Below are 567,919 nucleotides of genomic sequence, written 5' to 3'. Positions count from 1 at the left end.
TTTTCTTTGGCTAAGCCAAGAAAGGAGAGGGATAAGGACAGGGAGAAGCAGCCCACAGAAACCACACACGCTTACGAAAGTGCGGAATACAAACCAAATACGAGTACAAGGACAACCACATAATGACTTTGATGTAGAGTTTCTCGGACAAAGTTTTACCAAAGAAAATATGGAAAATTAACTTGTTAGCCAGCCCATCAACCGCACACTCTCGCATACACTCGGAAAATACATGTGGGTGTATGCAATAGAGTATAAGAGTGTGTGTGTTGTCGGACATGCTCGTAAGCAAACATTTGACTATACGCATTGTGGCATATTCTCTTTTGGGACAAAGGCCACAAAAAGGTGGGCAAGTCAATTTGACAAAGCAGATGACATGACAGAATATAAAGTGAAAGAGGCAAAACCAGGAGATAACAATGGAAAAGTGAAATGAAACTGGCAAAACATTTGCGAACAGTTTTAATTAAATCTGCGACGAGTTCTTAAAGTGACGAGTCACATGCAAAATTGCGCTCAATTATTACCTATGTTTCTTTGGATTTCCCCTCAATTCAACAAACAGCAAACACACAACAAATACCAAACACCTTTTCGAGCGAAGCAGCTGGAAAAGGTGAAAGAGTTGTGATTCGATATCGAGTGTGGCTTTTGTGACTCAATTACAATAAGTCTATTAAACTTATGTCTGCGGTTTGTCTAGACCAGAGACGGGAGAAGGCAGCCCGGTTGCCGATCAGTCACAATGTCTAGGTCCGGGCACTGGGGTTGAACAGAAGAGTCGACGAGCAGAAGTGCAGACGAGCAGACGAGCGCGTGCCCCTTTTGACTTTCGACTGGTTCTTTGTGCCACCATCTAACAACAGAGCCTGCCACAGCCAAAGGATCAAGAAGATGATGATGATGATTTGATGATGATAATGGTGCGAAGGTGTTCCAGCTGCCGGTATGGACTCTGTCTCGATTTCACTTTCGCTACGCCGTTGCCACATACTATACATATTTCAAATGAAAACGTGGTCCTTGATCGTTGCTCTTTTCCTTTCTCCCGTTTACCTCGCTCTGTCCTTCTCCCCTCATCATTATTTTTTTTGTGGCATCATCGGCTGCGGTTTTGATTACGTATTTATGGAGTGCACAATGGACGGCAGGACGCCTGCAAAAGGAGTAAACATTTTGAAGTAGCGCCGTTTCGAAAATGCTTTATAGGTTTGTCAGCGATCGAAATATATAAATGTTCGACTGTCCGTCTATCTCTCCACCTCTTTTATGCGTTTTGTCAACATATCATATTACGCCCCCGTCCCAGGATTACGATGAGACTATGCCCATAATCGCTAATGACAATACAAATTGAGAGTGGAGAGCGAAGAGCTCTCTGCAGCGGCTTTGTTGGTTTTTCTGGGAAGCCTCAGACAGGCACTGACAGCCGGCGCATCGTGCTTAAAAATTTGTAAACAATATATGTATTTGTTTAGCATTTAAGTGAATTTTGAACGCCTGGAACGAGTTTCACAATCGTCTGTTTTTTTCGGGGGGTTGTTCGAGCTTGCCACCTTGAATCCATCGATTAATATTCGTGGAAATGCAAAACAACGAAAAGACTGTGGCATTGTATGATATTAAGCGGTAATTAAAGACAGCCTTGCATTTTGTGTAAACTCGAAAACGTCAAGTTGATCAACAAAGATCATAAAAAAATTGCAGGGGCTCGAGATTCCAAATTTGCGTGCGAGACTTTTTTTTTGTAATTCTACTTCTCTTGTCAAATCATTCAGTCATATCTTATTTTTTAAAATTTTTCTGAGAATAAACAGTTGTAATCAAAATTTTTAATGTATTTTTATAAGTTTTCTAAATAATTAATTACGTGAAACGGCGCCTACACCTCGACAGAATAAAACGAGGAATGACAGTTGAGTCAGAACTCCTAATTTAATTTGTATACATAAGAACATATAAATTAAAATTGCCGTGATTAATGATGATTGTCCTGAGAGGGAGGGGTGCACTTGTATCAGCTTCCAGGCTCACACAAATCCCAAATTAAACAAGACAACAGATAGCAACAACAAGGAAGATCAAACGTAATTTACAAAACAGGCAAAAGGACACTCGACTGTTTTCTCCCTTGCCGCTTTCTGATTTCGAATTTCAGCTTTCTTCCATTTCCCGATGCCTTTGGGTCGTGGTGAAAGTGTTCACATCAAACGGCTCTCAAATTAATTGTTTTGCCTTTTTTTCAGTTCTTAGTTGGGCCCGATAAACAATTTGATTATTCGATAAACAAATACAAAGTGTAGAGCACAACTACATGCATACATGTTCACATATGAGTGTGAGTGCTAGTGTTGTTGTGTATCGCACACTCTCTGACCTGCCCCCAAAAAACTCGCTCCCTGCCACTCGCCATTGTCTCGCTGTCTGTCACAGGCGGCATCGTTGGCTACTCCATGACATATGAGGCTGTGTGTGTGTCGATTGTGTGTGGTCGCCGTTTGAGTGTCTTTTGTTGTACGCTCATTCTGATATCGTCGCTTTTGTTTGAAGCCCAGCGACAGACAACAACAACAACGAACAACGTACAACAGCGACAGCGACAAGAACAACAGCAACAACATGAACGACAACTTGATTGTGATTTTGGGGAACCTGAGACCCAATCATAATTATGCATGTTGTTGCTTGTTTGTTTGTTGTTGGTTGGCCCCTTGTTAATAATGGCGTTAATGTTTATGCTGATGAGAATAAGATGGACCACCCTCACTTTATGGTTACACTTTTTGTCTGCCTTATATCAGAGCTCCTATTTTTGAAAGCCGGTTGAGAAATCGGGCTTACTTACTTTCCGAACAGGTAAGTCATAAATAACGAAAGGACTTCTAAAGATTAATTTTAGAAGTCCACTTCTTATAAGTACAATAATCATAATATAATAATAATATTCCATATAATTCCTAAGAAAGCCGAAGGGTAGTCGAAATCAGCTGAGTTCTTGGAAATATGTATATACTACCTAGAAATGTAGACAAATTATAATTTTAATAAACTTTTGGAAAGTTTTAAATTTAAGTTCAGTTGCGTTCGTTTGACAAATTATGAAAGAAATAAAAAAACTTTGATAAAAAAAAAATAGTGCGGTATAAATTTTAAAGTATACCAAATTAATATACTAAAAAAATTAAAATATACCAAAGGTTTGTTTTAGGTATATTGATACAGTATTATATTCAAAATATCCCATAGAGTGCCAAATATACAAGATTGACAGTCAAAACAACTATGTCCCATAGAAAGAAGGCTTTTTTGCTCATAATAATAACTTTAATAACTACTACAATTTTTATTTGTTAATTTTATTTGATAATCAGGAATTCTAAATATAGTTAATATTGTGTGTACTACAAACCGCGACGCTAGTTTGAAAATTACGCTTGTTATTCGATTTTTATCGATTCGCGGGGGAGAAAGTGAGCGTGGAAAACATTTTTAAACAAACTTGATCTGATAACAAGTGCTGTCAATTTCTTTATTTTGTCTATTTTTTTTTTTAAATATATATACCCATAAAAGAAGTACAAAACATGGACTTATTAAAACCAGAAAAAGAAAAAAATTCCTTTTATAATGAACTAATCATTATGCTCTCGATGGTGTAAACACTTACAACTAAATGGACATTTCAAGATAGCTTAAGCAATCAAATACCACAGACAGAGTCAATCAAGTGCAACGCCCACACATCAATGTTGTTTAGTAGATAATCTCGGAGAACCAATTGAAAACCCATAAAAAGCACAATCATCATAGACGACGACAACACCCAGAAAACTCATTCGGAATGGGCCAATAATTACAGGCGTGTTAAGTGTTGCCTGCCCAAACAGACTAACAAAAGCAGAACCAATATTTGTTTGCAGTTTTTCAAGAGCAACTTCTGTCAATGTTCATGTTGTTGCTATTGCAGTTGTTGTCAAATGTGATTATTAATGGTAACAACAACACAACAACAACAATAAGAGCAATATGAGCACCCCACAGTGAGCACCCTCAACCAGGCCGTGTCCTCTCGTCTTATAGAGAGAAATCTGTGCGCCCTTCCATAACGTATGCTAGTTGTCAGAGAGAGGGTGTGACAATCCGGAGAACCCAACTAATGAGTGTAAACAACGCACGGGAAATCTAAAAAAGTGGAAGAGGAAGACGCGGAGGAAAAACTGCCACAAACTGTTTGATTTGTCGCTTAGGACTAATGAAACCAAACATTAGAGCGAGCACCCTCAATATGTTTCTGGTTCTGGTTCTGGTTCCGTTCCGTTCCGGGGGTTGTAATACTCTTCAAATTGTTGCAATTTATTCCCCCTCTCTCTCGTGGCTCTTTGCCACGCTGCCTACAGATAGGACACAAAGGGATGTTTACTATTTCGGACAGGCAGACAGACAGGGAAACGGAGAGTCTGACTGGTAGAGAGACCAAGCTGATGTGTTGTAAGTTGATTACGTGGTTGACGTTGTTGCTGCCGTTGTCGCTGAGTTGCAACATGAGGGCGCACGTTGCTGCCGTGGAATCGGCAGCTGTCTTCACGTGAACTGCAGCCGCGATACTCGTGCTTACAATTCCAACTCCAATTTCGACTGCCAACAGGCAACTCTTTATAGATTTTCACCTTGTTTTCATTTTTTTTTTTTTTTTTGGATTTTGTACATTTCCCGAGCTACGTGCTTGAACTGGCTAATATGCTTTTGAACAGCCACCTGAGTTCATTGTTAACTCCAAAATGAGCGCCATTGCGGCTTTCGCTAATGTAGGCGCCAGGTCGGGTCAGATCCGGGGGTTCCGGGGTATAGGGTATAGGGTACAAAGTCTCTGGGCCTGGCCCTTGGTCAACATGACGAGCTGCTGCTTCTGCTTTCGTGGGAAACTCTCCATAATAGCATGCGGGTGTGGTTTTCCTTCCATTTGTTGCTTTTTGTGTGTTTTGCTACAAATTAATGAAATTGTATTTGCTGTGCTACAATTTATGATTAATAGTCACTGGAGTCGCTGTACCTGCTGCCTGAGAAGTGCTTTGGGGCAGCAGTTTAAGCAGCAGCAACAGCAACAGCAATAGCAACATCTGTTGGTGCATGCCACGCAAGCTCAACGCGCTGCACTTGTTCTGATGAGACGACCACAGACTGAGTCAGAGCTATGTGTTCTTTATTGAGCAATTAGTTAAACGGCCCCAAAACTGTTGACAGTTAACCTTATATCAATTTAGTTTCTGTTGCCAACATCAATCAAACCATGGACTGCAACTTTCACATGGAAGAATAATTTGTCAGCGATCGACATGATCACGAGCTCATCCTGAAGACAGACTCTACCAGTAGAATCTTGAATCTTTGACATGCTCGTTACCTATATATATGTTACTCTGCCACTTCTCCATCTATCAAAACTAAAACAAATAACTCGCGGGCTCAGGAATGCAAGGGCTAACCGGGGAATACTGTGTGCTAGATACCTTAAAAGGGGTATCTGACATTGCTTTTTACAAATAATCAGTAAATACGAGTATAGCTTCTACTTTGGGTATAGCTTCTACTTTGGTAATACGCTATCGAACTGTATTGAGTCAGAAGCAATGCTGTGAAACCGCAAATTAAAGCGTAATTGAAATGTGCTGTTATCAACTCAATTGATTTAACAATTCAAGGCCTTTGATTTAAATTTAGAACGAAATTACTTAAATTGATGTGCATGTGAACAATGTGGCGATAATGTATAAAGTATATTATATAAAGATTAAGTATTAAATCGACTGAAGCTGAAACCAATATTTACTTATTATGTAATAATTAATTAATTAATAAACTTAAGAAATTAAAAAATAAAAAGTTAATATATAAATAACACAACAAAATCGGAAATAGATATGTAAAAATCGTTAATTCCGATCTTGTTAACTTCAGATTTAATGTTTAATACAAAATGGCATTTAAAGTAAAGAGTAAAATATATTATCTTTTCATTTCAGTGAATATGCGATTTATGCCGTTTATTATTATTATTATTTAATTAGCATTAATTGCAACTAAATACACTTAACCACAGATCACGTGAAGAATGAATTCGCGTCAACTCAACTAACTGAGCTGTGAGCAATTACACTGATCTCTAGATTTCAATTATAAAAGATTAATTCGAGAATCTAGAATTTATGTTAGCTTTATTATTCATTTATTAGTTATTTAACAATTTTCTACTTATTTATTAATAATTGTTTTCGTGTAGTAGCTATTGTATTTATCTTATTTTCTTTAGATGCTAAAAGGCATCACTATGTATTAAGGAACAACACCGATAAACTGTCCAGCAGTATAGCAAGTATTAAGCAACCCTCTGGGTGCAGTGAGGGGCGCCACCCTCTGTCAGTTAGTCAATAAGCGACGTCGTGCAACACGATCCATCATCAACATTCAAGTTGAAAGCTGTACATAAATAACCAGTGAAGAGCTACTACTATTGGTGAAATACGATGCCTCGATGACAACAGAAAGTAGACGTCACACATCATTGCTCCCTCCAAAGGTGAACAGATAGACAGAAGGAAGACTCATCACAGAGATTCCTCGAACGAACGAAAGAGAGACAATATGGGATGCGACTTCACTATATTATTGTTTTAGGTTGGATCAGGGGACTACAGGAGGTATCATTCTGTTGCCAGATGACTGACAGATCAACGTCACAGAGCAGCCCACAGCATGAGATGAGTTTTTAGCGCAGCTTGCGATCGGCACGCGACATTGGAAAAGCTGCCTCATGGCAGCAGGAAATACTTTCAACATATTTCAATATGCAACGCCACGGGATCAGGTCAAATTATTAAAACTGATGATGAGGCTGCTGCAAATGGTTTTCTCGCGAGCTTATCAATGTGTTTTCATTAGGATATCAACCCCAAATGGACGCCTCATTCCACTTTAATTTCGCCTCTGCTTCAGAACAGCTATAGCATTTCAAATTCCCTACTCACCTCTCTTTCCATAAATTTTGATAATATAAAACTCGAACCATATTTGTACGATAAGAAAATACATTCTTTAACTGTATAATAAGTAGCTCATAATTTAACATGTGGGTGACGGCCTCTTGGGCAGATTTGGAATTCACGCGACTAAGCTGACTAACTAGACCTATTTCGCAAGTTGTGGGTAGCCCGGATTTAAATGTCAAATATTAAGAAGATATATTTGTAGTTATTTTTATAAAAAGCTGCTAAAATTGTTGGAAAAATGTAAATCGAGAATGTTTGACTACAATATGTTACATGCATTTTTTCTTAAATTATTACCACGTTGCTTTCTTGTATAAGGTGGCAACTGAAACCTTAGACACAAAATATATTTATGACAATACGTTTAAGAAAATTTAAATCGAGCTTTATTAAAAATAGGATCAGCATGAATAAGTGCTGAAACTATTTGAGCTAAGGAAATGGTTTCAGAATTTTGTTACTTTTAAGCATTTCGACAGTATGAAATCTTTAGTACAACATTTACATAGTTGGGAATATTATCATAAAACATATAATTTTGTAATTTATTACTCACAAGTAATTGTTAATAATTGTAATGCATTGAAATGTTCATATAACATACATTACTCAACTAATCAAATGATTGGTTAATGATTGGTTAAGAAGTGCTGTGTGCTCAGAGTAGTCGCTAGTAGAACGAATTGCTGTGACATCCTTGACTTGCGCCTAGGATTAGGTTTCTTGACAAGCTGAGATCTTGTGAGCCTTTGTATAGCTTTACGTCGTGAGTCGGAAGAAGCAGTTAAAATCGTATCCATATATAGTTGAATTTTTCCGAATCTTTCTCGGGACGAATTGGGGGTAAGGATTTTCACTTGATCATTAGCCGCTTATTAGGTCAATATTTGACATATTGACAGACATGGCGAAATTTTCAATATATTACACGAAAGCATTTACCATGATAAGAATATGATATATCATAAATATATTAATAAATTAAATATTGAAAATTTCTATAAATTTAATTTTCTTTATTCTAGTATGTATGTTACTTCTGGAAAGAATTTCAAAAGAAATTTTAGAAATATTTTGTTGTGAGCTTTCTCTATATACTTTTTTTTCTAGTAACTAACATTAATTTGAAATAATTTCTGATTTTCTTTGCAAGTTTATTAATTTAATTTAATTAATTTAATTTTTACTTTTTAATAAAGTTATAACTTATAAAGAGTTTTACAACGGAAGACATAATTTTTTAAATTTTTTTAAAATCATGTATAAAACATAAGTACCTATGTAGCAATTCTTCATAGTATATGTTTTTATTTTCTATTTTTGAATTACAAAAATTCATCAAAGATATCAAATTTTAGGATTAACCCACTTAAGTACATTCATTAATAAATTTTTCTCACTCCTACACGAACTGGAAATACATATGCCAATGATCATCTACCTCTGACTGAGCTTAACCCAATAAATACCTGGCATAGTTGCAACAACTAAGACAAAGTTCAACATCTAGACGTTGCAACTTGCCCGAGTGAGTCATAAATTGTGAATTGCAATGCACATTATCGTCAGTGGTCAGATACGAAAAAACTCACAAAAGAATCGAGAACTGCGACTGGGACCGAAGACTGGTCTAAGACAACGAACTGACTGTTTGCTCTGTTGGCCAGACCCAGACAACCTGGTGGACACTTTCTGCCATACAGTTGGCACCTAGATTGTTACTGTTGCCATTGCTGTGGCTGTTTGCTGCTGTTGTTATTTATGAGTTTTGTGATGTTTCTGCAAATTTTTCTATGTAAGTCTGAAGCCTAGAAAGAGAGAGAGAAAGAGAGAGAGAGAGAGAGATTGCTTTGCTTTTGGTTTGCGCGCGCTTGCTGAACTTGTGCCTCGACTGCGCCTGAGCTTATCGCGTGTCAATTGCGCAGACAACTTCATTGTAAGCCCGAGATTCTTGCGCATTGATGTTGACAGCAGGAGTTCCAGCTAGAGATGGACGAGTCGCGTACTCACCAACGTAGTTCGAGTTGGCCATTGAAGATATACGAATACCAAATACCTCTTATTGCATTTTCACTTAGTAGCCTACCTTTGTTTACTCGAGCTAACATTCCGTTTTTATTTCTATTATATTAATTATAGTATTCGTGCATTTATAAGAAATTTTGATGATGCATTCTATTTTGCTTTGATACTTTGTATTTTGTTAGGTCATTCTCATCTCTAGTGCGAAACACGTGTCGTCTAGGAAACCACAAAAGGAAGTTGTTGCAAAGCTGCTTGTGGTCGAAGTCGACTAGGAGAAGTCTTTGGTTTGACTGCGACAAACGCAGACTTTCTGGAGCCTGGCAGAGAATCTAATTACATTTTGTGGCCAAGGAGTTTTCAATAGAGCTTTGTTTTGAGCGATTTCCATCAGTCAATAAAGAGTGTAGTCAGACAGTCTCGGAATCGTGTGGATGCGTTCTTTTCGTACGTTCTGCAGTCACAGCGGGAATGGAAATGGGAATGGGAAAGGCCAGCTCCATCTGATAGTGGGGCAGAGGTGGGAGAAGTAAGTAGGAAAGCGACTTGTGGTGAAGGCTGCGACTGAGAGGAAACTCACAACTTTATTTGCGCTGCAATTTCGTGGAAATCGAAATCTTCATAGTTTCACTATACGAAATATTTCCATGGAAATTGGAATACCTTTCCTAACAAATTATTTAAACGTGCGGCTGCTGTACAGTTAGAAAAATGGTCAGTAGATGGGCAGACATGTGGCATATGCCGTGATGACAAGCCAAACAATTAAAACTAAAGTGGAAACGATCAAAATGTGCAACCCTGCAACATTGCGACACTGCAACACTACAACACTGATCTATTGCTGCAGATAGGCACAAGCCAAACCGCACTATCAGGCAATTTGCATAAATTAATATATTACGAATATGTTGCACTCACTCAGAGAGTCCAACTGGGTCGTCCCTGGATACACCCTCGCAGGAAGCATGCGATGTGATGATGCTATGGCGTGACTCATTGCCCTGTCGGAATTCAAAACTCTTCCCAATTGGCATTGTCTCTCCCTATTTCGCTGACTCTCAACATGCTTGGCGGCGTCATGTGTTGGACTATGCTAATGAGTCGACTTTGTCTGTGCAGGATACAAACAGTCCAATTCGACGTTGCTGTTGATGAGGATGGTAATGGTGATGAGGCGGTCGGCTTTTGACATTGTCATGCTGTCAAGCGTAACCAAACTCCGATAAGAGCAATAAAAATGAAAATAGGTTGCGAGTGCCGAAAACAAATGCAACAATGGGTAACTTTTTGGTAGAGCAACATCTGTGTGCCGTGTCGACTAAGCACGTGTGTGTGGCATTGAACGTACACCGAAAAAAAAGTAATGACGTCTTTGATATATGATTTTGCGAATTCAATATGAGAATTCTCCAGGGAGAAATAGTGATTGCTAAATACTTAGTTGCATTAACAAAACAGCTATAAAATATATTAATTGCTTTCAGAGTAACAATAATAATCATCCTAATGATACTCTTTTCTTATAATATTCGGTTTTGTCGATCAAAAAATTAATCGGAACAAATTAAGGCAGGCAGCAAGACCATAAAAAGATCGTTGACCTGATCGAAACGTATATTTATTTTTATGTTTTCCTTGTTATGCGATTAACACAATTGGGAATAAAATTACAGAGTCAAAAGTAAGTAATATATTCATATTTCTTCAGTGATTTAATGTTGTAAATAAATATATAGACTTTATGTAAAAACATAGCATTGTCGATTCTGTAGAATGTTTAAAATCGGTTGTTTCTTTTTATGCAACTCCCTCCTAATTTCTCTCTCTGCATTGAATGGCACGCGATCTCCACGCGGACTCGTACCAATGCTATCGACATCGAGCGCAGAGTGCCGAGCGCCCTAATAGATATAATATATGCACCCACACTGTGATGACACGCATAGCTACCGAAAGCCGAGAAACAAAACATAAACAACTTATGGAGAGACATCAAATTGGAATTGGAACTGAAAATTATGCCAATTGGTTTATCGCCTGGCAATTGAAGCAGCAGTCAAAGAGGGAAATAATTGTTAAGCAAAACTCAAACTTAAAATGTAAATTGTGAAATTGCTTTAATTTAAATGCAATGCGAAGTACAGTAGGGTACACAAGCTATGTAAACCCTCATCTCAGATGAATCACTGATCCTTAGACTGTCGTCGCCAATTGAGAGGAAACAAACGCTTCCAAAGCTCATAGCGTTCAGAGTTGAGACCCTCGTGCAGAACGATCTCATTGCCAATATCCAAATAGTAGCGCTTCTTGAAGCTGAATGGTCTCCAGCGAATCTCACGTAGTTGCAGATCAGTTGGTTTATTAGGGTCACCCTTGTAGACGAAGGCCGAGAACATGCGTGTCATGATATTCACCATTCGAAACTCGGCATCGTCTTCAGTGAACATGCGACTGATTGAAGGCTCCACAAATAGATACATGAGATCATCGTGGTGCACCACGCCATACGGCGCATCTTCCGGATAATGGATGTGACTGCGAGTACCTTGATAGGAGAAGCGGTAGTAGTACACCTTGGTGGTCCTGGCTGCCAGGTGAACAAATCGATGCACGCTGAATCCCGTTAAGGCATCCGAGAAAAGCGAAGCAAGCGACGTCAGCGAACTGTTGGCACTGATGAGCTCCTGGCCAAAGTATTGCTGCCTCAGCTCGTGACTGATGTTCTGCGCTCGAGGATTGCTAGCATTGTACAGGAAGCAGATGGGAGCTAGGCTGTCGAACTTCTCATTGAAGGCAGTCAGCAGGGACGGACTTTGCAGGATGGCTGACAAAAAAAGAGTTTGAATGAAATCATGGTCTCATGGTCAAGGAATTACATGCTCACAAATGGCTGGACCCACGAACTCATCCTTCGTCATGCCCGTTATAATGGGAATCTTCATGTGATCGCCGTTCTGATAGCTTCGCACGGGATCCTCGATGAGGAAGCGTTCCTGCCCAAAGTCCGGTTCTATGACGGGTTTCCACAATATCAAGGGATTATTGCGTGCAAAGTCAAACATGTGAGGCAGCGTGTTCGCATATTCCAGATAATGTTTCTGCAAATGAACAACTGCAGATAATCAGAATGTGAGAACTGGGACTTACTTAAAAATTTACCCCACGAAGACAGTTGAGCATTTCATTGATGTTCTCTGTTGTGCATTGGAGCAACGCCGCTTGCTTCTTTGCCACATCCATTTGGTGCTCTGGTGGCGACCATTGACCAGTTGCGGCGCCACTCATCAGAATGGCTCGATGAAAGAGACCCCGCGACATGGGTGATACCATGTGCAGGGTGACGGCCATAGCACCAGCTCCATAGCCTAGTAGTGTGATCTCATTGGGATTGCCGCCAAATCGCGAGATGTGCAGTTTCAGCCAGCGCAACAGCTGCACTTGGTCCTTAAGACCCATGTTGCCTGTCGCCTGTTCAGTTCCTGTGGCAAGAAATCCAAGTGTGCCCAGGCGATAGTTGAATGTGACTAGCACCAGGTTGCGGTCCATAAAGTATTGCGGACCTGCAAAGTTTTTGCTCTGACCCGAAAGCGAATAGAAGCCACCAGGATGTATGAACACCAGGACGGGCCTCTTTGGATTCGGATCTGATTCGCTGGGTAATTCGCGCGAGTAGATGTTCAGCTTGAGGCAATCCTCGCTCACATCCTCGCTAAAAAGTCCTGGTTGCGGGCACTTGGGTCCATCAAAGGTGGCATCGAATATATCAAACCACTGCTCAATCGGCTCAGGCGCTTTGAAACGCAGATTCTCCACGGGCGCCTTGGCATAGGGTATGCCTCGAAAAGCGTAGAAGTTGTGTCCAGCCTGTGAAGGCAATATGGTACCTCGAATCTTGCCCAAAGCTGTGGTGATCACTAAATCCGAAAGCTCCTTCTCGCTGCCAATGGGAGTATTGTCATCGTCATTGTCGTCCCAATTCTTGCCCAACGGCGGTTCACTGCTGTTCTGTGCCAACGAAATGGGACTCCAGTTAAGCAGCATCAGCAGTCCCAAAGGATACCACATCTTCAGAGCTTAGTGTAAGTAAGACTGTGGAGTCTGCGATGGCAGCTACTCGCTTTTATAGTCCCCCAATTGGAGCCATTTCCCATAAAATCTGCGAATTGATGATCTTCTCGATGCAGTTGGACGTGGGCGTTGCTTTGCATGCTTCCTTGTTCTGCTAGCTCTTCCCATATCCAATTGCTAGCCATATGTGTGTAAACCATAAATAACCCACAGGCTGCTTTCGAGTTTTGCGATCTCTTCCCACACACACCTTTTTGAATCCCTGGCTTTTGGTCTTTGGTGTCTGGTCTGCTGTTTGCTATCTAGTGTCTGGCATGTTGCCTCCTTGCCACCTACCGAATCAACCCACGTTTAGTTGTCTATTAATTTGTTATTGCTCCAATTTTCCCATGTGAACTTGTTTGCGTGTTTGCGGCTTATTAGATTAAACACCCGAGGGACGTCTCTGACCTACCCAAAAAACCGAAAGAGAGCAGGAAAACGATCCTTAAGTGTCCGTTAATAGCGTTTAATGGTTGAGCATAAAAGGTGAGCGCAAGTCATAAAGTTTTCCAACACCACAATGCGACACACCCCTCATGTCCTTTATGCCTCTGTCTCTCTTAGTTTCTTGCTTATTCGTATCTGTTTGTCCAAGGGAATGCGTTAAACTGTTTCCTTTGTGTGCTGCTTCTTCCGTTTGCTCTTTCTTTTCTTTCCCTCACGGAGCATTAATTGCATGTCATGATCGTCTCAAACAAAAGCGTGTTAATTGGATTAATATTAGGTCATTATAAAGGCATCTCCGCGCCAGCTACTGCAATTCTCACCACATTGTGTGAAAAGGTTTCTGCGACTGCTCTTTCTAAAAGAGGTCACCAAATAGTTTGACCAGGAATGTAGTTGGCACTTAACCAAAATATGTGCTAAGAAGCGATTTAATTGGAACATAATATTAATAACATAATATTGAATAAAACAAAATTAAAATACGACACTCACCAACTCCAGAATTAAATGAAACGCCCATACCACAATTTCCAGAGCATAGAGTCCATATAGATATGTATTCTACAGAGAACGTATTACTATTAACGGCAATAGACAAGTTTTCAAAATTCCTCAAGGGCAAGTTATTAAGTCAAAAGCAATTCAAGTCGAAAAAACCCTCTATGTACATATTTTATTCTATTTTGGAGTACCAAATAATAGACAACAATAAATCGCTAAATTTAAATTTATTAATGTTTGGATATAAATTTAATATATAAAGTTACACCATAACATATAATGGGCAAATTGAGAGAGAAGAACTACTGAACAGAGCAATTTACGAATGCAATTTTTCAATACACTCGCAACAAAAAAATATTACTAGAAGTAAACTTTTTAGCAGAAAGATAACAATGAACCCAGAATTTTACGACAAATCCAGACAGGAGAATATTGACCAAATAAAGTACCGCAAACTGTATTTCTCCCAGGAAACTCAATGATCTATTGGAAACTACTTATGACTTCTATCATCTTTAAAAATCGTAGAACGGCAATTCTCGTCCCTACATACGAACATATCAAATACACAAGTGTAAAGTTGCAGGAGATATCCAAGCTCATTGGATCCGTTCAATGTGTGGAGGAGAACTTAACAAAGATCGCGATCTGCCACAACAATTGATTGCAACAGAGTTCCAGATCGCGACGGCTCAGTGTACATAATTGATGATATTATGCCTCATCCATGAGCTGCTAGCTCACGCCCAGAGATGCTTTGGTCATAAAAAACAACATGGCAAGCTGTGCCGTTGTTAGACATTCTGTGGTCGTCACCGTCGTCATCATATTACCAGGTAATTGTAGCATCAGCTATAGCAATGGACTAGTGCTCGGGCTAAGGCACGAGCTCGGCAGGTGACAGAAATGCGGACGCCTCCGGTGTAGAGGCCAGACACTAATGACCAGACAGATGAGAGACGACAACCGAGAGTACGACGACGACGAGGTCGTACCAAGCGCCACAGGATGTGTCTGCAGTGTTGTAGTGAGGTGTGAATAGTGTGCGGAGTATTTGGTGTAAGTGTGTGATGTTATAACTCCTGCCGCGCCTCAAGACGCCTGTCCAGTGTCTCCTCTGTAGCGTTGTTCAGACTGTCAAGACTGTGCTGCCTGTGGTGATTTTGTGGGTTTTTTTCCTATTAAAAAAGTAGAAGTGTCTTCGGTTTTAAACTCTCAATTTGGATTTAATTAGTTGGCAAATATTGGCGTGTTGTCACTCAGGTTGTCTGCCGTGTGTGGTCCAGAGATCTTAGATTTTTCGCTGGAATCTGATACCGATTGATATCTATTTATATATCTCGCCTGCAATCTACCTATCCATACATTAGATAAAAATCATTGGTACTTCTCCCGCCCCGCTCTATGTTTGAGTGCCAAATATATAATTTATTGAGCATAATCATTAGATAGCGATGCGTTTGCCTGCTCAAAATTAGCATCCCATTCTATTTGCAATTTTGTTTTGAACCCTTAGCTAGTAGTCAGGGGACACAGCTTCTAATCAACCCTCCCCAGAACGGGAACAGAGAGTCAACCTTAAATGTGCATTGACTAATGAAATGTGTATGGTTTGGATTCGCATACACATTCGATGTCGAGTATTTATTTTCTAAGGTCGTTCTGGGCCAAATGATTTTAGTCATTTATGCGGCTTTTGTTGTGCGTTTTTGGCAACATAAATGTGAATTTCAATTTTTGATTCGACCACTCTCGGTTTGTTGTATGTTTTCCATTTGTTTTTCCTCTGTTTTATGCCAATTTGCATTTGATAATACGCCCGCGATTGTTGGCTAATTAACGGGATTTGTTTGCACATTTTCATGGCCTTTTTGAAGCGCCATCCAGTCACGCGTGTGCCCATCAAGCGGAGCCAGCTGAGCACGCGACAAAAGGTGTTTCGCAATGTACTATACTATAGTTGTAAATCGGTTTATAAAAATGGGCGGGCGTGGTAAAATTTGATTACATCTATACCATATGAGGGTATTCTTGTGATATGAACTTTTTATGACCTATGTTACTAGTAAAAGAAGCGTTGGTATTCTCCTCTTCAGAGAGTAATTTCTTTGTGACACTTATAAGGATTACGAGTCAATACAATTTAACAATGTTGACATCTACAGCTGCTGCAAATAGTTTTTCCCCAGCCAACATTTTGAGGAGTATCAATCAAATGAACATATGCAAAAATACGTTTGCTATAGTCAACGAATTGATGAACCTCTCTTGGGAGCGACATAAACAGCAATTGGCAAATGGTAAAAGGTTATTGTTATTGTCTTTTGTGCGAGCGACAGACAGATAGACAGATGATTGATCATGTGATTGAGGCCTTTTTGCATTTGCAGTTATTCTAAAGAGAAGACAAGGGGCTGCATCAATTTCGAGTGCCTTTCCAAATGAACGTGGGAGTTTCTGGATTTCCGAGTTTGCACCTTGACTAGGTGAGAGCCATTGCACGCAGTCATCTTGGCTCTTGGATGCAAAGCACGTGCCACAAGAGCCAGCGCGCCTAGCATGTAAATCTGTTTCAGTTTCAGTTTCTGTATGTGTGCCACTTGCAGCAGCCACCAGCATATACATATGCTGGAAGCGCAGCTGTTGAACTGGCTGCTTGGCTGCATGCCACAGTCTTTGCCACTTCCTTTTCGTGGTCTGTTTGAGAAATGAGAATTGAACCCGTGCCATCGACTTGCCTGAATGACTTCGAAGTTGGCCTGCAACGATCGTCATAACTTCTAGAACTAAATTAATTGTTTCGCAAGACGCTGCTTCGCTAGCACCTGTTGTCGGCCAAGGTCTGTGGACATTAATTGAATATTAATAAATCGACAGATCCTTTGATTTTCGCCTGCACTTTTCATTTCAATTCGTATAATCGCCTCACACAACTTGCCTTCGTCATAATCGTAATCGTAATCATAATCGTAATTAAGTTAAACGTCTACATGAACCGTTCATTTTCATGGCGTCTGCCACACAGTTGGCTCAGAGAGACAGACGACGTCTGGTCTTGGTTTTGTTCCTCTTCCCATTCCCCTCTTCACACAGCCCACATCGACTTCATCATTGTCGTAGGTCATGCGTGCGGTTGGTCAAATGGATTCTGGATTGTGAATTGCTGTTTGAATGAACTGACGCTACGCTACTTCTGGTCACTTGATTAAGTCAATGCTCATGCGGGATGCCAGTCGATTGGCACGAATCAAGGCATCAATCTATCAATATCAATATCTATATCTATATCTATGTCTATATCTATATCTATATCTATATCTATATCTATATCTATATCTATCTATATCTATATCTATATCTATATCTATATCTATATCTATATCTATATCTATATCTATATCTATATCTATATCTATATCTATATCTATATCTATATCTATATCTATATCTATATCTATATCTATATCTATATCTATATCTATATCTATATCTATATCTATATCTATATCTATATCTATATCTATATCTATATCTATATCTATATCTATATCTATATCTATATCTATATCTATATCTATATCTATATCTATATCTATATCTATATCTATATCTATATCTATATCTATATCTATATCTATATCTATATCTATATCTATATCTATATCTATATCTATATCTATATCTATATCTATATCTATATCTATATCTATATCTATATCTATATCTATATCTATATTTATATCTATCTAAATGATGAAAAAAGGGTATTAATATAAAGCTGAAGCAGCCAAAGTTTCAACGCCACCCAGTAGTCAAACCGCTTTACTTATCTTATCATAGTATCTCTGCTGGTTTAAGCACGTAAGCATGGTAAATTCATTAATGGAGTTAAGATAAGACGTAATGGGCAGGAGACACAAAGAAGTGAAGAAACAGTAAGGTCATGGATCTTTAAAAATATAGTTGTCAATACCATTGCATAAAAATCAAAATAAACAAGTAAGAAAGCTACAATCGAGTGTGCTCGACTGTGAGATAACCACTACCTATTTTTATTAAAAGCAAATTATTGCGGTATTATTTATAAATTATAGAAAATTAATATACCTCAAAAATACTAAAAATATACGAAATGAAATATTAGGGATATTGATACAGTCATACATTCAAAAAAATACCACAGAGTACAAAAAATACCGGATTATTAGTCAAAGCAACTAAGACTAAGTAAGCGTTTTTGCTCATACAAAAAATTTCTTTTATAGCGACATTTTTATTTGATTAAAAACAAGTAAGAAAGCTATAGTCGAGTGTACTCGACTACCCATTTTGAATAAAAGAAATATATTTTGCCGTATTTTTCTCAAAATATACCAAATATACTACAAAAATACTAAAAAAAATATACCAAATGGTATATTTGGTATATCGATATAGTACCGCGTTCATAATATACCATAGACGGCACAATATACAAGATTGTCAGCCAAAGCAACTAAGACCCCCAGTAAGTAGGCGTTTTTGCCTTTACAAAACTATTTCTTTAATAACATCCACAATTTTTATCTGATCGCAACCAAATTTTCAGGAATCATAACTACTATAGTTATTATTATATATATATTCACAACTCTAGCTTTAAAATTACACTTGTTATTCGAATTTTTTGATTTGCTGAAATGCTGTCGAAAAAAAATTATAGCTCTATCTCTTATAGTCTCTGAGATCCAGTGTTTCATACGGACAGACGGACACACACACAGACACACAGACGGACAGACGGACATGGCTATATCGTCTCGGCTGTTGACGCTGATCAAGAATAAATATACTTTATAGGGTCGGAGATGCCTCCTTCTACCTGTTACATACATTTCCTGCCGGCACAAAGTTATAATACCCTTCTACCCTATGGGTAGCGGGTATAAAAATAAATAATAAATAAATAAATAATAAAATAAAATTCGCTACTCTAGTTTCAAAATTACACTTATTTGATTTTTCGGAGGCGGAATTGGGTGTGGCTAAAATTTGAAACAAACTTCATCTGCCTGCATACATAACAAGTGTTATCAAAAAAAAAATTTATCTCTGACGTCTAGGTGTTCATACGCACAGACGGACATGGCTATATAAGTTATAATGTTTTTCTAGCGGGTATAAAAACGGAAAAGCGTTTGAATGGAGTATGATGTCAATGCTTCTGAAGCGTCTAACTGCATTTTGGGAAATGAAAAGAATGCCAGGATGATGATCGTACCCGTTGATTCTGCAATAAAGCCTGTGGTTAGAGCTTCAGTTCCTTGACATGCCATCGAAATGTGAGATAATCAAATGTTGTGGCCCAAAACACATTAGTGTCAAATGGATTTTGCCTCCGGTCGCGTCTTTTGTGCGTGCTTATTGTTTAAACAAGCGATACAACGCGTGGCCAGTGGACAGTATTGATGGTATCGAGGTGCTGAGTATCGTCGACGCAAGAACCTTCATTAAAATCATTATATTGCAAATGTGGCAAATTTTCAACAGTTCATTTAACTGATTAAAGTGTATGGTACTTGATTTTGTACCAATTTTCTTGATGAAGAAATGGCCAAAACCTGCGGCTCTACAGCTCTTTAAGCTTGAGTGCCCAAATTACGCTTGCAGAGCTATATAATTTTGGCACCTTCTGCCTTTTTTGTCATGTGTGAGTCGAGTGAGCCAAAGAAGTCATAAAATTAAATTTATGAGTCGTAATTTTTATAATCAAAAAACCTTTTGTTTTACTCATAAAGCGTAAGTTGAGGCTCATTTTGTATGTAATGCTAGTACAACTCATCATTATAATTGGGTTCTAATCGCGCTCATTGACTCCCAAACAAGCTCTTCTCTCCCCAACAGTGTATCTAATATTGATTTCGGATTCATATTGAGCATCGTCTTCAACTTTGACTCGACAAAAAGCCATTACCCTTCGTCTTTCAAAGACATTTGTCAAATTGTCTATCCAAATCGTTGTGGTGGGTGATGTGTGTGAGAGAGTGTGTACGTGTGTGTTAAATATTAATCAGTCAATAAGCAAAATGTTAATCCGCTTTTAAAATACCTAGGCTCTTCCTATAACTGTTGTGGTTGTTGTTATTTCCCTTAATCTATTAGTAGACCACCCAGAGTGTCGACCAATTAATTGCGTAAATGGAAAAATTGCCTTTGGTCTTTGTCTTTGTTGGGCTGCCACAAGTCACACTTTGCTTATTTTTTCGGAGCTTGTCTTCGAAAGTCCCTATGAGTTATGAGTTACAGTGTAAAAAATCACCTCGCAAATAAAAAGTGTATTGTTCTGCACTTTATTTATTTATTTTTTAAAATTGTATATTTTTTTTAATTTAATATTTATTTGAGAACTTTATTCAGATTCGTCGCGTAATTAAATATGTTCATAAATCTGACATGGAAATCTCTCAGTGCATGAACAGCTACATATATAACACAACTAATTAATTAATAAGATTTCTGCTCGAAGGTGCTAGAAATCCATTTCAAACTATTCCATATTTATTTTAACAGAAAAATGATTAATTTGCTGTGGCAAAAATAGAAATAACTACAAATTACAATGATCGAACTTTAAATACACTAATGAATGGTGCCATAAAAATAAAATATTTTTCTTATGAAATGGAATTTTAGATAAGACTATTATTTCCTTATATCTTACTAGTACACGGAAATGAAAAAAAAAATGTTGAAATCTGTTCAGATTAATAAAATCATTTTATCTAGTAAGGTATATAAATAAGTACTATTGTTATTTTCTTATGGTTTCTGTCTGCAATGACAGGCCCTTTTGGAACAGCTTGAGCTTTTTTTTTGTTTTTTTGAGCCGGAGCTCGGGATGGAGCTGAAACTGGAGAGCACGCGCTCATTAGAGCACAACCAGGCTGCGCTGCTGGAGTTGTAAGTGATGTTGAAGTTGAATATAGAGTTAGAGTTGGAACCGGTGGAGGGGACCACACCGAGTGTATCTACATTAAACAAGCCATGATTACAATAATGTTGAGCAATTAATTGCGAAAAGCCAAAAAGATGTGAGCGCAGCTGCAACAAACTAACCATTTACGAGTTATAAAATAATGTGTGTGTGTGTACGAATATCTACCATTTTTGTTGCGTTGAAATATGTTTTTGTCACCCGTATAATTTGCTGGCTGCAGCGTTAAAGCGACAACAACGATGGCAACAGGCCAAGAAGAGTCAACATTCAAGAGTTGAAATGTGTAGTAAAGGTAAGAGAGCCACTTGGTGGCTGGCAGCCATTTGTGCTTATTGGTAGTACACATCTTGAGGCCCAATCCCGTATAATCAGCCCAGTTGACTGCGTACTGCCCTTTTAATTATGGGTCACAGTCAATGAGCAGCAAACAGCAGTCGTCGTTGTAGTCTCCGCATTTCTTTGGCATTTCCTGTCAACGGAATTTCAATTTTCACCTTAACGCCTATTTGCCGCGGCAAGTGCTTTTCAGCATTTAATTTCCCCCATTCCACTTTCCCTGCATCGGCCAATGGCAATGTCTAAGGCGAACGTTTTACTTTAACTGCTTGCTGGTTAATTGTTAGTCAACTTGGCCTGGCTACCAACAACTGGACTCATCACACATTCATTTGTTTTATTTCATTTGTAACTTTGCCCCAAATACTGATGCGGGCTGATCAGGTGAAAACACAATGAGATAGAATAAGACTGCGACGATGCGTCAGCTCTCCCTCTATAACCAATTGCTGTTCTCAGTCATTTCTGGCCATGTCATTATTTTCATTTGTTTATGCTTTTTTTCCTAAAATTACTCTGCTTGTTCTTCACTTGCTTTTACTCCTAATGGGAACTTGCTCCAAATTGTAGGGCTATGAACGTGTAGTACACATGTGGCGCTTTTAAAATCGATTTTCAGAAAACGCTTAAGGATATTTCCATTCATGATGCAAGTTTTGCAGACATTCAGGAGCAACAACCATGGCATTTGCAATAATTACTAAATCTTTGTCTTTGACATATCAAATCAAAAGAACGTGACGATACTTTGAAAATAAAATGAATCTCTTTAATTCAAAATTCTTGAATTTTGTAATTTTTTTTTATTTAAATTAAACATATTTGTCAATTGTATATAATACTTGCAAATTTAAATTTATATATACATATATACTTTATAATTATAGAATCATACAAATGAAATATTTTTAAACGGTTTTATATTATATGTAAACTGTTGCTAATGGGTCATTTAAATATAATAAAAATTGTAATGTATTTTTAGTAAAAATTACTTCACTAAAAAAATGTTGAGGACAAATGTTGAGTCATAATATTAATAATTATTTGATGGTTTTAATACGTAAATTAACATTTAAAAAAATTGATATTATATTATTATTAAAAACTAGCCATAGATAAAGAATAAAATAAAGAAAAGGTATATTTCATTATTTTAAGTTAGAGAGAATTAGTTTAATTTAAGTGTAGTTTTTACATTTTGAAAAGACTAAAAAAACTAATGAAAATCCATTCAATATCGATTATCAGGCAATCCATGGAAAGAGTCTCTCACTCTTTGTGATGCAAAAAAACGAAACACAAAGTGGATGATAAGCGTACATACATAATAGTAAATAAGTAATTAAATTTCCAGTGATAATGCAATACGCACATATAGTACTGCAGATACAATAGAATTCACTGCCACAATATGCCTGAAGACTCTCACACTCGCAGAGCAAGAGCGAGAGAAACACAAAAGGGAGAGAGATAATGAGCAATGACGGCTGCACACGCTTGCCACACTCCAGAGAGTTCGAGCCGAGTGTGCCTGCGTGTGTGAGAATGTACACATTTATTATCCGACCAATCAACGTAGACTGGAATGTGTGTTGGAAGTGCGCACACATACACAATGAGATCGAGTATATCTGACGGATACGTTTGCAACAGCAACAGCAACGGCAACAGCAGCTGTAGCTGTAGCTGTAGCTTCAACTGTGGCTGTGGCTGTGTCTGCAGCTCCCTATTGCGCATTGCTCTTGGAGTTGGCTGGCTGCTTGATTATGCGCCGACGTCGTAGCCGCCGACGCGTCGTTTGTGGAGTTTTTTTTTGCCAAATTTATGCGGGTGGCGATATACTCTTCATCTGCCCCTTGGTCCCATCCATATCCATGATATCCATTTGCCTCTTTGTGCGTCTCTCAGCAGCGCTTGTTGTTGGTTTTTGTAGGTGGAGCCAGGCACAATGCTATCATTGTCATTGTTGACAAAACTTTGCCAGCGTCGTTTTTGTCTTCGATGCCGAAGTTGCTCTGTTGATGTGCTGCTGTACGCGTTTTTGTTTTTGTCTTTTGTATCTGGCAGATACGTAAATTTCGCCCTGCTGCAAGCACACAGCATAGCGCGCACAGGTTGCCACAGTGAAAGGTCGTCTACGTCGGTTGTCGCTTCGTTATCGTTTCGTTATCGTTGTCTTGGAGTGTTAAAGCCGACGGTTACTGTTGTTTGGTATCTATTGGATTGAGATACAATTGTGCTAATGTCATAACGATGCCTTTACGACGGCATACAATGTGTTTTTTGCAATGGCCAAATGAGCAGTGAGCATTGAGCAGTGAATTGTTAATTGCAAACCGTGAAGTGCACAACTATTGGATACAAAACATAACGTCGAGACAAACTAGAACAGCAACAGCAAAACCAACAACTCGCAATACCCAACACTTCAAAACTCTGGATAAGCACATTTATTTGGAATATGGTTGTTTTGTAAGTGATCGAATGCAGACTCTCAGCGTTTGCGCGCTCAACGCAAGTCCCTTGACACCAGAAAAGAAATGAGAGAAAAAAGCAAAAACGAAATAAATGCCGATAAACAGCTGCAATTGAAATACGTAATAACGAAATACTTATACCCAGGCTACTATAAATAATTGACAAACACGAACAGATCGACTGTGATTATACCCCTTTCGAAAGTCCTTATAGTCGTATAGTTCGTACGTCTTATTAAGAAACCCAGCCAGTAAATAATTTTGTATAGAAAATGAATATTTTTTATTTTCAATACCCAATTTACACGCTAATATACTTTTTATCAAATGCGTGAAGGGTATTCCTCGAGCAAGATTTATAAAAAGAAAACAGTGTTTCTACGAATCGGATAACCCTCTCGCTCAATCATCAGGTCTGTGTTTCAGTCACAAAATATGAATATAATATACAATTGTCGATTAAATTGTCAAAACATTTTAGAAATTGTTAAGACACAAGAAAACAAAAATACAATGTAAATAGGAACAGACATTTATTTTATAAAATAAACAATGTACAAAAAAAAAAACAGTTTTTTAATATACAAATATTTTAAAAATATCCCGATAGCAATGCTGTAATACTGTAATTTGAAATTACTTCTGTTAAATTTCGCGAAAACGAAACCAAATTAAAATATTTTATGGGTAGGATTATATTATTGCAATGATTTCTTCTATAGTACTTGTATGTAAATATTTAATAAAAATTAAAATACAATCACAGCGTATTTTAATGTGAATTTTAATTTTAGATGTTTGCATTTGGTTGTGGTTAGGAAAATATAGAGTGCCTGTATAAATAACGCACGAGCAAGTGCACTCAAGATAACACAGTAAATTACAAAAAAAAGAAAAACAATAACGAATTCATATATAATTTTATATTTCCAATAATATTAACACTAATGTTTCAGTTAAATATTTTATTTTACTACCGCAAATATAATCATATTGAGTTTATGGCATCGAATTATAAAAACAAAACATCTTAGGCACAATCTCATTATTGCAATCAAAAGCAATAATGTGCCAATTGAACATTTATTGCTTTTCAAATTAGCCTTAAAATTATTTTAAAGGAAAGAAATAAAATTGCGATGTGTGATTTATAGAAATGGTCATTAGGGATCGATTTACTTTTAATAAACTGTACAATCCTTTCAAATATATTATTTTAACTTTCATTTAATGTACATTATTTATGTTTCGATCTTCAAAACAAACAGCAACACCAATTGCCTGGTATAATAATTTAAACTTGCTTGTTACGTCAAAAGAATATTGAAAAATGTAACACCTGGTTACAGTCCTAGAAGTATTACTACTTCCGAATTGCTCAATTGTAGCTTTACGCAGTTCATAAATCAACGCAAAAAACCGAAGAGATATTTTAGATGACAATAACAACATTAAGAAACAATAAAAACGAAATGCTCACAAAAATATTTAAATTATTTCAAGCGCTTTATTATCATGCTGAGCGGGGCCTAGCCCTAGAGCAAGAGCGAATAACAGAGCATCTTAATGCCACTCGAAAGAACCAACGGGGGGGACAGACCACACGCAAAGGGCCAAACACGCGGGGGCTGATTGGGCCAAGTGAAAGGGTCAAACGAGTGTGGATATACTGCGAGTATAAAGACATATTTTGTAGGTGACAAAGTTATTATAAACAGCGGACTCGTCTCGAATCGACTTGAGTCGTTTCGAATCCAATCGAGTCAAATCGAAACAACGAAGTGACACTATCAAGATCAGATAAGACCTACGAAGTGTCAAGCAGTCGATTTACGAACCCAAAACAAAGCGGCAAGAAGCGAGAAATGTGCGTGGAACAGGTTCATTCTGTGGGGACCACCAAGCGGCGCTCAGGTATCAACTTGTTAGATGACCACAAGAGTCCAAGACAGACTGAGACCTGAACTGGGACTGGGACCAAGCAGCCTGCTGACTTCTCAGTACACATAAAAAAACAATAGAAATCTTCTAGGCCGTAGGGCGCCCGCGCCTTAATGAGAAGCTGGGACAAATTTATTGCTAATTGTAGAGCGAGGCCCACTAAACGTTTGACGCATAAATCTAAACGTGAGGCTCCCACACAGCGGTTGACTGTGAATCTGATCACTGACTCCAAGATCACCAAGACTTCTCCTCCAATGGAGTCCGAATCGCAGTGACTCAGAGCGCTGGCGCTTTAAGTGTCAATAAGATTGTCGCATTTAACTGACACTCGAATTACAGGGGACATCAGCTTGGATTATTTGTGGGTTAACTAGGCTAAAACTAACGGAACCTGTTGTCTTACCAGACACTTTCGTGTCATCAATATCCGACGCCCGAAAGAGTTACGCGTGTCATGACCAAGCATTTCATTTGACGATGCCCCCCTTTACCCACGCAAAAGCCGATTGATTTCATTGGAATCGTTTAGAGGCGTAATTAAGATCGTAGTGTTACCATTTGTGTGTCTGATAAAAAGCAGTCTGAAAAGATATCAGCACTCTGATGAGTTGATTTTCAAGTGCATTCATGCACATACAGTTTCTTAAAGAATGCCTAAATAGTTGAGTATCCGTTTGAAGAGCTTTTCTAGAGACTATGAACCCGCATAAGCATGAGTACATTTGTTACGTTCGATATTTGGCTCAATTTGAAAATTAATGATTAGTTGCAAATCGTGTATGTCATGCCCAGCAAACTAAAAAGAGAACAAAATATCAACATATAATATATTTCAAGAATATATAGTTAATTTTTTTAAATTTATATTTTAACTGAAGATACACTTTTTAAGCTTTGTAACTAAAAGACCATGAAGATTTGGACTTTTCCCCAATTGAAATAGGTATCTTTGGTCATCCACAAGTTTACTGATTGTCTATGAACAATGTGATTAATTTCAATTGCTGTTATTTCTAATTTCTCTTTAACTAATCTTTTTACATAAATATGAAAATAAAGTAATAAACGGAAACTATTTTGTTTTAGTTGTGAATGGTTATTTAGATATTGTTTTCTATATTCGATAAATACAGAATTGATACAGTAGTTGTGAACAGAATAATTCATTGAGGACCTGACGTTTCACTACGGATTTAAGTTTAATGAATATGCTCAAAAAATGTTCTTGCATTGAATAAATATATATGTTTTCCTAAGCTTTGCTGCTAACAATTAAAATTATATTTCTAAGAAAAGTTGGGGTAATAATTTATCAAAATGAGAAAGTAATTGAGTACATTTACATTAACATTTTTATTACAGAAATGGCTACACTTTCAAGGCACACTACCAACAACTCTCACACTCCGAGCAACATCCTCAGCATCACAGTCATCATCAGCAGCCACAGCAACAACAGCAGCATCAGCCTCAGCAGCAGGAACAGCAGAGTCAAACATCCCATTTACCCGCCACATCCACCTCGACTGCGATGACGACGCAAAAGTCGAAACGAGACTGGGATATAAATGATGCAATCGTGCCGCAAGTAGCCGACATCGAATTCGACGAGTTCAGCGAATGGAGCGATGGGCATATGCGTCTAGTCTACTCGGTGCACAACGAGGAGGCAAAGAAGCACATCTCTGGTTGGGCGATGCGCAACACCAATAACCACAATGTGAACATCCTGAAAAAGAGCTGTCTGGGCGTGCTGGTCTGCTCACAGCACTGCACTCTGCCCAATGGTTCCAAGATCAATCTGAGACCCGCCATCTGCGATAAGGCGCGCCGCAAGCAGGAGGGCAAGACTTGCCCCAACAAGAGCTGTCGCGGCGGACGTCTGGAGATTAAGCCCTGTCGCGGGCATTGTGGTTACCCAGTAACACATTTCTGGCGGCATTCAGGAAATGCCATCTTCTTCCAAGCCAAGGGAGTGCATGATCATCTGCGACCTGATCCCAAGAATTCGAGCGTGTCCAAGCGAGCCTTTGGACGAGTCGCCTTGACGACCGGTAAAGCAGCATCGATGGGCTCCTCGAGGTCGGCAAGTGTAGCTGCGTCCAAGAAGTCGGTTATTTCGGGATTGGTTAAACAGGTCAAGGTGAGTTTCCCAAACAAGGTATTCAGTAAACTTCTTAATCTCCTTCTCTGCTTTTGCAGCAACAACAGAATCTCATGGACAAGGTGCTGAAGCGAACGACGTCAAGCAATCCACTGACTCACTCTGCCCTGGAGATATATCAGTTTAATGGTAAGAGCAGCCGGAAATTAATGTCAATATGATCTAATCTATATCTCTGTGCAGCATGCGGCAAGTGTACAACTTACAGCCATTGCACATGCGGCTATTTGGAAGACACAACACGTGCCCATCAGCTTAGCCAATCCTCGAACTATATGAACAGCTCTTGGCCCATGGCAACTGCCGAGTCAGCCCCGTGCGAGCCATCGGCAAATGTCTTTACGGTGAACCATCAGCACATTACCTACAACTATCCCATTTACCATGCCACACCGACTGCAGCAACAGCGGCGCCGAGCAAGTCACCTGGTTTGCCCTATACTTGCATATCTGAGTTGTCCGCATATCAGCCGGGCCTCAACACTCAGTCCAATCTCTCTGGCTACAGCAATGCTAATTGCCAACTAGCTTACGAGACCGGCTCGCAGTTAGCCACACCGGAGCCAGAGTTCATCAACTATTCACAGATCAAGCATTTGGGCAGCGGTACAGAACTTGGTTGCAAAGGGGAAACAACGCCGACGATCAAGTATAATGCCACAGTCGAGGCTCAGCCGGTGGCAGGATACGCTGACGACAATTTTGACTACTACTACAATCGTGAGTCGAAGTCAGACTACGAGTTGCAGCAACAGTTCGCCGTCACCCACGGCCACAGTCATGGACATGGACATGGACATTATTATGAGAGCGCCAATAGTTACAATGGCGTCAGCTACTTTGACACGGGTACAACTGCGCCAAGCAATGGCAGCGGTAGTGGCGGCAGCGTTAACAGTAGTGGCCTGAACATCACCAGCGGTAGCGGAAGCGGCAATAGCAGCAACTCGAACCTAAATCATGGCAGCTACAGCAGCTATTACGATCAATATTCAAACTATGAGCAACAGATGGCGGTAGCGGGTGGTTTCGTTGCAGCCGCTGGTGGCGTTGGCGTCGCGTCTGTGGCTAATGTGGCTAACACTGTGGCTCCACCAACACCGACGCTTACATATCATCACCATCATCATCATCATTTGCATCACGCACAGGCACAATCAGCACACACAGCCCATTGATAGTACTTAACGATTACATTACTCATAGTTCATAAGATCACATAGTTTATACATACATACATAGCTCTTAGCCTAGCCTTCATTTAGTTTTGAAATCTTAATTTCAATGTGTAGTATTTTTATTATTGTTTTTCTGTCGCATAAATAAATTATGAAAATGTTGGTTTGTAATCGTGTTGAATTTAAAACAAAAGCATCATTCGAGGTGTCATTTTCTATTTTAGAAAACATAATGAGAATTACTAATATCAATAACGTGTTCCCCATTCATTAAGAATGCAATTTATTAATTATTAAATTAGTCAGATTTCGAATTTAATTCAGAAAGACCTGCAAACCGACTGAACGTCAATTTTCTTAATATTTGCTGGCGCCATCTATCGGAAATAAAGAGAACCATGCCATCAGCTGTTGCTCATTGACACAGTGTTGCATTACAGGCAGCAGTGTAATGCGTCCAACTGCTGTACAAAAAAAAACAAAAAATAGTATATTATGAATGAAATACTATAAATAAATTCAATAAAAGGAATTACGAAACGTGCCGTCTGCTAAGTTCACACTATATCGAAAGCGACTGCCTTGCCAGATAGTCAAACAGTTGTCACCATTCGTACTCACCACATTCGCTGCTGGTGCTCTCTTTGTCGTGGTGAGATTGCTAGCGTGTAGAGACATCGAACAGTTAGAGTTCTTGTTGGACATTGGCATTCATTACGCTAAAATCCCACGAGTCGACTGCGTGTGCTGTGAAGCAGTGTGATAATTAAGCAAAATTAATAAGTTTTACCGGTTGTATTTCATATATCCCTGAAAAAACAATCAGCAAAATGGTGCACATTGTGAAGGACGAAGTAAGTAATAAACTATCAGCTAAGGTGAAATATCTATGGCATTCCTGTGAGTTATTTGTGTCATCGCGTTAAGTAAGAGCGTAACATGAATTGACCCCACCACCAGCAGACCTCTTTCCCTCCACTTTTGCCGTACACATCCCATTACAATAACATTGCCATACGCTGTCGCATATAAAAATACAGTCTGCTGCGCTGGCGATACAAATGCTTAATAGAGAAAACTCGGCATATGACAATGATATCATCTCTTGTGGGCAATCGAAAGCCATCTCGTCGCCATAGAAAGTGTAAGGTTTGACTCATTTCAAATACTCTCTGTAAGATATACATATTATCAAGTCAATCGTACACATATATATGTATACTATATAGAGCAATCTGAATAGGTAGGCAAGTGTTTTTTGTTAGACAAGCCCAGTTCCATTTTCAATGTAATGACTATGCAATTTCACTAGCAGCAAAGATTTGTTGGCGTGGGTTTATTAGTTAGCCACAGGGTGTTACTCGAAGCATACACAATCAAAGGTACATTCACATATGTATTTATCTGTATATATATACATTTTATAATGTACATATCTATGTATATGAAAGTGAGAGATTACACATCGTTTTGGCAGGCAACTCATAAGTAAACCGGTTTAAAACTTGCGACATAGTCGCCTCTATTCAACTTATAATTCTTAGATGTTGCGTCAGTTGCGTTGTGTAGTATTCATATTCAAAATTAAAATAATTCACGACATCAAATACTTGGAAATTTATTTCGTGCATGGTGATGTCATAGAAACACTTTAAAAAAACATAATATCATTGATTTCTAGCATGCATATACATATGCTATATAAATAACACTAAAGCAGAATTCAGAATTACCAATAAGATCCATAAATTAATTAAAATTTTGAAACATTTAAAGTAGCAATTAGCCGACATTTGATGAACTAGAGATCGCAATAAATTATGATTTCATAATACTTTCTAGAAACGTTTTGTTTTCAAATGCCAGCTACGACTTTATCTAAATACATTCTGAAGCATTTCAGCAGAAAACCACATCCGGTTTTGCTAAAAAAGATAGACACTTTTTTGGTTTCATTCTCAAAGCTTTAAAATGATAATTTGTTCTAATCAAACTTGCTTTTAAAACAATTTTAATTAGGCAACCGAATTTTCGAGAAATACAACAAACAGTGGAACAGTAGATGTATAAGAAAGTGTTTGATATTTATTATTCTGTTTTGGATTTCAGAAGTGTATCTTATGATACTATATCTTAAGATATAAAAGACTCTTTATAAAATAAATTGAATTTCGTTAAAATTTTTTAAAGTTCGGGTTTTGATGCAAGACTGGTAAACATTTACTCATAAGATGAAATCGTTTAATATTGTTGCTCATATGACAAATTAATTCAATTTTAAAAATGTTTGTTTTGAATGTATGCATATTTATTGCGTCAACTGTCGATACTTACTTACGAGTTTTCCTCCTCTCTGTATTTAATTTCATTATAATGAATCATTGTTGTTTACCTTTGCTGTACGAATACAACCCGTGTACATGGCCATCACAATGTCGTGCTGGAAATGTCTACAATTAATTAAAGGTCAGCTAGAGAAACGTGACAAGAGTTCTTTCCCCAGTTACAACAACAACAAAATCCGGTTAAAATAGTTGTTGAAGTGAAAGTACAATGATTTTGGATACGCCCACGTACATGACCATCGGTTCGTTCGTTCAGAAAATTGAGTTTTTGAGCTTGACGTCAAAACACATTTTTCTATGCATTGTGGAATAAGTATTATACATGTTTAATTTGAAATTTAATATGGAATTAAGAATGAAATAAAATTAAACAATTTTCTTGAAAATTTGCACAAAAACTATTTCACAATATATTCATTTTAATAAATTATTGCACTCATACGACGTATAGTATGGATGTCCCTAGTTGTGACTCTAGCTGTTATCTAGGTCTAATCCATATTAGGGTAAAGTAATTAAGAAAATGGCTTAATACCCATTGGGCCACGTGGTCGGGTGGGCAGCTCTCTCTCTCTCTCTATTGGTGTTGGTTTTGGTAAATAAATAGTCCAAATACAAATATTAAATTGCAAAAAAATATAGTAAGTGAGGCTGCAGATGTAGCTTGTTTGTGTACCGTAGGGTTATCGTCGTTGTATATTGTGTGAATGACTGGCTGATTGACACACATTTCTGTTGGAAAACTCACATAAATATGCATGGTAATATTAAAACATTGTTACTAATGCTATACAGTTGTTGTTGTGCTTATCACACATGTTGCTAGACCCTGATAACGGCAAACGTGTTACAGTAGCTGCTAAAAGCAAATCGATAGATTGAACGCGACCGCTTATGCAATGAGGCGAGTCATGAACTCAAGCACCTTCTTTTTTTTAGAAGTGATTGTTTAGATTATACCTAAAAATATCAATAAATGAATACAAATCATTTTTGATTTGCAGAATGATTTCAAGACTCAGCTGACGAATGCAGGCGACAAGCTGGTCGTTGTTGATTTCTTTGCCACCTGGTGTGGACCCTGCAAGATGATTGCTCCTAAGCTGGAAGAACTCGCCCAACAATATACTGGCAAGATTGTTGTACTCAAGGTATGTTTACTTTTTGTGCAAAAAACAAAAAAAGAGCACAATGACTAAAGCTAAAATAAATTATTTTGTAGGTTGATGTTGATGACTGTGAAGCTATTGCCATGGAATACGAAGTGTCCAGCATGCCCACGTTCCTGTTCTTGAAGAACTCTAAGAAGATTGAACAGTTTGCCGGAGCTAATGCCACCAGACTGGCCGAAACTATTGCGCAGCACCTTTAAGCAACGCCTGAAATGCCTGTTAATGGATTGTCTGCAACAAATACACAAACAATAAGTTCAGGAATAACACTAAAAGACAATTCACTTAACGTATTCTAAACTTTTCTTTACGAAAATGTAGCTAATTATTATGTATTCCATAAGTGCAACGTTTGCCAGTGACGTGTCCAGCACATGCATGCCTCAATCATTGAAAATCTAATTGAATCCCTTTTGCACCATGGTTTCCACCCACCCAAGATTTAGAGCATTATTTGGAAGAAGTACATTAAATTGTTTATTGTGTTCAACACTGTAGCGCAGGAGGTGGCTTTTAATGTAATTGCAATTAACGTAAAGTTCGCTTTATTAATTAAAAAATATTTAATAATTTAATACCTTTTGTAACGCGAAACACATTGTAAAGAACAACAACATTGTCAACACAAACAGCAAACCGAAGCAAATTAAATAAATAAATGTGAAAAACATGCGCTTTGTTAAACTATTGATTTTAACTAGCTCGTCCTCTCTTATGTATTGTCAACCAAACCAGTTTGTTCTTAGCGGTTCGATTAGATATAAAATGCTCGAAAATATTGAGAAGAGTACAAGCAAAAACTAATATATTCTAGAAATTAAGTAGTATTTCATAAAACAGGTATAGGTTTAATGATAATGAATATAACGCACTCTTAACGCTGACAACAATTAGTAAGAAAACTGGTTTCGAAGTAATTTAAAAGAAAAAGAAGGGTATTATCACTTTGTGCCTCCAGCAAATGTTATTAAAAACGTTTTGCGGGCATCACATTATTATTTCGGTAATATTCTCAAAATTTATCAAATCAAAATATTTATTTATTTATTTATTTACATGTTAATTAGTATACAAAATAATGTAATAACTAAAAGAAAGGGAGTGCTAGCAACTAAGGCCATCGACTCGAAAGTTAATTTATATGTAATTTGTTGATGTCTAGGATTTCAATTAGTAGTTTAACATTATTGTGAGTAGGTAAGGTAAGAAGAGAGGTGGGTTGCATTTGGCCAAATAGACGGATCCTTGTGTTAATAAGTTGCGGGCAGGTATCTAAGATGTGTTGCACTGATGATTCTCCCCCACATTTGGGGCATCTGGGCTTAGATTTTCCTTTTAGTAGGTGCTCGTGGGTTAAGGCAGGTGACCAATTCTGAGCCGGGTGATAACATTGCACTGACTTCTGTGCCACGATGGTGGATAACGAACGGGTTCCATGTCGGACACCAGGGTGCATTACAATTATTAACAATTACTTGTGAGTATAAAATTACAAAATTATATGTTTTACGATAATATTCCCAACTATGTAAATGATTTCATATTGTCGAAATGCTTAAAAGTAACCAAATTCTGAAACCATTTTCTCTGCTCAAATATTTTCAGCACTTAATCACGTTGATACTATTTTTAAATAAAGCTAAATTTTAATTTTCTTAAAAGTATTGTCATAAATAATTTTGTGTCTAAGAATTCAGTTTCCACCTTATACAAGAAAGCAACTTGGTAATAATTTAAGAACTAATGCATGTAACATTTTGTAGTCAAACATACTCGATTTACATTTTTCCAATAATTTTAGCAGCTTTGTATAACGCGGAACTGATAGTCTACAAGACTCGTCAAGTATCAAGTCAGCCAAAGGGAAATTTAAATTTCCCTCGGCTGCGATGGGGGAATTTGTACTTGACTTGTCTACCAGACAGTCTGGTGTCCAGGTCATGTACAAAATACTGTGTTTAGATTCTAGTGCGTAGTTCGGAATATGCAAAATAAATACGCTCAAAAATATATGCAGTAAATAAAATGTTTATTGTAATTCTAATTAAATTGATTAAAATAAATACAATGGGTACTTAAATTTATAGTATTAACAACTTACCTCTGATTGTTTTATAAAAGACGCGCAGTGACGTTTCTAAAACCATTAACTCTACTAGCTTCGCAGTCGTGAGCCAATCTGGAACCGTTGCAACGGTTGTTGCATCAGGATTGCTTCCGGCTTACTTTTCAGTTTTCTCCGCCGAAGCTGTAGCTGTCCTAAAAGCAATCTAACATGCTCTGGAGCTTAAGGGAAAATTCATAATTTGCAGCGATAGTCTTTCTACTCTTAATGCCGTTAAAAACACGTATAACCATAACAGCCTGATATGCCAAATCCGACATCTTTGCATTAAACACGCTTCAAAAATAAAACTTTTTTGGGCCCCAAATCAAAATATAAATCGCATAAATATATAAATCGCATTCAAAAAAAAAAGAAACAAAATATGTATGTATTCCCGACCGGGACTCCAACCCGCAGACCACAACATGTTGGGCTTGCACACTACCAGCAGAGCCATCTCAATCTTTATGCAGCCGCTCAGTCTTATGCAACCAATATAGGCGATCATTTAGATACATAGATGCATGCATACAAACGAAAGCATAGCAGACATTTTTGCCCATACAAAAGAATTTCTTTAATAACTTCGACAATTTTTATCTGATCGCAACCGAGATCGGAGATACTTCCTTCTACCTGTTACATACATTTCCTGCCGGCACAAAGTTATATATAGGGTAGAACTATGGATAGCGGGTATAAAAATACTTAACTATACCGAAGGTTGTATTGGGTACATCGATATTCCAGATATATACGTAATATATACCAGATTGTCAACCAAAGCCACTAAAATCCGACATTAGCAACCGGTTTTGAAATGTGAAATTATTTATTAAATAACTTCCACAATTTTTATCAGATCGTAACCAAAACTTCAGGAATAATGACTTACAATATCTTCATTTTGATTTTTTGGATTTTAGGGGTGGGCGAAGTGGCAAAAATTTAAAACAAATTTGATCTATTGTAACAAATGGTTCGGAATAAAATTTATTGCTCCATCTTCAGGCATGGCTGTATATATACAAACATATACATATGTCAGTATACATATGTATACTTTATGTGAGCGGAGATGCTTCCTTTCATACGTATTCTACCGCCACAAAATTATAGTACCCCTCTTTCCTATGAGAAGCTACAGGTAGTTCTAAAAGAATACTATGATTGAGCTACACTGGAATTTATAAAACTATTATTATAACTAATACGACGTATTCTTGTTACTTTTCATAGTTTTGAATTTCTAAAATAAGGAATAAGGAAATGTATAAACCAGATTAAACGTCGTAAAAAGTTTTCGACAAGAGGAATATCCCAATAATAGGTTTTTTCTCGAAATATCCATATCTTAAATGATTATCTCTTATTTATTTTATATATCATACATAGGTATAATTTGCGGTGACGTCACAACATTACAACACTGACGTAATACAACGATATTTAAAAATATTCGAAAAGTTATATTATTGTATAAACAGAAGTTGTTTTATAATAGATTATGTATTTCCACTGCCACTCAGTTCTTTTACGTTCGTCCTAAGTCCCTGAAGACCTGATTGAAGATAGGCAATTTGTAAGTAGAATTGCTGGCGGCTATGTAATATTTACATAAACACATACATAACATATGTATACTTTTTACTCCTCACATATTAATATGTATATGGTGTGAGTTTTTTGCGCAGATCTCAATGTCGTACAATTTTCCATCCATAACTAAAACAACATTTCTTCGTGAATGCTACTCACCGAAATTGATGGAGATTTGTTCTGAAAAGCAATATAAATTTTTTTATTTCTGTTTTCGAAGTTGGCGCCCTTAATTGCCAGCTGTTTGTTAAGTGGTGAGCTCTTTTTCGTTGTCACATCGATAAGATATCGCGTGATTACCCAAAAAATATCTTCGATATTTCTACGTAGCTCGCGAACGAAGAAAAACCAACTTTTTTTCAAGGTGCGAACGTAACATTCGATCTGAACGGAAAAGAACCAAAAAACCCGAGATTTTTGGTGGAAATAGGCTATAAACGTTTTTTAATTTTACAAAAGCGAACTGAACAGAGCGCTTATCGATAGATAATACAACAAATCGCAGGTAACGAAGACAACAACCAAATGATGCAGCCCTGTGCCAGCTGTGGTGGTGACTGACAGAAAATTAAACAACAGACAAAAACTGGGAGTGTAGTAGAGAGAGCGTATGGAAGAGAAAAAAGAGAGCGCAAACCGTCTGGTAAGTACTCTCTCACTTGAAGCACTGCTGGGCTGCGTTCAGTGGCGCTGTCAAACTCATCGAGGCAACAACAAAAGCAAGTGGGAATAGCCGAAATAAATAATATAAGCGTATATAAAAAGCAACATTTTTCAGTTCCGATTTTTTGCTGAACGAGTAGGCAAAAAACAAACACACAAAAAACAAAATATAGATAAATACAACGTATACGTAATTTATAAAAGTGTAAAGACGGGTGTGTGAATGGGTGAGCTAGCTTTTATGTTATTTTTATAGACTTTTGTGTGTCAAATTTGGCGACAGCGAGCAAAGTGCATAGTGTGCATATATGTTATATGTATAATAAAGCAAAAACATTGTAAGAAAGCGCGACCAAGCAGTGCAAAGTGGACAGATCATTGTGTAATTCACGCCGAACATATTCAGATTTGAGAAGAGAAACCGCTATACAAATACGGCGTTAAGAAGCAGCCAAAAACATAACCACAAGTCGGAGCAAATGGCAAGCACAGTCCGGCATTGTCGCCATACGAGTCTCTGCCGTTGTTTGCGTCACAACAATCATCAGCTGCCGCAGTTGCAGTTGCCTCCGTTGCTGTTGCAGTTGCAATTGATATGCCATAGCAGCTGCCACTAGGGCTGCAGCACAATGCCAAGTGCCCACTACTTTCCACTAGAGCTACACGCATCCGACGACGACCAAGATTGTGAAGAGCAGGAGCAGCTGGTAGACACTGATCACAGATCATCTATGCTCAGCAACCAGTACAACCTACACTATCATCCGCAACTCGCTGACTACGATAACGACAATAGGACTCCAGAACTAGGCATGGGCATGGGCATGGCACCTCGCCTAAGTCGCCCTGGGTCGAGTAGACGTCGCTACTGGCTGCCGATGTTGATTATTACGTCTTTCTGTGTGATCTTCTACTTAATGTTCAGCTCGCAGGCACTGGGACTGGGCGGAAGCTTTAATGATGGGGACGATGACTTCGAGCCGCACAGTGGTCAAGGTAAGCGGTGGGTGCCTTTTCCATATCAAGTCTCTGAACTCAAGTTCCTTACGAATGAGCACAAGATTGAGAATCAAAGTAAGCCTTATCTCTTTATCTCTCCATTGACCTCACACCCAATCTGACAACCTCTTATCTTACTCTCTTTCTCACACTCGCGCATTCTTTCCGAACAAAGAGAGCTGTTCGCAGTGCATTGAACATTGCAACTTCGTTGCGGGTTGAAAATGAATCCACACTGCGACTTTCACTTTCCCGCAGTTTTAAGTAAGCGGTTCAATCGCTTTAATTCATTCTTTATTTTATGTCGATTTAAAAAAAAAAAAATGATAAGTTTACTACTTATCAGTGTATGAGCATTTCTGTGGTGTCGGCAAAAAATGAAGACGTCTCTTGACAACGAAGTCTTCAAACACTGATTTTTAGCCGAGGAGAAAATTGCAACCTTTAAACTTTAAAATGTTTAGATATTTATATGTATCATTTTAATGTATTTTATTCGACTCCAAAATATTAGGAATACCACTTTTCAAATTGTAATATTTGTATCAAATGAGAAATTAAAAATAAATACCGAAATAATACTAAAATATATTAAAGTTTATTTTTGGTATATATATATATACTATTACACACCAAAGCAACTAAGGTCCGACTACTGCAACCGTGCTTAATAATTTCCATTGAATTAAATGTATGTTTATATACATAAATATGCATATGTGTCTATGTAAAATATATATTCTTAATTAGCATTGACTGGGCACTTAAAAGATATCACTTATTAAAAATTCTATATTGGGGTTCACTTTTGCGGAAAATATAAATACGTTAATTTAAATAAATTACTTTAAAATTAATATTTTCCTTTTCTAGATAATAAGGCAGTTTAAAAATAATATAAAAATCGTTACATGAAGAGTCTTCAAGTGGGTTAGTGCAGTCCAATGTACAAGTGGCTTGCTTAACAATAACAAAACAAGTCACCTAACCGACTGACTAACGAGCAAACACTCGACACCCGAACATCTCACACACACTACGCGTTGGTCCTCTTTCCTTGTCTCTCCTAAACAGTTTGCACTTTCGCCTTGGCCTTCTTTGGCAGTCACTGTCAGTTCTACACGAATTCGCATTACTCTACCCTGTAACAACCACCCGTCTGTTCAGTCCGTTCAGTAGCTACCCGTTGCTTTGAGCCTCAAAGAATTGCGGTAATCATTGCATGCACATAAGTGGTCGGTCTGACGTTGGGGTTTCAGTTAGTTAGATGACTGTTCTAGCTTGTTAACTGTTTTTTTTTTGTAGCTGTTGCTTCGCGCGGCATTTCACTATTTATTATTTAACTGTAATTGGCTTAATTTGCTCGGCACTGTCTTTTTCTGTTGAATATTTTATCGATAGACTGCTACGCTATTTTATAGCCGTTGCTGCTCTGCATGTCAAGGCCACATTTTCCGGTTCTCTGCTTTTAATTTCTTATACGTAATTTATCGCTAATTCCATGTTTTTTCTATTCCACCAACATTTGCCACCATTTGTTGCGGTTGCGGCTGATTGGGTGCATATCGATCGACTTCCTTTCCAGACCCATCGCTTTGTTGGTTCGGAATGCTTTTATTCGTCGATTTTTGCTTTTAATTTTAAATGATTTATTTAATCACTAACGCTTCCTTATGTTATCCAACGAACAGTACTTACACCCTTTCAATTTCTTTTAAGGTTTTTGTATAGCCTAATTGTCAGTTTAATCATGATTCCGGTGTAAATTTGTATAATCATTTATTTAATGTAAAGCAAGAAAATAAATTACATAGAGCTTTTTATTAAAATGTTGTTATCTTAAGATAGAGATTCATACCTCATTCTAAATGTTGATCGACTCCAGTCTGAATACTATCTGCTATTAACTGATACTTGATAAGATAAGCTGATTAGTTTGAGTAATTATTATGTAAAAAGCTTTACAATTTCTTCATGGAGGTTTCCTTATCACGAAACTTGAAACATCATCGACATTCATCTCTTTTAATGTGTTCATTTAAAAGCTAACCCATACAGAGGTCGCAAACTTTTAAATTGTTTATTTATCATTTTGTTATATAAAAATGTTTAATTGTTATCTGTGCAATCAGTTAATAAAGTCTACAGTCAAGCCGTCAGTTCACACAGTTCTCGAAGCGTCAGTCACAATGTTAAATGACTTAATTAGAGTCTTTTCCTACACTCAATGCTATCTATATATCATATGTGATTTTCGAGCTGAGTTAATTGGTTTCTTCCCCTTTAAGAGCTGTAGAGCAAAACATTTAATTGAAATCATTTGAATATGTATAATTTTTGGTATTGCATTTTTAAAATTGCTCGACATAGTTCAGTTAGAAATTTAATTTAGGTGTTGGGAAATGACAGATTCAATTCGGATTGAAATTTACGATAATTTGCCTTTAGTTGACTTTTGTTAATGCTCTTTTGACACGCCACGGCCATGTTTCTGTTGTCTATAAGATTAATATTTGTGATTTGCAATTGCACATACAAATGTAGCAGTATATTTATTTAGCAATTTTTCGAATTGCGCATTCTTGCATTCACACTTTAAATGGCTTTGTAGTGAAATCGCACCAGATTATTAAAATTCTAATGCAGAATGTGTAAAAATTAGATTTTTAATAGTTGTGATTTCCTGAAAACATGAATATTTACGGCAATTTATGGGAAAAGAATATAAATTGGATTATTCAATTCCTCATGATGAATGTTTAGATTAAAAGTCGAGCAGAAAAGTTAAGTGATTTATAGATGTTGGATATAAGCAACAATTATGTTTGCGTTTTATACGTGACTCGTAATTTTTGGGAATAAACATAAGAAGTATTTATTACATTTTTTTATTTAATCAATATTTTATGACAACTGAGATGTTATATAAAACCTATTGATAACAATATTATGAATCATTGTTGGTTCAAGTAGCAATAGTTCGAATCATTGCCAGTGGTTATTTTAGTCATTAACTGAACACGTTATATTATGGCTCACTTCGAATACTCTATACCTTAATAAAGCTAAGCCAACCTATTCCAAAATTTTATACAATATACAGATAATAAATTCCTCGTAACAGATTATTTTATTTAGCTTGTAATCATTATTATCGTAAGTACACTAAAATTCATCGTCCATCACTTATTGCTAGAGCGACTGGTCAAGAATAATCATTAACATTAGTCGCGTATGCTTTGTTTTTACACTAATTTTCGCTACACAGGGTATAACCAGACAATGAGTGATAAGAAAAAGAAACCCAAATTGAAAACCATTTGGGAAATAACTCCCATAATAGCAATCAAGAGATACGTGAGCATTCAATTAATCATAGAAATGGTATTTTATGTATAGTATCTAAATATTTCTGATGTTGTATGAAGATAGGAGAATGAGTTTTTTTTACTATACTGAAATCAGTTTATATTGCAGCGTTAGCGAGAGAGCTTATCAGTCATTTGTAGGTGGCGGCATTTATGAATGGCAAAGCAGAACAAAAAAGCTAGAGAATTGAGGTCGCGTGTTCAGAGAGACTACGCTAAAATTAAAGCATTACACTTTAGCTATTTGCTCATAGGCCACACTCGAGTATGGGTAAACACTTACGAACAATCTTATACTTTATGCATGACAGGCAACGATTTTCTCCTCACACTGTGTCATATGCGATGTTGAGACGAGTCATTCTCGCTTGGGTCAATACTTAATTAGTTATTAAAAAAAGAGCTCTGTCTGATACCCGTTGTAATTAATGTGTAAGATTTTTGATAGATGGCCACACAAAACAACTGCAATTATGTCTTTTAACGTTAATGTACACGTGAAACTTATCATCAGCGCCATATCTCTTTTGGGTGGTTCTAATGGTCTATATTCTAGCGTACGTGTGTTTTCGACTTTATAGATTTATCAGGGGATGTTTTTAATAGTCTTTTGGGGCAGATTATAACCCACATTAACGCTAATTTGTCTGCACTATGTGTATTGCAGGTAAACTTATATGAATAATATTCCCTAACGAATACACCATTAGTTAATTGAATTTGGTATTTTGATCAATTATCTTATCGGTGAATGTGTGCATAAATACTCTACATTAGTTGTACTAACCATTTTCCCTAATAATTCTAAATTATACTACTAAAATAAAACGAAAATAATTAAAACTGATATTTGTAATATATTTAATGACAAACGGTCCTTCAATATAAGACTGTAAAATGACTATTCTTAGCTTTTAATCTTTTTTTTGTGTTATCAGCATCTGTAAGACCCTAATTAACACATATAGGAATAATATTAATAGTTGTTTTCAAAGCATTTATCGCTGTCATCGATCGAATTACATCATATTGTATTTAGGTATTGCAAGTTTATGCAAATAACTTATATAAACACAGATGTATTACTCCTATTCTCTACATTAGCATTACATAATTTAGCAAATTGTATGGAGTTCTTATTAGCACATGAATGATTCTAATCATTTCTCAGATTAGCGTGTATGTACAGTGTTTGTGGAAATATACTATTATTGTAAATATAAATTAGAATTGAAATTTCAACTCGATGCTTATCCCTGATGTTTTTCCTATCCGTGAATACTAACATCTCTTTTATATTGTGCATGTTTCGTGCATATTGTACACAATGTTTCACTGTGAGTCTATATACGTTTTATAGAGTATTTAATTTCTTATTCAGAGCCATTAGTCAGATTTAGCCATTTACGCCTTTTTCAGAAGTTCAATGGACTATTAAGACAACTACGATATTAGTAGTGCAGCTTTACTTGTAGTGTTCCGTATGCAAACGTGCTGTTGTGAAGTGTCGACGTGCGAAATATTTAGTGTAAAATATTATAACTTTTGAACCTTATTAAATATTAAAATATAGAGGATAAGATATTTTGAATGATTTAGATGGCATATGGCAAATAATCGATCAAGCCAAGAAATGCCATGCCTTCAAAATTTGTTGCTCAATATCAAAGTTGAAATTTGTAAAAAAAAAAAACATTTTGTATTAACTAACAATATAAAATGTTGTATGCCCTCTTTTTATGATTTGATTTAATTTAATTTTATAAAAATAACAGGGTAATATAAAACTAAAATAAGTAAATAGAATAAATGGGCGAGTTATTAAATTAGTACTACTTGTATAACACTGGTTAAATTCCCCATTGTGCATTAGAACTTAGCTAATTTGAAAACTAAATATATATTAAGCAACGGACGTTTATAAATAAAAATAAATTTGCCATAATTGTTATAATACAAGAATATTGCATTACTTATAAATAAATTACAGCTCAATATAATGGAATTATCCGCCATTAAAGTGAATATTAATGTTCTAAGTTGAGCAGTCTAAGTCAATCGCAAACATCTGTAGAAATTAAAGAATGAGTTAATTTGAATCTTAATACAAATTTAAAAATACATGGCATATTTTTGGGCGAAATCATTAAATTGAATCATATTCTGTATTTTTTGTTGTTGTTACAGATAGTTCAAGTTCACACGCGTTAAATGAGTCGCTGCACATCTGCAGTGAAAGCCATGAAGATCGCCGTTTGTACATGCAAGATAAGCCCCACAGTGCCTACGCTCAGCTGCCTGTGATCTATTTCGTAACCCCTACATATCCAAGACGGGAGCAAATACCAGAGCTTACGCGGCTGGCGCACACGCTCCTCCATGTGCCTCGGATTCACTGGCTGGTCGCCAATGATTATGAGCGATGTGATACATATATGGATATGTTGCTTAATCGTTTTGGTATGTGTGTAAAATGAATGAGTTGTTCAGAATATTAAACACTTTCTTTCTAATTATTTAGGCATACCGTTTACGCATTTATCCAGTCCCATGCCCCATAAGTTTCGGAGTACTAAGCCAGCGCCTAGGGGAGTTGCAAATCGCCGTGCGGCACTGCAATGGATACGACAGCACAATCTCACGAATGGTGTGCTTTATTTTGGAGACGATGACAATACATACGATCTGAGACTCTTCTCGGAAATCCGGCAGACACAGCGTGTCTCCATGTTTCCTGTTGGACTGATAGCGGACTACGCGGTCAGTGGACCGGTAGTACGTGATGTAAGTACAACCACATCTACCATGATATTTTTGAGCTGTCCATTAACTGTTTAACAACTCTCCTATAGGGTAAAGTTGTGGCCTTTTTGGACTCTTGGGTAGCTGGTCGTCGATGGCCCGTTGATATGGCTGGTTTTGCTGTTAACCTGGCTTATATGTCATTATATCCCAATGTAAATATGCCCTACAAGCCAGGCTACGAGGAGGATTTGTTCCTGCGCAGCATTGGACTGCACATTGATCAGATTGAGCCAAGAGGAATGAATTGCACCGAGGTACTTGTCTGGCATACTCAGACCAAAAGCAAAAAGGCGCCAATAGTTCGCCTGGAGAAAAAATTCCTGGATGGACGATCCAATTTAGGTGCACTCTTTCGGTCGCTTAAGGAGATGGGCGTGGCCAGCGTCTCAGATACTGAGGGTACGGAAAGTTGAACTGATTTCTATTTGATCTCTCTATATCCTCTAATACTTATATTCTTTGCTTAATAGGTCCTCTTGCAACTATCAGCAAAAATGGAAAGGGGAAAGCACATTCATATTTCCTAAGCTGAGTTATAATCTTTTAACTGAAAGTCTAAGAATACTCATTGACATGGATAACATTTATTTTTGTCCAATGTAAGATTGTTAGCAAATTAACCTTATATCCCAAGTTTTAAAGACAAAGTTTGCTTTCGTTTAACTTTATTATAAAATTATTTGTAGTTCAAACCTGCCTACATCTACTTCAGGTTCTCATATTTTATATTCAAGCAGATAAACAAAATTTAGCAATATTGTTAATTAGTTTTAGTTAAATGTTCAAATGTTTGTAATGTGATAAGCACGCATAATTTCTATCAATAAATTACCTAAAGACTACAAAATAATATATCATACTTAAACATTGAAAAGACAAACCACAATATAGTTAGACATTTTATATATACGTGTAGGTTGTAAAATGTAGCTTTAAAAGCTTCAATGCGAATTTTATTTGCCAAGCAACAAACATGCAAAAAATCATTTAAAATTCTTATTCAATGAAGCCAATCTTAAGGCTAATATTATATATACTCTGTGTAATCTGCGCCTCAGTTTATTTTCATATCAGAACTATACACTATTATTGAGCGTATAGTTATAATTAATTAGCTGCTCATTATTGAAAACTTGTTGATGAAGGCGGCTGTCATATGATTAATAGGATATAATCAACATTTATTGAATATGAATAATGCGTTTACAACGAATATTAGTTTAAGCAATAATGAATGTATTTAGTGAATTTCGCAAAACTTAGAATTGCATATAGAGAGAAATGTTTGGAATAGTGTAAAAAGAATCTTAAGAAAACTATGTTCGATATTAAGAAAAAAATTAAAGCTTTATTTTTAATAAACAATAATTGTCATGGAAACATTAAACTATAACAAATGTGGAAAAGGCACAATGATGTTGGACTAAATCAGGGAACATAGTAAACGAGTTTCAGTAATGAGCAAAGCAATTGCAAAGTAGTATGATCACGTTAAAAAATATATAACATACATATGTATGCAATATGCTTATATATTTTGGGGTTTATTAACACCCTTCCATTGATAAAAAAATTCTACTAATATTGGGAATAGCTTTTAAATAAATACAAATAAAGTGCTAATTTTATAAAAAAAATATATGCCTATAAATATGATATTTGGAATACAAAGGAAATAGTAAGTACTAACAAACAAGCGTCATTTTGTATTGATACATATAATTTTTACAAATACAAAATGATCAATCTATTAAATATAAATTTAACTACTAAATCTCTTATTTACTACACAATGAATGTAAGATAATAAAATATAAAAGAATGTGAGAACCTATATATATGTACTAAATCCATGACATGACGTTTATATCACTAGAAAACAACACATTATCATTAATAGCGAATAACTTTGAACCCATGAACTGCTTTAGCAATTACTGCTGCTAAGGCGGTAAAACCATTCTCTCAATCCAATTAATTTAAGTTAAAAAATGCCTTGTAACTTTCTACTCTTGCAGAATGTTTCGAAATATATATTTAAAAATACAAAAAAAAACAAGTAAGAAAGCTACAGTCGAGTGTACTCGACTGTGAGATACCCGCTACCCATTTTGAATAAAAGCAATATATTTTGCGATATTATTCTCAAAATATACCAAATATACTGCAAAAATACTAAAAATTTACCAAATGGTATATGTGGTATATCAATATAGTACCGCATTCAAAATATACCATAGACGGCACAATATACCAGATTGTCAGCCAAAGCAACTAAGACTAGGGGTCAAAATATACCAAATATACTGCAAAAATACTAAAAATGTACCAAATGGTATATGTGGTATATCGATATAGTACCGCATTCAAAATATACCATAGACGGCACAATATACCAGATTGTCAGCCAAAGCAACTAAGACTAGGGGTCGCTATCAAATTTTCAGAAACCATAAATACTATGTATAGTTATTATTGTATACACCAAAATTCGTAACTCTAGCTTTAAAATTACACTTGTTTTTAGATTTTTTTGATTGGCGGGGGCGGAAGGGGGCGTGGAAAAAAAATTGAAATAAACTTTATCTGCGTGCAAACATAAAAAATGCTGTCGAAATATAGCTTTATCTCTTATAGTCTCTGAGATCTAGGTGTTCATACGGACAGACGGACAAACACACAGACGGACAGACGGACATGGCTAGATCGTCTCGGCTGTTGACGTTGATCAAGAATATATATACTTTATAGGGTCGGAGATGCCTCCTTCTACCTGTTACATACATTTCCTGTCGGCACAAAGTTATAATACCCTTTTACCCTATGGGTAACGGGTATAAAAAATGTGAGACGTGTTTCGGGCGAAAAAAAAACTAAATCGGTATATCAAGAGAATGTTGTAGGGATTTTTTAAAATATTGATTTATGCCATTTTGATAAACAAACAACAAGTCAAAATTGTCAAAAACAATTAAGCTACAGTCAAGTGTGCTCGACTGTGAGATACCCGCAACCCAATTTGATTTAAAGCAAAATATTGCGGTCTTAAATTTTAAATAGACATACCAAATTAATATACCGCAAAAATAATAAAAATATACCATATGTGGTTTTAGGTATATATTATATGTAGATACAGTACCACATTCAAAATATACCATACAGTACAAAATATACCAGATTATCGGCCAAAACATTCAAGATCCCATTGCAGTATGGGCAAAAAGTCCCCGGCATTTTTACCATTTTTGATGATAGAAACATAACACTTTGTACATATACCTAAAAAATAAAGAATTTCGGATTTTTTCTTAAATTCATTTTAAAATATATTAATGTAATATATTTAATAAATGTGCACTAAATGTATTTAATTAATATATTTTTAGCAATTTTATAAGTTGATTTGGATCACTGAAAAATTAAATTAAAGTTTTGTGACTCCATACTTTGATGCCCAGTTAATAATTTATTCTTCCCAAGGCTTTTCCTGCAACTCCAAAAAATCCAGCCTGAGAATTTCGAATTCATTATGTCCACCTTCTTCAACCTGATTATCATTATTGTCTACACATGCCCCTGTTGTTACAAGCTCAAAATCAAGAGATTCTAAAAGAGCTATAACATCTCTTGGTAGCTTTTTTTTATATAATTTAATCCTTGGCGTTCATTTAGATTTATGGTTGAAAGCAGTCGGTCAGAGGAATCCAATGCTCTATTGAACACATCTGCTATAGTATTTAGGCGGCTCTTTTTCCTTGCATGAGAACACATATCACGTTTGTAAAATTTTTTCAAATGGTAATTTTGACTTCAACCTTGGTCCTGCCTCACTATACGTCAAGCGTTTAAGACCAGGCTTTTCGCTTGGAACATCATCTTAAGAAACTCAATTTTGAACGAGGATGCAAGCCATTGGGCATGCTTTTCTGTTGCATTTTGGCGAATTAGTGTTAATCAATCCGAAAAACTGCTTAAGCTTATTTTTTATTAAGATTTTCTGAACATCACTTTATAAATTTTCATCGATATTTTGCAAAACAAACTGCTTCATACCATATTTTTGGCGGGTGTTGTTGCCCCCAAAATCATTCAACGTTGAATGACAACACGTAAGTACAACTGCAACATTGAGTATTGCCGTAAATCGGGCAAAAATGTTAACCACTATTTAATTGTTAACAGTTTAGTTAATAACATTCAGCTTTAAAATTACCTCGACTATCCTAGACTCACAAGTTACACTCCACAGAAGCACAAATACATTTGTTAGCACGGACCTAAAAACATACCAACAACACATTGTACGATTGGACAATATATCACATGTACTAAACATTTGATTGCAACCAAACTTTCAGAAATCATAAAGACTATAGATATTATTGAATGTAAAAATTATTATATATTATATATAGAAAGTAAGTTCTAGATTGTGTACATATGTACAAATTTTCGTGTACACAGAGAAGATATATATATATTGGAGGGTAGTGCAACATTGAATGGCACGAACGTGTTGCTTATGCATCTTCTTCAATGTTAAGTTATGAGGCAAAGTTTCTTTAGCAAACCAATTGCTGTAAGGTGGGGTCTCACATCTCTTATGTGTGAATGAATAACCACGTGCGCGTAGGTGTTTTTAGAGGGGCTTAACTGTCCACAGCGATACTCAACCATTCCATTTCACATTGCAATTTCGTTTCTTTCTTTTAATGTCTTTAATTTCATTAGGATTTAACAGAAAATACTTTTAAGGATATATTACTCGATTATTTTCCCGGTGTAACCAAAATATTAAACATAAATGTATTTGAGAGAAAATGTATTCGATATAATAAACAATCTTAGCTCAGAATAGAGCTTTAATTCAGAGCTATAAGAATAATCATTATATATTTATATAATGGTTTCAGTTTTTTAATCACTGTAAATAGTGTCGCAAGCGATATTTTTGTACAGTGCACTGCAGTGAAAAAATTGAAAATTGTTTCAGTTTATGTTATTTTGAATGTAAAGAGTCTCGCACGGGACAAATTCCGCCATGGAATTACCCATATATTAATTCTTAATTTAATTATGCGTTAACAGTTTAGCAGCAGTTTTATCATGAAAATATTCGTATTCCAAACAAAACAAGTAAGAAAGCTACAGTCGAGTGTGCTCGACTGTGAGATACCCGTTACCCATTTTGAGAAAAATCAAATATTGCCTGAATATTCTCAAAATTTACTAAAACAATATATCACAAAATATTAAAAAATAGTAAAAACATGTCAAATTGTATATTTGGTATATTGAGGTGGTACTACATTAAAAAATACTATATAGCGCAAAATATACTAGATTGTCAGCCAAAGCATATAAGACCCCTAGTAAGTGCCCATATTATTATTGCCCATACAAAATAGTATTTCTTTAAAACCTTCGACAATTTTTATCTGATCGCACTCAAATTTTCAGGAATCATAATTACTATAGATATTGTAATTCGCGAGTATAGCTTATTTATTCGATTTTTATTGATTTTCGGGGGCGGGAGTAGGCGTTGCAAAAATTTGAAGCAAACTTGATTTAAGTGCAAACATAACAAATGCTGTCGAAAAAAAATTATAGCTCTATCTCTTATAGTCTTTGTCACTTCTAGTGACACTTCGAAACCTCAATGACCTTGTTGTAATATGGAAATGATCACTGAAAATAATTTTGATTAACCATTTGAGCTTTAAAACAAGTAAGAAAGCTACAGTCGAGTGTACTCGACTGTGAGATACCCGCTACCCATTTTAAATAAAAGCAATATATTTTGCGGTATTATTCTCAAGATATACCAAATATACTAAAAATACCAACTGGTATATGTGGTATATCGGAGTAGTACCGCATTCAAAATATACCATAGACGGCGCAATATACCAGATTGTCATCCAAAGCAACTAAGACCCATACAAAAGTATTTCTTTAATAACTTCCAAAATTTTTCTCTGATCGCAACCAAATTTTCAGAAATCATAACTACTACAGTTATTGTTGTATATACCAAAATTCGAAACTCTAGTTTAAAAATTACGCTTGTTATTCGATTTTTTTGATTTGCGGGGGCGGAAGTGGGCGTGGCAAAAATAATAAATGCTGTCGAATAAAAATTATAGCTCTATCTCTTATAGTCTCTGAGATCTAGGTGTTCATACGGACAGACGGACAGACACACAGACACACAGACGGATATGGCTAGATCGTCTCGGCTGTTGACGCTGATCAAGAATATATATACTTTATAGGGTCGGAGATGCCTCGTTCTACCTGTTACATACATTTCCTGCCGGCACAAAGTTATAATACCCTTCTACCCTATGGGTAGCGGATATAATGAGCAAATTTCGATTAGAAGTATAAACGAAGTATTTAATTAAGAAATGTCTTAAACTTTTTTTTATAAACTTTGTAGCTTTTTAACATGTTGCGCAAAACTAATAAGATATTTAAGAACATTATATTCTCTTTAACCTTACGATTGGCATATGTATCTACAAAAGCCAATAGCTTTCACCACAGACACATTTTTGGATTGTACGTCTCAATGATTCCAATCTGGTTAACAGATCCTTGCAAAGTGGTCCCTGTGAGGGGCATCCATAGCATGGTTTTCCGCCAGGTCCACAAGGTTTCGTTGGAGGACATGTTGGTTTTGTTGGTGCACAAGTTGGTTTTGTCGGTGGACGTGTGGGTTTCGTTGGAAGACGTGTGGGTTTCGTTGGTGGACGTGTGGGTTTTGTTGGTGGACAAGTTGGTTTAGTAGGAGGACGTGTTGGTTTCGTTGGTGGACATGTGGGTTTAGTAGGAGGACATGTGGGTCTTGTTGGTGGACAAGTTGGTTTAGTTGGCGGACATGTGGGCTTTGTTGGTGGACATGTCGGTTTTGTTGGTGGACAAGTTGGTTTCGTTGGTGGACAAGTTGGTTTAGTAGGAGGACATGTTGGTTTCGTTGGTGGACATGTGGGTTTAGTAGGAGGACATGTGGGTCTTGTTGGTGGACAAGTTGGTTTAGTTGGCGGACATGTGGGCTTTGTTGGTGACATGTCGGTTTTGTTGGTGGACAAGTTGGTTTAGGGACATGTTGGTTTCGTTGGTGGACATGTGGGTTTAGTAGGAGGACATGTGGGTCTTGTTGGTGGACAAGTTGGTTTAGTTGGCGGACATGTGGGCTTTGTTGGTGGACATGTCGGTTTTGTTGGTGGACAAGTTGGTTTAGTAGGAGGACATGTTGGTTTCGTTGGTGGACATGTGGGTCTTGTTGGTGGACAAGTTGGTTTAGTTGGCGGACATGTGGGCTTTGTTGGTGGACATGTCGGTTTTGTTGGTGGACAAGTTGGTTTCGTTGGTGGACAAGTTGGTTTAGTAGGAGGACATGTTGGTTTCGTTGGTGGACATGTGGGTTTAGTAGGAGGACATGTGGGTCTTGGTTGGCGGACATGTGGGCTTTGTTGGTTGGTGGACAAGTTGGTTTAGTTGGCGGACATGTGGGCTTTGTTGGTGGACATGTCGGTTTTGTTGGTGGACAAGTTGGTTTCGTTGGTGGACAAGTTGGTTTAGTAGGAGGACATGTTGGTTTTGTTGGTGGGCAAGTTGGTTTCGTTGGTGGACATGTCGGTTTTGTTGGTGGACAAGTTGGTTTAGTTGGCGGACATGTGGGCTTTGTTGGTGGACAAGTTGGTTTAGTTGGTGGACAAGTTGGTTTCGTTGGTGGACATGTGGGCTTTGTTGGTGGACAAGTTGGTTTAGTTGGTGGACAAGTTGGTTTCGTTGGTGGACATGTGGGCTTTGTTGGTGGACATGTCGGTTTTGTTGGTGGACAAGTTGTTGTTGTTTGGTTTCGTTGGTGGACATGTCGGTTTTGTTGGTGGACAAGTTGGTTTAGTTGGCGGACATGTGGGCTTTGTTGGTGGACAAGTTGGTTTAGTTGGTGGACAAGTTGGTTTCGTTGGTGGGCAAGTTGGTTTCGTTGGTGGACATGTGGGCTTTGGGTGGACAAGTTGGTTTAGTTGGTGGACAAGTTGGTTTCGTTGGTGGACAAGTTGGTTTCGTTGGTGGACATGTGGGCTTTGTTGGTGGACAAGTTGGTTTAGTTGGTGGACAAGTTGGTTTCGTTGGTGGACATGTGGGCTTTGTTGGTGGACAAGTTGGTTTAGTTGGTGGACAAGTTGGTTTAGTTGGTGGACAAGTTGGTTTCGTTGGTGGGCAAGTTGGTTTCGTTGGTTGACATGTGGGCTTTGTTGGTGGACAAGTTGGTTTAGTTGGTGGACAAGTTGGTTTAGTTGGTGGACAAGTTGGTTTCGTTGGTGGACATGTGGGCTTTGTTGGTGGACAAGTTGGTTTAGTTGGTGGACAAGTTGGTTTCGTTGGTGGACATGTGGGCTTTGTTGGTGGACATGTCGGTTTTGTTGGTGGACAAGTTGGTTTCGTTGGTGGGCAAGTTGGTTTCGTTGGTGGACATGTCGGTTTTGTTGGTGGACAAGTTGGTTTAGTTGGCGGACATGTGGGCTTTGTTGGTGGACAAGTTGGTTTAGTTGGTGGACAAGTTGGTTTCGTTGGTGGACATGTGGGCTTTGTTGGTGGACAAGTTGGTTTAGTTGGTGGACAAGTTGGTTTCGTTGGTGGACATGTGGGCTTTGTTGGTGGACATGTCGGTTTTGTTGGTGGACAAGTTGGTTTCGTTGGTGGGCAAGTTGGTTTCGTTGGTGGACATGTCGGTTTTGTTGGTGGACAAGTTGGTTTAGTTGGCGGACATGTGGGCTTTGTTGGTGGACAAGTTGGTTTAGTTGGTGGACAAGTTGGTTTCGTTGGTGGGCAAGTTGGTTTCGTTGGTTGACATGTGGGCTTTGTTGGTGGACAAGTTGGTTTAGTTGGTGGACAAGTTGGTTTCGTTGGTGGGCAAGTTGGTTTCGTCGGTGGACATGTGGGCTTTGTTGGTGGACAAGTTGGTTTCGTTGGTGGGCAAGTTGGTTTCGTCGGTGGACATGTCGGTTTTGTTGGTGGACAAGTTGGTTTAGTTGGCGGACATGTGGGCTTTGTTGGTGGACATGTCGGTTTTGTTGGTGGACAAGTTGGTTTCGTTGGTGGGCAAGTTGGTTTCGTTGGTGGACATGTGGGCTTTGTTGGTGGACAAGTTGGTTTAGTTGGTGGACAAGTTGGTTTCGTTGGTGGACAAGTTGGTTTCGTCGGTGGACATGTGGGCTTTGTTGGTGGACAAGTTGGTTTCGTTGGTGGGCAAGTTGGTTTCGTTGGTGGACATGTGGGCTTTGTTGGTGGACAAGTTGGTTTAGTTGGTGGACAAGTTGGTTTTGTTGGTGGGCAAGTTGGTTTCGTTGGTGGACATGTGGGCTTTGTTGGTGGACAAGTTGGTTTAGTTGGTGGACAAGTTGGTTTCGTTGGTGGGCAAGTTGGTTTCGTCGGTGGACATGTGGGCTTTGTTGGTGGACAAGTTGGTTTCGTTGGTGGGCAAGTTGGTTTCGTCGGTGGACATGTGGGCTTTGTTGGTGGACAAGTTGGTTTCGTTGGTGGACGTGTGGGCTTTGTTGGACGACATGTGGGCTTTGTTGGAGGACATGTAGGTTTAGTTGGACGATGTGTCGGTTTTGTTGGTGGACATGTTGGTTTCGTTGGTGGACGTGTGGGTTTCGTTGGACGACATGTGGGCTTTGTTGGTGGACATGTTGATTTCGTTGGAGGACACGGAGGTTTAGTTGGACGACATGTGGGCTTTGTTGGTGGACGTGTGGGTTTCGTTGGACGACATGTGGGCTTTGTCGGTGGACATGTTGCTTTCGTTGGAGGACACGGAGGTTTGGTTGGACGACATGTCGGCTTTGTTGGTGGACGAGTTGGACAAGTCGGTTTTTTTGGTGGTTTGGTACATTGTGGTTTAGTGGGTGAGCAAGTGCATGGAGGTCGGGTTGGCTGCGTCGGTTGGCACGGTTGGATAGGTTGCGTGCTCGGTGGTCTAGGAGGCCATGATCCCCACCCTATTGAGCCGCGATGTTTTGGAGCGCCTTGACATAAATTGGCAGAGCATAAAAGGAAATAGCTCCCTAAAAGTGGAACAGAACAATAGTTTTACGAGACGATTCTATAAAATTAAAATCTTTTAATAGTACCAATAAGGAAGACGGTCGCCAATTTCATCCCAACAATTCACTTATCCCTTGACAGCCAGAGGAGTTAACTGAAACTGAGTTCTCTGTTGTGAGGTTTTAGAGTCTTATATATGATTTTACATGCCGCAATTGAACAAATAAGTTTTAAAAATAAATGTAAATATAAACATTATTTAAAGCAAACATTTGCTATGTGCACGCGTTTACAATAATACGTAAATATTATTCGGTATGAATGCCGACTTGCATGCTTAGCATACGTTCCACCTGGCATCTGGAGGAATAACTATGGCGATACTGGGAGTAACATGTACATGACCAGGACAAAAAGGTGCTTGGCCTAGTGATCTACCCAATTTTAGTATGGGTCAGTGGCTTTTTGAAATGTTTAATTAAATTCGATGATAGTAGTTTGTTGTCAGTTTTAAAATAGAATGGATATTTTTTAGATCGAAAGAGAAATGTACATATGTCTAAACTGTTAAGTAAGTGAAGTCATTGTTTTCTGCTTAAAGCTACGCTGACTGAAGAGTTAAGTGGGCCAACTTCTATCTCCGGCCAGCTGGAATTGCCTGCATTAAGCCATTAAAGCTAATTAAACTCAACCGTTGGCATTTACGACGACGCCTCCTGTACCCAGGCATCAACCAACATCCGGCGGCTTGTATACGGTTTATTAAGCCCGCACAAACACTCACACTCCAACTACCTTCAACGTAATGGGGACAGCGCATTGCAACAAATACTGACAACAGGAAGGGGTTGCGATTGATGTTGCAAATGGAGTCCTTCTCAGCAGCATCGCCGATGCAGCTGCAGCAGCTGTCATTGCGCAATGTTTGTAGAAGCACTGATTTTGCGCCACTTAAACTTTAAATGCAAACCACATGTCTACCATACTCAGCGGGTAGAAATGCCCAGAGATAGCATGCCACTTAGCGTCTTCTCCTGAAAAGTGCGGGCCATGGCAACCGTGCGCTTCAATGATAGACTCCATTCAAAGGAGGCTAAATAAAAAAGGAAGTTCAACAGCCATGCGAAATGAAAAACTGACAAAGCTGATAGATAAGAGATGAGAAACGAAGAGTACCGAGTACAAAGTGCAGAGTCCAGAATGCAAAGGGTAGATTTCAGTTTAAGCGAGTGGTCAATGAGTCAGTAAAAGACAGGTCCATTCCATGGCTTAATTTCCAAACACATTACATATGGTAGATACGGCGAGTTATATATTATATAAACACTTTGATTATTTAATTTTTTAAGATTCTCTTATTAACATTTCTACCTATCTCAGTTTGATTTTCCAAACAATGTATAATCATCTCTAAAATAAAATATGTCGCTCGATCTTAAGACTTTGTGTTCGTACCCTTTGACATTCCCTAATTAAGGGTAATATGGCGCTGCAATTTAGCATGTATACCTAATGGACTATAAAGCATTATACTAGTAGTTGTTTGTGATAGAATCACATTCTGACGGGCAACATTTCCATATTTCAATTCTATAACGTCTCGGCTGATCAAAGAATATATATACTGATGCCTCCTTCTGACTGTTAAATACATTTCCTGCCGTCACAAAGTTATAAGTGAAGCCTTGATATTCCGTAGCACTGTTTACATACTTCTATTGAATTGATAATCATTAAAACAATGATATAGCACTATTTTCGGATTCTCGTAATCAAGTAAGCCAGCCATCTGTCAAGCCAGACTGCCAATAGAATGGGAGGGCTAAGCGACGAATATCACATGTTAATTTCACAAAATTTGTGGTCCAAGAGCGACGAACAAACAAATTGTGCGGCATTTCGTTCAGACATTGATGGTGCAACGCTGATGACATCAAATAGAGCAACAAATCAATTGTTAGGATAGCTGTGTGAGAGAGGATGTACGCGAAGGGTCCTGTATATGCAACCGCCAATCAGGCGTAGACGACTTTACCAACAGAAACAGAAACCAAATTGAAAATTGATTATTAATTACCAGCCACAGTAACAATGAAAACATCTGAAGATGCTTCACGGCTAATGGCTAATGATTATTATTATTATTATTATTATTATTATTATTATATTAATATGACGCAAACTTTGTATTAAAAAGAGTAAACTATACTTTTTAATGAATAAGTAAAATTTATTAGTTAATTAACCCTAAAGGAATACAATAACATGGAATAATTCGAACACTGTTTTTCTGCCTTAATCTTAGTTTTATTGTTGTTGCATAAAACTTAATATTTTTGTATTATATACTCACATATATTCACAAACAAGTATACAGGAAAATGTAGTATTTTGACGTAATGCCATACACAAAAACTAATTACATGCAACAATGATTACATGTTTGATGTTTGGACTTGATTTGCGGTAACAATAATATAATACGTGCTCGACTAGACTAACTAAATTGTGACTACATCGAATTAAAACAAGTAAAAATGAAATATCCGCTAGCCATATTTAATAAAATCAGGTTCTATAAAAATACAAAAAAATACACACAATATATTAATATAGTTCTACACACAAAATATATAATAGAGGTCAAAATATACCTCATTGTCAGCCAAACAACTAAGACCAAACTGGCATGCAAAAGTATTTTTTATACAAATTCTACAATTGTTATCTGAAAATGTTCAGAAATCTTAAATACAATTACTAGTATTATTGTATGTATGATTTTTGTCGATATCTGTGGTGAAGATGAACGTGAAAAAACATAGCAAATAATATAACAAATACTGTCAAAAAAATTATAGCTTTATCTCTTATAGTCTCTGAGATTCAGTTTTTTTTTACGGACAGACAGACGGACATGGCTAGACCGTCTCGGCTGTTGACCCTGAACAAGAATATATATACTTCATAAGGATGGAGATGCTTCCTTCTGCCTGTTACATACATTTTAAATTACTTATAATTAAATAATTTACATGCAACTTAAAAAATTAAGTCATCTTTTAAAACGAGCAAGACATAATAGGCACAAACCTTACTTTAAATAAGCATTTGATGTCCGCATAGCCCTACACTCAAAATATTTATAGCAACGGAGAGATAATTTGCCAGAAGCGCATGGGACTTTAATTACACGTTTAAATTTTATGATAAAAAAAATATGTTTGTACGTGATCGTTCTCTTACTTTGGTGTCAATTAACATAAGAGAAGGTTACGCACCTTATGGTTTATATTTTAATTAGCGCACTGACTGCACAACTGAGCAAACACAGACATACATAAGTTTAATTCTTACACTGATATGTCATAACAACAACTTTGTCCGAACTACAAACTGGTGTTGTATCTAGTTGATTTTTCTTACATTATTCTTACAAGTAAATCAAAGGAGTTATTTGATTCCAGAACACATTCCTATATACGTATATGTTTTTATGTAAATAAAATGAGAATAGTGTCTCCTTAAATTGTTAACTTGTACAGTTTACTTTCTTTCTTGTTACGAGTATTAATTGAAACGAGCGAGTCTTTGTCCTTGTTTTTTTTTTAAGCTTTTCCAGTACTTTGTGTCCGTTGTCCTTTTTCCTTTTATTAAAATTGAAAGGAGGTCTAAAGAGCGTGACAATGGCGCTTTAGAGTAATGTGCAAAATTTTTATTTGAAAAATTAAAATAAAATTGTTGAACAGCAATTACAGCCAGGCACTGGTCTCTCGACAACAGTTCGCTTGGCGTCGAATGCATTTGCATTGGTAATGTTAGCATCGATGCCAGTTTCATTTCTGGCATCGATTGGGCAAAACTGTGTGAAACGAGGTGAAGCGGCGATGGATGGATGCTATGCTATTGAAATATGGCAAAGACAAATTATTGGTTTTTCTTTGAGTGGAGTGTGCTTAAAATGAGGCAAACAGTTTAATTAAAATGAAATGGCGCAATGCGTGTGAATGGCAATTCAAATTGCGGTGACCCCGAGAAATTGATGAATGCTTTTGTGTGGACGATGATATAGGACCCATTAAATGAGTCGTTAAATTGCCAAAGAGTGCATATCGAGCACTGAACTCATTTTACTATCGACTCAATGAAAAACAGGTAAGAAAGCTTCAGTTAATTTTGCTCATCTGTGTGATACCCGCTACCCATTTTTAATAGAAGTAAAACACAACAGAAATATTCTTAAAGTATACTGAAAAATATATAAATATATTGAACGTTATATTTATGGTAATATATCGATATACTATTACATTCCAAACATTCCAGTTTAAAAAATAATAATCCAGCTTTTCAACTACGCGTGCTATCCTTTTTATACCCGCTACCCATAGGGTAGAAGGGTATTATAACTTTGTGCCGGCAGGAAATGTATGTAACAGGTAGAAGGAGGCATATCCGACCCTATAAAGTATATATATTCTTGATCAGCGTCAACAGCCGAGACGATCTAGCCTTGTCCGTCTGTCCGTCTGTGTGACTGTCCGTCTGTCCGTCCGTCCGTATGAACACCTAGATCTCAGAGACTATAAGAGATAGAGCTATAATTTTTTTTCGACAGCATTTGTTATGTTTGCACGCAGATCAAGTTTGTTTCAAATTTTTGCCACGCCCACTTCCGCCCCCGTAAATCAAAAAAATTGAATAACAAGCGTAAATTTAAAGCTAGCTGCGAATTTTGGTATATACTATAATTACTATAGTAGTTATGATTCCTGAAAATTTGGTTGCGATCAGATAAAAATTGTGGAAGTTATTAAAGAAATACCTTTGTATGGGCAAAAACGCCTACTTACTAGGGTTTTTAGTTGCTTTGGCCGACAATCTGGTACATTGTGCCGTCTATGGTATATTTTGAATGGTGTGCTGTATCGATATACCAAACATACCATTTGGTATATTTTTAGTATTTTTTTAGTATTTTCGGTATATTTTGAAAATAATACCGCAATATTTTACCCTTATTAAAAATGGGTAGCGGGTATCTCACAGTCGAGCACACTCGACTTTAACTTTCTTACTTGTTTTATTTTCGGGGCGGAAGTGGGAGTTGTAAACTTGATCTGCGTAATTAAAATAACTCTAAACAAAAATTATAGCAATGTTTTATACATAGTTTCTGAGATCTAGGTGTTCATGTTGACGTATATACATATGTATATTACCCTACGGTTATAGGGTATACAAAATTTCAATGCAATCTTCAATATAAAAAATAAAAAAACCCAGCAATTACATACAATTAAAAACAAAAGTACCACAAATATTAAAATGAATTCTAAAATATAGATCGGTTATCTTATTTTCTAAATTCTGATTTAATTTAAACCCAAATGTCAACATTATTTCACAGCGGAAACCACTAATCAATCAGTTTGCTCTTACTAGAGCTCACCACTCAGTTAATTCATATTAAATAGCTTCCATTCCCTTTTTGAAGTGCGTTTATTATGCAAATTTATCACGTTACATAAACAATGTAAGCATTACTTGCATTAACACGCATTATAATACAGTCTATTATGCATTAATGAGAAGCCGCAAATTATTCAATTCGCCCCAATTTGCAATTCGTTTACTGCATGTATTCACGTACAATGATAACTCATACTAGTATCCAATCGAACAGTTATAATTTCCATTTCAATTGCTGAACATATATTGAAAATATCAATTTCAAAAATCGAACAGGAAATTGAAAGCCGCATGGTACAAAGAGAATTATTTCCAGATGAGTGCATTTGTAAAATACAATTGGAAGCTGATACCTTTGCCAAATGACGTGGCCAAATTTAGTACAGCTTGTAGTTTTAATTATTACCTAATTGTATTTACTTGTACAAAACTAAACGCGAAAAGATACACGCTGCCCATTGTAAATAAAAGTGAAACAGTATGCTATTCATTTTAAAATATACCGAATTAATATACCGCAAACATACTACAAATATACCAAAGGCTATATTTGCAATATTAATATTCTTTTATAGTGTCAGCCAAAGCAACTAAGACCCGTAGTAAGTAGGCGTTTTTGCTCATGCAAAAGTAGTATTTAAAGTGGGCGTGGAAAGAATTTCAAACAAACTTGATCTGCATGGAAACATAGCAAGTGCTGTCGAAAAAATTATATCTCTCTAGCTTAAAGTCTTTGAAATGTATGTGTTCATACCAAAAGACGGACATTGCTTTATCGTCTCGGCTATTGACGCTGATCAAAAATATATATCCTTTATAGGATTGGAGTTGACTCCTTCCTGGAGGTACAAAGTTAAAATACACTTCTACCCTATGGGTAGAGGGAATAAAAATATTTTAAAATTAAATAAATAGTGACTACTATACCTTGAATTATTGCCAAAAAGTTTATTGCAAAAAGTGTATACAAATTCGCAGAGCCAAAAGCTTTATTTGCATATAACTTTCATTTAGTTTGGCCGATTTTAATCAAAAATGCACAAAAGCAACACTTGCTTCCATTTTTATTTTCTAATTCTTTGTCGTATGAGCAAAACGTAACACCAGTATGGAAATACTCATACTTGTCAAGTACAATATGCAAAATATATTAATACAAAATGAATAAAGAATAATGAAATCCAGTTGCCACTTTATATAATTATCAGATTATCAGACTATTCATTTTAGTAATTATTTTCAGGAATCATTAAGACTCCAGACATTGCTGTCGGCCATTGTTACCAATATTCTAGTTTTCTATTTCCAACATATAGTAACAATATAGTATTGCAAGTCTGGTGGTTTATTTTAGTTAGGCAATGGCAGCGAAAAAAAAACAAATGTCTTTAAGCTTCCGATAGCCCACAACTTTGGATTTTCATAGTTTTAGTGCAAATTTCAAGCTCCTTCTACTATTTAATTATTGCCTTCATTTTAAAACTGGTGGTGTTCAGATATTTATGACGCCATAGCTCGGAGCTAATATGAAAATATGAAACGAGTGTTTTTCAGCCGAGCATACACTACTTTTATTTTTCTTATGACTATTTTTTATTAACAATGCCAGTGTTTGCCTGGCAACTAGTGTTGCATGCTGGTTTAATGCGAAGCAGACATACATAGTACTATACATACATACATACTAAGATACGTAATATGCAAGCACATATCCTTGTCTGTAGGACGTTCGGTAACTAGCAGTGGGCATTAGTGTCGGAGACAACAAATTGTTGAGCACTTGTTTATATATGTATATAAACTGTGGCCTGGTCAAATTTAACTGTTATTTTGAAGCAATTAATAAAAAGGAAAATATTCAAGCATAGTATGTGAGTATTTGTGTGCATGGGGCCAACACTGTTTCTATTTTATTTTCGTAAGAGATGTGGTGGTCTGTGGTGTTTGCGATAACATTGCGAATAATGTATGTACGATGAAAGTAAGTACATACCCTATATAGCATCACACATATCGTACTTGAACATTTTTTGGTCAGTTGTGTGCGTGAGTTTTTGATGTTACCACAGGGAGCTTACATTAATTAGTCGAGGGTTGTGTGCACAAACCGCTAGTAAGTTGGGCAAATTGAAAACGGCTTCACTGGGGGAGAAATTTCACGTAAATATAAAATCATAATTGGGACTCGCATTTATTTATAAATTATGTTTCGCATAGATTTAAGATTTTGATTGAGTATGTAGTAATTTCACTATCGTTAACCATTTTAATTAAAACATATTCAAAAATATCGCGAAGGTCAACTCAATGTCAGACATTCTCACCACAAGAATCTAATTCAACACTTTTTTCTTTAATACATACCCATCCATGCGTAGGTACTCATTTCCTTGGGTCGACAAGACTCTCAGTCAGCTGTCGTTGCCATAAGTGACCAATAACTAATGCTGTGGACAGGGGTCTCCCACATGACTCAGAGCAATTGACAGAAGCGACTTGAATGCCTTTGCAGGGATACACTCTGTATATGAAGTAATGTAATATTGTCACAGCTACCGAGATAGTTTTTATTTATGGATCACGTCTGGTTAAGTGCTTGTCAGGTCAACTGTTCCCAGTTGTTGCGTTTCACAATTGTTTCTGATTTAACGCAGGATGCTAATAACAATTTTCCCGCCTGGGAAATTGTGCCGGCGGGTGAGCTTAAAAACTCATTGAACGGGATACGTATGTACGTTGATTTTTTCCATTTTCTTTCCCTTTTCGCATTTGGCAGTCATTTGCTACTTAAGCACTTTGCACCAGACTGCGCCAAGTTTTCACACAACCTCGATTGGCTGCTCACAAATGTTACCTCCGGTTCATGCCACGAGTCGTACATTTGTAGTTTTGGGCAACGTTTCCTCAATAATTTTAAGCGGCGCTGTTTTAAGAACTTTACCGGCGCCATCGACTGTATCTCTGACCCCGCCGACGAGTTCACTCCTTGTTCCTTTTGCAGTCTTAACAGACTGCAAACATGCAAACAGACTGTAGATGCGAATTCAGGCAGACGCAACCTCTATTTTATTATATTTCCGCCGTTTTGAAAATTGTATAAATCAATGTTTAAAGTTGTGGCTATATTTTCGATATAGGAAATGAATCTGTCAGTTTAACTTTTGTGATTTGTGTATCAGACCGTGCAGCCATATAATATTGGTAAGTTTGTCTAACCTGAGAACTTCGCTATGTTTTATACTTACTCGACTCATGATTAGGCTTCTAAAATCATACCATGTATCTTAAAATAATAAAAACAAAATTAAAAGTTTTTAGTGTTCAAATTATAAATCTTATTGCCAAATTGGGGAAAATTTAACATTTTGTACAAGTTTCCAATATACAACTTAAATATGACGAACAAATTAAATTTTATTTTAACATATCTATTTATCTGATTCATCAACCCACAGCTCATAACTAGCAAGCTGAATCTTTAACTGGGCTGGGTTTTCAAGATATTAATTAGTAACAAACATTTAACTTTAATAATTTTTTAATTATAAGACACCTATTTACTTTCGTCGAGTCTAGTGGATTTATATAACATAAATATATATTAATTATAAAACGTTGTGACTATAACGATTGGAATAACTCAAGTGATTTTACTCATTTGCCAATAAAACAACAAGTAAGAAAGCTACAGTAGAGTGTACTCGACTGTGAGATACCCTCTACCCATTTTGAATAAAAGCAATATATTTTGCGGTATTATTCTCAAAATATACCAAATATACTGCAAAAATACTATAAATATACCAAATGGTATATGTGGTATATCGATATAGTACCGTATTCAAAATATACCATAGACGGCACAATGTACCAGATTGTCGGCCAAAGCAACTCAGACCCCTAGTAAGTAGGCGTTTTTGCCCATACAAAAGAATTTCTTTAATAACTTCCACAATTTTTATCTGATCGCAACCAAATTTTCAGGAATCATAACTACTACAGTAATTATTGTAATTATTATATATATATATATATATATATATATATATATATATATATATATAAAATTCGTAACTCTAGCTTTAAAATTACGCTTGTTATTCGATTTTTTTGATTTGCGGGAGCGGAAGTGGGCGTGGCAAAAATTTGAAACAAACTTGATCTGCGTGCAAACATAACAAATGCTGTCGAGAAAAAATGATAGCTCTATCTCTTATAGTCTCTGAGATCCAGTGTTTCATACGGACGGACGGACAGACGGACAGACACACAGACGGACAGACGGACATGGCTATATCGTCTCCGCTGTTGACGCTGATCAAGAATATATATACTTTATAGGGTCGGAGATGCCTCCTTCTAACTGTTACATACATTTCCTGTCGGCACAAAGTTATAATACCCTTCTACCCTATGGGTAGCGGGTATAAAAATGACAATTTCAATTCAAAATATACCAAATTGCCAAACAAAAAAACTATGACTCCACTCCTACAGCCCTTGCTTGCATTTAAAATTATTTCTAACTTTTTAAATTTGTATCTGATGGCAACCATGTTATCAGGAATTCACTTACTAGTTATTATTTTATGTACCAAAAATCGTCAAAACTACGCTTGCTATTCAATTCTTTTCGATTTTCGGGGCGTTAAATACAAACTTAATCTGCGTGCAAAAATAACAAGTGCTACTGCTATTAGAAATTTTATTTCTATTTCTTATCTCGAATCGAGATGTTCCTGTGGGATAGACGATAGAACGGATAGACATACAGACAAATTTGTTTATATCGTCTCGACTGTTGGCGCCAATTAAGAATAGGGGTCGGAGTTGCCTCCTTCTGTGTGATACAAAAATTGTAGGAACAAGGTTATAATACCCTTCTACTCCTATGGGTATCGGGTATACAATTTTTGTTTCTCACTGGGCTCGAAGATAGATCCATCTGCCTGTTACTTTTAGGTTATGATAAATTAATTGACGTTTTTATTTGTTCATACTTACAAAGGTCTACAAATAAATATTCTCCACAGTGTACGCCTTCTTTCGCACATTCATTAAAAAAGTTTTTGTCCAAAAGCAACACGTACCAAGGCAAAACTTTTCAATTGTCAAAAACTGCACCAAGGATCTCAACCGCAACATCTAAAAAGGAGAAAATGTAACAAAAAAGATTTCCAAGCTGAAAGTTTTGCGAGTCAAATGCTCGGAAGCTGAAGCTGCACATTCGTAATAAAAAGAAACAGAAACAGGCTTTAAACCCTCAAAAACCTAGATACTCCTGAAAGTTTGACATTTGATACCAGAAAAGAGCAGACGAAGTGAATTTTCACAAATTAAAACAATGTCAGCGACTTTGATGCAACAATTTGTTGCGTTGGCGTTGATTAGAGTTTCTCTCGATATACCCGAAAATAAGTTGGCAGCACGCCTAAGCGGCAGCCATATTAATTTTTCATATCCTCCTCGGTCTATCCTTGACTATTCCCTGTTCATTTACAATTTTTATACCCGATACCAACAGTTTATAAAGGTACTATAGTTTTGTACCATCAGGAAATGTATTTCTATGGGTATGTCAGCATTATCTACGAAATATATATCAGAATCAACTAGATATTATTATTTATATTTAGGTATATTTATCGGGCTAATTCGTTTTTTCCTGTTAGTATGTTTCGTTTTCATGCAAAATGGGTATTGTTGGAGAGTAATACAATGAATATGTCAGACTATCAACTATTTTCATTATATTTAATTATTTTTATTCATTTGTAAGTTGCAGAGTATTTCGAAGTCATGCAGTCACAAGCTTAGAATTGCATTTTGTATTTTGCTCTTATTGGAGAAGCTTTCGTAAATCTTTCATCAGTTGCCTCTGATCCGGCGTTTGTTCCTTTCATCGCTGCCCTCCTCGCGCTGCCGAAAAGCTGTCACAGCTGTTGCAGTAATTTGTCCTCGTCCTTTCATTTTGTTGGTCGTTCTCTCCTTTCATTTCGTTTTCTTCTTCAGCTTGTCACACTATTTATGAGTTTATTATTTTTTCGCTGCTCTATTATTCGGCTGGCACCCAGCTCTCAGCTCACAGTGCCGAGCTTAAAACTTCTTTCATTACAAGTGCTGCGATTTTTCATAACTATATTTTCTGCTCTTCTCGATTTTTTCTTCATTTTTTGTATGTTTTGAAGCGGTTAACATTTTTTACCCTTCGCGTTTATTTTTCAGTTATTTATTTAGTGGCATCTTTTTTTATATAGTTTTTCTGTAGTTGCTTAAATTGTTTGCAATTTTTGTCGGTGGCGGTTTCTGCTGCGTGTTTTATTATGACAGCACATGGCGACTGCAACAGCAACTGCGACGACGACGTTGGCTAGATAAATAGTTGTTCTCTTTTCGGAGTATTTGTTGTTGCTGTTGTGGTTGGTGTTGCTGTGTTTTAATTATTGCCATGTTGGTTTACTCTCTCCTCTCCTACTGATGTCGCTTGTCCTACCACAAATGAGAAAATTCTGCAAAAATATTATGAGCAGTTGGCAATTTGCTGCAGCCAATTTTCTACTTGGGTAACTTGCTGTTTGGTAAGAAGAGCTCCATTTTAATAGACATGCTCAAAGTCGTTGAAAGCCAGCGATAAACCAATAATGTTAATTTACTAAATATATTATTAAATATTACTAAATATATTGTATACATTGCTATCAAGATAATATGTGTTGTTTTCATTCTTTTAAAAATATTAGCTTTTATTATTTCATTAAAAGTACATAATATAACATTCTCATTTATTAATTTATTGAATATTTTACATTAGATTATTGCTACTGATTTGTATTCTACAAAGCACGTTATAGTTACATTTGCAGTAATTTTGCAAAGCACCATTTGTTGATCTGTATTATAAGCTTTGAAAGTCTATTCTAAAGTTTACAATCACTTGAGGCAAATGTCGCTACCCGCAACTGAACTCATCACACTCGAGTTAAACTTTCTCCCCGAAAATCAAGCCAAGCGATATATTTTACAACTTTACAAGATGCCCTGGGTGTATGAGGTTAAAGTAAGGCAAAAGATTTCTTTCCAACTTTCTGCCATTTATACTTACATATATGTACATACATACATATATGCTTGAAATATGCAACAGACAACATAGCGGCAAATGGTTAAGCATTTATGTTATTGACTTAAGTGCAACAAAACAGTTGCCCAGAATCAGACATCAGACAGTTACTTCTCACTCGTTAGTCGACAGCCAACATTCAAGAGTGAAGACAGAGGACTCTGTTCCACCTGACCCAAGAAATCCATTTTAAATTTGTGGAACTTTTTCCACAGCTTATTTACATATCAAATAAAAAATAAATAAATAAAATAAACTGAAGATAGATCTAAGGCCAAAATTCTATGAGTCATTGAGTCACATTTTGTTATAATCAATAATCTGGTTGGTTTTGTGCAAGGACAAGAGTTTTTATTTAAATAGATACCCTACGAGAACTACATTTTAAAAGGTGAATCATTTACATAAATTGAGTTAAAATAATTAAATTTTTTTTCTAACGGTTCTCGAACTCCAAAAAACATTTCATTTCACATTATAATAATCATTTTGGTAGAGTATATTTTTTTATTCGTTATACATCTAATTTATGCGTGTTTTTATTGAATACTGAAATAATGTAAGTTGTTTTTAAAGCAGTCAGAATCAATGAAACAAAGCAAAAACAAAAGGTTACGACAGCCGTTACAAGGGATATCATCAACAACAAGAGGAACAACCTGGTGACGTTTCCTCTCTCCTCCTAGTAACAGCTGTTCATGTTGTCCTTATTCAGATCTAATATTCGTTTTATATTTTTGGTACGTTTTTCTATTCATGTCAACAGAAAGTCGGGTTGCCACTCTTTGTTTTTGTTTTAGAACTAAATGTAACTCTATATTCGATACGAATAGTTTTTATTTATGGTCGCCAGCACCACAAAAAACGTCGTGTCACTATTATAAATAAGCAATTTGTGCTGATTGCGTTATTTTGTTAGGCTGCGAGGAAAGTGAGGTTTATCAATAGTCTGACTGAAAATCAATCTGCTGTTATAGTCAAAAAGTATTATATAAAAATAATAGGCCAACGAACAAATTACAATATAAATTTAAACCAACATATATTCATTCAAAGATTTTAAAGCAATACATTTGTAAATCACCCAAAAATCCCTTTTTTAAACTGACTACCAACTGAATAATTTTCAATTTTAATATGGACACAATTCATAAGGACTATATAATATTTTAAAAATAATCAAATTGCTAACTTCTTAATTTGTATTTAAAAGATATCTTTAAAATCATTAAGTTATTAAGTTAATTTTTTGAATGTAATGGCTTATCTCCTCTTTAGCATTAGTCTGAAAGTGTTAGGAAAATATTAATTTCCAAACTGATTTACTCTGACAAAATTAGTTTCCGCCATAGTTTATTAGCCTCATATGCGAATATAACTCTATCATTGTTGATGTGCCAGTACTGCCTGGCTTTAATATGTGGCTGACTGAGTGAATGATTGTTGATTTTACTACAAAATAAATACGCGCACAGCATGGAGGGATAGAGACTAGACTGAGCAAATCAAATAGCATAAAGTCCAAAACTGATAAGCAAAAACGGACGTCAGTTGACGCACGACAAAAACAAGGCGAAACCGAAACCGAACGAAATCAAATCAAATCAAAATATAGAAGCCGCGCAGCAGCCTCAACAGATACTGCTACTGCTGCTTGTGGCACTCTTTGATATATGGACAGCTGCTGGGTATGGCCAGAGAGATATATGTAGATATGGGAAAAGTCAGTGATAATACGAACTGACAGCCATTAGAATGGCACATGGCATGCATTTGATATACGCACGGCCATTTTCATTCATACTCACACAAGAGGCTGCAGCTCTTCACTTCAGTTTTGTTCATTCACGACGAGGCGCCATGTAAACTAAACTGAAACTGAAACCGAGGCCCAGTACGAAAATGAAAGCCGAAACCAAAAAGATGCTCGAGCATGGACATCGACTGTCAAGAGTTGAGAACTGTTATCTCTACTACTATATATGCCGACCATGAGCTTGGAGCTCGCCTCAGCTCGGCTCAGCTCGGCTCGGCTCGGCACAAATCGACATCGACACGGCTACGGACGATGTTCAGTGACAGCATCCGCTATCGCTGAGGAAAACCAGAGTCTCATTCGTGTTTACCGCTTCGTACCGAGCGGTTGTAGTTCAGATTTTATAAAAGAGTTGAAAATTCAACAAGGGGCTTGCGTCGCGTTAACCGGAAGTAAGGATAATTTTGCAATTGCGTTCTAGTATTTCATCCTGTTGCGCCGTCGCATTGTTCGCAACAACCAGCGACGAGTGCCAACAGTTCACGTTTAACCGTTAACCATTACCTGGCATCCATTCAAAATGGCACCAGATCCATAACAATCACAATCGTGTGTCCAACGCAGCGGAAGTGCTTTCAATCCCCATTAGAGCATTTTGCCTTTTTGCATCTCTTACAAAATGCATTCGAATGTGAAATAATTGGCGAACCCTGCTTAAGAGTGTTGTGCTCTAAAATTGTGTGAATTGAAGTTACTCAAATGAATAACAACAAAATACCTAAGAATGTATAACAAAATTGAGGATACTTCTAGAAAATAGTGGAAATTAACCTCAAATATTGAGAAAAAAACGTGCCACTTGTGAAAATAAAATTCATTTTTTAAAAAGATTCAACGTGTACGTGTTGGAAAAAATCTAAAGCTGCTGATAAGAGAGTTCATAAGTTCAACAAGTTTTATAAAAATAAAATTATCAATCTCAGTTTAGTCGTTATGCGTCTTCTCAGTGTGTGATAAGAAATTGTCTGTGTATGTAAAACAACGAGTGAGAGTGAGACACAGACAGGAATATGATTAAATATTATATTCAATTATCTCCTGCAACAATTTAACATTTTTTTTATAATCATGTGCAAAAAGAGAATATTTCATTCAAATTTGATTGTGAATTGTCTTTTATCTGCACTGTCAACTGAAACGCGAGTAAACTGGGAAACGTGCTAATGCTTTAAGTGATAATGAATCTGTCTTGTATATACACAAAATCAGCTAAGTGAAATAAATACAATAATAATGCTGAGCTATTAAACTTTTTAATGCGAATACTGATATTATTGCTATTCAAAAATATTGAATTATACTCGGATTATATTCATTGATTTCTAGAAACTTTTTGCAAATAAAACATTTAATTTAATTGTATAATCCTTATTATATAAATATATAGAATCTCTTCTGTGAAAAGTTTACTGCACAACATTTGCTAATAATATACAATTATTGTACAATATAAAAAATGATTTATTTTTTTCTATTGTTTACTTAGATTATTTTCGTATAGTTTGTATTATTTACATTTGTTCGAGAAATTAGGTTTTATATGCCAGCTTTCTATTGTTTACTTAGATTATTTTCGTATATTATATTTTTTGCATATGTTCGAGAAATTAGATTTTTTATGCCAGCTAACCAAAGGGTACCTCAAAAAATGTACGTATGTATGTAACAGGCATCTTCGACCCTATAAAGTCTATATTCTTGATCATCGTCCGTCCCCCGCAAATCGATAAAAATCAAATAGCAAGCGATGTAATTTTTGGTTGCGATAAAAATTGTAGAATTGTTTTAGAAGTATACGTTCGGGCTAAAACGAATATATTTTAAATGTAGTACTATATCGATATACCAAATATATTCGTTGGTATAATATTTAGTATTTTTGCGGTAAATGAATTTTGTATATTTGAAAAATAATAACTTGCTGTTTCACTTTTATTGACAATGGTTATGCGGGTATCTCACAGTCAAGTGGGTTCGACTTTTTCTTAGCTTTCTTACTTGTTTCATTTTGTTGTTTGAATTTTAAAATAAATTTTTCTCGATTTTAAATTGTCACGTGTATTTAGACAAACAAAGTACATAAATTATTTCCTGAGATATGTTCTTCATGATACTGACTCTTTTAAAAGGATACATTTTTAAGGATAAATGGAGCTGCGTTAACTTGCTGCTAATAAATTTGTCGAAATGCTTTATATAATATGATTTCTCCAACTGAACTTCAACAGTTTTCAAAATTACACGTGCCACCCATAAGTTATGATAGCAGCTTGCGAGGAAGATAGTTTCTGCCAAAATACTTTGCACCCTTTTAAGCTCCTGTCAACTGCAGTCGACATACATACATTTATCAGCAAAGTATATGTATTTGAGAAGCTCGTTCACTTTATGTAAGTTTGAAGAAAAAAATTTGCGCGCAAATGGAGACAAAACAACAGAACCTCCAGAACTTCTGTCTTACCATCAATTTTCTCACGTTTCTCCCTCTACGCTGCATATGATTGTTAAACTTACAATTGCATTGCAAACTAGGTTCTTCGTTTTCTTATTTCAAACGATTACTCTGACTCCCAAGTGAGTGTTTTTAGTACGCTTGCTTTGTGAGAAATGCAAAATGTTAGCCAAAGAAACAAAAACTAGCACCCCAAGAAACAGAAATGTGCAACATTCCTTACTTTCGTGTGTTTAAGCTATTTAATATCATGAGCAACAGAGCAAATTGTTGATCAGTTACTTTCCATTTTACCCAAAAGTCATCCCATTTACTGTAATTTTTTTCACACTTTTTTCGTCGACCTCTGACATAATTTGCGGTTGTCGCACCTCGACAATGTTGTCAGCTCTAAGCACATCAATCTTCGCTAAGCAGACTGAGAGTAAGGGAGAGTGAGCTAGTTGGATATTGGCAACACTTCTGTGGCATATAAAAATATGCTTAGGGAACACAGAATGATGGACTTAACTGTGAATTTACTAAAAGGACGAGAGATAGAGATGTGGAGCAGGAATCTGAGCTCTAACCAGCTGAGTTGCGGATTTATTGCAAAGCGATTATTGTCACGTTTGATTTGAGTCGCATGCCCGAAACTAAAGCGACTCTTAAAGACACAATGCATGAGTCTCAAGGATAATGATATAAGCGCCTTAAAAAGAGTCAAAAAACAAGGAAACTTTTGAATCTTTAACTTAATAATATAAATTTATATTATGGATTAAACTAAAAATAAATTTATACCAAAAAAACGACACGGTTTTTATGACCTCGCTCGACAAATTTCTATGAATGTTTACAATTCTGAATTTGTCGTTTATCTATATTTCGGTTTCCTTATTTTATATTCCTATTACAAACCACACAATTATTTGTTAGCTATGTAAAATATTCAAGTACATGTGCAACATAATTACATATGGAGACACAGCCATAAAGGAGTTATGTAAAAAGCTTTAACAAATGAAATGTCTGGTTCAAATAACCTATTAAATCCTTTAAATTTTGCAAATTTGCACAGTCATTAACTCAATTTCATATGCTTGCTAAACACTTGACTGAAAATGAGCTTAAGGCTGATACCAGTTACTATAATAAGTCTCAACATATGATTAAACTAAGCTGAACCTACTATGAGACTGAGAAAGATATACACTCTGGAGTGTAATTAGCTAACAAGGCATTGGCTTAGTTGTGCATAGTTCATTGCGGCAAGGGAGTTCTTTTCAACACTTACCACATACGCATTGTTGTTAAACGCATACACAAAGGAAGTACAATCATAGCAAGTCAACATTTGCATAATTTTGCAATGCACACTTAGATTTCGATGCCAAGTTTCCTTCACACATTTGCAGCGATCAGCAACCACACGAAGAAATCGAGAAAAAGGCAATAAAGCTGGTATGTAAATTTATTTGAGAACTAAAAAGTTCTCTTCTGACATTGCTTCCCATTTGGGACATGCAGTTGGCCAGAAGAACTCTTGCTCTTGCCTCTTTGCGCCAGGGCCAAGGTGTTCCCAAACATTTAGTGTGCACTTTTTACGCCACTTTGGCTAACTTCTGCTTCCTCTCGACTTTACTCGCACTCCCGCCTTGTTGCTCCTTTTCTCAAACTCTCTTTCTTTTTTTCCTTGGGGTCTAGCAGTTTGTCTGGCTCGGTGCTGGCTTTTATTTGGCTTAAATCGTCCCAAACTACCTGCCTTTTCACCATGTTGCGCTCTTGTTGTCGTTCGTCTACTTACTTTTTTAGATATTTAAAACATTTTTGCTCCTTTAGTTTCATGTGGTTTGTGTTTGTTTCTCAGTCCTTGCCGCACGTTTGGTTTGGTCGTTTAATTCTCATTGCTATTGTAATTAACAAAACTATAAGCCCAAATTCCAGTTGCTCCATTTATATTTAACTTTCTCAAATGTTCCGCATCCTAATTGAAACAATGCAAGTTCAGACTTAAAGAAAATGAAATTAGAAATTTCCTTAGTTAAAGCAAAAAAAAGCAACTTAAGCAACAATAAAATGAAATACATTTTTGAAATATTATAAAATTATGATATGGGAATATTTTACAGTGATATCTCAAAGCTGTTAAAGATTAATTTCCATCTTAAGTCTGTTATTATTGGCAGTATCACCTTCCCACTTTGCTAAAACTGCTTCCCATAATGCACTTTCAATTGTATTGAAACTCGAGCCCATTTAGATAATTGGATTATAACAAAAGAATCTGTTAGAAACCAACTCGCTGCAGACGTCTACTGTAAGTATAGTACTAAAGTGTCTGCCGTAATGTCAGTTTCTTAACTGTAATTGGACACCGATGCCAATGCGAAATGCGTTGCACTATGCTTCGTAACTCAGAAGCATTTCTTTCACTCTCTTGGCAATTTCGCATTGGATGCATTCGTATTCGCTTGCAAGCTGAAACAGCAGCTGAAAATCACGCTGCTGGCAATTTTAATCTCGTTTATTAGCCATTTTTCAAGTGATACACATAATTTTCAATTTTGCAATTTCTCGCCTGGGTAGCGAGAATGCGATGCCATACGCTCTGCCGCTCCTGCAACGTTCATTGTTCTTATTCACACACACATACATCGACACACACATATGCACCTAAAATTACGCCCTGGAGCCTTTTGTCTTTATCGAACATGAAAAAATGCATTGCATACATGCAGGCGCTGTTAAGGTAAAACTGGTGAAAGAGAAAGGGGGTTAGAGCTGGGAAAGTAAGCGGAGGCAATGACCAAACATGGCGCCCATTTGGAAGCCATTAGGGCCAACCAGCCAGTCAGCCAGCCAGCCAGCCAGCCATTCAGCCAGTCATCTGTAGTGGAGACCCAACGAAAACAAACATGTAGCGCCAACAATAACAACGCACACCATCGAAGGGGGAAACAGGCTGCTACCAATAACAGAATATTCTGAAAAAGTAATAGAAGCCGCTCCAGACGCACATCGCTAGCCTATTTTTCACCATTTTTTATAGTGTTGTTACTGCGCCTTCAACAGTGCAAAAGAAATAAGCTGGAGAATGGAGGTTCAGTGTTGCACCAACAACTTCGCAACTGTATGCAATAAAATGCGTGTTGGCATTGCTTTTGTTGCTACTGTTGCTGTAGCACTTTAATTTTCAATAGGCGTTAACACAGAGATAAAGCTAGAAAGATCTAATGCAGCAATGCTTGCTCAACTTCTTGGAGCTTCACAACTACAATTTGATTGGAAACCGATGCTGATGTTGTTTGCATACGTCAATATGTGTAACTCTATTCGCATACCTTGTTATTAGATTTGAGTGCCGTCACTAAGGTCACGACATCTGGAAGCTACACGAGTATGTGACTCTCTTGTTCCCCAAGAAAAATCTTTAATGGTTCGCCATTGTGGTAAACTCCCCATATTGCATTTCCCCTCTCACCACATTGCAAGTTCCTGCAGCAAACGTAATTGCATTTAGTTCAGAATTTATGTTACTATAAAAATTTTTACATTTTCATACTCTTTCGATGTCGGATGTTGACCAAAAGGCATCATGATTCGACACAAACTCAACTCTAACAAGACACCAAGAAAATATTTTAATCTTTAAATGTACGTTCTTAATATATAGTACAGAACGCAACAGTTTTTTACGTTGCCTTTGAAATATAGTATGTATACGATAAGTAAGAATACAATTTATAGTGCACTTACAGATTTTATTGCAGCGTATTTCGAGAGCGGTGTCTGTGCATCTTGCACTTATTCTTCTTGTTTTTAGAATCGCTAACAATCTGGTAAAGTTCTTACCTGTGTGAACTTTAGAGTTGGCCCCATCCTTCGAGTGCCTTCGTTACCTTCCTTCCCCGAAGCAAGCAAACAATTCGCAGTTTGCAGCTCAACATCAACTTCACGTTCACTTGAAAATTGCATTTTATACAAAGATGTGTGTGCCTGGTCGGAAAAATGTTTGAATGTGTGAAAGTATGGAACCGAGAAATATGAAAACAAATGCCGGTTGGGCTTTTGACTTGGCCCAAAGGCAAACTTATATATTTGAGTTTCATTAAAAGCGACCAGGTTCAATCGGAGCTGAGTACGTTATGATTTTTGTTTAAGTCTTGTTCTTATTGAATACTTTTAGTAAGACCGACTTAACCATAAATCATTGAGAACGGCACTTAAGCCGATGCTAATCCCATACTAAATATCAGAAGAACAACAAATCAAAGAGATTTTTTGGGTTAGGCCGAGTGCTTGGCATGCAAGTAACAAGTAATCGTCAAAACAAGACGTGCGAAAGAAAGAACTCTTATCGTCATCGATAAATAAAATATCGAAGAGAATAATAGACTACATACTCAAAGCACGCCGCCATGATAATTGCATGAAGAGTATATTAAACCCTCAGTAAATTTGAAATTGGTGGTGACCGTCGGCACTGTGCTCAAATCACATACACACACACATACAATACTATGGCTGAATGCACGCGCGTTGGTTAAGCTGCTTATCGGCTTTGTACTATGAGGGGAGCGGCAGGTGGAAGGCGTAACCTGTATTGGGGTCCCTGACAGCAGGCAGATAATGCAATAGACAATAGCAACAATAGCGTCTTAGTAATATTGTTTTCATATTACTATTTTCTGTAGTGCAATAAAAAAAGGCACTTCACTATTGCACACACATTTAATTAATAGTTTGTTCTACAACAAAATGCCGCGGGCATCCTTTTATTTACACTTAAGTTGCTATTTGTTGATAGTTGTTTATTTCATTTCTAACATTAAACACATTTGTAATTACACATTTTCAAGAAATAAAAGTCGTCATAATAAGCAGGTCAAACTAATATCCTTTTACAACACTGTCTGCAAGTGAGGCAAGCTCATCACTTCAATGGACAATTCGCAGCACTTAAAAACTCTTTTGATTAGCATACCGAATAGAGGTGGGCACGGGCCGGGCTTTTTTTCGTGGCCCGCGGGCTTACACAGGCCCGGAGCGGGTTCGGGCGGGCCCGGGCCTTATAATTAAGATTCGTACGGGCTTCGTGCGGGCCCGGGCCTTAGAAAAAAGGCCCGGCCCGTAAAAACCCGAAATAGGCCCGTAAAAGCCCGAAGTAGGCCTGAAACAATTTTGATTTGATCGAATTAGAACCGCCATTTATCGCATTTTAATTGCTTATCGATGCTACTATTGATTTGGTTATACAATATTTTACTTGTTTGCACACCACTAATTAAAAATTGGCGGCCTATTGTGAAATTATCAAATCTGTGGGCCATGGTTTAAATGAAAAACGCACTAGGCTAAAAGCAAAAATGTAGAAAATTTTTATTTTTTAAATAAAAATATGAATTAATTTGTTTTTCATTAAATACATAACAATATTCAATATAAATACCTTAATAAATATATATATGTATATATAAATTACATGTCTTTTGAATTTCCTTATATGTGTAAATAAGTTTCGTGCCGGGCCGGGCCGGGCCGGGCCGGGCCTTAGTGAAAAAGTTTCGTGTTCGGCCGGGCCGGGCCTCTCAAAAAAGAGTTTGTTTTCGTGCGGGCCCGGGCCTTAAAATACAGGCCCGCGCCCACCTCTAATACCGAATATATGTAAGTGTTTGCAAATGAGTTAGTTATCGCACTGAACTTAAGGTTTTGCATAGCTTTTTGGAGAATTTGATCATGTTTGTGATAACTAGTCTACTCATTCAGTTCACATTGAAATCAGTATTGTACATTTCGCGCACTTCACTTTACATGTACCGTAATTTAAAATATACGAAAAAACTTCGAATTTAATTGACGCATTAAAAATAGATTAATTTGGTTTGCTATTGGTACAGCTGTTAAGATCTGAAACAACGTGAAGAATTCAAGGAAGGTAAAATTTATTTGACTCACTCTTGTTCCTTTAAATTTGATGCAATCAATGTGTAAATACTTCTTAAATTGATTGTATTCAATCTGTGTACAGAGTTTTAAGTAGCATTACAACAACGAAGTTTTTCATCCTTTTCTTAAGTCACATATCGAGTCTCTTGATTATACGCACAATCTATTCTTACACCTATAAAATCAAAAGGCAAGCGACTAGCTCACCTAATAAAACTTTCTTGAACTCTACGACAAGCTATCATTATCATTCTAACCATAAAACAAACACGGAAAAGCAATTTGGCGTCAAACGCGTCACCAGCATGATTTGCAATCATTATTTACCCCTCGGAATGAGAGCGAACCAAATGCAATTCAATTTGTGACAGCCAAACAAAGCATTTTGACAGGATTCCCTGACCCGCTCCAAGCAAGAAACAATTGATATGTGTTATAAACAGGCACTAGCACTCACACTTGCACACCCAAACGTGTAAATGTCGCATATACATACATACATACATATGTATTTGTATCTGTGTTTCTTGTGTATTTGCACCCCGAGCGCGCAAAAAAGTGTTAAGTGCTTTTGCTGCTCCTTGCAGCGCCGGCAATCATTGTCAGCAAATACCCAGAAGCAAGCAGTAACCGGAACCAGATTCAGCACCGTATCCAGAGCCAGAGTCAGGCTCAGACCCAACCACAACTGCAGCAGCGATTTATATGCAATGCAAAGTGCAGAGAACAAAACAAAAGCAATGAAAGAACGAGAGAGAAGCGAAAAAAGCGTTAACAATTTTTTCCTGTTCTAAAATCAAATGCAAATGCAAACAACAGTTGGCATCAATCGTAATGCTACGACCCACCTCGCACTTCCCCGCCATTTCCCTTCAGTCAACCATGCCGATCTGTTTCCACTTTATTGCTGGAATTAATGATGGGAGCACTGCTCGCTGCTCGTTGTATGGGTTTCGGTTTTGGTTTGGATTTTACTTGTTTGTTTCAGGGATTTCTTAGTTTTTTTTTCCTTTTGCTTTCTTCTGTGTGTGTATTTTATGTTGAATCAAGTGGAAATTCAATTGATTTGCTGTGGCTTTACTGTGGCAAAAAGGGAAATACGCAAAAGGCGTTACAATAATGGGCGAATGCTGTCCCCTCTTGCCTTTCGCTCGCTTGGAAAACTCCCACTGTCACTCCCTTTCCCGCATGCATATGTTAAGCTTCAAAGAAGCCATCGACATTGCAACTTGGCCAAGCCACAGCCAAGTCCAACAAGTGTAAAACTTATTTGAGCGCAAAATCATTTTGCAAATATTACAAAAAGAGCAAGGATTTTAATATATTCCACACTGCTAAATTTGTGACTAGAATTCCAAATCTCTGGCTTTGTCAGCAAAGTCAGTAGTGGCTTTTGTTTAATTTGGTTACCGCATAGCTTTGTCGAATCAATTGCACAATTTTAAGTAATTAGAGCGAATCCATAAAATTAACTCTTTAGCAACGACATTTGCAATTTATACCGTAATTTTATAACTCATTAATGCAATTTAATTACGAAACAGATTCTATGCAATCTATGCAGAATTTTTTAATTAATTGTTAACTTTTTTAATATTTATAGTTCGAGCTATGCTTGGCTTTTTTCCTATATCATCGAAGTCTTGACTATACTGATCAGCCAAGACCAGCATGAGAAACATGAACCCAGTTTTATCAGCTCTGTGGCTGCTCCTTGTACTGATCATACCACAAAATGAGGCGGCACGGGAAAGTAAGTTAAAGTAATATATAGTTATGATTCTGTCTAATTTCACGAATATGTTTTACACACAGATCCACTAAAAGATCCACGAGTCTGCGGTCGCCCACAATGCGATACGTCATCCACGAAATTCGATTATGGTTCTAAATTATATAAATATGATTATGAGGTGTCGTTGCGCACAGAATTCGCAGGCTCTGGAGATAATACCTCTGATCTATTCTTAAAAGCCGATGTGGAGATATTCTTTCCCAAGGACTGTGAAGGCTATCTGCGTATTAATGGTGTTAAACTTTACGACACGATTCAAGAATCTAACGAATCCGGCAGCGAGAGCCAAACAAAAGATGAATATGATTACTATGACAATTTGCCCAGTAGTTCGAGTGAAGTTTCAGATTTTGAGAATTTGCATCCAAAGTCAAACGAAATGTCAGCTGACTTGACAAAGAACCTTCTGCGCTTTGCCTTTCACGATGGACTGATAGGCGAGGTGTGTCCCACCGAGCAGGAAACGTCTTGGGTTCTTAATTTCAAGAAGGGCATATTGTCAAGCTTCCAAAATACAATGTTGCGTTTCGATGTAGACTTCAACACCACTGAAACGGATGTATCCGGCGAATGTCGTGTACAGTATGAGTTGGAGAACACGGACAGCGTCTATGTAACGATAAGAAAGACCAAGGACATTGCCACTTGCCGACGTCGTTATTCCACACAGTCTGTGCTGCAGACAACGCCGTACACCTTCCGCGATGACAAGACCATTTTGCCAATTTTGAATTCGCAGAGTTACTGCAATGTAAGTTAGTTTATCTCTTATTTCTACAACAGTCTGAGCTGATTTCTCGATTGCAGCTGACTATCGACAAGAGTGTGTACCACAAGATCAGCTGCCTTGAGACGCATTTACTTGTCCCCTTCTCAAACGGTAGCTCCGGCGCCTTGACCACCTCGAAAAGCACCTTGCTACTCACAGGCAGCAACGACTATAGCATTAGCGAGTTTCTTGAGCAGAGTAAGTATTGGGATTTAGTTGACTTTCTTCCTTGATGACAATTTATGATTATTTTCTGTAGATGTCGAGATGGTCGAACGTCGTTCACCACTCATCTTTGACCATACACCACTTGTGAAGCCTACTCATGATCAGATAACGGCTGCCCATGAACTGTTAAAGAATATGTGTGCTCTTGGGTTACCCAATATAAAGCGCGAGTTCATCGATGCGTTCACGAACTTTCTGCAGGCCACAAAGAGCCTGGACTACAAGACACTGACGGTGCTACTGCAGCGTTCAGCTGGTATTTGCACTCAGGGGAAGTAAGTAGTGCAATGAACTTATTAAAGGTCATCCAATAAGCTTCTTCACCTCTGCTTATCTATTGCAGAAACCACGTGCTTGAATCGCTGCCCTACATTGGAAGCACTGCCTCGTATCAAGTAATGCGCGATCAAATCGTGAATGAAAAACTCTCAAAACAAATGGCGCACAACTGGATGACATCGCTGTCCTTCATTACACGTCCCGATGAGCAGACGCTGGAGACTTTTTACACTATTCTTGACTATGCGCGAAACAAACTAGATCCTGAGTACACTTTGGGATCCACGGCTGTGGTACACAGCTATTGCAGGCATCACGAGAATTGCGAGGAGAATCTCAGGATCGCAAAGATCATAAATCTGCTGGAAACTGAATTTCTCAGCCAGTTCAAAAGGTATCGCGGCGACCGGAAACAACATGAACGCTTGACAGTACTGCTCAAAGGATTGGGAAACATTGGCATAATGACCAATGACTTCGCCATACAGCTCCAGTCGATCATCAACGATAATACGGTACCAATAAACATTCGATTGCAGAGCATATTCTCCTTTAGACGGGTCAATTGCCAAAGACATCGCAAGTTCTTCTTGGATTACTATGGAGACTACACTCGCAACTCGGAGTTGCGCATTTTCAGTTATCTGCAGACGATGCGTTGTCCTGACTACATATCTGTAGCTCAAATTAAATCCATACTCGAGAACGAGGAAATCAATCAGGTTGGTTCCTTTGTTTGGTCGCATCTTACAAATTTGGCGAAGTCCAATTCGCCAGTGCGGATTGAGGCTCAAGGTCTGCTGCTAAACGATGAATTATCGGAAAAGTTCAAGATGGACATACGCAAGTTCTCCCGCAATTATGAACACAGCTTGTTCTTTGACGAATATAATTTTGGTATGTAATCTTGCTTTAGTTTTCGTATTTCACTGCATTAATAATATTATAATTATATTTTTCGTTATGTTTTTTTATTCTTAGGAACCACAACTGATGCTAATCTGATATTCGGCACCGATTCGTATCTGCCACGCCATGTGAGCCTTAATTTCACCGCCGATCTATTCGGCCAATCTGTCAACTTTTTTGAATTCAATGCGCGAGCCGAAGGTTTTGAGGAATTGGTCGGCAGTGTCTTCGGTCCCAAGGGTCCGTTGAATAGTGATTTACTACAAAAGAAGTTATCGTTCCTTAATCGTTGGTTGGGTAATGAAAGCGCGGAGAAAGATGACACCTTGGAGAATCTGCTCAGTCTTGACAATCTGCGGCTGAAGCGTAAAGTTGTGGACACCACTCAAGATGGGGAAGATACAGAATATGTATTCGAAGAGGACGAATCCGAAGGCGAGCGATCCCAGCGTTCTAAGCGCAATGCTGAAACAACAGCAAAAACAAGGAAACAAACAATCGATCGCAACGTTGACCAATTGGGTTATAAGCTGAACTATGACTACAACAATCCCCGGGCCCAGTTTGGAATGCGGATCTTTGGCAACGATTTGCGATATTATAATGTGGAGTCCATGGCCGAGGTGGCACTGCTGGCCACACAGTTGAGTCCCCTCCAGCAGGCAAAGAAGCTGCTATCCGGTAAGCCATTCAGTTACAGCAAGTCGAGCCTGTTTCTCGATGCATCTTACAGTGTACCCCTGGCGGTGGGTATGCCGTTGGCTATACATGCTTTCGGTGCCTCATCCGTTGACCTAAGCATTGCTGGCAATCTGGACAAACTCGATGCCGACTGGCATTTTGATGTGCAGGGGCGGTTCAAGCCCTCGGTGTCGGTGGACGTCATAACAACTATGCAGACGGATATGTTTTGGGGCCAGTCGGGTATCAAAGTCAAGAGTAATTTGTATTCTAACTCGGAGGTGGAAGCCAACCTAAAGATGCGCGGTCGCAATCTTATTTCATTCTCCTTCAACCTGCCGCAGGACAAGAACGAAATCTTTAGCGCACGCTCCGAGTTAATCGTGGTCAAACGAGATACAGAGTTGCCCCAGGCAGGCATTGAGAAACGCAGTGCTAATTCTACCTGTACTTGGGAAGTGCTGGACCAGGCAATTGGACTGCAGATGTGCTCGCACTATAGTGTGCCCGATTTGAGCAATGCTACAGAGGCTTATCCCAGTTTATTGTTGACTGGCCCACTTAATCTGAGTCTGATACTCAAAAAATCCGATCTGTCAGCCAAGAGGTTTGTGTTCGAGTACAATTGGGATCAGGAGGAGCCGGACAATAACAATTTTACTATGATATTCAACACACCAGGCTCAAAAGTGCCTCGACTCCTGGTTGCCAACATGACCAGCGTTCCCGGTGCTTTCAACGCGTCGGTAGCATTTGAACGTGGTGAAAGCCGTACCTCCGCAGGGCTTAGCTATGATGGCAATCCTGACTATAGACGCCTCGATGTCTATCTCGACAATAATCGCAATCGATCACTTGACTTGGCATTGGAGCTACGACGCTTCCAGGATAATACAGCCGTGTTATTTAGGCCACGCATGCTTCTGTCAGTTAATGGAGTTAACATTACTGGCTTGATTGGTATGATCAAAATCAATGAGAAGAATGGCGTGAAGCAGCACGACGTAGATCTCTCTTTTGAGACGAAGAAGCTGCAAGCTCTGATCAAGGGCAACATTATACAGACAGAAGTGACGACCTCAACTAATATGACAATCAATTACATGGTATGTGAACGACAACTTATATGCAGTTGATTCAAATTTACTTATTACCCATTTTGCTTAGTTTGAGGCGAACAAACCCGAGACAATCAACTTTGCCGGACGTTTGATGAATCATGGTGTCAACTCGAAAACCGAGTACCGAGGCAACATGAAACTGAGGACAACAGCGTATCCAAAACTGAACTTTGCCTCGAATGTCACATGGCTCAGCTTGCAGGGTCATACTGAAGGAGCTATCACGTATAATAATGCACCGGATTATAGTAACCCCAATTACACAAGCCTGGCCAGAGTAGTCTTTGCACGCTCCCACTCCGATGACTTCACTTTAGGAGAAACGCAGACACGTGCTAGCCTTGAGCTAAAGTTGCCCAGATCGAAGATTGACTATCGCATTATGGTCAAGTAAGTATCTAAATAATCGATGCTGTAACTTCAAAATTTATTCTTTCGTTTGGCTTTCACAGCCATGACGAACGCAATAAAAATGGACCTGAACAGACTTTCATTGTGGGACTCAAGTATGCGCCCGATAAGGAGATAACGGGTTTGTTCTCAGTACATCTGCCCCATAGAAATCTCTTTGCTGTCGACGCCTATATGAATGTATCCGTACCGGACTTTAATTCATGTACTGTCAGTTTAAGAGTCAACGAAAAGGCCACTAAGGATTATATGGTTAATTTACCTCCATAATTAGTAAACTCTACCCTATGCCTTTAATGACACTCTTCTCTTCTCAGATATATGTCAATGGCTCTTGGTTCACGGGTCATTCAATAGCAATCAAGGGTAACTACAAGGATCGTAGCACTCAACTTCAAGCTTTGCATCACCTTAAACTGATCGTGGAGAGTCCATCATTTGACGCGACCCAACTTAATATCGTATATAGACGAAATCAATTGGTGATCTTCTACGATGTTCAGGCCAAGTACGGCAAGGATCCGTATGGCTTGACTATACAATACCAATCCAACGAGCAAAATCGCAACTCCAATGCTGAAGTGCGCTTAAAAATCAAGGAGAAGGACTATTGGATCACTTCCAAACTGCTTTCTGAGCAACCCAAGCTATTGCAGCTCGAGATGCACATTGACAAGTAAGTACAGTCGAGTTGATATTAATATTCTGAAATTTCAATAAGCTAAACTGCATTTCCTCTGAACTTCTGTTTAGAATTCGTGACATTCACATTCAATTGGGACTACTGAACATTAACAGGCGCAAGGAACTGTCGCTGGAGCTGAAATGGGATGCTAACCGTGATCCCAGCCAACGCTTGGGTCTATTACTCGAGTACAATAGTCCGAGCAATAAGCACTATGATGGCAACCTCATGGTAACCTACCCGGAACGCACAATTAACTGTGGCTTCAGCGCATTTACCGGTGGTCCTAAATATTATGGCAAGGGGCACGTCTCCTGGAGCATCACAGAAGTTATTGAGCTCAGCTATGACGCGGGCATTATGCCCGGTAAGACGCTCCACAATTGGGTGCACGCTGAGCTAAATACTCCCTTTAATGGCTGGCGTTCCAACAGTTTGCGCGCAGGAGTCTACAATTTGAATAATTTGATTCTGATCAACTCTACGCTTTCCTGGGCTGACGATCAGTTGCTGGAGCTGGGATTTAAAAGTGATCACGACATACGAGACCAGCTAATTAGCTTCGATGTGCGGCTTGGCATCAACAGCACCATTAAGGATATTCCCACAATTAACATAAAGGTGCAGCATTCGCAGGATGTCAAGAAATACGACACCGATTTATATTTGCGATACAAGCAGAACGAAACCTTCAACACGTATAGCATCAAGTCCAACTGGGATGTAGTACGCACACAGGGCTATCACAATGTCTCCGGCACAATGTCTCTCGTTAGTCCTTTCGAAGGCTATCGCAAGGGAGGTCTCGTGGCCATGTTCATGCTAAATGACAAGCGAGAGGTGCAGGGAGCTGCTTCCCTTGCGTTCGACATACGTGAGTTTACCTTGACCATGGATGGCTATGTGAGGAAAGTAACGGACAATATGCTGACCATCAACATAACAACACCTCTGGAGAAATTCCAAACTATTCACGGTCGCTTCGGCCTCAATGAGAAGAAGCGTCATGCTGTCGCAGAGGTGCGAGCGCCGACAGTCGCATTGGGAGTAGAAGCTCTGGCTGATATTAAGAATTTGCTGGACTTTGATGTCAAGCTAAGCATTGCCACGCCCATTGAGACTTTCCAGCAAGCAGCCGTCCTGGCCAAGTTCCACACAGATCGAGTTGACATGCGTGGCATCTGGAACAATTCCACACTGGGCTTCACAGGAGTCTGGTACATGAATAATTTGACCGACTTTCAATATTCGTATCTGGTGTTCACACCTCTGGCTGGCTTCGAAGAGAATGGCTTCATATTGCAGATTTTGTATAGGGAGTCCTTGATTGTACAGATGCATGGAAAGCTATCGAACTACAAGCTCGGAATTAAGCTCAATAAGCAGCCCAAGTTGAAGCTGGTCAATCAGCTGAGCAGCCAGAAGATGCAGCTTGACATGCACTTCGATGATGACTTCCAGCCACCTAGAATTGAGGAAGAAGACGATGAAGAGTACCTGTCCTCCTTGACTACTTTCGAATTGGACTCTTTGGTATGGCCAACTATTGTGGGAAAGGTTGACGTACAGGAGAATCTTGATATGTATTTCATTGTGGGCAATGTGGATCTGCCTCAGGGCAGAGTTGAGTTCAGGGATCGCTTGTACTATCCAGACTATATCAATATTTTAAATGTGCTCACAGTGACCTCTCCCTTTGCCATCGCCAAGGACTTAAAGTGCATTGTTGAGTACCACGTCGATTTGTACTTTAATTTCTTTTATAACCGCATAGAGTTTATGGTCCGCAATAAATTAGCGGTAACTACTGAATTGGGAGTTGAGCTCAACTATACTAAAGTCGTAGATAATGTTAGGCCACAGGCTCATAACGTGGAACTGACGCTCATCACGCCCTATGCACAGTTACCTGAGATCCAACTTCGAGCTCACATCGAGATGGATGACAAGAACACGTATAAGGGAAACATCAGCTCAACAACAGCTCATACTCATTTATCGATAGCTGCATCAGTAGAGGTTTGTAAAATGATTGCTGTACTGATCAAAATTTTATTTTAAAAGTGAAATCATATTTTTTTGTCATGCAGAATGAGGACAACTTCCTGGAAACCTCTGTGGGCATCTTGCTGGATACACACGTCGTACCTCATTATGCCTGCAATTTGTACTTTAAGAAGGACTATTCGGCCGTAGATAACGTCGTCGACATTAGATTTGAAGTCGACGACAATGGAAATCTCAATCACGTAAGATTTATATTTTCATTTATATTTTTATAATAATAATAGAAATTCTTTCAAAATTTGAAAAAAATTTAAGTTTTTATACCCGCTACCCATTTATATTTTTATAATAATAATAGAAATTCTTTCAAAATTTGAAAAAAATTTAAGTTTTTATACCCGCTACCCATAGGGTAGAAGGGTATTATAACTTTGTGCCGGCAGGAAATGTATGTAACAGGTAGAAGGAGGCATCTCCGACCCTATAAAGTATATATATTCTTGATCAGCGTCAACAGCCGAGACGATATAGCCATGTCCGTCTGTCCGTCCGTCCGTCCGTCCGTCCGTCCGTCCGTCCGTATGAACACCTACATAGATCTCAGAGACTATAAGAGATACAGCTATAATTTTTTTTCGACAGCATTTTTTATGTTTGCACGCAGATCAAGTTTGTTTCAAATTTTTGCCACGCCCACTTCCGCCCCCGCAAATCAAAAAAATTGAATAACAAGTGTAATTTTAAAACTAGAGCTACGAATTTTGGTATATACAATAGTTACTGTAAATTTGGTTGCGATCAGATAAAAATTGTGGAAGTTATTAAAGAAATACTTTTGTATGGGCAAAAACGCCTACTTACTATGGGTCTGAGTTGCTTTGGCCGACAATCTGGTACATTGTGCCGTTTATGGTATATTTTGAATGGTGTACTATATCGATATACCAAACATACCATTTGGTTTTTTTTTAGTATTTTTGTAGTATTTTTGGTATATTTTGAAAATGATACCGCAATATTTTGCCTTTATTAAAAATGGGTAGCGGGTATCTCACAGTCGAGCACACTCGACTGTAACTTTCTTACTTGTTTTTTTATAATAAATACTATTTTTATTTTTTTGTTATCTTAATAGCTGCACATTGAAACGGACTGGCACACAGATCCGGAGAATTATTTCAACATTAATGGCAAAGTATTAACTACTATGTTACCATTGAAACTTGCATCCACTTCGGCGTTGGCAACAAAAGGAGCAAATCCCCAGCTAAATTTTGATCTTACTTTCTTGAATCAGGAAGGCGAGACCATCGCCTACGGTACACGAGCCAACAAGAGAAATGATGTGTTCAACATTGAAGTCTGGACGCCCTTGCAGAACTACAGAAATATCTCGATGCACGGCACAGTTGTACGCAACGGAAGAGATCCAAGGCGATATGATGTATCTGGCAACTTGTACCGCAACATGGCCACCTATGGCATCTCGGGTGCCATACTGATGACCGATGGCATACCGATGCAAACGAAGTTGCGTGTTGAGCCCAAAGCCGGAGGAGCGGATGGAGTCATTGAGTTGAATATACAGGAGGCGGATGCTAAGAAGCTGCGCTTCTCCTTCGATGCCATTGAAAACGGTAAACGGTGTCAGATTTCTGGTGGATACAGCATAGGCAGCAACAATGCCATGGACTTCTCTGTCCTCGTGGAGAGCTCCGTGCCTGAAATTTCTCATATAAATTTCTATGGCAATCTTAAACCTATGGACCAGGGACGTCTGGTGGGCGATGTGAATTTGGTGACTCCGTGGAGGAAGCTGGGCATTGACTCAGTTCATCTGCATTCTGAGCTAGGTCTGCGTGCTGACGGATCCAAGGTCAGTGGATCATACCGATTTGGCAATCACACTGGTCGTAGCATCTTTAGCTGGTCCCCGCTTTTGGCAGAGACCTGGCAGATGGAGCTGGACAGCTACATGGAGCGACCTGGCGCTCAGCCACGCACTCTGCTGGCCAGTGCCAAGTACCTGAATCCTGGCAAAAACTTCCTTCAACTGCAATCAGCTGGGCATGTGAGTGTCGACTCCAAATGGACATTTGATTTTAATAGCAGCCTCCATAAAAAATCTTCGGATGACATGGAGTTTGCTTTGGTCACTCAGTTGCCGCTACCAGTGGGCGATAGGCATGAACTGAATTGTAATTATCGTGGCAACCTTGTAAGCAAACAGCTCCAAACACCCAACTTCTTCATTGAGATCGGCTACGAGACTCTGGAGACCGAGAACAAGCTGTTATCGCGTCTGTCTTACCGAAATGTCACCAACAATCTGAATGCTTTGGGCCATCTCGAATGGGGAAAAAAACAGAATCTTTCTGTTATCGAAGGAGACTTTGTAATGGAAAACAAACAAGGAGGACGCAGGGAGTTCCTGGCCAAGCTGAAAACGCCTCAGTTCAAAGAGGAGCACACACTGAAGCTAAGAGGAAACTTCGACAAGCCCAACTCTGACTTCTACAATCTGGTGTGTGTTCTCGATTATCCGGAGAGGCGCCGCATCGCCGATTTGGATGTTTCTTTTAACTCCCACACCAATATGCATGGTGCTGTCAATACAAGCACACCTTTCCTGAACCTGACCTGGTTCAAAACAGACTTTGATTTCTCCACCAAAAAGTACGTCTTACCTACAAATTTTACAATAACTAAACAGTGGATGGAGGAGTTCCTTTTCTGTCCACAAAATATATTGAATATGTGATCATTGTCATCTTCATCAAAATTGATATTTTCGCTTATTCCATTGTCTATTTACAATGTCATACATATGTACGTCCTTTAATGTGGCTCATTTCAAACCACGAACTCATCATATTTTATTTTATATTTCGATATACATGGACATTGAAATTAAATTGAACAAAAAATTGCAACATTTTTGGTTTACACAATAACAACCCACAATTTGGTTGCGATCAGATACATATTTAAAAACCTGGTATATTTTGATTTCTACGGTATATTTTGAATGCAACAGTATAACATTAAATCACATATACTTTTTGGTATGTTTGAGTATTTATCCGACTATAATGCCGCATTCGCACTGTTTTGCTTTTATTAAAAATGAGTGTGGAAGACTCACTCGCCACACTTGTCTACAGATTTATTGTTTTTCGACTTTACAAGTAAGGTGAATTCCATACATTTATTTTTGTGACATTAAATAGGTTTCTAATATCGTATATCTTGGTAATAATTCCATCATAGTCGAGCACGTCGGACTGTAGTTTTAATACTTGTGCATACTGCGTCCCAATTTTATTTTAGACTTATCCTTATTTCTTTGCTGACTCTTTCTAATACAGTGGTCGCAGCTATCGGTTTATAAACTGCAATTGGCCGAAGGACAGTGCCTTTTTCAAGCTGGACAGCAACTACAATAGCGACGATACCAAACACAATCTGAATGGAATAATCGAAATTGAAGTTCCATTGACATCTCGTCATCGCGCTGATGTTTCCTATGGACTGCAGAAGCGTCCCAATTTGGATTCCGGTAACTTGAAGGTTATGTACAATAAGCTGCAGGTTCTCGACGGCAAGTACAAACGTGTGGAGCAAAAGAAGCATCCCTTTAACAAGGAGACCACGGACATTACACTGGAGAACGATATGAAGCCACTTGGAATTCATTATGTGAACACTCAGGATATGCGTAATCCGCTTGGAGTACGAGACATTAAACACATCGAAGTCTTTGAGTTGCGCAATACGAAAAATTTCAATCTGACCGGGGAGCTGCATGCTCTGAGCACTCGAACGGCCCAGGAGCTGAAGATGGTGGTTATTCATCCTAATCGCGCTGTTGTCTTTACTACGAAGTTCGAAGATGTCAGTCCAAGGGTTGTTCGTCAGCACGCCAAGATCGAGTTATCCGAAACAGCATGGATAGGCTATAACCTAGAACTGGGCAACTTCAGTACGGTAAGTACTTTTCTTTCTTTTTTCTGATTATCTGCTAAGGTTCTAAACTAATTCTATAACCTCAGCATGCCAATGAGTCGCAGCGCTTTGCCCTAGAACTCTTCTATCCAAATCGCAATCTGACCACCTCTGGCTGGTACTACCTCACGGACAATAACTTTAATGCTGATTTGGCATTTAAATGGGCTGGCACAAACTCCAAAGATGGGTCCAGAAATATTGCAAGTAACTTCCGATGGGCATTAGAGCCATTGCAAGCAGGAGATCGCGATCATCAAACATTTGGCCTAAGAGTGACACATCCATATCTAGAGAAAGATATAAATTGCAAAGCTGTCTATTATCGCGGCACAAAGGAATTGCTTAGAACTCATCTAACCATCGACTACTCAGACAGTCCCGAGCAACTGATTACGCTAGGTACCCAGCTAAAGGATTTATACTCTGAACTGGGTCATACGAATTATACGTTTAAGTTCTATGGATATCATCCAGCCTCGGAACTGGATATTGAATTAAATGGCACCTTGGCCGCGCGTCCCTCGTATTACAAAACTGAATCAACGGCACATTATAAACGCGATTATTCACCCCGATATGGTAAGTTCCTTGCCCTGCTGGATCTCAACAAACGGGAGCTGGAGTACGAGCGCCAATCGCCATATCACACATCGCGTCTCTGGCTGCTACCTACCACGAAATATCCCATTTATGGTCTTAATGCCACAATTTGGGATACGCCCGATACGAATCACACGGGCTACATCTACGTGGACATCGCCAGGCGTCTTGCTCGTATGGACTTCAATCTCACCGAGGATGCCAGTCAGAATTTGCAAATGGTCGGCTATATACCCGACACGCGTAGTGGTTACCTGGATATCTGGCGGAACTATGAAGAGATACGCATCATTGATGTCAGCTCATATTTGAAAATGAATCACTCACGCCTAATTACGGGTCGTTTCCACTGGCGTCCCGAAATCAAAAATGATATCCGCACAAAGATCAATGGCTTCGGTAACGCGATTTATGGCTCCTTCTCCGACGGAATTGATTTCTGGATCAAATCTGTTTACACCGAGTCTACGGAATCGATAGGCGTCATTTGGAGAACGGCGAAGGAATATAATAGTAGATTTATTGACGATATCAGCGAATTAAGCGTATTGGAAGATGATCTGAACGACCTGCGTCTTTTTGTCAATCAGTCGTACGAGGCCAATGATTTCTATATCAAAAATGTAGTAAACTTTACATTGACCATATTAGATGAACTAGCGATCAGGGATCACATTGAGTCTTTGCCCAAAATCTTTTCTGAGCTATGGCAGGCCATGGGCGACTCTGGAAAAGCGCTACGCGAAAGCATTGTCTGGCTAATAGATACCATTAAAAAGACGTACAACAATGTTCTCGATGCGATCAGTCGCTTTTTCCATGGCGAAAGCTTAACTTACATTTCATCGTTAATGGAGAAGGGCATAGAGAAGTATGACAAGTTTGTCAAGGATCTGCACATCAAGTTTATCAAATACATTGAGAACTTGTGGCACAAGTCCTGGCATCTGGCTGAAACCTACTGGAAGAATGTCCTTAAACGCTTCGAGCCGCATTTGTTCAAGATCATAAGTTTTATGGAGACCACCGCATGGGATTTAAGCAAGGAGGTCTTTGATTTCATTTACAAACGCACAAACGAATTGGCCGAGTCTCCTTACTTCAATAAGGTCTCTAGCTTTACAGCAGATGCCGAGAGATTGTATAGAGATTTCCAAGCTAACGATGCCATAACTAATATCAAGAAATACTCTACGTTGGCATGGAACTTCATCAAGGAGAAATATTTTAAGCTGGTGCCGTTTGGTGCTGAACTTAACGAAGTGCTCACCGAAATTTGGAACGAGATCAAGCAACTAGAAAAGATCGAGAATGTGCAAATTGTTCTTCAGAAATACAACGAAATTGTAGCGCGTTTGGAATGGATAGCCGATGAACTGCAACTTGAATATCGCATCCATCAACTCTACGGATTATTGCGCAATAAACTCCGCAACTATGCGCTGAATGCGTTAGAAACTGCGGATATGTACAGAGAAGCAAAGACCAAATTTATTTTTGATCCAGAGGTTGGTATTATTGATTTGGAGCAAAAGCTGCCTATGTCCTGGCATGCATTCAATGAGACGCCCAAATTCGAGGAGATTCCCGAATATAAAATGCTCTCAAAGATCCAAAGCTTCCTAAGCGAAACCAATTCTACAATTATCATGAAGTTGTACAACATGCGAGCTCACTTGGATCCCAAGACCTGGTTGCCGCCTTATTACTGTAAGTATTTATAGCTCCGAGAAATCTCGGCCTCACACATACGCACAGTTATTTGCCTAGATGAGTTACTAGCGTCTTAAAAATGCAGAATATATTCTTATAAGTATTATAAATATATTAAAATAGAAATTATGCATAGATGACTACTAAAAAAACGGAAAATTTACGTTTCTCGTTGTTAGCTACTTTTCATCCCTACAATAAAATAAAATAGATATAACAATACTTTAACCATCTCATCAAGCAGTCGATTGATTGTAACAGTAAGGTTGAAAAGCCATCTCGAACATGAAACACATTTCAAATTGTGATCTCATGCGTGTGAGAATAGATAGACCAATCAACGATATCATCATAGATTATTATTTTGTTGAGTCTAATTCTACACACCTATTTTGCAGCTCGAGCTCTGCTCATTGATTCCAGGCATTATATGACCTTTGATCAGCGATTTGTAGGACTTAATCTGAATATGGATCAACTATCTCAAGCGCAATGTAGTTATTTGTTGGCCCACGACTTTTTCAAGCGCAACTTCACGCTGCTTCTGGAGCCTGCGGTAAGTACATTTTTGTTAGCTGGACCCTATGAGCATTCTTTAAATTAAATGCACACCCATTTATGCTTAGACACAATCCAAGTCAAGCCGAGACACTGGTCTTCTTCCCGCACGTAAGCTGACCTTCATTGTCAATAGACAACTTATTGAAATCGATCTGGCTACCGATGTAAGTAGACCTCCCTCGATATACTTATGCATTATTCAAACAATTAATAATTTATTTGATTCACAGAACATCAGTGTTAATGGCAATCCACAGCCCATTTTGCCACTGAAACTAGACGCGGTTACCATCTACCGAGACCTGGATATACTATCGATTGTCTCAGATACACAGTTCAGTCTGCACTGTAACGTTCAGTTCGATCTCTGCTGGTTCGAAGTCAGTGGTTGGTATTTTGCCAGGACGGCTGGTCTGCTAGGCACGCTCAACAACGAGCCCTATGATGAGTACACTATGTCGAACCGGCTCATTACGAATCAGACGCAAGAGTTCACAGACTCTTGGAGTCTGCAACACTGCAAACCCAAGCAGTTGCCTCCAATTCAAAAGATTACCTCAGATGTGACCTCAACGTGCAACAACTTCTTCCGAACGAGAATTTTGTCCGCTTGCAGTGCTGTTGTAGATCCAACACCATTTTACGAGATGTGTCTTGACCTGGGTAGCAAGTCGCAGAGCATTCGGCCTGGTCATCCAGCTGTGAAAGGTGCATGCTCAGCTGCATTGGCCTATATCGAGGCTTGCACAGCGCTTAAGGTGCCAATGCGAGTTCCGGATCAGTGTGTGTTGTAAGTAAATAATTAATCGATTTTTCTATGCCAGACAATTCAAATTATAATATTGATTGCGTTTTTAGCTGCCAACTGAGCAATGGATCCTACGTACCAGAGGGTCAGTTCATTAATCTAAATGGCTCAGATATTCCGAACAGTAGCGACGTCGTCTTCATTGTGGAAGCCAAGCCTTGTAATGCCAATCTCAAGGTGTCCAAGAGCATAATGAGTGTTGTTTCCAGCATTGAGGAACAATTGCAGGCAGCCAAGCTAACTAATAATCGGTAGGTATAAATGTGAAAATTTAAGTGCTAGACTCTTCTAATCCTAATCGTATTTTAGCTATGCTGTGATGGCTTTTGGTGGCGTTGAGCCTTTCGACAAACCCCGCAGTATATTCTTTGAACGGAATGTGTTCACATCGAAGCCCGATCAGTTGGCCAGTTACTTCGATCACATCAATACAGGAAATGGCAGCAGCAATGATATTCTTACTGCCATATCAAAGGCATCACGCTTGAATTTCCGTCCAGGCGTGTCGAAGACCTTCATTCTGCTTTCATGCAGCAATTGTGCAGCAAAGGACACGCGTTTCGACTACAATTCCATTCTGCAATTCATGAAGGAGGAAGGCGTCAATCTGCACATTCTGGCTGACACCGAATTCGATTTTGAGCGCGAAAAGAAACTGCGTCACTTCTTTGGCATGGATAAGCATGTCGTCTACTCCAAGCGCTTCCCCGAGGGCAATGCCGAGGCACGAACGCAAGCGCACATGTCTAGGAGCAATTTGGGACGCTGCACGCCTCTGGCCTTGGAAACAAATGGATCTGTGTTCAGTGCCCGCAAATTGTCGCCAGAGCGCAAGTATCCTATTCTGCGTTTTGCCACCATCTTTGCCAAGCGTGTGGCCCAAAGTGCCACGCCGATAAGCGCGCAGACCTGTGAGTGTTCTGGCCACAACTCAGGCGTGTCTTACTTGGTGTGCTCCCCTCCAGATGTACCCGAAGAGAGGGGCAGCCAGGACGAATATGTAAGTGAAGAATTATACAGCTTATTAAAGTACATATGAGATTTATATGATGTTCATTTGCAGGATGATTTCGACAACTGGGAAGGAGATGATGAACTCGACAAGGAAGTCTAAGCATATTGCATGAGTTTAGTTTAGATGCGATTAGTTAGTTAGTTAGTCATCTCCAACGAAATGTAAAGTCTTTTCTAAATAATTTGAATCACATTTTGTATAAATAAATATTAATCGAAAGCCATAAGCGGAGATGAAAAAGCTATTATCATTAAAGCGGAAATTGCACTTCATAACTAATTCTATGTTCGGTATTCCGGCAATTTTAGTCTCTTGAGCACAGTGTGACAGGGCAGAGCTAACCTGTTTTTGATTGTTTGTTGTGCCTACGACCCAGCCCATGGCTTGGATACGAGTACCACCCATATCTTAGGCATGTCTTAAGCTCGTTTGCGCAAATCTCGACGAACAATAAAAGTGGTCCGACTGGCTGCAGTGGAGCTGGAGCGTTACCGACTATCACTTTTTTCGCCTGCGCGGGCTACGGTTGACGGAAGCGATAGCAGAACTCAAGTACGTGTTACAACCTTAACCCCAAAGCTAGGCCAGGCCCATTCACTTTGCCTGCAATGGGCAGACAGCAGTCAACAGTCAACAGTCGGCAAACAGCAGGTTGCGGATTGCAGACTGCAGACAGCAAACAGCGGGCTACACTTGATATCCCACTTGAGCCCGATTTGTTGTTATAACATTTGCTTGGAAAAGCACAATGGAAATTATGCGATTCCATTGGTAATGCAATACTTTCTATTTCAATGTTATGGTTACATCAACTGACCAATTGCAATTGCGAAATCTTTCACTTTTGGCCAAACTGTAGGTGACTATAAAAGCTAGCTGACAGATTGCAACCACTTGCATTGCTCAACGGAAACTCATTGCGAGAGGAGCTAGATATTAATGAATCATAAATTATCATCAACTAAAATGCTGTTACTTGTAAGTGCAATTGAATCTATCTTCTGATTAGCATGAGAGACTCTTAAATTTGCGATTCATATGTCTAGATGTTGATCTGCAGCTTGACCCTGAGCTACGCTTCAGAGCACTCCGGTGAAGGCCACTACGAAGGTGGAGGTGCAGGAGATTATCATCAGCAACACCACGAAACACCTACCACATACTCAGAAATATCGAAGCATGTGCCGGTCCATGTGATTGAAAAAGTGCCACTTCCAATTCCTCATCCAGTGGCAGTTCAGGTAATGTCAATTAATTCGGTTGTCGTCACGTGACATCCAAATATAAGATTTCTATTCCAACTTAACGTTAAGGTACCCAATGTGATAAAACTCACAATCCCCGAACCCTATGCGGTGCATGTGCCTGTCCAGCAGGAAATACAAGTTCCCGTCTACAAAATAGTACCCGAAATAACGGAGCGCAAAATACCATACACCGTTGAAAAGCCATACCCCGTGGAAATTGAGAAACCTTATCCAGTCGAAGTTATTAAGCACATTAAGATACCAGTGCCAAAACCTTATCCCGTGCCCTTTACTATTTACAAGCATGTCCTACACAAGCAACATGGCTGGTAAATTTTCAAATTGGTGAGCAAGAGCATAAAGATTTATATATAATTAGTTACGTTTAACAAGTATTAAATTCGTTGTATTGTTAAAGCAAATTGTTCACTTGTTTTTATGGGATTTTTGAAAAATTCTTGCTTACAGAAGTTGCTGAACCTAACATTTATTCTAGGTTAATAATAACACTAGTTAAACTGAGAAATGATTTTACCTATATTTTGCAACTTTTCAACTGCATTAAACTTTCTCACATCGAGCTCTTTAATGTCCACATATTGTACGCGTGCATGCACATGTATTTCCATACCCAACTTGACTACACCATCAAAAAAAATATTCCCTCATAGCAAAGTCAATACACAAACCAATAGCAGCAACCCAAACTTAACGAAAAAGCTTTGCAGTGTGCTTTTAAGCTTTAATAGCCATGGAATATCGGATAAAAAAAACTTGTGAGGGGATATTTTCAATGAAGGCATTACCACAAGACAGTGGCAAGCAACCGTGCGCTAAGGTGCTTACACTCTCCAAAACTCACCCTCACAGATACGAGTACACTCGCATACATAGGCGTGTACTGGCAGGTTCGTTAAACTTTGTTAAATCCTGGCAGATTGACGTTCTGACTGTTTCACTGTCCAACTGCCTACCTCATCCATGGCTACAGCTATGTTTTCCTTTAACCGATGACGTGCTTGAAATGTGCGCACACTCAACCGAGCCCCCGAGATTCCCCACACTTCTCTCTACCTTAACTTGTGCAGCTATGTTAAATATCCCTTATGTCCTTGATGATGACTGCGAATCGTTTATTGTTTTCAATCTAAGGAATTGCGCGATGTTTTCATCTCCGTAAAATGGGAGCCATGCTCCATAGGTATATGTATAATCTTGTAAATTCAGTGTTCATAATGCTTAACGCAATCTATGGAATCAATAAACATTTTGCAACGTTCAATACTTAAGCTATATTCTGTATCCGCCATATTTGTCTACGTGCTTTAAAATTTAATTTTTAAGTAATTCACCTGAAGAAACAAAAAAAAGTCAAAAACATTAAGTAACAAATATATTCATGAAGTTTTAGCCATATAGCATATTTTGGTTGCACTCGAGTTTATTTATAATTCAGTATAAAAGTTGGCACAATTTTGAATTTTATTTTATTTTAAAATATAAGTAAAAATATATATTAATACAAAGCCACTAAGCAATAACAGCTTTTTCTTTGATGATATGGCATTGTTCAAATATTTTTGTTACTCCTTACGAAACATACATATCTGCAAAATCAACAAATCCATTAAATTTGGATTTCATTTCGACCTAAATGTAAATTAATGCATGTTCGTTTAGAAATCCGAAATTTTTTAATTAATTTGTTATTATTCGATTCAATACAATTTTAGGACTTCTTCATTTCATCAAAAAAAATTGAGGTGAATCACGAGGCTTAAATTTAAGGCCCCAATTTATGGTCGGTAACTGTAACTGCCAAACAGTGTGGCAATCAGCCGTTTTTCTAAAAGTGACACATAGTGCTCTTATGCCAGAACATTTCGCCTATATCGCTTATATCTCAAATAGCGCTATTGTGATATTGAAAAAATGAAATTATCCTTATTTGTCAGTTTAATAAGACTTAAGGGCTATTGGAAATCGAGCAATATAGCAATATTATGTAAACGTCACATTTGCCTAAAAGCTCTAAAATTTAATTTGTATTCATACACCTGCAAAAGATTAAGAGAAACACCTGCGAACGAAGCAATGTCACAAAGTACCCACATAAACTAATAAAATATTCGCCATATATGTATCATATATGGGATGCATTGGAGTATATTTATAACTAATAACAAGAATTTGCTGTTCTGAAATTTAATAGCATTTTAGTTCAAGATTTTACATATAGATTTTAACATGATATTAGAAATCAAAAGGTTTTATCGATTTAAAAATAATTAGTGGTAGCAGATTTCTTAAAGTGAAACTCTCAAATTATGTATTGTTTTGTTAATGTAAGTTAATGTAACAACCAATATTTTTTTTGTATTTCATAAGAATATATAAATTGAATATATTTTTATTTATTTATATGTTCAATTCAATTCAAAAATAATAATTAGAAATAAGAAAAAATGATTATCGGTACTCTTCAAAAAATTTCAAAAAATTTCTCCTGTTAAAGATCGTTTTATGTAAATCATAGCATAATTCAATTTAAATCAATGCAATTCGAATTATTTTATATATGTATATAATATTTTAATCTGAATACCCATAATCGATTTAGTTGCTCTCACATATTTGAAGCTACTGATTTAGTTGTTATCCAAGCATTAAATAAACCCTAAACCAGCTGGGTCAGGCTGTGATTTTGAGGTGGGATTGAGGTGTACGTAAAGTACAAATTAAATTGTCAGTCCATTTTGTATTACAGGACTCGCAAAAGCTCTCAGCCAATGAGCTTATGCCTCAGTGGCAAGTCTAGCAAACAGATTTACAATACTAAGCTCTTAGGGGATGGGAGAAAAATTACGAATCACAGGAAAAAACACAGAAAGCGATATGAGATGAGAAATTTGTGGCACATGTTTATTTGGGCAAAACTTTTTACAACGCAAATAATTCGTGGAATTAATTTAAGTTAATTGATTTTGTGCCAGAAGCTTTGCACGCGCCACTCCAGGGAAATTTATGACGGTTGTGGAACTTTTCCAGCAGGAAACTGCGAGTCTGATAGATAAGAACAGCAAAGTGAAACGGAAGCTTGCCAGTCAAATAGTCAAACGTATCGACAGCAAGTGGCAGCTAGGAAGACAAACGGAGGGGCAGGCAAACAGACAGCAGAACATGATTGCGTTGTGTGCTGAACTGTAATGAAGTAAATTTCTTTCTCCAGCTATTCATGTATACACTCACTTACACAAACACACGTACGTACATGCATTTGTATAGTGTGGGTATGCCATATGTGTCAACTGCCTGCCAGGTAGATACAGGCTCTCCTTAAGTTGAGACTGTGCTTGACTTTGATGAACTTCCTTGAAGGAGATGACACAAGACGAATATGGGTGTCGTTGCTGTTGCTAGTGATGTTGTCATTGTTGTTGTTCCTGCTATTGATAAAAATAGCAATATACTGTGCATGGTAATGTATTCTACCTAAACCAGTCGCCTTCCACGTTGCTAGCTGGCAGCAATATCGCTAAATATTATTAACGCTAAATTAATTAATTGCTCATTGAGTTAAGCGTATTAATTATTATGTTTCACTTTTTTCCCTAGAAATCTTTCGCTCAACAATATTCCTTTTTCATACCTACATATTTTTCCAATACTATTTTTAAACATGTCAAAGCGACATCATCTCACACAAAGACACACGACACCTCCCTCGCTCTCCCATCCTTCCGCTTCCTACCTTGTCGACCAACTCACAGATACTCATTCGCCTAGATTTAAGATACAGTTCGTACGCGTCGGCTGCCTAATGAACTGTAAAGTGGTGTGAATGCAAAAAGTCCTTTGATGGGCAGCGATTGCTCTTTCTACTTCCACCATCCTCTTCACATTCACCGACTTGAAGTTGTTCTCTTATGGCATTTCAAATTATTGATTCCCTTTACTTCCATAATTGTGCACTTTTTTCTCTACTCAACATTCAATATTCGTATGAAAACCTAATTTTATAATCTTGTCGTACACTAAAAATGTATTTTGAAAGCCTGGAATTCTTTCCTTAACTTTGCCTGAATTATTGGCGAATAAATACATAAGGTGTTGTGCACAAATATTTGTAGTAACTAGAAAACTGATAGGGGAGATTAACTATCATATTTAAGAATAATTCCAGAATGTTTCAGAAATTTACACGAATTATTTCGGAAAATATCATTTTTTTTTTATTGCGAAACCTGTCAGATCAATCGAGGTAATATTATATAACAAATTATCCCATAATTCCAATAAACCAAAATTAAAATCATTGTACAAATTGAACAAAATTGTATTGAAAACCTGATCGTAGAGTAATTTAAAATGTTTGGTTGACTAATAAGAAGATATGCGAAGGAGGAAAACAAGACGAAGATTAGAAACCCTTAACTGAAGCTATAAAATATATATGTATATATGAGAATATATGAAGTTATTACTAACAAAGGAGGCAGTACTCATTAAAGAAATTATTTTATTTCCAAAAAATTAACATCAACTAAAAATTAAAATTAGAAATAAAATCTTTTTTATAAAAACTTAAAATGCCTAAAGTTATCTATTCTAGTGACCACGAAAAATTCACCTTATTTTGAGTGGCTTTTAGAAAAGCTTTTCTAAATTTTTATAATTATTTGAATATTATATTTAACGTATAAAGTAAATAACAATAGTTTTTGCATATCGATTTCTTTTCAATCATCATTAAAATAATAAATATTAATTTATGACCATTAATGTATATATCTGTATGACATATCAATATAATTCATTCAAAAAATAAATACATATATTTTGTAAACAATGTCAATATTAATTTGCTAATCAAGAGAAATAAAATTCCGCAGAAGGTATTTAATTATTTTTTTTTTATCATCGGTCACAATCATTAGCTCTTGTTTAAAAGTATCTCTTATGAATTGTTTGAGCTTGAGTTGTGTTTAGCGAGATAACATTTCGTAAAATATTTTGCGAAATTTCCTATTTATTTCTCTTTAGACTTTTCATACAAACTTAAGATCGTGTGTGTTAGATTGGTAAGCCATGGGTTGGGTTGTCAGTTCGTTATGATAAACAACTTTCTATGTATACCTTATGGATTTCAGTAATTTACATTTTATTTATTGATTTTTATTTTATTATATAAATATATATCTAAGGAATTTGATTCAGAGAGAGCTAATCAGGATTATACGGTTAATGTTAATTCATGTTAATTGTAATTTAAATTATACAGTTATTTCATTGCATTTTCGTGTGAGTAATCCTTTTTTACGTATTTGATAATGTTTTTTTTTTAAGTCAATCTTTACATTACCTCGGGAGCCAGACTTTTTTTTTTGATAAGCCATACTTTTGTTGATCAAACCATAGAGCTATCACTTCTTATTATGCTAAAGAATATTCTTTGCGCCACTAAAAAAAGTTGAAGCCATTTCCTTATGTTGTCATAAAAAGCTAACTATAAATAGCCACGATGTTGCAGCTTAAAACACATCAAGAAGCACCATAAAAATGTGCAAAAATCAATGCGGTGGTTCGAAGGGAGTCGGACAAGTTACCAGATCCTAAGCACGAAGCAGCGACAGGCCCCAAGAATGAGGAAGAGTAAGAATAACAACAATAATACCTAATGACAAATCCCCAGGCGACAGTCAACAGGCGAAGGGAGCCTTCAAGTATGAAAGATGCCAAAAGTGGTAGGCCATTAAAGTCATAAAAGTCGCGTGGACTAAATTAGAAATAATTTTTTTTTTGGAGGTGGACTTTCTGGCGGGGCAGAAGCTCTAGCTTTTTCTTCCTGCTTTCACTTGATGTACATAATTTTAAATGACTTTCAGAAGGCGACCTTAAACGGCGTTTGGGTATACACATTGAGAGACAAACAGTAGGCAGCTGGAACCCAGTGTAACAGATAAGATTAGACGTCGAAGCCCAGTGACAACAGGCAGCATTCGTCAAGATGGCGCTCCCACGCCCACATTGAGTGTGCGCGCTCGTGTATGCCGTAAGCGAGTCAAGGTTAAGACCCAAAATTGCTCAACAGCCGTTGAAGCCGCCCAAAGCTCGACTCGACTCGACTCGAATCGGCTCGATTCCCAGCACACAATGCCTCACAGTCAACGCCAAACGTCTAACGCCTAACGCCCAACACGCCATCTAAAGGGAAGAAAAAAGAAAAACACCAAACAGAGCAAAAGATAAAAATTTTCGGGCTTGGCGCGTGGCATGGCAAACAGCTGGCTGGCTCGTAATCATTACGAGAGTTTTTCGATAAAAAGAAAAATAACAGCAACAAAGACAGCAACGAAGGTGCAGTCGCAGAACAAAGGCAAAGGCTCTTGAGCCCTTGGATAAACAAAATATATATCTGTGTATATGTGTCTACGCCCCAACGCCCATTTCCCATTTGACACTTTATCATTGGCACATCGTTGGAAAAGTTGGACAGTATTTATTGAAATTATGCCAAGCGAAAACAACTGCAAAGCATAGCCCACCATAAAGGTTAGAATTAAGCAATGCTTTTTTTAATGCGATTCGAAATGGTTTCCTTTCCGTATACTTATTACAATAAATACGTCATAAACTGAAATGGATAAAGCCACTAGAAGCGGCGGATAAAATGTTTGAGTGGCGTTTCTGCATATGAAATACATATCTTATGCGTATAATACAATATATAGCGCAATATATATGTAGATAGTATGAGCAGATAAATGATTGTATGCAATGAACCACTTCTTTATCATTTATAAGCCAACATGATTTTAATAAGCATGGCTCCAATAGGGTAGAAGGGTATTAAAACTTTGTGCCTCCAGGAAAAGTATGTTTATATATGCAGCAGAAAGTATATATATATTCCTGATCAGTGTCAACAGTCAATGTCCGTTTTATCAACTCAAACATCTTAGAAACTGTAAGACATAGATATATTATTATTTTTCCACAGCATTTGTTATGTTTGCACGCAAATCAAATGTTTGCCACGCCCACTGGGCAATGGGCAAAAACGCCTAATTACCACGTGTTTTAGTTGCTTTGGCTGACAATCTGGTATATTTTGAATGAAGTACTATATAAATATTCCAAATATAGACTTCCAAATCTAGACTATACTGGTATATTTGAATATTTTTGTGGTATTGTATATCATTTTGGTATAGTGTAAAATCAATACCGTATTGTTTTGCTTTTATTGACAACGGGTAGCGGGTATCTCACAGTCAAGCACAGTCGACGGTAACTTGTTATAAAACAATTGGACAGTTACACCGATTTATAGAACAATATTATGGATTTCCAAAAGTTTGTAGAGACTAGAACTCACATGTTATGTGTAGTGTCTGTGTTACGCATCTATAAATTATTATCTTTTGGGACATTTACCAAACTTGTTTTTCGCTCGAAGTTTTTGTCAAAAGCCCACTCAGTTCCTTGTTGAAAATCTGGCGCCACGTTACTGTTGTCTGTTGTCAAAATGACTCTACTTTCATTTCCATTTCTGATTCTTTTCTTTTTCGGTTTCTGTTTCTGTTTCGCATTTTATCATTATTATTTGTCCTTTGCATGTATTTGCTTAATACGTTAGGGTTTGGCAAGCTACGTGTTTGCCATATTTAAATATGCTGTTAAATGAAGGGTACATAAGACCTTCATATCCCATTTCAACCACATCAAGGGCCTCCAATATGAAGTGCGGTATTATCATTTAGATATTTGCATATGAAGTATATGTATTCTGCGTCTGCATGTGCGTGTGAGCCAAATTAGATGTGCGTATGCTTGTTGCCATGGTGCGATGGAATTAAAATGCAACCTTGAAAATGCCAGACACGTATTCGTATCTTCGTATCTTCGTTTATTCGGCACAAGATAAATGTGAGCCATAATGACACGCAGCCCTTGCATGCGGTTTAAATATAGATGTTAAAGGCAAAACCGAGTCTTGCGGTTTTTTTCGGGGTTAAAACTTTCCAGTCACTAGTAAATACTTGCGTCCGGAATGGCGTTCAATTTAACGTCTAACCAACTTTCACTACGCCTATCTTTAGGTTGTCCAAAGGCAATGAACTCAAACTCGAATAACCTGTATTTGCTTTTCACTCTCACAAAAGATTTATTCTGAAGAAATATTGTATTGTAAAAAATTAATTATATATTATTAAGTCAATTTATTGATTGTGAGCTACCCGATACCAATTTTTATTAAGAGCAAGAAGTTGCGGTATTATTCCTAAAATATATCACTAAAATATAAAGCAAAAATATCATAGAATGCAAAATATACCTAATTGTCAGCCAAAGAAACTAAGACCCTTTGTAATTAGGCGTTTTTGACCATACAAAAGTATTTCTTAAATAACTTATGCAAACTCTATCTAATTGCATCCAAATTTATAGGAATCATAAATACCGTAGTATTTTATTGTCGCAACTCTTACTTTAAAATTACGCTTGTTATACATTCTTTCTCGATTTGATTGACACAAGTGAGTGTGCAAAAATGTTAAACAACCTTTATCCACGTGCAACCATAACAAGTGCTGGCGAAAAAAAAATAAAGCCTACCTTTTATAGTCAGGCACAAAGGTATAATACCCTTCAATTCTATGGGTAGTGGGTTATACCCATTAGTAAAAATGTTAGAGGACTTCATTTGTTTGAATTGCATCGTCTAAATGTGAAAAATATACCACGTTGCTTTCAGATTCAGAGTGAATTAAAATGCTTTCCAAAATATTTTAAATTGTAGTTTATTTTTTATCCAAGAGCATCTCGTCTTTAACTTGTATTGTGTTGTTACTAGTCTTGAGACTGAGATAATTTCTTGAAAGAACTAAAAAAATAATAAGAAATTGTTAGAGAGGGGCTCGGTCATATTCATTACCGATATTTTGGTTTTATGCTCTCAGCTTTTGATGACAACAAAAATAATACAAAATGCTGAACTTATTTTTATGCGCTTCCTTTTGTGTCGTGCCAAGCTGAACTGTGTCCACCTCCTCCTCTCCCTTGGGCCTTCGCCAGTGCGTAACTAATCAATGCTTAAGATTTTGCCTTCTATAAATGAGAAGAAGGCAACGAAGCAGTAAAAATAAACCACAAGAGCCAACGTTTTGGCTCTTTAAAATGTTCTCGGCTGTCGTTTTTGTGACCTTCAGCAGGGGTTCTGTTTGGCTGTGGGGTGCTGCGGCAGTTTACCTTCATCAGCAGCCTCCAGTGAGCCAGTCAGGCGTTTCAACTATCAGCGATGAGTGAAAATCGCTGATGCAAGGAGCAAAAAAGCCAGCGAGTAAGAGAAATATATTTTTCCACTGCTGCTGCTGCTGCTGTTTCTGTTGCCGTTGCTGTTGCTGGTGATTTTGCTGCAGTCACAGCTATCAAAAGGTTGTGTTCGTGACCTTTGCCAGTCGCCTTTCGTAGCTGTTGCCGCGTTTTGTGCTTGGCATTTCTTTGCTTTGCTGTTGATTTGGCAGCTCCCATACTCACGCTTGCACTCCCACTTACCATTCACCCATACAGACACACATCCACATATACAAGCACTCATACAAATCACACATCATACACTCGCCTGCTAGTTACACGCTCGTTTTAGTACGTGCCATAGCTGAGCTACTTGCTGGCACGCACATTTACTTCACGCGTCCGTGTGTGTGTGTATTTGTGTGTGTATATTTCAAATACTTTTGCAAGCGTGTACGAACAAATTTATATACACACACGAATGTTATATATATTTATATTCATACACATAGTATGTTTATGTACACAGTGTAGCTGGTACTTGAACAACTGCCAGTGTCAGTGTCATAAATTGCACGCTGCGTATACGCAACGCTGCCACCCGCTTAAAAGTATGCTAAGTTTTGCTTATTTTTCTTTTTTTTTTGCTTCTAGACGCTTCGCAGCTTTGTGGCTTTAAAATAAGCAACATTCACATCATTGGCATTGGCATTCAACCAAAAGAATCCAACTAAAATAGTTACACTCAAGGAACTTATTGGCATTTGCGTCTTTTGAAGGCTATCCAAATAAACTGCAGCTTTCTCCCTTGATTCGGTTTATTTCTGATACAATTTATAATGCTTAAGTCTAGTATCACCAGCAAATTCAATACAAATTATAAAACCCAAAGATGCATATGGTTAGAATATTGAAATAAATCTTTTAGCACTCGCATAAAGATTTGCTCATTTATCTATCAATAATTAAACTTAAGTACACTTAAATCAACAAGTTAATAGTAAATATCAAAGGTAAAGCGATTTCCTTTTAGCATATTGTTTATGCACATACATACATATGTCAAAGAGTCGGACTTACCCACACAACATGTGGTTTTCACTTAAATAATGTATAAGAACGAGAGCCTGTTCAACCTCACACTCTGTACAGTTTTGACTTTGTGCGTTTAGTTTTTTATCTATATAAACCTTGGTATACATACATTTGTACTATGTGGCTTTTGTATATGCTTTAATCAGTCCTGTTAACCTTTGCAAATAAGTTTAACATTCATAAATTATAGCCTTTTAATACCCTTGGTTTACCACAAATATATTTTGCGCATAGCCATAAATGTCCTTCTATGAAAGTCACACAGAATGAGAGAGCGAGAGAGAGAGAGACGAAAAAATAACGGAAACACTGCAGAGAGACCTTCTAAAATATTTAATTAATTTTTGCAATTGTTTTTGTTGCAAAAAGTTTTGGTAATTTGTTTGTATTGAAAGGGTTTCAATGTCCTTCGCAACGGCAAGTTGCTCGCCATATTCCCCTTCTGTTTCAATAAATTGCAATCGGAATTTAAATAAAATATTTCAATGATGATTCTAAATCAAGTGAGTTCAAAATCTCAATTTTCCCTTTGTCTATCCAGCCGACAAATATAAATTCTATAGCCTGTGCACATGGTAAGTTGACCTACCTAGCACAAGCACCTTGAATGTTGTTACTGGGATCTAATTGTGAACTGACTGCGCTGACACAAGAAAACCACAAAATTGATTTCCTAATTGATGTTGAACGTTGTTTTTGACCTTACATGTTGCTTGAATCGGAAGGGATTCAAATAGCGCACACAATCGATGATTGATTTGAGTTCAAATTGATTGCTAAATTGATTTTGCATACGCGCAATTGAATCAGAATTGTAGAAAGATGTCTGTCCTCGGCCAAAGAGCTGCTCTTGCTGCCTATTATGCTTTTAGCCCAAACAACAATTCTATTGTTTTATTTTCGACAACTCATACTGCACACACCAAGCTATTGCATCACCATTTAGAGAACAGAGAAGAAAAAATGAGATAAACTAAAAGCATTCGGCCTGCTACTCTTTTATGGTTCTCCAGCCTCGGTGGACTTCACGCGGCAGGATTCTGCTCTTGGTAATTGATATTGGGACAAAACGAGCGCAATGGGAGACTAACACAGCAACACAGCAATAATATACATATTTATTTACTTTCTCCATTCTAAGCTTGAGGATTTTATTTTTGGCAAACTTTTTCGTCTGACTGTGCAAATTTCTAATAATAATTTTTTATGAGCTTTGGCGCCATGAAAACTAATACAAACGCAAGGACAAACAGATCTGTCAACAGCGTTAAGTTATCAACAGAAAATATTATTAGCTGCTCTGAGGGATTCTATTTTTATATACTGTATGTTGATGGGGTAATAATGGCGGCAAGTAGTTAAACAAAATAAAATAAACCAGAATATGAAAAAACACGTAAGAAAGTTACAGTCGAGTGTGTTCGACTGTGAGATACCCGCTACTCATTTTGAATAAGAGCAAAAATATTCGGTATTAATATAACGCAAAAATAATCAAATTTACAGAAGGTTATATTTAGTATATTTGTATGTAGAACTTTAAAACAAGTAATAAAGCTACAGAAAGCCATTTTAAATAAATGTAGAATAGTGCAGTATAATTCTTAAAATATACCAAATAATATGTCACAAAAATTCTAAAAATATTCCGAATGATATATTTGGTATACTTATGTAGTACTACATTCAAAATATACTAGATTGTCAGCCAAAGCAACTAAGATTCATATAGGGTCGGACATAACTCTTTCTGCCTCTTACAACATTCTCTGCAGGCACCAAGTTATAATACACTTTTACCTAAGGGGTAATGGGTATAAAAGCAAACCAGAATATGAAAGAAACTAGAACGACGACTAAGAGATACCATAACAGAGGCTACTTAATAATACTTACTATAATAGTTGAAGTCATTGCCACAATTAACTTTACCATATACAAAAACAAGTTCATAGTAATATAAAGAGTGTGATCACTATAAGCTAAGCTTAACTAAAAACATTTTAAATTCCCTTGGCTGTCGCTGTGAGGGGCAAAGGATCGTTTCTATTAGAACCCAACAAAACAAACACTAACGAATTTACAATCAATCAGCTACTTCAGCCATTGCTGACCAATATTCCTCTATCCCCGGTTTTATTTGGTTGTTTTTATTTTTGTTTTTGGCCAAACGCCAGCGAGACAACAACGCATTTGTCTTGCGATTGTTGTGCGAATGAAAACCAATAACAACAACACTAACAAAAACAATAGCAAATGCAGTAGCTATGCAAAACCCATCGAAAAAGTAGAATGACGACTGACGCCGACTCTGTTGCTGATGCTGACAACAATGGACTGGACCAGGGCCAGCAAAAGGACGAGGTCCAGGATGAGGATCAGGAGCCACAGAACCAGGGGCAAGGCAGAGTGCCAATGTTTTGTGTTCGCTGAGATGTGAGAGGCAGGGCACACGCATGTCCTTGGCACGCTTCGATGGCTCCATTCGACTGGCAACTGGTTCGCTGAGTTAAGCCTCAAAAGCATTTTGCAAGCGTTGATGTTGGCCCAAACCCAGGCAGGGACTCGCACCCAAACCAAACTCAGCGAAGCTGCCAACTCAGGCAACTCAACTGAGTTGCCCCACCTCCTCCAGCCTTGTGCCTTTTGGTCACCTGAGCCCATGTTGCAGTACATTGCCACAGGTTAACTCTAATGACGTCAATGGTGGCGTTTGTCAAGCGCATTGCAGCCTGCCCCTTCTGGGCGAACGGATTGACGCCGACAACGACAACGCCAACGACAACGACAACGATGATGATGATGGAGTAGGTGACGAAGTATGGTGGGTGGGTCTCTTAGTTTACTTTGCTGCTGACACGTTGCAACATAACATGCAACAGGCCGCGCAGCTGAACAAGGGAAGCTCCACAAGTTCATCCAAGCTGAAACATTTTGTTGACGTTGCTTGCTCAAAGCCAATACAACAACAATAACAACAACAAAAACTTTCCCCAATCGTCAATACGCTTCTTTCTCTTTATCCTCCCTTAATACTACGCAGTATAATTCTCCAATTCTGCAGAAGCTGATGCACATTTAAGCACATTTAAGAAAGTCTATGTTTTCCACACATTCATCGTAGAATATATTTAGAAAATATGTGTTCATTATTATTACATATCAATTCTCAATATATGTTTTTCGATTACCCGCTACCAATTTTGAATATGAGCAAAACAATGGGATATTTTTCTTAAAATATACGAAATTAATATACCGCAACAATATTTAATTTATATATGTACTTTATGGGTTCTGAGATGCCTCCTTCTCCCTGTTACATACATTTCCTGGAGGCGCAAAGTAATAATACCCTTCTACCCTATGGGAAGCAGGTATACAAATATAATTTTAATTAATTTCTTTCAATTTACTTTTAAAAGGTTGCCCAAGTTTTGTCATATGCATTTTTGGTACGTGTTAAGTTCAGTTCCTTGGTAAACCATGTGATTTGCTTTCCGAAACCGAACTCCAAATATTCATTAGACTGCGAAGCTGTTGAAAGAAGAGAAAATGCGAAAACAAGAAAAAAAACTCTAGTCTTGTTCGCTACAAGGTGAAATTATAGTCCGTATGTCATCTGTCAAGAGATTAGTGCGTAGAAAATAGAATGATAAATTCATGAAAAAAACTTGAATTATGATTATATGGCAATTTATTGAATTTAGGAATGGAAAAATGGAAAAATTTAACCCAAAAGTTGAACAATTAAATTAAATTTATTTGTTAACAATAAATATTTACTTACTTACACTCTTTAACATTATATATGTATTCATATTTTAAGTTTAACTTAGGTTTTATTATTTTGGACGAACTTCATGTTATTATTGTTGGACTGACCATCAAAATTCACAGCGACGCGTTGTTGACTATACTTTCTGTTGTATATGTATTTCATTGTATATTATAAAAGACCATTTTTACTTTTGAAATAGAAATCCCAAAGAATGGGAATGTGAAGTCGCGTCGCACAGCTGTTAAGGCTTTTGTTGACGTTGGTTCTGTTCGTCCAAATCCTCCAGTCTTCTCCTTCCTTCACCCTGACCGCAATTTTGGGACTTCCTATTGAGTGCGCAATTAAATGCGCATTTGCGCAGCAGATTTCTTCCTTTTTAACCTAGATGCATTTCCGCGGCAAACGATGTTACTTGTTTTTGCCACTTGCTAAAGGTGGATGAAATCGTGTCGTGTTTCTTGGATCCAAATCTGCCTGCCTCATTTGACGCAGCTGCTTTTCTGCTCCTAAGGGGCAGGGAAAAGAGAAATAAAGGAAGGACAGCGTCTGCTTCTGAAGTGCTTCATAAAATGTTGCGTCGTTGATTTCGATGTTATTTTTAGGGTTTTCTGCGTTCTCGTCCGCAGTAGCAAATTAACGTAAACTTTTGTTGCCTACTTTCAGGCTGCGACGTAATACATAAAAAAAAGTGCCCAACAAGCAATATATGAAAATAACATAAAACAAAATGAAAGCACTTCGTTCATTAACGATTGTAATTGTCCTTGAACTTCATAGACAAAGCATGCTGCAAATAGCCATCTGGGTAAATGGCAAATCCCTCCAAACTTACACACACTTGCAGGCATTTTGCCTTGAAATGTGCAGCAAACATATTGAAAAGCCATAAAGGCCAAAATATAGCCTGCCATCCAGCTGCCCCAACCGGAGGCCAAAAATGGGGCAAGGGAGAAGTGAAATGAGTCAGTAGACAGCTTGGCTTGGCTTGGCTATGCGCCTGCTCTGCAAATGATATGGCAAATTGATTTGAGCTGGCGGGAGTCGAAAGGCATCAAGAGTGCCGAAGAGGAGGCTAAGCGAATATTGGATTAAGTTACCTTCGTTGAGCGAACTGACAAAGTGTGAAATTTACAATTGCACAATTGCCTCAAAAGCTGAAAGCGATACTAGCCTTACAAATATTATTTGAGCTTATGCGCATATATTTCCACTTCTTTAAAGATTCAATTTAAATGTTTAAAATTCCGTAAACACTTTGTATTCCTGGACTGCCAATGCCAACTTGTTCTTTAAGCATCTGCCAGACTGGTGTGAAGTAACTATTTTAGCATTTCACTTCCTTTCGTGCTGCTGTCAAAATATTAAATGAAAATATCATTTTGCGGTCAAGATATTGCGTGAGAAATATGGCAGGTATCATTTATATTTCAGTTGAGTTGCGTGCTGCATGTACAGCGTTGTTTAAAGCCATTGCAATCATTTCCCAAATAGGACAGATAATAGTGACTCTCCCTTTAAAGTTTTAATTAACAATTTCCTAACACATTAAATTTATTTTAATTTTTTATATTACTGATAAGTTCGGAATTGAAGTTATAACCCGCTCTTTTGATTGTTTGAGTCCTCAAACCAGCGGTTGACCTTTTTTCCAAATTGAAAATGGAAATTCAACTGTTTCTCTTTGCTTTTACTTTATTTCTTATTCGTGCCAATTTGTTACCATTTTTTCCATTCCTTTTTGATTGGCTTATTTCTATTTTTTGCCACAAATTGCGCATAATTTATTGCTCACCAGGCGTATATAAAATATTTGGCCATGTCCAGGGCTCCAATCCAATCACAACCCTTTCAAGCTTTTCTTTATGTCTATATCAGTCTCAGTGCTGACGTTTTTTTTTTAACTATCCACCGCTTTAACATTGATTGTAAAGAAATATATAAATGCACGTTCTAAGAAAATTATAAACACAAATTTTCTTATATTTAATTATAACGAGCAATGCAATGTAGTATCAGATAAGAGATTTATTTATAGGTCATTTTGATTTCTGACATGATTACCAAATTATGCTGTTGTCTACGACGAGGTATTTTGACGTCGACTCTTATGACTTCTAAGATATTTATAACATTTCCATAACTTGGAAGGTTCAACCATTTCTCCAACTTGGAGCATCGTTTGTTTATCTGAATCTTGTTGTTTGGTCAGCACGTGCCGTAGATTAGTCGAGCCTGCGGCGACAGTGTGCTGCCTGTGTCTCTGTGTATTTGCTCTGGTTTAACACAGTTTTGCAAACTTTAAAGCATTCACAGCAAAGCAAAATAAATGAACTTAACTACAGGACTAAGGAAGGACTTCTTTTCGTCCGCAATCGCATATGGAGCAACTGATGACTGAGTCGAATTTCACTGGTCTGAATGAACAATCCGATTTCTGCTGAGCAGCTTTCGAGCTGAGCTATTGTCCTGGTTGTGTTGTCCTTGCAGCCTCTTTAGACTGCTTTGCAACGTCAGTTGGCTTTAACCTTTTCGTTGTTTGGCTTACCTTGGTCTCCGCCAGCTGTGGTTGCAGTTTCCAGCTTACTCATGGCCTCTTGCCACAGTTTGATTGCCTGAGAGTTTTTTTTTTTAAGTACGTATTTTTACAATTTGCTATTTTCATTTTTTGGCAAGTGATTTGAGTTCTTTTTGTATCCTTACGATTTCTCGTTCGCTCTTCTGAGAATGCGATTTACTGACCTCAAAATTATATTCTAACCCCATTCTCCTCATCGACAATATGTTTGGCTTCGCAAATTGTAAAATATGACGGTCAAATTTCGTTTTAGAAATAAAACTTATCAAAATCATTAAGGGTGGAATGCTTATTTAGAAGTCTGCAAAATACGAATATAAAGGAGTCCGATTATTTCGTAACTGATGTTTTACACAAGTTGCACACATATCTACGCTACAATGTTATGGAAAGGAAAAAATTAATAAATTCATAAAACATATGCTACATTTTGTATCACTGTTATTTTAATATTTATTTAAGATATCCCTCATGGAATGGAAGTAGGCCCGATTTAATAACTATTGACCAAAAGGAATTTCTTCGCATTATAAAAGTCAACTTAATTAATCTTGAGATAAATATTTAATTACGTTTATTTTTAGATCTTAGATGGCGCAACTCCATCTACAAATTGAAATTTAAGCAAGTAAGAAACCTAAATACAAAATAAAAAGTGGAAAGGTGGTATTATTATTATTAAAATATAACAACTTATTATACCAAATAAATACTAAAATATTCCAAAAGATATATATTGAACAAAAGATATCAGATTATCAGCCAAAGCAGGTAAACCCAATAGTCGAAACAGAGACTATAACAGAAAAAGATATAATTTTTTTCCACAACACTTGTTAGTTTGGCATGCATATCAAGTTTATTTTTAGAATTCTTGTTAACAATACTATATTAGTATAAATATTTAGGATTTGGCTGCAATCAGATAAAATGTAAGTTATTTAAGAATTAATTTCATATACCTAAAATACATTGATTGTGCCTGGTTGATTGCTTTGATTGACACTCTGACATATTTTTACTCTACGTCCTTTTTTAATGTAATAGTATGCCGATATACCAAATATAATATATCCTTCGATATACATTTTTAACTTTGTGGTATATTAATTTGGTATATTTTAAGAATAATATTACATTGATTTTCATTTATATGTGGGAAGCGGGCATCTTAAGTTAACGCACATTCGACTTTTACTTTCTTACTTGTTTTAAATTCTTGTGAGTCGCATTGGGCGTGCCAAAAATCTAAAATGAACCTGATCTGCATACTACAATCAAGTGTTGTCAAACTAATGTAGCGTGGGCAAAACAATTTACTCAATATCATAATAATTATTAATTAAAGTTTACTATAGCTTAACTTAATTATTAGCACAATACCATTTAATTAAATATAGGTATTAAGGATATTTCCTTCTGTTTTATGGCATGACAGGCTGCTCCTACATCCTGAGCATGTTCTTTTATCAGTGGATGCCGCATCGGTTGCTTGTGACGACTGATATCTATATTATGTGCTATGTAGTTTGACTTGAAGCATGGTCAATGTCCTTGACGTGTAATTACTATCGATTGTTGGCTATGACTTGGGAAAATTACAAGAGCTTTCACATTCACATGGTTGCTTACATGCTCTCGTATGTTTGTATTTTACGCTTATCGTGCGTAATTGTGTTTTTATTATAGATAGAGAGGGCGAGGGAGAGAAAGTCACTGCATTGAGTTATGTCATTGGTAACAAAGACAGCTGCCCACACACTGCTTTAATATAAGATAAATATATATAGTAAATACTATGTTAAGAGATACAAACTTACCTGTGCCTGCTGCTGCCGTTTGCAATTGCCTCTTAATAGACAAATTAGGCACTGTCGAGTGAAATGTGTGTAAAGGGGAAATGTAATTCTCCACTGACCGCTGGCGAGGCCGAAACAGAGGCTGAGGCAGAGGCCTAGGCCACATCACGTCATCGAAAAACGTTTTGCATCATGGTCAGTGTGCACTTAGTTTGGCCCGAAACGACGTATTCGACCACACGAATTAATTTGACCGAAAAGTCTGAGACACAGTCGGGCAGACGCATAGACTGATAGAGTGACAACGGGACAGACGACAGAGAAGTCATTTGCGTCAGTCATCCATCCTGGCAGCTGACAGCAAATTCAATTTGTAAATTTTTGCTGTTGTTATTGTGTTGCCACAGAAAGAGGAATGATGAGGGAAGGCTGGCAACCAAATGGCTGCAGCTGTTGGCAACATCACAGCATCACAGCATCGAATCATCCAAGAGTCAAGAACTCGAGCTACATTTTGTTAGCAGGTTAAATTAATTTGAATGAAATAAAATGGAAAATACCTAGATAATTTGAAAATGCAAAACTGATACAATGTTGACAATATTAAAATATTATTATATTATTTTTAAATACATACAAGTATATTATATTTGAACTCTTCCCACTCATGTGTCCATAAAATTATACAAATCATACCACATTTTATTCAGTTTTTTTCGCACTTTTACAATCAGAAAAATTGACCTTGTAACAAATATGTACAAATTGCTAACGTCGATAGCAGCAGCACCAACAACAACAACAACAACAAATAACAACTACAAAAATTGCTCGACAACATTGTGTCTATGTATCTGTATCTATGGGTATCTACAGTCGTTGCTTTTGCGAGAGGCGCTAGTTTTAATGCTTACATAAAGTAGCGTGTCGAAAAGCAAAGTAGAATAAAAATATAAATCAAAGGCAAACGTCGAAATAGAAAAACCTGCGAATCTTGGATACTCTTAGCATTCTGGGAATATATAATTATTTTATAATACACTTTATTAATTATAAGTAATATTTTACCACGTATTTTTACATAACAATATAATATTTTTCAATAAAATATATTGAAGTGCTAAACAACATAAAATAACTAAACAAAAAAAAAACTCTCTTTTTAGCTTATTCAAACTTTGTGTTTTAATATTGTTCCGTCATTGAGCCTAAAGTAAAAAGATCGTAGTGCCAAATCAATATTTATTGCTTCTTCCCGAGTATATTTATATATTTTTGCATGTCAGAATGGCATGAGTTAAGTTGAATGGAAATCTATGACAGTTTTAGAACTGACTTAACTTTCATTACGTGTGAGTTGTATAGAAATTTTAGCAAGTAATGTGGCTCAATGCGCATTTGATTGATAGAGTCGAGCAGTTATTACAGTTTGATGCATTAGCCTAAAGGTGCAAATATATTACAATCCTGGAAAATATTTATTTAAATGGAAGTATCGAATTTTATTTTAGGAAATACATATATGTTCAAAAGAGAGAACAATGCTACCACTGAAATTCGCAAAATGTTCATGCTGAAGCAATAGTTTCGTGATTAGCTAAAGTTATGGGTTAAATACAAGTGCAATAACAATTTGAATGAAATGTAATAAAGCTATATGCTACCTGAACGCCAACTTAACGTCAGCTTCATTTATCTTAAATCTAATTAAGTCAAATGTCAATTGCCAGTCATCTACTGTTGTTGCTCTTGGCTTGGCATCAGCACACTCAACGTATGAGTAACATCAATTAATAAAGTATACGCACTCGCATGTACGAGCCATTAAACGAAGAGTTCGGTATATTCTCATCGAAAATGCACTTGACTATAACAATGGAAACAATAAGCAAACTAAACGGGTAATAAACCAAACGATTTTTGCATTTGCTGCATAAAACCACAAGGCTGAAGTATGGCAAAGTATCTCTTCATTAAGTAAGATTCTCTTACAAAATATAGCAAAACTCAACTGCAATAGTTACAGTCGTTCAACTTTGAGTTCTGAAGCAGACTCAACATGATGCCACAGCAGGTTGTGTATTCGTAAAGTGCAGTTTTGGGAAGTCGCATTGGGAAGACTTTTTGATATGTAAGTAAGTATGTATATGTATATGTATGTATACCACACATATTTGTAGTGTAATTTGTTATTTAGTAGCAGGCACTTGAGTGCCAAAACGGGTCGAAGTGAGTTATGAGTGTACCCAAACTACTAAACCGCTCACTAAGTTAGCAGTGTGCACGATGTCAAGTGAAGCGATTGATAAATTAATGAATATAAATAGCATTCTTTATACTCGTTCTACTTGTATTCGAACGCCTCTTGCTTCGCTGCAGTTAATCAATAAGCATTTGATTAGCCTTATCATTAAGTGTGTGAAGATTTAACCATATGGGTTGAGGTCAATAGCAGTTAGCTTGATGAATTGACTGTGTACATAGGAGTAAACTGCTTACGATAATAGCAAACCAAATTAATCTTATCAGCGTCTAGAAAATTAGATACAACATTCTTCTAGGTTTATAATCATCTTCCACAACCAAATTGAGAGAACAGAACAATGATTGTCAATTTAAAATACTATTTTATTTAATTAGTAAAGCCATGTTGGATCTGCCTAACACCAAGGTGGAGACATTCGATGAGTAAAATATTTCTGAAAAAGCATAACGTTTTACAACTTATTTGTGCCATAATTAACACTCAATAGCTAATAAAACATATCATAAATAGCCTATGAGAGAGTTCGTCCAAAAATCATAAGAAAAAAATTAGAAAAAAATAAATTAATAGATCATCGATCTTAGTCATTAGGAAATTAAAAATAATTATATTACAAAATAATATTATACTATGCAAAGAATATTTTATTTTGTCATTCATTATTTATCTCGCAGTAAGGTTATTTAAAGAATGTTCAACATTTGGTAAAAATTTATATTTTACGCTTATTAAGCGTTGTGAGCACGTGCGCCCATTCAAAAATGATTTTCTATTTTAATTTTGATTCTACAACTCAAAGTCCCAAAAAACAAGAACAACAAATTTATTTATGGAGAGACATTTATAGAATACTATACGCATTATTTATATATTTTATGAGCTCAAATTGAACCCGCTGCCATAATTACATGTACTTTGTATTCACTCTCGATCTGAGCCACAATGAAATTTGTTCACATGTTCAGTGAACACACAGACATAGCTGAATTGTGAAGCCTACGGTATGATGATAATAATTTAAAATGGGCAAAATGCTTGCAATATTGTTTGACCCTATAAAGTCCACAGTACAAAACTTTTTCGCAAAATTATCCTAGGAATAATTACAAATGAGACTCTTCTGTATCTGACTGTTCTAAAGTAAGTAAAGTAAGAAAATAGGTATATAAATTTAATGGCAATATTGTTTGATCCTATAAAGTCCACAGTACAAAACTTTTTCGCAAAATTATCCTAGGAATAATTACAAGTTAGACTCTTCTGTATCTGACTGTTCTAAAGTAAGTAAAGTAAGAAAATAGGTATATAAATTTAATAGCAATAGTCTTGTAATTTCGTGTTGATAAAAGTTCTTAAAAAATGCCAAAATCAACAAAATCTTAAAAAGCGTAAACAAAAATATAGTTTTTCATGTATAACAAGTAAGAAAGCTACAGTCGAGTGTACTCGACTGTGAGATACCCGCTACCCATTTTGAATAAAAGAAACATATTTTGCGGTATTTTCTCAAAATATACCAAATATACTGCAAAATACTAAAAAAAATACCAAATGGTATATTTGGTTTATCGACATAGTACCGCATTCAAAATATACCATAGACGGCACAATATACCAGATTGTCAGCCAAAGCAACTAAGACCCCTAGTAAGTAGGCGTTTTTGCCCATACAAAAGTATTTTTTAATAACTTCGACAATTTTTATCTGATCGCAACCAAATTTTCAGGAATCATAACTACTATAGTAAATATTGTATATACCAAAATCCAACTCTAGCTTTAAAATTACGCTTATTATTCGATTTTTTTGATTTGCGGGGGCGGAAGTGGGCGTGGCAAAAATTTGAAACAAACTTGATCTGCGTGCAAACATAACAAATGCTGTCAAAAAAAAATTATAGCTCTACCTCTTATAGTCTCTGAGATCCAGTGTTTCATACGGACGGACGGACAGACGGACAGACGGACAGACACACAGACGGACAGACTGACAGACGGACAGACGGACAGACGGACATGGCTATATCGTCTCGGCTGTTAACGCTGATCAAGAATATATATACTTTATAGGGTCGGAGATGCCTCCTTCTACCTGTTACATACATTTCCTGCCGGCACAAAGTTATAATACCCTTCTACCCTATGGGTAGCGGGTATAAAAACTATTTTAAAATTATGCTGACAGTGCAAACTAAAAAACTCAGAGTGCAATCATTTTCGATTACAAACAAACACCAAAATTTGCCCACTGTGCGTGACAAAGATACAACAACAGCAATTTATACAATAAAATTTTTGCGCGACATTTCTTATATACAAACGTATTTCTCAACTCAACGTGAGCGTCATGTTAAAGAGAGCAGCAACATCAAGAATCGGCCGAGCTTGGGGTCTCAGTGCAAAAAGTGTAATGCCAGTCAGCCAGTCAAGCAGCAAGTTCAGCCAGTCTTGGCTTTATAATAAATTCATATGCGAACAAACACAACAAATGTAGCTAAGAGTACGTATGCGAGAGTATGTGTATGTATCGAAGTATGTATGTGTGAGCAGGCGTGCGTAGGCTGGGGGAGTAGAGGTGGGTGCTTGGGATAAGTCATATTGGTCAAGCGGAGCTCACTTAACGTTTCTTGCCATTTTTGGCCAATGCAAGTTACGCACTCACATTGAGTAAACATTTCAATACGACTGTATTTTGTGTGTCGCAGCCCACGGAAAAGGCATAAAGGGGAAAATTTGAAATGTTTCTACAAAAAAAACCAGACTACATATTTGCCAAACATTGGAGGCGTGCATTTGACATGTTTCTATTTTTTTTTTTTTTTTTTTTGTTTTTTTTTGCATATATTGAAAATTATTTCAAATCAGTGTTGCAAATTAATCCTGCCACGCCCTCCAACATTGTCTTTAACATTGACAGTTTGATCACGACCACTCTATCGACATTTCGCAAAATTGATTGATATGATTTGATTTTTATACCATAAGTTATAAAAACTTTGAGTCTGAAGGAAATGTATATAACCGGCAGAAGAAGGCGTATCTGAAACTCTAAAGTTTACATATTCTTGATCGGCGTCAATAGCTAAGACGATGAGCTATGTTCATCTGGTCACCTGCATATCCGTCCATCGGTTCGTATGAACCTAGATCTCAGAGACTATACGATATAGAGCTATAATTATACCCGCTACCCATAGGGTAGAAAGTATATATATTCTTGATCAGCGTCAACAGCCGAGACGATATAGCCATGTCCGTCTGTCCGTCTGTGTGTCTGTCCGTCTGTCCGTATGAAACACTGGATCTCAGAGACTATAAGAGATAGAGCTATAATTTTTTTTGACAGCATTTGTTATGTTTGCACGCAGATCAAGTTTGTTTCAAATTTTTGCCACGCCCTCTTCCGCCCCCGCAAATCAAAAAAATCGAATAACAAGCGTAATTTTAAAGCTAGAGTTACGAATTTTGGTATATACAATAAATACTATAGTAGTTATGATTTGGTTACGATCAGACAAAAATTGTGGAAGTTATCAAAGAAATACTTTTGTATGGGCAAAAGCGCCTACTTACAAGGGGTCTTAGTTACTTTGGCTGACAATCTGGTATATTGTGCCGTCTATGGTATATTTTGAATGCTGTACTATATCGATATGCCAAGTATACCATTTGGTATACTTTTAGTATTTTTGCAGTATATTTGGTATATTTTGAAAATGATACTGCAATATTTTGCCTTTATTAAAAATGGGTAGCGGGTATCTCACAGTCGAGAACACTCGACTGTAGCTTTCTTACTTGTTTTTGTTGTACTTTTGTACTCTATTGTGAAGATAGTATCGATATCGATATACCAAATATGGCTTACGGTATATTTTAGTATTTTTGATGTATATTTTGAAATATGGTTTTATAGAAAATGGGAAGTGTGTATCTCACAGTCGAGCACACTTACTTATCTATTTAACAAATATAATATATTTGCGCCTACCCATAAATATGCTTAGCGTATACTCACGATCAGAGAGTAGGTCAATTGTTTGGGATTTAGTAAGTCAACACAAAATAAGTAAGAAAGCTACAGTCGAGTGTGCTCGACTGTGATATACCAGCTGATATGGTTAGCTACCCATTTTGAATAAAATTCAAAACTTATCAAAAATACTAAAAAAAAATGCCATCGTATATTGGTATAGCACCACATTTTTTTTGCCAATACAAATTTCTTTTTTTCAAAAACTTCGACAATTTTTATCTGATAGCAACTAAATTTTCAGGAATCTTATTGTGTGTACCAAAAATTCCGTTCCAGCTTCAATATTACGCATGTTATTTGATTTTTATACCCGCTACCTATAGGGTAGAAGGGTATTATAACTTTGTGCCGGTAGGAAATGTATGTAACAGGTAGAAGGAGGCATCTCCGACCCTATAAAGTATATATATTCTTGATCAGCGTCAACAGCCGAGACGATATAGCCATGTCCGTCTGTCCGTCTGTGTGTCTGTCCGTCTGTCCGTATGAAACACTGGATCTCAGAGACTATAAGAGATAGAGCTATAATTTTTTTTGACAGCATTTGTTATGTTTGCACGCAGATCAAGTTTGTTTCAAATTTTTGCCACGCCCTCTTCCGCCCCCGCAAATCAAAAAAATCGAATAACAAGCGTAATTTTAAAGCTAGAGTTACGAATTTTGGTATATACAATAAATACTATAGTAGTTATGATTTGGTTACGATCAGATAAAAATTGTCGAAGTTATTAAAGAAATACTTTTGTATGGGCAAAAACGCCTACTTACAAGGGGTCTTAGTTACTTTGGCTGACAATCTGGTACATTGTGCCGTCTATGTGTGCTGTATCGATATACCAAACATACCCTTTGGTATATTTTTAGCATTTTTTAGTATTTTCGGTATATTTTGAAAATAATACCGCAATATTTTGCCCTTATTAAAAGTGGGTAGCGGGTATCTCACAGTCGAGCACACTCGACTGTAACTTTCTTACTTGTTATCAATTTATGGGGGCTGAAGTGGGTGTGGTAAAAATTTAAAATACACTTGATCTGTCAACAAACACAGCAAGTGCTGTCGAAAATTATATCTCTTATAGTCTTTGAGATCTAGGTGTTCATACGGACAGACGGACATGGCTATATCGTCTCGGTTGTTGACCCTAATCAAGAATATATATACTATAGTTCGGAGATGCCTCCTTCTACCTTTTACATACATTACTTCTACCCTTTTATTATCAGGTATAAAAAATTCACCCTTTTCTAGGCATGTTGGGTATAAAAAAGAAATTCAGAACTATTTTCGTTTAAGTTTTATTGTTCGGTGTTTTAGTTTTAGTTGAGGCCGCTAAATTTAATCTTATCTTAGGCATAGACATACACAAATGCACACATTCACACACATCAAAGATATATTCGTGTATGTGTATGTGTATAGATAGCTTAGCTCAGATATGATTGCCTTTTTGTTGCTATTGTGGGCGCTTAAGTGGCGCCGCGTGTAGTTTTTATTTTATTATTAATTTTTTTCAATTTTGTTAGCCATGTTTGTACGTGTTGAAAGAGTTAAAAGTTTACAGCTGATGTGAGTGATTGGTTTTTAATTGAACACAATTATGGACTGCCTTAACTGATAAGCAGCTGATTTTAATGTTGCTGTTGCTTCTTATGTAGTTAAACTATAAACCCCTAATTTTGGATCTGAGTGGTCTGAATCGATATGCAAACGGGTCTAAATATTGTATTAAATGGGTCGTCATCAACAAACACATATTCAGAATCGAACTATAAATTCGTGTCAATATGTGCCGTGAGCTCGAGTATATAATCTAGTATAGAAAATCGACCCTGAACTGTGCGAGCTTTACCAGCAAGTAGAAATAGTTGCAGCCAAAACTCACTGTCTCTCTCTCTCTCTCTGTCTCCCTCTCTCTCCCTCTCTTTCTGTGTCTCTTTCTCTCTTTAAGTCTCTCTGTCGCTCTCTGTCTCACACACACACATCATTTAACCACATTTCAATTTCCGTTTTGTTTTACGCCTGAAAGCATCAATTTTCATTTTATTGATTTCGATTTTTATTGTCCACAAAGCCAACAACAAACAAAAGCAAAGAGAACGACAATAGCAGCGTTCGAAGCGAATTCAAAACAGCAAACACTAAAATGTAAATGACAGTTAAATTACAGTAATAACAAAAACACCAGCCACCTTTATATTATAGTATATAATAACACCAAACATTTTTCACAACCAGCTAAAATTGTCAAATAAATCGAATGAATGACCAGCTTTATTGTTAACTAAGGATGTCAAATCCAATCTGTGATATTACCACTAGAGTAACATTCAGTTATAATGAAATTTCAATCGATTTTGTTAAGTCATCCCCCACAGCAAAGTAAACTATGATTTTATAATGAAAATGCTGCATTCGACTAAAATTCGCACTTATTGATTTTGCTACTTACTGCTCAGCCTCAGGCTAGTTCTTAATATAGACAGATCTCTGGCGGTATCTGCCTTCAGAGAATGACTTTTGCATTTTATCTTTTCTTTTCTTTTTGCTGCTAAAACCTTAAACATTCTCTTTTGGCGTTTTCAGCTATGCAATTGTTAAAAAACGAATCTATATTGACTAGGGTTCATGCTAAGTGCTAAGATGTAAAACTTATAATCTATTTAAAAATTCCCACTACACAGTTCTAAGTTTGCATACCTTTTGAAATGAGGAAGCTTACTACTATAATTACAATTAAACTATTATAAAGCCGAAGTAGCTTGCATTTTTTAATACACATATAGTAATTATTTTATATTGCAACTAACAATAATAATATAATACACTTCTAGAATCAAACAGTTTAGAAAAAAGTATAGTAAGCACATACGAGCACTTAAAAAACTCATTAAAAAAAACACAATAAATCTGTTAAAGAATTTTAAAATCCAAAAAATGTCCAATAGTAGCATTTTATATGTACATATGTATATGGGTAATTCTCTAGTAAATGTCGCGTGCGAACAGCTTTACAGTGACAAAAAAAACATAAACTAAAACAATTTTAAAAATAAGTGAAGGTTATTCTTAAAGCTTTGGATTAGCACTATTTTTAGAGCTAAGATTGATTTTAGGAACTTGTTCTGTTACGATAAAATATATAAATTCGTTCATTTTTTGGTTTTGCGTACGAATTTGTTAATTTTTGCAATTATCAGAACAGAAAACAAAACAAAACCAAAACCATTTTTTGCTCTAATTAAAGTACTAATCTAGAGCTATAAAAAAACCCATGTCTTATTTTTAAAATTGTTTCAGAATATGTTTTTTATTGTCACTGTAAAGCTGGTCGCACGCGACATCCCTCAGAGAATTACCCATATGTGTACTCAACAAAGTATGACCAAAATATGTACCTCATTTCTGTTGGCAAAAAAAAATTAGAATAAATATTTTCAATATTTCTTACTAAAAAGTAAGAAAAATACAGCAAAGTGTGCTGGAATGTTATATGTACGCTACATATTTTCAATAAAACCATATTCTAAAAATAAACCAATTTAATATACCAAAAAATACTATAACCTATCACGCTTGCTTACTGATTTTTTTTTATTTGCGGAGCCAATGGGGAGATAACTTCCATGTCAGTGATATTCTAAAAATACAACATAAAGTTATGCTCGATCTGCATTGAATGAATATAAATTAAATATAAAGAATTGTTGTTTAGTTGTTAACGATATTCTCATTAACGTTAGTAGTTGTGATGAAATCAAATGTCAAAACCTTTATACGATGCACAACTACTTATTCGTGCTGAAAGCTCTGCGGATGATAAAAATAGCTGTCAAGTGGCCACTTCGTTATATTTATGGGTCATTTGAGGGCTTTTATGACTACAGAATACTTTGAACATTTTGCGCGCCCTTTTTTGTATTTCCATATAATCGCTGCTAATCAAACGCATTACTCATACGCCCAGTAAGCGCTCCTCTCCATAAAAACATTATCGAAAATAAATATAAAATCGAATAATGAATAAGGAATTATGGCTAAAATATTTGCTTATCAAACATTCATGGAGCATACAGTCAACTCAGTTAGCCACCCAGAGAAGGAAGAAGAAGACAGGACAAGGCGATATTGAACGTCCACTTAACGCTAATGTATTTGGTTTCAAGGATACATAAAAGGATAACGGGCGGTGAATGTGAGAGCGAGCAAACAGGGCAAACGGAGCAGCCCAACCTTTTTGGTCAAGGATTTTGAGGTGTGTTTGCTCGACCACCAGTTCGCTCACAATTGTTGACATTACACATACGCCGCGTGTGACAACGACGAACACGACGCATATTGATTCATTGAAGTTGCGACGTTTAACATTTTATAGCACAACCGCATCAAAATAATTGACTTAATTAAGTATTCAAATGTTCAATATGTGGGCTGCCAATGGCATAACCACACCATCGTGAATGGTGCTGCCCTCCGTTTCCCCCGCTCATTGATTTATTATCGGTCGATTCACCTGACGCTGCCGTTGCCGTTGCCACTGCCGATTGCCATTTTTCATCCTGACGCCCATGCTAGCTGGCAGTAGGCAACAGCCTGTGCACCTGTGTATAAATCAAATAAAACTGCTGGCGTCCAAAAGTTTAACTTTTGCTTCATTTGTTAGGCGAAAAGCGAATTTCTAGCAGAAGCTGGGCGGGAGGTTGTGCTCCAAGGCCACCATTAGCTCTGCCACTCGGGTTGCCTTATCCATTTCAGACTCGGTTAGCGCAAATGGCATTACTCGCATATAGCTGGACTTGCCTCTCGCTGTAATTGCTTAGCCAATGCGTCTCAAAGTGCCATTGAAAGGATTGCATTTTGGGCGAGTATTGAGCTTCTGAATTCTTCTCTCCCTCAATCCTTGACTTTCAGGGGTCCATGAGATTTTGAAGAGTGTGTGTAAAAATGCTAGAAGTTCCCATTCGCTTGATTCTCTCAGCCACTTTAAAAGGTTTCTCTTGTAACTGCAACCAGGCAAGTTTTGCCTTCGAGTAATTAGTAAAGTTTTCGTTTTCCAAGTACACCACTTAAGGCACTTCCAGAACCTAAGCTTTAATTACACATTACAAAGTTTAATTTTAATTTTCAGCAATACGATGCAGTTCACTTGTTGCTCATCACTTTGGGATAAGTATAACCGTCTATTCAACTCATCAACAGAATGAGCTCCCTTTGATTAATTGATTGATTATTGATTGTTTTTCGTACTTTACTTTGAAATGACTCTTAAATTCTTTTGCATTATTAATTCGTTTTGTATTCGTTCGTGCTCCATGCATTATTTCATTTGAGAAAATCGAAATCAAAGATTAGTTGCTTGAATATAATCTATACTCTTCAGGGGCACCAACAATTTGCACTGGCAGATGGCTCATCTGTGTGTGCTATTTAAACACTGCTCATTATCACGATTTCTATTTTTTCCTCGTATTTATAGCCTGAATTAGCTTAGTACGCATATTTTGACACTATTGACGCTTGTAGACTGTTGTTAATTGTTGTTATATTTTTAATGTTTTTGCGGTTGTTATTGATGTCGTTGCTGTAGCCATCGCTTATGATGTTGACGTTGTCAGTTTTAGTAGCTTTATGCGGTTCAATGAGTTTTATTGGAGTGACGCTAATAAATGCATTGTAACTAGGGATGGCACGATTAATCTATGATATACAGCAATCGATTATTTTGTTTTTCTTTTCAATTTAATTGTATTGAAAAATGAGTTTCGATTAATGGAATCAATATCCTCATTATTGATTGTCATAAGAAAAGTGATTATACATCACAAATTTTAGACGAGCTCAGCTTTCTTCTTAAATGCTCCATCTTTAGAGCTAAGCTACCCTTTATTCTTGGCATGAGATGGAAAAATTGAAATTATTATTTTGTATAGTCACTTGACGTGAATCCCAACTTGTAATTATTAATTTACTTTTGAAAAATAAATTGTATAGTATTCCTATTAAAAAATAATCGAAAAATTCTATCCAAAAATTATTTGATTATTGTAATATTTCTTCGATTCAATGCGATTAGTAATCGAGAAAATTAATATCACTATATCATCACTAATTGTGAATTGTAAATACCAATAATCCAAACACAAAATATATGTAAATATGTGGGATATGCGTAATTCATGAGAGAATGTTAAAGCTAGTTTAATTATCATGATTTATTCAACTTAGAGAAACCATTTCTAGAAGTAAAAGGGCTGATAATTCATCATTTATTCGCGCAATTATATTGTAATTGTATGGTATTAATAATTATACTTGTAATACTTGACCTCAAAAGGGCATTGATTTAGTCTTTACACAATGCAGAGAAGTGAATCAGGCAAAAATACTACAAATATAAAATATACTATATATATAAAAGTGAAATTATATATATAAAATGTTTATATTTTAAAAATAAATCAATAAATTATTTGTTTCAAGTTTGTGTGATCTTGAGTCACAAAATAAAAACCAATCAAGAGAAAATAATGTAGAGCCACACGTATTTAGGAAATCTTGAACATCCTGAAGACCAGAGATGGCTAATTAATGTGGACATTTTCGAATAAATATATTTTTAACAATTTAACAATGAGCTCATCCAGACACGACTGACACAACACAACACAACGCAAGCAAAAGCAACAGCAATGACAAAAACAAAAACAACAACAAGCAAATCCAAGCCCCAATTAAGACGGCAAACGCGTCGCTCAGTACAGCAAATCAAATTAGGGGCAAAACACGTTTACCGTTTTAAGCATTCGCTTGAGTACGAGAATGCGAGAGATCTACTCGAGGCAATTACGGCGACAGCGTCGAGTCTCTTAGCGTCTCGATGGAATGATTTCGCAAACGGAGCGGGGGCAACGCTGCGTATGAGTGTTATATGTGCCGTTGACGTTGCCGTTGTTGCTGTTGCGTTTATCTCCATTTGCGAAAGATACTCATACACTTTTGAGTAACGCTAAATGAGACATGTGTAGGCCAGCAAATACGCGCTGCTTGCATGTGTACACAATATGATATCTGAGATAGTCACGTGTTAACATCATTTCTAATTATGAACAACAACTGAGAGTTGTACGATAAATCGGTGAGTCTAAAAGACAAATTTACCGATGTGAATTTAAAACTTTGACCAAGCCGTAATACGCATCACTAATGAGTTTATTCAACTGCCTATCTTAATGTAAATATTTACAAATAATAAAATGTGGTCTTGCCTTCGCATTTGCCTTCTGATTTTCAGATTGTATTGAAACTGGCAATTCAATGTTTTCATTGCAGAAGAAAGTCGTTTTCATTGCTATTTGGCACATCATGCCTCACATGCTCTTTTTTCAACAGGGTATAAAAAATACGCGCAATGCTCAGTTTTTATACCCGATACCCAAAGGGTAGAAGGTATTATAACTTTGTGCCTGCAGCAAATGTAGCTAATAGGCAGAAAAAGGCATCTCCGACCCTATAAAGTATATATGTATAGTATATTCTTGATCAGCACAACAGACAAGACGAGTCCGTATGAACACATAGATCTCAGGTACTATAAGTTTGTTTAAACTTTTTGCCACGCCCCGTTACGCCCCCAAAAATTGAAAAAATTTAATACCAAGCGTAATTTTTAAGCTAGATTCACGATTTTTAGTTTATACAATAATAACAAGAGTATTTATGATTTCTCAAAATTATAAAAATTCTTTATGAAAAAAAAAACATCTACTGCTGTAGATGCTTTGGTTAATATGTAGTAAATAAAGCGTTTTCTTAATTTGGTATATTTTTGGATGGTTTTATTGAAAATGGGTAGCGGATATCTCACAGTCGAGCTCATTCGAATGTAGCATTCATACTTGTTTAAATCTTGACCGCACGAAAGTCATTAGGCTAATGACTTTTCGTTATTGTATTTCTTTGAGAAGTTTATTTACTTAGTGCATTCTTACCCTATCACTGTGGAGTGTATTAATGCCCACCCACAGGTAAATTTCATCGCATATTTTATTGCTACTCGATTCTCCCCTCTTTGACTTTGTCCTTTATCTTAATTGCATTTTGGTTTAGCGTTCTGTTTGATTTTGCTAAATAATCACAAATTAATTGAATAGCCCGCTTCGTTTTGGTCCAAAACAAAACCAGACACAGAACTCCATCCAAGGTATAACTTCTGAATTCGCCTCTGGCTCTGTCTCCCTCATTCTCCTTGTGTCCTGGCGTGCCAAAGTGCAAACAATTGTAATTTGCCATTGCCATTACATTTATCTGCTTTCTTATTTTTTTGCGATGCTTGTTATTTTTAGCATTTTGTTACTTTTGGCCACGTGCCCTAATTAGTTGCCTACCTGACACTTTCCCGGCCAAGCCCTGCTGGACCAGGCCCATTCTGTGCCTTGCACAACTTTGAGCAACGACGCATATTATTTTGATTAGGTCCCATTGACATGATTCAGCGCTTTTTTGTTCTGTCTGCGTCGAATGATTAAAAGCTTTAATGTCACATTTCATATAATGAAATGAAATTGAATAAAATGTTTAACCACTCAAAGAAATATGAAAAGTATGGAAATTTAAGAGTTGATTTGAACTATATAATACCAAATTATACGCTATACAATCATCTTTAGTTTGCTCGTTTAATTAGCTACAATATAAATTGGAAAACAAAAAACATGCATATTAAATCGCATAAAATTTTGGCATCGCGAAGCAACCGCAAAATGAATTGTCTTATAATTTAATGACACTCAAGAAAATTGAAAAATGTTCAAATGTTTTGTGCGTGTGTGTGCCAACAAAAATGTCGAGAAACCAATGCCACGAATGCCATAACACTTTATATTATGTATTGCATTGATATATTGTGCGATGTATGTATGTATATTTTCATATATGCGAGTCTTTATGTATAAACATGCATGTGTGTGTGTGTGTGGATATCGCTTATTTCTAGAGCCAACAGACGTAGCCGCCTCCACAACGAGCAGCCGCAAAATAAACACACGTGTGAACATGAATTGAATGGCTGACCAAAAGATGCGCTGCAGATACAATCTCACGCATACAACGCTATCGAATACACACACACTTACACACTGGCACATGAATGCATGTAAATACTGAAGAAAATCAGCGCCAAATTGACGTAATTGTCACAATTTTTGTCGGCGACAATCGTCGATTTGTGTGGGCTAACAACAACTGTCGTGTGCGTCTCTCTGTCTGTCTGTCGGTGTGTCTGTCAGTCTCCACGATATGTTGTGTGTATGTTTTTGGGACCTCTGTGAGGCTCCACATATGAAATAATCATAAGTATAGTTGAGAACTGTTTTAACAAACTGTCAAAGAAACAGAAATGCCATTAATCATCAAGTGACAGTAGCTCAATTCAATCTCGAATAGCATTAGCTGTAAGTAGCACTGAGTTTATTCAAAATATACATATAACTGATAAAACTCAGACATCTTCTCTTTCGCTTCTCCTCACTTTAGTTTTCACTAAGACGAATTTCATTCCATTCAAGTCACTTTAGCAGAGCCCCACTGTATGATGAAGAATCACTTTTGTGAGAGTGTATATGGCTTTGGATATAGCGCAGGCGCAATTGCAAACATTTTGTGATGTGACTAAATGACTGACTGACGACGACTGGCAACAAGTTTTTGCTGTTGTCTTCTATATAAAAGTATCTGTAGCCGTGCTGCAGTGACTTGTGTCAGCTTGTCCTCCCCATCAATTAACACCACTTTGCTACACACACAAATGAACTAAGCAAATAGAGAAATTCAAACCGATAGGCAGGCCAGACAAAAAGTCGGATTTTATTGTATATACTATATACTACATAGTAGTATGTATTCAGTGATCAACGGGTTCAGCCGTGATGCGAATTGTCAGCAACACCCACTCCACACGATTTGCCAGCCAACAAATATTATAAACAAATTAGCTATACGACAATAAATTTACAATTGTATTTACATATGCACAAACATTCAATTACGAATCCTCTGTTAAAATGTTATCAATTAAGATCTGTTAATTACGTTTTAATGTTATTGAATCAACCGAAATTCAAGTAAATTAACATTAATGATAATGAATCTGTTTCAAATATTATTATTAATTGCAATGTGATGACTATTTTTAAGAATTATGCTATGAAATAAAAAGTTATATTAAGCTGTAGAAATATTATTTTAAATTTTAAATTTAAATTATTTGCCAAAACTTTATTGAATAATAACGATATATAAATAGATGGTTTTTGCAAATCACTTATGTGAGCCTCTAAGACTATCCAATAATATATTTCTTGAAACCACATTTATAAAACGATAATTTAATACATTCTATACGTAATCGTCATCACAGCACAAGCATGAGTCAAGAATTTTCCAAGTTTTCATAGGCATAAATTGTCTGAATATTTGTTTATTTGTTTCAAAGATTTTCAATAGTCTGTCTTTGTTTAGCTATTCGCTTGGGTCAATAAAATTTCGCTTTATTGCAATGACTGAAACATATTGTTTTTTCTCTTTGAAAAATTGCATGAAAATACACAAATTTAATAAGGTGGCAAGTGTGTAAAATGTTATTATCACAGAGTCGTTTCATCTGATATTTTAAACATTTTGTATTTTTTAAATTTATTTATTTGTCCTCAGCTGAATATTTTTATATACTACGTCTATGCGACCAGAAATAAACATAAATACAAGTCCATGTTCTATTTTCATAACATTTTGTGAGAAATAAGCACGCAAATATACATATGAACATATTTATATACATAGGTATTTTTATTTTATAATTTTACGCTTTATACCATATTATTCGAATTTAGCAAGCATCGTACTTTGAGTACGTGCAAAATTAATAAGTAAAAAGGAAAGTTTTTCACTATGAAGAACTCAAATAAATTTATAAATAAATGAAAAATCCATTCTTATAGTCGATGCTGGCTTTAAAACAAATGTAATGCAAAAATAATATTGTTTTTATGACACATTACATTGCCAGAATAAAACAAGTAAGAAAGCTACAGTCGAGCACACTCCCTGTCCATTTAGAATAAAACCAAAACAGTACAGTATTGTTAATAAAATATACCAAATTAATACACCACAAAAATACTAAAATATTCTTCAGGTTATGTTTGGAATATTGATGCAGTACTAAGCTCGTAATATACCGTATACCAATATACCATATATAAAAGTACGAACAACGAGATTTCCAAGAATCATTAATACTATAATTATTATTGTATGTTCCAAAAATCAACTCCAGCTTCGCTTACACTTGTTATTTGATTTGTTTCGATATATGGCGGCGGAAATGGCAAAAATTTCAAACAAACTTGGTCTGTATGCAAACAAGTGCTGTCAAACAAAAATTATATCTCTGTCTCTTATAGTCTTTGAGATCTAGGTGTTCATAAGGACAGACGGACATGGCTATGCATATCGTCTCGGCCGTTGACGCTGATCAATAATATATACTTTATGGAGTCGGACATGCCTCCTTTTGTCGGTTACATATGTTTCCTGCAGACCTTAAGTTTCTACCCTTTGGGTAGCGGGTAAATAATATTGTTCTTATGATATATAAGAATATATTTTTAGAATACTTTAAAGTCTATCTAAGTATTATAAGTACATTTCGAGTTTTAGGATTTGAATTCATTAAATTGAACCAATATATAATTTAGTGCTATTTTTGTAAGAAAATGTTACGCATGTTACACATGGTATTTAGGATACTAAGTAGAATAGTCGAAGACATAGGGAATGTCATCGCATTCACTTAATTGTTTAATCAATGCTTCTGGTTCGATTTTCGCTAATGATTGCGAACATTCATTTGTTTTCAGTCAGGTTGTACCTACGTGCTACCTTAGCTTTATTTACTCTCCGATCGGCTGGCTTTATCTAATTAACAACAGGTTGTCGCATATTATTTCCAGCTGCCAAAAGTCGAAAAAAGTAATTGCACAAATTAAAATGCACAATGCACATGTGAAGTGGAGAACCCGTGAAAACAGGTCGCATAAAATTTTTAAAAATACAGTTTGTTTTTTATTTTTATTGCGACAGAGTAACTGAACGTCAGATGCAGCTGACTCTGGGCTGTGGTAGTCACCCAATGCACTGCCATTTCGTGTGTGCAACCATTTGGAAAATGAAATCAGAAATCACTTTAACAATCAGCCAACCGGCCAGTCCCAGTACCAAAGTCTGGCTGACTCAGCCCAACTCAACACAATTCGATGCGGGCCATACACTTCTCTCTTTGCCCCATTCACATAAAAGTAAAAAGGGAATTGGGAGTTTTTCGTTATCATCTCTTCAACTGAGTGCCACATGTGATACACACCACCCAATTAAATGATACAGAACAGAGAGAAGTAGTTAAATCTGCGTGCTGATAATTAAAAGGTAAACTCAATCCATCGTTTGTGTAAATGTCAATTCGCTTTTCTTTATAAAAATGAAAGACATCTAATTGAGACGAAACATTGATATACTGCATCTTCCTATATAATAATTATAATAATATTCGTGGAAAAAAGGGTATCCTAGTCGCCTACTATACAAATTGGTACTTTTACATATCATATTATATAGTTGCATAATGTAGTATAACAAAGCTGAGCGTTATCAACTAAGATGTAATTGACAGTGCAAATTGTCTAATAATTGTTTGTTTAATTTATGGCATATGTCAGATATAAATACGTTCCTACATGATTGCATAATGTATTGTATAAGGGCTCTTTGAAATATATATATCTATAATGTTTGTTTTTTATACTATAACTTTACACTGATAGTATAAAGTGTTATTAAAAGATGATTATGAGAATTTTGAAATAAACAGAAAACGCTTTAATGTTAATGTTAAATTAAACATCGACCTCAGAGATCGAGCCTTAAAGTCTGCAGCTTGCTGCGTTAAAATGGCATCTTCAATATTTGCACAGTTGGTTATACATTACAAAAATAGACAATTTCAATATTCAAAAATAACTAGAACCAATGTGTTTTTATTTTTCTTATCTCATTTTGTTTCCATATAATTAAAATACCGTACAATGAGGCCTAAAACAAAAATACTGAATACTGAAAATTATCATAGAAATTACTTAGTATATTTTTATGCTCCAAAATATGTAACAGGCATAACTCCTCTATATATAGTTCTCAGATAGGAGAGATAGGACAACACTTGTTTTTTTGCACACAGATTAATTAAATAACTACCGTAATTTTGAAGCTAGAATCACGATTTTTGGTACATTGAATCCTAACTAGTCCTTACGATTATTTGGTTACGATCTGCTTCAGCATTAGTGGCTTTGATTGTCAATCTGACACATTTTATACTCTGCGGTATATTATAATACGGCCTTCGGTATATTTTAGTATATTTTCTGTATATTAATACGGTATATTTTAAAAATAACACCGCATTGTTAAGTGTTGTTTTGCTGGTCGATTATTATATACCAAACTTCGCCTAAGCATAATTAGTATTATGGATACTTCATTTTTTGTTTCCTTGTCGATAGAATACTATGTCTTGAATGATACAGTTTGCTGGTTTTTATGGCCGCCTTTAGTTTTTTTTTAGTTTCTATGTATATGTATACACTAGTTTCTCTCTTCGACTGACAAACTATTTGACCACTAGACCATCTGCTGTGGAATTTTATGAATATTTATATATTTGTTTGTAGACTATATAACAATAAATAAAACTTATGCTTTTGGTCAGCTTATGCTAATAATAGCCACAAGACATTCGAATTATTAAACAATACTTGCAGAATTGAAAATATTCTTTCATTCAGCAAAAATTAAAAGTGATATATTGTACAATATATATTGTAGAAGGAAAATAATTTTAAATAATGAACTAATAAGAATTTGTTGCAAAGTTCGATTTCGTAAAGCACTCGTATAAAAATGTCTGATGAATTACGAGTAATATTGCCACTCGTAGTTCTTTTCTAGTTTTTCCAGTCTGACACAAAGAAGGAAGTTCAAAAGAAGCAAGCACATAAGTTTCCAGAATGGGAATGGGATAATTTAGGCCTGGGTCTGGATAACTTATTGACAATAGATGGCGACACATACCACAAATTGCTGTTCCTTTCTGTTGAAGCATTTTTGCAAGCCAAGGCAAAAATCCAAGCAACTACAAAAGGCACAGAGCCATCAACTACTTAGGGTCCGGCTTTAGTCCTAAAAAAGAAGGCCGCAATTTTTTCACTTGTCCAATAAGAAGACGGCACACTTTTCAATTGTGTGTGCATCAGAGAATGTACTTAATATAAGTATATATGTATGTATGTGAAATTTCCAATTTCGGAATGAGTGTCCAGTATGCACATTCCTGTACAAAGTGTTACCAATAGCAGAATCATGCCATAGTCAGACTATGTTGTTGCGGGGAAGGTAAATCAAAAAGCCGCTTAGCTGTTGTCCTGTCATGCATGTCCTGGCCAAGTTGGCAGCAAAATGGCAAAATGGCAGCCAAACAAACGAGGCAAAGTAATATTAATACGCTCATGCTTACATATGTATATACGTATGTATGTTTAATGTATATATGTAGTATGCATGTTTATGTATATGCCCGAAAAAACCGTGTGCTGCTATAAATAACCTTACGACATGCTCTGAGTACTTGGAAAAGGACCCACAGGCCTCGCCCTAACCTCGCATACCACATAAGTATGTATGCGTGCACAGCCGTGTGTGTGTGTGTGCTTAGTTTGTGCATGTGTCGTGTATACACGCAAACTTTTGTAACTTTTTTGTCTGTAAGTAAAATCAAGGAAACAAAGTAAAAACTGCTTTCCGTTTTTCTCTCTCTTTCTCGATGTAAAAAGTAAAACGAACCCAACGGCAACTGTGTCAAAGCTACATTTGTCAGTGTGTGTGTGTGTGTGTGTGTGAGTATAGAAAATAAAAGACACAAAAAATTATGCAAAAGTTTGGCAGCCTCGACTTGTAGTGTATGTTAAATCGTTGTGAGTTCTGTTCTTGTGGTTTGTCCGATTTTGTAAGTTTGTAAGTTTCGTTATTGGGGTAGCTCTGCACATTATTTTAAGTTGCTTGAAAACTTAACTTAATTAAAGTTATTTATTTAAATACGTTTATATGTTAGAGATGTAAAAAACGTGATTTAAATTTTAGTGTTTTGAAATACCTTAAAACTAAAATAGACGCATTTGTAGTAGACTACATTTTGTATATCTTATGAAACCATTACCCACAATACTTTGTTTAACATAATATGATACTGAGTGCGACATACTATACAATGAGCGAGTATACAAATCATGTAATCAGAGATTATTTATTACTCAGACGTCTGAGAATGCTGTGGGATTTCAATAAAAAAAAAGTCTTCGAAATCATATTGTGTGTATGTGTGTGTATGTGAGTATTCTACACACAGAGAGAAAAAAATCTATATTGAAAATTAGATTGTCAATCATGATTGAGAAAGTTTTCAATCTTAAAAAAGTTTTTGAAATAAGATGTTTAGGTTGCAAAAATCTTATTTTAAGATTAAACAAGTAAGAAAGTTACAGTCGAGTGTGCTCGACTGTGAGATACCCGCTACCCATTTTTAATAAGGGCAAAATATTGCGGTATTATTTTCAAAATATACCGAAAATACTAAAAATACTAAAAATATACCAAATGGTATGTTTGGTATATCGATACATTTCATTCACCATTGAAAATATACCATAGACGGCACAATGTACCAGATTGTCGGCCAAAGCAACTAAGAGCCCTAGTAAGTAGGCGTTTTTGCCCATTCAAAAGTATTTCTTTAATAACTTCCACAATTTTTATCCGATCGCAACCAAATTGTCAGGAATTATAACTACTATAGTAGTTATAGTATATACCAAAATTCACAGCTCTAGCTTCTAGCCCCACTTGCGGGGGCGGAAGTGGGCGTGGCAAAAATTTGAAACAAACTTGATCTGCGTGCAAACATAACAAATGCTGTCGAAAAAAAATTATAGCTCTATCTCTTATAGTCTCTGAGATCTAGGTGTTCATACGGACAGACGGACAGACACACAGACGGACAGACGGACATGGCTATATCGTCTTGGCTGTTGACGCTGATCAAGAATATATATACTTTATAGGGTCGGAGATGCCTCCTTCTACCTGTTACATACATTTCTTGCCGGCACAAAGTTATAATACCCTTCTACCCTATGGGTAGCGGGTATAAAAATCTTATTTGCTTCATGAATTCGTTGTTGTTCTTGTTTGTAGATCGAAAAAAACTTAAATTTAAGAATTTTTTTTTGATTCTTAAAACAAGTATCATAAATATTTTGAAAGTGAGAATGTTGTAAATCTCTTCCTCCAAAATTAGAACCAAGTTTCTAGGGCAGTAAGTAGAGACGCCGCAAATCATTCTACCGTGTGATTATCGGTCCTGGTCCTAAATAGGTATGTGTGTTCTAATCTTGAAAAATACAAAAATCTTGAATTTCAAAATTGAGCAATCTAAAGTTTTAATAGAATTTTGAATTTATTTAAGAGTAAACCTTCTTGGTTTTTATTTTTTATTGATTAAAAGCATCAATCACGTTTTTTCTGTCAGTGCACATACAAATTTATAAGTCCGTACTCATACTCGTGCACGTTTGCATAAGCAGCATTGACAGCAGGTGTTTCTAGTTGCCACTTTTGGCAGAACACATTTGTGTGCGCCTACGCCATGAACAAACATATTTGCAGCAGCTCCTTTGTGTGTAGTTTGCATATGTATGCGGCTTTATTGTTATTTTGAGCGTGTGTGCGGAATACTTACTACCCTGACAACACCTTCGAGTCGTTACGAAAGTCTGAAATGAAGTTAGCGCATTCAGCAGAACTAAGTAATTAAATTATACTGGATGGCACAACATGGGATAGATACAAAGACTCAAAGTCAGACGGTTGCCCTTCAGGAAAGCTTCAGAAAGTTCGACTATAATAATGAGTGACAAAAGTTTTCGCATTGGGAATATGTTGTTAGCACGCAACAACAATTGCTGAATTATAATATGCTTATAAGTTTGTTCCCCTGAAGATATCGAACTCAGGGAATCCATTGCATCCCATTCAATAATAACACATATTCATCATTCTCATATATATTTTTTAAGGATTTCAAATTCATTTTATTGGTTTTTTTCTTGTTTGTTTTGCTTTTGCTTATCTTTTCCTTTGTGTTTGTTTCTTCCTCTCATTTCTTGTTCATCATTATAATTGGTTTACTTGCTCGCATATTTTTTCTTTTTCATTATTATTGTATGCATGGATTTTTTAAGACGTTTCATCTTTGTTGTTGTTTTTTTTTTTTTTTTTTTTATTTTTTTTTGTTTTTGAAATATATTTATATATACGCACTTGCTATATAAACTTAAATATATAAACTAAATTAAATAATTTGAATTTTCTCTTTTTGTTTTGTATTCTTGTTTTTGTCTGTTTTTTCTTTCTTTCATATTTTTAATATATATATATTTATTTTTATAAATATATGTACTTTGAATTTAACGCACGCACGCACATGACACAACAACAAAAGGTTATTCCATTTCGAATATTTGACAAAAAATATTTGTTTTCTTGCCGAATTACAAACTATATATAATTATATAGATTTGCAATTTGCATATTATTTAGCAGATTTTAGTTAGCTTAAAACAATTCTTTCTCTTGGAAGTTATACAAAATGATACACATACATATACATATTCATATACATATCCATATCCATATCCATATATAATTTTATAGTGTATATTCTTCTCTTTATACATGTACATACGTAAAGCAAGTATTAAAGCTCAGTTATATGATTTGTAGAGCATTGCTAAATAAATTACATTTAAAGTTAACTAATAAAAATTAAAATTGCACAGAAACTTTACAAAATATGTGAAATGAAATGTGAATTCAAGTTCGTATTTTTGTATTTTTTTTTTATTTTTGATGTTTTCACTGAAATAAGTTATTATACATCATATACAGTAAGTATGTATATATGCATACGTAATATATTTTTATTATATTTATTAATATTGTTGTTGTTGCTTTTTTTTCTTTTATTAAATTATTTGCTCAGACTACTATAGACTATGAATTTATATGTATGCATGTATGTATAGATCTTCCAATTTTTTATTAATGCGCCTATTTGTTTTGTCGTTGGTGTATGCCTGTTTTGTGTGTGTGTGTGTGTGTGTGTAAGTGTATGGGTGTTATTTTTTTTTGTTGAGAAAATAATGAAAATGTCCTTCAAACAATGTGATGTGTGCTTTCTTTTCAAAACTTGTTTTTATTAATTTGTTAATTATTTTTTAATATTTATGACTTTTTGACGCAACAACTGAGTAAAGTTAATTTATTACAAAACATACATTGTATATTTTTGATAAAAATAAATGTATTTCTTTTTAACAACAGAATTTGAAAGGCTTGGCGTCTAAAAATAAATTAACAAAGAGTACAGGAATTAAAATAATAATTTAAATGATTGTTTTTCTTTTAGCCTATTATTTAACAGAAGGCTTCGCTGCTCCACATAGTAGACCCTTAAGATCTTTTAAACTTTTAGAGAAATTTGTTTGTTAACGAAATGATAAACAATAAATATATATAAATTGATCTTTACTCAAATATATATGTATATAACGTTTTTGTTTTTTGATTTTTTTTTGTTGCTTTGTTTTTTTTTTAAATTATTAAACTTAATTGGCGCTTATTTTTCCGTTCTCTCTTTTTCTTTCTCCTTTTTGCACATTTTCTTGGTATCTTTTTGTTTGTGTTTTATATAAGTGTATAATATTAAATATTTTTTGTTGTTCAATTAATGCTACGATTTTACGCTTTTTTACACACAAATTTCATTTTGTTTTTGTTTTTGTTTTTACTTGCGACTTAAATGTAAACATTTAGATTTTTTTGTTGCTGCATTTTTGCTGTTGTTTTTTTTTATAATATATATTTATACCATATATATTATGTTTTATATGTTTTGTATGCTTTGTATGTTCTCCATGTTAATATTTATTATTTATTTTAGAATTTGAGTAGTTCATGTGGTTCTTTCTGGCGCATTTTTGCACTAGATCCTGCGAGCGATACGTGGATTTGCCACGTATAACTTTCTAATATGTATGTTGTAAATATGTGTGTTTGTATGTATGTATATGTATGTTCGGTGAGTGCGCTTACTTTTAGGTGCCACTGTTGATGAGCATGTGTGTGTATGTGTGTCTATTGGATGTTGATTAACTTTCGGCTGTTTTCTCTTTATCTTTATCTTTACCTTTCATTCTTTTTGTGTGTGCTCTTCTTTTGTATTGTAGATGTTATTTGTATTTTTGTTTTTGTTTTTGTTTTTATTGTTGCACGTCGTCGCTGATTGTACAACATTTATAGTACATATGTATCCGTATGTCTAGAACGCCTACAACATCGAGAGCTAAATGTAAGCTCAGTAAGTAGCAGAGGGGCGGGAGGGGCAGGAGGCATCGGCCAGAGGGCACATAAGAATTTCAGCGATTGTTTTTTTTTCGTATTTGTTTTGTTTTGTATACTTTGGAGCGCCTTATGCAACACTAATTTGTAGTTATTATAATGCATTCCCATCAGTAAACTCGGTTTAACTAACGCACGAATCTTAACTCTTGGTTGACTTGTTTACGATATCTTCACGATGTTACGAGTACGAGACTTTGTGAAAACTTCGCCGAGAGAGAACTTTCATCATTCTCGTTTTTTTACGTTCTTTTAAACAACTTAATTTCTCTTTTTGCTTTTTTTTCTTGTTTGTTTGTTTTGTTTTGTTTTTTATTACCACACTAAGTGCGCCATCATTTTATTTGTATTTAATTTATAAATTAATAAAGCGTTTCATACTTTCACAAATATTCTTGTTCTATATCTGGTTGTTGTTGTTATTGTGTGTGATTGTTAAGGGGGTGTTTCTTGTGGTTGACTTAAAAACACTTTCATCTTGTTTCGCCATTTTACCGAAGTTCTCTTTTAGCCTTTGCATTGTTTTCTTTTGCGTTCTCCTCTGTTATTTTCTCTTTTCAGTTAAACTAAACTATGTACTTTACAACTAAATATCTGTAGTCTCGTGGTTATACTATACGCTATATGTTATGAATGATTATTTATGTGTTTTACCATAAACTGTTTTTACTTATTATTTGTTTGTTTGTTATTTTAACTGCTGATGTTTGCCATGTAGTTGGAAATTCCTCTTCTCTGTCATTCTCTCGCTCGCTGCTCACTTTGCTCCTTTATTACAAATCCCATTTTTTGATCGAAAATGCGTTCATCAGTATTGTGAGGGGAGCGTTCAAGTTCCACTACTCTGCAAAAGAGACAATTAAAAATAATCTAATTAGTTACCTGCGTAAAAAACAACAACAAATATACACGTATATTTATCTCAAAATATGCAAATATCATGGGCTAGTATATAAAACCGCTTTATATGCTTTTGATGTTTTCATTAGCTCTTAGCCTTGACTGAGAGGCCAAGTTTGTGCTCGGGCATTTCCTATTTGAGTTTTTTAACCTCAGTCTCAAGTTTTTGAGTTGCTCAAACTCAAACGAGCTCTTCACTGACCATTAAACTTGCTAGCAAACTGATACCAACTAATTTGGTGATGTGTTTGATATTGGTTTTGGCATCGAAATTAACAGAACCAGCAAACCGTTGTCATTGTTTTCCCACTCGCAATGCTTATTATTGAGCTAGGTCAAGGTCATTTGACTATTTTGGGCGATTTGATTTATCGAAAATAATTTATAAAGAACATATAGTACACAAGTAATTATATTTCATGTTTTATGGCAACTATTTGCTTTCAAAAATGATCTTTTCACATGATTCTTTTGAAGTATCAAAAGTACCTAACACATTTTATTTAAAACTTTCGTGGAAGCAGTTTTGTACTTGATATATTTCTCAAACATAAAAAAGGTATTTAAAGCGCATGATGAACCCGCATGATTCAACTAAATCAGATATTTAACGGTGAATACATGTACTATATCATAGTTGTGTGTATAAATAAACTCGTTATATTTTTTGTTCTCATTTCCCGGTGCTCAACTGGCATGTAAAAACTTTTATAGATTTTGTGCCTTATCAGTCTCGCGCACACACAAACACACACACACAAATCGAAACTTAACGCCAAGCACACCAAACAGTCTGCCAGGCAGCGCTGTCAACGTCGACGTCGACGCCGACGTCAATGGCAATGTTGATGTCGATGGCAGCGCTGCCGGTGGGCGCTTATGACGTAAGCAATGGCAGCGACAGCGACAGCGGCGGGTTATATTAAATCTTTTTTCACAAAATCATATAACAACAAAGAGGAGAGGAAAAAAACAACAGCAAGAAGATACGTTAAAAACTAAAATGACGGCAAGTTTTGTTTTTGTATTTTCAGGCGGCATTTTATGGCTGGAAACCAAAGTCGTGAGTGAACGAGCCGACTACGTAGCTGCACCCACACCAAGGCAGCAATAACAATACAATACATACATTATATGTACATATTCATATATGCATAACTATACGAAACCGAAGAAGATACATTTAACCGGGTATATTTGCAAGTGCAGCATGTTGAGCTAGCTGCTAACTCTTCGCTTCTCTTTTCTTCTCATACGAATCGGATTACATAAGATCAATTTGAACAAATGTTCGAAGCATTACCAGCTATTGTACAACTACAGATTTGAAAACAAAGCTTTCACTTGCCAAATGCTTTAACTGGCCTTGAAATGACCAAAATGCCAAAAATAAAAAGCGAAACATAAGTAATAGCATCGGAATGTGCAACAAATGAAAGGTACTTCAGATAGTAGTTTACCATAAGCTAAACAAATGGAAGGAAAGGAAATGTTTTTTTTTTAGTTTAATGATATAAACTCAGTCGTGGTCGTAGAAAGTGGAACTGAATAATATAATCATATGTTATATTTATGTGCGCACTATAAAAATCTAACAAATTGTACCTGACTAATATATAAACCTTGTGTAATGTGAGTATGCATAATCTTTACTTCATTATAGAAAGATAAATAACTTTTTACGCAATCCTAACAACCTGACAAGTAATAAGTTATCGGCTAAATTTAAATTTAAATCAATTCAAAATGATTATATAAATATGAGGTACATTATTGTATTGCTGCACGATTTTGAGAACCCACAGTTAAAGTCGATTTTAAACAAGTAAGAAAGTTACAGTCGAGTGTACTCTCGACGACGATGCTTGCTTAAATAAATATGAGTTCGAAGTGCTTTTTGACCTACAAAGAGTACTTTCCCTCTATATAATAGTATAGCTTTCTTTATCTTAACTCAAATTAGATACAGCGCCAACACATTTTAATGACACACATTGCAAAGGCCTTATCAAAAATGCCCGTAAGTAATAACTAAACAAGCAAGCTCAACTAAAACTTATACTTAAATAACTTAAGTTTCTGAGTTGCCAACAAGGTCTAAGGAGCCAAAAGCCATTCACCAAAGGTTTGTATTCTCTTTACTTAGTCCAATTTTAATGTTTCTGTATTCTTTTTTGTTAGCATAGTTCTTTATCATTTGTGCATTTTCAAAAAGGGCTCTTTACGCTCGGTCCCCCAGCTTGACCCAGCATTTCTGCATATTTCATGAGGTAGACAGAGACGGAGCCAGATAGAGAGAAAGAGAGAGAGACACATACAAATAAACTGCATTCAAAAAATGTGAAATTACCACCTGGGGAAAATCAACTCTGCTGAAGTCAGTTTAACAATTGTGTTGAAACACATTCCTTATGCACGTACTATAGATATGTTATATACATACATATATGCAAAGTCACACACTTTAAATCATATGAACACTAAGATAATGTAAATGCTTGGATTTACTAAATTTGTCGATCATACATATCAGCTGTTATGCTATAAACAATTGTTAATTGTCAGTCCTGATTACAACAAAAGTATTCTCATTGTGAAATTAAACAAGTAGGAAAGCTACAATTGAGTGTGCTCGACTGTGAGATACCCGCTACCCATTTTGAAAAAAAAAAGACAAAACCATTGTGAATTATTCCTAAAATATACCAAATAAATATACAAACATACTAAAATATACCAAAAGTTGTTTTAGGTATGTGGGTATACTATCACATTCAAACTATGCCAAAAGTTTTATTTGATATATTGATATACTATTGCTTTCAAAATATACTATAGAATACAGAATATACCAAATTGCCAATCAAAGCATCTGGCCTTAACTAACTAACAAACTTTAATTTTTTGCAATATAAAACTATTTCTTTAATAACTTCAACAAATTTCAGGAATGAATACTTTTTGAGGTCGGATATGGTTGCTTCTGCCTGTTATTAACATTTTCTGTAGGGACATAGTTATGCAGAGACTAAAATTAAAAATCATATGTGTACAGAATAATGACTCATATGACAAAAACAAAGATTTGCTTTGAGCTTAGAAAATGAATTGTATTTACTTGAGAACATAAAGCACAAAGAGTAAATATAAATATGATGTTATATGATGGTACGATGTTGCTCGTGTAATTTAATCTCAGTGATAGATGAGTACTCAACAGCGCAATGACTTCTGATCTACGATCTGGTTAAATGTGAGATTCTAATTAAAAGCATTTAGCTGCAGAGCTTGTTAACACACATACATATGTATAAGCACACTTGAGAAATGGCCAATGTTGTTTTGTTATTGTTTACGGTTATTTTATCGAAGTACAAACAGAAATGAGTTGGGCTGCGCCTAGAGCACAGACGCTGGGCAGACCAAACACTCAAAGATATGTCACAGACAGACAATCTGACAGAGAGACCGACGGACAAACGGACTGAACTACAAATAGAGAAAGAAAGAAATATTTATCGAATACTCGTCGTATACACAACACGCTGGTGTATTGAAAATAGTTTGCGAATTGCCAACAACAACTGGTCGCCTGGTTGCCTGGTCGTCATCAAATTTGTTCATTTCATTTTCATAATATTTGCGTCTGTATCTTGGGTAAATATGTATCTAGAATGTTTTCTGGCTTCTAGTGGAAGCTTGTCCACTTGCCCAGACTGTTGATTTATTAAAATGTTTTTGATTGCGTGATGCGTGCTGCGAGGGGGGGAGGCGGGGAGGAACGGAGATTGCATTCGCTTTTATAAAATTCTAGTAAATTTGTGTGCACAATTCTTGTGGTTGGCTTTGGCTAGGCAGCAACATTGCTTATATAATTTAATTTATATTCATATGATGGGCGAATATACATACTATATTAGATATATTTCAGTATCTTCTTTTTAATATTCCCGTTCAGATATTCTCTTCGAGGCGTATACGAAAAATGTTATTTATTAAATGGGCAACATGTTTGTCATTGTCTGTAGGTCAAATATGTTGCAGAGCAGTGAGAATACACGTATGAAATTTTTTCATTTACAAAATCTTGACTAAAAATTGTATGTTCTGAAGCATGTGCTCAGTAAGTGTCAGCTTATCATGTTTCCAAGATGCTAGATAAGAGACAGAATCCAAGGTTATTTCATTAGGATGCAATAAAATGAGACTGGCAAGCGGAACAGGCAAATTACCAGTTCAAGTCAAGCTATCGACGGCTGAGGTAAACCTTGATTAATTCAACAAGTAAGAAAGCTGCATTCAAGTGTGGTCGCTATTCACTTTGAATAAAAGCAAAGCAGTGCGTTATTATTCATAAAATAAACCTCAATAATACTAAAATAATCAAATGGTCTATTTGGTATATTAATGTACATCAAAATATACCAGAGAGTACAAAAACGCATAGTGAGGCGTTTTTTTTTTTTTTCATAAACACGAATTTCTTAAATTTCTACAATTTGTATCTGATCGCAACCAAGGAATACATTTCCTTTTACCTTATGGGTAGCTGGTATAATTAATTAAAAAAGCCCATGTTGAAAAATCATTCTCTAACAATGAGATTAAGCAAACAATTTAACATGTTCTAGTTTCATCAATTTTCGTTCAATTCAAAGTCTTTCGATTGTTCGCCCAATTATCGTTTATGAAAATTTGCATTCACCGAAGTGCTGATGAACGCACTTTGGCACTCTCATCTGCTCTGGCTCATTGGCTCATTGGCTGTCAAGGAGGGTGAGCTTATTGGGGCATTTAAGAGTTCAACACAGTCTTTTAATAAATGGCATCAGTGTCGGGAGTTTTGAGTTCAACAAACACCCAAAAATCTGCAATTTATTATTCACTTTTGACTTCTTTTGTTGTTCCAATCCATCTGCGTCTCTGTTGATTCTCACACTCATCGTGCATGTTAGACTCTGCTCTGCTCAGTTTGAACTCTCAACTTTTTTTTAATAAGAGAAGAAATGCGAACTGCGAACTGCGAATTTCTGGGCGTGGCGCATGACAGTATGACAATGATGACAATTATATCAAGGCGTCCAATATCGACGATTCACAGAGTGGAATACTTTCAAAGCAAAGCAAAGCAGAGTGGAAAAAAAAGTGCGACGGTGCGGCCTTCGTATCTGATGTCAATAAACTCATTCGCTTTGAAATCCAAATCAATTTTCGGACTAAGCAAAACTAGATAACATGGCAGAGAGAGAGAGAAGCAAAAGCGTAAAGAATAAGCAACAAATTGGGAGAAACAAAGCAAAAAATCGATTGTATAGCAACGTATCAATTAAAATCTGGGTGTATTTTTTTGATATTAAAATTTTCCATGACACTCAAAGACAAATGCAAATAGATAAGAATAGAAGAAGAAAGTGGCAATCGGGAAATTAACGGGAAGCGAGGACTGAATCTGAGCAAGTCCAAAGGAACCGAATAGAAAGCCTGAGAGAGACTTGTCCCCAAGTGAGAAGCGTGAATTAAAAGCAAGTTTCAATTTTTGCAACGGCATTGAAAGTTGAATTTGTTGTCGCAGTTGCTGTTGTTGTCGCTTTTGTTGTAACAAAATTAACTACGAAAGTAATTAAAGACCAAGGGCAGGTCGGGGCAAGGCAGGACAACTTGAGCCCGCAGGCTCTCTCGTCCCATTCCCCTCCCTTCCCTTCCCTGACCTGCCCTCTTCCTCACCCTCTCTGCAGCATGTAAAGGAAGTGTGGCCAGTGAGCTCGCAATATAAACTTGCGCGCGCACGGAGGCAATTAACGCTACACACACAGGCGAGGGTTGATCGAAACAATGTTATTGTGGGAACTACAGTAATCTCTATAACGTAATTTGTTTCAGTAAATCTATTTCTCAGCTTAAAACATTACTATTAGAATATCTATCTAGTATTTATTAGTTAATTTTAATTTAATTTATCAAATCAAGTATATCAAATATATTTCTATTTTCTATTCTATTTGTATAATCTCAAAAGTACGAAGACTCATCTGCTGTGCAATATGTGGATAAGATTCATTCTAATTTCATGTCCTGTTAGGTCGCGTACTATTTGAACTGCCCTCGCTAAGGCAGAGGCTGAAGCTTACACGCAACAACGCCGCTGGCGCACAATTTGTGCGCTGCAATAAAATAAAATTAAAATTTGAAACAACAGCGACAGCAACAACAACTGACAGGCAAAAGGAAGCTGTTGCTTTCCTTCTCTCCCGTCTCTCACCCACACACTATATTCTTTCTCTCTCTCTCTCTGTTACATTCACTCACAGGGTGCACTTGTGTGTGGGCAACACAGCTGAACTCATTCGCAAGCATCGTCATTCATCGCCAGCATTTCACTCTGTCTGTCCGTCCTTCGCCTGCTCGCTTTTTTTCTCACGTTGTACTCCAGTTTTCTATGTTGTTTTTTGTTCTCAATTCGCTGGTAATTATGATAAGACAGTAATTACATTTATCTGTTGCTGGCAGAGCTGGCAGTAAAAACTCAACAATGCTCAAGAGCGCGTGGGACGCGCATAACGCTGCGTATGCGTAATATACGTAAATGCAGTATTATTACGTATACGGCAAGTGTGCAAGGTAAACTCACTGAATTCTGCTAAAAACACACGCAAATGACCTTCCCCTACACTTCAGAGCTCTCTACACACACACACACACACACATAGAGAATATATATTCTCTATAGTTGCGACAATTCCACTATAGAGAAGCTTATCTTTCTATCTTCAGTGCTTACACAATCTGAGTGAGTGCGTAGTTTGATATTTATTGCAAAAAAAGATCATTTACAACAATCAATCATATGTTAGCCAGCGCTTCATTCTAACAACTCAATACGTAATAGGCAAATGTAATTAAACGGGCCAACAACAACTAACGACAACAGCAACCAAGTAAAAAAGATGAATAGAACCTAGGGAAAATAATAGCTTATGAATTACACTGTAGAACATGACTAGAAATAACACGACTTGATAATTGTAAAAAGCATTTCAAACCAATTTAGTTAAATATATTTAAATTATTCTATTTTTTAATTATTATTAACTAGCTTACGCTCTATGTAGACTTATCGACATTTCACTATGTTGCCTAGTGTAAAACACAAAAAAATAGCAGCGAACACACAAATAATTAATCAATAATTACGTCTTGCGTGTATCATTTGACTATGGCAGATGAACTGTGCGGGGGTAGAGCCCGAACAAATGACAAAAAAAAGGGGCGGGAAGGGGGCAAAATGTTCAATTAATTTGCTGGCAAGCACCTGCTTTGGCAATTCGTTGCATGCAGACACAGGCCACATGCCACTCGCCCCTCCCCACTTGGGCTACCCGTTGACTAATGTCAACGCAACAACAAATTATTATTGATTACATGTCATTTGTATTGAATCGTTTTGGAGAGTGGGGCGAGAGAGTGAAGCGGAGCTTCTGACAAATTCAATTAAGCTCACGACTCGCTGCGAACTACTAAATATAACTATAATTGTGTGTTAGCCATTACAGCTGAAGAGAGTAAGAGCGAAAGAGAAGGCAATACATCAATTCAGTTCGTTCTAACTGTCTCTGTCTCTATTTTGCGTGACGTCTCTGTTAGCAGGCCGAAATTGAATGCATTATGTAATGCACGAATGAAATAAGAATACTAAGCAAATAACAAGTCCAAGACCAGAAGGTTTTCGAGTGGGGTGCATGCTCTTAACCCATTTCACAGACACAACAAATTAAAAACATGCCAACAACCAGAATGAGCAAACAGCAAAGGAATCCAAAGAATTCGAGTAGGAATGGGAATAGGAATAATAGCCATGGTGATGACGACGACGACGACGACCAGCATTGTTTGCTAGGCTGCATAAATGAATGCAATAAATGTCTTTGTTTGTTGCCACTTCTTATCACAAGTCGCACAATTATTGCCGTTTAGCTCTATTTTGTTGATAAGCTAAAGAGGCAGCACTCGCTAACCACCATTTAACTGGCGTTCAATATAATTCAGATTACGACAACAACTTTATTTGCCATATTTGTTATTAACGCTTTTCATTCGCAAAGTTGCACAACGGCCCGAAACAGCTGATCTGCCAAAAAAAGAGTGCAGAAAGAGAAGAAAGTGACAGCAAAATGTATAATAAAAATATGCAATTTAATCGCAGTGTGTTCTTCGGGATTGCCAGAGCTTGCAATTAGGTTACATAGCAAACAGCTTTACACATGTTACAACCACGCACACATACAACGACACCTGCCCATCGAAAGCGCACATAACAAGTGCAAGAAGAAAAAAGAAAAAGGAATAAAAAAGAACTAAAGCAAATTTTCAATTTTCATTGTGTTCGCCTTTTCCATGTTCAATTCTATTTCATTTGCTCATAAATTCTGAATGAAAATTGCACGGCACTGAAAAATGTATAAAGCCAAAGTGAGAGACTACCACAGGCAGTGGGAGAGGGACAGAGACACAGCAGGCGAGCAACCAGGGCTGTGCCAGTGGTTAAGCAAGCAAGCGAGAGAGCGAGAGAGCACACGAGCAAGAGACAAATCGAGTGCGGGAGAGGCGAATGAGCAATGCAAAACGGGCAAAAAGTACGCGTTTTATCTCTTGGATACACACACATATACACACATATAGCACACACACACACTCGCATACGCACGAAACAGCGGCTACAATTTGAAAGCAAAAACGACGAAAAATACCAACAACAAAAATAATTGCAAAAACGAACAGCAAAAAAAAAATTAAAACGGGCGCAACATGGCGACGACGACGTGTGCGTTATTTAAATGATGATTTCGCTGCTGCTGTTTTTGCTACGTATTGTTGTTGTTGTTGTTGTTTATTTTCGATGTTGTTGTCTCAATTTAAACGCTTTTTTATAGCCTGCATTCACGGGGGATCCTAACAAAACTCGTTTTCATACCCAGCAAAGCTCACAGATCTTTGGCAAAATACAAAATACAATTCAAACGCAAAAATCAGCAAACAAATATCAAACCTCACGTAATTACCTATGCACATAATAAAAACATACATATGTACATACACACACACAATATATGTATGTGTGTATGCTATGCATGTGTAAAATCATTTCAATTATTCTCGCTGCGTATGGAAACGAAGCGAAAATAATCGCAAGTAACCAGCATTTGCTCAGCTTTTCATTCAGTGCATTGCTCATACGTCACGTTTCCACAGCGCGTTAAGAATTAATTATGAATGCGAATACCCTTGACAGCAAAACAAAAAAAAAAACAACAAAAAAGACAAAAATAAAAACACTGCAACTAAAACAAAAAGAATTAAATGAATATCAAGTAGAAAAAACAACAATACATACATTTAAGTGTGTCATCTACGAAGCTTTAGCGAAGCCTCTTATTAGCCGTAGACATCAGATGGAAGCGATTCATAATAAATTACAGCTAGCTAGCTAAGTAGCTGGAGCAGGTGAAATGTGCATAGCAAATTCTCAGAGAAATAGCTGTGTTTTATTTTACCACATTTCTAATTAATACACAGAAATGTGTGAATAATTAAAGATGCAACACTCATTAACCATATTCAGTTGCTGTAAACAAAGAAAATCCATCAGATATTCTTCAGCAAAAGAATAAGAATAAAGATGAATTTCTGGTACGAAATATTGAAAAGATCTTAGAGTATCAAAACGTCGTTGTTTCGATTAGCATACGTCTGCATTTGTTGCTAATAATTGTGCGCATTATTTTTGCTGTTACTGTCATTATTTTAGCTGTAGTTGATGTGAGTGTTGCTGCAGCGCGTGCGTGTTTGTCGATTTGAGGGCACTGTTACAAGGCTGCCCGGCCAACACAGTCTCAAGTCTGTCCGTCTGTCCGTCTGTCTGTCCACCATCTATCTGACTGTCTAGTTGTTTGCTTGTCTGTCTGTCTGTCCGTCCGTCTGTCTGTCTACCAGATAGCAAAGTCGCGGCGTCTCAGCGTGTTGGCAGTTGCATATCTGCTTTAGATATGTTTGGAGCACGTTGCTGCTGCTTGCATCTAAACTTGGTCTAGGTGTTTATTGGAGCGTCACAAAAGTGAGCAACGAATTTCGTACGGGTTCTAAACACGTTTCTGACTGCATTAGTATTGGTGTTGTTGACTGCCATCCAGCAGCGATGTGAACTTTAGGCAGCTCGCTCAGCTCAAGGCGCAGCCAACAACAACAACAGCAAACAACTGTGTGCAGAGTGACGACCCAATTTCCTCACCAAACTAATCAGACAATTTCGCCCACTTTAGCAACGTCGTACAAATTTAGTTTAGATAATTGAAATATATATATATTATTTTAATGATCTGTTTCCACAGCAGCAAAAAATCAGTTTTTATCAGTTTTTTTCAATATATTTGAAATGTTGTATTTGTCTCCTGTAAAAACTCAAAAGAAAAAGACTCGATTTTTTCACATTCGTGAGATATGTGAAAATATCGGACACAAACGTAAAAATGTTGGACCAATTTTCTGTAAATGTTTTCAGTGATATCGATATTCTATCGAGGTAAAATCAAAACGGAGTTTATCATAGCGCAAATGGGTAATAAAAATTGCACTACTGATTTTTAAAATCCATTCAATTTGCATCAATTAATTAATCCGTTAAACTTTGGTTACATCCTGAGCAGCTATTTTGCATCAGAGCGTCCACACTAAAAATTTACCGTTGCCCATTTTAAAATTTTGAAATGACGTTGTCCTTGGAAATGGCAAAACGGTAATCGATGAAATGTGAAAAAACTGAGTGGCTGTGGAAACAGGGCATAAGACTTCTTTTGACGCTTGCGACTCACAGAAATGCCTTCAATATCGAGTTAAGAACCTAAAGCCATAACTTAGTCATATCGCTGACAAAACCATCGAGCTTTGTAAATAATAAAGTAACTGTTGCCAGTATTAGGAACTAGTACCCATGACTATCATTATAATTGAAGAAGTCTCAAAAACAAATGATTGATGGCTTCGTTTCTGTTTACATTCTATTTCTTTCTATTCTTTTTTCGATCCATTTGTCGAGCCAAATTGAAGCCAAGCATTAATTAGTGCCAATAAAAAAGAACTGTGCAAGAAAAGTGTCACAAGACACACAAAACAATTTGACAGTCACAAAAAAATGCTTGGGCTGAAAGGTCAGTCAAGGTCATGGCCGGGGATTAGGAGGAATGCAACAAATTTATGAAAACAATATTTTCTCTCTTTTTGGAAGGTCAGCATAGAAGCTTAGTTCGTGTAGTCTTGTGCCTAAGAACAACCCACGCCTCAATTTGTAAATTTATATAATTAAAAAATGTTTACGATTTTTTCTTTCGCTTCTACATATTTTTTTGTAGGCTTTATGCGGCTGTTACACGCAGCGAACGTTTATAATTTATTAGAATATTTATTGTGAACGTCTTGGTTTTGATGAAAATAATAAAAACTATGCACAAAGAACAATGCTTTCGCTAATGTCGCAAGAACACGCAAAGTTGACTGAAACAAATGAGAATGCATTAACCGACTCGACTAGAAGATACCCTGTATAGTTAAAACATTAATTATACAATTATTTTTTTATTTTTTTATTTATTTTTCTTTTTTTTTTGTTCTACAATGAGGATATAATTTCTTTATTCTTCAGTGCGCTTCACTTTTTAGATTACAGGGTATCACATATTTTACACCAACACAGCACACGCATAAAATAATTTATTTATATTTGTTTACGTTTTTTATTTGGTTTGCTGGGCTTGACATTATTTATGCCTCGAAGAGCCCCTAAATATATATATTTAAAGTATATAGAAATAAACACAGACACATTTCCAAGGTAACCAAATGGGTCAAGTGTAAATATATACATATATCTTCCATTCGAGACTATCGACAGCAAAGTGGATTTGGTTAAACGCAAAGTTCAATGCGAAACGAAAAATGTGGGCGTGTTTTATATTGAAACTTCGATTGAGGAATAGCATTTGAATCTGCTAAGGAAATTCCAGGCACGCAATTCGCAAAAGTTGTAAAAAAGAAAAACAAGAAGGAAAGCAAATATACTTTCTACTTAGAATAAAACGGAAATGTTTTATCCATGATAAGATGTTCAAATATAACCGAATAAATTCAGCTTTATTCGACATGTTTAAATCCAAAACTACTCTTATATTGTATTATAAGCTCGTTTCTATTTAACTTCATTCGATGCTTTTGCTTTACTTAACTTTATCATTAGACAATGTGAACTAAATTGATTTCAAGAGTAGATAACGTTGTTTCCTGTCCAGAATTTATGTTTTATCTATCACGTTTCGTTCGTGTTCTTCACTGTCCATTCCCAGACTATTTTTTTCTCTGTGATTTGTGACACATCTTTCTTTTTTTTTGGTTGTATTGAAGTTAAATCCAACTCTGACAACCTTCAGTGGTCTTTCCCCGGTAACTATGAGTATTCAGTTCATTTGGATTTCAAGTTAGACCATTGTAAGAATGCTTACTATGAATTATTTGAATAAAAAACAAACATATGCTGAGCATGTGAGGCCAAGAAGCAGGCTGGCACAATGTTTCGAAACGTTCGTTCGCTTAGAGAATGGCCAGAAAATACCGAGAAATTCAAGTCATTCGTTAACAGCTGCAACGAGTCAAACTAATTAAAAGAATGACTGAACGGCACGCGTCAGTCGCGGGTAGAAGGAAGAGGAGGACGAGGAGAGACAGAGTGCTGATGAAAGGGGAATGAGAGGGGATGAACAAACAAACTGTTTCACTTGATGAACTGACTGGGGCTGCTTTGTTTAATCAACTCCAATGCTTTATCTAAATAAACAATAATCAATCTTCCAACTGCTGATCAAGCAGAATGAAAGCAAAGCAAAGCAAAGCAAAAATAATAATAATAACTGGCATTACTTTCGTTATGCTTTTGCCTTATCAACTAAACATAATTCAACACTTATTATGACTGCGTTAAGTTACTCCATGTAATGAAAACTGCTTTTACAATTACTACCAAAAGCATCGCCTACTCTTTTAAAGATGTTTTAAAATTCGATAAAACGTTTATCGAGAATGCATTAGTTATCAAAATACTTACAGTTGTGCTATTTGTTATTTGTCGGGTATGAGAAATCCCAATTTGGTATCAGATGATGACAAGTTTGTATGGTAAGTATTTGCCCAACTAGACGCAAGTAGATGTAATAGTTTCAGTTATAGTTGTAGTTGTAGCTGTAGTTTTAGTTGCAGTTGTAGTTGCATTTGCAGTTGCAGTTGCATTTGCATTTGCAGCAGTTGTAGTACTAATAGTATATAGTAGTAGACATATAGACGAGACGACAACAACGACGATGGTAACGAAGGTGACGAGAATGCGACCAATATGTGCATCTTCTAGAATTCAGCAAACTCCTTGGCGCACTTTTCGGTGCTGGAAATTCGCAGGGCCTCCTCCTCGTAATCATCGAAATTGCTTGTGTCGCCGGGACCTTTACACCGCGGTATGAACGGCGCTTCGATTTTCTTTTGGAAGATCGCAATCCAGTCCGTGGAGGCGAACCATTTCTGGTTCTTAATATCATTGACGCCCGCTTTCAGATTGCCATAGCGTTTGGTCAGATCCACTTGCAACAGATTGCGCAACAGATCCTTTAGATCGGACCCAAAGTGCGATGGGAAGCGCACCTTACCGGAAACGATTTTCTCATAGATCTGTATCGGTTGATCCGCAAAGAATGGCGGATATCCGGCTGCCATTTCATAGACCAAAACACCCAACGCCCACCAGTCGACTGCCTTGTTATAGCCCTTGGACAGGATGATCTCGGGTGCCAAGTATTCGGGGGTGCCGCATAGCGTCCAGGTGCGACCCTTGACACGTTTGGCAAAGCCAAAATCGGTGACCTTCAGATAGCCCTGCGAGTCAATCAACAGATTCTCCGGCTTCAGATCGCGATAGATGAGGTCCAGATAATGCAGATACTCAAAGGCCAGCACAATTTGTGCCGCATAGAAGCGGGAATGGGGCTCCGAGAAGCGTCCGACTTTGCGCAGATGCGAGAACATCTCGCCGCCCGGAACATACTCGAGCACCATGTAGAGATTGGAGTTGTCCTTGAAGTGGTAACGCAACGAGACGAGAAATGGAAACTGTATGGCCTGCAGGATGCGTTTCTCATTAAGCGTATGCTCGACCTGCTTCAGCTTGACCACCTTCTGCTTGTCCAGTATCTTCATGGCATAATAGTCTTTTGTTGGCTTGTGTTGCACGATCATCACACGGCCAAAGGAGCCGGTGCCCAGCGTCTTGATCCTCTCAAAGTCATCGAGAGCAGCGGTATTGGTTGGATTGCGACGCCACTTGTCCTCGAACTCCTCCTTGGCCTGTTCGAGGAACTCCTTGACCGTTTCGGCGGCATCCACCTTCTTGTTGGATGTGGTCGCGTTGTTGCCCATTTTCGAGATGGTGCCCGTCAACGACGACAAACGAAACGTGGCGCTGGCTGAGACTTGAGCTTGGGGCGAGCTGCTGTTGCTGCTGTTTCCTGCCTGCTCCTGCTCAGAATCCTTTTTGCTGGTTGCCTCGCCGGCTGCGGAACTCGCTCCAGCGGATGCTCCTGCTGCTGTTGATGAGGATGTGGATGAGGATGCTACTCCAGTTGCTGATGCTGCTGTTGCAGTTGATGCTGCAGTTGCTGTCGTATTGGTCGGCGGTGTTATTTTGTGGCTAGCGGCGGCTGCTTCCTGCTGTCCTCCCCCTGCACCACCGCCTTCCTCCTCGTTGCTGTGCTGCTGCTGTAGCTTGCCCTCTGATCCACTGCCGCTGCCGCTTCCCGTTCCTGAACTATGATGGGATTTTTTCTTTTTTAGAAATTGTAAAATGGATTTAGCTATTTTGCCGAGTTTATGGACAACGATGTAAAGAAAATTGTAGCAATTGCTTTTGCAGCAAAGCGCAACTATTCACTTCTTCTGCTTCCTGTGTTTGTTTCTTGGTTTTGTTTTTGCTTTTGTAAGCTTGAATTTTAGCTGGCGTTTTTTTGCGTTTGCTTTAGCTTTTGCTGTAGCTTGTTGGATTAGTGGAAGCTGCTTTGGCTTTTGCTTTGTTGTTGCAGTTTTATATTTTTAATTTTTTTTGTATTTCTTTTTCAACACTTTGCGGCTTAAACTAGTTTTTTTTTACACTTTAAGCTTAAACTATCATTTGGTTTAACACTTTAATTATTTTGTATTTATTATTCGCTTTTTGTTGTTATTTTCATTTGTTTTTTTTTTGCTGCAAAGACAAAAGGTGTAGGGGAAAGAAGAGAGAAAATAACAAAAATTAGCATGACATTTTTGACATTTCTATTTTATTATTAATATTAGCACAAGATTTAAATAATTCGCATAGCGTTGCCATACAGTTTTCATTTTATTTCGTTGCAAATTCAATTTGCCGTTTTGCTTTTATGTCTTTTTGTTTTTTTATTTTAATTGCTTTTTGTCTTTGCTATGTGCTGGCACTTTTCTATTTATTTTTGCTTTCAAGAATTTTGTCTTTGCATCGATTAAATCCAAACTATGCATGATAATAATTAAACGCAATAAATAAAGCAATTTACATTAATTAACACGACGTAAAATCAAAAGCAAAACGCGTTTAGGAAAAAAAAAAAAAAAAAAAACAAAACAAAAAAATATCAACTAAAAAAACAAAAAATACAAAACGGGCGATGATCGTGTCAAGTGTCAAAACAGCTGATGGCTGTCGTAGCATAGTGCGTTCTCGCTCCCACTCGCTGATAGTTGCTTCAGCTGCCAGCAGCTAGCTTGTTGAGAACTTTTTTCTGCCCTAAACTCGAGCGCTGCTAAAGCGTTAAATTAATTATTAAATTTTTCGTGCGTTTGCGTTTTACTTTTGTGTACACATTCACTGCGTTTTGCTTTTGTCTTATTTGCTTTTGCACTTGTGTTTTTTTCGCAATTGCTTTGCACCCATTTACTTTACTTATATACGCACGTATACATATAAGAGCAGTTGCTGTGGGAGTGTGTGCGTGTGTATGTGTACATGTGCCTGTGTGTATCTGTGGCTGTGTGTGTGCGTTTCTGGTTGAACTTTTTTTACTCTCTGCTTTTGGTATACACTTCTCTATACATTTTGCTGTCTGCTTTGCTTTGTCATTTGTGTTTTCAGCTGCTCTCAATGCATTATTTTCGATTTGTGTTAATTTCAATTAAGTTAATTGTAATTTTACTCGCAGCATTTTCCGCAAATTTTTTTATGCCTAGCATTTACATTTACACATGTACATATGTATTAAAAAAGTTAAAGCACTTGACACACGCATACATACACGCACACACACAGATTGAATAATCGATTTTACTGCCACCACACACTCAAAATTGCTTTGAATTATTGGTAAAATTTACCTTTTTCATCTAATTCTATGTTTCTAGTAATTGTAAACACATCTAGAAATTTTTTTTATTTTTTGCATAAATTTTTTCAGATTTTTTGCACTTTATATTTGTTGCTTAATTTTAAAATACCCGCATTAACCGCCGAAAAACCGACCACACGCGTCAACAGCAAGATATACAATAACAGTTTTGAGTAACAGCTGTTAATTTCAACAAACGCTGTTAACAAGTGCTGTTCTCAACAGTTGCAAGGAAAGCAATCAAAAATGAGAGTGTGACAGAGTGAGAGCAATGTATGGTATAGGTACATGTTGCGCTGTTAAACTGTTGTCTTTGTGTATTCGATATTATTGATAACATATTTATCGAGTGTGCAAATTATAAAAATCCTTATGATTTATAATTTTTTCCTTAATTTGAGGTGCATATTTATAAGATATTTATTTATTTATTTATTTCATTATTACATTTAATTTTAAATTCAATGTTTTACAGAGGTCCAATTTGTAATCATTCAAATGTGAGTTAAATTAATTGTGATTACATTTGTCTTGAAGCACTAAAAGTAATTTAATTAAAAATAGTTTATTTATAATTTGATTGTGTTTTGTGTGTACACTCTTTAAGAATATTTAATTTTTATCGAACATTTCAATTATTACTACACAGTGTGTCAGATTTCTACAGTTCAGTATTTTATAACTATTAATATTCTGGATTTTGCCGCAAATTGCAAAGAGCTCACAAATTCAATACAAATTTTGTACAAGAAAAATGCAAAAAAGCTTTATTTTAACTTTTAAATAACTTACTAACATGGAAAATGTTTGTCGCGTCTGCAGTAGCAGAGCAGTCACACTTGTCGACATCTACGCACAACAGGAGCAGGCTAACGAACAACTTTGCCTAGCGGAAATCCTAATCGAATGCATCAACAGCGAAGTGCGGCCCGACGATGCGTTACCCACCCAAACAAATCTGTTAGTCCTGTGTTCTGGATGCCTAAAATTCATTGCAATTCAAACGCGGTGTGAGCAGAGTCATCAGCACTTCTGTGAGATGCTGCGAAGCGATAGCTGGTTATGCAAACTAGAAGTCAATGATACTGAGGATGTCTTAAAAGTCGAAGAATTTGTTGTGGAAGAGTTGACAGCAAGCAATCAAGTGAATTCCAGAGAAAACAATTTAAAATTAACAATTTAAAATGCGAGATCTGCAATGAAGCATTTTCCAATAGAACCAATCTCATGGTGCATGCTCTTGTCCACAGCAATGAAAATCCCGACAAGTGTCCACACTGTGGCAAGGTATTCACCTCTCGTGGCAGCCTCACGCGGCACATTCAGGTTCATTCCGGCGAGAGTCCTTACAAATGCATTTTTTGTGCAAAGAGATTTACCCAGAGCTGCAATCTCGACAAGCAAGTGCGCATTCATTCTGGCGAGCGATCCTACAAGTGCAGCACTTGTGAGAAGGCTTTTACCCAGAGTAGTCATCTAGTTAGCCATATGCGCATTCATTCAAAAACCTTTGGTGATATATCTCTTCTGGAGCAGCATCTTTCGACTCATTGCTGCAATTGCTCACAGTGCGAAAGGCCAGTTCTAGCCAAAAGAAACTGGATAGGCGTAATGCCAATGGTCATTCTCTTAAAAGTCCCTTCAACTATGACCTTTGTCCAAGGAGTTTTCCAAACTGACCAGATCTCATGCATAAACACGTCCGTTCGAGAGACAACTTTTCAAATTATTTACTGCCAGAAGTCCGTCATCCAGAGTAGCAATTTAGCGAATCCTTCGGACCCATTCGGGAAAACGGCTCTTTTTATGTTTTCACTGGCGAAAGATCTCCATGTACTCACGTAGGATAACTAAAAAAACCAAATTTCTTGAAAATATTTCTTTTGTATATATTGCATCTATTTATTACCTCTTTATTGATAAAATTACATGGCGGCGAGTCTAAAATAAATAATTATACTTGTAAAAATATTTCAATATATTTGTAAATATTTCAAAAGATAAACAATCGATACAAAAAAAATATCGATTAGGATACATTTTAACAGACTATGTACAATGTTAAAAGATATACCAATCAAATGATTTAAAAAACATTGTTTTAATTTCGAAGATCTTTTTTGGTTACATTAGATTTCAGTTTCAGTAAATTACAAATTTAAACTACAACAAAAACGAACAATGGTGGAGAATTTAAGCAAGCGGTGTTTTTAGCATTTCAACAAACTCTTATGAAAGTCAACGGCATAAAATACTGTATGCTTTAAGCCGATGAGACCAATCTTAGTTCATGTTAAATATTTTTGGATTTAGCATCTTTTATTATTAAATATATACAGATTTGACGTTTTGCAGGTGGAAGACTCTGGCATTGTGTTACAAATTTTTAATAATTACGGATTACAAAAATTGTTTAAAATAACGCGCCCAAAATACGCCAAAATGTTAAAGCAAGGGATTTCTGTATTTAGTATATTTGTCGTCGTAATAAAGTATATTATAGGAATTTTATTTGCTTTCACACCCTGACAAACAAAACAAAAAGTAAGGAAGTGAGAGAAAGAACATTTTTGGACGAAAAGAATACAGTAAAAGTGAAAATTGCGAACTATATTAATAAATATAGAACGAATTAAGTTTACCAAAATAAAATGCGAATATTACAGCCATACCAAAAAACGTTGCAAAGAATTTAACAAGATCCTAAATACAGAAATCTAAGTACAATAAAAATTGTAACGCTGGTACTATAGTGTTGTGTGTGCGTGGTTGTATATGAACGTGTTCCCGTGTGTGTGTGTGTGGGTGCACTGTGTTTCTTCCTGAAGAACGAAATTGTCAAGTATTTTGTTTGGGAAATATTGTCAGGTGAGTTAATTATTCTTGTAAAACTGTTTATCAATCAGATATTCGCTGGCCTCGTAAAGTGACGCGTGCCCCTGTGCTATGACTCAAGCCCTAACTGCCGTGGGGTATTCTTTTCTACCTGGCGTCAGCATTACACGTATAAACATGCATACGGTAATATTCATGTGTATATGTGTACATACACATGTTTATTCAATAGGCATTTGGGGCTTTTAAGTTTTCTGCAATATTTGCACTCAGCTGGAAGGCGCCGTTTAGGTGCAGCTGCACTCAAAATGTACTCGGAGCTGTACACTCATACTATTTAACCTGTTGGTGCAGTTACAATATTTGCGAAAGTCGACCATATCGAAATAGAGAAGTTTATCCATTCCGATGACAAAAGTCGTGAAAAGTCACAAATATTAAATAAGGTCAAAGGGTTGCACATTCATCAACTAATTTTTGGATAAATGCTCAACCAAGGGTTAAGTACTTCAGTTTTTGCATATACGCTGTTATGATTTATTAGTGTTAGTGTATGTCTGTGTGCGTTCATTCGCATCCAAATTAGCTTTTTTGCGCTGCAAAGCTTTTATTGTGGTTGTCATTCAGTGAGCCTATCAAATAAATTACTAATAACAGCTCTTGCTCTTTCTATCTCTTTTGTTCCAGCTGCGCAACTCTGTCTTCTACTCTGTCGTTTGTCGTGCTTTGTTTTTACCTATTTACTTGCACCTAGAATTGTTTATTTCAGGTGCGTGTGAACTCAACAAAACGTTTATGACAAAAAATATATCCAGCAACAAAATTATAAATACCTTAGCACAGTTGTTGCACTAATTGCATGTACTAAAATTTGGAGTGTCAAAAACCTTTAAGATACGAAATATGCAAATTTGTTATTTATGGCAATATATTTCTTAGACAATTCTACGATTACAAAATTAAATATTAAATATATATTTCTATAAGTACTTTAAGGCTTACTATTTGCTTATATTTATATAGAACTTTTCTGTAGAATCTTGGCAGCTAGTTGTCGCTTTGCTTTGGCAGCAGTTCAACATCCATTTTCACTTTCCAATTGCTCGTCGCACGCAACGTATTTCGCCAGGCATTTCACTTTAAAGTGATTGAATCAGTTTAATTGAGTGCACTCACATGTGTGAATGTGTACTATATTTATATGCTTTTTACACAATTCTGTTGTTTACGCTTATGATTTAATGCAACGCTCGCAATTTTCAATTTGAGGGCAGGTCAGTGCAGTTCATCGTTTGCTCATCATCGCTTACTCAGCTCGCAATTTGGCTATAAATGATGCCAACTATTCATTTGCATTTCCATAACACGGAATCGATTCGCTCTTTTTCCGATCGTCTTTCACATATTATTGGACGCAGCGTGGCACGCGCTTCCAATAAATTTATTCGCAGTTTTCTTGTTCCGCTGAAATGTAAATGTAACTTTCATTTACATATGTGTCTCCCTTCTGAATTGTATAAAATTACCATGCTACCTTTGAGGCGCCTCCCAAATTGAAGATACTTCTTATGGGAAAAAAAGGTCTAACTGATTTCTAAAGCTTACTAAAATTAGTGAAATTACAATTACATATTATTGGAATCATACGAACTCTTACAGACAGACAGACAGACATAAGTGAGATTGGTATTAATTAATTCATACTACTAAATTTCCGTTCTGAACGTTTCCGGGTTTATATACATATCTCAATATGTTTTATTCACTGTTAGACTTACGCATATGGAAATTCTTATTGAAAAAACAGCAATACAATAAGTTCAAATGCTATTGTTCATGTGCCTTTTTATGTATATTTATTTTTATGTAGATGAATAACAATTACAATTCAACAAATAAAGGCAATACGGGAATATATTTTGTTAGATTGCTTGTTATTTAAAAGACTGAAACTTTAATTGCGGTTATGCGATATGGGAAATTCCAGCAAAAAGTCCTCAGAGACCAACTAAATAAATTAAATTTTTTAACATCTCTGTATGTTATGTACATATGTATGTATGTATTTGTGCACATACATCTGAATGTATATGAGGAAGAATTACCATCATTAAAGATGTTTTAAATAGTGGAGGTTAATGATATATGTAATTAATAAAAAAAAAGTATTTCAATGATATAAAAGTATATCATTAGAAAAGATGGGAAAAAATCGATTACAGAATGAATAAATGTCGTTATGCGATATGAAAATTCCAGTATCATAAAAAAATAATAAAATCAATAAGAAAGCTGCAGTCGAGTGTGCTCGACTCTAAGATACCTGCCACCCATTTTCAATAAAAGAAAACATTGTGGTGTTATTCTTAAAATTTACCAAATTAATACTAAAATATGACTTTGGTGCATTATATCGCTATATTATTACGTTTATACCAAATTGTATAAAATATTTCAGATTGTGAACCAAAGCAACTAATACAATTATTTCTTAATTTCTACTATTATCTATTACCTATAAATAAAAATACGTCAGTTAGTTTTTGCAGACTTAAACCGAATTACAACTGATATATGGGCATTTCCCAAAGTCGCGAACGTACGTTCGTACGAGATAAATTAAAAAAATAAAATCGAAAACAAACGTTTCCTGAAACTTTTTTTTTACTCTTCGATAGCATTTGTTTAGCTCTTTGGTTAGTGTAAATTATGGGGCTTATCGATTTTTAATTTTCATAATATTGTTAAAAAACATGCGGTCGCGAACGTACGCAAAATGGAAGTCGACTTTGGCTTAATACAGTAAAATGCAAAACTCTGCGAATTGAGACGGAATATTTTAAAGAAATAACTTTACTTTTAAAGTAGAATCATGTAGCTTTCTATTAAGTCTACTCCCAAGAAAAAATCTCCATTTAATTATATTTAATTTAATTAAGTTCCGGTCGCGAACGTACGGTCGCGAACGTACGATTTTTCCATGTTGTTTTATTTATTAAAATTTTATTTTTACCACAACTTTTTTTTATTAATAACTTCATATTTCATAAAAACAAACGGATTTATCTCAATTTAATGTGTCTAATAACATTTAAAAGCAAAAAAAATAAATTTTTATTAAATATGAAAAATGTACTGAAATTTATTAATAGCAAGAAAAATATGTAATAAATAATAAGTAATAACTAACAAGTAATAAGTAACTGCAAACGACATAGTTTTCAAAAACAAAAACAAAAAAAAATATTTTTTTTTTTAATTCCATGCGACGCTAGTAAAAATCGACATATGCTTATAGGTAAGGTCGCGAACGTACTCTACTTTGACAATCAATAAAAAAAGATTGGTTTGAGTAACCTCAACGATTTTTTATATTTAAAATATATATACTAAAATAACTTAACACGCGAAGTTTCATTCACCTGCTTGCACTTAATGCGAAGCAATTACAATAAAATGATGTTTTCGGTCGCGAACGTACGATTTGAACATAAACAAGAAGCAAAATAAAAATTAACAGTTAATTGAACATTTGTTCGCTCTCTTTGCATTTTTCTCTTCTTATTGGATTGCAATAAAGAGATTTGGTAGAAAAAGAGCAAACATATCATATGTTTTCTTTGTGAAATAATAAAACATAAAAATGCATACAAAAGGAGCTAAAAGTGAAAAAATTACATTTTTTCAGTTTGCAGGCAAATTTTTTTTATAAAAACAACGGAGATATGCTACGGATCCATTGTATTATGAAAATTTGGATATTTCTTTATGACATTATACAAAAAAATACGATGAATGTGAAGATTTTTTTTTCGGTCGTGGTTTACCATTTTTTGGGAATTGCCCATATGTAAATACTTTTATATCGACTAAATAAATAAATGCGTAGTTTTGATATTAAAAAATTATCATGCAAAAACTGTGAGCACTTACAGATTATAATGAAAACTCTCATGGCCGATCGTTGAAAATAAAATGCATACGAAATGCGATTGGAATCGGGTTATTTTACTACATTTTCTATTAATGAAAACTCTTTATTTGTATTATTTTTATTCACCCACGAGAGTATATATATAAATAAATTTTGTGTTTTAATAATGTCGCTAATTTTGATGCGTACTGTTGAAGGGTATTATAACTTTTTATATAGACATAAAGAGGCATCGCCGACCCTATAAAGTATATATTCTTGATCAGCGGCAACAGGAGAGACGATCTAGCCATGTCTATATGAAAACCAAGATCTCAGAGACTATAAGAAACAGAGCTATAATTTGTTTTGTTTGCAGGCAGATAAAGTTTGCTTCAAATTTTTGCACGCCCACTTCCGCCCCGCAAATCGAGAAAAACTGAATAACAAACGTTATTTTAAATCTAGAGCGATTTTTGGTACATACAATAATAAGTATAGTATTTATGATTCCCAAAAACTGTGTTGTGGAAGTTATTAAAGAAATACTTTTGTATGGGCAAAAACGCCTACTTACTAGGGCTCTTAGTTGCTTTGGCCGACAATCTGGTCCATTGTGCCGTCTATGGTATATTTTGAATGGTGTACTATATCGGTATACCAAAAATACCATTTGGTGCATTTTTAGATTTTTTCGGTATATTTTGAAAATAATACCGCAATATTTTGCCTTTATTAAAAATGGGTAGCAGGTATCTCATAGTCGAGCACACTCGACTGTAACTTTCTTATTTATTTTTTTATTGTTTGATGATACTGCAATTTCTTATATCGCATAACCACATTTATTCATTCTGTAATCCAACAAGTAAGATTTTTTTAGTATTGTGCGGTATATTAATTGGGTATATTTTAAAATTTTTGTTTTTGTTTTGATTTTATTCAGCCATTGGTTCCAATTTAAATGTACAAAAGTATAGCTAATGTAATTCTTTTACAGCTTTCTCTCAGATAACTTTGTCACTCAGAAATATTCATAGTTGCATTAAGTCCCCGCGTCTCGTCCTTTTCGCAATGAGTATCGTCGCTGTCAACGAACACAAACGTACACCCAATCAATGTAATGTGAGTATATATGGTATATATTTAGTATTATTAAATCTCGCATGAGTATATTTACTATAGTTTGTTCATTGCATGTGTCGAATTGTATGTGGAACAAAACATGCGATGATTAAAGCTTTCTCATATCGCACTGCGCAATCAGTAGCAACTAAATCGTATGTTTGTATAGTTAGTATCTATGATTGTACATAAAATCGTACTTGCGTAATTTCAGGTTATTCACAACGAGGTTATTGACAAAAAAATTATATTTATATTGATTAAAGAGGTCAACCAGAAAAGCAATACTCAATTTATAAATATGGTTTGTGATCGTGAGTTTTTCTCGGAGCACACAAATATCTTTTATTCCTAAAGGTTTTTTTCTTTATGAAGGCTGTACAAAGTCATCCAATTAATAGAAATCACAGACTTTTATTTTTCTTGTTTTGTTACGTAGTATTTGAATGCTAAAAGCACATTATTATTTACAGTCATTGCAATAGTAATAATTTGTTATCTTTCGTCACGCATGAGTCACAATTGATATACTATAAGCCCTATTACGAGTGTTATTAGAAAGTTCGGAACAGAGTTGATAATATAATATATTTGCCATTTATATATTTTCATTCACACGACTTACGGTTTAACTATCATATTCATTTGCCATTACATCGATGGCTAATTATCCTTAGTATATTCACTGCTAAAATATCAACTGAAATTTAGTATAATTTTTACCCTGTGAAACGTGCGACATGTGATAATAGCATAAATTAGCAGTCAGTGAATTTTCGCCTGTTTCCCATCTGTCTTCAGAATTTACGAGTTTCGTGTGTTGCGTCAGGTAAACACCTTTCAGTTTGCACCTGAATTATTCTTTTAATGAACGCTAATAGCAGCTAAACATCAATTAATTGACTCGTCGTGTGTGCATATTTGCATACAATATATCGCAATTACTTTTGTTTTTGTTTTTGGGAACTCAATAATTTTTAATCGTCTTAGTATAATATTGTGTTGAGGTATTTATTATGACGCGTTGAAAGCGAAGCACATTTTGTTTTAAAATATTCTATTATTATTTTAAATTCGTTTTTAGTGTAAGTAAAGCTAACATTGAGTGAGCATTAAATGAATTTATTAAAAGCAGTTTATCCGGTTCTTTAGTAATTATTCTTACTCAACTTTCCTTCCGTGTCTTTAATATCATTGATTACCCAAGAACAATTTGAATACTTACACAATAAGCTTAACCACAGTTCCGCCTCCTTAAATGTCACTTGTCACATTTAAGTGGGCGTTAACTTGAGCTTGGAAAGTTGCGTGCGGCTGCTTCAAAGTTTAAAACACTTAAATAATTTATAATTGTTTTGTTCGTTTGTTTATGATAGTCGTGAAGTATAATTTTATAGAGCAGTGTTAATCTCAATAACACGTATTTGTAATGTCAATAGCAGAAAAGAAAAGGCTTTGAGCAAAAAAAAACCTAGGACTTTTTGGTAACAATATCCATATTTAGGTTTACATTATTGATCGTTGTCACTAAGTGTGTTTGCTGAAAAGCTCTCTCCGTTCATTCAACCACAGACCCTGAACGTCAGAAAATCCTCTCAATCTCTGTTTGTCTCTCATTCTCGCGATGACTGAAACTCACGATTTACTCACATAGACTAAAAACCAGTCTATTGTAACTCAGCTTCAGGCGCCACAAACTTGTTTTGCTTTGTTTCAATGTTGTTTGTTTTCATCGTCTTCTTTTTAATGCTTGACCATTATTGAAATGAAAGAGAAGTGTTTATAGAGTCTTTGATATATTTAAAACCACAGCTTACTATTACTATAGATGCATGCAATGTTAAAATTTGTATGAACAGAGAGAGCATTTAAACATATTGTAATACTGTATCTCAATATCGATTTGTCTCGTTTCTCCTCTCGTTTTTCAAACACTCTTGGCAAAATTTATTTTTCTGATGGCAAGTGAAAAGTATTTTTATTTGACCAAAAGCGAATCATGCGATTATTATAAGGCCCCAACGAAAAACATGCCATAATTATTTGTATGTACAAGGTGCACATATCCAAGTCTTGAAGCTCTAGCCCGTAGAGTAACTTTATTTTTCATCAATTTCTTTTAGCATACAAATGCCTTTTGTTTACACACACACACGCCCTGAATTATATTAGTGTGTGTGTATCGTTAATTAAATGTGCTTAAATTGGTGTGGATGAACTGTTGCTTATATACAATGCTTGCTTTTAGGCCTCTGCATGTTATGACGTATACGTAATAGTGCTCTCCTAGGCACTGAACTGCTTGCTAACCAAACTTAACGCGATCGCTGTTACACTTCCAGCCGTTAACAGAGAGAGAGAGAGAGAGAGAGAGAGTAATAGAGAAACAAATTGTTAAATGTTACTTGCCTGTTTGTCTGTTAATAGTGTGTCACTTACAAATGTTAAATCCACCCCCATACAACAAACTGGCCGCAGTTAGTGGCAAAGTTAACAGAATGCCTGTCTTCCTCACGCATTGCTAGTGTTAACATAACAGCCTGGATCGCAACCGCAACAGGTCTCGCTCTCTCTCTCTTGTTTAGTAACAATCAGTATAAGCAGAGTCGGCATCGCGTTATGATCGCTCGATTGCGTTGCGCCACGCGTAAACGAAACTAGTGCGACTCTTTGTGCAGTGTTTGTGCTTGTATGTGTGTGCAGGCAAACAAGCAGCTCATAAATGCCCCATTCAGGGTATCTATAATACATATGCGCTTGTATACATAGATATTACACACACTCTCGTGCTATTGTGATAGTGTTTGTGTTTGTGACTGCGCTATTTATTTTTGTTTTTACTTTTTGTTTCGGGGTTCTTGTAATGTGACAAAAGTGGCTTTAATAATCGCAAGAGACTGTTGAAAAATGTCAGGGACGCTGCAGGCGTCTTCCATCGAGTATTAAAATAAAATAATTATTGTGATCTAAGCAACCGTTGACAACAAGCACTAATTGCAAAATGGTGGGTATAAGTATTTATTTACTCACTCTCTCGTTCTCTCTCTCTCTCTCTCTTTGTGTTCCTCTATTTCACTCTCACTTTTAAATTATTACGAACTTTTGCACTTGGTTTCACACCATTTTCGCCCTTACATTGCGTCGCCTTCATTAGTTCCGGTCTAAAAACCGTGATGTTCGTCTGCCCTTTGTTATTACACCGAACATGAGAAGGAGAGTAGATCCAAAAACCTCTAGCAAGTGGAATATATTGTTGTGCTTTGTCTTTGACTCTTGGTTGTCGGTGTCGTTGGCAAGTCTTTATCTTATCGCGGTAGTCAGCTGCCAAAGTTCTTCTTGAAAGCAAAATCACATAGACGCGAAATAATAAACATCAAATACTCGCTCATGGATTCACATTCACACTCACATTATGTGATTGCATTAACATTTTATTTATGGCTTAATTCCGTTTGTTGTTGCCAAATTTCGTGCATAAAAAAACTATCAAAAGGTGTGTGAAACATTGTTCGTTTTTGGCCAGCAATTTTTATTATTCATTTTCGACAAAATCGTTTAGTAGAAATGTATATATATTATATTAAAAAAAAAAAGATTAGTTAATGTAGGCGATTAGAATAAACAAATACATATATTAATTTCTGCCGTTCAAGATGTTTGTAATTATTACGCCTGAAAAAATCATCATTAGAGATCAGCACGACATCTTTCTCGGTTGGAAAATGGTTTATATAATTATTTTTGTTTACCAAAACAGTATCTAATAAAAGTCGCATTAAAGATTCTTATATCTTCGTCGCAATATAAATAAGTTGCGAAATCTCTGAATATTTATTTCTCTAATTTGTTGAATCACCTCAAATCTAAAAGCTTTTGAATTTTAGTCGCTAAGGCTCATTGTAAATATTTCTTAAAACATAGAACTTAAAATGCAGTCTAAATGAATTCTTCCGTAAAACCCTTATCTTAGAATACAACCTAAAGTAAAACGCAAGGGAAATGAGCGTTCAGTCAAATTGCAAATCAGTAAAAAGTAATAGAAATAAATATAATTATTCCAAATAATATTAAGGCTAATAAATGAAATTGCATTACTAAAAAGAGGCATGTGACAGAGCTAACAATATGCGCATACACATGTTGTACTTTGTCTCTCGCTCAGAAATATATTTTTATATATAACCAAATACAAACAAATATATATAACCAATAACAAATATATATGTACGTAAGTCGAACTATATGGCCTTAGACATATTTCCGAGCTTATATTCAGGCACACGTCCCATGCATTTCAATTGGCTACTCAATCGGCTTGTCCACTAGATTGTTTGACCAGTCGTCTCGTTGTCAGCTCAGTTTCAGTTCCATCATTTAATTGTCGGAGTGTCGAGGTGCCAACAGGCCTTTTCAATAGCCGTGCTCTCTTTCCGTCTATCCCCAGCTCTCTGCCCCTTTCGTTCGGGAACTATTAGTGACTTTGTTTGAACATATTTTGATTGATGGCTTAGAAATCGTTGCCGGCATTATAATGTTAACACAGAAGCGACATTTTTCCATTTTGCAGCCCTTTTCATGTTGTCGTTGTATCTTATGTTGTTAATACTGAGCCTCAATTTCCTGCTTTGAATTTCGACCATATGGATACTCACTGAATAAGTTCAGTTTTTAAATTGACTGCTTTATATAAAAAACTTAATCTGATAATACTTAAGAAGTTCTAGAAGAGATAGATTTTATAAAATAATTTATCTATTTAAACCCGTTACACATTGGGTAGCCTTTGAGCTGGCAGGAAATATATGTAACAGGCAGAAGGAGGCATCTCCGTTCCCATAAAGTATATCAACAGCCAAAACGATATAGACATGTCCGTCTGTTCGAGAGAGAGAGAGAGAGCTTTCATTTTTTTTCGACAGCATTCAAACTTTTGCTATGATTACTGAAAATTTGGTTCAGATACAAATTTTAGAAGTTGTTTAAGAAATACTTTGGCTGACAATCTGGTATACTCTGTGATATATTTTGAATGAGCAGTAGTTAAATTTTTGCATTTTTTTTGGTATATTTGTAGAATCTGGTTTTATTGAAAAAGAGTTGCGGGTAGTTTTCTTACTTTATTTAATTGAATAATTTGTCTATTTTAAATAGTATTAGGCATTCACAGAGTTGTAATGTTAATCGCATCCCAAGCATGTGGAATGCATAATTCATTAGTGAATTCCTTTTAATTTTGCATGCGATGCTCGTTGGTCAAATGTCAAGTGTCACAAAGAATTGCAGTTTCTCTAGTGAATACCCCCAAGATGCCCCTTTGTTAGCATTGTTGCTTCGGCAGAGGCACACACAGAGTCACAAAAATACGCTATGCTATATGCTATACACACTATATACATATATACCTATACCTATAGCGTATTTGCATTTGTTTTTAGCGACCCCAGTCGACCCAAATGTTTATTCAAATGACAAAAGGGTGTTTGCCGTCTCGTTGTCATCGCTGCCATTGTTGGATTGTTGGCTGTTGTGTTTTCATTTATTGTCTGTTATTGTTACTTTTGCTGAAGCGGACCAAGTTATTGGATTATCGATTCGCAACCTTGATATTTAATTAATTAAACTGTCATGCCACAACTAAATAAATAAATGTGTCTGATTGAATTTTGCAGCTAATTTAATATAGAATGCTACCCAGTTTTCGCACCTTAATGCGTTGCTCGAAGCGAGTTCTGCAGTCGCCGTTGGACGCGGTCAAGATGCGCAGCTCTGGACACAGCAAGGCGCCTAGCGGCGGCGTTTATGGACCCTTTACGCCCGACAGTGATATCAGCTGCTCCGGTCGCGGGGACTGCGTCAACAACACTTGCGTCTGTGACATTCGATATTCGGGCGATGAGTGCGACTTCGTCAATTTACCCTACTATGCTGGCATCTCGACCGTATTCTATGTCGTGGCTCTTGTCTCGGTCATCCAGCTGCTCATCTGCATTGTGGCCGAGTACCAACGGCTCAAGCAGCCATCGATCCTTCGCGCCTGCCGCATCACTACACAGAAGCTGCTCTACTTCATGGTATTTGTAGCGGCCTCGTTGCGAGGCGCCTACTTCACCACTCCGGTAAGAATTGATCAAAATTATAAAAAGTATTTCTCCATTTCTATATCATTTCTTCTTGATTTCAATAGTTGGACTTACAGCCCCAATGGGCCGTCACTCTGATGTCCGCCTACTATCCGCTGCTCATGACCTGCGCCTCTCTCATCGTCTGCATGTGGGCCGAGGTGAGTTAACTTTGCAGATGATGCAATCTATTTCATCAAAAGTTTTATATTACATCCCATTGACAATTAGTTCATCGAACTGCTCCACATTAGCAATGACAATATTGTTTGATTTTGAGATGCGGTTTAGTTGTCGTCTGTCTGTCTGTAATTGATAATGATCAATGCTTTCCGTTTTCATTTCGTCAGAAGCGTCCATTTTATTAAAATGCAAGTTATTTATAATAGTGAACGTTTCTCTCTTATGTCGCACATGATTCAGATGCCGGGGTAGAAATATAGATTTGAGTTGTCATATCTTAAAAATAAAAGACCTTGTATAGGGAATTACCCAAATCTAAAAGTCAATACACACTCGAGATCTCAACAACGTTAGAGATAAAAATAAAAGTGTTTTTTCTGTTTTAATAGGCTAAAGAGAGAAAATAAATATTTGTCATTGCTCACGACTTTAATCAAATCTAATCTCAAGGAATAAAAGCAACTAACTAAGAGTCACGAGAAGAGCGAGTTGCTTTAATTAAGTTGTGAGGTATGCCAAATGTTATCTTATCAACAATTAGAAGAGTGCGAGAATAAACAGTATTTAATACTTAAATTAAGCTTTTGCATGTGCAGTTGATTCTCAAATAATAAGAGAATTATTCGATCATTTCTCAAGTGTGACAACTGTTCAGTTGGGTGCAGCTGTACTCACTCTTTCAATTACAATTGTTTTTCTTCGACGCGTTTCCCATATCGCATTGGGGCCTTTGATAGGCGACCGCAATTTATCGCACCCATTAATTAAGTTCTGTGAGAACGTTTGAAAGTCGCGGACGTGCGCACTTGACTTCACTATACTAAGTATATACATATACTACTATGCCGAGCGACGGTTTACGTATACGTGATATTCAATTTCATTACGGCAATTGTTTCAGATCTTTCACCTGCGCGACATACGTTGGGAGAAATCGCAGTTCCTTTCGAAGAGCTTCCTAGGCTTTGTGGCATTCAACTTTTTCCTCTACAGTCTGTTTGGCATCGAGGTATTTAGTTCGCTTATTAACTCAGAGCGCCGCGACTATGCACACATCTTCAACGGCTGCTATGCTGTCTTGCTGCTCATTGTCGTCATCTTCTTTCTGATCTATGGCGTGGAGGTGTTCTTCAAGCTTCGCGGCGGATTCGTATACGATCAGACGGGCAAAATCCTGGGACCCAGTGAGGCAATCGTGAATGCCTCGCAGCTGCATCAGTCGCGCTTTGGTCTTCTCAGCCAGGCCATTATGCTCATTGTGATTGTTGGTTTCCTGACATCAGAGACGCTGGGTGACTTCTGGAAGGCCAAGTAAGCAACCACAACGTTACGAAAGCAGCTTTTATTAACAAGTGATGTTTTTGCAGAGTTCCCGTCAATTCACGAAACTGGCACGATATCATTTTCCGGATTGCAGAAATAGGCGTTGCCCTCTGGTTTCCCTGCTGCCTGTGGAATTGCATGGCGCCGGAACAACTTTGGATACTGAATCCACGAAAACTGCTTTCGCGTCAAATCGATCCAACAATACCCACCCTCGATGCCGACAGCAACAAATTGTCACCCGAAGAGGGGCAGACATTCTTGACCAAAAAGGATTGCTGGATATGCTATGACAGCGATAAACCCGAGCCGCTCATACAGCCATGTCGCTGCACTGGCGATGTCAGTTCAGTGCATCACGAGTGCCTTAAACGCTGGCTGGTTGAGAGCTGCGGCAGTAACAACGACGCCCAGCTCTCCTGCAAGGTCTGTGCACATCCCTACGAAATTGAAAAATCCAAAAAGTAAGTGAACCTCACTATTTGCTTTCACATTCATCATGTTATTAAATTTCCAATCGCATCTGCAGGCTCGAGTGGGATAAAGGATTCACCATTCAGCACTGGATGAAGACGGTCATACTGATAACGTTAATCTGCGTAACAGGCGCTACAGCCTGGGCAATCATTCAAATGTATGTGGATCCTTGGTGCGCGTTCTCACCGTTGGCGTTGCCGTGCTCATCGGTTACGTATGCTGCAAGTGTCTCGGCGAGAATACCGTGTTGGCCTATCAGCGAGCTAAGGTCAGCTCGATTAACATTGTAACCAGTTCGGAGATGGAAAAACTTCACACCATTTGCGAGGATGTCAGTGCCAGCACCTCTGCGGCAGCAGCAGCACGTGCAGCATCCTAAACCACAATGAAACGACACCATAAAGCGACTCACGTCTATGCCATAAGGATGCATCACATTTACACTTACACAGGCTACACACATCTACATATACATCTACAGACGTACGATATAGTTTAGAGCGCGTTTTATACACACTATTGCTCAATGCCACCCCCCCAAAAAAAATCTTCCCTGCAAACTGTGTACATAGATTTTAAGTAATTTAGAAAGGAAAACAAATATGAAAACGGTTCGATAAACGAGTCAATTTTGTCTCTCATACTTTTATTCCGAGCGCGGCATGTATTACAAAAAAAGATGAAAAATAACAAATTAAACAAAGCCAAATATTATATAATCTTAGATAATAAATAAGACAGTATCAATTAATATTAAATATACCCACATATATTAATTATTAAAAAGAAAACGACACAAATGTTTGAGAAAGTCTTGAGATTATGATTACGAGATCGAGTTGCCAATGAGTAGGAGCTGGAAAATGTATTTTCTAATTGAAAACAAAAAAAATAAGCAAACAATTAATTACAAACTAATTATGGTTAGTTAGTTAGCAATGGCACCACCCAGTCAATGTCAGTCTAGCTGAGCATGTTCGTAGTTCTTAGTTTACACAATAAGTTGTTGTTCAACAATACAATACAAAATCGAGAGCGTTTCTTTCGTTTTCACGCAGCACAGCTAAGTTTATTTGGCGAATATTAATTTAAGACCACTCACAATCACACACATATACATTTACATATATAAAAGATATTGTATTTTCATTATAAATTCAATTAAATTGATGATTTCATCAAGTGAACGCTGATTGTATTACACCTTAAGCATAAATACTTAACAAATAATTTATGAACATTTTCAACATTTATTTATATGAATACATCGCGCCCACACTTTAATTGTGTTATTTAAATCGACTTTGTAGCTAATGCGAATTGTCAACCACAAATACACACATCACAACATACATATTTACACTTTAAGCTAAAATACATTTTTGTGATAAACCAGTTAAATAAACATAACTAGCTGACGTAGCCCACTGAGTTTTCCTGTTACTTTGTCCTTATAATTCTGAATTTTTTAGCATATCGATATTATTCAATGGACTGGTCGCAAGCCACTATACATAGACATTTCCAGAGAAATGTATACCGAGGACACTAAAAATTATACATTATAATATGTGAAGAGTAAAATCTGCATTTACTTTTGGTAAACCCATATGATACGTGAAAAAAGATATGAGAATATAATTAAATATTAATAATAAAGCTAATTAACCATTACGAATACCAACATTATCACCAAGATTTAAGAATTAATAAGTTAATTTAACGTTTTCCTATTGTATTTTAATTGTCTCTGCAAGGGTAAGAGGTGAGAAACTCAAAATCTAAAATAAATATCTAGTTATTTTCTGATTTAGTGTCCTATAATCATCTATGAAATCTAGGTACTAGTTAGGATAGTTGTGCATGCCGAGTCATCGAGTTAAATACAAAGTTTAAAATAACAAATTTCATACATGGTAAATCAATAACAAAATAAACAAATGTGATGAGGAAAATAATATTGTTGCCTGTAGATCAACTTTATTTTAGAATATTGCCACGTCCACTTCAGTCCACGCAAATAAAAAAACAAACGAATATCAAAAATATATTTAAGCCTATCGATGATTGGTACCTTGATTCCTGAAAATTTGGCTGTGGTTAGATAAAAATCTTAAAAGTTCTTCAAGAAATAATTTTTAATGTTTTAAAAATGGGCAGCGGATATCTTACAGTCGAGCACATTTAGCATTATTTGATTTAATAGTAGTCTAAATATTTATCAAATATATATATATATTTAATAACTCAGATGTGTTTCGGCATATTTTCATTAACGTCCAATTTAAGGCAATTCGTAAATATATTGCAGCTATCTTCGAGGCAGTCAACTATTCGTTAGGCAAATTATCTGGCAATGCGTCAAGAATATAGTCAAACACCTCTTCCCATAAAGAATATATTTCCCAAAAAGAAAACACAATTTTCATTTTAGTTGTTCTTTAGGTCTACAGTTATACATTTATTTTACACGATTATCTACCAAATATATATGTATAAGTATATATTACGCTTACATAATAGGCATAAAAAAGCCAAGTCAATCGGCATCGTTGATCATGACTTTCAAATACAGAAAAATTGCTATTTTATTTGTATAATGTATATATTTTTTATATATCTTTGAACAACAACGTAAAATGACCTTAAATGTAAATAAAATAAACTAAATTCCACACAGTCGTTTATCTGGCACTTTTTTATGCCAAAGGGAAAATTCAATTTGCAGATCACATTACTATCTAATAAGTTCTGTGCTATGAGCTAATCGACTAAACGCTAACAAGCTAATGAATTTTCATATATATTTTTTTGTAGTTGCTATTAAAAGCTATTTCAAATTTAGTCACGAAATGAAATTTTTACCGAAAGTGCCTTAATTGTACAACTATTTGCAGCTTTTGGTATTCTATATAGGCCAAGTAATGATCTAAAGTGGAACAATTCAACTAAGTGGGGAGTTTTGCAACGTTGACCTTCTTCTTTCCATTTGATCCTGCTTATGTAAAAACAGCTGATCGCTTATCACGGTTCTTCCCACGCGTAATAGAGCGTGCCTTAAAGGCTGCTGCATTCACCAAATGCTGCAAATACACATAAATACATAAACGTTAATAAATTATTTATAGTCTTAATTTAATCTATGTACTTACCCGCTCCAATTTTGACTGCTTGGTCTTAGCGTTTCCATTGATGCCAGTGTTGGTTGGACGCGGACCCAACTGGAAAATGTCGCGAATGAATTCATTTTCCTGCAGTTGGGAGGTCATTCCAGGACCCATGACAGTGCACAAAGCCGAATATTGATGATGTATGGACCAGGCGTCCAGGGTAAGAGAATCATTTCCAAAACGTATATTGATCTCCGGTGAAATGTCCTCCTTTAAGGCAAAAGACAATTAATTTAGTAAGCGTTGAAAGCAAAACAATCGTATGAAGTACTAAACAAACAACCCTTTTTTTGTTAATCAAATAATTTTAAATCCAATTTTTACTTCTTCTCAGCACAGACAAAATTTTATGTAGAATTTATATTAACTTAAAAAAATCTTTCAAAAAAAAAAAAGAAAAAAAATAAATTCTAGTAATAAATTGTTCTGACCCGTATCCAAAAATGATGCTCTCCACGTACATGCACGATTATGTTCCGCCAAACGCGAAGAGATACGAGTTTATGACGCACCTTAAGGGTCAGGATGGCTTCGGTGGTGCTAAACTAATCGAGTGTCAATGCGTTGAAGAGGACATTATAAAACCCCCGAAAGACGCTGTCAACAGCTGTGCTGGCGTTGAATGGACAGGCATTGCACCGATGGGTCGCTTGGTGGATCCGCGTCTTATACCGACAGAACTAGCACAGGATCAAGTGGACAAAATGGCACTTGCTCCCGAATCGGATTGCTTCAAGATGCAGCCTAATCGCTTCCTCAAAATCTTGCGTAACGTTTACCCCGATCTGTACGAGCGCCTGAAATTGATGCCAAAGGAGGAGCTCGGTCGTCGATTGGAAACGAATCGCATGTTTACCACCTATCAGATCGATTACTGCGATGTCAACGAGTATCCCGAAGGTATTTACGAAAGCATGCAGCCAACTGACAAGGCATCCAAAATGAAATCGGACAAGCTATTGACGAATGCAGCTCCCTGCTCTGAGTTCCGTTCAGATGTGATGCGACAAATGGAACGCGAGAATACCACAGGCTACGAGCAGCAAGCGGATGAGTGTGAACAAGCCTATAAGCCGTTCAAGACTTCGTTCTCGGATTCGTCGCAATTCGTAAACTCGGGCAACAACTCGCACTGGAAGGCAGCATCAAGCACGTTCCGCAAAGTTCCCAACTTCACCGAGTACATGGACTCGATCAGTCGCAATGGCTGCATCATTATGCGCAATAAACTTCACGATCATTCTAAGTGTCTGGCGAATCACTGTCGTCATGAGGTTCGATTCAACTGCACTGACATGAAGCCTTGAAGAGATTTCTTTGACTTGCAAATCTATCTCAAGCCTGACTCCAAAATAGGTTTTTTGATGTATCGTTTAAAAACTTGTCTCGATGTAAACTCGTAGGTTTTTTTTAGTTGAATTCAAATTACGTAATAATAACCATTCAATTATCTATATATACAGTATGTCGTATTCATGGGCTTACCTCCAAATAGCGCAGAACATCACGGAACGTGGCACGCTGAGTTTTGCGATCACGTTTGGCACGATATTTAGCCGAATCGGTGGCCAACTGCTTAACGGCATCGCAAAGCTCACTGATGTCCTCCTCCAGGAAGTTCTCATCATGTGCACGGCCCGATTCCAAAATTAGAGCAATTGTTTCTCCGGCTGCCATGCGTACATCCAAGTGTGGCGACTCCAACAGTCCCAAGAAGCGTTTGATAGATCTGCAAGCAATAAGCTTGTTGGTCACAATTTCAAATTCAACAGTAATTGCTTGGATTACTTACGGAAACTTGTGTTGGCCAGTGGTCATCAGGGACACAAAGTCCCCAGAGGGAATGAGGGTCAAAAGCAATCCCCAGGAGGACAACGCCTCGGCATGCAGAGTACCAGCCTCGGCAGTAACTGAGATGGGTGTCTTGTCATCTCCACGCAAATAGCTGCCAGCAAAGATGGTCTCGAAGAATTGCATCAACTGCACCAGTTCACCAACATCCTCGCAGTCCAGAAAATTCAGCAATCCCAATGCGGTGCAGCACTTGGCGCGTGCATCGAAACTTACAGATTTGTCTTGCACAGTGTTCAATAGGAAGCTGTTCATGGCTTTTGACATGCCCTCTTCGCCGCCTAGTTGCAACACCAGCAACGGGGCCAGACGTGCGCCCCACACTTGCTCCTGTCCTTTACCACGACGCACACTCTTCTCCACAAAGTCCATCAGCGTCATTTTACGGTCCTCAACAAAGTCGGGCATATAGCGATGCATCAGCAATTCGCAAATCGACTGCAGTGCCTGGACGCGAGTTTGGGCCGACTTCTCGGTTGCCTGTTCTAAGGCCTTTTCGAATTTCTCCTCAAAGCGTTCGTTGGCCAGCTCCTCGGCTGCCTCCGAAGAGGCTGCCTCCGAGACATGCGAATAAACGCTAACATTATCAAAGGACTCGTCCTCAGAGTTCGAGTCGTTGGTGCGACCTGCAATAGTTTAAGAAAATGGGAAGACCTTAAAATAAATCTCAAACTGTAAAATGTACAATGGTACTAAAACTGTACATTGCTTTGCAAACAAAAATCCAATCAAACTGTGAACAAAATGCTGCAGAAATTCAATAGCAGTGCCACTAAAACAGTGACAATGCTCCCAAAACTGTCGAGTGAGTTCATAACCTGTCATGCACAGAGTTTTCGAAACCTCAAATCCAAAGATTTATAAAATGACTCAGCGGCGAGAGAATGAATGCAATGAAGAGCGAGAGAGCGAAAAGTGAAAATAAATAGATATATGTATATACTAAGGAAACTAATCATATGGTATTTTTCCGCTTTGCAGCGGTTTGCTTTGCACGCTATAAATACACATTCATTCTGTACATTTTCATACTGAGAGATTAAAAAAAGGAAGTCGCATTTTCGGGGCGAATAAGCGACCTTCAAATTATGTTGTGCAACAAGTTTTCTCAATTCTAATTTGTTGCCAAGGCAAAACATTCGCAACTTTCTATAGACAACAAATGCGTTTTTCACATAGCATCTGAGACTGGTTTTGAATAAGGTAATTTCTGACATTGCATTTTCTTCACATTGTATTGTTGTTTATTTCGTAATAACTAACAGCTGTTTATGAAGTGATGGAGTGAGATTCGAAAAAATTGTATGTTTTGAAAGTAGTTTGGTCAGTTTGCAGTACATTTATTTGAGAGTTGTTAATTCATGTTTTAAAAGAAGCACGCCAGAGTTTCACAATCATTACGAAAAGCTTTTTTCGGTATTAACAGAAGCAAATAGAAATACTTTTTAAAATTTGTAATTCACAGGCATTTGCTGGTTTTGCTTTTCGTTGTTTGATAAGTTGACATTGAATGCCCACAACACGCAACGCAACTGATTGCATATAGCAATACCCTAAATGTAAATACGAAGAGAGTACTTGAGACTTGTCATCGAAGTAGAGTCTCCCCACTAAAAACACTTATAGGGTGGCTCAGTGGTCTATTCTACTGAGCAAACATACTTTTCTGTATGTATTTGTTTTTTGTTTCTTTGTTGCTCGTTCGTTCGCCTGTTTCACCAGCTGAGCGCGTGCAAAGCTTTTTAATATGCCAGCAAAGCAACAAAAAATAATTATACTACTTATTTTCGATGATTGCCAAACAGGTTGGAAGCAAAAGCTTTTTTTCGAAGCCATCGAAATGTATTTCGTGCTATTTATTAAAAGTTTACATACATACAGATTTACAGATGACTAATGATGAATGCCAGAGCATTGTGCACAAAGGTCAAATCATAAAAATATTGAATTGCACAACAAACACCCACACAACCGACGCACTTTTGCTATTAACATGAGAAAAGAAATGATTTTGTGACTCACCTTTGCCTGGTGTTTTCTTATTACGACGCGGCATATTGTTGTTTTTGCTCCTGCTGTTATTGCGTTGTTCACAAAAACCTCGAATTTTTGTGCTGTTTTTGCTTTGACTGCTTCTGATCTTGATGGCGATCGTCGATGTACACACACAACACACGCAAGCCTTGTAGGGCAGTGTCCTTTTTGCACAAAGAGAGGCGGAGAGAGTCTCCACGAAAAAGTCTACACACGCGTTTGGCGGCAACACAACTATTGGCGGCACTCAAATACACGTGTTTTTCTTCGGGTTTTTATTGATTTTATGCGTTCAGAAATTTAGGTTAGATATTTTCGAGTGTTCTTTTAATTTTTTGGTTTGTTTTAGGTGCGTTGATTAAATACAAACAGTGTTAATCAAGATGCAGCTATGCAATAGCTTTTATGTTTCCAATATTGTCTTTGTTTTTGCGACTGTTGCTGCTGCCTTTTGTTGCACAACACACGTTTGCAATTGTTGATAACTGACACTTTACTGAACGTTGTCGATTCGCACGCGCCTTTTTTATTTATTAGCTTCTGCTGCTGCTGTTGCTGCTGCTGATTGTAAAAATGCTGCTCGATTCTTTGTGTTGCCCCAAATTTCATGTTTAATTGCAATTGAAAATTTCTTTGTGACTTCCTTGGCCTTGAGACAACTTTGCTTTACTGCTTTGCTGTGTCTGGCGTCTGTCGACAGCACAACTCGCAAGTTGCGAAATTAGTTGATTTTGGGTTTAGGTCGCTTGTGACTTCAATATTAGTTAGTGCAACTTGAGTTGTTGCAGCTTTTGCGAAAGCTCGACGCTGCCTCTTCTGGTGAAAATAATGCAAATTAATTAATTAAAGCACCCCCGTATTACTGAATTTGACGAAATTAAATGACACATTGCCAGCGTGACCGTACATTAAATTTGAACTAATCATATTTAAATAGTAGTAAATATAGTAGCTCAGACGTTGGCTGGTAACACTTTATATGGTATATTGTTATTTTCATAATAACGTATTAAAACCAGAAAGTTATTGAAGTGATATTTTGTTTTAATACCAGAAAATATAGAATATGTTCTTTACCTTTTTCCACTGCACCAAAAAACCGTTTTTTCGATTTTTTTTTTCGATTAGGTCGAATGTTTCGTTCGCCTCATGTAAAAATCCATATGAAAAAAAGTCGTTTCGAAACGTAAAAAACTGAGGGGCAGTGGAAATAGGCTATATAGGCAATTTGGTAACACTATTTTAGTGATGGAATAATTGCCAGGAAAATGTAGCGAACATATTGAATTTACTGTATTTTGTTAACCTAATAATAAATGTAAATCAAGAAACAAATAGTTGACAATAGCGTAACTTGGATAAATTTACAGCTTAACTTACTGTATATGTCGACAACTTAACAATATATATCAATATTAAAAAATGCTCGCTTGTAATTATCGATAAATTGACTTCAGAACCAGTTCGCAAACACATGAAACTGAACTTATTGAGAACTGGAATACACAACTCATGAACCGACACCTGCCCTGAGTCTCGCCGTGAAAAATTACGAAAGAATTCGGTTTGTTCATCGCCTCTTCACAAGACCAACAAATTTTTGCAAAACGAACAATGGCTTCTATGTGTGGACGCATGGCACTGCGTGCTGCTGCTCGCCAAAATGTGACATACCACTCCGTGCGCACTTGCAAAAGTAAGTAACAAATCAACCCGCCAACCACCCACAAAGAACGATTCCAACTCCATCGTTCGTCGTCACGTCCGCCTTGCCTGCATCCATGTGTCACCTGGCTTCAACGATCCAAAATTACATAATGCATGAGATAAACTATACAGAAAGCAAACTGCAATGGCAGCAGCCATGGTGCAACGCTAACTGTGGCAGCTCAACGCCGTGCAAATGTGGAGGGAGGTTATGTAATAGTGGCTAATGTGTCTAAATGTATCTTGTGGACAAACTGTAGCTACAAAGTTGCACTATTCACAGTATGTGGTTCAAACTGCAGGAGACATATACAGAATCGATATTACACACGGAGTTGCAATTTACGTTTGCCTTTATGTAACCAGCGAACACAGCTGATTCAATGCATGACGCAGGGGAAAGGGTGGGGAAAATAGGGGGTTTGATTATCAGCTTATCAACTAATTGTTTCTTTTTGCAGTGATGAACGATCCCTTGGAGCATGCTACAGGTATCGAGAAGCGTGAATTGCTGCTCAAGGCCGCCGGCAATGATAATCCCTTCGACATGAAGGTGTTCAAGCGCGGTGCTGGCACCAAGGAGAACCCCAACTTGATTCCATCGGCCTTCGATGCCCGCATTGTGGGTTGCATCTGTAAGTGCTTGTGCAAATTTACTTATTATTTGTGTTTGTCAACTAAAAAACTTCTTATGCAGGCGAGGAGGATCAGACCTACGTGCAATGGATGTGGTTGCAAAAGGGCAACCAGAAACGTTGCGAGTGCGGACACTGGTTCAAACTGGTCGAGAAGGCAGCTGTTTAAATGAGTTATTATTAAATAATTAAATAAACCAATTAATAATACACAAAAACGAACACAACTATTAAGCTTAAAGTCAACTAATAGCTGTCCAATAAACAAACATCAACCCAACCCAAAAAATTGGACGTACATCCATCAACCGGGCAACATTTATAGTTTTGATTTGGTTCAAGATCTAACGGCTAACGATTAAATAAAGAATAGCTTTCGATTATCACATAAGTTAACGATGGAAATACGAAAAAGAAGATGAAAATAAAGGCAGAACGATGCCAAGGTACTTAATAAAGAACCGTAAGGAAACAATCAATGTTGCAGATTAAGAAATATTTACAAACCTCAGACACATTTTTATTAGTTTAAAATGATGCTTAGTAGGCGATAGACTATTATTTATCAACATCCTTAAAATATAGCACTAATTCCATAATTTCTTTGCGAAGAGAAAGAACACAAAACTAAAAGAATATTGAATTTAAAAATTCAAAAGTTAGTCAATTAATATACTGCTATATTATTTAAAAACAGACGATAGATATGTCGTCGTTTATTTCTCGTCTGCTGAAGTCCTCGCTGCCTACGAAACGTCTTGTTTCGCAGTTGACTCAGCGTGGAGAGCATAAACTCGGTGGCTTGATGCGACAACTTGGGCTGCAGAAGCTGCTTGGAGCATTTGGGGCCAAAGCTGTTGTGGCTCAACGCGGCATAGGCACAACCCCGGTGGCAAAGAAACGTAAGTGGGGGATGCTGGTCAACAATTTGCTTGGGTTTAACTTTATCACTGCTCCCAGAGTTGACGGATGACATGGAGCTGGCCACTGGGATATTCAAGCGAGAGCTGCAGTTGCGTCAAGCGGGCTGCAATGATCCTTGGGCCATGGCTAAGCCAATGAAGCGCGGCGCAGGCAGAGAGAATGACCCGACAGTGGTTCCATCGGTTTTCGATGGTCGCATGGTTGGTTGTCTGTGCCATGATGATCGTGCGCCCAAATGGATGTGGCTGGAGAAGGGCGCACCCAAGCGTTGCGAGTGCGGCCACTACTACGTGCTCAAGAAAGCCGAACCTATTTGAATGCCATACACTGCAAATGGAGCGCTGTTTCACACACACATACAACACACATCATAGAAAATGTTGCATGATATTATCAAAAATTCGATTTATTAAATGGATGTGGACTGCATTCATCGAATGATATACTCTCTACGTAGTGTATAAAACACAATCGGTGTCAATTATTAGCTCAGAGTGTAGCCAGTCAAGAGATAGCCGCTGTTGCCACTCATGTTGACTTCGGGATGCGTGCGATTTGGAAGTATTTGATAGGTTCGCAGCCAATTTGAAGTCACATGCAAATTTGTCACCTTTCCAGACGCCTTTAGTTCCATATATGTCTCCTGCAGCAGTTCCTTGCAAGTGCTAAATATGACAATGGGTCGTGATGGTTTTACAAGAGGCAACAATGCTTCAACAATATTTGTTGGGTGCTCCTTGGCAGCCATGACGAGGTTATCGAATTTCTCGTGCATTAGCGCAGAGGCACGTTTGTTCTCCACTTGCCAACGAAGTGGTCCTGATCTGTTGTTTACTGAAATGAAGCAGGTTTAATTATTGATCACAACATGCTAAACACTTATTTAACTGCTTACAGTTGGGCGATTCATCCAATTTGGGCTTCTTCGTCGTGGGCTCAACTGCGTCAGTCTGTTCCTCAGATGTTGTTGCACTGTTCTCGTCTGTTTGCGTGGCATCTGCTGCCTCAGTAGCAATTGAGACGTCTAGCTTTCTATCACCCTGGTAGAATTCTCGCAGTACAGAATACAAATTAACGGAGATGCAGCGTTGCTGTTGCTCCAGGGGAAGTTTTAATGCCAGCAATGCTTGCTTTTGTGGCACATTTCCCGGATGCATGTGCACCAATGTGGCATCTGTAGCCGCGCCTATGGAGTTCAGCATGGCGGCAGGCAGCAAGCCATTAGTACCGCTCTCGTATAGTAGATAACTGCCAAAGCCACATACGCCGGAATACGAGATGATTTGGGAGAGCGTGTCCACTCGGATGCCCATAATCTTTTCGGCATCCTGTCTGTGGAATATATCGGCCATTAGCCGTATGCTTGGCTGGCGGATTTGCACAAACTCAAAATATTTCTTCTCCTTTTTCAAGAGATATTTGTCCTGCGAGTATTCGGTGCGCGTGTGAAATGTTTTTGAGTTCTCCACCAGCTTCTCAATGATCTTGCTGGACTCACTGCACTCTTCACGCAGTTGCTCGATATCCTGCAAAATCAATTAATAGACACATTGCTCTTTAATCCTCGAATCAATTATCTACCTCGGATTTTAGTGCTTGGGCTTCTCCATTGTCGCTAATGTCGCGATTATCAGCCCCGCTGCTGGAAATATTTAGCACATCGCGAATGCTCCGTAGCTCATTCTCGCTAACCAGTTCCAGGGTATGCTGTCGCTGTGCCCCCCGTTTGCCCGCCTTCGACTCCTTAACACACATCTTAAATGTGGAGCCATATGGTTGATCGAGCAGCGACTTCAGCTCCAGGTGCTCCTTGCCCAAGGTGGCCGTCGCATCCAGACTGCCAAATTTCTGCAGTTTTGTGTACTTTTGGCGTTGTATGACAATATAATCGCCCAATTGTATACTCGGTATGTTGGGTTTGCTGGGCATTGTGCTAAAAAATCACATAAATATCTTAACAGCAACAAGTAATCACGTTGTTTATAACGAAAGGCACCACAAACGCGCGATTGCCGCAATAATCGGAATATAATCGATTTAAATTATTACACTGCTGACGCGATGTTACCGATGATCGATGTTTTTCAAGAAAATGGCAACGCTAATAGCTGATAAAAAAACACCGAGTAAACCACGCGCTTGTCAGTTCCATTCAACGAGTTAACCTTTAGAAAAGAACTCTTGCTACCCGAGGGCTCTCTCTAACTTTGTTTTTGTTAACATAAAAGTGCCTTTTCTTGCCTAACGAGCCGGTAAAGAGTTCATTGCGGCTACTGACAGCCCATTGTTGTTATTAGGAAGACCAGGTTCCAGCTCCAGCTACAAACTAGTGTGGAACTGGTGGAACCTGTTGCCAACCAACTGCTAATTAACAGTTAATTAAAGTCGCGCCCATATCTAGTATAAACAACTTTGCCGTTGTCTTTCAAATTAGCAGATCTATAGTTGAGCAGCGAGAAGATGGGCGATAGAAAAGGAGAAGAGTCGCCATTTATATCATCAAAAAAGCCAGTGACATTAAATCCATCATGGGAGTCACAAATGCAACCCGATCCTAATATCAATGGCAAAGGCTCCGTTTCAATGATGTCGAAAATAGGCGCCTCGCTGCAGCAGCCGCCACTTGATAAATATAAAATTGTATTTTTAATATTTATGCTGCATGGACTGGGAACCTTGATGCCATGGAACATGTTTATTACCGCCAAATCGTACTTTGAGGACTTCAAACTGAATAATACAATAAAAACGGAAACCAAATATAGTGAAAACTTTATGCAGAACATGGGATTCGCTGCACAAATCCCCAACGTTCTCTTTAATTGGATCAATATCTTCATCAATTTAGGTGGCGATTTGACCAGTCGCATTGTTTACACCATATTGTTGGAGATAGTTATTCTGATTGTTACTGTAGTGCTCGCTATGCTGGATTCCTATGAGGTGGGTACCATCTTATCACTAAGAATAACATTTGCTCGGTCAATAAACAATGTCTTTCATTTCATAACAGTGGCCTGGCATATTCTTTTGGACTACCATGTGCACAGTAGTTATAATAAACATGGTAAGATTTACAATTCACGATTACTTTATCTCGATTTTAATGATTATCAATTATTATTATTATTATTTATTGATACAGTGCAATGGCATCTATCAAAGCACAATCTACGGGCTCGTTGCGTCGCTACCTCCCAAATATACTGGTGCTGTGGTTTTGGGCTCGAATATTAGTGGATGCTTTTGTACCATCATGTCAATCTTGTGCAGCGAATTCTTTGAGTCGCCGCGCACTTCGGCTATCTACTATTTTGTGACTGCAATTCTGGTTTTACTATTGTGCTTCGACACATACTTCGCTTTGCCATTGAACAAGTTCTTTAGACACTACGAGATGTTGAGCAAACAGAACGATAAGAATTCATCGGCATCGAAAACACCACTAAAAGTGCCTTATTGGCAGATCTTTAAGAAGGCTTCACCTCAGCTTTTCAATATATTCTTTACATTCTTTGTCACACTTGCCGTATTCCCCGCTGTCCATTCGGATATCAAGCGCTCGGACGATTTCATTCTTGGAGAAAAGTATTTTACCCTCGTCACGTGCTTCTTGACATTTAATGTCTTCGCGATGCTGGGCAGTTTGGTCACATCGTGGATACAGTGGCCAAAACCTAAATTCCTGGTTGTACCCGTAGTTTTACGCGTTGCATTTATACCTTTAATGATCTTGTGCAACTATAATCCGAACGGGCTTAAAAGAACTCTGCCTGTGCTCATTTCGAACGAGTGGGTGTATTGGATCATTGCCATTATAATGTCATTCAGCTCTGGCTATTTAAGTTCCTTGGGGATGATGTACGCCCCGCAGACTGTTAATACTAAATATCAGATAACCGCCGGAATGTTTGCTGCCGCCTTCCTAGTTAGTGGTATTTTTGCAGGGGTATTGTTCTCATATTTGTGCCCCCTCTTTTTGACTTTATGAGCAATCATTTTTTGATTTGATCTTTTTTACCATTCATTTCATTCATTATATTATGTATTACTTTTAATTATTGGCACAATGAAAATGTTCGTTTTTGTTTTCGGCATTACGTAAATAACAAACAAGACAAATTTTAAGTCTAATGAATTTATTTCTTTTGATCTTTTGGCATGTTGCCTGACAAATTTAGTTGTATAAACCTACACATTAATTGTAATCCTGTTTAAATAAAGTTTTTAACTGATTTGTAAAAAAAGAAATAAATATTTACAAAAAAATCAACGAATACACTAGAGACCTACAATTACGGATTTGTTGTTTCTAACCACAACTGGAAGTTACGCGACTAGACTAAGACCTGAACAAAAAAGTGGGGAAAGGGCATTCAATAATAATGTTTAATGGGGCATTCCCTTCGAGTAAGGCTTAACATTCAACGATAAAGTATATTCCCAATGACTTTAAATAGAAAGTTAATAGACTATACTCAGGTCTGGTGGATGGAGGAATACCTTTCGGAAAGAGAGTTTACTTTAAAAGATGCCATGTCATAAACTTGAATGGTTTTAATAGTGAAAATTAGACAATTTTTGGTTAAGTAGGATTTTCTTTGGGATAGAGTTAAGTGGGACAATTCTTTTTGAAAGCGGCTTACATGATAATTCCAACATCAATGATTTTGCATGGAAAGTTGGAAAACTAGACTCAATGGGAATTTCCTTTGTAAGGAACCTTTACATTTAAAAAGTAATGTCACGCGTACTTCTTTAAATGGTGCGAAAGAGCTTATTTACACTTGTAGATAATCTTTAGTACTTCACAGAATTTTGGCGCCTCTCGGGGACTGCGTGTTTCCAAGCCAGTTATCTGCTCTAGAGCAACTTCAACGTCGACGACATTGCACATTATCAGTTGCAGCCGCTTCGGAAACTTCGTATCTGATAACGATGCTAGTTGTCGTGTCTTTTCCAGCATATCAGTCAGCACTTGCGCTTCCATATCGTGATAGCTCACCACCAATTCCCTTAGTTCGGGCAGCACCTCCGCCACGCTGAAGCCACAGTTCTGAGCATCCGAAATGCCTAAGCGTTGTAGACGGGCCAGACCCGAGGCTGGCGCCTGTAGGATTGTCTCCTCCACTTGGTTTTTGTTCGAGGTTAGATCCAGAGTGGTGAGCTGCAGTTGGGCCAGTAGTTCCTCGAGGTGTGTGGCTTCAATGGAGCACTCGCGGGCCACAAGTGTTTTTAGTTTGTGCAGTCCAACCATAAACTTTCCTGTAATGTAGGCGCTGGATACGCTCAAGCTCCGCAAATTGGGACAACTCTTAGTGATAGTCTGTACCATGCTGTTGTTCATATTGTCATCAGTGATGCACAGTTCCAGCAGATTGCTCATATCCAGGCGCAGATAGAAGGCAAGCTCGGGTCGCATGAGATGTCTCCCCAGATACGAATCGAAGGCCTTCTCGTGCACATTCCATATGTATAGCTTCTCCATCTGCGAACTCATCAGTTCAAAGAAGTACATGTAATCATCCTTGCTAAGCGGCGCGAACATTGTGTATGATACAGAAATTTCCCGAAATCGGGGCTTTCGCCATACAATTTGACACAGAAGCTCCTCGTAGCGCAGCGAGCAGCGTGCCATTGCTATTTGGTCCACCAGAGATAGGTATTCCATTATTATGCACACGCAGTCATCATTGAGGTTGTCCATGTCCATTTTCATTGATAAGACATAAATACAGAGAAACACCTGAGCTGCAGCAAGAACAACAACAATTGAACAGCTGTTTGCAGTTAATATTATTCTGATGAAATTATGGCCAGTGTGACCAGATTCTTTTCTCATTAAAAATCGATATATCGATATTTTTGCGTACATTGAAAAGGCGGGAAGAAAACAGCTGATTCGAATTTCGAATATCAAATGTCTGACTACTTCGAATAACAACGATATAGGAAGTATAAAACAGTACATTGACGATATGAAATTAATGAAATTAATATTTATTAAATTACTCTCATTCATTCATTATCTAATTTTTGTACTCAAGTCAGATCGTGTGGGATTGGCTTGCCACGTAAAAACATGTTTGAACTATTAAATATTATCACATTTCTAAATGAAAGAAAATGCTACCTGCTACCTCGGTGGATAATAACAACAGTTATCGCTGGGTCATATCGTTACAATACTCATACCGTATCTCCACAAACCCTAAAAAAAAGATAAGCCCTGCTTCAGTAAACATTCGAGATGCGTTGAACATTGTTGTCTAATCGATTCCCATTTTGCTAAGTTGTGAAATTGGATACAAATAAATTAATCTTTTGATTTACGTGTTTCAGTCGTGACATCTTCACGGTTTATTATTTCCGTATCGCTCGTAGATCATGAATTAAATGACTGTTCAAAAGAAGCTATAGTCAATAAAACTGTAAGAGAATTTCAAAGTCATTGCCATCATTTTCAAAGCGAACGCCTGGAAAACCAGTAAAACTTTTGTTATCCCGTCCCATTTGATCCCTGCCATTCGTATACTCTTGGCTTGCATATCAATTAACGTTTTGAGTGTGTTTCCATGTTAAACTGTCACTTTTATACGCATCATGCAGCTCCAGCTCCAGCTCCAGCCCCAAATCAGCCCCAAGATCCCAACTCAATTCTCGCAGAGCCATGAACCATTCTCAGTCATGGACATGATGGAGGTTGTAGGTGGCAATCGGAGGGATGTGGGCAGAGTCCGCTTTGTCAGTTTGTCTGTGGCTGCCTCACATGATTTGTGCGTGACCATGCGAAATGTAAATTATTTATATGCGAGTATGTACACATAGCATCTGCATCCCCAACCAAGATTGAAGTTGGCCACGGTCTGGCAGCTGTCCAAAGCGGGCGACTCCCTCTGACAATAGGGCAAAAAATTGCCAACTGTTAACAGTTGGTGAGGCTACAATACAAGGGACACTGCGCAGAATTGATTGGCATTAGGCCAGCGCCAAAAATAACAATATACTTAATGAGCGTCCAAAAATATTATTAATGCAAAAATGGCGATTCATAAATGACAGAAATAAAGATTCTTTCGGTTTTTATTTAGTATTGTACAGTGCACTATGTGGGGTAAATTCCCTTACTTAAGTAATTTCCAAATTTAGACATCAAACAAGAAAATAAAAATCTTTCAATAAAACTGAAATGAGTTGCAAACCCATAATTTTGCTTAAAAATATGAGCCTTAATTTATTATTGTCTTTAAAATATAAATAGAAATTAAATGGATAGGTTAATTTATTAACAATATTAATCGATAAAGAACTTGAATGTTTTTTTTAATACTTTAATAAAATTAAATTGCAGTTTTATTTACATATTAATTATTTATATAATATATTTCGCGTTAACGAGATTATTAAATAAAATATTTATACGATTGTTACTAATTTTACAAAAAATAAGAATAATGAACTTGAAATTAGTATAAAGTTAAAATGTGTGCCGTTAATCATCACATTCACATTTTGTTTTAAATTGGGATTAAATTTAAGGTGTCGCCAATGCACATCCTATTGTAATATATGAATTGTATTAAGGTTTAAACTGCATTAAATTCAGTAAAAATAAAATAAAAAAAAATAATTTAAGATTTTAAAATCAACTTGAATTGCCAGAATACTCACTGAAATTAGATATAATTTAGTTTGATAAACACTCAACACAATTCTCAAGGTTGATTGTCCCTTTGAAACCGCTCAAGTTACCTTTTAAGTGGCCCGTAATTTGTGGTCATTGTGTGGCGGTAATTGCCGACTCTGATGTTGCACTTGACAATGTTCTAACGCCCTGAAAAGTATGCTTCATTTAGTTGCCAATTAGAAAGAGAACCGCCTTCGAAATAAACCGTAACCTGGTGAAATAATGACTTTTCGAATGTGCCGTCTTTATGACTTCGCATCGCGAGGTTTCGGTGCCATGAAATATGCAACACATTTTTTCGTGATCATCGCCTTGGCAAACAATTGGCCAATTAAGTGAAAAGTTTGCCAACGTCTCAGTTGCCTCACCTATTTGGCTATTGCATGCCAGTCGAACATTTCGTGGCCATTTGCGTGCCGCTTTGTTGACCTGTCTGAAAACCGCAAATGCTTCGAATGTTTGCGCCATGCAAAGCGGTAGCAGTTGGGGCCAGTTACCAGTTGGTGTGGTCATCTTTTGCCCGTCGTTCGTTAAATGTTTTATGCAGATTTTGCAGTCGTTTATTCCCTCTTTACATTTTCGATTTTTTACTAACGCCACGCCACGCCGTATTGTAAATTGAATAGCACACTTTGCGGCCAACTCTGGTTGCACTATTTCATTTTTAATTTGGCACATAGTGGTGAGGATTTGATTTATCGACATAGAACTTTGAATTTATCCCCCGATTTAAAATACACTTTAATCAGGTCACATTTTCATGTTTGTTTTTTGGCTCTCATGCTTTGGTTTATTGTATGTATATAAGTATATATATATATATTTTTATGGTTTTTGCTAAATGCCTTGCGAAATTATTTAACATCTCAGCTAATTAAGTCAATGTTTAAATTCAATTATCATTTAATTACTCTTTTGTTTTGTTTTTTTTTTTATAATTTTCTTTTTTTTTTGGTTTTTGGTTGCTTATGGAAGAGAAGAAATTGTTGGATCACATAGGATTGGTTTTTAGTCAAACGTCCTGCTAAGTTAATAATAACAAAACAAATAATCGAAGAAAGTAACGATTTAAAGCTTATTTACATTAAAAATTAGCTAACAAGTGCATAGGTTTAATTTGCATGCACATTTTGAGACACTTCTTAATAATTCTACTGACATTTTAGTATGAATTCATTTCATTTGGTTTCCCTTTCGATTTCGATTTTGTTTTTGTTTGTTAAGGCTGAAGACAGAGTATTAAAATTTTCATCATTAAAGAGTAAAAGTTGTTTATAAAATATATGTATATGTATGTATGTATTTATGTATGTATCATATATCAAAGTATAGTCATGTATTTATAGTTATAGGGCGCATATATTACAGATTTACTTTAGTTCATATTTTTTACAGATCGCCAGTCTCGCCAAGGAGTCCGCTTTCATTGAGCTAACAATCTAATTAACAGTACACAGTTTTGAAGTTCGATTAATCTCTATATTCATTACGCTTTAATTGGTTTTGTTTTTGGTTTTGGTTGAAATTTAACTCGAATAATGCCAACGCTTGATCCACTAAAGAAACTAAACTACAATACTTCATAATTTATGTATATACATATTTTATGTATGTATGTATGTATGTGTTAATAAATGTAAGTATATGTATACGCCTTGCTTTGTATAATTACTAAATTGCATTTTATATAAGTCAATATTCAGTAACTACTATATGTATATGTGTATATTGAAGTACTTGCTAAGGTAATAATATATATGTATGTATTGCAAATTAGGGAATTAATGAATCAATTATTCGTTTCACTACGCTTTGCTATATATTTTCATAATTATATTTTAAGAGTTTTTGTTTTGGTAATTGGTCCTTAGTACACTACATGGAAAGCGCTTAAAATTGTAGAGCAATTTAATTTTCAATTTATATAGCATACTTTTAGGCATACATATAAATTCCACAGCCGCCCCGCAGCCCTGATTAGCCCAGGCAACAGATCAACTCGCTCACTCTCGCTCTCTCTGCATTTTTGTCTCTGAATGTGTGAGTGCGCCTTTCAGCTGACCAGCTGCCTCTGCTCTGCCCCAATGTCTGTTCTCTGTCATCCACTTTAAGCAAACACCTTTTTGTGTCAACAAAACACACACACACACACACACACACACGCACACATACGTACGCACACATACGTACGCACACAGCAGCTGCCCTTTTTATGCCGCCCACAGCTGTGGCGACCTTTTAGTCTAAAAATGAAATGCCTTGGCCCATTCACAGGGGCGTGACTGTTCATGTGTATGTGTGTGTGTGTGTGTGTGTGTGCACGCCAAACTCTCACATGTTAATTGTGACAAGCGAGGCGACCAAATTTAGGTGCGTTTTGCAGACGCGTCACAAGGAATCGTAAAATTTTCAAAAATCCGCCTAAGCATGAGTATTCATACACACATGCACACAACCCCCAGGAACACGTATAGTACATACATACATAGTATGTACATATGACAAGAGAGTGAATGAGTTGGCTGCTTCTGTAGCATATTTTTGGCGCCCGTTTCATTCTGCGAATTAGTTAAAGCAAACGCGAAATTTCCTGCAGATTGACTACTAAATTATTTATTAAGCTCTATAACTTGACAAAATATAACGATATGTCACTTAAGACGAAATTCTACTAATTAGAGTTCATATTGAAGAGCCTGCATATTTCCAAACTAACTCGACCAAAAAGTGAGTAACTGTTCTCTAAAGCTATTATAAACTATACTAACTAAGGAATTTCTGAATTTCGTATACAGCTACAGCGTATGTCGAGCATTATAATTAAGAACCGCAATTGCCAGAAGGCTGCTAATTAACTGGTATATTCTGCGCCACTGAAAAAACCTAATTAAAGCTAATCCTTTTGCACATACATACATATGTGTGTATGTGTTAGTGTACGAAGCTGTTTACTTGCTTCCTTTTTATGGGGCAGGCTGCAGGACACGGATGCGGGTCTGTGATGCGGTGTCATTTATTTTGTTGTCCTTTGTCAACTTTCTGACAGTCGCAATTTGCATTTGAATTTTTTATGTGTATCGCAGCTATTTTTGACCTTTTCGTTTCTCATTTTTACTTGTATTTAATGTATGTTTAGTTTGATTTTTCACTTAATTATCTAGACAATTTTAGGGGACTCGCTTTATTTGTATTTTTCTTTTACTATGCTCATTTAGAAATGTACTTTTTGGTTTGCCCTTCATTGCGAAGTTGTTGCAATTAACACGAACTGAATTCAAATAACTATTTAAATATTCAATATATTAATTATTATTGCGCTACTTACATGCATAACGTACTTTTTCTTTGTGATTTTTTCACTTATTTGCAAATCAAATTATAATTCTCTTTGGCCATCTCTCTCTCTCTCTCTGTCTATTTAATAAGTTTGTGCATATTTTACTGTATTTACTATTGCTTTCAATTATTTTGCATTTTGTCGCATTGTTTTCAAATTTTTTGATTTCATAGAAATTTTCAAAGATTCACAATTTGCAGTCATCTTAAGTAAATCTCGATTGGTGTTCACAGAAATGTAAAGGAAATTACATATATTTTTTAAATATATAAGATATTTCTACATAATCGTATGAGCAATTCTTTGTTCATTTTGAGCAAAAACACAACAGACTTTTCAACTATTATTATTAGCTTACCTAATTGAATTTATTTGAATTTATTATTATTGTGCAATATAAATTTACAAAAGAAAGCCATAAATAATAAAGGTAGATCATCTATTTAAGTTATCTGCATTTAAAATGCATTTTAGTCGCATTGCCAACAGAAAATGGCATTTAAATTGCTTTTCAAATGTTTGTAAATTGATTTATGATAGTGATTTCCTCTACAACTCAAATGAGACTCTCTGTACACACTTTTGGCAATCCCACGATAACCGCAAAGCCACCTCCGACCTCCGACCTGCGACCTGTTCATGGTTTGGTCGCTGGTTCACCTGTCGACCTTTGCACTTCAATATTTCGTAATTTCATTTTTTCTCTTTGTAGAACGCATTGGAAATTTATGCAACAAATGCATAAAATATGAAATACAAAAAATATGCGACACTTAGACATTGTTGTTGTTGATTATGGGGCTGTTGCCACATCCACAGCGCCCACTTCCGTTTATGGTTATATGCGACCAAGTATTTTTCTCACTTTTCATTTCGACCAGTTTGCTCTGGTAGTTGTGTGTGCGTGTGCGTGTACGTGTTAGTGTGTGTGCGTGTGCGTGTGTGTGAGTTATGTTATTCACAACCATGTTGATTTTTCGTTTTGTTTGCATTTATTTTTGCTGGTTATTAATTTTATACAAAATGCCATTTACGTTTTGTTGTTGCCATTTTGGCTCTATTTATGTGACAATCACTGTTGGCTGTGCGTCTCTTTTCTCTTTCTTTTTATGCTCGTGTTTTTGTGTGAGTTTGTGTGTGTATGTGTGTTTGTTTATGATAAATTACATTTAATGTAATTTACGTAAACGTTCTTCTCGCACGTTTGGTTCTCGTTGAGTGCTTTCCGCTGCTGTTATCAGAAAAATGTTTATGGTCATATTTTTATGTTATTGTTGCTGCTGCTGTTACTGCTGTTGTTGTTGTTGTTCTTGTTGTTGTTCCTGTTTTTATTGCTGCTGCATATCGCCGCCGCTGCCCAGGCCAGCCTTAGACTCCGGTGGCACCTGTTGTACATATGCAGGAAGCAAATTTTTACGAGTTAGTTTCACATTGAATCTGACATTATCTGATACGGCCAGAGACATTATGTTAAGTAAAGTAAGTGAAAAACAAAACACAATCAAAGCATAAGCAACATTCAGGTAAAGTAGCAAGTGTGTGTTTGTGTCTATAGGTGTTTGAGTGTGTGTGTATATGTAAGTGTGCTTGTGTGTTTACACCCACAAAAAGAAAACACATTGAATTATTGTGCCCAACAAACAACATCAACAACAAGCCCCAAAAACTTACACACACTCACAAGTTCACACATACATACGCACGCATACACACGCGTTCAAAACGGCCAACAATTGGTTTGTGGCATCAAATTGAAGAAAACAAAAAGAGAAAGATGAAGAAGAAGAAGAAGTAGACAAAGGCGAAGAAGTTGAACAACGAAAATGAACAACAAAAAACCAAATACAACAAATGGATGTAGAGAAAACTTGAAGAAGAACTTGCATATGAAAAGGAAAATGACAAGAAATAGCCATCGTACGAAGAAGGAGACAAACAGCAACAACAACTTAGAAAGAACGAAGAACAAAACTTTTGCAAAGAAATAAAAAAAAAACGTAAGCAATATGTTTAATTTTGTGTCATCTGCAATTTGATATATGTATGTATACGCAAAAAGTAAGTTGCAAAATAAGAATTTGATAAATTCCTTTCATCTCTGTCGCAATAAACAAACATGATTAAGCAAACTTTCGAAAATATTGGAATATTTCTTTAATCAATCTATTAAAGCGCAACGCATCATTTTGGGATGCACACTAAAAGTAAAATCGGCATGTTAACATATGTATGTATGTATAAATTTTAGTGTTAACAAAACCAGTTATTATAATTATTATTTGAAATTTAAGATAATTAGTTCATCAGCCATCTAATATCAGAATTTTATTAAAACATTTAATGGCTGATGAGCTAATTATCTGAAATAAAAAAATCTTATAAAATTCTAATTATTGAAATGTTGATTTGAGAACATACGTAGCTATCACACATATAGCTACCTAACTAATGCTGAAAAGATCATTCGATTTTACTAAATTTTGAATTTTTCTTTATTTCAAAAGGAAAACTCTAGGTGATGTCATTTTAGAGATTGACCTGTTATTATTAAATACTGTTCTCAACATCTTGAAATTAAATTCGAATTAAATGTAATTGAACTTACTTTTCTTTGTATAAATACATATTTTATTATAGCGTATCGAATGCAAGTTTTAAAATTAATGTCAGACATTACAATTAAAATTAAAAACATCAGATCTCAAATAGTCTTATTGGAAACATAACTAGCAAAAAGTCATGCTATTAAAAGATTTTTCATAGAAATCAATCAAGTATTGTGTATTGTGTATACAAAATCAGAGCTATATGTGATAACTGAATTAAAAAGCAACTAAGAAAAATGATTACAAATTCGAGTTCCCCAAGAAGGCATTGAAAACAGCGAAAAATATAGAGGTCTACAAAGGACAACAAATAACAACGACGACGATTTATAACAACGGCGACTGTACCTAGTACTTGTCATTGAGGGGGAAATATTGATTCAAAATTTAACCGCCATAGAAACTATGAAAATCCAGGAAATCCATGGAATCTGTTTGATTTTGCTGTTGTTGATCGAGCTACGCGAGAGATCATGACAATGTTGATTTATATGCACATGGTATATATGGCAAATGAGTACGAAATGAAATGAATGTTGGTTGTTGTTATTGTCGTATTGGTTGGTGGTTTTTGGTGGTTGAGAACAGGAGAAATAGAGAGATATGGTAGGAGAGTTGGTAGAATAGTATATATACAAAATAGTGTTATATGGGTTCAAACCCTTTAGAGCAAGCACTTACCAGTTTCTTGAAGCAATCCTCAAAAAACGCGGTCATCGAGCGATACAGATGCCTCTTCACACCCGATAAGCTGTGTCCCTCATCTGGGTATATCTGCTGTTTGTAGAGCACTCCCTTGCTGGTCAAAGCTCGAGCCAGAACCATGGATTGCTGGACGTGAACATTGTCATCAGCAGTGCCATGAACCAGCAGGAACTGTCGATCTCGCAGATTGTCCACGTACTTGGAGAGATCACTTTCCTCGTAGCCCTTGTAGTTGTCGGTTACGTTGGGGAAACTCAAAAACCGTTCTGCATAGGTGGAATCTGGAAGTGAATAGAATTCCCAATTGGTTTGCTGGCCATTTTCGAGAAGAGAGAGAGACTTAGCGAGATGGCAAACGTACCGTATAACTTCCAATTGGTCACCGGCGAGACACTAATGCCACACTGAAAGATCGATTGTTGTCCAGCCAGAGCCAGGGCAGCTGTGTATCCGCCATAGCTCCAGCCCCAGACGCCCATGCGACGCGCATCAATAAAGTGTAAGTTGTCTCGCAAGTATTCGCTGACCTCCAGCTGATCGGAGACCTCAACGCTGCCCAGACGCTTGTATACCTCGTGAAGCAGCTGGTACCCCTGGCCTGAGGAGCCACGACCATCGATTTCAATCACGATGAAATCCTTGTTGCCGGCCAAATATGTGTTCCAGTCCACGTGCCAGCGATCTGTAACCAGTTGAGTGCCCGGCCCTGAGTAAACATGCAGTATGGTGGGATAGCGTGTGATCTCGTCTTCGCGTAGCACGGGCGGCAAATAGAGGCGCACTTGGGCGTGGTAGCCGCCGGAGATCATCACCGGAAAGGTTTTCACCTGCGGCAGCGCAACTTTAGCCATTTTCTCCTTGAGTCGCGTATTATTCTGCACCGTGAAAAGCAGCTCCATAAACTGGGACTTGGGCTCAATAAGTTCATCGGGCGCTTCGGTTTCCGTTTCCGTTTCTAATTGTTCCTGGGGATCACTCTGCCGCTTAGCCTTCGGTGCGTCCGCATTCTTTAGTCCGTAGATGGTGGTGCTGGGCACCACCGGGCCCAGACACTCGATAAGCACATAGCGCGCTCGCAAGGACAAAGGAAACTGTGCCTCATGGTACAGGCAATCGCTCGGTGGTGGTGGTGGTGCAGTGCCATGCCCGTGACCCGGCCGCTGCTGTTCCACGGGTAAGGCTGGCGAAGGTGGCAGCGCCTCCGATTCCTCAGAGTCCTCCCAATCATCGTCCCATGCGGTGACCAGCTTTGGCGGTGACTTAGTGTGACCCTCGTCATAGCCATCGTTGCGCTGCATCAATGCCGGGCACGTCAGGCAGTCGGGCGTCTGCAGCGCCTGTCCCTGGCGAGCGGGCAGCGCGGAGACGCGGTACAAGTGCTGCTGGGAGGGTAGACGCTCTGGTGTGCCCAGAAAGTAGCTGCGGGGAGAAATGCAGGGGAAAGAATTGAACGAAATTTATTGATTCGCATGTAATGCAAAAGCTTATAGCCTCTTCCCAACGTTGCTTCTGATAAAAGTTATGGATTACAATGCACACTGCTTGATTTCGATTAGAAATCTAGTTAATGAATTTAATTATATAATATGTGCATATCTATCTCTTCTATCATATACAATAATATTTATTATTACTAAAAATTAAATATGAAATATAAATTATTTGCAAATGTTAATTCTTGAGCTTGATTTTTGGTTATGGTGTTCGATTTACTTGTGCCACACATGTTTCACTTTTGCTTGCTGCCCTACGATTATTACTACTAAAATTCATTGAACATGAAAATTCAATTTTTGTTGTTGTTATTTTTCTTTCTTATATAACTAAGAAAATAACAAAATATAATAGATTCTAAGTAAAATAGATTTAACATGATAGTAAGTCTGTCGCTAGATGTAGGTCATCAATACCCTAACACTGTTCAGCTCAGAGTTCAGTTGATGTCTCTTTCGTCTATTTTTGACTTTTCGGAAATAAATCTATCTTTATTGAGTGTTTGAGTGAAATTGTTAGTTCGCGCTTTCAAATATTTAGGATTCTCGTTTTATACTCAGATTGACGAATTGTTACTTCCGATGGTTACTTACATCCAATTATCCAACTGATCCCAGTGCAGCAATCTATTCACTTCGTAGGGTCCGTGCGTGAGGGGCAGCACTCGATTATTGTCAATGTCCACGTGTACGATGTGCCGGAAATAGCCTGTTGTGGGCGTGTGTGTGTGAGAGAGAATCGTTGTGTATTCAAGTCGAAACAAAGGCCAAATTGACATATGGCTCACTTACCAAATGAGCCGTCTCTTAGTGGGGATATGGCCACATAAAGACTGGCATTGGCCGCAAACAATGGCACTGAGACGGTGTCCACCCAACCACGTCCATCTCCGCTCACTCGATGGGTCTGGATATGGATACATATACGGATACAGATACAGACACAGATGCAGACACAGCTACAGGATATGGAGAGCGACACGCTTAATTAGGCCATTGCGACTTACCTCAATGCAGGCGAACGAAGGACTCCGGCAAACGCTGACCACGGAAATATTTTGCGGTCGATTTAACCAAACCACTGCGATCTCTGTTGCACTCACCCAACTGGCACTGCTAAAGTAATGATCTCTGTTGGGGAACCAAAGAACACAATCGATTAGCATCTTTAACCTAGTCTAGTCAATGGGGATTACGCACTCGTTTTGAATAATTTTCGGCGGTTTCAGGTCCGTTATGTGTATCTTTTGTGGATCCGTTAAATCGGCCACCCGCAATGTAACTGCTGGATTCTGTGTGCCTGGCTTTGGATACCTATTTTGAAAAGAGATAACACTTAAATTGCGGTTTGCGGTACATTTTTGTGGCATCGGGTCTGGCAATGGCAAGCGTGGGTCTTATTGGTTATTAAGGAGAGGCAAAAGAACACTGTGAAGATGATTAGAAGAAGCAAGACGACTGAATTTCAGTTATTATTAACAACCACATATTAAACTAAACTGTAACGGGATATTCTATTATACGCGTGATGAATCTAATCGAATATTCAAATCAACGTAGAGAACATCTCTAATATTAGTTATTAGTTAAATTTATATGTGGCGGGATAGTTTTTAATAGTTTACTTTCATTATTAATGGCATTTGAGTGAATCCTATTAATTCTATGTTATATCAAATGAAGTGAACAATGTTTAATTTCACTGAGAAACTTTTTGCATGCACTTCCCGCAATTTTAAATCTAATATGAAAGGGTCTTAGTTGATTCCGAATAGTTCAATCTAAAAGGGATTTGCATAATTGTCTTCGAAGTCACACATTGTGCTGTCATAATGTTTAATTATATTTTTAGATTATTCAATTACAACTGGATGCCATTCACATACTCATGCATACATACATATATATGTGTGTAAGTGAAGGCCTACACACGTGGCTATTTGCATAACTAAACCTTAAATGATGACATTACACTTAACACAACAGGTTAGGCGGCAGTTATGTCAGCTCAGTAATCCTTTCGAGTTCAACAGCTTTGGGGCAGAAGTTGTGCAAACGCAAAAGCAAACGGAAACGCAAAACCTTTTGTGCATTTGGCAATTTATCAAATCGAAAGAGACAGCAGCTTAACTGGTGCTTCAAACTGCTCTACTCACTTTCCTCAAACTAATTTTAATTCCTTAAATGTCACCTCACGCACACTTGACACCTGCCAAAACAAAGGCTGTTCGGTACGATGAGCGTTGTGTGCTCTGTTCATCGGGACAAGGGCCTCAAAAACTATGCACAGTCGCTTCATGAATTTTAAGCATTACCGAGGTTACCGAGCACTATTAGGGCTAATGATAGTCACGAGCACATCATTAACACTTAATCGAAATGTAATATAGCCCACGACAGGACACAGCACACAGAACACAGGTCACAGGACACAGTAGAGGTACACAACTTACCGTAAGGATCTAATTTCCGGGTACAAGTTGGCATGCGGATTAGCACCACCAGCAGTGTTGCCTGAGTCACCTCCTCCGCCAGTGCCCGTGCCACCGCCACCGCCACCGCCACTGCTAGAGCCTGAGCCGCCTGTTCCTGAGCCACCTGCGGGGCCAGCTGAGGTGGTGCCATACCAGGCAAAGTGCTGCTCCAGCACGTTTGTATCGTTGAAGCTGCCGAAGAGCAGCAGTTGCCCGTTATCCGAAACCCAGACGGCATTATTTGCATGCAGGATTTCCTCTAGAAAGGGCGGCATGGATGCAAAATGAATAACAATGAGAAAGCTTTTTCACATTTCAGTTTTTGAATTCTAGAAATTCACAACAGTCGATTGTTGAGGTTAGGAAATGAATAATCTAAATTCATAACAAAAATTAACTAACTTATTTAGTTTACCTGTTTTTCTCTTATTAATTTAAAAATAACTAATACATTTAAAATAAACCAATGCACATATGTCATGCTCTATTTGTGAAAATCACAGGTGAAACTGTTGAAATTTTCATATAAAACTTAAATGCTGTAAATTTTGATTTCTCGTATGTTTTTAAAAATAGTTCTTTTAATTCATATATTTGAAATATTAAAAAACAAAATTCCATATAACTAAAAAAGAAAGAATATAATATGCAATGTAATTATAAGAATTATTCAATGTGTGTCTGTAAAATATGGAAAAATCAAGGGCAGATGAACTGATAAAAGTTAGGAAGTTAGAAAAAAGTCCTCTTACTAGTCTTTAGTTGTTTCGCCAAGCATAATTTGCAGCTTGTGACTCACCTTCGTATAGCCAATCGGGTATTCCGTTGTAAACGACACCCGGCACAGCATCGTGGGTAATGCGATAGATGTGTGTTGCTCGCACCTCCTGCCGATAGTAGATATCATAGTTGAACACCCAGATGAGAGCATTGCCGGCACCTGTAAAGCGTGCATAATGCATATAGGGCCACTCGTCCTGCAACTGATTGTTCCGCAACTTTACGGTCTCACTACGAGGAAAACAGACGTGGAGTCATTTGAGCCGCATGGACATGCTGGGTTTCACTAGCTTACCTCGTGTGAATGTCATAGAGTGTGTACTGAGCCAGATACGAATGTCTAAACAGCTTGGCAACATTCTGAGCAAGTAGCAGGTAACGTTTATCCGGTGATAAGCTGAATGAGAACGGCGCCAGAGTCTTCTGAACGAATGAAACATAAAAGTGTGCGAAATATTATGGGAGATTCAGTGGAATGTTAGCCATTAAAATGTGTCTGATCTTAATTCCAAATAAATGTTGCAAATGGTGAATAAGGTTTGTGGTTCTTGCTGAGCAGCTGCTGGAACAATGGCAAACGTTGTGTATGGATGATTTTAATTAAAATTTTAATTGCTTTGCATGCGCGCGTGCTGTGCCAATGGATACATATTGGAATGGTAATTTCTTATTGTAAATGACGGTCTTTCCGCCAAAATTATTTTCACAAGCACTGTCAGATAGCTAATAATGGCCTTAAATGGCATTTCTGAAGGTCGTCGTAGCAATAAAATGATGAAATACGAAAAGATGCAAACACATTAGGAAAAGTTTTATTCCATTTGAATCGATTTAAAAAATATGTTGCCTACTCATAAATTCGGATATTCTATATATTCCCAGTAAATAATTCAAACTTAATTGATACTGTCATTTGTAAGTGTTTCCATATTGTCAATCAACAATACTTTTAATATAATATTAACATGACTTCTCCTCAACGAGGTTTTGCTTCTTACCCAAGCTTAAACTTATTCTCTGTAAGCTAATATTTGTGTTTCTCAAAATATCAGATTCTCAGAGCTAATGCTCACACTCGACTGGCGTGTTCCATTATCCTTGTGACTGCTCATTTGGTGGAAATTCTGAGCGTGTGGGGCACATTAATTATTTGCCAAGTAGCAACTGTTGACACAAGTGATTGCTTTGCATGTTGCAGTTGGTAGCTGCCAGTTTGGCGGCATGTGGCACTTGTTGATGCACTTGGCCCAAAGGCATCCCCAGTGCTCGCAACTTGGCAGCCCTTACAGAGTTGCTTGAATGACACAAGAAGCACAGACGGGGGCTAGAGAGATGGAGGAGAGTGTATCCATAAACATTTGGGATTCTTTATTTGTTTGTTTTTCAATTTGAAAACGCGCATTATTCATTAGTCAAAGCTTAAGCCGGAAATTCTATCACCCACTGGCTACAGAGTAAGAAATCTTGGTGAGAGTGCTCACCATCACCATCATCGCCACCGTCATCGTCATCGACTTCGACATCGAGGTTGCTCTATGTTTACCCAAGCATGGGTATAAAAATCGCTTGGCTTTTATCGTTATGGGGTAGCGATAACTTGGCCCATTTGTTTTGCCTACTTTTGTGCGTTATGTGTATCAGTTAACAGTGCCTGCCAACTGTTTGGCTGCCAAGTCAAGTGTGTACACTTGAGATAGCATTCATGTTGAATGCCACGCCCACAGCTCCCCCTCCTAGTCGTAAATAACATGCTGCAAATATTTATTCTGCTTAGAGATAAGCAATAAGCACACACACAAACATATTCAATGCTAACTGTTCAGCGTGTGCGTCGAATGAGAGGGAAAAGGGGAGAGAGAGAGAGAGAGAGAGTTAAAGTGCTTGAAATGTACTTACAAATGTCATATTGGACATAAGGACACGTTCCGTGCGATTGGCTGCATTCAGCAGACAGATGCGACCCAAATGGTCCTGGTACAAAAACTCCTCGGCTGCATCATCAGAATCAGCATCACATGGAAGCGGAAATTAAAATGGACTTAGGCTGCCAATAAGAGAAAGGAGATTGAGCTCACCATCGATCCAACTGCCATTGGCGCGCTGTGGTATATAGAGGCCGTCGACAATGTCCTGCAGCTTGATGCGTTGCCCCTTGACGCGTGGTCCCTCATCGGGGGGCGTGAGCAGCACCTTTTTTGATAAATGCAGAAATTTTATATGCTGTCTTCTACACGCAGAACACAATTGTGACAACACATTGTAACGCATAACAACAACAAGAACAACAACATCAACATCAACACAAAAATGTATAAATGGTGAAAGCAAATCGAAGAGGGTTGAGGGGGCAAGGAAACATACATATCACGCAGCCAGGCATCAAAAAAAGTGAACAAAGACAAAAGACAAAAATGAGCGCAACGTATTTACACGAATAACATTTGAGTTTTTAGTGTGAATATTCATTTATACAATGTGTCTGGAGATGTCAGTGTGTGTGTGTGAATTTGCTCTTTATAAGCGCAAATCAAAATAGAATTGCAATACATTATTGTGAATATTGTGTATCGAAATTCATAATTCAGTTTCTCTGAATCAAAATTGGTATTTGTACAACTGTGTTTGTTTTGGCAGCGCCTTATGTGATTTGTGATTGGTTTATTTTTGGCAAATGGTTCAGGTCAAATGAGTCGTAAGTGAAACTGGTGATTATGTCTCATGTCAATGAGCTTTTGTCACATATCAAAAAGAGCCCTAACAAATTGTTTTCCTATGATTTAAACTCTTTTTTTGAGCTATTTACATCAACAGTACAATGAACTTAAGTATGGTGACTTGGTAATTATAATTATGTTGTCCTCGAAAACAGATCTCTTTGATTTTTTAAACCATTTGCCAATAGAACTAGTTGCTATTCAAGTAATTCGTAATTCTTAGATTATTCACTTACCACTGAGGTAACAATCAGGGCTAGAACAATGATGATGACCAATAGGGCAATAAGAATGCCGCGCCAGTTGCGTTGATTTGGATTGCTGGAAACCAACTGAAAGAGGGAGAGAATGAATGAATGAATGTCGAAGTGTAAGAGAAAGGGAAAGGGGAAGCATTAAGAAAATTCGTTTTTAATCAGCAATGTCAATGTGAGGAATACCGTAATAAAAGCCACGTGCGACTCATTAGACCCTCAAAATAATCGGATCCGACCAAATAAGAACAACCTGATATAATTGACTCAACATTACGTTCTCTACTTTCTCCCTTCGTTTTTATGCCGAAAAAGGATGCAATTTGGACGGCAATCAGCAATCGGCATTGCTGATTCGGCAATCTATGTTCGGTAGGTAACCTTAAGAATCTGAGGGTAAACCTGCGTCTGGTAGATGAACTGATGAACCTGCGTACAAAACAACTAGTTGACTAATTTATGTGGCGAACTCACAGACACCATTACGTATTCATATACAACACACTCACGCATTTAGAGGTCGATTGTATTCATACAAATTAAGAGCCAGCCAATTGTATTGAAATCCTCGCTTAATGCATATTTAATGTAGTCAACAAGAACAAATGTGAGCACAAGCTTCAAGTTTACCAAGGAAAGCAACAAATGTGGCAACTTCAACAACTTTGGCAAATTGTGGCAAATGTGGCAACTGTGGCACGCAACTCGTACGCGCTGACACCGATTTTCCTTATTTTTTTTATTGGTTAGCATAATCAGAGCTCGGTTTTGTTATTCAGTCGGTGAGTCAATCAAGCCAAAGCTCGTATGCTCCTATGTCATTTCAGTCTAATTAATTAGAAACACAACGCTGAACGAGTGCTTATGTTAATAATATTATGAAGAGTTACGTGAGTATAAAACTCATAAATCAAAAGATGATGGTAATATGATGTTCAAATTAAACACAAATGTTTTCTATTTTCATGTTTTGTATTCACCTAAAGATATTGACTAATCCACGTTTTTATACCTGTTACCCATGGGGTAAGTCAAGTTTGTTTAAAAATTTTGCCATGCCCACTTCCACCCCCGAAAATCAACAAATATCGAATAACAAGCGTAATTTTAGAGTTATATCTACGAATTACATTAATTTACGGTATATACAATAACAACTATAGTAATTGTGATTCCTGAAAATTTGTTTGCGATCAGACAAAAATTGTCCAAGTTATTAATGAAATAGGCAAAAAACGCCTACTTTCTAGGGTCTTTTATGCTTTGGCTGACAATCTGGTATATTTTGCAATATATGATATACTATAGTTGAATGTAGTTCCATATCAAATATACCAATTTTACCATTTGACACATTGTATAGAATTATATATTATATTATTCTGGTATATTTAGGGAATATTACCGCAATATTTTCCTTTTACTCAAAATGGGTAGCCGGTATCTCACAGTCGAGCATACTCGACTGTAGTTTTCTTACTTGTTTATTTTATTTAGGTTATCCCATTTGAGTTCTAATTTTTATAAGCTGCACTAATGTGGCCATTGCATTTATGATCAGATTTGCAGATTTATTGATACATTTGCCGTTCAAACCATAAAAATAACAACGCAATTATAAACAATAATTTTTCGCTTGCACACTATGCAATTAGTACAGTCGGATGCATTTTGCCCGCAGCCTTAATTAATAACTTATATTGGATACAGGTATAGAGCTCCCTGCACACATGAAACCCAACACATTCATGCAATACACATCCATACATCACGTTCATGACATACAATATATTATTGGCCTCGAGACAGAAAATCGAACCGAAAAGCAAACTAAAAACTGAAAAACATCATAAACCAAATTAAATGCGTATTAAATAACAATGCTTCACTGACTCGGTTGTTTTTACACTCGAAAATAATGCTGCTAAGGCAATAAATTTTATTCACACTAAAGTGTTGAAACAAATATTCGACAAATTTATGTTGAAGTGTTAAAGAGCATCTCTTCGTCGATCATTCCGTGCTGTTATTGTCTCAAAACTTTTATCGTGAATTATAACAATAACTTAGGCAGCATATACTTCGCCTAATTGAATTGAATTTATGATGTTTTCCATGAGAAACACAGGGGTCAGTCTCAACCTCAAAGAATTCATTTGAAGTAGATGAGCGGTATGAGAGTACTTGGGAAAAGAATAAGAAAAAACACTCAAGTTGATTGCAGTGAAAACCTTCAAGCATGTAAATATGCAAATATTGTGAGCATAAATTAAATTTAAAAACCCAGCTTGATGCGTTGCCGTTAATGCCAAAAGAATTAAAAGTAATTTCCGTCATCAATTTGGCCCGCATCTTTGCCGCTCCATTCACAAAATGATGTATACATACATATATATTTGCCTGAAGTGAGCGCAGCAGCGCCCACAGGGCGTATGCGTGCTATTTATATCAATAAATTTTTAATGGTTTGCAATTAGGCAATAGCTGAAGGTCGTCGAGCAGCAGTTGGGTGGCTTAATTCACGTTGCGAAAACTAAAATTAAGTCAATATTTGAGCTATTAAATTAACCCCTCAAAGTGAGCGCAGCTGAGGCATTAATTTAACCAAAAACAAAAAAAGAACACGAAAAACTTTCACTTTGTAAATATTTCGTTGGTTTTGCAAAATTCTTCGAATTTGTTTATTAAAGAAATCCCCAAAAAAAAGTAGATCAAGTTCTGTTAAGATGTTTGTCGCAATGACTTAAAGAAAATTCTGAGAACTTATAGAAAAATCCAAGTTGACTCTTTGATGATTTCGCAACTCAAAACAATCTGAGGATAATTTTAAAATAGCGACAATCAATAAAAAATAAATTAAAAAATATAGAAAGTTGAAAGAATTTTTCGCATCATTTAAATTATTGGTTGAATGTTCTGCCTTAATGTCTTAATCTCACAAAAATATCAGTACCATAACTAGAATATTTAATTTTGTCGTCATTGAAAAGAAGTATTAATTTTACATATATTGCAAAAATGAAAGTAGATGTTGAATATTTAACTAAGTCTGTGTTAGCAAAGAAATTCATTTTCAGAACTTATCACAAATCATCTATATTAGCTAAATTAATATTTTTTCTTCGTTAATTTTACATAATAAATGTAATAGTCGCTAAGTTTAATGGAACTGTATTTATACATATTATATAATCAAAGGTTATCTGTATAAACAACATAACATAAATATGCAATAACTGCTTAAAAAAGCATTTTTGGCATAATGACTACGCAAATGCAACTATGATTATTATAATAATCATAAAATCTGCTGTATAAACGGAGTATTTTTTAATTGTTATGCTCGGTATTCGACACTTCCGATAGGATAAATGAAATCCAAATTGAATTGTGAAACAAAAATTTGCTTAAAGCCTATCCACCTCAAAATGATCTCAAAGCGAGTGCCCAATAGCTAATGGCATCTCTCTTTAAAGGAGTCGCCAGTGGCACGATGTGAAGAGCAGCATAGAGAGACGTGCTTGTAGCGTCAGCAACTAACTAACTAAGCCCAGCCGTCAGCACATCCTTGCTTCGAACTCGCCTCAGCTAAGAGCATTAGCTGCTTTTGCGGTTGAAAAGTTTTCCTTTTTTTCAGTTGTTGCTGCTTTTACTTTTGCTTTTGCTGCCGTGGCTGAGTGTAAAAGTTCAAAGTTGCGAGAGTGCCGCCAGTTATTTGCATAAGTTGCCATAGTTATTAAACTATGAAAGAACAGAAATAAAAAATGACGCTGCATACTTTTGAGCGCATTAAAAATAGATACCAAATGTGCGCTCACAAAGTTAGAGGGAAAAGAGATTAGAAAATGCTAAACGAAAATGCCCCAGAGTTCAAAGTGGAATTTACTCAGGTGTTAATCGCATTTAATAGTCGATGGAGGAGACTTTCAGCGAACTATCTGTTGCGCTTGAAATATGAAATCCTTTAATACATTATGCAAAATATTTGGTTGAATATTTGCTTTAATAACAGTAAAATCAATTCTGTTATCGATTGTATGAAGGACAAGACATCAATTGGATTCGGCCATATTCTTTGCTCTGCAAATGCTCTGAGCTACTGTCAATAAAATTGCATTTTGTGCAACGGGGCGACATTACAAACCAATCTTTATGGCTTGCTGCCTTCCTGCCGAATGTGAAATCCATAAACAGCACCTCTGGGCATGATTGCAAAGGATACGCAGCCACTCACTCCCACCACTCTTACTTGCATGCCACATATTGCCAATGCTGCTACTCTACGCTCAGAGGTGCATAGGGGCGCGTTAGGTAACTCTGCTTTTCTGCTGTTCTGATGTTGTCGCCATCATTGACGTCGACGTTGTCGTTGTCGTTGTCGTACTCGTTGTCATTGTCGTCAGTGTCTGGCTTTCCGGAACCATAGCACCATTGTCAGTGGCACTTCTCTGATCTGTGCCCCTCCCCCCGGAGACACCACCCTCACAAACCCTACGTGAGCCATTGTCAACAACAGTTTAGCTCAAGGCCATAACGGCATAGCATTCGCTATAACTGTCACGCTCATCTTTATGTTGCTATATACATATGTACGTATGTGTGTCAATGTGTGTTCTCAGAGGTGTAACTATGTGCATCTCTCTCTTTCCCTCTTTATATCTCACTTCTTGTGTGTGTCTAGCTTTGTGTGTATTTGCGTCTATGTCAAAACATACTTGAGCTTCCATAACACGACCATGATTACATTTTTTTCCTTCTGCATGTGTCGCGACTGCCAAAGGTCGTTAAGTTGTATGAATTTGTCAAAAAATGTAATATAGCAACACTGATATTTAAATGAAATGTGTCGCCACACGGAATGGTTAAGTAATTCCGAGGTAATTTTTATGTAAAAGCTTAAAATCCTACAGCGATTACTCTGTTGTAGTGATGTGTAAACGTCGTTCAGTACTGAAAAAATTCCTTCCTAGGATCACAGTTCATAATCTTTTTTCGATCATATTTCGTCTTAGGGCCTTCTTGTTTTTTAACTATTATTTTTTCCAAAAATATTGTGTTGTTTGGCTTTATAAATATGTTTGTATATTTACATAAATTTTAAAAGCGCCAAAGAAGATGGAAAACACATAAGTAAGAGTTTAAATAGTCTGGCAATTGTGAAAGAGAACAGACTGCAGAAGAACCACTAATCAAAAATGGAATATGTGAACAAAAAATGAACAACGAACAAATGATGATAACGTGTTAAATGAGCAAGTCAGTTTCTTACATCAGCTTACTTACTTACTTTATATGTAATACATATTTTTTGCATATTTTGTATGTCATTATAATTTGGTCGTTCCTAACCGACAAAACACAACTGTATCAGTTGCTTCATTAAAAAATAATTAAAAATCTCGTCGGCTTTGCTTGATCATTTATAATAATTATAGAACAGTTGACTTCCCATTTAATTTGCTCATTATTTGCTTGAGAGTTCATTTCTGACGACTGTCAGTGGTCATTAGGTTGCAATAATTAATTATCACAATCGATTACGGCCACACTGTTCGAATTAAATATGGCGCCTGAGGGTATGCAACACTTTTTGATGTCGGGGCCATCGGGACAATGCGAGTGAGTGCCATAGCTAATTGATTTCCACATGAATGCCTAATTGCCATTTCAAGTGGCTCTTTATCGTGCCGTATGCTCGACACTCAACATTAAAATTGCGTGGGACGCAATCTCGACCGTCTTGCCATCGTGCCCCCTCCTATTGGTTTCGACAGCGTGAGCTAATTCTTCACACTTTGTATTTGTATGCAAATCGCACACGCAACGCTTTGATAATTCAATTTTGCAATTGTTGTCAGTGCTGTCAGCGCTTTGCATTTGAATTACATGCGGAATTTATTTCAATTATCAACGCTGACGGCAACCTGCTCACTGCTTGCTGCATTGGCATTCATCAGTGCGCAGCTGAGGTCCGGCCAAGTGCCGCTGCCCAGCTACAGCGAGTGCCACTAAGTGTGCAACGAAGCGTGAGAGTGGCAGCTGAAGTTGACCAACCATCAACGTGGAGGATGGCAATGGAAATGGGCATGATACTGATGAGAACTTGGCTTGATTTTCCTGCGAGTTGTTGACAGAAATTTTCAACAATGTGCTCGGAAATCAGCATGTTCAAGTGCTGGGAAGAGCACTTTCAGAAGGGAGTTACTGTAATATTCAGGTTGAGTTTATTTAGTCATACACTCGTATCGATAACTTATAATTGCTGAGTTTAAACAATTTCATTAAAATCAGAAAAATTCATACAACCAACTTTTAAATCATCTAAGTACAAAATTTCCGAACTTGTTTCTTTTAATCATGTTTATCCTTAAGCTTAAGAGACTTCAGAATGGGTATTAATCATAGGCCGCTCATTTTAAATGGATTAAGAGTTGAGCTGAACTCGTAAAGTTTATCAGAGGAATTATATTAAAATCATTTTCTCCTCTTTTTGTTTTTGGTTCTGACTGAATAATTTTAATTTCCTTCTTCGCTTTATATCTTCTTAGCATAATTTGCCGAGCTTAAGTAAACAGAAAAATGGGGAAACACCTTTGTTTTCGAGGCAAAACACACACATCGTCATACATTTCGGTTGTAGCATTCTCTGACTGAAAGTCCTTTTATGCATATTAAATGAAAGAGTAAACAGTTTTCCAGCGAAAAATACTGTCAGGCCCAGAGATTCGGTGTGCACACGTGTTTAAATATTTGTTCGAAAATTAATTAATATTCACGACTAATGATATTTATGAATACATATAGTGTAAATCTTTGCATTAAAGGGTTTTTTGCTTGCAACATTATGTGGTAAGCACGGCTATAGCAACAATGAAAATTACCTCATCATCGTAATTATCCTGCTCAGGCATGTTTCGGCGTTTGACGTTGGCTTAAAGCGGCTAATACGACTGACTCAGGATGTAAATTTTCTTTAACTTCTCCTCATGCACACACGCACACACATATATGTATGCACAAGCACAACGACAACGACAACGGGAGCAACACTTTGCTGTAGGCGTGTTCTGTGCCCCGTCTGTCGTTCAAACTTTCTAGATTGCTAATCGAATATATCAATTTCCCGGCAACAATTTGCGAGTGCTCTTAATTTGTGTCCTCTCCTCTTTCGTTCAATATCTGTTACTCCCTCTCTCTTTCTCTGTTTCTGCTCTTGTCCTTTGTCTGCGGTAGTTCTTCTTGGTGTTCTTTGGGGTTTCTGGAACGCATCAGCTCGCTGGCGATGCTGGCATCCTGCAAAGCTCTGCGTAGCACAAGTTACTTCTGTTGGCAGTCAGCGCTAGGTTCATGCTTTTAAATTTACTGGAGGACACTTTTTGTGCCCTTGACTTTTGCGTTGCTCTGCCTCTTCAATTCCTTGCCGCTGCTGTTGTTCTTGTTGGTAATTATGAATGTTTTGCTGTTGTTGTTGTTGTTGTTCGGTTGTTGTATTTGACATAGGAACTTGTCGTTTGGCCCTCGTAATGCGCTTTTGCTGTTATCCTAATGAGCATGCAGTCGACTTTCCAGGCGCTTCTCAACGTCAACGCCAAAGCTTGACACTAATGATGCAGCATACTTTTAGGTCGAGAGCTAAATTGAAAGAGAATGGAAAACACATTTTAAAACACTGTATCAAAGCCAACTAGTTGTTGTAGTTTTGCTTGTTGCTGTTATTGTTGTTGTTGTTGTTGTACTTGTTTCATTTGCTTAGCCAGCGTGTTGTTAGTGCCAATTTTAATATGTTGTGTTGTTTTGTTTCGGCGCATTACGAGTTCTTTGGATGTATGTGTGTGTACATATAAATATGTATGAGCATTCCAAAACTATGTGAGTATTTGTGTTAAACATTTGTTGTTGTAGATTTAGAGGTAGTTGTTGTTGTTGTTATTATTGTTCTCGTGCATTTAGTAAGTCTTATATAACATGCTATTCCATGTGCGTATACATAGATAGCTATGTTTGCCTATGTGTGTGTGTGTGCTTCCATGTGTGTGGGGGGTGGGGTGTATATAGGTTAAGTAGGCTAATGTCTAATATTTGCATAAACAAGGGACAGCGCCAAAAACGTAGCCAAGGCTCAATTCTAATTACAAGCTGTGTTCACTGCTCGTTGTTGTTCTCTTTTCTTTTGTATGTTCTTTTCTTGTCTCGTTTTGCCATCGCTTCTGTGGCCAGAGTGCTGTTAACCTTAAAAACTAAACTATTTGGTATGCAAAGTACTTATACTGCATGCAATTCAGTGTACAAAGAGAAAAGGGAGTAGGGGAAACTTTTATTATATGCAAACTACTATTCCGCAGTGTGTGTGTGTGAGAGTATGTAAGAAGAATGTTCTATATGTAGTGTTAATAGCGTTACGTTTTCAATTTGAGTTGTGGCGTCTAAATAGCATACAATTATGCAAAATAAATGTGTACTGAATGCAGCTAATGCAAGAAAACTGAGGGAGGAATGAAGGGAAATATGACACCTGCAAGAGTGCAATTGTAATTTGAGGACAAACAAGAAGAATTATACGTTATTGTGATGATAATAAACAAAAGACAACGTAAATTAAATGCCTATATATTTGTTGTATTGAGCGTTACGTGTTTAGTTAATGTAGTGGAGAAAGATAGGCAAAGAGAGTGAGAATAGAAAAGGAGGGTCAGTAATATTAAGTTAAATGTCAACTTTATTGAAAAACGCTGTCAATATCAGAAGGAAGCTCATATCACTAGCACTGATAATATAAATTATAGAATTGGCATTCTATTACTAAGTTGCATACGATTATAAGTGTTTACAGGGTCTGAAACTTAAGGTAGACATATAGAATTATCTGCATTATCTTTTAAATATTTCTATTTTTGCAACTCTTACAAGGAAGAAGTGGTAATGTAAAAAATCTTTTATTAGGAGAAATTCTTTCTAGGGTGTCAGTAAACAAGAGAGGAATATGAACATAATTAATTATGCCAAATTGCTTAGTTAGCTTAGCGCATAAAAAGTATGTTAAGAAGTAACAATATTTTCTAAAATATACATTTTTGCGAATAATAATAATCATAGCTAACTTTCTTTTAAAGACCAAAACTAATTTCTACAAATTTATTTTGGGAACCTAAACACATTTATGAACTGCAATCAATATAAATTATTCCCTCATTGTAGTTGATAAATAGATAAAGAAAACAATCACTTTCTCTGAATTTATTTAACCTAGGTGACAAAAGAAGGCAACCATTCAATGTGAATAAGTCGACTAACATTATTGATGACTTCGCAAGCAACTTTTAATGGTCGACCTAAATAGTTCCAGCAACTACATACATAGTCTACGGGCCAAGCGGTGACAGTCATAATCCACACAAGGATCACGTATATTTTGTGCAATTTTGGAAGTCATTCGTTTGTCTTAACACAAAGCTTTTGGGTTTGCTGTTATTGTTGCTGTTGCTCTAGTCATTTTAGGCTGTATTCACTGTGCGCACGATATGACAATGCAGAACTTTTGCCTTTCAGTTTGTTATGTAGCATACACTTTCTGACTGTCACTGCCACATTTTGGGAAACTCCTGAGAAGCATAAAGCTCCACGCATAGCTATAAATTAAAAAAACACAATAAAAGGAATAAAAATTGCGAGCTTTTTCTTCCAGGATACGCTGCAAAAACAATGGAAATGTTTACCCACAACAACTGCAACAAAAGTTACAACAAACAATGGCCACATTAATTTTTGCGTAACCAAATTGCTGGCAGAAGTTTTCGCCTGGTCAGCCAAGCGATGCTATTATTGTTTTAAAAAAAAAAAAAAGAAAAACAATGATTTTAATTTTTTAAAGTAATTTTGTTTTAATAAAAACCATTTTACGATACAAAAAAAAAGAAAAAGTTACAGCAGGACAACAAATTGAATGTAATGAATAAAATGTTGCATTGTTGACGCAAGGACTCGCTAACTAACTGAATGCTGACCATGGAAAACAACAAAAAGCAGGCAGCCAAAGTAACAACAGTCCCTATCCAACCACACTAACTCACACTCACACTCACACTCAACCTCCTCGCCTCCCTCAACACATGCTGCTTGAAATGCTAACATGTAACAAACGTGAATACAAACTCGGCAACATTTTTTGCGTGCATCACAAAAACACGTTAGGATGTCCTTAATAATAATAAAAGCGTTAGCAAAAATACTATACAAGTTTTTGTGCAATTTATGAAATAGTTTTTACATTGTTTTCTAAGACTACACAAAAATATTTCACATTTTGAACGTTGCTTCTTGAAATATAATTCGATACATTTTTATTCTCAAGCATTCTCAAAGCTGAATAAGCTATGGAAGAGTATTCAAACAGCGACTCTCGATAACCGCATTGCGAATACGTTATGCTAGACAAAACATTTTGTGCAAAGTGTGCGCTTGAATATTGTTATCAACATGTTGACATTCGTTCGAGTGCCACCCCTTTTTGCCCCCCTCCATTCTCTCTACTATATATGTATGTTATATGAATATCTCTCTGGGTCTCTTTCGGTATTGTGGCTGACTTCCGGGCGTAATGCAACCGTGCGTAAGCGGCTTCCGCTTGGGAGACGAAGGCTCTCGAGCTCTACGCATATATCATTGTCAAATGCTTTCATATCGTTTCATGGCATTTTTCAGAAATTTAAATTTATTGCTTCAATGAAGCGGCAAAACATATGAATTGTGTATTGTTTAAAACTAACGCTCGATCTCTAAAAAAAAAAGAGTTCGTAGTATGTGAGTGCCGCTTAAACTGTGAATGCAAATGTCTGGTCAGAGCAGGACACATGACGCAGGATACATACATACATATGTCAAGTGCAAAAATCAATTGCAGTCACTACCCACAAAACGTGTTGCAGCCAGCAATTTGCCAGGACACTTTTGTGGCCGCTGAAGTTGGCATTGCCCTCGTCAGTGGCACTGCGAATGCCACTGCCACAGTTGGTACGCCGTGGTACGTGCCACTTATGTTGCCGTAGACTTTAGTGGCAGCCAGTCCATGGAGCACGTAAGCCGTAAACGTTTTTAGTGGATTTGTGCGGCGTGGCTGGGTTACGACAACCCATAATGTTTCATTACTGGCTGTTGGTTCGCTGCTTCTTGTCAGCGTCTGGCGTCTGAAGTCGCCCCCGAAGCTGCGTGTGTGCTTTAGGTTTCAAGTCAGTCCCTCATCCTTACACCATTGATTGCCATGTTGTTGTCCGAGTACAAAGTGTGGCCAGTCGATGCTCCTACGAGCATAACCAGCCAAGCAGTCCAAATGAATCAATCGATAGCCTGGGTATTGCATTTGTACTAATTCAATAGAAATTGAGTTCGCTTGAGCAATCAGTCTCTTAAGGATCGAGTAGGTAATCAAGTTTGAAAACGGTAATGGAACGCACCATTGCAATGCATATTTATTTTCTTTAAGAAAAGGCAGCTAAGCAACTTTACAATTAAGCAAGTAACAATGCTCAAATAAGAATGTGAGATTCATTAGTGGAAACACAATGTAGTTTATTTACTAGAAAAATTGGTCAAAATATTAATATGTGTACATATGTACAAGTAAAATGTTTTTATGTGGAGTACACACCGTGAAGTGAATCATCGATGTAAGCGAAAAAAACATCGATGTATCGATCTATTTTCAAAACATCAATAACTTGGATTATGCTATAGATGTTCTATCAGCTCTAGTGCTTGAATTTCCAACGGACGGACATAGCTTCAACAAGAACATCTTTAATGTGTACAAATATCAAACAATTTAGCTGAACCTAGCTGGGTCAGGAAGATATTTATTGCTCGTCTATGAATATAGCAGAATGTACATCATGTGTACTTCACACATAGATATGTCTGTATGTCTATGTATGTCGTTAAATGACCTTTAAATACTCTGCGGCATTTACGTTAATTTTGCCGACACATTTTAAGATAGAAATCTAGATATATGTATGTATGTATGCATATAAATATGAATTGTTTCATCATAGGCTCGTCGCAATAAAACGCAAATGTTGTTGTCGTTGCGCCTGGTCAGAGGTCGAAACAGAGAAAATATGTGTATACTATATATGTTATGTATATATGAGTATATTGTGTGGCATAAAATTAGGCGGAGGTCATTAACAGAGAGCAGAGTCCTTGTCCCAATGCGACAGCATGGATCTTCATTGTAGTCGTAGTCGTGTAGTCATAGTCGTTCATAGGACGGGCGGATGGTGAGGATTGCAAGGATTGCACATTAGTTTTAATGCATGTTTCATGCGCCATTAGGCTTAATTAGTGGCGTTCTCATTGCTGCTGCCCGGCTCAACTTAAATGAGTTTCAATGTTGCGAACAGTAACCGCTAGGCATAGGGGAACCGAATATGTCACGGAAGCAGTGGAAGCAGTGAGCAATGTGAGGTGGTCTGGGTGGCTCATGGTTTTTAAAAACCTGTCGTTTGGCATGCATTTTTATTATTGCATTTCGTTGCATCCTGTGGTTGCCATTGCACTTTGTATAAATCGTTGGCTTAACACAACCCGCTCTTCCTCTCCCCTGCTGCCTTCCGGTGGGCATGTTCATGTGAAGAGGTATTGAAGTGGCTATAGATAGCGAGAGGAAAGGCAAAAAAGCCTGATCGGCAGCAATAACAACAAAATAAATGAAGATTCAATTAAAGAAAATCTTAAATGCCTTCCTCGCAACGGACAGCTTAAAGCGATTGCCAACAACGAACCAACATTCAACTGCTGTCTGAGAACGACAACACGAACATAAATTGTAGCTGTTATATGGAAGTGTTCATTTTGGGTTCTTCAGTAACCAGCCAACTTCCTAACTGAGCATCTGAGGTTTCCATTTACATTGCTATGCCTGTGCCTCTGCTTCTGCCTCAGTTTCTGCCTTAGGCTCTGTTTCTACTTCTGTCGTAAGTTAGCCAGCAAAAACCAAATTTAACTGTTCATTGCTACCGGCATTCCATTTGACAACCCACTCCGGTCCGTTCTCGCCAGAATAGCGCCCACGCCAACGGCAAGTGCTGACAAATCTAGCTTTAATCTTGCTAGAATTCCATTGATTCATTCAGAGTATAATTGTTTTGTTTTGAAAAGGATTGTTTAGTAAAATCTAAACAAAATATCTGTTTGGTTTTTAATTTAATTTATATTCTAACTATAATTATATTTAAAAATGTTTGCTGAAAATATATTTTATTTAATGAATGAATATATTTTATCGACTGAAATTGTGCAATAGTGTTTAGTGTTTCTCATTTAATTTTCAATTTAAAAAATTTTGTTTGGCTATTATTATCTGCTGTTTTCTATTAATGGAAATTATTGGTTTCGTTCTGTTTACAAATAAACCATTTTTTGCCCAATCAATTTATATGGAAATGGAAATTATTATTGAAAACACATTTGCTTAGTGCATAAACAAATACAAATAGTATTACTTAGTGCTTATGTGTTTACTAATTCATAATTCTCTATAAAAATAGATTCCTCTTTAAATTTGTTAGGTATATTTGAGTTTTAAGTGGTATTTGGCTTGGCATCCCTAACGTACTTTGGTTGTGCGGTGATTGCTGGCAATGTTCTACCCCATCGACTGGCTCATTCCTGACGCCGTTTTTATGGCCCAAGACTTGGAGTACTGTAGTCGTCGTTCTTTGAGCCATAAACAGCGAAGCCCAACGCCATTGAAGCAAACAAAATGCTTGACATGTTTGCCCAGACGACGTGGCAGTCGCAGTCAAAAGTGGGTCTATTTTTGGGCCCCAACTTTAGCTTAGTTAACTGGAGCATGTTTTGCTATTGAAAAGCAGCACATAAAACGCCAAATTATTCTCAAAGTTTCGTAGTCACACTCTCTGTCTCGGCTAGCCAGAGTTAAAGCAAATGAACCAATAAAGACGCTCGAAGGGAGTTGATAGCAAGTTGATGTCAGTTTGTCGCCGGCTTTTTATGCTGAATATGAATCGAGTTGCAAGTTGATTGCAAAGTCAAATTTATTACCCACACAATTTCGACGAAAACATTATTCACCTTGTAAAAGTCAAGTTCGAAAAAGCTGAACCAAAATTGCAGGCAAATGAAAATAAACAAATTCCGTCGCTGAGTAATGTAAAAATCTACAAATATTTTACAACAATAAACAGGCTCTGTTTAAATAACAGAATCGAAGAAGAAAAAAGCTCGATAAATATCAATAAACAAACGTGCACCCATTCAATCTCCCCCGCTTCCCTTACAACAAAGATCCCAACCACAACGCTGCGGCTACTCAACATTCGGCAGAGTAAGAAAATCAATTCAAAAGACAATGCTGAGTTGCTTTGTATATGAATCTTTTCTGCGCTGATAATTACAGGGTGCTATGCCTAGTATGAGGATGTACTTGAACATTACGGTAATATTACAATAATTTTTTCATATACATATATAAAATACCTATTTAAATATTATTATTAATATTAATATTAGAAACGGAAGAAGAAACACAGTCAGAATTTTCTCATTTTTTTAAACGACATAAGAAAATTCGAACAGCCTCTATCGCCAATATCGTCAATTGTCAGTCGTAAGACAATTATTATTAGGCAAAAGTCTATATTCAGCGTAAAGATGTCCTCGAAAATTCGAATAGCTATGACAAAGTTTTTATTGATTCCAGCAAGACAACTCATAAATATGAATCGAAATACATTGTAAAAACTGTGGAATAATTGCAAATTTAATGCGATTTCATATATTTGTGACAAACTAAGCAGTTGACTATGTTCATAATTAATCACAGCCAAAGACATCTATTGCGAAATGTAGACAGACTATTTACAAATTTATTGTATGCTTGTCTATTTATCATAAATGTAGTCAATTGCCTGCCTTGTTGTCAGGCTATGGTAAGCATGGCATGACAAGCAAACGGGCAAAAAGCCTAATAAAACAACAATTCATGCGCACATACTCTTCAAGAGAGCGAATAAGGCACAAACAACTATGAACATAAACATATAAACAAATTTCTGCTAGCTGGCAAAAAGCTTTTAATGTAGAACGCGGCGTATGCGCAATATTTTACATTAAGCCAACAAACAAAATGAGACAAATGAGGTCTGTACGCGATGGCTTCTGTTCTTTCTCTTTCCTCATCCCCTTGCGTATATTTGTCTTGCTTTAAGATGCAAGTTGCCTCCGGCTAGGTAAAATTATTATTGAAATAATTTTAATGTTTTTGCCATTCCATTTACAGTCGTATTTGATGTTCGACCCAACTGATTGGCAGCCGCTGATTTAGGTAGAAAATTGCAAATTGGGGTCAGGGCCGTTTACTTTCATATCCGGGTTTCACTTAAATGCACATCAATTGTGAAAATGCGAAACGTAAGCAATGTGCTTTAAAATAATTGGAATTAAAATTCATTATTTATTTAGTCATCGCAGCGGGCAGCTCATTAATTAAAATATAAGTAAACATTATTTATAGCATAATGGAAAAGTGCCTCAAAAATGGTCAGAATAAATTTAAATGAAACTAAACAAAATTCAATTAAGCAGAATAACTCTATATAAATACATATTTTTGTATACCGCTTGAATAATTTTTAGAGGTAAATGTGTTAATTAAAGCTATCGACCTTTGGAAATTAATAATTAACGAAGCACTTCCACACTTTTCATGTATATATATATCCAGTAATTATTCTTTCGAAAGTTCAATATATTTTCGTTTTCGAAAATAAAAATAATAAATTCAGTGAGGTGCGAGTTGGTTTTGCTGACTATCGTAAATAGCAATAAATACTTGCATGAGTACACACTTTTCCATTGTATTTTTAAAATAACAAGAATATTAAAGTGCTTCGCGTGTATATTGATAAACACACTCCTCTAGTGAACGATTCAATTAGCATGTACATAAATATTTCGACATGAGTATTAATGTTAATTCATTAACTATATAAATACCCATATAACATATCTATGATAGATTTACGATTTATTCATATGTATAATATACAATATCTCTAATCCTAATATGAAGTTATAAGTTAATTTAAATCAAGCGTATTTTTGAAGCTAGAGCGATATATATATATATATATAATAACTAAAGTTTGGTTGCGATCAGATAAAAATTCTAGACGATATTTTAGAAATTCTTTTGTATGAGAAAAAACACATACCTACTACGGATCTTAGTTGCTTTGTCTGACAATCTGACATATTCTTTAGTCTATGGTATATTTCGAATGAAAGTACTCGATACTTTTAAGAATTTTAATATAATATATTATAGGAATAATTCCGCAATGTTTTGCTTTTATTCAAAATGGATAGCAGGTATCTCACAGACGAGAGCACTCGATTGTAGAATTTTTTACTTATTTAATATAATCGAATTTTCGAAAATTCGTCCGGAAAACTCACTTAATCCAAAATTATAAGATATTGTGGACTATCTGATACTCTAAAAAATTTCCATTAATGCTCGGAGTTATTAATTTGAATAATCTCCAATAAATCATTAGAAAATTTGCATGCATTGTTAGATATCTTCTGAGAATCTAAGCTAGCGAATAAACTGGAAATGCAGAGTAGCATGCGACTATTTGAGATGAAAGTCATCTGTTTTTAATATTCCATTCACATGCAATGCATTGGAATGCCGATGGCGTTCATCTATAGTATGTCTATGGGATTACGTATACGTGTAGTACGTTCATAAGCGGGTGGCTCAATGCGAAACCGCACGAACCAAAACTGCTGCAGATATCATAATTTGGCCATCAATCGAGCGGTTTTCAATTGCAATGTATTGATGTATTGATCAATTGCAGGCAGTGCAAAATTACGAACTATTGAATAATGCATCAACGTTCAAATTGCAATTGCAATTGCATTCCATTTGCAGAGACAGCAAAATTGCCATGAAATTGCATTGTGCTTTATAATTCGAAGGGGAAACATGTTGCCAAGCCGTGTGGCATATGATTTTTAATCGCTTCACACCCCTTACTACCGACTACCGCCTTCAAAAGGTCAGACTACATACTCGGTGACCATGGCCGGGCCATGTCCATGCCAATCGTGTTGCCAACAGCAACAAGAACAGAAGCAGCAACAAAGGCTGCAACAGCAACTAGTTGGACAGCTGCAAAGCAAATAGCAACAACAATGCCAACAAGAAAGTGTCACGAAAACTGTTAAAAAGCGCTTCAGCAACTTTTACAATCAACAAACATGACAAAAACTAGACGCCCGAAACAAAAGCAAGTGTCAAATACACGAGATGTAAAATGGCAAAACACAAAAAATGGTCCAACAACAACAACAAATGCTGCATAACTTTGGGCACTGAGCTGAGCCACTGACTCATGGGGATCGTGTGGGGTTTTAGCCTGGTTGAAACCCTCACTTAGGCAGCACAAAATGCTTCAGGGGCCCAACAGCATAAAACAATAAAAACAGAAGCAACAACAACAAAGGCAATGTCCAGTGGCATCTACCAATTTGTTGTGAGGAATGCCAAGGCTCCGAGAAGTCCTGCATGCTTAACAAATTTATTTGGAATCCAGAAGCTATTCATGCATTGATAACTTGTAAATCTAAAATGATTATTTTATTGTTAACTGAAAGAACATGTTTTATTGTGACACAAAAATCTTTCACAAGTGAACGAACGAAAGCTATTCAGAAAAGTGAACGAACTTAAAAACTTCTTTTTTGCTCAGCTGCTTTCTGGTCGCTAGTTCGTTCAGGTTCATTTGTTCATTGTTGATCATCTTTTGTTCTTGTTCACATATACCATTTTTTATTAGTCATTCTTTTGCGTTTCGTTTTCTTTCACTATTGCCAGATATTTATTTTGTTTCCTCAACATTAAAATTTGTTAACAATGTATCTTAAATTAGAAACTTAATAGTATAATATAACAAATATTCAAACGAAGAACCACATATGTATACTTAACTGTGATTCAAATCAAAGGATGAACACAAATCGAACGACCTACTTCACTGATCAATAATAATTTAAACGAAGTTTATGATTACGATACGCCCTCTGACATTGAAAATATAATCGATTTATTTTTAAAAATATATCTGCTTTGCATTATTTCAACTTCTAAAGCTTGTTTTATGTTTTTCCGCACACATCTGCAAAAAACGTAATTGTATACGAGTGTGTAAAGGCTCTCTGATCTCGAATGTCAGTTGCTTTTTGAGGATGACTAGAGCCGGATGAGAGGGAGAGAAAGAGGGAAGAGAAAAGAGGAAAGAGGAGGACGAGATGTTGTTACTGCAGCTGTCAGCTGAATGACAATGCCATTATGCCCTAGGCAAAGAGTATAACAAGTTGAAATTGCTGGTGAAATGGAATTTTTAGTGCATGGACATGAGTCAGCGACAAAATGCATAGCATACGCTTACTATGACAATGAAAAGTGCTCCTTTGTGTGTATGAGTGTGTGTGTGTGTGTGTGTGTGGGCGTCTCTCTCACTTTGCCACTATGCGTGCATATGTGTAAATCGGTGTCTCTGTGTGTGTGTGTGCGTGTGTGTGTGTGCGAGTGGAGATGTAATGTGAGACGAGCGCTAAGCGCAAATAATGAAAGTGGAACGATGTGCGTGCTTCTGTTAAGATGGATGCAGCGAGTCGAGAAGAGAACGGAGAACGGAGAACTGAGAACAGAGAACTGAGAACGGAGCGTTGTTGCAGTCAACAAGCGAGCGCCAAATGAAAGTGCAAAGTGCACTCTAACAGAGAAGTGTGCGCATGTGTTAGTAAACCCGCTGGCAGTGAAGTACTTATACTGCATACTTTGAGGCGCTAGCGCGCTTAAGATAAATAGCTGCGAGCTCCAAACAAATCCCTGCCACGTCGCACCACGAGATGCTCACTTTCTCTCAAAAGTCGCTGGCATCCGCCTCATGATGCATAGCCAAATTTGCGCTTTCGTTTTCTCCCCTCGAAGTGCTTAACTCGCTCGGAAAGTTTGCAAGCAGGCCAGAAAACTTTGCATTCCAAAAGGCACAAACATGGGAAGAGGAATACGCTTTGAAATACCCTGTAAAGTTGTTAAATATTCCAAACAGAAATCAAGTGATGAAATATTTTATTCAATCTACATTTACACAAATAAGGTATCTGTTGAGCTGTTACTGAGAAAGCAGCCAATTTGTTTACTTCTACCTCTGGTCATAATTATGTTAATTAAGCCAAAAGTTCTCGGCTGGCCTCCGCCACATAGACCCACACACACACACACACACACATGCAGAGACATAAATACACAGCATATGGCATATGGTGTGCGATTTACGGCGCTTAAATGAAGCAAGCAATTTAAATTTGAATTTAAGAAGACTCAATTCCATGCACAGTATGCGAGTATGCGGGTATGATCAAGTTTCTCACGTACTTTCAGGGGCAGCCACGTTTTTATTTGCATATCATTTAGCGTCGTCCCTAACGGCTGAAGAATGTGCTCAAAAAGGGCCTTAGACAAACTACCTTTCCTTGCGCCACACACACACACACATGCATACGCACACACCAAAACCCACACACATGGAATGTAAAGAGTCGGTAATTTGCTTTAATATTAAATGTGTAACGAACTGTAAGAAATATGAACGTGTTGTATAGTGTTTGATGTGAACGCATTTCGGTAAAAAAAGCGAATGAGAAAACCAAAGAGTGTGGGCGTAGCAAGTGGGTATGTGCTCGCTTCATGGACATGAGCTTGTAGGATGACATTGAGCACAGCATAGCTATGGGTAGATTCAGAAGAATGTGAATGAGAATGAAATTTTAGATCATTTCAAGAGTTACAAATATGCAATTATAAATTAAAAAGTCGGATAAATTATGTTCTTTTTCAGTAAATTCTTTATTCTATTTTTTGAATAGTTACTTCCTTAAAATTAAAGTTAAGAACAACTTTTTATTTTGTTGAATAAAGTGGAACACACATACTATATATAGTATATGTAATATTGGTTATATAGAATAACTTTTGATTTTTTAATATAACATTATGAAGATATGATAACATGTGTAAAATAGTACTGCTTCCTGCTGACGAATACTAGAGCTACTGATCTGCTTTGACGACTAATGATCTACTTCGCACAACTGCTGATTAACTTGTTAAAACTGCTGATTTACTAGTGACCACTGACGATACAGATAGCTTCTTGCCTATGGACTTGCTAATGCCAATCGATACCGTTAGGTATATAGACTAGCCTCCACCTATGTTACATATATACATATATGATGTACATATGCAAAATTTTGAGATATATTTTAATTTACTTTCAATTGTTTTTAAATAAACAATTTATTATTTATTTTGTTTTTATATTATTTATTAAGTCTACAGAATAGTTTTTTTTTGCTGCAGATTAGATTTTTTATGTATATTAAATGTCGAGAACTGAATTAGAAAAGATTCGTTGAGCTACCCATGCTGCTGACTAACTAACATTCTTATACGAATGTAGGTGTGAACTGCTCTCTCTGTCTCTCCCACTGCTTGTCTCTCGCTCCATCCCTCTTCTACAACGTTGGCTGCTCTCTGTGTGTGCCGACAGCGACATTCAAATTTAAATACAAATGTTGCACGTGCCCCATAGGTAATTCTACAGAGATGTGCGCTGAGTGTATGTGTCTGTGTGTATGCGACATACGTGTATATATGTGTGTGTGTGTGTATGTGTTTGTATAAGTGTGCTCATTTACGCGATTGCGTCTGCTATGGTTTAATAAAGCAGCTTCAAGAATTTTGGCGATACTGACGAAAAAATGAGGGAAACTTTTCAAAGACAGCCATTTGAAAGATGTTAACTTAGAGATGAGGTACCGATTTAACGGAGGGGTGGGCAGGGAAAATGTGGAAATGGGGAGGGCAAATAATAAAGCAACTTGGTGGCGTAATTGGCAGAGCCGTAAAGCCAGAAAACTGTAGAATAAGCAAAAGGCGCACACAATTTAAAATAAAATTAAATAGAATGAAAGCAAATGGTCACGAATTTTAAAATACTATAGTAAAATATAACATGGCAGGCGAGAATGTCATTTTCTCTGCTGTGGCTCTGTGGCTGCCTTCATGTGTGGGTGGAGGTCGTGGAGTAGTTCCGTGTTTGTTTAGCTTAATTAAAATACCCAGTGTAAATATGAGACGTGATGTTAGCACCAAAAGTTATACTCGCTCTTTCACTATGTCCTTACAATGAGTCTGCGAATATTGGCCATGAATATGTAATGCAATAATATAATTGTACTTAACACTCGTATCAATTATTTGCACTTCTAAGTTGGCAATTAAGGTTATACTTTCAGTTGCGCAAAGAATAAGTTTAGTTAGTGTATATTCATTTCGGCCAGCTAACTAACAATTTCACCATTTTAATGTTGTTTTCGAGCTGCCTTTGCAGAGTCGCTGTTGTTCACCTGCTGCTAACCACGGGTCTGTTTTATAGTCAGCAAAAAAGCAATTTGGCCTGATAGTCAGCGACCATCATCGTCCCCCGCACGCCTCCTCGAACCCTGCTGTCTCCTTTACTATTCTCTGCTCTTTGACAGCCTTTTTGTTGTTGTCTTTTGCTCGACACAAACTCAAACAAGGCGTTCCGTGTTTTTGCTCTGCGGCGTTGATATCCCGCTGGCTTTGGCACTTCAATTTTATAACGAAAGCAGCAACAAGGACAGCAACACCAAGAACAAAGAGAGCAACAGCCACCAGTTCCACAACAGTGGCAACAACATTGACCGCGAATACTTGGCACCTGTCTAATGGTCTGTGGCTGTGCCACGGACTCAACATTGACTATTAGCCATTGACTGTCCTGCATTAAAGTGTACTTTAAAGCTGGGTATTCTTTCAGTTCTGATGCCATTAGAAAAATGAAACATTTTATAGAATAATCTCTGCCATTAAATTCGTTTGGATGATGGAGCGTATAGTTGATGACCCAAGATTACGCTAAGAGACATTGCATCGCAAGCTGAAAAGTTTATTATTATAGTTTAAAATAGAGATTATATGCAACCAGCAAAACATTAACCAAGTTAAATCCTGTGTTAAGCTAAGTTATAAGTTAGTTCAGTTATTTACTATAATATCATATATTATATTTAACAGATTAATTCCAGTTTCCTACATATTTCCTAATAATTCCTATTCCTCCTATTAACTTACACTTAGTACATACATATGTATGTAAAGAAAAGTTATTGTTAAAAACAAGTAAGAAAGCTACAATCGAGTGTGTTCGACTGTGCGGCATTATACATATTTTAAATACACCAAAGAATATACCGCAAAATACTAAAAAGGGCTATATTTGGTATATGGATATAATTTTAAATTCGAACTGTGCCATATAAGTGAATTTGATGGTGATTGCCAGCCAAATCAATTAAATAGCAGCAAGCGTAAATTGCCATACAGAAGTATTTCTTAACTTACTTCTACAATTTTTATCTGATCGCAATCAAATTCTCAGGTATTATAAATACTATCGTTATTATTGTCTATACCAAAAGTCGTATTATATCTTTATCTCTAATTGTCTCTGAGATCAGGGTATTCATAACATACAGACAGACGGACAGATGAACATGGCTATATAGTCTCAGCTATTGACGCTGATCCACAATGTATATATACTTTGTGAGGTAGGTACATATGTATGAGGTATTTTACCCTATGGGTAGCGAGTGTAATGACAGCCTTCTAGCGTTTATCTACTTGACAGTTCAGGAATTCAGAAATTCCGCACAACAGTCAGATAGGACAAGGATTTGGGAACTAGAAATTTCTCTGAGAAAGTAAATAAATAAATCGAATTCAACATTTAAGTCTGACTCTGACACAATCCTAAAGACAACTTAAGTTATATTTCCGTTGCATGTCATTTATCAACGCATGTCTTCAAGCAACCGCAAACGTTTCATAATTTCGCAAATAACCCAAAAGAACTTTTGCTAATGATGGCATGTCTTGGCCATAGTTTAATCCGAACAATAATCAAGGAAAATCTCCAAAGGCAACTAAGATAGATGGAGAAAGAAATAGCGTGAGAGCTTCACACTCTTCATATATAGAACTTTTCCGTTTCCTTTTCCCTCAAGGCGCTGCCATCGCAGAGAACGCTAACCACAACAGCTCAAAAAGCGCACTGATTAAGCTTGCCACAACTTGATGAACAGAACAGTGTGGCACGCCCATACGCCCACTGGCACTTTAATTAAAGGCGAACAAACTGAAAGACCGTCCCACTTGCGGCAAAAAAATGTCAAGCTTATGCCATCAATCAAAATGCTTAAATAAAATGTTTGTTTTAGTTGTTTGCCAGAACGAAAGCAGGCAAAAAAACATGCTGGGCTTGGAGGGGGATCGCGTTGATGAGGCGAACGGGGGGCGTATACTTAACAATGTTCATTATGTATTTCCATGCCAATTGAGCGTGCATTGTCAATGGGCCTCGAAGTATGTAGATGCCGCAACACTTTTCCCACGGCCAAAAATGGAAAACGACCATAAAAATGTTGTGTTCTCCGTTGAGCAGCGACATGCGAATGAAATTTATTGCTTTGTTGTGATAAACGTGACGCGTCTGTAACAAGGACAGCACTCTTTCTCCACTCAAACGATGAGTAGAGGGAGAGCAGGAGAGCATTTCGAGTGGCTGCTACACATTTGATTTGTGCGAGTATGTGTAAGAGTCTAAGTGCCACGACTCCTAGTTATAGGCCAACAGGTTAATGTGCCCCCAGGGCGTATGAGTAATGCGACGAACCATTAGAACTACAGCAACAAATTCAGTAAGGACAAAAGCAAAAGCCACAATTCCAATAATTAATGATCTTCTCAATTTTGGCACCCTTTTTTCCTCTTTAATTTGTTGCTGAAATCTGTGTTATAATAAATTTCACACTAAATTGTTCCAGACAAATTTAAATATTTATTATTAAACAATTATGTTTTGATTCAGCTAATAAGTGTTTATCCTTCAACCTTAAGAAGAGAACTGTCTTCTTTTAATAAAATTTTGAATTACTTCCATAGTTCTGATTTTTTTCATTTCTCACAAGATTGCCCATAATAATTGATGTCATCTATACTAAACTTTTTATAAATACATTAATTTGTAACACAAAGAAGGTGCTTTCTATATATATTATTGATTAAAGATATAGACACAACGGTTTGGTCTTTTATCGTCAATCTAATAGAAATAGAGTTACATTTAATATTTCACAAATTTTATTGTATTATTATTAGATAAAAAAACTTGGAAGTTATTCAAGAAGTAATTGTACATATATGGCAAAACATGTAGCAACTTTCGATTCTTAATAGATTTTGTTTACAATTTGCTATATTTTCTACTCTATAGTATATTTTTAGTATAGATAGATATATAGATAGCTTTTGGCATATTTTATTATTTTTAGGAATTGTGCTTTGGTATATTTTAACGAAATTAACTGCTTCGCACTATTTTTTTTTTTTTTTCATTCTCTATTCGAACCACAATTACATCTCAGTCGTAGCTGACTAGCCGCCATAAACCCGAACTATTCGCTTGTGGGAAAGCTGATGGACGAAACTCTTAAAAAGGCATTTGCATTTTGTGTTTGCAAGTCACTTTATGCTCAATAACCAAATGGTTGGTCAGTTTCAAGACTTAGATAAAGACTTTTTGAAAGTATATATGATTTCTTGCTGTCTTTTCTTCAGCCCGAATGAAAAAATAGCAAAAAGCCAAACTCGTTGTTACTGGAATAAGCTGGCTTTATCTTTACGTTTGCCCGGACTTCATCAAACTGGCAATTCAGCTGATGGAAGGCTCGGAATTTCGGAAAGGCATAAATATGCGCACAATGAATTTATCTGTAAGAATTGTCTCTCCCTTTCTCGGACTCGATGTGTGTTTAAATTAAACCTCAGTCATTTGTATCAAACATTGCCACACTTGACGTTTACGTTATGAACGAAATCGTTATTTGCACAAAATCGTAAAACGAAATCAAAACTTTGCTCAGTACTTATTATTATTTATTATTAGTATTTATTATTGTACTTAATACATTTCTCAAATATGTTCGAATAATTTACAATTTAGTTAAACAAATTAAACATTAGACACCAGGTCGCCCCTTATAGGTCAGTGACGAATAAGGATATTTCAAAGCGTGCAATGACCACAAAAATGTTCAAAGAGTAGAAATTCAGTGGAAAATAAAATAAATATGAAATTAGCATTAAAATTACCAAAATCAAAATAAAAAAACAACGCCTGAGTGGGGTTAACATGCAAACGCTTTGTAATGTGAAATTCAGTTCGGGGTAATCGTGGGGAGAGAAAAGTTGGAGCAGGTGGAGAGGTATGCTAAATATTTTGTGAAATATTCATAGTACGTGCAAGTTTATAGGTCGTAGCTGCTACAGGGTTAAGTACTTATATATTTGCAGTGTGTATAAGGAAAATATATAAAATGTTGTGTATCCTTCTGTATGCTTTAAGGGCTGAAAAGCTGCTTAGGCCGCTTTAAGCGTAGACTCGATTAGCTTACCACAATACGCCGGACACGTGTCATTTTACGGTATTCGCCCAGCTTGAAGCCGCACCTGAGAATCCAGTTAGATGGTCTTCCTGCTACCTTGGGCCACAATTAGCGTCGGCAATTTTGATGCACTGATTTAACTTGCAGTCTTAAGTTTAGATATTATTTCAGGGGTAATAAACAAAAAAATGTACACTTCGCCTTTGTGCGGAAAAACAGTTGCAGTTACAAAACATTCACTTAGTTTAAGTATTTTATTTGGCTTTTATTTTTATCCACAGTCACAGTCAGACCCCAGACACGCGTTTCACGCTAGTTTTGCTGACGGGTAGCTTGGCTCTTAATTTCTGAATTCTTATCGACCGCTGCGCCAAACGTCTCAGATGAAACTAAATGTTGCCCGAGATTGGCATACAGATGAAATACCAAATACCCCCTGGAAAATGTGGCCAGGCAAAATGGTTACAAAAAAAAAATGCGGCAAAGAGCGCAACTCCTGACTACAAGCACTCTCGCTCTCACTCACACACACTCGCTCTGCCTTTTGTTCTCTGCTCACGCTGCAGATATGGCATTGGCATTGCCAACAGACAGTGGTTACACTATTCGCAAAAATTTTCAATTGAAATACGTAATTTATTGCAAATACTATGATAGACAAATTAGAATAAATTTAATAATAATGATGTAAAATAACTTAACTAACTACTAAGCTCTTACATACATAATATTTCAAAAAAATACCGCCCAGTGTGGAAGCGCAGCTGATACTGTTAGATTGCCGTAGGTTTTTGGAACAGTGTATGCGTCACACAGAGAGAGAGAGAGCGACAATGCGCGAGCATAAGAGAGCACAAGCAGCTGAGAGCAAGCATCTAGTGAGTTGAGTTGCCCTTACCGTGTTCGCTGCCTTTGGCTTTGCATTGTTTTTGCTCTTGCCTAATAAAACTTTTATTTTGCCAAACACAAAAAGCACGCGGACCGCCGCCTGACACAGAGAAATGGCGAAGAGCGCCAACGAAGAGGAATGAGATGAATGGGAGATGAATTCGGAAGCGCGCTAAGTGGGTGCGCGTTGGTGTCTATGTATGCGTGATGCGTATATGAATGTGTATGTGTGTTCCAGTATTGACTTCCATGCATGCATTTGTATACTATATACATATATAAATATATATATATACATATATATGTGTGTATGTGTTTGTTTATTTGTTTTTGTTACATTATTTGGAGAGGGAACAACGTTAAACACGTACAAATACGAGGCAGCAGCAACAGTAAAAGCGACGAGTAAGAGCAAGAAGAAAGTCGAGAAATTCAAAAATCAGAAGCTGCAAACTTGTTGAAGAAATATTTGTGCAGGCCCGTGTATGTGTGAGTGGAGTGTAAATGTGAATGTGGATGGGTTTGAGTCACTCTCAGTTGCGCTTGAAACCGACGGTAGAGGTCTCAACTAGCTAATGGGGGAAAAATGAAGACATGGAATGGAGTGAGGGATAAGTAGATAGCTTCTGCATTCACAAACACACATACATACATACATATAGTATTTGAGCACTCGCGGACACACTCACACTTAAGTGTACCTTTATACGAACAGCGCAACATGTTGATTTTACACGTGTTCCTGTGCCACGTGTGTGCTCTAATGCGAGTTAAAATGTAATTAATTAACTGTGTGCTAATTGCAATTTGATTGCACGTAGCAGTTCGAGATAAAAGAAGTAACAAAATACCAAGATAATTAAAAGCCGTTTCTGAATTGAAAATATAGGAAACCTCAAATATGTATGCAAGATTATTGACTAAATCTCCATCCGCTTTTAATTGTGTAATTCTGTTCCGTGATCTGTTAAGTTTTATAAACATTTTGATATTAGGAATCCAATTATTTTCGCTCTTATCAGCTTGAGCAAGTGCCCAAAAGTATGCTATACATATAATATGTGTGGAGATTCGTAAGGATTGCGCTTTGCCGCCATTTTGAGTTGTCTTTGGCCGGCATCATTTCCGCTAAGACCGCCATTGCGTGCCCAAGTGGCCTCCAAACCAGATTTGTGTAGCATGCCACGTGTAATCCCTCGCTATAGGCAGATACATACATATATACTACGTCGCAGCACACACAACGTAATGCGCCTTTCTTTTCTCGACTCATACAATACTTTTGCACCTATTTCGCCTTAACTGTATTTTTAGTTTTGCATTGTGTTTTCGTTTCCTCTTTTCCCGGCACCTGATTTTCTTTTGTTTTTTTCTTTGTCGAGCCTTTGGGCTTCAGGGCTTTTGGGGTTTTTGTTTTGTTGGCTTTGATTGCTTTAAGTTTTGCTCTCGGATGATTGCCAACCATGGCACAGTCAGATTTAGCATTGATAGCTCTTTGAACTAAATGATAGCCTTATGGATTTCAGAGACTGGGCTGGGTGGGTTTTATGCTTTTAGGATGGAATTAAGTTGATTTAATTTACCTCACATGTGTCTACATTACGTTTGGAATATATACAAATAAATACATAAGTCTATATAGCCTATGCACCTTCATATATGATGAAGTGGGTTGTATAATTTCATTAAAGTTTATATTTTTACGATCCGTTTCAGAATTGACTCACAAATTATTTATATTATTACATTATTATATCAAATATATATATTCTATATTCTATTTGGCTGATAGACAAACAGAAGGCCATGGCTATATCTTCTGCTGACGCTGCTCAAGAATATATATACTTTATGGGGTCGGAGATGAGTCCTTCTGCCTGTTACATACATTTGCTATAGGCACAAAGTTATAATAACCTGGGTGGCGGGTTCAAAAATGGTTTTCAAATGTCAAATGTTGTATTGAATTTGAATTTTTTTCAGTTAGTATTGTCAGCATACAATAACTAAACTCAATACTATACAAAGCATATTATGGTCAGCCATAAGCTTTCAGTTTACTTGCTATTTTTATGGTCAATTGCAGTGCTGTTTGCGGACAATTAACTATTTACTGCAATTTTATGACACTTTCTAAACTGTCAACTGTCCCATTGGAGTGTTCAACATATCCCATATGTAGAGGAGTACTCCTGTATACACATACATATAGCATATAGTTGAAGAATATGAGCGCATGTGCACTACCAAATAGTCACAATTTTTCATAGCTAAACAATTTGAGATAATAATAAGAGTCGGGTCAATTAGCTGGACAACAAAATTGGGCACTCTCAATTTATGCGCATACAATCAGCAGCGACTGTGGGTTGCTTAGCCGTTTTTATGACCCCACTTCGAATTTATGCAGCGCATTTAAAGTACATTCTAACTGATGTTGCTTTTAATTACCACAAGTTGACAGAACAAGAACTGAAGCATGTGCCTCCAAATATGTAGTATTAGCAAGAGGCAAGTGGTAAGTATAGGGTTTGCTTACCATTTGGTATGATGTTGCCACATTTCCATTTTGTAACTTGACTTGCCGATTTCAATTGCAAATTAACTTTCAATGCCAAGAGACTTTCTGCTTTCTGCTTTCCGCATTCTGTTAATTGTTTTCTAATCTTCTTGTCTCAGCAAGCTTCTATGTTCATATGCTTGTGTGAATAGCGAGCGTACATGTGTGTGTGTGTGTGTGTGAGTGTGTGTGTTAACGCAATGCAAACCAACACACTGAGGGACTGTTACACACACATACACTTGTATACACATGTATACCACCACTTGGCTGCCACAAAAATAAACCAAACTGCAGTTGCCGAGTGGCAAATGGTAAGCTTCTTCCCTTACTCCTTCCCTCCCCTCCCCCATGACCAACATCCTATTTCTAATTAAAGCGTAATTGTGTTACATTGCATGGTGCCTCCTGTTTACAGCACTGTTCATTCGGTTAGGTCGTAACTATTTGTATCGTATAATTTACACTATGAATCCATAAGAATTAAGAATAAGAATATATCAGATTAACTTATTAAATTAAAGTACGTAAGACAGGTCGAATCAAAACTAATAGCTCCAAAAGTTGACGCATATTCAAAATTGATGCTAATATTATTGTAAAGCACAGTAAATGGCAAAGCATGTGTATAAATGTTTGCGTCGGTGTTCTTCTTTATATGAATGTATGTATATCGTTTGTCAAGCACACTGCGCACTATGGTGCTAAAACTTGTTTTTCTAAAAGACTACAACATTTGCTATTGAGCGTTATAATTACTTATTATGATTAAAAAAAATATAAGGATTCGTATTCGCAAATAACATAAATTTTGTTTACTTTCTACTACATATAACTCTCTCACTCTCTACTAAAACTATTTTACACTTAAAGACTAATTTCTAAAATCAAGAACATTTGTCTTTAAAAATTGTGTTCTTGAAATAAGACCACTTCTTAAAACTAAGAACATTAGTCTGTAAAATAGAAAAATGGTCTGTAAAATTAAAAAAAAAAAAATAGGTTACATAATTATGTAATCCATTCAAAACTCCTATATAATTTAAAATTACATTATTTAATATCGTGGAGTCCCAATATTATATATAAGATATAAAATCAAAAACATATTGCAACCAAATTGCAATAATATGTGATTAAGATATTGTCGCCATATATAGTAAATATAGAATGAACGGGATTTCATCTGTTTTTTTTTTAATAAGTGCAATGATTTTAAGGGCAAATGTTTGAGTGGTGTGACAATAAATTTTTATTTTTTACCATTTCTGTGCCAAATTCCAAAATAATAAATATATATTATCATAAAAGCCGCCGAAACGGTCACTCTAAAGTTTGGGGAACTTTCGTTCGTTGCTCATCTAGGAACAGCGCTTAAGACCAAAATCTTTTAGAACTTTGTTTTTTTTTCAGTGTACTTGATACTAAAAATTCATTAATTTCATTAGTTTAAGATATATTTAATTCTCAAATGCACTCAACTTACCCCACTGTGCAGGTTGCTTGACAAACACACTCTCTGGTGGCTAGTATTAGTGGAGTTGCCACAGCTGGCAGCAGCCTAGCTGCAACAGAGGACAAACAAGCTAGAGACCGAACACAAAAAGCCATGCAGAAGACTTCAAAAAGCCAACACACGGGCTCGAGTCACGTTTATTGACCACAAACGGTTTCAAATTGATGCAATCTATTAAAGTGAATTTAAACACTACATATAAATATTGAATATTTATATATCCAAATTATGAGTAGATGTTTTATGCCGTTATAACTATAGTAGGATGGAAAATGTCAACTGCATCATATATGTATGTACTATGTACATTTGGATAATTCTTTTCCAACATAAACTATTTAGTACGCCCCGTTGCGCAGAATTCAAATGAGTTAAATTAAAGTTCACTCAATCGCCATTCATCAACTAGTCAGTTAAGCAAATAAATACGTTTGTGTATTAGCGAACATCATTATGGTCAAGCACGAAAATATTATTATTATATCGGACCGGACACATTTCTAGCATATGAACAGTAGTGCGATGTGTAACTACTAATCCACCAATCAGAAAGTGAAATATGTTATTTTTTCAGTCGTGTTCAATCAGTCCCATTGGACTACAGTCACTTTGCAAGTCATTTGCAATTAAATCTGAGCCAACTTTGAACTTTGCCCTTTATCTCAGATCGAGCAAATGCATTGAGACATACAGTTGCCTCAATGACAACCCCGTTTACAGTCTGCGGTTGCAGCTACTTTTCGGATTCTGTCATGACTGTGTGGCCAAAAAAGTTCTAACGAATTTTATTTTTGGTATCGCTTTTGCCCAATTCTTTTCTCTTTTTTCAAGCAGTGGGGATTCCGAGGCGTCGCCTGTCAGTTGCCGACATGGGAAATTTTTGTGATTTATATCACAATTTACTGGTATTTGTTACTCGCATTCCTCTCATCGGTTACTCAGTGCTCATGTTATTGAATTAGATTGTGATATTGGTGCACCTTTCCTCCAAGCATGAATCATAGCTCGCCTGTCGATGATAAATCAACGTGCTAACAATTTCTGTAGACTGCCTTTGCCTTTGGCTTTGGTTTTGCTTTCATTTCTCGAGTTTGTGCAATGCGAACACAACAAGAAAGCTACAACAATGGGAACAGGAGCAGATCACGTGTCGTGTGTTTTGGTTAACAAAACTTTAAGCCTTTTGTTTTGTTTTGGGCAGGGTTCGCCGTTTTTTGCGAGATCCATTTAGTTTCATAAATTGCCGGCGCTTTTGTTTTCAAGCATTTCGCTTGAGTTATTTTTAATTTCATGGGTGCAATTTCTCAGTGTCAGTTGTTTGAGCATGCCTGTCACTGCCAGAAAGAGAGAGAGAGAGAGCTAAAGGCATGAAGAAGCAAAAACAGAATGCCGAATGCCAAATGACGAGTGGGAGTGAGAGGACATGGGAGAGCCAAGAATATGGGACTCATTAGCTGGCCATTTTCTTTTGTTTTGTATATAAATATTTCATTATTAAGCCCCTCAAGCTATGCTTCAGAAATCGTACCAAATGTTTGCTTCTTGTGTGAAATTAAATTAGAGCCGCCTCAGTAAATAAGTCGGTCTTTCACATACCCTTTCTGGGGATATTAATTTCAATGTTGCATGCTTCGTTAAAAACAGAAAAGAAAACGACTTAAAATTATTGCCTAATGTGCACTCACATTCATCTCCAATAAGTTTTTTCGCCAGCATCAGCTTGACAATGAATGATGAGCAGACTCAATTAGTACAAATTATTTATTCCACATCTGCCTTAAAAAAATGGCGAATATGTATTTTAGAGTAATCTGTATTAAGCTATCCGTTAGAAGCGACTATAACCGACCAGCACCTACTTAATTACACTTTAAAGCTAAAAGCACATCAATCATGGCAAAAGAGAAAAAATACAAATTTATGTTCCTCTGGCCACTCGAACTGAAATAGATACAGACATTTGCAAACATTTTCAAGAGTGGCCGGAAACTCACAACTTTTGGGCTCTCGACTTGACGCAAGATTTATGGCCGGGGACACATGTGAAAGCTGCAATTTGTGGCAAAAGACAACAAAGAAAAACCATCAAAATCCTCCTACGAGACCAAAATATATACATATCGACTCGTTTCCAGATCTCACTTTAAACTTTATTGATTTAATAGTTGTGCAATTTGAAAGCTTAGTCTTGCACACACATACAGACACACACTTTCTCTTCTTCAATCACTTTGCAATAATAGATTAGATCAAGAGTTCAACTGAAATCCACATTTGACTTTGTTAAGTATTCTTTAATAGTACGGAAAGTTATCCAAAACATTGACTGGATTACGATACAAAATCGATGGGGTTAAGAATTTTGGTAGAAATTAGTATATGAAAGTATAGCTCAGCTGGTTCAAATGAATTAGTGCCAGGTAAACCAGCAGTGCACTATAAGTAAGTATATTGAAGCTACGACTACCGTTAGCACCATAACGGGGAACCCAATAATAAAAAAGTGTTTAAAATCAATGTTGTGGCCGTATTGAGTGGCGATGCCTGCAGAAACTACGTTAGCCGAGGCGCCAATCAGAGTTCCATTGCCACCGAAGCAGGCACCAAAGGCGATTGCCCATACCAAGGGCTGCAGGGGAAGTTTAAGTTTCTCGTTGCTCGCCAGATTAATGATCAGCTTAAGCATCATGGTCGTTATGGGAATGTTGCCGACAAAGGAGGCGCCAATAGCACTGATCCACAGAACCAATAGAATGCTCACAAGCAATTGCGATTCCTCGTTCACACTCTTTATAACGTCAATGGTCATGTTGCTCACCCGTTCAATCAAACCTAATTCGACAAGGGACTCGGTGAAAACGAATAGTCCGGCGAAGAAGATTAAAGTAGACCACTCCACACGCTCCAGCACTTTGTCCACGTCTGGTCGGTCAGCCAAAATGAGTAGCAGTAATGCGGCCAAGACGGCGGCCCAGGCCAAACTGATGCCGTGCAGGGAGGGCACTGCATGCAACAGAAACATCGAGACGGCAAATACGAAGGCAACGACACATTTTAGCAGCAGTACTTTATCCTTGATTTTGTACTTCCTCTTCATGTCATTCAAATTGGAGTCAAAGTCCATGTTAGCCGTCGTTGTATTAGCCTCATGGCCCTTCAAACGCTCCTTTAGTTCAGAGATCCTCCTCAATGCATCCTCTCTTTCCTTATCTTTCATGTTTCGCGCCACACGCTCAAGAGCGTCTATGGATTGTCGCAGCTGACTAGCTCGACCAGTATAGATGATATTACGAGTAGTAAAGTACATAATCAAGAAAATAATCAGCATACTCAGGATTACGCCGGGAAACATATGCAACGTAAAGTTTCCAAACTCGACACCAGCGTTGATAACATCTTTATTGGTTGCGATAATCATGTTTGGGGGATCGCCCACTGGCGTTAGAGTTCCTCCAACATTCGAGAAAATCACAATATTGATGACAACCAAGATGGTGTGCAGTCCCACAGCCTCGCAGAGCCGAATTGTCACTGGGACTATCATCAGCACCATAGTCACATTGTCCAGGAGGGCCGAGAGAAGTCCAGTGAACATGTACAAGTAAAATAGAAGAAACCAAATCTTGCCTTGCGACAGGCGATATGCGAACAAGGAAAGATAATCGAACAGACCTGTATCCGAGAGGATAGCTACCATGACCATCATGCCAAAGAGTAGCATTAGTGTGTCAATATCGATCCACGAGAGAATTGTTTGAAATGTTGGTCGCAAGTCCATCATGCAGAGAATACCTATAGCCGTTGCAGAGACAAGGATTGCGGCGAATGCACGATCTGTGATCTCAAATGCGATCAAGACATATAACAGTAAAAGAAGAAATGCTCCAATCCAAGTCCCAGTCTGAGGATCAATGGGATTGGGGACGAGTGTCAAGGAGACACCTGTCGAGTCCTTATGCAGATTCAAGAGGCTTACTTGCATTCGAATGTCCGCATCACTCCAGTCCCGTCGACTTCTTTCAATCGATTTTTTATTCCAATCAGTGACTTCGAACATGGTTTTCACAGTGCCCGTAGTAGATGGATTGTCCGTGACTAGGTAAACACTCCATAGGTTCGATTGCCACAATGTTTCATTGGTATCGGTATTCATCGATTGCAAGGTAACAGCGATGAATGGATCCGTTGACGATGCCTGCGAAGGGTTCATCGTTTTCAACGCATCGATGTTGCCCTTCAGGTCAATCCTAACAAATTTACCCGTCGGTTCCTCATCCAAAACAACATTGTGTGACTCATTGGGCCGCAGTGCTATAAGCTTTTCGTTGAGTTCTTTCGGCGGTGTTAGAATAAAAAACAATGTCAAAAATGACCACACTATTAAAAAGACTGTTATTTTTATAATCGTATAAATCCTTCGCAATATCCCTCGTCGACGAAGCTCCTCATTAGAGTATTCTTCATTGCCCAAAAAAATGGTACGACCTAAAGCGGCAGCCATGGAGTTTCACTATAACTTTAAATCGTTTTCGAAACATAAAAATAAATTAGGATGAAAAACAATTCTTTTTGTATTTTTGATGCTTGCCTACATAAAAATTTGAGTTGTGTGCTAACGGTATAGTGACTAAAAAAAAGACGATAAAATCAATATCCACAAACGATATTCTTGTGATCTTGTATTTATATTCTTTTAATTATATACAAAGCATTTTTCTATTTATAATTTACTTCTGATTTATTTACCTACTTTAAGTATTCTTAGTTTGTCTTTTATTTACTTAGTGGTTGCAATTTATTTTTCTGTTGTATTACCATAGTGCCGGTCTCTCAAACAATCAAGGGCGTTAATTTTCAGCTGAATGTGACACAAATATTTCCGACTGGACTGATAAGTTTGAGACATAGGATTGACATGCTGAACTGATGCATCCTTCACTTTATGAGCAGTTGTTGCCAAGGAGCTCTGGGAACAAAGACACGAATTTTAATTATGCTACTTGGGCGTATTGGGCAGCAGGATACCTGTTAGGTAATGAACTCAAATTAATCATTATGGACAAGTGGGCATGTTTAACACTTTTAACGCATTGCTATTGCATTAATAAAGATCCAATTATCTATTATTGCAATTATCAGCCTTATTCCATTAGCATTTTTGGGAAGTTCCGTTACGGCCTCCGCTCCGTTACAATTTTTGTCCTCTTGTGCTTGCCATTTCTTTTCAAATTCCCTTGATTACCACATTCTGTGGGCGTGCGATTTCGATTTGATTTTGTCATTAAAAAGTTTTCAGCGAAATAATAAAGTTTATCAGGAGGAGCCTTGCTCCTTGAGGCGCGCAAAAGTTTCGTCGGCCAGCTGACAGCAGATGCAAAATGAGGAAATTCGCCTGTCAGAGCAGCTCAACTGGCAGCTGGTCGCAGAGCACACAAGGCACAGAAGGCACACAGAACACAAAGTCCACTCGGGTTGAATGACCGTTTTCTCATCGAGCATTTAATGCCAAGTGAACAAACCATGGGCTATCAGCAGATAGATGGTAGCAACGACATCGCTGAGCAGCATCACTGGAAAACCATATATAAAGAACTCCATGAACGTGATTTTATATCCATGTTGATTGGCAATACCAGCTGCTACCACATTGGACGAGGCGGCAATCAGAGTTCCATTGCCACCGAAGCACACGCCCATTGAAATGGCCCAAATCAGTGGCATTAGTGGCAGATTTAGTTCATCATTGGTACTCAGCTTGATGGCCAACTTGAGCATCATTGTCACAATGGGGATGTTGTCGACAAAGGCTGAGAACACTGCGCTGATCCACAACACCAACATGATTGCTGTAACCACACGATGCTCATTGCCCACACTTTGGATCATCGAGATGGTCTTGTCACCCACCCAATCGATGAGACCCAGCTCGGAAACGACTTCCACAAGAACAAAAAGGCCGGCAAAGAAGAGCAACGTGGACCATTCCACATGATCAAGCACTGCATCCATGTCTGGCTTGTTGGCCAAAATTAAGAGTAGCATCGCAGCCAGCATCGCAGCCCAGGCCAGAGTCACACCACGCATAAAGGGCAACGAATGCATTAAAAAGAGGATCACGGCAAATACCAAGGCAATGCAACATTTGATTAACAATGGCTTGTTTCTAATTTTGTACCTGGCTTCCATTTCTGCGAGCGTTTCGATAAAATTCGAGGCGGGCTGCAGACCGAATGTTTTCGCAACCTCCTTGCGACGATACTGCTCCTTGAGCTCTTCGATCCGCTGCAAAATGTCGCGACGCATCTTCTCTTCACTGGGCCTGGGTTCATTAAACTTGGCAGCCGTCTTCGTTAGATTCTTGATGGACTCCCGCATCTGCTCGTCGCTGCCTACAAAGAGTCGATGTCTCAGCACCACGAATATGAAGATCCAAGCGACAACAATGCTGAAGAATACTCCGGGAAACATGTGCGCCACGAAGGTGATGAAATCGACACCCTCGGCAACGACATATTGATTCGTCGCTATAATCACATTGGGTGGATCGCCGACGGGTGTCAGAGCTCCTCCGATATTCGAGAAGAGGGCAACAGTTATGAGGACCGTCGTGGTGCGCAGACCCATGCACTCGGTGAGGCGAATGATGACGGGCACCATCAGCATGATGATAGTGACATTATCGAGAAAAGCGGACAGCATTACAGTGAGCATGCAGAGTAGAAAGATGAGCACCCACGGCTGTCCCTTGGACAGGTGATAGGCGAACACGGACATATAATCAAACACGCCAGTCTCGGCGAGCACGGCCACCATGATCATCATTCCAAAGAGCAACATAAGAGTGTCCATGTCGATCCATGAAATAATTTGCTCGAGTGAAGGTCGCTCACCAAGCATGCAGAGGATCCCGATGCCAGTTGTCGCCGCGAGCAGAGCGGCAAATGTCCGATCCGCAATATCGAAAATGATTAGCACGTACAGGAAGCACAGTAGCAGCATTGCGTACATTACACCCAGGCTCACGTCCAAAGGATTGGGATTTGCAGTCACTGAGAGTGCCGTTGGTTTGTCGTCCGTATTGAGAAGGGACACCTTTAGTGGACTATCCGATCCGCCACTTGCCCGCATAACTCTTTCTTCGGCTCCCTCTTCGAATTCATCATGGTGCGTATCCATCGCCCGCAAGGACTTTGAGTCGAAGCCCTCAATTTTAAAACTATTTTTCACCGTAGCGACCTTATACTTTTCCGAGTCATCGAGGTAAACCTTCCAGTCTTTGGCTGACCATAAGGTCCTGTTTGTGCCACTATCAAAGGTGGCAGCACTGACAATCACATACGATTGGTTCTTCCCAGCTCTATTCGACCGATATGTGGCATCCTCATCGATTTTACCCTTGAGCTTGACGTAAATATATTTTCCCGTTGGTTTCTCGGCCAAATCGACGGATCGCAACTCATTTGGATCAAGTGACACAACAATCTCGTGTGGCTCATAGGGTGGGGTTATTATCATAAATATTGAAAAGAATATCCATATCAAGACAAATATTGTGATCTTTATGATCACTAATACGCGATGGAGCCGCGCCCGTCGAGTGCGTTGCTCATCGGTGAGATTGTCATCCTCGTCGTGAGTGTAGAATGATCGGCGTGCCTGGGAAGCATGGGGTGCATGTGAGGCCATATGAAGTAAATCCTGCGGAAAGATGCAGCAGTAACATTATGATCAGTATATAATATGTTATAGTTTCACCTACCAATCAGGCCATAGATCGAGATCTCCGATTCACTTCTTATAATGTGTTTGTCCTTCGACTGTTTACGACTCCAATAATTTGTTTTATAAGAAAATAATAATAACAATAATTTAAAATCACGCTAAACAAAAAACATATACATATGTCAACATTTTTTTACTTTAACCTAGTTGGCGTTGTTGATGTGTTATAGTTTCACCTACCAATCAGGCCATAGATCGAGATCTCCGATTCACTTCTTATAATGTGTTTGTCCTTCGACTGTTTACGACTCCAATAATTTGTTTTATAAGAAAATAATAATAACAATAATTTAAAATCACGCTAAACAAAAAACATATACATATGTCAACATTTTTTTACTTTAACCTAGTTGGCGTTGTTGATTCCATTATGTTGCTGCTTATAGATATTAAGCTGAATAAAATATAGGAGCTGTCCATATAACATACATTATGGGGAAGGGGTCGACGAGTTGATTATAATTGATTTTTAGGAGGGGATTATAATAAAGTAGTGGTTTTATAAGAATTTATTTGCATTGCAAGTATTTTTTCAATCATTTCGCACCAATTACTTCTCGGAAAAATGGAACGGCAAATAAAACTTAGCGAATGGGAAAAAGCCAGCTCAGAGAAGTTGGGTCCAGTGAATTGAGATAATCAAAAAAAAATTGGTGCCCATTTCTTTAAATCGTTTGCCCATGTTTGCCCGGTAACATTTTTTTTGTCCACCCTTAGCTTCGAAATTATGAAAAATTTGTTATACCCATAGGGCAACATTTTGAAATTCTAAAGGGTGGGCAAACGAAAATAGCGAATAGGCAGTCTGAAAAAGTAAAAAAAATTTGAAAAATTTTGAAATTTGGCAAATTTTGAGACTTTGAAACTTGGGCAAACGATAAATTTGTATGGACAATCCAAAAAGTGGAAAACCTTCATATTTTTCAAAACTTTGAAATTCTGAGACATGAGCAGAGTTGAGAAAACTTGAGGCTACCGTTGTAGAGTTTTAGTTTTCATAATTTGTGTGGTGTGGGCGATCGATTTTGAGTCATTCATGCCGAAAAAATGTCAAAATTTTTCAAAATTCAAAATTTTGAAAACCAAAAATTTTTTTGAAAATCTAAAAGATGGGCAAACATGGGCAAACGATTTTAAAGCGATTTCCGTAAAAAAAAATTTGAAAAAAAATTTTTCATAAGTTTGAAACTAAGGGTGGGCAAAAAAAAAATTTTACCTGAGAAAAAATGAGCAAACGATTCAAAGCAATGGGCACCAATTTTTTTTTTTGATTATCTCAATTCACTGGACCCAGCTTCTCTGAGCTCTTAAAATTCTCGTTTGGGACGAATTCCTTAGCAAAAATCAATTATTATTGTCATATGTTCACCAAATATGTATGTTAAAATTATATATTTTAAAATTTTTAGAATTATTAAATTTAAATTTATTATTAAAATTTCATTTTAGATTGAGATAAATTCAATCTCTCGATTAAATAAAAAAGTCATAGTTTAGCAATGACAAAAAAAGTGTGCACGGAAAAAATGCATTAATGAATAATATAATCAAAGTTAAACTAAATACATTTCTAGAGAAATTACCAATATTGTCATAACCAAAAGTATCCACACCGAATTGATTATAGGATGTATGACAGTCGATCAATGCCGATTCAAATTCGAGATGCCTTCATCTGTCTCTCATAAGTTAATTATATGCAAGTCGGCCTGGCTTATAATTGAATCAGCATGCGATAAGGACGCGAGTGCAGAGCAGCAGAGCTCTCATGCAACATGACTTATACATGTGGCACCGCCAGGCACGTAATTCATCATCATTTGCTTTGGCCCGAGCACACATCGCACGAGTGCCAACTGCCAACTGCCACTGCCGTTGTTGCTGCTGCTCCGTTATGAATTACATTTCAATATGCTTCAACGTGTTCATCATTTATTAAAGCGATTCGCTGCAATTCCGGGGAATGGGGAATGGGGAACGCCAATAAAGTGAACAACATTCGGCCAAGTCCTTGGTGAATTCCTTGACTGTCGCACGAGCTGCTCCCATTGCTGTTGCTCCTGCACAGGATGTTGAAATGCTTGTTGAGAGCGCAGCAGAATGCCGATTGCAATTTCCGTTTGTCACATTTGTCTAAATGGAAATTTATGCAGCTGCCTCGCTTTGGATTCCCTGCGAAACCTCTACAATGTCTGTCTCTGTTTCTGCCTCTGTCACTGTCTTTTTTCTTCCTATTCACCTGACTTTCCCTTTCCCAGCCAAACCGACCTACTGAATAGCTGAATGTCTGGCATTTAATGCTTTATTCACGCTTGGTTGCCTGATGAAAGAGTCATTACACTCATTCATTCGCTTGTTCGTTGATTCATTCATGAGTACAAACGCGTGTCTTTCGTTTTTTTTTTTTTTGCCGTTGCGCTTACTTAATTAATTGATTTTCATTGAGGCCAACGTGAGCCTCGGACGCATTAATCATACGCCCGGTTAGCCCAACACCATACGTAATGCGTATTGCACAATGGACATTTAAACCTTATTCCCCTTACCAACCTTCATACAAATCAAATAAAAAGTAACAATTTTCGAAAAGTTTCCGTAAAAGCTTTTGGCAAATTTGACCGAGTTTTTGTTTTTCTGTGTATTAACGCTTTAGTTTGCAGATAAGAAAATAAAGTCCTAGCTGGAATATTCATCCAAACAATTTTTGTAAACAAGTAAGTATTATTCATATGCCATTATTGGGGAAAAAGTTAAAAAAAAAAAACCAAAACAAGGACTTGCAATTCTGTTACTTTCAAACAAATGGAACTTTTAAATGTTAAGAGTATTCATAGCGGTTATTATTCTTGGCAACAAATATTCTTTTTATGCAGTTTCTTGCGCCACCGAAAACTTTTCTAATTAATGGTGCAGCACAAAGTGACTTAAATCAATATCTTAACTTTAGATAATGGTAATTTAATTGGATTTCTTACAGACAGATATGATTGTATTTCTTGCTGCAGGTTGAAACGTTGTATTCTAAATAGCAAACGTGTGATTTAAGGTGTAACATAGAACTGATTATGGTGTGTGTGTATGATTGTGTGGGTGTGTGCTCTTTAAATAGATTATTTAATGGCTGGGCGAAACAACTTATTGACCATTCTGATTGCAATGTTGGGGCGGCTGCCAACTGAGATTAGTATGAATCAATTAAGGCAGCTTTTTGCCAAGGCTTTGGGTTTTGGACTTTTGGCTTTGGCTCTGACATTTTCAGCTTAGTGGTTTACCATTACTGGCTAAAAACGCCAGCTAGTGACATTTTGGACAGTTTTATTGTTGTCCATTTATCGCCACTTATTGTTCTCCAGCACTTCGAACGTTTGCGTGTTTTTTCGCAGATAATATTCAATATTAATGAAATAAGTGAATAATATGTTAGTAGCAGCTTCAACAGTAAAGCCATTAAATTAATGAAACCAATGGTAAATTGCTAATGTGTATTATTTTGTTTTCGAACATTAGTTCGAATTAACTGAATATAATTAAATAATGTGCAAAATCTATATTCGATAAAATTATTGTATATAGATTTGTATTTCAATAACTGACTAATATAATTAAGTCTTATGCTGTAAAATTGTATGTGTGCAAAAGCAAGATAATAATGATCTGGGTTTTGTATATAAAAGAAAACCTAAACCTAAACTAACGAACAAATTAAAACGTCTGATTTTACGCAATTTTGTTCTACATTTTAAGCTAGAATTTTATTCTTTATATAATCCAAAATGAAATATACTCGTAATGAATTGATGCTACAGATATATAAATAATGGTAAGGTACACAAAATATTAAATGCATGGTTCGTTCACATCAATTGTAAATGCAAAAAGGCCATCCCATAAAGAGAGAGTGTAGTGCGTGTAGGTCGTGGGGTCTATTGAACCACAGCTCGACCGGCGTAACCTGTGTTGAACCCAGAACTGAACTGAAGTGATCTCATTTTTTTATCGGCTTGAACACGATAAGCTAGAATACAGCTCTATAAGAAGAAAGAAAGAGAGAGAAGAGGATGATCAAGATATGTAAGACGATGTAATCACACTTGCTTTGCACTTACCATTGTGAAGCAAAACGTGATCAGAAATATAAAAAACGAGCTAATGAGGAGGGCGCCACGGCAATGTTGCGTCAAATCGATTAAGAGTCCCACCTTTTTATCGACCTGTCCCGGCATTATAACGGTGTATTCGATGTTCTCTTTGAATCGCTTGAATTCTGATGTGTTGTTGTTGTTGTTCATACTGATGTAACGTTGTTGTATCGGAGTTGTGGATTCTACTTGTCGTCGCCGTCGACGTCCATGGCCAGAGGGTTCATATAGATCGACACAGAAATCAGGTGTACAATCGGCCATGTCAAGGCAGGCTTTGATCTGCGAGTGTATCCAAAGAGTCGCTTTCTCTTTCATCGAGCTCAAGAGAAATGCCTCGAAGTCGAGGAACACTTCGTTAGGTCTGTCCCGATACTTGGCCGGCTGGTGTGGTATAATGGTAGCTAATTCTCGATTGCGGCATCCATGATGCACCAACGAAACTGCACCATGAGCATGTGGATTCTCTACATAAGCGATTCGAGAATTATGTCAAGATATTTTTAAGATTGAAGTTATCATGTTGTACCTGGATCTGGCGACACCGTCACCTCCATTAACTTTACATACTTCCACACAGATTGACTAATGCGAGCTCGCAGCTGCAGCTTAGTGCCCAATGGCACCGCTTGGTCCACGGTCTGCTCACTGGACACCGATAAGGGCGGATCGTTTGATGAGCTAACGGGATTATTGGTACCGCTGACGCGTGCTATTGGTGGTGCCTCCTTATATAACGCCACCTCGTATTCCAATCTATTTGGCATCTCTTCGACTACACCAGATACTCTGGCTCCATGGGGACTACAAAGAGAATATTTCTTGTAAGACTTTACATTAATATTGCATAGGTCTACTAAATGACGATACTGACAATGATCCAGCGAATCCTGCAGCTTTATTTTCAATTATTGTTGACTCTGGTGGTTTACACATAATGATAAGCTCCTGATCCGATTGCATTACAACGCCAGGGAATTGTGGAAACCATATACGCACATGAACAAACCCCTGATTTAATCACACCATCGTATTCAGATTAAATATAATTAACATTTATAGTTTACATACATTCCTCTTCAGTACTCCGCAACGTGTAAAATCGTTAATCCTCAGACTATAAGTCCGTTCATCCACATCGCTGGTATCCCTGGATATAATGCAATGGGGACTCGAGTCCCTTACACCGTTCCGATCGTCAGCAAACATGGGAACACCCTTAAACCCAACTGGCCTTTTCAGTGTTGCTGTTATAAGATCTTGAATATCAGACCCAACAGAAGAGAAGGTACACTGCACATCAGCGACTAATAAAGGGATAGACCATATTTAAACGATTTCTTATTATGATTCCTTTACAATTACCTTCATAGTCTTGGCCAAAGCAAAGTATAGGGCAAATCTATTAAAAAAAAAAACAAAAAAACACTTAAGAGTACTGTAGAGTAATTTAACAACTTAAACTAATTACACAACTTGTTTATATTTAAATCAAGGCACTTACGAACAATATGTAAAATTCGTAGATTTTCATATTGCAAGACCGTTATTTTCATAAATTAGAATAACGTTTTCGTTTATTGGATATATTAAGCTGCAAGTTGAATAAAAGCGGAACACTCTTTAATATTTAAATCACGCTCAATATCACATCCAAACGGCTTGAAAGAAAATTGCAGAATGAAACTAGAGTGGAGTTGGGACGATGCAATTACCTTGATCTTGGCTGCGTGAATTCTAGTGCAATAGACGTACTAAATATTCGCACGCATACCTACATAGCATATACATGCATACATATCCATACATACATTTGTGTAACAACGATTCATATTGACCGAATCGTTCTTATTAGTAGCAGCAATAAGTGTAATACATACAAACATAATAGCAATCAGCCGGCTTACAGTGGTGGCCAAAACAATTGGAAGATACAAAAGTTTACAATCTAATGGTAGAAAATATATTAATATTTAATACAAATAAAATGTACATATAATATAAGTGGTCCAAATATGTGATAAATGTATACATTTCCTATAACATCTGCTTTATAAAAAACAATATATTTATTTTTGTTCGACAGCTATCCCACCACTCTACATTATCTACATTTATCTTCTTTATCTTTTTAAATTTATTAATAGCTTAAAAATTTACAATTAATTACCCAACGATTGTTTAAATTTAAAGCAGCTTAAATTGAGCAGCGCGCACATTCAAAATTTTCCCTTTTTTATTATTATTATTATTATGATTTTTTTTGTAAAAAACCAGATAAAAAAATATTAAAGATATAAGGTAATTCAAATAACATTATCTGAGCAGAGGCCAATAGCCAGTGACTATGCAATAAAATACTTATTTTTTGTCATATTCGCGTGACAATCAAATGAATTGCACACATCGATAAATCTATATTCGATTACACAACGATAGTAGTGAAAACAATTGTTATTTTGCTTGGTCGCATACGTATGTATTATTTTGTTATGAAATAATTTAAGTTAAGCAAGCAAGTAGTATTTGGAAAAAAATTATTTAGGTGAAGCTATGATTTTTAGTGCCTAGGGAACAAATACATCTCGTCCTCACAGAACAGCTGTTTTGCGTAAAATTGCGGTTCAGTTCAACAACAATAAACACACTGGGTATCACAATCATGCTGAAGAACGCCGGCAGCTTACTATTCCGAAACTTATCCGTAAGTGATAACAAATTAAACGTTGAAATTGTTAATAATTGGTTATTGAATGTATTAGGCAAAATGCGGTTCACATACCCCATCAGTGAGGGGAATCAATTTGATACCCATGGTTGTCGAACAAACGGGACGAGGAGAGCGCGCTTACGACATATTCTCACGTCTTCTCAAAGAGCGAATCATCTGCCTGATGGGCAACATTACTGATGACATCAGTTCAACGGTGGTTGCCCAGCTGCTATTCTTGCAGTCGGAGAACGTGAACAAACCCATCCATTTGTACATCAACTCTCCTGGTGGCGTGGTGACCGCAGGCTTGGCCATCTATGATACGATGCAGTATGTAAAGCCGCCTATTGCGACATGGTGTGTGGGTCAAGCATGTTCCATGGGATCGCTCTTGCTGGCAGCTGGCGCACCTGGAATGCGTTACTCTTTGCCAAATGCGCGCATCATGATACATCAGCCGTCAGGAGGTGCTCAAGTATGATTGTTTTGCTATTGTGTAAGTTAAAGCACTTATCTATGACCTGCATTTATTTTACAGGGTCAAGCAACTGACATACTTATTCATGCGGAGGAAATCATCAAAATAAAACGCCAACTTACAACCATATATGTGAAACACGCAAAGAACTCATATGATGAGATGTGCTCTCGTATGGAACGAGACCACTTTATGACCCCAGAAGAGGCAAAGACCCTAGGCATAATTGATCATGTGCTTGAGCACCCCCCAGAGACAGTTTCGGACAGCGGTCCAACCTCCGATGGCAATCTGCCAACAGGCAAATTGGTCAAGTCTGACGATGAGGCCGAAAAGGAAAAGCGCAGATCAAAACAGTCGAGTTAGGCTCGCAGCAGCATTTTATATAACAGATTCTTGGATTTCAAATTGTAAAACGTAATTAATAGGAAAAATAAATTCAGATAATCGAAATTTACAACGTTCCGTTTTCATGAAAAACTTTATTTAAATGCTATTCATTTCATACTACGCAATACGATCAAAATCAATAAAACGTCTTTAAATGTACACGCATGCATACCTTCAAAACGATATCGAAGTATGGTATATATGCTCAAATGCCTTAAGACGATGTCAATTTTACAATTTCAATGTATTTTTCCGCGTGTAGATATCCATTAGCTGAAATGCTTGTGCTTATGATAAGCGAAGTAATAAAACTGATTTTATTGCTTCGTTTACAACTAATGGCTGTATCAGAAGAAGATACATTTTTCTTTTTTTTTTTTGTGTTCACAAATTCTTATTACTTTATATCAATAAAATTAGTATTTAAAGATCAGCGCTCGTTCAATACACATTTAAGTTTGGTCCATGGCAATAATGTCTGAATTGCCGGTAATGGAATCCTTTTGCACATATTCATAAATTTTACACAGTTCTGGAGTTTCTTTTATCGACTTTAAGAAGTCTAATAACTGCTGATTTTTATCTATAAGGAAAACATTAAATTATTTCTGTTTAGTATCGTACATTATTATTTATTAATTCGGATTACTTACTTGCTTTGGGTATTTGCGAGAGGGCAGACACCGCTCGTAGAGCGGAACGCTTCAGTTCATCTTGCTTCTCATACTCCTGCTTAACCGAATTGGCCTTTACCTTGTGTGTGCAAGTATCGCGCAATTGCTGAACAAACTGATCCAATCCTATATAGAAACAAATCCAATGTGTTAGCATTTTAATGTTCAGATAAATGAGCTAGATTTTTACATACTTAGCAAAACTTTATCGGGACATAGTACAGCAAGTCGCGCTGTCATTAGGTACGTCAGCATTTTGATGTCATAATGATCACAGAGGCCAGCCTGAACATGATCCATGAATTGCATTACGTCCACCCTTTCCAGACCCTGTTCAAGTAGCGTATACATGCATTCGAATGCAGCTTTTCGTATATCAAGACCATCGTCAACAGTATGCTTAAATGGTCCCATTTCCACTTCGCGTATGAGTTCACTTTTAACTTTTGTCTCTGAATATAGCCATGGTAAAAGCGTTGGTAATAGATCGCGCACCAAACTCGGTTTGTTGTGTACTGCCGAATTGAATGCAACTAGAGCTACGCGACGCACTTGTGGTTCTGGATCGCGTAAAGCGAATAAAAACTCGCCAATGCTTTGCTTGAGTAGCAAATCAATTGGTTGCGGCTGATCAGATATTGTGAATTTGACCGAAGACACAACCACAGTGCGCATGGTAGCGCTCTCCGATCGCAAAGCTTGTTGCAATTGCGGTAGTAATTCTTCCGGATTCACGAGCACAAGTTTGCCTAGGCATTCGGCAACAACGTTACGTGATCCTTCCTCTGAACATTCACAATGCTTAAAGAGTTGTGTCCAAATCGAAGGCACCGATGGCAACAATTGAGACAGGCCATTAGGTGTAACCGACAGAGATGATATGACCTCTTTCAATGAGTGCAGCAGAAGATACTGCCGCTTGGGCTGTGCCTCAATCTCCTTTAAGATAAGCGGCAAATATGTTTGCAAACTGCCCACAGATACGGCCCCAAGAGCATGCGAAGCAGCTGCTTTAACATCCTCAGAGGTGGCACCAAAGCATTCAATGATTGTTTGCGGCAGCACTTGGATACTGCTTAAATCAAAGTGTCTGCCGATTTCGCCAATTGTAAGCAAACAGAAGATTATTTGTGTATCCTTGTTATCGCGTTTCTGCAACTCAGCCATCAGTTGAGTGGCCAATGGAGTTGCGACCTGCGGGCATTGCTGAGTTAAGGCCGCAATACACTTTGCCGATGAATGATATGCCTGCTTGTGCAGCTGTAACTGCTCGCTGGGATTCTTGCCCGCTGGATCACTACCAGTTAAAACGGGTTCCATTAGCTTTGACACCAGTGAGTGATAATCCAATCCAGATAATTGGGCCTGAACCAAAGCTTGGAACAGCTCCAAAGTGCATTGCAAAGCGCTTCCCTATAATATCACATATAAAATTTAAGTTTATATAGCTAGATATTTAATATATGCATATAATATATATTAGCTTACCTGCAACAATGGCGAGCGAACCAATAATAATACAGATGGCAAAAATTTCTCGTGTATTCCAACTAATGCCTGCGGCTGGCGACGTGCTGTTGTACTTAATAAAGTTAATGAGTATTGAGCAACGTGTAAATCGGAGTCCGAAATTAGTCCAGGAATTTCCACAATAGCAGTCTGAAGCACATTGGGTTCAAAATTAGAGGAGTAGTTGATCACAATCTTGTTGATGAGGTCCAGCGAGTGTAGTTTTAATGCGCGATGATTCTTTCGCAGAAAAGTGCCCAAAGTGGGCAACACTTCGTGGAGAATGGGTGACAAGTCAATACGCAATGGCGATGCGGCAATCATGGTGAGAGCCTTAACACTGCTAAGGCGCGTCACTTCGTTTTTCAAACGCTCCATAAAGATGGGCAGGCAGACTGCCAACTCGCTTTTGAGTAAATCACCCATATTGGCAATAATTTGACCCATGCACGCAATGGCACGCTCCTTAACCTCTTGATCAACATCGGTTACTTTTAGTTTCTGCAAGGTACACGAATACACCTGAGTGACGAATGGGGTCACATCAAAGTCCGATTTAATAGCATTAGTTCCCAATGGACGTACAACTTTCACAAGTTGTTGCAGCACCAACAGCGCCTCAGTAGCAATCTTATAGAAGGGATCAAAGACCGATGTAACCACCAGTGGCACAAGCAGTGAGATATGTGGATGGAATACTTGTGGTTGATGACCCTGAAGCAATGAGCAGAGGAAGCCCAGCGACTCGATTTTCATATTGCTTGTGGAACTCTTGTCGTTTAACGAATAGCTTATGCCAGGCACAATGCTCTCCAGATGCGGCCCAAGGGCACCGGGTAGAGAGTTCAAGAGCTCACGAAGCAATAAGAAACAGTCCTGACGCGTTTTCATTGATTTCTCACGCATCAATGGTTGAATTGATTTGATAATTTGAGGTAACTGCTCTATTAGCAATAAAGTAGGACCCGAAATTTGATCCATGGAGTCGGGATCATGAGCCATATCATCAGCAGGACGTGTGTTTCTTAACAATGCAACATATGCATGAAATATGTCCGATTTGACATTCTCCTCACGCTCCTTGAATCGAGCAATTAGAGCTGGACTCAACGTACGATAGAATTCTTCAATTAACTCCTGACGAGTTGCAATCAAAACTTCCAAACATTTAGCAGCAGCACGTCGAACTTTCCAACTCATATCATCATCATCGCTATATTCCTCGCTGTCGACGTATTCATCCTCTTCAGTATCCATAGCAACCCCTGTATCACCGTCGTCGGCCTCATAGTTGTAGTTGGGATCGTATGTTACATACTTAAGGCATAGTTCAAGGATCTAGATAAAAAAAATTATGAGAGTAACAGGAATTATATCGAATCTTAAGATTATTATACGTAATAAGTTGCGACTCACTGATCGATTCTATTATATCACGATTAATTAGAAATATTCCAATAAATTAACTAAAACCATATTTAATGTAAATTCTTTACCATAGGAATGTGTGGATTTATAGCATCCGGACAACGCAGCACAAACGCTTCACAGGCCTGCAAGCAGAATTCTCGGAGCTCATCATCATCACGCTGGCTATATTGCTTGAGTAGCAGCATCGAGCGATCGATATGGTTACAGAGACGATGTCCAGCTTGACGGCTGAATGAGAACAAACCATTATTTGGATACCAGATATAACGAAACAGTAACATACCAAATTGAAGCCAAACATTGAATATAGGTTCGAATGGCTCCAGGATTTTGAGGATTTTCGAGTCCTTCCAGCAAGTGATCGACCACACCATTATAGGCATTACTATTTGCCTGAATTAGCAGCACTGAGAGCGCAACAATAGTTCGTTTGCGTACAGCCTGGCGAGGTGAAGCCAATTGAGGCATTAGAGCCTTCAATATTGTGTTGTGAAATGGAACCAAAAACTCGCCAAAGCGCGACAGCAAATCGGACAATATGTCCAGGGACTCTAACTTGACCGAAACGTCTTCCTACAAGAATGCAAGGAAGAGGGTTGTGTTGATTCATTCATAAGCAGCAATTCAAGTAAGGTTAAGACGCACCTTCTCAATGGCAATGCTCAATTTGCCAGTTATACGCTGACAGACATTAGGCGCAAGGGAATTCGATGACTGCGGCAACTCGGCAATGACGGTCTTGAGGCCAATGCTTGAGATGTCGCGCAGTTGTTCCACATTCGACATCATGTTGCCGCAGAGCGAGTCCACAATTGTCTCCACTTGATTTTCTTTTACTTTGTTGACCAACGGCCCCAAACACTTCACTGCCAAATTCTGCACTTCACCGTTTTTGTCTTCGAGCAATTTGAGAACCATGCGCACCACTTTTTTCTCCGACTCGTCATCCAGTATTATACTGTCTTTTTGCAACTCAGTCATTAAATCGTTTGTGGCCATGAATCGAAAATCTTTGTCCGTGGACGTCATCTACAAAACCCAAATAGTATTAATAAACTCTCATTTTAATCGAACTTCACATTTAAGATGAGTTCTCATCTATACATACTTTTTCCAGCAAATTTGCAATTTGGTGATATTGATGCGACGCCATGATCTATGGTTCTTGTGGTGTAAGCAGTATGTGGTTAATTATCTGAAATTTTGTACACAGTTGCCGATTTAATGATTTTGTGAGCGACTTACAAATTCTTTATGTCTTAGACAATGAAAACTCTATTTAATTTTTTTTCCGGCACAAAATTTTGCGTGTTGAAACTGGAACTGGAAAATGCACAAGTAAAATGATATCGATATATATATACGATAATGTATTCGACAGCAATTGTGAAGCTCTATCGATAGCTCTTGCAAAATGGTCATACTTTTACATTAACAGACTTCTGTTAAATAACATCTTATTAGAGATGGCTGCAAGATTCAATGGTTTTAGAAAATAATTAAAATTTAAATAGGGCAATCATAATAGATTCAACTATCAACTTTTAATCATACAATGTAAATCACAGAGGTTTATTTTGAATTTCAAGTTGTGACACTGAAATGAATATCAAAAATTACATATTTACATATGAAACATTTCATAATATTTCCCAGCTTAAAAGCCTTTACGAAATAATAATCATAAGTTGAATATTCATTTCAGTATGTTAAAACTCTTTTTCAAAGTGTAACCTCAATGCACTTGACATCTTCAGACAATATCGCAGTCGATTTATCCGCATTTTGAAGTTCGCCTATTTGAAATGCCTTTTGTGATCCATTTGTAATTATATCAAACTCTTTGCAAAATTCTTCAGCTGCATCCGGTCGCAGACAAATGAGAAGTCCGCCAGAAGTCTCAACTGCCTTTCCAGCGATTAATTTGGAACTTTGTCCAACCAGCTGACTAATTCTCAGTATATTCTTAATAATGGGTAATGTATGAATTTTAAACAAGAGCGGTGACCTCTGGAATTGAGCAAGGTTCTTGGCGTGACCCAAAAGACCAAATCCGGTCACATCCGTTGCAGCGTGTGCTTCATATTTATGCATCAACAGAGCAGCTAAAAGATACATATTACGTAGGTAAATATTAAGTTACTTATGTACATACATGCCGTCAAAACTCTCACCATTTCGGTTTAAATACTTCATTGATGAAATTGCTATTTGAAAAGAGTCGTTTATATCGCCGTCAGTTAACGCTGATAAAATCTTTTCATATTTATCATTTTTCTCATTTTGCCAAATCAACGCGCTCGTTGCTAATTGCGTTCCAAGGGGTTTTGTTAAAACCAAAACATCGCCAGCTTGCCCATTGGATGGTCTTCATATGTAAATTAAATTAAGATCATACATGTAGTGAGTTTAAGTTATAAGTTAAATCACACATTCTTACAAAATAATGTCTTGCTTATGGCAAACTGAAGTGGCGATTCCTCCTACAATGCACCAAGGATTAACAACGATATTCTTGACTATAATATTTCCATAGCAACCGCTGTTTTCTGAAGCTCTTTGGAATCCTTTCATAATTAAAGGCACCACAATGTCACGCTGCTTTTCACTTAGATTGGAGGGCGCACTTATAAGCATTTCCAATTTATCAATGTCAGTAACTCCCACAGCATATATGTCACTTAAAACATTGGCCACAGCAATTTGCCCCATTATTATAGGATCGTCAACAAGCGGATAAAAGAAATCTACAGTTTGAACTAAAGATAGTTCCTTGTGCCGTGAAAGAGGAATAACCGCGCAATCCATTCCAGATCCTACAAATTTCAAAATAATATATTATAGCAACGAAGTAAAATATTTAAAATGCAAAAAAAAAAAATAAAATAAATATATTTCTATAACTCACCAATAAAGTCGTCATTGTTTGTGCCTGTATTAGTAGATACTATTTCTGTTCCCCTGAGATATTCCAAAAGCTTCTCTTCGGGGATTTTACAACCTCACCCTCGTAGTGTGGAAAACGTCGTAAGTCTAAAGTCGACATCTAGACCATAATCCTCGGGTTGAAACATTTCAAAGTATATTTTAACAAATAAATAGTGATCTTCAATCAATCTCTATTTTACGATAAGATGTAGAGAGAAAACAGGGTGTGTCGACAATCAAAAATATATCTTTACACGCCAATTTGATATACCAAAATAAAGAAATCCCGAAACTTGCCACCTGGTTACACTTCCACAGAGACCCAACAAATTTCCAATGGTATATGTATATAGTAGCGCGTTTATTAAGTAACAGTTTAATACCAGCGATCGATATTTTATATTAATCGATGTTTAATTGAATAAAAAAAAAAAAACAATTCTTTTCATAGGCGATAAAGCTATTGTTCAATTTTCCACCACATTTACATGAAAAAACATTGATGTATGTAATTCGTATATCGGTATGTTGTTACTCAATTTGCGATATCGTTTCTTAACAAAAAATTAAATTTGCTAAAATATGAACTCTGGAAAAAAGCATAACAAAATTGATGATACAATGATGAAAATTGAAATTGAAATGAAAATTGCAAGAGTTAAATTAATATTTTTAAAATTGAGCATTGTTTTGATTAGGAATAACTTTTGTTTTTATAGTTTAATTGCACATGTAATATTAACTCTAATTAAAAAGAAAATTGTATTCAATAACTTGTTAACTTACAAAAGTGATTTAAAAAAATTGGTAATCACTTAAAAAATTATAAATCCGATATTAAACAGTTTATGAAATTTGTCCATATTTTGCGCTTTTATTGTGTTTGTTGTCTCCAACCAATACAAAAAAAAATCACCCTTAACACCCTTAACGGGAAAAAGCGAAGGACGATAAAGGACACTGACATTGTCGGCAAACAAATTTTATAAATCATTAGAAACTAGCTATTTATGGTATAAAATCTCCAAAACAATGAAATGAAGACTACTCACATATTAATATAATATAATAAGGAAATCCAATTTTGATCGCCCAGAGCTTTTTATGACGTTTTTGCAAAAGTCGATAATATTGGAGCAACAATAAAATGTTCAAAAGCAAAAACGAATGTAATGTTGTGTATAAGTGCACTGTTCGACTACTTGACGATTCAGACGTTTTAGAATGTGAATTCCAGGTGTGTAAGCTGTGTAGCTATAGTAAATTTAATTTTAATTTTTCTTTAAATAATTTTAAGTACCAATAATACATTAATGTAGATGAACTTACAGAATAAGCATGTACAATGTTAAAGAGTTTTTAAGAATATTTGCATGCCCTATGGTATATTAAACTTACAGTGCATTATTAAATAATTTATGACTTTTTGTTAACATTGCATTAAAATATACCATTGACAATTTTTCTTGCTGTAGCCATTCCATAAAGGCATTTATCTGGTCGACCATATATGTAGGCAATTAGATATTAAAGAAAAGGACTATTTCGGTTTACGTTACGTTGATACAGGAAAACAACGGGTGAGTATTGTAGCAAGGAGAGAATTCCTTTCAATTGTCAGTCCTTAATCGTTCCTGTCATTTTCGATCTTTATAGCACTGGCTCGACTTGGCCAAATCCATCTTAAAACAATGTAAAGGTAAACATCGTTATCGATGTGTTATTATGTATTGCAGATTAGTTAAATACAACTCCTTTCAGACATAGACCCAGTGCTTTTTTCCCTACGAGTTAAATTCTATCCTGCGGATCCATTTCGTCTCACTGGTAATGGCCGAATCATGCTCTTCCAGCAGTTGAAACGGGACCTACGTCATGGTCGATTATACTGTTCGTTGGGTGAGGCTGCCGCATTGGGAGCATTAATCGTTCAGGGTAAAAATGGCTGTTCCACATTTTATTATAATTTGCCTGCAAAGTATTATATATCTAATGAGCTTACATGTTTGCAGAGGAACTTGGGGATTATGATGAGGTTATTCACATAGGCGAGTATGTGTCATCCCTTGACTTGGCCTTGCGTCAAACTGAGAATCTCGAAAAGAAAATCATTGAGCTGCACAAAAAACGTAAGCCTGGCCAAGATCCCTCAGTTGCTATGGATGAGTTTATGGGTATAGCACGGGGTCTTGAGACTTATGGCATTGATCCACATCCCGTCAAGGATCATCGTGGCTCGTTGCTATACGTAGGTATTAATCATGCCGGCATCAGCACTTATGTCGCAGGTAAACGCTCTCAGCATTTTCGTTGGAACGAAGTGCATAAAATTAACTTTGAGGGCAAAATGTTTATTGCACATTTGAGTTTTACGGATTCAAGTCGGGAACCGGTGAGTAATTTCGGATTCGATGTAAATATTTTTGTATAACATATAATAATAAATATCATAATAATCTATTAATATAGAAAAAACATACTATTGGATTTAAGTGCCCTTCAGGACCTGCATGTCGTTATCTTTGGCGATGCGCCATCGAACAAATGCTTTTTTTCACGTAAGCTTAACTTTAATGGATGGATTGCAAGATGTTTTGATGGATTTGTATTGTCAACAGATTGCCGAATAGCCAACATGCTGCAGTTGTTTCTGGCGGCGGTTTCTTTTCCTGGGGCACCAAGTTCCGTTATACTGGCAGAACTGAACGCGAGATATTGACTGAGAGCATCAATGCTTTACGTGAACAAAAGATGACGAATTCAAGTTCCAGTAAGCGGAAGGCAAGCAGTGTGCCAGCAACTCCTTCCAGTCCACAGGGTGACTTGGCGCAAATCCGTAAACTATCTCAGTCATAAAAGATAAATATGCATTATCAAGCACTTTTCATTTTATAGGTTATAGTAGCTTGCCACGGTCTACGATGTCCGAGCCCTTGGGTTGCTCCATGGCTCCCAGCATTCTCATCTACGGAGGTCATGGGCAGGACGTAGGTGTCAATGGGAGTTTGCAAGTGCCAAGCTTGGAGCCAGTTTGCGAAGAGGCTCGTCTACGTTCCTCGAATATCGATCGACTAAATCACATGGGAACAGATTTGCCTGGCTATGCATTCAGAGACTCCATTGAGCATTCTTCGACTGAGAGTGGACTTACAGCTAGTGGCTATGATGTTGCTGGCAAGCCGCGTGGCAATCATACTGATTCTAAGCAGCACCTTTACTATTCGTCTAAGCAGTACTATGCACTGCCCAATCCCGCCTTAAATTCGAGCTCTTCCGTCGGTATTTCCAGTGGGAAACATATAGGACCATTTTCACGCACTCACTCCAACTCCAACAGTGGCAAAAGCTTAAGAAAATTCCATTTATTACATGCCTTTATACCATCTGTTATTTTTGTAATAATCGCGATGACCGGCACTGCAATCCTTATAATGGAATCCGAGTTGGAAATATTTGAGCGTGTTCGAAACTCTCCCGAAATGCTTAGTTTGCGGTATCAGTATTATCAACCATTAAAAGATTTTGTATTGGAAAAATTCGGTCGGAAAGCTTAATACCAATAATTCTGAAATAATTTAATTTAATTGTGACGACATTTTTTTATTTAAATCCCCTTTTGGTAATATTATAAATCTTCTTACTTAATTTTATATTAATTACTACCATTTCTACCAATCCGCATTCCAGATATTTCAATAATTCCTTATAACATTTTCTTAAGCAACACAAATTTTACAATTCATTTTCGCCAATTGATTTTCCACAAATCGCCAATTGTGTAATTGGTGTTATTTGCACATTTCGAAACATATCATATAGCTGCTATACTATACTACAGAAGTTTGGCTTATTTTCTAGAAAAATAGCATCTAATATCAATAAATAAAAGAAACTTACAATTAGGTTTTTTAACTGTGCAATTCTTAAGTACAAAAAAATCGTATAATAGGAGCCACATTTATTTCATAATCTCATCTTTTATTATTTATTATATAATTTTGATGTATATATCATCAATAAGTAAGTGTAATAAACTGTTCTAATAGCAGCTATATGATTACGGATTATTGTACGATTTCGATCACTATATTGAAAATAAATATTTTGAGCCAAATACAAAATATTTTCATTATGTTAAAGTTTATTTAGAGATATAATATTCATGCTTATATTGAAATGAATAACTTGGGCTTTTTAACATTTCAAATGCGCGCCTTTTGATTCGTTACGGTAGGACAACTGTAACAACCAATCTTAGCGGGGACATATGTATTTCTGTTCCTTACCCAATACTAGTGATAGATGGGAAGATATTTCGATAAGGACGTTTTGTTGTTTTTATTGCAAACATCGATTTTTTTTTCTTTTTTTAATAATTATAAAATGTTATTTATAATACAACACAATATATACTTTTTGGTACAAAAATACTGAAAATGAAGAGGCTTTTAGGATATATTGTGATCGTCCACCTTTTTTACTTATCGAAGCCTGCCATCAATTTCGATGATTTAAAAAATTGTAAAAACATCGATGCATCGATATTTTTCCACATCTAATACGATCGCGTACTGAAAAATTGCGAGTCGATTTAATTAATCAGTGCGCATGCGTGGATTCGGCAATGAAAATTACAGGTTTGTTTGTTTTATTGTCTCATAAAGAAATGTTCGACTACTAAGTCTACGTATGAATGCATATCTGCATGTCAGACTTAAATCTACTTTCAGTGGGTGAGTTGACGTATGCGTTGTGTGTATATATTATTATACGCCATTTTATTAGTCTTCGATTGAAATAAAATTTTTAAACGCGACAATTCGACAGATCTATTTATAAACAATACGTAAGTATAGAGTTAGCAGTGGCCAGATATGTATGGAATATTACAAGAGCAAATAAAACACAGTGCAAAGTTTCGCTACCTCACAAAATTACAAGTTTTGACAAACATATGCGTGCATTGCATTAGTATACATATGTGTGCAGACATTTAACGGCTTCCATATGCACGTAGCTGCAGCTATATGTACATGCATACGTGCATACATAGATACTTATGCATTTATATTAATTATGGGTTTCAAGTGTGTATACTTCTTGTACTACTTGTAAAATATGATCGTACATACATATGCATGTATGTATGTATGTACATATTTGTGACTTATATGCGCATGTGTGTATTTACATATGTGTGTTGTGTTGGTATGTGTGAACAGTATATTGAAAGTGCATGAAACAGATGACTTAAGAAGCAAACTGGAAATAAGAGTAATAAAATATAATATTCCGAATTTTATATTTTATTTACGAGCGATAAAGTATTTGTCTTTGTGTTCATGTATTGATATTATATTTCAAATTATATATTTGGTAATCAGTTTTCTTTCATTCATTTTCAGAATTAGTTTTGCCTATATCCAAATGTGCATTTAATTTGTGATGATTTAAACTGAAAATCAATATAGATACTATTAACTCGATCATTCGATTTCGGTCCCTATACAATAGTCGAAGAGTGGCAACCGTATAATGGTTTATCCCGAAGAACCTTTTTGGGCATTGCCAATGGTATCCGGATTATATGAAGATAGAGATTACAGGGGTAACTGGTGTGCAATTGTATAAGCAAATCAATAAACAATAAACTATTTAAATTTTCTAGTTAATGTCGTCGAAGCATTACAGGAGTTTTGGCAAATGAAACAGACGCGAGGCGTTGAGCTTAAGAATGGAGCGCTTGTAATTTACGAATCGATTCCATCCAATAGCCAGCCTTATGTATGCTTTGTAACATTACCTGGTGGCAGCTGTTTTGGAAGTTTTCAAGTAATCATTAACACAAATATAATTTGCATCGCAATTTAATTATTTAGAAAATACTAATTGTGATTTCAGAATTGTCCAACTAAGGCAGAAGCAAGACGAAGTTCAGCGAAAATTGCACTGATGAACTCGGTATTTAATGAACATCCATCTCGCCGAATTAGCGATGAGTTTATTGAAAAGGCAGTGCAAGATGCACGTGCATCATTCAAAGGAACTCCCCAAAACAATGAATTACCCGAATCCGGAATTGGCGCTTTCAGGTAAAATATTTGTGCCTGCAAAGAGAACATATTTTAAAATTTAATATTATTTTGTGATAGGTTCATGCTTGAAGCAAACAAGGGTCGAACAATGTTGGAATTCCAAGAACTGATGACCGTCTTCCAGCTGCTACATTGGAATGGATCATTGAAAGCTATGCGAGAACGGCAGTGCTCAAGGCAGGAGGTTGTAGCTCATTACTCTAACCGTAGTCTTGATGACGAGATGCGTGCCCAAATGGCCTTAGACTGGATAGCTCGCGAGCAAGAAAATCCTGGGGTTCTTAGAAGAGAGCTGGTCCTCGCCGAGCGCGAGCTGGAAACGGCACGAATGGCTGGGCGGGAATTGCGTTTTCCCAAGGAGAAAAAGGATATATTAATGATAGCTCATAATCAATTGGGAGGAAGCAACTTGGGTGCCACATCCATTGAGAACTAAACCGCAGACTGTTTATTACAATTTGGTTATTTAAACAGTATACATTCCATCCTTAGTCTTAACATCATTAACAAAGTAATCATCAGCAAGTAATCGACGACATTAAGCTTTCAGATATAACCCGTATTCAACAAAATCGTACAGATTATTTTATTGGCATACCATATGATCTCGAGTTCTGTTAAATCCGTTAAAGCTCATTTAAAGAAAAATCAGGAAAACATCACTAACGTTGTGTCAAAGAAAGATTAATTAACAGTTGCTGGCAGTCCCGAAGAAGTGAACACTATGCAAAAGATTAATAACTGGAAATTGAAAACTGGTAACTAAAAGAAATTCGTTTTAACACTGATAAGTGCAAAATACTTTCGGAATGAAAATTGTGATTTTAAATACTGCATTACGGAATTGTTTTTGAGACTAAACCTAAATAGCATAGTTAAATTTTTATACTCTTAACTCAAATATCTGCGTATCGAAAATGTATATGCATGTGTATTTATATCAATCATTGTCTCAGCGCCAAGCGCACCTCATCGGAGATCAATGCGATTTAGATAAATTTTTTGTAATATCTTCATCAACCTTAATAAAGTGGACTTTTTGGCAAAGCAATTATTTATTAGTCGGTGTTAGTCCACTGTGGAAAAACTATTTATTCAAATTTAGATGCCTATTATTGCTAATCTCATTAAAACAACGTTTGTGGAATTGATCATTTCTATTAAAATAATACACATTAATTTAATAAATGAACATTTATGAGTTGAAATATTCCATTGCCGAATTTTAAGGCTCTTAAAAAAAAGTGTATTGACAGGTCAATTGCAACACATGCGATCGCGATTAAAGGTTTATTTATTTGTCAATCCTGCATTGGTACGAAATGATATTTTGCTGTATGGATACATAGATCAATGTTTTTCGACTTTATTGCAAGCTTTATAACATTTTGAATAGGTTTTCGGTTGTCTTGCTTGCGATTAAAATCATTTTTTAATATGACAGCACAAGAGACGCATATGTTCCTGCCTGCGTAGGTGTACTTTGAGTACCCGCAATTGCATTCGTCATATTACATCATCACTTTGGAGCAGGCTACATAACCTCCGTGTCCTTTGGCGTATAATTCAATTAAAGTAATTGACTTCTTACCACAAACACGGCACTTCTTATGACTATCGGACTTGACAGATGTTACATTGATTCTGATTTGTGTGCTGCATAAGGTGAACACGAAGACGAAGATAAGCAAGAAGAAGACATTTGCGGCCAAAGCTGTTCAGACTAGAGGTGGGCACGGGCCGGGCTTTTTTTTGTGACCCGCGGGCTTACACAGGCCCGGAGCGGGTTCGGGCGGGCCCGGGCCTTATAATTAAGATTCGTACGGGCTTCGTGCGGGCCCGGGCCTTAGAAAAAAGGCCCGGCCCGTAAAAACCCGAAATAGGCCCGAAAAAAATTTTGATTTGATCGAATTAGAACCGCCATTTGTCGCATTTTAATTGCTTATCGATGCTACTATTAATTTGCTTATACAATATTTTATTTGTTTGCACTCCACTAATTAAAAATTGGCGGCTTATTGTGAAAGTAGCAAATCTGTGAAAAATAAAAATGTCGCGACAAACAATTCAGGACGCTGTAAATAAAAAAAAGTGAATGTGTAAAATTTATACAAAATGAAAAGGGCAGGAGTGAAGTGTGGAAGCTTTTCGATTGCGTTAATTATAATGGCAATAATGTTTTCTTATATGTGTAAATAAGTTTCGTGCCGGGCCGGGCCTTGATGAAAATGTTTCGTGTTCGGCCGGGCCGGGCCTCTCAAAAAAGAGTTTGTTTTCGTGCGTGCCCGGGCCTCAAAATACAGGCCCGCGCCCACCTCTAGTTCAGACAGTTCGAAAATCAGCATTCATTGAGTTGAGTTTCCTCCATTCACACGTAATCATTTGTCGATGCCCAAACCTCATCCAAAGTCAGTTCCTCCATTTCTACCGTTCTGATCAGATCACCCAGCTGCTCTCCTTCTTCAGTTTTTTATTTTCCAATAATATTCTCTGAGTTAGCTTTCTTCTTATCTACTTCAATATTATCGGTCACGTTAATGTCTACTCGAAATTGCTCAAAACATCTGTGGTTGCTAAGTCGTTAAATTGAAAATGTATGTTTTGAATTGCTTTTTTTATTTTTGGTTTTTCCGTAACTGCTTTGGAATTATTTGAGCTTGCTTTAACCGCATTTGTGTATTGAAAAACGAAAAAAGGTAATTAAATCAGAAATATATTTTATATAATATATTATTATTGCGTATGAGGCGACATCTTAATTAATTTTTTTTTCAATTCCTTTTTTAAATACTTTTTATCATGAAAATCATGAAATAATTTTGGGATTTTAAATGATTAGATAATCGTGTCTTCCTTCATTCATTCCTTACAACAAACATGGTACAAAAAAGATAATATTTTATAACTTTCTCCATTTGAACCACAGAATCTCGACTCCCAACGCTAATAAAGCTAGTAAAATGCCACCTTAAAATAAAAAGATTTTGAAAAAAGTAACTACGATTACAATCTCGTATTTTAACTTAGCAGTGTGAAAAATGCCGAGGTAACTCCCGATATAGATACTGGGTAGACGGTATAGAGAGACTGACAGGTTGGCTTCTTCATTTGACGTTGTCGAAGGATCCTCTCAATTAATCCAGCTTCCCGAGCATTGCACATACTTAATAGCAAATCAAATATTTATCGATTCGTGGTGATCTTTCGACGACTTACGCTGTTCTAAACAATTCGGTATATTGACTGTTCTTATGCACAATCCAATTCATAATCTCCACTTCCATTAGGCCTGATACTTCACGCAGGTCGCAAATTTCATTGGCATCAAATAATTCGGCGATAATCGGATAAGCATCAACAACTTCGCAGTGAAATGCGAATCCACCGCTTTTAAGATAGGGAATTGCGTCTTCTATGTGACCGTAAACGCCCATCTCACTTGGTCCTCTGGATGAAGATAGTTTTCGTTTTATAAGACGTGTCACAACGGGACTGCTACTTTCCTAGCAAATCAAAGATCAGTAAATAAATGTACTATTTGTTTGTTGCTGTCTCTAACAAATAATAATATGCTTATATCTTTTAGTTGTTCTACACCATCGCTCTATGAGCTTTTAATCAACTTACTCTAAATAAGACTTTATAGTATCCAATATCTTCAAAAGAGATTTTCAGTGGACTAGATATAATTTGGTCGACAGTAGCAGGTCCTTGATCTGAAGAACTTAGAAGCCCTCCAACAACAGATGAGGTGTAATAATTGTACATTACTACTGAGAATAAAAATATAGTTACAACAACAGAACGGGAGGGCACATCTGATGGAATTGGCTCCATTCCCTGCTGACAGACTGCTCCAAAAGTATGCAGTGAACGTTCCGTCCAACTACTTCGGCATAAGCTAGGCTTCCTACGTCCACCTTGCCATCTTTTATTGATGTACTCAAGAAGAAACCAGATTATGTTAATTACCAGCAATGTGGCCAAGGTGAAGAACCACACTTGCCCACTGAAAGGTGCTAGAAAATTTCCACTTTTACCATGAGTATCCAAGTCAGGCGTAAATCGAAAAAGAAAAGCTGTTTCGAATTTCCAACTCTGATGAATAGTATCAAACTCTGCAAATCGATTGATCCGATTGAATGCCCCTGATGCTGCAATGTCTGCTTCATTTCTCATAATGATTCCAAGTAACCCCAATCGAAAGGTCGTGTTGCCCAATCTGCCAGCCCAACCTCTTGAGTTTCGAAAATTTACAGTAAAGTTAAAACGATCCCTGAGCAGACTTAACAATTCGTAGTGATACTTTATAAAAGCTGCAACACCGGCATCTTTTGTGTGCCGTGATAGTATAGCTTCAATTTGTTCATTCGTCACGATGTCCTCCTGATCAATCTGCGAATGTATTTGATATTAACTTAGAGATCGTTAAGCTATTGTTCTACACTTACAACACTAGCTCCTCTTAAAACCAGGCCATTAAATTGACTACGGTACTTGATGCTTTGCAGCTCGAAAATATTTTGAAATGTAAGCAGTTTGTTTTGGTTGTTTCCAAGCATAGCGATTAAATGCACCTCCAAAGATGATTTCAATTGTCGGCCCTTGGAGTGAATGTCCCAAAGACAGTAGCCATCGACAGTTCTATTGACGTAAGTCAGTTGAGCATTTGGACCCACATAATCTAGCTCGAGGGGTAACAAATCATCAATATTTTGCCCTATGCCCCAAAGCAGCCACTGATAAGTCTTGTTGAAGTATCTACCCACAGAAGCTTCTCGAAGGAGTCTAGAGGAACCTTCGCATTCGGTATTCACAATCACAGCAGCTCGTGCATAATTCTCCCTTGTTAATACAGACATCAATGAGTACGAGCTGTTTATATGAATCGGATTTACAAACTGGTTGTGCTTCATCAAATTGAGGGAATTGAACACTAGATCTGTTAGCCCGAAAAAATAAAACAATTAATACGAGAATGGATAGATTGTATTGTCAATATAAAATACCTTCCTTTGAGCAAGCAAATACAACTGTTTCTTTTGTTTGAACCAAGTCCACTATAAATTGTGTTACGATTAATGGTTCCATTGTATAACCTGCTACTTCGAGCGCCCCAATTGAAACTAATAGAGTTACTGCCGCGAAGTTGTACATTTTTTTGAATCACGTATGTGCTAAGAAACGTGAATGCAGCTACTTTTATAGGTAGTCGCTATTCTTTGATTGACAGTTTCAATAGCAACAGCCACTTGAAAATTAAAATTATAGTCATAATACGCCACCTAAGGCAACAAATTGTATTTAATTTTAATTATATTTAACTGCGATCTAATTGAATTAAATTAGTCAACAGAAGGGTGAACTTAGCGGCATTATTGCTTTTATAAATGAAATGTATTGGCATAAATATATTTTTATTTCTCGCTTAAATATACAACACATTTATACGATTTTACAGGCATCAATAAAAAAACAATGTATTACAAATTGATTGGGAAAAATAAAATCTAAACCACCTGTAATTGCACTTGTTTCTGCATTGAAGAATCAAATGGAGTCTCATAACGAATTAACTTGTTAAGCAAGAATGTACCATCTTGATGGTAATCGGCGTCTACCACAAATACTTCAACAACTTTGTTTATTATATACTGCTCATTCTTAAGAGTATCGACTATTAATAAAGGTGAGACCTTTATGAGACCCAATTTAGAAGGGCAAATCGAAAGCGGAAACTCAGCAATTGCACCTGGCTGTAAAACATCCAAGACAAAATTCGAAGAACCAGTATAAGGACAATCGGGAAACACTTTAGTATCAAGCGTAATATACAGCTTCATCGCATGCTCAGCAGTATTCGTAACTCTGCATTGGAAAGTAAATATTGTACCGATCTTCACAATATTTTCAGCATCGACGACCTCCAAACGAATGTCCTTATATTCAAACGGCTAAAAATAATTAAGAACAGTGTAAATCATTATTAGATTGAGTGCTTTATATAATATTTTTTATATTTACCAATCGCTGCAATTGACTTGTTTGCAGTCTGCCCTTTTCGCCGAAATTCGACCTCCAGACAATGTCTAACTTGCCAACATTATTTGCTTCACGAAGAATTTTTATGTCCTTGGCGATTTCAGGCTTAGGCTATAATTATAAAAATATTTTATTTGCAAACAAAGTTGTCATACATTAAAACCAACCTTTATGCAGTAAAGAAATTGACAACTGTTGTTCGGCTGTAACATATTCTTCGAGTTAAAAACCGATTCTCCGTTGGGAAGAGTGTTTAACGATGTAACTGTGTATTGCTCCGAGCTGTCCAATTCAACTTTTTCCAGACAAAATGGGCCAGTGGTCACATTTTGGATTTGCGCCTCTAAATATATTTCATCCATTTCTGCATTATAAAATTTGGTTTTAACGTCAAGTGGCTTGAGAACTTGAAACTTGAAGAACTTTCTTAAAGATTGTGCAAATCCAGCTGGACTCGTGTAATTAACTTCACAAACAAGACTAAAATATAATTAATAAAGTACTAGATGGAAGATTGCAATAGATATATTGTATGAGTTAATACGAACATATGGGTGCCAATCTCCTTAACTTCATATCGAATAACATCATCGAGAGTTTCGTCTGCTGTTAACACCACAGACGACTTTTTGTTTTCGTGCATCAGTAAGTTTATACGCGACGTGTTCGACTGCAGATCCACTTTGACCGTAACGCCCTCAACGGGATGCATCGTACAATTGTGTACGCATATGTAGCTTGAAAATGTTTCGCCCAAATAGATGTTACCAAACGATTGAGGTAAAAGCATAGTTTGACCAGCTCCCAATGCTTCAGCACAAGTCCTAGCAATGCCATCATTCTCTACCATTCGACTAAAACTTTGGGGCAAATCCTTTGGTTCACAAGTCACAATGGGCCCAACACCCACTAATGTAGGACGGGTTAATCTCATAACTGAAATTACGCAGATGTAGTTTTGAGCAACACTCATTACAAAATGGGAATACCTTTTAAAGCTAATAAATGAGAGTCCGCTTCGCCAGAGTTCATTTTTTCTGAAAATTAAGATTTAAGGTAACACACAGAAAAATGTAAACAACAGCGTGACAGCAAGTTGATTGTTAAAATATACCAAAAAGCCGTAACTGGTGTTTTCAGTATTTTTATACCCAAAAATTAACTGTAATAACGATACGCGACAAATCGATTAATATTGCAATCAGCACAATTTGTTTTTTAATCACTTTTTCTTTTAACAATAATAATACCTTTTACAAACTCAATTTTCTTTATCCAATTTTCTTATTTAATATATGTATATTGGTTATAGAATTATATTTGGGTGAAAAACTTTAAAAACTTCCAATCGATCCTGCAATTAATTTTTATAAAGTAACTAAATGAACGTGACGAAAAATTCGAAAATTAACATGTCATTATTTGTTAAATAGCAGGTCTCTAACATAAATAGTTATATCAAAATTTTTATTGTATTTAGCAATATCTTGTATTTACTGACTGATGGTTCATAAATACCATAATGATATCTTAGCAGCTAACTAACATCTATCCCAGAATATCGTGAACTTAGCTCTCCAACGAAACCATATCGCGACTAATAAAAAAAGCAGCAACCAACGCTGCAGTTTGAGCTACTTCAGAGCAGCCCTTGGACAATCGCTCCTCAACTTTTGCCAGTTTTATAATCAACTTGTTCATCACAGACATGGGCAACTCAACTAATGAAAAAACAAACATTAATACAATAAAAATATTTCAGTAGGCATAACTTACGTCTCATAATAAACAAGTGCAGTTCTGTGACGATATCTTCCAATGCGAGGCCACGTTTACTCTTTGTTTCTTCAATAGCTAAGTGCAAGAAAACAGAAATATAAAAATACTAAACTCTTAATGATTAATGAATCTCTCACTGTCAAATGCCGAGTCAAATGTAGCTGCAGAGAGCAATGTCTGAAGCATATGCTCAATCTCGCTTCTTAGAGGATAGCCAACACACATATACACGTTATCCTCGTTGACTTCATCAAAGGCCATTGAAGTGCTCTGCAAAACATTGAGAACCTTTCGCATGTCTCCCTTGGATAGAGCGACTAGTGCATTCTTGCCGTCATCCGTTACACGAACCCTGTAAAATAGTCGGTTAATAAGTTACCCTGCTTAAGCACCGCTAAATACTTACTGCTCCTCCTGTATAATCTTATCAAGACGCGGGAGCATCTGCTCTGGTGACAAAGGTGCGAATCGAAATCGTGTGCATCGAGATTGAAGTGCTGGAATAATTTTGCTGAGATAGTTGCAAATGATACAGAATCGCACATTTTCTGTGTATTTTTCAATGATGCGACGTAGCGCATTCTGCGCATCATTGGTCATGGCATCCGCCTCGTCCAGAATAATCAGTTTAAAGGTGCCACAGAATATTGTACGAGTTGATGCAAAGTTGAGGATCTGACCCCGAACAATGCCAATGCCACGATCATCAGAAGCGTTTAGCTCCAAGACCATTGACTTGAAATGGGATGACGAGTAGAGTTGGCGTGCACAGGCAAGAATGGTGCTCGTTTTGCCCGTGCCTGGTGGTCCATAAAAAAGCAGATGCGGCAGTTGTTTCTGATTGATGAAACGGTTGACTGCAAAATATAATGCTGTATTACTTTTGCCCAGTTTCATGTGTTGCAGCGTGAACTTACTGGTAGAAATAATTTCCTCATGGGATATCAAATCATCTAAGCAGCTGGGGCGGTATTTCTCGACCCACGGCATACGAGCAACGGTTCCGTTGTTTTCGGACATAATTAAACACACTTCCAAATATTATTGCAGTCTGCAAAAAAAGTTTACGCGTTCGCGCCGTTTTCTAAGCGAAAACACACTATCGATAAACAAATATCGATGTGACAATTTATCGCACTAGTGTTTGTGTTTGCGATGTATTATTATTCTCAAAACTATTTATAATACTGAATGACAATTTGCTTGTAAATAAATGAATTAGTTGAATTCTGAAAATACATTTTATAAAGACATCAGAATTATTTAATAAACACATGTCATATTTTTTTTTATATCTTTTTATATTTTACTGCCTCCAACAGCTATACAATTACAATATACAATGTATTCTTGTTGTTGTTATATTAAATACTTGTAACAACAATGGCTTAATAATCTAATGACCATTCATTCTCAGCAATAAAAGAATCGACAACTTCCTTCATTGAGAAATTTGGTATCAACTGATCTTGGGTGAGTTTAACTCGAGTTACAGGATCAAAGTGGCCAACGCGCTGCAAATGTTCTTCAATATCCTTGCGCTCATATGTGATTCCCGATGGTGTAATAACGGGATCAGTTAATATTTCAAAACTTATTTTTCCACAAAGAAAATCGGGCACATCGCGTTTCTGTTTGAAATACATTATTATTTTTTAAAAAATTACTAAAAAAAAAGTTTGCACTTTACCCTTCGTCGTTCGTCTACTTTAGCGAATACATTGTTAAGCTCTTTAATATGATCATCCTGCAACAAAAAATATATAATTATACAATGCTATATTCGCATCTAAGCTTTCATTAAGTGTAAAATTTATACCCTAGGTCTACTCTAATAGATATACTTATCTTGTAGAATTAAACTTACGCTTTCTTGTTCAATTTCCTGTTGTTTATCTTTTAAATGTTCTTCGTTTAAATTCTCATTTAACTTCAAACTGGCAAGACGATTTTCCATGTCGTCTTTTATTAAACTGAAAATAAATTGCAATATTAATAGTCGAATTATTTACAAAGTACATGAACATGCTGGAGCTGATTTATACCGATTCAAATAGCTTTGTAGTTCAATTTCCTGATGTATTCTCTTCTCCTCCATGACATTCCAACGTTTTTTGCGTGCCAATCGGAGCTGCAATGTAATATCATCTCCAAAGTTCTGCTTTTGCTCCTTCGACAAATCATAAGCTTAAAACATAAAGCATAAAAGAATCAGCATAGTTTTTGTATCTTGAAAGAATTATAATAAATCTTATGAGTTTTACCGCGCTGTAAATGTTTTATAGCTTCATCATAATTGTCGATTTCCATTAGACCTTGTCCCAAGAAAAAATGACCCTTCAGTAGGTTGCCATCAATATCCAAAGCTCGACGACAATCCTGACAGCAAAGCTCCCATCGCTTCAGTTTAAGATTGCAAAGTGCTCGATTTGTGAAGTATGTTGCATTTGTTGGATTCTTAATCTGCACAATTTAAAGTTATGCATATTTCGTTATTTGTATACATAATATAATGTAGTATTAGTCTTACTATGGCCTTCGAATAGCAAATAATAGCATCGTCATACTTGCGGGCAGCAAATAAAATATTGCCCTGCTCTTTCAATTGCAGGTCAGATAAATTTGTGGTGGAATAAATATGTTTGCTCGTCATTCTGTGAAAACTTTTGCTTTCTTAATCGTATAATCTGCTTAATACGATTGTTTAATGCTAGCGTAGGAATTATCAAAAACAGCTGATACGTTTATTCGGAGTTGTAAAAGCAAAATACACTTTCCGTATCATTTAAACCGAATTCCGATACACCAAAAAAATAAAAACAGCTTATTGTTTTTCCTACAACATACAATACATGTATGTATATATATAAATTGCAATTCTGAAAATCTGTTCAACACTGCTTGATATCGATAATATCGAAAACGAGTTAAATATCGATACGTACCTTAAAAACTAAATTATTATTTGATATATTATTAATATTATTTGCAACACAAAATATGAAACAGATTTCGTTGATGTAATAATTGTCACAAATCTGGAAGTGCTAACCAAGTAGATTCTGATAAAAACATCTAGTTAAGCTTAAATGCTAAAAAGTGGAAACACTTTACTCGTGATATATTATCGAAACAATCTATAGTTGTTTTTCAGTTCATCCCTAGACATCATATTTCACTTGAGCTTGTAATTCTGATATAGTTCGTAAAAAACATCAAAATAAGAGTTAACGTAAAACAATAAATAAGTACTAAATGGCTTCGACATCAAGGTAAATATGTTAAGAGACTCCCATCGCATTCTATTAAATGAAATGACATCTCTCTTGAAAGACTTGAGAACAACAAGGTGTGCTGCTATGCACATCCCGAGTCTCCATTAATTGAAGATTATCGGGCTGGTGACATGATATGCTCCGAGTGTGGCTTGGTTGTGGGAGATCGCGTAATTGACGTTGGGTCCGAGTGGCGTACGTTTAGCAACGAAAAGAGTGGCGTTGATCCTAGTCGTGTTGGTGGACCAGAGAATCCCCTGCTCAGTGGCGGTGACCTATCGACAATAATTGGTCCTGGTACAGGCTCTGCATCCTTTGATTCATTCGGCGCTCCAAAATATCAAAACAGACGCACTATGAGCAGCTCTGATAGATCCTTAATATCCGCATTCAAAGAAATTTCATCAATGGCTGATCGGATTAATTTGCCAAAAACTATCGTTGATCGTGCGAACAATTTATTCAAACAGGTAAAGAGAATTAACTATTGCTTGTATGTATATGCACTTCGATGTATTCTTTCGTGGCTTTTAGGTACATGATGGAAAGAATCTTAAAGGTCGTTCAAATGATGCCAAGGCATCGGCTTGTCTATATATTGCCTGTCGTCAGGAAGGCGTTCCACGCACATTCAAGGAAATCTGTGCCGTGAGTAAAATTAGCAAGAAAGAGATTGGCAGATGCTTCAAACTTACACTTAAAGCGCTTGAGACAAGTGTGGATTTGATTACAACAGCTGACTTTATGTGTCGCTTCTGTGCCAATTTGGGTAAGAGACTTATTGTGTACTTATTTCAATCCATATTAATATTATATTCACCAGATCTGCCAAACATGGTGCAACGAGCTGCTACGCACATTGCGAAAAAAGCAGTGGAAATGGACATTGTACCTGGTCGTTCGCCGATTTCTGTAGCCGCAGCAGCAATCTACATGGCATCTCAAGCGTCCGAACATAAGCGCAGTCAAAAAGAAATTGGTGATATTGCGGGAGTGGCCGATGTAACAATTCGGCAGTCTTACAAATTAATGTATCCGCATGCAGCGAAGCTCTTCCCGGAAGATTTCAAGTTTACTACTCCTATTGATCAGCTACCACAAATGTGAACAATTCCACAACAAAAATATCGATGCTCAATTACGAAAACATAGATTGCAGAAAAAACAATAATGAAAATAGGAAGATTATACCGTTGTAGGGCAAGTCTAGTTTACAACATAAATTACTATACTTTATTCACAAGAGAAATACGATTTTATTCATATTAAAATGCATAAATGCTTCTAACGTCGGGATTATTTAAGCAGTAAATTGAATTCTAACGATAAGCTTATGAAGTGGCTCTTACTCGATGATTAACATTTCTACATAATTAATGTTTTGTCTTTAAGAAAGTAATCGTTTATTTAGGCATAGGCATATTGTAGTATGTTTGTAGGTATGTATGTATATTTAAAAGCACTCGATCAAAAGCATTTATCAATCGCCATTAACACATAATTGCAATAGTATATTATATATGTATATATATATAGGTATGTATGCACTATATAAGATTAACTTGAAGCCACATAAATTAATCAATACGCAAGGAGCACTTCTCGTTATCTGTGTGACCGACGCACTCAAGTGCAGGTCGATGCTCAGAGTCCCACATGCCAGGTCCACATCGTTTACATAAGCCGCTTAATGTGCATGGAATCTTTGGGAGCTGTCGATACTGATACAGCAATCCTCGAGCCTTACGCAAAATCAATTGGCCATCCATATACATAGCTAACGAGCTAAAATGCAACAGCATCTCGTCGGCACGTAAATTCTGAGCAATGACATCATCGGCATACACAGCGATGATGGCCAGGCATAGGAACAAATGAAAGTAGTCTGTGAGATAGTTTGACCAGCAAGCCTCCCACATTCGTATGACCACGGCCTCGGTGAATTCCCGCTTAAAGCATAACAATAGCCATCGATGGCAAAACAGCAGCTCCATTGCCTCGTTGTGTCGTTGCAAATGTTCGTAGAAACGCGGCAGCATTAGTCTTATCAATTCGCGAAGGTAGCTGAGATTATGGTCGACATCGTTATCCGTTGGAGTACAAACAAAGAATGCTCGTTGCATTAGACCCACAAAGCACCAGAATGTTTCCGATTCGTTTTGCACCTCGCACAACACGGGTGCCAAGAGGTCACTCATGCCCTGCAAATGGTTACAAAATATGGCATTACAATGTTAGACTGGGATCGAAAGACACATTGTCGAGTCACCTGTGAGTAGGAGATACTCGGGTTGTAGATAGCAAAGTTGAGCAGAATGTTTTTCATCATTTCGGTATTGGGATTGTCGTCGCCACAGAAAAAAGGATTTGTACGATCGGTGCGGACCACGTCCTTTTCGACAACACACTGAACGGTTCGCCAAAATTGTGCCTGCTGCTCCGGTGACATGGAATACAGACGCTTGCGTGTGATTTCATCGTATTCCTGCCGTTTAATGTCCATGAGCACGGCTCGGTCTTCAAAGGTCGATGAGAATGAGTAGCACTTCAAAATGAAGGGCCAAACAGTTTTCCGCAAACTCTTCTCCAGGCCGCCAAAGAAGACACACTTCCGCAGTAACAAGTCATCATCGATTTGACCCTTTTCGTTTAACAACGTGCCGTAAAAAAAATTGGTGGTAATTCTCTTCACATTGCCCTCATCGGGATGCATTTCCGATTGTTTGACTTCAGGGCGACAAACCATAAAGTGGCGATACGGTAAATTCATCTTCTCTTGACCCGGCGAGAGAGTGATATTGTGTAGGAAACAATGCCACTGGTGCAATACCTGTGCCAAGTGATCCAAGCCACCATAATGGAAATGAAGAATCTTGTATTGTGATTCCCTCGACGCAATCACCAGTTGTCCCGATGTGCACTTATCATCGTTAAAGAATAGGCGCAACGAGCGCATCTGACTAAGGTCAACGGAGAAACGACGTCCCCGAATTAAGGCTCTGCGGCGCACTGTTGGCGTTGCGTTGGCGCTCTCGGGGAAAACCAGATTGTGTTTAAAGGCCAACAGTTCCGGCGTCATCCAGTTAGGGTTGTTGTCATCGGAAACCGAGCCATCTGAGTTAAGTTGATGCGGCGTATGATCAGCGCGACCATCTGCAACAACATTGTTCACATCGGTGATTTCGTCAGGCGAGGAAATGATGCAATTGTATGACTGCGAGATGTTGCTGTTCTCAATCTGTGGATTCGATATAGTTATATTCACCGACGTAATCGGATGCTTCTTAAGCAGCGCCGTCAGGTCACCAATCGATGCCGTCTGTCCGCCCAGCAAGGGCTGCAGTTCGTTCTTTAACTCTTGCATCTCGGCAGCGTTTTCCTCTTCCACTCGCGTGCCTAACTCTTGCTCCGCATCCGTATCCGTTATTTTGGGCACTGACACCGCTACCTGCGATATACTCGGTGTAAAGTGTCCATTCGAAGGCATTATCTCGTGGTTACGATAGCCAATCGTATGCTCGCCATTCTCGCTGCCCGTCGAATTGCATTTGCAGAGCGAGGAGTTCGGAATCCAAGTTAAAAGGAGCGTTGGTCTCTTGGCGCTGTTGTACTGATCTATGAAAGTTTTCGTGGTACAGGTCAAGTAGCCTGGATAGTGCAGAATATCCGATTCCTGACGCGCCACAGTTGGCGGATGAATGCACACATTGTTCTTGCAAAAAAGAATTTCATTGTCTTCGTAAGCGATATCGATTTTTTCATCTGACCTCTCTTCACCCAGAATAAAGTTTGATGCCTTCTTGATAATGTTTCCAATAGGCATTTTCGTTTGATTAATGCTTCTTATCTAGTTATACCTTCTGTCTGGAATGTGTACTTTTGATTTAAAATTTATTTATTCCGATACGTGCAGAAATGTGGGCAGGGTATTTAACTGGGTAGATTTTGCGTCTTGGAAATTTTATTTTTATTCTTTTTGACGGACAAACATTCTCACATAAGATAGTACCTGTGAGTGAACTACCAAAATAAGGTTCATTAGAAGCGCAATGAGTAGTTTTGCTTTTTATAAATATTAGTTATTTATACCGTTAGATGCAAAGTTAAAGAAGGACCACGATACCAACTGCGTGACCGCCAGAGCTGATATCGATTCGATTATAAATCTGTGCTGCATTTATCGACCGTTAAGAACTTACTAAAAATATAAAATATAAAAAAAAATCAATTGCATTAATGTATACATTAATTTAAAAACTTTCATTAAATTTAAATTAGAAGTTTTGATTCTTTTATATATATCAAGCATATATTATATGGTTGACAAGGGAATCAATAAAATGCTTATTTTTCCAGTACCTCACCAATTCCCTCCGTTCACACATTTTCGTCTGTGTGTTAAACCTTATCGATATATTTTTGTGTATATATATAATAATTATACTTACACAAGCGCATACACAAACATCACTATTGCCTCGCGATGGACGAATTAATTTCCTTAATTACCAAAAGCATCGTGAGATTGTTCTTGATTTTGTGCATCTCAAGCGTATCGATGTCATTCTTGATTTTGCATGCAGAGATCAACACTAATTGTTCCGTCCGTCTCAAATTTTTGTCTCACAAAAATGTTAAGATCCTTTGAGATACTCTTACATTTCCGTTAAAAACAAATAATGAATACCCTATGGGTGTCACGAATTACAAATTAAATATAGACTAATAATATAGTATAGTATAGTTTAGTCTTAATATATTAGTTTTCTTTGTAAGATCGCTCAAGTAATCCATGCAGCGAATCAGTCATGAGAGTTTCAACTTTTCGAACGCCTACTGCTATTGAATTCTTAATTTCTTCACTAACAGACATTATTACAAGTATAAAATTAAAAAAACCTGTCCTTGTTTTATGTATGTATATGTAATTTGTATTATATTTTCAACTTGCTTTGTATTTAAATAAAAGGCTCGATAGAAAAAATTGAATGAAATCAACAACTATATCTAGCTTCTGCAGAAATATACTTTTCGAAAACATACAATTTAAAATGTTACAGTTAAGTTTTTTTCTAGTGAGTAATAATAATTATATAAATACGATTATTTCGGTTTTTAACCCGATTAGCGATAACACTACGGTACGGTATTGGGAATCTACTAATATCGTAAGTCACTGTTAATAAACAATCGAGTGCCCGCATCGATACTCAGCTCTCATTAGGAAAGTGTGACCCAATTTTTTTGTTTTGAAATTTACAAGTGATTTAGCAGTTTTATCTGTAGGGTTACACTGGTCATAATTTTTGATGTATTAAGTTTAATTTTGTGATTCATTCATTCATTTAAACAATTGAAAATAAGCAGAGTACCGCAACGCAAGCAGGCGTTTATCTGCGTTTTTTTATATATATATTCATCGAAATACTGGAAGATAACGTTGCAATAAGTCTCACATATATACACATACATAAGTTTAACTCTCTCTTAGTGAAAGAATTGAAAGAATGGCAGCCGAGATAAAACCAGCACAACGCAGCAACAATGACCGCTTTTTATCGACAAAAAAGCCGGAATTGCTCAGTAAATTGGAGGGCAGCGGTGACGATGTAAATGCAGCAATCTTAATACCTGGTGAAAATGGAGTTATCAGCGTTTCAGATGATAAGCAAGTGTTTACCTAAGCAAAGCAGCAGCATCAAATGCAAACAATATATACTTATTAATTTAATTTACTTATAGAACGGTGCGTGTTTGGCTTAAACGGGATTCCGGACAGTATTGGCCCAGTATTTGTCAATACATGCCCTCTGGCTGCACTGCCATTGAATACGTTCAGGAGCTACGTCAGTTGTACGTTGGCCAAGACAACGGAACCGTAACGCAATATACGCTCTCTGAGGACTGCAATCGTTTGTCGTTTATCCGCGATTATCTGTCGCATCAGGGTCGAGTGGTGGCCGTTGTTTTTTCGAAAACTCACAACTGGATTCTCTCTGCTGGCAAAGATAAACAGTTTGCGTACCATTGCACGGAATCGGCAACTCGAGTGGGCGGATACAACTTTGAGACGCCGTGCACTGCACTGCAGTAAGTACAAATGACCAGGGATGCCACATTCGGTAAATTTATTTGAAAAATTGTTAGATTTGGTACATTGCGTTTACGAAATAGTTTTTTTTTTTTTTTTTTTTTAAATTTACGCTCGGGTGATAAATTTCATTTCTCAAAAAAAAATTAAAACATCGTTAACGCCCTGAAATTATTCAGTTTTATTCTTCGCAACCTGATTACTGATTATCAATTGTTTTGCTTTCATCACAGGTTCGATGCTCTAGCGAAATACGCTTTTATTGGAGATCAGGCAGGCCAAATAACGATGCTACGCTGTGATGTGTCCGGTGTGCAGTTAATCACCACATTTAAAGGCCATACTGGTAAACTACAATCAAATCAGTCAATAATACATTACAGGTAAATCATAACTTGTGCTTCAGCTGGTATTAGGTGCTTGAGATGGGTGGAAGGACCCCAGTTATTGTTCAGTGGTGCATGCGATCAATCCGTGATTGTCTGGGATGTAGGCGGAAAGCGAGGCACTATTTACGAATTGCAAGGACATAAGTATGTATATTGAAGATATTGATAGGTGGACATAACTCATGTGCTTGTCTATATTTAGTAACAAAGTATCTGCTCTGGCGTATGCAAATCACACACAGCAATTGATTACTTGTGGTGAAGACTCCGTAGTTGTTTTTTGGGAAATGAATGCTATGCGAAAAGAGGTACCTGGATGGGTGGAGTCTAATAATTGCCAACTGTGCTCTAGACCATTTTTCTGGAACTTTCGCTCGATGATGGACCAAAAACAATTGGGTAAGTAAAAACAGTGCAATTCTTTGATAGTTATTAATTAAATTTCAAAACAGGTATTCGACAACATCATTGTCGTCACTGCGGGAAAGCTGTTTGCGACAATTGTTCGACCAATCGCATTAATATACCAATAATGGGATTCGAGTACGATGTCCGCTGCTGCGATCCATGCTACAAACAATTGCAGACAGTGGAGCGTCCGTCTTTGGCATCGTTCCATGATGCCAAACATTGCATTGTTCACATGGATTTGGATGAGGAACGAAAACGCCTTTTGACTGTTGGACAGGATAGACTAATCAAAGTTTGGGATCTATCCACTATTTGGGTATAATATTTAAATGGCCATGTTCACGTTGCATGATTGGCGTTTCAACTAAAATATTAACTTGTATGAAACGAAATATGAATACCAAATACTTAACTAAGTATTGATTGATTGATAAATAGCAACGGCATGACAACGCCGAGTTAATGCACTTTTACAATATAAGCAATGTTTAACGTATATGTTACTATTAAATATATACATTACTTCATACATAAAAATATACAAATAAGTTACATTTTCATCAGAATGAAATTGATGTAAAACTAGAATCCATGGATATCAATAAAATAAAATCAATGTCTCTGTATTCGGAATGTTTCTCACTAGTGTGCAAATCACAATCAATTGTAAATTCATAGCTCTTTAATAAATTTGATCTTTAGATATCAATCAATCTGAAAGAAATATGCAAATCAGAACAAAAGTTAGTTTCTGAAATTATTTATTTACTAAAAGATAAACGCAGCAAGGTGAATCAATAACCACCACGGCCTGGTGGAGGAGCTCCTCGCATCATTGGTGGAGGTCCACGCATTGGAGGAGGAGCACCTCGTCCTAAGCCACCTGGCATCGATGGAATGCCGCCGGGAATGAGGCCAGGTGGAGGAGCGCCCATCATTGGAGCTCTAGGCACGCCGCGTCCCATTGGCGCCATGTGCTGCTGGGCGGGACCGCCCACACCTCGCACTGGACCTTGTAAACCAGCGGGCACTGACGATATATTCATTGGCACACCACGGCCAGCCACACGACCCATTCCGGGTCCTGGAGCGGCCCCTGGGATGGGGACGCGTGGAAGACCTTCCTCGGGTGGTGGCGGTCCCTCGACGGTTAAGGAAACAATGTTCTCGCCGCGCAAGAGCACAAAGCCCAGAACGCGTTTCTCTTCTCGCTCTGGTACCTTGGAGTTTTTGGATCGAATTTTACGGAATTCCTCACAGTCGCCTAATATGAGGTTCATGTGCTTGTCAAACGCCTTGAAAGTTCCAATGAAAGTGCGCGAGTCTTGGAGAACTATTCGAACTCTGTAGTTCAGGTGCTGAATCATTTTATTATTTTTGCCAATCGTCTATAAAATGAAAGAAAACATAATAAATATAAACATTGCAGACATCCAAGCGTGGCCGGCAACTTTTGTATGTATAATTGTAAATTCACTTGCGACGCATGATAAATTTACAAACATTGTGTATAAAAGCTACTTAAAGTTTTAGTAGCTTAAACTTACCATTTTGATACAGATTTTTGTTTAAGTAAATAGCAAAAATAATTATTAAGCGGCTAAAAACGTTTGCCGTATGTGAAAATAAAATGGCCAATCAAACAATGCGTCCCTGGTAGAGCGTTTTCAATCGTTCACAAGAAGTTCATGGAAATAAGATACTGAATAATTTCCTCATTGTTCATTTGGTTCATTTCTCAACTGATTTTCCGGTATGTGAAGAATGTTTGTAATTTTAACTTTTGATAACTTTAAATCTATTTCAAGTAAAAAAGAAGTAAAATAAATCTTATTATTTAAATAAAGCCAAGAATAAGAGATAACATTATGTATATAAAAAAATTTATATTTAATTTTTTATATTGTTTAATATAAATTCTTATATATAAAAATAAAAAGAAATATTTCATTGGAACTGTCTTTGAATACAGTAATTAATTGATGCAGCCCTGGCTGTTTTTGATAATACATTTTGAGGTAAGGAAACAACGATGTCATGGACATCGATACTTTTGATATTCTCAATAGCAAACATCGATATTGAAAATAATAAGTTTTAAATAAGCTACAAGCATACGTTGCGTATATACAACTTTTGTTAAAGAAGAAAGTGTTAAATAAAGCAGCGTCTTATTAAAGATAAAAGTCTGAATTTATCTGTAAGTAAAGCGTTTTCAATTATTAGTTTATTAATATCGATATTGAAAATACCGCAATCGATATTTCTTTCAAGTCAGACGCTCGCTCATATATGTATGTGGCCACGTCACTTTGGCTCTCTTTGTTTCTCTCTTTTGTGCCGACATTCTACGTACATATTATAGGCGGCACAACACCAAAAATTTTTAGCTCGTTGGCAAAACAAGTGAAAATTAAACAAATACCGTTGACTGGTATAGTACGGTATTTAATTAGTTAAAACACGTAGCTATGTGGCAACATAATAACAAATTTGTTTTACGTTTCGTCCTATTCAAGGTGCCAACAATATAATCAAGCAACAAGAACAAGAACGAATACGCTACAAGAAAAACTCTGACGAATCACATTCAAAATGAATATTTTTCGGTTCGCTGGAGATTTATCGCATGTATTTGCTATTATAATACTATTACTTAAAATATGGAAGACAAGATCATGCGCTGGCATATCTGGAAAATCGCAGATCTTATTTGCTATCGTTTATTTGACACGCTATCTCGACCTCTTCACCACATATGTCAGCCTCTACAACTCGGTGATGAAAGTTCTCTTTCTGGCTACATCGGGCGCCACTGTTTATTTGATGTATGTGAAGTTCAAAGCGACTTACGATCACAATCACGATTCGTTCCGCATTGAGTTTTTGCTGGTTCCTTGCGCTCTGCTCTCATTGGTGATCAATCACGAGTTCACCGTGATGGAAGTGCTCTGGACATTCTCGATCTATTTGGAATCAGTTGCCATTCTGCCTCAGCTGTTCTTGGTGAGCAAGACGGGAGAGGCTGAGTCGATTACAAGCCATTATCTATTTGCGCTCGGATCGTATCGCGGTCTGTATCTGTTGAACTGGGTGTATCGTTACATGGTGGAGTCGCATTACGACCTGATTGCGATTTTTGCTGGAATCGTTCAGACAATCTTGTATTGCGATTTCTTCTATCTCTATATTACCAAAGTGCTCAAAGGCAAAAAGCTACAGCTGCCAGCATAAATTGCACAGGCAACCAGCAATTAATTCCATACGATCGATTTGTGTGTGCGTGTGTGGTGCCGTCGCTTCAGATGCTGAGGATGGAGGCAGAAGACAGCGGAGTATGGAGAAGATAGCAGCAATAATGCAAGATGCGGACCGCTTGTCTAAGCGTTATAATTAGTTCATAATCAGATAAAAAAGAAAAATATCACAAAAAAAAAATACATTTAAAATATGATATTGTATATCGAAAGGGAATATTTTTGTGTTGCATTAGTTGAAACTTTAAAGAAAATAAGAAATTTGAATGTGGCACCATCTAATATGCAAAAAAACGAACTCATGCAAATTATTAAAGTATAACAAATAATGTACAAATTCTATTTATTCATTATGATTTTGTCTTGTCCTTATGCTACCAACTACAATATTTTTTCTTAATGTCTGAAATCGACGCGTCGTATACATATTACATTTATGTAGTATGTGTGTGTATTAATGTGGTAATATGTTTCTTATCTAATGTACTTCGTTTACCTAAATCAAAATGTGCAGTAATTATAATTTACTTTAAAACAGAATCAACCAAGCAATTATATTATTTTTTCTGGTCCAACATAAATAATAATGTGCTGAAATTGTTTATAGCCTTTTAGATGTAGATTATACATGAGTATTTTTGGATGTATTGACCTTATCAGCATAGTAACATTCATTTACACTCACTTATATAGCAATAAACATGATTTTGGCTTGTCTCGCCTTGTTTGCTAATATCCATAAAACTAACTACCGATGTTAAGTGTTTAGATCTGACAAGCAGTATTACACTTTTATTTATTTGGATTATTGTATTAAATGAAATAATGATCCAATGTTTCTGGACTACATTTTTCTTTTTTTTTTTACAAACGAAATATTTAACAATTTAAAATGTCTTAGACTTGTCTTTGTTTTGACTAATAAACTATATTAAACAGATATATTTTTAAATACATGTATAATATTTTGTAATTTGTATACATTTTTAGATAAACCACGTTTGATCTATGATCTATAAAAAAAAAAAACAAAATGATTTAGCTTGTTCTCAAAAAATAATAAATTTTAAACTTTTAAATTTTGGTACAATTATTATTATATAAACATTTATTCAATGTAAATTTCCCGCTAGTACTTACTCTTAACTATCGCGTACACAAAAAAATGCGATGATTTTGGTTCTTTTAACTCCAATGCATATTAACGTCTCCAAAATGAACTAGTTGAATTGTAAAGATAATCATTAAAAAAGAAAACAAACAAATTGCAAATAAAAAATGTCTTCGAACTTTCGATATCACATCTTAAAAAGCGTCAAACCGTATACTATTTATATTCCACAACTAACGAAATCAGCACTCCGTGTGTTAATACAAGTATCTGTGCATTATATAGAGACGAAGAAGTCATCTCCCGACGTCTTAGCATTGGCAATCAACAAATTGAAAAATGCAGGCCACGAAGTACCCAAGAATTTTTGTGAGTTGTTTACAATGATCTTGTTAATAATGCAAATATATTTGCGATATCCCAAAGGAGTTGTCAAAGACCATGAGCTTCGTCAATGCCTAATTGATGATTTGGGGTAAATACTAAAGTCGAAATAATCGATTTATGAATTCTGACATGTGTATGTATTATAAACCACAATTTTTGTTTAGTCTGCCAGATGCATCTGCGGAGGATTTGGGAAAAGTTCTATTAAATCATCGAACAACTCTAAGTAAGAATTTCGCTGATACAAAAATGGAAAGAGCGAAAATGCTGGATATGCAATGGCGAATTAATATATCCTTAACATCCACGTGAGATTAAATATAAGATGTATGTACTGTTTAAGACAATATTTATGATTTCTTCTACTTCTAGGATGTCTCAACTCGATAAACCTACCATAGTTTTGCACTTTAAATTAATCAATGGTGAATATAGAACCTTGGAATTGCCGTTATCCATGTTTCAACGTTTACGTTTCAATGTTGCGATGTTACTAAGCGAATTGCAGTCCCTACAGAATCGACCTGTTTTGAAACAATTTTAATACGGCAATTAATGAAAATTGCAATAGTATTATTATTTATACTAAGTACAAATATATGTATGTATATATTCGTTGATAATTGTGTGCGCATATTTTCAAATATCTGTTATGCCTGAAAATCCTTTATTAAAATGAAAAACCATTCTTTTTTATTGAAATTATAATTTGAAATGTTTATACAGTCCATAGCTAGCATTTTGTTGATGCGCGTCACAAAATGCGGCCAGTGAGAACATTTCAAACGTAATCTCTAAAATGAACTGGATCACAGAGAACTAGTACATGAATAGCAAATGAAAACAATAGGCTTGTTGTTTTGTTAAGGTGTTTAAGAAAAAGTAAATAAAAAGAAATTGCTCCATATTTAATTATGGCGTCGAAAAGAAAGCAAAATTTTTCGCACGAAAATAGCGATATGTTTAAAAAGAAACACACATTGGACTCTGATGAGGAGGACTCCGATGACTATGAACGGTGAGCTAAAAAATGAGCGTTTGAAGTGTGCTCAGCATTTTAGATGCGGAGCATTCAAGTGCTTTACTTTGCAATGGAATCGATTGCTTGGCTTTTTTAGTTTGTTTGAAATAAGTGCTACTATAATCTATTTTAGCGAAAACCTGAATGATAGTGACATTGAAGGCGGTGAGGAGGGTGTTGGAAAAGTAGTGGACGATGTAAAAATAACGCCATTCAATATGCGCGAGGAACTCGAAGAGGGCCACTTCGATAAGGATGGTCACTATCATTGGAATAAGGACACGGAAATAAAGGATAACTGGCTTGATAATATTGACTGGGTTAAGGTACATAAGCTACGAAATGGCTATTTTTTTTTTTATTAATTTGCTTATCTATTAGGTAGAGAATGACAAGAACTATTTTGATCCCAACAATGAGGAACTGAACGTTGCAGGAGATGGTGTACCTTCATTTAATCTTGCGGCATCGCTTAGAAAAATGATCGAGTTTATGAAGGCGGGCGAAAGTGTTCAAATGGCTTTACAAAGATTGGGCCGCAAGCGTCCTAAATTATCAACGCTTGAAAAGCTTAAGCAAAAAAAAGCGGGAATAGAGAGCATTGAAACGCAGCAAATAGCGAAGCTAACTGAGGTGGCGAATGAAATACTTTCAAACACGGGAAACATGGACATTTATCAAGAAACATATGAGAAGATCATGCAGAAACTAGAAAACTTGCCGGGCCCAAGCAAGCCAGTTACAGAGTCCTTTGATATGTATGCAGATGATTTTGAAGAAAAGGAGTCCAAACGCTTAAAGACAACTCAAAAGAAGGAGGAGGAGGACGAACCGAAAACTAATGAAATCAAATGGGAATTCAAATGGAAACAAGGTGATGAAAACATTCAAGGTCCATATAGTACAGAAACGATGTTAAACTGGTCAACGGGCGATTATTTCAAAGATGGTGTCTACGTAAGAAAAGTTGGAGAAAACTCGAGTTTTTATTCGAGTAATAGAATAGATTTCGACTTGTATTTGTAATGTACTTAAATTTCGTAAATTCTGCTTTTTAAGCAAAAAATAATAAATCTTTTCGTATACATTTTAGGTTAGATTTGATGTTAATAAATGAGATCGTTTATAATTTTTGCTCATTTTGTAATATACTGATACAATATGTAAATAACAATTAAATACATTAGTCGTTGAAACCGGGTACGTTGTGAGGAATATTGCCTCCAAAGTAAAAAAAATGTTCATTGTAGCAACAGTATTTTTCAGCTTGTTCAGCATTTGGAACTGTAATCTAACGGTCAAATTTATGTAATTTAATTTATAGTTTAAATGTTTCTATATGTGCGTATTTCTGTGTATTCTTTTCTAAACAATTTGAAGATGTCAAAGACTTTATGTTCTTTTTTATACTAAATAGGGTGTCCCGCTCTCGTTTTATTTTAAACGCTAACTTTGCTGATGTTATTTCAAATGTAATATTAAAATGATTGTTTTGTACTCTATATGGATAAATTATATAAAACTGTCTCATCACTAGAAAAAGTGTGGCCAATTTGTAGTCGGGCAAGATGCATTTTTATTAGTATATTTTTCCTATAGTGTCTTTTGCAGCTTAAATTGCGGTCACGCTATTGCTCTTAGCAACACATTGTTGTTTACAAATTTATTGACTAAATAAAATTAGTATACTTTTGTACATTGTGTTCGTAACTTTTACAAATTCCGGCTGCGAAAAATTGAACGGCCAGCGAAAACTGGCCAAATAAGAAATTGGTCAAGCTAGAAATTACGCTGTCGGCATAGTCAACAAAATTGCGCGAAATGTTTAAAAACACGTTTCAATCCGGCTTCTTGTCCATACTCTACAGCATTGGTTCGAAGCCATTGCAACTTTGGGACAAGAAGGTGCGAAATGGACACATCAAGCGCATAACTGACAATGACATCCAAAGTCTGGTTCTTGAAATTGTGGGAACCAATGTGAGTACAACATTCATAACATGTCCGGCAGATCCGAAGAAAACATTGGGCATTAAGCTACCCTTTCTGGTAATGATAATTAAGAACATGAAGAAATACTTTACCTTCGAAGTGCAGGTAAGTACTATACGCTCCTATTTCATTGGGCATCCAGAATAAACTGACATATATTGTATTTGACAGGTTCTCGACGATAAGAATGTGAGACGCCGGTTCCGTGCGAGCAATTATCAATCTACCACTCGGGTGAAGCCGTTTATTTGTACAATGCCAATGCGCTTAGATGAGGGTTGGAATCAGATTCAATTCAATCTATCTGACTTCACTCGACGAGCCTACGGCACCAACTATGTTGAAACTTTGCGGGTGCAGATTCATGCAAACTGTCGAATTCGACGAGTTTATTTCTCTGATCGGCTCTATTCGGAGGACGAGCTGCCGCCAGAGTTCAAGCTCTTCCTGCCGATACAGAAGCCCGTGCAAAAGTCAAATGCTATATGCAGCTAACTATGTTAAGCACGGATATTACTCCAATTTCAACTGGCAATTTCACAAACACAAACATCCGCATCAGCAAATTATTTCACGTGGAAAAAAAAAATTGAATGCAAGCCGGCATAAGTATTTATTCACAATTATATGTTCATTTGCTTCGTTCAACTCTCTGCAATAAAATTGAACATTTGTGTATGTCTCTAACAATTTATGTAACAATATGTATTTCTAGTCTGCACTTGTAAGTATATCGACACCATTTTCTGTTATTAAAATAGTGTGCTCAAATTGGGCACTGCGAGAATCGTCCAAGCTAACTGCCGTCCAACCGTCTTCTAAAAGTCCTATTTCTCCACGGCCCAAAGACAGGATGGGTTCGATTGTAAATGTCATGCCTGATTGCATTTCTCCAGGAACATCATTAGCTACAGTAGCATAAAAGCGATTTGGATTGCACAATTTCAATTCAAATTCAATTTCAAAAAGATCTGCTTACCATAATGGTAGATCTCGGGCGGGCCATGAAAATAGTTGCCAATGCCATGGCCAATAAATGCTGCAACTGATTCCAGCTTATGCTCACTGCAAAATAGGTCGATGCATTTACCAATCTCATTAAAGGCCACTCCGGGTCCACAGAGTGCAATGCACTTCATTAGGCATTCTCGTGTGGCACTCACAAGTAATCTACCTCGTTCATCAACGTCTCCCACAAGAAACGTTTCTGAGCAATCGCCATGGCAGCCATTCAGATAAACTGTTACATCAATGTTGATAATATCGCCATCGACCAACTGTCGATCATCTGGAATACCATGACATGCTACATTATTTATAGATGTACACACTGACTTAGGAAATCCTGCATATCGCAACGGAGATGGATACGCATTATGGGCAAGAATGCGCTTGTGGGCAAACTCGTCTATCTCATCGGTAGTTGTTCCAATTGTGGCCATTCTACCGCATTCCCTAAGAATTTGGGCTGCTAGTTTGCCACTCGAGCGCATTTGCTTGATTTGCTCCGCATTTTTTATTTCTGGTGTTCCTAATGTGTTGCCGGCTTCCATATGTTTGAAGTAGTATGGAGGTTTTTCAATATGCTCAGGTATGCTCCGTTCAACAGAAACTTTTCCAGTATCGTTAATTAAATCCCATTTGCCCTTATCACTGAAATACATCAAGATGATAAATAGTTTAATTTAAAACGAATTTTTAGTTGGCAAAACGGTTAACATCGAATGAATATTTTTATGAAAACTATCGGCTACACCTCATTATTTTTATATTTAATACATATACCGTTTGGTAATTTGGAAAAAATTCCGATGTAAGTAATATGCACAGTTGTTAACATTTTTTAATAAATTTTGCACTGATCTAAACTGCATCTTGCTTTCAATAAACCATAACAATAAACAGCTGACAATATCGATTAAATAATAAATAAAACGCATTTAAATATCGATTGCATGTATGTTTTGGATGCAGTTTCGATAGTTAGCTACTGCTCAAATGTAAACAATTATATTTGTAAACAACGTTTTTGCCTACACTATTAATATTAAAAAATGAGTTGCAATTATGCAGAAGGCCTGTCTGAATATGAGAATAAAGGAATACTTGGCATTGCAGAAGTGTGTTAATAATTTTACTTACGATACTTTAATAAATATTTACCCACATTTTTATTCATATTGTCTAGAATTTTGACACCGAAGAAGTTGTTCACCAAAAGTGTAAGGAGTTGGCCAATTTAATTAAAGAGTCGAAGCATGTTGTAATACACACAGGCGCAGGTTTAAGCACATCCGCCGGTATTCCTGATTTTCGGTAAGCTCACATTAAACAAATTTCCATTTTCTATTTTTGACACAATTTCAGAGGACCAAATGGCGTCTGGACACTCGAGAAAAAAGGTGAAAAACCGACATTTAACACATCATTTGACGATGCGAAGCCCACCAAGTCTCACATGGCTCTGCGGTCGTTAGTTGAGCATGGTTATATTCAATATATAATTTCACAAAACATTGATGGTCTGCATCTAAAATCTGGACTAGATAGAAAACACTTGGCTGAGTTGCATGGCAATATGTTCATCGACCAGTGTCAAAAGTGTCGTCGACAGTTCGTTCGATCGACGGCTGTGGAGACGGTAGGTCAAAAGCCATCGGGAATTCCCTGCAAATCGAATAGTTTTGGTAATAGCCGCAGTTGTCGCGGAGGCGTTTTGCACGATACTGTTTTAGATTGGGAAGACGACCTGCCCGAGCGTGATTTAGATATGGCCTTCATGCATTCCACGTAAGAAATATGTATATAATATCCTAAAATTGTTGCATATTTTATCTTTTCATCTTTGAAAAATTAGTTTGTCGGACTTAAACATTACCCTGGGAACTACTCTTCAAATTGTGCCAAGTGGTAATTTACCTCTTAAAAATCTCAAGCAAGGCGGAAAGCTGGTTATTTGCAACCTTCAACCAACGAAACATGTAAAGTCAATAACGAATAATTGCGTTTAATTACAGAACTGATGCTATACTCATTACAGGACAAGAAAGCAACTCTTGTTATTTCGAGTTACATTGACGAGATATTGACTAAAGTTTGCAAACGTCTAGGTATTGAAATTCCAGAATACTCCGTAGAAGTAGATCCCACGAAAAAATCAAATATTTCGGAATGGACTCTTCCCCAAAAAAATGTTAAAGAATTGGATAAGCAATTCAAGCAGTATCAAAAAATGACAGCAAAAAAACAAAAAGGTTTCACGAAGTTTTTAACAGATGATAAAAATATAAAAAAACCAAAAAGAAGCGAATAAAGAAATGTAATAATTTATTAACAAAATTCGAAATCATTTAAATTGTGGTTAATACATAATACATTCGATATTATCGAAAAAGTATAGTTGCGATGAATTATCGATATTTCACAATCTAATATCCCAGCCGTAGCCTCTCATCCCTAGTGAATGTTTCTTGCATGTTTCAATAATAACATAAAAGAAATATAATGGTAAGTCAATTATAAATTATATTGAATATAAACAATTATAAAGCTTTCCTTTTGCAGTTGCCTTTATCTCTTTTAAAAACAGCGCAGAGTCACCCAATGGTAAGTTTTCATGCGTTGAAACAGTATCGAGCAACGTGAGCATATTAAATTTGTTTTGTATTTTATTCGGCTCTGTCCCATAGCTGGTGGAGTTAAAGAACGGAGAAACTTACAATGGTCATTTAGTCAGTTGTGACTCCTGGATGAATATAAATTTGCGAGATGTAATTTGCACTTCAAAGGTTAGTTTAATCTCGCAAAGTAGAACTGGAGTAACATCTTGTATGATTTCAGGACGGCGATCGGTTTTGGAGGATGCCAGAATGCTACATACGGGGCAGCACAATAAAGTATTTGCGTATACCTGATGAAGTAATCGACATGGTGAAAGAAGATGCTCAAGCAAAATCGCGAAATCGCGCAGAACTTAATAAGAATCGCGGCGGCAATTCGTCCCAGAATCAAAATCAACGAGGTGCCCGGAGTGGGAACCGCAATAACTTTAGTATTCGAAGTGGACCGAATGGTGGCGGATTGGGAAACGGTGGAATGCGTGCGGGAAATTCGGGTCAAGGAAATCGGCCGGCACAGGGAAATAAACTTAGGAAGTAATGTAAACTATTCTATGTAACCATGTACTATTAATGTAAAATTTCGACCTCATCCTTTAAAATAAATGATTCAAGAAAACATGTGTACATTCAAAGATTCAATTGGGTAGATTTTCATTTCGATACTTCAGAAATTAATGTTTTAAATGTTCAATTCATCGATTGCTTTCGCAATTCGATTGACATATCGATAAGATTGCGCTATTTCAACAGCATTCGACATTGACGCTTTAAAATTTTACATTCGCAAATATAATATTAAATATTAAAAAAAGATGGATACAATTCAATCGGATAGCAATACTGATGAGAACGAGCGCATTATAGAACTGCAGGAATTAATTGATCAAAATATTCAGATAGGTAAGTGGTGACACTCTTGCAAACCTCAAAGCCCGTCTAATGGCGTTTAATTTTAAAAGAGAATCAGATCGAGACCTGCACATTTGGCGAATCAATAACTGCGCTTCATGATATTATGAGTAAAGCAAACGATATAGTCCAAGGATACGAGGAACGCAGAACCAATTCTAGGGAACTAGTGCTCGATACTGAGCTACTCAGGCGCAATCATGAAGTTGTCGGCAAGGCCATTCAATATAATACGAATTTTACGGACCGAATGTTTTGTACTGCAGTTGTGAGTAAAAATTTTGGGTTATGGATACTAAAAGAATAATTGAGTCTAACACCTAATGAAGAATAATCTCGTTTTCAAAGACAACGTAGAAAATTGGGATGCACTGTGCACCCTCGCTTGCCAATTTGGAAGACCGCTCTTTACAAGCGCATCAATGCTGTCCTTTATTGATGCTAAGCCCAAGGAAGCTGTTCCCAAGCAACGAGTCGCACGCAAAAGCACGAAAAATGTATATATCCAGCACATTTGTTAGTTGTTTTTTCCAAATCAAATAATTATGCATCTTATAGATTGAAGAAAAACGTCCTGATGAAAGCGATAAACTTGAACGAAAGTCCAAAGGCGAAGGCTCAGCGGCTGTGAGACGAGTTATGAAACAAGTTAAGCACATCTACAGTAGTGGAAACAACGAACCAATACCATATTTTAAGCTCATTTGTAATCCGCACAATTTTATGGATACCGTGCAGAATTCTCTAATCATTTCGATTCTGGTGAAAGAAAATATGATTTCAATTGAGAATGGCAATGATGGATTGCCTTACGTGACAGTCAATTCGATGCCAAAAGAGAGCTCAACTCAGGATTCAAGTCAAGCCATTTGTGGCCTAAATGATGTGCTTTGCAAGGTATGAGTTACTTGTTAATATTAAATATATTTAACTAATTTCAGTATCACATTACAGAAGTACGTCAAGCATTATAATATTAAGGAGCCAATGCTGAATCGCGGAAAACTAGATGAACACTAATAAAACTGTAAAATAAAGATAACTATATAATTAAAATTAGTATTTGTTGAATAACATATGAAAAACGTTGAAATGTCTTATTGCTTATTGAAAACAATCTGGCTTCACCCAGAATACAGCATTACTCATTTCCGCCTCTCGAGATGAAATGTTTATTCTATCATTTCCATTGGGCGTTTATATTTATGTTTTTTTGATTGGATTAGTTGCGTTTCGTCTTTTTCAATGGCATAAGCGGGCAGCGCACCACGGCAGCAGTACTAAATATCAATAATTTTGTAAAATCGAAAACAGAATGCAGTTGATAAGGTCAGTGAGCAAACCTTTAAAGGCAATATATTTAATTGTATGAACTGATAATCGAAAAATTTAAATTATTACATATTGAACGCATGGTCATTAGATTAAATCATTCTGTTAAACGTGTATTTTTAGCATATTAAAAGCGACAACACGTACATATTTAGTAATCTATAATTCGGGCAAACAGCTTTTGTCACAGTATCTACATATATCAATTTCATGAATAAACAGATATAGTATGTATTTTAAATTATGTTCAATCATTTAAAAGTATAACAATAGTGTACAGAAGCTACCCTGTTGTTAATTATTTCCTCACTAATTTCAATTAGTTTGGTTCATATCAGATCAGTGGAATATTGAATTTTTTTTTCTGTTTTAGAATTATTTTGTGCGTGTCAGTTATACAAACATGTAGTTCCACGGAAACGGCTTCATCGAACAACGGCAACACCACAAACATATTGGTTAAGACTGATGCTGGGGAGGACAGTGACGATGATTATGTCGACTATGCGGATGAAACTGAAGTTAGCAAGCAAAAAGGTCAGCGCAATCAGAATACATTTGATAGAGTCGGCACTTATTACTCTTGGGACCGCTGGGAGAAGTGGAGCAAATGCTCTACAACTTGTGTTCAAATCAAAAAGCGGAAGTGCTTGGAGCGGTACGAATTCGTCCAATAAACAAGTCAATGTTTTTTCCAAATTGGTTAACTTTCATTTATTAGCAGCTCCAAGAATTCAACTCAAGAGGAAACTGTGGAAAGGCGATTTTATCCAGGCAATGGCACATTGGGCTGCTCTGGCGTGCTCAAACGGTATCGACAATGTAAGGAAGAGCGCTGTAAGATTGGAAAACAACGACTGCGTGACGAGCAATGCGAACGATTTAACTCTGTGCCATATCGTGAAGCGTTCTACAATTGGGTTGGGTACGAGAAAGAGCATGATGAATGTATGCTGTTCTGCCGTCAGGTCAGTTCTGATTTATTCATTAGTATGAACCAATCTGTCACCGATGGAACACCGTGTAATCGACCTGCTGTCTACTACACACAGTTCTACAGGCGCCAGGCAGTTTGTGTTGAGGGAATTTGTCGGGTAAGTGAGATGATAATAAAGTTCTATTCCACTTTTCGAAATGCTTCTCAATTGCGCATCGATAATTATCTTTTAATTAAAGTTTTGCGAATTAATCAACTGGTGCAGAGCAGTATTGTCTATTGATTTGTATTGGGTCTTCTACGTAGGCTGAAGTATTTTAGCACCATGTGTCAGTATTAAAAGCGTTGCGCATTCTTAGACGTTTTAAGGATATTAATTTCGTTATTTCGATGAAGGTATAAAGGTATCAGGATGGCTGGCATTGTACGAGCTATCCTTCAATCCAACCTTAAATGCATATCGATGGATCAAGCCTTGTTATTATGAAGCTGTAATTCATAACCAAAAATGTCCACATTTGCATTAGAGGAGTAATAAAGGCTTTCGCCAAGGGCATCAGAAATAATAACGGCAACGGCAACAGAAATTCAATGCACAATGCTCAATGCTGATGGCCGTCTTTGCTTTCTGTTTATGGCCAAGTTAAATTGGCCAAAACCAATTTTCACCATGGCATGCAAATTGTCCAAGTACTTGGCACACGTTTTTATATTCCTATTCGCATTCGTATTCGTTGTCACACTGGCATTTGTACCTCAAACCTCAAATCGTTGTCGTCTCTGTCTTGTGCCTTTAATATTGGCGGTGTGTAATGCTTTGGAGGATCGGGTTGGTTGGTTGGTGGGTTGGCGGAAGTGGACCACACACATGCAACTGCTATTTCTTGGAATGCTGCCAAAATGTAATAAATCTTAATTAATATCATTTGCCAATGATTTCCATATTCATTTGGCTTTCAGGCCTCTCCAATTTATAATTTAATTACTTTTCGTATGCGACGGCCAGTGAAAAGCTTCCACCACACAGTAGCGGGCTGGGGAGGTATGTGCGGCAAGTAAAAGAAAGAGTATAGATAATGGGAGTACGTTGCATGGGCTGGCTTTCTGTTGACATGACCCCATTATCGCTTGATAATTACAAATACTTGCATACATATGTAATTAGCCCAGATACAAAGCCTTTGCATTGTTTTTATGTCTTATGCTCTCATTAAACTCTCAAATACACAAAAACTATGTCAAGCTTCAAGAAGCACTTAGGTGAAGCAGATTATTAGTTGTGAAATATTCGGTACAAGTTGTGAAATATTGGGTACAAGAAAATCAGATCAGAAAAGAGATTTGGTTATTATTTGACTTTTCTTTATTTTAGGCTGTCCATAGTAGTGGCTTGATTCGTCCTACGACAACACGAGATAGTCAACTTAAATGTGGCTCCGTATTGTGCACACGCATATCTCAGATATTTAAACAACGTAATCTAAAGAAAAATTATAATCATATCGTCACCATACCAATTGGGGCAATGAATTTATCAATTAGAGAAGAGAAAAAGCAAAGCAACAATTCTTTGGGTGAGCTGAATCGATAATATACAATATAATATAATATCGCAATCAATTTAAGCGTCACGTTTACGTTTTCAGCTTTAAGGAGTCCTGATGAAGTCATTTTATTAAATGCGGATCAATCCAAGATGTCTGATGGTGGATTGTTTACTCTCAATAATGAAACGTATCAGTTTGATCGACAAAATGGTCTGATCACTTCAAAGGGACCTCTTGCGAAGGCTGTCATCCTAATGGTAATTTAGGCTTCACTATTCTGCAAAGTATATTTTAAAACAATAAAAAATCTCGATTTGTCAAGTACTTTGTTGCAGACACAACGACTTCTGTAAATGATGTGCAATATAATTATACGCTGCCGATATCGTCTGCACCCGTAATCGAGGAAGAGGAATTCCAAGCGATCTGGGATGAATGGGGAAAGCCCATCAACGATTCGGACGCTGGTTATGGGCAACGCGTTAGGGAGCGCAAGCGCAAACGATTTAACTGGAAATTGTTGGGATTCGGTGAATGTAATCGATCCTGTGGCCCTGGCACCCAGACGCCCATTTTTCGTTGCATTAATGCGCGTGAATCCTCATCGCGATATTATTCGCCAAGTCGTTGTGCCGTCATCGAAAAACCCACGTTCAGTAACGACATCTACAACTGCAACCGTGGTCTCTGTCCTGCATTTTGGCGGCCAAGCAACTTCAGTGACTGTCAATGTCCCAACGGTGTCTCAATTGGCCGACGCACTCGTCACTTTGAATGCATGCAGGAGCAGATAAAGGGCAATGTCATACTCGTGCCCGATAAACTTTGCCCTGCCCGGGATGATTTATCTGAACCCTGTCGCTGTCCAATTATTCTTTCTAAGACGTTAAGCCTCGGCACTAAAGTATAGTGATCATGTGTGACATTGTAGTGGTAATATCTTCGGTTTGATTCAATCCTTGATGTAATAAACTTGAAGCACATCTTCGGCTTCCGAATATTTCTTGGGTGAATGAATTGACTTTAATATATTACACTGATGTCAGGAAAAGGGTCAATAAAGACGATTATCCATTTAAAATCTATGACTTCGTTCCGCAATTAATGACCCACTATCCACAAACCAATCCAAGAAAAGTTGTGCGTCTATGGTATGTATGTATGTGTGGTTCTTTTAATTTTCAATTGTCCGCAATAAAGAATATCAAATCAATTAAAGAACACTTTTAATTAATGATGAAATCAAATGAAAATATTCAATTTATGTCTCTCGCTCTTTCCTCTAGAATTCGGTTAAACTATCAAGTTACGATCCAATTTTTTTATTGCTTTTCTAAAACTTTTTCTTATTAGCTTATGTGGGTTGATTTGCCGTACTCTGCAAATTGCTTAATTATTTTAAATACACAGCGTGTGATCATCTCATAATATATGTACATCTGTGGTTATAATAAAAAGATAACATAGAAATGAAAATATTACCTATGCGAATAGATAATTGTTGAAGGGGTTGTATTTATTACGTCAATTTAATTTAATCGATTTCCAGTATTCGCATTGACAGAAACGTTTTTTAGGAGTGCTCGAGTTTTAGCATTTGAATGTTGGCAAAATGGAAATGATTAAATTGTTTTATTTTCCGGTTGAGACGATTTTGCGGAATTTGTTCACTTGACATTAAGATTGTCGAATTTAGAAACCATTAAATTGTCAAATAAAATAAACTATTTTTTATGATTGACATTCTTTCATATTTGTTGAGCAAAATTATGCCATCTGTTGATGGCAACTTCTAATACTCTAGCTATTGCAGTGAGTCATACCAAATTGTGTGCTCTCTAACCCTAAAATGAATTTGCGAATAAAAAGATGAGTTACTATGAATATGCCAGTGGTTTACAATAATTTGTATTCCAAATATAAATATAACCTAATATCTTCGTATCTTTCGGGTTATACTCTTGTAAACACAAAATGTTGCTATAATATTTAGTTTTAAGGTATCACAAAACCTATTTTTCTAAACAATTATTTATATTAGTATATTGTGGAGTGTTGTTAATCGCTCTAAATAAAAATTAATTACACTAATATCTAGATTAAAGAGCTGCGATAAAAAGATTAAAGAGCTTTAAATAATTTGCAAAGTAATTATTCAAATATTATATTAATATACATTAGTAGAAGTTTTAGTATAATTTGCAATGGAATTTCAGCTTTTTCTTGCTCTTCTTTTAGAGATTTGCTTTTTTTTTGATGCTGTAGTTGACATTACCGTTGTGACAGAACCTCGAGCGATTAGCATAACAAATATTTAATGTGACTACCAAAGAAATTCAAAGTGCGTGTAATTCTATAGTAAACTTTGTGAATGTATTCACTTCGTATGTGTGTATGTAAATGTGAGTGCACCTGTTTGTGACTCTGTTGCGCACAATAGTGTTTAGCCAACATTTCCGCTTGTGATAAACCAATGTGTATATTTGATTTACATACGAGTAGTAAGCATATGTAGGATTACGAATATATATATTTATATACATATATATATGTATATATTTGAGCTGTGTGTGGTTGTGATTTTGTTAGTGCGTAACAACAACCGTTTCGTTGTACTATTTGATTCCTTCTCTGCTCTAGCACTCACACTAATACGCGCACTCGCAACTCACACACATGCACACACTCTCGCCCTCACACTTCCATGAATGTTGTGCGTTCGCAATGTAAGCACGCATCATCCAAACTTTTTGGGCGCGCGCCGTCGCCAGCCTAGCTACTACTGCGAAGCCATCGTCACCGAGACCGACATGGACGCAGCCACCGCCCACCTCCCCCGCTTTTACAGTTCTGTGTCGCCAGGCAGTAGCTGCCCAATGCTGGCGTCTGCGTCGGCGGCGACTGCGCAGTCACTGTGCCTGTGGCAGAGGCAGCAACTGAGGCTGTCTTCATCGCGCTTCAATTCCCAAAACGATTTCCCAGCGATTTTAGTTTGGATTTGCGTACCACGCGATGATGACGACGGCTTTAATTGAAACGAAAATATAACGGGAACAAAGTCGTATTTAACACTTTTTTTGGAGGCGGTTTAAAACAAAAATATTAGTCTAAGCGCTATCTCGTCCTCCCCTATATCTCCCGGCACCATCGATTTCTTCTAGCGAACTAATCATTTCATTTTTGATATGATTAATTATTGTGTGATTGTTTTCAGTTGATTACATTAAGTCTACATATTGGTTGTATGAATTATGAGATTCATCAACGTAGCTAGGCACAACGACATTGATGTTTAACTATGTTTTAGTGAATATTTAGTGAGAAATTTGATCAATTAAAAAGCAAATTGTTCATCGCTATTTGTGGGTAAGCATCATTATAGCTTATGCTTCCGTTCGAAAAAAAAAACAAAAATATAAAATCGAGTTATAAGATTTATTTTGTTCAAAAATAATTATTTACATTCTAAGATACATTTTTGTTATGATCCAAATGAAAAATTATGTTAACAACTTAAAAACAAGTCAAGAATTATGCAAATACATTTGCGGGTAATTGTTAAATTATTTGAAATATGCTTTGTGAAATTGTAATAAAAAATTTATATTTTGAATTAATAGATTCTATAATTACTAAAATACTCTGCTTGTGTAGGTTATGTGAAATTAAAAAGTTATACCATTTAGAGTAGTGATGAACTGAATCACAAAACTTGGATATATTCAAAAGGTAAAAGCACCCAAATTAAGAAGCTTACAATCGGAATTACAACAATAAATCCATAATGAAAGTGAATTTAAAGTAAACCCCTTTTGCATACAATCGAAGTGTGCCTCTGCAACTTTTCGTGTTCGTATTTGTGGCAGGGGCAAGTATAATGAATTGAAAGTGCAACAGTGCTAAGCTGCATCATAAGAAATATGAGAAAAAAAAAAAAACAGAGAAAAAGATTGAAATATATTGAATTTGATAGCTGTAAGCATTTCATCGCAACGTCACAATTACAAAATGCACTTATGGCCCAATGACATTACTGCCTCTGCCTCTGCCTCGGCCTCCTGCCATAATTTTCAAGTGCATCAATCAATCTTACAAGTTTATTGTCTTCGCGAAGACAATGGCACCCAGATCATTGTGGATGGCTTCGAATGAAGACATTAAGTTTTGTAGGTAGCATTCGACCATACCCATTAATCTGACGTCGAGGGGCATGATGTCACAAAATGTTATTACTGGTATAGTTTATAGTAATGTGATTAAACTTAAAGATTAGAAATGGTTTAAGTTTGTGCTGTATTCTTGTAGAATATTTTCCTGTTAGATGATTTTCTCTAAGCGCTTTTACTGTTGGCGATTTTACATTCATATTTGACTTTCTCAAACTTGAATGAATTCACAATTAAAACGAAAATCGATTTCAATGCAGCGAATCTGGTTCATATGCTTCCGTTATTCGATTCATTACAGTATTTACAACAATAAATTATAATGTTTCGAAATGATATGCGGAATGTTGAGGAACGATAGCCGGCTGTTTTGCATTTTATTTGTTTGTTTATTGTTAATTTAAATGTTTGCCGGAGATCGATTAAAAAGCAATGTTTTATATTTGGGTCATTCACAAATTATTCGCAGAGTTGAGCGGGAACTCATACGAGCTGGGCGCACATGCTTAAAGAGATACAAATATAACCATAAATAATCGTAGGATACATATGTATGTATGCAACATATATGGAAGAGACTTAAGAACTTCAAATGCAGTACGAATGCGAGAATGCGGCATTTGTTCTTTTCATGCGAATTATATTCAAGTGTCTCGATTTCCGTATGGATTCACTTTAAGTATATCCGATCTATTCATTTGTCGCTTTCATTGAAGTATTTACAAATGTATGTTTACACATACACGCTTGCGTATACGTATGTGTCTAGTTAAGTTGGCACTTCTCACAGTATTTAAATTTGTAAGAGACTGTTCACAACTTCAAGTGCCACTGTACTCGTATGTTTGTAAACATTAAAATATGAATTTCAAATACATATGTGTGTATTTGTGCGTTTTTCTCTCTGTCTGTTCCTCCGTCAGTGTGTCCGTCGCGCATTGAGTCTATTGACAAATGAATGGAATTGAAATGGGAATGGGCCGATTGACACATATTTGAGAAGTGCGCGGGTTCATTAATGTTACTTAACGCTGATGCACTCTCTGCATCTCATTAAGCATCCGAGCAACATACGAGTAAACACACACACACACACCAGTAAACTAAGATGCATACACATTTGCGCATTCATACAGCTGTCAATGTTTTGAGTAACTTTCTTGGCAAATACAAATCAATTAATATGTATGCATGCATATCTATCAAATTAAGTTGCTCTTAACTGCGACTGAGTTTAAAAATGCGGATACTTTGATTATAAGCAACATTTCATAGAAGTTATTGGAGCTTTGTTGCAACTGATTGCATTACAAATGTCCACTTAACTCGTCATCCTAATCATTGTTTCTGTGCCAGGGTGTCAAAAAGGTGGCATCCAATATGACAAAGCCAAATTGGGTGATCTTCGACTAGTGTGCGAGACCACAAAGGTTATTTGTTCTGCTCTATATAGCAAAACACGCAAGATGGTTCTAGTTGATCGGTGGCTGTTCAATTTCCACGTTTCCAACCTTAACCCACCTAAAAAGATTCTCATGTAACAATACGAATATGCGAAGAATTCCTATTATGGACAAACTGGGGTATAAGTAGCAAATGCCAAATTTTGAAACATTCACTTTGGGAATTAGTCACCATGAAGGTCAATAGTACTATGACTATAGCATTTCAGACGAATCTATTTAGCCAGTATATGAGTATATCAGAACTGGGTGAAGTTCTCTGTGAACACACCCTTCTCATGTGAACTACACACCATACACATGCACACAAACACGATTACTCAAAAATGTCCAAATTATTTAACGATACCAACAAATGCTTGTGCTGTCGATTTCGCTATCGCGTTTGTTTCAATTTTTTGTAGCATGGTCACGGGCGATTTGCTGAAACTACAATATGTATTTTATATGTGCAGTATATGTACATTCATACATACATATGTACAACAACTGGTCATTTTCCATATTTACTTCGAATATCAATTCGAATTAACGAAAGGATGCATGATAATAAATTTCAGATAGAAGGATATATTGCGTTCTTTTTATTTTGAATCACAAAATAATAAACCTAATAAATATGTTGAGATTAATATACAGTGAAATCTCTTTAGGGCGGAAAAGTACGGTCTCACCGACAGGAGTGGCCTCCCCAATTGAGTTCAATATGCAATAATAAAAAAGTGAGTGTAACAGAATAAGAGTACACTTGACTGGGGTGTCCGCATAATAGAGGTGTTCGCTATGGGAAGTTTCACTGTATTCGGATATATAGAGGTATGTGTGTTGTTTGTGTTGAAACATAGGCCCCAGTCTATTCGTTCTAACGACTTCCGATGAGCATGCGATAATATTCTCTTTTCATCCCGAAAATTTCAGATGCTATCACAAAAAGTCAATCTACGCAGTTAATTCGGTCGCACCCGACTGTTCAAATCGTTGGCAGACCGTTGGGAACACAGCACATAGTAGACAATGTGCCAATGTAAATGTTTCGTAAAGTTTCGTATCGGTTCGTTCGTCTGAGCCGAACTGAAATTAACTGAACTGCGCTGAGTTGAGCTAAACTGAGTCGAGCTGAGCTCATTATAGATGAGGGATGGGCGTGTCAAACTCTGTCGCAGTCAACGCAAATTACGAGCAGATTAATGATCACATGTTTCAATGCGGTCTTTCTCATTATTATTTTGCTCTTTTCCATTTTTATTTTTTGCTAGGCTCAGCTATGCGTAAAAGCATCCGTAAAATAAACTATACACTCGAAATATGTCGTTAAAAAGAAGAATGCACATGTACGAATAATCTTTTAGAGATATCGCAGTTTAATTTAGAATTTTAGCGTCTACAAATGATTAATAATTTATTGCACTTTTCAAATAATACTAGGGTATAGTTTGTGAAGCTCTAAAAAGTCGATGATACTTGAATGCATTTTGATATATTATTTTAATTGCATTTTAACGGAAAATCCATCTACTGTGAATTACTAATTAATAGCCTAAATAATTCCCATAGCTACCGTTTAGATTACACACAAATTGCCAATCATTACAATATCGAACGAAGTGAAAGCTCTCAGTTATGAGGGGAGGAAACTCTTAATATTCATGCTTATCTTCATGATAGATTGGGTTAATAAACTCATAAAGCCCGGTCACTGCTTCTGCTGTATCTAAAGATTTAGGTGTGAAAACCAATTTCTATATTTTAGTGCTAATTGAGATGTTTTTGGTTTTTTATTTTTTCTTTCAGATTTCAAACAATTTACATATGTAGTTCACGCTCGATGAATGCAATACAATGGCAAATTTTGTTTATATATTTACGTAAGTTTCAGCTAAAAAAATTAAAAATGTGTAAAGAAAACTTCTTCCAATAATGGTTGTTAAAATTTCTCGAAGTATTCTATCCTAATTGCATATTTTCATATAAGCTATATAAAATTTATATTTCGCAGCACTTGCCTAATTGTTGCAGCCTTAGCCCAATTAATAGTAGCGGATTCATCAACTCTAGAACGCATAAAGGTATAAATACTTATTCTATATGAATATTTTGTGCTGAGGAATAAATTGGGCTCTTTATTTTGCACATTATAGAAACATCAAGAATGGCTAAACACACATAATAAACATAAGTCGGATCGGAAAAAATTCACAAAGTGGAAATCATCTATAGAGCCAGCAAATTTATGGCGCATAAATAAACAACCATTAGGAAAACAAAATTCCAGTATAAATGAGGTATATGTGGAGAACGAAACCACCTCGATGAAAGCCAACGATGGATTGGAGCCAACGGTACCATCGCATACGATTCTACTTCGTAACCTGAGCAATGCGCGTCAGGAACACGTCAGTAACACTATGTCATCTAATCCAACAGACATCTCGACAACGTCGGCAACCACAACTACAACGACAACGACTTCGACTTCGATACCAACATTAGCTACACCTCAGGCAACTGAGCCGATACCGACTCCATCTGGGAGTCCATCCATGACTAGCACTAGTGCAACAACAACAACATCCACAACCAAGAAGTCAAAGCCCAAGATGCGGCCTTATCCAAGATGGGCAAGTTGGAGTCCATGGAGCGAGTGTTCGCGGAGTTGTGGAGGCGGTGTGATGCACCAAATACGAAAATGTATTGACCGGTATGTACATTCATGAATATTCAATAAACATATTATATTTCTATTTAGGGTGGTAAAGTACACTGCTTTAATTTTTTGTGATTATCTTGAAAATCGAACAATTATCCAAAATGAGCCATGGTATCATTGTAGTCAAGAGCAATATATTTAAACTTTAGTTAAAACAAAAACTTATAAGAATGCTACAATCGAGTGTGCTCGACTGTGAGATTTCCGCTATCTTTTTTCAATAAAACCATTTTCCATATTTTTCAATATAACAATATTCATATTCTATATACCGACGACTATATTTGGTATATTGATATAGTACTACATTCAAAATATACCATAGAGCACTATACATACCATATTGTCAAGCAAAGCAGCTGAGACCCCATTAGTTGCAGTAAGCGTTTTCTATCATATAGAGTATTTCTCAAATTTAATCAGATCGCAACCAGGAATCATATTGTAGTTTTTATTATAAGTGCTATCGCGTTTCTATCTTCAAAATTACGCTTGCTATTTGATTTTTGTCGACATAAACTTGATCTGCGTAGACAAGTGCTGTCGAAAATTATAGGTCTATCTCCTATATCCCTTATAGAGATCCAGTGTTTCATAGGAACAGACAGATAGACATGTCTATATCGTTTCGTCTGTTGACGCTCATCAAGCTTTATGGGGTCAGAGATGACTTCTTCTGGCTGTTACATACATTCTATACTATATGTGTTTTTTTCACTTTAAATGTGTGCGAATGTCGTATTCGACGTCACAGAAATGCTCATTTCGTTTATGATATATGTATATGCATATGAACAGAAGCAGTACCAGGCTTGTGTAACCTTCGGATCGGTGATACCAACTCATTTGTTCTTTTTCACTATTCAATTAGCAATTCTAATTTAACGACGTCATTATTAATGCTTATAAGCAAACTGACCTCTACTAAGTATAACATCACATATAGTATTGTAAATCGACTACTCAAAAACAATTTAAGAGCCAGATCACGCTGACTACGACTGTGTTATCATGATCTGCGTGACATTGTGAACGTAAAATATCCATTAAATCCCCCACAACAATAATAAAATTGCCTCTTGTAAGGAAAATTTTCATATAAGAACATGTTTTGTAAACAAGTGATTTATTATTCTGTAAGTACTTTTATTGATAAACTTTTTTGTTAAGCTTACATTTAGTAGAGGGATTATATGATCTGAAACTCTATTGATGTTTTCATTCTTTTTGGGATACACTATAATCTTGTTGTATATGTATATGCATATAGATATATGTGTATATTGTATCATGGGTAGAGTCTGCAACTGTTGATTTTTAGTCATCACTGCAAACTGGTTTTTGCCTTGAGCTTGGGTTTTTCTTGTACACTTTGCAATAATTAGGGAATTCAAATGTTGTCACGAAGTTTTTATTTTTGTTCCCATTATATATGGCCATATATTCGTGATCTGTATTCTCTATGGGTTTCAAAAGCCTAGTTTTTTTTCTCAATATCCATAATCCATCCATATGTCTGGGAGTATTACACTTATAGAATCATAATTGATAATTGAACTGATATACTTATTTAAAAGCGTATTAAATAGTCGGTATTCTTCAACATAGTTGTTCGTTTTACGATCTCTTCGTTAAACGGCTAGTGTACTTTTTACCTGAAGAGTAAATCATGCTAATTATTTTGTCAACATTTCGAATATATTTACGACAGAGTCTTGAAAACTGCGACATACTCTCATAGTTGACATATTACTCAATTCTTTAAACAATATGTATGAAATTTCTCCAGACCCACATATTTTTAATCTGCCTGAAACTGTGTTGTCTGTGATTATTTAAAATACAAATATTCTAATCACAGGCACTTTTTCTCGAGTTGTTGTCTTCTACAGGGTATTTGATTATCTTGCTGACTGATCATCTGCATGTAGATTGTTTGTATTTTTCCGTCAAATGTACATAAAAAATCAATTTGGCGTTTTTTTTTATCATAGTCTGAAATAGATAATTATTGATTTAACTAATCTACTATGTTTGCGAACGTTAGTTCGTCTGTATTGGCTTATAAAATAGATAGAAATATCATGGCACAGAAACCAGTATCATATGTAGTAAAAGAAATTGTATATTTTTGCCGTTAGAAGAAATTAAGTCCCAGACGGACGGTTCTCGTTTCGCAACATCACCCTTAATGAAGGAATAACTGAATAATTCAACAAAACCCAAATACATATTGTTGATTATGATTTTTCATATTGAACACCGGGTATTCTGCACAGGTAAACAATCTATTTTTATATATGAATGCAAAGAGTCTTCCATAACGCCTTCTATTTCATTTAGATTTATAATTAATGTATATCTTTTTAATACTGTATTAAATCCGATACTGCATCCGAATAGTTGAATCGATTATTATTATTGAATTCAATATCTCTGCGAAGGGAGAATAGGGTATTTCATAGTCAAGCTATATCGATTTTATGAGTCTTACTTGTCATACTTGTCTCACACTACTTTTTGGACTTGTTTTGAGTTAAAGAGAAATCTCAACAAGGCGAATCTGAACAATGCCAGACTTTGTACGCTTGTGTTGATGATCGACCACAACAACCAAAAACCCCCAACGCTGAGAACAGATTTTGCTATAAATACGAGACCTGAGTTTTAAAATACTGTGAGTTTCCGGCGATCAACGCGTTCGGGTTGTTGTGCATTCAAGTTTTATTCCACAATGTCAAAATTGTTTCAAATTTGCCTTCTATCGCTGGCACTTGTTGTGCAGGTAGGTCGACTACTAGATGACCATTAATTCTACGAACAGAATCTCAATTTAGGATTACTTCTTTTAAAGTGTGTACTTTCCGAGGAACCAGTGGAAGGACTAAATAACCATATTCGCGACCAGCTACAAAAGTATGAGAAATTCGTTGCCGCTGACGATGGTTCCCATAAGGAAGATCTTCAGAAACTGATCGGAATCTATGAATCTGCCTTGAAGACCGAGAACTTCGATGAAAAACAAAAGCTGATTCAGGAAGTTCCCCAGCAATTCTCTCCTGAGTTTGGCACCTTTGTTCAATCCAAATTGCAGAATGCTCAACTCACTGATGATATTAACGCTGCCATTAGCTTTTACAAGAACCTGAAGGGCGATGAGCACAAGGCTGATGCTGACAAGGCCGTTGCTGAACTGGAGGGTTTCCTTCAACTGACCGATTTCGAGGCTAAGAAAAATGGTTTCCTGAACATCGAAAAGACTTTCAGTCCCGAATTTGTCAGCTTCCTGAAAAAGGACTCTCTACCAAAGATTAACCACGATCTGAAGAGTGCTGTTGAGTTCTTCACCAAGGTCCTTGCCGATCCTGAGGCTCAGTTCGGTAGCGAAATCAAGGCTCTGAAGGCCCAAGCCGAAGCCGCCATTCCCGATGAAGTGTCCATTGAAGATAAGCAGAAGGCTCTCTATGAGATCACAAATCCCGGAAATCCTCCATTGACTGAATTCTTGCAAAAGAAATTTACTGAAACTAATTAAATCTCTCTTTTTTCGTATCATAATCAACATCAACGATTATTCGCTTCAATAATTGTAATAAACAAAAACATTTTAAACACAAAAAGAACTGAAGTTTATGAGAAACTGATTTATTTCGGGGGGTTTTTCATTATTAGTTAGCAGAGATTCGCAAACAAGATCAGAGATACGAAACTTGTTTATTTAGAATTTGTGTTAAATTTGTCGAACAAATCGAGCCAGACAAGATGTTGGTCTATTAAAAATGTAAATTATCAATAATGATTTAATATGTTTTTAATTATTGCAAAGTGGAAAATTTATTATTCCATATTATTATATTCTTTAAAACAGTTTTGTATTCAATGCTTTGTGATTATTTTTTTTACAGAAACTCTGCAACTAGCAAAACATATCCGAGTGACAGCTGTGTTGGACTATCGAAGCGCTATCAGTTGTGCAATGATGTGCCATGCCCACTCGAATCGGATGATATACGTGCATATCAGTGTGCTGCTTACGATAAAGTTGATTTCCAGGGTCAACAATACAGCTGGGAGCCGTATATAAAAGGTAGAATATGTTCTCTTAATACAAGACTTACTATTTATGTTTTGATATTGTAATCGTATACGATATAAGATTTAACGATATTATTTGTGATTTGTTTCCATAATTTCTCTTGATCAGATGATGCCGAGTGTGAACTGAACTGCAAGCCGTTAGGCATGAAATACTTTGCCACTCTCAACGATACCGTTATTGATGGAACACCTTGTCAACGTCCGGCGGAGTATTATCGATCCAAGTCCACTTACGCGAGCCGTGCTATGTGTGTCGACGGCATTTGCAAGGTGAATGTTAATAAAATAAAACGAACAATTACGAGAACCCCTGCTACTTCTATTATCTGAAGATATATAGTAGTAACTAACTGGCAGTCAATGTGAACCGCACAAGTATTGTGCTACGAATAGGTCCATTAATTAACAAGTAGACCCAATTGTATACTCGTTCCATTAGTATTCAGCATTTTTATTATTTTTCGCATAGCATGTAAATGCAAATGAATACAAGATAGTCATTAGTTATTCGTAGTGTCTCAGTCGCAGAAATCAAAAAGCAATCTCAATTACAGAATATATCTATGTGTCTTCAATAGTGCTGTTCTTCATTAAGCCTTTTACACCCTGTACCGTGAGTGCAAATGGGTATATCTGATTGATTACTGAATAACTAATACATACAGTAGTATGCAGATGAGAAATGTCTCAGGGTATTTCCGAGTCAATCACATTGTGTGCATCGACCTTTTTGGCTAGTCAACGCCATTTTCAGTGCAAAGACAAAAACAAAATTGAAGAGCTGCGGTGTAGGTATGTACATATGTGTGCAGAAGTGTGATTGTATGTGTGTCACCTAATACACACTGACTGAGTCGAATACTCGATACTAAACTGTCCATACTCTTCTAGGCATCGGGCACAACAAGAGTGCCGATTGTGTACGCACACACACTCGCACAGTCAAACACCCGCACACACGCACTCTGAGTTATGAAAACTCTTTAGAAATAAATGGATCGCTTTGCCGAATATTTAGTAAGCAACGCGAATCGAAGCACGCAACACACGCCTATCTCTATCACTTGATAGAATCGCATACGTCGTCGCACACCAATCGAAGATCAAACTAGTTCAAATATTTTGAATGGATCGAGATGGGTTTGGAATAAATTGTGTTCGATCGCTACATGCTACATGAGTAGTAGCTCTTTTCAACTGTTATTGTTCTTCTAAATGGTGTAATCGTGTTTGTTTAATTGTTGATTTGATAAATATAATATAGTATTGCAAAGTGTGTGAACGTGAATGGCGGTCTAATATTCCAAAAACGACATAAATCAAGTTCTAAGGGATAACTAATGTGAAAACTATACTTATAAATGTCAAAGACTGTTCTAATTTCAAATATTCATTCGAGATTTTCTTCATTTTTTTTTGCCTTTGAATTTGCAACTTTGTAGGCATTGTGAAACACTTGAGAATTTCACTTGAGCCTACAAAATCATAATACATTAGGCCTAATTTTAATTATTATATATGTATGTATACAAAGATCTTGGAATGTCTTTAATTAAATCCATTTGCGACATTCAGAGCGTAATGTAGGAATTTTTTTTATTTTTTTTTTTTTTTTACTTATTGGTATGAAGAGCTACGTCATTCTCTGAATCTGTATTCTATTATTCTCTGCATAAGAAAGCTGCATCATGTCGCAATACCAAATATAAAATATTATATGTAAACAGATGGACTCGTATAGTTAGTCATTGTAATGCCATGTTCTTAATCTCCCGATTATTTTTATAATATAAGCTTTTAGTTTTATGGCTATTTTAATGAAACTGCTCCACTTGTGTGTCAATGTCTTTAGCCCCAGTTTATGCCATCTAACACTGCGAATATTTTTAAGTAGTCCAAACATAAATTTTTTTCAATATCTATAGTGCTGATAAAAGAAATAGGTTTGGGTTTATAATCTTAAATGTATAAGAAGCTTATCAGCATTTAATTTATGACTCAATTTCTGCCAGTGTTAAATAGCCTATTAACACATTAATCTGTCACTTAAATAAACTCGAATTTATGAGAGGTTTTGTAATGTGTTTGCCACATAATTAAGTGATTCACTCGTAATCGGAAAATCTCTTCCTCGTCAAAAGCTAGTTAGGATCAGATTACTACTTCAACGTTTTGCTGCTCGTTCTAAAGACAATCAAAACTAATTTTGCGAGCATACTTTATGCTAATCTTAATAGAATATTTCATCATGGTCCCTTATAAATGTGCATTCAAGGTGGATCACCTTGATCACTGACAGGACTATCTAGGCCAATACAAATATAATTTCAAGTTCGTTAAAAGGAATACAATATGTACGTTGACTAAAATCTTACGAGTATGTGTGCGACTTTTGGATGCTCTTTCGAAATTTTATTCAGCTAGCTGTAAAGTATGCAACGAAAAAAACAATTTTAAATGGTTCTAAAGTGTATTGATCATAAAATTTCAATAGTAGAAAATAAATATACCCCTTGTGTTTACCATAGAGGGTATGGTAAAGCACTTTAATCTTGCGCTGGTCACGTCGTAAACAACCAACAACGAAAGAGCAACAACCAAGTGAAATGTAGCCATCGTAAATATGCAAAAGTGCGTCAAATGCTGCCGTTGCCTCAATGCCATTAAATGAGAATTATCTCTCCATTCGTAATGGTGTTGTATAGACCGATGATAGTCGCGCAGCACTCAGCGATCGGCTATTTATGAGTTTAACGTTTCACTATAAGACTTCGCTGGCATATTGGCAATTTGCACTTATCCCGGAAGCATCTGACACTTAGAGTCGAGTATAATTCAAGTTCAAATGGAACATTATCAAAGCTTGTTTCTCGTACTTAATATTTAGAAATTTACTCGGGTGTGATTTAGAGTTTAATTTTTGGATTGCGATAGCATCTGCTCTTTGTTTACATATACATATGTGTATATTTTCAGTACGATAATATCTTAATAAAACATTAAGGTAGAGCAAGCAATAAACAAAAAAGATTTGTTAGATCAAACGGTTTAAGTATTACAAATCATCCCGAATACGTCTGAAGAATCTATTCGATATGCCTTGCTCTTGGTTCTGGCACCTGGCGTTGACGTGTGTGGTGAGTTTATGTTGTTATTATCGTTGGAGATGGTTGCGATTTACAATCATATCGTATAAGAATTCTTTGCAATTTGTCATCACTTATGCATAATAGTACAATTACCAAAGGTTTATCAACTTGCATGCAATAAAATTGTGTACCACCTGAAATAAATTATGTACCAGCCAATTAAAATGTTCCATTTTTGGTTGAAATGTACCGAATATGGCAACCGTGCACGCTGAGAGCCCATTATCTAAATCATAGAGTGTAGTTTTTTAATACCCGCTACCCATAGCATAGAAGGGTATTATAACTTTTCCTACCGGCAATGGATGTAACACGCACAAGGAGGCATCGCCGACCCTACAAAGTATATATATTCTTGATCAGGGTCAACAGCCAAAACGATATAGTCATGACCGTTTGTCCGTCTGAACACCTAGATCTCAGAGACTATAAGAGATAGAGATATAATTTGTTCTATCTATAGTCTTTACTATTCCTGTAGGCTGCGATTAGAAAAAAATGTCGAAGATATTAAAAAACAACTTTTGAATGGAGAAAACGCCTACAATGGGTTCTTAGATTCTTTGACTGACAATTTGGTATATTTTGCACTCTATGGTATATTTTGAATGTAGCACTGTATCAATATACCTAAAATAAACTTTGACATATTTTTAGCATTTTTGTGGTATATTAATTCGGTATATTTTAAAATTAATACAGCAATATATTTATTTTATTAAAAAAGGGTAGCGGGTATCTTACAGTTGAGCACACTCGTCATTGCTATAATGACGGATCTGGAATGTGCGTCAGTCCGACTTTTAAATTTATTGTTGATTTTAGAGTCGTTATGACCTAGTTACACGACACAATGACAGTTTTATGAAAACCACCTAGTGCAACAAATATTTAAATATTACTATTAAAATTAAATTGGCTCAATATAATAGATTGTCAGCCAAAGTAACTAAGACCCTTATAAGTAGGCGTTTTTGCCCATACAAAAGTATTTCTTTTATAACTTCGACAATTTTTATCTGATCGCAACCAAATTTTCAGGAATCATAACTACTATAGTTATTATTATATATACCAAAATTTGCAACTCTAGCTTTAAAATTACGCTTGTTATTCGATTTTTTTGATTTGCGGGGGCGGAAGTGGGCGTGGCAAAAATTTGAAACAAACTTGATCTGCGTGCAAACATAACAAATGCTGTCGAAAAAAAATTATAGCTCTATCTCTCGTAGTCTCTGAGATCTAGGTGTTCATACGGACAGACGGACGGACACACAGACACACAGACACACAGACGGACAGACGGACATGGCTAGATCGTCTCGGCTGTTGACGCTGATCATGAATATATATACTTTATAGGGTCGGAGATGCCTCCTTTTACCTGTTACATACATTTCCTGTCGGCACAAAGTTATAATACCCTTCTACCCTATGGGTAGCGGGTATAAAAACTTATAATTCCATTGTGTTGAGATTTTCAAGAAACACTCACGTAAAAAAATGAAATATTTTGGTTCGGTTAATTCGTCACTTTATTCGGATTTTATAAAACGATTCCTTTTTTGAATTACTTATTCGTTTAACTTTGATCGCAACCAAATATGTAGAATATATATAAACTATAGAATTTATTGCTTGTACCAAAATCGATTCACTAATTTTAAAGTTTTGCTTGCTATCGGTTTTATTTATTTTCTTGGGGGAAGATGGGAGTGAAACAAGTAAGAAAGCTACAGTCGAGTGTACCCGCTACCTATTTTAAATAAAAGTAATATATTTTGCGGTATTATTCTCAAAATATACCGAATATACGACAAAAATACTAAAAATATACCAAATGGTATATGTGGTATATCGGTGTAGTACCGCATTCAAAATATACCTTAGACGGCACAATATACCAGATTGTCAGCCAAAGCAACTAAGACCCCTAGTAAGTAGGCGTTTTTGTCCATACAAAAGTATTTCTTTAATAACTTCGACAATATTTATCTGATCGCAACCAAATTCTCTGGGTATAAAAACATGAAAAATAGGATGAAAATATTATAAAAGAATAGAAAAAGGTTGTTGCCTGCAGAATCCTTTTTGGATTTCAAAATACGATCTACCGAAAATGCGTCCATTTTTATACCCGCTACCCATAGGGTAGAAGGGTATTATAACTTTGTGCCGACAGGAAATGTATGTAACAGGTAGAAGGAGGCATCTCCGACTCTATAAGGTATATATATTCTTGATCAGCGTCAACAGCCGAGACGATCTAGCCATGTCCGTCTGTCCGTCTGTGTGTCTGTCCGTCTGTCCGTATGAACACCTAGATCTCAGAGACTATAAGAGATAGAGCTATAATTTTTTTTCGACAGCAGTTGTTATGTTTGCACGCAGATCAAGTTTGTTTCAAATTTTTGCCAATAAAAAATGTAATTTTAAAGCTAGAGTTGCTAATTTGGTATATACAATAATAACTATAGTAGTTATGACTGCTGTAAATTTGGCTGCGATCAGATAAAAATTGTGGAAGTTATTAAAGTTAGTTGCTTTGGCTGACAATCTGGTATATTGTGCCGTCTATGGTATATTTTCAATGCTGGACTATATCGATATACCAAATATATAACTTGGTATATTTTTTTAATATTTTTGTAGTATTTTTGGTATATTATGAGAATAATACTGCAAAATATATTGCTTTTATTCAAAATAGGTAGCGGGTATCTCACAGTCGATCACACTCGACTGTAGCTTTCTTACTTGTTTTAATGCGGGATAATTGTCCGGAAATCTGAAATACATCCAAACATTTTTTGTAGTTCAAAACTAAAATTTATATCAAGTAACATATTTACCTCTGCTTTAATTTATTGATCAATTTAGTCACAAAATCTGTACAGGTTCGGCGAATTATTACCTCTGTTGCATCATCAATTTTCCCTTTTTAATTTCACAAATTGGATTCAAATATCCCAAATACAAATCTCTTTTTATATGTTATTCAAATTGGTTATGCTTATATCGCTAGACTCATTAATTAACAGACTGAACTTTTCGTTGCCCAGGTCAAGACGCAGATCTTCATTAAAGTGCACAGACACTACATTTTTAATAAGGTTAGTGCACTTGGTTCTGTGCAATTTAACCTTCTTGGGGTCAAAATGTGTTTTTACCAATTCTCTTAGGTGGCCAACCGGCTCAATAGCACAATGCTGGGCTATAAACATATCATAGCTATTGCAGCTTCTTGGCCAGCAATCCCGAAACTTTAGCTTATACTTTTCTTTTGGCATTTTTAATTTAATATTTAAAATTTTGATAAAATTAAATTGGAGCGCGAAAGCAACTATTTTAGAAAAAAAAAGAATTTATATTAGATTTAAAAAAGGACAGATTTCCGGATGGAAAATCAAGGATGATTTTCAATTTTTTCCGGATGAAGCGTTAAAAACAGGATAGATCTGTCCGGTAAAAGGACAAATTGGTATCACTGTTGTCGATATCGACGCAGGCGTTGACGCCGATCAACAATAAATATATGTATGTATATACTTCATGGGGTCGGACATGCTTCCTTTTGTCTGTTATAAACGTTTCCTCTTGGCACAAAGTTTTAATATTCTTCTACTTACATATATACACATTTCATTTACTTAATTGCGAATTGGCTTTTTGCAAACATTCGGTTCTCCTTGCGCCATAGCTGTTTATCTCAACGAATTGACTAATCTAAACGATGTTCTTTTCAGGCCGTACTGGCAAATGGCTCCATAAAAGGCTTGTATGCGAATAGTGGTTCAGTTAGCTGCGGTGGCTTGCTTTGCCGACCCGTAACTGGGATATTTACACGTGATCCACTGCCGGAGGACGCCTATGTGCATGTGTCCACAATTCCTGCTGGAGCCTCAAATATTTCGATTACTGAACTTAAAAATAGTGCAAATTTACTTGGTAAGTCTTGGGGCTTAACATATCTGGAAACTAATCTTGATCTTACAATATTTCTATAGTCTTGCGCACAAGCGAACAGAAGAGCATATTCAATGGAGAGAATGAAGTATCTGAGAGCGGCTCCTATGAGGCTGTTGGCGCTACATTCGACTATCACCGTATCGATGGCGTTCAAAATGGAGAGGGTGTAACAGAATGGATCACTTGCACGGGACCTATCAAAGACGCTATAGAACTTTTGGTAAGAAACTCATTTTTATTTTTCAGTATATAGTCGTATATGTTATATTGAAACTGGAGAACAAACTCTTCTAGTATGTAAATAAAAAACAATTTCAATTCACTTACATTTGCCAATGTTCTACACAGGTATATAGTAATTTAATGAATCCGGGCATTAAGTATGAGTACTTGCTCCCAATTGTATCAGACTCTGAGGAGAACGAAATGTCACTGGAAAGCAGCGATGGCTTCTTGAAATCAGGTGGTGGAAATGAGGACGGCAGCTCGTCAAGTAGCCAACGACGCAAGCGAAAATTCAACTGGAAAGTGGTTGGCTTTAGTTCATGCACGAAATCCTGTGGCGGCGGTACCCAAACCCCAATTGTGCGTTGTGTCCGCGAGAATCCTGTGCGTTATTGGTCGCAGCGTCGTTGCAGCCACTCAGAAAAACCTGTCCTCAATGAGAATCTGCTGCACTGCAACACTCAGCCATGTCCCGCCTATTGGCGTATGGATGACTGGGGCGAGTGCCGTTGCCAGCACGGCGAGGCAGTGCGCCGTCGTGATTTGAATTGTGTTCAAGAGCTGGCATCTGGCATCGTGATTCATGTGGACAAAGCAGCTTGCATGGAGGAACAGCCGCCCAGTGAGAAGCAGTGCGAGTGCCCTAAAGGTCGACGTCGCAATTCCGGTCGATATCGCATGCATTCTCATTCCGATTCCATAAATGGTACACATGTCGCTCGAAGCAGGACTCAAAAGAAATTGGGTGATGCAGTTTGGTTAATGTCCGAGTGGAATCAGTATTGTTCTACTTCGTGTGGACCTGGTATACAGTATCGCACCATTTTCTGTGACCGACCCAAAACTAAGGCCGAGCGTTGCGATCCCCGAGACATACCGGAGAATAGGCGACCCTGTACTCAAACTGCATGTGATGTAGGAGACTGGTTCATGGGCCCGTGGTCACCATGTAGCGGAGATTGCTTCAACCTAACCCGTAGTCGGCCGGTGCTTTGTATTAAGAATCAACTTATCACCGATGATGAGGAATGTAAGGCAGATTTAAAGCCCCAAGTAATGGAGAAGTGCTCACATGACGAAGTTGCCTATTGTGCGCCTCGTTGGCATTATTCGGAGTGGTCAGAGGTAAGTCATACTGTAAGTTCATTGAACTATTGGAATTCATTGTGAAATTATTTATGTTTCGTAGTGCACCAGATCCTGTGACGGAGGCACTCAACGGCGAAGTGTCAAGTGTCTTGAGTACGACGAGAAGCTGAATGCTCTGCGAGAATCTACTAAGTGCAGATATGCGCTAAGGGAACACATCTATCGTAATTGTAATACGCAGAAGTGCGAAGGTAATAAATAAAACATTTGTTTTTACACTCAAATATATTTAAGTAAACAAAACCTTGATTTAATAAACTGATAGGAGTCAGGAGTTTTCCCAATGCTGACTTGCAACAGTTGATTAAAAGTTGCCGTTTAATGCATCATTTTCGTTGTAATTGAACTACGAACATATTCATTTGCAAAAACAATAGTTTGCAAAAAGTTTCAATATACTTATAACTTTGAAAATACCTATATTTTTTTAAGTGTTCATTCTTAAGTTCGCCTATTAATAAGAGCAACTATTTAAAACAAGAATTCGATAAAAAAATTATTATTTAAAGTGCATTAGTGCATTATTTATCTGCATACAACTTCATCTAATTATGACATTTTTTTCGCAGATCTAACTAACGAACTAATCCAAAACGATGAAGCCACGGAATGCTCGGATCATTTTCCTAACTGTAAATGGGCTGTACAGGCGAAGTTATGCAGCTATGATTATTATCGCGAGAATTGCTGTATTTCCTGCACAAAACTCCATTAAATCGTATTCGATTATAGAGCTCTGTTTAACAAAGTGTAGCTTTATTTCACGCACACAAAAATGAAACGAAAGTGATCTTGAAGCAAAATCTTACATTTATCCCTAAAGGTTCATAACTACTCGTAAATACATTCATATGTATATCCATATATTAAGTATCAATTTTTACCTAGCTGCAAATTCTCAGTGTGGATTCCAATTTAACATACGAACGCATTTACATATTAATTATATTATTTAAGTACGGTAAAACATACGTAAAACAAGAAAACTTAATATAAAAAATAAAAACAAATGTACTAAAAATATCTCACATATGATAAATGTTGAACCTGATGTTGTTTGAAGTGCCACAATTAAAGATATACAATTTTCGCATAACTTTATAATAAATATTTAACTACTGACTTATTTTTAAAATAGAATGACGAGTATGGGATTTAAGTTAAGTCTCTATTTCAGATACTTTCATGTCAAGGTATTGCAGTAACTTTAAATAAATAAAATACATATTCCCATCAAATGGTTCATTGAGGTAAAAAAGTATAAAGATTTTGGTTGACTATTCAACTGACTGAATATGCAACATTTGTGCAACTACAATCCTAAGAGTAAGCGGTGCACCATATGGTTTAATAAAGTTTGCACACAATGTAGGGAACAGTTTCCAAAAAGTAGCATTAAACAGCACTCAAAAAAAGCACTCAGATCTTGGGGAGAGAAGCTTATCACACCGGAAGAATGCTACGCATCTATTAAAGGTTTTGAATCGGAGGCGGTCAATAATTTCGTTCATGATGATATCTGGTGGAAACTTCCGATGGTTTTACTGATTTGTGGTTGCATTCTTGTAATATTGATGACATTTTGTTTCCTTTGTCAACGGTGTGTAGAGAAAATACATCAACACGTTCCACCAAGTGTTGACATAGATATTTGTGAAAGAGAGCGAACTTTTTCTGGCCGACGCAAACAGTCGTGTGGCTGCGAAGCCACCGATCGAAGAAGTACTTCCACAAATCGAACAAGTTATTTTCAAAGAGAGTCCAATTATTAAATGATATCGTGATATTAAGCAATGTAATATTTGTCCTGCGGTTTATTTAATATACATAAATAAACTAGCAATTGTATGAACGATGTACTTTGAGTATTGGGAGCACACGACGCCATATTCACAGACCGAGTGACAACGACCGAGAGTAGAGAGTAGAGAGCATGTAACGTTTTAATGAAGATTCACTCGTTACACAAAACAAACAGCAGTCAATGACGCACTTTAATTTCCATCGTACTACTTAAATTTGTAATTAAGGAAAAAACCCATAATTAGTACTTTTTACTGTGAAATTCTGTAAGAATTGTTGTAGTATTATTGAAATGTTTACATTTACTTTCACTTACATATGTATATGCGTTTTTAAAGTAGTGACGTCATTGCCAACTCTCTGCTTTGTGGATATATAAATTGTGAGCAACCTGCGCATGGCGTTGAATATTTCACTCAATTGCACGCTCAGCGCTATTGCGCTTAAGCCCTCATCTCAACAATAAGAGTACGGTCAGAGTTGTTCACGCGTCCGGTTGTTGCCGGCTGCGCTGATAATCATACACTTAAGAAGGCACTTCAGCTAAGCTAATTGTTTTCTCTTATCGTAATCCAAGTACATAGTACACACAAATTGAACTTAACTGCCTATAAAAGCAAGAACTGCGACTTGAACGCACTTAGTTTAGCGCCATCAACAGCATACGTTTGCAATGTCAAAAACAATTGGAATTTGTTTAACATTACTTTATGTACTCAGCTTCACGCATAATGTTGAGCTCAGACATATTAAGGGTGCACCTAAATCCGATCCAGAACCACAATGTGGATATAAGGTACGTGTCACAATTAAAAAATAAAAGCCAGAAAATCAATCTTTTACCCCCATTACATGCAATTGTGCCGGCCAACCGAGCCCTCTCTTATCGCAACTGCGTATGTATATACATATACATATACATACATCCATAGTATAAATTAATGCACATATACTAATACTTTCCCTGTGTGCTTGTTGTTGACGAGTACTTTTATTGGTGTCAGCTAGTATTCTCTTTTGCTAATATCTCCTTATCAGCGGTATTCACAACAAGAGAGAGAGAGAGAAAGAGAGAGAGAGAGCAGAGCCGTGATTGTTTTCGGAAATCAAATTTCATGCGATTTTTAGCGACTTATAATTGTTTCAAGATTCAAGTTATCTGGCATCTTATTTGTTTTGACTAATGCAATTCAATAAATATTTAATGTTTACTTTAGAGCTGCCATCCAACAAAACCAAATATGCTGAATGTACATCTTATTGCTCATACCCATGACGATGTGGGTTGGCTTAAGACTGTCGATCAATATTATTATGGAAGTGAGACCCAAATTCAGAAGGCTGGGGTGCAATACATTATTGATTCGGTGGTGGAATCCTTATTAAGAGATCCCGAAAAACGATTCATTTATGTTGAGTCCGCATTTTTCTTCAAATGGTGGAAGGAACAGACGGAGGAACTGCAGGACAAGGTGAAAATGCTGGTAAACGAGGGACGCTTGGAATTCATAGGTGGAGCCTGGAGTATGAATGATGAGGCAACCACGCATTATCAAAGCGTAATAGATCAATTTGCATGGGGTTTAAGGTAAATTTAAATTTAACCTTCCAAAACATTAATGAATATGAATTGTAAATTGCAGGTTATTGAATGATACCTTTGGAGAATGCGGCAGACCCAAGATTGGCTGGCAAATCGATCCGTTTGGACATTCACGAGAGATGGCATCCATGTTTGCACAAATGGGATTTGATGGTATGTTTTTCGGACGGTTGGATTACCAGGATAAGGACGAACGTTTGATGACACAAAACGCCGAAATGATATGGCATGGTTCCGAAAATTTGGGTAACATTGTGAAAGAATTTAATATAAAAGAAATTTTACAGTTAGTGTTCGATTCTAGGGGAGAAAGCTGATTTATTCTCTGGGGCACTATATAACAATTATCAAGCACCGGACGGATTCTGCTTTGATATTCTGTGCTCCGATCAACCTATTATCGATGGTAAACATAGTCCAGACAATAATGTCAAGGAGAAGGTAAGAGTTAATTGTCGATTGAATTGCTTCGGTTCAGGTTAATGTTACCTTTTCCATTGTCTACCGTCTTACCCCAATTCCATTTCTGAAACTTCATCAGGTTGATGAGTTTTTGGAATACGCTAAAACTCAAAGCACCTATTATCGTACCAACAATATCATCATTACCATGGGTGGCGATTTCACTTATCAAGCTGCTCAAGTTTATTACAAGAATCTCGACAAATTGATACGGTAAATGTTCCTATATGTATATGCGTATGTGTATGTTTGATTATTATCGCTTTGTCCAATTGTTAGCGAAAGCCTCTCCTACTCATTTGGTTCAGTCCATCAATCCAGCTAACCTAATCCTAAGATTCTAAATAATAAGGTCAACTACTTTTTGTGTATAGATCGATGCATTCTTTGAGTTTGTTACAAAGATGGCGGAAGGTTATAGAACTAATAATGTTCTTATTACCATGGGTGAGGATTTCCATTACCAGAATGCTGATATGTGGTATAAGAATCTGGATAAACTGATCAAGTGAGTAGCAGGGGCTTTCCTTCACTTCAAGGTAGCTTGTAAGAGAAAGTAAGCACGCTCCAATATGCTTCTATGTACCATCCCTCTTAAGGTATGCCAATGAACGCCAGGCCAATGGCTCGAAAATAAACCTGTTGTATTCAACGCCATCGTGTTACTTGAAATCCCTGCATGATGCTGGCATTTCGTGGCCTACAAAGAGCGACGACTTCTTCCCATACGCATCCGATCCACATGCTTACTGGACCGGTTACTTCACCTCGCGACCAACTCTGAAGCGCTTCGAGAGAGACGGCAATCATTTCCTACAGGTCTGCAAGCAGCTTAGTGCTCTTGCCCCACAGCAATCGGCAGAGTTTGATCCACATTTGAATTTTATGCGTGAAACGATGGGAATAATGCAGCACCACGATGCGGTTACTGGAACGGAGAAGGAAAAGGTTGCTCTAGATTATGCAAAACGATTAAGTGTTGCCTTCCGTGCTTGTTCCACCAATATCAGATCTGTTTTAAATCAACTGTCAAAGGGATCCAGTCAGGAGACATCAACAAATTATCCATTGGAACTAAAAACTTGCTCGCTTCTGAATATAACTAGTTGTAGCACATCCGAGTCCAGCTCCCGATTTGCTTTAACACTCTATAATCCTTTGGCTCATCGTACCAATGAATACGTGAGAATACCTGTGCTCGATTACAATTACGTCGTAACAGATTCCTCTGGTAAGGATTTATAATACATTGCGTATTATGAAATATAATGAACAACTCGTATCGGTCCACATCTAGGTAAAAGTTTGCCAACCCAAGTGGTCCCAATACCTGCACCTGTGCTGTCAATCAAGCAAAGAAATTCTAGTGCCATTTATGAGCTTGTGTTCTTGGCCTCAAATTTACCAGCCGTTGGATTTAAGACATATTTTATTGAGAAATCTGATGACACAGCTCATAAGAAACCCAAATCTTTACCAAAGAAATCAACGAGTTACACCGTGATTGGAGACAAGGTAATGAACAATATCCAATGTGTATTTCTCAACTAATCGTAATAATCAAATGCCCAATTTCATTATAGAACTTCAATTTAACTTTTGATACGAACGGTTTTCTTTCACAAGCGTCGGCCGATGGCATGACAAGAATGATTTCCCAGGAATTTCTGTACTATGAAGGGGAAATTGGAAACAATAAGGAGTTTCTAAATCGTTCATCTGGCGCTTACATCTTCCGCCCCAAGGAGGGCAAATTACATTTCGCCACAGATCACGTTTCTATTGATGCGTATAAGGGCTCCTTGGTACACGAGGTGCATCAGAAATTCAATGATTGGATTAGTCAAGTGGTACGCATCTATAACGGAAGAAACTATGCCGAGTTCGAGTGGTTGGTGGGCCCAATTCCCATTGAAGATGGTAACGGAAAGGAGATTATTACTCGTTTCAATTCGGATATTAAATCAGAAGGCATTTTCTATACCGATTCCAATGGTAAGCCAATAATTTTGGAAACTGTACTTAAATTCGATAAATAATGTATCCCTTAGGCCGAGAAATGATAAAACGCCAACGAGATCATCGTGATACTTGGAATCTAAAGCTTCATGAAAGCGTCTCGGGTAACTATTATCCAGTGACAACAAAAATCGCTCTAGAGGACTCAACGGCACGTATGGCGATCCTAACCGACAGGGCACAAGGAGGTAGCTCCATGCAAGACGGTGCCTTGGAGTTAATGGTTCACCGTCGTCTGTTGCACGACGATGCATTTGGTGTTGGCGAAGCCCTCAACGAAACTGAATACGGCATCGGACTGATTGCCAGGGGCAAGAACCATTTGTTTATTGGTGCATCTTTGATGCGCGAGGATATATCCCTTAAAGCAATGGAGCGTTTAGTGCAGTTGGAGACCTTGTTGCCATCATGGAAATTTTTCAGCAATATGAAGGAATACACCCAACAACAGTGGCTCAGTGAGTTTACCAACTCGGTAAGTATCGTTGAGTTTACGAATAACAGAAAGCAGTATATTGCATCTATAATTTTTTCTACAGTATACTGGAATTTCATCAACCCTCCCAAAATCAGCGCATCTGCTAACCTTGGAGCCATGGCACGATAACGAACTACTTGTTCGATTTGAGCATATTCTTGAAAAAGATGAGGATTCTAACTACTCCAAGTATGTGCAGTTCAATGTCAAGGATGTACTGGGTGGTTTCAACATTGTTGATATGAGGGAAACAACATTAGATGGAAATGCGTGGCTAGACGAGCACCGACGCTTCGAGTTTGTACCTGATCCAGAAGATGAGAGCTATAACGCATATGGCGTATTCAAGAAGCAATCGAATAGGGTTCACCTACTGGATGCAGCTAAACCTCTACTGGGCGTCAAATATTCAAATGAAGCCTTGGAAACCGGAGAATTGGGAGCCGAAAGCAATCGCATTAGACGCAGTGCTAACAATAGACATTTTACTATGCACAGAGAACGCACTACCCAAGACGAAAGGAAGAGCGCTAATAAAGCATATGTACCAGCAAATGACCGCGCCAAATATTTGATCGAGTTAAGTCCCATGGAAATTCGTACTTTTGTCATATATCTAGAATAATACCCGCTATAAAATATTCTATAAATAAATAGATCTTCAAAGCATTTTGTTGGTTTTAAAATTGACAAAAATACATTTAAAAATGCTGTCAAATAAGATAATGTTGTCATATTGTCGGGTCACATTATATGATCTTTATATTTTACATTTCATATTTGTAATCCTTTCTCATATTTCAGGATCAACCAGGCGTTTGCTTATTACAAATATAATATAATATTATATATATATATATATATATATATATATATATATATATATATATATATATATATATATATATATATATATATATATGTCTATGTGCATTTAGCAATTTTTGTTCCTCAAGTTCAATAGCAAATTATTTTCGTCCATGGTAGCCCAGCTCGGAAGTTCTGTGGTATACTCCCAGCCAATACCCTATGAAATAAAGAAAATATGAGCTTGATTCTCCAAGTATAAATAACAACTAACTTTGTATTTCCATGCATGCAAATACATCACTAGATCCGATGTATTTGGATCTCTATAGTTCATCTTGCATTCCAAACAATGGGGATCTGTTGTTACTTTGGCAGCGTCAAAAGTACAATCAGGTGCCTCATAGCCAGTTTGAGCAGATACAGTAACCTGGGAAAATGAACAACATAAAAACAAATTAATATTAATTGAAATCTATGTACAATATTTTACCTTTGACTGGTGAATTACATTGTCCTCAGTTGGCAATGCACCAACACTAATATTTGCTGAAACTGTGTCATCCACCTTTTTAAGTGGAGTAGTTGGAGCATCATCTGTGCCCAACCAATTTTCAGCGTTGTGTATAGTAATTAAATCGTTTATTAATTGATCTGCAGTTTTTCCACCAATATCACCTCCACGTCCCTTCAAGGGACCGAACACCTCATGGTTGTATAACGGATCGTTCACAATTGGGTAGCCTGAAAGACAAAATAAGCAGCTAGTTGGTCATAATAATGAATAGTTAAAATAGAGGCGTTACCTAGATATTGTAAGTGAACTCTGATTTGATGCATTCGTCCAGTTAAAGGTTTGCATTGAACAATGCTATAATCACCGATTTGAGATATCTTTTGAAAGGTTGTTTTACAATCTTTACCCTTCGGGGACACCTTGCACACTCCAATTTTATAACTTACGACTTCAATTGGTTCACTGCACTCAATAATTCCACTAGAACAATATCAATCAGCTAATAATTATACTTGGTGAAGCCTTCATGAACAACTCGTACTTACTCAGGAAAATGACCCTCAACACAACAAACATATTCTTTTTGAACTTGTCTGTTCCGAATCTGTTGCTCCATTTGCCTTGCTTTCTCTGAAGTCCGGCCGAAAAGCAAGAGCCCAGACGTCAAGCGATCTAATCGGTGTATCGTCCGCAAATTCTTTAGATTGAACTCTTTGGCAAGTATAAAAATCATCGTATTGTGTCTATAGCGACCACATGGATGAACCTATGGATAAATTATGGTTCGATAAAAATGAATCACATTACAGGTGATAATTAAAATTACCGGAATTGAGGCTGGTTTGTTGACAACCAAAATGTCCTCGTCCATGTACACAATCTGAATCTGCTGTGAGGTAACAGGAACTTCGTGTCTGTAGTACAAAAAATAATCAATTATTCATGTTTAATTACTATTAGGGATATTTTACCTGTGAACCGTATTGGCGAGAAGATCGTTGTGCTTTAGCTTGTAGTCTATGGGTACCTTTTCGTTGTTCACTTGTAATGTTCCAGCCTCAATGCTCCTTTGATATTCCTCGGGAGGATGCGCTCGGAATTCCCGAGAAAAGACATCCAAAATTTTCTCGCCAATCCAGCGACCCTTTGTAAATGTTGTGAATGTGAAAAAATAAGGGTAAACCTTTCGCAAACCTTTAGTTGCGTTTGGCTATGTTGATCTAGAGAAAATACAATTCATTCTTACCATTTTCTATATAATATGAAGTCTCCTCATATCTTTCTTCACTGAAACCTGGCCTTGTTAGTTTAAGATCTTTTGTTTCCAATTTCGGTTTCTTCGCTTCAAGAGGTATGTCTTCTTCGGGAGCCTTTCGCTTTTCTGCCAATTGCTCGGAAGATTGTTCAGCAACCGTTGTTGACTAAAACGAAAATTAACATCTTCAAGTTCGTATCACAATATGGGTTCAAGGAACTTGTGGCGCCCACTGAGAACTAACAGGTTCTAACAAATAAAACGACAAATAACAAAAAAAAAAGAGAGAATTGAAAGGGAAGTCGTATACTGCAGGAAAAGTAATAGACGGCTGTAACAAACTCAAATTGTCATCATAAAACAGTGGTCCGCATTCGTATCTTAAAAGAAGGCGGACACAATCAAGTTTGCACACCATAGTCCTAGTCACAACCAGAGTCAGAGTGAGAGTATTCAGTACCCAAAGGAATACCGTGGGCATACCGGCCATATCAAGAGTGTAAAGAGAGGAACTGCATTCAAAACAAAGAAGCTTGAATAATAAAACTGTGCTGGCGAAAAACACCAATACATTCGCAGATTTGACATCCTCTATTTTAATGTCGAGACTTATTCCTTACTTCAATAGCCCTACAACTACCACAACGAGTCACACTGCACTTAGACTTGTCGAGGAGAGATATCTCCAACACTACTCATACATAGAAACACACAAATTCCTACTACGTACGTACACTTATTGTGGTAACTTTAAATGCAAGTGACACAATAGGCGCATAATGGAAGACAAAAAACATTTGGAGCAATTTACTTTTAAGCAGCAGTGCGATACCTGCTTAAAACAGGAGCCACTGTTGCCACCACTGATAATTGCGGAAGCGCCAGGTTGCGCCAACTTGACAAGGAGCAGCTCGTCAGCAAACAAGACGGAACGACGAACGACAAAAACATAGCAGCAAGCTTCAGACCCGAGATACTGACGACGACTCGAATAACATATACCCTGCCTGTCATAAAACTAGAGAGAATCGATTCATCTAGAGGTACACCCGCTTGTATTCGTTTTTCTTATGCAGGATACAACAAGAAGCGACAAAAGCACACTTCAAATGTGCAGAAAGGAAAAGCAAAATGAGAAATAATTATGCCAAATCCGCGGTTAAAATATGAAGGTAAACGAGACGGCCAGCTGGAAGTCATTAGCTTTCTCTCCCTCTTTCTCCTCTCTCTTCTCTATTCAGTGCGCAGCTAAACAAAGGTTACTTATACTAAACTCTTGCTTTGCCGTGGTAGACAAATGAGTATGAGTTTATTTAGTAGCGGTCCACATAAGCTACGTGCTTACTTAGCCCCCAAAAGAATATAGATATTCTGGTTGCGTTACAAACATGAAAAACAACACAGCCTGACCGCGCAAACAGTCATAATCCCCAGCTTTAAAAATCCTCATCTTAAATTCCATATCATTCTATTTTCTGATATATAGTGATACTACATTCGTGTCCAATACTTCAACTAAGTATTTCCCGTATTAGTCAGACGCGGAAAAAAATCATAACCAATTCATAGCACATTGATTTCATTTTGCTGATAAAAAATACAAAAGGAAAAAGAATTTCAAAACAAATCTAAAATGTAAAGCTCTTGCCACATACTTTATACAAAGAAAAAGTTTGATTGTGTCACGCCGAAGAAAAAATATCCTTGCGGAATTTTTTGAAATGATCTCATAATAAATAGCAATTTGAAAATAATTTGAGTAATAGTAGATAAAATTTGATTAAGAGTTCAATGCTAATTAATGATTATCTTACAAATTTTGTAAATAAAACTATAGGATACCCCTAATAAGACTTCAATAATTTTAAAAGTTGAAAAGATACTCTTCACACAGATCTTATGTGATAGGAAGTTTAACATATTTCTATTTATTAAAAAACGTGAATAATAGAAATTGTAATTAGTTTTACCTTTTCATACTTTAACAATAGCATTCAGTGCAATTCATGTCAGGGGAATAGAACAATAATTATGATTAACGTCATTTATGGCACACGTATCGAGCAGGATAACTAATACTGTAATGGAATTCAGTTCAATGCTATCTACGTTTTAAAAAGAATAACATGTGCAAAGAGAATATGAATATTTATTATGAATGGTAGAAGAATTAATTATTTGTATATAAAATATTTTTATATTTAATCTTTTAAAAAAATGAAGTTCAAAATCTATGTAAATATGCATATATTATATTTTGAAAACTGGAGAATTCCCAACACTTGCATGAACTTACTTCACTGGCGGATTCTTCATTCACTCCATAAGTCCACACGGACTGCGATTCTTCAATTTTGTCCTTAGCATTCGCATTAGCAGCAACACTCGGAGCCTCAGTTGAGACACCGACGCCGTCGGCAATTGAAGCGGCGGCATTTATGTTGTTGATGTCCGACCGGAATAGAAAAATGTTTTGTACATCCACCGTGTCGTCACCGTGCTGAGTTTGCACGTGGCGCAACCCTTTAGGCAATGTCATACTTGGCCAACACAGAATGGATTCACCAGCAACAGCCCTTACAGCTTTAATATGCACGTTTGGCAATCGTTTTCTAATGAAACAGTGATACCACTGCAAACAAAAACAAAAATTATCAACACGTGTGTGCCAGCAAGTAATGTATTTCAAATAATTAGTTCAATTATAAAATAAAATGTTTAAGTTTGCACTTGCTAGGCGTAACGAATTCGCAGTAAGCCATAAGCTCTTCATTTAGAAACTTAATATTTAATAATATTTTATATTTCTTTTTATTTAGTGCACTTCACGCGAGTTTGAGTAAATTAGTTCGATAACTCTTATACAAGCGCATGGCTATCGAACAAATCGAGCTATAATAATCGGTTCACTTATTCCAACAGTTCCAATTGAATGGCATGTAAACAAATTTGGTGGTTGGGTATATTCGTTCACATTTTAAACGTAATTTGATTTTAAACTTGGTACTAACCAAAGTGTCAATTTTACTTTATTATATAAAATTTGTTTAAATGAAATTAAATTAGTTGAGTACTATTACAATAATAATTAAACGAAAAAGAGTGAGAGGTACGAAAGTCGGTCAACGTCATTATAAAAACCAATTAGATGACTTCTAGATTAGAAAATAAAAAAGTTCAAAAATGTAAATAGATTTAAGGCAAAATGTTTGAGCTTTAAGCAAAACGATGCGGTCGTTTTAAGATAGTTCAAACGAAAGCTTTGATATTTTCCGCTTGATTTTTCGCCTCGTCATGTGTAAGCAAATTTATGTAAGTTCAAAGCATGCAATGAAAACAAATGCACATGCAATAGATTTTTGAAAAAGATAACAAAACGCAACCAAAGAATTTGACCGGCAGATTGTACATATGAATTATGTATGTACATATGGATGTATTTCTATTTGAACTTAATTATTCAATCAATTGCAATCGTTTGTTTGTATTTAATGCTTACTGTTAGAGACTTAAAACTTTTCCGCATATCATATTTACTTATATATATACATATATATACACACATATTGTTTATATATACAACATTTAAGTACATTACAGTACATACTAAATCGAATTCTCTAGATTACAATTTCATTATATACAAAACACACCTTTTAAATTCATGTCCAATTAATTTCATTATTATATACATACATACTTACATACAAACTTTATATTCCCATACATATTTATATATACATAGATACATATGTATTGTGGTTTTTGGTATATAGGATCCCGCACACAATATTGTTTGTAAACACGCAGTTGTAGCTGGGTAGGTTTTACAGTTTGTATAATTTTTGATGAGAAATCGTGATGTCGTCATTTCTGACTTTTTGTCCAGGCGAAAAGTCAATTTACAACTACCAACGCACACACACACTCTCATGTAGTCACACGCACACAAGCTAAGAATGTTAGAAAAAAATAAAAAATAATGTAATCGGTGAGTGCGCACACCTACAAAATATCGTGCTGATTTAATCACTTTCTTCGTCGGTTGGCACCAGCAGCAAATGCCAACTTTTACTCTCATATACACGCACACGCCCACACACCCAGACTTCTGGTTAGACCAAGACCAAGAGCCTTATGGCCAGTGGCCATTAAATGTTGCCCTAAATAAGGGGCAAGCCTTTTTTGGTCGCCTTAACTTGAGTTGTGGGCTTACAGAAGGATGTTGTAGTTTCGTGACCGAGTGCTTTTCAAGGAGAACGTCCTTTCAACCGAATAACATACTATAGTAGTCGCTGTCCCGGGAAGTGAAGAGAGTAGTCAGAGTAGTAGAGTAGTAGAGTTAGCGATAAGAGAGAGCGAGAGCGAAAAGCAAAAGAGAGAGAGCGAGAGAGAGAACAGGTGTGCTAAACTAGTCACGCAGTTGGGCATGCAATGGTCGCGCTCGCTGTTGGCTTTTTTACTCCGTGGTATACACGATATTGTCGGCTTGATTCCAGGAGATATATTTTCTGTGCCCCCAACATGGATTGCGTCAGAGCATTACGAAAATTAATATTCGTAAGCTATGAAGTAACCCAAATGGAAACTTCACTATTTAACTGGAATCGCGCAAAGACGCACTACAAAATAAGCCTTCATGATGATTTCGTTCGAGAGTCGATTCGAAACTGGTAATATGATTTAATGCAGAACTTTAACCTCGTTAATCGAAGGGATTTCAATGTCAACCTTAACGAAGGTCAACATGTCCACACAGTCAGCCATCAGCCGTCAGCGCAGTGACCTAAACGTTGCGAAGCTACAACTAAAATAATTGCAATATAATTACTCAGGCGAATGTAGGTCAACATAAACCAACTCGGACTCGCATTTGGTGTGACGCTACTCATACATATGTACATATGTACTACATAAATTATACGTTTACTAACATGCATACGAACTTGTGTTTGGCTGAACATGTTCATATGTATGTACACAGGTTCATATATGTATATGTATGTGTTTATGAATGTAATTGGTTCGCATGGGTTTAAATATAAAATTGAGAAACAAGCTTAAGTATACATATCATACTCTCATTGTTAGTAACATATTATTATGCAATGCTCAACAATTCCTGGAATGTATTGATCGTATTATCCTGTAAATGTACACATGTATATTTGCATGTAGTAGTATGTTTGTACGCTACAATGATATTTAATAAGCGTAGAGACAAAAATTTATTTTATAAATATTTATATACATACATATTTGCATGTGCATGTGTTTATGTAGTAAGAATATCTAAACATCGTGCAGATCCCGCACAAAGAGAGATGTTTTCTTTCGCCCTGTTCAACTAAATCACGAGGAATTTAATTTTTGTTGGGCCTACGCCAAGAATATTCTTTTGTTTAACGTAACAATATGAAACTTTCATCAAAATCAAGCATTAATATGTACTATATGCTTGGACATACATGCATATGTATGTACATATATCAATACATAATTATGTCCGCTTCTATCTATGCTTAAGTATAATACAACCACATTTACGAAATGGCACGTGTACTTATGTATGTATTATATGTGCGTATCATGAAAAGACCTTATTTATGGGATTAGACTGGGAATTTACGATAGTACATAATTTTTATGCTTTGTCACTGAACACCAAACAAATAAAAAGTTTTGATATTAATTTTTTAAAATTCAAATCCTATGCTCTCGTTTATTATTTAGATTACGCATGTTTAGGAATTTGTTAAATATATATATATATATATATATATATATATATATATATATATATATATATTTATATATATATATATATATATATATATATATATATATATATATATATATATATATATATATATATATATATATATATATATATACTTTGTCTTACATATCTATAGGACATATTATTTACCTTGAAATACCATCATATTGTATCTTGCTAGATTTGCTCGTATGCGAAATATTAAAAATTTCTTATTAAGATTTTATATAATATCATTTTTTATCTGCTCATATGCAAAGAAATTAAACATTTCTTATAAAGAACATAAACAGTCAATTGATGTTTATGTTTATATCAATTGTAAATATTTATTTTAAATTGAAATGAAGCACTTAATAGAATTTAAAAATAAGCCCCTTTAGTGTGAATGAAAAAACCAAATTGTGGATATTAATATCAAAAAATATCAAATATAGAGTAATAAGTTATATTATTAGCAAATTTCTTGCGTCGATCATAGCAAAACTCTAGCGAATCCATGCAACCGACATTAGATATTCGATTTAAAATATGTTGTCAACAATAAGTAAATTAAACAAACAAACTGACTCGCTGCAAGTTCGAAGAGAAAAATATCAGAGTTTAAACTTAACAGCAAGCATTGCTCTTTGCTGTTAGACTATTGCGTATACGCAACCCAACCGATAACATTCTGCCCTGTTGTAGTTGTAGCAGTAGTCGTCGAAGTAGCAGAGCGCGCGTAATTCAAAATGTCGGCCCACAGTCAGAGTGGCGCAGTTGGGGCAGCTTCAATCAGTCGGCCGCTTGCTTTCAGCCGGAGAGGTTGTCGCGCGCTTGTTATTGCGGAAGAGTTGTGTCAACGTGAGCGACGCACGATTTAAAAACGCCGACGCTCGTATGTACGCCTCAAACACAACAACATTGATGGCTTACAATCTAGGTAGCTCATAAACGAGGATGTGAGTGTGCGGGCGTGTCGCGCAGGTTAAATATAAAACCCGTTCCATTCGTGTGTTGTTTTTGCGTGGTAATAACTACTAGCATTCCGGCAATATAGTAAGATTGATTTGTTATCAAATCAATCAAAATATGTAACACAAACCGATGAATGAAGTGAAGTGATTTTTAGAACGGACTTCCAGCAATCAAAAAGCCTTTTATGTGTGCTATCAAATGGATCTTCATTGTTTACGTGATGTCATGTCATTCATATGCACTTAAGGCATAACATTCGAAGATTATTTATTAATATGAGATGAGAACATAAAACTGACCTATCTATAACTAAGCGTGTTTCACCACACTCGTAGAATTTTGAATTTCAGCGAATGTTTTAACTGTCATTTTAGGAATTTCTAAGAATGCCTTAAAAACCCCAGTAATTGATGAGTTACCTTAAGTTCTCGCCATCCGTTGTGAACATATCAGACTACAATCCAATTTGATTAGACTGCATAAATGTCATTATAATTATAATCGGTCTTTTTAGACATTTGACAAGAAAACTAAATATTAGGAGTGTGCACGATGAGTATAGCTATTTGAGGACAACGTTTTTAGAATATTTTCCTTAGCTTGTCTATATGCATGTGTGCTTGTGTGTGTATGTGTGCCCGTGCATGGCTCTGTACCAAAAATATGCGCCATTGCCGTAGTCTAACATCGTCCATTTTTACGTACGCAAATAGTTTTTGTTCTGAAAAATTGTTTATTTTTCTATACGAAAATATTTGTTGGCAAGACTTAGTTAGAGGTGACGTTTTCAAATATATCAAGTAATTTCAGTAGCCCTACGCACAAAATGGCCTTTAATAATCTTCACCAACGTCAACGTCAAACGTCAAGATCCGCTGTGCCACATGCCATTACCTAATATTCTTCTTTCGTTTTCCCCCAGAGCGGTTTCTTGTTCAGGACCCGAATACTTAAAGTAAATATTTTCGTTTGTCAATGATAAATGAAATGCTCTTCCAAGTCAAATACTTGATAGATAAATAAATGAGTTTCGCTTTCAATGGAAGACTAAATTGTGTCATTGGTTTGGATTTTATTTTGCATTAAGTATTGTTTATACGATCTTTAGACATTTTTATTGAGAAATCCTTTTGGCACTTTCCCTATATATGTATGCACAAGTGTACACATATCTTTTTTTGTGTATGGTTTATATAATATAAGAGATTAGTCTATAAAAAATTCTCGTAAAACAGACATCATCTTGTCATTGTATGATCAAACAAAAAGAAAACAGCAAAAAGATCACAACATTAGCATACATATCATTGAGCAGACATATATATATGAATATATATATATATGTATATACATACTTAGAGACAATACTTGTATATAGTACATAATGCAGAACCGAAATGAAAATTAGAAAAAATTTGTAGCTATTTCTTTGTGTGTGCGAGCAAACCTAGTAATACATCAGACTTATTTTAGCACAAAGCCCCGAAAAAAATAAATACATAAGTAAATAAATTCATAGCCTCACTCACCAAAAAAGATAGCAGCAGCTGCTCGAGTAACACGGGGAGGGGGCCGCGTAGTGGGGGTGCTGACTTTCGAAGGAGAAGGAGTGTGTATGAGTGTGTGTATGTGTGTGTGTGCGTGCTAAGGAGGGGAGCTCTCTGTATTAACTTTGCCGTTAGACGATCACCACTGCCTGGGGAGACGGCGGACGGTTGGAGAGAATGAGACCCACACTTTATGTGCCATGAACGATATAATTCTAATTGCGAATGGGGTTTTAAATGTATCAAATAAAAATAACACAACAAAAATTAATAACCACATTCTTAGAGGCGATATCAGAATGCTGCCGAAGCTCAAATACACTTACCTCTAAAGTTAACTCAAGTAATGCACGTATTTGAAAAATTATCTATTATAATTTTTCTATTTATATTCGATCTGGTTAAACATCGTTACAAAGAGAGAGCTAAGATATCTGACCATGATGATTTTCAGATCTCTTGGCGACCCATTCTACATACATAAGTTCCTACAGAACCCATTACAAAGGTATTAATAGGAAAAATGATTATGTATCCGCCTTGTTGGCCACGCTTTTCTGTATTCTAAATTTGTTTCAGCTTTCTTAGTTTCAGTCGATTTACACTATAGTATCAATTCCTTCGGCGTGTGACGAGTACATTAGTGGCCCAGTTCCTTTGATATTGGTATCTTCATAATATCCAAAGAGCGAGTCGCTTGCTCTATAATACTATATACTCCTATGCGATGTGTATGTAGCTATCCGCACTCATTTAGTTGGGCGGTCGAACACAAGCATACTATTCTATTTACACTGCTGGCAGTCCATCAGCCAAAAACCATCAGCTATCAACCAGCCGTCAGATGTCGAATGTGCATTTAAAATCCATTACGCTATATTTAGTGGCATTTCTTGCCATTGTTCCATTCCATTTTCATTTATTAGACGATAAACAAGTGCACCATGTTTCCCCCCTTTCAAGACAGGTAGTTTCTATAGTAGAGTCCCCGACACCGGCACCGACCCATGCCCATGCCCATATTCTTGGTTTGTGGTTCTCACTTTGTGTCTGTGTCAGTCTATCTGTCGATGTATGTTTGTCTGTGTGCGCGATTGTTGGATTTTGACAGTGCGTCGCTAAAAGCAACAACAAATTTACAAAATGAACACAAGACTACTGATTCTAGTTGGGATGCTAAGATGTTCTCGGTGTACACCATGAAATAATATCACAAAGTTTCACACAAAACTTTGCAAGCGCATTTCTTACAGTAAATCCTTTCGGAACATTTGCATTTTTCCACATTTATATACATTTATTTACATTCATATGTATCTGCAAAGCTATCAGCATTTTTCAAGTTGAATTTTTTAGATGTACAACGGAATTGGAGCCCATAAGGCACATTTGATTTGCTTTCCCCATTTTGTTAACGTCCCACTGTTAATGTCTCATTAACAAGCAGATGTTAAATTATACATAAGCATTTAATGAAATCAACAAAGTACTTTTGCAAACCTTGACATCATGAAATCTTCGCAAATCTATATTTGCTCTAAAATTTAAATACTTCTGCCTTACGTAAAACTAGCTTTTTCTCACAAATATCGCTGTTTATTATAAAGTTTTCTACAAACTAAATGGGGAAATTAAGTAATTTGATAACTGGAAAAGAAATAGCAACAATTAAGGATTAATTGCGAACTTGAAACAATTTATTGTAAAACGCATGCAATAAAATTTCCATTAAATTTCCTTTAGTATTTATTTGACTGAAATCGAAATTGGTGGTAATATGTATATTTATTAATGCCGAAATACCCGAAATGTTGGCCAGCATTTTGTGTTTTAACCCATTGTACAAGGCGTAAAATCACAACGATTTGTTAATAGATAAACAAAACAAAAGCAACCAAAGTAAAATCAAATTCCGAATTTCAAATAAACGCGTCGAAAGTGGCAGACAGCACTGAACTAATCTACCTATCGTGTACTCGTAGTCTACAGATACATATATGGAACCATATATATATATGTATATATAAATTTATGACAAATTCGTTATGTATGGTTCGCATAAACGTAAACGTAAACGTAAACAATGAAGATGTAGTTTGAAAATAAATGGCATTCGTCTGGTAAAACAGAACAAAAGCCAAGCAAAACTGAATGATTACTATAAAATTTGTAATTTAAAATTGTATAACCTAATTAAGATATTAAAGCGCTGATTGTGAGTGAAATATATGCATATATGTATGTGTGTGCGCATCAATTGACGTAAAAATAAGTAACACACAAAAAAGAATCGAAAGAAACTAGAGACTCAACATGCAGAATTCAGCGTCTTCTTGTGCCTGGTACTTGCCCTGGTCGTTGGCTGCCCAGCAGCACCAACATAAGCTCTTGGCAATGCAATCGCCGTTTGCTGACAAAGTGGCCACCGTTACGCCACCGGGCGCCATATACGCGCCACCACATCAATTGCAACAGCAACAGCAGCAGCAGCAGCATCAACAGCATCACCTGCAGCAACAACAGCATCAGCAGCACCAGCATCATCAACAGCATCAGCATCAGCAGCAGCAGCAACAACATCAACAGCCGCAGCAACACTCACCGAATACGGCGGCAGCACCGCCCACAAATTATCAACAGCCCACACTGCATCCCAGTGCTGGAACCCATTTCCCCCCCATGGCAGCCGCTTTCAATTTCACTCAGTCGCTGCTGAACGCCGCCCAGACGCCCAGCTATCCAGGACAGTTGACACAAGGCACGCAGCACAGTCACTCTCAGACTCAACAGCTGCTGCAGTCGACGATGTTCTCGCCGCTTTCACTGGGCGCCTATTACAATCCCATGGCTGCAGCAGCGGCAGCCGGAGCTGCAGGCGCGAATCATGCTGCGTATGGCGGCGTATCCTTGTCCGCGGCACAGCAGCAAGCGCTCTTGGCGGCTGCTTCGGTGGCAGCCACAACGCCAGCAGCCCTCATGCCACAGACAACACATGCCCAGATGCCGGTCCCAGTTCCAGTGCAGGTGCCTGTTCCAGTGCCGCGTCCAGCTCCGCCAGCTGCTGCATGTGCCCTTGTACAGCCGATGAGCTGCATGCCGCAGGATCTGCAGCATCTCTCTTCCATTAATCTCAATCTGGGTGGCGTGATGGCGCTAAGGAACCACACATCTGCCTCAGGCCTTACAACCATCAAATCGCTACCAAATGGCGCCGCCCCTTTGACGATTAACCGAAAGGTATGTGATTAACCAGGATAACTTACTATATTGTAAGATATACACAGAATACTGTCAGTTCTTTATATTATTATTAAATTTCTCATGAACTATACTCGGTTATATGAATATAAATCTTTTTTATTCGAATCTTATAAACTACATATGAAAGAAGAAATGATGTCACTAGGTTGATCAGACCGTCTGTCTATCTGCTTGTTATTTTTGCACGCAGATCAAGTTTGTTTTAAATTGTTACCCCTTCCGAACTCGAAATTCATAAAAAAAACAATAGGAATCATTTTAAAGCTAGTATTTTTGTACATACACTAATAACTACAATATTTATGATTTCTGAAAAAATTGATGCAATTAGATAAAAATTGAGGAAGTTATTTAGGAAACAGTTTTGTATGCCAAAAAACGCCTACTGCAATACCAAACATTACATTCGGTATATTTTAGTATTTTTGTGATATATGAATTTTGTAAACTTGGAGAATGTGGTTCTATTTAAAATGGGTATTTCACCCGATTGTAGCTATCTCAACCCTTTTTAAATAAGTAATATTGCGTCGTATGTCGTTGTCATAAACGGTCGACACTTTCTTACTTATTTTCATTCCCACTGTCTATGAAGTTATAACATATTCACACTAAAAGCACTTTCAGTGCACTTTTCCATTCAAATGAAGTCTACATCCAGCAATTGGAAAACTTTAACTTGACGACATTTAATCAAACGAAAGCCGTGTAAGCGGTATGTCATGATTTCTGATTTCTGTCCAACGCGACAGACTTTGCCTCAGCACCAGCCTCAGCCTCAGCCACAGCGACAGCGACAGCATCAACCTGAGCATCGGCTACAGCATGAGCCACCTGCAATCAAGCACTTGGGCGAAGGTCATCGAGACACAATTGATGTCAGTGGCTGTGAGAGGCAGCTGCTGTTTACGTTGAAATGAGCCGTGCTCTTGAACCATAAGTAAACTACATACACGTATGTACATACATATGTACAGAGATATACAGAGACAATCGGACAGATAGACAGACTAACCGACGGGTCGAACGGGTATAAATATGTAAAATCACGGGTGCTCATCATTGCCCCCGGATAATGATTTATCGTTAGTTGTGAGCCGTCGTGTTCAAGTTGAATTGTTCAATAGATGTTTACATAAAATACCTAATGTATGTACATTTGCACGAGGGTCTTACAGCCATCCGGCTTTTATTTTATAAAACTATTCAAACAATGCGCTGCCTCTACAAAACACTTCGAGTTGAAGTTTGTTTGCAAGGTGTTGTACTAGGTGCAGCAATAATAATTAAAAGCTGGAAGCTGTTGTCTCTCCAAAGAAATCAAATCTCAAATATGTGTATACATTTGTATATGCATGCTGATGTAATTGATCATTTCTATAACTTGGCTGAACCGGTTTGAAGAAGCGGATTCTATAAAAATAGCCGAGCTTAAGCGAACCAACTTACTCAACAATTATCTAAAGCTTGAGTTGTACAAAAAATACAGTCAATTTTCACATCGAAAATGTAATTCTATTTAGGATGACAACGAGAATAATAACAATGCATCGACGAATTTGAGATTTTTTTTTTTTTCGTTTAATTGATGTTTGATTCTAAGAAAATATAAAATTTTTGTACAGTACATATAAAAGTAGTTGTAGTTAATACACATTTAAACAATGAATCATTTGCGTGCCAAATCAGCATCCATTTCATTTAATATTATAGTACGAAAGTGTATATTTTCATCGAACAAATTAGAAACTAAATGTATTGTGATTCAATTTATAATTAGACGAACGTTTCAACAGAGAAATCGTTAGTTGAAAAACAAAGTGGAATTTTAGCGGATGTATAAACTAAACAGACTAAAGAGTCGAATTTAAACATTAAGACATGACGATACACTTACGATAACATAAGTAGCAATGTTTTGTAAATTTCGTGGATATGTGTGTTGTATTGTATTGTATAGTATTGTAGATAGCTCAAGTGGGTCCAAATTGAAGTGGATATGGATGTGGATGTGGAGAGGCATTATGTCAAAACTGCATCATGAAAACCCGACTATGACTATGCGTAATCCAACTGTGGAGTTGTAACGCTTTGGACATTCACTTTAATAGACTTTAAACCAAGTAATTTACAAGATTGTAATCAGAAATTGCTTATTACGATTTCCATTGTACTATTTGTTTGAATGTGAATGTGAGTGTGAGTATGAATGTGTTGAGGTGTTTTCTATAATTGCCAAATACATCGAGTTTGATACAATACTCGTGCACAATACATAATAATATCGCTTAACTGCCAGCTAATGGCAGCAGGAGTATGAAGTAAGATGATATCATATAAAAACAAAAACAAAAACAAAAAAGCAACAAATGTAATTACGCTTTGATGTTTAATAAATAAATACAAGTACTAATGCCATTTATAAGCCAAACAAGCTAACCTGCAATCTCCCTGTGCCTTGGCTTGCTTCTTACAAAGACCTTTCAGATTTTCCGCATCGCTACGCATTTTGTTGGTCGTTATTTCTGCAGTCATTTCAGAGTCTTTTGAAATGCAATGATTTCACGAGACGTGTGCTGCGGCAGTGCGGTGCGGTGCTATGCGGTGCGGTGCGATGCGGTGCTGTGAGCGGTAAACGTGGACTGAGTTGGTCAAGGTTTCCCACATAGCCCCATAAAGTAGCCACAACTGTGTGAGTTAGAGCCAAGCGCTATTTTGCCTTTTCTTTGTTGTTTACAAAAATTCATAATACGCATGTTAAATGTGGACACCCCAAACCCCTCTCTCACCACCTACTCCCCTACTCTCTATTCTCGGCCGTCTTAAAGTAGTAATATTCATACAACTAACACATGAGATATATTTACTAAAGAGTAGTGGCCCTTGAAAACGAGTTGAGGCAGTCGCTGCAACTACCGTCAAGTTATTAAGATACGACTAAAGACTCAAGATATTCTCTATTGTATACAAAATAGAATAAAACAAGTAAGAAAGCTACAGTCGAGTGTACTCGACTGTGAGATACCCGCTACCCATTTTGAATAAAAGAAATATATTTACCGCAGTATTTTCTCAAAATATACCAAATATACTGTAAAATAATAAAATATACCGAATGGTATATTTGGTATATCACATAGTACCGTATTCAAATATACCATAGACGGCAAAAGTCAGCCAAAGCAACTCCATGTCCACGTGTAACATAAATGCTTCTCTATTGTATACAAAATAGAATAAAAATATATGCAATGAGGAAATAGTGATATAATATTACAAACGAAAATGATTTGCTTTAAGTGTAAATATATAGTGCAAATCTGTCTTTTCTTTGGTAGATACAGTACATACATATATATGTACATATATATACTAATGTGAACCGCGGTAATAATGTTTGCGTCTCTTCTTGTCTTTGTTAATGTTTCAAATATATCATTATTCTTGCATTTTGACACATATCTGAACAATTGCTAGAATATATTATAACTAGCCAGAAATCAACAGTCGAATCTGCCCGACTGTGAGATACCCACTACCCATTTTCAATTATACCCTTTTCTACAAATATACCAAATTTATATATCACAAAAATTCTATACTATACCAAAAATTATATTATATCGATTGCAGTAGGCATTTTTTGTTACACAAAAGAATTTTTAAAATAACTTCGACAATTTTTATTCGATCGCAAACACGATCAGGAATCGGTAGTTCTTATTGGGTGAACCAAAAATTACAACTCTAGCTTCGAAATAACGTTTGTTTTTCTGAGATCTAGGTGCTCATACAGACGGACAGACAGACATGGCTATATCGTCTTGGCTGTTGATGCTGATATATGTACTTTATAGGGTCGGAGATGCAATGTTCTACCTTATGGATAACGGGTATAAAAACTATAAAGAGAAATAGTAATTTTCAAAACTACAAAATTCAGAACATAAAATTTGGTTATTTGTAATACGATATTCCACACGCAAACAAGTTTTAATTTGACAATGCCGAAGAAATAAGAAGGCTCTACGTGTCTACGTTTTCATGTACTCGTCTATAAATTTGGTAGCACGAGTTTATATACATCTGTAATATACACAATTTGAATAAAATGGTTTTGATACAGGCTATCTAAACATAATGTTTTGTAAACAATTTAGCTTGCGTAAAAAGACTTTTCGGAAATTTATTTTGCTGCAGGCTAAAAAAATAAATATCGAAATGGTATGAGTTCAAGTATAGGAAAGGTGGAAAAGGAAGGGAACTGATAATTATCTCTCGATTTTGGCAGTCGCCGGATCTTGAGCAAGCCAAGTAGTAAATTGTATATGATATACAAAGAAACCAAATAAACGCGGTTAATGCTGCAAGCCTAAACAGTATTTTCGTAATAGAAATAAGTTGACTTGCAACTACTTTCCTTTCATGGCAGAATTGCAGAACTAGAATTTACAGTAATGGCGATTCAAACGCTATATCAACTGTTGCATGTCCATCAGATATGGGCACTCAGACTGAAGACAGAGCATACTTTGTGCAATGAAAAATCTTTATGTCTCTGGACAAAGCTGTGCGGGACATAATCTGTGATCTAATTACCAACAGGATTCCTCATAAGCAGGTTTTATTTGCTGATGGCCAAAGACAAGTTTTTAGTGAGAAATGAAAAAGAAATATAAATGAAATCCCAGAAGAAGGAACACATTAGGTTTGGTTTGGCGCGCAAACAATCTATTTCGAGTGTTAGCTGTTCTTGAAAATATTTTCAAAATTTGCTAATTAACCGAATCGTGATCACGTGCTGCAGTCAGTCGCCTTCCAGATGCCGAGCACGCATTTGCCACACTCGCCGCACGCCCCCGCAGAATACATATATGTAGATGTGTATGTAGCACCTAATGGAACTGAGTGAAGAAAGATTCTGTCGCATCTGCTCCTACACACGCGTCTTGCGTGTACCTTGCCCCCGTTGAGCTGGCGTCGCCCCTCTGCTCCGATCTGATACGATACCCGATGTGGGTGTAGGCGAAACACACATAAATATTAGCTGAGACTTGGCCACCGACAGACAGACTGATGGAACGCCTCGTCCACTATGCTTTTCGCTTTGGAACAATATGAAAATTGCCGGCTAAACTTAGGATCATTCAATGCACATTCATGTATACATATATGATAATATGTACATACATATATAATACGTAGCTACGAGTATGTGAATGGTCGTTTGCCAAGATCGCTGGCAACAGGTCTCTGCCGTTGAATGATTCAATTAATTTCTCAAGTCTCTTTATATGAACATCATCTCATGGATGAGTGGAGCAAACATACAGAGAATCATACTTATCAGCGCGTGTGTGGTTGTGTGTATGTGGGCAGAGTTCAAACAATTTTCATTCATTTAATTTTTCTGTTCTTTTTATCTTTTTTGTTTATTTGCATTCAATATGAATAAACCTAAATGATTATTGATTATTATGATCTTGTTGTATTAATTAGAAATCATCTAAATTGCATTGTGTAAATTGTAAATACGAGTATTTCAGGCGTAGAACGTGTTAGTAGTATAATTGGGTAATATACTATACTCGTATATGTACTATGTAGTCTACATAATGATATCAGAGCTAAATATAAAACCAAATTTGAGAATCCGAGACTTGTGTCGACTGTGTCTTTTGTGTCTACCATGCTCAGGGCTTGTGGGATCTTGGCGCATTATTATTCTTCTTCTTTTTTTTTTTTGGTTTTGAATGTGTGCACATGTGAGACGAAGATGCTATGTAACTGTAACGAGACGAAAAAATGCATTCTTCCGCCCATCGAAGATCTAATACTCTACAGCAATATCGCAGTTCATAGTAGCAGAGAAGACAGAACAAGCTATGAGAATATATATCAATACTGCATAAATCGTTCTTTACGGAATATTGCACAACAACAAGGTGCATCGCAAGGGTATTTACTGCTGCTCAAACCAAACTGCCAAACAAGCTAGCTCAACTCGCTACCGCCGACCGCCGACCACCGACCGTTGAACGTCGACCGACGACAGCCGACCATCATGTCGCGGTCGAAGTGGTCGCGGCGAGTCTCCTGTGTTCCGTTGCCCTCCCGCGCAGCTTTTTCGGGCTTGCCGCATGTTTCCATCATTTGTTGGGCGCACTGCCAATGAAAGCAAAGACAAAAGTCAGCCAGCCAACATTCACTCAACGGAGTCCACGAAAGAGACAACTAACTGAAATGCAAGTATCTATTCCAAAGTATCTACAGACACACGTCTTCTATGCATCTGTGTCTACACATACGTTTATATATACATCTAAATCAGCAACAGCAGCAGCAGCAGCAGCAGCAACAGTTTGCATATGTATGTGACTGCATTTGTCTATAAATTACATTATACAATGTACATTGTACAACGCACAAACACCGTTACCATATTTGAGTACAAATGCTATATGTATACCAATATGTACATAAGGTGTAGAGTGCACGATGGACCACTTGAGAGCATTTGAATGTAGCCAGGAATACGGTGATCAAATTATGAAAAGATAAAAATGCCAGACGCCAAAAAGTATAAATATTGTTGATGGTTTCCGAAACTTGAGTTGCTGACTTGCAATACCTACGTCAGACCACTCGATTTGTCTTCTTGAGTGCCTGAAAACACATATTTCGAAAACAAACCACAAAATCTTTTATACGGATCTGGAACAACGGAATTGTCATGCATTTTCGATTTCAATAAATTAAATACGTAATCTTTGCATTTAACTCCAACAAATCTTTACGACATAATCCTTGAAAAAATGTGGTAGGCTTAAAAATAAGTATGGGTGCATTAATAGATATTCATTTGTGTTACATTTTGTTTTTCATTACTTTTTAACATATTCTCGATCTATGTATTTATCGGACTATGCGCCTCGTTGCACAAATCCACATTCATTTATGTCCTTGTTTTTCAACTTTCAGCTGAATGCAGTAAGCGAATCAGAGAAACAGAAACTTAAAATTCCGGAGAAAAGGAAAACTGAAGACACTGAGCAAATCAAAGATTTAAAAAAGGTACAACGAACACATTTACACATTTATAATGTTTTGACTTTTGAGACATTTGATTACGCCATCATTTTCATTCACAATTCAGGCAAAACTCGAGACAAAGGCATTGAAAGCGAAAAGACCTGGATTTACGGATGAAAGATATCAGGAAACATCTTATTATACTGAAAATGGTGAGCAAATATTTTTAATTTTTTTCCTATATTTGTTCACGTTAAGAATTCAATTTTACACATATAGGTCTTAGAAAAGTTTATCCCTATTATTTCACCTTCACGACCTTCACTAAGGGACGTTGGGTGGGCGAAAAGATTCTTGATATATTCTCAAAGGAGTTTCGAGCTCATCCAGCTGAGGAATATGAACGCTGTATTCAAACAGGCACATTAACCGTCAATTTCGAGAAGGTGCCCATCGATTATCGGCTCAAACATAATGATTTGTTAGCCAATATTGTGCACAGGTAAATGGCATTTGAATAAAAATTTATCTTAGTCAATACAATTTTTTAGAAATTTGTGAACGTGTTTCATTGTCATAAATTGAATTAAGTTTTCTCATTTACTTTTTATGAGTGTATTTAATTAATATAATAAAATAAAAGTACTTGACCTGCTTCTGTATTCAACAACAAACATTCGCGGTTGTTCTCTGTTAACGCCAACATTTAAAGGCGTCATTTATAGTATATTAAAACCGGTCAAAACAGTAACTCAATGACGGGAACTCTAACTTTGTTAACTTCTTTGTAACATACATATTATAATACAACACGTACATATACCAAAAAGAGGTAAAGTAAATGAACTGAGCTGTGAATTTTCTCTACAAGAAGAAAGCATAATGTTTGTCTAAGAACCATACACATTGCCATAAGAGTCCGATATGACATGGATATCTACATACTATATATACTATATAACATCTATCTATTTGTTTTTCTGGAAGCGCCAAATGTTACAAACATCTAACTAAATATGCGCACTCATGAATACTCGTATCTTTGCAGACACGAAGTGCCCGTCACTTGCCAACCAATCACAATTGTGCATATGGATGAGGACATTGTGGTTGTTAATAAACCGGCCTCTATACCCGTAAGTGGCTTTAACGACCGCCATATTACGTAAATTACAAGCTATAGAATTAAAAACTTTAAGCGATAAAATACGCCTATTAACAGTCCGAGTCTAGATAAAACATGTTCTATTCACTTATCGAATACTTTGACCTTGCCTTAACCTCTATATAATTCTTGCACAATTCCTTTATAATCCGCCTACGTTTATATGCTTAGGTTCATCCGTGTGGCCGCTACAGACACAATACGGTCGTCTTTATACTTGCCAAGGAGTTCAATCTAAAGAATCTTCGCACTATTCATCGTCTTGATCGGTTGACTTCTGGTCTATTACTATTTGGTCGTAGTCCAAAAAAGGCGCGCCAAATGGAACAGCAGATCCGGAACAGGCAGGTGGAGAAGGAGTATATCTGTCGAGTAGAAGGCATCTTTCCAGAGTACGTGTACATATGTGTATTAACTAAAAAGAACATTTGCAAATATGTGTTTTCGATTTATAGTGGCGTTGTAGAATGCAAGGAACCAATTGAGGTGGTCAGCTATAAGATTGGCGTCTGCAAGGTATCGCAAAAGGGCAAGGATTGCACCACAACCTTTCAAAAGCTATCCCAAAACGGAACCACAAGCGTAGTTCTCTGTAAACCACTCACAGGGCGCATGCATCAGATACGAGTGCACTTGCAATATTTGGGTAAGATTCTATCGAGTATTGTATTACAAACTTTATTTATTGATTACTTTTGGCTTCATTATTTTTAGGCTACCCAATACTTAACGATCCGTTGTACAATCATGAAGTATTTGGACCGCTAAAAGGTCGCTCTGGAGATATTGGTGGCAAAAGTGACGATGAACTAATAAGAGATCTCATTAACATACACAATGCTGAAAACTGGTTAGGAATAGATTGTGACTCTGACATATCATTGTTCAAAAATTCGAAAGATGAAACTGATCTGGAAAGCTTAAGCAGTGATCAAACTTTTGGTAAGTCTACCTCTCCAGGCAATGTTGACGGTGTTCTTCCTTCATGACATCATGAAGTACATATAATTCTCTTTTGTCCTTACAGCCGTGCATAACAGCGATGACGATGTTGGCATTAATTCACGCGAAACCACACCACCCATTGCGGAAAATCAACAAAATGTAGAGCCAGTTAAGCTGCAATCACAACAACCATGTACAAATAGCAATCAAGGATTCGTAGGCAAAGCTGATGAGCAGTCCACCCCAGTTGCAGTACAACAGAAGACAGATGGTCCACAAGCCAGCGCTGGAGATGCACTCGAAGTCCCGTTGGGGTCAGACAAAGTTGTTATCGATAAGCATTGCTACGAATGCAAAGTGCACTATCGCGACCCTAAACCCAAGGATCTCGTCATGTACTTGCATGCATGGAAATACAAGGTGATATTAACCGAACATAACACCATGAAGTAGACATATGAGGCTAACACAGAATTTGGTTCTTTTTCAGGGACCTGGTTGGGAGTATGAAACCGAACTGCCATCCTGGGCACTTGAGGAATGGAACGAATGCGACTTAACCTCAGATAAAGTTGTGAATTAATTATCTGCAATAGATTCTATAATCAATAAGTGGCTTCTCAGATACATACATACTGATGCTTAAGCTTCTAGCATCAAAAGTCCTCTCGAAACGCTTCACTCCATACAATGATGAACCAAACAGAAGAACAAAATAGTGCAATTAATATCGACCAAGCTATTCATTTATATGTACTATAGTGTATACATTTAAATATGTACTTATATACTATATATGATGAAGACAAACTGACCAAAAATATGTTTAATTGTAATCTGTCAACAGAAATTCTAAATAACATATATATGAAAAATGTGCCTTTTAAATTGGTATAAACATAAGATTAAATGCACATTTGTAGACACATGCCTACATATGTATGATAACTAGTGTAGGTACGCATATCAAAATAATCAAATTGTTGCTTTACTTAGATGTTTTCATATAGTGAATTTTATTGGTACTCCCTTTTAGGCGATTAAATGTACATCACAAAAAAAAAATTATAATGATATTTCAAAAGTCAAATCAAAACTCTACAAACCATTCAATCAAATAAAATAATAAATTTAAGAGAACAAATGAAAAGACATGCAATATAATTTCAAGTTTTCTTTACACAAGTAGATCTACACATTAACTGTATAGTATGCAGTTTTATATATACAAATATGCGTAAATCTGTCGAACCATTGAAAATCTTATCGGAATTGAAAATAAGTAGAATCATAATCGAAAGGTTCCAATCAGCTTATAAGCTTATTATATCCCTTAAAAATAAGAGATCGAGCAATAATTCGTGCCCTTCATAAATTACGTATTAAAAATGATAATGGAAAGAAAGAATAATAGATAATTTTATATAAACTACATTAGACGAATAAGTGCAATACATTATATATAAATATACATATGCTATATTAATGATTATCAATAAATTTTACAAATGTTTCATAGAAACATGTTTTATTCTCAAGTCTTTTAACGTATGGTATTGAAAGGGTCCATGGGAATATTAGCAATTTTTCAATTTGAGGCTGTTCATGGGTTCTGGAGCAGAAATATTCAAATCGTTATTTCATCAAATAAAAAAATTGTTGTAGATACAAGGAACGAAAGTAAATGCAGCTTATGTCTTTTGGTCTGGGCGTAAAACTCTGTATAAGTCCACCAAATCGCCTTAAACGGCCAAGGAATATCATCTGTTTAGGATAAATTCAGTTAACATATATTTTCAGCATCAAAATTTAATTAAATGCAAACAAGTGAAATATTTAGTGTTGAACTTTTTTCATAACATGAAAAACTCATTTGAGAACTCACCAAACTCTATAGCGAATACTTGCATAGCCGAAAATAACTGTATTTATGTATGTATATATGTACATATATGTATATATGTACATTCCCTTATTTAGTGTGGAACAGGACTTGGGGTCCCTCTTAGGCGTCCACTGCGCAAGCAGCGAAAAGTTTTTTTAAGGCCCTTACAAGAGGTTGTGGATGCTGCAGAGAAAATTAAATTTAATTAACGTAGCAGCAAAATTAAAAATGCATGTTACAAAATAAAATGCAATAAATTGGAAATTCAACTGGTCTGTTAGAAAACTCCACTACTACGGAAATCGTTAACATGACCCTACATTTAGTAAAAACAAGTGAGAGGATAATGCACTTACGGACCACTCAACTTACTGAATTATTGAGCAAAGTGTAATTAAAATGAAAATAACACCGCAACTACGTCGGAATTGTTCAAAATTAAATAAGTTTTCTAATGCAGCTCACTGGCACTCCGGCCGAATATAAAAAACTACTGGAATTGCTTGCTTTTATACCAACTACCAATGGGGTGGAAGGAGATTCTAACTTTGTGGAAACAGAATATATATCCATCACTCATAAACAGGTAAAAAATACATACATATGTATGTATGTATATATTCTTGATCAGATACAATTTATGCTAAAACTTGACCACGTTCTCTTTAGCTTACCGACATACAGTTATTTTTATCTTTATATTTTACAATTGGAAACACTTTAGTGGATATTTTTCGACTACGAGATAGCATATGCCTATATATGTACTTATATCTATATTTCCGAATATTGTTTTTACAAATTATAGCATTGATCAATCCAAGCACATTTCATAGCCCAGTTTCGTATAATGTAATTAAGATAATAATATTGGGATCCGGTAACGAACGGTCTAAAGAAATTGATTTTTTTTTTTCAATTATATTTTATTTTTTATGTGCATGCCACTTAAGTGAATGAATTTGTAGTCAATGTATTCAAAAGTTTAAAGTTAAAGATACAAAAAATGCATGTATGAGATTATGATATGAAAATAGATAAATATGTGTTTATTGCATACACTATTTTGAAGTACATACACGAATCTGTTTACTAAAGCTAAAGCATAGTTTTACAATGTCAGCAGTTTAGCCACCAGCCAACTCGCATAAAGGAAGCATTAAACAGCATTTGAGAGACGTTTGTGTTGGTCCTCTGCAGAGATTCAGGCACATGTTGCCAGCAAAGGTGTAAAATGAAAAACCATAAACCAGTATACTCGTACATGTATGTTACATACTTGTTAACATTTTTGGCCACCTTATCGAGTCATGGTCGACACACAAGCATTATTTATTGCGACTTTGTCTAGGGTGCACATTTTCAGCACTGTCGCACCAAAAGACAATAACATTTGACAGCTTTGAAAACCAAAAGGATAATTTATATTCTTATGAATCGATTTGTATGTTGTTTATACTTACTTTGAGAAAATTCTCTTCAAGACCCCGAAATGAACAAAAAAACAATAAACATTCATTATGCATCGTATTGGGTAGACCCATGGGATGAATGAGTGTAAATATGATTGCATATATTCTCATGGAAATATTATTTAACACTAAATATTAATCAGCAAATTAAAGTAATTATATTTATAATAAATTAAATACATTCATTTTCGAAACTGTTTATCGTTTATCCAGTTCCATTCAGTCGAATAACTAACGAAATTCAATATGAATCCTTAACTTAGTTTTCTTAGTTTAATTATTAATATTAACCGATTTGGCATTGGTTTGCAAATAATATTGCGAATGCTCTCGAACAATTTTACAACATATTCAACATATTTGGATGATCGATGATCCCCACACATGCAAACCAAAACATCTTCTGATGTGATACGAATTTTTTATATTTTTACATATATGTATGTAGTATGATCAAATGCTTTTGCTTGTGTCAACTATTTTAGGCGAGACAGTATTATTGGGTCAAACGGTGCTCCTGTTTAAGGTGAATCTCAAAATAGCGTACTGGTTCCAAAGTGTTTTCAAATTAAAATGCTAAAAGCTACACCAGAGCTTTCGAGATACAAATGTGTGACTCATCTGCATTTAACCCTTTCGGGACTACTGGGACAATACGTCCCAAAATTTTTCATTGCATCGTATTTTCTATAATTTTAATGCTAGAGCACTTGTGAAATATCCCAAACACAGTTTTAAGTGTCTATTTCATAATGTAAACAAAAAAGTAACGGTGAATATCTTCGTGTGCGCACAAGTCGCTGAAGAATTTCACAACATCGGTCAAATTTCGTCAGTTCGATGAAAACATTTGCACAGTATATACGTAAAATCTAGTAAGTGGTCACGTTTAGTGCATAATCGAGGAAAAGAATATTTGTTCTAACCAATTAATAACATTAGAGGTGGTTATCACTTTTATAATGTAAGTTATACATGAATTTATAAAAGTGGGACATAGCATCCCAATCTATGTTTTGGTTGGGACATATAGTCCCGCTGTGAATAATCTTCTCAGCATCGCCGTTAGATTCTGAAGCCGAATCTGTTTCATCCGAACTGTCACAGACAAAGTCGCTTTCAGAATTTTCAAAGTCGTCGTCCGATTCCTCAAGCATAATACGTTGTATAGCATTGTGATCTAGTTTCCTTTTCCGTTCCATCTAAAATGTTGATCGGGATTATATAACCCACTCAAATTATGTATTGGGATTATATATCCCGCTCAAATTATGTATTGGGATTCTAAATCCCACCCAAAAAACGGATTGGGATTATATGTCCCAGGATAAAAGGACGAATTCAGGATTTCCAAGTATGCAGTACATAATTATTTTTAGTCATCTTTCAGAATCTGAAAAAGGATTTTCTCTAACTATCTTGGTTTCCGAAATAAAACCCCGTCCCGAAAGGGTTAAAACACAAATAAGTATATATATGTTAAGTTTATTGAATCAATTGTTTTCACCAACTACTGGCTTGTGCCGTCATATATGGGTTGGGCTGGGGCCCCAATCGACGTCGAAATAATTAATTTCCAAAATCATTTACATATTTTAACTGCAAATTAAAATCTATTTTTAGATTTCACATATTTAGATTGGGATTATTAAATTTAAGGTTCGTCTAGTTTTTGATAAGATTCAAATCCAATAATTGGTTTGTTGCCTAATATTAACTAATTCTATTATCTATGTATATGAATAAAATGATTATTTTACCTCAATAACATACAAATAGTCAAACGCCAAGAAGGCATTTTGTTATTTTCAGAATTTCAATGGAATAAAAAAATGGAAGACTTTATCTTAATTTGTGTTACATTTATTTGTGATATTGTTTCGCACCGAACATAATATTGATCTCAAGGCGCGCACTTTTGTATCCAGCTACAGTTTGTAGGAAAGTTAGACACACATAATCTGGTGGACCTGGCCGATTAAATGAGTTCATTTTTATAACTCATTCCAAATGATTGGTAACAAATTGTAATAACAAGAGCTGTAAACGTTTTTAAATGAATTCAAGAGTCCATTTAATTGGACAATCAAATACAGATCAAATCTTTTTCTAATTTAGTTAAAAATAAAAAATCATCATACACAGGAAATCACCTCTATTAAATTACTAAATTTTGGAAACTTATCACTGATGAAACTGATTATTCAAATATATGAATCAGTATTGGAGCGATAATTCAGTTCCGCTCAATCGGATAACTAATTAAATACAATGTGAACATATTTGCAAATATCATTATTGGATTTGTTACAACTTAGACGTCACTGACTTCACTGCAAATTAAATTACATAAATAGTTTTAAAAATAATTCAATCCAACATAGTGAGACTTTAAGCAACGTAAAAATACCTAGAGTGATAGACCGTTTAAACATAGCGCCTTTCTATACGAAACTGGAAAATATTCCAAAATATCATTAGAACACTTTGAATTCTCTAGCCATAAAACGTACATATTGGAAACTTAGCTTGATATCTAAAAGTTTTTTAACTATATTCTAAAAATAATTAACATTAAAAAATATATAATTCATAACGAAAATAAAATAAAAAAAAACAATCGTCACATAAAATCGATTTTGCGAAAGTCTAAAACATCGATATGTTGATAGTGCCATAAATGTATCGCCACCTCTAGATGGTTGCGAGTTTGCGGGCATTTTCTTTATTATTTATTAAAAAACAAAGTTCATTCTTTTCTTGGCTAATCTTAAAACTAATGAAATGTTACATGACGTTATTGTGTCCTGTTTAAGCCTAAGTGGCAAAGGAATTAGCTTTAAAAAATTTCTTGTGAGTGTTAATGCAAAATAAGCACACATGTGAACTATTACCATCATAATTTCAGTGAATTTATATTTAGGTCTCAAATGTAGTGGACGAATTTGTACATCCCTGTGAGCGTTCAATTTTTGACGACATAATTGGTACATTAAATTACCTCAATGAAATTGTGCGGTTTGCTAAATACTTTGGAGACAACAATCCACATGATTTATCCGACTTTAAGGAAGCTGAAGGTGCGTGCAACTTAACTCAATGACTTGATGTATAAATGATGCTATAAGTTATCATCAATAGTCGAGTCGAGCTTTATCCCTCTGTATAACCCTATATCATAGTTATTAAAAGAAAAAATCGATGAACTTATTGCATTTATTTGTTTATATACTTACAAAGTTCGCAGCACTAGAATTTTTTACCTTTCCCAATTCTGTATTAATTACAATTTCTCAAAGCCCATTTGGAAATAATAAATTGAGAAAAATATCAAGGATTGAAAGGCAATATAAAATTACGAAATCAAGCGAGATCACGGCAACTACATATGTATGTACATATGCATGTATGTACATATGCATGTATGTACATATGCATGTATGTACATATGCATGTATGTACATATGCATGTATGTACATATGCATGTATGTACATATGCATGTATGTACATATGCATGTATGTACATATGCATGTATGTACATATGTATACCTAAAATTATCATCGCTTCTACGATCGAGAAAGATTTACAAATAATCAGTCAGACTGTGGTAGGCTTGCATTTTTTCTTCAAAATTCCGTTTATTTCCAATAATTGTTAACCTTTACATTCATAAAAGTCTTTCAGGTAATGAAATAAAAGTTTGTTTATCAAAAAACACGTTACGATAATTGAAGGCAGATCAATGAAAAGTGAACAATTAATCTGTGTTTATCCTTAACAGTAGTTATTTTACATATTTAATCTATTTATTAATAGTAGCAATTTGGTTTTTTTTTTTGTTCGCAGAATATTCAAATGGTTCTTATTTGAAGAATTTTGCAAAAGGTATTGAAATTGCTCTCGAAGAATATTACAGCGAAATAGCACGACTTGAATCTTATTACCAAAAGAATTCAACAAACTCTCTTTTGTATATTCATAACGCCTTGGAAACGCAAAAACCTGTTATCCTTATTTTGCGCAAACTTATTATTGATGCTAGAACCCAAGTAAGATCTCTGTAATTGATATTTGAAAAAACCGCTTGTAAATTGTATTAATCTTATAGAAACTTCATGGCTGTGGACTATTGCAGAATCTGCGAAACCAACAACATGACCAAGTTGATGTACGGATGAATCACATATTTTCCAAGTACGTCACGAATTTATTGAATAATTTCTGGAATTAATTTTGTATAATTTGTAGAATTACAAAACCAATTAAATTGGTTTTCTACTCACACTTGGCTCACTGGCTGCTGTTGGGGATGATCGATGATCCCCACAATGAATTTTTTATTAGCTATAAGCATTCAAATGAAAATGCAACCAAAACATCTTCTGAAAAATCGATGACAAGCAGAACTTACTTGGTATAATTCTAATGCTTCAAGTTACAAATTTCCATATTAAGTACGGAATTTTTGATATCTTTACAGTCTTCGGTGTCAGAAGAAGATATATGGCAATATGAAATTAATATGGCTCAATTGCCATTGTTTGTGTCAACTATTTTAGCCGAGAAAGTGTTATTTGTCGGTCAAACGGTGCTCCTGTTTAAGGTAGATCGCAGAAGACATAGATCTGAATCATGGACAGCTAAAACGCATGGATCATATTGTGATGATGTCAGTGAACTTTGGGATGGCAAAGAAAGCGTTTTCTCCAAAATGATTGAGGATCTGAATGACGAGAATAGAATCGATGTGATACGCTTCGAAAGCGTCATCAACGATATCAAGAAATTCGTTAGTCAACGTCTATCCGATATAGCGGTTATTGAAGATAATTTGGTGCATCAAATGTGTTTGATAAAACACTTTTATCTGTTGGGACGCGGTGAATTTTATTTGGAATTTCTGCGTCAGATGCGTATTGGTGCCAAAGGGTTTTCCAACAAAAATGCTAAGAGCTACACCAGAGCTTTTGAGGTACGAATGTATTACTTATGATTTTTTTTTCAAATCTTTTATGTCAGATTTAAAATGAATTTTTGCAGATTGCAGCCAATGAAATGGGAATTGTCGATGAATTGGAGAACTTTACTTTAAGTGTTCAAAAACATTCCAATGATTTTGAAGACAGCTGCGAATTTGGTATATGGCAAAATCTCCATCTGAAATACAATTATAAATGGCCATTGAATCTATTGTTTTCACCAACTACGATGGAGCGATATAACAATGTGTTTCGTCATCTGTTAATTATTCGCAAGCTTCAATATGATCTTCAGCTCGTTTTGGGCTCGTCACAAATGGTTTGCCAAGACGGGAGCCCGAGTCGACGTCAAAATAATGAATTTCCGAAATCATTTAACATTCTTTTTGGATAACCTACAGTATTATATACAAGTAGATGTTCTTGAAAGTAAGTCAACCGATGTTATATATTTATTTATAATTTATAATTTTTTATCACATTTTAGGTCAATTCAGTATACTCATTAACGTAATTAAAAATAAAGCAGATTTCGAAGAGATTCAACGAGCGCACTCAATATTTTTGGCTAATGTTCTCTCACAATGCTTTTTACTGAATGATTTAATCGACAAAAAGAAAAATAATCAAACAACGATGCAATCTCAAAACCCTGTATACGGAACAATTCTTGAAATATTTAGTATATGCGAAAAATTTAGTCTTTTAGATTCAATAGAGGAGGATACATTAAAACAAGTTATTACACTTGAAGAAAAGTAAGTAATAAATAAATATCAGCTATACATATTTTCACTGTCATTTAAAATATATTTTTAGATTTCACGTATCAATATTGGGATTAATAAATTTATTGGCCAGTATTAAAAGTGCATCAAGTTTTGGCCCGTTATCGCAGTTTTTATTAAGATTGGATTACAAACATTGGTTTAGTGCTGATAAAACTATTAAATCCGCAGCATAATTTTACTCAAAGCTGCAAGCGTTTTATGTCCTCCATACGGAAATCACTTCTGGAATTGCAGATTAGTAACTAAGTACTCTTAAATCCAAATGAATAAAATGATCACTTTACCTTAATACCAGAATTGTTCGCACTTCGTTAGGAGTCAATCGCCAAGAAGGCATTTCGTTATTTTCAGGATTCCAATACTCGGACAGTTCAGAGACTTTATCTAAATTTAAGAGCGTGGCTATTTGTGAAAGGCGTGTCATCTTGTCACGCACCGACCATGATGTTGCTCCAGTTAAATACGCGCCCAAAGCGCGCACTTCTTGGTCCAGGACAAGACCACCAAGCTGCAGTTTAAAAGAAAATTAGACACTACATTGCACTCACAATTAGTGATCAACTCACCCGATTAAATGAGCTCTTTTTTATAGCTCGTTCTAAACGATTGGTAACTTCTGTAGCCAATATGCTTACAAGTGCATCATAATTACGAGAACTGAGAGCGTTTTTTAAATGAATTCAAGAGTCCATCCAATTGGACAATAAAATACTGAACAAATGTTTCTCCAGCTTCGTATGTGGCTAGCTCCTCCTAAATACATTAATAATACATATAAAAAATGTCTAAAACAATAATAATAAAAAATCAACAACTCAAGGAATTTACCTCTGTTAAATGATGGCTGTAGTTCAAAAACTCGTCGACCCAAGGATTTAGGCGTGGCCGAATTGCACTCGATCTTAATTGCTGTATGCCAAAGTCAACAGTAGCCTTCAATGCATCGCGAACATTTTTAAGCTCTGTCAAACAGCTTTCTAAAAGTTGACGCTCGACAGCACTAATACCTGGGAATGTACCTGATATTTCTTGTTCCATGGTCTGCCAGAGGGTCTCGATGTATTCAGTGGACATATCAGCGTTATTCAACTGCACAATAAAGTTTGTACGATTGCGATCTGCATCACTTGAGTGTAGTTTTCCCTGCTGTAAGCTGGTCTGTATAGCATTATAGGCTTGAGCTAAATCAATGTATCCCGACGGATATCCGCTTTTTAATGGTGCCTTCAGTGCACTCACAAAATCTCCATCCAAGCATGAGGCCACATTATTAATGACAGCACAAATTCCATTAATTGATTGCGTTGTTAGAGAACGTCGAATTGATTTACGTAATATAAAGAAAACATCATCAACTATAGACGAACACTGTTGTCCCGCTTCATAGGTATCAAGACCAATGGCTTTTAAAACACTTTCCTCCATAAAATATCTAACAATCAAAATACAATTAGAAACATTATAAACATCGAAAAACCACTATTAATTACCTCTCAAAAAGTAAATACGTGCCTAAAATTTCTTGCATTTGTCGACTTAAATCGCAATCCTTTACAACTTGCTCATATTTATCTAAGATACTTTTTTGGAGTTCCTTGTCCTGGAAACATGCCTCAGCATTCGTCTGCATTTCAATTAGAAAGTTCATCTTTATTACGTCGGATATGTTGAATATATTGGCTTACCTGCAATCGACGTCGCATAAATCGAAAAAATAATTCTATTCTCGAATGCATGACTGTAATTTCGGCAATGATAGAGTCTATATCCTTGGGATTCAGCTTATCTATAGATCCTCCAGATGGTTTTCGATAGTGGCCCAACGAGGGTATACTATTCCCGGCAGAAGTTGCGCTGTTCTGTCTAAGTGCACTTTCATTCACTTGTCTAATACGATACTGAATCTGTCGATTCTTATTAAATTCCAGCAGTAGGTTTTTTACTTCAATATCACATTCTTTTTGCAATATTGTTATCATATTTAGCAAGGACGTAGAGCTACAATTGATATTTAAAGATACTCGGGGCCGTTTTTCATAAATCAAACAATTACTTACTTTTGTCCATAAAATGCTTCAATTATAGGCTGATTAACTTCGATAACTCGTGCGAAATTCTCTAGAATTGCAGTTAAACGATCAGCATATGCCAAATGAAGACGGCGTTTCTGCCTTAGCAATGTCCTGTGTGTTGCGCAACTCTTTTTGTGCCTTTGCCGATAACTTTTGCGAAATATAGCCGCAGAACTTTTCAATGCCAGTGCGATGACAGCCAACTAAGGGAAATATTTTAAAAAATCTCTCGACAGAAGCTAAATCATCATTTTGCACTGCCTCATCAAATCTTTTGGCAATCAATTCTCTCATCTTATCCCTGGCTTCCTCCAGAGTGTGTACTGCATCGCTCACCGACGTAATCGATCCTTGAACATCGTCTGCAGTGCGCTGCAGTAGCTGTTGATCCATTGCTAGGAAACGTGCAATGTGTCCTGCACCTTTCTCATACTCCTGCTCATTGATTGCCTTTACCACGCCTTGGCTGCATAGCTGTAGATCGATTAAATCGTGCACTCGCTGCTGACATTCAGAAGCGCGACATCGTGCCATATCCAACCGACGCACTTTTGCACTAACTGATTCTGCCAGGTTGGCGGTGTTACGATTTGCCTGTTCAATTTATTGGAATCATTCTCAACCGTAGATAGGGCAGTCATCGCTCTGCCAATTCCGCTTAATTTTTGCTTCAATCTGGCATTGCTTGGCTAACAGGGCACCAAGCTTGGCATTCGCTTCTTCCTAAATTTATAATCAGAAATTAATTTCCTCATTACCGAGCATGTTTAGAAAAAATGTACATACTTCTTTTTCAGCAATGCGCAGAAGACTCTCATTCACATTTTCGGTGGTGCTAATATCCCAATTGATTATCATATTTATGAGGTTTATGTCATTCATGTCGCAATGCATTAATTGAACAGAAAAACATGAAGCTTTGTTTATTATTATGAAATTTACGTGGCCGACAACCCAATGTTACCGCAGTTACTTTTAAAAAATGTACTACTTTTCTAACAATAAAAAAAAATGATTTGCTTCACATAAACCCTTTTTAAATTAAAAAAAAAAAATAAATAAAATAAACTGCAATTAAAATGACTAAATTAATTATTTCCGAAGCTGCTTTAAAACACAAACATGAAAGTACACATTTCCATAAAAATACTGTCTGCGATTTGGAAGTAAATTGTTTATATCAAAACATCTGTAATTTAACATTCCGGTAGACTTGCTATGTTAGGGAGCCGCTTCTCATTTCTGTTAAAAAGCATTTCTGTTGTTATTCCGCTTAACCTAAAATACGAATTGTGATTTTTACGGCTTGTTAATAATTTAAATAACTATTACTTTCAGTAATGTTGAGTAACTATTTTACAGAGTATGAGAACTTGGAGGTAACTGTGGCTCCGCTTGATATAAAATTTATTTAATTAGTCTTGTAATTCATCTTCAAATTTCGCACAGATCCACGAGCTCATGCTTAAGGATCGACCCCGACAAGAGGCGTATTACAATGCTATTGTAAAAAATAAGGAATTGTTTAAGGACAAAGTTGTACTCGATGTCGGCGCTGGAACGGGAATTCTCTCCGCATTTTGTGCACAAGCCGGCGCTCGTTTAGTCTATGCCGTGGAGGCGTCCAATTTGGCCACCAGAGTAGCTCTGGATTTGATTGAAGAGAACGGTCTCACTGAAACAGTCAAGGTAATCCACTCGCAAATTGAGGAATTCGTTCTGCCGGCAACAGCTGAGAAAGTCGACATTATAGTGTCTGAGTGGATGGGATTCTATTTACTGCATGAGGGTATGTTGGACTCGGTTCTTTATGCTCGCGATCATTTCCTCAAGCCGGATGGACAATTGTTTCCCAGTGAGTGCACAATTTTTGTAGCTCCTTGCGCGGTGCCATCGCTTTTTGATTATTGGCAAAACGTTGACGGCGTAAAAATGGAGCAATTTGCAAAAAAGCTGCGATTACAGAAATCAACGCGTCCCGAAATTATCCATTTGAAACCAAACGATTTGCTCCACGAGGGCATTGTCTTCCACTGGATGAACCTACTTGATGTGGATTCGAAAGATTTGGATGAGATACGTTTCAAGGAAGTGGTCTCGACGCAATTTGCCGGTAAACACCAAGGCTTTTGCATATGGTTTGACGTTCGCTTTCCTGGCGAAGAAGCTATTACTCTCAGCACATCTCCACTTGCGCCAGAATCCCATTGGAAACAGTGTGTTGTTGTACTTCCCGAAGAGAATTGCGAACATTTGGAAGAGAATTCTCCCGTTGCCCTTTACCATCCTAATGAAACGTAATCCAAATGACGCTCGAAAGTATAATTTGGAAGTGGAATTGCTTGATCCCAATGTAGAGGAACATCCGGTGCCTTGCTCATGTCACATGACCAAATGTATACTGACCGAAGCTCACCTTAAAATGATGGACACTTCATAGTCATAGTCGTAGTCATAAGAAATGAATTAAACAACACATACAATTTATTTACCTCAGTCAAAAATTAACATATATTCCATTACGCTTATCTAAACGTGTATAATTTCAAAACTATAACTCCAAAAGAGGCATTAACCTAATAGCCGTTGCAAACGGCACTGAAGCTCCTTGAGTGAGTGCTGCAGGCGATTCGTGTCCGGCTTCTGATAGCAAATATTCAAACACGCAGCAACGATGTCTTGTGCCTTGCCCAGTATGCGTCGTCTAATTAAAAGAAGTTTTTGTATTATTATTAATTGTAGTATTAGATCAGTAAGCGCTTACTTGGAACGGTACCAGATGGCCTGAGCATTGTCAGCCAGAAGAGTAACCACTCGGATTGCCGACTGTATCAAATGCCATTCATTGCCTTCGTTTGCCCAGATGCGTTCATTCATAGAAATCATTCTAATGAAATAATGTGGATTTAACAGTTATTCTTTTTTATCAATATAAGAGTAGTCAAATTAACCTTGAATAGTATTTCCAGCAGCAGCTCAATATCTAATTTCATTGCAAACAGTTTCTCAGGCACTGTTTCCTTCGGGCAAGTGCATTTGAACATGCTTTTATTTCCAACTCTCTGATGAGGAATGCAAATGGAAAGCAAGGACCCGACTCTCCAAACTCTCGAACTAAAACTTCAATTTTGGTAAAGAGTCTCGTGCTACGGTCTTGTGTCGAGCCTGCTGTATCCACGGCACTATTAATGATGTTACCCCAGACCGATTCAATTAACAATGGATCGTTGTGATTGGAGCAATTCAGTATCGACAGTTGGCATTCCCAGAGATCAAATCGCTCTGCGAAATTCTGGTACAGTTGTGTAATATCATAGAGCGCACAATTTAATTCATTGATAGCTTGTCGAGCCTCATGATTAGTGTTTGCCACCGGATTCATGGCGACAAGTACGGATTTCTGTACTCGTGCAATCTCCAACTACATAAGAAAGAAAACATTTAGAACAATAATACTACATTTTAACAATTTACACTTGTGTACCTTATCCTCCAACTCTTTCAAAAAGATGCCATTAGTTATGGAAAGAGCCAACTGTCTCATTTGCGCATGCACATAACCGCACGAACTAAATAGTCAATGCGTACATCAAGAGTTATGTTCTCAGTTCGAGTCATCGCCAGGTTATCAAGAATCTGGGCGGCCTGTGAGTGATGACCGTTCTTCTCGTAGTACTTCCACAATAAATCAATTAATTTCACATTCTCTGGATTTCGGCTGACGCTACGGCGTAGAAATTCGCCCAACGAAGGCTGCACCAGTTCCAATAATTCACTGTTCATATCATGTGATAGCAGCCATTCGTAGATCGTTACATGTACTAATGGATCCTTTATTCTGAGGACCTGATGTGTTATCTTTTTAATGGTCTGCTTCGACCTGTTTTCCATATCATGATGTTCGTGAGTTGTGTCACTATTTTGAAAGAAGTTTCTACTCTGATCCTGATCAGGTCTCCTGCTGACAACCGAATGATAAATATGGTCTAGCATGAGCTGCACCTCTTTGTAATAGTTCATGCTAAGAAAATAAATTATATTTAGTAATATGTAAATTTCTTTTTAAATGTAAAAATTACCGAGTTATGAAGCATGTGTAACCTTCGCGATCCTCTGGTGGCTCATTGTTGTTGTAATAATGAATACCGATCTCTTCTGGATCGATTTTCGAGGCACAGGTCGCGGATAATTCCACAACACCTTCATAAAAATCTACTGAAATAAACTGTTGACAAATACTGTGTAGGGGCAGAGTTGGAGCAGCATCTAGGCACATTTGCAATGTTGTGCAGAGCTTTTGTTCCTTCTCTGCTGCTGATTTGGAATTCTTTGCACTCATTAGTATTTCGGTTGCCTTATAAGTGACTTCGTCCTCATGTCTATATAGATTTGGACACAATTCTCGCAAGTTATCCGAGACATCGGTCACATCTGCTTTATCTTTGAGGTATAAATTGATCAGTGCAATAATGAGAAAAGCACACACTTCGGAACGTGTTACTAGCAAATCTCGAAACGTGCAACATCTGAGCATTTTTCTGATGCTCGGGAGTCAATTGCTGACAAAGCAACTGGAACTGGTGATCGTTAAGGATGCCCCACAATGACATTACCTCACATGCATGCTCTGCAACAAAAATGTTTAATTTACTATTAACTTGCACCAATGGAAAAACTTACTAATAAATTGATTCAGTGCAGACAGCGAGCGCTTCTCTTCGATCTGTGCCTGCTCGGTTAGGTTGCGATGTTCATTTATTGGCAACTGGGTGTGGCTCATCCTCACTGTATTCGATCTATTTAAATGACTATCATAAGGCATTCGTCTGCTGGCTATAAGTATAAAAAAAATGATATGAATACTTGCAAGATCTGAAATGGGATAAGAGGCTATTCCATACCAGATGAAAGATCATGTACTGAGTGCTTATCCAAGAAATTTCTTAACGAACGCAGTTCAATCAAGAGAATTGAACAATCTGTAGTTGTTAGCCTCGAGCATAAATTTTCATCAACGCAATGCAGTTTCCAAATGGGTCGCAGCATGCGCGACACAAACATATACAGTCCATCGTGTTTTGCTGAAAATTTTAACATTGAGTTATCATTGCCCGGCACAGCAGAGAGCTGTTGGTGCTGCGGAGGCTGTGAAACTGAAATTTCAATACATTAACAAAAAAAAAAAAACAGCATTGCATAATTACTTACTTGGACTAATTGGCTGAATGTATTGTGTTGCTCCACTATTTGCTGAATTTTGCATAGGAGTCGACATGAACATCGGCGGCACTCGATCCCTTCCTTGTGGCACTATAGTATTGTTAGGCATATTTCGATTGCTAGGATTCATATAATGCTGATATGAAGGTTCCCCACCGTACAGCATAAACGCTTGCGTTGCCCATAGTGCAATATCGCTGCCACGAAACTGTTCCGATGTGGCCAACAACAAGGCGGTAACACAGGCTTCTTGTTCGTTCTGGGTTTGAAAGAACATCTTCACCGATTCATGATGCGGTCCCTTACACGATACTAACAACTGCTGTAGCATATGAGCTGCTTTCAATAACTCCACAATATGCGTTCCTTGGTTCGTTAGCATGACCACTCGTCGGGGCGTACGTAAGTTGTGCAATATCGATGTTATGTTGGACACTATTGAATCCTTTAATTCGGCCAGACTCCATACAATGCCATCAATGCCTTCTAAAGTCGTCGATTCAACCAAGTAGGTAAAGTTGGTGAAAGGTGCCGAGCTCACCGACCACAGCAAATTATGGTCTTGTTGCCTCGTAATCATCAACATTGTTCCCTCACTATAGTGCGCCGCATGCAACTGTTTTGGTTTATTTGTGGTGGCGTTTGGCGTATAGCCAGGCGGCAGTCTAACATGCATTAGAAAAATCCCCTTGGAGTTTTCAGAGTCCATTTGCAGCGATGGAAGTGGTTGATTGCCAAAGTTATCCGAAATACTGTTTAACTGTTGCTGCTGGAGTTTAATCTCGAGGTAGAGAAATAAAGCCGCACACCGCACGTTGTTACAGCGACCAGGTGAATAAAACTCGAATCATTTGTGCTGAGTGGACAAATGGCTTTGACACCCTTAAAAATGGCTGGATCAACAGTTCTGAATTTAACGAACAAAATGATATTAGATTACTTTATGTAAAGAGGATTGACAATAAACTTACTTAATTAGACTGATTGCTTGACTCGCTATATCATTTTGTGTTATCCTTCCAAGCCGCCGTACAGTGGTACAGCTTTCACCAATGTGCCATGCTTCTACAGATCCCTTTTCGGTAAGTATATAAAGCAATTTACGGGTGTTGTCAATCACAATTTTCTCGATGGGATCCACCTCCTGCAAAAAAATAGGTTATAGTTAAGATGTTTGCTAAAACTTGGAGATACAACGCAATTACTTACCGAAAATACTTTAAGAAAACTTGGAACTATATAGGATACCAGCCCTTGCGAATGATTTATCTTCTTACACCGTTTGCCGAACCAACTGGACTCGGAATGATAGTCAATTTCATATAAACAACCATCCCGTCCACCTAAGAAAATTCGTCCATCGTCACTGCCCTGAATGACATTAATGGAACATTTTCTGTGCCAAGCACAAATAGTGGCTTATTCATAAGTTGCATTCCATTAGCACCAGTGGTTGTATCTGTATAATCGTGTTCGTCATCGAAAGTTATACCCAAAACGATCACTTCAATGGGAGTCGTTAGCAACAGAAGATACTTGACATCCTTAATAAGCACTCCTGCTTTTGGCTTGACCAGTCCAACGCTCACAATTAAATGACTTAATCCATCGTAGTAGGCAACGTCTCTGGCTTGCTCATATGTCCAAATATACAAATCTGAATCAATTGTTAGCCATGCTCGTCCAATCTCAGGCAATAGCCCATTAAGCAGTGGCATTTCATATCTGTGTGGATGAGCAATGTAATTTACTTTATTAATAGGTTCTTAATTAATAGGTTCAACTATTTACGCTTAAAATGTTCCAAGACTTCATTTGGTATTCCGGATTTTGTGAGCGTCCGCAGTTGTTGTAGGTTATGTGAATCGCTGGAAGTCAGTTGGGCTAGTGATTGATAGTCAAAGTCGTTGAGGCCGCTCATCGTTGCTCTGCCATGTTGGCTGACGCCTGTCAACTATTAAAATACATTCGATTTCTTAAAGTTTGCATTCTATGAATCGATCATGTTAATCTCGAAATTACCTCCAAAAGTTCTGGCTTGTGTCTGTCCCCGAAAGTCGTGACATTCCAGCATGTTCCCCGCCGTTTGAAGGACGTCTGGTGGCAAAGGTGTGGTATTCATTTTACTCAGCTTAGCTTTTTTTCTAAAACAATACGATAATTCAATATTTTGTCCACTAACGTTATCATCAAGAGCCAGCACTGAATTCGCAATTATTGCCGGTTTTGGAGGGAGCGCGACCCACGCCATGGACAGTGTGACCGTAAGTATTATTTCGAATTGAGAGCGGAAAATATACCGAAAATATCTTATTTGTATTGGTGCAATATTCAAATAATCTGGTAGAGGTACATTTTCGCAAATAGAGACCACATACAAATGTAAAATGAAAAGGCAGTACTTCGAATCTTTCTATTTGAGTACAATTCCCGGCAATAACGAAAAAAGTTGTATCAATACAGCGATATATGTATACTAATAGCCTATTTCCACTGCCACTCAGTTTTTATACGTTTCAAACCGACTTTTTTTCTTATATGTTTTTATAGCCTATTTCCACTGCACCCAAAACCTCGGTTTTTTCGGTTTTCTTCCGTTCAGGTCGAATGTTACGTTCGTCCAATGTGAAAACCCATAAGAAAAAAAAGTCAGTTCGAAACGTGAAAAAATGAGTGCAGTGGAAAAAGGCTATTACATGGGGCTAACGTAACATTCGATCTAAATGGAAAAAAACGAAAAAAAATCCGAGGTTTTTTGGAGCAGCAAGAATTTGTTTTGCTTTTTAGAACTAATCCACAAGGGTGCCAAACTCCTCCCATAACTCCTCCCCGCCAGCAAATCTACTTATGTACATAGCCCCAAACTGATGGCGATTTCTTTACTATTGGCAATGGCCTATACTCTACACTCCGTTAATTTTCCCTCCACTTCATCAAAATCCTCATAAAAATCCTGCAATTTTAGAAAATTTTCCATTTTAAAATCCACGTACTCTTTTTTGAATTGTTCGCCAACTCGTGTTTACATTTGAACAGCTGACATTTCAGAGCGGCCATATTGAAAAATTTATCGTTGCCCATATTTTTCGGTTCGTGCCAATGGAAACCCCGAAACGGGACTTTAAAAAACGTAAAATAAACCGAGTGAGGTGGAAATAGGCTATAAATATGCCTTGTGTAATTGCCGCAAATTAATAAACGTAGTAATAACACAATTTTGGGTTTTAAAGTGCAAATATTAAATTTCGATAAGAAAAATATTCGAACAAGTTGGCAGTCCCAAAAAAATTACCCAAATATGTCGTACATATTTTACCTGTGTGGCAACCCCCCAATAAACGTCAAATATTTCCTTTCTTTTTTCAGCCTCTTTCCGGTCGGTCTGCAGTGTGTAAGTTTCTAAACATTTTGTGCACAAAATGAATTTTTAAACATCAACTCAATGAACAGTTTTTACGGACTCTTAAGTGCGGTATTTGCGTGCCATAATATTGATTTATTTATGCATGTATTTATTTTGCAACATTTTTGTTTGTGTATGATAAATACACATATTTGAAGGAACCTTAAATTGAGTTTGTTTACATTTATGAAAATTTTGAGTGCAAATTGTATGAAATTCTCAATTGATGCAACAATCGTCTGCATGCATTTTTTTCATAAATTCCTGATGTTTTTGTGAATACGTTGTTTACTGACATAAACGATTTGTTATTTGCAGTGTCGTCAAAATGCGAACGATCAACTCGAATCAGTGTGTCAAGATCCCCAAGGATATTAAAGCCTCAGTGAAGGCCCGTGTTGTTACAATCACCGGCACCAGAGGTACGCTGAAGCGCAGCTTCAAGCACCTTGCTCTGGACATGTACATGTCCGACAAGCGTACTCTGAAAGTTGAGAAATGGTTTGGCACCAAGAAGGAACTCGCTGCTGTGCGCACAGTGTGCAGTCACATTGAGAACATGATCAAGGGTAAGTATATTTTGGGAGTCTCACGTAATTCATTAAATTAATTACACTTCTTGTAGGTGTGACATTTGGCTTCCAGTACAAAATGCGTGCTGTGTACGCTCATTTCCCCATCAACTGCGTGACATCCGAGCAAAACACAGTCATCGAGATCCGTAACTTCTTGGGCGAGAAGTACATTCGACGCGTTGAGATGGCTCCCGGTGTGACAGTTGTCAACTCGACGGCCCAAAGGATGAGCTTATCGTTGAGGGCAACGACATCGAGGCTGTGTCTGGCTCAGCAGCTCTTATCCAGCAGTCGACCACCGTAAAAAACAAGGATATCCGAAAATTCTTGGATGGTCTGTACGTGTCGGAAAAGACGACCGTCGTGAAAACTGAAGCTTAGTGTTGGGATACATTTTGCTTCATATGAAAGTTTTAATAATAAATGAAATTGCTGGTAACAACTTTAAAACAACAATCAGTCGTGTATTTTGTATTCAATTAAATTTCCGCTGTAAACCAGAATTCATTTTAACTGAATCTAGTAAAAAACAAAAACCTCCAATGTAGGGCAATATTCAAATACTGACACATGATAACAGCTTTTAAAATTAGTGGTAGCTGCAACTACTTCTACCTTGATTATTTAAAAATTGTCTAAATATCTGACGGCAAGCAGACACGCATAAATAATTATTTTTATTGCGGGAGGCTGCAATTTTCACAGAAAAATAAACATAACTTGTAATGAAATTGTTTCAAGTTGTTAAAAAAAAATAAGAAAGATACAATTGGGTGTGTTCGACTGTGAAATACCCGCAAATCAAATTAATATACCACAAAAATACTTAAACTTAAGTATAGTATATTAATACAGCACTACAATTAAAATATACCTGATTGTCAGCCAAAGTAACTCCTAGGCTGTAGGCATTTTCCCCATCCAAAAGTTTTTCTTTAATATCTTCCAAATTTTTTATCTGATCGCAAAGAGACTTTCAGGAATCATAAAGCCTATACATATATGGACAGACGGGCATGACATCAATAATATATATACTTTATAGGGTTGGAGATGCCTCCTCCTTCTGTTACATACATTTCCTGTCGTCAGAAAGTTATAATGCAGGTATAATAACAAACTGCAAATAAGCTAGTTACAAACCAATATTTATTTTCGAAATCAGTTGAATGATTCCATTTAATTGAATGATCAATCAGCTGTCACTGAAAAAAACTACAATGCAATGCAAATAAGCGGCAATAAAAATATCAAATATCATATTAATCTTTATTATACATGTTAAGTATTCAGTATGTACGATAAGATTTAAATATTAAAACATTTATGATAGTCAAGTTTTACAAGAAAAACAGTTGGTTTTCTAAGCCCGAAGACGGTGCACGGTGAATACTCTCAGCTATCAAAAATGCTAGCTTATGAGCATATTGACAAACTGCAGGGACTCGGCAAGTTCCAGACCAATTGTAGTACATATGTGTCATTTTGTACGTGAGTATTTGTATCTTATCAGCATTCAGACCCATGCTGTCGTGCAAAACATTGTAGTTCGTTGGAGAAACGGTACCTTGTTTTATGGCCTGCGAAACCAAATAGAAATCAAACGCTCGGGCAAAGTGATAACATCATCGACTATTGTTCCAGGTTCGGGATTGCGCTTATTCACAAAGTAACGTGTGTTAATTCTTTTTGTTACAACAATAAATGCCAAATTGCAACCTTTCTCTCTTCCGCCGATTTATAGATCTCGTCCAGTCGAGTTTTGAGGAATTTCACCTCAATATTGAATACTTGATTTAGCTGACCATCACCTACACCGTCGCGGAAAAAGAGAATGCGGTCGGGCAAACTCCCATGATGCTCACGATATGCCTTTAGTGCACATGTCATATTCATTAATATTTGATTAGACAGTTCCTGACCCTTCATATGTTCAGTAACTGAAGAGAAATAACGTGTGGAGGACTTCATATCCATAGTAGCTACAAAAGCGCCATATGACTTGTTTTTGTTTTTGGACGAGTGGCATACATCAAATCCAACGGTCATCAATCCATTTATAGGAAGCTCTATCATCCATGGAGCACCCATTAGTTTGGCATTCATTTGTATTACAACTTTGGTTGCAATCGACATTAGACCGCTTGATCTATCCGGGCGCGGTGCAATTGTTTTAAGTGTTACTACTTGAGAAGGTACTGGACGATCAACACACGTTCGTTTCTTAATGCAACTATATCTGCGAACACAAAATACCACGGTAATTTAAATGTATTAGTAATTCGTGAACAATTATTCAAACTTACTTCTCTTCGTTAGGAGACTTTATGACAATCATTACAATTTGTGGATCTTTAGCGGCAGCACTATCGATCGCTTGCGAATAAGTCCCATTGCGATCATCCGAAATTTCTTCACTGTAAGAGTAAAAATGATACAATATAAGGATAAATACGCGAGTAACAAATTAGAACATACAATCTGGGTTCGCTCATACGAAGTTTCATGCCTCCAGATGCCTGCATACACAGCTTCACAAACTGTTGTACTTCATGCTTTGACCGACTTGGTGTTATGACATACCAACGTTTTATGTCTACGTTTGTAAACATAGCGTCTTTACGACATTCGTATGTCCAATCAGCGCGGGCATCGCATAAAAAAGCGCCTTTGACCTCCAAATACAATCTTCTGTGGCGGCAGAACTCGGGCACGTATCTCAACAAGAGCAGAATCCAGTTCAACATTCCACGACTTCAACATATTAACACTACTTTCCGATTTCTGCAGACGCTGATTAAATGCACGCAACCTATCAATTCGACGATCGGGAGCAATTCTAGTATGCTCGCCCATTGCCTTCATTAGTTGGAAGTCAGATCGCATACCGTCAGTTAAACCAGTAGCTCGAGCCAATTCAGGAATTAACATTATCAATTGATCAGCACCTCCACGAATATTTTTCTCACTTGGACGGACACTACGAGTGGTTGCTTATGGTCTCGAATGATTATGTTGTAGCGCTTTGTAATTATAGAATCAAAAAGTTTTAAATTCTTACACTCTTATATTTGTAATCTTTCAAACTTACTTTCTTATAATATTCAACATACGATATTTCTCCATCCTTGGTACTGAATGTAGACATCGGGGATGACTCAAAAGCGACATCATCTACTCTATATGTTTTATTGTTGTAGTCCGTCAAAACAATCATGCCTATAAATGAAATAATTTTAGTTTAGCGTGATATTTTTGATTACAAATAATAACATCTTACCTATAATTTCACGTTTAAAGGCACCCTGAAAATCATCATTTTCTCGAATGTTTTTCGACAAAATTTGATACAAAGTATCCGTTCTCATGACTTTGTGAGCGATTTCAGTGCATAAGAGAAAATCAGATTCATGTTGACGAATTGAAGTTATATACCCCGGCCATAATTCCATTCGATGCTTACTATCCAATACAATCTACAAAATTTTATAACATATGTATTTAAAAAATATATCAAAAAATTACACATTTTTATTGCTTACCTTGGCTTGCGGGTCAAAATAATTGCGAGACACTATTTGAAGTTGCAGGCCTTCCATAGCACGACGCAAAATCAAGTTAAGAACTTGTAACTGCTGAGGATCCATTGCCTCAACAATACCCACACTCCTTATTTTAATGCTTATATTCTCTCCTGAACGACTCTTTGTCAAGAGATCCAAAGCATATGGACTATTAGGTGTGTCCTTGAACTTGGTGGTGCAGAACAACACTGATCCATCAAAAATATAGCCGCCTAATATATTACTGTGCTCTCTCAATAAGCCCTGACGTAGAAATGTATTATCAACATCGGGCGAGAAATCAACACGGTACTGATAAAGCGACCAATTGGGACGCTTAAGAAATTTGAAGTAATTTGTTTGAACAGTGATTGGTTTGCCTGTAGTACCCATTTTAGTAAGCAGACCACTGGGACGAGATCGCACAATTTCGGTAATTAATCGTCGTCCACGAACCGATCCACGAGTGTCACCTACTTATTGAAAATATTGATTATTAATTCCTTGGATTACAATTTTATATTTCATGTATTTATATATTAATTTACCCTCAGCAGCCCCAGTAACGCCTTGAGTAGCTGGGTTACTCATGGGCCGCCTAGCCTCAGCTTGCTCCGGTACTGGTGCATGACCCTGAAAAAAAATAATTTAGATGATAGTAGTCAGTTTTACATGTATTTATGTATTATTCTTTGAAAATTATAAGTATGCATGATAATCTAATAGTTTATAGTCATATTTAGTGAAAATTATTCCTCCGTTGAACAGACCGAGTCGCATGATTGTCCACTCAACGGCGTGCGTATTCTTAAGAATGCATTTTGTAATCTCATGAGTTTTTTGTAATTTCATAAAAATTAAGTAACTTATTCTATTGCACTACAGATATACAGTGACATACTAAAGTATTAGAACACTAAATTTAAACTGTTACTCCGCAGTACTTATGCAGTAATCGCGAAAGTTCCTTTTAAAATTTTTTTTTTTTTTTTTAATTTATTTTATTATTTTAGTTGGTGAAATAAATACAGTAAAAACTAATAATTGTAGCATCCAGCAATAGCATACAAACTAAATATTACAAAAATTATTCATCTAATATTTGGATTTGAATTACACGATCAGCACAAAAATTGAGCACATCTAGCATCACACAAAAATTTGTAAGGCTGAGCACAATTTCTCAAATACAGTCACATATCGTCCCACACTCACAATGGATGCACCGAAACATATATGTATGTGTGTATAACAGAAGTCTCATATTTAAGACTAATTATAAAACAGCTTCTTTAGACAATTTTCAACAACAACAAACAACTTCTTCAATAAACTTACTAAAAGCGTAAAATACTTTTTTTAATGTTTTTCAATTTTAATAATTATGTACTATATAAACAGAACTAATTAAAAATGTTAAGTTTTACTTGTATGCTCATTCTTATTTGAACTTTACATTAAATTGCGATTAGTTTTTGAATACACTGCACGAAGTAAACGGTTTCTGGTGTAAATTTAAACATGCACATAAATACGTATGCATATACATATACTACATATTAAAGAATTCCGTAGGTTTGCGGATAATTCATATTTAACTGCGTCCAAGCTCATATACGCATGAAACCATTTCAATTTATTTTGTTTTGCACTAGCACCGTAATTCGCCGTTACTTTTCGTTTTTATCTCTCAACTATACATTCATAAATGCAAAAGTATACATGTATGTATAAATGCAAAAGTATACATGTATGTATGTACATGCTTTGTACTTTTGGATTCATCATTCTATTTTCTTCACCTTAGTACAATTAAAAAAAATGCTGTAGCGTTACAATTCGCCATTATTTTTCGTTGTTCATCTCTCCACTACACATTAATAAATTGTCCCATTTTCTTCATCTTCGTATCGAAGGAATAACAAACAAAACTCTGTATTTTAGTGTGTGTGTGTAGGGACTAGCATGAGTTCGTTCAATTATTTCAGCACAAGTCAATTTAAATTTAATGACATTAAAATGTGCATTCAAAGTAAGTTATTTGAATAAATTAAATAAAAATAAAATGTACTGTATATTTACCAGTTGAGGAACCAGGCCCCTTGACAATTCCTCGTTAGGTTTTTTTCCCCGTCCTCGACCACGTGAATGTCCTGAATTAGCTGGTAAATTATTCATATTTGTTTTTTCAAAAATCACAAAACTTCTTTACACCTCGAAAGATTACAATTGAATGGCTCCAATTACTCGTTACTTACGAATGACACAAGTTTGTATCGATAACATAGTGATGACATATTTTTCAAAGATAATTATGCCTACAGAGCTTCCAAAAAAATATTCATTTTGGGAGTAGGGCTGCTGGAAAATATGTTACAATAGATTTTATCGACTGTAATCATTTTTATGGGTAAATGGTCGTTTCCATACATTCCGTACATGCGAACCAAGCAAAAGTAGTTTTCATGACAAAGCATCTAAACACAGAGATTCCCAAAATATTATTTTAATCCAAAAAAATTTCCACTTTTATAGAATTTTTTTTATCTATTTTGTACAAAAGTTTATAGAAGATGATGCAGGGGAATATATCTCCTAACAAAAGATTTCGTACAAAAGTTTAAGGAAGGCGATATAGAGGAATATATCCCCTAAGAAAAGGTTTCGCTTTGTCTAACACGCTTTCTTTGAAATTCGAATATCTAAGTGTTGAATTTCAATGCTTATAAGTAAAACGATGCATGCAATATTTCAAATTTTTGTGACTTCATTTCAAAGCAGAAACTTTCGTTTCTACGCGAATCTTTTTTCGAACAAAGTACTTTTTTTTATTGCCATCTTATCATTTAAAAAATTAAAATTGTTGGCGAGGTCTTAAATGAATGAAAATGAGCTGCAGAATTAATATGGGAATCTGCCCGAAACTCAATAAATTTTAACTTTAAAACTATTCCAAATTAAAACTTCTGCATCTTTGAAAGGAAGCAAAAAATAAATCGAATTGGAAAGACATAAGGAAATGCTCATTGCTTCCAGTGCAGGATTATTTTTTTTACTGTTAATTTTCGCTGGTTTATTTTCGTTTTTTCGACGATATTTTTCCAGTTTATTTGTTTATTCGCGCATTAACATCTGTTGGTGAAATGCGACTTTAATATAATATCATAGAACCGCACCATTCTAGCAGATACGCTTGGTGTAAACTACTAAGAATCACAAAAACTTGTGCAATTAAAATGCAGTAAACCTTTATAAGGATGATGTCAAGCAAAGCGAGAAGATGTCAGAGTGACAGCTTTGCGAGAAGCGAGCTATATTGCTCTGTTCGTTCTGAGCGAGTTGAAACGAGAAAGTGGGTTGCGAACAGTATATGTGTGTATATGAGCAATGTAATATTATTATTTTTTATTCCCCCTACTCATAGGGTATTACTTTGAACCTGCAGGAAATGTAATGCGCCATGGGCGCCTGTTCGTCCGTATGAGTCCCTAGATCTCAGAGACCATTTGAGTCAGATATTTTTTTTCGACAGCAGTTGTTATTTTTGCACGCAGATCAAGTTTATTTCAAATTTTTGCCACACCCACTTCCGCCCTCTCAAATCGAAAAATACGATTCGAGGAAGCGTCATATTAAAGTTAATTACGATTTACATACGAATGTATGTAACTATGGTTTTTATGGCTACTAATTTGGTTGCGATCAGATTAAAATTGTAAAAGTTATTTGGGAAATAATTGTATACGGCAGGAAGCTTGCCATGGTTAAGAATCTGGTATATTTTGCCATGGTTAAGAATCTTGTATATTTTTACTTTTTTATATTTTTAATTTACTAGGATATTTAGACACTAAAATATTATTTTGGTATGAACATTAGGTATTTTTATACCCGCTACCCATACGATAGAGGGGTATTATAACTTTGTGGGAGAGACGATCTAGTCATGTCCGCCTGTCTGTCTGTCCGTATGAACACCTGGATCTCAGAGACTATAAGAGATAGAGCTATAGTTTTCGACAGCATTTGTTATGTTTGCACGCAGATTAAGTTTGTTTTCAAATTTTTGCCATTCATGATTTCTGAAAATTTGGTTGCGATCAGATAAAAAACTGTCGAAGTTATTAAAGAAATACTCTTGTATTCGTAAAAAAATGCCTACTTACTAAGGGTCGGAGTTGCTTTGGCTGACAATCTGGTATGTTTTGCAGTCTATAGCATAAAGCAGCATAGCTCAGTGTAGTACCATATCAATATACCCAAATATACATACATTTTTGTATAGCGGGTATCTCACAGTCGATCACACTCGACTGTGGCTTTCTTACTTAATTAATAATACTAATTTGATTTTATTAAAATTGATAGCGGGTATCGAACACACTCTTCTTCTTGTTGTATTATTAAAATTTAAATAAATAATACAAAAATGGGCACAAGACTTGCTTCTATATTTTTGCAGTTTTCTTTAAGGCATTATTCAATGTTTTTTTTTTTTTTTAAAAAAAAGGTTTCATATTAACTTTACAATGTAAATTTTGCATTATCAAAATAATATAGTTTGATCTGTACTATCTCTTTCCGTTTAGATTTTCCACACAACCTTACAATATTGATTTACCATTAAATGGGATTTGAAGCCAGAATTTTATTATTTATTAAATTTCAGCATCTTTGTTCTTTCCGTTTGGGCTGTGCATTTATAAATATAGTAATATCGGATGACCCAAGCCTAGTATGTTAAAATTGCAAATTTTATGAAATTCTCAATTGATGCAACAATCGGCTGCATGCAATTTTTTCATAAATTGCTTTGTTTGTTATTTGCAGTGTCGTCAAAATGCCAACGATCAACTCTATCTAGTCTGTCAAGATCCCCAAGGATATCAAAGCCTCAGTGAATCAATCAATCACAATCACCGGCTTCAGCGCATCTTCAAACACCTTGCTCTAAACATGTCCATGTCCGACAAGCGTACTCTGAAAGTTGAGAAATGGTTTGGCACCAAGAAGGAACTCGCTGTGCGCACAGTGTGCAGTCACATTGAGAACATGAAAAAGAGTAAGTATATTTTGGGAGTCTCACGTAATTCATGGCTTCCGGTGTGACGATTGTCAACTCGACAGCCCAAAAGGATGAGCTTATCGTTGAGGGCAACGACATCGAGGCTATGTCTGGGTCAGCAGCTCCTGTCCAGCAGTCGACCACCGTGAAAAACAAGGATATACATAAATTCTTGGATGGTCTGTACGACCGTTGTGAAGACAGAAGTTTAGTGTTGTGATACATTTAGCTTCATATGAAAGTTTTAATAATAAATGAAATTGCTGGTAACAACTTTAAAACATCAATCAATCGGCGAGGGTGAAAATATCTTTACATATTGACATTAATTTTCTTCGGCATTTCAATTGTATTGCTAACACAAGAACCAATTTTCCTCTACTTGTAATGTTATGCCGGTGTACGAAAATGGTATTTTATTGTTGAATGTTCCTTTTCTTATGATAGTATTAAACATACGTAAACCAGAATTAATTTTAACTGAATCTAGTCATATTTGGACCTTGACGTATTAACGGCAGTACCATCAAGTGGCCCAGCGATACCAAGCACGGGCTTGCTGACGCGCGGACAAAACAAAATAAATTTGTGAACAGCATGCATTAATCGAAAACCGTGAATAAATATTAAAATACGCTGAACAGCAAATTAAATACACTAGTAATACTATATTAATAGGGAAGCAAAATATGTTAGGAATATGTAAAGGAAGATAAAAACAATTAAATACTTGATAAATCTGCTAATACTATAATAAGGTTTTAAGCAGAGGAATAGATTTACTGAAGCAAACTACGTTATTGAGATTATTATAATTCACACTCAGAATACGGAGGGGATTATGGCAAGCAATGTTAGTAGTTCTACGTGAAATAAGAAGAGGAAGAAAATTCCTAGTGACCCTGACCGGAATCGTAAAACTAATTTGACTTAACAGCTCCAAAAAGTCTATTTCACTATTAATTAGTCTCTGAATGAAAATAGCACCTTGCATAGTTCTACGGTCGGAAAAAGTAGGAAGGTTTACTAATAAAAGTCTCTAACGATAAGGTGGTAATCTAATATTACTATATATTAGGGTTGCAATTTAAACTACGAAGAGAAAATATTAAAAATTGTTTCTGCACCAACTCAATCCTATCTTGGTAAACCCTATACTAGGGATTCCAGACAAGAGATCCGCACTCAAGGATAGGACGAACCAGTGAGACGAACAAAGTTTAAGTAATGTAGGGATCGTTGAATTCTTTCGACCAGCGTTTTATAAATCCGAGATTTACAACAGACAGAATATGTTTACCAAATTTAAGTTTTGCATCAAGCAGAACACCTAAGTCATTCACAGACTCAATTCGCTCTAGAGGAGTATCATATAAAACATAGTTATTTACCTGGGAAGAACCCCTACAGATGATCATAAGCTTACATTTATTGCAATTGATATGTAATATATTTACTCTGCACCAAGATTCTAGACGATTAAGGTCACATTGCCAACAGTGAGCTGGCATGACTATCATTAAATGTCAGGCAAAGCTTAACGTCATCAGCGTACATAAGTACACGGGAATGCTTTATAACAGAAGGAAGATCATTTATAAACAAAGTGGACAATAGAGAATCCAAATGACTACCCTGGGGCACCCCAGAAGAAAATTGGACACATTTATATACAAAGCCATTAATAATAATCACTCAATAATGTTATGAGGAAACCCTAAGAGATTAAGTCTATACAGTAAGAGGTGAAGATTTACTGAGTCAAAAGCCTTACTAAAATCGGTGTAAATGATATCTCATCCTTTAATTACAATAGAGGAGAACTCCAATAAGTTAGTAGATGTGGACCTAGATTTCATAAACCCATGTTGGTAAGATGAAATTATAAATTTACACAAATGTTGCAGTTGAGAAGTTATGGTTTTTTTTTAATGCTTTCGGAATCGCAGACATTTTAGATATACCGCGATAATTTTTAAACTTTAGATTTGTTCCCTTTTTTTTAGGATATGTTATTTTTCACAGATTTTTGCAAAAGTGCATGAGTTAACTGATAATTCAAACAATTTAAGAATCGGTTTACAGATACTACCAGCACAATACTTTAGCACACAACTAGGCACTCCATCCGGGCCTGCCGAAAAAACAGATTTTTTAGCCAATAGTCCCGTTAAAATAGAGCTTTCAGATATTCAAGGACCAAAAATACAAATAGATGAATTTACCTGAGAAGGATATGAGAAGGAATTATGAAAACTTTGAACAGAATATGACGTTTAGAAAAAGTCAGTAAATAAATCGGCAATACCAAGACCATTATTTAGGGAAAACATTAATTTAATACCATTTCCGGAAAACAATTAAATCGGCAATACCATACAACTGATACTCCGAAAAGACTATCAAAGACTAAATAAAACATGGCGAAATGCCATGAAATAGCAGCAATATTGAAATCGCCAAGGGCTATAAAGTAATCTCGATCAGAAAGCATGTTAGAAATGTTATTAATTATAGCATAATAAGCTATATACAGAGCATCATCTGAAGCAGGGGAATATACGAACAAAAAATAACAATGTTAAAACTAACTCAATATCAGAAGTGTGATCTATCAAATGTGATGTACTGCAGTTAAACCCCACCACCACGACGTAGCTTGCGATCACGTCTGTATAAGGAAAATCTACTAAATCAAGAATGTCATTCCTTAACCATGTTTCAGTAAAGGCAATGAAATTGAAAGGGAAATATATATATATAAATATAAGTTTACTGAAAATGCCTTTTACATTCCGATAGCCAAGAAGTAAAGAGGATGTTAGTTTTTTGAACTGACAAACATAGATGAAGGCTTCGAATTATTAGAATTAGAATTATTGCTACTATTAGGAAAAGAAACCGGAGGATCGATTTTTCTTTTTAGCAACAAATTCTTTGACTAATAGGTCTTCCGGCCAAAATTCTTTACTGCACATCATGCTAAGTTGTTCAGCAGGACAACTTATTTAACTTATTTTAAAAGATGAAATTTGTCCACCTTAACACTGAATTGAGACATGGACATGGTTTTTTTTTACTTGATACTACCGTTTAAACAGATTTTTGTCGCAAGGCTTGCCCCTGATACGACATCTGATGATGTTCGGGCTTATATAAGCCTTGAGACAAAAATCTGTTTAAGCGGTGGTATCGAGTAAAAAACAATAACACGCATAATTATTTTTATTGCGGAGGCTGCAATTTTCACAGAAAAATAAACATAACTTGTAATGTAATTGTTTCAAGTTGTTAAAAAATACAAGAAAGCTACAATTGAGTGTGAAATACCCGCAACCCATTTTGAATAAAAGCATATTATTGTGGTTTTAATTTTAAAATATATATCAAATTAATATACCACAAAAATACTTAAAATTAGGTATATTAATACAGTACTACATTCAAAATATACCTTAAAGTGAAAATATACCAGTTTTGTCAGCCAAAGTAACTCCTAGGATGTAGGCATTTACCCCAAACAAAAGTTTTTCTTTAATATCTTCCAAATTTTTTATCTGATCGCAAACAAACTTTCAGGAATCATAGACTAATGATATTATTGTGTACACCAAAATTCTCTAGCTATAAAATTACACTTATTACTCGATTTTTGTCGATTTGCGGCCTGTAAACATAACGGCTGCTATCGAAAAACAATTATATCTCCATCTCTTATAGTCTCTTAGATCTAGGTCTTCATACAGAAGGTCGGACAGACGGGCATATCGTCTTAGCTGCTGAAACTGATCAATAATATATATACTTTATAGGGTTGGAGATGCCTCCTTCTGTTACATACATTTCCTGCCGGCAGAAAGTTATAATGCAGGTATAATAACAAACTGCAAATAAGCTAGTTACAAACCAATATTTATTTTCGATCAGTTGAATGATTCCATTTAATTGAAAGATCAATCAGCTGTCACTGAAAAAAACTACAATGCAATGCAAATAAGCGGCAATAAAAATATCAAATATCATATTAATCTTTATTATACATTTTAAGTATTCAGTATGTACGATAAGATTTAAATATTAAAACATTTATGATAGTCAAGTTTTACAAGAAAAACAGTTGGTTTTCTAAGCCCGAAGACGGTGCACGGTGAATACTCTCAGCTATCAAAAATGCTAGCTTATGAGCATATTGACAAACTGCAGGGACTCGGCAAGTTCCAGACCAATTGTAGTACATATGTGTCATTTTGTACGTGAGTATTTGTATCTTATCAGCATTCAGACCCATGCTGTCGTGCAAAACATTGTAGTTCGTTGGAGAAACGGTACCTTGTTTTATGGCCTGCGAAACCAAATAAAAATCATAACGCTCGGCAAAGTGATAACATCATCGACTATTGTTCCAGGTTCGGGATTGCGCTTATTCACAAAGTAACGTGTGTTAATTCTTTTTGTTACAACAATAAATGCCAAATTGCAACCTTTCTCTCTTCCCGCCCGATTTATAGATCTCGTCCAGTCGAGTTTTGAGGAATTTCACCTCAATATTGAATACTTGATTTAGCTGACCATCACCTACACCGTCGCGGAAAAAGAGAATGCGGTCGGGCAAACTCCCATGATGCTCACGATATGCCTTTAGTGCACATGTCATATTCATTAATATTTGATTAGACAGTTCCTGACCCTTCATATGTTCAGTAACTGAAGAGAAATAACGTGTGGAGGACTTCATATCCATAGTAGCTACAAAAGCGCCATATGACTTGTTTTTGTTTTTGGACGAGTGGCATACATCAAATCCAACGGTCATCAATCCATTTATAGGAAGCTCTATCATCCATGGAGCACCCATTAGTTTGGCATTCATTTGTATTACAACTTTGGTTGCAATCGACATTAGACCGCTTGATCTATCCGGGCGCGGTGCAATTGTTTTAAGTGTTACTACTTGAGAGGGTACTGGACGATCAACACACGTTCGTTTCTTAATGCAACTATATCTGCGAACACAAAATACCACGGTAATTTAAATGTATTAGTAATTCGTGAACAATTATTCAAACTTACTTCTCTTCGTTAGGAGACTTTATGACAATCATTACAATTTGTGGATCTTTAGCGGCAGCACTATCGATCGCTTGCGAATAAGTCCCATTGCGATCATCCGAAATTTCTTCACTGTAAGAGTAAAAATAATACAATATAAGGATAAATACGCGAGTAACAAATTAGAACATACTATCTGGGTTCGCTCATACGAAGTTTCATGCCTCCAGATGCCTGCATACACAGCTTCACAAACTGTTGTACTTCATGCTTTGACCGACTTGGTGTTATGACATACCAACGTTTTATGTCTACGTTTGTAAACATAGCGTCTTTACGACATTCGTATGTCCAATCAGCGCGGGCATCGCATAAAAAGCGCCTTTGACCTCCAAATACAATCTTCTGTGGCGGCAGAACTCGGGCACGTATCTCAACAAGAGCAGAATCCAATTCAACATTCCACGACTTCAACATATTAACACTACTTTCCGATTTCTGCAGACGCTGATTAAATGCACGCAACCTATCAATTCGACGATCGGGAGCAATTCTAGTATGCTCGCCCATTGCCTTCATTAGTTGGAAGTCAGATCGCATGCCGTCAGTTTAAACCAGTAGCTCGAGCCAATTCAGGAATTAACATTATCAATTGATCAGCACCTCCACGAATATTTTTCTCACTTGGACGGGACACTACGAGTGGTTGCTTATGGTCTCGAATGATTATGTTGTAGCGCTTTGTAATTATAGAATCAAAAAGTTTTAAATTCTTACACTCTTATATTTGTAATCTTTCAACTTACTTTCTTATAATATTCAACATACGATATTTCTCCATCCTCCTTGGTACTGAATGTAGACATCGGGGATGACTCAAAAGCGACATCATCTACTCTATATGTTTTATTGTTGTAGTCCGTCAATACTATCATGCCTATAAATGAAATAATTTTAGTTTAGCGTGATATTATTGATTACAAATAATAACATCTTACCTATAATTTCACGTTTAAAGGCACCCTGATAATCATCATTTTCTCGAATGTTTTTCGACAAAATTTGATACAAAGTATCCGTTCTCATGACTTTGTGAGCGATTTCAGTGCATAAGAGAAAATCAGATTCATGTTGACGAATTGAAGTTATATACCCCGGCCATAATTCCATTCGATGCTTACTATCCAATACAATCTACAAAATTTTATAACATATGTATTTAAAATATATATCCAAAAATTACACATTTTTATTGCTTACCTTGGCTTGCGGGTCAAAATAATTGCGAGACACTATTTGAAGTTGCAGGCCTTCCATAGCACGACGCAAAATCAAGTTAAGAACTTGTAACTGCTGAGGATCCATTGCCTCAACAATACCCACACTCCTTATTTTAATGCTTATATTCTCTCCTGAACGACTCTTTGTCAAGAGATCCAAAACATATGGACATATTAGGTGTGTCCTTGAACTTGGTGGTGCAGAACAACACTGATCCATCAAAAATATAGCCGCCTAATATATTACTGTGCTCTCTCAATAAGCCCTGACGTAGAAATGTATTATCAACATCGGGCGAGAAATCAACACGGTACTGATAAAGCGACCAATTGGGACGCTTAAGAAATTTGAAGTAATTTGTTTGAACAGTGATTGGTTTGCCTGTAGTACCCATTTTAGTAAGCAGACCACTGGGACGAGATCGCACAATTTCGGTAATTAATCGTCGTCCACGCACCGATCCACGAGTGTCACCTACTTATTGAAAATATTGATTATTAATTCCTTGGATTACAATTTTTATATTTCATGTATTTATATATTAATTTACCCTCAGCAGCCCAGTAACGCCTTGAGTAGCTGGGTTACTCATGGGCCGCCTAGCCTCAGCTTGCTGCGGTACTGGTGCATGACCCTGAAAAAAAAATAATTTAGATAATAGTCAGTTTTACATGTATTTATGTATTATTCTTTTAAAATTATAAGTATGCATGATAATCTAATAGTTTAAGTCATATTTAGTGAAAATTATTCCTCCGTTGAACAGTCGAGGACCGAGTCGCATGATTGTCCACTCAACGGCGTGCGTATTCTTAAGAATGCATTTTGTAATCTCATGAGTTTTTTGTAATTTCATAAAAATTAAGTAAGTAACTTATTCTATTGCACTACAGATATACAGTGACATACTAAAGTATTAGAACACTAAATTTAAACTGTTACTCCGCAGTACTTATGCAGTAATCGCGAAAGTTCCTTTTAAATTTTTTGTTTTTTTTTTTTTTTTTAAATTTATTTTATTATTTTAGTCGGTGAAATAAATATAGTAGAAACTAATAATTGTAGCATCCAGCAATAGCATACAAACTAAATATAACAAAAATTATTCATCTAATATTTGGATTTGAATTACACGATCAGCACAAAAATTGAGCACATCTAGCATCATCACACAAAAATTTGTAAGGCTGAGCACAATTTCTCAAATACAGTCACATATCGTCCCACACTCACAATGGATGCACAGAAACATATATGTATGTGTGTATAACAGAAGTCTCATATTTAAGACTAATTATAAAACAGCTTCTTTAGACAATTTTCAACAACAACAAACAACTTCTTCAATAAACTTACTAAAAGCGTAAAATACTTTTTTTAATGTTTTTCAATTTTAATAATTATGTACTATATAAACAGAACTAATTAAAAATGTTAAGTTTTACTTTTATGCTCATTCTTATTTGAACTTTACATTAAATTGCGATTAGTTTTTGAATACACTGCACGAAGTAAACGGTTTCTGGTGTAAATTTAAACATGCACATAAATACGTATGCATATATGTACATATACTACATATTAAAGAATTCCGTAGGTTTGCGGATAATTCATATTTAACTACGTCCAAGCTCATATACGCATGAAACCATTTCAATTTATTTTGTTTTGCACTAGCACCGTAATTCGCCGTTATTTTTCGTTTTTATCTCTCAACTATACATTCATAAATGCAAAAGTATACATATATGTATAAATGCAAAAGTATACATGCTTTGTACTTTTGGATTCATCATTCTATTTTCTTCACCTTAGTACAATTAAAAAAAATGCTGTAGCGTTACAATTCGCCATTATTTTTCGTTGTTCATCTCTCCACTACACATTAATAAATTGTCCCATTTTCTTCATCTTCGTATCGAAGGAATAACAAACAAAACTCTGTATTTTAGTGTGTGTGTGCATTCAAAGTAAATTATTTGAATAAATTAAATAAAAATAAAAAAATGTACTGTATATTTACCAGTTGAGGAACCAGGCCCCTTGACAATTCTTCGTTAGGTTTTTTTTCCCCGTCCTCGACCACGTGAATGTCCTGAATTAGCTGGTAAATTATTCATATTTATTTTTTCAAAAATCACAAAACTTCTTTACACCTCGAAAGATTACAATTGAATGGCTCCAATTATTCGTTACTTACGAATGACACAACTTTGTATCGATAACATAGTGATGACATATTTTTCAAAGATAATTATGCCTACAGAGCTTCCAAAAAAATATTCATTTTGGTAGTAAGGCTGCTGGAAAATATGTTACAATAGATTTTATCGACTGTAATCATTTTTATGGGTAAATGGTCGTTTCCAAGATAATAACAAAAATCGAAATTATTTATGTGCATGCGAACCAAGCAAAAGTAGTTTTCATGACAAAGCATCTAAACGCAGAGAAACCCAAAATATTATTCTAATCCGAAAAAATTTCTACTTTTATAGAATTTTTTTTTTTTTTGATCTTTTTTTGTACAAAAGTTTATAGAAGATGATCCAGGGGAATATATCTCCTAACAAAAGATTTCGTACAAAAGTTTAAGGAAGGCGATATAGGGGAATATATCGCCTAAGAAAAGGTTTCGCTTTGTCTAACACGCTTTCTTTGAAATTCGCATATCTAAGTGTTGAATTTCAATGCTTATAAGTAAAACGATGCATGCAATATTTCAAATTTTTGTGACTTCATTTCAAAGCAGAAACTTCCGTTTTTATGCGAGCGAATCTTTTTTCGAACAAAGTGCTTTTTTTATTGCCATCTTATCATTTAAAATATTAAAGTTGTTGGCGAGGTCTTAAATAAATGAAAATGAGCTGCAGAATTAATATGGCAAATTTCCCGAAACTCAATAAATTTTAGCTTTAAAACTATTCCAAATTAAAACTTCTGAATTGCAATACTTTGAAAGGAAGCAAAAAATAAATTGAATTGGATAGACATAAGGAAATGCTTATTGCTTCCAGTGTAGGATTATTTTGTATACTGCTAATTTTCGCTAATTTATTTTGGCGACGATATTTTTCCATGTGCTTGAGTTTATTTGTTTATTCGCGCATTAACATCTGTTGGTAAAACGCGACTTTAATATAATATCATAGAACTGCACCATTCTAGCAGATACGCTTGGTGTAAACTACTAAGAATCACAAAAACTTGTGGAATTAAAATGCAGTAAACCTTTATAAGGATGATGTCAAGCAAAGCGAGAAGATGTCAGAGTGACAGCTTTGCGAGAAGCGAGCTATATTGCTCTGTTCGTTCTGAGCGAGTTGAAACGAGAAAGTGGGTTGCGAACAGTATATGTGTGTATATGAGCAATGTAATATTATTATTTTTTATTCCCCCTACTCATAGGGTATTACTTTGAACCTGCAGGAAATGTAATGCGCCATGGGCGCCTGTTCGTCCGTATGAGTCCCTAGATCTCAGAGACCATTTGAGTCAGATAGTTTTTTCGACAGCAATTGTTATTTTTGCACGCAGATCAAGTTTATTTCAAATTTTTGCCACACCCACTTCCGCCCTCTCAAATCGAAAAATACGATTCTAGGAAGCGTCATATTAAAGTTAATTACGATTTACATACGAATGTATGTAACTATGGTTTTTATGGCTACTAATTTGGTTGCGATCAGATTAAAATTGTAAAAGTTATTTGGGAAATAATTGTATACGGCAGGAAGCTTGCCATGGTTAAGAATCTGGTATATTTTGCCATGGTTAAGAATCTTGTATATTTTTACTGTTTAATATTTTTAATTTACTAGGATATTTAGACACCAAATATTATTTTGGTATGTACATTAGGTATTTTTATACCCGCTACCCATACGATAGAAGGGTATTATAACTTTGTGGGAGAGACGATCTAGCCATGTCCGCCTGTCTGTCTGTCCGTATGAACACCTGGATCTCAGAGACTATAAGAGATAGAGCTATAATTTTCGACAGCATTTGTTATGTTTGCACGCAGATTAAGTTTGTTTCAAATGTTCGCCATTCATGATTTCTGAAAATTTGGTTGCGATCAGATAAAAATTGTCGAAGTTATTAAAGAAATACTTTTGTATTCGCAAAAATGCCTACTTACTAAGGGTCGGAGTTGCTTTGGCTGACAATCTGGTATGTTTTGCAGTCTATAGCATAAAGCATACATAGCTCAGTGTAGTACCATATCAATATACCAAATATACATACATTTTTGTATAGCGGGTATCTCACAGTCGATCACACTCGACTGTGGCTTTCTTACTTAATTAATAATACTAATTTGATTTTATTAAAATTGATAGCGGGTATCGAACACACTCGATTGTAGCTTTCTTGTTGTATTATTAAAATTTAAATAAATAATACAAAAATGGGCACAAGACTTGCTTCTATATTTTTGCTGTTTTCTTTAAGGTATTATTCAATGATTTTTTTTTTTAAAAAAAGGTTTCATATTAACTTTACAATGTAAATTTTGCATGATCAAAATTGATATAGTTTGATCTGTACTATCTCTTTCCGTTTAGATTTTCCACACAACCTTACAATATTGATTTACCATTAAATGGGATTTGAAGCCAGAATTTTATTATTTATTAAATTTCAGCATCTTTGTTCTTTCCGTTTGGGCTGTGCATTTATAAATATATAGTAATATCGGATGACCCAAGCCTAGTATGTTAAAATTGCAAATTTTATGAAATTCTCAATTGATGCAACAATCGGCTGCATGCAATTTTTTCATAAATTGCTTTGTTTGTTATTTGCAGTGTCGTCAAAATGCCAACGATCAACTCTATCCAGTCTGTCAAGATCCCCAAGGATATCAAAGCCTCAGTGAATCAATCAATCACAATCACCGGCTCCAGCGCATCTTCAAACACCTTGCTCTGGTCATGTCCATGTCCGACAAGCGTACTCTGAAAGTTGAGAAATGGATTGGCACCAAGAAGGAACTCGCTGTGCGCACAGTGTGCAGTCACATTGAGAACATGATAAAGGGTAAGTATATTTTGGGAGTCTCACGTAATTCATTAGATGGCTTCCGGTGTGACGATTGCCAACAGGATGAGCTTATCGTTGAGGGCAACGACATCGAGGCTGTGTCTGGCTCAGCAGCTCCTGTCCAGCAGTCGACCACCGTGAAAAACAAGAATATCCGTAAATTCTTGGATGGTCTGTACGTGTCGGAAAAAAACGACCGTTGTGAAGACAGAAGTTTAGTGTTGTGATACATTTAGCTTCATATGAAAGTTTTAATAATAAATGAAATTGTTGGTAACAACTTTAAAACATCAATCAATCGTGTATTTTATATTCCATTAAATTTCCGCTTAATAATAATATTGACATTAATATTATTCGGTATTTCAATTGTATTGCTAACATAAGAACCAATTTTCCTCTACTTGTAATGTTATGTCGGTGTACGTAAATGGTATTTTATTGTTGAATGTTCCTTTTCTTATGATAGTATTAAACATACGTAAACCAGAATTAATTTTAACTGAATCTATATTTGTTATATTTGGACGTTGACGTAGTAACGGCAGTACCATGAAGTGTCCCAGCGATACCAAGCACGGGCTTGCTGACGCGCGGACAAAACAAAATAAATTTGTGAACAGCATGCATTAATCGAAAACCGTGAATAAATATTAAAATACGCTGAACAGCAAATTAAATACACTAGTAATACTATATTAATAGGGAAGCAAAATATGTTAGGAATATGTAAAGGAAGATAAAAACAATTAAATACTTGATAAATCTGCTAATACTATAATAAGGTTTTAAGCAGAGGAATAGATTTACTGAAGCAAACTACGTTATTGAGATTATTATAATTCACACTCAGAATACGGAGGGGATTATGGCAAGCAATGTTAGTAGTTCTACGTGAAATAAGAAGAGGAAGAAAATTCCTAGTGACCCTGACCGGAATCGTAAAACTAATTTGACTTAACAGCTCCAAAAAGTCTATTTCACTATTAATTAGTCTCTGAATGAAAATAGCACCTTGCATAGTTCTACGGTCGGAAAAAGTAGGAAGGTTTACTAATAAAAGTCTCTAACGATAAGGTGGTAATCTAATATTACTATATATTAGGGTTGCAATTTAAACTACGAAGAGAAAATATTAAAAATTGTTTCTGCACCAACTCAATCCTATCTTGGTAAACCCTATACTAGGGATTCCAGACAAGAGATCCGCACTCAAGGATAGGACGAACCAGTGAGACGAACAAAGTTTATGTAATGTAGGGATCGTTGAATTCTTTCGACCAGCGTTTTATAAATCCGAGATTTACAACAGACAGAATATGTTTACCAAATTTAAGTTTTGCATCAAGCAGAACACCTAAGTCATTCACAGACTCAATTCGCTCTAGAGGAGTACCACATAAAATATAGTTATTTACCTGGGAAGAACCCCTACAGATGGTCATAAGCTTACATTTATTGCAATTGATATGTAATATATTTACTCTGCACCAAGATTCTAGACGATTAAGGTCACATTGCAACAGTGAGCTGGCATGACTATCATTAAATGTCAGGCAAAGCTTAACGTCATCAGCGTACATAAGTACACGGGAATGCTTTATAACAGAAGGAAGATCATTTATAAACAAAGTGGACAATAGAGAATCCAAATGACTACCCTGGGGCACCCCAGAAGAAAATTGGACACATTTATATACAAAGCCATTATAATAGTAATCCACTCAATAATGTTATGAGGAAACCCTAAGAGATTAAGTCTATACAGTAAGAGGTGAAGATTTACTGAGTCAAAAGCCTTACTAAAATCGGTGTAAATGATATCTCATCCTTTAATTACAATAGAGGAGAACTCCAATAAGTTAGTAGATGTGGACCTAGATTTCATAAACCCATGTTGGTAAGATGAAATTATAAATTTACACAAATGTTGCAGTTGAGAAGTTATGGTTTTTTTTAATGCTTTCGGAATCGCAGACATTTTAGATATACCGCGATAATTTTGAACTTTAGATTTGTTCCTTTTTTTAGGATATGTTATTTTTCACAGATTTTTGCAAAAGTGCATGAGTTAACTGATAATTCAAACAATTTAAGAATCGGTTTACAGATACTACCAGCGCAATACTTTAGCACACAACTAGGCACTCCATCCGGGCCTGCCGAAAAAAACAGATTTTTTAGCCAATAGTTCCGTTAAAATAGAGCTTTCAGATATTCAAGGACCAAAAATACAAATAGATGAATTTACCTGAGAAGGATATGAGAAGGAATTATGAAAACTTTGAACAGAATATGACGTTTAGAAAAAGTCAGCAAATAAATCGGCAATACCAAGACCACTAGGGACCTATTTAAACCATTTGGAAAACAATTAATTTAATACAATGATACTCCGAAAAGACTATCAATAAAAACATGGCGAAATGCCATGAAATAGCAGCAATATTGAAATCGCCAAGGGCTATAAAGTAATCTCGATCAGAAAGCATGTTAGAAATGTTATTAATTATAGCATAATAAGCTATATACAGAGCATCATCTGAAGCAGGGGAATATACGAACAAGAAATAAAAATGTTAAAACGAAACTCAATATCAGAAGTGTGAATCTATCAAATGTGATCTACTGCAGTTAAACCCCACCACCACGACGTAGCTTGCGATCACGTCTGTATAAGGAAAATCTACTAGGAATCATCAGAATATCATTCCTTAACCATGTTTCAGTAAAGGCAATGAAATTGAAAGGGAAATATATATATATAAATATAAGTTTACTGAAAATGCCTTTTACATTCCGATAGCCAAGAAGTAAAGAGGATGTTAGTTTTTTGAACTGACAAACATAGATGAAGGCTTCGAATTATTAGAATTAGAATTATTGCTACTATTAGGAAAAGAAACCGGAGGATCGATTTTTCTTTTTAGCAACAAATTCTTTGACTAATAGGTCTTCCGGCCAAAATTCTTTACTGCACATCATGCTAAGTTGTTCAGCAGGACAACTTATTTAACTTATTTTAAAAGATGAAATTTGTCCACCTTAACACTGAATTGAGACATGGACATGGTTTTTTTTTTACTTGATACTACCGTTTAAACAGATTTTTGTCGCAAGGCTTGCCCCTGATACGACATCTGATGATGTTCGGGCTTATATAAGCCTTGAGACAAAAATCTGTTTAAGCGGTGGTATCGAGTAAAAAACAATAACACGCATAATTATTTTTATTGCGGAGGCTGCAATTTTCACAGAAAAATAAACATAACTTGTAATGTAATTGTTTCAAGTTGTTAAAAAATACAAGAAAGCTACAATTGAGTGTGAAATACCCGCAACCCATTTTGAATAAAAGCATATTATTGTGGTTTTAATTTTAAAATATATATCAAATTAATATACCACAAAAATACTTAAAATTAGGTATATTAATACAGTACTACATTCAAAATATACCTTAAAGTGAAAATATACCAGTTTGTCAGCCAAAGTAACTCCTAGGATGTAGGCATTTACCCCAAACAAAAGTTTTTCTTTAATATCTTCCAAATTTTTTATCTGATCGCAAACAAACTTTCAGGAATCATAGACTAATGATATTATTGTGTACACCAAAATTCTCTAGCTATAAAATTACACTTATTACTCGATTTTTGTCGATTTGCGGCCTGTAAACATAACAGCTGCTATCGAAAAACAATTATATCTCCATCTCTTATAGTCTCTTAGATCTAGGTCTTCATACAGAAGGACGGACAGACGGGCATATCGTCTTAGCTGCTGAAACTGATCAATAATATATATACTTTATAGGGTTGGAGATGCCTCCTTCTGTTACATACATTTCCTGCCGGCAGAAAGTTATAATGCAGGTATAATAACAAACTGCAAATAAGCTAGTTACAAACCAATATTTATTTTCGAAATCAGTTGAATGATTCCATTTAATTTGAAAGATCAATCAGCTGTCACTGAAAAAAAAACTACAATGCAATGCAAATAAGCGGCAATAAAAATATCAAATATCATATTAATCTTTATTATACATTTTAAGTATTCAGTATGTACGATAAGATTTAAATATTAAAACATTTATATGATAGTCAAGTTTTACAAGAAAAACAGTTGGTTTTCTAAGCCCGAAGACGGTGCACGGTGAATACTCTCAGCTATCAAAAATGCTAGCTTATGAGCATATTGACAAACTGCAGGGACTCGGCAAGTTCCAGACCAATTGTAGTACATATGTGTCATTTTGTACGTGAGTATTTGTATCTTATCAGCATTCAGACCCATGCTGTCGTGCAAAAACATTGTAGTTCGTTGGAGAAACGGTACCTTGTTTTATGGCCTGCGAAACCAAATAAAAATCATAACGCTCGGGCAAAGTGATAACATCATCGACTATTGTTCCAGGTTCGGGATTGCGCTTATTCACAAAGTAACGTGTGTTAATTCTTTTTGTTACAACAATAAATGCCAAATTGCAACCTTTCTCTCTTCCCGCCGATTTATAGATCTCGTCCAGTCGAGTTTTGAGGAATTTCACCTCAATATTGAATACTTGATTTAGCTGACCATCACCTACACCGTCGCGGAAAAAGAGAATGCGGTCGGGCAAACTCCCATGATGCTCACGATATGCCTTTAGTGCACATGTCATATTCATTAATATTTGATTAGACAGTTCCTGACCCTTCATATGTTCAGTAACTGAAGAGAAATAACGTGTGGAGGACTTCATATCCATAGTAGCTACAAAAGCGCCATATGACTTGTTTTTGTTTTTGGACGAGTGGCATACATCAAATCCAACGGTCATCAATCCATCTATAGGAAGCTCTATCATCCATGGAGCACCCATTAGTTTGGCATTCATTTGTATTACAACTTTGGTTGCAATCGACATTAGACCGCTTGATCTATCCGGGCGCGGTGCAATTGTTTTAAGTGTTACTACTTGAGAGGGTACTGGACGATCAACACACGTTCGTTTCTTAATGCAACTATATCTGCGAACACAAAATACCACGGTAATTTAAATGTATTAGTAATTCGTGAACAATTATTCAAACTTACTTCTCTTCGTTAGGAGACTTTATGACAATCATTACAATTTGTGGATCTTTAGCGGCAGCACTATCGATCGCTTGCGAATAAGTCCCATTGCGATCATCCGAAATTTCTTCACTGTAAGAGTAAAAATAATACAATATAAGGATAAATACGCGAGTAACAAATTAGAACATACTATCTGGGTTCGCTCATACGAAGTTTCATGCCTCCAGATGCCTGCATACACAGCTTCACAAACTGTTGTACTTCATGCTTTGACCGACTTGGTGTTATGACATACCAACGTTTTATGTCAACGTTTGTAAACATAGCGTCTTTACGACATTCGTATGTCCAATCAGCGCGGGCATCGCATAAAAAGCGCCTTTGACCTCCAAATACAATCTTCTGTGGCGGCAGAACTCGGGCACGTATCTCAACAAGAGCAGAATCCAATTCAACATTCCACGACTTCAACATATTAACACTACTTTCCGATTTCTGCAGACGCTGATTAAATGCACGCAACCTATCAATTCGACGATCGGGAGCAATTCTAGTATGCTCGCCCATTGCCTTCATTAGTTGGAAGTCAGATCGCATGCCGTCAGTTAAACCAGTAGCTCGAGCCAATTCAGGAATTAACATTATCAATTGATCAGCACCTCCACGAATATTTTTCTCACTTGGACGGGACACTACGAGTGGTTGCTTATGGTCTCGAATGATTATGTTGTAGCGCTTTGTAATTATAGAATCAAAAAGTTTTAAATTCTTACACTCTTATATTTGTAATCTTTCAACTTACTTTCTTATAATATTCAACATACGATATTTCTCCATCCTTGGTACTGAATGTAGACATCGGGGATGACTCAAAAGCGACATCATCTACTCTATATGTTTTATTGTTGTAGTCCGTCAATACTATCATGCCTATAAATGAAATAATTTTAGTTTAGCGTGATATTATTGATTACAAATAATAACATCTTACCTATAATTTCACGTTTAAAGGCACCCTGATAATCATCATTTTCTCGAATGTTTTTCGACAAAATTTGATACAAAGTATCCGTTCTCATGACTTTGTGAGCGATTTCAGTGCATAAGAGAAAATCAGATTCATGTTGACGAATTGAAGTTATATACCCCGGCCATAATTCCATTCGATGCTTACTATCCAATACAATCTACAAAATTTTATAACATATGTATTTAAAAATATATCAAAAAATTACACATTTTTATTGCTTACCTTGGCTTGCGGGTCAAAATAATTGCGAGACACTATTTGAAGTTGCAGGCCTTCCATAGCACGACGCAAAATCAAGTTAAGAACTTGTAACTGCTGAGGATCCATTGCCTCAACAATACCCACACTCCTTATTTTAATGCTTATATTCTCTCCTGAACGACTCTTTGTCAAGAGATCCAAAACATATGGACTATTAGGTGTGTCCTTGAACTTGGTGGTGCAGAACAACACTGATCCATCAAAAATATAGCCGCCTAATATATTACTGTGCTCTCTCAATAAGCCCTGACGTAGAAATGTATTATCAACATCGGGCGAGAAATCAACACGGTACTGATAAAGCGACCAATTGGGACGCTTAAGAAATTTGAAGTAATTTGTTTGAACAGTGATTGGTTTGCCTGTAGTACCCATTTTAGTAAGCAGACCACTGGGACGAGATCGCACAATTTCGGTAATTAATCGTCGTCCACGCACCGATCCACGAGTGTCACCTACTTATTGAAAATATTGATTATTAATTCCTTGGATTACAATTTTTATATTTCATGTATTTATATATTAATTTACCCTCAGCAGCCCCAGTAACGCCTTGAGTAGCTGGGTTACTCATGGGCCGCCTAGCCTCAGCTTGCTGCGGTACTGGTGCATGACCCTGAAAAAAAAATAATTTAGATGATAGTAGTCAGTTTTACATGTATTTATGTATTATTCTTTGAAAATTATAAGTATGCATGATAATCTAATAGTTTATAGTCATATTTAGTGAAAATTATTCCTCCGTTGAAGTCGACCGAGTCGCTTGATTGTCCACTCAACGGCGTGCTTATTCTTAAGAATGCATTTTGTAATCTCATGAGTTTTTTGTAATTTCATAAAAATTAAGTAAGTAACTTATTCTATTGCACTACAGATATACAGTGACATACTAAAGTATTAGAACACTAAATTTAAACTGTTACTCCGCAGTACTTATGCAGTAATCGCGAAAGTTCCTTTTAAATTTTTTTGTTTTTTTTTTTTTTAAATTTATTTTATTATTTTAGTCGGTGAAATAAATATAGTAGAAACTAATAATTGTAGCATCCAGCAATAGCATACAAACTAAATATTACAAAAATTTCATCTAATATTTTTGATTTGAATTACACGATCAGCACAAAAATTGAGCACATCTAGCATCATCACACAAAAATTTGTAAGGCTGAGCACAATTTCTCAAATACAGTCACATATCGTCCCACACTCACAATGGATGCACAGAAACATATATGTATGTGTGTATAACAGAAGTCTCATATTTTAAGACTAATTATAAAACAGCTTCTTTAGACAATTTTCTCGGCACAAGCCGCTTTGTGAATACTATGTAAATCTATTTACATATTTATTTAAACAACTTCTTCAATAAAACTTACTAAAAGCGTAAAATACTTTTTTTAATGTTTTTCAATTTTAATAATTTATGTACTATATAAACAGAACTAATTAAAAATGTTAAGTTTTACTTTTATGCTCATTCTTATTTGATTAGTTTTTGAATACACTGCACGAAGTAAACGGTTTCTGGTATCTATCGTATTCAGTTCTTTCGTTGGTATGTAAATTTAAACATGCACATAAATACGTATGCATATACATACATATACTACATATTAAAGAATTCCGTAGGTTTGTGGATAATTCATATTTAATTACGTCCAAGCTCATATACATACGCATGAAACCATTTCAATTTATTTTGTTTTGCACTAGCACCGTAATTCGCCGTTATTTTTCGTTTTTATCTCTTAACTATACATTCATAAATGCAAAAGTATACATGTATGTAAATATACTGCTGTACTTTTGGATTCATTATTCTATTTTCTTCACCTTAGTACAATTAAAAAATAATGCTGTAGCGTTACAATTCGCCATTATTTTTCGTTGTTCATCTCTCCACTACACATTAATAAATTGTCCCATTTTCTTCATCTTCGTATCGAAGGAATAACAAACAAAACTCTGTATTTTAGTGTGTGTGTAGGGACTGCATGAGTTCGTTCAATTATATCAGCACAAGTCAATTTAAATTTAATGATATTAAAATGTACATTCAAAGTAAGTTATTTGAATAAATTAAATAAAAATAAAATGTTCTGTATATATTTACCAGTTGAGGAACCAGACCCCTTGACAATTCTTCGTTAGGTTTTTTTTCCCCGTCCTCGACCACGTGAATGTCCTGAATTAGCTGGTAAATTATTCATATTTGTTTTTTTCAAAAATCACAAAACTTCTTTACACCTCGAAAGATTACAATTGAATGGCTCCAATTACTCGTTACTTACGAATGACACAACTTTGTATCGATAAAGTAGTGATGACATATTTTTCAAAGATAATTATGCCTACAGAGCTTCCAAAAAAAATATTCATTTTGGTAGTAGGGCTGCTGGAAAATATGTTACAATAGATTTTATCGACTGTAATCATTTTTTATGGGTAAATGGTCGTTTCCAAGATAATAACAAAAATCGAAATTATTTATGTACATGCGAAACAAGCAAAAGTAGTTTTCATGACAAAGCATCTAAACGCAGAGAAACCCAAAATATTTATCCGAAGTCTTTTTTGTACAAAAGTTTATAGAAGATGATCAGGCAATATATCTCCTAACAAATTTTTGTACAAAAGTCATATAGGGGAATATATCGCCTAAGAAAAGCTAACACGCTTTCTTTTGAAATTCGCGCTTCCGTGTTGAATTTCATTATAAGTAAAACGATGCATGCAATATTTCAAATTTTTGTGACTTCATTTCAAAGCAGAAACTTCCGTTTTTATGCGAGCGAATCTTTTTTTCGAACAAAGTACTTTTTTTTATTGCCATCTTATCATTTAATAAATTAAAATTGTTGGCGAGGTCTTAAATGAATGAAAATGAGCTGCAGAATTAATATGGGATCTGCCCGAAACTCAATAAATTTTAGCTTTAAAACTATTCCAAATTAAAACTTCTGCATTGCAATACTTTGAAAGGAAGCAAAAAATAAATCGAATTGGAAAGACATAAGGAAATGCTCATTGCTTCCAGTGCAGGATTATTTTTTATACTGATAATTTTCGCTGGTTTATTTTCGTTTTTCGACGATATTTTTCCATGTGCTTGAGTTTATTTGTTTATTCGCGCATTAACATCTGTTGGTGAAATGCGACTTTTAATATAATATCATAGAACCGCACCATTCTAGCAGATACGCTTGGTGTAAACTACTAAGAATCACAAAAAACTTGTGCAATTAAAATGCAGTAAACCTTTATAAGGATGATGTCAAGCAAAGCGAGAAGATGTCAGAGTGACAGCTTTGCGAGAAGCGAGCTATATTGCTCTGTTCGTTCTGAGCGAGTTGAAACGAGAAAGTGGGTTGCGAACAGTATATGTGTGTATATGAGCAATGTAATATTATTATTTTTTATTCCCCCTACTCATAGGGTATTACTTTGAACCTGCAGGAAATGTAATGCGCCATGGGCGCCTGTTCGTCCGTATGAGTCCCTAGATCTCAGAGACCATTTGAGTCAGATATTTTTTTCGACAGCAGTTGTTATTTTTGCACGCAGATCAAGTTTATTTCAAATTTTTGCCACACCCACTTCCGCCCTCTCAAATCGAAAAATACGATTCGAGGAAGCGTCATATTAAAGTTAATTACGATTTACATACGAATGTATGTAACTATGGTTTTTATGGCTACTAATTTGGTTGCGATCAGATTAAAATTGTAAAAGTTATTTGGGAAATAATTGTATACGGCAGGAAGCTTGCCATGGTTAAGAATCTGGTATATTTTGCCATGGCTAAGAATCTTGTATATTTTTACTTGTTTATATTTTTAATTTACTAGGATATTTAGACACTAAAATATTATTTTGGTATGAACATTAGGTATTTTTATACCCGCTACCCATACGATAGAGGGGTATTATAACTTTGTGGGAGAGACGATCTAGTCATGTCCGCCTGTCTGTCTGTCCGTATGAACACCTGGATCTCAGAGACTATAAGAGATAGAGCTATAGTTTTCGACAGCATTTGTTATGTTTGCACGCAGATTAAGTTTGTTTCAAATTTTTGCCATTCATGATTTCTGAAAATTTGGTTGCGATCAGATAAAAACTGTCGAAGTTATTAAAGAAATACTCTTGTATTCGTAAAAATGCCTACTTACTAAGGGTCGGAGTTGCTTTGGCTGACAATCTGGTATGTTTTGCAGTCTATAGCATAAAGCATAGCTCAGTGTAGTACCATATCAATATACCAAATATACATACATTTTTGTATAGCGGGTATCTCACAGTCGATCACACTCGACTGTGGCTTTCTTACTTAATTAATAATACTAATTTGATTTTATTAAAATTGATAGCGGGTATCGAACACACTCTTCTTCTTGTTGTATTATTAAAATTTAAATAAATAATACAAAAATGGGCACAAGACTTGCTTCTATATTTTTGCAGTTTTCTTTAAGGCATTATTCAATGTTTTTTTTTTTTTTTAAAAAAAAAAAGGTTTCATATTAACTTTACAATGTAAATTTTGCATGATCAAAATTGATATAGTTTGATCTGTACTATCTCTTTCCGTTTAGATTTTCCACACAACCTTACAATATTGATTTACCATTAAATGGGATTTGAAGCCAGAATTTTTATTATTTATTAAATTTCAGCATCTTTGTTCTTTGCGTTTGGGCTGTGCATTTATAAAAATATAGTAATATCGGATGACCCAAGCCTAGTATGTTAAAATTGCAAATTTTATGAAATTCTCAATTGATGCAACAATCGGCTGCATGCAATTTTTTCATAAATTGCTTTGTTTGTTATTTGCAGTGTCGTCAAAATGCCAACGATCAACTCTATCTAGTCTGTCAAGATCCCCAAGGATATCAAAGCCTCAGTGAATCAATCAATCACAATCACCGGCTTCAGCGCATCTTCAAACACCTTGCTCTGGACATGTCCATGTCCGACAAGCGTACTCTGAAAGTTGAGAAATGGTTTGGCACCAAGAAGGAACTCGCTGTGCGCACAGTGTGCAGTCACATTGAGAACATGAAAAAAGAGTAAGTATATTTTGGGAGTCTCACGTAATTCATGGCTTCCGGTGTGACGATTGTCAACTCGACAGCCCAAAAGGATGAGCTTATCGTTGAGGGCAACGACATCGAGGCTATGTCTGGGTCAGCAGCTCCTGTCCAGCAGTCGACCACCGTGAAAAACAAGGATATACATAAATTCTTGGATGGTCTGTACGTGAAGACAGAAGTTTAGTGTTGTGATACATTTAGCTTCATATGAAAGTTTTAATAATAAATGAAATTGCTGGTAACAACTTTAAAACATCAATCAATCGGCGAGGGTGAAAATATCTTTACATATTGACATTAATTTTCTTCGGCATTTCAATTGTATTGCTAACACAAGAACCAATTTTCCTCTACTTGTAATGTTATGCCGGTGTACGAAAATGGTATTTTATTGTTGAATGTTCCTTTTCTTATGATAGTATTAAACATACGTAAACCAGAATTAATTTTAACTGAATCTAGTCATATTTGGACCTTGACGTATTAACGGCAGTACCATCAAGTGGCCAGCGATACCAAGCACGGGCTTGCTGACGCGTGGACAAAACAAAATAAATTTGTGAACAGCATGCATTAATCGAAAACCGTGAATAAATATTAAAATACGCTGAACAGCAAATTAAATACACTAGTAATACTATATTAATAGGGAAGCAAAATATGTTAGGAATATGTAAAGGAAGATAAAAACAATTAAATACTTGATAAATCTGCTAATACTATAATAAGGTTTTAAGCAGAGGAATAGATTTACTGAAGCAAACTACGTTATTGAGATATTTATAATTCACACTCAGAATACGGAGGGGATTATGGCAAGCAATGTTAGTATTCTACGTGAAATAAGAAGAGGAAGAAAATTCCTAGTGACCTGACCGAATCGTAAAATCTAATTTGACTTAACAGCTCCAAAAAGTCTATTTCACTATTAATTAGTCTCTGAATGAAAATAGCACCTTGCATAGTTCTACGGTCGGAAAAAGTAGGAAGGTTTACTAATAAAAGTCTCTAACGATAAGGTGGTAATCTAATATTACTATATATTAGGGTTGCAATTTAAACTACGAAGAGAAAATATTAAAAATTGTTTCTGCACCAACTCAATCCTATCTTGGTAAACCCTATACTAGGGATTCCAGACAAGAGATCAAGGATAGGACGAACCAGTGAGACGAACAAAGTTTATGTAATGTAGGGATCGTTGAATTCTTTCGACCAGCGTTTTATAAATCCGAGATTTACAACAGACAGAATATGTTTACCAAATTTAAGTTTTGCATCAAGCAGAACACCTAAGTCATTCACAGACTCAATTCGCTCTAGAGGAGTATCATATAAAACATAGTTATTTACCTGGGAAGAACCCCTACAGATGATCATAAGCTTACATTTATTGCAATTGATATGTAATATATTTACTCTGCACCAAGATTCTAGACGATTAAGGTCACATTGCAACAGTGAGCTGGCATGACTATCATTAAATGTCAGGCAAAGCTTAACGTCATCAGCGTACATAAGTACACGGGAATGCTTTATAACAGAAGGAAGATCATTTATAAACAAAGTGGACAATAGAGAATCCAAATGACTACCCTGGGGCACCCCAGAAGAAAATTGGACACATTTATATACAAAGCCATTATAATAATAATCTCAATAATGTTATGAGGAAACCCTAAGAAATTAAGTCTATACAGTAAGAGGTGAAGATTTACTGAGTCAAAAGCCTTACTAAAATCTGTGTAAATGATATCTCATCCTTTAATTACAATAGAGGAGAACTCCAATAAGTTAGTAGATGTGGACCTAGATTTCATAAACCCATGTTGGTAAGATGAAATTATAAATTTACACAAATGTTGCAGTTGAGAAGTTATGATTTTTTTTAATGCTTTCGGAATCGCAGACATTTTAGATATACCGCGATAATTTTGAACTTTAGATTTGTTCCTTTTTTTTTAGGATATGTTATTTTTCACAGATTTTTGCAAAAGTGAATGAGTTAACTGATAATTCAAACAATTTAAGAATCGGTTTACAGATACTACCAGCGCAATACTTTAGCACACAACTAGGCACTCCATCCGGGCCTGCCGAAAAAACAGATTTTTTAGCCAATAGTTCCGTTAAAATAGAGCTTTCAGATATTCAAGGACCAAAAATACAAATAGATGAATTTACCTGAGAAGGATATGAGAAGGAATTATGAAAACTTTGAACAGAATATGACGTTTAGAAAAAGTCAGTAAATAAATCGGCAATACCAAGACCATTAGGGACCTATTTAAACCATTTGGAAAACAATTAATTTAATACAATGATACTCCGAAAAGACTATCAACAAAAACATGGCGAAAAACATGAAATAGCAGCAATATTGAAATCGCCAATGTCATTCCTTAACCATGTTTCAGTAAAGGCAATGAAATTTGAAAGGGAAATATATATATATAAATATAAGTTTACTGAAAATGCCTTTTACATTCCGATAGCCAAGAAGTAAAGAGGATGTTAGTTTTTTGAACTGACAAACATAGATGAAGGCTTCGAATTAGAATTATTGCTACTATTAGGAAAAGAAACCGGAGGATCGATTTTTCTTTTTAGCAACAAATTCTTTGACTAATAGGTGCTAAGTTGTTCAGCAGGACAACTTATTTAACTTATTTTAAAAGATGAAATTTGTCCACCTTAACACTGAATTGAGACATGGACATGGTTTTTTTTTTACTTGATACTACCGTTTAAAACAGATTTTTGTCGCAAGGCTTGCCCCTGATACGACATCTGATGATGTTCGGGCTTATATAAGCCTTGAGACAAAAATCTGTTTAAGCGGTGGTATCGAGTAAAAAACAAAAACACGCATAATTATTTTTATTGCGGAGGCTGCAATTTTCACAGAAAAATAAACATAACTTGTAATGTAATTGTTTCAAGTTGTTAAAAAATACAAGAAAGCTACAATTGAGTGTGAAATACCCGCAACCCATTTTGAATAAAAGCATATTATTGTGGTTTTAATTTTAAAAATATATCAAATTAATATACCACAAAAATACTTAAAATTAGGTATATTAATACAGTACTACATTCAAAATATACCTTAAAGTGAAAATATACCAGTTTGTCAGCCAAAGTAACTCCTAGGATGTAGGCATTTACCCCAAACAAAAGTTTTTCTTTAATATCTTCCAAATTTTTTATCTGATCGCAAACAAACTTTCAGGAATCATAGACTAATGATATTATTGTGTACACCAAAATTCTCTAGCTATAAAATTACACTTATTACTCGATTTTTGTCGATTTGCGGCCTGTAAACATAACAGCTGCTATCGAAAAACAATTATATCTCCATCTCTTATAGTCTCTTAGATCTAGGTTTTCATACAGAAGGTCGGACAGACGGGCATATCGTCTTGGCTGCTGAAGCTGATCAATAATATATATACTTTATAGGGTTGGAGATGCCTCCTTCTGTTACATACATTTCCTGCCGGCAGAAAGTTATAATGCAGGTATAATAACAAACTGCAAATAAGCTAGTTACAAACCAATATTTATTTTCGAAATCAGTTGAATGATTCCATTTAATTGAAAGATCAATCAGCTGTCACTGAAAAAAACTACAATGCAATGCAAATAAGCGGCAATAAAAATATCAAATATCATATTAATCTTTATTATACATTTTAAGTATTCAGTATGTACGATAAGATTTAAATATTAAAACATTTATGATAGTCAAGTTTTACAAGAAAAACAGTTGGTTTTCTAAGCCGAAGACGGTGCACGGTGAATACTCTCAGCTATCAAAAATGCTAGCTTATGAGCATATTGACAAACTGCAGGGACTCGGCAAGTTCCAGACCAATTGTAGTACATATGTGTCATTTTGTACGTGAGTATTTGTATCTTATCAGCATTCAGACCCATGCTGTCGTGCAAAACATTGTAGTTCGTTGGAGAAACGGTACCTTGTTTTATGGCCTGCGAAACCAAATAAAAATCATAACGCTCGGGCAAAGTGATAACATCATCGACTATTGTTCCAGGTTCGGGATTGCGCTTATTCACAAAGTAACGTGTGTTAATTCTTTTTGTTACAACAATAAATGCCAAATTGCAACCTTTCTCTCTTCCCGCCGATTTATAGATCTCGTCCAGTCGAGTTTTGAGGAATTTCACCTCAATATTGAATACTTGATTTAGCTGACCATCACCTACACCGTCGCGGAAAAAGAGAATGCGGTCGGGCAAACTCCCATGATGCTCACGATATGCCTTTAGTGCACATGTCATATTCATTAATATTTGATTAGACAGTTCCTGACCCTTCATATGTTCAGTAACTGAAGAGAAATAACGTGTGGAGGACTTCATATCCATAGTAGCTACAAAAGCGCCATATGACTTGTTTTTGTTTTTGGACGAGTGGCATACATCAAATCCAACGGTCATCAATCCATTTATAGGAAGCTCTATCATCCATGGAGCACCCATTAGTTTGGCATTCATTTGTATTACAACTTTGGTTGCAATCGACATTAGACCGCTTGATCTATCCGGGCGCGGTGCAATTGTTTTAAGTGTTACTACTTGAGAGGGTACTGGACGATCAACACACGTTCGTTTCTTAATGCAACTATATCTGCGAACACAAAAATACCACGGTAATTTAAATGTATTAGTAATTCGTGAACAATTATTCAAACTTACTTCTCTTCGTTAGGAGACTTTATGACAATCATTACAATTTGTGGATCTTTAGCGGCAGCACTATCGATCGCTTGCGAATAAGTCCCATTGCGATCATCCGAAATTTCTTCACTGTAAGAGTAAAGATAATACAATATAAGGATAAATACGCGAGTAACAAATTAGAACATACTATCTGGGTTCGCTCATACGAAGTTTCATGCCTCCAGATGCCTGCATACACAGCTTCACAAACTGTTGTACTTCATGCTTTGACCGACTTGGTGTTATGACATACCAACGTTTTATGTCTACGTTTGTAAACATAGCGTCTTTACGACATTCGTATGTCCAATCAGCGCGGGCATCGCATAAAAAGCGCCTTTGACCTCCAAATACAATCTTCTGTGGCGGCAGAACTCGGGCACGTATCTCAACAAGAGCAGAATCCAGTTCAACATTCCACGACTTCAACATATTAACACTACTTTCCGATTTCTGCAGACGCTGATTAAATGCACGCAACCTATCAATTCGACGATCGGGAGCAATTCTAGTATGCTCGCCCATTGCCTTCATTAGTTTGGAAGTCAGATCGCATACCGTCAGTTAAACCAGTAGCTCGAGCCAATTCAGGAATTAACATTATCAATTGATCAGCACCTCCACGAATATTTTTCTCACTTGGACGGGACACTACGAGTGGTTGCTTATGGTCTCGAATGATTATGTTGTAGCGCTTTGTAATTATAGAATCAAAAAGTTTTAAATTCTTACACTCTTATATTTGTAATCTTTCAACTTACTTTCTTATAATATTCAACATACGATATTTCTCCATCCTTGGTACTGAATGTAGACATCGGGGATGACTCAAAAGCGACATCATCTACTCTATATGTTTTATTGTTGTAGTCCGTCAAAACAATCATGCCTATAAATGAAATAATTTTAGTTTAGCGTGATATTTTTGATTACAAATAATAACATCTTACCTATAATTTCACGTTTAAAGGCACCCTGAAAATCATCATTTTCTCGAATGTTTTTCGACAAAATTTGATACAAAGTATCCGTTCTCATGACTTTGTGAGCGATTTCAGTGCATAAGAGAAAATCAGATTCATGTTGACGAATTGAAGTTATATACCCCGGCCATAATTCCATTCGATGCTTACTATCCAATACAATCTACAAAATTTTATAACATATGTATTTAAAAATATATCAAAAAATTACACATTTTTATTGCTTACCTTGGCTTGCGGGTCAAAATAATTGCGAGACACTATTTGAAGTTGCAGGCCTTCCATAGCACGACGCAAAATCAAGTTAAGAACTTGTAACTGCTGAGGATCCATTGCCTCAACAATACCCACACTCCTTATTTTAATGCTTATATTCTCTCCTGAACGACTCTTTGTCAAGAGATCCAAAACATATGGACTATTAGGTGTGTCCTTGAACTTGGTGGTGCAGAACAACACTGATCCATCAAAAATATAGCCGCCTAATATATTACTGTGCTCTCTCAATAAGCCCTGACGTAGAAATGTATTATCAACATCGGGCGAGAAATCAACACGGTACTGATAAAGCGACCAATTGGGACGCTTAAGAAAATTTGAAGTAATTTGTTTGAACAGTGATTGGTTTGCCTGTAGTACCCTTTTTAGTAAGCAGACCACTGGGACGAGATCGCACAATTTCGGTAATTAATCGTCGTCCACGCACCGATCCACGAGTGTCACCTACTTATTGAAAATATTGATTATTAATTCCTTGGATTACAATTTTTATATTTCATGTATTTATATATTAATTTACCCTCAGCAGCCCCAGTAACGCCTTGAGTAGCTGGGTTACTCATGGGCCGCCTAGCCTCAGCTTGCTCCGGTACTGGTGCATGACCCTGAAAAAAAATAATTTAGATGATAGTAGTCAGTTTTACATGTATTTATGTATTATTCTTTGAAAATTATAAGTATGCATGATAATCTAATAGTTTATAGTCATATTTAGTGAAAATTATTCCTCCGTTGAACCGAGTCGCTTGATTGTCCACTCAACGGCGTGCTTATTCTTAAGAATGCATTTTGTAATCTCATGAACTTTTTGTAATTTCATAAAAATTAAGTAAGTAACTTATTCTATTGCACTACAGATATACAGTGACATACTAAAGTATTAGAACACTAAATTAAAAACTGTTACTCCGCAGTACTTATGCAGTAATCGCGAAAGTTCCTTTTAAATTTTTTTTTTTTTTTTTTTTTTAAATTTATTTTATTATATTAGTCGGTGAAATGAATATAGTAGAAACTAATAATTGTAGCATCCAGCAATAGCATACAAACTAAATATTACAAAAATTATCCATCTAATATTATTTGGATTTGAATTACACGATCAGCACAAAAATTGAGCACATCTAGCATCATCACACAAAAATTTGTAAGGCTGAGCACAATTTCTCAAATACAGTCACATATCGTCCCACACTCACAATGGATGCACAGAAACATATATGTATGTGTGTATAACAGAAGTCTCATTTTTAAGACTAATTATAAAACAGCTTCTTTAGACAATTTTCTCGGCACAAGCCGCTTTGTGAATACTATGTAAATCTATTTACATATTTATTTAAACAACTTCTTCAATAAACTTACTAAAAGCGTAAAATACTTTTTTTAATGTTTTTCAATTTTAATAATTATGTACTATATAAACAGAACTAATTAAAAATGTTAAGTTTTACTTTTATGCTCATTCTTATTTGATTAGTTTTTGAATACACTGCACGAAGTAAACGGTTTCTGGTATCTATCGTATTCAGTTCTTTCGTTGGTATGTAAATTTAAACATGCACATAAATACATATGCATATACATACATATACTACATATTAAAGAATTCCGTAGGTTTGTGGATAATTCATATTTAATTACGTCCAAGCTCATATACATACGCATGAAACCATTTCAATTTATTTTGTTTTGCACTAGCACCGTAATTCGCCGTTATTTTTCGTTTTTATCTCTTAACTATACATTCATAAATGCAAAAGTATACATGTATGTAAATGCTTTGTACTTTTGGATTCATTATTCTATTTTCTTCACCTTAGTACAATTAAAAAAAATGCTGTAGCGTTACAATTCGCCATTATTTTTCGTTGTTCATCTCTCCACTACACATTAATAAATTGTCCCATTTTCTTCATCTTCGTATCGAAGGAATAACAAACAAAACTCTGTATTTTAGTGTGTGTGTAGGGACTAGCATGAGTTCGTTCAATTATATCAGCACAAGTCAATTTAAATTTAATGATATTAAAATGTACATTCAAAGTTATTTGAATAAATTAAATAAAAATAAAATGTTCTGTATATATTTACCAGTTGAGGAACCAGACCCCTTGACAATTCTTCGTTAGGTTTTTTTCCCCGTCCTCGACCACGTGAATGTCCTGAATTAGCTGGTAAATTATTCATATTTGTTTTTTCAAAAATCACAAAACTTCTTTACACCTCGAAAGATTACAATTGAATGGCTCCAATTACTCGTTACTTACGAATGACACAACTTTGTATCGATAAAGTAGTGATGACATATTTTTCAAAGATAATTATGCCTACAGAGCTTCCAAAAAAAATATTCATTTTGGTAGTAGGGCTGCTGGAAAATATGTTACAATAGATTTTATCGACTGTAATCATTTTTATGGGTAAATGGTCGTTTCCAAGATAATAACAAAAATCGAAATTATTTATGTACATGCGAACCAAGCAAAAGTAGTTTTCATGACAAAGCATCTAAACACAGAGATTCCCAAAATATTATTTTAATCCAAAAAAATTTCCACTTTTATAGAATTTTTTTTTTTTTTTATCTATTTTGTACAAAAGTTTATAGAAGATGATGCAGGGGAATATATCTCCTAACAAAAGATTTCGTACAAAAGTTTAAGGAAGGCGATATAGAGGAATATATCCCCTAAGAAAAGGTTTCGCTTTGTCTAACACGCTTTCTTTGAAATTCGCATATCTAAGTGTTGAATTTCAATGCTTATAAGTAAAACGATGCATGCAATATTTCAAATTTTTGTGACTTCATTTCAAAGCAGAAACTTCCGTTTTTATGCGAGCGAATCTTTTTTCGAACAAAGTACTTTTTTTTATTGCCATCTTATCATTTAATAAATTAAAATTGTTGGCGAGGTCTTAAATGAATGAAAATGAGCTGCAGAATTAATATGGGAATCTGCCCGAAACTCAATAAATTTTAGCTTTAAAACTATTCCAAATTAAAACTTCTGCATTGCAATACTTTGAAAGGAAGCAAAAAATAAATCGAATTGGAAAGACATAAGGAAATGCTCATTGCTTCCAGTGCAGGATTATTTTTTATACTGATAATTTTCGCTGGTTTATTTTCGTTTTTCGACGATATTTTTCCATGTGCTTGAGTTTATTTGTTTATTCGCGCATTAACATCTGTTGGTGAAATGCGACTTTAATATAATATCATAGAACCGCACCATTCTAGCAGATACGCTTGGTGTAAACTACTAAGAATCACAAAAACTTGTGCAATTAAAATGCAGTAAACCTTTATAAGGATGATGTCAAGCAAAGCGAGAAGATGTCAGAGTGACAGCTTTGCGAGAAGCGAGCTATATTGCTCTGTTCGTTCTGAGCGAGTTGAAACGAGAAAGTGGGTTGCGAACAGTATATGTGTGTGTATATGAGCAATGTAATATTATTATTTTTTATTCCCCCTACTCATAGGGTATTACTTTGAACCTGCAGGAAATGTAATGCGCCATGGGCGCCTGTTCGTCCGTATGAGTCCCTAGTAGTGCTGCAAAAACATCGAGGTTTGGCACCATCGAGGTTTCCGATGTTTTAAAAAAAAAACATCGATAGTATCGATGTTTAGAACAATTTTTTTGTAATTATTTGATATACAAGTTTAAAATCTTAAATAAAAGCGAGTTTTTTTTCTAAACCAAAACAAATAATAAATTTAATTCAATGAATAGTAAGCAAATCAAAAATAACAAATCAACAAAATAATAATAACAGCCTTCAAGGCCAAAAGGTCTGCTTTGAGATCTGTTGAGATCGTTGGACTTATAATAAATGTTAATAGTAATAATAATTATTCGTTTATCCATTGATTTTTGCTAAGAAACACTATTTTATCCACATTTGAGGGCTTAAGGGATGCCCTTTTATTTGAAATTATAATTCCAGCTTTGCTGAAAATCCTCTCGCTCTCAATTGACGTTGGTGGAACACACAAAATTCTCTTGGCATACAATTGGAGAGCTGTGTCGTTGATGGCTCGCTGCATGAGATAAAATTACAATTAAATAATGCATTAACTATTAAATAATTTTTACCCTACTTTCCAATACTTCAACGGATCTCGATTTTCGTCAATGTTGGCACTTTGGTGGTACTGTCGCAGGGTTATAATAGAATCAGTTCGACAATTTTTTATCATTTGCGCGATGTTTCTTTTTAAAAATTTAAGCAGTGGTTGGCTTGATTCTATTGGTGTTGGCGGTTCTGAAGTTTCCTGCGTTATATCCAGACTCCTGTTTATATTAGATATTTCATTCTCTAATAATTTTGTGGCTTCTTGAACATTCAAAGGCGATAAAAATGCTTCCTTTTTGGAACGAGGATCGAGCAGAGTTCCAATCCTAGTTGGTGTGCGTTTTTCGTATTCTAAAAGTCTTTTTTTTATATTTGCCACGAGAAGCTCACGCATTTTAAAGCCTTCATCCGTTCGAAGAGTTGTTTTGATATCCTCCATATTTTCTAATAGTCCGCAGACAAATGGTATGATTAGAGAAATCGTCACAGTTGCTCCAGCCGATATTTTTTGGGTAGCGTCATTAAACGGTGCGAGCAGCTTTACAATGTCCATTATTACATTTACTTCTTCCGCAGTTAGAGGTGGCGGTGACTTGGGAGTGGTCAGCAGAACTTGTCCAAGTGCTTCTCTGGTCGCAAGTATTCTCTCTAACATGGCATAGGCGCTGTTCCACCTGGTAGGCACTTCTTGCTTTAAGCCATATGTTTTGTTTGGCAACTGTGCCGCTTTGAATTTCGCATATGCGATGTTGCTTTGTTTAATATATGTGACAATTTTTTTGCATTTGATTATTACAATTTGAATGTTGTCTACTGAAAGACATTCTCTTACTATAAAATTAAGAGTGTGGGCAAAACAAGGCAGATGCAGACATATGACATATTTGCTACTGACGTCCACAAGTCAGTGGTGATAGCTACAGTTTCAATATCCTGTAATATTGACATCAACTTTGCAGTCATTTCCTTGTAGCGCATTTCCATGTTAACATTTTTTAAAGTTGTTCTTGATGGTAACTCGTAGTGAGGATCAAGAACAGCAACAAATTTTCGAAAAGAACTTTCCTCAACGAGACTGAAAGGTTGAATGCTACAAGCGACAAACTCGGCAGTGCATTGTCGATTTTACTTTTGCGTTCAGAAGACTTGTCATATTTTTTATTTATGAATGGCAAAATGGTATTTGATGATTTCGGCAGGTCACTCACTTTAAGAGATGGGTGCAAACGTCTCAAATGATCTAAGTTGGTAGTATTACCACTAGTCTTATATATTTTTGCGCACGACTTACATTTCGCAAACTTGCCATCCTCCGCCTTTTCAAAAAATTGCCAAACTTTTGACTTGCCAGGCATAGCTGCTGCATTGATGCTCAGAATACAGCTACTATTCTCCTCATCTGAATCATTTATTTCGCAATTGCTTGCCGCATTGTCGTTGCCTGTTGTGATAGTTGCCTTGCCTGAAAACACACAAGCCATGAATTAATCACCTTCAAACAGATTAGAAACATGTACTTACGCTTTCTATTTACAGGACTAGCCATCGTACGACTGCCAACACCAATTTAAGCCAAGCTTTTAAAATAATCTGTAATTTATAATGTTACCCAAACCTGCTTCGCGCGCTTTTAGTAAATTTTGTGATGGTAATCCATTCAAACAAAACATCGATAGCGCAAAAAAACATCGATGTTTTCTTTAAAAAATAAAAACATCGATAGTATCGATAGTGTGCCGATGTTTTTGCAGCACTAGTCCCTAGATCTCAGAGACCATTTGAGTCAGATAGTTTTTTCGACAGCAGTTGTTATTTTTGCACGCAGATCAAGTTTATTTCAAATTTTTGCCACACCCACTTCCGCCCTCTCAAATCGAAAAATACGATTCTAGGAAGCGTCATATTAAAGTTAATTACGATTTACATACGAATGTATGTAACTATGGTTTTTATGGCTACTAATTTGGTTGCGATCAGATTAAAATTGTAAAAGTTATTTGGGAAATAATTGTATACGGCAGGAAGCTTGCCATGGTTAAGAATCTGGTATATTTTGCCATGGTAAAGAATCTTGTATATTTTTACTGTTTAATATTTTTAATTTACTAGGATATTTAGACACCAAATATTATTTTGGTATGTACATTAGGTATTTTTATACCCGCTACCCATACGATAGAAGGGTATTATAACTTTGTGGGAGAGACGATCTAGCCATGTCCGCCTGTCTGTCTGTCCGTATGAACACCTGGATCTCAGAGACTATAAGAGATAGAGCTATAATTTTCGACAGCATTTGTTATGTTTGCACGCAGATTAAGTTTGTTTCAAATTTTCGCCATTCATGATTTCTGAAAATTTGGTTGCGATCAGATAAAAATTGTCGAAGTTATTAAAGAAATACTCTTGTATTCGTAAAAATGCCTACTTACTAAGGGTCGGAGTTGCTTTGGCTGACAATCTGGTATGTTTTGCAGTCTATAGCATAAAGCATACATAGCTCAGTGTAGTACCATATCAATATACCAAATATACATACATTTTTGTATAGCGGGTATCTCACAGTCGATCACACTCGACTGTGGCTTTTCTTACTTAATTAATAATACTAATTTGATTTTATTAAAATTGATAGCGGGTATCGAACACACTCGATTGTAGCTTTCTTGTTGTATTATTAAAATTTAAATAAATAATACAAAAATGGGCACAAGACTTGCTTCTATATTTTTGCAGTTTTCTTTAAGGCATTATTCAATGTTTTTATTAAAAAAAAAAAAGTTTCATATTAACTTTACAATGTAAATTTTGCATGATCAAAATTGATATAGTTTGATCTGTACTATCTCTTTCCGTTTAGATTTTCAACACAACCTTACAATATTGATTTACCATTAAATGGGATTTGAAGCCAGAATTTTATTATTTATTAAATTTCAGCATCTTTGTTCTTTGCGTTTGGGCTGTGCATTTATAAATATAGTAATATCGGATGACCCAAGCCTAGTATGTTAAAATTGCAAATTTTATGAAATTCTCAATTGATGCAACAATCGGCTGCATGCAATTTTTTCATAAATTGCTTTGTTTGTTATTTGCAGTGTCGTCAAAATGCCAACGATCAACTCTATCTAGTCTGTCAAGATCCCCAAGGATATCAAAGCCTCAGTGAATCAATCAATCACAATCACCGGCTTCAGCGCATCTTCAAACACCTTGCTCTGGACATGTCCATGTCCGACAAGCGTACTCTGAAAGTTGAGAAATGGTTTGGCACCAAGAAGGAACTCGCTGTGCGCACAGTGTGCAGTCACATTGAGAACATGAAAAAGAGTAAGTATATTTTGGGAGTCTCACGTAATTCATGGCTTCCGGTGTGACGATTGTCAACTCGACAGCCCAAAAGGATGAGCTTATCGTTGAGGGCAACGACATCGAGGCTATGTCTGGGTCAGCAGCTCCTGTCCAGCAGTCGACCACCGTGAAAAACAAGGATATACATAAATTCTTGGATGGTCTGTACGTGAAGACAGAAGTTTAGTGTTGTGATACATTTAGCTTCATATGAAAGTTTTAATAATAAATGAAATTGCTGGTAACAACTTTAAAACATCAATCAATCGGCGAGGGTGAAAATATCTTTACATATTGACATTAATTTTCTTCGGCATTTCAATTGTATTGCTAACACAAGAACCAATTTTCCTCTACTTGTAATGTTATGCCGGTGTACGAAAATGGTATTTTATTGTTGAATGTTCCTTTTCTTATGATAGTATTAAACATACGTAAACCAGAATTAATTTTAACTGAATCTAGTCATATTTGGACCTTGACGTATTAACGGCAGTACCATCAAGTGGCCCAGCGATACCAAGCACGGGCTTGCTGACGCGTGGACAAAACAAAATAAATTTGTGAACAGCATGCATTAATCGAAAACCGTGAATAAATATTAAAATACGCTGAACAGCAAATTAAATACACTAGTAATACTATATTAATAGGGAAGCAAAATATGTTAGGAATATGTAAAGGAAGATAAAACAATTAAATACTTGATAAATCTGCTAATACTATAATAAGGTTTTAAGCAGAGGAATAGATTTACTGAAGCAAACTACGTTATTGAGATTATTATAATTCACACTCAGAATACGGAGGGGATTATGGCAAGCAATGTTAGTATTCTACGTGAAATAAGAAGAGGAAGAAAATTCCTAGTGACCCTGACCGGAATCGTAAATCTAATTTGACTTAACAGCTCCAAAAAGTCTATTTCACTATTAATTAGTCTCTGAATGAAAATAGCACCTTGCATAGTTCTACGGTCGGAAAAAGTAGGAAGGTTTACTAATAAAAGTCTCTAACGATAAGGTGGTAATCTAATATTACTATATATTAGGGTTGCAATTTAAACTACGAAGAGAAAATATTAAAAATTGTTTCTGCACCAACTCAATCCTATCTTGGTAAACCCTATACTAGGGATTCCAGACAAGAGATCCGCACTCAAGGATAGGACGAACCAGTGAGACGAACAAAGTTTATGTAATGTAGGGATCGTTGAATTCTTTCGACCAGCGTTTTATAAATCCGAGATTTACAACAGACAGAATATGTTTACCAAATTTAAGTTTTGCATCAAGCAGAACACCTAAGTCATTCACAGACTCAATTCGCTCTAGAGGAGTACCACATAAAACATAGTTATTTACCTGGGAACCCCTACAGATGGTCATAAGCTTACATTTATTGCAATTGATATGTAATATATTTACTCTGCACCAAGATTCTAGACGATTAAGGTCACATTGCAACAGTGAGCTGGCATGACTATCATTAAATGTCAGGCAAAGCTTAACGTCATCAGCGTACATAAGTACACGGGAATGCTTTATAACAGAAGGAAGATCATTTATAAACAAAGTGGACAATAGAGAATCCAAATGACTACCCTGGGGCACCCCAGAAGAAAATTGGACACATTTATATACAAAGCCATTAATAATAATCTCAATAATGTTATGAGGAAACCCTAAGAGATTAAGTCTATACAGTAAGAGGTGAAGATTTACTAAGTCAAAAGCCTTACTAACATCGGTGTAAATGATATCTCATCCTTTAATTACAATAGAGGAGAACTCCAATAAGTTAGTAGATGTGGACCTAGATTTCATAAACCCATGTTGGTAAGATGAAATTATAAATTTACACAAATGTTGCAGTTGAGAAGTTATGATTTTTTTTAATGCTTTCGGAATCGCAGACATTTTAGATATACCGCGATAATTTTTAACTTTAGATTTGTTCCCTTTTTTTAGGATATGATATTTTTCACAGAATTTTGCAAAAGTGCATGTGTTAACTGATAATTCAAACAATTTAAGAATCGGTTTACAGATACTACCAGCACAATACTGTAGCACACAACTAGGCACTCCATCCGGGCCTGCCGAAAAAACAGATTTTTTAGCCAATAGTCCCGTTAAAATAGAGCTTTCAGATATTCAAGGACCAAAAATACAAATAGATGAATTTACCTGAGAAGGATATGAGAAGGAATTATGAAAACTTTGAACAGAATATGACGTTTAGAAAAAGTCAGTAAATAAATCGGCAATACCAAGACCATTAGGGACCTATTTAAACCATTTGGAAAAATAAAAACATGGCGAAATGCAATTAATTTAATACAATGATACTCCGAAAAGACTATCAACAAAAACATGGCGAAAAACATGAAATAGCAGCAATATTGAAATCGCCAATGTCATTCCTTAACCATGTTTCAGTAAAGGCAATGAAATTGAAAGGGAAATATATATATATAAATATAAGTTTACTGAAAATGCCTTTTACATTCCGATAGCCAAGAAGTAAAGAGGATGTTAGTTTTTTGAACTGACAAACATAGATGAAGGCTTCGAATTAGAATTATTGCTACTATTAGGAAAAGAAACCGGAGGATCGATTTTTCTTTTTAGCAACAAATTCTTTGACTAATAGGTCTTCCGGCCAAAATTCTTTACTGCACATCATGCTAAGTTGTTCAGCAGGACAACTTATTTAACTTATTTTAAAAGATGAAATTTGTCCACCTTAACACTGAATTGAGACATGGACATGGTTTTTTTTTTACTTGATACTACCGTTTAAACAGATTTTTGTCGCAAGGCTTGCCCCTGATACGACATCTGATGATGTTCGGGCTTATATAAGCCTTGAGACAAAAATCTGTTTAAGCGGTGGTATCGAGTAAAAAACAAAAACACGCATAATTATTTTTATTGCGGAGGCTGCAATTTTCACAGAAAAATAAACATAACATGTAATGTAATTGTTTCAAGTTGTTAAAAAATACAAGAAAGCAACAATTGAGTGTGAAATACCCGCAACCCATTTTGAATAAAAGCATATTATTGTGGTTTTAATTTTAAAATATATATCAAATTAATATACCACAAAAATACTTAAAATTAGGTATATTAATACAGTACTACATTCAAAATATACCTTAAAGTGAAAATATACCAGTTTGTCAGCCAAAGTAACTCCTAGGATGTAGGCATTTACCCCAAACAAAAGTTTTTCTTTAATATCTTCCAAATTTTTTATCTGATCGCAAACAAACTTTCAGGAATCATAGACTAATGATATTATTGTGTACACCAAAATTCTCTAGCTATAAAATTACACTTATTACTCGATTTTTATCGATTTGCGGCCTGTAAACATAACAGCTGCTATCGAAAAACAATTATATCTCCATCTCTTATAGTCTCTTAGATCTAGGTCTTCATACAGAAGGACGGACAGTCGGGCATATCGTCTTGGCTGCTGAAGCTGATCAATAATATATATACTTTATAGGGTTGGAGATGCCTCCTTCTGTTACATACATTTCCTGCCGGCAGAAAGTTATAATGCAGGTATAATAACAAACTGCAAATAAGCTAGTTACAAACCAATATTTATTTTCGAAATCAGTGGAATGATTCCATTTAATTGAATGATCAATCAGCTGTCACTGAAAAAAAACTACAATGCAATGCAAATAAGCGGCAATAAAAATATCAAATATCACATTAATCTTTATTATACATTTTAAGTATTCAGTATGTACGATAAGATTTAAATATTAAAACATTCATATTGATAATCAAGTATTACAAGAAAAACAGTTGGTTTTCTAGACCCGAAGACGGTGCACGGTGAATACTCTCAGCTATCAAAAATGCTAGCTTATGAGCATATTGACAAACTGCAGGGACTCGGCAAGTTCCAGACCAATTGTAGTACATATGTGTCATTTTGTACGTGAGTATTTGTATCTTATCAGCATTCAGACCCATGCTGTCGTGCAAAACATTGTAGTTCGTTGGAGAAACGGTACCTTGTTTTATGGCCTGCGAAACCAAATAGAAATCAAACCGCTCGGGCAAAGTGATAACATCATCGACTATTGTTCCAGGTTCGGGATTGCGCTTATTCACAAAGTAACGTGTGTTTATTCTTTTTGTTACAACAATAAATGCCAAATTGCAACCTTTCTCTCTTCCCGCCGATTTATAGATTTCGTCCAGTCGAGTTTTGAGGAATTTCACCTCAATATTGAATACTTGATTTAGCTGACCATCACCTACACCGTCGCGGAAAAAGAGAATGCGGTCGGGCAAACTCCCATGATGCTCACGATATGCCTTTAGTGCACATGTCATATTCATTAATATTTGATTAGACAGTTCCTGACCCTTCATATGTTCAGTAACTGAAGAGAAATAACGTGTGGAGGACTTCATATCCATAGTAGCTACAAAAGCGCCATATGACTTGTTTTTGTTTTTGGACGAGTGGCATACATCAAATCCAACGGTCATCAATCCATTTATAGGAAGCTCTATCATCCATGGAGCACCCATTAGTTTGGCATTCATTTGTATTACAACTTTGGTTGCAATCGACATTAGACCGCTTGATCTATCCGGGCGCGGTGCAATTGTTTTAAGTGTTACTACTTGAGAGGGTACTGGACGATCAACACACGTTCGTTTCTTAATGCAACTATATCTGCGAACACAAAATACCACGGTAATTTAAATGTATCAGCAATTCGTGAACAATTATTCAAACTTACTTCTCTTCGTTAGGAGACTTTATGACAATCATTATAATTTGTGGATCTTTAGCGGCAGCACTATCGATCGCTTGCGAATAAGTCCCATTGCGATCATCCGAAATTTCTTCACTGTAAGAGTAAAGATAATACAATATAAGGATAAATACGCGAGTAACAAATTAGAACATACTATCTGGGTTCGCTCATACGAAGTTTCATGCCTCCAGATGCCTGCATACACAGCTTCACAAACTGTTGTACTTCATGCTTTGACCGACTTGGTGTTATGACATACCAACGTTTTATGTCTACGTTTGTAAACATAGCGTCTTTACGACATTCGTATGTCCAATCAGCGCGGGCATCGCATAAAAAGCGCCTTTGACCTCCAAATACAATCTTCTGTGGCGGCAGAACTCGGGCACGTAACTCAACAAGAGCAGAATCCAATTCAACATTCCACGACTTCAACATATTAACACTACTTTCCGATTTCTGCAGACGCTGATTAAATGCACGCAACCTATCAATTCGACGATCGGGAGCAATTCTAGTATGCTCGCCCATTGCCTTCATTAGTTGGAAGTCAGATCGCATACCGTCAGTTAAACCAGTAGCTCGAGCCAATTCAGGAATTAACATTATCAATTGATCAGCACCTCCACGAATATTTTTCTCACTTGGACGGGACACTACGAGTGGTTGCTTATGGTCTCGAATGATTATGTTGTAGCGCTTTGTAATTATAGAATCAAAAAGTTTTAAATTCTTACACTCTTATATTTGTAATCTTTCAACTTACTTTCTTATAATATTCAACATACGATATTTCTCCATCCTTGGTACTGAATGTAGACATCGGGGATGACTCAAAAGCGACATCATCTACTCTATATGTTTTATTGTTGTAGTCCGTCAAAACAATCATGCCTATAAGTGAAATAATTTTAGTTTAGCGTGATATTTTTGATTACAAATAATAACATCTTACCTATAATTTCACGTTTAAAGGCACCCTGATAATTATCATTTTCTCGAATGTTTTTCGACAAAATTTGATACAAAGTATCCGTTCTCATGACTTTGTGAGCGATTTCAGTGCATAAGAGAAAATCAGATTCATGTTGACGAATTGAAGTTATATACCCCGGCCATAATTCCATTCGATGCTTACTATCCAATACAATCTACAAAATTTTATAACATATGTATTTAAAAATATATCAACAAATTACACATTTTTATTGCTTACCTTGGCTTGCGGGTCGAAATAATTGCGAGCCACTATTTGAAGTTGCAGGCCTTCCATAGCACGACGCAAAATCAAGTTAAGAACTTGTAACTGCTGAGGATCCATTGCCTCAACAATACCTACACTCCTTATTTTAATGCTTATATTCTCTCCTGAACGACTCTTTGTCAAGAGATCCAAAACATATGGACTATTAGGTGTGTCCTTGAATTTGGTGGTGCAGAACAACACTGATCCATCAAAAATATAGCCGCCTAATATATTACTGTGCTCTCTCAATAAGCCCTGACGTAGAAATGTATTATCAACATCGGGCGAGAAATCAACACGGTACTGATAAAGCGACCAATTGGGACGCTTAAGAAATTTGAAGTAATTTGTTTGAACAGTGATTGGTTTGCCTGTAGTACCCATTTTAGTAAGCAGACCACTGGGACGAGATCGCACAATTTCGGTAATTAATCGTCGTCCACGCACCGATCCACGAGGGTCACCTACTTATTGAAAATATTGATTATTAATTCCTTGGATTACAATTTTTATATTTCATGTATTTATATATTAATTTACCCTCAGCAGCCCCAGTAACGCCTTGAGTAGCTGGGTTACTCATGGGCCGCCTAGCCTCAGCTTGCTGCGGTACTGGTGCATGACCCTGAAAAAAAATAATTTAGATGATAATAGTCAGTTTTACATGTATTTATGTATTATTCTTTGAAAATTATAAGTATGCATGATAATCTAATAGTTTATAGTCATATTTAGTGAAAATTATTCCTCCGTTGAACAGACCGAGTCGCAGACCGAGAATGCATTTTGTAATCTCATGAGTTTTTTGTAATTTCATAAAAATTAAGTAAGTAACTTATTCTATTGCACTACAGATATACAGTGACATACTAAAGTAAATTTATTTTATTATTTTAGTCGGTGAAATAAATACAGTAAAAACAAATAATTGTAGCATCCAGCAATAGCATACAAATTAAATATTACAAAAATTATTCATCTAATATTTGGATTTGAATTACACGATCAGCACAAAAATTGAGCACATCTAGCATCACACAAAAATTTGTAAGGCTGAGCACAATTTCTCAAATACAGTCACGTATCGTCCCACACTCACAATGGATGCACAGAAACATATATGTATGTGTGTATAACAGAAGTCTCATTTTTAAGACTAATTATAAAACAGCTTCTTTAGACAATTTTCTCGGTACAAGCCGCTTTGTGAATACTATGTAAATCTATTTACATATTTATTTAAACAACTTCTTCAATAAACTTACTCAAAGCGTAAAATACTTTTTTCTGTTCTTCAATTTTAAAAATTAACTGCACGAAGTAAACGGTTTCTGGTGTCTATCGTATTCAGTTCTTTCGTTGGTATGTAAATTTAAACATGCACATAAATACGTATGAATACACATATACTACATATTAAAGAATTCCGTAGGTTTGTGGATAATTCATAGTTAACTACGTCCAAGCTCATATACGCATGAAACCATTTCAATTTACTTTGTTTTGCACTAGCACCGTAATTCGCCGTTATTTTTCGTTTTTAGCTCTCAACTATACATTCATAAATGCAAAAGTATACATGTATGTAAATGCTTTGTACTTTTGGATTCATTATCATTCTATTTTCTTCACCTTAGTACAATTAAAAAAAATGCTGTAGCGTTACAATTCGCCATTATTTTTCGTTGTTCATCTCTCCACTACACATTAATAAATTGTCCCATTTTCTTCATCTTCGTATCGAAAGAATAACAAACTCTGTATTTTAGTGTGTGTGTGTGTAGGGACTAGCATGAGTTCGTTCAATTATTTCAGCACAAGTTTAAATTAATGACATTAAAATATGCATTCAAAGTAAGTTATTTGAATAAATTAAATAAAAATAAAATGTACTGTATATATTTACCAGTTGAGGAACCAGACCCCTTGACAATTCTTCGTTAGGTTTTTTTCCCCGTCCTCGACCACGTGAATGTCCTGAATTAGCTGGTAAATTATTCATAATTTGTTTTTTCAAAAATCACAAAACTTCTTTACACCTCGAAAGATTACAATTGAATGGCTCCAATTACTCGTTACTTACGAATGACACAAGTTTGTATCGATAACATAGTGATGACATATTTTTCAAAGATAATTATGCCTACAGAGCTTCCAAAAAAATATTCATTTTGGGAGTAGGGCTGCTGGAAAATATGTTACAATAGATTTTATCGACTGTAATCATTTTTATGGGTAAATGGTCGTTTCCATACATTCCGTACATGCGAACCAAGCAAAAGTAGTTTTCATGACAAAGCATCTAAACACAGAGATTCCCAAATATTATTTTAATCCAAAAAAAATTTCCACTTTTATAGAATTTTTTTTATCTATTTTGTACAAAAGTTTATAGAAGATGATGCAGGGGAATATATCTCCTAACAAAAGATTTCGTACAAAAGTTTAAGGAAGGCGATATAGAGGAATATATCCCCTAAGAAAAGGTTTCGCTTTGTCTAACACGCTTTCTTTGAAATTCGAATATCTAAGTGTTGAATTTCAATGCTTATAAGTAAAACGATGCATGCAATATTTCAAATTTTTGTGACTTCATTTCAAAGCAGAAACTTTCGTTTCTACGCGAATCTTTTTTCGAACAAAGTACTTTTTTTTATTGCCATCTTATCATTTAAAAAATTAAAATTGTTGGCGAGGTCTTAAATGAATGAAAATGAGCTGCAGAATTAATATGGCAATCTGCCCGAACTCAATAAATTTTAGCTTTAAAACTATTCCAAATTAAAACTTCTGCATTGCAATACTTTGAAAGGAAGCAAAAAATAAATCGAATTGGAAAGACATAAGGAAATGCTCATTGCTTCCAGTGCAGGATTATTTTTTTTACTGTTAATTTTCGCTGGTTTATTTTCGTTTTTCGACGATATTTTTCCAGTTTATTTGTTTATTCGCGCATTAACATCTGTTGGTGAAATGCGACTTTAATATAATATCATAGAACCGCACCATTCTAGCAGATACGCTTGGTGTAAACTACTAAGAATCACAAAAACTTGTGCAATTAAAATGCAGTAAACCTTTATAAGGATGATGTCAAGCAAAGCGAGAAGATGTCAGAGTGACAGCTTTGCGAGAAGCGAGCTATATTGCTCTGTTCGTTCTGAGCGAGTTGAAACGAGAAAGTGGGTTGCGAACAGTATATGTGTGTATATGAGCAATGTAATATTATTATTTTTTATTCCCCCTACTCATAGGGTATTACTTTGAACCTGCAGGAAATGTAATGCGCCATGGACGCCTGTTCGTCCGTATGAGTCCCTAGATCTCAGAGACCATTTGAGTCAGATAGTTTTTTCGACAGCAGTTGTTATTTTTGCACGCAGATCAAGTTTATTTCAAATTTTTGAAACACCCACTTCCGCCCTCTCAAATCGAAAAATACGATTCGAGGAAGCGTCATATTAAAGTTAATTACGATTTACATAGGAATGTATGTAACATAACTATGGTTTTTATGGCTACTAATTTGGTTGCGATCAGATTAAAATTGTAAAAGTTATTTGGGAAATAATTGTATATGGCAGGAAATGCCATGGTTAAGAATCTGTATTATATTTTTAGTATACTAGGATATTTATACACCAAATATTATTTTGCTGTATACATTAGGTATTTTTATACCCGCACCCATAGGGTAGAAGGGAGAGACGATCTAGCCATGTCGCCTGTCTGTCTGTCCGTATGAACACCTTGATCTCAGTGACTATAAGAGACAGAGCTATAATTTTTTTTGACAGCATTTGTTATGTTTGCACGTAGATTAAGTTAGTTTCAAATGTTTGCCACGCCCACTTCTGCCCCGAATTTTGGCGTACAATAATGACTATAGTGTTCGTGATTTCACAAAATTTGGTTGCGATCAGATAAAAATTGTCGAAGTTATTAAAGTAATATTCTTGTATGGGCAAAAATGCCTACTTACTAAGGGTCGTAGTTGGTTTGGCTGACAATCTGGTATGTTTTGCACTCTATAGTATATACTGAGTATAGTACCATATCAATATACCAAATATAACTTTCAGTATTATTTTTATATTTTGTGGTATATCAATATCAGTATTTTTTAAAAATACCGCAATATTTTGCTTTTATTCAAAATGGGTAGCGGGTATCTCACAGTCGAGCACACTCGACTGTAGCTTTCTTGTTGTATTTGTAAATGTTGAATTATTAAAATTTAAATAAATAACACAAAAAATGGGCACAAGACTTGCTTGTATATTTTTGCCGTTTTCCTTAAGGCATTATTCAATGTTTTTGTTTTTTTTTTTTTGTAAAAAAAAGGATTTCATATTAACTTTACAATGGAAATTTTGCATGATCAAAATTAATATTGTTTTACTTTAGAACTTTAGAAACTTGATTTTGCCATTAAAGGGGATTTGAAGCCAGAATTTTATTTTAAAACTAAATTTCAGCATCTTTGTTCTTATTGTTTGGGCTGTGCATTACTAAATATAGTAATAGCTGATGACCCAAGCCTAGCGTGTTAAAAATAAATTCAAATTACAATATTAGCACAAAGACTGCTTGAGTTAAGCAAGCGTTAAATATAATATCAAATATCATTTAAAAATCACACCATTTACAATTTGTAAGGCTCATTATAATTTCCCCAACACAAAGACATAACCTTACAACATGTTTTAGTTGGGCAAAATTTAAAATGACTTCTCAATACAATTTTCGGTGCAAAAATTATGGGCTTTGTAAATTATTATTTTTAGAGCTGTTAAAAAAATTACAAAAAAACGTTTGATTTTTTAAATATTTGTAATTGCTCATGAATTATACATAATATATACTATTATAGCGCATTTAATATATACTTATAACCAATTTTTATTTGTGCACATTCAAATTTTGGATCCTAGTTAACATTACATAAAATTTTACTTAGTTTTCGAACACATTGAATATGCTTTGAGCCTTAAAACTAGACTTAATGAAAATCCCATTGTAGAGACCGGCATCAGAGTGTGACTTAATTTAAAATAAATGATTTATTGTGTTCAGTCTTTCGTATAACAAGATGAACAATGTGTAAATCTGTAAATATAAAAGTAGTACTTTAATATTTAAACAAAAATATATATATTTCTGACATACCTTAATAATTTTTTCCAAGTCGGTTGATGTATTTAACAGAATTCGCTAGAATCATTATTATTTGAAAGCGAAAGAAAGGTTGTTTTATGAATGTGAGTTTGCAATGGGTCCATTTTCTAGCTTCAGAAGTGTGTTCTCTTCGGGGTTATCGTTCAAGTCCTATATTTTTAAAATATTATTAGTAAACATATGAATAACATTATTACGGTTAAAAATATGAAGAGGAGAGAGCGGATAAAACAGAACAGAACAAAACTGGTTTCAAAATACATGTAAATTTGTCAAAATTTTACCTTACACACATACATAGTCCGTTTATAAAAAGTTCCTTATTGGTAATTTGAATTGTTCAAATGAAAAATCTGTTTAATATTACGGATGTTCTCATCCCTAATACTATACAAGTATTCTTTGTTTTTACTTCTAAACGCAGATTTCATCATTCCAAACAAATTTTAAAATACAAATAATTTTCATAAATGTACAACATGTTAACTTTTCACATGTGTTTCTGTTATTTTAACACCGAGAATAAAGTGACTTGTACGGCTATCAGTATATAAATTCTACTGCTAGCATGAACCATATGAGAACTTCAGGAACGCATGCTCGATACGTGTGGACTTACGCTTATGATGGTTATAATAAGCGTAATATAAGTATGTATTTTTGTAGGTAAGTTTTTAAATAGGCTAACTAGTACATAGATAATCGTACAATCGATTTAAAAAGTGTACTTATACTTATATGTTATGTATGTATGTAACTACATTAGAAACATGTCACAGAAATATTTAATCAATGATTATACAATTTAATTATGTAACTAGACTTTTGCACAATATTGGGAGACATATTTATTTAATTTTGTTGCTTTTTCTTTAACGTTAACACTAAAGGCCAAAACAATCATATTATTGACCCATCTTAACAAAGATCTACAGAACATAACGTAGATCTAGATATTTCTTTAAACGTATTGTATAGAAAAATAAATTGATGCAAATATTCTATGGAAATCCCTGTACATAACCAAAAGGCTTTATAAGAGTCAATTCTAAATAATTTCCCTATATTTATTTAATTAATGAATAACGAATAAGAAACGCCATATCGTTTAGTAATACGAATATTTATAAAATGGTCGATTTTTCATAAAGGAAAAAATGTATAAGGCTCTACTACCACTATATCAGAAGAAAGCAAATAGAAATTGCATCACAATTTTTTAAATACTATTCATAAACAAAAAGTTTAAATATTCTTTTTTGTCACCAATTGATAAATGTTATAAGACAACTTTTATGAGATGTAAAACAGCTGCTTATTTGGGAATGTTTAAAAATTTCTAAATTAAATGAGCAATTTGCTGGTAAATTTATAATATACTATAAGATTAACAAATTATCTACAAGATCCCCAAATCACAGGTTTGCTTATGTTAATAACAATATCTCATGAAGTTTAACGCATTTTGACATTCAATTATTCGCTAAAGTAAACCCCTTACAACAGTACATTTTGATATTAGCTCATCATCAATCTAAATATCTAATATATACAAATAAAATTTGTAAAAACAAACAAAATTTAAATATATATATGAATGAGGTACATTTTAAAATTATCTTAGATCACTAGAAATTGTCCGTGTGTATGTATGTACACTATAGTATATACACGTGTACATACGTGTGTGCAATTAAAAATAAAACAATTTCTATTATACACTATAAGACCAATATAAATACGATAGCTGCAGTTATCACTTTAAAATCCATCTCATCAATTTGATGAAGTAGTCCTGCAATTTTACAATTACAAAACATTGATTGTTGTAAATTGATTGAGATTACTTGAATTATTAATATAACGAATATAAACTACAACATGTATACACATAAGAAATAAAAAAAAAAAAAATCATCATAGGATGATACAGGGGACTCATCTATTTCCAATTCAATATGGGCAATGAAATTGTACATACTAATATACACTAATAAATTTAAAAACTTTTTAATAAACCATTTTTATAGCCGCTACCCATAGAAGATATTATAACTTAGTAAAATGCATGTGATTTGCAGAGGGAGGCATCTTCGACCCAATAAAGTATACACATATATTGTTGATCAGAGTTAACAGCCGAGGCAATATTGGCAAGTCCGTCTGTCTGTCCGTCCGTATGAAGCCCTAGATCTCGGCGACTATATGAGGTAGAGCTATAATTTTCTTTCGACAGCACTTCTAAGTTTTGCATTCACACATTTCAAGTTTGTTTTAAATTGGATAAAATCGATATTCTATTTATAAGTTTCTAAATACATACATATATATCTTTAAGTACTTTTTCATATATATTTTAAGAATAATACTGGCATTATTATTTTTATTGAAAATGAGTAGCGGGTAGCTTTCTTGTTTGATATAAATGTCGGGAGTGGATGCTCTGCTTTAATCGATCACTTTTTTTTAGTTTTTTTTTTTTTTTAATTAATTAAATAGAATATATGTAAAAGAGTGTATACAATTTATGAAAAATATAATAGTTTTTAAACAAATTACTACCATGAAAAAGTAACCCAGACCACAACACCTTGGCTTTTTTCAAAAGTATGATTTATTGCTTTCCCAATTAAGAACTTAAAATACTTAGTTATTATCAAGTCAATATACTTTTACACATATCTTTATAAATAAGTATCTGCACCTAACGCTACTTATAAACATAAGAAACATGACATCAATATAAATCAACTACACTTGAAGTGTATTGGTTAGTTAGTTAGTTTAGTTTACGTGAATTAATTAATTAATTAATACTTTTGCCAATCGAAAACTGTGTAGAAGTTAACTGCCATAAATTACACTCGTATTTTGATGGCTTTGACCATAAAAATAATAACTAACAATAACAGTGCAATCGAGTGTGCTCGACTAGCCGATGCCCTGTGCCCTTCTTTTTAGTTAAGAATACTTTGTTTTACGGATGGGTAATTTGACATTTTATCCAATAGGTACAGGGCATTATTATAATAAATATAATTTGGCTTAATTTCTCAAAAAAAATAAAAATTTGCATTTACTTATAGTTAAGACAAAACTATTCAGTTTCAACGCTGTTTTGCAACCAACTAGTACTAGTCGCAACCGCATAGTACAAACAAAACCTATTTTGGTTTACTTAAGTACAATATACGGGTAGTACTTATTTATAAGAATTAACGTTCCAATTTGTATTTAAATTTGCTACATACATTAATGTCAGTATTACAATAAATAATTGATATTATTGTTATTCTACCTAAAAGTACTCGTATTTGGTTTGCAAAGTGTTCATTTTGAGCCTACGAAGTTTATCTATGGGGTCAACAGATAGAACTTACGACAGTAAAGAGCACGACAGCGCCAATAAAATGATTGTATAGCTCGCCAACAGCCCTCAAATTTAATAATAGAGTTAAGAATGTAAATTATTCGGAATAAAAGTTTTTTTTTTGTTGTTATTATTCAGCTGATAATACAAATGGACGTGTATATGATTGCCCCAGCTGGTATTAAATCTTATTGGTGTGGGAGATGAATTGTAGTATAGTTGTCATTGACATTTATATTGAAGCTTACCTTTTTGGCAGGTGGCACTGGAACCTGTAAATGGTATTTGGCTTGGCAATAATCGCGAAGAAGTGCTATCCCTTCGGTACGGTTATTTGCATAGCGTGATTCCCAGGCATCTAACAATCGATTGTAATAACGAGGAGTGTCGTTGTATTTTAGATATTTGTGGGTTTGATCTGTGGGAAATATGCGCTCAAGAGGAGCGCATCGTGCCAGCTCATCCTCAGCCACAATAAGACAGCGCACATCGTCAGGTGTTAGTTTTTGCAGAATTGCATTAACATACTGAAATGGTAAAAAATAAATAAATATTAATAACAATATATATTAGGAATATGCCATTAACTAACATCTTCGCGGTTTTCCATTGTTTTACGTGTAAAATTATTATGTTTGACCTTTTCATCGCGCGATAAATAATTTATATATAGACGTTTATCATAGCACATTTGTGTTCCAGGTGGAAATGAAAACTCGGCGGCAAGCTCCTTTTGTTTTTCCTGAGTCAGTTTTGGTGGTATCTGAAAAAAAAAGATATAATAATATATGACTAAATCTTTTCGTTACATATGAAGAAAACAACTGACATTATACAAAGCTGTGTTAAGAACGCCCTGAACCAGGGGTGCCTTAACATGAGCATCAAGCGGCAGTTCTGAGTGCAAGCTGGGTGAAATGTTGACCTCCAATAACCATGGTACAAGATCCGAGTCTAAGATCACATCAAATCCAAATAATTCAAAACAACTGTATTTGGACTCCACGTTTGCTCGTATCATGCTATTTATGCCATTTTCACCAGCTAAAATTGTGCGTAACACTAGACTCCTTAGCGCCTCCCAGAGGCCGTCTGTGCGGACTCCACGATTGGCCAAATAATTCCATAGCGACTTAATTGTCCACTTGTGACCATGACAAGCATTAACATCCTCATTCTTTGAGTAGTTTGACGAAAATTTGTTAATGCTATAGTTCGTCAAATGCATGCATCGATCGTTCAATGTATCAATCTTGGCGCTATATTTCACTGTAGAATATAACTCAACATATAATATATTATATGTCTTAAACGCATAATTCACATACCTGACGCGAATCTTGCCAAACCATTGTGATACATGAAGACTCTCAAGGGATTTACAGATGTTACAAGTACGTATAGACGTAAGTCGAATTTGCTTCCATTTATTAGCAAAGGACGTTCGATATATCTATAAAATAATCAATCAAAATAAAGAAAATTGACAAACATAGTATTAATAATTATAAACATTCTTCCGTTCTTACTTCTGCACAATTAAAGGCCGCCTTTTAGGTATTTGACCCCATCGATTAACTACGCGTATCCCAGCTCCCCGAGCACTAGCGGGGGGCTTAATAATCCACTTTGTATTACGTTGAGCATATTTTGGCCAACGTTTCCGCAATGCACACAAATCATTTGGTATGACATAGGTGCGTGGCATGAAGCCAAACTCCCTGTTACTGTGCTTCTTCATTTGCCTCTGAAGATTCTTCCAGCACGAATCTTTGCGTCCAATTCGGAAGGACCCAGGTAAATGATTTATCTTTTGATATGAGCGAATCGTTTTAAAACATGGTGATTTTAAATGCTTGCCCCAAACCCCCATCCAGTCGTTCGTTTCTACATTAAATTTATATATAAAATGAAATTAGTTGGATTTCTCAGCTACGAATTATGTAAACTTACTTTTGAGCATACGCATCCCACTATTGGCCAAGATCAAGCGAACAACCTTAGGCATAATGTTTGTCACCCGCCATTTCAATACTCTGTGTAAGTCAGCTGGCACATCAGGTCCTTTTTGAGTGTTCGATGAAAAGGATAGATAGGGCGGAACGAAGGGAAAAAGACTTGGTACTAATACTGATTTCGGATTACATAAATCTTCATCAGAAGTCTGAGAAAACAGCAAAGTTTTTGAGTTCTTCGGTGACGACGATAACCGTTCTCCTGAATGAGCCATTTTATACGCATGAGCTCGATATCCATCTTCTGTATCAGAACTAACACTAACTGTGTCGCTCTCATCAAAATTTGATACTGAAATTCGTTTAAGACGATTTAAAATATTTTATTATGGTAATTTTTTTTAAAAGAAACTTACTATTGTCTAGATCGTCATCATTGTCAAAATCAACCTCGGGGTATTCGTTGGCTTTCTCTTCAGAATCATCCAGAATATATTTAGTTATATGATCATCATCTCCTTGGGCCTGACATTGACCATGACTGTGACCTTTAGGATGTTGTGGTTTTACGTTTTGATTGCGTGAATTACTCGATTGATATTGATGCTTACGTGCCAATCGGGGACTTTGACTGTTATACAATAAAACTCTATGCACAGTAGGCAGTATCTTTTTGACAGTTGCTTGGCCTCCCCGGATTCTTTTTGGCGTCAATGGTAATCGTGGAGCGATATGAGGGGATATGGTAACTTTTTGCGTTTTCTTAGCTTGACTTATATTATTATTCACTGTTAAAGAGTCTCCAGTTGTGTTCAGTTCATTGATTTCGCTATGCTGGACGAATCGACGATGGGATAGTAAAGTTGGATCGAATTGTTCAACATTGATTTCTTTCGAATCGTATGCATCGTTATTAGAAATATAATCATCATCGTTAGCTTTCGATACACATTTTTCTGGGCAATCATTCTCCGGTGAATCGTTCCAATTGCTGTCATTATACCCAAACGGCAACTCGTTATTTTCTTTCAATATATAACTATCATATTCTACATTTTGGTTATTATCATTGGGTATATTATTTCTGCGACTAGCATTTGACGAGCGTTTACTCGACGGTTCATGTAATAAGCTCATTTGAGGTTTGTAATTGCACACCGAGTGCGAGGTATGCGGTGGGTGGTTCTTCGGTAACTGATCTCGTCCACCGCGATTGTAAAAATATGAAAAATAATGTTCGTAGTGCTGATCTGTTGAATGAAAACGCAATGGCCGCTCCGGACTACAAAATAAACAATATAATGAAAATATTATATATTAACTAGAGAACAATTTAAGTATGAATTTAAAATAGCGGGGACCCTAATCATTTTAAGTTATTTTATAAAAAAAAATTCACATTAATAATTATTCTATTATTATTTTATTTTGCTTTATAAATAATGATTAGTCTTGAGTGCTTTAAATAAAATAAAACTATAAAATGATACGACTTTTTAATAACTGTTCGTTATCTTTCACAGACGCCAGCAAACTTCATGTTCTAGCCATGTGATGGTTTAATAAAAATAACGAAGAATTAATTATTCCCTTAAAAATTATTATTGGAATGCATGGATTTGAATGTAAATAAATGTAAATAAATAAATTTGTTTATAAATTAATGTTGGCGATAGACTGTATTATAGGTCTAAGGTAAGTATACAAATAAATGTAATAACTAATGTGTGTAGCATAAATTCTTAAGGAAGCAGGAGTCAAGCAAAGGGAAAGGTTTGTATTTTTGTCAATTAACAATTACATTACAGAACTCCATGACGTCTCCAGTGTAGTTGGTTTGCGGTTATGCGAATAGATTAAACCCCCATCCAAAAATTCAGATGTACTTCGAATTCTTATTTGTCGTTTTAGTTTATCTTTCTCCAACGAAAGCGGGGAAGAATATTTGATTTCCTGGTTGGCGTGTGCACTATTACTATGCGAGTGCTGGTGAACTTTGTGCGGTGGCGTACCACTATAATAGTCAACTGATTGCCTCATCTGTTGGTATGCATGATGGTTGTTGTTTCCCCCTGTTGATGCACCCGAAACCCTTTGAGGTGCATATGACATGGCGTATGAATTTGAGTATTGCAATAGTTCGGAGGAAGGTACTGCTGAATAGCCGGGCGGTTGCCTACATATTTGCCTGCCACATTTCGATGGACTTGCATTAGATGAACGACTTGAACCCTTCATACTCCATGTTGATCCAATTAGGTTTACATTCTTATAATAGTTAACGGCATTATCAACATTACAAAATGGTACTTGCTGATCATTAAGGTTGCTGGTGTTGCTACTAATCCCATTGTTGTTATTCGTTAAATTTTTTGCCTGACTGTTGTGGCGCATTTCAAGATCTTTTCCATACACTTCAGAGGCGGTGTACATGAACATACTATTTCTATAATGCTTAAGTAACTCCACCGCATATGTAAAAATGTACGCATGCACCTGGCGGATAAAAAAAGCACATTATTCTTGTTAAAAATAATATACTATATAAACAATATAAGACTTAATCCGCACCTGTTTTATATTTAAATTTGTAACAATTGCTATAACAATTTAATGTTCAAATTTTATATTTAAATGTAATACAATGTTATACAATTTAGTATTATAAAATTAATGTCTACACAAAACCTTTGTCGATTAAAGTGGCCTACAATTTCAAGGTCATTTTCAGCACAAGTTGAATGACCGTTAAATATAATATTCGATATTAAATTAAATGATAGATGAAAGCACATAAAATAAATCAGTAAAATGATAACTTACAAACATTGTTATCATCAATAAATGTAATATAGAGCCAAATTAAGTTATTATCAAAACATACCGTGTCTGGATTGGGTGACCTTCAAGTTGGATGATGGGCTGTGCTAGATTCGCTAGTTGCAACTGGGGTATCAACTGTATGTATGTAGTGGCTGTTACATGTGTATGTGCTGTAGTTAAATGTAGGTCACAAACCCGATGATATCCTGACCAATGTGTAAATAAAGTATCACTCTGCTAACTTCGGTAGGCCAACATCAATAGAGGTATTTGAATCGAAAACGAAACGAAATACTATGAATTCAATTTCAATCAATTAGAGATAATTCCAACAGTATTAATTAAATAAAAATCAAAACTGAACAGTATACTGGGTGACAATAACTTTGCACTGCAGTTGCCTTGTGTTTTTGATTGGCAAAATTTAATGTGTTTAAATTTGTACAATTTCACCAGTAGTGCTTTTGAAAGGTATTCCAATAGTAACGATAAATATTATTTATAATTTTGATGTAAATATCAATGTATACACACACAAACACACATTTATTGTAACAAGACAAAAAACACAAAACACATGGCAGCCCGCGTTAGCTGTTACTGAAAAACTTCTGTTATGTTGAATCTCACACTAGTGCTGGGATAATATCGAGACAATGTCGATAGGATAGCCATATCAAAAATATCGATAAAGTATTTGGCAATAACAGAAAATAATATATACATTAATTAAACATAAAAAATAGTCTAAATGAATTGAAAATAAATATATTTTTAAGCATTTTTTTTTTTATTTATTTGATAGTCATACCATTTTTTGAGTTTAGTTCGTTATAAAATCAATAAACACTCTCAATGAATTTAAGCACTTAAAAACTCAATGTTTAAAATATCGGATTGGTGAATTTCAGTGTTATTCCAGCCCTATCACACACATCTAATGCAAGCAATACACTCCATTCTGTTATTTTAATAACATTTTCAGTTACAAATTATCCTTGGCAAGGAAGTGCTTCTCCTCTTCCATTTACTATATACAATTAATTTTAATCAAATGTAAATTAAACTATGAGATTGAGGTCAACCTGTTTAAAATTATTACTTTTAAAATGCACACAGCGCTCACACGATGCTAAACGGAGATTAATAAAACCACTTAGACACATCTCTGTTAACACTACCCACTCAATGGAATAAAGGTTGTTTTACACTAATCATTCAATTGCTCACTTTTCTTATTGATCTAACAACTACAAATCATTACATATTTTAATTCTCTATTTTTAATATATTTACACTATTATTACCTTATATTCAACAGACATAATTATTGCAGCAAAACCTAGAACTTAACTACAACACGTGTAGTTCCAAAATGAACTAGTTCAATAAAACGCATTGAAGATTCATATCAGCTGCTGTATGAACACACTGCTATTTGTTTTAATGAAAACAATTGCTCAAAAATGTTGGAAATACTTTAAAATGACTTGACTTACAAGTCGCACTAACGATTTAAAATCGCTTTTTATTAGGCGAATGTATTTATTTATATTTATTAGAATATTATTAAATTGCATTTTCACAAGCGTGAGTAAATTAATATTATCTTTTAAAAGATCAAGTTTCTTAAATACTTAAACGCATATAAGGAACATAATATAATTTGTATGTATATATTAATGAGGGAAAATTGATAAGAAAAAAAACCCATGAGGGGGAATACATACGTACGTATAGATATTTTTGTTTTTATAATACTATTTTAAATTGGCATTTTTGTGTGCTTAGTTGTTTGCGAAATGAGATTTAATAAATTCTTTTCGATTGCGTTGCTCTTCCGCTACTGATATACCATGACCCAAACTTAGGAAGTTCGGTTTATAGAAGGATACACTATTCTCAGCATCTGAAAATGTATTCTTGTGTTATGAAAACTTTAGATGAATGTTCTCAATGAGTGCAAAACGTACCAACACTGGGATCATTCCAATCAATGGCCATATTATGGAGTAGTGCCAACGCGGTAATTGTTTGTTTCGCAGAACCGAATGTGCCTAAAAGTTCACTGCCGAGAATTCCAAATCGACGAAACCAGATGTTAAGACATTTGATAGCTGGGGCAAAGGTTACAGCATGAGCATGATTGTAGAGTTCCTCGGCTTTATTCCGAGGGTATTGAATGGGAGTAAACAGGCTGGATGAGCACGAAAGTGAATCATTGCCGAGAAGAATACGTCCGCGAAATTCGTTCTGTTCAAAACGCTCCTTAATGCGCGATAATGAGTAAACCTCTGGAGCAGTATTCAGATCAAGTTCATCCGACAGCCGAATGTCCAGGTCTCGAATTTTATGTTCAGCATCCGAAACTAATTGCAGATGTACTAGCTCTGTTGGCGATGGCGAGTCCATAGAACCACCATTTTGGTGGCCGCTTCTATTAATCTGCGAACGTGAAGTTTCCAATTGCAATCGCACAGTACTTTGAACAAGTGCGCCAATAACTTGAGGCATATTTGATAACGATTGAAACGATCGCATCATTCGTTCCTTCTCTGAGAGCGTTGCTGGCATTCGGATGTATCGTGATGCCTTTGATGACAGCACTGAAGCCACACGACGAGTTATTTTAGCCATTGTATGCAAACTAACTCCATGCGCTATAGCTGTTAGTTGGGGATGCTATGAAAAAGGAATGGAGAATAATCATAATTAAAAAGTCTTCACAATTTTATTGAACGAATAAAGAGTCACCTCAGTTCCACCGAAAAAACGAATCGCCGCTAAGACTTGCAAGTCTATAGGCACTTGATTTCTTTTCACTGGTTTATAGTAGTCAACCTCGATGTCATCTCGAACAATTTCAATAATACGCCTCATATTTTCTTTTGTGTAGCGGTATTTTTTACGAAATTCTATTTCATTAATTTGCTCCATCGGGTGGAAGCGAACGCGTCTCCTCTTTACTTTGCTTACATGGCCTTTATTTTGTCTGCTGCAAGTAATGCCAATACTATGCAGCTGCCGCAAATCATTCACACACTTTACATCGCTAAGAAACCGTTTGAATACTTTTATATCCTCCATTATAAAAATAACAAAATATTTCCTTTACTTTATCAACAGTGTGACCGAAAGTAAAACTCGAAAATATACCGTCTTTTTACAATATTGATATTTTAGTATAAAATCATCAACTTATTTTTTCAATTGCATCAGAGAAATTAAATCCACTTACAAAATTATACAAAAATATATGCCAACTGGAATCAACAGGATATACGAAACAATTATATCTCTTTAAAAAATGTGGTAAGCTTCTGGCAACAAAAAAATGTTTTTGTTCAAATTTGATTTGTTATTATTAGTATTCATACACTTGTTAAAATTTAACGGAAAGTTGTTTTGTATATACTTTAAATATTTTTATGCCCCGTTTACATAGCCAATCAGTTCGTTCACATTTGATCAAGTTCTGTTTTGGAGTTTCCACAGTAGCATCAGTCATTAGCAAATTTGGCTATTGTAAGCTCTATTTCGGCTTCACATCGATAAAATATCGCGTGACTGAGAAAATATACCGAAAATTGATGTTCAATGTTTCTACGCTTGTGCTCGATATTTTTACGTATATAGCTGACGAACGTAAAAATACCCAGTTTTCTTCTTATGGGGTGTAACAAGATGCAAATTAACATTTCAACTGATTTTTTTTGGTGCTATGGAAAAGGGACATTAACTATTAATGTTGCCAATATTATAACTTGGAATTAAAAAAAATCACTTTATAATCAGTGTTGCTAATTCAGCTATATTCTATCCAGATTTGGCTATTTTTGATGACCTAAAACTGCAAACCCCCAATTTTGCAGGTGCCTGGTTTGTTGGCTATTTCAAAAAAATTATTTGCTATTTGTTAACTATTTTTAATATTTGATTATATAAATTTATTTAAACTCCACTAAAAAACAGTCGACCTTAAAAACATATATTAGCAATAGAGACATTGTTTGTGGCTATCGATTCATACACACTACGTTTACCGCCCATCGTGACCGAATTGTGTATCTTAAATACTAAAATACTATTTACCCTTTGTAGTATTTGGGTATTTTCTCAACATCGTTTCGAGTTCGCAATGCTACCATCTCTACATTAAAATTAACTGATTTTTGTGATGCATTTGTATGTAAATTGATTGTTTGCGAAAAAAGGAGTCAAATGTTTAAACGAACAGTTTGCGATGGAAGATCTAACATTTAAACACTGTATTAAAAAAGATTTGACAATTTGCATCGAGTTGAAAACTGTTGTTTTGAGTATGACTTCCCAAATAAGTATCTTACACAGATTTGTACAATGGGAAAATATTTAAGTTCCGAGGAGGCTAGTCAAATTTTAAGCAATTTGCTTTGTGATGAAATGCTGTGCAATTGATGCACAAAAATATAATAAGTTATGAAATTGCAATTTTTTAAGAAATCTAGCTATTTTTGGCTATTTCCTTTGGAATCCTCGGGTATAAATGACCATCAAGTGTTGGCAACACTGTTCATAATATTAAACAGTTTTGACTTTGTTAAAAACTCGAAAATGTTAAAGAATAAGATCATAGGTTTCCTTCTATTTTTAAGAAATTTGAAATTGATTTGTTGACATTTATAATTAAAGCCGTTTCGTTTCAGTATATTTTTTGCATCATTGAGTAGAATCTTCTGCCGCAACATTCCATAAGCGGGTGAATGTGTAAGAGAGGAACAGCTAATAGAGCCCCATCAAATTTTGGCGGCTTAAAATTATTTTAAATTGTTTTCAAATTCTTAAAAAAGTAAAAAACCAAGATGAGAAAAGGGAAAGGAAATCGACGGAGGCATGCCAAAATATTTAAATAAAATCGCCAAAACAATCACTTTGACCACTTTGTATAGAAATATGACCGTTGCAGTTGCGAGTTGCTTATTATGATGTAAAATAGGAATAAGTAGAATCAATTAAATAAAATATGAAATTGATATAAACATATAATCTTTGAATGCTTTCAGTGTCGTTGTAATATAATAATATGTTTTTTCCTGCGTGGGTTTACTTTTTCACCTCTAAACAGCTGATCACGTGATGCAGTTTTGGTGTGAAAATTTGCATTTACAAATGTATCATTGAAGCAATACACTTGGTCTAAATAGAGTATAAGGTAGATTAATTGATTACATATTCCACCTAATTTTTTAAAATTGCTATTCAAAACGTGCTTCATAAAATGTTGAAATGCATATAAGCAAAAAAACACTTATATATTTTTAGTGACCCCAACGGAAACTAACGCAATCAACATGTTTAATGTAACCTATAAAATACACATTAAATTACTGTAGCATCTTCATATAGTTACTTTTATTAATGAATCATAAATCATCAAAAGTAACCGATAGTAATCTCGTTTTATAATCGGTGTGACCATTTCTTGGTACTTTGAAAATTTCGGGTATTTTCTCAGCCGTGATCCTGCTGTGAAAAAAAGCTTTATTTCATCATTGGCTTTCAAGTTGCCCGGTTAAAACGTCGAAAATCTTTCTTGTGTGTTGTGCTCAGTTTTTCTCATATTTTGCATAAATAAGAGCAATGGGTGATCAGGAAAGAGGACGACGTAGGCCTTTCAGTGCTGGTGATAGTGCGCATGAGCCTGTAAGTTTCAATTATTATTTTTATTTACATATGTATCTACTACTAATGGATGTATTTTAATAAGTAAAATCGTAGAGCAGTCGCCATCCATACATAAGCGTACAAATTCAATATTTCAAACATATGCCTGTATATGTCTATAAATATATACATGTTTCTACAAATTATAAAGAAAACTAAAAGTGATCATTCTGTAAATTGAGAGCCCAACACGAAGTCTTAGTTAAACGTCAGCATAAGCAAAACGAAATACGCAAAGATGCCCGCCATGTTTAATATTAGGATGAGAAATATAGAGGGAAAGAAAAAAATCTTATGTACATACTTCTTTACGATTTTCTGTATATGTATATATATATGTATGTAAAGTGAGCATTCTGGAAATTGCGAAGCCAACACGAAGTCTAACTGTCAGCATACACAAATCAGAACAAGCAATACGTATGTATGTATATATGTAATTTTTTCATTCTCTATCTCCCATCTTAAAATTGAATATGGCGAGTATGAGGAAACAATTATGCTGACACAATGGATTGTGTAAAAATCAAGTAAAAACCCCCCAGTCGCTGTATTTATGTATGAGTAAAGATACGATTTCTTTAATATTATTTTAAATACCAAAATTATGAAAAATAAATTAGGCAGACCTTCACATCAAGATTTTTTTTTATCTTTTTAAAGACATCATTTTAGATTTCCAGAAAAGGTGTACCACGCCAAAAAAAATTATTTATTTTTTATTTGTTTGTATCAATAAAGAGGAGTAAAATACATAGTGTAAAATGTTTAAAAAACTATTGGTGTTAAAACCGTTACAAAGCAGCGTTCTAGTTAAACTTGGCCTTTTCTGGCTTTTTAAAATTAAAATTTACACAATTTAGTTTTGGTAGATCTATATTAACTTACAATCTTTTTATTTTATTGACGTAATTTGTTCAGTTAGAGACTTACGCGTGTCACGTTCGCGATTCAGAAAATGCTCATGCTCCACAATGGTTATATATATACATACATACATGTATACAAGTGTACGTACATAAAGATAAATACCGTACAAAAACCAAATCCAGGAAACTTGATATACATAAAAATACAAATAACTGTTAGATTGCATGATGAATTCGCATGAAAATGTGCTGTTGACTCAATAACTTTAAGATTGAGAAGGTGAAGCACATAGAAAAAAATAAAAGATCTTTTTCTCTTTTAAGACGATAAAATAATTCAAAATTAATGGGTTTCTGAGTATTAACTACATCAACTTAGAAACTGCGTTAGGCGTTTCTTATTACTCTGCTTTTATATTATGACCGAGAATTTTTTTAATCTATATCTATCTATAAAACTATACATATGTACATATATACAGAACAACGTATTGTCGGATTAGCGAAGTAATTATAAGCTTACCAATTTGTTTTTGCTTATAGATTGGCATAGGCAGAGAATAAGAAAGAACAGAACATAAGAAGTCTTTCTAGTATTTTGCTTTGCTCACTATTACATACAGTGCCAAACTTAGTTATTCGCACACATGTTCAGCTTTAGATTTTCTGCTCTAAATATATGTACATATATGTATTGAATTTTTTTTTAAATGTTGCCAGATAATATAATTAATTCCCAACATAATACTTGTTATTAGCATTTTTTAACATTTATTTTTAGTAATTATAAATGTAAAAGATGCAAAAAATGCAAATGTATTGCCGCACTTATGGAGGTGGAACTAAGCCAATACGTATTTCTGAATGTGCTTTAAGAAGAGTATGATGTTTTATAAAAAATTATGCGAATTACATACCAACAACAGACCAAAAAAAGAAAAACGCAGCTTTTACAAAAAGGGGAGAGAATATACCAGCGTCTATTTCGAATGCGGTAGTACCCGTGCACAAGTAAAAACATTTTAATGTGGTATATTAAAATTTTAGGTAATTTTTGTACCCGCTACCCATAGGGTAAAAGGGTTTTATAACTTCGTGCTTGCAGTAAATGTATGTATCAGGTAGAGAGCGGCATCTCCGATCCTATAAAGTATACACATATCATATCATATCACATATCGATCAGCGTTAACAGCCGAGACAATATTGTCAGGTCCGTCTGTGTGTCCGTCTATATGAGATAAACCTATAATTTTCTTTCAACAGAACTTATGTTTGCAGGCAATCGTATCCATGCATATGCATATAAATTCAATATAGACTTCTTTCTCTATATATATAAACATTCTTACATAAAAGTGTACTTGTTCTTCAAGCGGTCATTTGCTCGTTTGAGATCAAATATCAATGCAAAGAGAAACGAAGTGGAAGTTCAATGTCAGCATAAATGAAACGAAACACGCAGTGAGAGAGAAGAAAAAAATCATATAGGAGCTTAGAAAAAAATGCTTAGAAATAAAAGCTTGTACCATTTTTAAAACAACTAGCCTGATACATTTCGTGTAACACGCTCTAGTTTGTATGTATGAGTAAACATACGATTTCTTTAATATTTCAAATACCAAAATTACGAGGAACGTAATGATCATCATCAAGAAATTTGTCTTTTCATAAACGTTATTTGTGGACATCATCAGCATTTCTAGATTAACTGATTGTTGTTGTCGATCGAGAATTTGTATTTTTAGATGGTATTCGAGAATTTAGCTTTCTGTCAGTTCCATACATACATATATAAATGATGTAGACATAACAAAAACATAAATACAAACTTGGGGTTTCTCGGTAAAGGTCCACGTGGAATATATAAGTGTAAAAGTATAAAATACACAGTAAAAAGAATAAAATAAGTAAGAAAGTTACAGTCGAGAGTGCTCGACTGTGAAATACCCGCTACCCATTTTGAAAACAAGCAAAATATTCTCAACATATACAAAATAATACTAAATTTATACCAAATTGTATATTTGGTATATCGATATAGTACCACATTCAAAATATATCATAGACGGCACAATATACCAGATTGTCAGCCGAAGCAACTAACTAGTAACTAGGCGTTTTTGCCCATACAAAAGTATTTCTTTAATAACTTCCACAATTTTTATCTGATCGCAACAAAATTTTCAGCAATCATAACTACTATAGTTGTATATTCATATATACTGATATGTGGGGGCGTTATTAGATTTTTTGATATGTGGGCGTGGTAAAAATTTGAAACAATCTTGATCTGCGTGCAAACATAACAAATGCTGTCGAAAAATTGTAGCTCTATCTCTTATAGTCTCTGAGATCCAGTGTTTCATACGGACGGACATGGACTTTATAGGGTCGGAGATGCCTCCTTCTACCTGTTACTTACATTTCCTGCCGGCACAAAGTTATTATGCCTTTCTACCCTATGGGTAGCGGGTATAAAAATAACTCTGCTAAAGTTGTCCTTGATTCCCACGATGTATGCCTACATGCCGTTTTCTGACTGCTGGTTACTTAGTTTATGCTGATGCAGCGCACTTAGTTAGGAAAATATTCATATACGTCAACTTTATTAAGGATTAATGACCACTCGATGAATTTCAAAATAGATTTTCTGATTTTTTGGGTACTAGGTTTGGGTTGATTTATTATCGGACGAATGGATGCTGCTCATTTAAGCCATTAACTCAATTAGATCCACTCATTTTAATGGCATTTGATGGCTTAATATTTACCAAAAAAATTAAAAAAAATACCTCAAAGTGCGGTATGGAGTGGGCATTATAACTTTGTGCCGGCAGGAAATGTATGTAACCGGCATAAGGAGGCTACGCCGACCCTTGAAAGTATATATATAGTATATTCTTGATCAGCGTCAATAGCCGAGACGATCCGTCCTTTACAAATATGTGCATAAAATATGTTATGCTTTGATAAATAATTGTAATATGTTAATTTCTAACAATTCCGAAACAGAATGCAAAACTATTCCGAGGACAAGCGAACAGTAGCGCATCGCGCACTTTGGATCCTAGGAACGCCCCATCACCAAAAGACGATAGGCCTTCCACATCTCGTCAAGCTGCAGCTTGTGAGACAAATACACCGCGTGGACCAGCAACTGGGGGTGGAAATGGGAGCAATCGAGTTCAGAAACGTATGGATCGATTTGAAATTGTTCACACAAGACCCGTCGAAGTGGTGTCAAAGGTTGGAAAAGAAGGCGCACCGATTCAGTTATTGTCGAACTATTTTCGACTGAACACCACTCCTAAATGGCGCATTGTACACTACCATGTTGATTTATCGCCAGAGATTGAACTTCTCCGAGTACGCTGTGGCATATTATCGGATCATGCTGCAGCATTGGGAACAGGCTATCTTTTTGATGGCAAACAGTTATTTACGACAAAAAAATTTGAGCAGGATATTACAATTCTTAACGGAAAATCTAAGCAGGATATTAACTACACTATTACAATTAAGTTTGTGGGTTTTATTTCAACAGCGGAGGAGCGCTTTTTACAAGTGCTGAATTTGATATTGCGACGTTCTATGAAGGGACTTAACCTAGAGCAGGTCGGACGAAATCTATTTGATCCGCACGCAAAGGTAAACTGAATTGAATTTAAAATGTTTGTACTATTTGCTAATTGTTCGAATATAGGTATCGATGCGTGAGTTTTCCTTAGAATTATGGCCTGGTTACGAGACTTCAATACGACAGCACGAAAGAGATATTATGTTGTGTAGCGAAATCGCACATAAAGTTATGCGCACCGAAACCGTTTACGATATTCTTGTTCGCAGTTCCCAGAATCCTGCTCGGCATCAGGAGGAATTTCGCATGAACGTTTTGGGCTTAATTGTGCTCACTGATTATAACAACAAAACATATCGTATTAATGATGTTGACTTTACAAAATCACCACTTGCTACATTTAATTGCAAGGGAAGAGACATAAGCTTTGTAGAATACTATTTAACGGTAAGTATAGCGCCCTAAATAATAAGGGCGGATAACTAAATCGATTCTCGCAATTTGTCCACATCTCGTTTTTTAGAAATACAACATTCGCATTCGGGATCACAAACAACCATTGCTTGTTTCGAAGAATAAAGATAAAGCTCAAAACACGAACGCCAACGAATTGGTTATTCTCATTCCAGAGTTGTGCCGCGTTACTGGGCTCACAGATAACATGCGCTCCAACTTTCAGTAAGTTACTAAATGAACTCATTTCGGATACGATAGCTCAAATTAATTTTTACAGACTTAAACGCGCGATGGCAGATCACACACAGTTAAATCCAGCCAGACGTATCGATCGCTTGCGCACATTTAACCGAAGGTTGCAGACGACTCCCGAAAGTGTAAGGGTACTGAATGATTGGAACATGAAGTTAGATGACAATCTTGTTGAGATTCAAGGTCGTATAATTGCACCACAAAAAATCCTCTTCCTTAATAATCGGTATGTAATCAAATTACTGGACTCTTAAGAAATTTTTTTATACCCGCTACTCATAGGTTTGAAGGGTATTATAACTTTGTGCCGGCAGGATCAGCATAAATAGCCGAGACGATCTAGCCTTGTCCGTCTGTCCGTATGAAACACTGGATCTCAGAGACTATAAGAGATAGAGCTATAATTTTCGACAGCATTTGTTATGCTTGCACGCATATCAAGTTTGTTTCAAATTTTTGCCACACCCCCTTCCGCCCCCGCAAACCAAAAAAATCGAATAACACACGTAGTTTTAAAGCTAGAGCTGCGATACAATAACAATAGTAGTTATAATTCGTGAAAATTTGGTTGTGATCAGATAAAAATTGATGTTATTATAGAAATAGTTTTGTATGGGCAAAAACGCCTTCTATGTATGTGTTGTATGTATGCGTATATACATGCATGCTCGCCTCTATATTTGTATGTGTATGAATATAGGCACTGCGATAGCTCTATTGCACTATGTTGAATTTGACCCGTTTTTGTGGCCAAAATTAAAATTTTTGAAATTAACAAGATTTTTGAATGCAGGTTTCTTGTATAATGAAGGTTATTACTATAGGAAGGTTCCAATTTTGGAACGCAGTATGAATGTCCTATTTCAAATGCGTCCTGCAAATTTGGTCCAGATCGGATAATAAATATGGAGTTATTAAAGATAAAAAAAATCGCAAAGGCTTTACCACGGGCTTGTTTATTATTTTGCGAATTGTAATCTTAATAGAACAGCAAGATCAACAAGTTGTGAAAGTGTATATGGCATTTCGTTTCTCGCAAAAGCTCCTTGCTTACGCCACACTTCTAGCAGTTCTGCAATTCTGATCAAAATGTTGCTCCCTAATAATTCAAATTACGCAAAAAACCGCAAAAAATGCATAATGAGCTTACATGTTATGAATTAAGAATTGACAAATCTACAACATGTATATGGACACTCACTTAACAAATTTGAACATTTTAGTTAAAACGGTCAAATTCAACATAGGGTATTGGTAGAGTGCAAGCCCAACATGTTGTGATACTCGGGGTACTCAGGTTCAAGCCCGCTCGGGGTACAAACTTTTTTTTTTAAATCGGTTTTACAACAATTATAAATAAAAATTGTGGATGTTATTAAAGAAATACTTTTGTATGGGCAAAAACGCCTTCTATGTAGGTGTTGTATGTATGCGTATACGTATATATGTACATGCGCGCCTCTATATTTGTATCTGCATAGAGGCACTCATATTGTCATACTCAGGCCCATGATACAATTATACAAGGTAGTCTCGTCGGCAAAAAGCTGGTACCCTGTCTATGTTAGCAATGAGTGCGAGTGAAAGAGGCACAGCGTGGTAGTGTGAACGAGACGACAATGAAATGCGCATTAACCCTTAGACGATAATATTAATATTTACATAGTTTGAAGCTAATATTCATGTCTCCTTGACATATTTTTAAAATGTAAATTGTTTATGAACAATATTAATAATATATATGAGAATTCTCTAATTCTCTAAATGTTTTAATTCTATCCGTGTCTACGGCATACATTTCAAAATGTCATTTTGCATAAAGGTTAATTGCGCTACAAATTCGTCCGCAAACAACCTCTTGCGTCGAAAAACGAATGCGTACTGACGAAAGCTTTTTCCGACGGGACTACCTTGTATAATTGTATCATGCTCAGGCCTTTCTTGCACTCATTTTTAGACACTCGGCTTGTAGAATCTTGTGACTTGCCGGTGGTTGTTCTTCGTGCACCCGATCATTTTTAATACTCGGCTTGTAGACACTTGTGATTTGCCGGTGGTTGTTCTTCGAGTAACCGATCATTTTTGCACTCATGACGAAATGGCTTGTGTCTTATGAGTATCTACTCAGTGCCTGAGCAAATACTCGGGTGTTTTTTCCCCCACCCCTATTGATACTTGTGTGTGTCGCGGCTCGCGTTTATATTTTATGACTTTTGCTTTGTGACAAATGTACAAATGGTCTAGGAAAATATCAGATGGTTTTTGGTTATTTTGTAAAAATATGCAAAATACCCTTTTGCAATTATATAGGCATTTACAATAGTGTTATAAACAGGTAATAAAATTTCTGATTTTTTGGTTATACACTTACCCATAACCATCGGCACCGGCTTTATCCGAGTGCATAGAATCGCAGATCGCAAATTGCCGAGTATGCTTCGGCACTTGCACAATAAGTGTCGTGCCTTTCTTGATACTCGTACTCATGAGTATAAGCCTTTTTAGGCACCCGTACTCATGAGTACAAGCCTTTTTAGACACTTGTACTCATGAGTAGGTGTATTTTTTGATACTCATACTCATGAGTACAAGTGTATCGAAAACGCACATGAGTAACCGGTGCACCGGTTGAGTGTGTATACCCGTGCCGTTCTCTGGTTCGAATCCCGGTCGGTATCGAGAATACATAATGCATATTTTTTTGTTTTTAATATTTTGAGATCATTACCGCAATATTTTGCTTTTATTCAAAATGGGTAGAGGGGGGTATCTCACAGTCGAGCACACTCGACTGTAGCTTTCTCACTTGTTTTTGACTGCCTTGCTTGCACCTTAAAAATAAAACTACTTATCGTCTCTTACCTTTATTAGCATTTCCGCTGGGGATCAGGCCGATTGGACGCGTTATTTTCGGGATAATCAAATGTTTACTACACCCAGTCAAGGACTTGATCGCTGGGCAGTAATTGCACCACAACGAAACTCTCGAGATCTTCGCACACTGCTTCAGAATTTAAATCAAGTTGCGCGTGGCATGGGTTTTCAAATCAGAAGCCCACGCGAGTAAGTTAATTTTTTCGACTTACGAAGTCTGCCACTCACAACGAGATAAAACTTTTTCAGAACTATGATTTACGATGATCGCACGGGCAGTTACATTCAAGCCCTAGACGACTGTGCCCGCATTGATCCACAGTTAATTTTATGCCTCGTGCCAAATAACAACACCGAACGGTTTGTTTTGAAAATTCAAATTTTTATTACTGACTATATTTATACTTCCAAACAATCCCTTAGATATTCGTCGATCAAAAAGAGAGGATGCGTGGATAAAGCAATTCCTACTCAAGTGGTAACAACAAAAGCCACTCAAAGGGGAATGAGTGTCGCTACAAAAATTGCAATACAAATCAATTGCAAGCTCGGCTACACCCCATGGATGATAGATTTACCGTTGTCCGGGTTGATGACAATTGGATTTGATATAGCAAAATGTACTCGTGATCGCTCGAAGGCCTATGGAGCTTTGGTTGCTTCGATGGACCAACAACAAAACTCGACATACTTTAGTACTGTGGCTGAATGTAGCGCATACGATGTGATGGCCAACAATTTATGGCCAATGATGTTAAAGGCTCTTAGACAATATCATCGCGAGCACCAAAAGTTACCGGCCAGGATAGTATTTTATCGTGATGGTGTGAGCTCAGGTTCCCTAAAACACTTGGTTGAATATGAGGTTAAGGATATTGTAGAAAAGCTTGAAGCTGAATATCAACGCGCTGGGTCTACAACACCGCCAATGCTTGCATATATTGTGGTGTCAAGGGCGGCGAACACCCGACTCTTCACATCGTCCAAACAAAATCCACCGCCTGGAACCGTGGTTGATGATGTGATCACAATGCCCGAACGTTACGACTTTTATTTAGTGTCTCAGGCAGTTCGTCATGGGTCGGTCGCCCCCACAAGCTACAATGTAGTCCATAGCAAAATTCGATTGAGTCCCGATCAAATTCAAAAACTCACATATAAGATGTGTCATTTATATTACAATTGGTCGGGCACTACACGCGTTCCAGCAGTTTGCCAATATGCTAAAAAGCTAGCAACCCTTGTAGGGACAAACATACACGCCATTCCACAGAATGCGCTTGAGAAAAAGTTTTATTATCTTTAAGTTTAAAGTTTAATCGAAATCACAATATCTATAAGTTGAATTGAAATGGAATTTACTATTGGATATAGATTTTTATGTTTCTCCAAATAATTTCAGATGACTATTTTTGTCAAATTGCAGTTACACATTTGAATTTAGTTTTTGATTTAATAATAAAGTAGACTACCACAAAAGTAAATTGTGGCTTTCTAAAACTGTGTTATGGACATTGTCTTTAATTTATTAATGTATATTGAAAGCATAGCAGTACCAAGTAAAGCCAAGATTCAAGATCAAGGAGGGCACTTAATAGGTACTAGCGCTTAAGCAGTAATTTAATTGCCAGCCTGTTGCTTGTTGATATTCGCTTTGTAAAGACGTACGCGCTTGCGAATAAATCATCTTGGAAGAAAGAGATCGAACACAAATCTTCCCAACTTGTGTTTATCTTGCACACAATTCTATCTTTAGTCACTGGAAAGCGGTGACGGCAGCCTCTTACGGTACTTTACCAAAGATAATCAAATCTTAAGCTGTGCAGCGTTTGCCCTCGCCGTGCGCAAACGAAAGGTGGAGAATAGACAGAAACAATATTTTAACTGTAAACAAATATTGTGATCTGCCAAAATATGAATGAACAAGTGTCTGCTCACTCACAGCTTAGTAATAAGCTGTTGGACTGTGAGAGGTTGAAAAAATTAGCAAGTACACCTGCAGAATTGCGTGCCAGTTTGTCCAAAGATAGAACATAGGCAGCAGCATTTGCCACAAAACTGCGTGCCAGTTTATCCAAAAATCTTCAAAATTCAATTACAAGTACTTAATGAGTACTTTAACATTTACTAGTACAAACTATCAATCAAGATATGCAATGGCAGTGTCGAAGGCTGGAGTCATATGCTCAACGCAAAGTGCTAAGAGCGCATCAAGCTTAATCTACATTCGCTAAAAGATTTCTCATATCATGCTGCGATGATGTCTCTGCAAGAAGCAAAAAAAATCTGACAAGGCAAGAAAAACAATACAAAAGCCGAAGCCAACTAACAATATTATTAAAGGGCGTTCATCGGCCACCATACATGCGGCAGGACTTCAAAATAACCGCTTATGCAGCCTTAGCATAAGAAGTACATGCTGTTATGGAGCTGACGAGTACGTCATTCGCACGTCCAAGTTTGGAATCTCACGGATATATACAATAAACTCCCGTACATTCCGAGCTATTGTCAACATGCTATCCACACAAAACTGCAAGTTCTGGCATCATTAGCTAAGGGAAACCAAACCCTGCAGACTGGTGTTAAAAAAAAGTGATATTCATCCTAACGTGCCAAAAGATCTAATTGAGCGCACCTTTGCCGATAAGGGCCTTACAATTCTTAATATAGCAGAATCGCAGTCAATGAGAAGGATGACGACAAAACATGTTATACGTTTACCTGATGAATACCTCAAATATTGCAGAGGCACTCACAATAACTCAAATAGGTCATCATAGAGTAACAGTGACCAAATCGACATAATGCTAATAACTAAAACGCATATGCGTCCTGGAAAAAAAATATACCTACCTGGTTACGACCAATATTACGCAAATCATCTCAGTGTTACCTCAAAGAGTGGCGATGCTGTGCTAATTCGCTCGAGTATTTCACACTTCCAGACTGAGCTCATTTCATGGATGAAGTTACAAGCAGCTAGTGACATGACAAACGGTGGATGCGTCAAGGTTTCCTCCATTTACCTTGGAGTAAAGCCTACTTTGATCAGCTGTTTGCGACCTTGGGTAATAGGATCATTGCAGGCGGAGATTTCAATGCCAAACATCAGTGATGGGGCAATCAAAGATCATGCACTCGAGGAAGGAGATTGCAGGATGCCATAACAAGCAGCACATGCCGAATTCTTGCTACAGGAGACCCAACCTTCTACTCACTTCTTCACATGAGCTCTCTTCGGACCACTTACCAGTTATAGCAGATCTCACAAACACCGCAGGTTAAACAAAGGAAGCAATATATTCTTCCACATGGCAGTCGAACTGATGACTTTAGAACAGATCTAGAGAATAGAGCAAGCACTTCTACATCTCATCGGAACCCGATTAACAGAATTGGGTTATAAGAATCTTTGATTTGCAATTGCAGTTTACGAAGCTCTGGCGAATTACTAACGATAAGCGAGTTATATATAAAGTAAAGTTTTAAGGACTGGACTAAGGACTTGTTGATGCGAGCGCATTGCTAAGTGAGAGGCACACCTCCGCTCCGCCGACCGAAAAGCACTCAAAGCTTTTTCGCTCACTAGCAATGCGCTCAGTGCGTAAGAATGCACTCAAGCTCCAGTGCTCTCAGCTTCTCTCTCCCACAACTCACCACCGCTGAGCCGCGCTCAGCATAGATCGCCGAAATGCCGTCGGCTTTTTTCTATGAGTTAGTAGCAAATCACGTCTCTTTCAAATCGTTTCAATCACCCCCTTTTTGTGCGACTAACAACCCGATAAGTCTAAATAAACCAAATATATATATATAGTGAAAAAAACGCGAGTGTTTTTATTTTTCGGGAAGCAAACATATTGGACACTTTTTCAGCGCCGCCACAAACATTGGTCCTTCGAGCCGGATTCATCAACAATATATTTTTCATCGTTCCAGTTTTACATCCGCAGATAAGTGCCACTAGTTTTTGCTTCTTTCCTATTCCTTCTACCACGGTCGTCCGCCCCTCCATTCCGCCATATTGCGCAAAAGTTTTTTCCATAGCTTTTGCCAATTGACTTCTTTGTTCTTCGGACGACCTTTTCTATGGTTTTTTGCCTAATCACATTTATAATAAATAATTATATTTGTTTTTTTCCGCCAATCGCGTACGTATGTATGCATGTGTGTTTTTTCTTTTTTTTTTGCAAGTGCAAGTGCAGTGACAAGTGTAAATTATCCAAAGAGAATCATTTTTTAAAGTGCGAGGATTATATATTGTATACTCCATACATATATAATCATACGAATTAATTAACGTAAATCCAAGTTGTGTACCAGAATTTCGTTTTGCTTAATTCTTGTCCGTTATTTCTTGTACGTTTGTATGTCGCGGTAATTGCCGACATACATACATACACACATATTTCGGTGCACTCTCTTTTGTCCGCAAGCGCACCGGCTTGCAGCCGCGCTTGCTCTCGCGCTCTCTCAACACACACACACACGCACTCTTGTGCATTCGCTGTTTGTCCGCACTTGCTCTCGCTCTCATTTGTGTTACATACAAATATACGTGCAGTTCGCTTGCTTAGACGTTGGCAGCGCAGTGCAAGCACATACATACATACGTACATACTGTTGTGCATGCTTAACCGCGTGCATAAGTACTTCTACGAGTGAAGTAATAGATTGGCAGGGCAGCGGTAGTCGCACTCGACATACCCTACCCGTTCCTTTTTTTTTGTTTCAAGTGATTTATTTAGTGTGTGTATTTGAGAGCAACTCCCAGCTCAAGTGTCGGTGTATAGGCTACCTCCAGCCAGTGTCCACACATACATAGACATACACACACACATATACACACCTACATATAATCACAATTATACGTCCACCACATCTCCATATTTAAATACATAAATAATTTTTGTTGTTGTTTTTTTTTCGTGACAATTTATTTATTATTTTTCCATACAGCGCTTTTTTAACCACATTTGTGTTTTTTCCAGCGTATTGTATTTTTCGTGGTATTTTTCCTTATTTTCGTGCCTTTTTGTTCTTGTTTTCGACAATCATTTGCGTGATTGTCGCGGGAATTTTCCCCCGCCCCCTTGCGTTCGTTTCCTGTGTCCGCAGTCCGTACCCATTTGGGGTACAAAATACCTCAGCACTACCTGTGGTATTTTTTCCAGTATTTTATTTGGTATTTTTCTTTTACTAGTTGCTACGTGCCTTCCGTTTCATTTCCACCTTCTGGGCCGTTTCCGGATATATATAAAAAAAAACAAGTTCCATTTGGTATTTTTTTTGGTATATTTTCTGTGATTTTCTGGTTTTCTAACCAGCGGCTTCCTACCTTCCGTGCGTAGCATGTCAACGGGCAATCCCGATAAGACTAAAACTAGACTGTCCGTGCCCTCTACTAGCGCCGCTAGAGTTTCGCCTAACCCCCCTGTGCCTAGATCCAAGAAGGACTCGGCTCTTCGTGCATCCAGCACATCACCGATCCCCGCACGGTCAGCTAGTGTTTCGCCCACCTCCGGCACCAAGCCTCTGATCCTCGTGACCAAACCTCCGTCGGTTCCTTCGACCAAGGCTGTTTCCGTCCCAGTTCCTCGGCTGCCAATTGTTACGCGTTCTCACAGCAAAATGGCACACAATGTGGTAGACTCGGCATTGAATAAGTTCATCGCCGCGACTGACCGTGTCAGTCACTTTGCGTCGCGACTTAACAATGCTTCTACTGACAGCGCGTCCCTGTACACGTGCCAGGTCCGGAGGGACCAGATGCGTGCCTTTGTGGGACAAGGTCGAGAAGGAGTACGAGGCTTGCTCCTGCGTCATGTCGGATGAAATGACGACAGACGAGTTGCCTACCATTCAGGCAAAATATGATTACTGCTATATTCTCTATGAGCAGTGGTCCGCTCAGCTAAGTGAGCAAATAGCTGAGGCCTCCCAGGCCATCACTCCTCGTACACCCGTACAACCCCCAGCCGTGCCGTTCGTGTCCACAGGGTGTCGCCTACCTCCGTGCGACACCGAAGTTTTCGGAGGCGATTATACTCGCTGGCCCACCTTCCGAGACTTATTCACGGCTATCTACATCCGAAATCCTAGACTGTCGGAAGTTGAGAAACTTTTCCATCTCAACTCCAAGACCAGCGGTGAAGCCCATGCCATTGTGTCAAAGTCTCCTTTGACCAATGAAGGGTTTCAGTCGGCATGGTCCAGCTTGACTGCGCGTTTTGAGAACAAACGGTTGCTCGTGAACAGTCAGCTGCGTATCCTTTTTAATTTGCCCGCCATCGGGCAAGAGTCGGGTGCAGCCATTCAAGAGTTGCAAAGCACTATCCAAGGGTGCTTGACGGCTTTGGAGCACTCCAAGATCAATACGGAGAATTGGGATTGCATCCTGGTTTTCCTGTGTTCTTCGAGGCTCCCCAAATTGACCCTTTCTCTTTGGGAACAGTCCATCCAGAATAAGAGCGACGTTCCAACGTGGGCTGACATGAACGCTTTCCTTCTAGAGCGGTATCGCACCCTAGAAGCGATAGCGGAAGTGTCAGCCAGCACGAGCGCTCCGACGGTTCCGCGTGCCTCACGCAAGGAGGCCCCCGTCGCCAAGCAGGTAAACTCCTTTGAGAGTCGGGTAACTTCAAAAACCCAGTCCTGCAAGTTGTGTTCCCGGGAGAATCACCCGATTCGTTTGTGCCCGCGTTTCCTCCAGATGGGTATCAACGATAGGGTCAATTATATAAAGCAACAGAAGCTGTGTCTCAATTGTTTCGCACGAGGCCATATCCTGGCTGAGTGCACAAGTGCGCACAGCTGCTTTACTTGCAAGGGTCGTCATCATATACACTCTTGCATCGAGTGAGCCCGGCGCCGACAGTCACAACCCCCATTCCATCTCCTATACAGTCCACTTCCACCCAGTCAGCTAACGTCCAATCCTTCGTGGCAGTTAACACACAAGGTGTTCTGCTCAGCACAGCTGTCATTCATGTATGCCATCTCGGCGTCCGCTATACAGCTCGGGCTCTGATCGACTCCGGATCAGAAGCCACCTTCCTCTCAGAGAAGTTGTTCAAGCGCTTGAGGATGCCGTATACATCCGTGCAAGCCCGCGTTTCTGGGCTGACACAAGCTGTGGCAGCCCAGCCCCGAAAGTTTTGCCAATTCTTAATTGGCTCCCCGGTCAGACCCGATTTGCAGATCGAGGCGTCGGCGTACGTCCTCCCCCAGTTAGCGGGGAATCTGCCCTCATGTTCCGTCCCACAAACACTCCTCGAAAATCTGCCCAGCATCCAGCTGGCAGACCCCAAATTCTATGAGAGTTCGCAGATTGATGTGCTACTAGGCGCTGACATCCTCCCGTCCATTCTGCTCGGCGGCTCTCACCCTAACATTTGTGGGACCCTCCTCGGTCAAGAGACCATTTTCGGTTGGATCCTGACTGGCCCTGTGTCGGGATCCATTTCAAAATCCATTTCGTCCTTTTCAGCTCGACTGTCCGTCGAGCGAACTCCGCCATTGGAGGAACTCCTCTCCAAATTTTGGGAGGTGGAGGACCTGCCGGCTAGCCCAGCAAAAGAATCTGACCTTTTTTGTGAGGCTAACTTCAACGCCACGACCGTGCGAACCTCAACGGGTCGCTACATGGTCACGCTCCATTCCGCGATCCTGGTCACGTTGACCTGGGTCACTCGAGGGCTACCGCTCTCGCTCAGTTCCTGAGAAACGAGAGCCGTTTAAAGAGGAACGACTCTCTGAAGGAACAATATGACTCCGTTATTCAAGAGTATCTGGATTTGGGTCACATGACTCAAGTCCCCCCATCCAGTTCCGGCAACTACTATTTGCCGCACCACGCTGTTCTCAAGCCCGACAGCACCACCACAAAGCTCCGCGTTGTATTCAACGCCTCCAGCCCGACTTCAAACGGGAAGAGTCTGAACGACATCCTCCACACTGGGCCAATCCTTCAATCCGACCTGACCATTCAAATCCTGAAATGGAGGTTTTTCAAGTTCGTCTTCAACGCTGACATCACCAAGATGTATCGGCAAATCCTTGTGGATCCCAACCACACCCGGTTTCAAAGGTTGCTCTTCCGTACTCCAGACGAGAAGTTATGCGACTTTGAACTCAACACAGTCACCTTTGGAGTGAACTGTGCTCCGTACCTGGCTATCCGCGTTCTGCATCAGCTTGCGAGTGATGTTCGCGACCGGTACCCCCTTGCTAGTGACATCATCGCCAATTATATGTACGTTGATGACGTCCTAGCAGGAGCTCACACTATGCAGGCTGCGGTGTCTGCTATAGATGAGCTTCGAACAGCGCTCGAGAGTGCTGGGTTCCCTTTGCGTAAGTGGACCTCGAACTCGAAAGATGTGCTGAGAAGAATCCCTAAGGATCACTTGCTCTGTGCAGACTTCCTCGAGATCGACGAAGCTAGTGTCGCAAAGACGCTAGGCATTCGTTGGCGGGCCACGTCCGACGAGTTCTTTTTCGTCACCGCCGAGATGGTGTCCAAACCATCTTTCAGTAAGAGAGAAGTGCTGTCGCAGATCGCCAAGTTGTTCGATCCTGCAGGTTGGCTTGCTCCTGTGGTCATTTGGGCCAAGATTTTTATGCAAGAAATCTGGAAGCAAGAAATCGGCTGGGACGACTCCTTACCGGCGGATCTCACAGAGCAGTGGATCAGTTTTCTGCGGAACTATTCGTCCTTGCAGGACATCCGCATTCCTAGATGGACCAACTACGCTCCCGGCGCAAAAAATCCAATTCCACGGGTTTTGCGACGCCTCTCAAAGCGCGTATGGAGCCGCTCTTTACGCACGTGTGGAAACAGGTGGACAAGTGTCTGTGAGCCTTCTAGCAGCGAAGACTAGAGTTGCACCTATCAAGACGGTCTCTCTACCTCGTCTTGAGCTGTGCGGAGCTCTCCTGTTGGCAGAATTATCCGCCGCCCTCCTACCACATTTTCCCACCCCCGACGCTGAGACGTACCTGTGGACAGATTCCACTATCGTTCTGGCATGGTTGGACAAGCAGCCATGCAAGTGGACCACTTTCGTGGCGAACCGAGTGGCCAAGATTCACTCGGTGAATGGCACTTGGCAGCATGTTCGTTCCGAACACAATCCAGCCGACCTGGCAAGCCGCGGTGTCTCGCCGCAAGAGCTACTGGGCAGTCGCCTTTGGTGGCAGGGGCCCGAATGGCTGACGCACTCACCAGCGCAGTGGCCTTCACCGGTCATTGGGCTCGATACTGAATTGGAGTGTCGAGCGGTGAAGGTCCATGCAGCGCAAGTCCTATGTGAGGACTTCCTCGACCGTTTCTCCAGGTTCGATCGAGCGCTCCGAGTGTTTGCGTATGTGCGAAGGTTTGCCCAGCGTTGCCGCCAACCCAAGGTCTCGTTTCCAGAGACGCTCAGCTCTCAAGAGCTTGCAGAAGCTCAAGAGAGGCTGATTGTACAGGCTCAGAATCGGGTATACGCGAAAGAGTGTGCTTCCCTCCGGTCCCATAATCGTCTAATCGGGTCAAGCGATATCCTAAGCTTGAATCCGTTCCTTGACAAGCAAGGTGTCCTGCGTTCGTGTGGACGCGTAAGAGCGTCCACCTCCTTATCCTACGACGAACGGCATCCAATAATTCTCCCGTTCGGCTGCGTGTTCTCACGCCTCCTGGTTTCCTTCACGCATCAAGTCTCCCTCCATGGAGGCAACCAATTGGTGATGCGGCTGGTCCGAACCAAGTTCTGGATTCCCAAGCTAAGGAACTTGGTGAAGACAGTGATTAGTGCATGCAAGACCTGTGTGATTCATCGCCGCAAGCTCCAGTCGCAGTTGATGGGTGATCTCCCAAGCGCCCGGTCGACTTTTTCGCGACCTTTCACTAACTCCGGAGTAGACTTCGCCGGTCCCTTCGACGTCAAGAGCTACGTCGGACGGGGCTGCAAGATTACGAAGGGTTACGTATGTGTCTTCGTGTGCTTCAGCACGAAGGCAATCCATCTTGAGGCGACCACGGATCTGACAGCGGAAAAGTTCTTGGAAGCTTTCTCCCGATTCGTGGCACGGCGCGGGTGCCCTCTCCACATGTACTCTGACAACGGGAAAACGTTCGTCGGAGCCTCCTCCATTCTCTCCAAAGAATTTGTGGAGAGCACCCGCAACCTGATTGTCACCACTCACAGCCATCAAGGTCTTGCATGGCATTTCAACCCACCTGGTGCCCCTCACATGGGGGGTCTCTGGGAAGCGGGCGTCAAGAGCTTCAAGACGCATTTCTACAAGACGGTTTCCTCCGTAAAACATACGTTCGAGGAGCTTTCCACCCTCCTATCTAAAATTGAAGCGTGCCTCAATTCGCGGCCTTTGACTCCTATGTCAGAGGATGTGAGCGACTTGGCGGCACTTACTCCCGGTCATTTCCTGATCGGGGGTCCGCTACTCTCCATGGCGGAGCCAGAGTCCAGAGAGGATGTGGAGTCCATCCGCAACCGCTGGCAACGGCTCAAGGCTCTCCATCAGCATTTCTGTGTGCGATGGAAGAACGAATATCTGAAGGAATTGCATAAGCGGAATAAATGGCAGTCACCTTCACGCGATCTCCAAATCGGTGACATGGTGGTCATCAGAGAGGAGAATATACCGCCACAAGAATGGCGCCTCGGGCGTGTGCTGACCGCTTGCCCAGGCGCTGATGAAAGGGTCCGTGTGGTTGACATCCAGACGTGTCGTGGTGTTTTCCGCCGACCAGTTGCAAAGCTGGTCCTCCTTCCTACGGGACACGCGCTCTGAGTCACCTATTCTTCTCTCTACTGCCATCCACTATCCTGTGGTTTCCTCTTCCGGCTTAGGCAATTCATCCCGCGCCATGTTCTTCATTTAATCTATTGTTTTTTGTTCTTTTTCTCTTCCTTTTGTTTTTTCGCCTTTTGGTTTCATCCCATTACAGTTTACCATGGCGTTCTCCAGAAGATCATCCTGCACCCTGTCCGACGGAGTGAGCTTGCGAGGGCTCTTCTCGCCAGCGCGCTCCCTTTCGCCTCCGATTGCCGGCTCTCCGCCGAGGCAAGTCGCCCCGATGGAGTCCGAGCCCTCTCCAGCACCGGTGGCACTGGTTACTCCGCGCGGAGTTTCCGTGCCTCGCCGGGCCGCCCCTCAGCGGGGTGAGTATGTGCCTCCCGGCACAAACTCGTTCCGCTGTAGGGTGTGCCGCGGTGTCCACGCGCTGCGCAAATGTCCACGGTTTGCCCAGCTGACGCCAGAGAAGCGGCTCCGGGCAGTACTTGTAAATAAGTACTGTCCCAACTGCTTGGCTCATCAGCACTCCGGGGGCACTTGCCGCAGCGGTGGACGGTGCAGGCATTGTGGTGAGGACCACCACTCCATGCTGCACATGCGAGACCCTAAACCCAGGCAGCGGTTGGCGCGACGACCGAGGGGCCGACGCGACCACCCGGCGCCCACCAGAGGAGGACCATCGTCATCCCGGATGGACCGGCCCACTTCCCCACACACCAGGCCCGTGCCTAGCCCCGCCTTGTCATTGACGGCACTACTCCAGTGCAAGGGAGTCAGTATTCTCCCCACCGCGGCGGTCTGGCTAGCCACGGGGAAGACGGCCTTCGAGGCGCGAGTGCTCATTGATCCGTGCTGTCCTGTAAGCCGCATCAGCGAGTCGATGGCAGTGGCCATGGGCCTCTCCATCACTCGCGTGGGCGCAGAAGGAGTGTGCACGGCAACGTTGCGCTCCAAGACGTCACCCATGAGCCGGGAGGTCGTCTTCAAAACTGATCCGCAGCTCCATACAACGACGCCCGCCAGGACTGTCACTCCAGCCGGGCCCAGTTCTTTCAGTAACCTCGTGTTGGCTGACAAGGACTGGTTCCGCTCGGCATCGATCTCGGCAGTCTTGGGGGCTGATGTTTACCCTGATGTCGTGCTACCGGGTATCCTCCCGGGCCAAGGCGGACTGCCTATGGCGCAGAATTCCACGCTGGGCTGGATTCTGTCCGGCACGTGCTACTAGTTGTTTCGTTGCAATCCCAATATTGCAAGGGGGGGAGAATGTTGATGCGAGCGCATTGCTAAGTGAGAGGCACACCTCCGCTCCGCCGACCGAAAAGCACTCAAAGCTTTTTCGCTCACTAGCAATGCGCTCAGTGCGTAAGAATGCACTCAAGCTCCAGTGCTCTCAGCTTCTCTCTCCCACAACTCACCACCGCTGAGCCGCGCTCAGCATAGATCGCCGAAATGCCGTCGGCTTTTTTCTATGAGTTAGTTACAAATCTCGTCTATTGTAAATCGGTACAATAACCCCCCAATTTCTGTGCGCAATAATAACCCGCCAAGTCTAAATAAACTAATTATATATAGTGAAAAAACCGCGAGTGTTTTTATTTTTCGGGAAGCAAACATATTGGACACTTTTTCAGCGCCGCCACAAACAGGACTGATTTACACTTATCTGAGCTGAGAATTTTCTTTTAAGTGTGGATCGTATTCTAATTATATTTAGTAAAAGTATTTTTGAAATTTAACTTTTTACATCTAATCATTTGATTATTTTGGTAATTTTTTAGTTAATCGTTTTTTTTTTAACTATGTGTCAATCTATATTTGTTAAATCATTTTAATAATGATTGTTTTGATTTATTACTTTAATGGTTTCTTGTATGACTTTTGTTGTTCGCCAGATTTGATCAAATATTGAAAGTATCTGTAGCGACATGGGCCTCTTAATAATAATAAATTATGTGGGAGTTTGGAAGGACAACGCCTTCGGTAAAAACTCTCAGTTGAACAGCGGAATCTTCGAGGCATAACTACTGAGCAATTTTAATTATCACAAAAGGACACTTTCAGACACGCACTACAAGGATATTGCAAAGGCTAAATACCATACCTGGGTCTATGTATATAATAATAATAAAATATGTTTAAAACATATAAATTTAAGAACAATTTTGTTTAAATTAATTCAATTCAATAAAAATTAATGTTTTATTTAATTATTAGATTTTGGAACATTTTTTAATTTGGCGTATTAAAATATGTGAATGTACTTGGGCACCAGACCCTTAGGAAATTTAAATTACCCTCTGGAAGATATCGTGCATGATGTATCTGGTAGACTCTAAGTCCCGTATGTTAATGCAAAAAGAAGGGTTAATGTGCAATAAAGTCATGTACGCACACATTTTCATGTGTAGACAATCCAATTGTGAGTAGACAACATAGCGGTTGTCTACCAAACATCTCATGTGTACACACATGACGCCATTGCAGCGTTCTCGTACAACACTCATAAAACAAATAACGCATGATTCATGTCATCCAGTGGTCAACCGGACTCTCCGGCAGTCGTGGCCATGAGATGACACGAGATACAATTGAAAACCGCTATGTTGTTCACTACGATTTATATATTTCTGATTTTGGATTTTCGGTCATTATGGTCTTGATGGTTGTTGAAAAATTTGCTGCAATCAGATAAAACTTACTACGGTTTATTTTCAGAATACCGCAGTATTTTGCTTTTATTTAAGATGGGTAGCGGGTACACTCGAGCGTAGCTTTCATACTTGTTTTCAATCTGCCAGCAGGAATTGACAGCGAATGTTAGCTTAAATTAGTGAATTTCTATAACTAAAACTGGACAAATGGCATTGATGGGTAAATGCAATTTCCAGAAACTAAAAAAGCAAGACTTGAAAACACTTGAGGCTACCGTTGTAGAGCTTTACTTTTCATAATTTCAAGGTGTGGGCGATCGAGTTTGAGTCATTCATGCCGAAAAAATGTCAAAATTTTTCAAAATTCAAAATTTCGAAAACGAAAATTTTTTTTCGAAAAACTAAAAGATGGGCAAACATGGGCAAACGATTTTAAAGAGATTTCCGCAAAAAAAATTTTGTAAAAAAATTTTGAATTTTTCAAAAAAAAAATTGTTCATAATTTTGAAACTAAGGGTGGGCATAAAAAAATTTTCCTGGGCAAACATGGGCAAAAGATTTAAAGCAATGGGCACCAATTTTCTTTTGAATATGTCAATTCACAGGACCCAGCTTCTCTGAGCTACGCATGTCTTATAGTTCTCCGCAGTTGTATAACTGCATTGAAATCTGTCTTTTGATCACACTTTCGAATTTATTTATTAATTATATTAAGTGCTGACATTTTAATGCGTTCACAAAGTAATCGCTGGTGCATCCAATAGCATGGTCAGACACCACAGGTTCGTAACAGTAAATTTAAACATTGTAGCCAACGAGGTGACGCTTGCCAATGCACTCGCCAATGTAGAACCAAAAGATGACCTCGGCGGTGACAAGTGTGTTTAACCAAGCTTCCTTCACTGAGAGGTTCTTGTAGGATCCGGTTTTAGCACTTTTGACAATGTTGCCGATACTCTGACGAATAGCTGGAATATCGCCGGGCGTTGGTGGTGTTAGCTCCACTTTGGCATATTTTAAGAAAACATCCAATTGTGGTCTTGCTTGCACAAGAAGCCCTGCCAAAGTTGAGTATTACATAATTTAGAGAGGGGAAATACTGCAATTATTCTGCTAAGTTGGCAATCGAGTTATTATCTTACTATTGATTAAACTGGATCCCTTTGTAGCAACGCCCGCCATTGTATTGTAGTCTAAAAATAAAATAATTATGTGTTACGCCGCCAGCTAAAAATTTTATGGAAAACGCGAACACCTTACCCGTCTATATTGCAATTAAACAGGGTTGTTTCTAATGAACATGTATAGTGTGGATTTTATTATCGATAAATTGATGGTTCCCAAAAATATTTCAATTTTATATTTGTAAATTACTTTTTATTATTAATATAAATAGTTAAATTAAAATATAAAACTTTTATTTCAAAAGCGGTCCTTTGTTTATTTTGTTCTAGCCGTCAAACATAAAATTCTATCGAAAGCAACGCTGAAATGCCAATTTGAAATTTAATTGATATTTTTGATAGTTCCAATATTATTGGAATGTACAACAGTGATAATATTCCTGAATTCATATCTAAGATATCCCTAGTACTTAAATTTTTATGAGTTCGTTTCTGAATTGTTTAGAACTTAGGTGGTGGTAACTTGTTTTGCAACATTTTGCCATCACTATGTCAGAGTAACCAACAAATAAAAATTACGATGTAGCGGTATATTTCGTATATATTTTTAAAGCAAAATAGTATATTTATAAATTTGACTTGCGGTCACGCTAATTGTGCACCACTACAATAAAGGTGTGGAAATCTGTTTCCACAAAAGAAAACGCAAAAATTAAACAGAGATAATTTTGTGCAAAGAGAATAACTTTCTCTATAATTGAAATTCCAGAATTACGGTGTTATGTGCCCAAAAGGCTTAAATTGATATTGTTTGATTGTGAAAAGTGTGTGTGAAGCGCACGGTGAGTTGTGACGGGGTGATAATGGTGTGGTGACCAATTGAAATTGTGTGCTATCTAATTTAACAACTTGGCACTATCTATTTGTAAAGGAAATTAATAATTTTTAAAATAATGTGTGAGTGCTCACGAATTTGTATGTGCGCGTTTGTGAATACGTCAATTTGTAAAGCAATTGAAATTTTTATAATCCTTGAAAATGGGGGGTTGACGCGAACCAAATGCGCATACATACATACATTATACGTGTGATTGTGTGTATATTTAAGCTTGTTGGGGCCTTTTGGCTGGCAATAAAAGAACAATTATTTATGCTATTACTGTTGTCTATGCAAAACAACGGAACTAATAACGAACCTCTTACTCTAGCTAGAGGGGGATTGAATGATTTATCATTTTTGTGTGCGCTTATCATAAGAGTGGCTCATATGTAGTGGGTGTGGTCCAAACCAAAGCGAATTTCCAACGAATAGGGTGATTTGGCTTTCGCAAATCACCTTGAGCCGGTAGCAAAAAATAATATAAAACTCATCTGTGTGCGATTCTGATTAATCTACATATGTATTAGTGCCTATTTATATAAGAATTTGCAGATAAATATATTTACAGATAAGTCTGAGTATATACATATTTGGTTTGGTTAGCGGAAACAGACTTAAGCAACAGCTAAAAGTATTTCACTTTAAGATAGATTCCAAGTGCAATGTGCGAACGAGGCATCAGAAGTTTGAATATAATTGGAACCGGTTTCGATACATTGAAACGCTATGGGCGCTATGTATGTGTGTTTATAATACATTATAATATTTTATTCATTTTTGCAGTCAATGAAATAGCGGTAACCAGCGTCACGAAGCGTGCTTAGTTGGGGAGAGCTTTACGGATCGAACAACGAACATATTGCAGCGAACATCGAATAAAGCAACATGCCGTTGCCAAAGCGATCTATAGAGCCTGTTCATGTCGCACGGTCTGTTTATCAGCAGGATGAGCTGCAGTGTGTGGAGTTGGAGACGGTAACAAACACTACACTGACAAACATCATAAGGCAGTTGTCATCACTGTCGAAGCATGCAGAAGATGTCTTTGGCGAATTGGCACGCGATGTGGGCAACATTGGTGATCGTGCCAATTCTCTACAGGCTCGCATTGATCGGCTGGCAATCAAGGTCACCCAGTTGGACAGCACAGTTGAGGAGGTGCCACTGACCGATATAACGCGCAAGAAGGCATTCAAGTCAGCCAAGATATTCGATCAACAGATCTTCTCGCGCTCCACAATGCCCGCTCCAATGCTGGAGACGTATGCGCAATGCGACAAACCACCCCCACTGGACAAGCTCAATGTGTATCGCGATGATGGCAAGGACGGACTCAAATTCTACACGGATCCAAACTACTTCTTTGAGTTATGGCGACAGGAGATGATTAAGGATACGGAACGCGTCATGCACGACAAGGGCAAAAAGATTCATCGTCCCCGACAAGAAGGTGCAGGAGGTGGTGGCGGTGGTCCTAACAACCGGCACAAGAAACGTGTTCGCACGCCACATAACACACGCGAAAAGCAGCGACAAATTGCTTTGGGGCATGGTGAAACTTTAATGCCAAACAATGTTATTTATCGGACACCCAACGCCATGCCCAACGAAGAGGGCGGATATGGCAGTAAGTATATGTTAATGCTCTTTTTATAATCACTAGATATGTCTGCATTAGGAAAGAATTTCTATTGTTTCGTCAGTGTGTACCCAAAATAATAAATAATCGTTGAATTAGAGATGCTAGAAGGAAAGAATTCTATAAGAAGAGAATCGGCATAATTTGAATTAGTTAGAATTTATAATTATGAATTGATGTTCATACCAAAAGATATTGAGATTTGTGCTCAGTTATCCCAATTCACGATTATGCAGGAGAAAATTCCGACTAATATCCATGCTGTCATATTGAATGCACCTTTTTTAACCCTCAATTATGTACTACCGTATGCACACATTTAGCGCAACTAGTTGAAATCCAAACCGTAATCGCCGACAGTGAATTGCACCTGGGGTTGGGCACACTGGCGCGTCGAAGACCCATCCAACAGCATCTGGCAAATATTGGCGATGTCCAAGGTATGGCATCAGCGCACGCGCTGCAGATGAATGCGTCATGGACTGCGCACTTTGCGGCTTACATTTTTTCAGTTCAGTTTACAACAATTAAACTGTATTCGAAATATTAATTGAAATTGTTGTACCTAAACCAATACATTCAATTTTCTTGCAAATTGCTCGCTAGCTTGCAATCAGTATGATAATAAATCATTCATTCTTTTGTACATTTTCTCTCCCGCATATAGAAATCCCTATTTGATCATGTCATTAACCAAGATTTATTTTATTCATGATCCAGCAAAATTATGAGATCTTCGAGATTGGGAACAAACATTATTGTTATATATTTCGAGATCATTAACATAGCAAGCAAATAATCACAAAAGCGCGCCATTTTCAAACATTTCTTATATGCAGTAGACAACTAAATAGTCAAACATATGTTTTTTAATGTGAAATATTGTAACAGAAGCTAACATTAGGGGTTATCTTAAACGGGAACCTTTTTTCGATTTCATTACTATTCTGAGTAGTATTTATGGAGTATTGGATCCAATCAGCTATGTTTTGTGTTATTTTTTTTAAATAAGTGTAGTTTTGTGTACTTTTATATTATACACATGCCTCTACTTGAAGTAGTTTAACATCGTACACCGCATGATCATCTCATTTCCAGATTCTGTTAAGCCCTATAATATGCTCTCACATTTGGAGAATAACAGTAATCTTGCAAAGCAAACGGCTATCGCTATTACAGGTCAGAGCAACAGTAATTGAGTCTCTAAATGTTCCTTCATTTACTTCTCTATCGTACTACAACAACAAAAACTATCACTCTAGACCCCTTTATAATAATAATCTTAACAAGTAAATATGTATACATAATTCATGTGTACTTAGAGCTCCTTCAATGAATTTTTGATTTCATCACGTTTTTACAAGTGTGCTAATCTATTTGATAAATGTGATTATTTACTTGATATTTCTATATTCAACAATAAATGTAAACAACAAAAATATATTCAAAAGTTAATTAAATTACTGAATCTAATCTTCCTAATTCGGATTATTTGGCTATATTCAATTGCATTGATTCAAATACCAAATTAGCACACGCTGTAGTTTTCCCCAACGTAAGCATTATCCATGTTCGCTCTGATCCTATTCACAGTTCTTTTTAGATAAGCAAATCCAAAATCTATCTAACCTGCCAATTCATGGCTTTTATAGCTGTTAATAGAAGACATCGCCTTTCTTTGTAATTCAGATCATAAATGGGGACGGGAATTGCATTCGCACTAAGTAACTGTTCTAAAAGTCAATCATTGAACAAAATACTATATAAATTAATATGCATTTTTACATAAGGCTATCCAAACTTTCACAAGCTCTCATTAAATACGAATTCCGAAGTGCTAAATACGTCTAAAGTTTACATTGGCGTTTCAGGGATCTCATTAGGAGTATTAAGAGCGCTTGCAATTCCTAACCTTACAATTACTAAGCAATTAATTACATATCTTATTTTTAAAATACAACGCACATGACGCGACTTTGTGCAGTCATCATTTCAGGTGTAATTATTTTTGCATTCTCAATTTTTAAATCCAGATCAATTCAAATTGTTGCTTGCCATTATTATTTTTATTTTTTTTGCATATCTTGTGTGTGTATGTTTTTAACTCTTTGTTTTTATACATGTTAAGTTTTAATTTTGATTGGATTTTGAGTTTTGAGTAAAATTAAGCTAATAGTCTTAAAATATTTCTTATTAACATTGATGTTGGGTATTTTCTAGACATGGGCATTTATGACACACGACCACCTCGGCCAAACTCCATTGAACTACGGCGTAGTTACCCATCGGAACAGATCGATGGCACTGGTTATGAGCAGCTAACACCACATGCAGCCGTTAATCAGTATGCTGCTACATATGGAACAAACGGCATGACGGCCCCACAACAGATACATCTGCAGCAGCAGCAAATGTACGATGCCACGCTTTACCATCAGTCGCATGGAATCTATGGCCAGAGTGGACAAGGTGCCTTATCGCCGGAACCGATATATGGGCCAGGAACTCCATCACGTACTAAACCGCGACCATCGCAACCGCCACCGGCGCCACCTTCCAATGGTAGTGGCGGTGGTACTCCAACGGCATCTAATGCAAATACTCCAACACGAGGACGCAGCATGTCCACAAGTCGTGATGCTCTGCCACCACCCCCGCCAGTGCCGGATGCAGTGTCTCCATTGTCAGCTATGAATGGTGCTGCTAGTGGACATATGGCGGCCAAGCTACTGGGCCGCACAAACAGTACATCGCGAGCTGGCTCTCCGCTGATGGCTCCCAGCAACAGTACCCAGAACGCTAACGATTTGGTTATGGCTCAACTGAATAATACGTTCAATAGCATGACCATGACGAACAGCAACCAATTGAACTCGCTGAATGATTTGCCACCACCTCCGCCAGTTCCCGATCAGGTACGTTGTGTTGCAAATTTTAAAAATGGCTGCAAATTTTAAAAATTGTAAGGTCTGTGGAACAGTTTTTATATCACGTGACAAAGTGGTATTGATTCGAACTGCTGATACTTATGATATGACGACTTTTCAAAAAAATTCCCCTTGTTAGAAAATAATTCATATTCCTGCAGCTTTTTAATTTATTAAATGTTAAATGAAATTAAATAATTTAAATTCTGGAAACCATAGCTTTTAAATATGGTTTTTCCTCTGTTTGACTTTTAATTCTGTTTAATTCTAAAATTTGTTTCTATATCTAATTTAATCCGTCGTTTTAGCATTCTCCAAAAATGTCACCACCCAATGTTGCACCACCACCGCCTCCACCACCGCCACCAGTGGAGGACTTCATGAACTCTATGCAGCAATTGCAGCCGCATCCACATCAAATTTTGCCAAAGGGGCTGCCTAATGGAGAACTGCATTTATCCCCGCAACCAAATGGTGGTGCTCACATTGTCAGCGCTAAAAAGGTGCAGCCACCATTCCATGATCCACGCAATGATTTAATGAAAGCCATTCGAGATGGTAAGTTATGATTGAAAATTTTTTGTTAATTCTAATTGACAATTTCCATAAAATTAGGTATCATATTGCGTAAGGTCGAGAAATCCGAACTAAAGGAAATTGAACGCAACACGGCGATGCTCGACGTAGCCTCAATTTTGGCTAGACGTGTGGCCATCGAGTTATCAGAGTCGGAAGACTCGGACAGCGAAGATGACAGTGAGGGTTGGATGGAAACGAACGAAACTTCTGCTTGATCCCTGATGGCTTCGGTTAAGCCAGAAAAGAATGCAAAAAATAAGAAGAAAAAGTAATTCCAAAGATACAATTGATGCAGCGTTGAAAGCAATTGGATTACTTCAAAGCGCCAAAGCTTTTTTTTACCATAATTTTTAAGAGTATACTTATAATCGAGCATACCTTAACACTAAACTCTAAACCTTAAATCAAAATTATAAAGGAATTGTAAATATTTATATGCATTCACATACCAAGAGTAATTATGGCTAGTATATGTAATATCACTAATGGAAACAGACATACATATATGTATAACACACGCATTGGGAGTCGTATTCGTAGCATGGCTAAGCCTAAGCAGCGTTAGGGAATTTACACTCTTCCCGTTTAAATACTAACTCTTGTTTTCAACCATTAGAAACTATAGCTGGAATTATGGAGTATATTAAAACGCGGAGGAGAAATTTTGGATATTACAAATATAACAAAAACGATATATAACTCTAATAAACTCGAATACGCAAATGATTATTAACAAGCAATGCAAAAGAAGCACGCATATTAAACTATAGAATGGGCAGTTACATCAAGCATTTGCTTAGCATGATTGTAAATACAAATTATAAAACTATATCTACATTATATAAATAGCTAAGAAAGTCTTGAGCATTTTTAAACAAGCTATGAAACCGCAATATACGAAGCATATATCGTTTAACTTACATACATATACAGTTTATTAAAAAAAATATTCTAAATAATATATGTATTATCTTAATCTAAACCTACTGAACACTTCTGCTAAACATGTACTCGCTACGTACACCAATCAATCTATAAATAGCTACAAACACCATGTTTTATTTCTTGTTTAAACCTTATTAAAAATATACAATTAATGGGTGTATGCATATTATAATAATTGTTGTATATTTTATCTAATTTAAAATAAAAAGTATTCCAATTGAATCGTTCCGATCTCTCTCTCTCTCTCTCTCTCTCGAGCTCTTAACTCTAATGCATTTTATTTAAATGGTTATTACGAAAGTTATACAACATTTCCCTAACCAAATTGATGGTTTCAATCTTTTAGTATTATTCATCTACAGTCTCCATCGGAGTGTTTTCTTTGGCCATCGCGTTGCCATTAGATGGGTCATGTACAGTAAATGGCATATGAATACCTTCCTGTGACTCACGTTTCGGTGTATCCCGTTTGTGCTCACTGGAGAAACACACGCTGATGCGTCCATTACCTCGCACGGCTGACATGGCGATTGGTGATTGATATCGCACAACTGGTGTGGCTTGCCGCATTTCCGATGCCAATGCCGGCTGCTGTCGGTTATTGCTGTTATTGTCATTAATATTGCCATGCCCTCCATTTAGCTTCATATGAGTCTCTTTGCGCACACCCACCATTAAGGCTTCGTGACAAGAACTCTCTTGAAACTTCTTCACGCGATCTTTCATGTCGCCTTCACGCTTCACTTCCTTCTCAATTTCAGCGCGTCGCTTGTTCTCGTAACGTTCCAGAGCCATCTCATCTCGTTTTTTGTTGCGCTCTACTATCAGATCGGCTATCTCTAGACGTTTTTGCATTAAAGCCTCCTTGCTCAGTTTTTGAAACATCTCTGGCCAGATGCCAGGTTGCTTCTTAATTAGCACAATACGAGCCTCGTGCTTGAAAATACGACAAAAACTGGCCATCTCATCAATTTCCTGGACCAAATGTCGTTCAAAGAATATTGGTGGATTATTAAATTTTAAATATTGCGGCAGGAGGACAACGTCCGGCTTTCGGGTAACGAGTCTATTTAGTTCAATGGAAATCTTAATGTCCTCCTCTGTTTGTGATATTTGCACCATTTTGAGCGGTTGCGTTGTCGTTGTCCTTACACTCGCTCTTGTTGTGTTGTGAGTGAGCAATTGTAAGCACAGCTCTGTGGGAAATGCTCGAGTGTCATTTGGAATGCAAAGACTGTGTCTGCTACAACTACTACGATTCGGCTTTATTTAAATATCATATTGGTTTTATTTATTGTGATTTGAATATTAACCGGCATCGTAATGGCCAAAACGAGTTGCGCTCTTATCGATCAAACAGTTATTGGCTGTCCATCCCTTTACAACGGACTCAACGTTGTCGAATGGAATGGGGATGAAGAATTTTGTAGGGAGGGAATTGTGTTAAAGGGTAGAAAGACTCGCTCACGCAAGCTAAGAACACCTGTAACCCTCATTTTTCGTTGCATAGACTTAGTCATTGACCCTCGGACCTAAATACATATTAACAAATAGACATACACACTTATACAGTATTGTATCTAGAGTGAATTAGAATCAGACATAAGCACGCGATGCGATTTTCGTTGGCAGCATAATTCAATATTTGTTGATTTCGTCAACTATTTGATTTATGCTCCGATTCTGCTTCAACTATAATTGCTTTATAATGGAACTTTGTTAACATAATAAATTTGTGTTAGAATACTAATAGAAAATAAAATATATCATGTCCTATTTGATTTAATCGAACTTTCGGGCAGGACTTTGGCAACTTTTCGGGGCTCCTTGATTGTAGTCTTTGGACATTGCATTTCAGCCCATCCAATTGGTACCATAGGAATACGGTTCTTGCGTATATCACTGGCATAGGCTACTACAACTCCTAGTTCTGCTTCCGCTGTGCTTAAGGTAAATGATTGTTCCATCTGGTTGATAACACGTGCCAAGATGATGTCGCCAGGCTTAAACGATTTATAGATATCCACGCGGTCCTTCTCAGTTTCGCGGACGTCCTCCTTCCGCAGTAATCCTCTATAGCTGCTCTCGAGCAAGACGTTTCGTACGCTAAAAATGGCACACTTTGCGAACTTTGGTGTTGTTACCAGAACGCGAGCTGTTACGATGTCCCCAGTCGCTGGAATGGTCAAATGAAAACCCGGCTTATGAACACTAACAACTTGGCACTAGAAAAATGCAACATGTTAGTTCAAATTTCAGTACTTTGGATCACAAGTAACATACCGTTTCAGTGGATTCATCAATATTGACAATCCCAGATTTGGAAGCATAAATGTAGCCTCCTTGCTCGTAGGTTCCATCACCAACAATAATATTATCTTCTACACGGCACAAACGTTCGCCAGGTAGACAGATTATGATGTTATCCTCATTATTTCCTGTTGAATCGGCTACTGCATGTTTAATGGCTTCCGTCATTTTAACTTAATTAATTTGGGTAATAATCTTTTGTATATTTATTTGCGATCAAAACAAAACAACCATGTGTTTGAAATATAGGTGGAGAAATATCGATAGCTCTATCGATAAATCAACGTTTTTAAAAAATTTTTTTTTTATGGCAGACAAAATTTTCCATTTTGAACCGAGATTACATTATGAATTGCTTATTATATTTAAAATATTTAAACATATTTAAAATTAAAAAACCCGATATTTTACTATTCATAAACTCGTTATAACTGAAATTATTAAAAAAAAAACTTGGTATTTTCATGCTTTAAAAAAATCAGTTTAAGAAACCTGGTATTATAATGCTTTTTTCAAAAAGGTAGACCTTGTTTAAAGCATTTTAAACACTATTTGAGTGTCAAATGAAAATTGTTTGAGGTTTAACATTAATTCTAAATGTTGTAAGCATTACTTTAACAGAGGTTATGAATATTCGATAATAGTGCTATATATCGATTCAAGTTGATGCAACACGTATCGCTTATCGATAAGACGCGCGTGTTTTTTTCGGTGCCGGTGTTAGTCGTCAATGTATTTGTGTAATATTTTGGATGTTTGCAAATTAAACGCTAATAAATAATTTAAAATGAAAACAAATGCTAATATGAGCTATCGGGAGGTTATACCTAAAAACTTGAATCCTGAGGAGTGGATAGATTTGGAAATAAATACAGGTAAGACACACACAACTAACAGTGCTTGCTTCAGATAACCACCGTGTAAATTACTTTTACTTTATTTGGCATAAAACAATTAGGAACACAAAGTACATTGCAGGACATAAAGACCTTTGGGAAATCCGGCAGCTTTTGCTATAATAACCTGAAAAATATTCAAAATAGAAACCGATTCATATATTGGTATGTACATATGTCGCTAACATTATAAATTTGTTGTAATCTGTACACATATTGCAGGCGCACATTTCAAGATATTGTGGAGCTCTCCGAAGTTAGTCTAGATGTCACACTCTTAAAGAACCATCTTCGTCTACGCTTTACTGACGCCGCCGTTTTGAATGTTTCGCTCTCGGAACAGGAAAACAATGTCACCTTGCTCGTGGTCACCGTGAGCAGCGTTCATCGTATCGCATTTCCCATGCAGAACGATGGATCATCAGCTGGAGTGGGAGCCACGGCAGATGTCCAAAAGCATTCTGTGTTTTACGATGTCAATTTAAGCCAGAAGGATCAGAGCACATATTATGTGCTGGATGGAAGTATGGCTGTAAATGTGCCTCAGTTAGCAGCATCCGACATGTCGGAGAATGGCAATGAAGCCTATTTTGCTGTTGACTACCAGTCCAAGTTAATGCTTCACGTTATGAATTGTCGCACTGGCAACACAGTGTCGCACGAAGTGAAAGAGTCAAATTTAATGCCACGTTTTCTATCCAACTTAAAGGGTGCTTTAACGTAAGTCCATTGAAATAACAAAATACTTTGTATTTCAATTAAATTCATTTTAATTTTCAGTGGTCGAGGTGATAATTTGGATGCAGCTGTTTCGATGGTGTTTAGTCACATTGAGGGAGAGATGTATCTCTTGGTGTTATACAGAAATAACGAGCTGCGCTTGTGGTCCGTGTCCACATTGCAAACTGTTGCTTCGCTTAGTTGTGCGGAATCCCATGGAGCTCAAGGACGTAGGTTTTCTTGATATTTAGGCCAATTAATCATTTTTGTAACTCAAAAAATTTTCTTTTTTGTAGCCCTAAATAGTTTAATGCGCAAAGTAGATGACCAAAATTTTTGCGTGTTTCTTTCGCATGAAAAGAATGCGGAGTTCATTTGCCTAAGTATTGTTTCCAATTTAAGCGAGTCAAATGCGAGAACAGTCAACTTAGCTGTAAAAAAAAAAGTACCCGCGCCTCAAATGGACTTAGCAGATTTCGATGCAACATCTTCGCACATTTGGACATTGTGGAGCAATGCTGAGGGGGATTTCAATATGTCTGCGATCTTTTTAGACGTCAACCACACAATCAAATTGGTCACAGCTGTATTGGAGCCACCACCAGACCGATATGGGCTAACGGTGGAGCAGGGTGTGGATCCGCGCGAGGCATACACATCATATATATTTCATCCTGGTCGCTTTGATCATAATGTGATCGCCAAGGCGCTATATGTGAGGTTATTTTACATTTTAACATTGACTTGAATAACATACCTTTTTATAGATGTTTCGACGTGTCAACTTGCAATTTGATATCAAGCAACTAACGACAGCGATGCTTAAGGAGCAGGTGTGCCAAGCTGTTGAAGATGAAATCCAATGCGAACTTAAAGATTTTGTTGTCAGCGACGAGGAGTATTTGGAGATTGCCGCCAGACTTTGGGATCGATTCTACTCTTGCTGTGAGCAATATCACGTCAAGTTCTCCGAGCCTATTGGCCTGGCTGTTTTGGGTGCCATGGATGCTGTTTGTGTTGTTCGTCGACAGTCATTTGCGTTATTACGTCCATGTGAAATGTTGGAACATCTAATGCTGCCAGAGGATCTTACCGGTAACGTCGTAGACTTTGTTGCATCTTATTGTGACAACGATCTGCCAGCAGCAACGAGTTTTGTAAAGCTTATGACTGTCATCACTCAATTGGAGAAGGTTCTAACTGAGGATATTAAAATTGAATTGGATAAGAAATTGTATCAACGAGACGACAATGCCATCAATAGTCTGTTGCTCCAAATTACTTCAGGCGACGAGGAACTTAATAACTACAATGCCGTTATAATTCCGCGAGGATCCATCGACCAAGTACTTCTAAAACTGCGGTCAATTACAAACTTAGACGCTGCCATTAATATGCTACTCGACTTGCTTGCTATTGTCGACCAGGACGCCTATCCAGATCCTGCAAGTAAGCTCAATTCATAGCAATATATTTTATTATAAATTGTAAATTAATTTCTTGTAGATGGCATATCAAGATCGACGCGTTTCTTGCAATCAACTGGAGCATTGTTTGGCAGCGAGTATGGCATTTCCATTCTAGCTGAAACTGTCAAACAAATGTCCACGATACGGTTCGTATAACATCTTTCGAGCAACACTTCAAATTCAATTTTATTTTCGAAATATATTTACAGTTTCGGTGTTTGTCGCAATCTGTTGATTTTGCAGTATATACTTTGTGGGCAGGCTAGTCGAAAGAACTATTCTATCAAGACCAACATTAATTTCTTGAACTCGTATTATACGCTAGTCTGGATATCTGAAACACCAATTTCTCTCAACACACCAGCCAATTTGTAAGCAGATCTACTTAATTAATATTGCTAATGCTAACATTTTATTTATTATTATAAATACAGCGAGGTGTCCATGCAGCGATTGACTCGGGCTCAACTCTTCAGCGGTTACATTCGTCCCTATTCAAGTCAAATTCGACTAAATAGCCAGACCACACTTTTGTGTTTATTTTTGCAATCAAAGGGATTGTTTAGCGCACTTTCGATTCTGATAAAAGATCACAATCAAGCAATAGAACAGTTACCAATGCGCCAGACACTGTTACAGCTTGTTGGATTTATTAATCAAATGCTGTAAGTTGTACATAATTTTTTATAATTTATTTATCAATGGTTTATATTTGACACGGATTTCAGCTGGCCTGAAGCTTGGAATGATGTATTTCCAGAGTGGCTATTTGGTACTTGTCATCACATTATCATTCAGGACTATGTTCGTTTATTATCTGGGTGGTGTGACGAAAAGACTATTTCGCGTATGTAGACAGTATTAAAATGAGGAATAAGTGTATATAAATACTAATCACAAATATGTTTTATTTACAGGATGCTTTATGCGAGCTGTTTCGCTATTGGATTGTGGTGAGCCGCAAAAGGCAATATTTCTGTTTGAACAAGTGGCAGAGAATGTGCTCAAGGAACCGTTTCTGTTTGAACAAGTTTTGAAAAACACGCCGCTTTACTCGAAACTCGAAGGCATTCTCAGCAGACAAGGTATTGTGCCAACAAAGGAGGATTATAAAGTCGCTTTGGTGCACTATTATTTGAAAGTGATACAATTGTTCGAACAACATTCGGCATCAGATTACATCATCCAATTGGCTCAGATGGCAATGAGCAAGCTTCATGTTGACGATCCACAGCTGCCTATGTTCCAATCGATTGTTTTTAACAATCATTTACTGCTGGGTCACTATGAGGAAGCATATCATGCTTTGGTCTATAATGCTGATACTTCGCGACGCAAGGACTGCCTTCGTCAGCTGGTCATAATGTTGTTCCAAAGTAAGCGATTTGATTTGCTCATGCAATTGCCCTATAATTGCTTGCAGGAGGAGTTTGAGAACATTGTCGAGTCCCGTGCACGCTCACTTAGTATTGATCAAAATGAAGTATACAATTTCCTTTATGCTTTCCATGCCAATAAAGGCAACATGAGGAAGGGTAAGATTAAATAATTTATTTCCAATTTTACGCACACATTTACAACTATATAAATCTTACGCAGCTGCAACTGTCATGTATGAGCAGGCAATGCGTTTGCAGGTTGACAGTGATGCTCCCGATGCTCTGCAGAAGCGCTGCTCTGCGCTGTTGGTTTGCATTAACTGTCTGTATTTGGTTGATAAGCGATACAGATGGATTGCAAAACCGACAATTGGGGACGACAAGGTCTTGATGGAACAGGATAATGAAGACGCTACAAAGCTGGACACTGGATGTGTACAAGACGTAATTGTACTTGAATTGGCCGATGTACGTCGAGAGCTGCTGCATGCGGAGGCCCTAAAAGAACTCTCGTATCATCGCAAGGACATGTCCGCTCACGAGATGGCTGGCGCCGAGGAACTTTCCTATCTCTTGGCGACCTGCGGACTCTATACAGCAGCTCTAAAACTCGCCCGTGGCAATGAGTTCTCTGTGCTGCCCATATTCGAGAGTCTTGCAGCCGAGTGTGTTAGCACCACGGAGGATAAGTCTAAGGATTCCTGGGCTTGGTTGCAAAACAATGATTTGGCAGGTAGAATATGCGTGCAGCTTTGTTTTATTAGTCACATACATATTTAATCGTATCTTAAATGTGTTTCTAGATTTGGCGCATCGCAACAATGCAGCAGATATGGCTTGGTCGTTGCTGCAGAAACTCGTTATTGATAATGAACTGAGCGAATCGACTTTAGTTCGCAAAGCTGTTGTTAACCGCATACTCACATTGAATGCATTTGTGCCACAATGGTTGTACGACTCCTACAAGCTGGCCAACAGTCGGGAACTGTTGCATCTCCTGGTGAAGCATCATCGATTGCTCGATGCTAGCGACTTGGCATGCGAGATGATTGGAGGCATGTTGGGAGCTGGCAGTGAATACTTCGACTTCAAGCATTCGGTCAATGTAGCTAATCCACAGCTATCATTTCCTATCAACACTATCGATTTGTTGCTGCATGGTTTAAGGATTAATGGCAAAGAACATCTTGAATATGAAATGGTAACATTTTGGATTAAGGATTGCCATTCGCCACTTTGTTCTTCAAAACATTTTCTATTTGCAGGCACACCTTAAGCTAGAGGAAGAAGTTTCTAGGTACATCGAAACAGTTAAACGCACTACAGAGGACAAAATGAAGCTAGCGATTTTAACGGATCGAGAAAACAGACAGCAACGACAAATTTTTGGTTGAAATAATTTCTCATTTCTCCAGCGCATTTTCGATAGTAATTTTAATAGTAATAAAGATTCAGTAATTATATATTTAGAAATCATCTGTCATTACCAAATCGGCCAGGAATTTCTTGTAAATATTCATAAATTGAGCCACAAAGGCTTCCAAGTGAAATATGTGCTTAGCGCCGTTTTGCATACGATGCTCGTATTGTGTGGCATGTTCCAGTGTCTTTGCTTTGATGGACATATCACAATTGTTGACCAGATGCTCGACAAGGCCGCGAAAAATTATATTCGGCGGCACTCCTTGCGAGAGCAGCTCATACAAACGGTCGCGTATTTTTTCCAATTTCGCTGGCGTTTGCTCACTTACAATCTGATTTGCCGTTTCGCGTAGATATACTTGCCAATCTAGATCGGCGATCTCCTGTTGCGCTGTGAATGGATACTGCTGCACTTTGGACGCTTCGAGCATTAGAAGAGCTCGTCGCAGATTCCGCTCAGATTTATCAACAACCCGCATGGCCAACTCTGGTGGCAACACGAGTCCTTCACGTTTGCACGTGGCTTGTAAAACAGATGTCATCTCTGTGGAGCTGGGCGCAGCTACTCTTATGCCCAAACAACGTGATCGAATAGCCGGAATGATGCGAGATGTGGAATTGACGGATAGTATAATGCGGCATGTGGCGATGTACTTCTCCATGGTTCGACGTAGAGCGTGTTGTGCATCCTTAGTTAGCTCATCGCCCTCCGATATTACAATCACCTTGAACTCGCGCTGACCATTGATGTCGATCTGGTGCGTCTGCGCCACCTGTTTGATAAGATCTATGACTACAGTGCGATCATACATGCCAGCATCCGATGGATTCACTTCCAAATGATAGTTGCTGCTGACCGTCATTACTTCGATCTTACGATTTGATGGCGTTGTAAAGCTCATCGTCTCATTGCGCAACCTTTCTACTCCGACACCATACATTTCGCGTAGAAGGCACATTATGCGCGTCTTCTTTCCAGCTCCCGATGGTCCGTAGAACATTAGATGCGGGAAATCGCTTTGCTTGCAAAGATTGCGCAAATTTTCGGCCTGATCCTATGTATGCAGAAATACTTTTTATAATAAATGAATTTCAGCGGTAACTAAAACTTACTTTGTGATAATCCAATTTGGATAATTCGCGTGGTCTGTATTTGTCTACCCATAGTGCCATGATAACTTAGTAGGAATTTCTTGAAAATGCTAATTATTCTGGCAGTGCGCGCTTTTTTTGGGAAAACAATTGATTGTTTGCCAATCGATACCGATAACTTTTTTAATCCAATAAGCAACTATTCGATAAGAGCGTATACGATACAAATCGAATAAATACGGAAACCTATGTTGATATTGTCTATTTTTACAAATCTAAAATTCTTTATAATTATAATTATAGATTAAAATCTTTATTCTTTTCTTTGTCACATCTAAACTTGTCAAAAACTTTATTTTTTAATTTTATTTTAAACATGAATTCCTTCTTTAATCATCAGTTATGGTCTCCTGTTTAAATGATTTGTTGTTTGTGTACGGAGTAATGGCATATTAATAACTTGATTTGGAGCTGAACTTCTTATCACAAGTATTGCAAATCGTTGAGTTATTACCAGCATGTGTTAGCTGATGCATTCGAAGAGTTTTGCGAGCAGCAAACGTCTTACAGCAATCATTGAAGTCATACTTAAATGGCCGCAACTTCAAATGTACTGCATCATCGTGGTTTTTTAAGTGAAAAAGCTTGGTAAATTTGAGTCCACACTTGTTGCATTGATAACCATCCCTATTACTGTGTCGGGCCACGTGTTCGGTCAACTCTGTCTGACTGCTGTTGCCTTGTGAGCATATTGGGCATCTAATCTGCGGATCCGACCAGTGATTCTTTTGGTGGCGCTTTAAATCGGTAATTTGAATAAAAGTTTTCTCACACACATCGCATTGATATGGTCGCTCGTTTTTGTGTCCCATCAAATGAACACGTAGGGTCTTTGGTAGACCAAATGATCGATCATACCTACATTGATAAGGTCGGATTCCTTCGTGAACTGATTTTACATGATCATTCATATGGTGCTTCTGTTTAAACTTCCGTTGGCAATATGGACACTCATTAGCTGCTTCGCAATGCACTCGTTTGATGTGAGTGTCCAGAAGAGCTTTGGTTTTGTAATGCTTTCCGCAAACTTTACAGGGAAATAGTCCTTCATCGTCAATACCAATTAATTTGTTGTTTTTTTTGGATCTGCATTTGTGTGTTTTATACAAGGACAATTTTCGAAATGCTCGGTTGCATTTTCCACATGCCCCAAGCGAATTATCAGCGCCATTAATTCCACTTGAAGATTTCTCATTGTCAATACCAGTCAATATCGCTGTTTCTTTAATTTTGCATTTATGCGTTTTATATGAGGAAAATCTGTGAAATGTTCGATTGCACTTTCCACATTGTCGAACAACATCACTATTGCCATTTATGGTATTTGAAGGATCGATGCTACTTCAGCTACTTGAAGTATCGATGCCATTGATAATACTTAAAGAATCGTCCTTTTTGTTAGGTCAATCCAATTTCAAATTGATTTTCGCCTTCGTTCTATAAATGAATTAATTATTAACAACAAACTCAAAAAAAATGTTATTTCATTACTTACTACTAAAATTGTTGTTAGCTTATTTGAATTCGAAAAATGTTGAACTTCTTGTAACCGTTTTGGAAACGCCAAAAAAATTTGCATTTATTTTGTGCAAAGCTTACAAACGTCTTTGGATTGAAAATTCTGAAAGCTGGGCTTTTCATCATTTAATCCAGTAAATATGAGGTCAAAAAAGTTATGCAGTTCCGTGTTACTCAATAAGATAAATGTTTCATTTCTGACATTATTTGATGGAAGATTCGGCAAATTGACAAAACATTGTTACTTTTGTGTGGCAGGAATGGCGTATGAGCTGTGGATCGTTTATAAAATCATGGTGCGTCGCCTTTTTTCGTCTTCTAATTTACGTAAATCTTGCAAGCAAGAAGTTTTCCAATGTGTCCTGAGTAATCAGCTGAACTTATCGTTTTATATATACAAATTATCGAATAAATTAAGCAATCAACTTTTTATAATCAATTAATCAATAGTATTGGCTCAATACTACAAAAGTTTAAAACATTTTGACCACTTTGTTAACAGTAAGAAATTCTAATCGAGTTAGTAAATAGAAACAACGAAAAACAAGAAACCTCGGTTTTTTTCGGTTTTCTTCCGTTCAGGTCGAATGTTACGGTTGCCCAATGTGAAAATCCATAAGAAAAAAAAGTCAGTTCGAAACGTAAAAAAACTGAGTGCAGTGGAAAAGGGCTATTAGAGTTGCATCGATAGCTACATCGATAATTTAAGCTTCTTTAAATAAATTCTGTGACGAAAAATTACTGTCGCATCACTGAGAGATGCATCACCAATAATATCGATATTTAAATATATACTTTTTAATTTATTTAATTTCTTTATTTATTAAACTAATTCAAATGTAATAATACCTGCATCGTTGGTATTATTCGTAACTTTTTTGTTGTAACTTGAATATGAAACTAAAATTATTATTTATAGAGTTTAGTGTATGTCGCACATAGAGTGCGATATCGATATTTTTGCACCTCTATTTGCTACCACATACATAAATTCTGCGGCTGTTCTGCGGCATAATCGTGGATAGCAAAATTTGGAAAGGATTTATTTTCTAATAAAAACTAGACATAAGCGCATGGAAAACGGTGTGGAAAATGGCTTAACGCCCGATGGCGAACAATTAGAGGTGCGTGAAAACCAAATGGATGGCAGCACGGACGGAGAGGCTGATGGCGAGGGCGACTCGACGCCACTGCTGCCGCAAACAACAAATGACGATGTAAGTGATGTGGATGGGGAACGCGATATGTCTATGTCGGATGCGGCTGAAGGTGAAGCGGACGCAGAACCCACTCCTGCCGAGGCAGTGGCGCCCTGTCAGATTTCCATACTGGAAGATAGTATGTGTGAAAAAGATGCAGACAGCGATGTGCCTGACGATGAGAATGATGACGAGGTAAGCCAATCTGTTGTACAAATTTTTGTTGCCATATCTACGTACAATATTGTATATATTTTTGGGTATAGGCGAAGGAGAACTATGAGGGATTCAATGGCACTGGTCGCACAGTAACTCTGCAAACTCTAATGGCTGCAAACGTTCTACAGCCAGGCAAATCGCTAATGACAATTGATTACCTGGGACAAAAGTTTGTGGGTGATCTTTTGCCAGATGGTAAAATTAAATCTCAAGAGACTGAAACAATATTTGTAACACCCAGTGCTTGGGCAATGCATTGTAAACGAATCATAAATCCTGAAAAAAAGAGTGGCTGCGGTTGGGCCTCTGTAAAATACAAGGGCAAAAAGCTAGATGCCTATAAAAATACATATTTGCGAAAGTGTGCTTTGCAAAAGGAGTCAACGCCAGAGGATGGTGAACTAGGTAAGATAACATATCTTATTAAAGACTATTCAGAATGATAAACGTATTTTGTTTTTCTGATAGACGCCGAACGCAAAACTGAATCACCAGATTTAATTGTGAAACGTACAGTATTTCAGCACAATACTGTGACCAATCGCAATATTATTCAGTAAGTCTTTCGCTATATTTTAGTGTTTATGAGTTGTTTACTGCAAATTTTACTTTTTATTTCTAGCGATGCCAATATGTTAATTGAGGCCGTGCCGTTCACTTCATTGGGCAAATTACAACCTTTTCTATTGACAATCACATCCTCCGCTCTTTTGCTAGCTGATTTCCATTGCCATTTGACCGTACGCGAAGTGTGCGGATATTTGGGAGGTACTTGGGATATGAACACGCACAGTGAGTCCGGAATTAAATGTACACCTTATGTGTGTGGCATGAAACTGTAATGTTTTGTTTTATTTTTGGATTTGCAGCATTGACAATAACGAAAACGTATCCATGCCGCAACACCCGCTTCGATCGCCAACGGGCCGGAGAAGTAGAGCGGGATATACAGAAAATGATGTTACAAGATCAAGTTTTGCTTGTTGGCTGGTATCACTCGCATCCCAAGTTTCAAGCTGAGCCGACATTACGCGATTGCGATTCACAACTAGACTATCAGATACGCATGCGAGGTGCTAGCGATCTAACATATACACCATGCGTTTCACTTATTATTTGTAAGTACAAGGTGCTCGTGACGCCTAGGTTTTAGTTTGCATTGTTAATATAAGTTTCAATTATTTGTTCTTTCGAAAAATATTTCCTACTAAATTCATTCGTAGTCATATAGATAAGAATTTAAAAAAAAAATCAAAACATTGTTTTGTAACTGAAGAATAGATTTTTTTTTTTTAAGGAACCGTAAAATCTAACTTATTTTCATAAAAAGGTTTTAATCAGTGTGTTCGGTGTTTTTTATGCAATTTTAATGGTTCGGTTCCTGATCCGGTTTAATTCCATTTAAATTTGAAGCTCAAAACGAAACAAAATTGGACTGCCATTAATAAAGATCTCTTGTTGTCTTTCTAGCCCCTTATTACGAAGAAAACCCAACTCTGGAGTCGGTAGTGAAGTGTATATGGATAGTGCCGCCAAATGAAAATAAACAGGCCATGGAATATGGACGACCAATGTTAATGCAATATTCGGTGCTGCCCGATAAAGAGATACCAGAAGAGGTGCGGACTGAAATTCAATCGTGCGTCGATTATTATACTCAGTATCGTGGCGAGATTGTCAAGTTTCGTAACATTTACAACAACGATGTTAGCTACATCGAGAAATTGAAAAACACTCTGTATCCAAAGTTTCCATCGAAGCAGAGTGATAAAGCATTGTGGAATTGGTTATGTGCCGTCCTAGACTGTGAACAGGAAGACGATTTCATACCACCGAAGACTATTAAGATAATTGATAATGATGACGATGATTTGATAGTTAAGATGGAAAAGGCGACGCAGCAACAGTCACAGTCGCAATCTGAGTCGATGAATGATATTAAACTGGAAGAGCAGAAGCTCAAAGAGGAACCATTGGGAGAGATTATTCAATTGAATTCCGTCGAAGAAGTGTCTCGAAAGATAGAGGATGAAACGACACTGCAAGCTGAGCAAAAAGCTAGCGAGCTTAAAGTAATGTCGCTGCAGGAACAACTTTGTATGCCATCGGGACTTAATATGAATCCAGTTCGTATGCTATCACCATTGGCAACGCCAAATCCAACGAACCATACTCCAGCCACAACACCAAGTGCCGTGGTGCCACCGATACCGCTGACTGCTTCTGCCAACCAGTTGCCGCCTCCACAGGTCCCACTGGTGCCCCAGATACCGCCAGTGAATAGCATTGCAACAAGTTCTGTCCAAGCACAATCTGTATCACCACGAGACAGTCCCACAAATCTTCAATTACAATCGAATGCTGCCAGTCCTGCAAAGTTTGAGCTTCCAGTGCGGGCCTCGCCATCGCCAGCTAAATCGGATGCCTCGTCGCACACATCCCGCACACGAAATTCGCCAGCACCAAGTCCTGGCAAGTTTAGTGTTAGCGACATTGCCCGAAATAGTCCAAGTTTGACACCGAATAAATATGATGCACTGACCTCGGTGCCATTAGTGCCGCCATCTGCAGCGTGTTTGCCAACAGCCAATGACTTGATGGCAGCTAGTTTGGCACAGCTAGCTGGCCAATTACCGCCCAATTTTCTGCAGGCAGATCTGGCCGCTCTCTTTCAGCAGCAACAACGCAAGGATTATGGCAGTTCATCGCTTAATCAATTGGCTGCAGCAGCGGCTAAAGTTGGTGGCTCAAAACAGTCCAACAGTGCGACAGCGCTAGGTAATCTTAGCGATCCCAATGTGGCAGCGGCTGTGGCAGCCTATTCCAATAGTTTCAACATGCCGCTTCCCACGGCCAGCAACACGGGAAGCATAAGCGGCAGCAGCAATACTAACAACAGTGGCAGTAACAGTGGCAGCAAGTCAAAAATGGAACGATCTTCTAAGTCCTCGGCGTCATCGTCATCATCGAATTCTAGCTCATCATCGAACTCGTATAAAACAAAGCTCATGAAAGAACTGGACGAGCTCAAGAATGATCCGCTTAAGATGAGCGAACTAATACGTTCGCCTGAGTATGCGGCTCTGCTCTTACAGCAAGCAGAGGCCTTGGGTGCTACCACACTTGGAACGTTGGGCTTTGGCTCTGATTTAAGTTATTTGACAGGCAGCAATCAACAAGCGACAAATCCAACAAGCAGCAAGTCGTCAAAATCAACATCGGCTGCATCTTCATCATCGTCGGCGGCAGCTGCTGCTGCTGCACTCAATGCTGACTACAACAATTTAATTCAAGCGTCTAAGCTGCTGGGCTATGATTCCTACATGCAGCAGCAGAGCAAGCAGAGCAATGACCTCAATGCGTTCCTACAGCAGCATATGGCTGCAGTTGCTGCAGCATCAATACCGCCGCCACCTGTTACTACCAGCAAGAAACAACAGCATCAGCAGCAGCAACAGCAGCAACAACAATCAGCCCAAGCCGACTACACAGCATTATTACAGACCTACACGAAATTGTTTGATCCGAACAATCAATTTGCCGCTGCAATGGCTGGAACCGGAAGCAAACATATGAGTGGAGCTCACAATGAGCTGTCTGCATTGCTGGCTGCTGGCGCAAGTGGCATGGCTGCTGCCGCCGGTGGCGCTGCCAGCGCAGTTAGTCTCAAGCAAAAGCAGAAGGACATGCAATCGGATATGCTTAATCAACTGCTGCAACTGGAGAAGCATGATTCAGAAATTAAAGCGTTGCTATATCGCCAGAACAAGGCAGCCGCCGATTTGGATGCGCTTTTTGCAGCGCCATCAGGAGCGACTGCAGCAGTTGCTGTAACAGGTAACTCTTCAAAATCCGGCAGCAGTTCAGCGGCAACGGGCGTACCATCACCATCTACTCTATCAAACTCTGCGGCTTACTACAATGCACTGGCCCAGGAGAAAATGCAGGATTATGCGGCATTCTTTCAGCAGCAGCATGGAAAATATGGAATACCAGATCCGCTGTCTAAGTCAACGTTAGCAGCAAATAATATGTTTATGTCCCCTTCGGCCCTGTTCAAGATTCAGCAGGAATCTCTGTCGGCCATGATGATGAAGCCGCCCAAATCGACAACACCTTCGTCGGCTCGAACTAGAGAATCATCTGCGTCGCCGGCATTGGAGCGACTTACACCTACCAAGTCCATAAGCAGCGGGGGCGGAGGCGGTAGCATAATTGGAAATGCCAATTCAGGTAGCAAATATAATTTTAGTGCTGTCGATTTGGCAATATCCAGTGTGCCCTCAAACACGCCGTCACCAGCGCCGTCGGACGGTAGCAGCGGTTCATCGCATCGACGTCCATCTCCGGATCTAAGCCGTCTGTACGGGGAATTGGCACCGCCAGGTGCCCTACTTGGCAATGCATTGCCTAAGAAACGAATGGAGTTTGCATCGGTAGCTGATTTAGCTGCTCCCCCGCCAGCGAAAATACCGAAAAATAATGTTGGGGATGATGTCTTGAATTTATCACATGATTAGGATAGGCGACAAGGCGCTTCTACTGACGAGTGTAGTATGTCCCAGTGAACGCAGTATTTTCTCAGCAGTATCTATCCCCCATTCTCAATATAATGTTAAGTGAATCTCTTCCCAAACTCATACCCATGACTTAAATCGCCTTTCTAAGATGCCTGTGCATTCGAATTGAAATTGTAAAATGCAGATTGGCATGGAAAGCAAGAGAAATTAAGAAAGTTCCGCATGTCTACATAGATATTAATTGCAATTAATTTAAAGGAATATTCATTGAAAATCAGTTGAAATTAGCACTCATACTGCATGGCGTATCATTTGTAATAAATTTGATATATTTGCAATATGTCCAGAATGTAGATAAGTACAGAAACAAAAACAAACACATATACATATAAAAGTAAAGATAATGATATTAAGATATACAGATACATATGTATTGCATTCCCAAAGTTGGGTATATTTAGTGCTTGATGTCCTTAAACATTTAATTTATACAATAAACTATTCTAGGTTTAAATAATGCACAAAGGTACTTTAAGTATTTTAATATAGTACACTCAGATACATAAATGCATACAAACATGAACCTACACAAACTTACTGCATACATATATAAAATGTATTACCTATAACATAATTTCAAATTGACTTTGCCGCAATAAAATATTTAAACTAGTTTCTTAGTTTACAATATTAAATAGAAAATAAATTAATTTCTGGATGTTCACAACAGACTTTATATGGGTAGTTTTGCACAGGTAAGTTTAATTTGCGAACAGCATTTAATTGAGCAACATCGTATTTACCGATTTACATATTTACAAACAATATTTCCCTGGTATATATTCTTTATATTAGTGACAAGAAGACACACCTTCTTCAATGTTTTACTTAATAGATTAAAATACACTTAGATGTAAGTGTATCAAAGTACCGGTTAACAATTTTGTTATGATCTACTAGAATATTTAAATTAAACCAGTCAAACTGCTATTCAAAATATTATCAGCCCCTGCCTTAAAAATAAAACAGAACAACAATAATAGCTTGACTGAGAAGTGAGGCTGTGATAAAGATGCATAAACAAATACCTGGGGAACAGGTGTTTACGTGCTGTTTACTTCATCGAAATGAAAAGGCCCGTTGTGGTGCTAAGAGACTTCAGTGGATCATTTGATTATATTACAAAAAAACAGGTGAACTTTTTTTTAGGTAGTTGCTATTGAGATACCTTTTGCTACCATATACACATATATATTCTTATATATAGTCATACATATTTATTGTTTAATACGAATTTATGAAATTTTATTAATTTGTTTCGATTTACATATATTATTTTAATAATAATTGAGCTATCAAGCGACGTAATTCTCAGATGCAACGTCTAAAATACCCTTCTAGGGGTAACATGCACGGTATTAAAAAAACAAGTGACTTGGCCAATCCGATCGTATAAATAGTCGTGATTTTGTCAGAGGAGCATAAGTCTCTATTTGATTTCGTCGTAAGCTAGAGAACAGCAAATGTCGCAATATAAGGTAAACTCCGATTTAATGCTATTTAAACTTAAAATAAAAAAAAAATTGGCAAAGGGAAATAAATATTGGCAATCGATCTTAGTTGCTAAATATAAATTTTTAATTTAATAAATCACTTTTCCGAAATTTGTAAATAACATCAAACGAATTACATGTGAAATATAATATCTGAATTGATAAATAAACGTTGAATAAATAATATTAAAAAATAAGTGCCAACTATTAACTCGTTGCTGTGTCAACTATTATTTTAGTATTTTCGACGGAAAGTATATTAAAATGTGCAAACAAAAATATTTAAAAGAAATGAGTGGAGTTTTTTGAATGGCAGCTTAGTATGTACATATACGAGTATGTATGCCTACGAGGCAAAAGCTGCTCAACGAGTCGTTCAGTTAAATTTGACGTATGCAGCAGATAAAAACTTTTAAGCATATAACTTGAAATTTGTATACGATTTAATATTTAAATATGGAAATGTTATAGTACCAATCGGGCTTTGGCTCGCATTTCTCATCAGAGGACGAGCGGTGTCCCAATTCGTTGCCAGTGGGTCAAAACTCTCCTCAGCAGTGTCCCTATGGTCTTTATGCAGAGCAATTGTCAGGATCCGCATTTACTGCCCCACGTACTGAAAATGTGCGAACTTGGCTATATAGGAAACTCCCCAGCGCGGTTCATAAGCCATTTAAAAGATATGAAGGCTCTAAGTATTTGAGTCAAAATTGGGATGAACAACCCCCAAATCCCAACCAGGTAAGTTGCCTTAAATACATATTTCTAGATGTTTTTTTATATCATTCTAACATAAGATGCGCTGGAAACCTTTTGACATACCCGCAAAAGAGCAAGAGACTATAACCTTTGTCGATGGATTTCACACTGTATGCGGTGCTGGCGATGCAAGGGCTCGTCATGGATTGGCTATCCACATCTATTTATGCAACACGTCTATGGACAATTCTGCTTTCTATAACAGTGATGGTGACCTGCTAATTGGTAGGGATCTAGCGTCTAAATAGCTGTACCGAATTAGAGTCTAAATTAACCATATTATTTTTCTAGTGCCACAACAAGGAGTTTTGGATATAACAACTGAACTCGGACGTATGACTGTATCTCCGAATGAAATTTGTGTTATTCCCCAGGGCATCCGTTTTGCCGTAAAGATTGACTCGCTAAGTAGGTGCGTAGAAGAGTGTGGCTAAAGATAAATAGTCAAAATTTCCCTAAACTATCATAATATTATCTTATTGTACTTTAACCTTAATGTGCACCGGGTATCAAAATAATTATATTTAATTTAATCAAATCTGCTAATGGATTAATTTTGGTAAGCATTCATTTCAATTTCAGAGGTTATATACTTGAGGTTTATGATGGACACTTTTGTTTGCCAGATCTGGGTCCTATTGGCGCAAACGGACTAGCCAATCCGAGAGACTTTGAAACTCCTGTCGCCTGGTTCGATGACACTGCTGGGAAAGGTTGTTTTCATCAATAGTATAAACTAATCAATAACTTGAATGTGTTTGCTTCTAGAGTATCAAGTCATATCGAAATTTCAAGGCAGTTTGTTTGTGGCCACTCAAAATCACAGCATTTTCGATGTTGTCGCTTGGCATGGGAATTATGTTCCGTATAAATATGATTTATCCAAGTTTATGGTTATCAATTCGGTTAGTTTTGATCACTGTGATCCGAGTATTTTCACAGTTCTTACATGCCCAAGCCTCAGACCCGGTACAGCCATCGCGGATTTCGTAATCTTTCCGCCTCGTTGGTCGGTGCAGGAGCACACTTTCCGTCCTCCGTATTATCATAGTGATTATCAAAATATATTTAAACAATAAGAGGTTCGGCATTGATTGATGGTAATATATTTCAGGAAATTGTATGAGCGAATTCATGGGTCTCATACTAGGTCGTTATGAGGCTAAAGAGGATGATTTTGCTCCAGGCGGGGGTACGTTACACTCTATTATGACGCCCCATGGTCCGGATGTCAAGTGTTTTGAAGGTGCTTCCAATGCTAAACTGAAACCTGAGCGTATAGCCGATGGAACTCAAGTGAGTTTCTTTTCTCTTTTATAAATTTGTATTTTAACGCAATGACATCTGTTATTATTATTATTATTATAATTATTATTATAGGCTTTTATGTTTGAGTCGTCCCTCAGCCTGGCCGTAACAAAGTGGGGCGAACACACTTGTCAGAAATTAGATGCTCAGTACTACGAATGCTGGCAAGCTTTAAAGAGCAACTTTAAAATTTAAATTTAATCAATTTCAGAAATAATTTCAGTTTACATTTATTATTTTTTGGAATACATGGATTTTTATAATAATGGAATTGGCTGAGACCAAAATTCTATATCTATGATATATCTTATATAGTTGAATAACTGTTATTGATCGTTTCAGAATAGAGAAAAAAGTGCTTTCGATGTTACCATAGATATGTAAAGTTTTTAATTGGAAATTCACTTTACATTGAACATTTAGTTTTATTTATCCAAGAACAGATTACGTGTTTCCTACATAAATGGGGTTCTTAAATAACTTTCCATCTAGTTTATGCAAACATTAACATTTATTCAATATCTCTTTTGTTTTTTTTTTAGATGAAAATAAATTCTTGTACCTTTTACTTTGCAAGATGGAAAAAACTTCTTAGCTATTTTTTTTTGGCTATTTGCTATTGGTACTATTAAAGTTTTCTAGATCTACGTATCGTATTATACGGTCGGACAGATTCCATTTCTAATTTTTGTGGGATGTTTAAATCTAAAGTCTAAAAGTAATGCTCGGTGCAGAGCGAGGGCTTCGATTATTGAATACCTGACTGCTTTTTAGCCGGCACACGCATAACTGATTGCAATTGATCTGCCCTGGCTCGCTGATTTTCTGCATAATGGATGTGTCCTGTGTGGTTGTAACATTATCATCAGATCGACGGATGTATAAAGATTTAGTGGCGCAATTACAAGAGCCTGAACGCAGGCTTTTCGGATGCAGTAGGGATGTATCTTCGCTACGATGTATCGGTGGACAGCAGGTATTGATAGAATCAACAGTGCTGATTAAATCGGGTGTCCAATCTTTAATCGTCAGTGATCGTATTTCGGTTTTAAGTCGCTTGGTCAACCAATAAGTCCGCAAGTCACCTTTGCCCTGTAGGACATTAATTTTTGGAATAGCTATCGTAATTTAAATTAATTAAGTAATTAAGCAATGCTACCTTAATACTAGTTAGTCCTCGTTCAACACATATATAGCCTCCGATATTTTGCAGCAGCTGATAAGTCAGCTCTGAAATGTGGATTTTCATTGCCTCCCCAGTACTCTCCATTCGGGAAGCTGTATTAACAGTGTCCCCAAATAGGCAATAACGAGGCATCTTTCAAAATGATGAAGTTATGTAGATTACTTAACACAATAATTATGGAATTACTTACTTTTTGACCAACTACGCCAGCTGCACAAGGTCCAGAGTGGAGCCCAATCCGCAGTTGCATCATTTCCGTCGGCTTGTGACGTATTTTGAGATTCCCTACTGTTTCTATTAAGTGTAGAGCGAGAGAGGCTATTTCCCCCACATGTCGGTTGCCATTTTTCAAGGGTAGTCCGGATACTACCATATAAGCATCTCCAATTGTTTCCACCTGTTGTCAGTAAGTGGAAAACTAACAAGTAAGAAGGCTACAGTCGAGTGTGCTCGTCTGTGAGATACCCGCTACCCATTTTGAATAAAAGCAAAATGTTGGGGTATCATTCTCAAAATATACCAAAACATTATACCACATAAATACATAAAAATATTTTAAATGGTATATTTGGTATACTGATATAGTACTACATTCGAGATATATTATAGAGTACCAAATATACCAGATTCATGTCCAAAGCAACTAAGACCCCTAGTAAGTATGCGTATTTGCCCATACAAAAATATTTCTTTAATAACTTCGACAATTTTTATCTGGACGCAGCCAAATTTTATGTGGGCAGAAGTGGGCGTGATAAACATTTGATCTACCTGTGAATATAGCAAGGGATGTCGAAAAAATGTATAGCTCTTATAATCTCTGAGATCAAAGTGTTCATACGGACAGCAGACAGACGGATATGGATAGATCGTCTCGGCTGTTGATGCTGATCAAGAATATGAATACTTTTTAGGGTCGGAGATCCCTCCCTATGCCTGTTACATACATTTCCTGTCGGCACAAAGCTATGGATTATACCCTTCTCCCTATTGATAGCGGGTATAAAAACTCAGAATGCTTCTAGAATATTTTATGATTGTATCAAGAATTTCTCCCAAACGATTCGTAATTTAAAATAAATTGAAAACTTAATCGTTCGTTTTATTTCGGTAGAAATAGTTCAAAGTAGACATTTTACAATTGTTAAAAGTCTATTTACCTTATAAACATCATAGTTCGATATAATAGAATCGCAGCATGTATACAAATCGTTTAGCATTTCAACTACTTCAAAAGGTGTGCTGGTCGTACAAAGTTCTGTAAAACCAACAATGTCACTAAAGAGTATAGTAACGCAGTCAAAACACTCGGCTTTAACTGGGTCACCACTTTTCAACAACTCTGCTACCGTTCTGTAATAAACATATGTATAGTATATATGTATATATTTCTATTTTTAAATATCTTACTTCGGTAGCATTTGATAGAGTAGCATGTCTGTTTTCTTTTTCTCTTCGTATAGTTGATTTGTGCGTTCTTGTACTAAACCCTCCAGATTATAGGCGTATTTTTCCATAATTGCCAGCATGTTATCAAATATGTTTGGTTTTCTGGAAACGAATCTTAATGGAGAAACAAATAACTCATAATTCAAACTTACAATCCCGCTTGCAGTTCTTTTAGATGCATTCTAACAAGTCGTATATCGGGACGGACTTCAGGATCTTCTTCCCAGCAAAGTCGCAAGCATTGCCGTATATAGTTTGGTATATCAAGGTAGCTAAGAGCTGGGCGAAACACTCCATGTTGCAGTAAGTCGGGCCGTTTTACCAATTCAATTATTTCTTGACAATAACAGAATTTATATATGATTCTCATAAATATTTAAACACTGCAGATAAAATCTTACCTTCATTGGTGTATGTAGTTTCACCCCAGGTTCCATTACGCCCAATCATTTCGTATAGTAAAATGCCAAAGGAGTAAATATCACCCTTCTGGGACCCACGGGCTGGTCTCAAAGAATCTCTTAAAAGTTCAGGTGCCATGGTAAGGGAGCGTTTCATATCCAATTCAATTCTGTAATAAATTCACTGTAACCGCATATTATTATTTATATTTTATATTTGTACTTATTGGGTTCATCCTGGCCGGCTTTTAATTCATGAAGTCCAAAATCAGAGATTTGGCATACCCATCGAGAATCGATAAGACAGTTGCTAGACCTTAGATTTCCGTGCGATATTATCTCAGAATCGTGTAAGTAAATCATGCCTTTCAGTATATCCGTAACCAATGAAGATATAAACATATGATCCAAATGCAAGTCCTCATTCGCAAGTACATCTTCTAGGCTGCCTCTGGCACAGTATGTGGTGAATATTATCACCGATCCGTGATCAATTGATGCACCAATAAAATTTATTATATTTTCATGACGAACCTGAAAACGGATCTTATATTTAATTCCAAAGAAATTTCCAACTATACCGTTTACCTCACGCATTAATTTCAACTCCTTGCGAACCGATCTGGTTATATCCACATTCTTTTTATGTATTTTTTTCATAGCGACGATGTTTCCACGAAAAAGAGCTTTGCAAAATGTTGTTGTTTAATGACTTTCAAAAAGTGCCTTTACATACCAATGTTTGTGAATGATCTTTTATTTGGTTCTCCAACAACCAGAATACTTTGTCGACATATTTGGACCTATTTAGAAGTGGGTATGTAAATTCAATTATATCTCAATAGATATTTCCTTCTTACAATATTTTTATGGCTAGGATTATTGTATTCGCCCAGATTAATTACGGTCACTTCCTTCATATCTACTTTCCACAATAAGCCAGCCAAAGTTTGTTCATAACGGTAGTGCCTGCAGAAGAGTTCATATATGTATATGTCTTAATATTGCTTACAGAAATTACACAGGTTGCAGATTCCTTAATTTTGTTTTAAATTCCAATATGTGCGAAATTTGTGCAAACCTAAACCAAAAGATTATAGTAAATTAACTTTACTTGAGCAGAAGGGCGATGGCTACTATCAACACAAATACGCATAGAGGAGCTGTTATTAGATAACGCCAATCCAATTTCTTCCGAGGACACAACTCCCCGTGGAAGCCACACATTGGCTCAGCTAGCGGCGGGCGTCCATTAAGCCATTGAATAGTTCGACCATTTTTGATATAACGAAATTCCTTTAATGAAAATAAATTATTCCTTGATATTTTAAGTTAATATTTTTCTCTTACTGGTATTAGAGAATCCTTATTATATACAAAGAACCCGACAGGCAGCATCGACATTTTTGCTATCGAATTACCCGTGCTGCCTCCACTCGCATCACTCTGTAATGTGATCACAGTATAATTACCCTCTGCATCGCCATTGGAGTCAATGAATACCTACAGTACATATCATATTATATTAGAAGATCTGTAGTCGGAATTCATTCGAATACATTCTACTCACATCGAAACCCTGAATGGAGTGGTAGGACCTATTAAATATATGGCTCATTACGAGACTCCCATCGTTAATGTCCCCTCCAAGCTGAAGTATCTCTGTTATAGCACGCGCATAAATCATTACGCTGTCGTACAAGTGCAAGCCGTAAATAGGTACCTAAGTATATTACCATTGTAAATAAGAATTTTTAGTAACAACGGTGGTATTACATACCGATATGTTTTCGTAAACTCGTTGGTGGTAGGGTACTAGGAAGGGTGCTTTGCGTGCATATTCCTTAATTTTAGCGCAAATATCACTGTAATATTAATTCATTTTGGTATATATATACATATTTATAAAATGCATATTAGTCATTATGTAAATAGACTAAAAGTGAAAAATGTAGGCATTGCAGGGTATAGTTGTTTGTGTGAAATTGAATTGAAGTTAGATGAAAATTACCGAATATGAGGATTTTGTGGATATGTCATGCTTATTTTTATAACTGAACGAAATGAGATTTTGTCCAGGGATTTGCTCTTTTCTTTTCTAATATAAGGATCTAAATAATCTGCAATGAGATCGTGCATGCGTTAGAGTTCAAGGTTGCTTCAAGCCAACTAGCTTAGGTAATTTAACATACTACGTTCCATGATATTAACACGACGATTTGCATTATAAATTTCATCATCTACAGATATAACGATATATTCTCCGCTTTCCAGAAGTTTCCTGTTTTGTAAGCATCGAACAAAGTCCACCATGGCGATGTGTTCTCCAATGAATACGTATACTTAATGTGTTAAATTTAATTTGGATTAAAACGATTTCATAGGTACAAAAAACTTACTCCGCGTTGTTGCGTAGGTTTCTTCAACAATATTTTCAATTTGAGATAATGTTTTTTTTATGGGTATATAGTCCGATATGTACTTAAAATGAGTTATTGTAAAGTTCCTTGACTCTGCCAGTTCCTGTATAACTTGGATATGATTACTCTTGTCCATAAGAAAAATTAGTTTGATTTCTTACCTGTATAGCGCTAGCTACATCCGAGCCCCAAATTGGCTTCGAACTTACAACAATTGCAAATTTCTTCCAATCGTATGCATTTAGCAGACTTATCACACTCTTCGAAACCTATATGAAACAAGAATATTATGGTGTATCATTGACGAGTATTAGAATTACCTTTGACGCTGGGGCGAGAGTACGTGCAAATGTATGAAAAGTGTTTTTATTCGAAACAATTGAGTCGGAGCATTTCTATAGAATACAAGAGAATTTGAGCAATACGCAATAATAAATATTACTTTTTTTGATCTTACGAATGAAAGCATTGGAGTATTCCAGGCAGATGCAAGTAAAGCCTCAGTTGTGCAGCTTTCATCGGGCCCAATAAAAGCTTTTACCTTTTTCTCCCTCATTTCTGTCATAAATCTAGATTTAATTAAAGTGATTTTTTATTGCGAAGGACTCAAGCTAATTATAAGTTACCTTAATGGTCTTACTCGATATGCGCTCATTTTGTTGCCTATATCAAATGGCGTAAAGGTCAGTGTTTTCCCCGGCAACAAATTAACATTTTTATTGACATCTTCAACGGCAAGCGGAAGGCCGCCAAGTGTCACCTTATGTTTCCAAATAAAAATTGAAAAAAAAGCAGATGAACTTATGTTAACAATTTTGTATGTAATTTGGGTCATCTTTCAATTATCAAAGCATTCTATTAATATCAAGGAATTCGAATCATCTCAAAGCCGAGCGAACGATTCAAAGCCATTGCATATGCTCTAAGTTCTTGATTACGTCGAGGTTGATTTATACGCAGACCAGTTGTCATATTATATCCATGGATTATAGCAAAAATTAATGAAATCCAAAGTAATAATAGTTGAGATACAAGTATTATATCTCCGAAGATCACATGAATGTTTGGATGTTGATTGATCGAACTTAAAATGCAGCTAGATATCTTATCAATCTGTGCGTATATTTTCATACTCCAAGGCAGCATCATAAGGAAACTGAAGGTGTTCCAAATTTTGAGACTAGCTCCACAAATCCGACATAGAAAGTCATTACATGACCCGGTTGTTCTTAGCAGCACTATTCCATATCCGTAGTAAAATGTACTCATCGCGCAACCTGTGTACAGCAGACTGTATGCTATTTCACGTGGCATATCGCGATAAGTAAGCTCATTGAAAGGTTGTATAATACCCAGTAGCACTGTCGACTCCAGTATAATAAATAACCAGCATTTGGGATGCGATTGCAACATCAATAGAATATCCTTCAACCTAAACATATTATCTTTTAGTAAAATTTGACTGTAATAAATTTATATTAAAGATATTTTATTTTTGTTTTGAAAGCCTTATCAAATATTATTGTTACAGTTCGAATAATTTTGCTTAGAACATAAATTGCATTCATTCGTCAATTTGCCTATGATTGATGACAGTATGAGGTGAAACTTTTCTTATTTAAGGTAGGCCGAAACTATAATTAGTTTGCGAAATACCAATGCCTTGACAACTGCAGGACACACACACCAGTCGTATTAATCAACGAAAAATATATTTCGTTAAACTTTTTACTTGATCTCTTCATTCACAAAAATTGCCTTTGTACACATGCAGTTTGAACACTGTTTGCTAAAAGCGCCGTTATTTGTCGGACCTTGAAAATGATTGTTATGATGTTTATAGTTCAACCAAATGAAATGGAATTTTATGCTTTTATAATAAGCACCGCACCGTCATTAACTTCGTATTACGTATACATGCAATGTTAATCCAAAAGGTCTTTATCTTCATTATATTGTACATATTTGTGCTCTCTCAAAACTCACAGGCAACTTATTACTGTGAAGTGTAATGTTCAGTAAGTAAGGAAATAGGCAAATGCGTGAGAGGAAGTTGTAAGTCCGTGACGTTGTCATGGCATTTTATCTACAAAGCGCAGTTTGACAGCAAAATGTACCATAAATTCCTGTTTTTTGTTATTAACATTTTTGTCGACAGTGTGTGCAACGGTGTATTCTTGATTGTTTAATTTAATTCCGAGGACGAGCAAAACTTACAAATGCTTCGACAATATCGCAGATGGACATAAATATTTGGAGAAAATACACTGTGTTTTCAATCCCTTCAAATATGCACATATGTAATTTTCAACCTCAATCGAGAAATATATATATATGGGCTATATATGTGTATTTTTACCAAAATAACTTGGTGGTAAGCAAATTGAAACACTGTGAGTAGTACTCACTGAGTACTGAAGATAAATTCTGCGGCCTGCTTTCTTTTAATAAGCGAAGCATAAAAAATCATTACCAATGACATATGTATATAGTTATGTACATATGTGTATAATCTTTATTGTATTTTGAAATTGACTTTACTACAAATGGAAATGTTAAAGAGCTGGAGAGCAGAATTTCGGTTAAGCGTTAATAACAATAGACTTCTAATATCCGCTTTGAGGAGTAACTTAATGTCAAATCCTGAAATTGTTGTTATGATAGAATATTAAATTAAATAAATTGATTAAAATGTATATATTATTAAAAAATAAAGAAAAAGATTTAAATTAAATTTTTTTTATTGGTCATATTTAAAATTGATCTCTTATTTTAAGGTAAAATGTCTAGTCGGAAAAGTTTTTGAAAGGCATTATTTTTCATTTTATATTCATTTTTCCTAAAATGATATTTAACTTAACTAAATTAATTGAAATTAAATTGTCGCAAGAAGTTTTCTGAAATTCTGCTGTCTTATATAATATTCATCTAACGAACAAAAAAGATGTTAAGATGTTAGTTTTAGTTTGATCCTTGAGATTACATATTTGTAATGACCGCAAAAATACTTTTAAAAAAAATAAAAGACAACAAAACTGGACCAATGAGCAATAAATTTAGCTGCTGTATCAAGAACCCGTCAGATACATATGTGTATAGTAAATAGATGGCTAAATATAATACTATTTGTAAACTATAGCAGTGAACGTAAAGTGAATTGGAACTTACGCGCATTTGAGAGTATTCCGCAAGGAATCCAATATTTATGGTGTCTTTGCTGGCTGCTATGCTATGGCTCCGCTGACATGACAGCAAAGTGATAGCCACAAGAAGAAAGCAAATATCAGGAATACCGCGGCTTTTGGCCGTGTTAACCGGACACATTGCTCGTAAAGAAGTAAAACAAGAAGTTAATGCCAATGAAATCGTATATGCCGTCGTTGTTGTTGCTGTACTTGATGTAGTTGGATTAAGTGCACTGAACGCGATTTCAAGTTAAGAACTGCACTGCAAATGCGTCACTTTTAAGGCATCTACGCGTATTCTCGTGTGGTACATTTGAGATTTAAATTTCAAGCAACTGAGATTCACGAGTCCGCTATTTTTTCACTTGTTGCTGCTACTGCTCGACCCTAGGATTCTATTCAGACTGCGGCTCGTCAAACTGCTGCTGGGTCCTTTTTATGGCGTTGGCGTTCGTAGCTGCAGCTTCGTATCGGTTCCGGCATCATGCGGGGGTCGGTGTCGGAGTCGGTATCGGAATCGGGGCTGCTATCACAGCACTTTTAAAATAAACATATGTACATACATATTTACATGTGTACATATGTACATATATGACAATGTAGGATTGAATGAATTTAATTTCACTGTACTTATTCATTTCATATTAAACGTCTTGAAAATTAATTAAATTATATTCATATCCACAAGACATTTTTGTTTTATTTTTATTTTTTATCTTGTATTTCAATTCGAAGCTATTGAGACTTTTTCTCATATGTTTATGTAAGTAATTTGTTATCAATATTCGATATGCGCTAATTGAAAATTCTTTTGTGTCTGAGATGCTTGTGGTAAATAGATGATTCTTTGTATTTCGATTTGTCATTTGAAAATTGCTTAATTTAATTTGACATTTATATGTGCTTACAATCAGTAAGAACAATTGAGAGACTAGAGATGACAGAATTCATCTTGGGCTACTCAAACCCGAACACATTCTTGTATTGGCAGTTACTAATTCAATTTGGTCACAACTGAGCACTGAGCACTGACAAAGAAAGGCCTTTCAAATGTTTTCCAGCCCAACCCCAAAAGAAAAGTATGGAAAAGCTTCGGGAACAACATGGAACTATGTTATTGAGCAAATTAATTGTAGTGAATCGCTTTTATTTAATGTGCTAGATAAAATTACGCATGCAAATAACTCTTACAAACTCTTAATACGAGAGCAATGATACCGAGATGCAAAACTGCTATGTCCGACGAGCATACTACTATTGTGTGTCCTTCTTACAGTGGACATTGCAACAAGCAGTCGACTAACAAATGGCGATACAGCTATTCTTGGCTGCTCTAAATTCCCAATGATAGTATCAACACAATTAGGTCTTCGTCAGCTGATTAACGAAGAAAAAGGGCTTTCTGACTAGCCAATAAAAGTTTTTTTTTTTTTTTTTTTTTTTTTGTTTCTTCTCTTACGAGACTAACAAAATGTGTTTAAATCTTAAAAATACTATAGTATTTTAACAGTTTCTTAAACTGTATTTAAGGTAGGCGGTCCTAGTAATTGTCGCTGTATCGGTCGTTCCGTTCCCGTATTCAAGTCTCTCTGAATGTTTTCACTCCGAACGTACCACGGTGCCGGTGATAGTTCTCATGATCTTTGCTTGGGCTCTCTGCACGATCTCTACGTTGCTGTTGCTGGCGCTCCCCCACAACTGAGAGACATAAGTCCAGATTGGTTTCAAAACGGAGTTGTAGAGTAGGACCTTGTAATCCAGACTAAGGGGGGAGCGGGAGTTTATAAGCCAATGCAGACTGTTTGCCTTCAGCCTTAGGTGAGTTCGTTTAGCTTCAATGTGCGTGCGCCAGGTGAGCCGTCTGTCGAGATGTACGCCAAGATACGTTACTTCATCTGATTGAGGAAGCACGGTATTGTTTAGTGTAAGGTTGGGGCAATTTCGTCTATTTAAGGTAAAACTTACGTGTTTACATTTTTGCTCATTTACTTTTATACGCCAGTCTGAGAGCCATTTCTCTACAGCGTGTAGATGGGTCGCAAGTTGCGCTGAAGCTTGTTGTGGAAATTTAGATCGTCTAAGAATCGCGGTCGTAGTCAGTTGTCTACTCGTAGGGATATCAGAAGTGTAGAGTAGATATAAAGTCGGCCCGAGAACGCTGCCTTGACGAACACCAGCCAATAAAAGTAAACGAATAAAAATGCGAGCACGTTCCATTAACATGAACAGGGGAAATTGTCCACCTCTCACAGAAAGTAATGCAGCTCTTGCAGAACACTACAAACAGCAGTCTCACATGGTGTAAGCACATGGAAGCCAAAACTAGATCTTGTTAATTCAAGAGATCTGAATATTCAACCTGCTAGAGATGTACGAAGCCAATGATCGAAACATGTCGCACGAGAAATACGAACACTTATTATTGGTCTGACACTCAAAAGGATTCAATAAATAAAAAATAATTAGAATACAATGATTGAATTTTATCCGTTATTTTATTATAGAACTCGTTTACTACAATTTTGGATTATTGATGTTATATGGCCCTCGCAGTCCGCTATTTTCGGTATATAATTATATGCTCAGCAGGGATTTGAGCGAGGACAATCCCGTGTTAGCCCAGTTATTTATATGTTATTCTCACAATCGAGCACATAAAAGTAATAGGGTAAATTGTTTGGAATTACTGATAATGGCTGAGGGCTTCCTTGTTGATAACGCCCAGGTATGTTGTGTACTTTGGCGACGTGCCATTGAGGGCAATAAATTGTTCTGCTACTTCAACAGCAACACGGACTTGAGCCTCTGAGGTACTAGCGCCCAAGTGAGGTGTGGCCACAACTTTAGGATGATTGATGAGTGCTTTGGTGACCTCCGACTTGGGTGGCTCCTCAGGGTAGACATCAAATGCTGCGCCAGCGCATTTGCCACTCTCAAGAGCCTCCAAAACAGCCTGCTCATCGATGATGCCGCCGCGTGCCACGTTGACAACTTTGACACCATGTTTGCACTTCGAAAGCGTTTCCGTGGAGATGAGATCTGCGAATTAAATTGAATTATGTTTCAGACACAAAAGACTCATTGTTAATGCAAGTTTATCTTACTTCTGGTAGCTGGTATCAGAGGAGTGTGCACAGTAATATAATCGGCCAGCGGCCAAATCTGTTCTAAGGTCATCTTTTCAATACCCGCCGCCTTAGCCTCGGCCTCCGTGGTGATGGGATCATAGCCAATAACCTGGTGAATATGAGATATAGGTAGGAACAATAATAATTAATCGCAGATGGGTTACCCTCATGCCCCAGGTCTTCATACGAATGCCCACTTCACGTCCGATGCGTCCCAGTCCAAGCACCGCCAGAGTTTTTCCATAGAGTTCGCTGCCACTATACAATTTCCTGTCCCAGCGACCTTCCTTCATGCTCTGACCGGCAGGCACAACGGGGCGCGCGAGAGCGCCAATTAGGATGCACGTCAGTTCACAAGCCGAAATAGAATTGCCACCCGGAGTGCTAAAAGCAACAAATACACAATTTCTGATAAATACACCAAACACTGAACCAAGCTGAAGTAGGAGAATGATGAAGGCACTTGTTGTGACTAGACAGCATTATGCAAATATCTTGAATATCGCGTACTCGCATTGTATCCCTCTCAATCCAGTCGGGCTCATTGGCAATAAGGACTTCGTTTAACAGAGTTCAGAAAACAGCAGAGAGTTCCACCCAAAAATCTGTGGCGGTCTAATTATGCGCGTCAAGGGACCTAACTCGACCCCGCCACTCCATCCACAACTCAATCGCTCTCTTGTTGGTTTCGATGAGACACTTTAATGTGCATATTGTCAATTTCATGCACCTTACAAATAGGGTACCTAAGTTGATAGGTCGAGGTCGTCAGCACCACATAGGGAACACGTCTATTGCATTTGACATAAGAAGACCAGGCATAAACTGATATTCGTTTGTTGCATTTTCAGAAGCAGAGTACTAAATCACACTCAATTAACACATCGTCCGACATCGTATTCTTGAAGAACATTTGTATATAACATACATATGTATTTATATACATACTTACTTAAGGACCACGACATTGTGCGAAGTCGCTGCAGTCACATCGATATTGTCTACTCCTGCTCCAGCTCGACCCACAACCTTAAGACTGCCAGCTCCAGCTGCAAGGACTTCCGCCGTTATTTTTGTATCTGAGCGTACAATCGCAGCATCAAAGTTCTGAAAGGTTTAATATACAGTAAAAGCAACATGTAACGCGCACAATGAATGCTTACACAAACATATGTATGTACATGTGTACATGTGTGTATGCATGAATGCATGTGCAAAATATTGGCATTATTGAAAAATGGATTGCATTTTTTTAAACTTTCTTGTTGTCATCAAATAAAGGCCGAAGACAATCACAAGTATTTGACATAAAATAAATGCATATTAATAAGTCATTTCATCTTCAATCCGATGTACTTTTTTCCAATTTTTTTTCGAGGAAACAAATCAGATATTTTATATATATTTAACTATTGAGTGTCTAATCGATAATACACCCAATGCTCGCTTTACACGAGCTCTATAGGCACGAATCGAGTCTAATACGATTTGAAGTTCTACAATTAGAAAACTTGTGAAGTTGAGCAGACATTTAAAAAACTCTGTCTATCTTATATGAATTGCTGGTATAAAAATTAAAAAATTAAGAAATGTATACATATTTTCTTATCTAAATATTATTTCTTTAATTTAATCATTTTGTTAAATTTGAAAATAAAGTATAAATTAACTTTGAATTATTCTATATAATTCATTTTGATAAATTCTAAAATATAAATATAGATTAACTTTGAATTATTATATAATTTTTTTAATTCAAGATCGTAACTTAGATCAAATTGAGATGTCCAATTAATTAAACGTTTGTGATTTTTAAGCTACTACCGTATCGAGTATTTATTTATTTATGTCAAGTGCAAGCAATGACTTATCGATAACGATTATCGTGATCGCAATCACGCATTTTCGTTTCTAAAATCCGTTTCCGGTTTAAAAATGCGGTTTAATTAAAAAAACTTAAATTCGAATAAACGGCTGAAAAAGAAGCGTACGAATAGGTTTTTTTTATTATTGCATTAAGTGGACACAATTTTGTATCTTCGATTTAAGGACCGATACAATATGAGTTCAGAAACATATAGTAAGAGTGCTGTGTCTCTGGTTGTGGGATGCCGTCTTCAAGTCCTCATGAAAGCGACTGGGAAGTGGCAACTGGCGGAGATATTAGCCATAAAGGAAGTTGATGGAAAGCGCCAATTTTACGTCCACTACATTGATTGCAATAAGCGACTGGATGAATGGGTATCTATTGATAATGTAAGATTTCTGCAAATGGAAATTGACACCGACCGCGGCAGTTGCAGCGGCGCTGTTAAAAATTCACAAGAGAAAATTCAACGGAATGCTGAACTCAACGGTGAAAAGTCCCTTGAGCTTCAAAGGTACATACATTGCGAACTCACGAAGGATGCTCAAGAAGTTTCTAATGTTAAGCCAAAGCTATTTGACAATGATGAAAACACACATAAGGATGGAAAAGTAGCAAATATTAAATCATCTGGCACCGAGAAAAAGATCGACGAGGAAGATGTAAGGAATGTGGAATGGATCGAGCTAGGAAAGTATCGCATCAAACCCTGGTACTTTTCGCCATATCCGAAGGAGCTTTGTCAAGGGGATTGCATTTACTTGTGCGCATTCTGTCTAAAATATTGTGGCTGTCGCGAGAGCTTGGGTCGTCATTTATCCAAGTGTACATTAAAGCATCCGCCTGGCAATGAGATCTACCGCAAGGACACTATTTCTATGTTTGAGATCGATGGTCGTCGAAACAAGATATTTGCTCGAAATTTATGCTTACTGGCTAAACTATTTTTAGATCACAAAAATCTTGATTATGATGTGGATCCTTTTCTCTTTTACGTAATGACGGAGTTCGATTCTCGAGGCTTTCACATTATCGGTTACTTCTCAAAAGAAAAAATCAGCGCTGATGGAAATAACTTGGCTTGCCTATTGACCTTACCGCCATATCAGCGCCATGGCTACGGGAAACTGCTAATTGAGTTCAGCTATGAGCTTTCCAAAGTCGAGGGCAAAACAGGATCTCCAGAAAAGCCACTGTCTGATCTGGGCCTTCTGTCATATCGTTCTTATTGGACATGGGCTGTACTCGAGGTTTTAATCAATCACACTTCTGTACTTAATGGCGACCGACCAAGCACAACAATTATTGATATTTCCGAACAAACTGGCATACATAAGGACGATGTTATTTATACATTAAATAACCTCAATCTTCTCAAATATAGTAAGGGACAGCATATAATTTGCGTCGACAAAGACACCATTACGCAGCATCATGTTGCGATGCAAAAATGTAAACTACGCATAGATTCAAACTGTCTGCGCTGGACCCCAAAATACTGATCCAAACGCTCAATGACCGCTGGAATGCATTAACCCATCGATTGCGGAAACTTTTATACATTCTAATAATTTCTTATCCTACTTCTTACATATATAAGTTCACACATACATATATTAATCTAACATATTTAAAGAGCTTGGAGCTTTATTGCTAATATGCAAACCTTAATCAACACTTTGACACAAATATTATTAATTGTTTCTTATAAGCACAGCTATAAGTGTTTTATGTGTACTGTAGATGGGCGTCCAGACAGATTTCCGCGAACGATAATCTTCTTTCATAAATGTACATACCTGTTCACATTTGTAGAAACACTTTGAGTACTTGCATTTTTGAGTTCGTTTTAAGCCGACGAAAACATTTTATTTTAAGAAGTCATCAATGTATCAAGCAAAAGCATTGAAATTGAATTGTTGCTCAAATAAAGTGTATACATGGAAACGGAAAATATTGCATTAACAATAAAGTGTTGTTTATTATAGAGATAAGTTTTTGTTTTTACTTTCAAATGCAAGATAAGACACTACACGTGTTGGCAACTCACAAGCAATATTAACTCATATATGTATGTATGTAATGCCACCTATGTGCCCCGGGATGATCACACAACTGCTACACATAGCATTACTATATACAGTAAGTATATATATATGTGCGTTGGAAATAAAGTAAGTATGTTTTTGTTGTGCAATCTGATTCTTACATACCTTTACTTCCTTGCAGAGCTCATCAACTGGCAGTTTAAGCTTGTACGTAACCTGAGTAAAAATAAATCAAATCAAAACCACAGTTAAGTTTCCTGTATACTTATGTATACCATGTATGCACATTAATGCACTTTTACAAGCTCATACACTTGCAAAAGAGAGATTTATGAACTTACGTTGATGCCGTGCTCTTGTAAAAGGTCTACACACGATTTATCGACTGCATCGCAGACTAGAACATTTTGAATTTTCAGCGGCATTTTGCAAAATACTTTAGAATTTTAAGTGCAATCCGTAGAGAATATAATGTACATATGTAAGTATATTTAAAACACTTGAATAATATTTAGTACACTCACTCACGCGCCTTGAGCGGGGGTCTGCACTTGTTGTCGCTATGAGCTTGATAATATAACTAATTCAAAATGTGAGAGTCAATGGCCAACGAACCGGCTGGACAGCGACTTCAACGACTCTACTCTCTGAGGGAGCGTGAGTGATCGAACTTGATAATCAAGAGGGAGTGCGCTCTCACACCAATGTGTGTGCCCATAAATGCATGGCTATGTGTGCTATGTACTGTAAATAAGTCAGATTGTGCGAAAACAAGCTGTTAACCCGTAAGCGGCCGCAAGGGTTAAAGATCCATATTTTATATCTTTTGTAATGTGGGCGCCAGACTACTTAAGTTCGTATGTATATTAAAAGCGTACCGATTAATTATTTGGGAAAGAATCTCAAAAGATCTGAAAGGTAAGTATACTTTCTGGTTATGGCAAATAAGATTTAATGAAAAAAGAATCCGAAAATATATCAATACTTCTTACCCAACCAATCTAAATATTTGTTTTTTTATTTGTTTTAATTGGTTTTATTCGCAATTTAGCGCTCATTTAACTACATACTCGTATTTGTGTTAATCATATTTTAAATAAAGTTATCGAAACTTATCAAACAATAATTAACTGAAAATACTCAAACCCCAGGGCAGAAATGGTCATTTGCAATTGTTGTACCCTTTCTGAAAATAAAGAACCGAACGTTTATAAAATGTGTCTTTAACTATTTACATACGATTATGGTAATTTTACCAGATTTTACAATATACATATGTACGTAAAAAATATTTTATATAAATTTGGATTGATATTTGCACAAATAGTTTTTATATTCTGATTTTGGTTTTGGTAATTCTTTCACCCATTTTGCGTTTTAATAATAATTTGAATTAGAATTTTTGAATGCGGAATCTCAGGCGTGCTTAAGTATTTGTTGTTTCTTTTTGTTCTTCGTTTATAAACTTTCACATATATTGTTGATATAAAAAAAATTGCATTAAGTAAAGTGGCTTAAAAATAAGAAGGAGTCTTTTACATAGTAAATTTTAATTTGTGTTTTGTATTTAAAGTGTATGTAAAAGCCCCAAATAATTATGGGTATTCCACTATAAAATTGCTTGTTTGTGTGTGTTTGTGTATAAGTGTATGTTAGTTTGTCAACAAATTTAAATACATTTTTGTTCTTGTTGCTATTTATTCTTTATTATTTTTGATAAATTTTTATTTTGGATTGGATCGAAATAATTGCTTTATTCAAAATAAATGATTTTTACTCTATAATTCGAAGAGTTGCTCAATCTTTCAACAACTTTCGTATTATAATATAATTTTTATTATAATTTCTTATTGTTTGCATTGTAGATAGTATTTAACATTATTCATATTAGTTTGCTATTGTAAAGTTATCTCCACTTGACAGTTGGTTTTATTTAAATTTTGTTAATTATAGCAGGATACATTTACATTTATTTATATTCATATTTTATTTTATTGTGTTACCAGTTCTGTGAATCGAATTCAATACGGTTCATACATGTATTCATATGAGTATATTTGTATATTTTACATACATATATTACTATTCATACTTGGTAAATGTATATATTTTATTGTTTATTTCTCGTAAATTTTCTTTTTGGTTTTTGTATTGGTTTTTGCTTGACTCTTTCCCCATCGTATTTGCTTTCAACGTTAAGCTAGTATTAAAAAGTAATGTTCAATATATTTTATGATAGCTAATAAATAAATTTGTAGCCACTTTATACAAGAAATGCCTGCGTATCATTGCATTATCATTATTTCATTATTATTATATATGTATATATATGTCTCCAGCAATCAAATTCGCAGTCGTAGCATCGGGGTTGAATCCCCTTTCCAAGTGATACAAAATGTTTTAAAGTGCAGGTCTATTAATTATGTAGTATTTATGTACGTGTTTATGAATGTCTTCATGTATCTGTATGTATCTGTACTTGTATTGGTATTATTTCTAAGCTGCGCAAAATGCAAATGAGCATAATTCCGATGTTCTACTTTTCGCTAGTCTCCTTTTCATATATATTTTTCTCTATGTATGAAGGAATTTTTTGAATTTTTTTTAGTACTTCTGATTTGCTCGTTACTAGATGGGTAAATTAAAAAGTCCAGAAGTTATATATTCATGGTTTTGTGTTTCTCCTTTTTCGCATTTACATAGTCTTCCCCATTTGTATATATATTCATACATATGTATGCAAATTTGCCTACTAGTTTTATATGGATTGAACACTTAACAATTTTTCGCAATTCTTGCAACCATGTTAAATACATTTCTATATCAAAATTTCAGTTTTCGGGGTAATATTGATAATATTATTATTAATTATTATTCGCCACGCTCACAAATTTCACAACGTTTCGTTCTACTGTCCTCTCCAAAATGTTTCTTTCTATTCTTTTCTTATACCCTTGGACTGATAGCTGATTTTAGTTTTCCAAAGATCATCGCCTGAAGTACCGATGTTTCCAATGCACTTTCTGCAAAATTTTCGAATATTGAAAAATATCACATCACTCGAAAATGTTGCAAATTTTTTAAAAATGTTTTAATTGATAAGGTGAAATTGTGCTTAAACATCGGTCCATCAATCGAGAACTTCCAAAATTCCAAATACTTAAGCTACGTATTTAGGGAGTGCAGTGATCAACCAATCGTGAGGTCAATCTCTTTCTATTGCGAGGCCGATTCGAACAAAGCTCATATACTACGTAGTTAGCCTGAATGATTATGGATAAGGTGTGGAAGTAACTTTTGAGAAGCGCTCAGTCTAAGCGCTGGAAGTGCAGAGAGTTGGGGAACAACAGTCAACTCTCTTCATATTCGAAAGTCGCGATCGATTTGAATTCAGTGCGTTTTTATGTTATTTTTTATTTTTTTCTTTTTGTAAACTTTGAAAAACCGTTGGATCAATTCTGACAGGTGGTTGGAATTGTAAAAGGAGTGCTCGTTTTGGAATGGACCAGATCATTATCATACTTACAATAGTTTCTCCGTATTGTTTAATGTTTTAAATGATTGAATCATACACAGGCGCAAAACGTAATAAGCTTTTCATCAATCTAAATCTCTATTGTAGACTACATTGAGGCCCAGGAGAATAAAAACGTGTTTTCTGTGGGTGTTACCCATTTTGATAGCTTTTGTTGTATGTTGTTTGTTTTGTTAAGGCACTGGTAGTAGTAATTGCTCTACTGAAGCAACTAACTAGGTAGAAATTAAATTATATTGATGTGATGTAAGATTAAGGATTAGCCAAAGAAGAAATCGCAAGGAGTAAAGTTATACTTAGAGGTGAAAATTAAATGTAATATAGGACTTCATGTTAAGATAAGCATAATCCTGGAGGATACTCAGTAAAGGGGATATATTTCAAAAGTTTTATTCAAGGAGTTCGAAGTAAATTGTGTATAGCTTGAGCATAGATGGTTTTATTAAAGAGATTTCAATCGATATCATATTAGATGCTGTGTACATGTGTTTTTGTGTGTGGGTGTGTGTGTTTGCCTGTTGTCTGCCTTTACTTAGTTATTATAAGTACTGTTTTTTTCACTAAATTATTAAAGCTGCCACTTACTAATTAGTTTATCGTATGCATAAAATATATACGGTTAACCGTAACTACAATGACTCCCACCCAAATCACTATATGTCAAGCCCTGCACACCCCACCGCCCCACCTTTTTCGCGTTCCCAATGCCTATGGCTCTGCCTTGAAGTATTGTATATTTCCTTCGTGGTGAAATGCTTTAACAAATGATTTTCTGACGTTAGGTGTACATAAATCTTAAGCTTAGATTTCATTTAATTTCACTATACTTAAACATTTGCCCTCGTTAAATAAAATCTCATTACACTTAGCTTTAGTTAGTATTTAAGACACATAAGGCTGCACTTAGCATTGTGCTATCCTTTTTCAATTATGTAAGTGTATTATTCCGTCAAGTCCCAATACCAAAGTGGAAATATACAAATGTGTGTGTGTGTGTGTATATTACTCATATTTTTCTCGAACTTTCATTTTTGGCACTGAAATAAATAAGTTTGTTTTAAATTTATATGATTTTCATCGCTTCCAGCATCCATCTAGATTTAAGGAAAGTTATCGAATCAATTAAACGTATTGTGCAACATTATATTTCTTTGTTCATCTTTCCGGTATATTATTCTCAAGAAAATGTTTTGTGTTTGTGCCTTTTGTGTCTCGTTGAAATCTCTTCAATAAAACCTATCCATGCTCAGTATATCCTCCTCGTCCTCCTCAACAATGATCTTATTACGTATTGCATGCGTGACTGCCTCGATCTTCGTGAAGGATGATGACGTTGACCAATCGTTGTCCAGTACTTTTAGGTTGGAGTCGCTGCTTGTGGGTCGGTTTCTGTTGCTATGCCTATTGATGCTTCTGTTCGTGTTCATAGTGTTCGTGTTGCTCGGTGGCGGATTGACGAATGAGGTGTTCTGGTACGTATCCTTGTTATTTAGTTCCGATGCTGCAGATGATATGAAGGAGGAGGGGCTTGTGTAGTGGCGACTTGTGTAAGAGTGCAATTGTGGACGTGGACGTGCCTGTGGATAGGACAGTGGCTGGTGTCGCAATGGGAAGTGTTCGCGTGGCCTTTGTGGCACATGCGACAGGGAGAACGACGAGGATGACAGCCACTGGTCGCTGCTTTGTCTGGGTAGGAATGAGTGTTTTGTGTGATGTGGATGTATTTCTGGGTTTGGTTCTGCTTGTGGTTGCTGTTCTGGTAATGAGTGCTGTCTATATAAGTGCAGCCGTTTGGGATTTGATTTGTGTATTATGTCAAGATCAAAACTATTGTCACGTGCTTCCATCAAACCTGGCGCTTTCGAATCGATCTGATCCCACCCCTATATCCACGATTCCTACATGGCATTCAGCATTCTCCTACTACTCCCACCACCTCTGTGCGGACTGTATTCATCGCGATCGCGTTCGACAACAGCTGTCGCTCGTGTCACATCACGAGGATCATCAATTCGAGTTGAAGGTCCTGGTCCTGGTCCGTAGCGTGTTCTTGAGCTGCCTAATAATCGATCCTCACGATCGAAGTCCCCATCGTCCAGCAGTCGACCTCCACGCGATAGGTGACCATGATGGGATGCGCCACTTGGACCACTTCTCATGGCTGGATATTCAAAGTTCCGCTCATCTAGCATCTCGTCGCTATTTAGATCATAGTGCATTAGATCGCGATCCCTTGCATGAAGTCGTTCCCGTTCCTGGCGTTCATAACGTTCTCTGTCGCGTTCATAGCCAGATGAATGGCCAATGCCACCCACGCCACCACTAACAACACCTCCGCTTCGCTCCTGGTGTCTTCCTGATGCTTGGCGTCGGCTGTGATGGTAAGATGCACCTCCTGCAAAAGGGGCAACACACAAACTCATTTTAGTTATTTTGTTTACGCAAAACAAACCAAAGCTGGTCAAATAACAAAAAAACCAAACTAAAACAAGTCAACTCAAATCAAACCAAATTAAAGCATTCAAAACGCATAAAAATTTGTAAAACCCAAAGCCATTTATAATTATGATCAAATACACTCAATATATTCATTTTGTCGGCAATAAATATACTATGTAGTGTGTATATTCAGTGTCTTCAATAACAGCTGAACAATTATTTTAGTAATACAGGAGTGCAAACATTTTGGTCAAGCTACTATACGATTATATTTACTATGTCTTTTCCCAAAACGATTAGTATGCATCAGTCTTGGATTTAGGGGCAAAGAATTGAGGGTAGATCAAGTGGAATTGGTTGGTATAACTTTGCAGTATTTTCGGTAAGCCGAAACTACAAAAGATACTTTAATCTATTATATAATCCTTATCAAGATATAAACCACAAGATTTACATTCATTGCACAGAATTATCGTTCAGAAAACATATATGTATATCTTGTTTTATTCAAAGTATTTTGAGGTTATAAAACATTTAAGGTATTGTGCGGCTAATAAATTACACATTTATATCCTTGGCTAAAGTTATTAATGCATATAAATTTAGATTATAGAAGTACTATATATTTCAAATATTATAGATAATAAGAATTTCTTTTAAAAGTGAGATATTGTTTTTTATTTCTCAATAACTATTCCAAACATGACCTACATAATTATTATATGCATTATTATTTATTTAAATGTTGTTTAAATAAATGTTAAAAATGAGGACAATTTAATATCTAACAATGGCGAATAAAAAAGTGTGGCAAGTTAAGGAAATTGGAGAGGTAGGTATGTTTAACAAATTAAACAGAATGAAAGTTGAAACAAAAAACATTTTTGGGGAGTCAATACTCACTAAACCAACAAGTGTCTACATAACGAATATAATTTGTAATGAGCGTTAGATTTTTTTCTTATGTTGAAAATGACAAAATATTAATAAATAAAAAACAGAAGATATCGACAACTATTAGACTGTACTGGCTGAGTCTTCCGAGCAATGCGGGAATCAAGTAGAACGAGGACGAGGACGTGAACGTGGACACTAGAGGCGCACGACGCCAGGAGTAACTAGAAACGAGTATAAAATATGGCATGTGCTCATTTAGACAATATGACGATTCGATTTTCGACCTAAGTTTTTACGAATAATATTACGAATATGGTATTGCACGAATATGGTTAATGTCTTGAAGAAGCATACACTATTTTTAAAACGTACATATCTATAAAGAATGGTCTTAAGATCAGTTCAAGTTTAGTATTATTAATCAAACGAAAGCATAGATTACGAATAAAAAATTCAAATAAAGGGAATCTTAAAAACTATTGTTAATCATTATTAAATGGGTCGCTTTAAAATGCTCCCGACAGAACAGATAGTATCATTGGGTCTCTGTGCACCTCGTTCGTAATCGGGTTAAATTGAGCGTCGATGAGTTACATATGTATCTAAACTGGAACAGACTTCATTATTGCATACAATCGATTGAAACGTTTGGATATTCAGATTATGTTTGGTTTGTCTTTATTTTGTTTGTACTGTCATTGTTGATATATCGCTATTGTGTTGATCTTGGTAATTGGATTTCATATTATAGCATTGTTGAAAAGGAACCGGATATGTCTCGTGCTGTGAATGCTGTGAAGTGTTTGCATAAAAAATAAACAAAATTTAAATGAAAAACAAAACACAAAATCTAAGAAACTTAAATTATTTAGTACAGCATATGATATTAAATGATTAAGGGCGTCAAATATTTATATATGAATATTGGATGTAGACTTTGGTAAGCGGACTGACACAACCAGTTAAGGTAGCTATAGAGTTTCATTTTGGTGAATACGTATTTGCAAGGGAAAGTCCATGCTTGCGGCGCATCAGATTTAAGCTAGAAACCAAAATATGTTCTTACTAATGTATATATGTATATACATATGTACATACACAGTATATTATGGAGCATATATGTATGTACCAGTAAATAAATGCAACGTACTGCGATATGATGAGGTTTGAAACAACGCTGAACTAGGTTGAAAGAATGTTTTGTAAAGATAATATATCTAAAATTCTATAGCAAATATATATAATTATAATAATAATTATTAACAGTATTACGCTATACGATTTTTAATAGTGAACTCAAAATAAATTACTGGGAATACGTCTCGATACTAATAAGTTGAATGTCTGTATTTAAAAATTGCTGTTTAAACTTATGCAGATACATTAACCAAATAAAAAAAATGGAACAGTTGAATTTACCTTGGTCCCAATCGAACTCTCTATCCCAATCCCTTTCTCGCTCTCTTTCCCATTCGCGTGCTCTTTCGCGCTCCCACTCCAAATCTCTTTCTCTGTCTTTGGAGCTGCGATCACGGTTGAACTCTCTATCCCAGTAGTCGCGTTCATTTTCGCGTTCTCTTTCCCTACTGTCACGTTCCCGATCCCGCTCCCGACTACCCTCGCGCTCGATACTTGCCATGCGGGGCTCGAGCTCTTCAAATTCCTCACCATCGACTGGCATTGATAATAAACAATGAAAACAAGGCGACGACACGCGAATGCAGAGAGAGCAAGAAGAAGCATTGATTGGTTATACGGTACAGTCATGGGAATTTGAATTTGAGAAAGACAAATTTTAGAATTGTATTTGTACGAGTTGATGTAATGTATATGTAGCATATGTATGTAATATAATTTGTTGATAATTCGTATATTGCAATTAGGTATGTTAAAGTGAGATTGTATGTATATTTGTAGGCACTTGAATTTGTGTTGATAACCGATAACGAAACTAATGTATAGCTTTTTTTTATTTTATAAGTCTGAGTTGTGGCATTTGGATGTGTTGATGGACTGTTCGATTGATCATATTTTTATTATATTCATTCATTTTTGATATGCCAAACGTTTTGTGAATGAGACTGTGGATATTGAAATTTGATATCTTAAAATTTTTTCGTCGAGCGGAAGGGAAGTAAACAGTACGATACGATAGCGATACGATAACGCGAATGAAAATGACTATGCGTTCATTGAATAAACCCCCAATATGGCATACCTGGTGGTGTTGGACCCAGTCGAGCTTGTTCAGCGGTTGGTGAGGACGACACTTCCTGAGATGGCAGCGGCCTGGCAATGGCCGGTACGGCGCCTGTACGAAGATCCGGATGCGTGGCTTTCCAGTACGTCTTATTAGCGTTATGAGATAATGGTTGATTAACACAAATATACCGCAAACAGTAAATCTGCACATACCTCCAAGTATTCGGCAATGTGCTCGCAGGCATCTTCCAATTGATTCTCGTCTAAAATTACATCGAACATTTCGGGTGGACATTGGGCTAATTTTTCAGCGGCAACCATTTGTACGGACAAATTCTTAGCTTGTGATTTGCCTCGTGATTTGATTAAACGCTGTAAAACCTATTTATAAAATTAGGCATTTGAGTGAAATTAAATAATAAAGTAGAAATACATATATGTATAAACATAATAACGATAATTACCTTACTACTACTAATCTTTAAGTAAACTATTGTTGGCGCTAATGAAGTTTTTGCTAATTGTGACGGATGATTGATTGTATCACAATCGAGTACGACCAGTTGAAGTGAACGGGCCAGCTCAAAGATTCGCTCGATCTCCTCCTGAACTTTGCCTAGGCAATCGGAACGACTGCTTGATCGCTCCATTATGGCACGTTTCGATGGATTGTTCATAATGGAACGCTTCGCCAGGGATATATCGGCCATGACGCGCGTGATGATAATGCGACCTTCGAAACGGTGCTTGAGGAAGTCGAAGAGCGCCTTTTGCATCATATCGGTTACCTCGTAACCCTTAAGGCTTGGACCCACTAAAACAACGGGGCGCATCGATGGGACCACATCGTATGGGCTGGCGGTTTCCTGCTTCTTGAAGAACGGCTTTCGCTTCTCCTTGTTTGGTTGCGCGGCCAATGGTGCTTTGCCATGTCGTCCTGGTCCCATGGAATCTGATTCGTCACCTGATTTGTTAGTATCATCGCAAATAGGTAGAGAGAGAAAGATAATGGCAACGGATGAGCGAATTTATGATTTCTACCGACGACGATCGAGCGCTACGAGTTGCCAAGCCAATTTTACAACTAAAACTTTTTTTCTCTTTTTAATAATTTTTATAGAAAATTGAAATATAAATTGTACAATTTTTAATCAACTGTATTGTTGGTTTGTGCATGTGAGTGTGTGTGTGGGGGCCGTATGCTATTAGATTTTTAAATTTTTGCAACCGTACCACGCGACGTCAAATGCTGTTGAAATGCCGACTCGAGGATGATATTATCTCTAAAGATTATAATTCTTAACTCTAGGAATATGTATGAGTGTTTGAAAATTTAGAAAAATCTTAATATGAGCCCTAAAAGCAAGGTTTAAGAGAATCGCGTGATAACAGCAATACTAAAAGTATACATTTAAAAGGACTTTGAAATTCATTTTCGTATATCAATACATTAAATTACAACATTTTGGGCGCTGATGTTGGTGAGCTGCTGAAGCAATTTTATAAGTGTTTGTTTTATATAAATGAATAAATAATTTTAGGCTATTCGGAAACAACAATGAAGCTGAAGAGATTTACAAACACTTAATAGCAAGGATATAAACTAATTAATTTCTTATCTCAAGATGCGAAATGAAATTTGCTGAGCGTAGGTCGGATATATCATATACTACAGCCATGACGAGATGTCGAAAAATTCAAATGGATTTTCTGATGACCAAGTAAGAGCAGAGACGTCGACAAACCTTGTTTCTTGCGTGGTGTTGTACTATAGGGGTCTTTGGAAGACGTTTATATCACACAGTTGTTACAGATATTATTGTTGTTGTGGGTAGTGAGAATTGTAGTTGTTGTAGTTGTATTAGTTGGTGTTAGGTAAAAGAGAGTTGAGTGCTGTTAGTAGGATATTCTATTTGCTAAATATTTATTTGATTTTCAGTAGGAAAGTTAGGTCAAATGACATAAACGTGCTCTATAAAAGAAAGCGAGTATAGTGTAAGTTAATTGTCTGTGTATATCGTATTTGTGTATTTGTTGTGCATTCTGTTTTTATTGAGTTTAGAGTGTTGACCATGCAGAAGGTAAGTGTTAAACAACTAAGTAAATAGTCATTGGTATTGGGAACTGGTTCGTTTGACACAAATGCTGATGATTCGATATCCTCATTGCAGTTTTACAATGTGAGGGAATGTTTTATGATATATAATTAAATAACTTAAAACTTTTACGGAAATTTCAGCAATTTCGTCGCTCAGTGTTTTCCAGATTGAAGTTTCTCTAAATGAAAATTGAAAACAGTACGTAATTGATTATAATTGATAATCATGTCGGACGGCCTTGGCTGGTTGTAGATCGACTGATACGCTTTGTAAGGAGATTTTTTTTATATCCACGGTAACTGACATACCTAGTATTCACTGATGCAGAAGCACTCTCGTGATGTTCATATATTGTATATTAGCAATAGTAAAGAAAGTTGTGAGAGTAGTCGTAGGTTTAGTTTTGCTGTACTAGTTTTGGTCGAAAATTGGTTGTAACAGTAGTAATAGTTGTATAAGTTACTAATAGTAGTTACAAGTAATTTATTTTTTAGTTTTTTTGATAATTCGAATGTTGTTCGCTTGTTACAGTTTGCTATGAGAGGCTCGTCAGTAAAGATCGTTATACGACGTACAAATAGTAAATACAAAAGGTAAACATTATATTGAAACACTCGTACAACACAAGATTATATTATTTTAGGTTGGATTAGAAATCAATTTGATATACGATATACGAAATAAAACCTTGCTCAAAAGAAATTAGGAGAATGAAATGTGTGTCATACCAGGTGTGGGGGGTGTGCTACCTCGTGATGGCTCCGCACCTGCTTGTCCCGCACCTAGATTCCCGCTAGATGAGCCCTTTGTGCCGTACAGTCTTGAGGGTCTAGTTTGATTCTGAAACCATAATTAGAAACGGCGTTAATAAGTTGTGTGGATAGATATACTACTATGAATATATCGAGTACCTGCATGCGAATGTTGTCTAGCTTAGCGGGGCTGGGTATGAAGCCCACATCACAGCCTTCCTTAACCAGTCTCCCAATCCACCAGTTATTGTCAAACTTCTCCTTGATGTGCAGGAACTCCCGCATATCGAATGAAACTGCAGCACCCTGTACAGGCGAGTCGTCGTCGATAGCACCATCGTATGCTACGTTGGTTCGCACAGCGAACGCTACTGGTTTGCTCTGTTTATAATATAAAATATTGTTAGTAGACATTCATTTCATTACATGATTTCATATCTCTTAATTGACTTACCCTCGCTTTATCCAACTGGCTTAAGGCCTGACGTTCCTTTTCTCGCCGAAGCGATTCTTTTTCCTCGTCTAGCGACAGATCGGATGACGGTTGTGAGTAGTTTGAGTCGGCAGAACCCTAAAACAAACAAAATACATGTGTATATGTAAATCATCGAATTTTTTGGGGCAATGTGTTGCATTTTTATTTACTTATTCTAACAGAATTCTTTAGCTATATGACAACATACTTCAAAGTTTTCTCTTGTTAAGAGATTTTTAACAGATTTTATATATTTAACTTAAAGCACGCATAGTAAAATCCAATTGGATGATTGCCAGACTCTCTGTGTCAGATGGTACTGTGAGCACAACATTTTTTGCCGTATGTCAGAGATCAGAAAAAGAGTTTGTTTATCTCGGCATTCATTATTTATTTATAGTATATTGTTCATCAGTTCAATTAAATTTGTTTTGGATCAAGATACGATTTTTTGGATCGACCGCGTTAGTTGAGTGAATTGTCTAAGTCTAGCCAAGAATTTGTGTCAGAATTATATTTTTTTAAGAAAAACCTAGACATTGTTAATGTATTCCGAGACTTTCAAAACATTGCGGGCAATATGTTGCCAGTTGCCTATTATATAGTACATACTATATGTGAACTTTAAATGACAGGGGAATGCAATAATGTTTTATCACCTGTGTGAATAGTTTATTGTATCCGCTTTGGTATGATGTGTATCCAAGGCCAAATCGAGATTCTCGATGATGGCCTCCCTGAGTTGAGGGAGCATCTGAGGAGGATGCACGCTGCACCATGGGCCTGTCAGCCCGATAATCTTCTTCGAATGAAGATATTTTGATGGTCTTCCACACACAATGCGATAACAACAAACTTAGCTGCCAATGCCACAGCTGATGATTGGATAGGAACGAGGATGATGATGATGATGATGATGACGACAATGTTAGCGACAGCAACGGCAACCACGACGAAGGCTACGGCGACGGCGACGACGATGACGCGCCAACACGCAACGTCAAAGGAATGTAGCAACGTTTTAGGATATGATAGATACGATTTGCCTCGCCCACTGGCACTGTCTATGCTGCTGCTACTGCTAATGCCATTCACGACTTGTGGCACGCCGTTGTTTACAGCTTGGACACCAAGCGGCAATCTGCAATGCGCATTAGGCAATTGGCAATGGCGAGTCACAGTTCAACTGATAGGACAGTTTGAGCGAGAGACAGAACGCAAAAGATAGTGATTGTGATACCGATGAAAGGGAAGTGAAGTCTGCAGGCCGGAGCCACAGTGATTGTATACGAAGAATGGGTATGTGGTAAATAGTAAATTTAACTGGAAAGGCGCTCACACACGCCGACTTCCGCAACCACCGACTTCTTCTTCTTCTTCTAGGGGATAAGCCCCCTCACTACCACGATGCGAGAGTCTCTGAAATATTCGCTTTTTCTTTTTTTTCTTGTACCGCGGTCCTACGCCGTTTTGACGCGATTCGATACTGTATTGGCGCCTCCGGATGCTTTTGTTGTGATTTAAAAATAGGTATTTTGTATGTCAGTCATTTGACCACGATGCGCATTTCAGTTTTTCAGTATATCGCAAGGCACGCAAATTACTGGAAAACCCCCTCCGAATAAATGAACTAGCAACATGGAGCAAGGGGGAAATTTGACTTTTTCTTTTGCTTTTTGCTTTTTCTTTTCCTTTTTTTGTCTTTCTTCTCTTTTGTTTCAGCTTGCGTGGCTGTTTTTGTTGGCTTTATCACGTTGTTTCGCACTGATAGAGCAGTGTTTGGAGTGGGGTATGCCCTATATGTTTTATCGCACTTTAATTATGGATATTCTAGCTATGTATATTCACTCCAATCCGACCGATTTAAATACCGTTCCCCCTCGTCTAGTTCACGACTTTGATAGTCGCATTCACAGTCGCCTTCACATTCGCATTCAACATTCACTCGAACTCAATTCCGCACGCTAACTGAATCGTTTCTGTATTTGGAATACGAAAAATTTTGTTTCGTTTCGGGAAAAATACAAAAAAAGGAGAACGAAAGCAGTGTAGAGTTTCCCTTAATTTCCAGTGCGTAAATGTTGTTGCTCCGCTCCCACCCATTGAACAGTATTCCACTGTGTGAATACATGAATGCGATTGCAAACATTCAATGAGTCCGAAAACGACTGCGAGTACCTATACGAGTGCGATTCGCAAATATCTGTGAGTGTGAAAAATGAAAAAACAACTATGAAATGTAAACAAAATATTTGCTTTTAGCTACCTCTGACATTCAAGTGCAATAAAATCGCCTTTGCTTCACTGTGCACTCACACATTTACTGATTGGCTCATATAAATATACTTTCGCATAAATGCTCTATAAAATCAGTAATTGCATTTGTAATTCAAATACCACACAGTTAACTTTACTTATGCGGATACCATCGTGTTTGGGCATGGAAAATCGATAATTGTCCAAATAAAGCTAAAGGTCGTCCACCTGTTGGCAGACCACGCTTTCCAATTTCATATACTACATGCATTAACAGCTCACATGGGTTTATGGCTTGATATTCGATAATCTTAATATTTTATTTGTACAAAAGCGAATTGACGCAAATTTATATTCTCAAATATTATATAATATATCATGTTGACGTACTAAATATTATATAACAATAAGAAATTCTAAAGGTAATTCTCAATTTTGTTCTTAGAACACAATGGGGCCTCCTCTCTTACCACACACTTCGTCTCAATCATGAGAAGGGACTATACAGATCATTTTTGGGCAATCCATTATCTATCCATCTTAAATAACAACTAAAACATTTCTCATTCAGAAAATATTAGCAATACATAGAAAAACGATATAAATCATAAAGGTGATGTTAATGACCATATCTAAAAAACAATACAGGTCAAGAAATGTTTTATAAAAATAATTTAAATTCTTTAATCTAGGATCAAATTAGAAGATATGTATATTTTTAAATTTATATAAATACAGCTTACTATGTCTAACATATTGTTAAATCAGAATTCTTACTCTATTCAAAAAATTAACAAGTTTGCACAGCTTTTCATAAATATGAGGAGAGTGTGCGGTATAACGTAAACATTCCGTTGCCTACTGTCACTAGCAATGCGGCTGAAAGAGTAAGAGTGAGAGAGAAAGAGGAAGAAATACATTCCAGGTGGAGCACAATTAAAGCTAGAGAGAGAATGAGAGCTGGGGCAAAATGAGATGAGTGAGAGAATTCAAGTGGAAAATTCTCCACTCTTTTTCTGCGCAGGCGTCAGATTTTCATGTTCTACGGAGAGTGCGCTCTTTAGCAAATTGTGCTTCTTCTTCAATTGCTTTTACATTTGTTTCAAATTTGGTTTCCTCTTGCTCTTCTTTTCCTCTTTGCGATGATTGTTTGGTGTGGTGTGTATGTGAAACACTGCCACAGAAAACGCGAATGTCATTTGCCCCCTCCCCTCTACTCCTACCAACTCTTGAAGCAACTGGGTCGCATTCCCCGGCCAAAAGCACTCGTATACGTAGCGAATTTTTGTTTACCTTTTACTCTTTACGTTAATTCCAAATGTGGACTAACTACTAGCAACCACATCGAGTAATGAACTTGTCACAGACTGACGACTGGGTCATTTTTTGCTGTTGTCGCAACTTTGCAATTGCAATCGACAGCACCTCGTGTTTGACCCTTGGCTGTTTGCCCTTTGACCTCCAGTCATATCGGACCGCTCATTATGCCTTACATTACCAGCATTTTACTTAAGCACAGTCGATCAAGTCGATGTCGCCAACAGCTGACCCTTTGCTTAAAGCCTATTAATGTTCGCAGATCGTATTTATTATTTTGCAGCATTATAACCAAATTTACTAGAGAAAATGATCAGACATTTTATTTATATTACTGTACGGTATAAATACATATATTTATAAAACTACACAAACCTCCTGTTATATGTAATAGTTTGTTGTTGAACAAAGTTGTTATAAGCAATCTAATATTCTTAGTTTGTAGTTCTGTTTGAAACTTTTTGGGATGTAGGTAAATCCGGATTGTCCTGAATAATCTGAACGCACAACGGTATACCAGGTTATCATGTTATTGATGAAAGGCCAAGAGAATGCAAATGAGAAATGTAAAAAGATAGAGAGAGAGAGAGAGAGAGAGATTGAAAGAAAGTGACGTAGTGCTGTCCAACATGCGCCCAAGATCATTTGCGAGCAAGTGTATAAAAATAAACGCACCGGGCCTGCTTTGAGAAAGGGAGCACGATGGGGAATGGAGGGGTGCTGCTTTATGTCTATAGTTATTGTCATGTCTGTGTCGGCTATACGGATCTGGGTCTTGAGTCTGTTTACACTTACCCGACGGTTTTTATTCCTAAAGGGTTTATATGATTTGGTCTTGTGCTTGGCGCCGAGATGCAGCTTCTTCATTTTGGCTGTGGTGATATTTTGTGTTTTGGGGTAGAGTGTGTGTTAAGTAAGCCAGGTGGCTGCGAGAGGATGTGTTTAGGTGTGAATTAATGTAGCAGTTGGTTAATCACCACTCAGAGAACCACTTGATGGTGGCACTTGGCCCCAAATAAATTATGCAATCATTTGCGACCGAAGAAAAAAATATAAATTTATTAAAACATAAACAATCACTCAGGCTAAATGGCCATTCAACTTGATGGTCAACATTAAGATAACACACTCGCGCTCACACAGACACAAACGGACGCACGTAGCCTCGTGTAATATGATTAATCATTGGATTTCAGATCACTTTGGCATTTCCATTTTTATTGTTGAACTACAGCGACAACGTCAAAGACAATTAAACGAGCTGCTGCTTAGATCGACCACAAACGCAAAGACAGCAGTTCCGACTGGGACTGAGTGGACACGATGTAGACGACGATGTCGATGTCAGAGTGGATGTGGATGTATGTAGATTTGGTTGTCGAGATGCCGCTGACTGCGACATTATTTTTGGCAGCCGAAGCATAAATGTAGCTCTCGATAGCGAGAGGAGAAGCAGTAAGAGCAGCTGCTGTTCGGAAGATTATCATCGCCACGCTGTTAAGCAAAGAGCTGTTCTCTATTGCAGCGCATAATGAAGTGTTTACAGCTAGACGAGAGCTCATGCCGATAACTATGGTCTACCCAATAAGAAACTTAGATGATCATCTCAAAACATAATCCATGTGATGCTGAAAGTCAATTGCAATTCTTGCCTGGGTGTCTGATGCGCTAGAAATTCCAACTGGTTACAATTGTTACAGGTTACGGATTTGTCTGTTTTTGATTTTCAATTTATTCTAATTTCAGAGTGTGTCATCACCTACCTAAATTATATTATTAAAATAAACATTAATTATAAATAATTAGTTAATGGAGAATAATTAATAAATCAATTTTCGTTGGTCGTTATCATTGCATCGAAGCCGTTTGTTGTATGTCTAATAATAGTGCACTATTTTCAGGTGATCGGGAATATATGCGTAACTTGGCAGTTGGTCGCTGTAGGCTCCAGCGGATCCATAACTTTCTGTAGCTGCGCCACTGCATGGAACTGGAGTCAGATTTGGTTTACAGCTAAACAGATAGTTCTCTGGGCAACGGGGCGACGGAACAGCAGCCCCATATGAGGGGCCAGGAACTGTACAGGAGCCCGAAGCAAGAGCAGCAAAGCCGATGATAAAAATTATTACTGATAACTTCATGGTCTAAATCTGAGGCCAGCTGGCGATACACTGATTAATCGATACTGATCTATACGACATTTTAAATGTTGAAAAATATACAAATGGCAATTGGGCATTTTGTGCAGAATCAATTGCTGTGTCAGCTGAATTCTATTTTTTGTTTTTATTAATATGTATATAATTGTGGGAGTGGTTTTTTGTCATCAGCTGGGTGTAAGCATTTTTTTTTTTGTTAATTTCAAGAGTCTTACTCCATATCATTTTTTTGTATTACTTTTATTTTGGAATTCTTTGAACTAGATTTAAGAAATGCAAATTAATAATATTTAAAAAAAAAATTTCAGTTGTGTACATTTTATTTTCTGTATATTTATAGGAACTAACTGAACGACGGCTAACGAAAATATTTAGAATATTTTTGATCATATTTTGATATTAATTAAGCACTGCAAAGAACAACTCGATCTTTTAAAACCCCCAAATATATATAATTGTTTCACTTTTAATAACATTCAATTGCATACTTTTAGGGAAACATATATTTCATAAATATTTAAATACAGATATTTATTTCTACACCAGGTGGCGGTAAGACATTGACATATGAAAACAAGAGTTGTTTGTTTTCGACATGAATTTTCTTAACATTAATAGAGGTGCATAGTTTTGTACTTTTTTGTTGGCTATATGAGATTCATCATATTTGAAGAAGACCCAAGACAAAGCGTTGATTATTGATAATCGATTACTGACTATCGTTTCTGGCATATTTCTTTATTTGTCGCTAGGTGGTGTTTTGCCAGACCATCACAAATAATTTCATTTAACGTTTCATATGGTAGATGGCGCAAACCCTTCATCACTCACTAAGTACTAAAAATATTTTATCATAACGAAATAAAAAATCCCTCTTATATAAGAAATATATATAATTAGGTTTTATTGGTCGGGAATAATTGCATATTGTTTTCGCTACTAATTGTTATTAATTTATTTAGTAAAAATGGATAGCGAATAGTTCAAAGTTGAGCCCTCTCAATTGAAGCATTTTTTTTTTGGTATTCAAGTGTTCTAAATTCGTAGATAAAAGGTGTAGTTTTCAATTCCGTAAAGTATAATTTTAATATTTTACAAGTGCATCTGCTTCAATGATGTGATTCTATGACGCAAGTGCTTAGACCAAAGTCGCTTATTCAAGCAGCTGTTTAGGGGTAAAAACTAAGACTGAAAGAAGCGGACTATCAAAGGAAAAAGAAAAAAATCAACCAAAAATTAGTCATTTAATAAATTATGCGAAAAGTAAAAATTTATAATTTATTAAATGTAATTTTTTAATCAACTCGTTCTGTAACGATTACATTCCTGTAAAGGGTGGTCAGTTTGATCGTCTTGGTGATTTTCATTAAAAAATTGTTATGCTTCTGTTATTTAAGTGGAATTATCAGCCTATTTCTATTAATGCCGTACTTTTTTGAAATTCTTAAAAAAAAAAACAAAGTCGAAAAAATGAAAGGAATAGACAGAAGTAAAATGCTTAAAGAAAATTACTGAGACGATAAATTTGTCCATTTTGTATATAAATATGATCGTTGCAGAGCGGGTTGCTTATTAGTATTTGAAAATAAAATAAGTAGATTTAATTGATGAATAATAAATAAATTTATACTTTTTGAATGCTCTCAGTGTTTCATAATTTTTTAAATTGCTAAATTGTGGTTGGTTTGTTTCTTTTGCATTTGATATTATTCTTCTTCCTGCCTGAGTTTGTAACTTTTTCACCTTTAAAAGCTGTTCGCGTGATGCAGTTTTGGTGTAAGCTCGTGCATCATGGAACAGCATCATAGAACAGCATCATTGAAGCAGGTGCCCTTGGTCTAAATAGAGAATTATGTCGCATATAGAGAGTGCGGCGAAAAGTTTAAGTTTTCAAAAAATTTCAATGCTGCAGCCCTAAAGAGGACATCATTTTCAAATGCAAATGCTTTCACATTTGTCAGTTATAATTGGCAATCGATATAAATAATTTGAAGGAACATCTCCATTCATAATAGGAATTCTCTTTGCAGCGGGTTCCATTCAAATCAAATAAGCAGAAAAAGCAATTGATCGTAAATTTTATTGTTATATTCTAGAAGGAAATGGAACGGGATACATCTGAAGAGACAAATTAAGGTAGAGGAACTGTTTGGGATTCAAATTGTGCTCTGCATAGCCCGCAGCGCGGAAAATAAGAGAGAAGAGGGGAGACGACTGCGGCAAACTTCTAAATTTGGGTAAGCTTAGTATCGATGGGTTGAAGCGAACCTAAGCGATCGAAACCTGCAATTATCCACATGCAGATCTCGACGTGGCGAGGCATCCAAGTCCACAAACTGGTCGCAAGCGCTGTTCCAATTTCGAGACTTTAATTTGGATTATAATCATAGGAGTAAGTTTGCGTGCTGGCCTTGGCAGTAGGGCACGGCCACAGCGTCAGCCATAGCGTCAGCCACAGCCACGAGCAAAGGTAAGGCCCGGCTCCAGGTACAGGTCAGGTATAGATAATGTGAAGCCGTTTTGATTGCCTGTCGACTGCTAACGGTAAACAAATAACTCGCTAGCTTTTTTGTGTGTGTATGTGTAATTCATCGTTGGGGAATTGATGATGAATGGGAAAAGTCAATGCACAAGTCGCCGTGCACTTCATGCATTTGGACAAATCCTCCCGCACGGCACCTGCCACTGCTTGGAGGCACACACAAAATCGCGTAGCAGCTGCATTCGTTCACTTCCAAGTTCTGCGTTAAACAAGCGGCGAATATTTCGCGGTACTTAGCAGTGGCTAACCCCTTGTCCTAGGGGCATGTTTGTACGCACATATGTAGATCTACCCCTTGCCGCACCTAACACATTTTTATTACTTCTAATTTGATCGGTGGCGACGGCGTTGCAACGCAATGTGTTGCCATTCGCCTGGTAATTTAAGACAATGTGCCACATTGCCACAATGCCGCAAGCAGCCGGCCAATTAAATATGAAGCATTTCTTGTTTCTTGTTTGTGTTTGTGTTTGGGTTTGTGTTTTGGCTACGTTGGACGGCGCGTGCGGTTGGTCAGCGAGGTTACTGGCCGAAAGGATGGCTGATGAAATGCCACAGTCTGTTCTAAATTAAATTTAATTAGTTTATTGTCTGAGGCAACACCTTTCCGGCCGCGGTTAACAAGCACAGCCAAACCATAGCAGCGAGATACCGAAACAAGAGAGGACTCCAAGTTGTTGTCGTGTGCCATGTGGCAGCTGCAAACATGGGTGCAATCCCCTTACGCTAGCCCTCGCCATCAGCCCCACCATCAGTGCACAGGAAACAGGATCGAAATGGGGACAACAATGCGGCGCGCATCCTTTTGTCCTAGCTGCTGCAATCGCCGTTATAAGTGGCCCATTAGTTTGGCTTTGGTGTCAATTGCCATTTAAGCGCAATTTCCTTCCACGCCTTCCTTTACATTTATTGATTTTCCCCTTTTCACAATAGACGACTTCTATTATGTTAGGTGGTAGGGCTGACTGGGCGCCACAAGTATTATAAATGCCGCAACTGCAATTTATTTCTCAGAGATTCTCTTGATACGAGTCGTTCAGTGGGAGTCAATTTAGGTCAAATTATTCGCAAAATACTTAAATGGAACAAGAGAACATTTTCAGGGTTCAACATTTTTACAATCTACCAATTATTTCGAAGTAATGGCAATATAAAAATTGTGGATGTTTGTGAATAAACTTTCTATATGAACATGTATGTTGTCTATTCCTTACAAATTGGTCATGGTAAAAAGAGTTCATGGGTATGATATTATCTGCAGTTGAGTATTATATCGGGCGTACCTGTGGTTCCGCAATTCTCTTTGGGGGGGTACAAAACAGCTGGTTTGTTCAGTTGTACTCGTATTGTCTACTATATATATATGGATACATATACATATAGAGTCGGGGGCCTTCTATATGCACATATTGGCTTGTGTATGGGATTCTTTTTTGCAATGCTTTCTCTATTCGGCTGAGAATTTGACTTTAATTGAATTCAGTGTATTGGCGATGGGGGCTGCACTCATCTGAAAAGGTAACAAGAAATCGATGGGTATAATTACTAAGTACAGTTAATACTCGCCTATGACGACTACAAGCTGAATAAATATTAAGATGTTAAGATTAAAAGCGAAAAGCCCGAAAAATATATGCACTACAGAATATAGACACTACATCTCATGTGGTTTAAAGATTCGTATATCTGTGAGGTTCAGCGAATGTGTTTGTGTGAGCGTGCGAGTGCAGAGTACATTTTTTTTTTTTTTTTTTTTTTTTTTTTTTTTTGGTTTTTGCAATAAGAATTTCAAAGTCAAGGTCAAGTGAAACATTTGGTTTCCCTTTTTTTGTGGTTTTTGTTGTTTTTGACTGTTTCCTTTTTGGTGCCTGCTTCTCCGTCTGTTGCTTCGGCGTTCCCGCGGGCACTACACGTGCTTTTGTATCTGTATCTGTATATGTATCTGTATATGTGCCAGTATCAGCGTCTGTTACGAGTATCTAAGAGCTACGCATGCGCAGTTTGTATTGCTGCTGGGGACTGGACTTGCGACTGTGGATGTGGATGTTTATGTTGATGTTGATGTTGTCGTGGCCACTGTCCAGACGACGCCGTCCTGCCTGCCTGCCTTCCTGCCTGCCTGCTTGCCTGGCTGTTGTCATCGCTCTCTGCAGTTCACTTGAAGAAGCACAAGTACAGAGTTAGCCCTCAAAGTTTATTGTAGACTTTCAGAATACCCTTGCATCAATGTACTACAAAGTCTTTCATTTAACTGATGTGAAGTTAATTCTGTCCACTGCTACCATGCAAAGAGCATTAGTCGGTCGGTTTCTTTGATAATATTGAATAAACTTAACTTTTTCGTTGTTGTTTCAAATGTTTGTACTGCTGTTACGGCTTCAGATGAATGCCATGTGTTGGTTCTGCTCTGACAAGGAATTCCAATGTTTTTTGCTGCTGCTCAAAGTTAAAACCCCAAATCGAAAACGACTTCTCTTTTGTTTTTGTGATTCGCAGACAGGGACCAGACAGTTAATTGCTGCAATCGGCAGCTAGTTACAATTTCAAATAATACTAGTCGCTCCTCCTTGCCTACATACTGGGCAACCACTTGTATATGCACTTTCCTTAGTGCGCTGGCTCATCAGTTCAATGAACTATACAAAACTGAGTAACTCTTAAATAATGTTACTCGCAGCACCAAATTCCTTACTGATCAACAGAATGACGTGGCATGCATTTTTTTGAGAGGTTCGCAGCGACACAGCATGAGTTATCGTAAACCAGCTACAGTAAATGCAAAAGGATCATCTTAATAACTTTGAATGGAAATACTGGTAAACTTTATCCAAAGTTAATAATGCGTTAAATAATATAATTCAAAAGAAATAATCACTAATCTAGCTTCAAGTATTCAGAGATTAAGCGAAACTAATACATTTTTGTTCAATTGTTTTATTTCAAAATTCAGCATAAACATTTTATAATAAGAACATATGATATATTATACAAGAAAATACAAGAGTATACGAATATTTTAGATGGAATTCGGTTGTCTGTTAGAGAGTAAAGCATTTCCGTTCCGAACGTTGGTCTTGAATTTTAATAACAGTTCCCTTCATATTTCATAATTGCGGTGTGTTGCACATATTTTTAAGCAAAACGCAATGGAATTTAATTAAGTTACTGCCGTGTAGTCTGCCAAATAAGACAGTAATTAATTCAATCCCTTTTTTATGGATTTCATGAACATTATACTAATTTTAATTGATCGAACCTTTTCCATCTATTGTTGAAATTCTATAGTAAAAACATTGATTATTATTAAATAATATAATAATAATAATAGTTAATAGATAATAAGGGTGCCTACTTATTTTGCTATTCTAAGGCTGAGGAAATATAAACAAAAATTGTTAAATATTCGAAACTAATTAATTACGATAATATTTATTGTTTGTTTCCTATAGAAAAATAATAATAATAGTTCTATTAGAATGTTATCACCCAATTCTATAAAATATTAGGCAGTACTTTATTTAAGGTTGAATATGCCGTGAGGCAAAATCACCAAAGTGGCAATTGTGAACAGCCCTGGAGTAACGTGGCAGGAATGAGTTTAATCTGGCCACTGGCAACGTCAGAAACACAGACTGAGTCAGAGCAAGACTCAGGCAGCCGAACAGTTGAAAAGTTGAACAGAACGAAGAGTCGGGTTGCTTGTAAGCACAAGCCCCGGTTGAAAGCGCGTACCCAAGAGCCCAAGTGTAGCGCAAATGGATGGATGGACATGGTCGCTCGCACTTATTAATGCTTAATAAATGGCATTTCATTTCTTATTATTCTCGAACTGGGCGCGACGTGGATGTGTCGGAGGATTTTATTGCAACTGCGGCTGTTCTCATTGTGATTATTGTTGTTGTTGTTGTAAATGCGAGTCGATATATTGGCCATGACTAAGGATGCACACAGGCACACTGTCTGTCTGTCTGTCTGACAGTCATGCAAACAGGTATTCAGTCAGTCCGTCAATGTGTGCTAAAGTAATTATTTCATATGAGCTAACAATGAGGCTGCAAGTCTGGTCATTGCTTTGAGCGACTGATGATGGTAAGATGGACGTGGAAATTAAAGAAGCAGGCAGACTGAACCATCCTTGGTTCCGACCGCCTCATGATAACCGTTTTCAATGCTTTTAACGACTCAGCTGTAGCGTTGTCTGCTCATTTTTAAAGTACTCGGGAATGTAAATGAAGCGGGTGTCTGTCGCAACTTTTAATGTTAATGTTCGAGGTCTTTTAGGTCATTGCACTTTCTTTCACATGAAGGTTTCCTAATGTTTGCTAAATGGTGTATTATACATCTTACATTTAAAGGGATTTCATAATTACTAGTTATTTCTAAGTATACTCTACATTATAGATGTATCAAACAAAAATGTACGCGCTGGAATGAATGTTGGGTCTAGTTTTTGAAATTCTCTTTCCCGCCAATCAAACCAACCCAAACGATATGTTATCGAGTTTGAGTAATCGATAAGCGGTCATGCGCACACTCTCACAGTCTCTCTCGCTCTCTGCGAGCAGAACTCAGTTCATTTGTTCGCTTTGAACAGAGAGTTTGGTTGTCTGGTAAGAGGTAACCGATTTTATAATTATTTGTATGGTATTTTAATAAAATATTTTAAATTAAATTTATTTATTTTGTAAAGGTAAATTAAAGAAAAATTTAATATAATATCAACTGCTAACACGCAACAAATAAGTACAAGTGCGAACTGAACTTGTTCATCTCGTTTTGACTAAATGACTCAGTTGGCTCTCTGAGAGCAGAAGTGTGTGACCATCAACTATGCGCATTGTTTTGTAAAATCGAAGACGCGTTGTGTGAATCTCAACAAATATAAAGGTAAAATTAAATAGACACAAATTTAAAATTGATGATTTTGTGAATTTATATGAAGTAGTGGTAGTAATTTAAACTAAAATTAAATCAATTTAATTACAGATGCAAACACCTGCCGCAATTACAGCATCAGCGCCAAGCGGCAGCAATGTCTCAGGGGACTCTGCGGCTGCCCCACTGCGAGCCTGCAGTACAAGCGGCTGTCGGGTAAGCAAATATGTCGAATTGACCAAGCGCAAATGCGCGCAGTTTGTGTCGCTGCCCTACATTATGCCCAAGCCACTGGTTGTCAACGGGAAGACATCAATATTTCAAGTTGGTGGCGAAATGGCCAAAATGGGCGACATACCATCGCTTGCCGCTGCAGCCGCCTCCGGCAATGGGCAGCCCATCTATCGCATTAAACCAGGCACACATGCTCATGTTATCAATTACGTGTTTATTGACGAGGGCTCTGACTCCATGGAGAAGGCAAAATCAGAGGATCAAGAGGCAATGCGCATGCTGATTGATTCTCAGCGGGAAAGCGCCACAGCAAAGCTACAAAAGCTGATAACAACACATCGTGGTGTCGGGCCGACAACTGTGTCCGCCACAGTCACTCCAGCAATTCCAGCCCCTGCAGTTGCAAAGCCCACTGTTGTGTCCAATACTAATATTGCCACAATTTCAACTAACAGTATTGTGACGAACATGCAGTCATCGACCTATAAGCATGTGACTACGCCTCAAATTCATCCAGATTTGTCCATTGCTAGCGTTGCAGGAGCCTTGCCGCGCGCGGCTGCTCCCCCACTCGTAATAGCACCTGCACCCTCTACAGCATCCACATCGAAGCCAGCTGCAATTTCCGGATCTCAAAGCAACCAAAATGTTCTAAAGCTGCAAGCTGAAATTCTGAAACTACAACGCACTGTGGCCCAACTGGGTGGTGCTGCGCCTCGCTAATTGACGTGCTCATACTTATATGAAAACTTGTTCTACCAAAAACATTTATAAGATTTAGTTACACTGTTAATAAATTAAAATATTTAAATTTAGCAAAATCACTTATAAAGTGTTCTTACATATGTTTAGAAGTTGAAAATTTGTCTCCAGAATAGAGGGCTATTTTATGGATCTCGAGTAATTAATGAAACCGACGCTGCGGCGGATAAAGTTGACGTTGAGGCCATTCTGGCAACATCGCACAGATTCGCCATACACGAGTTGGATCTCAAGCGGTCGTAAATGTAGAATTTTATGTGTCATACGTTGTCCACGTCCAGGCGAAAACTTTGCAATCGAACGTAAATTAATTTTTATGGTTTTGGTGTGTTGGGGCCACAAAAAACAGAAACAGTAACGACGAACAACTGAGGTGGGCAGGGTCTCCATTTTTTGTTTTGTTGCAATCAGAAAGAAGGACTCGAAACGTGCAATGCTCGGCCCATTTCTTTTTTTTTCGAATCGCGAAAAATCTGTATATCATGACAAGTATTTTGAAGTTATACAAATGGCATTTTATAATGAAGCACTTATATAAAATATAAAGTATAGTTCCTTGGTATACGAGTGTATAGTAAATGTAAAACCATGAATTTTGAATATATGAATGTAGTTTAAAGATTCTTTGACTGTCAGCTCCATATGTTTACCATTGTCTATAGAGTGATTGCAAAAATGTAATTGGAAATATCATAGTTAAAAACGAATTTGTTGACATATGGATTATTTTCAATTTATTAACATAATAAGCTACCATTGAAAAGCAAACCGTATTGGGAATTTTTGAAACACTAAGTGCCGAGATCAGGACATGGATAACAGATTCAGAGAAGCTAGCACTCACTGCTAAGCAAACGAAGCAACGATCCTCTCGACTGGCATAAAAAGTAACGAATGTGCGCAATAATAAAAATCATTAAAATAAAAATGTTTATGAGAGTGCATAAAGACGACTTTATGGTAGCGGAGCGTCGAGCGCGGGAAGAAGACGGCCGAGGCCAGAGCACTTGATAGCTCGATGCAAAAATGCCCAACGCTCAATCCTCGCGTTCAGTTTGAGAGTCTCACACGAGTGCGAAGTGTTTGTGGTTGAGGGAGGCACGGGTATGTGAATGGGGGTAAAAGTATCTGCGCATTTGTTTTGCCTGCCGCTCTGCTCTTTGTGCAGGCACTCATCAGAGATCACACACACACACACGCAGACTGTGGAGGGATTGGGATTCGGATTGGGATGCTAACTCATTTTGGCGGCTGCGGCTGCTGCTGTTTCCGCTGCTCTGCTGCGCCAGTTGCGACTGTGACGAGGCAACTCCAAGCAACACAAGCAACAGTCAGAGGCGCAGGCGCTCAGCTCAAAAATAATTTGCAATTTCTGAGAAATACTCACTTTGCGCTGCTTGCGCTGACTTTATGCGCTGCCATCGTCACCGTCACCGTCATCGTCAGCGTCGCCATCGTCATCGCCGAAGCTTCTCAAGAACCTTACCAGCTTTGCGTTGTGGCCGTAATGAAAATTAAAATACGAAACACTCAAGCAAAAGGTCGGCCAAGGAGCCAATGAGCAGGCGCAGGTCCCCAAGTTTACGTCTCGGCCCTTACCGCTGCCCCTCTCCCTTTAGCCGGCCGACTGGTCACTTGGTCGGATTGCTTGTCGTTATCTTGTCATGTCAAAATGGTCTTACGAAAATGTATCTTTTGTATTCCAAGTGCAAATGAGCAGCGGAGCAACAAAACCGCAGTGTTCCCCGTGCTCCACTCCTCCTTGCATTCATCCACTGAGCACGCAGTTGTGTTTCCTTTTATTTGTTTGCTCACTCGCAATTTTTATGCCTTTATTGTGTTTACTCTTTGCCTTCGTTTCTGCAAATGCTTTTAAGACTTTAAGACTTTTTAGTTTGTAGTTGAGCGTACAAATTTGTACCCCTTGGCAGACATCTCCTCGCAGTCTCCCTTCCAGCACCAACAGACTCACAGCCACACAGGAGCGTAAGGAACAGGATTGACCACTCTACACCAACTCATCAGCGCGAGTACGAATGCGAGCACGAGTGTATGAGTCTCAGTTTTAGTCTCAGTTTCAGTCTCTGTGAATCTGTATCTTTTCTCTGTTCTGCTCGTCCCTGAAGCTGCGACTCAGTTCTCTGGCTACGCCTGACGATGATGATGACACAACATGAAAAGGTAAAAAACGCAGAAAAATATTAAATACGCTACGTCGCTGCCTTTTGACAGCGGACGTAAATTTGCTTTTGCCCCTACCCCTGTCCCTGTCCCTTTGTGTGTCCCTGCTTTTGCCCCTGTCCCTATCCCTCTCCCTGCCAACCACCCCCACCCCCATCCCTTGATGCTTGTCGGACTTTTTGCCGTTTAATTGCACATAAGATCAGTTGGTCGCTTGGATCGGTCGGGAGATCGGTCGGTGTGTGGACGCGAGGCACCAACTGTGATTGTGAGCATTTCTTGGCAATTAAAATAGAGTGTAAGTTAAGGATGCATAAAACGCTGATCTTTATATGTATAGCACTTCAGTGCTTTTCTGTCACTGGATATGACCTTCTTCGAGAGCTCTTTTGCCACTGTCTTCTGCCCAACCCATCCTCGTGTGCGTACTGTGCAGTTTTTAATGTATTCTTGGAAGCTCGGATTGATCACATTGCATTGCTCGAACATGCTTTTATATGTACAGAATATCGGAATTCCTTGCGAAGTGGTTACTATTTAAATTATATTTTGCTTCGTCTCAACTCTCTGTATTAGTTACTTAGCAAGTAAGAATGCTACAGTCCAGTGTGCTCGACTGAGAGATACCCGCTACCCATTTTGAATAAAAGCTAAATATTGCGGTATTCAAAATATACCAAAAATACTAACAGTATACCGAATGGTATTTTTGGTATATCGATATAGTACCACATTCAAAATATACCCTAGATGGCACAATATACCAGATTTTTAGACAAAGCAACTGAGACCCCTAGCAAGTTGGCGTTTTTGCCCATATAAAAGTATTTCTGTAAAAACTTAAACAATTTTTATTTGATTCCAACCAAATTTTCAGGAATCACAATTACTATAGTTATTATTGTATATACCAAAATTCGCGACTCTAGCTTTAACGCTTGTTATTCGATTTTTGTTGATTTGCGGGGGCGAAAGTGGGTACAGCAAAAATTTGAAACAAACTTGATCTGCGTGCAAACATAATAAATGCTGTCGAAAAAAAAGTATAGCCCTATGTCTTATAGTCTCTGAGATCCAGTGTTTCATACGGACAGACGGACATGGCTAGATCGTCTGGGCTGTTGACGCTGATCAAGAATATATATACTCTATAGGGTCGGAGATGCCTTCTTCTGTTACATACATTTCGTGAGGGCACAAAGTTATAATAGCCTTCTACCCTATAGGTAGCGGATATATTAAATTTACCCCACATTATTCTTATCTTATTTCCAGTGAAAAAAAAAAAACATAAACTGAAACAATTTAATAATTACAGTAAAGGTTATTCTTGTATACGAATTCGTTAATTTTCGCAATTATCTTACAACAGAAAAATAATTCAAAAAATCATTCTTAGTTCTAATTAAATTGATAATCAATAGATATATCTGCACTCAAAATAACAAATAATTTTAGTATTTGTTTTTTTTCACTTCAGATTGAATTGCCAATATTTAATTTTTATTGCTTTACTTGTATTTAATTTTGTAATAATAACTAATAGGAATTTGGGTAATAAGATCAAAATATGTATAGAAAAATGTATTTTCATAAATGTGTAAATAATATATATAAATAGTTATATATACATGATGACCTTACTGTTTAAGATGTTTTGAATATCTAGCTTTGCTAATATATTTAGGCATTAAATTTGTAAATGCAGTAAATTGATTACAGAACAATTTTAATGGATTTCTTCAATGGCCTACATTAACTTTATCGGGAGCTCACCAAAAATAAACATTGGAGTAGGGTTCTGAAAACATTTGAAATGTGTCAAATTTTAGCGAAGAAACAAATGAATTTAATTAAATTTTAATGTGCCGCACGCCGAAATGATGTAGTCAAATTAAATCTTGCATATCGCCGCCTTGTTCAACGAGAGTTCACACACGCAAGCAAGGAGCTCACTGGGAAGGGGATTTGGGTCTGAGAATTAAATTTTGGACCTGGGGCTGGAGGTTGGACTGGAACTGGAACTGGGACTGGGACAAACAGCAGCAACAATAACATGTGCGAAATTTGTTTAGAAGACGAAGATCAAAGTATGAATTTGGCAATGTTGTCGTTTCCTGCGGCGCGCCGCAACATCAACATGACGAAGAAGAACAACAACAACGCGATAAAAAGACAACAAGAAGAAGAGGAATGCAACAGAGAAGACGAAGAGAAAAAGGAGGAGTGTTGTCCTACCGCATTCTAAGCTCTATTGGCACAAAGACCGACTTTTGCTTTGCGGTGCTTCTGCTTCAGCTTCTGCTTCGCGTTCTTCGCAGTCTTCCTCGCTCTTCGTTCTGCTGTCTTCGCCGGTTTCGCATGCGAAATTTCATTTTAGCTCGTGTATCTGTTAGATACAAATACAGATACTATTGCAGTTTTTGGTGGCATCGAAACTCGTTTCGTTTGCCAGTGTTGCCTTTGTATTTGAGCATAGGACACGCAGACTCACACACACACACACACACACTCGACGTCAGCACTTAACTTTGCTTCCCTTGTCCTCTCCCAGTGTTGCCCCTCTGCGCTTGTGTTTTCCAAGCCTGTGCGCTCTGTGTGTGTGTACGTGCATGAGTGTGTAGCGCCCTCGCGGCATAGTTTGCATTTTCAAGGTCGCCAACTACGCTCCTCTTTCAGCACTCTCAAGCACTTCCAAGTGTGCCTCCACTTCTGTTCCTCCTCCGCCACGAACCTCTTCAAACTTCTTCTGCAGAATTCGCCGAATGTGCGGCCATTTGTCAGGGTCTAACGACTTAAGCAATGCGATTACCCGATATTGTAATCTGCTGCCAGGTAATCTCTGGCCTAGGACCCATTACAACAGACGACGCGTGTTGGTGACACTGAAGTCCATCCAAAAAATAAACTATAATTTTTACGAGTGCCGAACGAGCTTAAAGTTAACACTGAAATCGCTAAGATACTAGTATTTATGCAGTCTCGACGAGTCTGCCTGTAAATCTCTGGCTGTTTGTGAGAGTGCTTTTCACAGGCCGACTCTTGGTGCAAGATTTCTGTGCTGCATGCCCCAACCGCCACCGTCATTTCCTGTCGAATGAGTCACCTGCAGACCCAAATCCTGGATAGCCGCTTCTTTTGCTCGAACCCTGCTGAGTCAACCTAATTGCAAGTAAATAACTAACTAGTAATACATGCACTTAATGCCAAGTGCTCAGCTAGCCAAGCGAATAAGCCATGCAATAAATGTTTGCGCTAATTGAGCAGGTAGCTGTTGACTTACCTTTGAGGTGATCAACGTCAGAGTAGGCGAGGAACCCTGTAAATAAATTAAATAATTTTATTTATATTATATTAAATAATATTTATTACAATATTCAATTTCTAAATATTATTAGAGCAATTCATCTCTTCTTTCGATAAGAGTTAAGTGGAATGCCCAAAAATATTTGATTTACTTTTGTAAACAAAGCAGAAGTGGCCTATTCATATTTGGATTAACAGAATTCTCTTATTTCGCAAATGATGTTCCGATAAATTAAGAAAATCAAAAAAAAAAAATAATTCTTTCGGTTACTAACAAGTAAGAAAGCTACAGTCGAGTGTACTCGACTGTGAGATACCCGCTACCCTCGTTTTTGCCAATACAAAAGTATTTCTTTAATAACTTCGACAATTTTTATCTGAATTTTCAGGAATCATAACTACTATAGTAATTTATTGTTATATACCCAAAATTCGCAACTCTAGCTTTAAAATTACGCTTGTTATTCGACTTTTTTGATTTGCGGGGCCGGAAGTGGGCGTGGCAAAAATTTAAAACAAACTTGATCTGCGTGCAAACATAACAAATGCTGTCGAAAAAAAATTATAGCTCTATCTCTTATAGTCTCTGAGATCCAGTGTTTCATACGGACAGACGGACAGACACACAGACGCACAGACGGACAGACGGACATGGCTAGATCGTCTCGGCTGTTGACGCTGATTAAGAATATATATACTTTATAGGGTCGGAGATGCCTCCTTCTACCTGTTACACACATTTCCTGCCGGCACAAAGTTATAATACCCTTCTACCCTATGGGTAGCGGGTATAAAAATCGTTATAACTAGATGTTGAGGAACCACCCTTAATTAAATGAATTAATTTAGGAATGCCTGCAATTTCCGTCATTAAACAATTGAATCAGGATTGCTCATACGAAAATCTTTGACCTTGCATAAAGAAATCGTTGACGCGGCACACACTCACGTTCAGGTTGCAACTATTGAGTTTTTTCCCAATTTTTTTTACAATTCCACTTGCCGAAACGTGTGCTCAACAAAACGAGGTGAACATCTAATCCCATTTCGGTTCTAGGAATCGACAGAGACCGAAGGACGTCGACGCATGTCGACTATCTTGAGTGGGAAATCACGTATTCGGGATTAATCAGTTGCAATAATTGGGCCAGAACTATCAGCGAGCTGCATCTGGTGCGAAAAATTGTTTGACAACTTTGACAAAAACTAAACGGAGAATGAAATTGAAATCCTTTTTAAATTCCTGGAACATTACTCGCACATGTAATGCTAAAAAATTCAATGATTGCTGCCGTCATCCGCAAAATGTGGCCGTAGGTCCAGTCCATTGAACTCGGCTTAACTCGGCGACAAAAATTTCTATTTAATTTTGTGTAGAAATACGAATTTGTGTGCGTGTCTTTTTTTCTATCTGAAAGCATAAGACATACATATACGTATACTAAAAGTAACACTACAACGACTACGGCAACTAAACCAAAAATTCTTAGCGGCGATTTGGACAAAGGCAATCAAATGATACTTAATTTTATACAGAGAACATGTCTCTAAAAGCCATCATCCAGCATTTTGGTAACTTCTCTTTGGCCGATTAACATAACATGAACTGGAATATCAAAATGGGAATGACCGAAGCACTGGGCACTGGGCATTGGGTATTGGGAATTGGGATTTGGGCATTTGACATGGGCTGAAGGGGCATCATTGGTGCGGTGTGTCAAATGAAGATGGGGCCAAGAGCCAATTCAACTTCGAGGCTCGTACATTAATTAATAATTTCTTTTGAAAGTTGCGAAAAGGCATTTTTATACGCGGGACTAGACGCCTAGTTTGACATCAACCAACTAAAACTAAACAAAAAAGTGAAGTAAACTCATAATTCTCTCTCTCTCTCTCTCTCTCTTTCTCGGTCTAAATCGAGCCAAATATTTGGCCAAAATGATGAGCGAAAAGAATGGAACTTTCTTACATCTAAGGGGCATACACTTTAGCTATAACGGCATTTTCATTTTTCTTTTGTTTCGTGAGCTAACACTTCGATTTCTAGATGGATGGATAAACAAGCAAGAAAGTTACTATATTCAGTCAAAGCAAAACAGTCTCATCCTTATAATATAAAAAATTCATATATTACAAAAATACTAAAATATGTCTAATGCTATATTTGGTATATTGATATAGTACTACTACTGAGTTACTTTTCAACCACCTACACACAAAGTATATAGCACTGAATAGAAATGTTCGATACAAAGTGGGGGACATAATTAGGGAGACAAGCTATGTATGTATAAGATTGTATACTGAAACGCAAAACGATATTGCCTAGATGGGACTGCAATACAAATCGAATCGAATATCTCTACTTCACCCACTGAGAGGGAACTCAATGAAAGCTAACTATATACAAGCACAATCTTAAATCGTATAGAAGTGCTATTGGGGCATGTACTAGGCCGAGCAGTTGGATGGGAATGTGCAGCTGACATAAAACAACTAAAAATAATACAAATACAAAGCGATAAATCTTGTAGGTGAAAGAAAGCCAAGAACGAAGAAATGCAAGCGCTCAATTCAGCTGATGCTGTCTCAAGGAAAGAGATTGGAAATGGTAAAAGGAATGGGAATGGGATTCTATATCAGAACGGGGGAGGAGACAGGGGACACAGACTTCGGCGACTATCCAAAGTACTTTACTCTAATGGCAGTCACACGCATTACCAAAAAAAAAAAAAAAAAAAAAAAAAAAAAAACAACAACATCCAAAATCTATTCTTAACGAGTCTTCGAGAGTATAACGAATGAAAGGGGAGAGCGATGGCGACGTTTTTTTTTCGAATCGCTTTTGAATAAATTTAGTCACAGATCTCAGTGTTGTCGCTGCCTTTCTTTATTTTTTCTTTCCTTTTTAGTTTTCTTCTTTCATTTTGGTAATAACATTTGTCTAGTTGGTATACTTATGTATCTACAACCTATCTGCATGTGTGTGTGTGCGTATGTGTCGAGGTTAGTGTATGATCATAATACATAGATCTTCCTAGCCGATAGATAAGTAAAAAGAAAGCATCTTCTTCATTATGACCACGATGGCAACAGCGAGGGGGAAAGGTATCGTCTTCCATGTAATAATTTTCCGACGCTTCCAGCGGGCAGGCATTAAAAAATGCACCGCTGTCAGTGTCGGCCTCAGCGGCAAACCGCTCGATCAAATTATGTTAATTCGGGTTTAGTGCGAGTATCAAATATTTATTACAGCGGCAATGAAAGAGCCAGCAATACACAATAAGAGAGAGCCAAATATACTTGTGGCGTAGAAACCGGAGAAAACAGTCGCTATGTAGTCACTAATACTTTGTGCAATGACAAAGACTTGAATTAGATATATGGAGGCGGAAGCATCTCAATACACTGAGAAAATGGTTCTATCGTATAATTATGAAATTTCTAATGTAATTGCAGAAATGAACTGAATGAAATCACAAAGTAATCATAATAATTTTGTTGCAAGATAATAATAAATAAGAACAAGATGAACTAGACACTTTCTAATAGCATATTTACTGACTCATGGAATTTTTAAAATAGCAGTTTTAGTAAAAGGAATTCAGAACATTTAGAAAAGTTTTTTTTATTTATTATTATTATTATTATTATTATTATTATTATTATTATTTATTATTATTATTATTATATTATTATTATTATTATTATTATTATTATTATTATTATTATTATTATTATTATTATTATTATTTTATTATTATTATTATTATTATTATTACTTATTATTATTATTATTATTATATTATTATTATTATTGTTATTATTATATTATATAATGCGATATTTACGACTTTTATAGAGCCTTATATATATTTAAATTTAGTTATTTCTTTGAGTGTATAAATATCATAAAATGTGTGCAAGTTGACTCTTTTATATCCATTTGTAGACTCGTTTTACTCATATCAGTGTGTGTGATTGTACTTTTATATGTTGGCAGTACGTACATTGTGAAAAAGTGTGTGTATGTGTCTGTGAAACAGTGTGTGTATCTCCTACACACAATAAGCAGACCAACTATAAAACTTGTATCAAATCGAACAAAACAAAAAATAAAATTTTTATTGCATTCCAGCACTAAAATCTTTGGTTCGATCGTGTGATGCTCAGAGCTGGCCACTAGTTCAACGACAACAGCGCAAGCGTAAGCTGTCTCTGTCGCAGTTCTCCAATTCTCGCCTATCTCCCTCTCTCTCTCTCTATGTTTTCTCTCTCTCTCTCTCTCTCTCTGATCTGTCACAGTGTATCGCCATGTGAGACTGCGTATTGATATTTGATTGTCTCCCCGAAAACCTAAAAACTGAATTGAAACTCTGCCATTGCCTAATATTCCATTAACGGGCTTATTAAGGCAACACGTAGCATTGCCAAGATCGTCGGCAGAAACAAAAACAGAAACAGACCCACACACATACACATACACACGCACTTGCGGACACTCGCACTCACACTCGTGTGCGTGTAGTTTAATAAAAGGTACTGATGCATAAATGGGTGTTTGTATCTAAATTGATCGAATTTGGGGACACACACAGAAGACAACGGGGCGAACACGAGAGCAGCAGCAGCAGATGAGCGGGACGCTGTGCAGGTAGAAATTCCCCCGTGGGCACCATTTGATATAACAGAAAGAAGCCAGCATTAACAACTCCAGCTTCGACTTTGACTGCGACTGCGACTGCGAATGCGACTTTGGAGTTGGACTTGGACTTCAACTTGGGATAGCTGTTCGGGCTCTGTTAAAGCAGGTACATTTTTATAATTTCGTTTCGTGTTTAATTAAAGGTGAAGTTTTAAAGAAATAATAAAGAATTATCGAAGAGCTGCTGGCAACAGAGACCGCTCTACAGATGATGCCCAACGCACAGACACACACGCACACATACACTCGCATACATTGATCGTAAAGCGATGAGACGGGCGACTCTTCCCCCGGCACAGTTGGCTGAAGGGTGAGGGAACTATTGAGAGTCCGATGATGATCATTATGCCATAAATAAAGATCCGTTCCGTTTCGTTCCGTGCATCGGGCAGCTATGGGAAAATTATATAAAGCACTTTTATTGTAGTACAACCTCTTTTTTAGAGCTTCACTCTAAAAATTCGATTATACACGTCTCTCTCCCTCTATCTCTCTTTCTTCCTGAATGCCTATGTGTATGTCTAGTCTGCCTTTGGGTCTTTGTCTCAAGACTATAATTATGCTCAGTTATGATCAAAGTCCAGTTATCACTGCTCATGAAATATCTCAAAGCTCTGGCATTACACCAAAAACTTTTAATTACTTTTTGTTTGGATCAAATCTCTACTGATACTCGTAATTCTCCTAATTCGTTGATTGTTTTTGACGTTTTAATATTTGTATATTATTGTCTTTGCGCCATGTTATCAATAATACATTTTGTTTATTTCAAATGAATTCTGAAAAGTATTCAAATCATATCCATTCGAAACTAAAAACATTTAACAAAAATGAAAACTATATTTTGTATAAAAACATTTTAAGCATATGAATTAGGAAATTTGTCAATTTTTCATAGGACAAAGCAAGCGAAACGAAAATGTTTGACAGCGTAGATGACAAGTGATGTCAAGAACTGACAACTCAAACTAATCATTTCAATTGGAGCTGCCTCCGCCAGCAGTCGGCAGATCGAAGGCAGATCGTCAGAGCAGAGAGCGAACGCGTGCCAAACACTCGGTGGTTCTCCTTGCCACCACGAACCGTGACGATGATGACTATGCTGTGTACAACGATGACGCAGCATTCGTTTGGTACAAACATTTTGACAAATGCGCTTTATTGTTATTGTACCAAGACTAGATTCGTGTGCACGAACTAAACGATATTAAGCGATATAAACACAAATGTATTAAGCAAGTATCTGCAAAACATAATATTTTTTACAAAGCAGCAGCTAAAGAATCTGACCAATCGTTCGGCATTGAGGTAATTGATGAACTCTGGCACGGGCTGGCGTTTATCATGCTTGTACATCTTCAAAGTAGAGTGTTGCAGAGTTGTGCCTGCCTTGGAGTGAAGTGGAGTGGTGTACTTAGGGTTTTATCGTCGAGCCTTTCACCCAATGAGCCAGCGGAGAGTTAACGAAGCGTCGACGCGTCACAGCCGCAAACATTTTTACGACATTGACAACAAGCAACACCCAACACACAACGCAAGACGCACAACAAACAAATGACAACAACATGATGAACAATTTGGGTTTTAGTAGTAAAATCGAGTGTAATAAAAATCTCGTAATTGTTTTTCTTCTTTTTTTTTCTTTTTTTTTTGGCAAAATAAACAGTTGAGGCCCTTGGTACGAAGCTAATTGATTCACACTTTCTTTTTTGGCTGTAAAAAGAGATGTATTCTTCTCAAGATGCCACAGCGGTCGGGTCAAAATGTTTTAGTGTTAAGGCAAACTATTTATAGTGTGGCGACGCGACGCTGCTCTGATTAAATCTTTATTGCCTCACCAAAGTGACATCAGAGTATTATTTAGTCTCGTATTACTAATACTACAACAAGTCGATTAATTGGTCAAATCGAACATGGCAAGTAATCAGCACTTGGTAGTAAAATAGAAAGAAAGATACTCTCAATATAAAATATAATTGTATTATATATAGCAAGCATTTGTATTATAAAATGGAATTATATATTGATTGACAAGGAATTAATGCTTAAAGACCACTGTAAATTTAAAATGTTGAATATTTACTTAGATTGTTCAAATTCACTTTCAGTATACAATATTTTTAAAAGGAGAAAATTATTATTTTATTTCTAATCGTTTCGTGAACATTTAATGCTTTAAAAAAATTTATGAATTCTGTTTGGGGACAATCCCAAACAAAACGAACCGAAATTAACAGTTTTGTAAGATCTGAAATCTCAATTACAACTGATCGGTATCAAGGTAGTAAATGAGTGAGCCTACTCAAGTATAGTAATTCTATTGCCCCTCTTTAATTTAGACAAGATGATGAGGCACAATGGTAATGACGTCTAGTTTTCAGTTTGATGTTGATCTGTTGCCACTGCTTTTTGAGGGGAGGCTCAGTCCAAGACAATGGCACAAAGACAGAGGTCGAGAACAGATAATGATGTGTCGTCAAAACATCAACATTTCAACGTGATGGAGTGACGGATGGCGCGTGAGGATCTCAAAGAAAGAGTGGAAACTCCAAAGTGATACTTGTTGTGTTTGACTATAGAATTTGGGTTTGGTTTTCAGTTTTCAATTTTCAATTTTGGGTTTACGTTTTTAAGATTGGGGTTGAGTTCCCATTCATTCATTCTTTCATTTTCTATGCCTGCCAGTAGCCAGATATAATTATTCAAAGCGCATCTCACAGATTTCTCTATTAGCCGTCTAACCACTTGACATTGGATCACTTAACACGTGCCACCTGCTCTAGCTTTGAAGGATTAGATGCATATAATTCCCATCATCCAGTCATTGCTGCTGACACGCCGCTTTTGTCCCATTGTCAGTTTATCCTTCCGAGTTGTGTGTGCGTTGGGCAAATATTGCCCTTAAAACGCTTGTCGAAATTCCCCATGAGCTGAATGCGCTTTATGAACCCTTGACAATTGAGATACCGCTGGCGCTAGTCCGTATCAGAGTTTTAATTGAGCTGCGACTGGGGCGCACAATAGGAGGAATTCCCAATAGAATCTAAGCCAAAGACCTACTATATACAAAGGTTTTGATAGACAAATGTGCGAAGAAACGTACAAGAATAAATATTATATTATTTCTTATTAAATTTATCATAATCTTTTTATATGTAATTGAATTGGTCAATATTCGAAGAACCTGATTAAAAAGTATACTTCTAAGATTTTATAATACGCTGTAGATTTTGTAATATTAGTCAGCTTGTCAAAAAAGATTATCTAGAGGAGGAACTGTCATTGTTCCCTTTCGTCATCGCTTAGACAACCATTACTCATGTGTCATCGTGGATGTCGACGAATCCATCAGGGCTATTAACAAAAACCGAAGTCAACCATGCTGAGGTGAAGCAACCCAGCAAATGAAGAGGCGGCCAAGCGTTGGTTGGTTGTTTGGTTAATTTGTAGTCATTGCTTGCAATCGCTTATACAGGTAAATAATAAACAAATTACACTAAAAAGTGAAATATATTATTTAAAATGAAATTCGGTAGGTCGTCGGTAAATGCCCTCTTTTCCACTGAATTTAATTAGCGAGCTAAACGGAGGTGGATGCGCTCGCTTGGACGCTTCGTTGGGTTTTTCTTACTATTTTCAAATGCTTCTTCCTCCGCTCGATTTTCTTTGAGACTTTCAGTCGGCTGTCGGACATTTCGTCACTCATCGCTGAGCAAATGCCACACTACATCTTTCTGTATCGTTTTATCTGACCTCTCGCATCTGTCTGAGTTGAATTATTTAAATTAATAAAATATGCTAAAATGTATTACAAGTGTGCGAGAAATGTACGCATTCAGTGTGTCTAATGTAATAGATCATATAATTAAAAGAATTATGGTGGAAACATGCGACTGCAGCACCACCGTCACCACTGTTTGCCACTCTCCTAATGTTGCCAACAACAATGACAACAATTGCGACAAACAATAGCAAATAATTTTCCAAATATGTTTTTGTCTATTTGTTGTGTTGGACGTTTTTTTTTTTTCGTCTTTCCTTTTCCGTTGTATAACCACCACAATGCCAGGGAGAAGGGCACGGTGGAACTGGCAGACACTAGATGATTTAGGGTCAAGTATGATCCAAGTCCAAGTTGGGAAAGTGCGCTCAACTTTCGGGTTGAGTGCAGCGCCAATAAATTTGCATAAATTGTTCATACTTTTGGTGAATGCGACCCAAATATGATGCGGAATTACGAAACTCTAAAAAGAAAATAAATTAAATCGCGTGCTTCCTCTTAGTTCTTCAATTCGTTCGTATATGTTGGGAAAAAGTGTTCTACGTAACACCTTGTACTGAATAATTCATATCTATATATCTATATGTCTATATCTATATCTGTATCTATATCTATATCTATATCTATATCTATATCTATATCTATCTATATCTATATCTATATCTCTATATCTATATCTATATCTATATCTATATCTATATCTATATCTATATCTATATCTATATCTATATCTATATCTATATCTATATCTATATCTATATCTATATCTATATCTATATCTATATCTATATCTATATCTATATCTATATCTATATCTATATCTATATCTATATCTATATCTATATCTATATCTATATCTATATCTATATCTATATCTATATCTATATCTATATCTATATCTATATCTATATCTATATCTATATCTATATCTATATCTATATCTATATCTATATCTATATCTATATCTATATCTATATCTATATCTATATCTATATCTATATCTATATCTATATCTATATCTATATCTATATCTATATCTATATCTACTATATCTATATCTATATCTATATCTATATCTATATCTATATCTATATCTATATCTATATCTATATCTATATCTATATCTATATCTATATCTATATCTATATCTATAATATATATCGATGTCTACCATATGTAGATTTACTTGGTGCAAGTAAATAAATATTTGATCTATGCGAACTCAATACAATGTAAGCTTGGCATATTTGCAATGCAATGTGAGTGGAATATAAAATTCAGAGCAGAGGATCTGGTTCCGACACTTGCTGACCGCAGTCATTGCTGCGCCAAGTGTGTGCAAACAAAGACAAAGGAACTGGGAAAGTGCCACTAATTACAATTCACATACACGGGATACAGACATAGACCACACATACAATATTTGCATCTGCTGATGGATGGAATGGGGGACATGGAGATTATTGGGTCCAGAAACACTGGCAGCTGCTGGTCAAATGGATGTGGAGTTGGTCAGGATGTTTGTATAAGGGAATGCACCTCGGACTCGGATTAGATTTGCCCATTTTATCGATGTATCGAATTTCCCTCCTACCACTGCTTCGGCAATGCATTTGACATTGTTGTTTCGGCCCAAAATCGATTTTATTCAATTGAGGCTTGGGTCGGGGTCGAACTAGACCTGTGGCTTTGTCACCCGGCCGTGACCACAGTCGACATCATATGTGTGTGTGAGTGTGTGTTTGAGGCCCGCTCGATGATTTCATTTGCGGCCTGTGGCATGGGTGGTTTGGTCTAGGACTCGACTACCTGTTTCGCGACAGTCTTTCTGTCCAGGCTTAGCTACAGCCTTAGTTGCGTGTCTTTCAACACGTCTGTGCTGTGCGTGCCTGTGTGTGAGTGCGAGTCTGTTTTTTGTTGAAATTTGAACACCAGTGCACACTGACTTGAAGAAACACAACAACTTGAAAATTGGAAAATTGAACACAGACATCGAGAGCAACTGAAAATTCACACGCAAACGGCGCACAGTGACAGGTACAAAACCGAGGCGCTGAACGGGGGCTGTGAACAGGGAGAGTCGGAGTGTTGAGAAGACAAGACTGTATGTCCTGGGGCAGGAAGCGAGCACGCTTGACTTTCACCTGTACTGGTGGCCGACGTCATCACTAGATGTCGCTGTCTGCCAACATGTTGAGCAGGTGGAAATGGAAAAGCCTCACCACGGTCTGTTTCGGGCGCTGACTTTTCTCGGTCAGTCTGGGTACTGGTAGAGCAACCAAGCGTTCTATTAAAGGCCATTTACATGGCCTGCCCAATTAATTCACAGTTGCATTCTCTTAGCCAATTATGTGGACTAACAGCCCAGCGTTAACAACGAATTACATGGAATTCAACAGGCCTTGAGCAACTTGAAGTATTCCCCTTACCCATAGGATAGAAGGGTATTATAACTTTAATACTTTAAAGTATATGTATTATTGATCAGCCGAGACGATATAGCCATGTTCGACAGTACTTGTTATGTTTTCAAGCAGACCAAGTTTGTTTAAAATTTTTACCACACCCACTTCCGCCCTCGTTAATCGATAAAAATCGAATAACAAGCTTAATTTTAAAGCTAGAGTCTCGAATTTTGGTATATACGATATTAACTACAGCATTTATGATTTTGGTTACGATCGGACAAAAATTGTCAAAATTTAAAAAAAAAAAAATATTTTTGTATGGGGTAATCCGACTTACTAGAGGCGTTAGTTGCTTTTGCTGACAATCTGGTATATTTTGCACTTATTTAAAAATAATGCAGCGCTGTCTTTAATTTAAAATGGGTAGCGGGTATCTCACAGTCGAGCACACTGTAACTTTTTTACTTGCTTAAACTTTGTAATAGAATCACTAGTGCACATAACTTCATCTTCTGAGAATTGGTTATATAACTGAATACCAATTTCGACTAAAATCGATGTGTTGAAAAATATCTGACTATATTTGTGTTAGGTATATGATAAGCAATGCTCTTTATTATTTTATTCATTTTTAATATTTAAAACTACTTTAAAATTTATGAGGCTGGCGCCAGCCATTAATTGAGGACAAACATTGTGTTTACGTTGCGGTTTAATTTTGGATGCAACTAGGCAAAGTTTTCATAGTAAGATTGATGAACTTCGTTTAATGGATCATTTCCATGGTAGGTCAAACAATTAAGTCGGAAATGCAGTTGAGGCATTTGTGCCACATCATGACGATCGTGTGGCATCCCTCCCCCGCCAACTGCAGATCAATGAAACACTGCCGACTGGCAATTAATCTCTTTGCCAAAATGCCGACCAGTTTGCGGTTCTACATCCACATCCACATCGACATCCAGATCCAAGTCCAGCATCAACTTCAACGATTCGCTCCAAAAGCGAACTCCATCTGTATCCACGTCACACTTCAATCAGACAATAAAAATATTGAAATGAGCACAGACTGAAGAGAAGAAGAGACCGGACTTGCCTCGACAAAATGAATTGCGAATTTCGCAGAATCATTTTAAGTGAAGTTCATTTTACGCTCTCTGTTCTCAGGTAATCTGGCAAATGAATAATTGATCGAGCTCTATAATTAACGGGCTCACTCAATTGCCCAGCCAACTCTTTTGAAACTGAAATAAAACATAAAATAAAATACAAATACTCGTACCCAAAAACTTCGAAGAGCTGAAGCTCCGATGTTTTGACCACATACGTTCCCAGGGTCACTGAATTCATGTGCAATTTTCATTTGTATATTTATATTTGCGTTTTTATTTTCAATGTTTGTGCAGCTTACGGAAGTTATGAAGTTGCCTTTCTGCGAATTCATTCAGTATTATTTTTTTTTTTCTTGATAATATTGCTATTTGCTAAGCTTTTCGAGGGAACTTATTTGAAAAATTACTAGACCATAGGGTATATTTTAAACAGATTTTAGAAAAGTCATTTTTTTTAGTTTATATGTAGGCGTGATCATGGCCTTAACAGTTGTATTTTGTTTAATAAACTGTTTTGTTTAATTATGTCAGAGTTAGTATACATCAACCAGGTGCTGAAAATTCAAAAGTAAACGGTAAAAAAGTCAATTAAAAAAAATAACTAATTTAATTAATATAAGACGCCCAACATTATAGCAATCTTAAAAGCCACATGTTTCTCTACACTAGAAATATAAAACAAGTAAAAAGTTGAGTGTTCTCGACTATTTGTTACCCGTTTCCCATTTTCTATAAAACCATATTATATAAATATTCCAAAATATTCTAATATATATCGAAGTCTATATTTGGGATATCTATTGTTCGTCTAGTAGAAAATTTACCGGATTGTCAGCTAAAGCAACTAAGACCTGTTTGCATTAAAAGATTTCCCCTTTACTAAAGTATTTCCTAAATAAATGCTAAATTTTTTAAATGATCGTAACCAATTTTTCAAGAAACATAAAAACTATAGTTATTATTGTATGTACCTAAAAGCGTCAATCTAGCTTGTTTTTGTCCATTTGCGGTAGCGGAAAAAGTATATCTTTACTTCTTATAGGTTCTGAGATTCAGTGTTTCATATGGACAAATGGACAGATTGGCAGAAAGACGAACATGGCTATATCGTCTCGGCTGCTGATGCTGATCAAGAATATATATACGTTATAGAGTCGGAGGTGACTTCTGCTGTTACATTCATTTACTCTTTTTGTTCGGGTATAAAAACAAGATTCAAATAAAAATTAACAAAATAAATTTTCTATAACGGAATTCTTTATTGTAGAAAATTTAGTAGCATCACCGCATCACCGTTTAGTGAGTGTAAAAATCTATTTTATGTTTTAAGGGTCAAGTAATACAAGATGAAGTTGGGAAATTGCCCTAACAAATTGCCGTTTTCCTTGTTAATGATCTGGCCAGCATTATCTTACATGCATAGTATACTTGCATTTTCCCTGGAGTTGGATTTACCACTTAGTTGCTTATGCATACATAATATATGCACAAGCACAGATATAATTGATAATTTATTCAAATAACTTGAAATGTAATTTTTAGGCCATTATTAATTCGATTACTCAACGAGCAGCCGGCGGCAGCGAGACATAAAATCAGGTACATATACAAATACAATGATTGGATTGAAAATCAGTAAAATGGAAGAAAACATTTTTCGTCTTACTGAAGTGCTGTCGATTTTAAATTCATTAATTGGAATTCAAGGCAAATAATAACTGCGACTAAACCGAATTCATCTTGCACTAAATTCAGTTATCGAATCTTTCGAGTATTATTCAAGCCGTCAACAGGGCATCATGGAACTGGTTTAGCTGCGGACCGAAATATTTATACGATCTTACTTATTCACAAAGATCCACACCTCGTTTACCACCGATGATTGTGTACTACGTTAAGATCATTGTATAAGTTTTTTTTTATTTATTTTTATTTAATTTTTTTCATTTCATCTTTTTTTGTGTACTGGTTTGTTTATTTTATTTTTTGCGGAAGTGTTATGTGCCCGTCACGCCCCCAAGCCGCGGAATTGACAACCCGCCCGCAATTACGACTAACCGTTTGGTTGTGGAACCAGTTCTTGCCAACGATTGGCCATTAGCATCGGCATCATTAACGTCATTAGTTAGTGCCACATTTTGGATCATCCCAAGTGCTTTTGACACTTAACGATGTCACTGCGTTCGCTCCACTCAACTCAACTGCTTAGGAAAATGACAACTTTATAACTGTATAGTATTACTAACTTAAATATACTATTCTACATTAACAGAATTATATTATTCAATGTACACTTACCTATTTCACCCGACAATTTTCTATAATCAATGTGTCAGCAAGTAAATCCCAAAAATTAAACATTCAGCAATGAATCAGCTTAAAGTATCTAAATCTAATAGTCTACTGCAAAGTATTGAATCATTCCATTATCCATAAACAAAATTAATTCTATAACATTCTTTGAATTCTGAATATTTTGAATTTTGCTTGCTGATACGAATTTATTTCCCTCTTAAATCGTATACCATTAATTGAACATAGCCATGTTAAAGCTTGTGAGTGCCTCGACAATGTAAAACAAAAATATTCAATATAAATGAATTAATTTTGGATGCAAGAGATTAAAGCAAAACCCCTCTGACATAATTTAGAGTTTAGTTCAATAATGGCAATTACAATAAAGGCAGAAATGCTAATCAATGAAGCCTATTAGCCAAGTCAGTAAAGTTACGTGTGAGTGTGTGTTGGCTTAAAAATAGATCATGATATCATTTGGTGGTGTAGCCAGTCACAAAAGCACATCAGCCACACCACAAAGCCAGAAAGATGTCGTCGGCACATAAACCGCACCACAAAGTAAGTAGTTTCTGTTTAGTTCAGTATTCAGTGTTTAGTGTTCAGTGTTCAACTGGGTTTAGTTGCCAATTTAGTGACAAAACAAATAAAAACAATAAAATTTGAATATTGAGGCTACAGACCGGCTAGAGTTCGCACAACTGAGAGCTGAGAGCTGAAAGCTGGAGAGTTGAGCAGCTATTAAAAATGATTATTGGCCCATCTTCATTAGGATTCCACATGCATAAATTGTGTGGCCCAAACAGCGATTTATCGAAATCCGGCGAATGCTTATAAATGCGTACTTCAATCGAATTTATTGGCTCTGCGAGCATAACTAAAGTTGAGTCTCAACTACAACACAGATTTACATACAACCACAAAAATGGAAGAGAATTAGAGATCTTTATACCATATATGTATATAGTATTTATGTTGTTTAGAAATATCTCGAGTTCTTCTTACCTGTTGCTGAGCAGTTAACAGTTCACTTTGCTGTAAGTCGTTGTCGAAGGCGTGGCTTTTGGCCAAACTGACGTAATTCACATCCAAATGGGACAGGGAATTTTCCTGTGATTTCCGCGCATTCATCACACGATCTTTTCCCAACGTTTCGCTTTCTGCTTTTTATTTTATTCACATTTACACTCTCAATGATTAATGCGGCGTTTTAAATAGCACTTTTCGAACTTTTTCTATACTTTGTGGCGCAAATTGAAACCACGAATTCTGTAAATTGTTGGTGCAAACATGAGAGATGATGAATTGTTATTGTTGTAAATCAAAGTGGAGCAGATCCGAATAAATTGTGATGCCAAGTATAATACTGAATTTTGTTGAGATTCACATAAGTGAGAAGAGTTTGAAATGAAGTTTAAGAAAGTATAATTCTTTCGAGAATACTAAGAGTTAAAAAAGTACCCTACTGTGGAAAACCCAGTACCCATTTTAGTAAAAGCAAAACAATTATTCCTAAAATATACCAAATTAGTATACCAAAATATACATTACATTAATATATACCATAGAATGCAAAATATACTAAATTATCAACCAAATCAATTAAGATCCGAAAGATATACAATTGTAACTCGATCTGAGCATTGTAATAATTAAGTTGGAGGAAATTTATGTTATTTGAACAAAACATAACTAGGACTTAAGTTGAAATCTAGCTATAAGTACAAAGATTTCTTATTACTTGAATGCAAAATATAGTAGGGAAGCCGTCCCGGCTCCAAGTTGTCGCATTGCAACCAATTGCAGATGGGGCTGAGGGGCGTCTAACCTCATTTCCGTAGTGCCTCTTGACTCTATGTGGCGCGCCTGATGAAATTATAAACTTTTTAACCAAAAGCCGCCTTCCCTCGCCAGGTACAAAGCAGAAAAAAGGGCCACGAAGAGGGCCGCATGGGGTGGTGGCACTTGAGGCAACAAGAACAAACCTGCCACCTGCAGCCTGCCACATGGCACATGGAACATGGAACATGCCACACGGTGTAGACAGGCGTTGAGGAGAAGGACGAGAACGTGGCACATTGAAGCGATTCGGTGAAACAATGAACCAAAGGGAACGGAATGGAGCAGAGGACCATGGATGCCTCCTACTGTAAACGGGGTTAATAAAGTTGCGCATGGCACGGCAGCTGGGCCGCAAGTTGGCTATATTCTCATACCCGATTTGAGTGGCAAGCAAAAGCAAAAGCAAAGTGCTGCGCATGTTGCACGGAACTGCATACAGTTAACCCATAAGTAAATGCCCTGCAGACTAGCTCCAGCACCTGCTGTTGCTGCTGTGCTGCCACCAGGTGTCGTTGACTGCAATGCCCCTTCTATTGTTGTGTGTGTGTGAGTGTGTGTGTGGCATGCAACACAAATGTGCTTTCTGTCTGGTGGCTATCTACGCGGGACCAGCGCATTGGCAATTGTCCCGGGGTAAACTCATGAGTTCAACATCAATTCCTTCTCATTGAATGTCCCAATTGGCAGAGCCTCAGCCTCTGGCCAAAACAATTCGAAAAGAAGTCAAGGCTAAGTGCGTGCACAAACTTGAACTATTTGGCGGCAGACACAGAGGCATCTGGAGGAAGTCCATATTGGCCAGGGAAAGCCTACAAAGCAAATTCAAATTTTTTATTAGATCGCATCTGCGAAGATAACAGAACTCAATGACAGGATATCAAGTTTGATTTATAAATGAAGGACAATAATTTCGGAATGATGCATTATTAATTTGTTTATTCTTTGCTAGCGATGAATCCCCTTTCTGATTTCTGAGAATTATCTAAACTTCAATCATCACACAGTAATAATTTAATAGTTGAGAAAACTTTAAATCTGTGAAATCGATAACTCATTATACCCGCTACCCAAAGGGTAGAAGGCAATTATAGCATTGTGTCTGCACGAAATGTATGTAAAAGGCAGAAGGAGTCAATTCCCAAAGTATATACTTATTACTTCATCAACGTCAACAGACGAGGCGTCAGTCTGTCCGTATGAGCACCTAGATCTCAGGGAGAGATCTAAGAGATAGAGATATAATTTTTTTGGCTTTAAATTTTTGTTACCTCCCCCATAAATAGCATAAGAAGAACAATTTTGAAGCTAGATTTGCGCTGTTTTGTTTTTGGTACATACAATAATAACAACAATATTAATGACTCTTGAAAATTGGGTTGCAATTAGATAAAGATAAAGTTGAATATCTTGGGAAAAATGCCTACATACTACGGGTCTTGATGCTATACCAAAGAATATATTTGGCATATTAATATGTTGTAGTATTACGTTCAAAATATACCACAGAGTAGGACGCCTTCCAGATTATAGGCGAACTACTCTATGATATATTTTGAATGTAGTTCTATATTAATATGCCAAGTATAGGCTTTGGTATAGTTTAGTATTTTTGGGGTATATTTTAAAATGAATACCGCACTGTTTTGCTTTTATTCAGTTCAGGTTTATTTACACTTTTGTCGTGTATTGAAAACAAAGTAGATATTGAAACATTCCGAAAACTAAGAAGGCAATATGTGATTCCATATTTTCACATAGACTTCATTAATTTATAGTAGATATATTTCAGTACAAGAATCAATTCCTTCAGCATGGCCTTATTATTCTTATCGTTCACAGACACACACACACGCGCTTGTATTGCATATATAATGTATGTATATAGTATATACATTTGTACATATGTTTGGATGGAGCCTCTCAGCTTTATTGCTTTGCTCTTGGCTACATGACAGCATCATTGATTTTTCATTTTATTTTCCTCTTGGTTTCTTTTTCTTGAATTTCGTTCTCTCTTTCGTTTCACTTACTTCGTGCTTTGCTCTTACTCTTGCTCTTGTTTCTTCTTCTTCTTCGTCGACTTCTTCTTATGTTTGAAATAACTTTTCTGGCAAGCACGTGCATGCAAAAAGGATACAATTTGCATAAAAGCGCATACACATCTACAAATTTATGTGAGTGTGTTGGTTTTGTTATTGTTGTTGTTGTCGGTTGTTGTTTTGTCACTTACAGCAGCTGCTGTCGCGTGCTTGGCAAAGCAACAACAACGAGAACAACAACAACAACAACAACACCGGCACCACACACTAAAGTGGGCAAATAACAGACAACAATTTCATTTTAATTGCAGCAGTTTATTTGAGCTGAAGATGAAGGAAGGCTAAGCGAAAGGGAAAGGGGAAGGGCAGGGAATGGGACAGAGAGCGAGACCGAGCGAGAGATTGCAAATGAAGGGAGAGAGCGAGCGAGAGGGCTGCGCCACATTGCGTATACGCCCGAGTTGGCCTCAGCATAAATCAAAGCCAAAAACGAAAACGAAAACAAAGGACAAAAAAACAAATGAAAACTGACATCGAAACGTCGCAACTGCAAGCTGCGAAAATGTTCTGTGAAAATGTTGAAAAGAAGAACTACAAACACAACAAAAAAATCAATTTGTGTTAAAAGAAATGAAATTTCGATTTGCCGAGCTGGGCTGAGCTTGTGACCTGAGCACAGAGGAGCTGCGAGAGTTTTTGCGAGAGCTGCTGCTGCTGCCCAACGCGATGGCAACGGCAACGGCAACGGTTACGGCAACAGTAACAACAACAACAATAACATCAGCAACAACATTAGCAACAACAGTAACAGTAACAGCAACAACGACAACGGAACGAGCGACAAAACTTGCAGATACTTTTGTATCTCTGACTGTACACATGTTCTTGTATGCGAGTGTGTTTGTGTCTCAGTGTGTGTGTATGTGTGGTGTATGTGTGCTGGTTTTGTATTGGTGTGTGCGTCGCTCCTGTGGCTTTTACATAATTAAACGTCGGCACGCGCTAACTTTGCTTTAAATGGTGAGCGCAGCTTTAAGGACACATACACGACGCACAGGGCACAAGGCACACGGCACGAGGCACGAGGAGAGAGACATGAGACACGAAGCACGAGGCAGGCATGTGGCAAGCAGGGGACGGGGATGGGGACATGGGGACAGCTATGGCCACTCGCTAATGATTTCCCCGGGGTTTGGCAACATTCACTTATCACCACATTATTTTCTTCTTTTCGGCCAAGCTGCTTCTGCTTCTACTTCAGCTTCTACTTCTGCCTCTGCCTCTGCTTCGAAGGGGTCACTCTCGAACTTATCACTTACACTTACACTTGCCACTTGCTACACGTCACTTGCAATGCACGCGTGCCAGCAAACAACGCAACGTACTCGTTGTTTGCCTCTTTACTCAATTTTTTTTGCTTTTCACCGCAATTTGAGACTGCTTCACCGGAATCGCGTCCTGGCTTCAGCCTTAGCTCCAACTCGATCTTAAGCACAATCAAAATAATATCGACAGGGGCAGGCAGGTCACACACACACTCGGAGACACATAGTCACGCATACAGTTACACAAATACAATTACACTAGGAACACAGACACTGACACGGTCGACCCTGGGTGTGAACGCTTACGTGGACACTGGCTGAGATACAAACGCGATGGCGATACGCTGGCAACTAATTTGGGTGACGCTGCTGGCAGTGCTAGCTTGCCACTTGCCACACACAAGCACACTTGCCACACCGCTGGGTGTCTTGGGTTCCACCAGCCAACAGCCAACAGCGGCTTCCAGCTGCCACTCTTCCAGCTGCCAGTCGAGTTCACAACCCAAAGCTTTGCCCCAAACATCAGTGTGAAGGCGCGAGGCACGTGGCAGGAGGCGCGACCTATCCCAAAAGCTTTTGCCAGTCGCAAACTTTCGAAATGGATTCCACACAGTGCCAACTTCCATTGCGCAGTGTTGATTCTGCGCAAGAGATACGCGAGCACGTGCCACGCCGCAGCACCACCCAGGCCCATGTCCATGCCCCTGCCTCACCTCAGTGCCGCATGTGGCATGCCCAATACAATCCCTTCAAGCAAATCACCACTGTTATTCAAATCAGTGCGCGCTGTGGGCTGACGTTGACTGTTGACCGTCGACTCTCGACTCTCAACTCTCAGCTCTCAACTGTCGATGTCTAAGCCTGGACAGCAGGGAACGCAAAGTGGCTGGGAGGGGCTGGCGGAGTTAGCTGGTGCATTCGCACTTGGCTCTATCGTGTGACACGAGTCCACTTTGCCTCACAATTCTCCTCTCGTGCCTCCGCATCCTGTGCGTGTCTATGCCGAAGTCGCATAACGTTTATATTGACTTTCGTTCTTTCAAATAGGTTTCTGGGTCAGGCCAAAAACAAACTCCCACATTTGTTTGTGCATTGAGAAGCTTAAATACTAGAAGGAAAGCACACACACACATATACAACACATTTATTTGCATCCTGTTTACTTGAACATCCCTCATTTGGGATAATCAGGAACTGCATCTGAAAAGTAGGCAACAATCTTCCGACCTGACTGACCCACGTAACAATTTATAATTAAGCACAAATTATTGATGCTCTCGACTGTACAATACTTCAAATATTATATATATTAATAATAATGACATATTTATTGAGTAATAAGTAAATATAATATAAACTTGGCCCCCACTTAACACGGACTCTTTTAGCACGAACTCGGTTTTACACGGTTACAAATTTGCTCCCATCCCCCTTTTAACACGCTAAATACCTCGTTCTTACACGATTTTTTGATAAGGATCCACCAAAAGAGAAAACATTTTGAAACAAACTGGATTAAACTATAAATGCCACCAAATACTTTACAAATTTTATATGAATTGAAACATATGATCTCCTTACTTATAAACATTTTTCAGTTTCTATAAAGTTTAACCTGTTAATTAATTATATGAAGCAACTTTTAATTTTTAAAATATGAATCTTATGCATTTATTAAAGGCATTTGAATAACTTTTTGTTAATTTTGAACAAATATATGAAACTTTAATAAAAACAGACCAAATTTTAACAATAAAATATCTTTTTTAGTGTCAATTTTGAATTTTGCGAACGTAATCCCTTATTTAGTACTGAATCCACGTTTCGCTTAACACTATTTCTAGAAATTTCTAGAAACGTAACCCCCGTGTTAAGTAAGGGCCAAGTTTATATATTTCCCCGGTTATCATTATATCAATGTTAATTTCAGAAATCGTGATTTTAGGTAAGGGAGTACAATTTACACATATAATAATGCATTTATTCAAAATTTATACAATAATTTCAGAAAAGTCCCGGAACCTTCTTTCCCTATTTAAAAATATATACAATCTATGTCTTGATTACTGTTTATTATTATATATTATATTATATTATTTATATTATAAGCTTTGGAAAATTAATGATTATTAACAAGTAAGATATATGTCGAGTGTGCTCGATTGTAAGATACCACCACCCATTTTTAATATAAGTTAAACAGTGTGTAAACTAAAATATACCAAACGTATATCGATATAATATTGCATTCAAAATATACCAAAAAACACAAAATATGCCAAATTGTCAACGAAAAAAACAAAGATCCGATTGTAACATTATTTTTTAAGCATCAAAAGCTGTTTCTTACATTTCTACAATTATCTGATCGCAATAAAATTTTCAGTAGTCGTAAATACTATAGTGAGTATCGATTTTAATACCAAGTGCTGTCAAAAAAATTATAAGTTTATTAAATTTAGTCTCTCAGACCCATGTTTCGTACGAACAGACAGATCTCTCAATTAAAGAGTAATCAAAGCATCTTTAAAAATTTTTAAATGTTTTTTTGTGCATTCAAAAGCAAACCCATATATTAACTATACCTTAAAAATTTCGCTTAGAATTACTTCTAATAGAATTATACAATAAATAGTCTATTATCATAAATTATGTATTTTTGATATAATCAAAGTGAATATTGAAATTAAGTTTATGATCTGTAGCATCCGTTGATCACGTCAAGACTAATTCCATATTTTAAAGATTGCTCATTCCTACAACCGATACTCAGATATATAATTATGCTTCACAATTGGTGTTATGATGTGTTAAAGCTACTTATTACAATGCTATATTAATTTCTATCCTAGATATACAAAATCGAATTATACACATCGAGTGTACAAGTTTCAGAAATTATTTCCAGAAATCAGCTTTTATTATACACATAAATGTAGACAACCTATTTTTTTCTGCACGGAATATCGGCAAAAACGCTCAAACATAGATAATTATCAACTGAAATTTAAAAAAAAAATTTAGTTTTTCGGAATGAAAATAAATTTGGGAAATGTTATTTTTAATATCGCAATGAGAAATGACAAAAAAAATAATTACAAAAATACTTCCTTACAAACCAACATTTATTTTAAAATCTGTATTTATTTACTTGAAAATACTGATTTTTATTCTAAGATTTGATTGATAATCATAAATATTAAGTACAAAATTGAAAATTTCAAAGTCAATAAAAAATATTTTTACCATTCGCCATGCGAAATGTAGACACACAAAGATTGATAATAAAATGTCCTACTAAAATTTGTAGATATGGCGGCCTGCAGAATTTATTTAGTGTTTTTGGAGCAGGCCTTTATATCCAGAGTTCGTTATCACGGTTAGGTCTTAAGACCCACTTCACAACAAGAAAACTAATAATACCGATAATCGGTTATTCTTATATTGTTGTCGCTTTAGCAAAGTTTTGGCAAATTTGCATCAGCTATAGTAAATATGAAACCAGATCTGTTAAGAAATGCTAACAATTGCAGATTACAACAAAATGTGTTGGCAAATCTCTCTTTTTCAATATTTCTCTATCCTCCTCTTTGTATTTGGATCTATAGTATGACTCATCCGTATGCGTTGCAAGCCCGACAAGTTTGTGCTGCATTTTGTATGCCAAAGGATTTTGTTTATTGTGTATAGCAGTTACGCCCCAGGCTGCATCAGCATTGAGGCATCATCGGACCATAATTCGTTGGATTCGGCTTACAAAAGGCTGTGGCAAGTGGCGTCTAAAATGATGCGATGGGAAACGGGGTGGAAGGGGGGGAAATAGGCCTCTAAACAATGAGAACGGTAGCCCAAAAACAATGTCAGCGTGCGCAATTTTAATGATTGCAGATATTTTAATGCGACGCAAAACAAATGCATTGTTCTCAAGCTGCTTACAAAATGTATTCTTATGGGTCTGTGTCAATGTATGTATCTATGTGCATGTTAGTATCTTTCGAGTTTTTGACGCTGCAGCGTCAGCAGCAAATGGCACCCCTGGGGAAGATGGACATGGTTATGCTTATGGGGATGGGGATGGAGATGGGGATGTGAGAGCTTCTCCATGCGAACATCTGCATTTGAGAGCATCTTCAACGATTATTAGAAGAGCACTACAAATCGATGAATGCCACCTGAGCAACAACAATCATAATAGCTAAAGCAGCAGCAGTACTTTTCTTAACAACTTGCTGTACTTGGAAGCTCAAAAGAGTTTTGGCCAAATGTAAAATGATTGATTGATTTTCGCAATCATTATTGTTTGCCCGTTTTAGCAACGTTTATGTCGAAGTAATTAACACACACACACACACACACACCCAACAATTACACACATCTTAGACTCGGACCTGGAGCAGCCCTCGGTTCATTGAACTTTTAACTCTTGTTCGTCTGCCTTGGTGTCTCGGAAACAACCCGTTGTGCCCTCCTCTAAACATACAAGTATAATATGTGCTTAGCTGGCGACCCAAGAATCGTCAAACAAAAAAAAACAGGTCATGCTACTTATACATAGATGCAATTTTATTTTTCTTATTTTAAATACTTTATTTACTTTTTGAATTCCTACTCTTCATAAATTAGAATTCTTTAAAATACGAATCTTCGAGAAATTCAAATCTAATTTTTGAAAATAATTGGTGTGAATTAGTATAATAGACAAAAAAATACAATTAAACTTAAACCTTATTCAAAATTGGTCTTAAGGATTTTTGTGCAATATTATGTTATGACTTAGCTCCGCACATTATGCCCTAAGGCTGTCTATCGACTAAAGTATCGATACTTAGCCCCCTATGGGTAGATATTAAAAATAAACAATTTGTTTCTTCAATTTCAAACTCTTCAAATATTATTCGTACGTAAAATGACTCAGATATGGTATGGAATAAACATGTAAAGAGCATAGCATACATATGTCCAAACATTTACGTTGATATAATTTGAGTTCAAACTAAAATATTATTCTACAATTCGTCAAAAATGAATTGAACAGGGGCACATTTCAATAACGACTTAGTTACTGTAATTATTTGGTTATGGAATCTGGAATATGTGAATAGAATAGTTTTATGCAAATGAATCAAGAGCTTGTGCTTGTTGTCGAGACAGCAATCGAAACTATCGATAACACAACTGTACATGTGAAATACGATCGACGCCATTTTGAGAGTGATTCGCTGTTGCTTTGTATAATAGAAAGGGCAAGCACAAACACATGTACATATGTACATCGAAATACAGCGAATTTACGGCGAGTACATTCAGCTGAGTATGAATATCTGCGAGTATCTTTCCAGTCTCTGGCCAACTTATTTTACATAATAAGCACTCGTATACGTATGTATATGTATTCAAAGTGTGTATGTACATTGAGTACGAACACATACATATAGGCATAAAATCATTAGTGTCTATTTGCGTGCGTTTGTTGAAAATAAAAAATATAAAATTTAATCATAATTAAATTCATGGTTCGTGTATCAGCAACAACAACAACAACAATAGCAACAGCAGCGGCTGCGGCAGAAACACCAACAATATCAACACAGCTCATGAGCGCAAATCAAAAACTGCCGTCTTCTCTGCACTCTTCGCTCTTTGCTCTTTCATTTCTTTGCTTAAGTAGTTTATGGTTCGTCTCTCTCTCGCACTCTTTGCATGTACATGCGATGTGCGTCGCAAGGTGAGCGTCGACTTCGACGTCGCATCGCTTCGTTTTGTTTCGCGTCGAGTCGCGTCGCGTCGAAAACATCTTCAGCTTGCGCTCACATGCATGTCTACATACACGTGAGTACGTGTGTGTGTGTGTATTTTCGACTGTCTCGATCGTTTCTATTGTTCACACACACACACAAGTTTTGCTTGTGTAGGCCGCGTCAGGTTGATGTTGTGGTATTGGTATAGGTAGAGTTAGGTAGACAGCACTCGAAGCTGCCAGCTGCTCTCAGTGCGTATGTGTCTGTGTCTGTGTATGTGTGTGTGTGTTGGTCTTAATTGCGCCTCCGTTGGCTGATTGCTCGTTTACACGAGCATAATTCCATCCAATCTAATGCCGAGGCGTAATTTCACATTGACGAAAGCGCCACCCATTTTCTATGACATATGCTTAGTTGAATCCCCCAATACACCTACAGCATGTGTGTACTTGTCAATGCATGCACATTCCTGTACAAAATTGAACACTTTTTTCAAACATTTCATAAACATGTTTCTATTTTTTTACATTGATAACTCCAGCATTCGCCTCACGCCGGAACTGAAAGCTTTCGCTCCTCATGTACTTTTTCTTTCAATACATTTTTAGGCATTAATAACTCATTCCTCTCCCACCACACCGCCCCTATAATACTACATACATATATATGTATGTACGTCTGTATGTTTCCCCTGGACACTTCTTATCCACAAGCTGTGACAACAATGTCGTGGATGACGCCTCCACTTTCTTGAGAACTGAAGAGAGGCAGAACTTTCAAATGATAAATGAAATATCATTTGCCGAGCGTCTTTTTCCATCTTGTGTTCACTTATCAGAAGGCCTTCTTCTTCATTTTATTACAATCTTCACATTTCATTTTAATGTTTAGTACTATAATCAATACATAGGATTTTGAACCTCTAAAGTTCGCAGACGTCTTGATCAGCATCAATGATCCTTAAAGTTTTTTTTTGAATATTCTTCAGGTTTTAGTTCGTTGAACGGTTCAAGTAACCAAAAACAAGTAAGAAAGCTACAGTCGAGTGTGCTCGACTGAGAGATACTCGCTACTCATTTTCAATAAAACCATATTCTACAAATTTACTAAAAATATACTGCAAAAATACTTAAATATACCGAAAGCTATATTTGGTACTACATTTTAAAAATACCATACAGCACAAAATATATCAGATTGCCAGCCAAAAATCCGATTGCAGTAGCCATTTTTTGACATACAAAAGTATTTCTTAAATAACTTCTGTTATCTGATAATTAAAGACATAATTTAAATTACATTTACGAGTTATAGATGACATTATATTATCTAGCGAAATAAATATTATTTAGCAACATTTGTGTTATAATATATTGGAAAGAGCTTTACTAGAAAATACAATAATCTATTATCATAATAAAAGATTGTGAGTTTCATATTTGGTTCCTTCTGAATATCATTTAACCGATTCTTATAAGTCATTTAACATTATTCTATGCCAAAATTAAGCTTTTAATGCTGGACCGACTGATCCTTAAAACTATAGTTTCTTACAGAATTGTCTCACCTCATTACAAAACAATTTTTTTACCTTATCAAACCTTATACAAATGAAAGTTTTATTATTACTGCAGTTTAAAATATTTGGATTTTACAGCTTTGAGTTTTAAAATCATTGTCAATAGTATCGCTTAGAAACTGAATTGTGGTAAAGAAATCGGATGGTACTCAAACTACTCGACTCTGTATTTCCAGAGATATCTATAGATATATTTGTAGCTGACAATAATTGTTCTACTTTCGAATAGAATTTAAGCTATTTTCGCTCTTGCTATCGCTACTGATGCTGCTGCTGCTGCTGTTGCTGTTGCAGGAAGTCATTAAGCTCATGAGGTGGCATAAATAAAGTTTTTCGAACCGCCTTGGGTTGGGTCCTCCCCTAGAAAGCTGGAAGGTGACAGGCGGCGGAGCATTATTAAACGCGACAAAACAATATAAAATTTACTCGAGAGAAACAACACGAAATTGTCGATGCTACACGTTGCGCGTTGCACGTTGCACGTTGCAGTCTCCTCTCCCCCAGCCCCCCTCATCGAGTGGATCCATCCAATGGACCGCGATCGCATGCAGCGGCTAATGTATCTAATAGATACACGACGGCATGTCAAATGCTACCAGCCAAGCATAAGCGAAGAGGGGTACTCAAGGGGCTTCGGAGTGTCGGACAGAAGCGCGGGGAGGGGAGGGGGAAGAAGCTATCGCTTCGATGCGGCATGCAGCCTTGCAACGTGAGTTCCTAATTAACATTGGAATTGTAGTACACGTTTAATTTATATCTTATTGATGCCGGCGACATTTGTATTTATTTTTACCAGATGCTACACCCCTCCACCTATCCCCATCCCCATCCCCATCTCCCTCACTCTCCATGCAGCCCATAGGTACTTCCCTAAGAATCAGTGTCGCATTATTGCGAGACTTTCGTTTGAGTGCGCGTGTGTGTGTGTGTGTGTGTATGTGTGTGAGTGGAATTTTATTTTTATCAAAATTGTGGAAAGCTCGAAAATTTATATGAAATACGTAGGTATCTCGTCTAGTGTATTTGTATCTGTATCTGTATCTGTAGTTATTGTTGTTGTTCTTGCTGTGATTTCGGCTATAATTATTGTTAATATTTGTTGCTGTTTGTTCATTTCACGCGTTTGCTCTTATTGTTGTTGTTTTCGTCATTTTTTATCTATACTCTAATTAAAATATTCGTGTGTTTGCCTTTATTTGCTTCGCTTTGCTTTTTATATTTTTATAGCATGAACAAAATCAAAAAACAAAACTTGAGAAACAAAATTGAAAAATCTTACTTGTGCACAAAAATTTCATTTTGTTCTTTTTTCATCATTATGTTGCTTGCTTTTTTCTTGTTGTTGTTGTTGCTGTTGTTGTTTCAATACTCGACGGACATTGTCAACAAAATAAACACTACCAGATCGTGGGAGGCTTGATTTTAATTTTAGACAAATTATCAAATATTTGGAATCTACTTTTATTATATAAAAAGGTAACACAATTTCAAATTAGGGTCTTGGATATGGAATTTAATCATGTAACTGAAAACAAATATTAAATTGCATAAAATCTCACTTATACTTAATAATTTGAGATTCAGTTTAATGAAGTATTCGAATTTTCTTTAATAGTTATTCACACAAATTCACCGATCTTATTTTCTCAGCAAATGTCTGTATTATTTTTATTGACGTTTTCAATCTTGTGATGAGAACACCTTGTTCCTAAACATATACATATATCTGTACATTATATGTATACTGCTCACTTGTTTTATTTTTAAGCATTTATTTCGTTTATTATCGCCCATCTCTGCGATTATAAATTTATTACAAATACTTGTGTCAATTCTGCGTATTTCGATGACGCTATTCGTCAGACGTATTAAGAATAGTAATTATATTTATCACCCTATATATCCTCGAGACTTTGTAATTTAGTCGTTAGAACACAAATGGTTACACATTAAGATACCACTTCATAACATATCTTGCGAATTCAGTTCTCACGGTTTCAATTATATTTTACCCCAAAGACCTAGTTACTAATTATCTAACATATCTTTACACATAATTCAAGAAATAAATAATATACATACATATGTTTACTTGCAAGAGTACAATCTCCAATTGTACTCGTTGCTAATCTCAAATGTGTACGTAACATTATTACCACAAAATCAAATCATCTACAAGACTTGGAAATGTACATGTTTCGGTACATTATTTTTGTACCTTTTTGCTTATCTGTTGTATCTCAAGCATCGAACATGTTTGATGCGGCGCCGGTGGTGTCTGTGTTTTACAAAGTAATAACAGCGGGTTAACAGTGTTAATATTAGCTCTGTTATTTAATATTTAAGTCAAGAAAGACTACAAACTAACATTTTGTGTACAAACTAATTTACACGAAACATTAAATAGATATCTGAAAGATTGCAACTTTGAATAAAAATAGTTTAACAGAATAATATACTAATTATTGATGCAAAGTGAGCACTATGCATTCACATTTAACCTAGCTCAAATTAAATTAAGTCACAAATTACAAATTAAGAATTTAAATTAACACCAATTTATTAAAAAATATGAATGCCATCTTGTGTCTGCATTGGACAGTTTAAAATGAAATCCCAAATTTATAATTTACAAATATTAAAATACGTATGTAATATTGCTAATAGGCACATTTAACCGCAATAAACGGTTATTCCCCCTGTAATTGATGTTTCTTATTACAACTGCGTATTACGCTGTGTGGTTCGTGCGTAGGTCTGTCAAACATCAACAACTAACATGTCTGTTCCAGCGTGCTCGGTTGCAACTGGTTTCGGTTGGACGTTCAACATTTTGGTCTGGCATTACGATTTGAAGCGTGCGTGCGTTCGTAACGAACGAGCGTTGTGTTCGTTCCAACAAGCCGAATCAAGTCCAACAAGACGACGAAAGAGCAAGTAAAAAAATTACGCGGGCGTTCTCAGTACATTTCCAGCAATCAGACGGGCAGCAGGTGTCGTGGTTCAAGTGCGGCTAATCTTCGATTTGCCTTATTTGTGATTTGTTTTGGTTTTTTAGCCAAGTTTGAAATTCGCTTGGCAATTGGATAATCTTTTCAATTGCAACTATAACTGCAACACGCGAGCGAGAAGAAAACAAAAAACAAACAAACATGCAAAAGAAAGAAATAGTGTTGATATGCAAAAACGAAATTCAATCAATGAATTAATAATAATAAACAGAGTTGAAGTGCAATTGCAATTACGATTTGTTTCCTAATTCCGAGCGAAACTAATGTTCATCATCATAATAATCGCAACAAAAATCAGTGACAATTTGCCTCCTGCGGCTAGCCAAAAACAATAAACACAGCAGCAGCAAAAACCAAAAAAAAAAAAAATACGAAAAACGAAAACAAACTCACACATGCACAATGGCAGCGGCAAATTGGCATAAATAAATAAAAATCAGCGT

The 567,919-nt window shown here is 36.8% G+C and overlaps 71 protein-coding genes, 5 long non-coding RNA genes and 7 pseudogenes across 127 annotated transcripts in view; 46 read left to right on the top strand and 37 right to left on the bottom strand.

Annotated features, from left to right (window-relative positions):
• Window positions 1–7,019, top strand: part of LOC127565238 (uncharacterized) — a 7,123-nt gene extending 104 nt beyond the window's left edge. Inside the window, exons 1-3 of the long non-coding RNA XR_007954617.1 lie at window positions 1–1,918; window positions 6,311–6,577; window positions 6,676–7,019. The exon at window positions 1–1,918 is cut by the window's left edge and continues 104 nt beyond it. This is a non-coding gene — a long non-coding RNA (uncharacterized LOC127565238). The remainder of the gene's footprint in view (window positions 1,919–6,310; window positions 6,578–6,675) is intronic.
• A 4,195-nt stretch (window positions 7,020–11,214) lies between these two features.
• On the bottom strand, window positions 11,215–13,149 carry LOC117563536 (juvenile hormone esterase). Its single transcript, XM_034241915.2, has 3 exons — window positions 12,231–13,149; window positions 11,956–12,169; window positions 11,215–11,895 (listed from the first exon to the last, which is right to left on the bottom strand). The coding sequence occupies exons 1-3, from the start codon at window positions 13,134–13,136 to the stop codon at window positions 11,255–11,257; spliced, it is 1,761 nt and encodes a 586-aa protein (XP_034097806.2). The 5' UTR covers window positions 13,137–13,149; the 3' UTR covers window positions 11,215–11,254.
• A 10,682-nt stretch (window positions 13,150–23,831) lies between these two features.
• On the top strand, window positions 23,832–29,269 carry LOC117564707 (transcription factor glial cells missing 2). The gene is made up of 4 exons (XM_052002817.1): window positions 23,832–23,919; window positions 27,231–28,011; window positions 28,071–28,161; window positions 28,216–29,269. Exons 1-4 carry the CDS (start codon window positions 23,909–23,911, stop codon window positions 29,208–29,210), a joined length of 1,878 nt encoding a protein of 625 aa, XP_051858777.1. The 5' UTR covers window positions 23,832–23,908; the 3' UTR covers window positions 29,211–29,269.
• Window positions 29,270–29,899: 630 nt separating this feature from the next.
• LOC117565101 (thioredoxin-2) lies at window positions 29,900–33,397 on the top strand. Its single transcript, XM_034244059.2, has 3 exons — window positions 29,900–30,064; window positions 32,560–32,706; window positions 32,778–33,397. Exons 1-3 carry the CDS (start codon window positions 30,041–30,043, stop codon window positions 32,925–32,927), a joined length of 321 nt encoding a protein of 106 aa, XP_034099950.1. The 5' UTR covers window positions 29,900–30,040; the 3' UTR covers window positions 32,928–33,397.
• A 3,718-nt stretch (window positions 33,398–37,115) lies between these two features.
• Window positions 37,116–45,897, top strand: LOC117564652 (galactosylgalactosylxylosylprotein 3-beta-glucuronosyltransferase S). 2 transcript variants are annotated; one of them, XM_052002819.1, is made up of 5 exons: window positions 37,116–38,170; window positions 43,651–43,923; window positions 43,985–44,247; window positions 44,316–44,667; window positions 44,739–45,897. In XM_052002819.1, the coding sequence occupies exons 1-5, from the start codon at window positions 37,726–37,728 to the stop codon at window positions 44,798–44,800; spliced, it is 1,395 nt and encodes a 464-aa protein (XP_051858779.1). In that variant the 5' UTR covers window positions 37,116–37,725; the 3' UTR covers window positions 44,801–45,897. The 2 variants fall into 2 exon arrangements, with proteins under 2 accessions (XP_051858779.1, XP_051858780.1); XM_052002820.1 differs by having other exon boundaries at window positions 37,117–38,092; window positions 44,739–45,894.
• Window positions 45,898–51,119: 5,222 nt separating this feature from the next.
• LOC127565237 (uncharacterized) lies at window positions 51,120–52,130 on the top strand. The gene is made up of 3 exons (XR_007954616.1): window positions 51,120–51,214; window positions 51,671–51,730; window positions 51,988–52,130. It is a non-coding gene; the product is annotated as an uncharacterized LOC127565237 (long non-coding RNA).
• A 94-nt stretch (window positions 52,131–52,224) lies between these two features.
• LOC117563531 (zonadhesin-like) lies at window positions 52,225–54,499 on the bottom strand. The gene is made up of 2 exons (XM_034241911.2): window positions 54,423–54,499; window positions 52,225–54,356 (listed from the first exon to the last, which is right to left on the bottom strand). Exons 1-2 carry the CDS (start codon window positions 54,448–54,450, stop codon window positions 52,225–52,227), a joined length of 2,160 nt encoding a protein of 719 aa, XP_034097802.2. The 5' UTR covers window positions 54,451–54,499.
• Window positions 54,500–69,045: 14,546 nt separating this feature from the next.
• LOC117563530 (uncharacterized) lies at window positions 69,046–94,976 on the top strand. The gene is made up of 21 exons (XM_052002816.1): window positions 69,046–69,136; window positions 78,728–78,877; window positions 78,940–79,670; window positions 79,727–79,886; window positions 79,948–80,191; window positions 80,260–81,092; window positions 81,177–82,891; window positions 82,953–83,296; window positions 83,359–83,569; window positions 83,635–83,993; window positions 84,071–86,021; window positions 86,093–86,251; window positions 87,145–88,685; window positions 89,378–89,996; window positions 90,062–92,327; window positions 92,729–92,886; window positions 92,957–93,055; window positions 93,122–93,681; window positions 93,750–93,950; window positions 94,009–94,699; window positions 94,763–94,976. Exons 2-21 carry the CDS (start codon window positions 78,796–78,798, stop codon window positions 94,811–94,813), a joined length of 12,975 nt encoding a protein of 4,324 aa, XP_051858776.1. The 5' UTR covers window positions 69,046–69,136; window positions 78,728–78,795; the 3' UTR covers window positions 94,814–94,976.
• Window positions 94,977–95,587: 611 nt separating this feature from the next.
• Window positions 95,588–96,387, top strand: LOC117565203 (titin). Its single transcript, XM_034244208.2, has 3 exons — window positions 95,588–95,692; window positions 95,761–95,955; window positions 96,028–96,387. The coding sequence occupies exons 1-3, from the start codon at window positions 95,654–95,656 to the stop codon at window positions 96,292–96,294; spliced, it is 501 nt and encodes a 166-aa protein (XP_034100099.1). The 5' UTR covers window positions 95,588–95,653; the 3' UTR covers window positions 96,295–96,387.
• A 43,454-nt stretch (window positions 96,388–139,841) lies between these two features.
• On the bottom strand, window positions 139,842–156,336 carry LOC127565333 (cAMP-dependent protein kinase catalytic subunit 1). The gene is made up of 2 exons (XM_052003376.1): window positions 154,473–156,336; window positions 139,842–141,275 (listed from the first exon to the last, which is right to left on the bottom strand). Exon 1 carries the CDS (start codon window positions 155,828–155,830, stop codon window positions 154,769–154,771), a length of 1,062 nt encoding a protein of 353 aa, XP_051859336.1. The 5' UTR covers window positions 155,831–156,336; the 3' UTR covers window positions 139,842–141,275; window positions 154,473–154,768.
• A 4,001-nt stretch (window positions 156,337–160,337) lies between these two features.
• Window positions 160,338–175,200, top strand: LOC127565085 (uncharacterized). Its single transcript, XM_052002163.1, is given in 8 exon segments — window positions 160,338–160,671; window positions 161,326–161,407; window positions 171,346–171,792; window positions 171,861–171,956; window positions 172,880–173,289; window positions 173,346–173,765; window positions 173,831–173,946; window positions 173,949–175,200. Coding segments are annotated over 6 exon segments (1,683 nt in total). The 5' UTR covers window positions 160,338–160,671; window positions 161,326–161,407; window positions 171,346–171,360; the 3' UTR covers window positions 174,158–175,200.
• A 1,164-nt stretch (window positions 175,201–176,364) lies between these two features.
• On the bottom strand, window positions 176,365–181,720 carry LOC127565293 (interferon-related developmental regulator 1). The gene is made up of 5 exons (XM_052003216.1): window positions 180,822–181,720; window positions 178,741–179,425; window positions 178,434–178,677; window positions 176,931–177,158; window positions 176,365–176,861 (listed from the first exon to the last, which is right to left on the bottom strand). Exons 1-5 carry the CDS (start codon window positions 180,853–180,855, stop codon window positions 176,778–176,780), a joined length of 1,275 nt encoding a protein of 424 aa, XP_051859176.1. The 5' UTR covers window positions 180,856–181,720; the 3' UTR covers window positions 176,365–176,777.
• On the top strand, window positions 177,253–178,406 carry LOC127565295 (uncharacterized). The gene has a single exon (XM_052003218.1). The coding sequence runs from the start codon at window positions 177,392–177,394 to the stop codon at window positions 178,253–178,255; it is 864 nt and encodes a 287-aa protein (XP_051859178.1). The 5' UTR covers window positions 177,253–177,391; the 3' UTR covers window positions 178,256–178,406.
• Window positions 181,721–182,346: 626 nt separating the features above from the next.
• Window positions 182,347–183,636, top strand: LOC127565297 (cytochrome c oxidase subunit 5B, mitochondrial). Its single transcript, XM_052003221.1, has 3 exons — window positions 182,347–182,529; window positions 183,002–183,175; window positions 183,238–183,636. Exons 1-3 carry the CDS (start codon window positions 182,448–182,450, stop codon window positions 183,342–183,344), a joined length of 363 nt encoding a protein of 120 aa, XP_051859181.1. The 5' UTR covers window positions 182,347–182,447; the 3' UTR covers window positions 183,345–183,636.
• A 122-nt stretch (window positions 183,637–183,758) lies between these two features.
• On the top strand, window positions 183,759–184,570 carry LOC127565296 (cytochrome c oxidase subunit 5B, mitochondrial). The gene is made up of 2 exons (XM_052003220.1): window positions 183,759–184,077; window positions 184,136–184,570. Exons 1-2 carry the CDS (start codon window positions 183,882–183,884, stop codon window positions 184,414–184,416), a joined length of 477 nt encoding a protein of 158 aa, XP_051859180.1. The 5' UTR covers window positions 183,759–183,881; the 3' UTR covers window positions 184,417–184,570.
• Window positions 184,485–186,153, bottom strand: LOC127565292 (tRNA (adenine(58)-N(1))-methyltransferase non-catalytic subunit TRM6). The gene is made up of 3 exons (XM_052003215.1): window positions 185,681–186,153; window positions 184,995–185,625; window positions 184,485–184,933 (listed from the first exon to the last, which is right to left on the bottom strand). Exons 1-3 carry the CDS (start codon window positions 186,026–186,028, stop codon window positions 184,584–184,586), a joined length of 1,329 nt encoding a protein of 442 aa, XP_051859175.1. The 5' UTR covers window positions 186,029–186,153; the 3' UTR covers window positions 184,485–184,583.
• A 52-nt stretch (window positions 186,154–186,205) lies between these two features.
• Window positions 186,206–188,328, top strand: LOC127565291 (equilibrative nucleoside transporter 1). 3 transcript variants are annotated; one of them, XM_052003214.1, is made up of 4 exons: window positions 186,206–186,351; window positions 186,537–187,042; window positions 187,113–187,166; window positions 187,245–188,328. In XM_052003214.1, exons 2-4 carry the CDS (start codon window positions 186,560–186,562, stop codon window positions 188,088–188,090), a joined length of 1,383 nt encoding a protein of 460 aa, XP_051859174.1. In that variant the 5' UTR covers window positions 186,206–186,351; window positions 186,537–186,559; the 3' UTR covers window positions 188,091–188,328. The 3 variants fall into 3 exon arrangements, with proteins under 3 accessions (XP_051859174.1, XP_051859173.1, XP_051859172.1); XM_052003213.1 differs by having other exon boundaries at window positions 186,534–187,042; XM_052003212.1 differs by having other exon boundaries at window positions 186,206–187,042.
• Window positions 188,329–188,385: 57 nt separating this feature from the next.
• On the bottom strand, window positions 188,386–189,945 carry LOC127565294 (uncharacterized). Its single transcript, XM_052003217.1, has one exon. The coding sequence runs from the start codon at window positions 189,939–189,941 to the stop codon at window positions 188,877–188,879; it is 1,065 nt and encodes a 354-aa protein (XP_051859177.1). The 5' UTR covers window positions 189,942–189,945; the 3' UTR covers window positions 188,386–188,876.
• A 4,269-nt stretch (window positions 189,946–194,214) lies between these two features.
• LOC127565121 (uncharacterized) lies at window positions 194,215–232,149 on the bottom strand. 3 transcript variants are annotated; one of them, XM_052002294.1, is made up of 16 exons: window positions 231,785–232,149; window positions 213,031–213,781; window positions 206,132–206,227; window positions 205,257–205,371; window positions 205,078–205,172; window positions 203,477–203,604; window positions 203,201–203,412; window positions 202,381–202,660; window positions 201,128–201,241; window positions 200,935–201,058; window positions 200,720–200,834; window positions 200,522–200,636; window positions 198,796–199,853; window positions 198,411–198,715; window positions 198,078–198,188; window positions 196,458–196,508 (listed from the first exon to the last, which is right to left on the bottom strand). In XM_052002294.1, exons 2-15 carry the CDS (start codon window positions 213,058–213,060, stop codon window positions 198,117–198,119), a joined length of 2,859 nt encoding a protein of 952 aa, XP_051858254.1. In that variant the 5' UTR covers window positions 213,061–213,781; window positions 231,785–232,149; the 3' UTR covers window positions 196,458–196,508; window positions 198,078–198,116. The 3 variants fall into 3 exon arrangements, with proteins under 3 accessions (XP_051858256.1, XP_051858255.1, XP_051858254.1); XM_052002296.1 differs by lacking the exon at window positions 198,078–198,188 and having other exon boundaries at window positions 194,215–196,508; XM_052002295.1 differs by lacking the exon at window positions 213,031–213,781 and having other exon boundaries at window positions 196,457–196,508.
• A 7,000-nt stretch (window positions 232,150–239,149) lies between these two features.
• On the bottom strand, window positions 239,150–241,240 carry LOC127565088 (P protein-like). Its single transcript, XM_052002173.1, has one exon. It carries the CDS (start codon window positions 241,238–241,240, stop codon window positions 239,150–239,152), a length of 2,091 nt encoding a protein of 696 aa, XP_051858133.1.
• A 160-nt stretch (window positions 241,241–241,400) lies between these two features.
• LOC127565171 (P protein-like) lies at window positions 241,401–244,880 on the bottom strand. Of its 2 annotated transcripts, XR_007954555.1 has the most exons (3): window positions 244,499–244,665; window positions 241,765–244,437; window positions 241,402–241,705 (listed from the first exon to the last, which is right to left on the bottom strand). XR_007954555.1 is itself a non-coding variant. In XM_052002506.1 (2 exons), the coding sequence occupies exon 2, from the start codon at window positions 244,423–244,425 to the stop codon at window positions 242,239–242,241; it is 2,187 nt and encodes a 728-aa protein (XP_051858466.1). In that variant the 5' UTR covers window positions 244,426–244,437; window positions 244,702–244,880; the 3' UTR covers window positions 241,401–242,238. The 2 variants fall into 2 exon arrangements, 1 of the variants encoding a protein (XP_051858466.1); XM_052002506.1 differs by lacking the exon at window positions 244,499–244,665 and adding an exon at window positions 244,702–244,880 and having other exon boundaries at window positions 241,401–244,437.
• A 3,397-nt stretch (window positions 244,881–248,277) lies between these two features.
• LOC127565030 (uncharacterized) lies at window positions 248,278–250,413 on the bottom strand. The gene is made up of 7 exons (XM_052001962.1): window positions 250,376–250,413; window positions 250,026–250,062; window positions 249,732–249,967; window positions 249,535–249,671; window positions 249,190–249,464; window positions 248,628–249,127; window positions 248,278–248,549 (listed from the first exon to the last, which is right to left on the bottom strand). Exons 3-7 carry the CDS (start codon window positions 249,867–249,869, stop codon window positions 248,445–248,447), a joined length of 1,155 nt encoding a protein of 384 aa, XP_051857922.1. The 5' UTR covers window positions 249,870–249,967; window positions 250,026–250,062; window positions 250,376–250,413; the 3' UTR covers window positions 248,278–248,444.
• A 728-nt stretch (window positions 250,414–251,141) lies between these two features.
• LOC127565029 (ATP-dependent Clp protease proteolytic subunit) lies at window positions 251,142–252,311 on the top strand. Its single transcript, XM_052001961.1, has 3 exons — window positions 251,142–251,364; window positions 251,423–251,848; window positions 251,912–252,311. Exons 1-3 carry the CDS (start codon window positions 251,323–251,325, stop codon window positions 252,215–252,217), a joined length of 774 nt encoding a protein of 257 aa, XP_051857921.1. The 5' UTR covers window positions 251,142–251,322; the 3' UTR covers window positions 252,218–252,311.
• A 292-nt stretch (window positions 252,312–252,603) lies between these two features.
• Window positions 252,604–257,203, bottom strand: LOC127565027 (cullin-associated NEDD8-dissociated protein 1). Its single transcript, XM_052001958.1, has 8 exons — window positions 256,964–257,203; window positions 256,501–256,884; window positions 256,139–256,428; window positions 255,921–256,083; window positions 254,404–255,762; window positions 253,110–254,328; window positions 252,895–253,041; window positions 252,604–252,824 (listed from the first exon to the last, which is right to left on the bottom strand). Exons 1-8 carry the CDS (start codon window positions 257,006–257,008, stop codon window positions 252,694–252,696), a joined length of 3,738 nt encoding a protein of 1,245 aa, XP_051857918.1. The 5' UTR covers window positions 257,009–257,203; the 3' UTR covers window positions 252,604–252,693.
• Window positions 257,204–257,352: 149 nt separating this feature from the next.
• Window positions 257,353–259,017, bottom strand: LOC127565028 (selenide, water dikinase 2). 2 transcript variants are annotated; one of them, XM_052001959.1, is made up of 4 exons: window positions 258,764–259,017; window positions 258,296–258,671; window positions 258,030–258,223; window positions 257,368–257,960 (listed from the first exon to the last, which is right to left on the bottom strand). In XM_052001959.1, exons 1-4 carry the CDS (start codon window positions 258,927–258,929, stop codon window positions 257,578–257,580), a joined length of 1,119 nt encoding a protein of 372 aa, XP_051857919.1. In that variant the 5' UTR covers window positions 258,930–259,017; the 3' UTR covers window positions 257,368–257,577. The 2 variants fall into 2 exon arrangements, with proteins under 2 accessions (XP_051857920.1, XP_051857919.1); XM_052001960.1 differs by lacking the exons at window positions 258,296–258,671; window positions 258,764–259,017 and having other exon boundaries at window positions 257,353–257,960; window positions 258,011–258,124.
• Window positions 259,018–259,753: 736 nt separating this feature from the next.
• Window positions 259,754–262,887, top strand: LOC127565053 (FERM domain-containing protein 5). 2 transcript variants are annotated; one of them, XM_052002062.1, is made up of 9 exons: window positions 259,754–259,796; window positions 259,857–260,020; window positions 260,259–260,363; window positions 260,440–260,482; window positions 260,545–260,718; window positions 260,796–261,175; window positions 261,253–261,341; window positions 261,402–261,619; window positions 261,679–262,887. In XM_052002062.1, the coding sequence occupies exons 2-9, from the start codon at window positions 259,931–259,933 to the stop codon at window positions 262,335–262,337; spliced, it is 1,758 nt and encodes a 585-aa protein (XP_051858022.1). In that variant the 5' UTR covers window positions 259,754–259,796; window positions 259,857–259,930; the 3' UTR covers window positions 262,338–262,887. The 2 variants fall into 2 exon arrangements, with proteins under 2 accessions (XP_051858022.1, XP_051858023.1); XM_052002063.1 differs by lacking the exons at window positions 259,754–259,796; window positions 259,857–260,020 and adding an exon at window positions 260,107–260,166.
• A 436-nt stretch (window positions 262,888–263,323) lies between these two features.
• On the top strand, window positions 263,324–265,925 carry LOC127565157 (protein limb expression 1 homolog). Of its 2 annotated transcripts, none has more exons than XM_052002427.1 (5): window positions 263,324–263,420; window positions 264,189–264,391; window positions 264,452–264,615; window positions 264,685–264,875; window positions 264,936–265,925. In XM_052002427.1, exons 2-5 carry the CDS (start codon window positions 264,319–264,321, stop codon window positions 265,312–265,314), a joined length of 807 nt encoding a protein of 268 aa, XP_051858387.1. In that variant the 5' UTR covers window positions 263,324–263,420; window positions 264,189–264,318; the 3' UTR covers window positions 265,315–265,925. The 2 variants fall into 2 exon arrangements, with proteins under 2 accessions (XP_051858387.1, XP_051858388.1); XM_052002428.1 differs by lacking the exon at window positions 263,324–263,420 and adding an exon at window positions 263,537–263,629.
• A 1,279-nt stretch (window positions 265,926–267,204) lies between these two features.
• On the top strand, window positions 267,205–268,262 carry LOC127565156 (uncharacterized). The gene is made up of 3 exons (XR_007954533.1): window positions 267,205–267,574; window positions 267,805–268,112; window positions 268,166–268,262. It is a non-coding gene; the product is annotated as an uncharacterized LOC127565156 (long non-coding RNA).
• LOC127565155 (ionotropic receptor 75a) lies at window positions 267,642–270,096 on the bottom strand. Its single transcript, XM_052002426.1, has 6 exons — window positions 269,888–270,096; window positions 269,330–269,820; window positions 268,506–269,273; window positions 268,095–268,381; window positions 267,902–268,041; window positions 267,642–267,845 (listed from the first exon to the last, which is right to left on the bottom strand). The coding sequence occupies exons 1-6, from the start codon at window positions 270,033–270,035 to the stop codon at window positions 267,778–267,780; spliced, it is 1,902 nt and encodes a 633-aa protein (XP_051858386.1). The 5' UTR covers window positions 270,036–270,096; the 3' UTR covers window positions 267,642–267,777.
• Window positions 270,097–270,234: 138 nt separating this feature from the next.
• LOC127565154 (probable trafficking protein particle complex subunit 13 homolog) lies at window positions 270,235–272,026 on the bottom strand. Its single transcript, XM_052002425.1, has 5 exons — window positions 271,910–272,026; window positions 271,469–271,856; window positions 271,088–271,400; window positions 270,903–271,031; window positions 270,235–270,832 (listed from the first exon to the last, which is right to left on the bottom strand). The coding sequence occupies exons 1-5, from the start codon at window positions 271,950–271,952 to the stop codon at window positions 270,389–270,391; spliced, it is 1,317 nt and encodes a 438-aa protein (XP_051858385.1). The 5' UTR covers window positions 271,953–272,026; the 3' UTR covers window positions 270,235–270,388.
• A 221-nt stretch (window positions 272,027–272,247) lies between these two features.
• On the bottom strand, window positions 272,248–273,840 carry LOC127565077 (replication factor C subunit 5). Its single transcript, XM_052002146.1, has 5 exons — window positions 273,617–273,840; window positions 273,106–273,556; window positions 272,837–273,051; window positions 272,697–272,774; window positions 272,248–272,641 (listed from the first exon to the last, which is right to left on the bottom strand). Exons 1-5 carry the CDS (start codon window positions 273,717–273,719, stop codon window positions 272,490–272,492), a joined length of 999 nt encoding a protein of 332 aa, XP_051858106.1. The 5' UTR covers window positions 273,720–273,840; the 3' UTR covers window positions 272,248–272,489.
• A 140-nt stretch (window positions 273,841–273,980) lies between these two features.
• LOC127565079 (E3 ubiquitin-protein ligase CHIP) lies at window positions 273,981–275,561 on the bottom strand. The gene is made up of 6 exons (XM_052002148.1): window positions 275,230–275,561; window positions 274,964–275,162; window positions 274,745–274,886; window positions 274,567–274,672; window positions 274,390–274,446; window positions 273,981–274,330 (listed from the first exon to the last, which is right to left on the bottom strand). The coding sequence occupies exons 1-6, from the start codon at window positions 275,350–275,352 to the stop codon at window positions 274,088–274,090; spliced, it is 870 nt and encodes a 289-aa protein (XP_051858108.1). The 5' UTR covers window positions 275,353–275,561; the 3' UTR covers window positions 273,981–274,087.
• A 273-nt stretch (window positions 275,562–275,834) lies between these two features.
• On the top strand, window positions 275,835–277,270 carry LOC127565078 (transcription initiation factor IIB). Its single transcript, XM_052002147.1, has 4 exons — window positions 275,835–275,971; window positions 276,033–276,444; window positions 276,509–276,743; window positions 276,798–277,270. Exons 1-4 carry the CDS (start codon window positions 275,955–275,957, stop codon window positions 277,079–277,081), a joined length of 948 nt encoding a protein of 315 aa, XP_051858107.1. The 5' UTR covers window positions 275,835–275,954; the 3' UTR covers window positions 277,082–277,270.
• A 116-nt stretch (window positions 277,271–277,386) lies between these two features.
• LOC127565076 (TBC1 domain family member 16) lies at window positions 277,387–280,728 on the bottom strand. The gene is made up of 4 exons (XM_052002145.1): window positions 280,423–280,728; window positions 280,064–280,172; window positions 278,244–279,994; window positions 277,387–278,175 (listed from the first exon to the last, which is right to left on the bottom strand). The coding sequence occupies exons 3-4, from the start codon at window positions 279,795–279,797 to the stop codon at window positions 277,552–277,554; spliced, it is 2,178 nt and encodes a 725-aa protein (XP_051858105.1). The 5' UTR covers window positions 279,798–279,994; window positions 280,064–280,172; window positions 280,423–280,728; the 3' UTR covers window positions 277,387–277,551.
• A 531-nt stretch (window positions 280,729–281,259) lies between these two features.
• Window positions 281,260–283,486, top strand: LOC127565300 (WD repeat and FYVE domain-containing protein 2). The gene is made up of 6 exons (XM_052003247.1): window positions 281,260–281,642; window positions 281,717–282,064; window positions 282,299–282,411; window positions 282,472–282,598; window positions 282,657–282,853; window positions 282,907–283,486. Exons 1-6 carry the CDS (start codon window positions 281,482–281,484, stop codon window positions 283,185–283,187), a joined length of 1,227 nt encoding a protein of 408 aa, XP_051859207.1. The 5' UTR covers window positions 281,260–281,481; the 3' UTR covers window positions 283,188–283,486.
• Window positions 283,487–283,609: 123 nt separating this feature from the next.
• LOC127565308 (small nuclear ribonucleoprotein-associated protein B) lies at window positions 283,610–284,536 on the bottom strand. The gene is made up of 2 exons (XM_052003256.1): window positions 284,413–284,536; window positions 283,610–284,253 (listed from the first exon to the last, which is right to left on the bottom strand). Exons 1-2 carry the CDS (start codon window positions 284,413–284,415, stop codon window positions 283,660–283,662), a joined length of 597 nt encoding a protein of 198 aa, XP_051859216.1. The 5' UTR covers window positions 284,416–284,536; the 3' UTR covers window positions 283,610–283,659.
• A 639-nt stretch (window positions 284,537–285,175) lies between these two features.
• Window positions 285,176–286,662, top strand: LOC127565305 (ER lumen protein-retaining receptor). Of its 2 annotated transcripts, none has more exons than XM_052003252.1 (2): window positions 285,176–285,309; window positions 285,385–286,662. In XM_052003252.1, exon 2 carries the CDS (start codon window positions 285,461–285,463, stop codon window positions 286,097–286,099), a length of 639 nt encoding a protein of 212 aa, XP_051859212.1. In that variant the 5' UTR covers window positions 285,176–285,309; window positions 285,385–285,460; the 3' UTR covers window positions 286,100–286,662. The 2 variants fall into 2 exon arrangements, with proteins under 2 accessions (XP_051859212.1, XP_051859213.1); XM_052003253.1 differs by having other exon boundaries at window positions 285,214–285,299.
• A 660-nt stretch (window positions 286,663–287,322) lies between these two features.
• LOC127565306 (COMM domain-containing protein 5) lies at window positions 287,323–288,315 on the top strand. The gene is made up of 3 exons (XM_052003254.1): window positions 287,323–287,708; window positions 287,785–287,928; window positions 287,993–288,315. Exons 1-3 carry the CDS (start codon window positions 287,401–287,403, stop codon window positions 288,162–288,164), a joined length of 624 nt encoding a protein of 207 aa, XP_051859214.1. The 5' UTR covers window positions 287,323–287,400; the 3' UTR covers window positions 288,165–288,315.
• A 126-nt stretch (window positions 288,316–288,441) lies between these two features.
• Window positions 288,442–289,770, top strand: LOC127565303 (CD2 antigen cytoplasmic tail-binding protein 2 homolog). Its single transcript, XM_052003250.1, has 3 exons — window positions 288,442–288,638; window positions 288,775–288,967; window positions 289,023–289,770. Exons 1-3 carry the CDS (start codon window positions 288,535–288,537, stop codon window positions 289,665–289,667), a joined length of 942 nt encoding a protein of 313 aa, XP_051859210.1. The 5' UTR covers window positions 288,442–288,534; the 3' UTR covers window positions 289,668–289,770.
• Window positions 289,771–290,271: 501 nt separating this feature from the next.
• On the top strand, window positions 290,272–291,327 carry LOC127565307 (cilia- and flagella-associated protein 20). The gene is made up of 2 exons (XM_052003255.1): window positions 290,272–290,738; window positions 290,805–291,327. Exons 1-2 carry the CDS (start codon window positions 290,463–290,465, stop codon window positions 291,126–291,128), a joined length of 600 nt encoding a protein of 199 aa, XP_051859215.1. The 5' UTR covers window positions 290,272–290,462; the 3' UTR covers window positions 291,129–291,327.
• LOC127565302 (methionine aminopeptidase 1D, mitochondrial) lies at window positions 291,228–292,551 on the bottom strand. The gene is made up of 3 exons (XM_052003249.1): window positions 292,419–292,551; window positions 291,613–292,286; window positions 291,228–291,541 (listed from the first exon to the last, which is right to left on the bottom strand). Exons 1-3 carry the CDS (start codon window positions 292,505–292,507, stop codon window positions 291,345–291,347), a joined length of 960 nt encoding a protein of 319 aa, XP_051859209.1. The 5' UTR covers window positions 292,508–292,551; the 3' UTR covers window positions 291,228–291,344.
• A 61-nt stretch (window positions 292,552–292,612) lies between these two features.
• Window positions 292,613–293,946, top strand: LOC127565301 (NAD-dependent protein deacetylase Sirt6). Its single transcript, XM_052003248.1, has 5 exons — window positions 292,613–292,753; window positions 292,822–292,949; window positions 293,001–293,423; window positions 293,491–293,614; window positions 293,674–293,946. Exons 1-5 carry the CDS (start codon window positions 292,688–292,690, stop codon window positions 293,944–293,946), a joined length of 1,014 nt encoding a protein of 337 aa, XP_051859208.1. The 5' UTR covers window positions 292,613–292,687.
• A 101-nt stretch (window positions 293,947–294,047) lies between these two features.
• On the top strand, window positions 294,048–294,879 carry LOC127565309 (U6 snRNA-associated Sm-like protein LSm4). The gene is made up of 4 exons (XM_052003257.1): window positions 294,048–294,140; window positions 294,198–294,239; window positions 294,323–294,421; window positions 294,474–294,879. Exons 1-4 carry the CDS (start codon window positions 294,138–294,140, stop codon window positions 294,789–294,791), a joined length of 462 nt encoding a protein of 153 aa, XP_051859217.1. The 5' UTR covers window positions 294,048–294,137; the 3' UTR covers window positions 294,792–294,879.
• An 89-nt stretch (window positions 294,880–294,968) lies between these two features.
• Window positions 294,969–296,264, top strand: LOC127565304 (uncharacterized). The gene is made up of 5 exons (XM_052003251.1): window positions 294,969–295,153; window positions 295,213–295,430; window positions 295,492–295,659; window positions 295,721–296,059; window positions 296,117–296,264. Exons 1-5 carry the CDS (start codon window positions 295,066–295,068, stop codon window positions 296,180–296,182), a joined length of 879 nt encoding a protein of 292 aa, XP_051859211.1. The 5' UTR covers window positions 294,969–295,065; the 3' UTR covers window positions 296,183–296,264.
• Window positions 296,265–296,351: 87 nt separating this feature from the next.
• LOC127565299 (thrombospondin type-1 domain-containing protein 4-like) lies at window positions 296,352–300,204 on the top strand. 4 transcript variants are annotated; one of them, XM_052003245.1, is made up of 7 exons: window positions 296,352–296,491; window positions 296,868–297,152; window positions 297,216–297,462; window positions 297,547–297,588; window positions 298,804–299,005; window positions 299,078–299,235; window positions 299,301–300,204. In XM_052003245.1, the coding sequence occupies exons 1-7, from the start codon at window positions 296,478–296,480 to the stop codon at window positions 299,886–299,888; spliced, it is 1,536 nt and encodes a 511-aa protein (XP_051859205.1). In that variant the 5' UTR covers window positions 296,352–296,477; the 3' UTR covers window positions 299,889–300,204. The 4 variants fall into 4 exon arrangements, with proteins under 4 accessions (XP_051859205.1, XP_051859204.1, XP_051859203.1 ...); XM_052003244.1 differs by having other exon boundaries at window positions 297,219–297,588; window positions 299,301–300,189; XM_052003243.1 differs by having other exon boundaries at window positions 297,216–297,588; window positions 299,301–300,189.
• Window positions 300,205–302,139: 1,935 nt separating this feature from the next.
• LOC127565158 (thrombospondin type-1 domain-containing protein 4) lies at window positions 302,140–321,011 on the top strand. Of its 2 annotated transcripts, XM_052002446.1 has the most exons (11): window positions 302,140–302,344; window positions 306,399–306,472; window positions 306,604–306,673; window positions 306,746–307,305; window positions 311,220–311,401; window positions 311,519–311,682; window positions 318,308–318,509; window positions 318,569–318,750; window positions 318,879–319,880; window positions 319,945–320,095; window positions 320,474–321,011. In XM_052002446.1, exons 2-11 carry the CDS (start codon window positions 306,447–306,449, stop codon window positions 320,617–320,619), a joined length of 2,685 nt encoding a protein of 894 aa, XP_051858406.1. In that variant the 5' UTR covers window positions 302,140–302,344; window positions 306,399–306,446; the 3' UTR covers window positions 320,620–321,011. The 2 variants fall into 2 exon arrangements, with proteins under 2 accessions (XP_051858406.1, XP_051858407.1); XM_052002447.1 differs by lacking the exons at window positions 302,140–302,344; window positions 306,399–306,472; window positions 306,604–306,673; ... (1 more) ...; window positions 311,220–311,401; window positions 311,519–311,682 and adding an exon at window positions 314,378–314,549.
• LOC127565159 (uncharacterized) lies at window positions 309,982–310,961 on the top strand. The gene is made up of 2 exons (XM_052002448.1): window positions 309,982–310,099; window positions 310,169–310,961. The coding sequence occupies exons 1-2, from the start codon at window positions 310,049–310,051 to the stop codon at window positions 310,847–310,849; spliced, it is 732 nt and encodes a 243-aa protein (XP_051858408.1). The 5' UTR covers window positions 309,982–310,048; the 3' UTR covers window positions 310,850–310,961.
• A 1,157-nt stretch (window positions 321,012–322,168) lies between the features above and the next one.
• On the top strand, window positions 322,169–326,931 carry LOC127565081 (lysosomal alpha-mannosidase). Of its 2 annotated transcripts, none has more exons than XM_052002156.1 (10): window positions 322,169–322,503; window positions 322,925–323,295; window positions 323,351–323,556; window positions 323,615–323,751; window positions 324,147–324,280; window positions 324,372–325,003; window positions 325,070–325,287; window positions 325,356–325,767; window positions 325,824–326,266; window positions 326,331–326,931. In XM_052002156.1, exons 1-10 carry the CDS (start codon window positions 322,381–322,383, stop codon window positions 326,892–326,894), a joined length of 3,240 nt encoding a protein of 1,079 aa, XP_051858116.1. In that variant the 5' UTR covers window positions 322,169–322,380; the 3' UTR covers window positions 326,895–326,931. The 2 variants fall into 2 exon arrangements, with proteins under 2 accessions (XP_051858116.1, XP_051858115.1); XM_052002155.1 differs by lacking the exon at window positions 324,147–324,280 and adding an exon at window positions 323,852–323,985.
• Window positions 326,932–327,161: 230 nt separating this feature from the next.
• LOC127565082 (pseudouridylate synthase RPUSD2-like) lies at window positions 327,162–331,690 on the bottom strand. Its single transcript, XM_052002157.1, has 10 exons — window positions 331,583–331,690; window positions 331,145–331,480; window positions 328,840–329,014; window positions 328,565–328,787; window positions 328,420–328,507; window positions 328,139–328,359; window positions 327,883–328,073; window positions 327,570–327,820; window positions 327,351–327,506; window positions 327,162–327,296 (listed from the first exon to the last, which is right to left on the bottom strand). The coding sequence occupies exons 1-10, from the start codon at window positions 331,619–331,621 to the stop codon at window positions 327,204–327,206; spliced, it is 1,773 nt and encodes a 590-aa protein (XP_051858117.1). The 5' UTR covers window positions 331,622–331,690; the 3' UTR covers window positions 327,162–327,203.
• A 3,681-nt stretch (window positions 331,691–335,371) lies between these two features.
• On the top strand, window positions 335,372–351,037 carry LOC117563527 (pseudouridylate synthase RPUSD2). 4 transcript variants are annotated; one of them, XM_052002299.1, is made up of 11 exons: window positions 335,389–335,549; window positions 339,330–340,368; window positions 347,374–347,466; window positions 347,549–347,636; window positions 347,704–347,926; window positions 348,473–348,560; window positions 348,761–348,981; window positions 349,045–349,235; window positions 349,304–349,531; window positions 349,617–349,954; window positions 350,025–351,037. In XM_052002299.1, the coding sequence occupies exons 2-11, from the start codon at window positions 339,445–339,447 to the stop codon at window positions 350,115–350,117; spliced, it is 2,487 nt and encodes an 828-aa protein (XP_051858259.1). In that variant the 5' UTR covers window positions 335,389–335,549; window positions 339,330–339,444; the 3' UTR covers window positions 350,118–351,037. The 4 variants fall into 4 exon arrangements, with proteins under 4 accessions (XP_051858260.1, XP_051858259.1, XP_051858258.1 ...); XM_052002298.1 differs by having other exon boundaries at window positions 335,389–335,636; window positions 339,339–340,368; XM_052002297.1 differs by having other exon boundaries at window positions 335,389–335,636.
• A 4,538-nt stretch (window positions 351,038–355,575) lies between these two features.
• Window positions 355,576–358,838, top strand: LOC117566198 (gamma-tubulin complex component 4 homolog). Its single transcript, XM_052003438.1, is given in 10 exon segments — window positions 355,576–355,744; window positions 355,815–355,971; window positions 356,742–356,944; window positions 357,004–357,089; window positions 357,144–357,309; window positions 357,376–357,867; window positions 357,936–358,175; window positions 358,177–358,303; window positions 358,362–358,632; window positions 358,694–358,838. Coding segments are annotated over 10 exon segments (1,956 nt in total). The 5' UTR covers window positions 355,576–355,675.
• LOC127565365 (uncharacterized) lies at window positions 355,815–356,268 on the bottom strand. The gene is made up of 2 exons (XR_007954692.1): window positions 356,128–356,268; window positions 355,815–356,062 (listed from the first exon to the last, which is right to left on the bottom strand). It is a non-coding gene; the product is annotated as an uncharacterized LOC127565365 (long non-coding RNA).
• LOC117566197 (conserved oligomeric Golgi complex subunit 4) lies at window positions 358,449–361,721 on the bottom strand. Its single transcript, XM_034245714.2, is given in 12 exon segments — window positions 358,449–358,887; window positions 358,950–359,173; window positions 359,232–359,336; window positions 359,338–359,418; window positions 359,494–360,097; window positions 360,156–360,289; window positions 360,351–360,663; window positions 360,723–360,826; window positions 360,828–361,324; window positions 361,327–361,402; window positions 361,404–361,460; window positions 361,524–361,721. Coding segments are annotated over 12 exon segments (2,346 nt in total). The 5' UTR covers window positions 361,632–361,721; the 3' UTR covers window positions 358,449–358,844.
• Window positions 361,722–361,889: 168 nt separating this feature from the next.
• Window positions 361,890–363,177, top strand: LOC117566199 (protein arginine N-methyltransferase 6). The gene is given in 3 exon segments (XM_034245716.2): window positions 361,890–362,116; window positions 362,187–363,014; window positions 363,016–363,177. Coding segments are annotated over 3 exon segments (1,029 nt in total). The 5' UTR covers window positions 361,890–362,077.
• A 26-nt stretch (window positions 363,178–363,203) lies between these two features.
• On the bottom strand, window positions 363,204–368,075 carry LOC117566200 (nuclear pore complex protein Nup154; the record flags this gene model as incomplete). Its single annotated transcript, XM_034245717.1, is given in 18 exon segments — window positions 363,204–363,441; window positions 363,502–363,635; window positions 363,701–363,775; window positions 363,778–364,158; window positions 364,222–364,278; window positions 364,281–364,758; window positions 364,817–365,274; window positions 365,276–365,364; window positions 365,418–365,570; window positions 365,639–365,890; window positions 365,946–366,729; window positions 366,732–366,864; window positions 366,929–367,101; window positions 367,167–367,348; window positions 367,351–367,656; window positions 367,659–367,682; window positions 367,749–367,911; window positions 367,980–368,075. Coding segments are annotated over 18 exon segments (4,071 nt in total), but the record flags the coding sequence as incomplete, so codon positions are not given.
• Window positions 368,076–369,678: 1,603 nt separating this feature from the next.
• On the top strand, window positions 369,679–370,391 carry LOC117565190 (60S ribosomal protein L9-like). The gene is given in 3 exon segments (XM_034244194.2): window positions 369,679–369,929; window positions 369,986–370,153; window positions 370,156–370,391. Coding segments are annotated over 3 exon segments (570 nt in total). The 5' UTR covers window positions 369,679–369,688; the 3' UTR covers window positions 370,317–370,391.
• Window positions 370,392–371,222: 831 nt separating this feature from the next.
• Window positions 371,223–375,737, bottom strand: LOC117565192 (protein aubergine-like; annotated as a pseudogene).
• A 2,601-nt stretch (window positions 375,738–378,338) lies between these two features.
• LOC117565047 (60S ribosomal protein L9-like) lies at window positions 378,339–378,846 on the top strand (annotated as a pseudogene).
• Window positions 378,847–382,575: 3,729 nt separating this feature from the next.
• LOC117565045 (protein aubergine-like) lies at window positions 382,576–387,040 on the bottom strand (annotated as a pseudogene).
• Window positions 387,041–389,269: 2,229 nt separating this feature from the next.
• LOC117565046 (60S ribosomal protein L9-like) lies at window positions 389,270–390,150 on the top strand (annotated as a pseudogene).
• Window positions 390,151–393,955: 3,805 nt separating this feature from the next.
• Window positions 393,956–409,664, bottom strand: LOC117564232 (protein aubergine-like). The gene is given in 9 exon segments (XM_052003065.1): window positions 393,956–394,253; window positions 394,255–394,957; window positions 395,025–395,135; window positions 395,197–395,741; window positions 395,809–395,936; window positions 395,998–396,193; window positions 396,259–396,752; window positions 396,829–396,913; window positions 409,502–409,664. Coding segments are annotated over 9 exon segments (2,556 nt in total). The 5' UTR covers window positions 409,598–409,664; the 3' UTR covers window positions 393,956–394,055.
• LOC117563407 (60S ribosomal protein L9-like) lies at window positions 401,150–401,580 on the top strand (annotated as a pseudogene).
• A 4,937-nt stretch (window positions 409,665–414,601) lies between the features above and the next one.
• LOC117563523 (60S ribosomal protein L9-like) lies at window positions 414,602–415,031 on the top strand (annotated as a pseudogene).
• A 3,535-nt stretch (window positions 415,032–418,566) lies between these two features.
• On the bottom strand, window positions 418,567–422,957 carry LOC117565866 (protein aubergine-like). Its single transcript, XM_034245202.2, has 8 exons — window positions 422,798–422,957; window positions 421,432–421,516; window positions 420,862–421,355; window positions 420,601–420,796; window positions 420,412–420,539; window positions 419,800–420,344; window positions 419,628–419,738; window positions 418,567–419,560 (listed from the first exon to the last, which is right to left on the bottom strand). The coding sequence occupies exons 1-8, from the start codon at window positions 422,891–422,893 to the stop codon at window positions 418,660–418,662; spliced, it is 2,556 nt and encodes an 851-aa protein (XP_034101093.1). The 5' UTR covers window positions 422,894–422,957; the 3' UTR covers window positions 418,567–418,659.
• Window positions 422,958–425,705: 2,748 nt separating this feature from the next.
• Window positions 425,706–435,580, bottom strand: LOC117565864 (tubulin monoglutamylase TTLL4). Of its 8 annotated transcripts, none has more exons than XM_052003265.1 (13): window positions 435,525–435,565; window positions 434,413–434,458; window positions 434,279–434,352; window positions 433,196–433,890; window positions 431,811–432,676; window positions 431,393–431,746; window positions 430,969–431,326; window positions 430,768–430,892; window positions 430,269–430,708; window positions 430,032–430,202; window positions 429,688–429,966; window positions 426,061–426,219; window positions 425,706–426,000 (listed from the first exon to the last, which is right to left on the bottom strand). In XM_052003265.1, the coding sequence occupies exons 4-12, from the start codon at window positions 433,831–433,833 to the stop codon at window positions 426,145–426,147; spliced, it is 3,306 nt and encodes a 1,101-aa protein (XP_051859225.1). In that variant the 5' UTR covers window positions 433,834–433,890; window positions 434,279–434,352; window positions 434,413–434,458; window positions 435,525–435,565; the 3' UTR covers window positions 425,706–426,000; window positions 426,061–426,144. The 8 variants fall into 8 exon arrangements, with proteins under 8 accessions (XP_051859225.1, XP_034101087.1, XP_051859224.1 ...); XM_034245196.2 differs by lacking the exon at window positions 435,525–435,565 and adding an exon at window positions 434,762–434,828; XM_052003264.1 differs by lacking the exon at window positions 435,525–435,565 and adding an exon at window positions 434,752–434,798.
• On the top strand, window positions 435,045–439,302 carry LOC127565312 (uncharacterized). The gene is made up of 3 exons (XR_007954666.1): window positions 435,045–435,416; window positions 435,539–435,807; window positions 438,903–439,302. It is a non-coding gene; the product is annotated as an uncharacterized LOC127565312 (long non-coding RNA).
• On the bottom strand, window positions 435,800–437,355 carry LOC117565867 (putative nuclease HARBI1). 2 transcript variants are annotated; one of them, XM_034245204.2, is made up of 3 exons: window positions 436,972–437,355; window positions 436,191–436,899; window positions 435,800–436,126 (listed from the first exon to the last, which is right to left on the bottom strand). In XM_034245204.2, the coding sequence occupies exons 1-3, from the start codon at window positions 437,302–437,304 to the stop codon at window positions 436,005–436,007; spliced, it is 1,164 nt and encodes a 387-aa protein (XP_034101095.1). In that variant the 5' UTR covers window positions 437,305–437,355; the 3' UTR covers window positions 435,800–436,004. The 2 variants fall into 2 exon arrangements, with proteins under 2 accessions (XP_034101095.1, XP_051859228.1); XM_052003268.1 differs by having other exon boundaries at window positions 436,003–436,139.
• A 435-nt stretch (window positions 439,303–439,737) lies between the features above and the next one.
• On the top strand, window positions 439,738–449,437 carry LOC117565865 (protein piwi). The gene is made up of 8 exons (XM_034245201.2): window positions 439,738–439,899; window positions 443,805–444,440; window positions 444,496–444,816; window positions 444,893–445,047; window positions 445,103–445,303; window positions 447,949–448,140; window positions 448,201–448,311; window positions 448,375–449,437. Exons 1-8 carry the CDS (start codon window positions 439,837–439,839, stop codon window positions 449,255–449,257), a joined length of 2,562 nt encoding a protein of 853 aa, XP_034101092.1. The 5' UTR covers window positions 439,738–439,836; the 3' UTR covers window positions 449,258–449,437.
• Window positions 449,438–453,303: 3,866 nt separating this feature from the next.
• LOC127565087 (uncharacterized) lies at window positions 453,304–458,748 on the top strand. Its single transcript, XM_052002172.1, has 5 exons — window positions 453,304–453,753; window positions 453,854–454,681; window positions 454,873–455,637; window positions 455,712–456,637; window positions 456,675–458,748. Exons 1-5 carry the CDS (start codon window positions 453,304–453,306, stop codon window positions 458,746–458,748), a joined length of 5,043 nt encoding a protein of 1,680 aa, XP_051858132.1.
• A 3,330-nt stretch (window positions 458,749–462,078) lies between these two features.
• On the bottom strand, window positions 462,079–462,716 carry LOC117564084 (ATP synthase subunit g, mitochondrial). The gene is made up of 3 exons (XM_034242713.2): window positions 462,669–462,716; window positions 462,551–462,601; window positions 462,079–462,466 (listed from the first exon to the last, which is right to left on the bottom strand). Exons 2-3 carry the CDS (start codon window positions 462,588–462,590, stop codon window positions 462,207–462,209), a joined length of 300 nt encoding a protein of 99 aa, XP_034098604.1. The 5' UTR covers window positions 462,591–462,601; window positions 462,669–462,716; the 3' UTR covers window positions 462,079–462,206.
• A 463-nt stretch (window positions 462,717–463,179) lies between these two features.
• Window positions 463,180–469,676, top strand: LOC117564510 (actin-binding protein WASF2). 4 transcript variants are annotated; one of them, XM_052002073.1, is made up of 8 exons: window positions 463,191–463,207; window positions 463,302–463,374; window positions 464,196–465,039; window positions 465,375–465,491; window positions 466,150–466,230; window positions 467,272–467,966; window positions 468,287–468,536; window positions 468,594–469,676. In XM_052002073.1, exons 3-8 carry the CDS (start codon window positions 464,298–464,300, stop codon window positions 468,770–468,772), a joined length of 2,064 nt encoding a protein of 687 aa, XP_051858033.1. In that variant the 5' UTR covers window positions 463,191–463,207; window positions 463,302–463,374; window positions 464,196–464,297; the 3' UTR covers window positions 468,773–469,676. The 4 variants fall into 4 exon arrangements, with proteins under 4 accessions (XP_034099217.1, XP_034099218.1, XP_051858034.1 ...); XM_034243326.2 differs by lacking the exon at window positions 466,150–466,230 and having other exon boundaries at window positions 463,180–463,374; window positions 468,594–469,675; XM_034243327.2 differs by lacking the exon at window positions 465,375–465,491 and having other exon boundaries at window positions 463,180–463,374; window positions 468,594–469,674.
• A 57-nt stretch (window positions 469,677–469,733) lies between these two features.
• LOC117565229 (dynein axonemal assembly factor 4) lies at window positions 469,734–470,941 on the bottom strand. The gene has a single exon (XM_034244235.2). The coding sequence runs from the start codon at window positions 470,622–470,624 to the stop codon at window positions 469,851–469,853; it is 774 nt and encodes a 257-aa protein (XP_034100126.1). The 5' UTR covers window positions 470,625–470,941; the 3' UTR covers window positions 469,734–469,850.
• Window positions 470,942–471,066: 125 nt separating this feature from the next.
• On the bottom strand, window positions 471,067–472,072 carry LOC117565230 (exosome complex component CSL4). Its single transcript, XM_034244236.2, has 2 exons — window positions 471,786–472,072; window positions 471,067–471,727 (listed from the first exon to the last, which is right to left on the bottom strand). The coding sequence occupies exons 1-2, from the start codon at window positions 471,978–471,980 to the stop codon at window positions 471,269–471,271; spliced, it is 654 nt and encodes a 217-aa protein (XP_034100127.1). The 5' UTR covers window positions 471,981–472,072; the 3' UTR covers window positions 471,067–471,268.
• A 435-nt stretch (window positions 472,073–472,507) lies between these two features.
• LOC117564130 (nuclear pore complex protein Nup160 homolog) lies at window positions 472,508–477,682 on the top strand. The gene is made up of 14 exons (XM_034242790.2): window positions 472,508–472,687; window positions 472,771–472,873; window positions 472,931–473,428; window positions 473,489–473,658; window positions 473,725–474,143; window positions 474,196–474,877; window positions 474,935–475,043; window positions 475,107–475,268; window positions 475,332–475,562; window positions 475,626–475,744; window positions 475,815–476,432; window positions 476,497–477,009; window positions 477,080–477,477; window positions 477,542–477,682. The coding sequence occupies exons 1-14, from the start codon at window positions 472,600–472,602 to the stop codon at window positions 477,668–477,670; spliced, it is 4,239 nt and encodes a 1,412-aa protein (XP_034098681.1). The 5' UTR covers window positions 472,508–472,599; the 3' UTR covers window positions 477,671–477,682.
• Window positions 477,683–477,711: 29 nt separating this feature from the next.
• Window positions 477,712–478,970, bottom strand: LOC117564132 (replication factor C subunit 3). Its single transcript, XM_034242792.2, has 2 exons — window positions 478,812–478,970; window positions 477,712–478,753 (listed from the first exon to the last, which is right to left on the bottom strand). The coding sequence occupies exons 1-2, from the start codon at window positions 478,869–478,871 to the stop codon at window positions 477,743–477,745; spliced, it is 1,071 nt and encodes a 356-aa protein (XP_034098683.1). The 5' UTR covers window positions 478,872–478,970; the 3' UTR covers window positions 477,712–477,742.
• Window positions 478,971–481,322: 2,352 nt separating this feature from the next.
• Window positions 481,323–486,978, top strand: LOC117564140 (MPN domain-containing protein CG4751). The gene is made up of 6 exons (XM_034242803.2): window positions 481,323–481,762; window positions 481,834–482,191; window positions 482,255–482,342; window positions 482,409–482,578; window positions 482,656–482,904; window positions 483,257–486,978. Exons 1-6 carry the CDS (start codon window positions 481,442–481,444, stop codon window positions 486,304–486,306), a joined length of 4,236 nt encoding a protein of 1,411 aa, XP_034098694.1. The 5' UTR covers window positions 481,323–481,441; the 3' UTR covers window positions 486,307–486,978.
• Window positions 486,979–487,756: 778 nt separating this feature from the next.
• LOC117565462 (homogentisate 1,2-dioxygenase) lies at window positions 487,757–490,197 on the top strand. 2 transcript variants are annotated; one of them, XM_052002036.1, is made up of 8 exons: window positions 487,757–487,844; window positions 488,331–488,600; window positions 488,657–488,843; window positions 488,910–489,030; window positions 489,201–489,331; window positions 489,387–489,523; window positions 489,583–489,668; window positions 489,733–489,846. In XM_052002036.1, coding segments are annotated over exons 1-8 (948 nt in total). In that variant the 5' UTR covers window positions 487,757–487,829; the 3' UTR covers window positions 489,734–489,846. The 2 variants fall into 2 exon arrangements, with proteins under 2 accessions (XP_051857996.1, XP_034100457.1); XM_034244566.2 differs by adding an exon at window positions 489,999–490,197 and having other exon boundaries at window positions 487,758–487,844; window positions 489,387–489,668; window positions 489,733–489,914.
• Window positions 490,198–490,262: 65 nt separating this feature from the next.
• On the bottom strand, window positions 490,263–496,217 carry LOC117565350 (guanylate cyclase 32E). 2 transcript variants are annotated; one of them, XM_034244407.2, is made up of 22 exons: window positions 496,009–496,217; window positions 495,840–495,951; window positions 495,703–495,777; window positions 495,544–495,651; window positions 495,362–495,485; window positions 495,155–495,304; window positions 494,974–495,082; window positions 494,743–494,827; window positions 494,533–494,685; window positions 494,313–494,465; window positions 494,077–494,258; window positions 493,823–493,931; window positions 493,699–493,765; window positions 493,551–493,648; window positions 493,186–493,496; window positions 492,963–493,132; window positions 492,714–492,897; window positions 492,523–492,663; window positions 492,273–492,465; window positions 491,303–491,509; window positions 491,086–491,244; window positions 490,263–491,018 (listed from the first exon to the last, which is right to left on the bottom strand). In XM_034244407.2, the coding sequence occupies exons 1-22, from the start codon at window positions 496,215–496,217 to the stop codon at window positions 490,632–490,634; spliced, it is 3,486 nt and encodes a 1,161-aa protein (XP_034100298.2). In that variant the 3' UTR covers window positions 490,263–490,631. The 2 variants fall into 2 exon arrangements, with proteins under 2 accessions (XP_034100298.2, XP_034100299.1); XM_034244408.2 differs by lacking the exons at window positions 494,077–494,258; window positions 494,313–494,465; window positions 494,533–494,685; ... (6 more) ...; window positions 495,840–495,951; window positions 496,009–496,217 and adding an exon at window positions 493,984–494,037.
• LOC127565045 (uncharacterized) lies at window positions 496,184–496,925 on the bottom strand. The gene has a single exon (XM_052002037.1). It carries the CDS (start codon window positions 496,820–496,822, stop codon window positions 496,247–496,249), a length of 576 nt encoding a protein of 191 aa, XP_051857997.1. The 5' UTR covers window positions 496,823–496,925; the 3' UTR covers window positions 496,184–496,246.
• A 4,118-nt stretch (window positions 496,926–501,043) lies between these two features.
• Window positions 501,044–506,184, bottom strand: LOC117564628 (D-3-phosphoglycerate dehydrogenase). The gene is made up of 7 exons (XM_034243484.2): window positions 506,135–506,184; window positions 505,952–506,046; window positions 505,776–505,826; window positions 502,648–502,802; window positions 501,860–502,079; window positions 501,672–501,804; window positions 501,044–501,606 (listed from the first exon to the last, which is right to left on the bottom strand). The coding sequence occupies exons 2-7, from the start codon at window positions 506,033–506,035 to the stop codon at window positions 501,251–501,253; spliced, it is 999 nt and encodes a 332-aa protein (XP_034099375.1). The 5' UTR covers window positions 506,036–506,046; window positions 506,135–506,184; the 3' UTR covers window positions 501,044–501,250.
• On the top strand, window positions 503,823–505,097 carry LOC117563406 (histone acetyltransferase Tip60-like; annotated as a pseudogene).
• A 4,857-nt stretch (window positions 506,185–511,041) lies between the features above and the next one.
• LOC117566071 (voltage-dependent L-type calcium channel subunit beta-4) lies at window positions 511,042–553,197 on the bottom strand. 21 transcript variants are annotated; one of them, XM_034245538.2, is made up of 11 exons: window positions 552,948–553,189; window positions 537,619–537,654; window positions 517,989–518,105; window positions 517,694–517,915; window positions 517,550–517,622; window positions 516,429–516,461; window positions 515,148–515,635; window positions 514,897–515,064; window positions 514,700–514,829; window positions 513,901–514,155; window positions 511,042–511,540 (listed from the first exon to the last, which is right to left on the bottom strand). In XM_034245538.2, exons 1-11 carry the CDS (start codon window positions 553,071–553,073, stop codon window positions 511,044–511,046), a joined length of 2,145 nt encoding a protein of 714 aa, XP_034101429.1. In that variant the 5' UTR covers window positions 553,074–553,189; the 3' UTR covers window positions 511,042–511,043. The 21 variants fall into 21 exon arrangements, 15 of the variants coding, with proteins under 15 accessions (XP_034101429.1, XP_051858462.1, XP_034101425.1 ...); XM_052002502.1 differs by lacking the exon at window positions 516,429–516,461 and adding an exon at window positions 527,567–527,793 and having other exon boundaries at window positions 515,148–515,647; window positions 517,511–517,622; window positions 552,948–552,980; XM_034245534.2 differs by lacking the exon at window positions 516,429–516,461 and having other exon boundaries at window positions 515,148–515,647; window positions 517,511–517,622; window positions 552,948–553,197.
• On the top strand, window positions 530,847–532,216 carry LOC117566074 (uncharacterized). Its single transcript, XM_034245553.2, has 3 exons — window positions 530,847–530,900; window positions 530,974–531,170; window positions 531,270–532,216. Exon 3 carries the CDS (start codon window positions 531,270–531,272, stop codon window positions 532,113–532,115), a length of 846 nt encoding a protein of 281 aa, XP_034101444.1. The 5' UTR covers window positions 530,847–530,900; window positions 530,974–531,170; the 3' UTR covers window positions 532,116–532,216.
• Window positions 553,198–567,919: the final 14,722 nt, after the last annotated feature.

The sequence above is a fragment of the Drosophila albomicans genome, chromosome 2L (assembly GCF_009650485.2).
Source record: "Drosophila albomicans strain 15112-1751.03 chromosome 2L, ASM965048v2, whole genome shotgun sequence".
Classification (NCBI taxonomy): Eukaryota; Metazoa; Arthropoda; class Insecta; order Diptera; family Drosophilidae; genus Drosophila; species Drosophila albomicans.
This window is presented reverse-complemented; position numbering and strand designations above follow the sequence as displayed.

Coding starts and splice junctions, on each gene's coding strand:
- LOC127565302 (XM_052003249.1), bottom strand. CDS start 292,507: ATGCAGTTTAGATCAGTGCAAAATTTATTAAAAAATGTTAACAACTGT. Junction 292,287..292,418: donor TTTTTCCAAATTACCAAACG/GTATATGTATTA, acceptor GATGTATTTCAG/TGATAAGGGCAAATGGGATT. Junction 291,542..291,612: donor GCCCGAGATCTACCATTATG/GTAAGCAGATCT, acceptor ATGCTACTGTAG/CTAATGATGTTCCTGGAGAA.
- LOC117566074 (XM_034245553.2), top strand. CDS start 531,270: ATGCAAACACCTGCCGCAATTACAGCATCAGCGCCAAGCGGCAGCAAT.
- LOC127565306 (XM_052003254.1), top strand. CDS start 287,401: ATGTCTTCGAACTTTCGATATCACATCTTAAAAAGCGTCAAACCGTAT. Junction 287,709..287,784: donor TGCCTAATTGATGATTTGGG/GTAAATACTAAA, acceptor ATTTTTGTTTAG/TCTGCCAGATGCATCTGCGG. Junction 287,929..287,992: donor AATATATCCTTAACATCCAC/GTGAGATTAAAT, acceptor TTCTACTTCTAG/GATGTCTCAACTCGATAAAC.
- LOC117564130 (XM_034242790.2), top strand. CDS start 472,600: ATGAAAACAAATGCTAATATGAGCTATCGGGAGGTTATACCTAAAAAC. Junction 473,659..473,724: donor ATCCCATGGAGCTCAAGGAC/GTAGGTTTTCTT, acceptor TCTTTTTTGTAG/CCCTAAATAGTTTAATGCGC. Junction 474,144..474,195: donor TGATCGCCAAGGCGCTATAT/GTGAGGTTATTT, acceptor ACCTTTTTATAG/ATGTTTCGACGTGTCAACTT.
- LOC127565082 (XM_052002157.1), bottom strand. CDS start 331,621: ATGAAGAGCTTATGGCTTACTGCGAATTCGTTACGCCTA. Junction 328,360..328,419: donor ACAAACCAGCCTCAATTCCG/GTAATTTTAATT, acceptor ATTTATCCATAG/GTTCATCCATGTGGTCGCTA. Junction 327,821..327,882: donor AGTTCACTTACAATATCTAG/GTAACGCCTCTA, acceptor TTTGTCTTTCAG/GCTACCCAATTGTGAACGAT.
- LOC127565291 (XM_052003214.1), top strand. CDS start 186,560: ATGGGCGATAGAAAAGGAGAAGAGTCGCCATTTATATCATCAAAAAAG. Junction 187,043..187,112: donor CTATGCTGGATTCCTATGAG/GTGGGTACCATC, acceptor ATTTCATAACAG/TGGCCTGGCATATTCTTTTG. Junction 187,167..187,244: donor CAGTAGTTATAATAAACATG/GTAAGATTTACA, acceptor TTATTGATACAG/TGCAATGGCATCTATCAAAG.
- LOC117565866 (XM_034245202.2), bottom strand. CDS start 422,893: ATGAATAATTTACCAGCTAATTCAGGACATTCACGTGGTCGAGGACGG. Junction 421,517..422,797: donor GGGGTCTGGTTCCTCAACTG/GTAAATATATAC, acceptor ATTTTTTTTCAG/GGTCATGCACCAGTACCGCA. Junction 421,356..421,431: donor CGTTACTGGGGCTGCTGAGG/GTAAATTAATAT, acceptor TTCAATAAGTAG/GTGACCCTCGTGGATCGGTG.
- LOC127565053 (XM_052002062.1), top strand. CDS start 259,931: ATGTTCAAAAGCAAAAACGAATGTAATGTTGTGTATAAGTGCACTGTT. Junction 260,364..260,439: donor TTGATACAGGAAAACAACGG/GTGAGTATTGTA, acceptor CGATCTTTATAG/CACTGGCTCGACTTGGCCAA. Junction 260,483..260,544: donor CATCTTAAAACAATGTAAAG/GTAAACATCGTT, acceptor AACTCCTTTCAG/ACATAGACCCAGTGCTTTTT.
- LOC127565303 (XM_052003250.1), top strand. CDS start 288,535: ATGGCGTCGAAAAGAAAGCAAAATTTTTCGCACGAAAATAGCGATATG. Junction 288,639..288,774: donor GACTCCGATGACTATGAACG/GTGAGCTAAAAA, acceptor AATCTATTTTAG/CGAAAACCTGAATGATAGTG. Junction 288,968..289,022: donor ATAATATTGACTGGGTTAAG/GTACATAAGCTA, acceptor CTTATCTATTAG/GTAGAGAATGACAAGAACTA.
- LOC127565088 (XM_052002173.1), bottom strand. CDS start 241,240: ATGGCTGCCGCTTTAGGTCGTACCATTTTTTTGGGCAATGAAGAATAC.
- LOC117563531 (XM_034241911.2), bottom strand. CDS start 54,450: ATGAAATTGGCGACCGTCTTCCTTATTG. Junction 54,357..54,422: donor GGCGACCGTCTTCCTTATTG/GTACTATTAAAA, acceptor TTCCACTTTTAG/GGAGCTATTTCCTTTTATGC.
- LOC127565158 (XM_052002446.1), top strand. CDS start 306,447: ATGGCAAATTTTGTTTATATATTTAC. Junction 311,683..318,307: donor GTGTCGACGGCATTTGCAAG/GTGAATGTTAAT, acceptor TGTTCTTTTCAG/GCCGTACTGGCAAATGGCTC. Junction 318,751..318,878: donor AAGACGCTATAGAACTTTTG/GTAAGAAACTCA, acceptor TGTTCTACACAG/GTATATAGTAATTTAATGAA.
- LOC127565087 (XM_052002172.1), top strand. CDS start 453,304: ATGTCAACGGGCAATCCCGATAAGACTAAAACTAGACTGTCCGTGCCC. Junction 454,682..454,872: donor AGATGGGTATCAACGATAGG/GTCAATTATATA, acceptor ACTTCCACCCAG/TCAGCTAACGTCCAATCCTT. Junction 455,638..455,711: donor TCCTGGTCACGTTGACCTGG/GTCACTCGAGGG, acceptor GACTCTCTGAAG/GAACAATATGACTCCGTTAT.
- LOC127565081 (XM_052002156.1), top strand. CDS start 322,381: ATGTCAAAAACAATTGGAATTTGTTTAACATTACTTTATGTACTCAGC. Junction 322,504..322,924: donor AACCACAATGTGGATATAAG/GTACGTGTCACA, acceptor TGTTTACTTTAG/AGCTGCCATCCAACAAAACC. Junction 325,004..325,069: donor CGTCGTAACAGATTCCTCTG/GTAAGGATTTAT, acceptor GTCCACATCTAG/GTAAAAGTTTGCCAACCCAA.
- LOC117565350 (XM_034244407.2), bottom strand. CDS start 496,217: ATGACCCAAATTACATACAAAATTGTTAACATAAGTTCATCTGCTTTT. Junction 495,652..495,702: donor CTCTCGCCCCAGCGTCAAAG/GTAATTCTAATA, acceptor TGTTTCATATAG/GTTTCGAAGAGTGTGATAAG. Junction 495,486..495,543: donor ATGTAGCTAGCGCTATACAG/GTAAGAAATCAA, acceptor CAAGTTATACAG/GAACTGGCAGAGTCAAGGAA.
- LOC127565027 (XM_052001958.1), bottom strand. CDS start 257,008: ATGGCGTCGCATCAATATCACCAAATTGCAAATTTGCTGGAAAAA. Junction 256,885..256,963: donor TTGCAAATTTGCTGGAAAAA/GTATGTATAGAT, acceptor TGGGTTTTGTAG/ATGACGTCCACGGACAAAGA. Junction 253,042..253,109: donor TCCCGATAAAGTTTTGCTAA/GTATGTAAAAAT, acceptor GTTTCTATATAG/GATTGGATCAGTTTGTTCAG.
- LOC127565292 (XM_052003215.1), bottom strand. CDS start 186,028: ATGCCCAGCAAACCCAACATACCGAGTATACAATTGGGCGATTATATT. Junction 185,626..185,680: donor CCCAAGCACTAAAATCCGAG/GTAGATAATTGA, acceptor TTGATTTTGCAG/GATATCGAGCAACTGCGTGA. Junction 184,934..184,994: donor ATTGGATGAATCGCCCAACT/GTAAGCAGTTAA, acceptor GCTTCATTTCAG/TAAACAACAGATCAGGACCA.
- LOC127565029 (XM_052001961.1), top strand. CDS start 251,323: ATGCTGAAGAACGCCGGCAGCTTACTATTCCGAAACTTATCC. Junction 251,365..251,422: donor TACTATTCCGAAACTTATCC/GTAAGTGATAAC, acceptor TGAATGTATTAG/GCAAAATGCGGTTCACATAC. Junction 251,849..251,911: donor AGCCGTCAGGAGGTGCTCAA/GTATGATTGTTT, acceptor TTTATTTTACAG/GGTCAAGCAACTGACATACT.
- LOC127565294 (XM_052003217.1), bottom strand. CDS start 189,941: ATGAGAAAAGAATCTGGTCACACTGGCCATAATTTCATCAGAATAATA.
- LOC127565304 (XM_052003251.1), top strand. CDS start 295,066: ATGGATACAATTCAATCGGATAGCAATACTGATGAGAACGAGCGCATT. Junction 295,431..295,491: donor GAATGTTTTGTACTGCAGTT/GTGAGTAAAAAT, acceptor CACCTAATGAAG/AATAATCTCGTTTTCAAAGA. Junction 295,660..295,720: donor CACGCAAAAGCACGAAAAAT/GTATATATCCAG, acceptor TGCATCTTATAG/ATTGAAGAAAAACGTCCTGA.
- LOC127565296 (XM_052003220.1), top strand. CDS start 183,882: ATGTCGTCGTTTATTTCTCGTCTGCTGAAGTCCTCGCTGCCTACGAAA. Junction 184,078..184,135: donor AACCCCGGTGGCAAAGAAAC/GTAAGTGGGGGA, acceptor CACTGCTCCCAG/AGTTGACGGATGACATGGAG.
- LOC117564140 (XM_034242803.2), top strand. CDS start 481,442: ATGGAAAACGGTGTGGAAAATGGCTTAACGCCCGATGGCGAACAATTA. Junction 482,343..482,408: donor ACCAATCGCAATATTATTCA/GTAAGTCTTTCG, acceptor TTTTATTTCTAG/CGATGCCAATATGTTAATTG. Junction 482,905..483,256: donor ATGCGTTTCACTTATTATTT/GTAAGTACAAGG, acceptor TTGTCTTTCTAG/CCCCTTATTACGAAGAAAAC.
- LOC127565157 (XM_052002427.1), top strand. CDS start 264,319: ATGGTTTATCCCGAAGAACCTTTTTGGGCATTGCCAATGGTATCCGGA. Junction 264,392..264,451: donor TGAAGATAGAGATTACAGGG/GTAACTGGTGTG, acceptor TAAATTTTCTAG/TTAATGTCGTCGAAGCATTA. Junction 264,616..264,684: donor GCTGTTTTGGAAGTTTTCAA/GTAATCATTAAC, acceptor TTGTGATTTCAG/AATTGTCCAACTAAGGCAGA.
- LOC127565155 (XM_052002426.1), bottom strand. CDS start 270,035: ATGTACAACTTCGCGGCAGTAACTCTATTAGTTTCAATTGGGGCGCTC. Junction 269,274..269,329: donor TTTTAAGAGGAGCTAGTGTT/GTAAGTGTAGAA, acceptor ATACATTCGCAG/ATTGATCAGGAGGACATCGT. Junction 268,042..268,094: donor ACCGAATTGTTTAGAACAGC/GTAAGTCGTCGA, acceptor TTTGCTATTAAG/TATGTGCAATGCTCGGGAAG.
- LOC117565867 (XM_034245204.2), bottom strand. CDS start 437,304: ATGGAGGATATAAAAGTATTCAAACGGTTTCTTAGCGATGTAAAGTGT. Junction 436,900..436,971: donor GTTTTTTCGGTGGAACTGAG/GTGACTCTTTAT, acceptor CCTTTTTCATAG/CATCCCCAACTAACAGCTAT. Junction 436,127..436,190: donor TTGGAATGATCCCAGTGTTG/GTACGTTTTGCA, acceptor ATACATTTTCAG/ATGCTGAGAATAGTGTATCC.
- LOC117565230 (XM_034244236.2), bottom strand. CDS start 471,980: ATGACGGAAGCCATTAAACATGCAGTAGCCGATTCAACAGGAAATAAT. Junction 471,728..471,785: donor TTGATGAATCCACTGAAACG/GTATGTTACTTG, acceptor GCATTTTTCTAG/TGCCAAGTTGTTAGTGTTCA.
- LOC127565159 (XM_052002448.1), top strand. CDS start 310,049: ATGTCAAAATTGTTTCAAATTTGCCTTCTATCGCTGGCACTTGTTGTG. Junction 310,100..310,168: donor CGCTGGCACTTGTTGTGCAG/GTAGGTCGACTA, acceptor CTTCTTTTAAAG/TGTGTACTTTCCGAGGAACC.
- LOC117563527 (XM_052002299.1), top strand. CDS start 339,445: ATGCAGAATTCAGCGTCTTCTTGTGCCTGGTACTTGCCCTGGTCGTTG. Junction 348,982..349,044: donor GTAGAAGGCATCTTTCCAGA/GTACGTGTACAT, acceptor TTCGATTTATAG/TGGCGTTGTAGAATGCAAGG. Junction 349,236..349,303: donor AGTGCACTTGCAATATTTGG/GTAAGATTCTAT, acceptor CATTATTTTTAG/GCTACCCAATACTTAACGAT.
- LOC127565295 (XM_052003218.1), top strand. CDS start 177,392: ATGATGCTCTCCACGTACATGCACGATTATGTTCCGCCAAACGCGAAG.
- LOC127565301 (XM_052003248.1), top strand. CDS start 292,688: ATGAGTTGCAATTATGCAGAAGGCCTGTCTGAATATGAGAATAAAGGA. Junction 293,424..293,490: donor ATGGCCTTCATGCATTCCAC/GTAAGAAATATG, acceptor TTGAAAAATTAG/TTTGTCGGACTTAAACATTA. Junction 293,615..293,673: donor ACCTTCAACCAACGAAACAT/GTAAAGTCAATA, acceptor TACTCATTACAG/GACAAGAAAGCAACTCTTGT.
- LOC117564132 (XM_034242792.2), bottom strand. CDS start 478,871: ATGGCACTATGGGTAGACAAATACAGACCACGCGAATTATCCAAATTG. Junction 478,754..478,811: donor CCAAATTGGATTATCACAAA/GTAAGTTTTAGT, acceptor CTGCATACATAG/GATCAGGCCGAAAATTTGCG.
- LOC117565203 (XM_034244208.2), top strand. CDS start 95,654: ATGAATCATAAATTATCATCAACTAAAATGCTGTTACTT. Junction 95,693..95,760: donor CAACTAAAATGCTGTTACTT/GTAAGTGCAATT, acceptor TCATATGTCTAG/ATGTTGATCTGCAGCTTGAC. Junction 95,956..96,027: donor CTCATCCAGTGGCAGTTCAG/GTAATGTCAATT, acceptor CTTAACGTTAAG/GTACCCAATGTGATAAAACT.
- LOC117565864 (XM_052003263.1), bottom strand. CDS start 433,833: ATGTTCATGTACACCGCCTCTGAAGTGTATGGAAAAGATCTTGAAATG. Junction 432,677..433,195: donor ACGTCATGGAGTTCTGTAAT/GTAATTGTTAAT, acceptor TTTATTTTGTAG/TCCGGAGCGGCCATTGCGTT. Junction 426,220..429,687: donor CAGTGCCACCTGCCAAAAAG/GTAAGCTTCAAT, acceptor TTAAAAATATAG/GACTTGAACGATAACCCCGA.
- LOC127565171 (XM_052002506.1), bottom strand. CDS start 244,425: ATGGCCTCACATGCACCCCATGCTTCCCAGGCACGCCGATCATTCTAC.
- LOC117564628 (XM_034243484.2), bottom strand. CDS start 506,035: ATGCCGCTGAAAATTCAAAATGTTCTAGTCTGCGATGCAGTCGATAAA. Junction 502,803..505,775: donor AGCTCTGCAAGGAAGTAAAG/GTATGTAAGAAT, acceptor TAAACCTTTCAG/AACTTTGATGCTGCGATTGT. Junction 501,805..501,859: donor TGAAGACCTGGGGCATGAGG/GTAACCCATCTG, acceptor CATATTCACCAG/GTTATTGGCTATGATCCCAT.
- LOC127565078 (XM_052002147.1), top strand. Junction 276,445..276,508: donor CGAACAATTTATTCAAACAG/GTAAAGAGAATT, acceptor CGTGGCTTTTAG/GTACATGATGGAAAGAATCT. Junction 276,744..276,797: donor TCGCTTCTGTGCCAATTTGG/GTAAGAGACTTA, acceptor TATATTCACCAG/ATCTGCCAAACATGGTGCAA.
- LOC117565101 (XM_034244059.2), top strand. CDS start 30,041: ATGGTGCACATTGTGAAGGACGAA. Junction 30,065..32,559: donor TGCACATTGTGAAGGACGAA/GTAAGTAATAAA, acceptor TTTGATTTGCAG/AATGATTTCAAGACTCAGCT. Junction 32,707..32,777: donor GCAAGATTGTTGTACTCAAG/GTATGTTTACTT, acceptor ATTATTTTGTAG/GTTGATGTTGATGACTGTGA.
- LOC127565297 (XM_052003221.1), top strand. CDS start 182,448: ATGGCTTCTATGTGTGGACGCATGGCACTGCGTGCTGCTGCTCGCCAA. Junction 182,530..183,001: donor CTCCGTGCGCACTTGCAAAA/GTAAGTAACAAA, acceptor TTCTTTTTGCAG/TGATGAACGATCCCTTGGAG. Junction 183,176..183,237: donor CCGCATTGTGGGTTGCATCT/GTAAGTGCTTGT, acceptor CTTCTTATGCAG/GCGAGGAGGATCAGACCTAC.
- LOC127565121 (XM_052002294.1), bottom strand. CDS start 213,060: ATGCCTGAGCAGGATAATTACGATGATGAG. Junction 201,242..202,380: donor CCGGAAATTAGATCCTTACG/GTAAGTTGTGTA, acceptor TTTTCAAAATAG/GTATCCAAAGCCAGGCACAC. Junction 198,716..198,795: donor GACCAATTGGAAGTTATACG/GTACGTTTGCCA, acceptor ATTCACTTCCAG/ATTCCACCTATGCAGAACGG.
- LOC117564084 (XM_034242713.2), bottom strand. CDS start 462,590: ATGGCGGGCGTTGCTACAAAGGGATCCAGTTTAATCAATA. Junction 462,467..462,550: donor GGGATCCAGTTTAATCAATA/GTAAGATAATAA, acceptor CAACTTTGGCAG/GGCTTCTTGTGCAAGCAAGA.
- LOC127565030 (XM_052001962.1), bottom strand. CDS start 249,869: ATGTTTGCTGACGATCGGAACGGTGTAAGGGACTCGAGTCCCCATTGC. Junction 249,672..249,731: donor GCGGAGTACTGAAGAGGAAT/GTATGTAAACTA, acceptor TGATTAAATCAG/GGGTTTGTTCATGTGCGTAT. Junction 248,550..248,627: donor TCACGTTTTGCTTCACAATG/GTAAGTGCAAAG, acceptor TTCTTCTTATAG/AGCTGTATTCTAGCTTATCG.
- LOC117565865 (XM_034245201.2), top strand. CDS start 439,837: ATGGGTGATCAGGAAAGAGGACGACGTAGGCCTTTCAGTGCTGGTGAT. Junction 439,900..443,804: donor GTGATAGTGCGCATGAGCCT/GTAAGTTTCAAT, acceptor ATTCCGAAACAG/AATGCAAAACTATTCCGAGG. Junction 448,141..448,200: donor CAAATCAGAAGCCCACGCGA/GTAAGTTAATTT, acceptor AAACTTTTTCAG/AACTATGATTTACGATGATC.
- LOC127565154 (XM_052002425.1), bottom strand. CDS start 271,952: ATGAACTCTGGCGAAGCGGACTCTCATTTATTAGCTTTAAAAG. Junction 271,401..271,468: donor AAGGAGATTGGCACCCATAT/GTTCGTATTAAC, acceptor ATTATATTTTAG/TCTTGTTTGTGAAGTTAATT. Junction 271,032..271,087: donor AATTTCTTTACTGCATAAAG/GTTGGTTTTAAT, acceptor TTATAATTATAG/CCTAAGCCTGAAATCGCCAA.
- LOC117564510 (XM_052002073.1), top strand. CDS start 464,298: ATGCCGTTGCCAAAGCGATCTATAGAGCCTGTTCATGTCGCACGGTCT. Junction 465,040..465,374: donor CGAAGAGGGCGGATATGGCA/GTAAGTATATGT, acceptor GCACACATTTAG/CGCAACTAGTTGAAATCCAA. Junction 465,492..466,149: donor AAATATTGGCGATGTCCAAG/GTATGGCATCAG, acceptor TCTCATTTCCAG/ATTCTGTTAAGCCCTATAAT.
- LOC127565293 (XM_052003216.1), bottom strand. CDS start 180,855: ATGCCGCGTCGTAATAAGAAAACACCAGGCAAAG. Junction 179,426..180,821: donor TAAGAAAACACCAGGCAAAG/GTGAGTCACAAA, acceptor AAACTATTGCAG/GTCGCACCAACGACTCGAAC. Junction 178,678..178,740: donor ACTGGCCAACACAAGTTTCC/GTAAGTAATCCA, acceptor TATTGCTTGCAG/ATCTATCAAACGCTTCTTGG.
- LOC117563530 (XM_052002816.1), top strand. CDS start 78,796: ATGAGAAACATGAACCCAGTTTTATCAGCTCTGTGGCTGCTCCTTGTA. Junction 79,887..79,947: donor TAGCGAGTTTCTTGAGCAGA/GTAAGTATTGGG, acceptor TATTTTCTGTAG/ATGTCGAGATGGTCGAACGT. Junction 92,887..92,956: donor CGCTGCTTCTGGAGCCTGCG/GTAAGTACATTT, acceptor ATTTATGCTTAG/ACACAATCCAAGTCAAGCCG.
- LOC127565307 (XM_052003255.1), top strand. CDS start 290,463: ATGTTTAAAAACACGTTTCAATCCGGCTTCTTGTCCATACTCTACAGC. Junction 290,739..290,804: donor ACTTTACCTTCGAAGTGCAG/GTAAGTACTATA, acceptor TGTATTTGACAG/GTTCTCGACGATAAGAATGT.
- LOC117565229 (XM_034244235.2), bottom strand. CDS start 470,624: ATGGTGCAAATATCACAAACAGAGGAGGACATTAAGATTTCCATTGAA.
- LOC117564652 (XM_052002819.1), top strand. CDS start 37,726: ATGCCAAGTGCCCACTACTTTCCACTAGAGCTACACGCATCCGACGAC. Junction 43,924..43,984: donor TATGTTGCTTAATCGTTTTG/GTATGTGTGTAA, acceptor CTAATTATTTAG/GCATACCGTTTACGCATTTA. Junction 44,668..44,738: donor CAGCGTCTCAGATACTGAGG/GTACGGAAAGTT, acceptor TTTGCTTAATAG/GTCCTCTTGCAACTATCAGC.
- LOC117566071 (XM_034245534.2), bottom strand. CDS start 553,073: ATGAATGCGCGGAAATCACAGGAAAATTCCCTGTCCCATTTGGATGTG. Junction 517,916..517,988: donor GCCAGTTGGATAAAGCGAGG/GTAAGTCAATTA, acceptor TATTATAAACAG/AGCAAACCAGTAGCGTTCGC. Junction 511,541..513,900: donor AGAGTTCGATTGGGACCAAG/GTAAATTCAACT, acceptor CCCCTTTTGCAG/GAGGTGCATCTTACCATCAC.
- LOC127565309 (XM_052003257.1), top strand. Junction 294,240..294,322: donor CAGCGCAGAGTCACCCAATG/GTAAGTTTTCAT, acceptor TCTGTCCCATAG/CTGGTGGAGTTAAAGAACGG. Junction 294,422..294,473: donor ATGTAATTTGCACTTCAAAG/GTTAGTTTAATC, acceptor GTATGATTTCAG/GACGGCGATCGGTTTTGGAG.
- LOC127565305 (XM_052003252.1), top strand. CDS start 285,461: ATGAATATTTTTCGGTTCGCTGGAGATTTATCGCATGTATTTGCTATT.
- LOC127565079 (XM_052002148.1), bottom strand. CDS start 275,352: ATGACGAGCAAACATATTTATTCCACCACAAATTTATCTGACCTGCAA. Junction 274,447..274,566: donor AGGAAATTGAACAAGAAAGC/GTAAGTTTAATT, acceptor TTTTTGTTGCAG/GATGATCATATTAAAGAGCT. Junction 274,331..274,389: donor AAGTAGACGAACGACGAAGG/GTAAAGTGCAAA, acceptor TATTTCAAACAG/AAACGCGATGTGCCCGATTT.
- LOC127565299 (XM_052003243.1), top strand. Junction 297,153..297,215: donor AAGCGGAAGTGCTTGGAGCG/GTACGAATTCGT, acceptor TTCATTTATTAG/CAGCTCCAAGAATTCAACTC. Junction 297,589..298,803: donor GTGTTGAGGGAATTTGTCGG/GTAAGTGAGATG, acceptor TCTTTATTTTAG/GCTGTCCATAGTAGTGGCTT.
- LOC117565462 (XM_034244566.2), top strand. Junction 489,332..489,386: donor CGATGACACTGCTGGGAAAG/GTTGTTTTCATC, acceptor GTTTGCTTCTAG/AGTATCAAGTCATATCGAAA. Junction 489,915..489,998: donor GTATAGCCGATGGAACTCAA/GTGAGTTTCTTT, acceptor TTATTATTATAG/GCTTTTATGTTTGAGTCGTC.
- LOC127565045 (XM_052002037.1), bottom strand. CDS start 496,822: ATGTTTAGGTTGAAGGATATTCTATTGATGTTGCAATCGCATCCCAAA.
- LOC127565077 (XM_052002146.1), bottom strand. CDS start 273,719: ATGTCCGAAAACAACGGAACCGTTGCTCGTATGCCGTGGGTCGAGAAA. Junction 273,557..273,616: donor TGAGGAAATTATTTCTACCA/GTAAGTTCACGC, acceptor TATATTTTGCAG/TCAACCGTTTCATCAATCAG. Junction 272,642..272,696: donor GCACTTGTTTATTATGAGAC/GTAAGTTATGCC, acceptor TTTTTTCATTAG/TTGAGTTGCCCATGTCTGTG.
- LOC127565333 (XM_052003376.1), bottom strand. CDS start 155,830: ATGGGCAACAACGCGACCACATCCAACAAGAAGGTGGATGCCGCCGAA.
- LOC117563536 (XM_034241915.2), bottom strand. CDS start 13,136: ATGTGGTATCCTTTGGGACTGCTGATGCTGCTTAACTGGAGTCCCATT. Junction 12,170..12,230: donor TGCTCAACTGTCTTCGTGGG/GTAAATTTTTAA, acceptor GTTCATTTGCAG/AAACATTATCTGGAATATGC. Junction 11,896..11,955: donor GTTCGTGGGTCCAGCCATTT/GTGAGCATGTAA, acceptor TTTTTTTGTCAG/CCATCCTGCAAAGTCCGTCC.
- LOC117564707 (XM_052002817.1), top strand. Junction 28,012..28,070: donor GATTGGTTAAACAGGTCAAG/GTGAGTTTCCCA, acceptor CTGCTTTTGCAG/CAACAACAGAATCTCATGGA. Junction 28,162..28,215: donor GGAGATATATCAGTTTAATG/GTAAGAGCAGCC, acceptor ATCTCTGTGCAG/CATGCGGCAAGTGTACAACT.
- LOC127565028 (XM_052001960.1), bottom strand. CDS start 258,032: ATGGTGAGAGTTTTGACGGCAT. Junction 257,961..258,010: donor GGTGAGAGTTTTGACGGCAT/GTATGTACATAA, acceptor TGTATCTTTTAG/CTGCTCTGTTGATGCATAAA.
- LOC127565076 (XM_052002145.1), bottom strand. CDS start 279,797: ATGCCTATTGGAAACATTATCAAGAAGGCATCAAACTTTATTCTGGGT. Junction 278,176..278,243: donor CGAGTATCTCCTACTCACAG/GTGACTCGACAA, acceptor AACCATTTGCAG/GGCATGAGTGACCTCTTGGC.
- LOC127565300 (XM_052003247.1), top strand. CDS start 281,482: ATGGCAGCCGAGATAAAACCAGCACAACGCAGCAACAATGACCGCTTT. Junction 282,065..282,298: donor ACGCCGTGCACTGCACTGCA/GTAAGTACAAAT, acceptor CTTTCATCACAG/GTTCGATGCTCTAGCGAAAT. Junction 282,854..282,906: donor GATGGACCAAAAACAATTGG/GTAAGTAAAAAC, acceptor ATTTCAAAACAG/GTATTCGACAACATCATTGT.